The sequence below is a fragment of the Oenanthe melanoleuca genome, chromosome 10, assembly GCF_029582105.1.
Source record: "Oenanthe melanoleuca isolate GR-GAL-2019-014 chromosome 10, OMel1.0, whole genome shotgun sequence".
NCBI lineage: Eukaryota > Metazoa > Chordata > Aves > Passeriformes > Muscicapidae > Oenanthe > Oenanthe melanoleuca.
Window position 1 is genome coordinate 8,400,507 of NC_079344.1, and position 576,716 is coordinate 8,977,222.

Consider the following 576,716-nt stretch of genomic DNA (forward strand, 5'->3'; position numbering starts at 1 on the left):
TTATCTATACTCACTTTCATGAATCTTCTTATGTTATACACTCCTAATCATATTAAATTAGACAATCTTTAAGATGATTGCTTTACATGTTGCAGAGGTGTGAACACATATCCTAGAGGCAGAAGAGATAGAAGCACTTCAGTTAAAATTAACTTTCTCTCTGGTTGGGAGCTTTCCACTCTAAGCTGGAAAGGTTTGTATGGGATGGAAATGTTATTAGCAAGTATTCATTGCTGCCATTCCTTGTTCTCTACAGGCATTTCAGCTAAAGCTCCAGCAGGCAAAAGAAGCCTACAGTCAGTGCTGCTTAACATGTTCCAACTCAAACCTCTGTTTCTAGTTTCTTGCATATCTTTCATAATTTAACCATTAGAACTGAAATTTTTAATGAATCAAGACTCTTCTGACAATGACAGTAAAAGAAATAATTCGGTAAAATTACTGAATTTCCAGATACCATATAAATGTAACTGAGTTTCAAGTGTCTGAAAAGCATTTGTACACAGTCAACAGGGATTAATAAACAAGCTTCATGTTCTGTCTGGACTAAACATGCTCTAGGCTAAAGTGAATGTGATTCAGCTCATGCTGGAGATGACTGTGGAAGCAAAGCTCATGAGAGGAAAAAATGGCTCCCTGTGAGAGAACTGGGGAAAGCTGGAGGGAAGCAGAAACTAAAGCCTGAAAAGGATGTGAGAAAAGCAGAAAGGGATTAAGAAAGAGAGGCAAAAGCAGATTTGTATAAGAAGACAAAGATTTCAGAATATCATATCTTAGTATAAATCAAGAAAACCTGCTCATTATCTAAAAAATGCTGTAGCCCAGTACATCTCACTCTGCTGGCAAGTTCTCCATACAAAGACTGATGACCTGTCACTGTGCTGTCAGTGAGCTCATCAGCTTATGTGGAAATCCACACTGCATGCAAAGGTACTGGACTTTATGACCTACCAGTCTCTTCAGTGGTAACCAGCCTGAGATTTTCTAGGGGGAGGAAATAAATCAGAAGGAAATTTTTAAAGATTGTATCACAAACCTTTCCAGCAACCTGAGTATTTCACAACATTAACTATTGACTTTGCAACTTCACTGTTTGAATTTTCTCTTTGTGGCATGTGAAATGTTTTAGCAGCCATTTATTGAGAAACACTCATCAAAATCTAGTACTTCCATAAACATTACACGAGGTGAAGATTATCTTGATAGACAGAAGTTGCACAATTTACTTTGCTGTTCCCGTAATTTTATGTGTTTGTTACAGACATAATTCATTACAAAGAAAGTAGTGACTCTCATTTCCATTTGATAAGCTAATCTATAAAATTCTTCTTCAAATGGCCAGGTGAGAAACTCCACCTCTAAAGCTATAAAGCCATAATACATACCTAAGAAAGAAAACATGGAACAGATATTTCTCCTCTGGAGAAATATTTTAGATGTGTCATCTAAAGTCTCAGAGATTTATTGGGTGAGAAGTATGTTGAGAGTTGACAAGAACAATAAATTTAGTTCCAGATTCGTGACACTTACCCCATCGTAGTTTCCCTTCATAAATATCAGAGAAAAGAATTTCTTTCACATGCCCTCTGGTACATTCATCAAAATGCCTTTTGAAGTGTGACTTAATGAATAATTACATCCCAACATGGACAACAGAACATATTTATTTAAGGAAATTTGTAACTTCACTTTTGTCTCACCTGAATGACAGTGTCAGAAGCCAGGAAATAGAAAGAAATAATGCAGCTAGCATGCAATTTCTGGAGAGTGCTGCTGCTTTGTATGATAAAACCCCTCTCAAGAGCAGCAGAGTTTGACCTGTGTGGTCAGCACCACTTTAGTCACAAATCCAAAACACAGCACCATATGAGCTACTGTAAAGAAAATTAACTATATCCCAGCCAAAACCAGAACTTTTTTCTCACCACCTCCATCCTGCCCAGACTTACTACATCATCTTCACCCTGGCTCCTGGATGATGAGTCTTCAAAGGGACCTGGGGGTAAGGACTGAGATACTGCTGAGTTTGAAGCATTGAGGAGATTCCTCAGGCTCTGTGGTTGTGGTGATGATGAGGGTGATGACCATGTTGGGTGCCAGGATGTAAACATGCCTAGGGAAGTGGATATGGATGATATTACACCTGGTGGGCTGCAGGAGAATAAGTCATTGCTGATCAGGCAGAAAACAGGGCAAGTTAAAAACAGGGCAAGTTATCTTCTCTCCCTTCATCATCCCAGCAAATAAGGACTCAGGTCTCTGGGCAGCTATTCCTTTCCTCTCCAGGGCATGATGGGAAGTTGGGATGCAGGGACTGAAGTTGTTGGATCCACACCACCTCACTTGGTCTGACATGCTATCACTTAAACCTCATGGTGTACTCTTTAAGATCAGCACACCACCCTGCACGATGCAAGAACTGATTCCAGCTGCCTCCTGTGAGAACTTCTTAAAAGCACATTTCTTCACACATTCCACATAGCCTCTACCTCCAGATCATGTTTCTTGTGATGGTCTGCAAGTCTGCCCCTTCCCACTTACATCTTGTCATGTGGCAGCCACATGTTGATTGTTTCTCCAAGAACCAAACCTAATATCCTGCTCACCTATTTGTCTCTCAGAGACCTGCAGCCTGTACTCCTGCTCATGACATGTCCTTTTAAGAATTGTAAACTCATTTCTCTTGAATTCCTTTCTCAAAACTCCATCCCTCCCAGAAAACCTAGGATAGCTGATTAGGTCTACCACACCTCTAATGAGTGAGGGTTAGCATAGGAGCTGGGAATTAAGTGGTACAGAGACTGAAAAGGTCAGGAGTAGATTGTGGAGGAGGAAAGGAAGTTAGCATGCTTAATAACAATTAAGATTGAAATGTATAATTAATATTACCTTGCCCAGTGTTTCAGTGATCTTTTGTTGTATAATGTATCTCTTTCCCCACAGTCTGACTTTGTTTTTCTCAACACTGCCCTCTTCAAAGAAGGCCTCTTCTTCTTCTGAGTTTGGAAAGTTACATGTTTATAAATAATAAATATTACAATAAAAAAATCAGGGCTACTGCACTTGCTAGCAAACAGCCAATATGCACCAGGTCTCTTAGAAGTCAGAGGTCTGTTTCTGCTGCTTTTTGTGCCATTTTATCTACTTTGATGCAGTGAAGTTGCTCTTGATTTGTATCACTGAAAAACTGAGTTGCTAAAATGGAAAATTGCAGTAAGATACAAAACCAATATAAATATTACAAAATAATACACATCCTATCAGATGTGTATTATTTGCAGAGATTTTCAGAGACATCATTATAAGGCAGGAAACATACAGATTTCTAGAGAAGTGACAGTATTACTACACAATTACTACACAATTTATTTTCTTCTTTAGCTATCCTGTTTAAGTGGATATCTTACTGAACATGAACCCCAGTTCAAACCTTCTCACTGCAGTTCAGAGAACTACAATGTTTCAGAAGAAAAACATTTTCAGAAGAAAAATTATAACCTATCTTCACTGAGTTGTAGCAGCAAAGGACTGCTGGAAGACAGCATAAAATATTTAGGCTGGTTAGTATTAAGAAAGTCAAAGTGAATATCATGAGATGAAGCAGCCAAACAGAATTGGCAAGGATAGTCTTATAAGGGAGAGGTATTAATAGACTGCTACTCCCACTGGACATGATGCTCCTGTCTTACTGAGGCAAACCTCCCACTAAAACTTTCAAAGGGCATAATGCCAGTGCAGAGCTGAGCAGGAACTTTGGGACCAAAAGCGATACCCAAATCTTCTGTCCATTCATGTAATGCCTCTGCTAATTGCTTGTACTGCATCCTCCCTCTGCAGCTTCATGGGGCCTGGCAGCTGGAGGGCCTGGCAGCTTGTTCTACTGGGCAGAGGCTGGCCCTCTCAAGATAAAAGTCAGAGTTTGTTGCCAAGTGGGCCATGGCACTTAAAGAGGAGAAATAGCTTGAACAGTCACAGCTGCATTTTGTGATCCAGTGATCAGCAGTGAACTCTGGAGCATGGCTAGCAGATCAGCAGAAAGGCAAGAATGGATACAACTGGTTAGGCACTGCAGACCTTTAGTTAAATTGTGCTGTCCCACAAGCCAGTTTAAGCAGAGCTTTAGACCTACATGTTATTCTGGACTTGCCAGAGGAAAGATCTACTTTTCCATACTTCTGTGGGAAGGACAAACTCAGGCAGCAATAGTATGAAATTGAAATGAGCTGCAGTTTCCTTTCACATGCAGTGTCCTCCTCTTCTCACTCCCAGTCTTCCAGGACAGTTTTTACCTTACAGTGGTAGCTTAAGGAACTCATAGGATGTAGACTTCAGCATCCAATATAGAAGGATTCAAACCAAAATAAACTATTTACATGGATGTCAGTATTATCCACATAATATAAAATTAACACTGTTAACAGGGGATAAGAAGAATCGAGATTCAGAGCAGTAATCTAAACAAGTAACAGCAGACTGTTCTATAACCACAAACTATAAGTTATTTTACATCTAGTACTGGCCATTGTATAAATAGTGCAATTTGTTTGTTTGTTTCAGCAATGGGACTTTAAATGAACAGGCAAAAGATGATTCTATTGTGTGTTAATTTCCCCAGGTTAATAAAGTGTCCAATTAAAGCAAGGAATTAATTTCTCAGCAAATATGTAGTTTACAATAACTGTAGTTGTAGCAAAGGTCAATAGACCAAATGGCCCTGTCTTGGTGCAACTTTGCTGAAGGCAATACAAGAGATAATTTGGCCACTGTGTATCTGGTGTATCACCTTCAATGCAGCACTATCATGTGACATGACAATAAAAATGTTTATTTGCAGTCTCAGTGTTTTGCAGACAGGAAAGTATCTGTAGGAATCTTTTTTTTTTTTTTTTTTTTTTAAACAGCTTTGATCCTTTACAAGTGTCCTTCTGTCAGTAACCACTCTGGTTTGGATTAAGGACAAATACTTCATTTCCCTCACATTTTTGTGACATGCTCCTGCAAGTTTGTTTGAAGCTTGTGATTCACTTAAAAACTTGAGCCCCTAAATGTTTGCTTTCAGATTCATGGCATGTTCATTGCTAGGCATGTCAAAGGCTGCTGCCCCACCACATAGCATGGGCAGCTCCAGTCTTCCACGGAATGGACAGTGGCATTTGGAGCTGCTGCTGCAGAAATGAGCAGGAGCCAAGTCAGAACATGTACAATTATTAATGCAGTTGATGAGAATCTAGGTTATGCTGTGATGCTCCTAAGGCCTGGAGCTGTATTGTTACTGTCTATCCATATACTGACTGAATCACTCAGATATCCTACAGGAAACTCCAGGAATAAATTACTGAATAGAATGAATATTGTAGTAGAGACAGCCCATGGCAAACATGGCAAATACATTCTTACTTCAAAAGGCTAAAGATGCCATCTCTTGATTTTGTGTCACCGTGCATTGGGATATGCCCGGGCAGTGTCAACAGCTGAATCTTTACTGGATTTAGTGGTCTTCCCTTTCCTGGCTAACAAAACTGCTGGGGATGGGTTTGCTTTTAAAGTGTTAATTTATTCAATTTTAAAGGCTGATTACTCCCAGTGCTGGGCTCTTGTTTCTGGGCTGGTCTGAATTCTTCACCTAGGAGAAGTTGTCAATATGGTAACAAAACTGGCTTAACTTCTAATCTGTAAAATCTATACAAATCACACAACTCTGCCCTATGTTATGGCATACACACATGCACTCTTGACCCATTGCTCTTGTTTAGAGGGTAAGGTTTTTCTACATTTTGGTGGGTTTTGCACTACAAGACAGGGAGGCCCAGCTGAGGGCTCCTGCACTTTTTAAAGGGATACCGCAGGGCTGTTTTAGCGTAAAAGTAAAAACAGATGACACTATGTGAAAAGGGCTTCTTACTTGCTTGCCAAAACCTCTACAATTTTGAAATTCAGCTATGTATCTTTTAATATTCACTTCTGTGATCATTTGCAACATACAAATGCTTTTAAAGTGGCTTCCAAGACTTTCTAAACATCCTTACTTTCTGTTGTACTTCTAATCCTCTTCTTCATAGGGTGAAAGGAAGATAATTTTGGCTTTCTCTAAAGCTGGCTTACTTTCAGGAATAAATGACTTGCTTTCCTTACAATGATAATGATGTGCATAACAGGTAAAATTGCTAATAAAAACAATGGGTATTTAAAAGGATTTGATGGGCTACATGTTCCTTCCCTCTGCAATCTCAATTATTTCATCAGAGTTGAGCACAATAATGTAGGTAAATTTGTGCCTAGTGTTTGATCCTCCGTAAAATAATGGAGTTAATTTGCAGCTTTGTACTGACTATCCTAAAGTTGGCCACGTTTCTTTATGAACATGGATTGTTATGCCAAAAAATGTTCAAATTATTTTCAGTTTGAATTACTTGATCTTTCAGAATATTTTTGAAGATGACATGGAAATCAGACGCTTGGAACATCTTATCTATATTAATTTTCCTCCTTTGACACTAAAATAATCACCAGAGTACTTAAGTTACCTAAAATGTCAATGCAGATCTGAACGTGCACAGGAATAAGCAACACAAAACTCAGTAAAGACATGGTTTTGAAAATGTTATGGTGGAGTGTATACATATTTCAGAAACTTTGTTTGTTCTGCACACAGCCCAGTGGAGCTTATGTCTGTGACAAATGTTTGTCACAAAATCTAAGTACAGACAGGTTATAAATCTGATGGCATCTGGAGAAACAAAGGAAGAATTATCACAGTGTGAATTTTATTTATGACTAGTAGGAAATAATGTAAAATAGTTCTGAGTGATTTTTTTCTGGCATGACAGGGAAACTAATCTGTATGAATGCAACTCTGTATTTTAGGAAATACATTATTTTTATTTTAGGTATTCTAGGCTGCATATTCTATCTACCATAGAAAATGAGTATTAGTATAGATCCAAGAAGAGTCAAACAATGTTTTAGGAAGGAGGTATTAGAGGACATAATTAAACATCAGTGACTGGGTCAATGGGCTCTGTGTAACACAAAAGTCATAAGATCCATGGTTTCTTCTGAAACCCAGCAGCCCAGGAATTCCTAAGATATATCTAGGGTTGATGTGAGAAGTGGCTTGTCAAATAATGAGGCAGAACTGGAGTCTGAAAACTGACTGAGAAGGAATTTTGAACAAGCAGTTATGTATAGAAGCTGGACTTTGGGGTTGGATGCTGATGAGGGAGCTTTAGGCCAAGATTATCTGATTTTTTTTCTTTAAACAGGAAATCTGTGATTCTTCATATTCTTTTAAATGAAGATGTGTGCAAACTGAACTAGTTCATAAGTATCCAGTATTGACTGTGTCAGTAGGAGCAGGAATGTATTTGTATGAAAATTAACTGACAGAAACTTTAATCAAGAAAACTATAAAATACCACCAAGTTGGGATTTCTAAACTGGGATTTGGTCTGAGGATAAGACAAGAAAGTTAGTGTGATTTTTTTACAAAAAAATGAGAATTCCACTGGGAAGCTTAAGTTTAGAAACTGATACCCCAACCTTTACAAGATGTTTGTCAGACTGTCACTCACACTGAGAAGTACACTACCATTCCTTGTACACATGGCCACCAGCTACACTCTGCTGAGTTCAAAGCAGAGAAAACTGCAGTTATAAATGCCCAGGGAAACTGCTGAAATGCATCTACAATGCATGTGCACTATGCAGCTGGTGGAGATGCTCTTTGAGCACAATGAAGAACTTGAAGACAGTAGAATGTAGAACCAGACCAATGTACTGACTTATCAGCTTATACTTCTAGATATTTTGTTGTAAATTCTTACGGATTTTGGGAGAAAATAAAAGCACATGCTTGAGAGTTAGATTTTCAGAAGCGTTCCTGTATTTTTAAGCTTGAATCTTGTTGTCAAGAGATGAACTTGGAACGCTTCAGAATTGTGTGTGGTGGACAATTGTTGAACCGTGGGGGATTTGATATATTTTTTTTCTCTCCTGCTGTCCAAGAGAAAAACTAGTTTCCTTTTCAGAAAGGTGAAGGCAATTTTATGACAGCTACCAAATTCTACAACCTACTGAGAAAAACTATTGGGTAGAGCCCTGCTTTAGCTTTATTCAACCTGCTATGATCTGAGGCACTGGCACTGTACTGCAAGCTTCTCATTGTATCCAAAAGCCCAACTATTAGTAGTAGGAGAAAATATCTATGAGGAAGCTTCTGGAGGACATACTAGCACAGGAATTGTGGCTTCAATATCTTGCTGATCATTTGTTGATGCAAGTAAAGGCTCTCTCTGAAGCTCCTTAGCACAGGCTGGTGCTACACCATGGTGTAGATGCCAGAAGGACTTTTCCACCTGGACTTTCTCTTCTCCTGGGGTCCCTGTGTTAGCCAAAGGTGCACCCCCAGCACAGCTGTTGCCAACACCATGCACACACTGCAGTCTGCCAAGGCACTGCTGGGTCAAAGGGACTGCTGCTTCCCAGAGGCAGCTTGAAGGGTTGCCATTGTTGTTCTTGTCTACAGATCCAAGTCAGTTTGTTTATTTTCTTTAAAGAAAGTCATTCAGCGCTCCTAGAAAGGAGAGAAAAACCACATTGAAAATATCTATGCTGCTGTTAATGTAGTCCTTCCCAGGCCTCTGACCTTTCTCACCAGGAGGGTTTTCCAAGCTTTGCTCCAAAATAAAAGATCTGTATTTCCCTGAAGTACTGAAAAATTTCCACCAGAGGTCTCTGTCTACTAATAATTCCAGTCTGGCAGGATTGCTTAGGCACTGCAGGGTTCCCAAGTCAGTGTTGGGCTTTGTCTCTTCACAGGATTAGGAAACAAACCCAAGATTTCCCAAATCTGAGTGCCTGGGAAATCATCATGATCTACTTTACAGGGCAGTAATACCCATCTGTTACATACACAGAGATTTTCAAGAAAGGTTTCTTTATATAAGTTATTTAAATAACTCTCTTGAGCATGTGTAGCCTGTCTATCAAAAGCAATGGTTCAATGAATTTAAGAATTAAGAGTGCTTCATCAATGAATTAATAAACTGTAAATATGATTTTGCACACAAAACAGGTAAGTTCATCTGAAGCAAGGAAAATAAACTTCTTCTTAGAGTGTACTGTAATGCCTAACTTGAGATCTAATTATGCTCATGGGGAACTGCTCCAGGAGACATTTAGCTTTCAGGCTACAATATCTTTGCATCTCATCTGGCTTTAATGTAAGTGTCCCATCTGCTTATGACAAAATTATTTATTTTTATGCCTACATTCCCCTGTCTTTATTTTATTTACTAATCTACTTCAATCTATGGGATGCACTCAAAAAATGCAAGGTGCTAAAAATAAGGATTAAACATTTCTACTTTGAGGTCTGGTCTCTAATTGCTCTGTGCAGCACCTCAATTTACCAAGAAACATTAAGAAGTCTCAAAGAGTGGCTCTTTTGAAGCTCAAACAATATCATCAGGGTGGGGCAAGTTCCCTTCCCTCACCTCAGGAAAGAACCTTACCCTTCTCTGTGCCAAGCCATTTGCTGGTGTTTTGTTATGGCAGAGGATGGTGTGACGTGAGAATCTTGCAGCAGAACACCACGATTTCCCCAGCTCACAGCACAGGCACAGCACCTGCTTGTGGCACATTACACTCAATGTGGTACAAACAAAATGCTGCTAATGGCTGCTCGCCCTGAAATCATCTCAAACATACCCTGGTGTAGTCTCCCAACTGAGATGTGAAAGGTGCACATTCCTTTCATCTCCAGCTGTTCAAAGCTATAATTCCATATCTGAAATAGAAACATGGCCAGTGACCAGTCTAGCACATCTGTGTCACCACCAGCAGCTTCTCTGAAGAGACAGACCAATGGATAAATACCATGTGCAAGGTCTGACCCTACCCATCTCAGTGGGGTAACTCACAGCAGCAGTTTTTGTGGGGAATGCCTGAAGATTACAAGCCAATGTCTTAGCAGCTCTTACTCATGCCATAAAACATACCATTTGTATATGTTAATGCCATATACATACATATATACATACTCTCAACCCCTTCATTTCCACAAAATATTACAAGTTGGGGCATTGAGGCAGTACTGGAAGCTGCAAATACTGCATTGAGAAAAATACTAGAAACAAAGTCAGCCTTAGAACACAACGAACAACAGTAGCAAGATGACAAAAGGTATTAATGCTCTTTATAACACCTGGCACAAGGCCTACAGCTTACCTTAGCCAAGGAGCAAAATTTACTCCAACCTACAACATAACTCCTACTGGAGTTAAGGTGGCATTATATGGAACTGATTGCAGGCTGAATTCCAAGAGCACTGTAATTCTTTGTTCAGCTTTGACTCACTCTCTTCATGCACAGACAGCAGAAGGGGTATTTATTGGATGAACAGACTGATAATGGGCTGACTTTCTCAGTGTCCACTGCTGTAACAATCCTTTTGGGATTAAGTGAAAGAGGAGGAACTGCTCATGATTTAGGACAAAGAATTTTAACTAAACAGCAGAAAGTTTCACCATGTCTCAAAATGTATATTTTAGTCAAATCAATGCCTGCACCTGTCTTCTTCTTATAATTTACCATGAGACAGAAGTCCCTTGGTAATCTGGTAAAAATTCTTGCAGTCCTTTGAAAAAATCACTTGTAATTCAGTAGTTCTTTGATTTGCAAACTCTGGGTAGAATTTGATTCACATTTCACTCACTCTTTTCCTGCAAATACCCACACTCCAGCTAAAGCTGATCCTTGCTTTGTTAGTATTGTCTCTTGACTTAAGATGGTATGTTCATTTTTTTGGGAACGCACCATACTCTAACCTCTCCTACCTTGCAATTATGTTCATTTTGATGCAATTATGGTAATGGTGAGATGACAGGCAGACCTGGCTATCAGGGTTCAATTCCAGTTCTGATACTTTGCAGTTTGATTCTTTCCTCCTACACAGCTGTTGCAGGCCTGGAGGACATTAAAGATCCAACTCCCTCCTCCTTCTACTCTGCCACAGCATGTTATAACTGAAAGTCCCTGGAAGAAGCTACAGAAGGAGAGAGGATTGTCTGGGAACAACACAGAGATTTAATTTGAAGCTATGGATGTAGAGAATCTCGAAAAATTAACTAGAAGTCACAAGTATCAGATTTCCATCTGTGGAGATTGTCCTTCCCTTCTTTAGAGCCAAGGACAGCAAAATTCTCCTTTAGGCCAAAAATAACAAAGACTATTTCATTACAGCTTGAAAGTTCTGCAGCTTTGACCCATATGATGGACCAGAATGAAGAAATGTATCAACTAAAGATGCTTTGGTCCTGTTTTGTGTCCAAAAGGGACTCTTATGTTCACTTCATGTGAAAGAAGCAGAGAGATGGAGGAACTTTCTGTCCTTATTTAGTCTCTAAGTAAGAGTTAGGTCCTTCCTTTCCTGCTGCTTTAAAATTTATGACCTTTCAGTAGCCCACAGCTACCTTCAAGAAAATAAAATAGGGTAAGATTGGACCAGGGACCCAGCAGAGGATGAAGCATAATCCAACCAGCAAAAAGGGTTTGTGAGTACTTTTTCCTGGTCTTTTTAGGAAAATCCTTTCATAGCAGAGAGGTTCAGACACATCTTACCACACATCTTTCTCCAACATCTATTCTTTTGCTTTACACCTGTTACAGCACAACATTTAGAAGTGGACTTCTATTGACTGAGGTTGCTATTGGCCTGGAAAAGACTTTTTCCCCACTAGATACTGACTTCAGCAGAAATCTCACAGTTATGTGAGAGCAGAATCTGAGAATAACAGAAGACAGAAGTGCACAAATTATCCAAGATCTTCACTTCTAAACTTGGAATGTGGTGCAGCTTTTAAAAAAAACAAAACAAAAACTCAACAATAGCAAAAACATTGTCAAACAATTTGGAGAAATGTGTGAGCAATGAGATTAAAATTCTTTGCTCTCAGTTTTTGAAGCCACAGACATTAAGATCTCAGCAAATATTTCAATACTTTCAGAAGAGAACTCATATTTATTCCACCTGTCAGATATTGGGCATAATGCTGTTTTACAAAACTGAGTTCCATTAATTCAGTTACCTGCTGGTGTGAATTCAAGGCTCTTGACTGATGAGACTGTAATTCTAACAGTCCCTGTCAATTCATACAAGCACAGAGAGTATTCATTTCTAAAAATTAAAAAATAATGTACTTTTGCTGTTTGCTGCTACCAAAGTTAGCACTCTAAAAGTGAGAGTCACCTTTTCAGGGCAAAAGGCCTGAGGAAATAGGAAGGCCATGATTTAATTATGTGAATAATCTTTCCTTATGTCACAGTCCACATGAGAAAGATGTTGCAACACGGTCCTTGAGTAAGGGTGCAACACTGGGCTTGGTTTTCACACTGTAAACAGCAGATAAAAATGGAATACTAACAACCCTTGGGATTATAATGCATTATGTTTTGGGTTGGCTGGTTGGTGGAATACAATGATGAATATCTGAACTTTCCCAAACCACATTTACTGTAATGTGCTGGTGGCACTAATTTCTCTAAGCTTGGGTCCTTTTTCTCACATTTTTAATTCCCACTTAGCTTTAGAGTCTGTAAGCATTCTCAGGACTGAAAGCAAAACCCCTCTTTTGTCATTTAATCAAATTATAGTTATGAAGTTTTGCACTGGTGCAGAGAAGCCACATAGCAGCTAAGAAGAGCAGTACAGCACTCTGTGCCAGGATCCTAGGTTGGAAGAGGGGGATGAAAACATCATTGTATCACACAGAAAAAACCTCAAAGTACACCCAACCCAACCATACTGTGGGTGCATTTTAAGCCCTGAAGTTTGCAATGAAAATAACCCTGGGTGCTGCCCTTGTATGCATTAAGGCACTAGTCCTTGAGACACATAGGGCTGTAAGTTGAAACTTGCACCAGGATGGACACATGGTCACTCACCCAGATCCAAAAACTAGGACTATCCTCCAGGTCAAACACAGCTTCCAACTGTCTTGGATATCCACTTACCCCTAGCTGCTTCTTCCATATGGTAACATTCTTCTGCTAACATTGCAGCAAATAATTATTCTAACAAGAACAGCAACAAAACTGCATTCAAACATCCTCGTGACTCAGTCCTGGGCCTTCAGAGAGGTTGCAAGGCCAGAACTCTGGGGAAGGAGCATTCTCTTTGCAATGTATGTTTCACTTGAAAGCATTTGCTGTATGCAGAATTAAACATTTTTATCTTCATTTAAAATGCCCTGAGACTCTCCTTTGATGTTAATTTAGGAAAAAGGTGCACTCTTTGCTGTTCACAGAATTTGTCCAATTTTGAGATTTTCTACTTACATCCATGTTAAAGCACAAGAGAAATACATGCAAGAAAGAGCTGTGATTTAATATGAAGATAGAAACTGTAAATACAAAATGAGGGATTGGAAATCAAATCCTCCCTTCTAGAAAAGCATCACTATTTCACAAGGTACTCTTAAATTTCAGAAGCAGGGTGTTGAGTAGGGTGACATTGCTCATTTGCACCATGTTCTGCAGAGATTTCTGGGATAGTGTGCTCACTTTAGTTTGCAGGATTCTTTGTGGTATTTATATTAGTGCAAAATTTGTTGATGTAATGTCATGATGGTGGTCTTCTGCCCAAATCCAACATATAATTAATGTGATTAAAACCACAACTTTTCAAAGAAAATTTGGCATACTTTTCTAGAAGGATATGCAGACTTCTTATGTTTGTAGTACATACTTGAATGCAAATACATGTGTTTGATTTCCCCTGAGTGCTGTGTGAACAGTTATTATTACTGACCTGGAAATTATTCTACTTTCCCTATTTGACCATTGTTTTTATCTGGGTTAATGCATCCCTGAAACCAGATGTGCAGCACTGGATATATTTCCATTATTTAACATGATCATGTGTATTTATTATCCTGATGTTTGAGGCACTAACAGTTGTTTTGTACTGCACACAACTTTGCTATGGGTACAATGACCAACAGGCCTCACAGGACAACATGCAGGGTGCTGTCAGGAATCCATGTCAATAAGGCATTTCCTGGGGTATTATTGCTATGAACCATTTGAAACAAAAGGAAAGAAAATTTAGATTTTACTTCTCTAAAGCATGCCTGTGTTAAATTTTACACAGGCATCTACCATATGGTAGAACTAGCATCACCTCCTGTTGTTAGCAATGAAAAGGTTGCTCTGGCCAGTTCTAATTCCAGCCAGAAGTGTGCAGCAGGATATACTTATGTCCTCACAGGGCAGACCTAGAAAATGGCCAAACATTTTAAAAATAATCACCCACTCCCTACAATAGCCTGACATGTAGAACAAAATGAATGCCACTTAACAGCAAATTTGATTTCTTTCAGTCATGGAAAAGGGCAATAAAAAGAAGAGGATAGTTGACCAAACAGTGGCTATTACTCCTTAACTCCAAACCCAGTAATTTACATTGCTGTAAACAAAAGACTAGTGATGGAGGAACTGATGGTTTGTGAATACTGAATGTTTTTTTAAAATAAGGACTGGAGGAATATAATGTCATGCAAAAACTGCATTTGCAATAATCCTCCATAGAGACACAAAAAGGGTTTTATGGAACCAGATTTTTAAATGTCCTGCAATATCACAGTGTACACCCAAGCCTTTGTGTTACCCTCACTATTTTCTTATGAGGTCAAAAAACTACTGCTCTGAGTGTGCATAAAATGCATCTGCAGATCTTTGCTTAATTTTAAGCAGAAAGTGAAGAGTTATGGCTGGAGTTTTCATGCCAACCAGCTCAGTTACCTGTAGATAGCCTTCCCCTCTGCATAAAGAGCACCAGACTCATCTTACATCTGCTCAAGGGCACTAGCAAAAGAGCAGAGTGTGTGAAATGCAATGCTGGCAGATCCGTTTTTTGGAGTTTTGTTTCCAGATGAACTACATGGTCTGAATAAGGGGAAACCCCCATCCCTTTACCATAAAAAGATGAAGGTACAGACATACAGGTTAGATACAGGTTATAAGGATACAGGTGAGAAACTGAGACTGGTTTCCAACTGTACCCTTAAAGGGTTCATACATTTCATACAATCATAGCAAAATACAGGAAAAAGAAGGTAGAGTAGCATTCCCAAATGCAACAGGGAAAAGTGCAGATACAGAGAAAACAGAAATTTTCCCATTCATTTCAACATGCAAATATTCCTCCATTTCTGCTTCATCTCCCACACACCGGTATCATCCACTCACTGGCAGTAGCTGTTCATGCCTGCATAGCTTCCATTCACTTCCTACTATTTTCTTCAGAAAAGAAAATCCTCTCCCTTTCTGCCACAAATAATATTTATAAAGGAGGTCTTCATCAAGGATTCTCTCTCTGTGGATGGTGGTAACCAAAAAAGTGCAAAAATAACACCCACAATAGTAACTGTGCTCTATGCACTCCTTCCCCCTTTGGAACCACCCTGTGGCTGCTCTCCAAATTGCAGTCCCCCAGTTTCATGCTCAGCTACTGCTCTTCTTCATTCTTGTTTGTGCAAGGTAAGATGGAGAAAAAGAAACACAGAGACTGGAGATTTTCATCAAACCACACAGAAGTGAGAAAAACTTAGATGCACCACCAACCCCTCACCTCCCCTGGAAAGGAAGGAGATGAAACAGCTGAATGATAAGGATGACCAGAGCAGAAGCTCTAGCTGCACTGTCCCTTGTAGTCAGAGGGTGAAAGCATTTTGTGCTGAAGCAGAGGAAGGCAGAATGCTGGGAAAGCTGAGTAGATGGTTTCACTCAAAGGAGTTTTCCCTGGATATGCTGAGGAAGGCACAGGGGCTCACAATCTACAGGCCATTAGCAAAAGGTAGAAGCTCTGCACACTGACTTTCTGAAGAGAGAGAAGCCCCCATTTTTGTAGATATCATTACCTTGCATTACTTTGCATTAGGCAAGTTGCTGGCTTGGGGCACACTCCCTTGGAGCTGCTTGAGAAGCCTGTGTGTACCTCTCGCTTGCACGTGGCCTCTCTGTGCTCAGGAATCCAACGTAAGGTTTATATCATCCCACACAGAGGTGCAGATGTTGGCTTCCCAGAGCAGCAATAACATGTCTCCTCTCCAGTAAGTTATGTTGTTTTCCTAGCGTCTCCTCTGAAGTCACTCTGGCTGCTCCTGGTTCTTCCACATCTCTATACTCCATACACTCACACATTTTGTTCTCTTTGAGAATTTTTGGCTGGAGACTGTCGGAATGTCATAAGGCATATCTGTCCAGATTTTGAACTTGCTTAAACTGGCCAAGCTCAGAATTAGTGTTTTATATCTACACAGGATCTGTTTCATGCTCTTACCAGCAAAGATAACACTAGTACAGTTGTTCCATTGGTCATACTGCTTGCAAACTAATCATTTATAGTGGGACGGGGGCGTAGAAATGAGTAAAAACTTTTTTTTTCTTTTATGGTGTAATATTTTGACCTGTTTTAGTAAGTTAGCTGTTACAAAGCACTGTAAGCAGCTGACATGGGCCCATTTACTCACACATGTAACTAACCACCCTTGTTGAGACATGATTCCAGTACTATAAGCCCTGTTCTACTGAATTCATTGAAATTGCTCCCAACTTACATTACCATAAATGAGAATAGAATTAGGTTTACCATGAATATGCAGCCCTATGCATATGCAATTTTACTATGTATTGAGATATATGTGTGCATAAATCACCTATGCACAAAGTGCATATACATATTGTCATTCTTATAAATCAGCAGATTCAAATAAGATATTCTGCTAGAAAACAGCTTATATAATGACTATAGTTAAAAATAGTAATTTTGGAATTAAAATGAGAGCTCAAATTGAAATCTTTTCATCTGCTCAGTTTTACTGCAGTGCAAGTTGCTCAGTACATACCTTAACAGTAATATATTATTTGCAACTACAGGATTTTCTTTTTTAAAAAGTCAGGAAGCCATTGCAGTTTTTTGTGACTGAACAAATGTTAGGACTAGCTGCTTCTGAATTTGAAGGGATACAAAGAGGAGGTGAGGACAATCCAGGCCAATTCAGTTCATCCTTGACAGTCACCTCACTGGCTTTAGGCTTCAATGAGAAGGGCAGATTGGGCTTCTGGTCTTGAGAAACACTGGTCTGTGGCAGGAGATGTACAGACAGGGAGTGAGTAGGAAATGTGTCACATATCTTAAGAACTTACAATCTGACTCAAAGGCTGAAAAAGGGCAAGAAAGCTTCAGAAGTAGAGTTCTCTCTCATATCATCATATGACAGGGAAGCTTCTAAATTTGCAAGCTTCTAAAGAGTGGCAGATGCAGGAGTTAACAATAGCAGCAATATTATTTTTATAATATTTTAACATTTTGGAAATCCCTACATTGAATGAGCAGAAACTACAGAACAAGAAGACTAATGACCAAAGATTTAAAAGAACTGAAGCAAAGATTCAGTTCACACTTAAGGCATGTTTGAATTGGCCTTAAGTCATTGAAAAGAAAAAAAATACCAAAAAATTGTAGAATTAAGTTGATATATGGTACTCCTCACAGTCCAAATTAAGGAGAGTTTTGCTAGTGACTTTGGCAAATGTAAGTTTGACAAACTCTTTCAGTGCTGCACTCAGCAGTCAAAGCAACTTCTTTTCTTATTAAGCACAAGCATCTGCAGGCAATAATGGATAGTAATTCACAGTCAGTTTTACCAGTTTAGGGTAGGAGCTACAGAGATGTAATATAAAAGGCTACAAATGCTTCCATGAAGCTTTAAATCAGTGTAGAATTAGATGAAGTGCTCACCAGAGAGAACTGTCACTTCAGGGTGTTACCTTTCCTTTGCCTCTTTACAGACCACACAAAAAAGCTGGAGGGTGCTCACAGGGAACAGAGCTGACAGGGCTGCAGTTTAACAGGGTGACGTTTCAACAGTACATTTCCAAGTTAGCAACCTCGCATAATCCAAGGACTGCCAAAAGGCAAGGGGAGCCAGGGGGTGAGGGGTGAAGGCAAGGGGAAATTAAAAGCCAGTCTACATTCAGAAACATGCTTGCTGAGGTTCTGTAGAAATCTCTCTAGCCAGCAATCTGTTCAAGAGTTTTCCAAAAGCTTTCCAAGTCATTCAAAGCTGCCTCGATCATGCTATGCATAGTTAATTCTACTTCCTTGTGTTGCCCTCCCCTCAAATCGGGGGGACTGGCAGTAAATGCTGCTCTGAACAAAACCTTTGATCCAACCTTCCTCCTTTCATTGCACTGTTGTCTCCTTCCCAGTTCGACCTCTCATTTCAGCTTGGAAATGAATGCTCACTTGCAGGCTGAATGGAATCCTTATGGGCTGTATCTCAAACTCTAAAGGTGTTTTTAGTTTAGCCGCTTTTCTTAAATCTATGCCTGCTGATTAATCTGAAGTTGCTCGTGAGCCCTTTTCAAAGAGGACCTGGCAATCTACCTAAAAATCCCTGGATTAAGTCCAAGTAGTTTAGCTGTTTTTTAGGCTTCCCTACTCAATGCAGGACATCAGACAGGTATTTTCAGAACTTGTTTCTCCACTTTGCTGGGTTTTGCAGTGTATAACATCAGTAAAGATTCACTAGAAACAGCAGCCTCTGGTTTTGCCGCAGTTCTTTTCAAAGTAGTTAGAAAACTGTTGCTATAAAAACAGATCCCTTACACTCCATTCAAAACAGATTTCTGCAAATACTCCTGTAAGCACCAGTACACTCACTGTTCCAGAGGGACATAGATTTGCTACCACAAACTATTCAAAATACCTGTGCTCTGAAACTGGATGCTCGGAGTGGCTACCCCGCACTGTGCACCCGTGCCTTCTCCTTTGGAGTCACAGAAAGACGACAGGATTTAGTTTTTGAGGCTCTTGTTTTCTAAGGGAGAAGAAAAAAAGATAAGAATAAAAAAGGAGCAACATACTCAAGTAGTAGGGGTGGGCACGGCCAGGCCCAGTTCCAATCTCAGGAAAAGATTTGAGCCCCCAACTGCACATACTCACAGATCGCAGATGTGAACATCTCTGGAACTGAGCCTCAGCCAGGGGAAGCTGCATTAGCTCTCCAGACTGACTCTGAAAAGCTCCAAAAATAATGGTACTACTATTCTGAAGTGAGGCTACTTCCTTCAACATCTGTGGTGAATATGTGATACGGGCTGCTATAAGCATCACACGTATTTAAAACTAACAGGAGATGTCAAGGCTTGGTCCAGCCACATTGTGGTCATTAGGAGGAGGGAGTTACACAAACGCTTCATGAGATACATATGCTGCTCCAGGGGTACTACGGGTTAGCCTGCTCTGAGAAATCTCCCATGCTGCCCACATTTTTGAGAAATAACAAAAAGCCCCCAACAAACCCTTCCAAAGTATAAAGAGGACACAAAATATCTTTCAGTGTAGTTCTCAATGATGAGATATTTACCTTCTGTTTAGCTGATGGCTTTTAAATGAACCTCTACCCTTGCCTACTGCACAAAGAAAAAAAAACCCAATAAAATATCTGACAACATTTATTACATTACTTCTAATGGCTCATTAAAATAATGACACTTCCTTATTATGGAATAAGTTAGTCCCATTGTCAGTCCATTGCTCTCTACAGACAGAATGTGTTCTCAGAAATTGTTTTTTAAAATAAAAATTAAGAATTGCAGTATTTTCAAGCAAAAAAAACCCTACTTTTCTGAATCAACCAGAAGCATTATTATTGGTTTTTATTAACACATACAAAATTATTAGGGTATACAAATGTGTTTCTTTTTTTTTTTTGACACAGTGAAAACTAAATAAATGGGCATTACATTTGTTTACATCACATTTTGTTTCAAAAAACAGTTAATGATTAAACCAAGAAATTTATTTATATATATATATATATGTATAAAAAAAAAAAGAGCTTGAAATAGCTGGATAACAAATAATTGATTTATACTATCAAAAGGCTGGGAGCACTTGTGTCTCGTGTGATTGTGCCCTTAGTTTTCAAACTATGACCCCCCACTCAGAGAAGTTTCTATCAAAAATCCAAAGAAAACAACAATAAAAAACCTCAACAAAACAAACACCACCCTACTCCCCCCCACAAAAACCAAAACACCGACTCCCCCCAGAACACAAAACCTCAAAGCAATGGCACAACTTTCAACAGGCAAATATTTTTTTCCTGACGGCTTCAAGCACAAATGGATTATTTTAAATATACATAAACCTACAGTAAATTAAAAAAATAGAAGATTACTTTACACAATGCATGGAAACCATTTCTAGTGAGCACAAACATTTACAACTGTGTCATGTTTTTTCCTTGCATAACCCATACTCACACACAAACCAGTTTTCAAAAGAATTGGTGAAATATTCAGTCCACATTTGTTTCTTTTATACAATATGAAATGGTTACAATACCATAGGATTTTTTAGAATAAGTTAAACATCAAGACATATGGCAATAGCATTGTACTATTCTTTCTACATACATTTGAAATCCTGAATTTCAGTCTATTTTTATTCAGTCACAAAAATGAATAAAGACTAAGATCCAGTTATACTGGAAAGCTAGACTAGTTTAGAAACCACAAATACTGTAAGCACTTTGGTATAATATGTACAGATTGTGCTGTCAATGTCATGCTTGCATACATTATAGAATTGATCAACAGATTCCCACTGGTGGAATAAAGTAAAAAAGGTACTGTAAGACTTGCTCTCTTATTTCTTTTCCTCTTTGCAAATGATTGAAAGAGGACACACCAGAAGTACACACACAGCATTTGTATGATGTGACTGAAAATTAAATATTAAAGTGTTTTTAAATACAATGCAAGGCCAGTCTTCTTAAGTGCATAGAACATAATGCAGAATACTGTTAATTACAGGGGCAACTACAAAGATATGAAACATTCTAACGGATATTGAACAACGTTCTTACAAAAAAAAGAGGTGTGAATGAGAATAAGCATTCTATTGTTACAAAGATCAACACATTTTATCCCCCACTGGTAAGAGAAACTAACTGCTGCATCATAAAAGATGTATCTATCAACTGCATCCATTCTATCTCTTTCTCTCAGAGGCTTAGAATTGCACTCTTAAGCTCCTAAGCAGCTTGGATATTTGGTTGGGGTTTTTTTCCTTTTTCTTCCCCCCGCTATTTTTAACAAAAGTTTTATCTTCCTGAAAGCACAACTCAAAAAGTGCATTTTAAATTACAGGGCTTACATTCCCCCCCAATTTTATGGATGCATTTGCTGTAGTTTAGAAATTTTAGCTTACCCTATTCAATCTTTCTACTACTACAGTTTATCAGAATGTCTCAGATTTATTCAGGCTATTCTGCCAACAAGTTAAGTAGCCCCTTTTCCTGCAAAGCAAATGGTATTAAATTATAAGAAAGGCAAAAGACTAATCTTTACTGAAGTGAAACAACCTTAAAGAACAAGGACTGCAGGATTTTCAGAAGATTTGAGCTGTATGCAGTTTTCTCAAATTTGTATTTTCTTCTTTAGATTTTGGGATACTTTAGTACATATATTCTGTTCCACTAACACTGCAAGTCTCAGGAACAAAATGGTAGCCTCAAGATTCTCAACCCAACCAGAGGAAACTCACCCCAATCATTACTCATTTCTTACACAACACAACAACCCATTTAACATGTAAACACAAGCAGTGATGGTTCTCATTTGAATCTCCTACTGTGGCAAGTAATACTTCAAAGGTATCAGAAACACTTTAGTTAATGTCTCCATATTTCCCCCGTTTCTTAGATGCTTTCTTTTCCTTACAGAAGTTTTAACTGTTCAACATCAAACAAAACAATTGCACAAGAACTACAGCACCAAGCTTTGCTAACTGAAACTGTTGTAGAGCACACACAGAAGAATTTGACTATGGTTGTTGAGTGAGCTAGAAGTCAAATGAGCTTAAATAAAACTAATGTTAACACATTCTTTAATTGAAATGATTAATTCTTAGCAGAAATAAATTAAGATCAGTCTGATCTTACTGTAAGCTAGTTGGTGACCCAGCCAGACTTTTGTGCAGATTGGGGTTTTGACTGTGCCTGTTCCGGCTGCGAACAGATGAAAACATTGTGTTGCAACCTGGGACTTTGCATTTGTGGAGCTGGCGGAGATGCACAGTTTTGTAATGAGCCCTGAAAGTTCCTTTATTACTGTATGTTTTTTGACATATATGACAAGTTATCGGCAAACTGGAAGGTAAATTTATAAAGTTTTGATTAGCTTTCTCAATTAAAGTACAGTCTTGGTAGAGTTCATCACTGGGCATTAGGCTGGGTCCTTCACAGCTTTCATCACTGTCATCCAAGGGCATGGTGCATATTTCACTTCCTCCATCAGAATCCCATGAAGAATGAGCACTGCTCTCAGATTTAACGCTGGAAGCAGTGCTTAGATCCAGAACAGCTCCATCATTTAATGGATCATATCCATAACTCTCAGAACAGGGTTCTGCAATTTTGCTCATTGGAAAAACGTAGCTGCCTGTTCTGTTCATTCCTTTGAAGATTACAGAAGTATGTCCAACATGTTGTTTTAAAGAAACATCTTGGCAAAACTCCTTAGCCATGTCTTTCAAGAGGTATGTTGCATTGAAATGGTTGTTGAATTCCAGTGTATCTTTAGTCAGAAGCTTATGATGAAGATTTAGGTTTGAACTATGTCTAAAAGAACAAAGACAAGCTTAGCAAGAAAGTGTTTCACCTCACTTAACAGCTGTTTCATAATGATCATAAACAAAGAAAGGAAAATCAATTTTTAGTAGCATGCATGAATTGTGGACTTCAGATTTGACCAACTGCCACACTGGGAGTGTACATGAACAATTTGCACATGTGACTGGGTTTCTGAACTTGCTTTCACTGGCATATATCAGATTCTATGCAATAACTTGACAGCAATCAATGTTTTAGATTCTTTCCTGCTTTGGGGATAGCTGTCTGCTCTGCTAGATCTAGTGCTAAGCCTAAAAGAGGTGGGAACAGACTAAAAGCCTGTAAACTGAACTGAGATCAGAGAATGGACTGAGATGGGTAAGAAACAAAATTCTTTCCCAATGGACCAAGCAGGAAAGGAGTGACACTTGAGTCTGCAAAAAATGTTGATGATCTGCAAGTACTGTAGCCATGTCCAGGATGCACTTGTACACATCAGTGCAGAGCCCTTTCTTGACAGGAGTTTCCTTGGAAAACGAAAATTGAATTATATGCAACTTGTGCTTTTCAAATGGGCATCTCTGGGTTTAGTTTAAAACAACCAAAACATACAGAATCACTGCTCCTCACTGAGTATTATCAATCAGCTCACTGAGAATGGCAGGCTTTGTCTAAAAGGCTGAGTTTATTGTAATATTGGCAAAAACATTTGTCTTTCTCTTTGCCATGGTTTAATCAGAACCATGAATTGTTCAAAAAAGCAAAGAAATATTTAGTACTTGTAGTCACACTACTCTATGGTAAAGTCTAGAAACTTCTGCAAAGTTGTTCCAAGTAGCTATTATTTTGTACAAAGCTTGTGAAATGTCTTCTGAGCTCACTTGCCTTTTTAAAAAAAAAAATTTAACCCATCTTCCAAAAGCACCTATGTTCAAACTTATCTCAACATACTGGTGTGGGAAGGAATTTGTGGCATGTGAATGCAAATCTTACTGCTGGCCTTCTTTCCTGTGGCCCATATCACAATTACAGTGGAGAGGAATTCACATCTGGGAAGATGCAGGCAGCAGGGTATGAAGCCCTGCCAGCAGCAGATGAATCTGTGCATCTCAGATGCAGCGGCCAGTCCTCAGAGACCAGCTCATCCTCTCTGGATTGCATCAGCTGGCTCCAGCACTCCTAGCAGATTACAGACAATCTAAACCTCGTGTCACTCTCAACTACTTTCCAGGCATGCTTCCTGCAGCCAAAAGCTGCTCTAACACCACCGCAGACTTGGAAAACTTGTAACACTGTGTTGCACTTGAATAGGTTTGTTACCTATCACTAACCGCTTCAGATACATTACTGATGGGCAACAATAAAGCTTCAGCTCTTCCTTTATGTGCATAATAGGCTGAAATAAAACGAATTACAGCAATGCAGTACTGAAATGAACATTAAACTGAATCAAGCTCATGCTTTAGTTTAGAAATTAGTATTTAATTTCACAGAAAAACACTACTGATGTGAATACACACCAGATAGTGTTAGCGTGACTACCACTGTTAATTTTGGGCAGATTTGGCAAAACTAATCTTGCTTTTCTTATGGGCTTTTTCTCACCAGTATGTTCCAAATCCTTGAGTAAAGAAAGGACAAGGCAAATGAGGATTTCATGAATTGACCTCATTACTTTTTCATTAAAAAGCACTGTATACATTAAAATACACATGAAAGTACATATTAAACATATAAGTCCACACATGCATCTACTGGAAAATTGCTGAATTCATACCCTTATGGCTTTCCCTTTATGTACTAAAGTATTCTTTCAACTACTGCAGTCTTTATCAGTTATGAAATTTTCATGGCTTTATTTAATACCTTGTAGTCATGTAGAAAGGAAATGTTTCTTTCAATGGATTTTCATTTCAAGAATGTTCTGATAAGTTATCATACCTGTTATACGAGGATACACAGAAAATATTTGTAGGCTCCATTCCTCAAACACTCATTTTAATTTCAAATTAGGCTCCATTGTGATGGTAAAATAAATACAATTTTGTTTATAATTTTCTTACCTGTCTCGACTTCTACGAGAAGGGAAAGCAGCATTACAGCCCTCAACTGTGCAAATATGCATTTCTTTGAGATGTACATTTTTGAAATGCATTTTTACACTGTAAGGGTTTTTAAAAGTCTTCTTACAGATGTCGCAATGAAAGCGGCTTTCTTCCTTCTGAATCCCTAGTGCATGTTGACTGACATGATCCATATCTTTAGAGTCTTCAAAACAAGGAATGGCAGCACCCCTGTTTGACAAAGTGCTGAAAAAGCCCCCGGTCAGCAAGTGGTGTTGCAATTCAGGGCAGTCATTTTTAGGAATCCTGTGCTTTGACTGCTCTTTAATATACATGGGGGGTTCAGTCATTTGTTTTATAACATCACTGTGGTGGTGTTTTGGATCTTCATACATAATCTCATGGGAAACTATTTTTAATGGTTGGTTTTCTTCTGGTTTAACCTCTTTCTCACAGTGTTGCAATTCATTCTCAGAGATATCCTCGATGTATTTGTTATTTGGTGCAAAGACCGATTCAAAATATTTTGGGCCCTCTACCCCAGAGAGAGATTTCCATGAATTACCTGAATGGGGGTGCTTTTCCACCCTGTCGGTCACCCGCTTCTCTATCTTTTGTTCACAGGTCTCAAGCTCTCCATCGCTTACCCCCTGCAGACGTGACTCATCTTCAGAGCTGGCAACATCGCTACTTTCATTGGGTGTCTCAACAGCTTCTTTCTCTATCTTAATGGGCATGCTCGACTTGCGAGATTTCTTCTTGGGGAGCATGTCAAATGGCAATTCATTGGAAACAAGCTGCTCTGGTATTGAGGAAGAAACAAGAGGCAGAGAAGGAAGAGTACCTGGAGTATTGGCAAGCTCAGCTGGTGTGACTGGACTACGGTAAAAAGGAAGAACAGGCTGTACTGTCTTCAGGTTTGGAAAGAGGACACCGTTATGTCCAATACTGGAAAATCCAGCCTGGCCTTTTGAATCTGTACAAGAGCTGGCATAGCTGGAAATCGTTCTGCTATCCGGAGTTAAAATTGTGAATTCTGTCCTTTTACTATCTCCAGGTCCAGAAATGGTCAAACCATTTCTTAGATCTTTATCCCTGTTGTTTCTGTTCATTGGCATATGGAGTCTGGGGTTAGGATTTGCACTATGACGATTTCGACTACGCAATGAACTAAATACCATGTTGCAGCCCTCAATGGTGCATTTGTGCTTTATCTTCAGATGAACAGCATTGTAATGTATTTTCAAAGTACCTTTGTCATAAAATGTTTTTTCACATGCAGTGCAGAAGACACGCCCTTTCCTTGGCCCCACATTTTTTTCCACAGATTTAATTTTGTTTTCTGGAGATAGTGCTGTCATTTCAAGCTTGGCTGCTGTATTATGTGAACTGGAATCACTTAAAAGGGCATCATCTTCTGTTTTAGTGACATCTGGACCATTTATGCTCCTCTCATTTTCAACTTGAAATGGTGCAGAACTAGAAGTTAAGAAACTGCTTTCAGAAAATGGAATCTGAAGATCTTGTTTGGTTTCGTTGCTATGGTCTTGACCTTGCTCAATCAAATGTCTTTCTGGTGGTGAACCTATCAAAGGTGGAGGCACTGGACTGAAAAACTGAAACGGCAGCATGAAAGCCATGCTATTTACAATATTCTCAAAGGGATGAATGTTGGTGGGACTCATTTTGTCCAAGGAAGCAGAAAAATTAGGACTGTGTGGGCTGCAGCTCTCAATGAATGCCCTAATATCCAAATTGGCAGTTGGAGGTGGTATTATGATTGACTGCCCTTCTTTCTCCTGAATTGCCATTAACTCTACAATGGACTTAGTTTCTCCAAAGCGAAGAAACTGCTGCAAAGTAGCCAGTTCTTCTTCAGTGGTCATTATGCTCCAGTGATCCAGCACCTTTCCTGAAGCATCCTAAAGCCAAAAATATTTAAATGAGTTAGATATTACTTAAGGCAAACAAAAAACACCTCCCCTCAAACCTCTCTTTTTTTTCAGGGACTAAAATTTCTTCTCTAGCAAAAAAATTTTAAAATTCCATTTAATGAGATTAATGCGAAGTCTGTGATAATTTCCAAATTTTGCCACATTGGTGATATTATTTCTTCCTGAACTGACAGAAATACTTTCCAATAAACTATTTTTTTCCACAAAAATTAAGACATGGTATTTGAACAACAGATAGTATCCTAAAAGCACAGACAGCAGAGATGGAGCAATCAGACCAAGATTTAGCTCCTCATTTAAGTCAAGTATTCTTTCATTGCAAGTTTAATAATCTTCCAAGCAACTAAGATCAGAGAACAAATGAACCTATATTGATCTATTGCCAGTTTTCACAGAGCACAGCTGTAATTACACTAGTGTTGGAGTTCTTTCAAACTCTAGCTATGCCTAACTTTTCCCAATAACTACAATAAATATTTTATCACAGAACATGTATTTGATGGCCTACTGAGATTTTTCACAGTGCATGTAAGAGTTTCTAAGATGATGAAGAACGTAACATTATAAATTTTTCATGTGATAGAGGTTCAAGGTAATTGATTCCATATTTTTAATCCTAACACTAAAAAGCAAGATTATCAAGACCATTAAATATTGATTCATGTCATAATGTAAGATCATAATGTTACTTTACATAAAAGGTAACTTCCACAGCAGCAAGGACTAACATCAGTGTAAGCACATAGGGCCAAATACACTCTGGCTGCAGCTCCAGTAAGGTCGATAGCACTACCAGAGATGAATATTGTCCCTGGTGTTTTAAATAATGGCAAGTTTATTTCTTGATGTATTATTCTGCTGTATAAAAGCAAACTCTCTGTTTAAATAATACTGGAACAAATTCCAAAGCCTTTACTTTGATACATTACCAGCAACTTTTGATTTTTATTTTTGCTTACCTTTGTTGTTAGATTTGAGCAAGTGGAAAGATTTCAATTAAGTTAAACTAAAAAAGAGAGCAATCACCAGAAATCCACTCTTTCTTTTCTGGCATTAAGCTTGTACAGGTCTATTACTGCCTTTCAGATGTGCACACTGTTAACACATTGTGAACCACTGAGAAGATTAAGCTAGAAAACTACTTAACTGTCATATTTCTATTTTAAAAGCCCCTCTAAATACCTGTAGCACATATCCACGTATATAATCCTGCAGTGTCCAATCCAGAGCATGGAGAATCTGTATCACCTCTTCCTGCTTCAGAACACTGAAAAGCCGATCGAGCAGAATTTTAAGGCGCACAGGAATGGCTTGAGTTCCATACAACATGAGGCTACTGATATCAAAGACAACATTGGATTGAACTATTTCTACTTGGCTTGATGGGTAGAGGTTTGGAATTCTTAGTTTGCTCAGGGCTGAAAACAAAAATCACAAAATGTAAATAAACTTGAGTCCTGAGGAAGAGAAAATGGAATGCAACTAATACTGGGGTGGGGGTTGAGGAGTGACAAAAAGCATATGACAGTTATGAGGATCCTAAATGGTTTTCTATAGATTGTAAAAACAAATATTACCATGTGCTACCCATCCATGCCGGCATTGGTCACATTGTCGCTGATTTATTTTCCCAGGTTTGAAACACTGACAACTACAGTTCACGAGAGTGCACCGGATAGCCTGGGGATCAATGGAAAGCATTATAGGTGATATATCAGCACCATTCAGAGTGTGCAGATTATACATCTACAGTACCCCCACAAAATCCACATGAACACAGTTAACATACCAGCACAGACCTATCAATGTGCAACATAAGTAATCCAGGCAAAGCCTGAGTTATACAAGGCTACCTCTGCCTGGAAGAGTCAAGTCACCAGCAGAAACACTACAGTAATATGGAAGAAGAATACTTAATAATATACATAGCAACACTTCTGTGGATTTATTTAGGCTGAAGCACCTTAATACTGATTATTGGTATAAATTATGAATTCATCTAAGCTATGTTCCTCATGTATGATCACTTTCTCAGGAAGACCCCTCTCTTGCAGTTTTGCTGAAACTCCATACTGCAATATAGCAAGTCCTAATGAGCTCTGCACAGATGCCATGCCCTACACACTCAGGATTCACATGAAATATTTGTATTCTGTCAAAGACACAAAAGTTCACCGAAAAGTACTCTAACTCCTCAAAGACTGAGCAATCACATTTTGTAAGGGAAATGCTTGAAAGCAAAATAGAGCACAGAGAGCAACCAGTTGCACAGTTGAGTTTGTATATCACTTTACCCTCACCAAGGTCATCTATAATACAAATCAAATTAGTATTCAGATGTCCCTAATCAATGGGGTGATACAAACTTGCTTCCTGGAATATATGATTTCTTCTGTATGTGCCCATCTGCTGGAGAAGGCAAACAGACAACTTGGAGGTCCTAGTTAAAGCTCCAGAGGGATTTGCTACAGAGCAAAGCTTTTGCAGGATTCTGTACTGCTTGGATCTGGCACTGAGAATAGTTCCTGCATAAACAGGAAATTTATTGAGGGAGGGAGAGCAAAGAAATTGATGTGCAGAAAGTCTTCACCGGAATAATAAAGAAAAAGAGTTAGATCATGCAATTGAAAAATGTCTGCATTTTTTTGCTTTTAAATTAATGTTCCCTCTCCCAGGGTTTTATGCAAAATGGGGACTTCCACTCTTCAAAATACCTTTTGGAAAGTAAGATAAGATTTGAAGAAAAAAGGAAACATGGCATTCCCACACTGGCACTTCAGAAAGCATACAAGGAAGCCTAATTGTCCAAAAACTTTCTAAGAAAGATGGATGCAAGAAGCATTTAAACTCAAAAGTACATGGCAGAAAGTTAATTTCACAGATTTGCAATGGGCATTTTTTTAGACTTGAAGAATCTGGCTGACTCAGGGCAGAAGAGGACACTGCATACAAAAGGTTACTCTAAACAAGTATGTTCATGACATTTGGATGTCTAGTAATGGATTTGGAGCGAGGTTTTAAAATCTCAGTAACAGGCTTATCCAGGAGTTACCTTACACACACATCTCCAAACTGCAGTGACTTGATGCTGAGATTTGCCTGTATTTGAAGAACTGGAACAAGTGGCAACAGGGCTCTTGAAATCTCTGAATCACTTTGCCTTTAATCTTTTAAAGGAGCCATTGCAAAATCCTGTGTTCTTGAGAAAAGCTCTGTGCTCCCCATAAAGACATAAAATACACATCAATATCCTACACAGTGTCAATTGCTTCATTTTAATGGAGGATATATTTTCACTTAGATGCTAAAATACTTCCATATAACAATAAAAAGCCATAAATTTCTTATGGAAAGGTTGGGGGAAGAAAAGCTGTAGATGACTGCAGATTCATTTCTACCACAAGATATCAAACAATAATGCAGTTTGAGTCTTCTGCATACGTAATATTCTGTGACTTGCCTGGACTGAAGCCCTTCCACAGGCAACCTGCTAGGTTCAATAAGGTACAGTGCATTCCATAAATGCATCTTTTACATTCCCTTCAGACAAAATTACAAAAGAGTAATTCCTTTTTCTGCAAGAAGTAACAGAATTCTGCACAATGAAAAAAGCTGTCATGATGATAAGTTAATTGAGATTTCAAAATTTTTTTCATTCCTTTTCCTTTGGACATGTTCCACAAACCACTGACCTTTAAAACCATTTTTTATATTTAATTTGTGTACCTGACAAGAAAGATACACCACAACAAATTCTGCATTTCATAGCATTCTGTAAGAGCCTTCTTCTATATGGTACATGTGTTTATTTTGCTTTCCAATGTATGTGTGGAAGACTGCACATGCCAAAATGGGAACAAGTAAAAGGAGGGCATTTTGTTTTACATATATGAAAGCAACTGCTACAAAGGGAATAGAGTTCCCCTCTTTTCCAAATATTGAGCTGAACCTCTCTCAAGTCACATTATTGCTTCTGGAAGCTAGAAGGAGTTAGCTTGCATCCTAGTAACATATCAAAGGTGCACCCTCAAATCAGGGATCTGCTGCTGACTTAAAAAGTTACTTGAAAGAACCCCTAAGAAGAAACAACTATGATTTTTCAGGTTTTTAGCATTTCCCTTCATTTGTGCTTGTCACAGTCTGAAGTCTCCTAAAGCTTTTCTAGCAACATTTATAATAATACATATAATACAGTCACAGAGAATATATAACAGGGCAAAATTAACTTCTGAGATAACCAGTCAATCATAATTTTATATTGTCATTGTTCAGTTTAAAAAGGCCTTTGTAAAGGATGCACTTTGATTATCTCCCAAATTAACACATATCAAACTTTAATGAAAAGAAATTCAGCAAAATTTCATGAAAATAATACCCTTCTCTTTTGCCCGTTAATCCTACCATCCTTAATACACCCATTCTAAGGTACTGTAATTATATAAAGTCTTTTAATAAGCTTTATTTTCCCAACAAGTGGAATGTACACACCATTTCATTCTGCAGAACAAAGGAATAACTTTCTGTATTGCATAGATACAAAGCTTGAAAATTATAATTAAAGGATTGGAAATGTAGAAGGAAATTACAGTGGAAATTTTTTTAAAGTACAATCCTTTCATTCACATCATTATTTAATTTCATTTTCTAGAAACAGAAGGCAGATGGTCTAAAAAACTAAATCTTATGCTATCATCAAGGATCTTGGTATTGCTTTCCAGTCACTCCTTCACAAATGGATCTTTCCTAATCCATTATCAGCCTCACTTTCTTAATTCTTTAAAAAAAAGAGTTGAAAAGACTGATCAAAATTTTCTGTGGTTTTACCAGCATGACTGTGGGAATTTGAATGCTGAACTTGAAATAAAAATGATCCCTCATTACAAGACAGACATTAACCATTAAACTGGTCACTGCAAAACATCTAACTACTAATCACTGAATCTTAACATCTGCTGCCTGAAAGTCACGCCTGCTCACATCCTTTTTTTGCCAGATATTGATGTGGCTTCAATTATGCTTCAAAAGTTACTGAATGTTTCTTCGCAACCCACTCACAGCCCTCACAACTAAGGAAAAGCCCAGGCTAATGGGACATACTCATGCTGATTCTGGCTTCATTTCACAAAGCAAGTTTGAGAAAGTCTCCCGGGCCTATGCTCACTTGCAACATACAACAAGGGAAAAAAAAAAAAAAAAAAAAAGCAGCAAGACAAGAAGGGTACTATAAGTGTGTCCAATCTCATTCAGTGTTAAATGGGTTCCGGTTTGACAGCATTCTAGCTTGGAAAATAAATTAAGAAGCAAGGAAATACTGAAGATCTTGTCAGGACTGAGTTGGAGATCTCCGCTCGTGCTGGAAAACTGCTCTGGGCGCAGACACCAGAGAGCAAGTGCCAGATTACCCTGGTGCTATTTAACAACAGAAATGCACAGGTCAGCACCCCCACTTCTGACACTTTCTGGAATGTAAGAAAAACCCTTGCTTTTTTTGCACAAAGTTTCTCCCCACTTTAAAAATTGCTGCTTTTCTTTTCAAGCTACTGCAATCGCATGAAGAGCTTGAGAGCTCCCCTGCTCTGCTATGAGGATTACTGACAAAATGGTGTCATTGATGCCAGGTTACAGGAATATTTTTGCAGGCAGGGCTTAGAAATTTTTATCAGTTTAAAATACAAGTTTGAAGAAGGAATAGGAGTTTCATGAAACAAATACGTGAGAGAAACTTTCATTAGATGAGCAATAGCAGATACTGCTTTCATTGCCCTCTCCTGAGGGTTTCTAGCAACAAGTCATTATCTCCTATGGCCATCTCATCATCCTTGGTGGTAATCCCACTGAATATATGTAATCCACCATGGCATGTACTCTGGTGAGCACTAATCCTATAGGAAAGAAGTGGGACATATCACATATTTGCAGAATAGACCCACAGTGGTTCCACACTAACAACACTTGTGGAGGAAGAGGCATGATTTACAGTGGGGCAAGAAATAAAATTCAACACGGGACATGTGTCTGGTTATTTGGAAGCATTATCTTGCTTGCTCCTCATAAAATATTTGCAAGGGAAGTAAAGGGATAGATACTTTTACCATCTCTTAAATTGAAAGTACAACCACAGCTAACTCAAAGGCCAAATCCTAATCTGTGTGTACCTTTCACAGAGAATAGTAACCATAAATGAGAGTGAAGATCCCTTTTGGTCCTTTTTTTTTTTTTCTTTCCTGTTTTTATTATAATCCACCATGTTTCTTTTGTTTGCAGAGTTTTAACAAGTTCCTTTCTCCTCACTGAGTTATATTTGATTACTTTTGTGTTTGAATCCTTTGCACAAACACTGAAAGTAGAGACAAATCAAAAACCCTTATCATAAGCATCTCTCTCAGTGCCATCCTTTCCCACAAGATACAATGAGCAAAGCTTTGCTTTGTCCATTGTTTGTCAGGCAACTTTTGCCACTTTCCCTTGGGATATATTTTGCTGATAAATAATACTGACTGTCAGCTTTGCCATGATTTAAAAGAAGTTCTCAATTTACATTTTGTTCACCTTGCTTTCAGTGTATCACAATCCAGCTTACCCATATTAGACTAATATCTGGAGTTTTATCCATGCCACATGTATGCCCCTGTCCACTCTATAGTGCATATTTAGCCCTTTTGTCTGTTCTTCCTGAAGACAGACTTCAGTTTTTTGATACAGTGTTGAGCTCTCTGTAGTTCACTGGAGCTAAAATACATGCCAGCATGTTCCATGTACAGTCACAAAATGTGCTGGGCTTCTCTAGATGGTGTAATTATTGAAGGCATAGCCCAACAATTAGGCATGAAATGCATGTTGATATTAAATCTCAAAGATTAAGCACCTTGCATCTCTAATCATTCCTTGAAAGTCTCAATGTACTCCCAGCTTAGTAAGGCTCTGAATCCCACCTGCCTTTGGAGACCATTAGCAGGGCTGCAGCAGCATCTTCAAGGAAAGGCTCTGGGCCATTTTCTTCTTCCTGACATGCTCACTTCAAAGATATAACAAGATGCCTGGAGGATGGACAGAACATGGAAGCCTTTTGCTGCCTGGAAGTGGAGCTGGGAAGACACACTGGGACCAGGAAAAGGAAGAAATAGTGCACTGCAGTACAGGTCTGACAGCAAGGCCCAGGTGGGAGTTACTCTGCACAAAGACTTGGCCCATGCTACGACCTGCACGTGCTCAGCTCAGCAATGTGGTGGCTCCTTCTGTCACATGTTTAAGGTCCTGGAAAGTTCCCCACCACCACAGCACAGAAACACTGCCTGCCTTTCACAGTCTGAGACCCTGAAACAAGGGGATTTCCACTCAAGTACATTTCCACCTAGTCCACTACACTTCGTTGCTGCAATTTCTATTATTTCTATACTAAAGTGTAGAAAAAAATTAAATAATTGTATAAAAGAAAAATGTCCTTAGAAATTTCTAATTATATTGGACTGAATGCACATATTTCCATAGTTTTATATCAAAAACCTTTTTCTTACAAAGTAACAGCTACTGTTAATAGTTATTTAATAAACACAAGTAACAACAAACTTTCCTAAAAAGCAAACCAGCTTTGCACCTTGTAACCAAAAAACATATCTGATATCTTCTGTATTTTGATCTTTTAATTAAGTAGAGAAAAGTTGTACACAGATGTGACAGAGTAAGCAGCTGACCAAATAACTCCAGCCTTTTCCATCCAGACCCGTTAAAAATGCTGGTCTGAGACGATTCATACGGCACTTTGTATTAGTAAAATAATTTAACAAAATTATTATTTCCTGCTTAAGAGATCAATTAGAAGACAGATGGGAAATGTGGAGGTGGGCCACGATTTGCTTTTTACAATGCCACTAAACACAAAGTTACACTCACAGCTCAGTTCCTAACCTACAATGGCTCCTCGGTAATCTGGCTGGTTTTCACTCACACCAACCATCTATTCCCACCAAGCTTAGGAGGTGCAAGAATCTTTGAAGAGTCCAGACAAAAAGCTTTTGTTTCAGAGGCCAACCATGGATTTAGAAATTGAACTTAACACCTATTCTACTTAAAATTTTGGCTGGTGCAACTACGACTCAACTCCCGCTTACCCCGTTCTGTGGGAGAATTATGTTATGATTTTTCTTCTAGAAGTACACAAAGGCCACAAGTTGAACACATTTTCTAGATAAGACGATGGAATACAACCCATTAATTATCTGGATTCTTATGTATATATCCATACTGTTTATTTGGGGTCAGATACCAAAACCTGACCTCCTTTTAAACATCCACAGCCTAAGAATACACATAATCAGGATATTTACAACCCAGAGCCTGCAGCAAGTTGCATTACCCCAATACTCTCTCATTCAGCAGGGCTGAACAAAACAAATTTTTCCCTAGAATTTGACCAGATCTTTCTCCTGTGGGGGCAACCAAGCATCTTGAATTGAGAACATTTAATTGTTCTCAAAAAAGATGAAAACATAACGGAAGTGAATAAGCTTAGTAAGATACAAGTGAAATAAGGTAATACCTTCACAGGATGGCACCACTCTGTCAAATCAACCTTTCTTGTGGATTTAAAAGACAGTGCCCATGTCACCACCTCATCAGAAAGTTTTTCTACGTGAGCAGAGTCCTAGGAGTGAGGAGCTGAGACAAGAGGCTGAGCTAAGCCCAGCCTCAGAGCCCAGAGCGGGTTCGGGCCCCACGAGCTCGGGGCAGTCTCGGGCACGGCAGCGGGCGAGGAAGCACAAGGAGCTGTTTCTGAGAAAGGCAGCCACGCTGCGAGGCCAAACCTTAATCACAGCATAACTTGTGGGATGAAAATCACTCCTCATGCATGTCACTTACCCTACAGGGCCCCTTAGGGCAACTCTTGTTAATGGCACTGTCAAAATAATTATAAAGAGTGAAGAATGTGTGTGTGTGAGCGTGAGCACACACACTCGAGTGCTACTCTAAACAAAAACTGGACAGTAAAACTTCATTTTACCATTCAGCAGCATGGCTGTAGATAGACTGGCTTATGCAGCAATTAATCTCCCTTGTTAACAACAGGTAAGTCCTGACAGACACCTCGGTCCACCTCAGGGACATAGGCAGAGCCTCTTTTATGGTTTGGTTTGGAAATGAAAACAAGAAATACAAATTGAGGAAGGAAGAATATCACATTATCATTATCTTAGAATTGTTATTTACTTTTGATTCTGAAACACTGCGATGCTACAGTTCCACAGCATACCTGCCCTAGCCTGCATAGGTCAGAAACATTTTGCTGGTATTAAGCAGTGTATCTATCATAAGATATTAAAATCATGTCCCTTTTAACAAATTTACAGGAAAAATCGTTCTTATTAGTGCATTTAAAAAATGAGTAACAGATTGCTGCATATTGATGAGAAACACTGGTCAGACTTTAGGGGTAAAGATAAGTCACTGGACAGAAATGGTGTGAAATTTTATGCGATAAACCACTAGATGCTATTTAATCTAACAAATAAATTGTGCACATACTACTTATCCATACTGACATACTAAGCATGCTACACTAAATGCTGAAGCTACAGATCTAGCCATGAACTGAAGATGAATTAAATATTTAACTGCAAGCCCTATGCTAGCAAGAAGTAAGTGTTATTAACACAAATGCATAAGTATCAGAGAAATGAGGAATATTAGAATATATCAATTGCATGGCCTTTAAAATATGTCTTTAACTCTTTACTAATTTTATAAAATGATGCATGTGTACAATGTGGATGAGTTAATGTTGTAAAGACAATCCTAAATTTTTCAGCTCCTCGCACTGCTGCTTAAGTCTCCAAGCCATAAAATATACATGCTTAAATTCTCTTCTTTTTTCCTGCTATGGAGTGAAGACATGGATTAAAGAATAAAAGTGAAATAACAGTTCTCTGAAACATTTAAGGTTACACAACTCCATTTAATGCAATTTCATAAATTCTAAACCCAAACACCATTTGTACACATACATGATCCTATCTATGGTGCTATAGTTATGCAATATTTTACGCAACTATGTAGCTCCATTGGTAAATTTCACAATTTAAAAATCAGTATTCCTTTATTGAACACAGGTGAGGAAATTTTCACCTGGCTTTCAGACATCAGTTAATCTCACATTAAAAAATATCTATTTCTCACTGATGATCTTCTATATTTGAAATTTGAAGTAAAAAAAAATGAATTATTCTTTTCTATTTTTTCCTCTTTGTTTAAATTCTATAATGGTTTTAAAGTGTGGAATGAAATATCATTCTTTATACTAAAATGACTGAAGTCTATTAAAAACTGCCACTTTCCTCATTCCCTCAATAAAATTTTTTTGAGTCGGAATACTGAAATTTTAATCTCTAGGATTTTTTTAAATGACAGCACAAAATAATACGAAATAAAAACTAAAAACAAGACAAGCAATGTCACTTGCTGTAAAATTTCAACTACAGCATCTGCTAGGACAAAACCTGCTGGCTTCCAGCACATAGGAACTGTGAGAGTTCCTGCACCACTGAAGCCAGAAAGGACAGGCAACGACCCAGAGGGCAAAATCAAAATCAAAATTTTTCTTCCTTACTTTTGGTGGATATTTTACTGAATAATGAATTCAAGATCCGTACCTAAACTTCAGCTCATATCTGCGTGAAAAATGTTTACTAAATGCCAAATCATCCCAAAATGCTTTTACAACACGTAACAAAAGCTCAAATATAAAATAAAACAAGAACATTTCTGTTTTTATCAGAGGTGTATTTAGCATCATTGTAATGAAGTCTTTATTACTGCAAACCAAATAATTCACTGGCTTGTTGAATTGGAAATGGAATGACACGCTCAATATGTAGGAACAGATCTTTTAACAGTATCACGAACAGACACAGAAGCTGGAAGTCAAGACATTTGGTATCAAAAGGCCAAACCTCGCCACAGCCTCAGGAGCAGAAGTTCAAGTAAATGCCCGTGAAGTGAACCAATATTTGTAATAATTTTTCCTATTTCTGTGAAGATTCAGCTCTCCCTAATGTTTGGATATGTTAGCAGATACCATTACTCTTAAGGCTCTGAATGGGTTGTAGATGGTTCAGTAAATCAAAGAATAAACAGAACAGCTACCTTTAAGAAATCAATCAAGCAAAAATATATATATATTAAGTATAACTAAAATATATTTTCCATAAGATAGTTATTTTTACATGTTCACTTATTGTTAAAAGCCTGATTAAACTGCAAATGGCTCAAAATTCTAGCGCTTAATTCAAACAGAATTGCACAATTATACTGATTATTAAAAAAACCCACTATCAGCACTATATACATAATGGTAAATAAACTAGTTGAATATCCAATACGTTCTTCAAAAGTCCTATTCTTCCCTTTTCTGTAAAAGGAGCAATCAGAAAGGTACTCTTCAGTGTGTATTGTTCTAATCACTAGAACAAAGCAAACCAACGTGCACTGTTGCTAGCAGTTAAAATAATGGTGGACCCACTTTGCCCCATGACCTGGAGTGAGACTCCCCCACCTCCCGCTCCTCCAGCACTGAGAGCTGAGCCACAATCTCACTGTTTTAAAACCAAAGGACAGAAACAGACTCTTGTCTAACGTAACGCTTGCATATCTTACAGCAAACTGCGCTTATTTTCCAAAAGGATGTTAAAAATAGAAGCATATGATCTTTTCCCACCTAGGATTGTATCCTTACAATTAAAGACTATTAGCTGGCATCCCTTTTAACCGTCAAACTCAGACAGTGGCAGTTCTACAGCCACAAAGAGAAGCAGTAAATGAGAAGAACATGTTACTACACTGCATTTGAGAAAGTTTGGCTCCAAGCTATGCACTGATTAATATCAGATCTCCTTCTTTACTTGCCTCTTGACAATCTTGTCACATCTGGCTGACAAATCCTTACAAGCTTATCCAAACCAAGGCAGCCCAGATCATGCTCCGGGAGTAGCTTGAAGGAAGCGGCAACACCAGCCATGTACTGATGTGCCATCATGAAACTAATGAAGCTGACTTCACTTGCAGACTGCAGGAACACGAAGAAACACAACATGCCCCAAGGTTTTGCAACATAACGCAGAGTTAGCTCACCAGAAGATAAGACAAACAATCAGCTCCCGAGGTTCAAGAAGCCAAGTAGCTACATGAATTACAAAAAATTTTATGGAATTGCTTGAACAACAATCTCAACTAAATGAGCACAATAAAATCCAACTTCAGATCAGATGCGAAAATTGACTGTTAAATGCCTTTCAAACAATAGTTTGTTTTAAATTAAAACAAAACTAGTCTATTTTATTTTCTCTTTCCCACATCCCCAAAATACCAGAATGTTGCCTGGCTCCCAGGTTATTCAAACTGAAACATATCTAAAAAAGAAAAGGAAAAAAAAAGAAAATAAAAAGAAAGAGGAAAAAAAATAGTGTCACTTTTTATCCGTAGGATTTTACAGAAGGATAAACCACAGCCTGTCTGTATCAGTAGTCCTCCCCTGGGTTAGTGATCTGCCCTCTCCTCATTTTTAAACCAAGAATTCGTTACACAGAGGACTGAAGTATTTGACCAATTAATAAACCAGAAAGTAAAATGCTGTATCTTAAACACATCTAACAAACCTCATAATGTATGAGCTGACAATTAAACCATGTTTATTTTTCTGTGTGATGAAAAAATCCAAATAAATAAGTTAAATGCATCACAACACAAGACACTTAATTAGCACAATATATTTAAAAACCCAGACCCCCCCCATACACACACACTCGTACTTAAACCCACACACCTCCTTCCCCCGCCCCCCCCTCCCCCCCCCAAAATACAAACGGACTGATCCTAGGAAAAGAATTGCTGGCCTTATTTTCTGGGTGCTAAATAGTCAAAAATAAATTGTATATAAAGGGCATACATTACACTCCACTTGTGGTAATTTCTAAAGAACTTTGTATCGAAATTACATTGTTGTCTGCTCTCTAGTGCATTTATACGTCATGATAATGATAATGTATCTGGTTAAAGCACTTGACTCAAAACACATCTGAGTCACAAATCACAGATTTTACTGCTATTAATGTATATTGAGGACTTGTACAATTAAACATTGTCAAGTATTTATGATTTACATGCTACTACTTCAATTGGAAAACAATTACACAAGTGATGGCTCTGCTTATTATAATCAGCCTGCAATTCTGCATTACTTACAGTAGAACAGGAAAGTCACACAGTTGTTTACAGTGCACAGCAGAAAGAAAAAATAGATTCTTTTTACAGAAACTAGTTTTCTACTTTTACAGTATCTTTTCAAAATTAAAAAATGGAGAGCACAGCTCCCTACAGCTCTCATCTCCATTGTTCATTACCCAAAACAACATCATTGCAACATTTTTTATATCTCCACAGTGCATAGCCATAAGTAAAAGTTGCACAGTAAAAACATACATTCATATAGAACTGCAAAGAACTTTCCTTACCTCAGACATTCTTACTGTGCTTATGTTTCCAGAGCTATAAAACAGTTTCCCATTCCCTCAGTGAGTTGTACAAAGAAGTACTGGAAACACTCCTGCCTGTACAAGTACTAAGGCAGAACCATCACACGCCTCTTTACTCTTGTCTGACTCTGAGCACCTCAAGGTCTGATGTATGCTCAGGCTGTGCACAGGGGAGTGAAATAAGATCCTCCCCCTTGGTGTTCTCCAGACCTACAGTACGAAGTTGTGTCTGCCTCTCACCTCTGCAGCCAGCTCTCACCTCGCTGCCCCGGAGTGCCGTGCTCCAGCGCGCTCCTCCAGTCGCAGGGCAGTCCCCTCACAGCTGGCTTGGAGAGGGCATGACACTCATCTTTCACAGAGATTTGATCAAAAGGAGTCACGGAGGCTTGAGGCGCTCCTAATGCAGTGCGAGGAGATTCTACCTCTGCTCTGGCAGCCTAAGTAATGCACTAAATCAATGCAGCTGACCTAGGGCCTATTACAATTTTTTTTTCTTCCTCTCAGAGTGTACAACTATCTGCAAATAAGCTATGAGGTACTTACGAGTAAAATTACTTATTTTTAGCGCCAGTGTTGTTTTTCAAATTGCAGCTGCTGCAGGTTTTTTGTTTTTTTTCCTTTTTAAACATTTGCAGGTCTCAAAGGTTCAGTGAGTGGGGTGTGTATTTTTTAAAGTTAAAACATTTCCCCTTATCAACTGACTTTTGAGTTAGAGCTGAATTTTATTCCTTTTTATGAAGTTGAAGCTTCCTATTAACAGCAGTACAGGTCATAAAGACAGGAGAAGAATTACTTTCTAGTAATTGGGCCAAAATCTGGTTTTAGTTATTCAGGTGTTGGGTTGCATTCATGAGCTAGAGCAGGATTTTTTGTCATAGTCCTTTCTCACCTATTTAAAAAACCAAAACAACCCCTCAGGACAAAACACTTCTTCTCTCCTCTCCTTTTAACTCCTGCAGATAATTTCTTTGCACTCTCCTACCTCAGGAATACACTGTAGTGAACCAGAGAGACATGAGCAAGTTGCAGTGAATTCAGAGGGAATCCCTGTAGGAACATACCAGGACAACATCTGACCAGACCTGTAATCCCATAGGAAAGGCAGCAGGAAATAAGATGGCTGTAGGGAGAAGACAGCTAACATATTATTATTGTTGGTTTATTAGTTGTCTTCTACTAATCCTGTTTACTATTCACTAGATAAGTGCACAAGGCTTAAGGAGAACCTAATTTACATTCAGCTAAATACTGGCATAGAGTTAATGTTAAGTGCATGGCAGTAATTGGAATCAGACCAGGATAAGGCCAACATGATCCCAGAATCTGGTCCTACAGAGCATGACAGGAAGCATATGCTTTCCTAAATCCTTAGGTTTCTCCACTCTGTGCCTTGTTTCTCCTGCTAAGCTATTGAACTAGGTAGAAAAACAGAGAGGGGGATGGAGTTTCCTAGAATGGTCTGCCAGATCCTTCTGGCAAAAAGCACTGAAGTGTGGCAAGAGCCAGCCACGAGTGGTGACTTGGTCCATTCCCAACAGAGCACCACATTGAGGCTCCACTGCCACCTCTGGGCCCTGGAAGACACCCCAGGCACTTCTCTCTTGAGGAGACCAGGCAGGACATGTGGATTATCACTGGTCTTGTAAACGGTGGGAAAAAGAGCCCAAGAAGTCATGGCCAAAAAATGTGTTATTTGAACTGATTCTTAACAGCAGTGTTTTAATAGCATCTGTTCTGTGATGGGCACAAAACCTAGCTGCTGTCTCGAGATGTTAACTCAAAGCCAAAGGCACACCTTGTTACTAAAATTGTATTTCCTTCTTAATGAAATAAGCAGTGATGTTAACTAAAAAGGACTCAACATGATTGAGAATTCTGCAACAAAGGTGAGAAGAGTGGCTTAAGATTACATAAACTGCCAGGAGCTCTGAATTGACTTCAAAATGATAAGTGACTAAAACTTAGATGTGTGGAGAGCTGCTCTTCCCTCTAGCGAGTTCCCAGGAAAAACCTATTTACTAGCTATCTGCCATTTGCCTGGAAGATGATAATTCTTATTAAATGGTCTAACTATCCTTAGCAAACAATTTAGGACCAAATTACTGTTTTCTTAATTAATTATCTACTAACAGTCTTTTATTTAAGCATTGTTTTCATTATTCAAGCTTTTTCAATGAATATTTAATGGGAGCATATTCATGCTCTTTTAAAATTGTTCACTATTTCTGATTAGCAATTTTTCAGTGTTTTACTACCTGAGCACTTCTTAGCAGAATCCAGTGATCCCTAGCACAATGTGACTTGTGCAAGGCATGATTAGCATCTACAGATCAACTGCTAAAGTAATACTGGTACATTAACAGTGTTTTCAGTAATTTCAGCTGATTCATAGTTCAAGCTTACTTGTACAGAGCAGTTACCAAGATGTATCTTAAGAATGACCAAAATAGAAAGCAGAGGGTGACTTCCCTAAAGCTTCTTCCAATTCCTGGAAAACCAGCTCTTGTGAAAAGAAACAGACATTGGGACAGGGTACCAGCCTCGAGACAGAGGTCCTGGACTTCACTTGGGGCTCTGCCACTGAATTGCTATTTGACCTGAGGTAAGTTATTTAAATTGATTTATATTTCCTTGCTTCTAAATTACTGTTTCTTTAGTTTTAAATCTATGTAAATTGTAAACTCTTTGAGGAAACTATAGCACCTCATTATGTTCTCAGGGACAGTGCTGAGGGCAAAGGAAAAGGTCCCCAGCTCTGAATTCCACCTATGTCATCACAAATACCAAAAATCACAGTGTAACAATGCAGCCCAAGAAAAGCAGCTTTCTCCTCCCACCTGCCTCAGCCTGTTCCTTCTTCTCCATGTCCCAGCCTGTGTGCTCAGAGCAGCACGAACGTAGGGGGATGCAGGGCAGATTAGGAAGTGCTCTTTGCTCTCGACCAAATGCAAGAGTATTTATGGTTTTGAGAAGAGTTCCAACACATGAAACTATAAAACTATAAACAAAAAGCTGCTGTTCTTAACTGATTTTAATATCTACAGTACTTTTAAAATGGGTATTAACTGCAGGGAATCACTACAAACAAAACTGAGTCATACAGCACAAAGTACAATAAAATCCCCAAGAAAAGATTTCTCCTGACTCTTAAATTTATATAATGACCTGAATTTTGGTGTTTGATTAAAAAAAAAAAACAAAAAACATTCTAAGTAGACTATCAGGAAAATAGCCAAGCACTGACTAAACACTGGGAGTAGGTTTGCTCTGCCACTGCATTCTCTAGGCAAATGAGCATGTAAATTCTAAATTCCCCAAGCACAGGCTGCTGTCTCTCGCTGTTCCTCCCAGAGTTCACTGCACAACGGCGTTAACCTCCCTGTCCCGCCTGCTTGGCCTAAATTCCAATCACATAATACACTATGTCCCTCTCTTAAATCAGTGCTGGCAAAGATCTTCACACTAATCTAATACTTTGCTCACTTGCCTTGGAGAGACGTGTGGATTAAACATTTCTCAGAAGAAATGTGAAGCAGTGGTCAGCCCCATGATCCTTCCACTGGGTCACCTTTCAGGGAGAAAAGCCAACAGGAGTAGGAATTGCTGCCCAGGACTACAGGGACACAAGATTTTGAGGAAGTAGGAGGGGAAAGAAATGGACTTTGAAAGTGAAGAGAACTCATAATCTGTCAGCAAGACATACAGTTGTGGGTTTCAAACCACTTGTAAGTTCAATGTTTTTTAAAATCTAACAAACCCATGCACACACGAAGATGAAAAGAGATTTAAACTTAGTGTGCTGCAGCACAGGTTTTCAGCACTAGTCAAACTACAAACAGGCCTGCTAAAGGCATAAAGTATTTGATAAAGTTTCCTAAGATGTGTGGAAGGACAGGGCGCTCCAGTTCTCACTAAGCAACAGAGAAACTCAAATTTCTTGTTCAGTATTTCCACACAGGCTGATTTTGTAAGGTAGCCTAAGCTAAAAAGTGTCCAAAACTGTTTTCTGCTAACAGTCTAACCAGTTTAAATGTTGCCCCATCTTGCTGCTTACATCCCCTTTAGGGAAATGAGACAAATTCAACCCAGCAAGATAAGTTTATTGAACACTCTCTGCATTTGCACCCCTGCTTCAGCACTAATTTTCATCTAACTGTTCATTGCATTACTTTTCTGTAGCCCAAAACAATAGTGAAGTCATTACAAAATGCTAACATTTAAAATGTGCATGGCAAACCCAGAGGCACATCACCAACACCAGTACCACTGACCCATTCCTGGTGCCTCTCCACTGACTAAGACCAAGAAACTGCAATTAACAATTAGGACTGGCCTGGACAGCAAGTTTCTTTTTAACTCGTATTAATGGTTGCTGTATGTCACCATATTTGCCTCCAAAAAATTTGGTTATGTAATACTTTTGCATCTAATAAAGTTTGGTGTTTTTAAGTCACAGCCTTTTTCAAGGCAAATCTCTCAGCATTAACAGTAGCATATTTATACAGTGTGGCATAATAAGGCATCGAACACCAAAACCTTTTTAGTATACTTTTTTGTATACTTTTAGCATATAGCTTTAACCTATGAAATATAATAAACCAAAGGAATTGGTTTGACTCCTCTGAGGAATTCAGTACGTTTGTTCATGTCATATCTTACTATTATTCACTACTTGAGATAGCCATGCTGATGATCCTCCCACCAAAGCCTTCCCCCACTTCCAATGATTTCTATAGTTGTATATTTAGATTCACCAATTTGGATTATTCATTCTTTGTGTAAATCTATTTGGAGCTATCTTAGGATCACCAGAATTATACAGTGCCCCACTTAACACATTGCTAGCATTAACCTTGAAGTATTACTCTATTCCACTCTTTCACTTTCTAGTGTTTTACTGTCTATCCTTCAATGCAGCTTTGCATTGAACAAAAGACATTTAGCATACACTTGATGACAAACAAGCACAGCATTTTAGTGCTCCTAACAAAAGCATATTCACATATGCCACAGCGGTGAGTTCACCCAATTCTGTCTGTTGAATGCTAACAATTTCATTCTAAGACCTGAGGGCATTTATGAAATCTCCAAATTAGGTTTATTAGATTGTTTTGGAGAGTCTGCACTAAAAGACTTTTTTTTCTCCTTCCTCCCACTGCCCCCCACTCTGGGCTGAGATAAAAAACTGGCTAACTGTTCTCTACCTTTCTAAACATTTTCACCTACAGTGAAGCATACAGCTTCTGTCTAAATGGATGGCAAAAGACTGCATCATTTTTCCATATACAATGTCATACACATGAATGAGATACCCACCCAGCTAGAGATAGGGCTATAAAGAGTGAGATGGGAATGCTGCAGCAAAAACAACACCCCCAAAGGCTCCTGACAGCTCTGCCCACCTTTTTATGCATGATCAGTCTAGTCTGGGATGGATTTGCATGAAAGTGCTAGCAAAAAATAAAAAAAAAAAATTGCAAAATTGAGTTCTTTGAGAACTTCCCAAAGATCAGAAAGGTTCTAGCAAGTGAAATGCAATTTTCCAATTTTATCTAATAACCAAACAATAATGGGAGTTGAAGTCTTTCACTGTCAGGGATTAAGGTGGATGCTGTATTGGCTGCACATGTCCCTTTCTGCACAGGTCTACCAACTGCCCTCAAATCTTGCAGATACTGTGAGGAGTTTAAAACATTTAATTGCTAACTCTGTTATTGAGGAATCTACCCTGTCAGACTGCAGCTCCTAACAACATTAAGTCTCTCAGAGCAAATCAGTTTTGATACTGATGTTTCTCAGAGGTGCAGTATTTAATCCTCAAATTACAACACAAGTTTTAACAGGCAGTTTTCTGCCTGTCACCAAGATTTAGTAATTGACAAAAAAATTCAAACCCCTTTCTAACACTAATGGTTTATCAAAAGAATACCAGTAATTTCAGTCAAGCCATTTTGATGAACCAGGCAGAAATACAATGGGGAGACAGACATGTTTATGCTATCTGATTGAAAGGGCTGAGACAGAATTCCAGAGACTTGGTGTTGTCATAAGAGGAACAGTCAGGAACCAGGACTGTGCCCTGGGGCCAAAGGGTGTGACACTGGGCCAGAGGTGTGTCAAAGTCAGAACAAAATGCCTGCCATAAAACCAGTAGCCGCTCATATTCACATGGTTAAAGAAAGGAAAGTTGGCAATATAACACCTGAAACAGTAGTGTTCTTTTTTCCCCCCAAAGATGATGAATCCTACCAATACAGGAGACCCTTCACCTACTCTGTGGAGTTTTGTATTTATTTTCACAGCCTCCAGCCTCTTCCTTCCTTTTGGTTATGGCTTTTTTTCTTATTTTCTCCTCTTTTTTCTGTCCTTCTTGTTCTGTAATACCAGGTAGTGGTTTTTAACCGTTTAAACCATGGCATATAATAACTGATGAGTAACACAGCAGTAATAGCAGTGGTGGCAATTTTGCTTTGTTTCATGGGAGTGTTAGAGTATTAGAGAGATGACTAGGACATGTCTCAGTGGCAGACTGATAAAATGAAAGATGAATTTTCCCTGCCTACAACTCCTGCCAAGTTTTAATCATAAACATCAAACAAGTCACAGGACATGTTTTTCCCAGGCAATGAAATAAAAAGCTAACAGTCTGTATTTTTTAAAACATTTTGGATGAAGAATTATTGTAAAAAATTTACTAATTTATCTACTGAAGATTCTTTTGCAAGCTCACCAGCTACAAATTTCTGACCAAATGGTTGAATTCAACAACCACACAAAGTACTGTCACTTCTATGACAATGCTTGTCATAGAGGCTTACTTGCCAGGTCTCCCGCTCTGCTCTTTCTTATAGCTTTATACATTAACCAAAACCTTAATTCTCAGTTCTCTTCCCATCTATGTACTCTTCTAATTGATTGGGAGAAAATTTCAGTTCCTATTTTACAGTGACATTCCAAGAAAACTTCCTTGAAAGCGTTACCCATCCTCCATTAGTAGATTTCTTCAAAGCTGCCTCTTTTACTAACTTAGTCCAGACATGTGCCTGCTCTTTTTATGTCTAGAATATGTGTTAAACTTCTGAAGTTTACCCAGGAGTGAAAGCAGAAGGCATAGCAATGTCCTGGAGTAGCATCTGCCTACCCCCTCCGAGTGGGATAGCACATCGATAGCAGGACGGTTTGCAGCGAGCTGTTTTTAATGGACAGCTCCCAGGTGACAGCAGACACTGCTGCAGCAGCAGCCGCAATATCATACATCCCTGATTGAACTTTGATTAATTTTCCAGACTTTCAGAGCCTGTGGCAAAAGGATCCACAGCGGTAGCCAGAGCCATTAACTCCATCTTTTGTGATTTCTTCTTCATTATGTTTGGGTCTTGATTGAACTTTGTTCCAAGTTAGTAGCTTTTGGCTATGGACAAGGGAGATAAGACTTTAGAAATGGAGTGCAGAAGGATAATATGTGAGAAACTTGCAGTAAAAGCTGCCTGGCTACTTGGTGGTAGCTTTGGATATACCTTGATGATGTGAGTGGCATTAAAAAAATGTTGGAATTCTGGCTAACACAAACCAGCACTTTATGCAGCCACAGTCCAAATGTCTTCCAACATTCGTGCAAAGCAGATGCTATTTTATTATGCTGAACAAATTCAAAATTATTGTGCTCACACAATGAATAAAATTACCATTCTTGGTCAAAGCTATAACATTACAGAAGCACTTGTTAAATAAATTAATAGTCCTAGTGGCCTCCAATATCATTTACAGAGTTTGCTGCTAAATTGTGCAAGCAACAACCCTATTATTGGTATGCTCAATAGGACAACTTTATACTGCACAGTCAACCTAGTGTCTGTAAGATTATCATACCCAAAAAACCAGCTCAGCAACAGCTAGGACAAATCCTACTGTTACTGGGGAAAAAACCAGAACTGACAATACTGAACTGAAAATGTTACACTAAGTTTTTCCTAAAGATCCTTTAGTATTTTCATCACATTTCTGCTTCCATCACTTTTGGTCGCAGAATGTCTAAATCCTTCACTGGCAAAGGGACATTTCAATTCTAAGATTACTTCACAAAAAAAGGAAAATTATCATTTTCCTATTCTTTTTACAGTTACTGTTCAAATCTATCACTATGATACATCTTCTGAATCACTTATATCTAGTTTTATGGCCTACTGTTGGTATTTGCCAATGGTGCTATATAAAAATTGTATGCAGAGGTGGCTGTAGTGATCTACAGAAATTTTTCCCCAAACCTAGAAAAGCCCTTTCAAAGCCCCTCTCAAAGCATGAAAACTGAAACTTACTGATGAGAAAAAAATATTAAACTATTAGGGGTGATTCAAAATCCACTATAAATCAAAGATATACACGATGTTTCCATAACATCTGACACAATGGGGCTTTGTCCCTACAAGAGGCCTCTGGGCATTCCTGTGATATAAGCTATAATAGATTTGTCTCTGTGAAGCTTTGAGTTATTGTGGCACCTCCAATAGAGGCAGCGTCTGAAATAATTTAAAACCTGGAAATAAGAGAAACCTTTTAAAAATAAAATACATAAATACTTATACAAACACACACATATATAAATAAATATAACTTTTCCTTGCTTTAAGCTTTATATTCATTGCCAAGAATAGCTGGCTGAGGAATTGGCATCTGCTGTGAGCTCTCATTTATTTTCCGACGCTGCCTTGCCCCATTGCCCAGGCAGCCTCCGCAGTTCCCCTCCTCTCATCTCCTCACCACTTTGCCTTCCTCTGAACCCAGGATACAGAGCAGACTTCCAGCACAGAGCCCTTCTCTGCTTACAGGCTTTCCAGCCCCTTCCCTCCTTCTGCCAATCCCTGTCTCAGCTTTCTGACAGGAGACTATAGAAAAAACAGAACCTCTCCTACCCAGTATTTAGGCAGCATTAACAACAGACTTGCATACTAGAAATTATCAGCTTAAATGGGTTCAGACTGGAGCTAAACAGTCAGCTCAAGCTGTATCTATCCGAGTGATCTGGACACTAGATTTGGTTAAAGTGGCTGGGATGCCACAGACAGCTAGCAACTTTGGGAAGTAAATAACTTGTGGGAATGTTTGAGTGTTGCAACAGAGAGAAGCAATTAAAAGAAAAACAAAGGTCATATGAATTAAGTATTGTATTGGCTACTGAGTCCCTTAAATTTTATCACTGATGCTTCTTGAAATGCACTTGAGCAAGCACAAGCCAATTTTAAGGTGAAACCAGAGCTGCCCTGTTAATAACTTTGAAGCCCTGGACTGGTTACCTGGGCTTTCCCTCCATTAATACCGTGGTTTAAAATAATAGGGAAGTATGCGTAGCATGAAAAGTGGAAAAGAAAAGTGCTTCAAGACCAACCACTTTTTAGTGCACGTTTGGGAACTGCTTGGAGGAGTGCCAGGGCTAGAACAAGGTGCGAAATCATGCAATCATAAGAAGGGTGGCAGGTGTAAAACAGAAGTCTCTTATGGAGCAGTGGTTTGGGGTAAAATATCTGCAGGAAGCTGACTGCCAGACCGACACAGAAGCGATTGAAGGAGGAGGCCTGGCAGGATTACCACAAGGAAGTAACGAGCCTTCAGGTATACTAAACACACACACCGTTTGTGTGACTGTTCACAAACCTCCTTTTCTCTTTTATGTTGCCCTAGTATTAAAATAAACCATACAGTGGTGGTAAGAAGGAGTCTGGGGCTCCTAGAGAGACAAGCTGAACGGTCACTGCCCTATAGGATGGAAAGGCCACCATCCCACAACAGCCCATACTGGAGCAGCATGGGGTTAATGGCAGCTCAGGATAACTTTTGATGCCTTTTCAATGGCTGGGACAGGTGTCCCCTCCTGCTGAGGCTGTCCACAAGCTGAAAGACTTTATCCTGCCTTTGCACAGCCAATGTGACTTGTGTCGCTTGCTTGAAGGGAAGCAGGATCAAGCCCTCCAGCAGTAACTGTGAGACATTTTTATTAGTCCAGCCACATGCTTTGCTCCAAAGCCCCCAGCTTGTCATAAATTTTTCTGCGTTAAACTCTTCACCCAGATATGGCTCTAACATAAGCTCCTTGCCCAACAGATTATTAAGAGAATATTCTTTTTGAACTGTCTTTTCCTCAAACAGAAGATGCAGCTGGCATCCAGCCTCTGTGACTTCTGATTAAAGGAGCACTAAAACTCCACAGACAAAAACCTGAAGAGGGAAGAAACACTAAATTCAGCTTGAGTATTTAGTGCTATCTTCTTCTGAAATCCCTCATGCTAAAATGAGTCCGTGGTATTGTCAACACAACCTCTATTAAAAAAAAACAACTATTGCAATTTCAAATAGAAATTAAGTACTTGGTGTGATCCTTAATTTTCCCTTAGAGTAAAGAAGGGCTACCAAAGAGCCACCATTTTATACTCTGAATACATTAAAACCCTCATTGCTATCAACCTGCTTAGTTCCCAGAAATAACAAATATACCGGATCTGTACAAAACTCCATATACCTCTGACACTATTATTTTCAAGTAAGTTCAACACATTTCATTGAAAAACCCCATCAATAAAACATCACAACCCTCACTGAAAGCATTATCTCCCTTGATCAATCCAGTAAGTTTGTGATTTCCCAAAATTATACAATAAACCTGGGACAGAGACAGCCTGTCATTCAGTCAGTTTTGTGGATTTATCCTCTTCCCAAGAATAACACTTTCTTCTGAGCTCCATTTTAGGAAGCGAGTGGCAACTGCTGCTTATAAAACCAGCAGAGTACAGTATAGCCCCCTTTACAAACTCTTCCCCTATACACTTAGAAAAAGATGTCTTTGTGCTGAACCAGCATATTATACTGGCCAGTAAAGAGAAATAGAAGACCCTATTGCAATACATCTATTTACAAAAATAGGCTTCTTTAGAAAGCTCTAAAAACTCATTTCTAGCCACAGAAATTTCATATTCTGTTTATCAAGATGCTTTCTCCAGACTACACAACCTGGATGACATTCATTGTGAAGCATCTGCCTCACAGAATGAGAAACACGTGTTTGCAAGAAGAGGGGATAAAAGCTATGTTCATACACAGATTTTGTGATGTAAATAAGTAGCTGGAAAGCCAGTTTGTGACAATGCCAGCATTTGGAGTTTCTTTAGTCTAATTAGAAGCTGCTCAGTACAGTCCAGCCATTAGCAATGGAACACACTGCTTATTTTATGTACCAATTAAAGTGTTGCATCACACCTAGCCAGTTATAATCAGAAAAACTGGCCCAAGGAGCCTGTGTAAACAACATTTGGGACCAGGAGTACAGCAGATACCTGCTTTATTATCTCTCTACTAAATAAATGTAGTTTCATACAAGTGTTTACCAAGGACCTGCAGTTTGCAAATCTCAGGTGTCTAGTAACCATATCCAGGACTGGAAATTGCAAAGCTCTGAACACTCAGCTGGACTTTCAAACATGACTGACAAATAAATGAGCTGATAAAGGAACAGTGATCTTGGGAAAAGAAAGACATCCATACTAAAGAGCATTTGCTCCTTCTCTCTGAAATCAAACACTTCTTTATCAGGAAGCACAAGCATCATTCAAGCACACATGTAGGGAAGGTGGAGGGGACACCAGGTCCAGCATCCTGCTGTGCTGCCTTAGGCAAAAAAGCACCCAATTAGCAAAGCCAGTACCTGGCCCCAAGCAGCTACAGCAGGAGTGGAGTGGGTACTGATCTCCTTTTAACTTGCCTATCAGTATTCCAGATTAAAAAACAAAAAAAAATTACATTTTTAAGAACAATGAACTAGATTTACTTAACACTAACAGCAAAAAGATGGACAAGTTATTTTCCAATCACAGTTTGGAAAAGGTATTTGAGCAGCTCTTCATAAATTTATTTTGGATCAAACTGCTAAGTCTTTGTCAAAAATACTTTTTTCAGATTCAGATGGTTCTTCAAAGTAAAATTTAAGCATAAACATTGTTAACATTTTAAAAATATTTAACTGACTTGTGTGTCACTTTTAAATTTTTACTTTACAGACAAAACTGCACAAAGGATGCCACTGAACCTGTAATTAAAACCCAACTGAACCAATGTAAACAATATGAAAAAATTTTTCTCCACATCTTGCAAAAATTTTTCTGGCTACTCATACAACAAAATCCACAGGGCCTGTGATAGCACAAGCAGATATTTAAAATTATGCCTTATTTTAGCTGTTGAGCAAAGGCATCACACAGACATTTGTGGGGCCTGCAGATAGTGCATGCTTTCCCACCCTGTCCCATCTACCACCCAAATCATGCCCTGGAGAGTCAGCTATAAGAAAAGCATGTTTTCCTTTCACAGTTCACTCAAATCCTTGCTTTCCCCGATCCTGTTGAACATGATTCAATTTATCAGGAAAAGAAAAACCCAAGAAAAAAGACACCAGTTTTAGCAACGTGAGAACTAAAAAGAATCCATACAGGAACTGAACTGAGACCAGTCACCATTAGTGAGGTTAAAGCAAGGCAGTAATCCATCCCATTTTAGAATCACCTGAACTATGTTTTGCAATATTCATTCTGCTGTGCAATGATCTTCTATAGAAGAGTGATGAGCCACAGGTTCTCTGTGGAACAACAGTGGTTCTTATTTGAAGAAGATGCATTTCATCTCCACATATTGCAACACCAATACACTATTGGAACAAATGTCTCATGTTTGTACACGTCTATAGCCATGCAAATGATTTTAGACACTTCTTTCTAATACACCTGGATTGCCAATGATCTATCAAGAATAGTTAAGAACAACAGGAGGGTGAACTTAAAAGTGAAGCAAAGCAGGTTTTGATGAATCTTTGTGCTTATGCTCACTCATTTTACTATCAGTGAAATAATTCCATCACTTCTGTCAGTAACATGGTGAGAACACCAGCTCTTTCATGTCTGGGGACAATAACTGACACTGCGTAGAGAAGTACACACTGGAAAAGAGACAAAGCACTGAAGGAAAGGAATTAATACCAGTAATACATTTGACTTGAAGGTTTGCTTCATTTATTTATTTGGAGGGTTTATTTAATGGGTTATTTTTGGTAGTTCGCTTCCTGGATGCCTCAGCCCAAGCTCTTTTTGGTTTTATGTATGTGCTAAAACACACAGACACACACATACACACACTTCCCTTTTTAAAATGGATGTCTGTGCTCCAAAGCACACCCTTGGGCAGCTGTTCATACCCCAGAAGATCCTGCATTCCTCTGACCTCCCTGCTGTGTCTGTTAAAGGCTGCTGGAAGGGATGGGCACATATTTTGATCTGCAGTGTCACACTAACAGGCAGAAAATGTACAACCATACATCCCATCCTCAGTGCTTGACAAAGGGGACTTTACAAAACAATCTGACTGTGACTCATTTCAGATTAGCTAGAAGAGATTGTGGTTTTTGGCTGGAGAAGTGTTTGGAGGACTGAGCAGGAGCAGTACCTCTATACATATGCACTGCCTATTCTTGGCTTGAGGCTTTATATACAGCAGTGCTCATCTAGAGCTGCCTGTTCATGGCTGGGGAAGAGACCCTGCCGATTCACCTTGCCTTGGTCACCTCTGTACAAGATTAATGCAGTGCATTCCTCTGAGCTGGGCTGAAAGTAGAGCAGGTGCAGAAAAGCATCTGTTTTCCCCCGGAGCAGAGAGAACCTCTGTGAGCAGGCAACACCTGCACATTGCCCGGTTGCTGGGCTCGGGTGGCTTCCTGGAGCCATTCACTGTGTTACAAAAGTTTCTTCCAAGTCGTATGTAGTTCTAGACTCACTCCTAAGTGATATCCCTGCACTCAAAGTACTGTCACAGCTATTAAGATCTGCCAGGAAGCTCTTGCTCTAAGACTGAGGTAAGACCTCCTGGGACTGGCAGGCTCTCAGCTAATAGTCTCAGTCTTTGAAATTCATTCCCTTTGGCAGCTTCCCAAAGCCAGATGCTAATGACCTTAGGTATGATGCAAGACCATTTTATTGGTGTAATTTAATTTTTTTTTCTTTTCTTTAAGTTTCTGAAGTAGCAATAAAGCCAGACATGTCTTCTCTTTTGAGCAAAAGTCCATTTTAGCATTGCAAGCAACCACCTAACTTTTGCAGAAACACTGTCTGAATCGATGTTACATGTGAAAATGTAACACCTCAGAAGCAGTCAACAACAAAACTTTTGGAATGGTTCTCTACATTTAAAAAAAATGAAGAATTTTTAATGCAAGTTTAAGTTCAAATACATTTGGACTTATATCTATTTATTAGACAGTTTTCCAAATAATTTGGCCTAATGGGCTGAATGCTGACTTTGGACCATTCTGAACTAAGGGCTGTTTCAGAGCCAGCCTGCCTTGTGCTGTGTGTGTGTTACTTAACTGCTGGTAAAGTTTTGAAAACCATGCATTCAAATGAATGCAACTTGAGTAAGCTTTTCTTAGGACAACAGTTTCCTGACTTCAACAATTAGTAAGCATCAGCAGAGGATATTCCGAGTTTATTCTGTCCAGGCTTCCTCTATCTCCAGGGCAGAGTGAGAGGCTTCTTCTGTGGGTGTTTCAAAGCAGGAGCCTAAAGCAGATATTCAGCCTAGTTCTGCACAGGACTCTACAGAAATGTTGATATATGGGGCCTAGGAAGATTAGCTTCAGTAAGTATCATCTTTTCTCCCTTCCTTCTCTCTTGCCTCTAGACAGACTGAAGAAAACACTTCCAGATCAAGATAATAGCATAAAATTTCAGATTCCTTAGTTTAAATTCCCTTTCAAACTTATTTAACATTAGCCCATAGTAAGTTGTCAGCAATAAAAGCAGCAAGAGAGACTGTGCGCCTGAACAAAGGCATAATAATTAATAACAAGACAGTGTCATTTTTTGATAAATAAATTTTAGCTTGAGTCTTAAATCTTGACTATTTTCTTGGATGGATATTTTTTATCAAGTCTACAGACCTTAAAATGAGTTCTTGCTTTGCATTTCAATCAACTGCCATAAATATAACAAAAGAACATGTGACTCACTTTCACAAGAAAACAGGCACAATAAACAGGTTTTTTCTGCTATTGCAGGGAACTTCAGCTTCTAAACAGACCAACCACTAAACTAATGTAGAACAAAGAATGAAAGACTCACCTATGTGAGTCTGCAGTTCTAATCAGAAAGAAATTCAGACATTTTCCTTTAAGTTTAAAACTAGAGAACAGCAAATTGTTATTCCTAGGGTTCTTTGTTTAGCTTTAACATCTCAGTATTAGGTCATCAGTGCACAAACCCTCAGTGGCAGAGTGACAAAGATGCTGCAGTGCTAATAGGTGAGCACAGCAAGGAGGGCTGCACACCACCCTGCAATCAGGAGTGATCTTTCAAGACCAAAAGGAAGGAAGTAAAATATGTTTACAAAGCTTCATCCTTAGCGATTTGCACCTGTTGACAAATCAGTATTTTTTGAATGGGCAAATAATTAATTCAGCAACTTCTCTCTAAAATTCAGTGGGCAGCATCTATTCATCTCCTACAGGAACCTACACAGGTATCAACCTGGAGCTCCAGTCGAAGGAAAAACAGCCACCACATTAGTTGTTATCTGGAGATGAGGTAGGATCACGAGCTCTGCAGCTGGAGCCAAAGGACGGAGCCTCCCGCCGCATTCCAGGGGCAGGCTCCTGATGGGTGTGCATTAAAGAAATGTAACCTCAGCCCAGCACTGGGGTTACACTGCACTTCCTGCACTTGGAGAAGTAGCGGGCACAGTTTGCCACACTAATGGTATTTCTGCTCTTTGCAGAGGTTGGTCCCTGAAGACGTGACCGGGGACTTTTCCCACCCTGCTTTCATGCTGGCTGGAGGAGCTGGTGCTGCAGAGGAAGGCAAGCACTCGCTGTTAAATATTCTCTCCCTGACAGGCGCTGCTGCAGCACTCAGTAGGATTCTGATCAGTCACGGCGCTTTTACAGCTCAGTTGTGGATACTTTCAGAGTATTTCTAATGATCTATTATTAATTGCCAAGAATTACATTCCAGTCTTAAATTCAGAGAATGTGCAACTTTCAGCTGCCAAGGACAGTAGTTCAATACCTAAATCATAAGTGTCAAAAGCTGAAAGTGGAGTGATTTATACTAATCTGAACAACCTTGTTCATCTAGATGAAATAATGAAACAAAAGCAGAGAAAAGGCATTTGAGTAACTGGTGTCACTAAACCAGCATACAGTGATTAATTCAGCAAAGTGTGCTGGTGTCAGTATTTCAGTGAGAAGTGAGGACTACAAGCTGACCACAAAGTGTAAAGAAAATGTATTTAGAAAAGGTCAAATAAAGGGAAAAAAATCAGATTTACAAGCCAGATCCTTAGTATACCTCAGAGTGGTATAACACCACTGAAGTTAGTTAAACCATGCCATTTCCCACTGAGTGGAGGTTTTATCCTGTGTTTGTGCAGAAGAAAATGACAATGTTAACTAATTTGTAAAGTAAAAAACTGGCAGATCTGCAAAACACTCCACTGCTTGACTCTTCCATGGCTGTATAAAGAAAAGGAGGGGAAAAAAAAGGAAAGAAAAAAAAAAAAAATGAGGACTGGAAACTCCACCTGGATGCTATCAGTCTTGCCCAAGTAAACAGTACTGACATTAGTGCTAGCCTGCTGAGTGGTACAGGTTAGGAAGGGTCACAAAGGCAAAATGGTGACCAAACGTGCCTTGAGGTAGAGATGCTCTGGAATCTGTCACAAAAGGAGAGAGCTGAAAGCTCATTTTATCTAGAAGTCATTTCATTTTAGAGTTCAAAACAATTAAAAGACATTGAAAGAATTGTACAAACATGGATTAGAGCGAGACAGAAACAATCTCCTTTTTCATATAAACATGCCCTCAACTACATGCATACAGTGTGATGTGTATTGTTCTTGAGATAACAGTGCAGCACACCATAAAATGACAAGGGAATGTGTAAGAGGAATAGCAAAAAAAAAAAAACAAACCTTAAATAGTTTTGCATAAACACTCATACCCATAACATAACTAAAAAATTTTGTCTAAAGGAAAAAAAAAGCAAGCAAATGCCAAAGAATTTAGTTGTGATGTCCCAATACTTAAATGAAGTTTTTTGCTGAAGTCCCTTGAGATGACCTTTCTTTTGACACTTGCTAAGTTGCACCTAAATTTGCAAACCAGAGAAACATGTAATAGTATATAATAATCACTTATCTATTAGCATATAATAGTCACTGAGTTGTAATAACTATTTCATAAGGATTTTAAAATGTTTTTTCAAGCTTTAAATTCACTTGAAAACGTTAAGAGAAACAATCTACGATAATTACTTGAATTTTCTAGTTTGTTTTCTTTCTCTTTTGTCTACAAAAGCAACCCTGAAACCACATCTGGAAGTCTCAACTCCTGAAAAATTTTACCAGTAATATTTTCGCAAGAAAAGCTACATAAACAAAGGATTTTTTTAAAGCCACTTCCAGTTATCTCTCAATGCTTTAGTCCATATCAAGGAAACACAACAAAGAATGAGAGATACCTGCACATGGTATTAAGCAACAAGACTCAGAGTCCAGATTTTGACAACTGTCCAATTCTACAACCAGGCTGAGAGGATATGGCCCACTCAGAAATGAAATGGTTAATAAACCTTAAACACTGATCCTTTTCCAGGCATGTTCAAATAGCAGAGGAAAAAAAAAGCTGCAATAGTAAAGTGAAGTTCTGAACTAATTTTACTTCTCCTACAGCATGCCAGGAAGTGTATTACATGCCACTGGCGAGATACCAAACCTGTGACTCTGGGGGGATGACTGAAGGAATCCTCACAATTCTACATCTTGGAAATAAATTCTGTGCTAGAAGGAAAAGCTCTGTAACACATGCCATCTGGTACCCTTTGCCTTCTTTTTATGAAAAGGGAGAGAAGAGGGAGAGGCTGCTTCCTCGTGTATAGACCAAGACCAAAACCAGCTTGGGGTAAGAGCAGCACAAACAGCAACTCAGCAGGTGCCTTTCTCTCCCTGTTGCATCTCTGCAGAACAGGGCATTTCCATAAGTCTCAGTATCAATCTCAGTTATCTCCTATTCATATCAGGAAGCTTATTATAGTAAGTGGGAGTGTTATTTGGCCCATTAATTGCAAGAGAACAGCACCTAATTGCATTGTAAATGCTGAAGCCACTATATTGCACTCAACTCAGCTCCCAGCTATTGCATGATTTTTCCTTTAAAATATAATTTGTCATATGTCTTAAGCAAAACCCAAAACTATGCTCAAGATTTAAAATCAAGCATTTTATTTAACCTTAAAATAAGTAATTAAAAGCACAACTGAAACCAATATTACATTAAATTCTGAGAATCCAGATGAGAAGCAATTACTGCTTCAGGATTCAACTACCAAAAGGATAGTTCAGTAATTCTTTGAGAAACACTTTCTTTAAGTAGCAGAGAAAAATTCAAACGCAGGTAAGACTCATATCCAGACAGGTAAAGAACTGTCTACCATCCATTCCCAGTGTCCCAGTAAGCTGTCCTAACTCTTTTTTATCCTACTAGGAGTTAAAGTAGAAATGGCTATGAGCCAGTGTAAGTTAGCCCCAAGGAAATTCCTGCAGAGTAGCAGGAGGCATATTGGGGACTGGCTTGAGCATTTCTGCATTCCAGCTCTCTCCAGAGGCTGTAATGACCCAGCGGGGCCATCTGCAGCCACATTTCAGTTTGGGCAACACCCAGGCTGCTCTAACCTGGGGAACGGGCTGAAGTAAAACTCATCTGGCTGAGGAAACAGGCATTGAAGTGATACAAAGCTCCTTTCCATGTATACGAACTCTGCACTGATACAGTGATTTATTTGGGTCATTCATTAAACTCTTGTAGGACTTGTCCCATATAAGTTAAAGTTGGTGTTCAAATCTCACAAGACAAAGAGCATGATAGGAAATCACTAGCATAATAAAAATCAATAATTTATATTGTAAGACCTCGCAATGCTATTGTAACAGTTTGTTCCACAATAAGGCAGTAAAAGCTATTAAACAAGCAGTGATTATTTATATTATGTAATATAAGCAGTTTGTATAAATCTGGGGTCTATTTTCCTCTGAGTGCAAATATTTAACTCCCATTAATGTTAACAAGAGGTTACCTAGAATATACTTTGGCAAGAGAATAAAACCTGAATTTTAACATTAATCTTAAGCAAGCTTTCAACTTGAAACAATCTTGAGAGGACCTTGTTTTAACACTATCTTAATTGCCCTGAAATCTGGATTTTGTGAGAAGCATACACACAGATAAAGCCAACTTGTGTTAACTTTAAATTGCACATTTTAGGATAATGGGAAATAACTGTGTCACCTTTCTGTAAACTGCATAGCTTGCACTGTAAAGGCACTGTTAGCAGAGACAGCGATAACATCTTTGAAGAATTCTCCCTGTTTCAAAGAACATTTTTTCTCTAGCTTTGCTCCCCAGAAGAAAATTAACTCACTATTTTTCACAGTAAGAATAGTGGGGAAAATTCCTACTACATTTGCAAATGAAACAACTTTTTGGCATTCTCTATTTACAGTTTGGGGAATCTCCTTGTTCACATTCACACTCTCAGTGAGGACAGTGAGGTAGCATAGATACAAAGCACAAGTAGAATCTGGCCCTTTTCATTTTGTGAAAATGCTTTGATCACGATTCTCTCAAGACATTATTTTAAACTCAAATGCAATTGACCGCTATTGCACCATATGTTCCTTATGTGTGAGCTCTGTCTTGTTCATTAATTTTTATGCCACTACTGTTGGAATTCAGCCAGTGTAATGTGGAGGCAATTAGCAATGTCAGAGTGTTCATGCCAGCATATAATGAGAGAGAGAGGAGAGAGAAAGAGAGAAATGGGGAGATTATGCTTCCTGCTACAGGCAAGGGTCCTTTTTCAAAAAATGTTATTTGAAAACTGAAATATCTAATAAAAAGAAGTGACAAGAAATAGAAGTCTGGTTACAGAAGTAAAATTTACTTATAAAAACTCTCCTACAACTTTTTAATATGCTAATCTATTTTCAGAGGATGAAACTGAAGATGCCATGTGTCCTGATGACCTTGTCTTTTAATCTTACAAACACTGTGGTCTGCTAAAGCTCTGTATCAAAATGCTCAATTTTAGCCTGCAAAAAAATCAAAAAAGAAAAGCATGCATATACTAGAACAGAAATGTGCATTAAATAATATATGTTCCAATGACATGACTAAATCTGTGGCTTTTTGTTTTCTTACAAAATCCCTAAAACTGCAAATCTTGCAATCTGAGATTTTGCCGTTCTCATTGTTATTTGTGTTCATAAGTTTACAAGATAAAAGAGTATGACATATGTCTGAAGTTCCAGGGCATACTGGACATCTCACTTAAGCCTCCACCTTTTCCCATTCTCAGTGTCAAACACACACACATCCCCATATTTCCTTCCAGTGGGCCAGTTTCAGAATAGAGTTTTTGCCCATTTCAGAATACAAATACAGCTAACATAAAAACTACAAAAAACTCTGCAGTATTAGAAATCTTGTGCCCATAAGTCCAAAAGTAGGGATCCACTAGATTTCTCTCTCACAGTATCTTCCCATTGAACTCCATATTATTCTCCCATGAAAGCAAAGATAAAAACAGAAGCCCCTTCATAGCAAGACTTGATGGAAATGTGTTATTCTGTGTAAACACCTATAGGTATATTTGCAAAGCAGATAACTCAAAACCCTGACTAATCAGGAGAATGGCTCAAATTAAAATCTAGATCCATATTCTCCTATGGTTCCTTCCACTTCACATTGTGATTCAGACCCAGGCTTGGCTTTCACAGTCCATTAAGAAGACAGACAACTTTGAAGTTCGCTGGGGACATGGTTCTCAGTTCTATAGCTTTTAATGGTTTAATTATCTATTTGCATGCAAAGTCATTAAGCAACTCTGTACTAATATGGTTATTAAGAGATACCTCCCACTGCAATCATTTAAATAACAGTTACAGTAGCATGGTGCTGCTTGTGGTGAGGGTCTTGTGGCTCAGTGGCAGCCTTTCGCTTTTGAAAGCTTGGCAACTGTATAAAGGTAGTTTGACTAATTCACCTTAATTCATCCCAGATCTTTACCCTCATCACAAAAATCACAGCATCTGGCCAGCTTTGTAGTGTACAGCTATCTTTACAGAACCCCATTCAGAGGTTTGCAAAGGCTTTGCTGCCCTGAATCAAGACACTCAAAGAGTGTGCTCCAAAGCCCACGGAGGTCCAAGTCACGGCTTATTGGGTTCAGAAGACATTTATGCAGCCTGGCAGCATGCCCTGCCTAGGATCCAGCTACTGTCATTTGTTCAAACTTCATGAGCAATAGAATTCTGTAATTTAGAATTACAGAAACTTTTCAGTAAGTTTCTAAAGGAGGTCACAGAAGTATCAAAAACTTTCTAAATGGCAGAACTTAGTCTAAATCAAATGTTTTAGGAGCATGACATTAGACAGCCTTATTGAAAAGTTGGAATTAATCACTTAGCTTGAATGGAAATTTTGTTTTGAAAGCACCTTTTAACCCCCAATTAATTTGGACTTTTATATTTTATACTATATTTAATATTGAGAAATAATTGTGGCAGAAACCCGGAAACTTCCAGAAAGGAAAGATTTCTGTAGCTTAGCAGCCTCCCCATACCTGTTTGTGTCTTCTTCAGTAGGTATAAAAAAAGAGACCTGCACGGCTTTTTAAAGCAAGAGCAAACTCCATCTTTATGTCAGTGACACAATTAGATCTATTCATTACTGACCATTTACTTATTCGACTAGTAAGTGGAAAAACCATATGCTGTCATAAGTTCAATGAAATCAACTAAATTATCAAAGCAATACAGTTTGGCTAACAGGAGTGAGCAAAGCAGTAACATTTGAAAAAGATTTTCTTCTCTTCAATGTTATTTACAGTAATCATACAGGAGAGTTTCACTTTAATTGCATGTTGAGAATAGAAAAGGAAGGGGAAAGCTTAGAGAGCAGTCATGAGGTGATTGGATTAAGAAACAAACCCAAGCACTACTGAATAGCAGGGTAATTCTTCAGTCAAATGTTATTAGAACAATTAATGGAGTCCCTACATTGCAAACTAAATCCAGTGATTTCAATTTCCTCTGTTAAGATTTTTATAAGAAGTTGGTCTGCTTGCATGTTGCATGCAAGACCAATTTAGACAAAAACTTCTATAGCTTCACAGAAATCTCACCCTAGTAGCCAGATTTAACTCATAGATGGTATGAGCCAATGGTGTCTCTCAGGCATGCCCACCCAGTTTTAACAAGGTGCCCTCCAAGAGGAGCAGCCGCGAACTCTGCTCGCTGAGGCTGCGCAGTTGTGTGCCTGGAGCTTTTCCCCCAGCACTCACTGCCAAGGCCCTCCTCCCCTCAATGTTCCTAATGTGTTCAGACACCCAGGATGCAGGGAGAGGCTGTGCATTCAGCACATGGCATGACAGAAATGCCAACTACAGTCACAAACTTGCCCCAACCAATTCTGCTTCCGATATAAACTCTGCTTCAGACACAGAGTTGGCAGGAGGCAGTTTCATAGGGAAATGGCAAGAAGGACAGCAGAATTTTATTTCTGACGCAAATCTCTATTTCCTCCTGTCTCTGTCTAGAGCTGTCTCCAAAGTCGAAGAATTCACACAGTGTAAAAGACAAACTCCAGTTTTTCTGCCTCAAAATCTAAGGAATGTGCTGCATGCTGCAAAACTGCAAGTGAGCAGAAACGGTGCAAGGAGTCTCTGTTTCTGTGGAGACCCAGGCACAGATAATATTTGGCTGCTGAAAAGACACCTCCTAACATGTAATGTATAACCTTCCCAAAACATGCATACAACATGACCCTGGCACCTAGCTGGGACAGCACAAGTCTTCCCAAGCTTAATTTATGGGAAGTTGATACTTAACTGAGGATTCCTTTCTAGCTGTAGATTTGTCAGCAAGGGTTCCTTTGTCCTTTCTGAGACCCCCGACTAACACAGGCACAGCAGATACAGGTATCTGTTCAGACAGGCTGGATGAATTCCGACCACTTCTTCCCACTGCTGGATTTCATGGATCAAGCCCTCAGTCGCACTGGACACTGCCAGCAGCACACTGAGCAGTGCAGGTACGTTCCAGAGCTACTGCCTATGAATCGCTGCTATGGAAACTACCATACCTTCCAAATCTATACTCAGGATGCATTTTCAAGCTTTCCCCCTCAAAGCAAAGACCAGAAGGACACTCAAATCAGAATATGAGCTGAAATTCAGAGATAATCAATCAATTTCAAAAGAAGTACAAGGCACAAACTGATCAAGTTGTGCCTGAATGTGATTCACAGAAGCAACTGGCAGAAGAAAAGAAATCCAGAGGTCATCCTTTTCCACAGATTTCAGAGGAAGGAATTGTATTATTTACCTTCTATCTTAGTTCTGAAATTCATCTGCTATGCACTTTTAAGCACACTACTTAAAGTTACCATACTTTCCTTTTCTCATATAAAAAAATAATGGATATTACCTATCATCTGGCCCACTGATCAGGTTGGATTATTTCTTGTGAAGAACTTGAGATCCTTTGGGATAAGGTGCTGTATAGGTGAAAACTATTACTACTCTATTCTTGTAATAACTCCAGGACAGCCCAGGGAATCATACAGCAAAGCTGTCCTACTAAACACAGTAACAGATTTACAAGAAGTAAAATTTATAATAATAAAATCTGGACATTCATGGGAATCAAATAAGAGACCAGCTTGTAGTTTTCAAGTGCAGTCATCTGAGTCAGCTCTCTAAGGAGTGCCAAGGGCTAAATTCATCCCTGAGCTATGCTGGCTTCTGCCAATGTAAACCAGGCCACGCGGCCTCTGCCAGCAAAGCAGGGAGAGGCAGCAGCAGTGGAAAGCACCCACTGCCTTCCTCTTTGTTGGGGGTCTAAATGCAGTGGCAGCAGCACTAAGAAAAGCCTGGCAAGGCAGGTTCACAGCTGTGGCAGCCTGAGGTGTCATGGTGTGCACATGGGAACATCTTTTACTCTGGGCTCTGTTATAGAGGTTTAAGGAGATTTTAAAGCAGTCTTTGGCAGAGCCTACTGTAACCAAACCTCTTGCAAATCAAGGCAGAGGCTTATAATGGAAGTGTCACTGACAAAAAGAAGAGTAAAAGCTTGAAAGGAATGGGATTTTGTCCATCTTCAGATTCCTCTGTGCAGTTTGTATCAGTGGACAAGTTCGCCAGCCTGTGTTGCATAACACAATTTAATGTACAGTGAGATTGAGTCTGTGATTTAACTGGGAAACAGCTGTGTGACTCAGATGTTTTAAGGGAAAGGCAGAATACTGTGTACAGAAAACCATCCTCATTCCCCCGTGAACAAAGAGTGGCAAAAACACAGGCACCTCCACTATGCCAGCTGCAGTGTAGCAGTCCTCACTTGGCAAGATATAAAAAAGAAGATTAACAAGTATAATAGCATTTTACTGTGCTCTTTAGAGTGAAAAATCATTTGTATGTTACCACTACTGATGGTCCAAAACCACAATGCTGAAACTAAACAGAGAATACAGATAGGAACCTTCATCCAAACCCCACCCTCAGTTCTTTGTTAGATCCAAGACTGGAAGGTACCTATTTTCTCTCTTCTGGGAGGCTGGTGTTTTGCAAAGCCCCAAATTCATATGCTTCACAGCTGAAAACCTTGAGAGAATCTCAATTTTGATAGCCACAAACCAGACTTGCCAACCTAACTGGTAAGCCCCAAACTAAGCCTCAACCCAAAGCATGCACCACTGCCCAGTCTCTCCCAGACTGGAGCTCTGCCAGCAGATGAGGCCAGAAGCCACCCAGGAATACTTTACATTATGAGGATGGCTCCAAGTATAATCCAGGGGAATACACAAAGATTTGGCTTTATGTAAAGGCTAAGTTGTGACTGAGTGTCTCATCTTGGTCCCCGTTGGAGCAGAGCCCAAAACCACCACACGCTTTGGCACTGTTTGTTGTACTTGGCAATGCTTGCTCAAGCTAGGTGGGTGCATTGGCAGCACTTGTGAGGAACCCCTCCTCTTTAATTGGTGGGAATGTACCTGTAAGGCTGAGCTGTGTTTGGTAAGGCTAAGTGTTCCCGCAAGGGAAAACGACTCGAGACAATGCAGTTGGTGTTTAGAGTAACAAGACAGAGGATGACTGAGGCACTCTTTCATGTTACCTGGAGGGCCCTGTTAAGCTCTTACTGCTTTCTCTTGTTTCACCAAGAAACTGTCCCTTGCTTTAGTTAAAGCTGATGAAATAGTGAAACAGCCTGAAAGATTTTCCCCAGTAATTGAGAGAAGCCTGAATGACATTTGGCTTCAGTCACGATTTTGTTCCATGTCAGAGGTTTAAAAACCACAAATAGCTTTTGCCTTGAACAGTCTAAAGCAAAGAAATTAAAAGTTAAAACTGTTGCTCTTTTTAATATATTAAGATTATTTCTTACAAACTGGAACATTACATGAAAATCAAACTTTGTTCTACTTACAGGCTGCCTAGCGCTTTGTTTTGTTTTTTTTTTATGTAACAAGAGTTGGTGACATTCCTAAAGCTACACATACATTGCATGCATTGACTTGAGAGCTATTAATTCTACATCACAGGATATAAGGGGTTTAAATGGCGTTATGATGTGAACATTAGGAGCGTTTTCTCCAAGCTCCACACCTTTGCATTACATGACAGAAGGCTGTATATCACTTCCTGCAAAAAATTAAAGATGTCTGGAAGTACAGGACCTCTACTGTCCACTCTAATGGAGCCTCAGATGCCTCAAGACTGAGATTATTACAGAAACAGATATCTGAAAAATCACCTCTCGTATTCTGTTCAGTAGAGGGCAGTGGCAGATAAAAGCCATGCACACCTACTACCCTGTGTAAAGTCCTGTCTCCAAGCTGGTTGGCTGCCATGATTCTAATGGCACACACACCAGGCAGGCAGAAAGAAAATGGTGGATTCAGTGCTTTTGGTCACGATCCTTCACTCAACTCTCTCCCATCTCCTCCCCTACTCTCATCCCCCCCACTTTTTTTTTCCCCCCCCACCTTCTGCAATGAGTGTTATCATCAAGGCCAAATGCCTTTTACAAGGTATTCTCCCTGAAAAGCCGTCAGGAAATAAAAATGCTCAGAACCTTATGGGATCAAGTTCTTAATGGCTCTAAATGAGAGTAAAATAAACACATGCACATGTGCATGCATGCACACACACACCCAGCACCTATTTGTCAGGCCTTTTTACCAGACAAGGAGAACACAAGCAGGAAAAAGACTGTTGTCTAGTGGCAAAGGCGCTCAGAGACATGGGGGAGTAAGTTTTAGCACAGTCCTTGCACTTAGCAAATTAATAAATTCATTGTTATGGTTACAATTAAATACAAGTGCCAAGAAATACATCAAGAATGTTACATTTTGCTCCATTACCTCACAATTACATATGCAGTGTCACTTCACAAACACTCATTTCTCAACATGTGCAACTGAGTAAAGAAAAGAAGCATGCATTCATTTTTAACTGCATGCAGTGTTGGACATTTAAATTTACACACATGAATATATATGAACAACTGTATATATCCCAACCTCTCCTGATCTAAAATACATTACCTTGACAATCTTAGAGCACACAAAAAATGAAGGAAAGCCCTGCTGTATAAGGGGGATTCCAAATTTGAGCACAAGACCAAAAAAAACAGAAGCCAGGTCAGGAACACTGGAAACAGGAATTCTGAAACAACTATTTGTTTTCAGAGAAAAAAAGTGCAGTTCCACTTCTTTTATTACAGGTACGGAACAGTTCTGCCAAAATGGAGTAAATCTTTATGACTTATTACAATTATCTCAAAGAGAATTACTGTTGAATGAATGCAAGAAGCACAGTGCTTGTATGTCTTTACATTCTTGTGTAAGCTGCTAAATGCTGACTGGCAAGAAATACTGACTCATTAAAAAAATCCCCTGCACCATAACTGGTGGGGGGAAAAAAGGCAATGACTACTTTGCCATAAGCACAAGTCACTGCAGCATTTTTAAAGATCAGACAGTTTTACCTGCCTGGCTGCAGAGTGGACACGACAGGCACGTGGCACTCAGGTCTGACTGCTGAATGCTGTCCTGTCAGGCTTTGCCTCAGCATGCCTCCACCTGCATCCCCTCCTGGGTTCCCTCTGGCCTACAGCCTTTGCAGAGACCTATCTGTAACTGCCAGCCCTTATAACTGCCAAATGACACTTCCTATCAGCAGCTACTTAATGAAAGAGGCTTTCCAAGAGAAGGATCAAGCGTCACCCAACTTCATCCTTCTCCTTCTCTTCTGGAAAACCATACAGGTCCAAATGAGAGCCAGTTTAGCTGCCCTGCCACAGGACTCTAATGCTTTAAATGTGGCCCAGTTTCATCACTGGGCTGAAACTCTTCAGCTGGAATGGATTTTCTGGGGGAAAGCACAACAGCCCTTCCTCCCACCCAGCACCCAGCAACACTGCTGAGGGCACTGCTTGTGTTTGGGCTCGTGTGGAAAAGTTGCAGCTCAGTAGCTCTGCCAACCCATATCCAAACCATGGCTGCATTTAGCCTGCTCTTCATCCCAATGCCTTCACCAACAGAGTTCATGAATCACAAACATGTTTGGGAAAGATCCCCACTGTGTAATGACTTCAGGAAAAAAAAAGAAAAAAAGAAAAAAAAAAAAAAAAAAAAAAAAAAAGAAAAAAAAAAAGCAGATTGTGCTTAACTATCCAAACAGAGAAGTATAGCTTTATTCTGCTCTCCTTTCAAGCATTCAATATTTTGAGCTAAATTTAGCTGCAGAACTTTATTTGCATTGAGAAATAAGCTCCATATTTACTATGCTGGATGATGCCATTCTGTATACATATCTATTTGTATATAAGCAGTAACATCATTCACTTTTTATCTCCAACAGGCTTTGAAAGAAAAAAAAAAAAATCAAAAAATGAACAAATGTGCACTGAAAAATCTACTGAAGCTACACTAAAATAAAACACCTATTACAGCAGTATAGAGATAAAACCACATGAAAACAACACAGAACAGGTAAAATTAAACCTCTGGGTTTTAGCTAGGTATGACCATCAGATTAAGTTAATAGCTGGTATTCACTGCAATCATTTGAGGATATCTTAGAATCCTGTGTAATTTTAACTCCCCCATAAAAAAATCTGGAAGGAAGCCTTTCAGGTTATCATTGACTCAGCTACTAGGTGACCAGCTGCTTTGCTGTGGTAGTGGTAAACTGCAAAGTCCTGTACTTACAGAACACAATAAACACCAAACCTTTGTTAAGTACAGAACCAACACACTCAGCAACTATTTATTTGCTACCTCGTGTCTCTGGGAAAAGCCCTGCAACTTTCTCATAGCCTGTCTAGCAAAAGCCCTGCACAGATTTCCTTCTACATGACACATAGGAACCTACTGCTTTCTCAGGAAGGGCCATAACTTGTAATCTTCACCCAGATTTGTACATCCAGACATGGGGCTGGGGCTTGGCAGTGGTCAGCATGCAAAATGCTCCCACACACCTAACCTCAGAGGGAAAATTCATGGAGGATCCACCCTGTGTAGCCAGCAGAGGCAAAGCGCAGCTGTCTGCAACCATCCAAACGTCTCAGCCTTGGTCATCTTGATCTTTTTAATGACCCTGCATATCAGCAGAACACAGGCATCTGTTCAAAAGAACCTCACAGCTCCTGACAGAGCAGAGCACACATCAAAGTCGAGTGGGTCAGATTCTGCCCTCACTAGATACATTAATTCGGAATAACTCAAATAAAATCAACAGAATTGCCCGTCATTAACACTACAGTAACCAAGAACTAAATTTGCATAGTTGTCTTTGCACAGTAACTTACACTGATGTGCTAGTTTTTGTACTCCAAAATAGTTACATGCTTTTTAGCCTAAGTATTTTTCATTTTCCTCTGGCAAAATAAAGGATAGTTTCTAAAGAAGACAAGAGACTGATAATATTTCTATAAGACCTTTCTGTTGCTGGAAATAGTGAAATGGCAGCAAATGCAACAGATCTGTAACACATCTCAGGGTACAAAGAGTTAATCTCCTTTCTTACAGATCATCTGTATCAGGCCAGATGCTTGGTTGGAAGGAAATACAACCTAAGTGCCTGGTCTAGTACAGCAGACTAAAGAATAAAAATATTTTTATATTCTGTGCTTATAAAATATTCTATTTGCTGTGTAGTTCCAGTTATGTTTAGAACCTTCCTTCAAAGATTTTCTTTTCATATTGAGAAAAATAGATCCATACACTCCGTGTTAAAAAACACCTCTGCCTAAATGTCTGACCTCCACTGTGAAAACTGATCCTTTGGTGTTGGTCTGCATCTTTATTGTGCCTTCAAACTTAAATGTTAAAATAAAACAAGACAACAGAAATCACAGTAAAGTGCCACTTAATGTAAAGTTTATAATCCTATGCAGTCCATTCTTCTATTATGCTGATGACAAGTTAATTTGGCTGATAAAAGGGAAACAAAAAGCAAGGAAGTAATCCTGTTTTATAGAATATTATTCAAACAATAATAACTTCCTTTGCATAACACTTATTTCATTCCATCATTACTACTATTATTACTATCTTAAGCTATGACAGATTGTGAAGGGTCAGAGATAATTTTTATCAATCAGCCTCCCTTTGTCTTTGGCAGGTTTAATCATGTCACTTGGAATGTAGCATGAGGGGCCTGATGAAATTGGAAAAGCATGTGAAGATAAAAATCACTCTCAGATGAATTCAGACACTTCCTGCCACTCTGCAGATGCCACAGTGCTGCAAGCCACCCTCCCAGGAGAGATGATTCACCTGGAAGGAGGGCCAGGCTCTGCCAGATGTGTAGGAGGCTGCCTGAGACCCACATGCTAACACTGTCTCAATTGTATGAAGCATATGCTTTCAGTCAAGGGTGAAAAATGCAGGCACCAGCACATGCCAAAAGTCTTTCAAGCATGGCCCACCAGTCAGCCTGAAGCTTAATGCACTGATCCATCGAGTCAGCAGATGTGTGTCACCACAGTACAAGTTGAAGCTGGTTAAAGCTATAAAAGAGTGAAGTGACCTAATCCAGACATTCAAATCTCACAAAGAAAACCATATTGTTGTCACTTTGGGGGCCTTAATGTGAGACTTTAAGCACAAGCACTGAAAGCCTTCTCGGAGTAAAAAGGTATGTTGCTGCGAAAACATAAATCCCAACCCTAAGCTACACTTGTACTGATTTCAAGTTGATCTGATAAAAGCATAGCATGGCTTTCCTTTTTAGTACTGCACATACAAAAAAGAACATCTGCAGAATTTTATTGCTAGAGCCATAAATGCTCCTTATCCGCTTGGTTTGAGGCATAAGTCCAAAAATACCTTGATAGAAAGTTTATTTGCAGAGTACCACGACGTACTTGGTAGAGCCAGTGAGTTATACAACATACTCTTCCACTCCTGGCTAAGTGCTGTTGGTGTCAGCTAAGAGTCCAGCTGTAGAAGCTGGCTCCACAATGCCTGGGAACTCCTCCCTCCTTTCTATTTAATAATCATTTAGGGGGTACAGTATTTCCCGACACACTCAAAGTCAAAGCACACTTTACAATGAAAATATTCACCTTGTTCACATACAGAACGATTTGTTTAAAGAAACCAGATCTCCTTAGCACTCAAGAGATCAACCCAACACTGGACGTGTGCAAACCCACTTCACTGTCAACACAGTTGCTTCAAAAGCTTGTTCAGAGGTGGGTGATAAGATGTAGTTCTCACTGGGCAAACACAATTAGGCAGACAAGGATTTTTCTTGAAGTCTTTTCTGTCTATCATCTGCAATCCAGTCTACAGATCTTTAAGTATTCCTGTCTGTAACAGCCAGGTCTCTGGAAGAATACTGATGTTTCACAATGACCTCATTGTGCTTTGACATAGCTTTCCTGAGCTGTGGCCTGTGGCAAATACACACCTGCTCTATTTATGCCCAAGAGGCCAAAAAAAAAAAAAAAAAAAAAAAAAAAAAAACCACACAAAAACAAACCCCAACCAACCCAACTTCAAATAATATTCAAGTTCAAAAAACAAGCAGGGTTCTTCTGCCTTAAGAAAAGTCCATCTTGCAACCCACTTTGCAAAACGTGATAGCTGATCATTTAAAAGTTAACTCTTAGACCACTTAGACCACTGTAGACAAGAGCTACAAAAACTCATGCCAGCTTGAACGGGGAAAACATCCACAGTGCATCCCTCCCATTTCTCCATTTACAAGTGTTGATTATTACCACTGATTCATAGCAGGGGCTTCCCATAACCTAGGGTCAGGACTACGCCTGAGACTGCACCAGGAATCAAACATCTGCATCACAAAAACGACACAAAACCGATATCTATGTAAGTACAGGATGAAAAGCAACAAGAGACAAAGGATACAGATGGCAATACCAGCCACAGAAGTAAAAAGCAAAAAAAAAAGTGAACACAAATACACACACACACATGTACCCGCTGTATTGATCCTATCCAGATAATGAAGGATGTTTTAAATGATGTTTATATAAAAGGTTTTTAATTAATTGGGTTGGGTTTTGGGGTTCTTTCTTTTTCAGTTTTCTGACTTTTTCATTGCTATGCTCACCTGGAAGTTACACTGGGCTAAAAACGACTTCTGGCACTTACCCTTACACCAAATACCTTCTGCATGTCAGCTTTGCAATACTTTGCATCATCCATAGTCTTCATTAGGAAATTTGCCTTTTCACCTCAATAGCACCCATCTGACATTTCCACAGCTTCAGAGGCTTTTCTTCCTCTACCAAAGCGTGTTTTGGAGTGGTTTTAGGGCAAATGCTTTGATTCTGATGCTGGAGCATTAGTGAGAAAAAAAAAAAAAAATAGGAGAGAACAGTTGAATGTTCCAAGAGAAAACAAAAAGTAGAGCTCCAGAACTACGTTTTTTTCCACAACTCCTTTCCTCACATCTTTTGTGAAAAAAAAATGCTGAATTCTGGTTTGCCTACTCAAAAAGCTTCTATTTCTCAGAGAAATAAATAATGTGCTGTGACTCCTATGGAAGAGTAACTAGAGACTAATAGAGGAATGAAAGCCAAGGGTACTCAAGACATCCCTGGTGGTGCTTGAAGGTTTTCTCTTTGGCTGCAGGGGTAAGGCTGGACTCCATAGGAGCCAAACTAACAGTATCAATACTTGTGCAACCTAAAAATACTGTAAACAGAGACAGGAAGGAAAAGACAACAGTGAAACAATAGAATACAAAGAAATAGCAGGTATCAAGTCTGAGTTTTCTTTTAGTCTAAGACAAACTATACCTCTGCACTACCTAAACACCATTAAAAGCTCACATTATAGCATTTGTTTTCATGGTTTATATAAAACCATACATGCTGCCTCATAACCTATATGAAACCATATTAAAACGCCACATAAAACCATATTTAAAAACCCACATAAAACCATATAAAGCCATGTAAAACCATATGTTACCTTCAGTACTAGCTAGGGTAAAATTAACTTATTATTCATTCACAAGATATTCATCATTTTTCTGTACTATGTGCTGTTTGAGTATGAACTGCTCAATTCTTTTTTGGGACTAATATGGATAGAATAAACTAGAGCTCTTCAGACTTTACCACTTCTTCCTCCCCAAGTGAGTGGACATGAGTGAGCATCACAGATGTTGGTGTTTACTTTGACCCTTGCAATCAGCTCATGCTCCTGAAGAGCTTAAGAAAATAAGAAATTCTGCAGAACAAAAGTGTATTGATTGAGATACGTTCATGCTTTTTTTTGGCAAAAATAACTGTTATTAAAGAGTTAAGCCACTGTATGTGTGGGCGAACTACTTTTTGTAATTGCTATCTACCTACAGATCTTGAGAGAGATGTTGATCTTCTGAAATGAAGGGTGCAGACGCAAGTCTTTTTAAACCAATAAAAAAAATACCAACATTTAAGAGGGTTTTTTTTGCCATAGATCCTTTGTATGCAAATTACTCAGATCAGATAGAAAATTAAAGACTTCTCCTTGGACAAAATATTGTCATTTGAACTTGGGAAAATACACGGCTGCCAAAAGAAATCTAAACTGTATTCCACAAAGTTCTTCACTTTCCCATCACAACTTCACTGTATGATTTTTATTTTCAATGTACACGTATTAATATAAAAAAACCACATCTATAATTTTCCTGTTTCTTCAGAATAAGCCATTCTGTAGCACTCTGTGTTATATCCACCACCAAAATCCTCTAGTTCTGCAGTGCAAGCAATCTCTCCATCTATCAGGAAAAAAAAGTCCTTTCAAAATTTGTCTCTTGCATCCCACTCAAAACATGGTGATGCATTATTCCAGAGGGCTCTGGCATATCCCAAATAAATACTTTTAAGAGCCTGTTGTCCTACTTGTGGATATAAAACAGTATTTCTACATGACAATGGAACAGCTATGAAGAAAGAGGCTAAAGATTGAAATTAGACCCAACTCGTCTGCCAGTGTTGGAACCTCTCAGTGCTCTGTTTTCCAGAGCTTTCCTTCTGTAATGCCATATTCAATACAACTTTAGTGTAATGCAAACACACTTCACAGCTTCCATTCAGTGTGACCAAACAGTTTCCTGTCTTTGGGCTTGATCCTGCCAAAAATTTTCTTCAATGAGTAACCTCTGCTCACAAAAGGTGTATCATGGAGGTGTGCACTCACATAACAATACTTCTGAGGATGGAATTAGAGCACAAGTGGCAGGCAAACAACTGGTGGGATTACTCCTGCAAAACAGGCCCTTGGACTCCACATAAGTGTTGGCTCATGTCAGAAGTGCATAGCAGCACATGGGGCAGAGTGCTGACTCACACAGCAAGATTTCACAGAGCTCTGCAGACCTTTCTGCAGGTACCAGTTGAAGCCTGGAAGCAGTAAAGTCACATTTGCATTGAGTCTTCCTCATAGGGTTTAAGCCAGGACAAAACTATGCAAGGATAGCTATGCCACTTCCCCAAAGCAAATCAGCCCCAAACTGGTTCAGGCAGTGCCAAGTATCAAGGAGCAGTATATTGGTATTCAAATTTAGATTTTATCTATGTATAACTGTGCAGAATTTTGTAACTTTGCTGTAAGTGGTCCTTCTACACGCCAGAACATAAAGTAGATTTGGCATGTTTGGATATAGACTGGTGTCTGCAGCTTGCAATTCCATGGTTTTCTTTGAAGGTTCAGCTTTTTCCCTTGCAGTGGTTTGACAATGGTCATGATTCAGCATATTCAACATGCTTAGATCAAGATGCCTTTTCCTTTATCATTTGGAACAGGAAAAAAAACAACATGGACTTTTTTTAGCCTTCTGTCACATTAATGGACCAGTTAAGATTTTACAGCCCTTGCACTCTTCTGAGGACACAAAATAATTGCTGCTCCTCCTTTGCACTCCAAGAGGAGTGCTACAATCAGATACAAATACATCTAATTTTTCATCCGACCAGAACTACAAAAGTAGACAGAAGATGAAGCAACACTTGTGCTTCCCAGGAATGTCAGTATTCAAACAACACTCAACAGAACCACCCTGAGGTGCTTTGCTCCATATTGTTCCCAGCACCAGACAGGCCCCCAAATTAACTGTGATCCATTATTTCATTGAATGTGACCATGAGGTCAGTGGGAGTTGTCAGGACCAGCCTTCCTACATTTGTTGAAGGAAATATTTCCTTTTCTTTAATACTTCTTATCTATCCTACCTGTATACATAATATCTCTAACAGATTCAATTAATTAATTAGAGTATTTATCTTAAAACCCACATTAACTCACTGACTGGAACCTACTGATTTGCCAAATATTTTACATGTCACTCTTTAGATTTAGTGTGTTACTATTTAGATTTTTTTATTCCTGCACAATGACCTGGATGTGCTTTGTAGTCTTCTGACAATAAGTCACTCCACATAGGGCACACTCTCTCAGAGCGTGATTAATGACAACTTGATTTGTGTGCAAATACTCTGCTACAGATCATTGGATTCCTTCACCTCCAATAGTCACAACTGCAAAGAAGATGAACATACTGCATATTTCAGCAAGGACATTTATGCCATAGCACATAAGTTGCATTAATTCCTATGAAAGAAGCTGTGACCTCACAGCTTATTTTAGGGGAACCTTCTACACTTTTGAATATTACAGCTGCACTTAGCCCCAAAATATATTCTAGCATTTCTAATAAATTATTTGCCTCCTTAGATACATACTGCTCCCCTAAAATGTCAAAATTGTATTATGGGCAACAAGAAACTGTCCTTCTGCCTTAGACATGCTCTTTTAACTAGAAAGAATCTGTGGAAGGAAACAACTCAGGGATCAGATAATGATTTGGGGGTTTTACAGCTGTTTTAGGGAGCAGTGTTTCAGTTTGACTTGCATGTCACTTAAGCCTTTGCAGTGTCCTTCATGACCCACGTGCAAACTGAGTCCTCACAGTTATGCTGGTCCCACAGCCAAGCAAGCTATCTTAACTTTGACAGAAAGTCATTTTTTCCTCACATACATGATGAAGTACAAGTTTGAAGTCAAAGCATTATAAGAGAGATGCCAAAATTGACTTCACTCCCTGCTGAATGCCAACCCTCCAGGTACATTCAGCAACTGCTATAACTAAATGCAACTGGCCATAGTTGGCATGCCCTGATAGTACATTTGTTCAAACAGATATTCCACATAGACTGATGCCAGAACTCACGCGTGTTCCAACAGTGAAGGCTGTGAAACATCAGGTTGTGACAGCTGGCTTTAAAATAAAAACTGTCCAGTGAAATATATGAAAACATAAACAAGAGGACTCTTGTTAGCCCAGGGAATTCAGTCATTTTCTCAAGGCTAGTTTTAAGTTTACTACATTTATCAAATGGATGCCTTCAATGCATACATAGTTCCACCTACTTATAAAGTGAACAGCTGAGTACAAAATGAGGAATACCTTCTGTGCAGAGAAATAAAAGATAGCATCTCTCAGCTTTCTCATTACTTTGACCACTGTTACCTGCAGAAAGCAAGTAAGAGGTCATTAAAATGCTGTGGCAGTGCTCCATTTCATGTTGCAAATTCAGAATCAGGAACTTCAAGGTCAAAGTGTTCGCTGTATTTCAGCTTTTCTCACAGGTATCTCCTTGCACAAACCAGAGAAAGTGCAAGACATGCAGTCATCTACAACTTTAGAACTACAAGACACTACGACAGCAATTAAAAGGTTCAATTTTTGGAAATAGTTCACCTGCAGACAATCTAGAGAGCAGCTGCTTCTCTGATGCAGAAGAATCCACAAGTCTAGTTGCTTTCACTCTAGAAACCTCTTCTGTTTACTAATCAGAAGAAGGTAGGTACATTGAAAGCTCCTGCCAGAACAATCATGACTACAGTTAGGAAACCCATGACAATGCTTCAAGGCTCTTCAGGAAAAGGGGCTCCATTTTTCCAAGGATCTTGTTTCAGCCTGTGACATGAATCAGGTCCTTCCAGGGAATACTTACACACCATTTCTTAATTTTAAAGTCTCTTCCTTTGTGTTTAATAATTCAGAATCACTTTAAAAGTTATATGCCAAAATTACTTTTAAATTTTTCTCCGTAAAGTAATATTTCCTGTGCACATTGTAAGCCATTGAGTGCTGTAAAAATCCCCCAACAGGTTCTTCCCCTGGGGTGTAAAAGACCAAAGGAAAAAACCCACCAAATACCCTTTCCTCTTAGAATGAGTAATAATTGCAAAACTACACGCTTAGGCTTATGAAGTACAATAGATTTAAGGGATAATTTTATATAAATTATAGTCTTTTCATGATTATTTTTGTCTAAAGGTGGAGTTCCTCTAGCAAGGAGGGTGATCATTAAAGGAAGAATTGAGAGAAAATTCTGCATAACTACTTTTTCTGTCATATAAGCCCCTTTAGTACTCATTTTTCAAGTCATGAAATGTCTATTTGATCTTTTTTTTTTTTTTTTTTCCTGCGACATGCAAGAGTGCTTTTTCTTGCCTTACAGCATCATTCTAAATAAACCACCAAGGAATATTTGATTTTTCACCTTAAACAAGAAACATCTGCATCTCAGACTTCTTCAGCCTACAAAAGAACCTCATTACACAGTATCCTACCAAAGCTGATGCAGAGAAATAGTCATTATCTCCTGTCTCTTGTCTCATGCTAGTTATTGCTATTTCCCTACTGTCATCTCCTCCACTTACATTCTGAAAACAAATACCTACTTTAGGAGATTTTCTTTTTTTTGGTAGTGAATCTTGAGAGAAAACTTCATGAGGAATCTAAAATGAAAACCTATTGCTTGCGAGTTTTAATAAGGGTAAGTCACACAACCTCTCAGTTTGAAGCATGTAAATGGTTTAGATTTTTGGAAGGAAACAAACCCACTGTGACCTAGGAAACGGAATGAATTGATCCCAAAATGGTGATCTTTTAATTAAGTCTCAAAATTTCTTCAAATATAAATTTTATTACATTGCAAACTCTGTTTTGTATACAAAGTCAAGTATTACACCTGTATCCTGTAGGTACAGCAGTCTACTGGAAAACATACAGGTTATGATTAGAAAGATACAGGTTATGGTTCCTTCCCAGAGGAAAATGCACCTGCAACCCTGACTGCACTAGAGGTATGAATAGCATAAATGATCAGGGTTAGGTACCCACTTAATGGGCTTGAGGGAAAATGTTTTCTGTTTGGTCTAAGCCCACAACAAGTTATTTTCACTGGCAAAGTGAACTGCACTGGACCTGTTGTATGAGGGACTGAGGCAGCCTGGGGCTAAGCTGCCCTTCCCTTTTGGGTGCTAAAGTCACCTGAAAAGGCAGAGGAGGGATACAGTATTCTCTGAGGAATACTGCAGCCCACAGAAAGCCCTGTGTGAGGCACCCAGGTGGTAAGAGCTGTCTACAGAGTCCCCCTCTACATCTGCAAAAGATTTAGTCCATGTCTGAAAAGCCTTCACTGCAATAAAGCATGGGGTACAGCAATTCCTATCCCTGATTTACATCAATACAGCTTTGATGACAATGGAGATACTTGGGCTTCAAAACTGAGTGCTTTGACACAAGATCTCTACTAGAAGCACTAAGATAGACTTGATGTATGTTCAATGAACTACTACACAGTACTTTCACTAAACAGCACACTTAGAAAACCTGGTTCAAAGAAGGCTTTTCTAACTTTGCAGTACCAGCAACACCACAAAAATGCACTTAAGAGAGATGCTACAAACTTTAATAATTTTTTAGACAATATTTGTTAATATGTATTTTGGAATAGCCAATATTTTTATAAATATTTAAATTACATCAGACATCACACAGTCCTGATATTTTATGCTTTGAACTGCACAGCCATGGCATGCTTTTGTCATTCTTACAGCAGAGTGAGTCTGGTGTTTCAGATCAAACATGGTATGTAGTCCAGATGTGTGAGCTGTCACTCTGTGAGTAAACATTTCTGATGGACAGTGTGTTAACAACAGATTATTACTCATGATGTTGCATGATGGTTACAGAAAGTTAGCCTAAGTGTCAGAGATAACACCAGTGAGAACTGCTGGTGGAAGTGATGCAGACTGGTGTGTTTACAGTCATTTTTGTCATGTGTGCCCCCCATTTACTCTTCAAGGGAGAACCAAATATGGTTTGAACAACTCCCCATGGGGACTATGGTAGAAACACAGAGCTATTTGATCTAAGGAGCAGGACTCTTACTGCATAACTACCAAGAATGTTAAGCAAGGCAATATTAAATTCATAATTGTGCAATTAAACTATTAAATACATGCAGGTTTGCCTGAAACTCCAAGCACATTAATTTATATTGTCATTTATATGCCCTTTTAAGAGGATACTTGTGGGGTGTTTTAGATTAACAGATGTTAAATGAGAAAATGTTTATCAGTCCCTAAAACAAAAAAGTACAAGCAGTAGTATTTTCAATTTAAGTTTCTCTTTGCACAGGCAGGCCTCAATCTGGGCCAGAAGACTCTTCCAAGACAGGGTCACCATTTATCTTCTACCAGCACTCATCCATCAGCTTCCCTCCTGTCACAGGGGGAAGGGGTGTCCAACTGCTAACAAAGTATTGTGCCCTTATGTCCCTGGCACATCTCTGGAAAAACAGGGTGGAGGGCTGGGGCTCAGTATGGAGATTGCATATTCAGGAACTGTGCAGTGGGCACCTTGTGCTGTGCACTACAGCCCCAACAAAGGCAGCTCTGCTAGACCTGTGCTGGCTTCTCGTGGGGCCAGCCTGGCAGTGTCTGCACCCTGCTCCTCACATTGAGCCAGTGGCAGCAGAAGCTTTGCTGGCAGGGCAAAGAAGGCTTATAGTGACAGAAGTGCGAGGCAAAGGTCACTAGTCCCGGCAAGCTGTGAAAGGTGCTTTTTCCAGTCTGGTTAGACCCCAGCTAATTGAGAACTGTTACTGAGAATTGTCCTCACAGCCATGACCTTTGGCTGTTGAGCTGAATACATGACATTTCAAAGTACTTTTTCATCCCCCCACTTGTTAAGATATGGCTGTTTTGATACTCTGTTCCACTTGTCACTCCTGACAACTGAAAATAACAGGCAGTATCCAATATACAATTATGTGCCTGCCAAGGACCTGGAGTCCCAAGGCTAGATGTGTTACACCACAGAGAATTACAGGTGATTATATAAAGAAGTGCATATTCATATGCTAACAAGTATCATGAGACATGCATGAGAAGATGACACAGATCTATTCTCCTCACCCAAATCTGACTGGCAGCATATTGTGTCCTTGGGACCATCAGCAGCTCTGGTCACTTAGGTCAGATGTAAGATTACAGAGCATTTTAATTTTTCTTCAACAACTCACAGAAATAAGTTGTGCATGAAATGTGGTTAAGGAAGCTGCTCCACTTTTTTTTTAACTGAAAAGATGTTTCCTAGCACAAAATGTGACTGGCAATTTCAAGACACTTCCAGTATTACTGTCCACAAAAAAACCCCCAAAGCATATCAAACATACCCAGCTATTCCTCTTGAGAAACACAAGCTCCCTACACACTACAAACACACTTTCAAAATTTATCATGTCAGTATCACTGCCTCCAACTGAGTCCCACAGCCTTATGCCAACTGCAGCTAGTGCATCCTCAATGCAACAAATTATAATCTTAATATTTTCTCTGAAACTGCAGAAAACTGCAGGAAGCATATCCACTGCCTAACATACTAGGACTTAATTTTATTCTTAAAAATGGCAGCAATGTATGCTTTTGGCCGTGGAGGTGTGCCAGTAGTGCTACAATTAGGGTTGTGCTGTCACTTCAATTCAAAACCTGATTTTCTGAAGGTTTACAAAACTCTAGATTAAACAGAAAAGCTTGCTGTAGGCTGAAGTGGTTTGTATAAGATCTCAGCCAGGGGATAACTTGTTTCCAACATTCTGAAAAAAATTAATCAAGTGCTTCAAATGTTAGAACTTAAATGTGCTAGAAGAAGCAAAATACTAAAAAAAGAACATTTACTTATGAATTCTCAATGCAGAGCAAGAGACTTGCTTCCCAGTTTCTATCAGAAATACTATGCAGAAGAATCTCTGCAGATTAGGGAAGTACAGAAGACAAGTGCAGAGAACAAAATACCAAATGTTTGGGGGTGGTTTTGTACTGTTTGAGGCTTTTTTTTTTTTTTTTTTTTAACTTTTAAACAAGCAACTGGAATTAGCTTGATCAAAAAGAGACTGATCAATGCAATTTTAGGGATGGAGGAAAAACCACCTTTTAGAAATAGGGCAAGGACCACAAGGACAACACAGGCTTCCCTCACTGGAGTGACAGTTTTCACACATCACACTGTATTCCATGGGACTGGCAGTGAGCGTCCACACTCCTCAGACTAAGCTTAAACCAAAAATAAAGTAGTGGAAGATTTACAAAGCTGAGTGTGGGCTGCAAAATTCAAGTGAGCAGGCAGATTTATAGTGACAAGATTATCTTACCATGACTATCTGAAAAACATATCTGAATAATGCAGTTCTTTAAAGCTATGCCTGCTAAATTTGCATCCCTGCTCCTGACTGCAGTGAGGGCACACTGTCCCAGGCTGAGAGCCATTAGTTAAACAGATAAATGGTATCACACATTACATAGTCGTGTTTTTGCTGCCTTTGCTCTCTTCTACAAACACTTCTTACAGAGAAGGGATAACTTTTGCCCTGAAAATTTACTCCTTGATCTATCATGCTGGCAGGCTGGTGACACTGACACCTCTTTGCTATTCAAGTACTATAAAACACATCCATGCAATACAAGCTGGCCCTTGTTTCTGCATCTCCTGCAGTTTAGAAAGTTCCAGGTCCCACACATTCATTTTTGCCAAATTGGCAGTTGCTAGGAAGCAAAAGAAAAATGCTGGCAATGGTTCTGTGGAACTGGGGAACATGCAGGCAGTTTTCCTGCAGCACAGGAAAACAGACAGGAATTCTCAAGTGACTTCTCAGGCTTGAGACATCCAGGGACGTCTACTAACAAGAAAAGCAAAGTAATTTCAAGGGATCATAGGAATGAGCTAAACAATGCAGTTTTTGTAATGAATTTAAATTGGAGACTTGGATTTACTTACCCACTGTAGTTGAAGTGTCTATAGAGGCAGAGAAGTTACTGAAATACTAGCAGCCAGCATATCTACACCACACAGCAGAAACAAGCTTTCAAATAGAAAGTAGTCAGCCTGAGCTAAAATATAAAGAGATAAATTGCAACCAACAATTTTAATTAAAGACTCCCTTATTACATGAGAAAGTTTAAAAACTGCTCAGAAAATAAAGTAGTGCTCCACTGCTGCTGTACTAACAGTAGCTTCTCTTTTCACAGTGTGTAAAGTGGGAACAAGCAGAGACTGTTAGAAACCTGCAAGGTTAAAGGTATACCAATAAATGGAGAGGTCAAAAACCTATTTTTACAGAGCACCATGCCTAGCTATTTATTGCTTTGTACTTTTGGGAGAGGGGCTTGTGAAAAAGAATAAAAATCTGATACCAAGATACAAGATCAAGCAACTGTATTGACTGCTTTTCCAAAATATTCTTCTCATACAATAATGAAAAATTCGATGGGCAACTGTGCTGGGGAGCAAATGAAGTGCAATGGGTTTCTTCTGCCCATTGAAGTTCATTGCAGTGTATCACAGAGGTGAATTCTTGTAATTTAAAATATATTGCTTAAACATAGAAAAAAATATTCTATGTTCACATTACATATGCTGTACATAATACACTTTTATCTTTGATCAGACCATACAGCAATTGATTGTACCCAGCCCTCTACCAGCAGGAGCCTTCATTCCAGCTGCTTGATTCTTGCAAGAAGGTCCATCAGGGCTCTCAAAAGCTTCACACTCTGCAACAGCTGAGATTTTGCTCAGGGTGTTTAAGGTCTGCAGAATTTTTTTCGCCCCCCTTCCCTCCACTTCCTTCACAGTGCTCATTTATAGTAAAATAGGGAAAATGCTTTTGGCAAGAAGATACAAGAATGATTTCCTTCTCTTGCTACTTTGATGATTCCCCTTAGGGAACACAGAACAAAGAAAATCAACATTGGCGGTAGTGGGGAAGATCCAAAAGTCTTTTAGGGCAAAGGACACAGGTTGTGAAACAGCTCCCTTCTTCTGGATCTGTTCAATACAATTCAATTGTCAACTCCATGCACTATCTTTTATGCTGCTACAGTGTCCGATGCCTCATGAAACAGGGCACCCACCACACAACTTCTACTTCTTATAGACAATACAAGAGAAAATAAAGAATACCCCCCCACACCCCCAAAAGCAGAGCTAACTCCAGAAGACAGGAATTTTCTTCCTTCAACAAATACCAATATTTTCTTAAATTCAGGGACATTTGTAGAAATTCACAAAGAATTGCTGTCTCTAGTGAAATTTTACATTTTAACACTACAAACATTGAATGGCTTTCTTAATCCAGGTTTAAGCTGACATAGCATATACAAGTAATACAGGTTATTTTGCAAAAAAGCAGCAAATATCTGAAGTGCACACTGTTTTCTTGCTAGTTCTTGACTAGAAGACACTGCCTAACACATAACACATGGCAAGCTCATCAGGAAAGCAGAGTGATTCATGGCACCTCCAATCTCAGAGTTCTGTATTTGCCACACTTCAGGAAATCTAAAGCCTGGAAGTTCAGGAAAACTGCCTGCTGGACTTTCAGCTCTGTGACCTGTATACAGAAATACTGTACCACAGCTGTCTTCTATGATTATTTACTAGACACACTGCACAGCAACAAGCCCCTTCCAAAAATAAAAAATAAGTTTGATAATTGTCAGCTATTTAATTTTGAGCACCAACACAACTCTCAACCAACCTGCACCAGGAAAGGCCACGCTGGGGCAGATTATGCTGCACAGCTCCTGATTCTTTCTGGTCCTCAGTGAGATACCCTGGGGTAATTTAAACTGGGTCTTCAAAAGATCAAAAATGGCCAAAGTATTTCTTAGGAATTTTCAAAATCAAAGATGCCTGACCCAAAACTTTTCACAAGTTTTGAGACAAAGCAAAGCTAACTGAAAAGCTGATCGATACAACAGCATTGAGTCAGACAGCCAACTTAATTTAGAGTGCTATAAACGCAGAATGAATAATTTAACTGGGAAACTCATGCCCTCATGTCTGTTTGTGTGCACACACATATACACAAGCATGTTTACACACATCAAAAATGAGTCCAAGACATCGGGCTACTTGACAAACAAAAGAATATTCATGTTTTGGCAAAATACTACTTTGCTTTTACTGGCATGTAAGCCCAGGCTGCACTAGGCATATTTTAGCAATAATGATCAAAGCAAAGGCTTTCCCTGAAGATTAATGACTGGCTAAGAGGATAGTTTGAGGTCTGTTTACCCCAGCTGGTCCTTAATTCCCAGGAAAAGCATCTGCAAGGCTTATTATTGCTATAAACTTAAGATGGAGGGAGGGGTTATGCTGTTTCAAATGATATGTACAATGACTTTTTAGAGACTTAATGTCTTGCATATTAGCCAGAATGTTTAACCCATCTCTTAAAGAACTATTCATCTTGAAAGTAAATAACTTCAAACTTCCGTAGCGGCACACTTCACGTAAAGACTGCAAACTCCTCTACAAGCAATTCATTACCCCCCCACCCAACTCCATGGCAAGTGAGGAAAGAGATACACAAGGATCATTTCCCTCTTCACTGAAATACAGCTACATCTGGGTCGAGAACGAGAGCTTTTTAACAGCAGAAAGAACTCCTACGTAATATTTAGGACAGAAAGCAAAGAATATTGCCTTTAAACAGAGGAGGATTTAGCTACAGAGAATGCAACTGCTTGACTGAACAGAAGCTAATGTGTAACACTCTTGGAAAATATGCATGTGGTTTTTCAGACAGATTGTGAATCTCTTATCCACACTGCTGAACAGCTACTCAAAGGAATAATTTCCCTGATTTAATGGAGGAACAGTTCCAGTTTGAATAAGTAGTTTCCAACCTGAATCTTATTTATCACAGTGGTCACGAACATCATGGCTCACCACAAGATCCCAAAAGCCTGCACTTAAGTTCAAAATATTATTGCTTGAAATGTTATTCCTTAAAATGTGGAATTCTTAGTTATGGTGAGACTGCATCTTAAAATACAAGACCCCCTAAAAACCAAAGATAATATGCTCATCTTAAATCCATAGCAAATTCTGGATTATTAATATTAACTGGCCCAAGGAAGGTCTACGGATTTTAGATTATTGTAATGTGGCAACTGCCGGACAAGTAAGATTGAAATCTTGAAGGTGTTTCATTTCACAGTATATACGTTAGCAATCATGTTTAGACTTGAAGTAGGCTATATACTATACTTTCCTGTATACTTTCCCACAGACCTACTCTAAACAACAACAAAACAAGTTGTTTTTAGCATCATTATGAAAAAAAAAACAACTGGATGTTCCAAATTAAGCATGTGATTCAAACAGTCTTGTTATAAAAAGGATGAATAAACCAAACAGGATTAATTTCTTAAGACTCAAATGATCGAAAGCCTATTCACAGCCAGCAAAAATACTCATGGGTCTTGAATGGGACTTGCAAGAGAAAAACCCATGTTCTAAAAAAATTGTACCTTTCCTTGCACAAATAAATATGCTTTGCTAAGTAAAGCATGATTCAGAGACATGCACAATATTTTTGCAAATGAAAAACTCTTCCCAGCTGTCATCCTTCTGAAGTTTTCCTACCTGTATGAAGATAGGTTAAAAAATATTTTGGTCTGTAGATGGTTCATTACCAGTTTATAAGGTAGTGAGTAGACTAAGTAAACAAAAACAACTCAGTAAATGATGATGTAAAAAAAGCATTTCTCATAATCTGAAACTAGGCTCTTAATAAATGCATTAAACTTCCTCAAGTGGTGTACTCACTTTGAAAATATGTGATTTTGAAAAGCTCCAACGACCTGGGAAACCAACTTCCAACATGTTGAATTTCTGTGGGTGCCTAGATCCTTTCCTATAATTAAAAGGGCCTTTCAAACTGTGAGCCCGTGGACTTTCTGTACCTATTAGGAACAATCCTTCTCTCTACGACAACTTTTCTTGTTCCAACATATCTCTTAAATGAAGGCACCCATAAGTGGAAAAGCAGCTGATCTCATTTCTGCAGGCAGGTGTGATGCAAAACACCAGAGAAGCCTGGTTACTAGAAACCTAGACCTATATTTACCAAGAACTCTCTCTGGACATTAAAAAGGGCAACTGACTGATCATACAAGACGTGAGTAACAACTTGTCTGATGCACAGTAGTGCCACTCACACACAGCTGTGGAGACACCCAAGGAAGCAGAAGACTCTTCTGGTATGGGGTTTCTCAAACCTTTTACTTTCATGCAGACAGCAGGATACCAAAACTAAGGCTTTTGTTTCTGAAAATGGCCAATCTTCATGTTTTTATAAACATACCATGTTTATAAGATATGCTGGGTAGGCTGACATTTATTAGCACATCATTGTCTGATCTTACAGCTCATCACTTTGTTCATTTCTTGGTTTATGCATATATAATGAACCCACGTAGCTGCCTTTTTAACTTTTGTTCAGCCTTGTATACCTGAGCCATTTTCTCTGGCTTCAAACTCTCTCCAGATGTCCTGACTAGTCCAAACACACATTATTTTGAGAGAGAATACCTGCAATACTGTGATTCTACTTTTTTTGTTAGTTTTTTTTTTTTTTTTTACTACCAGCACATTGTTCTAACAAAATCTTACTGGCTCCATGTTCCACTATTCCAGACTTCAGACAGTTACAGCTGATGAGCTCAGATGGTACTACATGACAACACAAGGCCAAGATAAGATTATATAAAGATTCCAGTACTATAACTGACAAAAAAATGACCTGGTCATCTAAACAAGATTCAGACTGCAGCACTGAGTAACATATATTTGTCTATATATATGCCTAAGTCTTCACTGCCCCTCAGCTTCTATTGCATCAGCTATATCACCCAGATCTGTGCAAAGTTAATATAAAGCAATGCCAAAACAGACTCCAATGTAAAAAGCAGCTACTTCCTGCTTTGAAGCAGGTTAATGTGGAATCCCAATATAACTCCAGCTGTGGAACTTCTTAGGGAAGACAATATCAGCAATTTTTCAAAACACAATCCTACTCCAAACATCAGAAAATCCTGCAAATTTCTGAACGCATTTGATAAAGCACATCTAAAAACAGTAGTTTCACAGATATTCCTGAGTGTATAAATTGATCTGTAGCATTTTTCTCATACATCTGGGTGCATTAAGATGAAAACAACTTCCCAGCTGTCAGTGTGAGGAACTGTCTCTGGCAAAGATCCAACCAATTTAAAATACCTCATTAACAGCTACAACACTACTTCTGTCCTTTAAAATTACTGTTAACTCAAGAAATCAGATGACCAAAAAAACCAAACTACAGCAACAACAAAAAACCCCCACAAACAGTAAAAAACATAAATATAGCTTTAAACAACATTGTTTTGTATGTTACACATAGTATTTTAAAAACCCAATTTATTTTTTCCTCAATAGAAATTTAGCACTGTTTTTGCACAAATACCCTTTATTCCTCCGGTAATTCATACGTGAATCCACCAAAATGCATTTATCAATCTGGAACTTTTTTATTATGAATTTCTGCATCAGCTAGCTAAATTACAGCTTATTCAAGCATAGGTATTATATTAAGGTCTTAGATATTTTTCAAGAAAGTCCTGTTTTAGAAACTGAGTTGTAGAGAGCGGTTTAATTCAAAATATGCTACTTTTATTGATAATAATGGAACTATCATCCAACCAAATAATACATCTATGTCCAAAAGAACAGAACTTCACCCATGAGATTTTATGTACATCACGCTATATCAGAAAATGTTTTACACACCAGATATGATTAGTTGACACTTGTAAGTTGATACTTAAGTACTAACTGCTTCTATGACCAAGACATCTGTATTCTACCATCATGAAAGCACAGTCCTATTTATCACTGTGCTTTAATAAAGTGAAACAAGAAAAAAAATTCCATGCAATACACTCATTTCAGTTAATTAACATTTATTATATGGGGATACTTTGACAAAAAATCCACAGTACCCACTTCGATCCAACTACTGCAATTATAGAATATTTAACTGTGTTAGGATAGAAGAAAGTAAAGAGCAAAATCAATTTCATTAGGAAAAGGTTGCATGTAAATTTATACTAAAACTTAGCTTCTTACTGATGTCAGATTCAAAAAGATGCCAAACGATGAACACAATATTCTTATATTTGAGCTCTGTTAATTTATCAGTTATTTATCAAAATGGTCTTTATTGAAGACAGTTAATTCCTTATTTTTTCATCTACTGTTCCTGTTATATTTATTTGCAAATGAAGGACCAGAAAGCACATTTATTTAAATGTTATTTACAAGCACTTTCAATGTACTTCCAATGTAATAGATCATCAGCACAGTCTTTGATTTAATTGCTGCCGTCACTCGTTTTTGTGCACTAACACATGTAGGAGTTCCAAACGCCAAAATATTCTTGCCTTTTTTTTGTGTTACATACCAGATTTTGTAACCTGTGTCAAGCTACCTCCGATGCTTACAACTTGTGAACAGAGGCCAACAATGAGCCTCCCCAGACACTAAATCATAATCTTCATGTTTTTCGTATTTCACATTCTAGCCACAGTTTCAACATCCATACCCCGTGACATTAGGGAAGGATAAATCAAGGAGGATGACAGCTCCCTTGTAGAGACTGGTACGGCCCTGGGATCTGCCACACCCAACACCCACAGCTTCTGCCAGATGTCTCCAAGAGTTTTGCTGCATTAACCCCTTCAGGAGTAACTGAGGGCTTTGTCTGAACGTTTTTAAAGTAATTGCTCTATTTTTTTTTTTTTTTTTTTATTTTTTTTTTTTTTGGTAGAAGAGGAGGACAGAAGAAATACAACACATTCTTCTTCCAGATATTTTGACTAACTAAAGCACAGACAGAGAGCTATCAATGACAATTTGTATTTTCTTAAATACAGGAATTAGAAGGGTTAGCATCAGACAACATTCCTTTTTTCTTACCATGCTGTGGTCCCATACTTAAATTGACACAGTAAAAACTTTTTAACATTTTTATGTTCGTGTCTTCAGACCCAGGACACTGCTTTACCCTCTTGGAATCAGAATATCCATTAACTGCCCTTCAGCCAAACAGACTATTCAGGCCTTAAATCAACAGGATTTCTAACCCAAAAGCTGTATAGCAAACTCCACAACTCTTTCTCTGGGTCTGATCTGGCCCCAGGGACATAAATTTGCATGCAACTTCTAAGTTTGTGAATAGTCCTGGGGCTTAAAGTTGTACATGTGTTTAAGTACTTTGTTCAGTCTGGGTCTAAACCAGCTACTTTAAAATAAAAACAGCAGCCATGCAAAGAATAACATTGTTTAAAATATTTTTCCTCTGTAAATAGCATACCAAAGGAAAAAAATGCAACAAAATAAACATACTGATTCCTAGAAGCACACACTGACCTACCAGTAGTTAAACAGCAGCTAAAAAGCCATCAGAAAATATAAATGTATGCCACTTCATATATAAAGGCAAAATCCATTTTATTTCAAAATAATAACAATAGTAGATGTGAAATGTTTCAGAGATTCTTTGTACACTATTGCAGGTAAAAACATCTATTGCTATAAACAGCAAGCAAATGGACTGGCCTCTATTCTTCACCAGGTTTATTTTGTGGATTTAAAAGCAGATATCTAGGCCATTTAATTTGTTTCACTTGTGCAAAATGTGTTCAAATTTCCAATTTATGTGTGGCTTTTCATAAAAAAGTAAAACAGTAAAAAGTAAGGTAAGGCTTCCACTATCAACGAATGCACTTATGAATATTGCACTTCCTAAAACTACTTCCAATTTGCTTTCCAGAAGGTTAAGATCAAGTTGAGCATCAGTATTTCTTTAAACAGTTTAAAGAATACACTTTAGGCTTCCATCTGAGGAAGAAATCACACTGAAAGTAATCCAGTTATTGCAGCTCTTGTTGAAAACAAACATACAGTAACCAAGGTTGGACTTGGGCAGAAAGACATTAACATGCCTGCAACTATTTTTCATTTGGGGAACATGCCACTAATAATGCCAAAAACACCTGAAATAACTATCCACAGTTCACAAGAAACAAATTCCAATGCAGTTTGTGTAATTTAAATAAACTGCTTATAAATATCAGCACTGATGGGCTGAGGGTTTGCTCTCACATACAAACATTTCAAGACAGAGAACTAGTATTTCTTGAGAAGGATTTTTCCCCTCCAGTTTGCTCTTCATACACATGCTCACTGAGTTAAAGGGTTAAGTAACCATTATATTCTAAAGAGCAAACTGTTTGCCTTGGGGCCATCTCCTCCTTACTCCTGATGAATTGCCTGACACTTCATGTATCATACATTACTTTTCACTAGGAAGCAGCATTTGTTTCCAGTCATGGTGTAAGAACTGACTTTGGAAGTATGAAGCAATGTGGGATAGACCAAAAAAATTAAATTACATCATCATCTACTAAATATTCTATACCAAAATAGTGATACATATATTTATAAATATGCTTGTACTTAAAAAACAGGCACAGAGTATATATATAAAAAAATTCTATGCATACCAAGATGAATAAAAGTGTGAGAATCAATATTCTGAGTGACAAGACATTTTTCTGGACTAGAATGAAAGAAATGCAAATGTAATTGAGAGCTTTGCACTAAACGTTTGTTAGATGTAGGCTGAACACATGCATCCAAGCCCCTGGCCCTGTTCCCTCTGTGATCTTAGAAAAACTTGTTTGTAAGACACCAGGGATTTCATGTGCAGGTCCTGCCAGTGCCTCACACCTCTGAATCATCAGTGCACCTTCTTCCCTCTCTGCCCTGTGTGGGGAAAGAAATGCTTCCTTACCACAGTGGTACAGCAAGGGTTAAGTCATGAACATTTATAGAGGAGTAGAGACTGCAGAAGCTCTGGACTGCAGGGTATGCTACGACCGAACATAAATTTTAATCAAAATATTTCTACTAGCTGAAGGAATTGGCCAGTGTAACAACAGGTACCAGCACAGAGAGGAGAATGAATGCCTTTCCACAACATATTCAAAACATTCAGACAGTGTAGAAGAAGAAAAAATAAAATTCCTTCTGCAAGTTCTCCCTGGGGAACAGAGGACAAGAAACATACTTAGGTGACAGATTTCAAGGGAGATAGGAAGGACAAGAACAGATGGGCCAATGCAAAAGGATAAAGAGCTCAGGAATAGAGATTTCTCAAACAAGTTGTCAGCAAACAGCTACAAAATCCATTTACAAAACAGAAGTCTGCTCTCTCCCCAGTCATCCTTTCAGTAGTCTGGTTTTTGTTACCAATAAGCCCAGCGAAATGAAGATCCAATGTGTGATGTTCCTTCAACAGCCTCTGCCCTTTGAATCCTATCATATAGCCAAGGAGCATGGTTTTATGAGTTTTACTGAATTTTTTGCTTGCATGAAAAATATCAAAACACATACTGAAAAACCAAACCAAACAAAAAACGGGTTGCAAACCTGAAAGTTCCCATTAAGAAATGCCAAAGGACTTGCATGTATGTGCACACCACAATTCAGTTTTATGTCCTACAGTATGATTATCTGATTATCCCATTACAGAGGGGAAAAGACAAACCAAAGATCCCTAGCAAGTCAGCATTATCCTTTTCTGTGAGATGAGCAAATCATGTGCCTGGAAAGGCACAATGAGAAAAAACTAAATTAATTCCATAATAAAGAAGGTAACAGACTCAAGATTATCCAGGCAAACACCATTTCTAGCTTGAGAGCCTTAGCAGCCTTTTGCTTTTGTCTTCCCTCAAACAAAACTTTCTGCATTAGCAAGATGGTCACATATTTGGAATGGTCTCTGGCAGTCACAAAATGCCCAAAACGTACATCCAGTCTTCTTTCCCACCTAAGGAGTCCCTTCATTGAAGGCTTCCAAAGCCATCTTTGTCATTCTGACTTTGAACAATGGAGTTTTGTGATTTACCTATCATAGGTCCAGGTGTAAGTTTGCACATATGGCTGTCAGACTGCTCTGTTACCTAAAATCATTAAACCCTGTGCATGTTTGTATTTTTTGTTTGCTATCCTAACTGGAATTAATACCATCTTTCTTTACCTAATTCAAATGGCTTAAAAATAACAAAGAATGAAAAAAAAACCTAGAATGAGGACAGCCATTATATGCACCAACAGCTGATTTAATATCTTTTATCCACTCCTTTATTCACATGAAGGCAGAGTAGTGGGTTTTGGGGGTTTTTTTGTTTTTTAGTAGACACATCCAGCATCCCTGAAACATTAAAAAAAACACTCACTGTTTCAAAACTGTCCTTCAAAGTAAACATAGGACTGAAGAACTGCCCAATGGAAACACACATCAAATGAAATTGTATAATTAAGACAATCTAATTCACAGACAAGCAGCTCATTTTTTTGAGGGCAACACGTTACCCTCAATTTGGCCGCAAGAAGAATTGTAGAGAACATTCTAAGACCAAATGTATTAGGATATAAAGGAGAAAAACACATCAACACATCCTTTGGAGCTGCCTTTTAGCAGATATCTTTATACACAAGAAAATATTATGAGAATGCTTGCTCTCAAGAACTCTACTGTGTTCCAGCCTCTTGGTAGCTGAAAAACAAAAGGCACAGCCAAAACCCAAGATGGTAGGTTTGAATGGAGGAGGAAATCGACCTTAAACCATTAACTCACATGACACAAAAACAGAGTTTGTGTAACTCATTGAAAGTTCAAGAACCAAAGTTATACTGGAGAATTTACCGTAAACAGCAGAATAAATGAAATGAAACGAGAGGGTCTTCCAGGAGGCTTCAGATGAAATTGCAATACTGCTGTCAATTTCGCAGTGATCTTGTAAGCATACATGTACATTTCAATAAGTTATGGCCACAAAAACGCTTCCCTGAGCGCTATCAAAAGCTTTACAAGGTAGCAATTAACCATCACCTAAATGCGCAACGCCCAAGCTTGCTAATAGAAAGGGCAAAACATCGCGCCCTCTGGCAGTTACAAAAAAAACCAAAAACACATACACAAAAACAAGTCAAAAAAAGGCCAAAAGCCGCCCTGTTATTCCCGGGGCTCGGGCAGGCGCAGCTCCCCGTGAGGCGCCGCTCTCCAGGCCCGGGGCCGGGGCCGCTCGGTGCCCGCCGCCCCACGGAGCCTCCGCGGCGTCGCGGCGCTGCCACGTGCGGGGAGCGGGCGGGGAGCGGGCGGGCCGCGGCCCCTCAGCGGCGGGAGGCCTCCAGCCACCAGCCCGGCCAAGTGCGCTGCCCCTTATCCCCGCACCACACAGCCCCGAGGTCCCGAAGCCGCCCGCCGGGAAGGTACTCACAGCTTCCATGTCCGACGGGACCACAAGGTACGGCGGCGCTGGGGCCAGCCCTGAGGGGACCCGAGCCGGCAGCGGCGGCCCCTGTGCTCCGGGGCTGGGCGGCTCTGCCCCCTCGGTTTTTAAGGCTCGCCGGTCCGGGTCGGGGGTAGGTCACAGGTGGGCTGTCCCGGGTGAGGTGTCCCAGCTGGGCTGTCACCTGCCGGCTGTGACCCCGCTCCGCCCCGCCGCACCTGGGCGCGCTTTCAGCGACCTCGGTGCCGCCCGCGCCCCGCAGCGCGGCTGAGGGGCAGGAGCCGGGCCCGGGGAGCCCCGCCAGGCCCGGGGAGCCCCGCCAGTCCCGGGGAGCCCCGCCAGGCCGGGGGAGCCCCGCCAGTCCCGGGGAGCCCCGCCAGGCCCGGGGAGCCCCGCCAGGCCCGGGGAGCCCCGCCAGGCCCGGGGAGCCGGGCCGCACAGGGAGGCAGCGCTCCGGGCTTGCTCGGACACCGGGAGGAGCACCGGCCTTCACTGCGCCAAGAACTCGAGCTGCCCTTTCCCCTCAGAGCATAGCAAGAGTTCGATGGAAAGTCTGGACTTCTAACACGGTGGAAAGGGGAAACGATCCCACAGCAAAGTGGGAAACTACATCAATGTAAAACTTTGGCGAGTGACAAGAAAATGAACCTTTTCTGTCTCTTTTTCTAGAAGCTTCCACAGCTAAGAACAACTACCAGTGACAGAAATAAAAAATTGAATAGTTGTCTGAATTCGACTTATCTTCCCAAGAAGATAAATTAATTTAAAAACAGTGGCTCAAAGGTGTGGATCCTACTCTGTACAAAAAAGAGACCAAGGCATATTGATTGTATGACATACACAAACTCTATTTGTGCATATAATATGCACTAAACACAGGGAAAAAATACCTTAGTACCTTTCTTGCCAAAATAACTAGTATCTTTTACCTAGGCTAAAAGGTTGTGACACAGTTCTGGAAGATCAGTTACTGTTCTATTATTACCACTGTAGATGATTTCATATAGCAACAAGCAAGTATAAGTAGATGCTTATATGATGTATAGAACTTGAATCCTTAAATCACTTTATGCCCTTTGCAATCTCATCGAGTCTTAGTGGAAAGAGTAACTAATGTCAACCAACTGTCCACAGTTAATCACATAAGAAACTGTCTACAGAACCAACTTATTAATCAGACAAAAAATTTCAAATAATTAAATAAATGATGCATATTACAGCAGGCAATCTGAGAACATAATATGAAGTTTTTGACATGGATAATGTCTATACTGAAGTCCTTTAATGCCAAGTTTTAACTATTCAGAAAGGAAACAGCTTAGGGGAAAAACATATTGATTTAATGCTACGTGTGAACTTATTACTGCTGCTATTTATTTGGTCTTGCAATAAAAATGTGGGAAATATGGGAAATACAAACAGAAAAAGTCTTTTAAATGAATCTTTTGTAAATGTGTAGCATACAATTACCAAAATACTGAAGTTCACTAAGCTGCTTAAAGTAAATGGGTCTTTTCAAATTCAGGTTTAAAATGCATGTGAATAATAGAGATCTTACAGACAACTCATTTTACACACAGCTTTCCTGTTTTATGTCATGATCATCATGATTTTGAAACAGAATCAAAGAGTCTTCAATTCTATAAACAGGAATTTAAAGACACATTACTTTCCTCTTTGAAATGTGTCGATGCTCTAAAAGCATAGTGCTGAAAGGCTGCCAAGCTAATAGGCCAGTGAGCACTAGGAAGAGATTAATTTTATACCTGGAATGAGTGTGTACAGTTTCCATGCTATTTAGTGAAAGGCCTGGAATATGAGCTAGTTTCCTTCATGGTGCAGTGCAATGTTAAATCCTGGAGTTATAAGCTAGCCTCTACAACAGAGAGTCTCAATTCAGCACTGGGACCACCTACAGCTGTTAGTCCACAAGAAAGTAAATCAAAATGGGATGTTTGAGATGCTTACTTGCATTTTTTTCCCCCAATGTTTTGTTGAATGCTGGTGCTGGTACGCCAAAATCAATGTGAGTATTTGGGAATCCAAATATGTTACGAGCATTTCTTTTTATTTTGCATTCTGTTTATTTATGCATATATTAAAATAGAGAGGTGTTTTTTAACAACCACAATCCCCTCAGTAGAGAGCTCTGCCTGAGGTGTAGACACAGTTGTAATCTCCAGGTGTGTTCTTTCTACTTTTCAAGGGATCCAGATCAATAAAAAGACACAGAGTGAAGGCAAGGCAATGAATCTACTTTCAAAAGCTTCATTAGCCAGCAGTGATTAGGAGAGGACACTCAGAGTTGCAGACCAGTTTTGAAAACTGTTTCTTTAAAGGTTTCCAGAAAAGTTATATCAAATTGGCTTTTGTTTTCCTGTAGCTCACTGTTGACTGTTCAGAATGGATTTTTGGAAAAGAAGAAAAAAAAAGAAGTTGACCAAGCCAACAAAACCCAGGCCTTTTTATTATTGATCCCCTTAAGGTATTTGATTCAGTATATTGGACTGTACTACCAGAATCTGTATATTGGGACATCCTACTGGCATAATTCCAATTTTTCATTCCTTGTGAGGAAGATGACATCTCCATACCTTTTCTAGGGCAGCTGGAGAAGATGCCAAGTTCAGTCTAGATTACTGAGCTGGAAGAATGATGAAGGAGGAATTTTTTCTAAGCAAAACTGCGAGTAAATTATATTCCTGCAAAATTATCACTTCCTAACTGACATTCTTAGTCAGAAGTAGCTGGCATAGGACACCATGAATATTTGGAATGTGAAAGAATGGTCAGAAAGAGCAGAAGCATTATACAAGTTGTTCTTTCATGCTGCATGTCATGAGAGGTTGCTATTCCAGACAGAAACACAGTGAAGTAGGTGACCACACCTGGAATTCCTGTGAGAAGAGGCATTGAGTCATCCATTTTGTCCAGGAAAATACCCACAGGCAACAGTTCCAGCTGTTGATATAACATGGTCCTACGCCTAGAGATGTGCACAAGTAAACAAATTGACTGCTAAATCAGTAAATTGATAAGCCAAAGAAAGTCCATTTAAAAATATTTGAGAGAGCAGTTGAGCCTAGTGGAGTGCTTAATATAACACTCAATATCAAATAAATAACCAAACTTCATGGTTCATTTTTATAATTGTCTGAGGAAGAAATGTGAGGAACTATACTCACAGAGAGTTTCATCAGTAATCACTTGGAACTTTTTTCAGTCATGTAGAGACTCAAATTATGCAATACTAAATACAATCCTGGATAAAGTATTCTTTATTTTTCAGGGTCTTTGAACTTTAAGTATGACTAAATATGACTTTGAAGTAAAAATACATATATATAAAAACCTAAGGCCAGAGGTTTCATTAGTTTGTATTGTTCAACTTCAAGAGCATTGTTTTTTATTCTCACTTTTGTGTTTAATTCATTCATATGCTGCCACTGCAGACCCCAGCAGCCAAAGAGACCTTCTGGATCTCAGAACAATTTTCTGACGGCCTTCACCCTCAGGTTATTTCCTGTTCTCCAGCTGTGATGATTTCACTCAATCATAGTGTGATTTTGCATACTACATATGGGAGAAACAATTTGTCCATTATTTGTTTAGAACTGCTGTAGAAAAAAGAAGAGTAGTACTTATCAGGAGGATAAAAGGTGTAGGGGTAGTTCTGTTGGGAATCAGTTAGCCTTGTCATATAATAATTCCTGTATTGTAACTTTATAATAAACTTTAGCTATAGCATTTGATAAGCAAAGCTGTAAATTATTTGTGTTCTAGAATCTTTGGGAAATGGGTTTAAGAGTAATCACAGTTCTAACCACTAGGGAAAAAATCATGTGATCTGTGCCAGCTGCACATTTTTGTTCGGTCACTGAAGAGTCTCCCTGCATGAATCTCTCGTTGAGGTTGGATTTTTATCATGTGTCAGTATATAAATTCAATAGAATGAACAGAATGTCTTTCTTTTTCTTCAGTAAAAAAATTGACTAATGCCACGGTGACCTCATACAGTTATGTTTTATACTTTTGGCATTTTGGCTCAGCACAGTGAGTAGATAAGAAGGATACATGTCCAGCTGTAAAGAAATAAGCAATCTAATCATAGTGCTGAAAATGATATGGTTCTGTTTCACTTCTGGTTCATCTTGTTTCCTCTTGTACTTCTTTTGAGGAGTGAACATGTCAGGCTATGCTATCATTCATTAGGAAGGCTGTGCCAGCTATAGAGTCTCTCTCTTGAGCCAGCTGAGAGATTCTTCTCTTTGTGAGGCCATTAATGTGACTGGCAATGGGAAAAGTGGAATTGCAGGAACATAAATTTTTGGTTTGTCATCCAGTGGTTGGCAGATGGAATACTGCATCATAAAGTGGGCCACATAAAATGCAAGAAAGAAGTGGGCATAACAAGAAAGTATGAATGAATGGTACTTTTAATTAAGGTGTATGAATATATGCTTTTCAATGATATTAATTTGATTTGGGTAATATCAGTGGTGTATCAATCTAGAGGAAGCAGAAGGCATTTTGCATTTAAGCTGCTGGCTGTACTGATTAGTCTTGTGGGGAGCATGTCCACAGCCCTTTTCCTTTCTAATGGCTATATCTGTAACAAATGTAGCAAAATGCAGCACTCTAGAATATTGCTTTGTTCACTTTATATAAAACAATTGAGAATCCTTAGGGACTACTCTCAGCCCAGGCAGTCAGAGGGCTTCTTTGAAGGTGACCAGGAGTCATTGTAACTCCAGTGTTTAAAAAGACAGAAGAAGGTTTGAATCATCGTGACATGATAACTCAGGTAACATTTTCTGAGGCAAATGAGGACTCTTCTGACTATTACAGCTCCAAAAGCAGTGTATGTCAAACCCTCACAAATTATATACTTTTCTCATTACCTTCTTTCACTTTGAGGTTTTTTTAATAAAGTTCTTGCCATGTGGCATTAGATCAGTTAGGCTAATTTCATCTGTAGGAATGATATTTGAAAGAATTTTAACAGATTAGGGGAAGGAGTATCTTGTAAAAGCATCCTTCAGTCTGATTAGTTGTATACACATGGTTTAGGAAAAAAAGAAGTCATGCTTCACTAGTCTTCTGGAACTCTTTGAAGATAACACTGCTGAGATAGGGTGTAGCATGGACATTATATTTTTAGATTTTCAGGAATCATTTGACAGTGTTTTACCCAAGAGATTAATGCTTAAAGAGAGGGGAGTGAAGGGGCAAGAGAAAAGTTTGCTCATTAAATTGAAAAGTAGCTCTAAGCAAGAGCAATGAGCAGCTAGAAGTGTCATTTTTACAGATGGGGGGAACTAGTATTTGTAAGGATGCAGCATTTCTGTGTATCAAGTTAACTTATTTACATAAATGGCTTGGATGGATGTATTCTTCTGAAACTAAAACAGGCTTATTATTATTCATTTATTGCACTAAGAAACTATAACAGAGTTTGTAATCCCAGTATGCTGACCACTGTAATTTTTGTCCCAGCCCCCTTCTAGACACTGTGGAACAAAAGCAGAAGGCAAGTGTTGTTTTTCTGATTACACAGAGGAGGTTCTGAGGCCTGGACAGACTTGATCCTAGCCACAGAGGAAAATCAGTAGATCTGATAAGTGAATGTCTTAGTCATGAGATGAAATTTCTAATTGGGAGATGGTACTTCACAGGAAACAACAGTAAATTCCAAAAATCAGCAAAATGCTGAAAAGCAAATATTACCAGGTCAACAAATGTGAAATGATCTCCAAAGAAATATACAGTCTAACTAGAAAAGAAATTTAAAGTTTATTGTAAAAATATATCTTTTAGCATAACTTACATATCTGTAAGAAATACAGTTTTATTATTTCAAAGACCATACTTAGAAGAGTCCTCTCTCCATGATTTATTTTTAAAAAACCCTTTAAAAATGGTGCAACATTCCTAAATAAAATTTGCTTAATTCAAATATAACTTTCTAAAAAAAAGCTGTATCTTAATTGATTCTATATGTTACAGAAAAGAACTAAGCAGAAAGGAGCACTTATTTTGGCCCACAGCATATATGTAATGGTACAGTGGTGACAAATGGAGTGTGAGCACCACTGTGTCTACAGCTTGGGTTTGAAATAATAAGCTTAGCAAGATGTGAACATGACCACACAAATCAAAATGATATTCCAAGATGCTGCCCATCTCTTTCTGTGCATCCACTCCCCAGGATGCTAAGCTCAAAATTTTAAGTGGTAGAAGAATTTTCAAGGGACTACCTATACTATAAAAAAAAAAAAATTTTTTTACATTAGAAATGTGTCTATAAAAGCTCTTGTTTAGCTGGAGTTGTGCATGCTAAGGATTTTTATCTAAACGAAAAACGCTGTAATCCCAGTTCTTTATCGATGTCATTAATGTAATTATGACATTATGTATGTTTGAGACCACCATAATCTTTGTGAAAGATGGCTGTGGTAAGGGTCTTTTATACTAAAGCTCTAATATAGACCTTACCCATGCCTAGGTTGGAAGTGCCACACCTCTTAGATGGCATAAAGAGGTATCTAAGTTAGAAAAGCTGCTCAGTGTGCTGTTATTGCTTGTGTTATGTCCTAAAGGAACATGAGTCAATCAATAATTAAGCCACAAAGTACTGCCTGTTGACATGGCAACATGTTCACAGATGTGACGTGATCTTAATGTCCTTCTTTCATGTCTCCTGTGAAAGTAAGAGTCTCCTTAACTCAGTAACAAAGAATTGGAGCAGACATTGCCAGGGGAAAAGGAGAAAATACAAAAATTAGATGATTTCTTTTATAAAAATGGATGCCTTGGAACCCTTTCTCTCTCAAATCTATTGTTACAAATGGTCTGTCTCCTTTTTTTTTTAGTAAAAGGACCTTTCCCTGATCAAAAAATCCCCAATTGCTTATTGCCAAACCCTTTTAGAAGCATGAAATGAACTTCCTTATGGATCGCTTTCATGATTGCTTCTTTCCCATGTATTTCACCCCACCCACATTTTTTAATGGAGCTGAAGTGAACACACTCTTTTAGGTTACTGCTGTTTAGGCAAGACTCTGTCGAGCTCCAAGAATAACATTAGCTGCTGCACCACAGATTAAGGGCTGGCATGAAGGTCCAGATGTGAATTTGTCACCGTGGGTTGGTGCCTGTTGTTCTGAAGACGAGAGAAGCACGAGTTTGTGTGACATCAACTTCCGTACGTTGGGATCGTTTTTCCTGGCTGTTTCTGCAGTTTCCCTGCACGTGCTCCCACTCTCACACTCTCTCTGCTTGCCAGTTACCCTATTCTCCTCTTGGCTTGTGTGTCTTTCTTCCAAGCTTTCTGCAGCAGATGTTAGTGGGTCTCGCCAACACATTTTGTTTGCCCCATGTGTTGCTACCTGTGTCACAATGGGTGAGGTTAAATTTTCTTTTTTTCCGAGGCATCTTTTTGCTTCTGCCTGAGTTGGTTTCTTGATCTTTCACACATTAAAAGTTTACTACTCTTGTTTTCTTTTGGGAGCTTGGTGTCCTCCATGCAAAGGACATGTCCAGTCCAGCAGAAATACGCTTTTATAAGATTGCTTCAACACTGTTTGTGCAACCACTTTGCAGAACTTTGTTATTCATGATTTTATCTTGCCACTTGATATGCATAATAGCTTGAAGGTGCCGTTGATTAAATTTTTCCAATGCTTTGATGTACCAGTACTAGCATTTCCATGTTACTCAGCTCTGGAGTGAGGTAAAATTTAGAACACTGCAGAAAAGCCAGGGTTTGGTCTTATGTTTAATAACATACTAATTCCAGATTTATTGGATGTAATTCTCCATCTCAATATACAAAGGCTAATTGATGTATAAAAGCAAAATGTTTTGAAACTCATGGGAGGGAGAGACGTTAGAAGCAGGGGTTAAAATTGTCATGTGTATTTCTTGCCCTTTAAGAAATCAGGTAACAGTTTTGATAGCTTAAATTTTATAAAAGTACAAGTCTCAGCTGCAGACTACTGTGCAGCTGGGCAGTCTGAATGTTTGGTGGACCCTACATCCTTCAGCGAGTATTAATCCTAACCTTCCAGACATAAAATACGTGGAAAAGTAATACCTAAGTACAGTGATAAAAAGAGACAGACAAGATAGCTGAGACAGCAGGGTGACCTCATACTTTATGAAATACATCCCTTCATTTCTCTTTGGCTGCTTTCTTTTTAATGCTTTTCTTCAGCATCCTATGTGAGTTCAGATCTCTGAGCCAATGAAATTTTATTTTTAAACAAGAAACTTCTTTCTGCTTTATGTCAATTTCCAAATCAATTTTGATTAAAAAGTGTACTCTAGCAATATATTTTGATAGGATGAGGAACAATTCAAGGATTTAAGATCCACAAGAGCATCTTTGTGTTTAGATTTGGGCAAAGCATACAGCTGAATGACATGTTTGCTGTGCCCTTAATAAATAAACTGTTCACTGGCTGTGCTGCTTGCAAACAGACAGCCTTTGGGCAATGCCCATTTTTCCTTTGTAATATTAGAAAGGCAGGTTCAGTTGAGCTGAAGAAAAGGGCCCAAATCTCAATTTTAAAACACTGACAGGCTATTTTCATTTACTGAAAAATAATACTCTAAGGCTCTTGACTTGGAATTCTTCTGTGAATTTTTAACAGGCAAATCATTTCATAAACCTTACAATACATATAATTTACAAACAAAAGCTAGACATTTAATGGGATTTCTGCAGGCACATTATAATTATACCTGAACAATAGTCAACAGGGAAGGGAGTGATGGTAGCACCATTAGGAAAAGAGAAGCATGACTGCTACCTCTGCAAGACTTAACTTGATGGGAACTCAACTATTCCCATGGCAATTCAAAACACTGAAATTATGCTGATTTAGTACTTGGTGTGCATTTATGACACATTTTGGTGGTTTTTTTTTTTTTTTTTTTTTTTTAGATCTTACCTGAAAAGTGTCACATTGATATAAGCGGGCTTCATCACACGCAATAAAATTCCACCCATACAAAAGAAATGAAAATGTGCAGTACCTTTGGTTCACTCTCCAGCACATGGACATATTGGAAAAAAATACAGTAAATTATTGTACCATTGACTGCATTCGGATCTCTTCTAAGCTGTAAAGTATACTTTATTCTGACCTTTAGTACTCAGAGACTTTCATTAATTTTGCAAATTACAGTGTTTCTCTGGTTAATTTCTGTGACTTTAATAGCCCCATCTGCTGGCTGAGCACCAGGTACGAGAATGAGCATGTACCTTTGAAAGCCTCTTGTTGAAACAGGGCTTCCATAAACTTGCTACTGAAATGTCTGGTTTTTTCCTAAATGAGACAAAAGAGAGAAAACTGGTAAACTCCATTTTATAGATGCATATTATCTCACAATGCAGTGGAGTTAATTTTGTGTTTGCAAAGTTCTTGGTTTCTGCCAGTGTCAGTCTGTTTTGCTAATGATAAAGATGCACTTTTGTTGCTGTAGGAACTAAATGTCCTAAAACAATTTACAGTTTGCTAAAGTGAAAAGCTGTGAAACTGTAGAAACTGGAAGAAAATGTAAGATTAAATGGAAATGGCAATGCTCACTGAGAAAGGAACTGAGCAAAGATTTGATGCAGTACTGAGACTGTTGTGTTCTGGAGTTCGTGTCATTGCTACTCTTCCCTATGCATCCATTCGTGTACAAGGCAGGATACAGGGCAGGAGAGACTCTTGATGTGGCTCGTAGGCTCATTTTCATGTTCTAGTGTTCCTTTAATGGAAATAGATGTGACAGATCTCCCAGGAATAATGAGGGAAGCTTGATTCATCCCCTCATTCTTTAAATGGAACTCCTCTGTGCTGCTTTTTGAGGGAAAGCTTTTGATGTTACATGTATGGCCATGGTACTACTTGTTCTACGTGGATATAAAGAAGGTAGCGTATAAAATAGCTAAAGAATATGAGCATCACTGAAACTGAACACAAATTTGATGTTGCATCTGCAGATTGTCCTTAGAAAGTACTGTTACTTTAAACCTGTGATTTATCTATTAATACAGCAAAATCACTTTAATAGATTTCAGTGATATTTAAAAATATCTTACCTATAAAAATATATTCTCTACAAAATCTGTCAAATGGCCTGGGAAAGGAAAATCCTGAAAAAAAACAATGTTGTGGGAGGATGTATGTTGGAGGAGTATACCAGGTATCTGATTGTGGTCACTATGAAGAAACAAAAACTTGAGTAGGAAGGGAAAAATACTAATGAATGTAGAGTAAATAAGAGCCTAAAATGTATTATAATTTTTTATGCTGTCCATTTCAGTAAAGATCACCTTAATTCTTCTGCGATGTTCAGTAAAGAAAGCTATGCTGTATAAGAGCAATTTGTCCTTTTCCATAGTTTAATCCAGTGACTGAAGACAGAGAGAATGATTAGCACTAATAGAAAAATAAGTTACTACATCCATCCTATTAATCAGTGGATTCTGGTCTGATAAGATACTTGGGTGTTTTTTAGGGCAGTGAAATGTAGAAGACAAGTCAAAATCACTTGTAATATGGTGGTCTCACCAGTATAGCAACCCACATTTTCTTATGTCTGTGAAGACATTCAGTAAGTCCTTACAGGAAAATCACAGTGAAATTGTTAGTGTCTTAGTAAATTAATGTTTACAAATCCTTGTGAACTCAAATTGGTAAGTTAAAGTTATCTTTGCATATAGCCTTGTCTAAAATACAGAGGGATTGAGTATCAAAAATAAGTAAAAGATTTATTGTGTAAAGATTAAGTACAGGATTGTGTTGTTCAAAACTTTTTTTTCAGTTGCTGAAATTTTCAAAATATTTAAATGTTTCAGGTGAGTTTTACTGAAAGTCAAAAGAGCTTGTGGTCCCCATTCACATAATTGCTTGGAAAATATCAGCTCCTATCCTAGCTCTATAATAAATAGCACATGGCTTAGGAGACCAAAGGAGAGCTTCCTGCTGAAGATCATGTACAAATACTAGCATACCATGGAAAATTTTCTGGTGGCGTCAGTGCAGAAGATACAACCCAGGATGCCTTTAAGTGCATTAAAAGAACACAGATGATTTTAAAAGGAAACCTGGGAAATACATTGATCATATGTTCAAGATCAACATTTTCCAGTTAGTAGGAGTGTTCCTGTAATATCTTTCTACTCTTGCTCTTTTGCCTTCCAAATGCATTTAACACAGTGGCCCAAGGAAATGCACCCTGCTGCAGCTTTCCAGCCTCTGTGCTGCTCCTCTCCTGCAGAGGTGTTCTTTAATGAGCACATGTTTCTCGGTCACAGGTAGTCCACGTTATGCCTGACTGCATTTCTTTACAGGCTTTAAAACCCTAAGCCTGAAGGCACAAGTGCCATATGTACACTGGATGGGAGCCTGATCCTTCAGTGGACAGCTCAAGTGATTATGAATTACTCAGTTGTGAAATCCTGGAGTGATGTAAACAAAAGGACTGGTGAATCATTTAAAAAAAAAAAAAACTGATTTCTGTTTTTAAAAAAAATTGTTCATTTAATAGTAAAGTTTTAAAGTTAGCTGAAACACTTCTAACCAATTATCCTGTATACATTGAGAAAAAAAAATATGTGTATAAAGAGCTTACATAAATAATTGTTACCTTTTGCATACCACAGAAAGACATGTGGAGAGGTAACCATCAAAGAAAGTGTTACAAACAGCAGACCCTAAACTTTGTTTTGGTAGAATTGGCAGCTAACACTGACCATTTCTGCTCAGCAAATATCTGGATTTGTCTTTTCCTAAGACCAGCTAATCCTTGCTCTCTTCTTCAGGAACTACACTCACATCTTTTTGTATTCACTTGAAGAACAGGTGGCTCAGATCAGCCAAACCTTAATCCTAGCAGACCTTGAACTTACTGGAACACTATTGCTCTTCCAGTGGGCTTAGAAGTTTTCTTTTTTTCCCTGCCATCACTGTGATTAATAATGATCTTGACGCACAGACACAGATGCACTTATATATACACTAATAAACACAAATAAAAAACATAATAGGTTAAGATATTTAAACCAGAAATCAGTCAGGAAGGCTGAACAGCAGGTTTTTTTAATGTGATAGGGAAAAAATAATATTTTTACTAAACAGAGACAGAGTGAGTATTTTAGATAGTCTTACAAGTAAGAGACAAATGCTCTTCATTATCCATTGATTAAAGGAAAGGTGGTTTTCTATTCTACGTTAATTTACTGAACAGCTGGACAAATCTCCAGAACTTAAAAAAGATTATTACCAAATGTTTTTAAATATATTGTGCTTTGCCTGTCCTAAATCTAAATGTTGTACAATTTGATGATCTGAGATAACCAATTTGTACTCAGAGCACTACAGAGCCCATGACAGCACACCTCTTGTGACTGTCTGTACTTAGCAACCGTTTCTAAAATCCTAAACTGTCCACTGTGAGCTCAGAGTACTGAGACCACTTACAGACACTTTTCCAAATTATGACTCATTATGTTAAGCCTTCTTTTCATGAAACTCTGCTTAACTGTGCATGGGCTGATTGTTTTCTTTGTCATCTGACTTTCAGACTGGTTACTGATCTCCTTTGATATACTGTACATGACATCCTAACAAAACCAAGTCTTTAATCAAAATGATGAGGATTCAAATGTGTGCCACTGTCAGACAGCAGGGTAAGGCTAACATGCAGCAGATGTGTACTTGCAGGTCAGATGGAATGAATGGATTTAAGACATACAGTTACAATCTTTAGTTTAACCCTAAATCTGATTTTAAACTCCAGGCAAAACTTTTTCACAATGAGCTGTGTTGGTTTGAACTGCCAGCTGGCAAAAGACTGGCCCCAATATTTTATACATGGCATAGTCCTGACAAGCCCTGATTGTCACAATCTAGAAAGCAACAGGAATTCACTGCAGAGAGAGAGATCGATGGCTCTTGATGACAAAAAACCACTTTATGACAAAAATCACTTGCATTAGTAGTTCTGTGTCAATATTTTCTCTTTCATGCTGCTAATCTACAAGATCAAGATGTAGAAAAGGTAAAGGCAGGTGATTACTTCTAATAGATTTCAATAATGCAAACCCAAAACACTGAGATTGAATAAATGAAATCTGCAGCTGTGTATCAAAAATAACAGTCAAGGATCAGGAATCACCAAGAGCAAATACGTCAGAATATGATCTGCTTTCATGTAGTTAAGAAAAGAGCCTGCAAATTTAAACATTTCTTTGTGTGAATCAACTTTTCTCAAGAAAACAATATATAAGCTCTGGGTGGGATAGACTGACATCTCCTACACATACACAAAAGTTTTAAGACCATGCCAGCCTTACTGAGCTCAGTGGGAGTTGTGGTGCTCCATGCTTTGAGGAGATGCTTTTGCTGCAAACCAGTTCTGAAGTGACTGGTGCCACCAGTGTTTAAACTACTGCATGATTAGTTCATCACAGGCATTGGAAAGCGTTACCAGATAGTATTTTTATTATAGGGAAGTACAGTAGATATAACTTAATGGCGATAAAAAGAAACAAGTAGGTTATACTTTTTGTTCTGCTCTGGGAAAATACAGATTTTTGTAGCGATATTTGTGTAGTGTTGTTGATTTTGAACTGTCCCCCATTGCTATTGGTACATGCCAAGATTTTGTGGATTCAGGGTGTGCACTGGTTAATTGTAAATTCACTGGAAGATCTGTGAGAAATGCTGATGGCAATAATAATGCTTAACTGAATAAGCACTTAAGCGCTTTTTAACAAGTTATGTTGTTGATGAACCTAGTAAAAATACTGAGATGGATAAATTAATCAGAGGCTAATTCCTGCTGAGGAGCTCTGAGCAGAACATGCTGTTGCAGGGGTACAAAGGAACAGAGTTCGTAGGTACCTCCAGATGTCGATTCCTTTTGTGTAAGAATTTTTCTTACAGCATTTCCAGCAGTGTCATTGGTGTGCATGGCTGTTGATGCTGGAGCATCAGTCCTTTGATGGTTGTAGGTAGAGGGATTGAATTCACAGCAACCTTAACGGCACTCTAACATATACCAGACAATGAAATGGCTTTTGTCAGCCACAAGTTTGGGGAAATGTTACCATTTGCAGACTAATCTTCCACTGAGAATAGTTTTTACTCTAAAAACAGAGGTGAATGAGTCCACTGAGGTTAATGAATTCATGAACATGAGTCAGAGATGTAGATCAAAACTCCTGCCTTCATTCTCTTACTGTATGCTGAAGTATTTGTACAGTCATTGCTTTCCTTTTACATGGAGAAAATAGTATGATGATGATAACTTTTTTGAGTCTCCCTGTTGTTAAGTCATGTAGTATAATGGGTCTACCAAAGAATGACGTGTATCAAAAATGTTTTTCAAGATCACTCAGAGACTACAGTACCCAGTTTTGTATTTGGGCTCCCCACTCAAAATCAGTAGAACTATTTTCAGAAGAAACTCCATGCATGACCATTTCCTTTATGATGGCTCTGCTCCTCATATTTTAGTTCATCTGCATCCTGGGGTCTTTGGGTAAAGAAAAGAATACAGTTCTACATTTTTCCTTATTCTATTGGGAAGAATTTTATTGAAGCTTTGGAAGAGAAAGGGTAACAACTGAAAATGTAACTTCACCTTTGTGATCTTAGTGCATTTCCTCAGTTCTCTTCAGCACAGTGAAAACTAACAATTAGAGGTCATGATAAGAATATCCACAGTTGTCAGAGATTAAAGAGTAATATGCAGATGCACAGTGCTTTAATGCACAGTTGAGGAGGGGAATTAATTTTTCTCTTTGTGACCCCTGTATTTAGGTTATACAACAAATACCTTAATAAGTTAATATAGTCACATATTGCTGAAGAGTTCCATAGTGTTTACATCTATATTACCATGGAGCATTATGGCTCTATGATCATGAGGTACACTCTGTTTGATTCTCTTAGAATACCTGGATAGGTGCTGTACTGTAGCTTCAAGTATCTGTTTAACCTTGAAGGTGACTTATGCCACCTGTGTATATGATGTCCAACACAGTGAATGCCAGTGGAAAGTCCCTATTTTGCAGTTGCAAAGTGTTCTAAACCCAAGTCCTGTTATTGGTGACATCTTTGCAATGGTACAGTTTGTAGCAGGGTTGACATAGAATGGTCAGTGCAGGATATGCCTTAAAGTGCACCATGGAAAATCTCTGGTTTAGGCTATAAATGTTTTGTGGAGAATATTGTCTTAGCTCTCACTCATGCCCTCTTTGATTTCTGCAGTTGGATATAGATCCACAGACTTCTGACTGAACATCTAACACATCTGATTCTCAGATAGACATTCTTGTCTTAAAAATCAAAAAAGAAGAGCTGCACATTATTGATAACCACCAACTACACACCTTTGTGGTGATGAACAATATTGTCAGGAGACAACGCCTACACTTTTGTCTTTCAATCTTATGTCTCTGTAAGGCTCCACAATAGTAATATCAGCTGCTTCCTCTGATGTACCTTATGAGTCTTCTATTCAGGACCTCAAATATTCCACCTGTGCTTTCTTGTCCTCTCTTGTTGTCCATGCACAGTATCCTGAGGTCTCACTGCTGTACCTAATTACTAGCTGGGCAAGAGGCAGCATGTCCTGTGTCTGCTTGTGTGTTGATTGTCCAGCTGGTGAGCCAGACAAAATAGAACTTTTAAGTTCACGTTGCAGTTTTTCTCTTAATGAGGCCAGTCATCTATCTAGTCATCAGTTTTCATGTAGTTGGGCAGAACTTTGTATCTTTGAGATCGCTGCTCTTCTATCAAATTTATTTGAGATTGGCCAATAGGTTCAAAAGTTAGTGGGAAAGACAGAAAACACGGTTGCATAAGCTTGGGATGATCAGGTTAGGAACAAAGTAATGCTTTCCTGAGTGCCAGACTAGACTAGTGCACTATTTAGGTGTGTACTCACTAGACTGAAGGAGACAAACAGATTCAGAGATCAGATAGTTTCCTAAACCTGTAAATAATGCTATCCCAGGAATGGGGTCAAGGAGACCTGCTTGTGTCAGCATATTCACATTGCCTCTCCTTCTACATTCTGCATCATGGAAATAACTTTGAATCTGGAACAGTCCTTAAGGCTAATTACACCAGCATCCAGAGTAAAATTTTGACATTGTGGAGATGTGCAGTGGAATCCTCATAGGCATATCACAAACTTGTAGGTGCTTATGTTGAACTTATGGGAAGTCTCTGAGATTTCATACATCTATTCCTTCAGCTTAGTTTATGTAGAGGCAAAATCATTCAAATGTGTGAAATTTAGACTCAGAGTTCACAGACTGTCCTTTTCAGAAGAAATGCAATGAAATCTCTGAATAACCCAAGCAATCACACATATTATAATTATCATATCTATTGTTATATTATAATAGCCCAAATAATCACACTAGATTCAGGATGGTGTGCTACTGCTGCTGTATTCCTGCAGGACCAAAGTCACTGGGCCATTAATTTTCATTTGCATCACTTCCTCAGCAGAAAGCAGCTTTGATACTCCATAATCTGGCAGCCCAGAGGTTCACAGTGTGCTGGGGAGTCCAGGGGGTGCAGCTCTGGTGAAAGGGCTCGTGTAGTCCCTTCTTGCAGTTCTAGTGTACATGCTGAACAACAGAGGGTGGGCAAAAGCAGGAGCAGATGAACTTCTCAGTATAATTTTCTTCTTTAACTCACAGCTTCCAAAATTCTGTGGTTAGGTAAGAATCTCCGCTTTCATTTAAAAATTAAATCTCAGAAGCCATAAAATAAATCAAAAGAAAAACAAACAGATATTAATCTTGTGATGTTTGATCCAATTCTGTGTTTTGGGAACTGTCTTCTGGTTTTTGAACACCTGGATTTGGCAGGGCTGCTATCATGCCTGGAACAGCACACACAAAGAGTTTTCTTACTATCCCTATTCCCCTCCCACTCGCTTTCAGGCAAATGAACTAATTTGGACACAATATTTCAAGGCTTTTTTGCATTAAAGGTGGCTAATAGCCTGCTACAGAACGAAAATATATAAAAAAATATAGAAATAGCTGAATATTGTGCTTTTCACAAACCAAATAATTCAAATCTATAGTAAACCAAAATATTAAAAATTAATGTCTCTACTTACATACCAAGCCTGTATTTAGGATTTCATATTTCAAAAAATACAAGAGTGGCATAACAACTATGCTAGGGGCTATGAGTTCTCCTACTTAATGAGCATCTTGTTAACTTTAGGACATTTGCATTAGAAATATTTTATATGGTAGTATAGATAACGTGGGAAAGAACTTAGAGTTCATGATTTTGTACTATTTATCAGCTTAAGGAAAGTAAAAAGCTGAGTCTACACATTTATTTAAATCAGTTAGGCTTTAAAGACCTCAAATTCCTAGATCTGTTAGAACTAAATCCTAAAATGTGTTCTGGCAATCAGCAGTTTAACTGAATCGAAGTATGCATTTGCAATTTCTTTGCTGGATCACTATCACATTAAAGGTGTCCTGCAGATCTGGGTCCTTCCTGTCTAAATACCCTGAGACTTTACAACAGTTACTTAAAAGCCCAAAACAGAAAATAAAAATATTGCAGAGGAACCTGAAATGGGAAAATAGAATTTAAAATCCCATTTTTGAAAAATGGGATCCTATCTTAATATTTGCAAATGCACTTAATTAATGTTTTAGGATTTAAGAAAAAGAAATGTCTTTACATTTTATCTTGGCATGACTTAATGAAGACTTTGAAATGCCTTCTGTTAAAATGCACTTGAGAGGCTTCTGTGAATCTTTTTATTTTCTGAGCACACCAGAGTGACTCACTCAGAAAACTTAGGGGCTGCCAAGTAAAAAAGTATTTAGGGATTCCTCTAAATGTCTGTTATTCACTCAACAGACCGGAGATGATTCTCTGTCATACTAATTCCTAGTTGATAGTTTTTTAGCTGTTTTGTAGAAGAAGGGATCTGTATGCTGGGAATGCATTATCAGATTGTGAGTGGAAGAATTTCACTCTCTGGATGGTGTTTAATGTGGTCATATACCACACATGCATTTTACTGAAATACCTGGTTTCATTTCCTGATTGCTTTTTTTTTTTTTTTTTTTTTTTTTTTTTACTTAAAGACCTGAATGCAGTGGTCAGAGGGACTGGAGAGCTCAGAATGTTAGTAATGAGATATGGAGCCCTTTTCTTCTAGGTCAGTGGCGTGAATTTGACCCTGGTTAGTAATAACCAAGAGTCATTATCAGCTGGTGGCTGTTTGGTGGCCTAGGACACACAAGCTGGTGGTTTCACTTTGTGTAATGACCCGTGGCTGGATACACATACACACAGACTTCTGTTAAAACATGTGCAAAGAGCTTGGGAAATACCATGTAGCTCATGATTGAACTTCAAAACTCAGGCTGAAAGGTCGTCTGTGGTGGGAATTAAGAGTGACAGGCTTTATACCCTGTCAGCCACAGAGCACAGGGGTCTCACCAGCATCCACACAGGTCATTTGCTCCTGCTTGGACAGTGGAACTCACATATTTAAAACAGAGTAACAGAAAATAATGGATAAGTACTAAATTAATTCTGTACAAGACAAAGTGACAGAGCAAAGTCCTTATAGATCTGCAGTCTGCAAGCAAAAAGAAACAGAAAATAAAGTGGAAAGCAACCTGGAAAAAAGAGTGACAGAAAAAGGAAGATATGGAATGGTAAACTAGAGAATGTAGAGAAATGGCAGCAAATACACTGGTGGCCCATGGTTCCCAAAACACCTGACTCCTCTTCTTGTCTCCTTTACAGAGTTAATCTACTTCTTGTAAAAAAAATGAGTGGTTATAAGATTAAAAATACAGCAGAGTATTTAGGCACATTCTTCACTCCTAGCATGTGCTGCTTGTTTCAGCAGGGTGTCTGTTGTTCCTTACAGGGGGTATTTGCTTATCTGCCTTACCAAAGTGAAGGTTTATAATTAAGCTGTGTAGGCTCAGCTAAAGGGTTTGGTTATGATGATGGATGTGGTTTTACTACATCAGCTGCAAGCGGCATGATGACCAGGAAATTAGCAAGGAGTAACAAAGAAATAAGATCTCCACTGATGTGACAGGAACTTTAGAGAGGGTTGGGAGGGCTTTTGGAGCAAATGCAAGCTGGGTCAGGATTTTCCACAAACTCATTCATCCATCTCTAGGGTTACTGTTAAATATCTGTGACATACATATGTTGATTCAATGGTGAAAGGCTTAAAGATCAGGCTGGGTTGACATTTCTTCTTGTAAAGCTCAATATCATGAAAACATTTGAAGTGTAAAGAGCTGTAGAACTGGCTAGTTTCACATGTCATACTGATGCTGTGTGGCTTTGTAAAAGAACTGATACACTTTGACGCTCTAGGCCTGAAGCAAATACAAAGCACAGGACTTCTGAGCATGGCAAGAGACCGTGAAGCTGCAGCACAGAGCACCAGGTAAGATCAAATTCCTGGCTATCTTCCATTTCCCTGTCACACCGTGTATGCTTAATAAACTGCTTTTACAGTGGTGATAGGATATGACTGCCACCTGCATGCTATGTAATGTGTATCCTCTACAGAAAGAACATTTCACAGCTGCAAGATCTAAGTGCTTTAAGCCTAGAATACCTGGATGTTCTAAGGTGAGCTTGCTGCTTTCTAAGCTGTAAAAATGCTTAATCCTTGTGTCACTTTATATTATTTTGCAGTTAATGTTGTCAGTGGGCTGACAAAGGCACATAACCAGGGGCAGAATCTGGCCTATCATTTATTGGGATGTGATTCTTCAACCAGACACTACAGCCTCGTAAGGGCACATATTTTGCTTTGTTTTTACATCTGAAATGTGAGGGAGTAGACCTTGTCTTGCAAAGCAATAATTGCCAACTCTGTGGCAGTTCTGTGTGAGCTCAGTGCTGGTACATGATAATCTGCAGATGCTAAGAGCAGTTTGATTTAAGAACTTTAAACAAGCCCAACTGACCACTTAGCAATATATTTTTGTCTGATTCTTTTGACTGACACTTAGATAGAAAGCTCTTTGGAGCAGGAAATAATCTCTTATTTGATAACTATACAAGGCCCTGTTCCTAACTGATGAAAAATATTATATTGTTTAATGATTTTTTTAAACTTAGAATAGTGCAAACACTATAGTGCAAAAACAATAGTACATGGCTTATATCAAGTTCTGAGGCTTAATAATTTTGTTTATAAATACCTTTCTTCTCTCTAATTCTTTTCTCGTCTATAGTCACTTTTCTTTAAGCTTCAGTTATATTACCTCATTAATTTTTGCTTGTTTTGCAGAAGCAGTAGATTGTGCTTTGCTCAAAGGTAAACCTTGATGCTGTAGTTAACAGGGATTGTTTGTATGTAGGTCTTCACTTCCTGCTCATTGTGTCTTTTGGTGCTTCTTGCAATAAACCAACGATAATTATATTCTTTAGTCAACTTTGGTTTTGTCTTTTTCAGTCCTTCATTTCTAAATAAGAAAGCCAAGATTCTCTCACAAGCTCAAGAAGCACATTGCTGCTTTCCAATAGGTAACCACAGATACTTCATACGTAACCATTGATTTTCTATCCAGGGATATGTAGGAAGTCTTACAAAGAGCATGAGTAAGGACGCATCTAATAACATGTCAGACTTTTCCTGTTTCCACACTTGAATGCTCAGTCCAGAATACTGATCCCCGCACCAGAGAACAACCACAGTTTACAAAGTCAATATATACTGTATGAAGTAGCTGTATAGTTATGATAGTTACCACAGGGAATGAAACCTAAAATTTTTAGATGCAAGCAGAGGGCATAGGCAGGATCTGACTTTTCTCTGAAGTAGGCTCAGCTAGAGGAAAAATATTGATTTTCACCACAGCCATCCTTCCTTCAGAAGTTATTTCATGTTTGAAAGGAATGCATGAGGCTATAGAGAAGAAGAAAGAGGGTGGTATTTTATCTTAATTTATAATTTTATTTTATTTACAGGGTTCAGTTATTTTATGTGTTCTCTTCCTGAAATAAAAGCAAATAAACCAGAAGATTTTCTTTAACTGCAGTGTTTGATGGATACTGCATTGGAAGTTATTAATTAGTATCAGTGCTCAGTCTTGGCAGCCATGATTTCTTCCAAGCAGGCATTGCAGAAATCAAACAAAAAAAGTAAAAATAAATTAAACTTGAGACTTCTCTTTGTGTGAAGTACCCAAACATTAACAAATTTCTCTGAACCAGCTGTTGTGTCTTAAATCTCTAAAGTCTGAAACCAGCTTTTCTAAGACTGCATGGAAGCTGCCAGTTTCAGTTCAGGAGGTCTTTGCAGATTGAAATCAATTGCTGGGCTTCAAAACCCTGTAGTCAATACTGTTTTTTCTGGGGGAAGGGCTGCTGGGCTTGGTGGGACACAGATCAGATGCACAACGAGCTTGCTGTTGGGCTTGGGTGGGTTTTGGTAGAACACATTTATGCTGCAATGCAGGTGCTCCTTTCAGATGGGTCAAAGGAAAAGTGGAAAAGGGTATTGGGCAAGTAGACATGCAGATTACATTCTCTAAGAGTGGAAAATCCATTTTTTGCCTGTGTTCTTACACTCATTTTTTCAATGTGTACAATTGTCAGCTTGATAATCATAAGCAGTATGAAAAAAAAGAAACAAAATCAATTCTAAGCCAGTATTGTATGTAATTCTCATGTTATGGCATTTACTTGAAATAATTTTAATAAAAGCAGAATTGCACAGTGTACCCAAATGAAAATGTATTCCTATTTCACTATATATGTATATGAACTCCAGTCTTATTTCTATCCCTTTTAAAAACAAAAAGAAATACCTCCTTTTAAAAAAAATTTAAACAGTTTCACTTCATGTTCTTTTTCCTCATTCTTCTGAAGAATTTCTGCCTGAAGCACAGCTACATTACACTCATAAAACATACCAAGGTATCAGCATTCTCCAGTACTCCAACTACTCCAATCACTGCTGTGTGAACAGCTGCGAGTGCATTTTTGTAATATTTGCAACTAAAAATATTTCTGTTCTTTAAAGTGTCTAGTTCTGCAAGCCTTCCTTGGCCAGGACACTTCTCAGTGAAATTCTAAACGCAGTAGGACTCCAGATTGAAAATCAAAATCTTGGGAATGTACTTCAGGGGGTAAAAAACCAAAGCAATAAATAAACTTTGAGGAGAAAAAAATACTTTTTGTTTAAGGAAGCAAAAAACAAATTCTTAAAAATAATGACTCTCAAAACAGAGCTCTGTATTTCTGAGAGAGTAATTCCTTGTGCAGGAAATACCTGTATAATTAACATTTACGGAAGCAAAACTCAAACCTGCATTCTGCCCATTCCAAACTACTGCTGACTTCATGCAAACAGAAGTGCTCTAAAGTGTCCTACTTTCTTATAAAGAACAAATGCAGATTTATAATAGTGTAAGGAAGCATAAATCTTACTAATACAATACTCACATAAAATTAGTAATAATCGTGTTAGCATGGTTAGTATGAAATAAGCAACAAAAGAAGCTGAATATTAACAGAAATTCCAATGTGATTGCAGTGATGGACCATGGCACATTTTGCTAAAGATGTCTGGGTGCAAAGCCAGGGATTCCAACAGAGGCAATTAGGTGAACTGAAGGCAAGGTTATTCATTCTTCAGTGAAATAATTCTGCATGAACTGAATGTACCAGGGTTTTCAGTCACTGATACTTAGAATACTTAATATTTAAAATATTAAATATTTGCATGTTATTAGGTGAGTGCATATTTTTCTGCATATTCAGCTGCTAATAGTAATAATAGATCATTAGAAACAAATATGCTACACTTATCAATCGAGGAATATGTGCTGAGACTGCTTCACAAAGCACTGTCACAGTGGGAGATACATAAATAGTGATTTGATAACTCAGTTGTAATTTCAAGCATGGCAGTTTGTTGATCCTAAAATTGGGTAAAAATGAATGCAACAGTAAAGAGAGTATCTAGACATTTAATTAACTCATAATTTGAAATGCTTTTGTTATTATTAGTTCAATTTATAAAAGCACCATGTTTAAATTAGGTGGGTTTATGTGTAATTCTTCTCTAGTTACTATATCTACTTAGCAACACAAGAGATTTTTAAATGAGAAAAATATTTCCCCCTTCATTCTCAGTTAATTTTGTTTTGTGATGAACGGCAGACTCGTTTGAACTGATGAATTTATAGGTTGTAAGGTATGAGGTATAAAATGAGATTTTGTATTTTCTGTGTCACCCAACTGCCAGATAAAGCCCTAAATCAGTTTATGAAAGAAAAGAACTCAGTTACTCTTCTCACAGCACTTATGGTAAAAAATGGGTCCAAAACATTTAGATCTTTATATTTGTTTTCAGTTCTTGAGGCAATTAATCCAGCCAGGTGCAAAAATGACAGGGGAACGAGCCTTCAAATTGAGCTCTTAATTCCTTGGAGACATTCATTACTGGGACAATGTTGTGATACATCAGCATTAGAGCCCAAGTGTGTATTAGTTCTTGTCTGCTCAGTTATTCATTCCTCCAGCCAATCCACACCTTTTCACTTGTTTCAGTAGCTCCTGTACTTAAGACAGACCAAAAGATGTAGATTTACAGTTTACAGGGGTTTACAGTTCCATCCTGAAAATGGCTCACAAAACACCTCTGACTGTGTCTCAACCATCAAATAGCAAACAATGAAAATCCATGGCATGAAATTGTGCCTTGTGGAGCTTCTTGTTGAAGGCAAAGAACTATAAAAGGAGGGGAAACTAGCAGTTTCATTACTGAAACAATTGAAATAACTAGTCTAAAGATACTCAATCTACTCTTAAAGTACTGTTTCTATTCCAGCATAAAATGTAAAACCCCCACTGCTCTAGGAGTAAATCTGTTCCAGATTCACATGGCAAGCAGCGCTGTGTTCAGTCGTAGAGTAGGTTTTTAAGCCACAGTAATTTCAATGCCACAAGGAACACAGACTATTAAGTAAGTTGTAGAACCTGGCTAATTCACATCAGTAGTTCAAAGCACCAATGTCTATTACTAAAATTTGTAAATTAGTAAGCTATCAACCAGCATAGCCCATTTTCACGATTTTCCCATGAGCGTTAATGATATTTGATGTTTTCCTAAAGTCTGCTCCTGCAGGCTAGTGAGTGGATGCAAACTTTAACTTCCATCAAAAAAGAGTTCTCGCCTTTATGGTTAGAGATAAAACATAAAAACATGAGCCAGCTGAACCCTGGAGTATCAAAAACCAGGAGGCAAATGAGCAGAGCCCAACATTTATTTATTTATTTTTTAAGGATCTGGCAAGCATAAAGCTAATCTTTTGATATTTGATGGACCCCTTTATGCTTTTTAAACACCTGTAGTTAGCAATATTGAACTGGCACAGTATGAAACAGAAGTGCTCTCCAAATACCATTGTACCAGGTCCTGATTTTGCAAGTTGATAAACACCATCCAGTGGGAGCTTAAGGCACTGTGCAAGTTTGAACCTTTATTTAATAGATGCAGGTTAATATTAATTATTTATTAAAATATAGTGTAAAATATTCCTTTTTTCCTGTATAGAATTAAAGTAATCCTTGTAATATGAAACCTGAGCACAGCTCTCTAATTTAGCACAGCACATAATTATGGAGTTAAGCACGTGTGAAAACGCTGATTCAGCTTTCCTCTTCTGTGTATGCTGAGAACTAGGGAAGAATCTCCAAATTATTTAAAGTTTTTTTTTATTATACATTTAAGAACAAAACATGACAAAAATTAAAAGGACACTGAAAGTATTGGAGGCACAAATCTTGTGACTTACTTTCATGTGAGAGATCATCAAGCTCCTCTGAATGCATCCATGAACAAAATTATGAAATAAGTTTCTGTATGTGGATTCCAATTTTTGCAAATGATGAAGTAATGTTTGCAACAGATTTGTCTTTCTGATTCTTGTTGACCTAGTGGAATATGGCTCATTTTCCTTCAGGATCACTGCAGTAATCTCAGCTAAAACCTTACATCTGCCAGAATAGAGGATTAGACAAATTGGCAGGTGGTAATGGATTCAGAAGTTAAAAGGAAACAAACTGAGCAGCAGGATAAAATCAGGGCAAGGTAATTAACATTCTGTTTATATTTTCAAAGAAGAAACAACAGGAAAAGAGCAGATGCCGATTCAGAATTGTGGACACTCCCAGGAATTTTTTGCTTTAGGTAAAAGAGTAAGAACTGTCCAGAACCGTGGGACTCAACTGGGCACTCTGGTGAAAGAGGTCAGATTGCACTGAGACACAAGTCCCACAGAAGGGTGTCATTTAATACACCTGGTTGCTTCTTGCACAGAATTGCTTCTCAGCTCCAGATGCACTTGTGGAAAAAAAAAGAAAAAGTCACAAGGGAACAACCAGAATTTAGAAATTATAATATAAATTAAAAGTGATATCAGAGCTATTGGGAGTTTGTTTAAGGCAAATTTTAGTCTGGCATTGTACCATGGTACCTTAACACACCTGAAGATATATAGCCCAAGAACTACAGGGGAAAACAGAAAAATCATGCAGCAATCAGTCATTTTTTAAAATACCACATGGGGCATATGGCAGAGAACAAAGACTATTCTGTGCACAGTACCTACTGCCAGTGCATTGTTCTTTGAGGGGCTGATTCAGAAGTCAGATGTGCAGAAGAGACTGGCTTTATATCAAAATATGTCAGGTTTTGGGGACCTTACCAAAGAAAAGAGAAATTATAAAAAAAGCTAGCCCTGGTGAGGGCTACTACAAAATTCTCAGCTGCCCAAGGTGAACCTGATTGTTCATTAGTGATTGTATCCCTGCAGCTTTGCAGAAGTTAAATACCTTCAGTTCCACCCTGTTGGTCACAGACTTGATCTAGTGAGAGCTGAAATCTTTGTAAGTTTTTTTTGTAATCACAGAGTGCTTTAAAACATAATCCTATGTGCAGCCTGTAGTGAGCAGAACTACCTGTGCATCTGATTTTCATGTCTCTACAAGCAACATTAGAATAATTTTACCAGTTTGTTTGAAATTCATCAGTGTTTTATTTAGGCCTTTATTTAGTATATAGCAGTTGTATCTGAATATCCAAGCAGAGGTGATTTCATGCAGAAAGAGAAATTATTGCTTTTCTCCTGTGTAGCAATTTATACTGAAGTAGGATTGTCTTCCACTCTAGGGAAAAGATAAAAAAAGTTTAAATATCAGTGAAAGGAATTTTGAGGCAAGATGTCTTGCAAAATTGTCTCTGAAGACTCAGAAAGTGAGAATTTTACCTGTTATTTCATGAATATTTAGGGTGAAACTCCAGACAAAAGAGTTCTGTGACATCCTGTCAGTGAGGTGTGGTTTGAACACCAGGCAGGGGCAAAGCATTTGTCTAAGGCACAGCTGTGGAGCCTGAGAGTAATGTTCAGTACCCATTTCTGAAGAATTTTCTAGGTCAAAACCCTTTAACCAGTCTGTATCTCAATGCTTTCATTGGTAAAATATGGATCATATTCCCCAACTACACAATGAGTTGAATATCACAGCATCCTTAACACTTACGAATTCTTGTAATCATACACTGTGAAATCATAGAGCCTTGCAAGGTAAAACATAATCCAAATACAGGGTAATCAAAGTCTTCCATGCAGTAGGAATACCCAGTATGACTCATTGGGAATAAATTTCCATTCCAGCCTATTTCAAATGTCCCTGCAATGCTACTCTTATGCCATCTGAAGTTTCTTATGACAGTATTAATTTCTTTGCAATGGATTTTAGCATGGAGGTACAAGGGATTCTTGCCTAGAAGAGGGGACTTGTTGGTTTTCATGTCTATCAATCCAGTGTAGCACTCATGGGTTTATTTTACACTAACAGATTTGGTTGTTAAGGCAGCAGAGTGTGTTTGCTGTTGTTTTTCTGTGTTGTTATTTTATGTTTGGTGGTGAACCATAAAATATTTCAGTACTTTTAGCTATATATTTTAAAGTTTAACTGTGTCTTTTATAGTAAGCTAATTTTTCTCTAAGATATCATTACATTAATTTTTGAAGTCTTCACATTTTTCCTTTTTTTTTTTTTTTTATAAGAAACATAAAAGGAGATTAAAAGCAAATTTTATTTCTACTTTTAAAATGTATTGTTTCTATGTAGTGCTCTTGCAGAGCCTCAGTAAATAAATTTTGTACATTATGTCCTTGTAGAATTCCCACTGTGTAATACATAAGCAGAATAAGTAGGACATAGAGGACAGATATACATTTCTCCCCCCATATTTGTTAAGAATTTAACTTTTTTTTTAGCTGCAGTGTGCATAACTCCATGCTGTATAATATCAATATTTTGTTGAAATCAAGTTCCCCTAGTTGTTTAGCACACAAAATTAGAAAGACAGTAATCTTTCTTTTGCTAACACAGTTCTTTCTAACCCAGTGACCCAGATCCCAGTGAGTTTCCTTAAGCTCAGAAATATGATTTCACAGAAAAGTCTGTACATTGGTACTATTTCTAACATTTTAAAAATTATTTTCCTTATGGATAGTATTTTCATCTGTTTGGTTGCATATTCATTCTGTTTGTTTCAAAGCAAAGGTGAGATAATAATAATTCCTAATTTGTCAGCATGGCCCTAATTGATTTCTCATAGTCCTTTTACTAAACTTTTCAAGGGAATTTTAAAATAAATTTGTTATTGAGAACTTATTTCAGGCCATCATCCTACAGCATAAGAACTGTATTTAAAGGACATTTACCCAACTGAAATAAGCACAATAACAACAAGCAGAAGATATTTCACTGTAAATTGGAAGGAAATCAGTAGAAGCTAATTGGTTCATAAAAAAAAGATTGGAATAATTTTTAAATAAATTATGAGCATGTATACTAGAGCTTATAAATAAACTCCATACCCCTCTAGATAGTTCCAACAGGCTAATCTTAGGAAACTAAGTTTCAGTAAATCAGAGCAAGAATGCTGTGACATTGCATGGATAGACATCCCCTGATGTTCGTGGCACTTAGCCAATGATATTTCATTTTTGGAAAATAAATTTCAGCATAGAAAGCACTGCACTTCACTTAGTGACAAAATGCTCAATGTGCTATTAAAAAAAAAAAAAAAAAAGAGTTTTTAGACTTCCAGGGAAACTGCAATAAGCCTCCCATTCACTGGAGGTCAGGAAATCTAAAGCTCACAGAAGTGCTACGAGTTTTGCATTGAATCAGCTTCTCCAGAAAAGTTGAAACAGTAGGAGGTATTAGGGAGAGCTGAATAACCCTTTTAAATCATATTCTACTGGATACATTTGCCAGACAAATTTTCACCAGTCTATCTGGAATTCTGTGTATTGGTTTAGGTCACACTCCAGTAGATGTTCAACATGACTTCAATGGATGAGTGAGTTTACTTTCAGGGTTGCTCAGTTTAGTAGCAGGCAGTGCTTCTAATCCCTGTGGAGCTGCTATTAGCCATTGGTTGACCTGAAATTCACATGAGCTGGCTTTAATTCAGAGCCTGGTTTGCTCTGCCTGGTTTGCTGCTTTTGGGTGGGTTTTGTTGAAATTTGGACCAGTCACTTAAGCTGTTTTTTCTTGAGTTTGTCTTCTTACTCTTGAGAAAATCTGTTTTTAACAGTACTTCCAAGCACTCCTCCATGATCATGTTATTTCTTGTGCTGAATGTCTTTAGAGTTTGGCCAGAGTGGTAGGGAGGGCCAGGAACAAGAGGATGAGCAGAGGCAAGCAAGGGTGTGCTTTCAGTGTGGCCTCCAACATCAGCAGGTTTTGTTCCTTGCCTAAGAGGAATACCCTGAGTGTCCAGACAGTGTGCAGTTAAATTCCAAAGGAGGGAACATTCCACATGTTTTTAATAATGACCCTTAGAAATTTAATGTGACCCTTTTTTTAGTATCATTTAGGATCTGGCAGTCTAACTTTTGATTAGGTTGCAGAAGGGTTGCATTTTATATCAGAAAAAAAAAAATCTGTATTTGGCTTGCAGGAAAGTACTTGAAATCTGTGTGCAATCCTCAGCAAAGAAAAGTTTTCTTTTATGAGTGTAATGTTTAACAAGCAAATATATTTCATCTGCTTTTTTAACAAGGGGAATATTGCTGTGATTTAAATGTCTGAGATATTTTCTGGGAGCATTTCTCTATGTTCTTACAGCAGATTTCTCTGTGTTTATCTTACTGGGAACTACTAGTTGATGGGACAAAATGTGATTGCAGGATGTTTCAGCTTTAGAAGGTCCTATTCAGTATTCCCTATGTGTGAAAATCTCACTAGCTGGCATTACAAGGGCAGAATCTTAATGCAGTTCTTTGGGTTTGTTCTGTAGAGCGCTGGTTTGATGTGGCCTCTGCCTTTTTACTGGCTAATCGAGGTCCACTGGGACAGGAGATGGGTAAGCAGCTATTTCACTTATCTTGTACATGTCCATATACAAAGATACATGGTTACTTACCACGGAGATGGACAGGAAATAACAGTGAGGGGGGAGATTTTTACCTCATTAGTAACATTACATTTCCTATAGTGCATATTTTTCATATATTAAAAGTTAATAAGATGGTGTTAGCTTACAAGACTTAAAGAGAGATGTGCTCATAGTAAATATGTCTAGAGCTTCAGAAAATATTACTAAGATATTTGAAATAATTTCCAGAACTCTTTCCTTCTGGAAACTAATTTTTTATTCCTTGTTTAAAGTCTTAATGCCTGCAGGTACCATAATAAAATTAATGTTTCGTATTATATTGGATATAACAGTTACAGTTTGGGCCCCCAGTCTTGACTAAAGCTGTGGAGTAGCAGGGGTGGAGCAACACCCGTAGCTCCTCTCAGAAGACATTGAAATGTGCCTGGACAAGACTCAGAGAAGTCCTGATGCATCCCTTTTATAGATAAGGAATTGATAGATTAAATTAGGCACTAAATTAATAACTAAGTTACAACAGAAGTGAATAAAATCTTTGGAGAGAGCTCTGTTTATCATTCCTATAGGTATTGTGTATGTTTTGCAGTGGGCACACTGTCAACCAAAGCTAAGTTTAACACACACATAAAAGGTACTTTGCTGGCATCTGTTCATTGCCATTATATCAAAACTGCTGTAGCTCAGATGCTGTGGCTTCAAATTGCTTCTTCTATATATGAACAGAGTTCTGCTTGTAAGAACAGATAAGAACCAAGAATATAGTTGGCACTAAATAAATAATACTTAATATTTTCATCCTTTTATAAATAACTCCCTTGCATTCTTCTCTCAAGTTTACACACATACCTGGATGGAGTTCTGTTTAACATAGATATTTTTTCCATTGTTTAGAGAAAATATATCGAGGGGAGAACTTTTTAATTAAGTGCACCTACTCCAAGAGTTAGAAAGCTCAGTCACTTCTGGGGAAGCTTTGGAACTCCTGTAAAATGCTTCCATGTATTTATGTATCTGAAAATATGAGGCAAAAAATAGATTAACAAGAATGTTGAGAAAGGGAGTAAAAATACAAGGAAAACCCCATCGTGGAAGTGACTGGCATTGTCTCAAGCCCAGCTTGGTGTGGGAGACTCCCAGCATTTGCACACCGACTGCATTGATGATTTCCTTTGTGCAAAATGTAATTTTTGAGGAAGTTTTGGAGGAAAATCCAGTAAGGTGCAATAGCCTTTGTGTTATTTTCAGCGTATGAACAGCTAATACTGGTTATTTTTGTTAGTGCTTAGCATGAAACAGACTTCTTGAAACTCCCTGGACTGAGCTCCTTGTGCGACATCTGACTGCAGTCAGCAGCTGTAATTGCTGTGAGGTGCTGCTCTCCTTTCTGTCTCTCTTGCATAAAACATTGGGCACAGACTGAAATACATCTCCAGTTTTCTGGGTGACTTTGTGTAGCTGGGCATAGAGGTGATAGAGACAATTTGTGTAAAATTTCAGCAGGCAGATTAAGTCCCCTGATGAGATTTCTGGCAAGATTTGAAATATCTTTTGTTGCCTGTGGAAGTGCTACTTTCACATTTCTGTGAGAGCTCTCAAAACTTTTGCTGCAATGTTTTTAATACTGAACAGAAAAAAGCACTAAACTGATTTACTGAAAAAAGGCTTTTTTATGCAATACCCATCAAATTTACACGAGCTGTAACTTAACCTTCTCAGTGTTGACATTGTATCTTGCCTTATTTTTACACAGTTCAGTGGAAGTTATGCTTGCAGCAGAATGCAGGCTCTTTCTGCATGTCAGTTTTGAAACATTTTCACTAGGCAAAGCAGTTTGAATCCCAAGAATAGGAGATATGGGATCAGTACCACAGTAGTTTTACACAAACATTTAATTTGTTACTTTTCTGTTCTCTCTTTATTTTTTTAAACTTCATTTATAGTGACTGCATTTGGTCTGCAGAAAAGTGCAGAAGTAATCAGAATGTTTATTTTATCACCAAGTATGTATGATAATGTTTGCTATAAACCAATTTTTTTAGGTTTCAAGAGAGTGCAATTGATTAGATGCATATTTTCTACATTATACAAAGATCACACCCAGATGCACAGCTTTTCTCAGGTAAGTGAGCTATTATATATTCCCCTTTTTCTTCCCTTCCCCAACTCCCTTAATTAATAAGGAAAACCAGACATCTATCTGCATGAGGCTTGTTTTAAAGTCAGTGCATATATCCATGGAAAATAAATATCTAGTTTCTAGGATTTATCCACTGGGGCCAGCTCTAATAATGAATTTGAAATAGGATTTTCTTACTACAGAAAAAAAAAAAAAATTCCTCAGACTCAAAGATAAATCAAAGGGAAGTGGCACCCCGGTGGACCAGACAACCCATTGGCAGCACAGTCACATGAAAGCCTCAGAGGTCACTACCTCAGTATCAGCAAAGCTATTTGTAGAGCTCACTGTGGAGTTTCACATCATGGCTAAATCAGAATACTTAATAACCTGGCACCCAAATTTCACATGTTGCCAGCCTCACTCCTTATGTGCGCCTTCCTTTCACTGCTTTGGAAGCTTCCCCTTTGAGTTGTAAAACATAGATACACAGTCCTGTGTTTTGACAACTCAAAAAAAAAATTAATTTAGAACCAGCATTAAGAGATTTACTGTGTGGATGTACAGGTAGGTGAATTTTATTGCAAAAAGCATGCTGGCTACATCTGCAGCAGATACTCTGAAATGAGAAGGACAAGATAACTCTAATGAAATGTGCTTTTCTTTCAGTCTATGGTACAACTAGGGCCATTGTAGAATTTTTTTCAGAAGCCAGCCTTTTAGATCATAAACTGTTCATAAGTACCTGTTTGCATGATTTTTTTTTATTTTAAAATTTTTTTTTAGGATGCTTTGATTTCTTTTGGGGGAATGGAAATGTAGGTCAGACACTTGAGCCCATTCCCACACACATTCTCTTTTCTACCCATCTATTCATTTTGATTTTGAAAAGTTGCAATGGGATTTTCTGAAATTTCTGAATTTGTGTCTCATGTCCCTGTTCTAATGTAAGAAGAGCCTCCCCAGCCAATTCGTATCTCCCAGAAGCCAAAAATGCTGGAGTGATGGCCTGTCCTCACTTCGAAAAGAGACTGTGGTGCACTGCAGGAGATGTAGTTGGACAGGAATGTTCAATCTATACAGCAGATCAGGAGCCAAGAAATACTTGAATCGAGCTCCCACGGCTAGCAGGGCTCTGAGCACCTCAATTAATCTGCAGTGTGACCACTCCCCACCTGTAAATTGACACACACTTCCTTGTTTCACAAAGGCTTCAAGAGGATAAAAATCTGTGAAAGTTATGAGATTCTTAGATACTGTGATAAGTCCCAGGATAAACAAATGTTGAATGCAAAACAGCAGCTTGCATGGTACATATTCAAGGGCATGTGGAATGAATTAGAAAGATGAAGAGAGGGAGCAAAAGAATGAGAATGGGAAGAAGCAGAGGGGAGGAAGGATAGACAGAAACACTGCAAGTCAGGCAGTGTCACTGGAAGCTATGGGAGTGTTACACTGAGTCCTGCACACTTTGAGTTCAAACTGCAAATAATCTTGGAAGTGTATGTAAAGCAAACTAAGCCAACAGCTTACTAAATGTGTTTTCTGCAAAATTCCAATGTTGACATTTTTGTGAAGGGACCAAAAGTAACTTCCAAAGAAGGGCTCTTACTGTGTGCATTTAAAGCATGAGTGGAGATATTAAACCTAGGTTTTATTTAATATCTCATAATAGCCTTTTTTGGAGGGAGAACAATATATAAGCAAGTTAAGAAAATTAATTTTCTGTACTGTGCCCTGCCAGTGGTGTGAGGAAAAAGGCAAATCTGGATATAGACATGTGTGGATCTGTAAATTATAGGCTATAAGGCCATACACAATTCCTTAGCTGCCCTTTCCCTTCCTTTTTTTTTTTTTTCTTTTTTTTTTTCTTTTGAGAGTGCGTATTATGAAACTACGTACTGGAAACAGATTAATGCATATTTTTTTGACCATGGAATATAAAGATTAACCATTCACTCATTAAAAAAACAAATTCATTTTCAGAACTGCAGGTTTAGCAATATGACAGATCAGTTACAGAAACTGCAGCTGCTTTTCAAAGAACTGAAGAGTGTAGTCAGTAAAGAAAAGGAAAAGCCATTTGGCATGGCAAGAAAGAAGTGACAAAACTCAGAGGAGAAAATGTATAGAAAGCCTTAATAGAGTGATTCCAGGTTGATGGTTTTATCTTACTACTGGAAAGTGTGGAAAGTCTGCCATTGGGATGGAGAATGTGTGTCCTTTCTGCTCCAGAACATCCTGGGTGTGATACATTCCTGTGCAGGAGGACAAAACTCCCAGTTAAGCTTTCCAAAAAGTATTTAGGCAATGCACAGTAATTTATGCTGACTTTCTGCTCCAGAGGTCAAAATTGCCACTGGTCATACTAATGACAAGCCTCTGCTCGACTGCAGTGAACCAACAGTGGCTGCAGATTAGGTGAGCTGATATTGCAAAACCTCTTTCAGCAGCAAGGAATGAAAGGGCTTAGAGTTAAATAGGACCTGAAACAGAGAGCTGCTCATGATTTGCTGAGGAATGCCTCAAAGTCACTCTAAGGTATCTAATGCTCATACCATTTACACAAGGCTGGCTGCCTTAGAAGCAGATGAATACTTTGGTTTTTTTTTTTCCTCTTTGCAGTGATTCACTTTCTACAAAAAGCAAAGGCTCTTAAGAAATAACTGGCTTAGGTACTTCTCTAAGAGTCCACTTTGCATATACATGCATTGTAGGCATCATTTCCACAATACCCAAAATCTCCTTGATATTTATAAACTTCAGAAGCAAATTTTAAAATGCTATTTAGATGATGTTTGAAATCCTATTAGGCACCTCATCTGCATTTTTGTGTCTAGATTCCATTTAAAATCTGATGCTAGAAGCCCATGTGACACTTGAAATTGAACTTCAAAAATGTAGTTTTTATAGTCTGATCTTCATGAAAAGTATTATGTTTTGAAATTCTTCAGGCAGGACTGTTAAGATAAAAACAATCCACAATTGAAAATAGTGACTTTATGTTTTATTTTGAAGATTCTCTCTGCCAGTCACCAAGGAGGGTAGATTTTGTGAGGCAAGATCCTAAGCCTATTGAAATTAATAAGAACTCTCTGCTTTCAGTGAGCTTCACATCACACCCTTCACTGAAGCATATCCAGATAGACTTACACACTGTTGCATTTTATTTGAATGAAAGTGAAAACTAATGCAAGTGTCAAGAGAAAAACAGCTAAAAATTAAATGGGTAATAGACCTGCTGAACAACTGATGAAGGAGGTAGCTAAGTACCCAGAGGGGTTTGGAAAGAAAACAGCAGGTATTATTTGAATAAACATGTTTAAAGTAATGAAATTAGTCTGATGTGCATACATGAAGTCCAGAAAGCCAACAAAGGGTTTTAGACATAGATAAATTTCAAAACACAGTATTCTGGAATTTGTCATCAAAATCCTTTGGTACAGAAATTTATAGAATCTAAATTCCCATACCTTATGACTTCTCTTCCCCACATCTGTTTTGCACAGTGGTTTTTAATTTTAGGATTTTGCCACCACCATTCCCCATTTCCTCCTGAAGCAGGCAGTGGGAGATCACTGCCATCTACAGATAGAAGATAGTATCACTAATATTAGAGCAAAGTGTTGGAACAGTTTCATGCTGGAACATTTTTCTCTTTTTCCCTTGAGCACTTGTCTCCTTAACCCTGCCTTCCTCTTAAAAACCCCACAAAGTCACCCAAGACACGCTGTCATTTCTTTGGCACCCTGATCATAATCACCCTCATTAAAGAAAAAGCATGGTACTTTAAGAATCTTAGAAGCCCTGTAATATTTTAAGTCAAAGTTGAAAGAAAAAAAAAAAACAAGATTCACAAATGTGCTTTCCATTACTTATTATATTTGTCAAAATTTAGTATACACGTCAAAATTTAGTATACATGTCAAAATTATAAATGGCTTCTTACAGCTTTCTCAGAAGGCAGGAGAGAAACAACAAACTCTGTGTACATTTGTGTAGATGGATTGAGTAAGCAGGTACCTGCTTTCCATGTACAACTGCCTGGGTCATAGTTTCAAGATGACAGATCAGGCAAGACAAGCAAGTATGGCACTGTAGGAACAGCAGAGATACAGCTTAATCTCTATTTAATCTGTCTTTTATTTTCTTCCTCCAAAGAAGGGAGTAAGAATATTGATAAAGCTTCCTTGTTATTTTTATTTATTCTAGAACTGCACATCTGCAGCCTGTCAAAACTCATGATGATTAATATAACTTTAAAAAGGAAAAAGAATAAAATTCATAATTTTCATCCTGTATCTTCTGTATTTAGATAGAAAGTTTTTAATTCTAATAAAAATGTTTATCAAACATGTCAGATATCCATTATTAAGACACAACAGCATTCACTATTTTTAAATTTCTTTCAATAGGTGCTGTTCCAGTGAATTATTGAAATTATTGCCTATCTGACAACATTAAAAAATATTAGAATCACAGATTTGGCAAATTAAAAGCACTCCCGTGTCCCCTTAAGGGTAAGTGATTTGGCAGCTTGCATTTCCATTTCTGCCTGTTATACTTGACACAGTAAAGAAACATAGGCAGAACCAAAACGAACCTACTTCCCTCTGAAATATCTAAGTGTAGGATTTGGATTACTGAAATTACTTTTACCCATGAACTTGGGAATTTAAGTCAGCAAGAGATCACACAGCTGAAATATTTAGGTAAAAAAAATAAGGCAGAATCTAAATGCAGTAAAGTTAAAGTAATCTGTAATTGCAGGGACTTTCATTTGCTGTCTGCCCAAATAGTTTTCTTCTTGCACTGGAGAAATGCTTATTTGCTTTCCAGGTGAGAGAAATTCCCTGGCTTGTTTGTCCTGCTGTCTGTATATCATCCTAGCAGCCAGGGTAGAATTCTGCTTTGATTTAGAGTCCATTGCAGCATGATAATATGATTGATTCAAGGAACATATTCCTGTACTAGCAACACCAAACAGGTCTTTTTTTGGACCAGTTCAAGGAACAAAAGCAACAGTTAATCTGGTCTGATCGTAGGAAAAAAAAGATCTCTGACTCTGGAAACCTTTACCATCATTGTTTTGCACAACCAGTTTCCCCTTTATGGTCCTGTGCCCACTGAATTGCAGAAGATATGTATGGTTTTCTTTAAATCTTCTGACAATTTAAATCCAGTTCATAAGAGCAACTTTCAAAAAATACAGGCTAAAAGTTTTGGCCCCACTGAAGTCAGTGGCAAAAGTCCTGTCAGCTTCAGTAAGGTCAGATTTTCATTCCTGATATTGATTCAGCTGCTACCTTTAAATACAACAGCTTTAAAGTTGTTTCTACATGTAGAAAGTCAGTGTCAGGTGTGTTTATTATTTTAAACCACAAAATTTCTTTAGAAAAGTAAATATCTGAGTACCTTTACATTTCAACGAGCAAGATCAGAAGTCTGACAGAAGGCATGCCTGTGTTTCACACATTTTTAACATGTATTTAATTGAAATGGTTTTATGGAAACTACAGAAGGAAAGCTGCTTTTTTCCCCTCTCCCTTTCAAAGGGCGTTTCTATACGTAGCCAGGAGGTGGCATTCCTGGGTAGCAGTTACAGGAATTTCTACACACAAATTCTCTTTTGCATATGAGAGAGCAAAAGGTTTCTTACTATAGTGGCAGTTAGTCAATTAACTGAAGCTTAAATTAATGCAATAAATTTGCTTTATAAATTCTTTGTTTTACGAGAAGTGGCAGAGTTACCCACTAGTAACCATTAATCTTCATGATGAGACAGCAGGGATCTGGCATGTTATATTCATCTTCCTGTAAAGTATTTGATAGTATAAGTCCTTGTCTTCAGTTATGTCATTTTGTTCCTCCAAAGAAGCCAGTTTGCAATAATTCATTGACCACAATAATACCCACTATAGCACTGTTATAAGAACAGTTAGGAAATCTGAGGGGAAAAAAACCCAGCTGAATTTTATCCAGTCAATGAATCTTAATCAGATTTTTCAAAGTCTGATCATTCCCAGTTGTGATCCAGTTGGTCTATGGAGTATTGCCATATTTAACATCTGTGTCACATCATGCCTTTCCTGTTGCCTCATTGATCAACAGACAACATGTGATGTTTCCCACATGTTCAAACACGGCAGATCCCAAAAGACCTATTAAATTACACTGAAAGCAAAACAACATCTATGTTGTAAAAGTTTTGTTAAATTCAGGTATGCCTGAATATTCACAAACTTGGTATAAGATACTTACTGATATTCAAATAGCTTTTAAAAATCAGTCAAACTCTTTGAAGTGTCCACATTGTGTATTACATAAGGACTCTGTGTCAAAGAGTTGATAAAATTTTCTATTCTGCAATATAAAACAAGTTAAAATAGAATTAAGCATATTCTTACACTTGGAGAAGACAAATCACTGGATTTTTTACTTCATTTTACTATTTGTCTCCTCTCACTACATGCAATCTGTGTCCTTGCAGATTTTTACTCAGCTATCTTGATGCTTTTTTTTTTTTTTTCAGATAAAGATGAATAAATAATAAGTTTTAAAAGCTTGTGCATTGCATTCTCTAAGCACAGCAAGCCAGTATGTGATGCTCTCCAGTGTGGCCTTTTTCCACTGAAAAATGTCATTATAAAGATCAAGACTTACTAAGATGTTACTTAAACATTTGTTTGGTACCTGAATAACAGTGACATGAAATTCTAGATTGGATTTCGGAGAGCAAATGTGATCCAGTTTACATCAGCATGGTACAACATTCTGCTTTGAAACAGAATGATACAGTAGCTCATGATATGGTAATTTTAACATTCTATGAATATCCTTCACACCGTTCTGGAGCTAGTGCTACTCTTCTAGCAATATGCCAGCTTCAAATTTTGTGATGGCATTTTCAGCCATGAGAGTCTTGGCATTTTCAGCCATGAGAGTCTCAGCATTTTCTGATGAACACAGGCAGCTTTATGCAGGAAACCAGGACCTTTATTTTGTCACCTGCAAACCAGCAGCACAGAGAACTCAGGTGCAATCTGTTTAAATCAGAGTAACATTCCTCCACATTACTACAATGACTCATCAAAAGTTTATTTTGCCTTTCTCTGTAATAAGAAGGAACACAGCTACTTTAGAAAGGCCACCTCAAAGAGAGATGTTCCTTCTGTGCTTATTGATAATACCATCCACATTTGTTTTTCTCTTAAATCAAATAGATTTTTACTATAGGTTGCTTTTTCTTCCCCAGAAAAGAGGTTAAGAAATTTCAGTTCAGAAGTGGCCGCATATTTCTTTGTGGTATTTCCCCATAGAAAAAAGGGTTGTTTTCTTTCCCAGCCCAGCCTTTCCTGGTGTGTGTGTTACCTTGCAGTACCTCCATGCAGCAGCTCCCCCAGGACCCAGCTCGGTTCCGCGCTGTGCTCAGACTGCGGCTCCCACCCGCTGCTCCCGGAGCAGGGACCTGCTCTGGGGGATGCAGTCCCTGCAAGGAACTCATCCACAGGGGATCCAGCAGCCAGACCAGCTGCTCCTGTGAAGTAATGCTGCTGCACTGACAGCAATGAGATTAAGTGATGTTTTTTCTGATTCGGTCACAAAATGGAAATGTTTTCATTTAGGGCAATCGACTCATCCAAAAGAAAACATCTTACAGGTTTTTTTCAATTGTTTATCAAGTTTATAACTGCAAGCGAGGAGGAAATAAAAATGCTCTGGGTATCCTGGATTAGTGATACTCCAGTATTTTCAGGTTTGTCTCCACTGTGGAGTAATTTTGGACAGTCACATCTTTATTTCAATTTACACACACACAACTGATTTTTGTTGAGCAGTCTAGTGTTGTCTTTAGTGCCCAGGTACATGTTAATTACAAAACCTCTTCTTTTGTTTAGCGACACCAGGAACAACATAGGCACCTAAAAGTTACAATATCTCCGAGTTGGAGCTGTCCAGGAGTCCATCTACATGGTATAATTTGCAAGATTAGGATTGCTAATTTTCAGAAGCTTCAGAATGACAGAGCTGCATACACAAAAAAGTAGGCTGAGTTTTTAAAATTTAGAGTATTTACTTATAGTATGAACATATGTAGCTTTAAAAAATTCTCTGTCTAGATTTTGAGCTCACCTAAATTGTTTATATACCTTTTTAAAAGAAATACATAATTAGAAACATCTTTATTATTTAATGGTATAAGACCTAACAAACTTTTGTTTTGTTATTGACACTTGCAGAACAACAGCCAGAGAATTAGCAAAGTGAGGACAGAAGGTATGTGCAGTATCAGGGAGAAGCATGTGGAATACAAACACAGAAAGGAGACAAGAAAAGCAAAGATCTGGATAATGGTAAAGCAACACATATGGAAAGTCAGCTTGAGAAGAACAGTCACATATGCCAAAAATAATTCACTAGCTACATTTAGTTAGAAGATCTGGGGAGCAAACATAAGCATCCTAAACAACTGCAGTAGGTTAGCCAGAGTGTCTGCTGGCCCCAGGGTCACATATTCCTGCTCCAACTGCCAGCAGCATCCCTTTGGAATGAGGAGCTTTCCAAGTGCTGGCCAGTGCTGGCTGTGGAGAGAAAACTGTCTGCTCTTTTCCTTTTCTCATGATTTCTTATGAAATGTATACTGCAGTGCAAAGCCCTGTCAGAAGTACCTGAGCCAGTGGATCTGTGCAGAATGTGCTGATCCGCAGAATTGCTTGGTTATGTTCTAGAAACAAAAACGTAGTGTTGGCCTGCTCCTGCACATGAACATATGACCAATTCTTTTTGTTTAATTATAAATAAATTTTTCATTTGAATGCATAGAAAGGCTGCTAAAATCTTACTGTCCTGTTGCATACTTTGCAGAAGGATTTTCTTCCGTTCTTGTTATTGGGGCCATTTGCTGTTGGCATTGTTTTCACAGTGTCAGCTCCCAAGTTTGTTGTGTGACATCTGTAAAATAATGAAATGGATGACATTTGGGACCAATTTCACCAAGTGTTCTAGTCCTTTGGGTTTCACACTGGAATGCTATGTTTTATATTATTTCATTTGCTTGGGTCAAAACTTAAGAATCAGTGTCAATTGAGTTTAGTAATCCCCATTTTTTCTAGAATTGTCAAACTAGATGAATCTGTGCCTGCTTTATTTTGAAGGCTTTCTACAAGTTTGCTCTTGTAGAGTGGGTTATTGGCCAACTCTTCTTTCAAATGGCATCATTTTCCTAGAGGATCATCTTTTCCAAATGCTTGTTTTCTAAACAATAATTTTCAAGCATTTTCTTTTCCTTTGACTAAAAAACACAGGCTATGACCACAATTTCGACAACTAACATGAAAACTAACTAGGCAATCTGCACTGTCATTACATACAGATAATCCTTACAGACCATTAAAGGATATCACATCATGCCTGAGACTCTTGCTCACTGTAGTTTGTAGTTGCTCTTGTCCTGGATCAAATGAGTACATCCAAACTCTCCTTCTAATGCCTTTTGTAGAAATGTATTGCATGATAAGATGGTGCACAGTAATTTATCTTTCCCTTAAGGCCTAAATATTTTTTTAAGTGCTTTAATAATGTATTCAGCATGGCCCAGAATCAAATACAATAGAATTTTATTGCAAATTCATCTTTCCTCCTTTTTTGATGTTTTCTTTTATGGCAGTAACCACCAAAGACCGAGATTGTGTTTCAACAACAGATTTCATTATTTTTAAGAGACATTTAAATGAATGTGAATGTAGCTGGATTCAAATTCCAAGTAATTTCAAATACTAAGATGCCTCTAGATAATTTAAATAATACTTCTAGTTATCATTTTGCTGGAAACCTAATACTTTGTGTGGCTGCTACTGCAATTTCAGCTGTTACAAGTAAAATGATTTGTTCATTGAAAACCAAACACCTATGAGATTGTTTGCCATATCTTCAGATTGAGTTTCTGATGACAGTGTTTTTCCTGTAGTATTAGCCACACTGAAATGCAAGTGAATTATAAATTTAACCTTTTATCCAAGACTCTATCTTGTTTGAATTCCACAGGATGAATTTTCAAGCACAGTTCTCCCATGTAAGTAGGCAGTGCATATTTTCTAGCCACTACCTTGATCTGAGTTAGGAGTTCTCAGTTTGTACAAATTCCATTGTCCATTTTACCTGATTCAGTAATATGTTGGAGCCATTATGAATTTCTCTCATGTACTTCAATGTTTCCTGAGTAGTGGAACTGTAATTGTTGTTTAAATACCCAGACATCTAGAACTTTTGCCCTGAAGGCCCCTTCTGTGAAGCATTTTTCACTCTGCCATTGTAGTACTATGCCCTAGCCTGTCTTCTAACAACTTTAACAGAACTTTTTTTTTTCATAATGTCAGCATTTATCTGAACCACTTCCCATTTTTTGGGAAATATTTCTCATTTCATAGACTAAATCACTAACTTCACATAAAACTGAAAGGTTGTCACCCAGCAAATTACATTCATTTTTTCCACGAGATATAACTGTGATTATAAAGCCTTCTTCATTACACTGCATGTTGCTGGCTACAAGCTACAACTTTTACTTGTATCTGAACTGAATACCAGTGTCTTTCAGGGTGCCTCCACCAAGTCATCCACACCTGGACTATGCAAGTTGACTCATTAATTAGGTTTTACCTTGTCTATATTACTGAGCAATTAGGCTATGAAGTGAGATTCCACAGGGTGTTTCCCACTTGCAAATTCTTGTACCACTTCAGCAGAGACAACATGGCTGCTATCCTTAGGCTACAAGAAGGATTTTTTTTTAACAAGAAGTTGTAGGCATACAGCCTTACTAAAGTTCTTTATCTAATCCAATTTTACAGCTAACAGCCAGAGCAACTCGATAATCCATTCATTTCCCTCCACAGCAATTTATCTCAAACTCCTTCCTTCTTTGCTCTGGTCCAACCATTCCTAAAGCCAAAGATTAGCCAAAGCTGCCTTGTCTCCCTAATTCCATAGTACAATAAGAGCTTGCTTTAATTCCTTTTATGGAGCTCCAATATCCTAGTTTAGGCTGTATTTCTTCACCTGAGGTGTCTACAAATGTGTCACTAACTTAAACCATAACTAATTTGGCTCTGACAGTTAACATCTTGCTGCCAGTTTCAATTAGGGAGAAGAAACAACTGCTGAAATCAGGGGTTTGTGGTGTAATCATGTTTACTTGTAAGGAGGCCAAAAATGCTCTTTTCCTAGACATAGGTGGCCCCTGATAACATAATGATGGGAGATTTCTATCAAACATTTCCAAAAACCTGAAGGACTTCACCTAACAGTTTGTCTTACAGAGCAAATGTTGACTGATGCTCTCTTCTTTGCTTTCTCTTCTGCCTCTCCTCTACAGAGAGTCCTTTGTCAAGTAACAGCCAGATCCTTAACTCATTAATGTGTTTGTCTTTACACTTTGTTTCTTAGTGGTATAATAATTTTTTTCTAGGAAATGGGAACAGTGATTCCTTTCTCCCACATTACAGTGGGACAACCAGTATGAAAGTTCTTGTATTTTTTTTTTCTTGTAACTCTAACACATTTTGAAAATGTCTTTCTCTCCCAACCCAATCAAAATGCAGTGAGCATGACAGTGAGTAACAGAGAGCCCTGCTGCAGCCAGCAAAGCTTATCTCTAAACTGCTCCCCAGGTCCCTGCTTAAGTTTCAGCTGAATCATAACTCCCAAGTATCCTTACAGCCAGGATGAAGCAGCATTATCACAGAGCTTGTCTTCCCCAGAATCTAAGCCTTGCTTGGAATTGCTCTACCATGAAGGCAGAACCACATCTCTAATTTATATCAGCAGAGTCCTGATACACAGTCATATTTCAGCATATAATCCAGAAATCCCTCATGTAACAACCAACCAAACAACTAAAACAGCCTTTCAGCAGAGCTCTTCCTAGTCTGTCTGCTCTTCTGAGTGAGAGACTGTGCCCTTTGGAACCCTGAGCAGCACCACTGCAGGTTTGGAGTCACACTACCAGGTGGAATTTTTCTGGTGCACAGCAGCAGCCAGGTGTGCTCTGGACTGCTGCAAGAGCTTTCATGTTTTAAGAGCTATAATTAAATTACTACCTACAGTAATAGACCTGAGGTTAATGAGCTCAGACATGCTACGTTGGACCACAAGAAAAGAGACAGACCCATAATAAGACATTTTCAGCCTTATTAGAAATAAGACAGATGAAACCAGGCAGCTGACTGGCCTTTTGGTGCCAGGGCTTTTTGGTGCCAGGGCTGTGCTCCCCACAGGCAAGGTGCCCTGTGTGTGCTCTGTGGGCGCTCCCTGGAGGCAGGGTGCTCTGTGTGTGCCCTGTGGGTGCTCCCCGGTGGTCAGGGTGCTCTGTGTGTGCTCCCCGGTGCAGGGTGCTCTGTGGGTGCTCTGTGGGTGCTCTGTGGGTGCTCCCCGGTGGCAGGGTGCTCTGTGGGTGCTCTGTGGGTGCTCCCTGCAGGCAGGGTGCCCTGTGGGTGCCCTGTGGGTGCTCCCCGGTGCAGGGTGCTCTGTGGGTGCTCTGTGGGTGCTCCCCGGTGCAGGGTGCTCTGTTGGTGCCCTGTGTGTGCCCTGTGGGTGCTCCCCGGTGCAGGGTGCTCTGTGGGTGCTCTGTGGGCGCTCCCTGCAGGCAGGGTGCCCTGTGTGTGCCCTGTGGGTGCTCCCTGCAGGCAGGGTGCCCTGTGTGTGCCCTGTGGGTGCTCCCCGGTGGCAGGGTGCTCTGTGGGTGCTCTGTGGGTGCTCCCTGCAGGCAGGGTGCCCTGTGTGTGCCCTGTGGGTGCTCCCCGGTGCAGGGTGCTCTGTGGGTGCTCCCTGCAGGCAGGGTGCCCTGTGTGTGCTCTGTGGGTGCTCCCCGGTGGCAGGGTGCTCTGTGGGTGCTCTGTGTGTGCCCTGTGGGTGCTCCCCGGTGGCAGGGTGCCCTGTGTGTGCCCTGTGGGTGCTCCTCGGTGGCAGGGTGCTCTGTGGGTGCCCTGTGGGCGCTCCCCGGTGGCAGGGTGCTCTGTGGGTGCCCTGTGGGTGCCCCGCGGGCGCTCCCCGCCGGCGCCGTGCCCTCCCCAGGCCAGCGCAGCCCCCGCCCGGCTCTCGCCGCTGTCTCCATGCGACAGCGCGGCGTGGGCGGCTGGCAGCGCCCTCATTTGCATATTCCCGCGCGCGGCCAATGGGCGGGCGGCGCTGCCGCTGTGATTTGCATGCGGCCGGGCGGCGGCCAATGGGGCGGCGGCGGCCGGGCGCGCGGAGGGCGATGCCGCCGGCGGCGCGCGGGCGGCGCAGCGCGAGGCCGGGCCGGGCGCGGGGACCTGCCGGGCGCGGGCGGCCCTGGGCCCGGGCGGCCGCGGCGCAGCGGCGGCGGGACCATGTCGGTGGCGGGGCTCAAGAAGCAGTTCCACAAAGCCAGCCAGGTAGGGCGGCGGCGGCGGGCCCGGCGGGCTGTGCTGGCATGGGCGGTTCGCCCCGCGCCCGCTCGGGGCGGCGGGTCCCTCCTCCGTCTGTGGCAGCATCACCCGGGCACCTCCGGGAGCGTTTCCTTCAGCGGTGCCTCCGGGTCCTGCGCTTGTGGTTTTGCCTGTCAGCTTCCTGTGCTGTCCTCACAAGAGAAGGTTGCCCGTTCTACCCTTTTGCTTGAGGCTTCAGGTCTTTAGTTATTAACATTTGTTGTTTAGTGATGGGTTCGGGTTCGTGTTTTGAGGCATCTGTTAAAGCTACAGCCTGTATGGTGCCAGCTTTCCCCTAAAGAGTTCATTGTTTTGATCTTCCACGAGCTGCTGCTGTATTATCCTATCTGGAATGCCATGTACTTGTCCTGTAGAGGGTATCAGATGTTTCTAGAGTTTTCCCTCCTTTTCTAGATGCTGTACTCTATCTTCTCTAGCATGAATCTTCATATTCTTCTGACCCCTTCATCTCTTTTCTCTTTTACATATGCTTAGCTTTAATAGTTCAGCTGGTTCCTTTTAACAGAGAAGTGCCTTTGTGCCGAGCAGGTAGAGTGGTTGAATTCCGTGGGAGGATGCTGCCAGTGCCAAACCCTGCATTGGTGTCGGGGCATCAGCATGTGGCTGCAGTGGGATTCTTCCACGGAAGGTTTTTGGAAGTCTCAGCTGCTTTGCTTGCTCATTCTAAGTCAAAGAGATCTGTATTTCTGCTGGCTGTCATTGATGATAATGGTACGATATCGAAATTAGTGCCTGTAACCTATACAAGTAAAATCCAACAACTGCTTTTGTCTTGGTGACAGTGAAGAAAATAAAGGTTCATTGAGTGCTTGGCTGTCATCTTTCTAGGTCTTCCTTCAGCTATGTAGCTTGTCAGCAACCCAAGTGCAGAATCTGCACTTTGTTTGGATACAGAGATGCTAAATATTTGTATCTAATGTTTCAGTAGTGTGTTCTTTCATGGAATGTACTGATCCTGAAAAATGTTGTGAATTGCTATCTTTTAGTTAACTTTCACTGTTCCTTTGATAAACGGCTGGACCTGTAGAATAAACAAATCCAAGGACAATTTATTAAAGATTTTGGCTTGTTTTGCGTCTGATATGCTGATAAGTGATGCAACCATTGCTGTAGTGAGCTTGTAACTCAGGAAGCAGAAGATACTTAACTGAGGAAGTTCAAGAGGTAACCACAGCAAGAATTCTCTTGTCTAGCAACTGGTAACAGTGCAGGTTACTTAATCCTGCCCAGATGTTGGGTAAACAAACAAACAAAAGGATGGCTGGGATCTGATAAAGGTAGTAGTAATGGCAGAAAGGAGCTGTAGGACATATAGAATTTGACTGCATTTATTGGAAAGTTGTGGTATGACTTCCAGTATTCAATACAGTAAGGAACTGCAATGCATAACTATTTTTCTCACGATGGGTCAAAGGTAAAATTTCAACTTATTTTCAAATGCAGAACTGAGTAAGAAGTTTTACATCAGTTGATTAAAAAAGTATGTTGTTATGGAAATGTGTTTACTGGGGAACTGGGGAATTAAAGTTCAGGAATAAGATACTGGATTTTTATTTCTTTTTTTTGGGTACATAAGGAAACTTCTTAAGAGCTCATTCTGTAAGAATTCAGATAAGATGCTGGGTGAAATAGTAGTGGGAAAAAAACAGAAGAAATAGCATATACATGTAGTGGATCAAAACAGCCGTGTCTAAACAATGAAACTGCTTATCTCTGACAGACAGAGACACAGTCATGCCTAGATGTATAAAGTCGTTGAACTAACAAAAATGAGTGGAAGATGGAAAATAGAAATATTGGGATTCCATCTTTTAGAAGAATTCTTCTACAAAATGCTAAAGCAAGCAAATGCAGAGTGTGAGAGGTGTTTTTCTACAGAAGATTTGTTAAATTTCCAAGTACTGTGGGACCACTTCAGGAGACACAGACCTTTGTGTACTGAGTGGGTGAAAGATGCCAGTGGTAACTGTTAACAGCAGAGACAGGCATTGCTTGGGGAAAGAATGAAATTAATTCCTTTAGTGTTCCCAAAGGAGAATGGGGGCAGATGACAAAAACTGGCAAGTGTCCCAGAGGACATTGAGGAATACTGGAGGGAATGGGACTACTGTCAGGCCATGTGATTAAGGAATAATATTTGAAAGCTGACAGAACCTAAGGACAAAACATGGGAAGGCTGAAGGAAGTGTATTAAGACAGTCTGTATTTAACTGTTCATTCAGAAATGTGAATAAATGCCAAAAGGGTGACAAGATATATGTATACTGTTTGCATGCTAAAATAGACTTCTGTTCAATGGAAATAAATTACAATTATAATTGAAATATAGAGTAGTATAGATTCATAGTTATAAAAAATAAGTGAAATAAATTGAGTAATTCTAAACTCTGTTTACTCTTACTGAACCACTGAACTTTTTTTTGCAAAAGAAATGCATTTCAGTTTTGTTCTTGTAAAAAGCCTTTGTTTCTGTATGTACAGCTTTTGTCTGACTAGTGGTGGTCACCTTTGTGTGTAGGCTTAAATTCTAAGTGCAGGAGTTCAGGAAAACAAAAATTACTAGTGATTTTATACATGCAGTTGAGGTTTCTGGGATGTTTGTCTGGTGCTTGTCAGCTTGGTTTGGCTGAAGTTACACTTAAGTAAATGAGTGTTTACATTATGAAAGGTCAGCAGCTAACTTTTTATGGTCACTAATGCCCTTGCCAAAATCAGGCATGATGAGCTATTGCAAACTTGGTTGGTGTAGTAAAAAGTCACCATGGGTCTGTCTGTTTTTAATCCAGTATTTCACAATAGTTGTTCAGATGGTTTTCCCCTAGAATTTTTTACCCAACTGTTTGTTTTTTTTTCAACTGAAAATGGCACGTTTGTTGGTTTTCGCTTAAGTGTCAGGCAGTGAGACCTAGAAGACAACTCTTGTTTTACAGAGTCTGTTGAAATTACTGTAATGAGGTTTGTACCCCAGAGGGAGTAGAGTTTGAGCTGTTTTTCTGTACATCCCAATCTATAAAGCTGCAGTGCCACTCCATTATCTGTCCCCTAATGATTGCTTCCCCTGGTGTCATGGGAGGGATAGACACAAAGCTTGGGTGTATCTCAGAGTTTCTGTGTCTGTTATGTAGTGATAACTCCCTTCATCTTATTAGAATTTTCTTTACTATGCTTTCAACTTAGGTTATAAGTTTAAACTGAAGTTCTTTAATTGAAAGTGGACTGCAGTGAAGATCACTTCCATTCTCTCTGTTAAATGTCAGGGATGATTCCTTGAGTATAACTCATTTAACTCATGAAATACCAAGCAGAACCTGTGAAGTGTCTTACCACCTCTCACTCACTGATAAGCAAGGGCAGGCTGCTTCTCAGGACTGATTAATTCATGTGCAGCTCCCATGAAATTCAGCTTTTTTAAAAAATGTATTTTCAAATACAAATTTTAAAATTAAGTTTTGTGAAGTTGTGTTTGCAATGAGAGTTTGTGTCCTGTTGCTCTCAGCCTGTGCCAGATCTGATCTGTTTTCCTGTTTGAAAGCCTTTGATGTAGGTGTGTGTATCTGTGCCTGCTGGTTCTCGTGGTGGTGATGCTTGTGGGATAACCTAGGTGGTGGGAGGACTGCATCTTCTGGTGTGTACTGGGAGTGCTTCTAGAGTTTAGAAAGGAAGAGAGTGAATAAGAAAGCCATAATAGGTGTTGGATGTGTTTCTAGTTTCTGCTGTGCTCTAAAACCACAGCCAGTGTAGGATCCCTGTGTAAAGATGTGTGATTTTTCAAAGTGCTTGGAGGCTGGTGAGCTCAGAACCTCCCTTAGGGTGCTTTGAAAGCTCAGCCATGATACTGGTGTAGGAAATCTGCTGTTGAGTTTGAATTCACACTTTTTAATATATATTTTTAATTAATTGTAGCTGTAGGCTGTGTATAGAAGCAGTTTCACTCTCAACAACTTGTTCATGTTGTATTTCTTAGGCTTAGTTTCTCAGAAGTATGGAAAGTAATGCTTTTCTGAGAAAACAGAACTGCCAATATTCACAATTATTGTGAATGTCTTACTTGTAATGTTGTCATCAACAGCTACTGGAGCCTCTGTAGACTGGGTTCTTAAACCTTTTCCTGTTGTCAGTGAAGAGAGGCTCCAAGAGAGTGTGAATCAGGAGCTGGTTCTATTGTCTGTTGGTAGAGCTAAGGGGAAGCAGATTTTCTAACCAAAACAACCAAAATGTGTTACTACTTTTTGCTTTCTGAAGATGATCTAACCTCATGTAATAAATATATAAATAATATGCTCTGTGTTTTAATGTCTTATGTATCCTGAATGGCATTTGTCTTTTCAAGTGCTGCAATATTTTAAGCAATTTTGAAATGGCCTTTTTCTGGTTTTTAATATTTTTTAAGTTTTCAGCTATCACCAACATTTGCAGGGATGCTGCATCCTGTCTCCCAGATTTCTTATTTTCTCTGTTGATTTTATGTGGCATTTTGATCCAATCTGTTGGAGTGAAGACCAGATCAGAATCAAGACCACCTTGTTCCCAAAACAGAATAGATTGGATTTTGTTGTCAGGTTATAATGGGTGGTGGTGGTGGTGGTGATGTTTCTCGGTGTTTGTTTTTTTTGGTTTTTTTTTTTTTTGTTCTCTTGACCATTTTTCTTTTCTGTTATGTTGTAGATACTAGCCTAGACATAATATTTAAGCCTTTTCTAAAGTCCATGTTGACATTATGTTAATACACAAAAAACTTCAATTACACAAGTGCTTGATAGTAAAGGAAGTAGTTTGGTAAACTTTATACAAAGAGAGCCTGAACTTGACAGTGAGACATGAAAGGAAATTTTATTGCCTACATCCAGCTACATTTATTTCCTAGAACTATAAGCTGTTATCATACAGTCTGTTAGAGATACTGTCCTTTCACAGCCAGTGTAAATTTGGCATGATAAATCCATGACAGTAGTGCAGAGAATGCTTCTGTCTTGTTCCTAGTTTTTATTAGATAATTGGATTTATTTTTCTTCAAATCTTACAGAATTGTGGAGGAAGGACAGTAGTGAAAAGGATATTAGAATTTAGCTTCTTGTCTGATGAGTTTTAAAGTGAATAATTGCACTTGTACAGTTGTATTTATCAGCTGCTAGGGTAGCCTGGCAGTAAGGCAGAAGTGTAGCAAAAAGAAACTGTGAGTTCTCTAGTTAGTGTATGTACAAGTTAGTAGAAGATAGAGGTCATGTGCTCTGCAGCCTTTGACAATGCAGCTCCCAAAGCCTGCAAGAGAGAGATCATAATGCAGTAACTCAGAAACCTAGCAGAGATGCAGCTGCGATTTGGGAGGAAGTTATTTATATTTTACACATAAAATATTTATATATGAAAGTCTGAATGGCATTGAAAAATAATAGAGAGTGGCATAAGAGAGTGGGAGCTGAACTTTCTCCTTGAATTCATCTCCTTTTATAGCATCTTGGCTTTGCTGTAGAGCTTTGCACAGGCATCCTGAAAGTTGGAGTGAGAGCTGGCACTCCATCCCAAACTCCTGCTGTTGCCTGAGTCACTGCAGTACATGCTGGGTAATACATTGCAGTGCAGGCTCCTGAGAATCCTGCAATGCTGAAAAACAAACAGCCACGGGCAGCCCAGCAGCAGCACTGCATTGAGATCTTCTTTAGCAGCACTTGGAGTTACTTGAAGTTACTGCACTTTCTGTAATCACACATGTAATTCAAATATAAAGTGCATCCCAGTCTTCATAGCTTCTGTAAAAAACATGTAAATCCCCCAGACTTGGTCTTATAATGATATTGTTAAGGATAAAGTGCTTCTGTTTATGTTAATGCCACTTTCACCTCAGTTTATTGCCACAGTCTAATTCTGTATTGTGCTGAGTTCTCATTGTTAGTTTCCTTTCATTTCATGGAGAGGAAGGCACTGCTGGAGTTTTATGACTAAGTTAAGAGTTGAAGCTGTGGATTATAACAATGCTTTTCACAAGTCCACTTAGAAAAGAGCTATTCAAATGTCAGGTTACACCTTCAATCCAATTTTCTAGAGCCTTAGTGTCCTTTCACTGTGTAAATTTTTCTGTTATCAAAGTTACTAAGAGTTTTATGCATTGATAGGAGAATATACCAGTTAATTTCCTGCAACATCTCAGGTAGCAGCAGCTGTGCAAGTGAAATACAAAAATAACTTGGCCTTACATTCTTGCTATTCAAAGGAAAATGCCAAGCCTCTGAGGAGAATCAATTCTGTTTCTTTACTACCCTAATTAAGGTGCATTTTTGATACTGTACTTGTGTTTAATGAACTGTAATGACTACAGTGAAATTAGTCTGGTTAACAACTAAACATGACTTAGGAGTCCAGGACTCAAAGGAAATCAAAGGGGTTTAAAATTCTGTTTTTCTATGATTGCATTGTTTCTGTTCTTACTCAGTCAGGTTCTAGGCCTAAGGTGAAAAAGTAGAGAAGGTATTTTAAAGTTTTTTCTTAACCAAGCAAAAAATAAATAAAATATAAAGAAACAGTGTCAGTGGTCCTAGGTAGTAACAGCTCCTTTATTCCATTGTGTGTTGCAACTGCTGGTAGGTCTTACTGTTTGCATTCTTTTTCTTACAGGTGCTGATAAATATGGTCCTAGAAAGTGACATGAGTTCAAGGATAAGGAGCTGGCTGGTCAATGGCAGAACCAAAAGCAGATTATGTGCTTCTAGACTATAGCTGCAGTGTCCAGTCATTACGGGTTTTTTTTGTTTGTTTTTGGTTTTTTTTAATTATTTATTATTTTTAAATTTTATTTTGAATATGTGGTGATAAATACAAAATGTAGATATGAGTTTGGCTTAAAGTTTCCATATAAATGTGATGTAATTTCACTGAAAGTTTGGCATGGCTAACATGGTATTTTCAATTACCTTTACTGTATTTAATACCCCTCTGGAACGGGTAAGCAGTCTTTTAGAAACTGGGATTTTTGGGTAATGGTATCTCCTCAGCAGAGAATGAGTGTGTGTGAAATGTGTGTGGTGCCATAAACAAAATGTTGAATTGGGAATCAGAAAGTCAGTGTTTTGATTCAAAATTATGATTTTGCCTTTTGCAATCCTGTTGAGAGCAGGAGAGTGAAATTTGGTGCCTGTGCCATCTGTGTGGTCAGAGAATGCACAAACACGGGAACGCTTTGCCTTTCTTTGCCGCAGGGAATGTAGCACCTGCCAGCTTGGCATCTGGGTCACAATAGATGTGTGCAGGGTGAGGGGCAAAAGAGACTCATTAAATGGAGAAATTGGTAATTAAAAACCTTTCATCAATTCACAACCAGCATGTCCAGTCAGCGCTTCTGAAATTTCTTCCAGAGAAAATAATATTTTTAAAGATGTTAGGATGAATTCTGTGTTTGGTGTGATCTGCTTGGATGACTGCCTGAGGCACTGGAACATAGCAACTGTTACTTACCTTTAAGATTAGCTGTTTATCATTTTATGGCTTTAGCTTCTGAGTAACCTGTACTCGCCTTTTTCCCCTGCACATTGCAGTAACTACCTAGGATTCAATGGGCCATGTCTATTGCTTTGTTTTGTGTAGAGAATGCAAGAATCATGGCATTTTCACAGTGAGTTTGATGATTAAGAGTTTCCCTTCAGTGATCTCTTCATCTGTGGTTAAAGGTTTCTGTTTCATGGGACTTGGCTTGTTTTGCTACTGATGGATGTACTGCCTTTTTTGTAGGAATTTCATGCTGCAAAGCCATGTGCCCCCCAGGGGAGGACAGAGCCTTTTGACCTCATTTGCTCTAGTGCTTTATAGCTCACTGGAGAATTCTGCAGGGGTCTGTATTCTGTTTGTAAATTATACTTGGAAATTATTTCAGTTTTCTGTGTCATTTGTTTAATTTGATAACAATGGAAGTCAATTCTGTGTTCATGCTGAGGGAAGTTCTTTTCTGTCCCCATGGATGAAGTCAGTGGTGCATTTCTGCAGTGCTGCTCTTACTACTAGAAAGAATTGTGCCTTGTGGAGATTCAGGACAGTGTGTGTCTTTCTTGGAAATGGAGCTGAGGAGCCCTGTTAGCCCCAGTTGCATTTGAGTTGGTGGTGGTGTGTGTAACAATGTCTTGCTGCCTGAAACCACTGGCATGTTTTGAAATGGAGTTACGAAAATAAGGCAGAAATGTACAGTGACTTCCTTTCCAAACTAGACATGGTGAACAAAGTGATGAAATAATACTTGTGGGGTTTTTTTTTCACCTTTCACTGTGATACATGAAGGTTTTCTATTAAGTGAATGAAAGATGCATGGATTATTGCAAACTTTCTGATAAAAGTGCTTGAGACATGTTTGTTCCATTTAGGTTTTCCAACTCATGGTGATCACAGGTTGTATTAGCAAAGAGTAAGGTATCTTAAGTTCTTTCTTGTTCTCCCATGGGTAGTTTCCAAGGGCCTCCATGTTCCCTAGCTAAGTCTGCAGAGCTGCTAGGAGCACATTGATGGATTTTTCAAAGTATTTGAGGAATGATACTTTTAAGAGCATTAAAAATTCAGTTGCATTTGTAGTAGACCCAGGAACTGGGAGCACAATGCTTCACAGTGCTCTGATGTGAATTTAGACTTGGGAAAACTGTGAACTAAAATACCTTAAAAAAAAAAAAAAAAAAAATAGGAAGAAATAAACAAGCAAGAAACCTCTCAAGCAGCACAGACAATATGCTTGCTGATTCAAAGGGAAAGTGTGCAATCCATGTACAGCAGAACCAGGTGGATTGCCTTGAGTAGCAAATGCTGGGGGCTGACTGTGTGGCAGAAGAATTGTGGGTGTTTCACACTGTACCAGAAGCACAGGAAGCTACAGGACTGGCAGCTCAGATAAGTAGAAATGATGCCATTTAAATCAAAATAATGTGCAGCAAAAAGTAAGGGTATGCGAAGGAGTTCTCAGTCCATTTTATAGTAATTTCAAAGCCACACAGCTTTTCTTAGGTGCTAAAATATGTAAGCAGCAGTTTAATAACATTGAAGGACAAATTTCTAACTTGATTATGTGGAACGGGATTCTGTAAGAATTACTGTCTGGAAAGTAGTTTCTGAAAGAGCAATAAACAGATTATTTGTCACTTTTCATGCATAAAAAATAGACTTGCTGATAAACATGCAGACATGGTGATGAGCAATAGCATGCTAATGTGAGGAGCAGTTAATTCTAAAGCAAATCAACTTAAAATTACAATTTTTGAATGTTTGTATATCTGGCTGTGTACAGCTTCTGTTGACAGTCTTGTTCTGCTTCCTTTGCACAGCTCACCTGTGAATGATCTTGGCCACATTTTCATTACTAATGGATTCACTAAAACTGTCACTTTATGGCACTGCCAAAGAAGTTTTTACTTTTGATAAATATGTAGTTGTATAGTAACATTTAAAACTAATACTCTGGAATATTTGCAATGAATCTTTTAGTGTTAGCAGCTCTTGAACTTTGAAAAATGTTAAAATACTTGGCCCAAATACATAAGCTTTGAGCTTAAATCTGTAAGTTTACCATGCTAAAAATGCCCAAATCTTGTCTGTGTTATTTCTCCTGAAGTTAGTCTACACTGGTGCATAAATCTATATGCCAAGAAATTACTAAGACTCAAATAAACTGCTTTGGTGTTAAATGTAAATGAATAGGTGTGGCTTCAGCAAAGGTGATGTGAGTAAATTCTGGCTTTACAGAAATCGAATTTGATTATCCATGACTTTTTCCTGTCTTTGACAGGGCTCCCTGACATCAGCTGTGTGTATGTGGTCTTTCTAATTGTGCATGTGGGCACTGAAGATATGTAAGTGCTTGGTGACCTAATAAGGTGGCCCAATGTATCCAGCCTTAAAAAAACCAAAAAAAAAACCAAAGATCAGCTGATTCATATTTAAATGGACTTTCAGTAAAGCCGTCAAATAAGCAGAAATCTCTGGTGGTGGAAATGTGGGAGGGCAGTTGGGTAGTTATGAATTATACAGTGCAGTTACATGTTTTAAGAAGAAAAAAAATATTTACATGTTTTAAGGATTTTAACTTCTTGTTCTTCATATGCAGGCTGTAATCTTTGTGTTGCTTGATCTCTATTTGACAAAGTAGATTTGTTGGTTTTTTTTCTTTTTTCAAGTGGTACAAAAGAAATACCAGCAGTAGCATGTTTCTCTCACAGAGAAATGATGCAATTGGCTATTCTATAGCAACTCTAACCTAGTCAGACTTCATGCAGGACCCAGCTATGGGGTGCCACGCTGGGTTATGGTTACAATAAATTGTAAAATACTTGTACAGCTTTACATCTGTGGATAGGCCTGTGACTCTTGACATGCTGAAAGCTGACTAGACCCTCCTCAGTACAGGCCTGTGCTATGATCAGTGATGTGATGTATTTGATGTTAACTTTTGCAGGAGCCAGTGGGAGCCATCTTCCTGAATAAGCTAGGGTAGTTTAACCTGAGAAAAGAGTGAAGGATCCAGTTTCTGAGTTTAATTCCATTGTGCAGGAGCTGGTCACATAATGTTCTGGGAACATGAAGTGTATTCAATTCCTCTTAGGAGCTATGAATCAGAGTATTGCTCCCTTCCAGAACTGTGACTGACAGTATGCCAGCATTCTCTAGAACAAGGCAGAGCGTAGATTTTTCATTAGACTGGTGGCAGTGGCAGCTGTCGTATGAAGTGAGCAGAAATGAAGAGGTGTTGAATGGACAAGGTAATGTAAAGCATACTGATTTAGGGCAGAGAGGTCTTTAAGGAAGTCAGACCCTTCTGTATGCACACCTTTCCACTGCATGTGCAGGAACAGTGTTTGTGCAGTCAGCTTTAACAGCTGGATGCCACCAGATGAAGCATAAAGTTCCATGGCAACTTGCATCACCCTAAATCTAGGCTGTGGTAGCCTTGCTCTGCCTTCAGGGCAAAGTCCTGGCCACCTCCTTGAGTCAGCTCTGGGTGTTAGTATGATCACACACACTAAGCTGTTAGAGGCAGCTTATCCATCTCAAAATCAACCCAGCTCCAATGTGTGAGCAGCTTTCAGGTGGATTAACCCACTGAAAGCTCACAGCACACAGCTGCTACTGCCAGTGCAAGGGAAATGGACGGAATGTCTCAATGGGATGTAAAGGATTTAGAGAAAGCTAAGCAGCTGTTGAAAAGTACCTTAATCATTATTAGAATGTTTTGTTCAGAGAGTAAAATAAACTGCTTTGTAGGGGATTTGTGTCTCACTGAAGTTCTGAATGATGGGCCCACAAGTAATCTCTGCTACCAGCTCACTCTGAGTTAATGGTGAATGTTGTGATTATGGTGTGAGGGCAGAAAGATCTGTCTGTAATCCAGCAAGCCTGGAACCCAAACAGGACAATTGAGTGGTTTAAGTGAAATGGTGATCAACCTGGATGCAGGTAAAAGTAATGTTCCTGATGAAAGCAGCAGCTCAAGCTATGTGAGGGTTTACACAGTGAGATCTGAGAGGCTTCAGCCAGATTTCAGTGAAGACTGAGAATGCTTTTGAAGGAGTGAGGGAACACATTTCTTAAGTGGAGGAAAGAGTGCCTTTATTTCAACTGAGAGGAGTGTCTGGTGAAGGAAGTTCTGCTCAGCTGGAGTAAGTACTGCTGGGACAAATGATGTACCACAGAGACATGAGTTAGGGTGACATTGAAGATAGCAAGAGGCAAGCTAATCACTAAAAAATGTGGTGGAACTTCTCCTGTTCTCTCAATATTCTGGGCAAAACAGAACTTTTAAAGGGACTTCTTTGACAATTACTTATTAGCATCTGTAAAAGCAGTTTTAAAATATGATCATGAGAGACATCCAGTGTAGAAACATCTTAAATCACACAGGAGTGAGAGTAAGAAGATAATATGAAAGGTTCTCATATTACTTGGAAAGGAAGTGTGTAAAGGGTTTATTTAAGTCTCTGATTTTAAGGATTTTGGGTTATAGTACAATTGCCCTTTCTCATCTTTGCAGTGGGTATATGTGAGTATGTCAAAAGGAAACCACACCTTCTTTACAAGCACAGGGAACAACTTCAGAAAGGGGGATTGTTTTAAGGCCAAATCAGAATGCTGTTGCTGCCAAGTGAAATTTTGCACTTGGAGCCTGTGGAGGGAGGAAGAAGTGTTAATGTGGTAGCAGCCAGTGGAATGCACCCAGTATGTAACTTGTCATTCACAGCTCCAACTCCTCTCCATGCAGAGGAGACAGGGTGAAATATTGCCCAGTTTTACCTGAAGCAAGATGCTGAAAGAGAGGCAGAAAATGGTTCAGACAGGCACTGAGGTGCTGCTTGTCCTGGTCACCCTGAGGAGGATGGGCTGGCCCTGTGGGATGCACCCACTTCCTCTTCTTGTCTGCAGTGCTCATGCACATTCTGTCTCAATACATTTGCTGTACAAGCAACTGCCAATATAATGAGATAGAAGACCATAGTTCAGAATAAAAAACCCCAAAATTTACATTTTGAAGAAATTCAGAATGTTTTTTTTTTTTTTAAGCAGAAGTTTGGAACCGAGTGTGAAGTCAGTGAAATTAAAACGTGAGGAAGGGTAATCACTACAGGTATCCTTTTATGGCCCTTTGATGGCTGTACTTTTCTCTTTTTGGGAAAAAGAGAAATTTCTCTTTCGCAAACAAGATTTTAAACAGATTAGGGAACAATATTTTACATTTGCAAAATGAAATACAGAAGTAAAGGTGTGATTCTGTCAGCATGGAGATTCATGGTTTCAGGCATGTCATTGTGGTTATTTGAACTCTTACATCAATTAATTTAAATTACTGTCAGAGACTTCAGTGTAATCAGATTTTCTCATTAAAAGCACCTGTATCTTTTCTTCTGAAAAGTGGACAGTCTTGAGGCTGACATTGTTACATTTTTAAAGTAGGCTTGCAGAGCAAATAATGTGTCTGTGTTCAATAATTTGGATTGGTTGGTTTATTACATTTGAATTCTTACAAAGATGTTTTCCCTTAAGAGATGTATACAATAATGATGAGTTTGAATTTCTAGATGTATAAATGCATAGATGTTTAAGCATCACTGTTGAGTTCTTTAGGAAACAGTGGAGGTCTGTGAGGAAGAGTTCAAGGTTTTGCAGTACAAAGTAGTTATTGTTGTAAAATGCATGTGCTAAAGAATAGCTGTAGCAGACAAGTTGGACTAAAGTGCTCAGTAATAGTGTGACGTGTCAGTGCCTGGTGCAAAATGAGTCACTCTCTATAGAAATGCAAAATCACATTATAGAGTCCAGAGTCTTGTACTTTATTCATATATGGACAGGGCTGTCCTTTGTCCATGACACTGGTTTTCTTCAATATCTCTATGCCTCTAATTTAAGCCCATAGACAGCATTGCATTGCTGTATGTACCATCTCATGCTGGTGATCTGTTTGATTGGTGCCATTTGCCTCCATTTGTTCAGGGTTCAGTATCTTACTCTCCTTTTACTTTTTAGATTTGGTTAAAGACTAAATACAGTTTTCAAACTGGAATGGCTATTTTGTCATATGTAGAAATACTGACCTCAGAGCTGTATTTATTTGGGCTTGCTTCAGAGCAATTGTTTGTTTTGACTGAACAATTGCAATGAGTAGGAAAGATCATTTAGTGCTGCTTGGTAGGACCACATTTGAAGTCATTAAAGGGCAGTGGGAAATCTTTCTGTGCAGAGAAATGGAACAAGTCTGGAGAAAGCTTGAGAGAATTACTGTTGCTCCATGGTTTATGCAATGGCATAGAGATGAAGGCTTTATTTAGGAATATGATTTTTGTTGTTGAAGTGTGTCTGGATTTTGCCACAAATTGGAGTTATAGGCAAGGAGGAGTAGGTGGCATGTAGGTAACTTGAAACACTGAGTTTGCCATGAGATCTACACAGTTTCTGAAAGGTAATTCTCAGTGTTTTTGCTACCTCTGAAGTTCAGTAGCTACCAAAGGCATCAAGTGTAAAAGCACTGTGGTTAAGAGTGTCTTTGTTAAGCCTGTATTTCTTACTTTTTCATCCCACTAGTGTGGTCAAACAGTGTTAGTGGGTGCTCTCAGAAAGGCAGTGTAGTTACCTGGGAAGGCTGCCAAGTCCAGTACGGATTTTAAATTTAAAGCATTTAAGACTTTAGACAATCACTGTGTGTCTCAGAATTGCAGATCTAGAAGCAGTGGCTGTGCCCCAATTCAGCTGGTTTAAGAGCCTGTTGGAGCCAGAGGTAAAAGTCCAGTTTCAGGGTAATGATATTACTGCAGCAGGTTGTCTGGGTAAATTAATAGCAAGTTCCACTAATCACTGGGTGGTCCAGCTCATTTGTGAAGAGACCATGGGGGAGCAGAGAGGGAAGAATTGTATTTGAATTGTTCCTTACTGGAGCAAGTACTGGGCCACGGCCATTGAGATGCTGTTCTAAGTCTCTGTGGCTGGAATCAAGCATCTGCTTTGTGACAGCTGCTCTTCTTTCTTTCAAATGTACAACACATTTCCTTTCACATTGTTCAGTGGCTAATGTTTAAACTCTGTGCTAGTGGTTAAAAAGAATAGGGAATGCGTGTAATTAGGAAGTGGAGAAAGCTGCTCTGTTATGGGGAAGAAATAAAACACACTTTTTACAACTACAGTTGAAGGTCCTGCCATAATTACCTGCATGTGATTACTGATTGCGTAGATTTTTCTGTCAAAAAACTTTGTCAAGAAAATTATCTCAGCAAATACTGTATGCATTATAACAGAATTATTAGGTTTAGAACCAAGGTGTATTGCATTTCTTGAGCCTGGCACTCAGTACTTTATAAGCCATTTGGCAAGTGTGCACAGTCAGTGCAAGTGGTGATGCTTATCTGTTGTGTTCTTAAGTTCAGATGTCTGGGCATCTGAGGGAAAGTGCTTTTGCAGTTTAAAGGCAGAAGGTCAAATTTAATGAAATGTGAAGTCATAAAGGGTGCATATCTATGTGACAGGAAGCAAAGCTGATAAAAAGTAAGTTTTCAAGGAAAGGTTTATTGCAACCCTCCTTGAAAGTGAACGTAGTTTTATCTCTTCCTGGCTGTTTTCTTCTTGCTCCTTTTGTTATTTTCTGTTTCTCAAAATAAGTACATGATCTTCTCTGGGCTGTTCTCTGCAGTGTTTCTGTCCTAGGACTCTTTCTTCTTTTAACCTTGAGTTGAAATTATAAATTACCAGGATAAACCAGTCTTGTACTTTGATAAAAGAACATGAGAGTGTACCAATAAATGACTCCTGAACAGAGCACTGAAGAGAACAAAAGTATATTCATCTCTTGATGGGAACAAAAAAGACACTAGCTGGAAAAAGGGGAGGAGGAGCTGGCTTGTGAGGGAAAATATTTAGGATGGAAGGTTGAAAGACTTTTTGTCATCCATAGACGTACAAAGTAACTGTTCATTCTAAAATGTTTCATTTCCTGCCTTACTATCATTTTTCTGAACAATTTATCAAGCCACTGCTCCTAGCTGTGGGAATTTTTTTTTTTTAAACCTATGCAACAAAAATGGACCAACAGCTGGACAGGAATTTAAAGTGCTGATGTTTTAAATAGGACTCAGAATTTAATTATTATGGAGCATTAAATATGTAAACCCTTTCAAAAGGTGTAATATCTGACATGGTTTCCTTTAAAACTTCATTTTTGCAAACCCTGGCAATGGTGAGAGGAATGCCAGCTTGAGCTACTTTTGCAAGTACAGAGAACTGGGATTTGAGAAGTAACAAAAGGAGGCATATAGTGGACTCCTGGAAGAAATCAGTGCATTAATTGAAGAAAAAAGAATGCTGTGAAAGTACTGTAGAAAATAAGCTTCTGTGTATAATTTAATATTATTAGGTGTGCCTGTTGGGTAGGTAGGATTGCCATTGCTTTGCAAATAATCATGCAGTGTTTCTTTGCAAAAGTTATCTTTTCATTTGCACTGGCAGAATGCTGCCAAGCCAGGAGCCATCAATCTGAGCTTTGTTGTGCAAGTCTGCCTTCTTTCTAGAGTATTCAAACTTTTTATGTACTTTTAAAGCACCTATCTTATTTTTGTGAAAAAATTATTTGCTGATTGTCAGAATTCTTAATCCTGTTTGAAATGTATTAGGCCACATTGCTGTGGATCTTGCTGTGTACACTGTAGTTTGCAAAGAAGTGATGTGTCCAAAATGTACAGGTAACTCTATAGCCAAGCACTGGTTTAAATATTGGCAATTTCTGTAGTGTTCTCTTTGTGGTAAGTGTAGACCATACACAGAAGCTTCCCTAAACTGCATGTGCCCTAAGGCATACTGATGGTTCTATGGTTTGGATGTATAGCTTGATTAAGAAAATACCCACAACCTATCCAGCAATTACTTTTGAATGTAAATAACAGAAGCCTTTGCTCTGCTGTGCCAGATGAAACTCAAGGACAAAATATTTCTTGAAAAGAAGACATTAAGTAATAGTAATGCAGTAGTAGTAGTTTAGCTCCTCTCAGCTGTTTATGACTAGAATCTGAAATGAAACAGAGCTCATATCTTGGCAGTTGAGTCCTGTGTGCTTCTCTGATGAGTCTCTTGGGTTAGGCTCTTAATCTCTAGGCATGTAAATACTTCTTTAGATAAGCACTTGGTGGGGTGTTCAAAAGCATCCAGGTCTCTAATACCTCTTGGCTTACTTGAGGGAATATGGGAGTGTGTATAGGCACATGTCCATGTGTATAAAAGCTGTTGATTAGTTCTATTATTTTGAAGAAAAATCATATAAAATTCAACAGGGCATAGCATGTCAGCCACTGAGTTATTTCATTAATACCACTATGCTTGTATCTTCTTTTCCTATATTCTTTTTTGTTTTAGTCTTGTTTTTCATTACTTGCCTGTTGAAGCAAAAAAAAAATTGTTAATCCTTGGGCCTTCTGACCTGCATGGAAAAGAATGTTTTTTGACACATAATTTTGCAGAATTTAAGCGTTATCACTCAAAATTTGAAAGCTTGAAGCCATCTAGTCATATTGATTTTAGCATGGAAAATAGATTATAAACACTTTTCTACTGACTGGGTACAGAAAAATCTCTCTTGCCTGGATTGTACATTCATCTCTTAATTTTTGTGACAAAATCTGGAATTACATTCTCATAATAAATAAATTGTATTCCCATAATAAACTCACGATTTGTGTCCTTTAAACATAACTTCCCTTGTTTTGCCTGCTCAGAAATACAGATGGAATATTTTATTTAAGACTGCATTCCTCAGGGCAAAGAGTGAAGATCTGGGACTCTGGCATTCTCATTTCAGAGTTAGCAGTTGTTTACTGTGTGGCCAAGGACAAGTCAGTTTAACCTAATTCAAGTATTTAGTCTTTTAGTTCCTCCCCTACATTAATGTTGTATTAGGGGCTTGGATGTGTGGTCTCAGCCTGTATGAATTTGTTCCCTATGTTTCTTGAAGCATCCAAAGATATAATAGTGGCTGAAAAGAGCTCTTGCTGGGAGCAGAAAGTCTGGAATCCAGACGTGAGGAATAGCAGCACAAGTAGCACAGGCTTGCTTTTAATGAGACACTTGAGACCTCTGGAGTGTCACAGAAAGGGTGAAGCTGTCCATTGCATCCTGAGGATAAAATATTCTGAAATATGCTAAGACCTTTCAAAGGACATGCTTGCTTAGAGCAAGAGACAGCACCCTTCTCAATGTGCAGACTTCTTTGTAAGTCTAGATTACACAGTCTATATTTACACATACTTTGGCTGGATTTGGTTAAGAAGGTTAATTTAAAAGGCTGCATGATTGTGTGCAGACTAGATCAGCTGGGTACAGGATTTTGAGTGTTGACTAAGGAATATCAAGTGCCCAGCATTCCTGACCCTACTTAAAATTCTCTCTCTGGCACAGACTTACTTGTAGAACAACTTTAGGCGATATCAGAGCTAAATTCAATGTCTGATGTTTCTGTTACTAAGTTAATAAAAAAACCCCACCCAAACCAAGCCATATGTAATATTGTGTCTAATTCTGGCAAAAAATTGTATAGAAGAAATACACTAGGAAGAGCACAGGAATTATATGTGGTTAGTCCTCAGTATCACTGTCAAAGAAATGAGATTAATTTTTTTTTTAAACAGACATAGCAAATATCAAATTGATTAATAAATCTTTCAGTAGGTGTTATTATTGACTTGCATAAAATGCAGGACCATGTCTGGCATATTGGCCTGTTTTTACAGATGACTTAGTTGTTTAATGTCAGGTACTTGATCTTGCCTAATCAATTGTAGATCTTTTGAGACCAAAAGGTATTACGATATCTTTTGCTGCTTTCTTGAGAGGTGATGAGTTTCTAAAGCACATGAACAGAAGTTTTCAGTCTAGCAAAACCTTCAGTATACTCAGGTCTGTTTCCTTTTTGTTTTCTTTTTCTTGAAAAAACAGGAATCAAAAACTATTTAATGTATCTTGGAGTTTCTGTCAGCAGAAAGAATTGCAGTGATGCTGGGAACTTGGAGTTCTGGTCAGACACCCACATCTCAGACATTGTGTGGCACATCTTTGTGTAAAAGCCCTCATTAGCTTGGTTAAAATGGCCACCCTTCTCTTTGGAAAAATTTCTGTTGTGATAATCCTCTCACATGGCAGAATCTTTTGTTTAGACTGTGTAAAATCAGGCTGTTCGACAAAGAGCACTCTAAACTATTTTCTTCCATCTTCTTTGGTTTTTTGTTGGTTTGTTTTTGTTTTGGTTTTTTTTTTTTTTTTGATTGTGTAAGTCCTTCCTGAAGAAAACATTCCTCAACCAGTAACCTTATTTGTCATGTTCTTGGGCTCTGTGCCTTTTCCTTTTCCTTGATGGGGTTTCCCAAGCAAAGGCTGTTGGTTAAATACATTGACATGCACCCAGGTGTCTTCAGCTGTCCTTATTCATGCAAGCTGATCTAAGTTAGGAGAGTTCACACTAAGTGCTTCAGCACAACTGCTTATAAAAGAGTTGAAAGCAGCATAAATTCTTGTTTGCATAGGTCTTACAGCATAAGTGGGAAAGCAGAACCTCTGGCTGATGGGTTGGTGAGGGGTTTTTGCTGTGAGACATCTTGGATTGTGAGGTGTGTGTGGATTGGCTGCTGAAACTCCTCCATCAGTGGAGAGTGCTGTCATTGCTCTTCCTGTATGTACCAGTATTTGTCAGGGCTTTCTCAATGCCAGAATCCTGGGATTGCACTGTTGGAGCTTCCCTCCTGAGCAGAGCTAAGCTGCCTTTGCAGCTGCCCTCTGAGCCTTTGCCAGAGCTGTGCTGCTGTGGCTGTTGGTTAATTCCGCAGGCTGGGTTCCCGGGTGTCAGTGGGCACTGTTCTGTGCAGCAGCACATGGGCAGCTTTGATGGGCTGCTGCACTCCTGTGCACGCTGGCAGATGCAGGATTGTCTCTAGAGCTCTCAGCTGATTGCCTGCCTGGGCTTCTCTGCCCTTTGGGTCATGCTCAGCTGTGAAGAGTTTGCTCCATGTTAGAAAGTGGATTGAGTAATAATGCTTGGCATCGATCTGCACGGGACCCTTCGACAGTGACGTGCTCAGTGCTGAGCTCGTGCTCCCCTGGCAGCTCAGAGCATCTCCACGTGGGAAAGATGTGTTTGGGGACACCCTTGGGTTCCCCTTCCCAGGCAGCAGGGTTGCAAACACCTTTCTCTTCTATTCCTTTCTAACTGGCATATCCATGTGTAACTCAGTTCATCTCTCTTCCTACAAGTAATCATCTGTGATCTTGTTGCTTCTGTTTGCCTGAGAAGTTACACTTCTCAGTGGATTCATAAATATTAGTGAGATAGGAATGTTCTTTGTGAATATAAACACTCTGGCAATACTCTGATGCATTTTTTTTTTACTTTGTTTGCATGATTCAGAGATCTCTTGGTAGAAAAAGTATGTTTTCCTTCTTGGGAAACAGGCCCTTGAGATTCCTGGTGTCCTTTAGATGGCCTGGGTTTTGAGTTGGTTTTTTTTTGGTTTTATGAAGAAATTTCCTACCAAAAACTGGGCTCTGGAAAACGAGATGGGGCTCAGTTTTTAAATTTCATAAGTTGCATGAAATTTTTAGCATTAGAAAATATGTTAAAAGTATTTTAATATTTATCTTGGTGTGTGTTTAGATTTAACACATTTACCTACTTATATTTAAATTCCTTTATATTTTACCAAAATAGTAATATTTTTTGGTATTTTGATTTTGTTGGCTGCTGGGACAAGATTTTCCATCAGAAATCCCTCAGGAGGTTGATAGTGTGAGCACAGTCATGAGGTGTGAAGAATAGACATTCTCAGTGAAACATTAGGATGTGAATTCCACTGGCCATGTATGTAGTTTTCTGAAGTTCTGGTTCAGCTGCTTGTTGTAGGTAATGAATCATCCAATTTTATGCAACACTTCTTTGTTTCCCTGAATTTCTATAAAAGTGTATTCTGCTGTGGGTACTGACAGGATGCTGCTTGAATTTGTATCTTCAATATGATTATAATTTTTAATGTGTTCATGTCTCACATAAATTCCAAAACGTTACTATGTTTTATAATTACCTATGAACCATTAACAAAAGAGAGAGCTTCACTATCTTAAATACCTGTGTACGTGCATTGTTAAATTCAGAGATATTTTATAGCACTTATGCAGCCATGGGAGCAATAACAAGTATGTGACTTCTAGGGCACAGCTTCTTGCACACCATAATTTTGATTAAATAGCAGTAGGACCCAATTCAGCTGCTTCATTATTTTTTTCCAAAAAACCCTACTTCTGCTGCTGCTGTCAGGAATCTTTTCTACCATTTTACCAAATGCTTTGGGGAAATCTGTGCCACTGTTAGCTGAAAGTTTGGAGGAAGAAAAAGTTACAAAATGCTTCATGTGCAGGTGATGACCCTCTGAGCTTGACACTGTGAGGTGCTGAGCGCTCCTGGCTTCATCCAGAAAAGCACTTTAGCACCTACTGAGGATGGACTTAAATGTTTTGCTGGAGGTGAGCCAGTGTGCTCTTTATTTGTGTGACTGAAACATCTGCACTTTGTAGTAGACCCTCTATTTATTTTGGAGAGTAGAATAAATCTTTTTTTCCTTAAAGTACATCTGAGCAAGAGAATTTTTGTTTTCTTTGAAAATACAACATACTGAGGTGACTCCAGAGCTCCTGCTGTTGTTGAGTGCTTAACCTCTAAAATGAGAGATATGTATTTTCTCCAGAGCATTAGGGTAGAATGAGCTATGTCAGTTTAATTAAAAGAAGAAGTCCAAGTACCAGTACACTTTCATAGTTTGGTTTTTTTCTTTATTGCTGTAGCAGTATTTTAGGAGAAAATATATATTTCTCATTTTCATTTTCAGATTATTTTGTACCCAAGAGCCATGTAATGTGTTACTTTAGTCTTTTGTCTAGATCTGTATTTGAAAATGTGCATCTTAGTTCAGTTTGTCAGTGCGGGGTGCTGCTTTTTCTTCTGAGCCTCCAGACTCTTAGAAAATCTCTGGAAGTCAGTCACAGGGATGCCTAATAGCTGCCCATTCACCTAGTTAATAAAGAGTAATATTTTATTCTTTCTTTTAAGGAATATTTTTCTATCATGATGGCAAGCTTTGTGCAGCTGGCTCTGTCAGTGTGTATTCCTTTAAAGGTTTACTAAGATGCAAGACATTGAGCTGTGTTGTAGGTTAAGTTCTTGGTGGTCTGCAATACATGAACTAGTGGTAACCTTTTTTTTTTTTTTTTAAGTGTGGGAGTTAGCAATTTATATAAAATATAGCAATCAGGAAAGAAGAAGAACAAGTAATATGTGTAGCATTGTAGTAGAACTTGGAAATACAAAACAAGGAACTACAGATATTTGAGGTTAAACTACTTTTGATCTAGAAAAGAGGCTGAAATCTTGGTCTCTAATCTGATAGAGCATTCTGGAAGAGGACAAAGAAGAAAATCTCTCCCTCCCCTCAGGATGTTGAACACTGCAAGGAGATTCAACTTTGTCCTGCCAGCCACCTTATTCTCCCCTTTGTTTATTACAGGCTTAAATAAGATCCTTGAGAAAGCTGTTAGCATTGTCACATTGCATTAAACCAAATCAAACACTTACATGGCTGCAGGGAAATCGCTGGAACTTTAAATGATTTATTAAGAGAAGCGTAACTATTATGTGTTAACCATAGTGGAATGTAGTATTTTGTGCTAAGTACTGTATTTAAGATGTATTTAATGCATTTGTGCAGTTTGGCCCAGTTCTGTTTCTATGGGAAATGTAGCCATACAGTTACATTATTTCCTGGCTCTGTGTGTGTTAACTTTGGGATGAATCTATTCATTTTCCCAGTTGATTGCTTGCTTCCTTTCTAAAGAGAGAGGGAAATAAATTTAAAATCTTTTCATAGCCTTGGCTTTTTTGTCAGAATAAAAAAATCTAGGTTTTGCCTCAAGGGTTTGACAGCGTGCATATTTATGACAAATGTAGGAATTTTCTATCCCATTAAAGTTTCAACAGATAATTTCAGCAGCTAGTCCTTCAGAACAAAATAAATGCTGTAACTTTGTAAAGAGTCATTAAAAGCTCTTAAGCCTTTAATAGAATATGATACCTTTCATTCAAACTTTAAATAGCATAGGCTGATTTCCTGGCCAGGTATGTACAAGAGAGTTTTGCTGGCCAGCCACTTCTTTCAACAGTAGCTGAATAACAACAAAAGAGCCATGATGGTTCAATCCTAGCTAGTGAGTGTTGCAAAAGAAGGGCAGAACAAGTGAAACAGAAGGTCAGAGCATGTGTGCAAGTATTGGCTGGCAAGAATCCCATTGACTTGTATTATGAAATACCCAGTGGGTATATGAAAAAAAAAATAGGGTAATTGTTTTGAGAGTTTTATCAGCTCTCTGTTGATCTGGGATATTTTTGGCAGCTTCTTATATTCAGTAACCTTCTATAGTGAAATATGAAAAACTAGTGTAATTCAGTGGATATTATGTACAAACCATTAGTAAAATATGGCATTTTTCTGAAGCTTGTTTGTTATAATCCATATAACAATGGGGGAAAATACTCTTCCTGTGCAATAGGGATAAATCTTAATATTCTTAACATAATTTTTCAGTATTTTTATTTTAAATCTTGAGACGTTTTTAGTTTAGAGTTTTGGTGAGCTGTAGGTTTTGCTTTAAAGTATGGACAACTCATGTGCTGTGTTCATGGAATCACTGAGTGGTAAGGGGCTGGAATAGACCTTAAAGATCATCCAGTCCTAAAACCCCCTGCAGTGGACAGGGATGCCTCCCCCTAGACCAGATTACTCAAGACCTTCTCCAGGTTTTGAACACTGCCAGGGTTGAGGCAGTGCTTCATCATAACAAAACACATTAGAAGAAAATTATATTATCTGGAAAAAAATATTAACAAAGAACTATCATGATAACAAAAATCCAATATTAGATTTATAGAAAAATCTTTTTCTCAGATAATTTCTTGGCATATAAATGCCTTAGCAGATAAATATTTAGTTTTTAAAGGCTGTAACAAAATTGCAGGTTGCATTTTGAGTTGTAGCTGGATATCCAGAACTAAAATAGAAATAATATCTGGAGGGGGTTCTTTCAAAGCCTATTTGTTTTATTCCACATTTTTCTTCATATAAAATTCTACATAAGCCCACCAGAGATTTTCAGATTGTTTATAGTGCAGTGTCATATTTAATTTTTCCATTTTAAAAAAAACAGCAGGATCTAGCAAGAAGTAATAAGCAAGGAGCATTTATATACGACCTGCAATGTTTCTTCAGACAAAAAGGTCTTCTATTATATGGAGCATGCAAGTTTTACCATTGAAGGTAGTTTGCTATCATGTGTAACTTCAAATGAGAGGTGATAATACAAATGGCTGATTTGAAAGCATTTTCATGTTCATGATTTAGTTTTGTTGCTTTTTACTTTCTCTCACTAACTCTAACATAAGTGTGATAGAGGGAGTTGAACAGACACCTGAGGGGAAGAAATCTTTCCTATTGCAGAGCTGTGCTCTGAGTGTAGGTTTTGATCAGAGAAAGGCTAGTTAGCTTCACCAGAAACAGGACTAATGAAAAGCTTCAGCCTCTGACCTGCAGTGGAATAGTGAAGAGGTGGTGGCCCCCCTGGTGGCAACTGTTTGTTTTTTTTTTCACAGCCAGGAATTGTGGCCATGTCTAGTCAAATTGTGCTGAATCCATGGTGCCCAGGTTCTGAATTTGGAGGTGAAGAATTCTTACTGTATAGGAAATTCCAGACTCCCTTAGAGTACATGTCTTGTGTGATGGCAGCAGTTTTGTCTTTGATGAGGTAGCTCATAAAGCCTGATAGATATTGCCATGTAACTACACAGCCCCTCAGCTGGGCATCCTCTATTTATGTTCAAAGCATTTTGCAGCTTTATATAAAGCATGTAAATGATGCTCAGCAAATAGTCAGGGAACTAAAACTCAGCAGCTGTCTCCTTTGTGCATTAATTTTCAATAATTAATTGGGTATCCTGTGTCTTTTAATTGTGAGAAGGGTGATGCTAGTTTTACAACTCCTAAATTCAGTATGATCAGAACAAGAGCTTTGTTGTTCCTAAATGTGAGACTAGTACAGCTATTCCCAATTACACCAATATGGAATAAACTACAGAGGTGTAAAATTTAATCATAACCATTAGAACTTCATACCAGTTTTTACTGTTAGTAGCTCAGAAAACTTAGAGACTTTAAGGAATCATTCTTTATGCAGTGTCATTTTTCAATGGACGTTAGAGCTCAGGGTAAATACCATTGAAGAAATGTGTCCTTGGGCAACAGATTGCAGTCTCCTTAATGTTTGCATAGAATTGGGAAAACATGTTAACAATTTTTTTTTTCTTATGATCAGTACTTTTTTCCCAGGTGTAGATATGTAGTTAGGTTGTCTTCAGAGTCTGTATGAAGCAGTGTCTGCAGATCCCATGGCTGGCTCTGAGGAGTTGCATCCACGAGTCACTGTAAAATAGATTTGGAATTTTATTATTGATTACACTTTCACAGTCAGGCAATCATGTTACTTTGTTAGGTTTATTTTTCACCAGCATATAAATGAATTATCTGTAATGGGACTTCTGTGGGCTGCTGCTGAGTGTGGGTTTTGCAGCTTAAGCCTGAGAAGGGTAATTCCCCCAGTGCACTCAGCCTTTGGAAAGGATTTGGGGAAACCCCATATCTCTTCTTTTCCTGCTGGGGAAAGATACGTGTGAGGCTGTGGAAAATGGCATTGATTATTTTTGGAATTAACAGTGCACAGAAACTGTTACTGTGGAGGACCTGCAGAATTCCTGGTAGAAATTCCTGCTTTTCATGCAGCCTTGTCATGTACCTTTGTCTGCTCAAGGACTGCTCAGACGTTCCTGCAGAGACCAGGGCAGTGTTCTGCTCAGTGTGTGACCTCAGGTCACTTCTCTGCTGTCGTGTCTTACAGCAGCAAGGTGATGACCCACAGGAACTCAGTGGTACTTGGGCTTCTCCATCTGTTTTATCTCTGTGCTCGTTCTGTCAGTGCTCTGGAAGAGAAATGATCCTGACAAGTGTGTGTGCTGCTTGGCATATTAAGCATGAAGATTGTGAGTGCTGCTGTAAAGCCAATAGAAATAATTAGCTGTACGTTTCTCTTTGAACTCACATTTTCCCTTAAGCAGAACTGTTTCTGACTGTGTGGTAGTGGTGATATTGATGCAAGGTCAGCCACTGCTGAGCTCCCAGCTCTGCTTCATCAGCTCCTCGCTGGTTTTTGGCAGGGCTCTGTCCTCCCCCTCACCTGTGCCATGCAGGCAGTGACCGAGAACAGGGAGCCTTGCACTGCTGAGAGCCCTGACCCAATTTCAGGTTATGCAAGTCCCCAAGGCCCTTTAATTCAGTGAGATTAATTCCCTTTTAGAACATGCTGAGGACAAACAAAATGCTTTATTGGGGACAGGTTTGGGGACCAGCAGCAGTCAGTGAGCTAGGCCTGGATTTCACACGATGCTGTTACAGTTTCAGTGATAAAAGCCAATTAAAACAGAGAAATGTTAGGTATTTTTGAAGGAATGTAATGCTGAATATGTGTTAAATCACTGTTGTAGCTGAGGGATGCTTTCAAAGGCTGTTTCACAGTGGGTGAGGATCTGGCTTTCTCTTCATGTTGTCACAGTGCAGGTACCATGCACTGCAAGAAGCAGATGGCTGAGTTCTGCTCGGTGGCTTATTCCTGGCCATGATTTACTCAGTAAGGACCACAGTCAGGTCTGACAGCCTGGAGTTTTCACACAAAAGTTGGTTAACTTTATAGCCCTTTCAGAAGGTTTTCTGAAATCTATCTGAAATTGGTGCTTTGAGTTTTTGAAGAACAGCTGGCATTTTTGTTTTGATCATAAAGGTGCTCAGTCTCCCAGGTGAGTCACAGTGAAGCATTTTTCACGAGTCTCTTCCTTCCACAGAATTGCACACAGCTCCCAGCAGCAGGAATGGGAGTTACATCCCTACTGGCACAGGGGGCCAGAAGGTACTCAGAGGTGCAGGGACTCACTTGAAAAGGTTACTGTGGATTTACCTGCAGCCAGACTCTGGTCCCTGTGCTGAAATCTGCAGTGTAGGTCATGCCTGTAGAGTACAAGCTCTTCAAACATGAGAAATCATTTTTTTGTTTGCTTGTTCTAAATCCGTACCAGGTATCCTTGTCTCTCTTGAAGGGAGTACTTCACTTCTAAGACTGTTTACTTTTGTCCTGCATAGTGCCTCAAATGGATACTGGCTATTTTCTGATCTGGAGTTAATTCCTGTAACTCTTGAGATATTTATTCTGTAATTAAATAACAATAACTTTTTTAAGTCTGTTAAATTTCTTTTTACAGTTATTCAGTGAAAAAATAAGTGGAGCAGAAGGAACAAAGTTAGATGAGGAATTTCAAGAGATGGAAAGGGTAAGAAAAGTCACATTATGTTTTTCAATATTAAGCTATTGCAGAATCAAAAGTATTTCATATTTCAAGTGATTGAATGCTATTGTAGCTTTACCTGGGGTAGGAAACCCTATAATGTGCTTCCAAATAGAAAGATAAAAGGATGAATGCAAATTTGTCCTTGAGCCTTGTCAGCTCAGCCAAGGGAGAAGAGACATCCACAGGGGCTGTTTGAGCAGAGGATCAGGTTCCACTGACATCTCTCGGCAGTGAAGAGAAATTCCTCCAAGGGTGCAGAGCATCAGGAGGAACCTTCCCCTGGCTGTGTGGGAGTTTAGAGAAGTCTACAATGTTAGTGAGGCTTTGTAGATATCACAAAGCCTTTGCATCTGATAAAATTAATGATACAAATCTGATTACTTGAGCTGGATTTTCTCCTGATACAAGATTATTTCTTTTAGTTTAAATCCATGTTCAGGAATTTACTTTAAATGGACATGATTGCTATCCACTGAGGAGTTGTCTTGCAAATTAAACAATGTTACTGCCAGTTTCTGCTTTTGCAATTGTTATGTGTTTTTTAAAAATTGCCCTTGCCTTTCTGTTTATTTTTTAATATTCATAGTAGACTTTTCTTTTTCAGAAAATTGATGTTACTAATAAAGCTGTAACAGAGCTTCTGTCGAAATCCACAGAGTATCTTCAGCCAAATCCAGGTAGGATAGGAACAGCAGGTGTTGGATTTTGATGAAAATTGTTTTATTATTTGGAAATTAAATCTAGGTAAATAAAAGCTAATTGGGTCATCATTGTGAGGTTTCTGTATGGAGTTCTGCAAAGTTCTTCTAAGCAAGAGGGAGAGGGAGAGGAAGTTGGCTTTGGCTGTGCTTGTATCCTGCATTTGCTTTCTGTAGTATTTTTAATCTGGGAGCTCTCTAGCAGGACTATACAAAGGAATATGACTGTCAGTGAATATTTGCATGGAGAAATAATGCTTTCTCAGTTGGGAATAAAAATTAGTTTCATATGACCCATATTGTTGAATGGAATCTTATTCTAACTTTGGACTATGAGGTACTGACAACAAAAAAGTTACCAGTCTGGGACGAGCTTTGTGACTTTGCTTGAAAATTATTTATTGCTTTTAACAGATTAGCTTTAAAATGGTTTTATCACTTTTTAATTTTTTTATTCTTTTTCTGTGTCCCTCTTAGCATACAGGGCCAAGCTGGGAATGCTGAACACTATGTCAAAGATCAGAGGACAAGTTAAAACCACAGGCTACCCCCAGACAGAGGGACTCCTGGGAGACTGCATGATACGGTATGGCAGAGAGCTGGGCGATGAGTCTATGTTTGGTGAGTTTGTGCATCTCCTCTGCCAATATTTCAGCATAAAGTCCTTTGCAAAGTATTACTCACTGACATAACCTGTGTAGTTGGCCACTGCAGGTAAGAGGGAAGGTTAAGGGCAGGGATCAGGGGATGATTGACACAGCTCAGAAGCAGAATGCTCCTGCACATTTGTCTGCCTCTGCTGCAGGTGGGTTTGATAACACTGTTACTCATGCTGTCTGATCACCCCTATTATTAAATATTTTAGTTTCTAAGTTGCCAAACCTAAATAATTTAGGGTAATTCTTAAATGCAGTTTATTTCTTATAACCTTTATATAAAAATGGCTATACTCAAGTTGAGAAGTAAACTAAGGGGAAAAATTTTTGTAGAAAGAAATAAAGAGTAACGCTGGCTGATTTTTTTTAGCAATGACCTATGCAGATACAGTAGGGAGAAAAGGTATTTTTCCTCTGATATCTGTTGGGGAAAAAACCTCCTGAAATGTAATTCAGAACAAAAATTTTCTAGTTCCAGTTTTGTATAGAGAACAAGCATAATTTGCATTATTTTCTCTTCTGTTCTTCAAGAGACCACAGCAGATACAAAAAACACCTTTTTGAAGTGACTTTTTTAAAAGAAATATTTTCTGCTTTTATATATCTAGAGATAAAAGAGGCTATTCTTTACCACAGGCCTTGCACTACTGGATGCTGGTGAGAGCATGAAGCAAATGGCAGAAGTGAAGGACTCTCTTGATATTAATGTCAAACAAAATTTTATTGATCCTCTACAGTTACTGCAAGATAAAGATTTAAAAGAGATTGGGGTAAGTTTTCTAGAGTAGAGCTTTACTTAGCAATAATCAGAGTCAAATCAAACCCTAGTTCCCTGAGATATTTTTCTTGAAAGCAATAAGGTAAATACATTTTGTTGTAATAGATTTTCTCTCTAGCAGAACAGTGACAAAATCTGCTTAGAATCAATGTCTGACCATTTCTCTCTTGTCTAACTTACTCAATTTGCTATATTGCTTGTACAGCTAGTACAAGCACAGTGAAGAGAATTATATTCTTTGTTTTTCTGCTGTTTTATTTTAATGAACATTTTTATTAAGGCTTATGAACATGAGTGGGCTGTGATTTACTGGTAGTGATTATCCTATCTTACCATCTCTGTCAGCCTAAAGCTGTTTATAATGGAGAATGAATACAACTGTTAAAAAAGGCTTTTCAGGGCAAACACAGAATAATCTGAATAGTGTCATAAAATATTGAAGTGCCATATGCCACTGTAGGAAAAGTACAGGACATTAAGGAACACATTTTTAACCTTTAAACTTAAGTTTTTGTTTACAATGTGACAATTCAAAGAAATCCAGGCAGTCTTCGTCTGAGTCTGTTGATTCCAATGGATTTGGGTAATAGCAAGTTAAAACCCTGATGAAATGCAGAAATGAAAGTTATTTTACTTGTTTGCACATAAATGAATGTGGAAAGCATAGTGAAAAGATAGCAGTAATGTCTGTAGCTGTCTCCTTTGAAGTATAGCTGTTTTCAGTTGTGTTCTTCTGAACTGATGAAAGGAAATTGTTTGATGGTAGCTTTAATGAGCATTTTGTATTGTCAGTTTGAGTCCATTCTGTGAGTCTGTCAGTTCCAGGATTTTTGACAACAGAAAATCTTGTGTAGTTTTATCAGATAGAAGTGTCAAGTTGATACCTAGCAAGGACAGCAAGAATACAAGATGTGTTGGAGTACTGCTTTAGGATGGGAATATAACCCTTTAAGTTGTCATATTTCAGGTAATTCAATATGTAAAATTAAATTACATGTAGAATATGGTGACACACAAATATTTAGGTTGGATCCTGCTTATCTCAACAGCTCAGAGAATCTGTACAGTTGCATGTTTAGTGAAGTCCATAAGGTGGATGTCTAAGATAGGCAAATCAAGGTTGCCTGTCTTAGTACCCCAAGTGCTACCAAAGAGCTCTTTATTCAAAATTTCATTCATTTATGTGGCCCTACATTTAAAAGGGGATGGACTGTACAAGTCTCTGAGCCTTGTATTTCTTTCAGTCTGCATATATTTGCATCTATCACTGGTATTTCCTTAGATCACAGTGTGGTTGTTTGGGCATATCTCATTTGGTCCTTCTCATGAATGTTCTGTCTCTTTTAGCATCACTTGAAGAAACTGGAAGGGCGCCGCTTGGATTATGATTATAAAAAGAAGCGTTTTGGAAAGATTCCGGATGAAGAAGTTAAACAAGCAGTAGAAAAATTTGAAGAGTCAAAGGAACTGGCTGAAAGAAGCATGTTCAATTTCTTAGAAAATGATGTAAGTCTGTGCTGCATCTTTTTTTGCTGCAGTACATCCTGGAGGGGCAAATGTGTGGGATTGGTTAAAGCCAGTCCCATCCTTCACAGGAGGTAAGGTCTGAAAGCAGAAACTCTGCCTCTTCCCACTTTTATATCCCCTGTTAGAGAAGAATAAATGCTCAGCAGAGAATGGGAAAACTCAAAAACTCAGGAATTTCTTCTGGAGATCCAGTGATACAGACAAGATGGCCACAGAAGTCTCAAGCAGGACTAGCTGAGAGTAAGATGCAGTTTGGTCAGTGAAAGGGTGAAGGTTGGGAAATTGGTATAGTCAAGACCTGTTGCTCAAAGTATAAGCAAGGGCATGTACCCTCTAAGCTTTCTGAATTTTAGCTTACTTATAGTCAAAACTTTTGGTGCTGATATGGAGTGTCTGAATGATTTTACCTTGGAAAATCATTACTATTACTCTTTGGCTCTGCAAAGTCCATAGAGTGAGTTTGTGGCTTGGGCTCAGGTATGTGGACTTTGGCTCAGAGTCCAAGTCCATCATGAAATTATGTCTAAATAAGGAGCAGCTGTGGCCATTCAGGATAATCCTCTCTTCTGTTCACACACAGAGGAATAGCAGGATGTGCTTTCTCCAGCATAATCATGGAATTGTAGGAAAAGAAAGCTGGACCTATTTGGGCCTATTCCAAAATTTTCTCTTCTGTAGATGCAGGATCACAGAAAACACACTCACAAAGTAAAAAGTGTGCTGTCTTCTATGAGCAGAACTGCAGCAGTGAAGAGCTGTGAAGTGGAATATTTGACTGCAAGCAACTTCTCTCTCTATGCACACCCAATTATAAACCAGTCTGTAGCTCCTGAACTGTTTGTTAGCTGGACACATTTGTTACAGCAGTGTGTAGTGCAAGGCAGTTAAGCCCCTTGCTGTTTTACCAGTGTAAGTTAATGAGGGCAGCATAAGCTGGAACATGCTCTTACCAGCAATTTCAGCACTGTTCACTGTAGGCTCTACCAGTTGCCTGGCTGCAGTAGATGTGTGTTTTATAATTGTCTTGCATGGGCAGCTCAGAAATGTTTCAAGTACTGTTTATCATTAGTTAGAGCACCAAAGTGAGGATAAAAGAGTGCAGGAATTCAACTGGTTTAGCTCAGCCACTAGAAAATAGATGAGTTATGCATTATAATATAATGGAGGGGGTGAACTGGATATTCCTCTGAAGTTTTTTCTATTTCCTATTGTTCCTGTTTAAAGAAAACTCTGTGCTGCTCTTCTTCTTTTTCATGCTGACCCAGTCTGTCTGTCCTCCTGAAACTTCACATTACAACTTTGTCTAACCCCAGATGGTCTCACTGTGTTTGCAGAGATCTTAACTGCAATCACATCCTTCTGATCCTTTCCAGTTCCCCAAGTGTCTCCTTCTCTTGGTCTTCTTGCCCTGAAGTCTCAGTTCTCAGAGCTCTGGTTCCCAGCCACCTTGCCAGGTGCCTTTCCCAGGCTCAGTCCTGATCCCCACCTTTCTCAGGTTTTTGCACAGCCAGTTCCAGACCTCCCACATCGACACTGTTGCATGCACTTCTTATCAGATCCATCTTCCTGCCATTCCCACACAGCCAGTCCCAGGTTCATCTTCCTAAGTAGCTTTTAGTCCCTCAAGTTTCTCTGGCTCTTTCCCAGTGTCTCTTTCTCTCTCCTAATCTGCAGCTTCATATTTCTCCTGGTTCTTAGTTGTCTTGTTTGGACTGTCCTTTACTCATTTTCTCTGACCACACATCCAAACCCCAGGCACTTTATGTGTTGTCCTCAGCTGTTTATATTACTCTCTTCTGACTGTGATGGGATTGTATCAGCTGTTGGTTTGGTTCTGTGCATTTCATTTCTTTATGCTATGTGACAGTGTTTGGCTCTCTTGGAGTCTTGGCAGAATTTTTAATGATCTTTTTGACTGAGTAAAAACAGACAAAGTATAACACAAAACTGCCATGGGTCCATAAAACATTTGTAGAAAGTTTACTCAGATATTTTCTTATGATCCAATGTCTGAAGGCATCATGATGGAATGGAAAGATGTCAGACTTCTTGGGGTCTGACTTCTTAACGTTGTCTTGAAGAAGACAAATATCTTTACTGCTCCATACCCCATACAGCTTGAACTTTTCAGCTTGTGTTAAGGGAATGAGATTATTTGTTATCTCCTGAATAAAAATATTTTGTTTTTTTCCTTCTCCTTCACATTCTCCCTTTCCTCATCATTCATATTTTTGAATGATTGGCTAATATGTTTTAAATCCAAGTAGATAAATCATGTTTCATTTATCAGTTTATAAATGCTGCCATCTAGTGAGATGAGTCAATTTCAGAACTGCACTTTGTAAACATTGATAATAAACACTAATGGGTCTTAGTCCTCAGAGCTATTACAGTATAATTTCTTCCAGCATTGATCAGAAAAGCTCCACTTTCACCTGCTAAGGGATCATGTCCTATTAAATGTTTTGGGCTTGGGTGTTGACAGACAGCTGGCTTGGAAGTTGAAAGCAGAAGGGATTTGCACGTTGTGGAAGGAAATGACTCAAGGACCCAGCCCTGAGTTAGTGAACTAGAAGTTGCACCTCAGTTTTGTTCAGTTTCCAGCTGGCAGTTTCTTCGATAGAGTCACATGTGCTCTTTTCCAATAACCTCTGCAAGGTACTGTGGTCTTTTGAGATACCAGGTCTGTTTTAAATGATCTTTTTGTTTATCTTTCTGCAGAATGTACTGCAGTGCCCTTACAGCTATTTTCCTCTCTGTTTTTCAGGTAGAACAAGTCAGCCAGTTGGCTGTGTTTGTAGAAGCAGCACTAGATTACCATAAACAATCCACAGAAATTTTGGAGGATCTGCAGAGCAAGCTGCAAAACCGGTAAGACAGAACCCCTCAGAAAATGTTGAACCTCTTTTGCAGCTGAGGTTCACAACATTGGAAAGTCATTGAAGCAAGAGATCTTGTAGCACCACCTCCCAGATGCACATTTGCTGTGCTTTGTGCCAGACTGAGCTCCATGGCTTTAAACCCCTGCCACCTGGCAGCTTCTTGCTGTGCTGGGAGACTTTAATGTAGCACAGGATCTGCCCAGGGAGCTCTGAGTGTGTGCAGAGTCTCTCCCATCTGTGGAGGTTAGTGGGGACAGCCTCCCTTTGTTTAGAGGTTTATTTCAACTTGCATACTTTGAGTTGTGTTTTGGAGGATTTGCTTGGAAGTTGGCCTGTTTTTATTGAGATTAAGGGGTGTAACAGAATTCTGCAGCACAGTAAGGAACAAGCCAGCTGGCCAGGAGCAGAGCTGTGCTGTAACACATGTGTGAAAGGCCCAGGTACTTTGTGTCAGCCTAAGAAAAGGGAGAAATGCTGCTGTCACTGATGTGTCACTTGGAGAAGCAGAGACCTGAGTGTCACTGTGGTTAGGCAGAGCCAGGAGAACTGCTTGGGGCTTTCAGCCCAGGGTGAGCATTGGCAGCTGTGTCTGCAGACAGCCTGGGCCATCCTAGCTGGAGGGGCCTGGGAGACAAGGAGCTTTCAGCTGGGGCAAGAGGTAATAGATGGTTTTGCTGGCTAAATGTTTTTTTCCTGTTTTCCCTAATAAAATAAATGTGAGATGCAGTCCCTGGGCCTCTGTCCTGGATGTGTTTCCCCATATGTCATTTGCAGTTGGGCTTTCCATAGAGCTCATTCCTGCAACTTGTGCTGAACTCAGTGGCAGCTGTGGGTGCTCATCACTTCTTAAACTCAGGCTGTTAAGCTTTATGCCTTTGTCAGCAGGACCAAAGTATTAGATTAATTAGAGACTTGTTGAAATTCAAGTATTGCATGGTAATTAAGCAGCTTTTAGTAAAACACACACTCCCCCCACAAAAACCCCAAAACAAACCAACCAACCAAAAAACACAATGCCATAAAACCAAAACACAAACTAACCAAAAGAAGCCTAAAACCAGGACCAGCAGAAGATTTTCTTAATCTATCTTTCAAACAGCAAAGCACTTAACCTGAGCTTAAGTTCTGTATTTCTTCCTTCTTTCTTTCTAAGTAAATCTCTTGCTGCTCTTCTCTGTGTTACAGAATAAATGTAGCATCTAGTCGGCCTAAGCGTGAATTTAAGCCAAAGCCTGTAATAACTACAACTCTGGAAATTGGTGATAATCAGCAGCACAATGGGATTGCCTATAGTTCTTCCATAAAATCATCAGGTGAGTCTGTCACCACTGAATTAATGTGTCTCTAGATGTTTTGCCAGATTGTTGCTTGAGGTATTTCTTGTACCATGAGAACAATGGATCCATTAGGCATCAGTGTCTGTGCATCTGACTCCAGATTGTTTCCCAGATTTCAGAACAACACTGTGAAGCAGAGTTCCACTCAACAGGCTCTCACCCATCTGAAATTTAGATGTGGTGTTCTCCTTGGTGTTTTTGGTCTCTGAATTGCCACTGAGGGCGTGAGGAGAGAGAGGGAGAGGCACTTGCAGAAAACATCCATTTTCTTGCAAAGACAGATGCCTAGAGTGGGTGTGTTTGATACCAGTCTGGAGTATCTCCTGGTGCTAATTTTTCTCCACAGTCTCAGGGCATAAATGATCTGTACAGGATCTCAAATATTAGCTGTGTAAAATTCAGAGAGATTACTCCCACCCTTACTGATTTTAACATCTTCTAACTTTCCTGTCCCCTAATCATGCACTAAAGTATGAAATGCTTTAGCTACCTGTTAGTGAGGCTTAGGACCATTTCCTTTGATAAGGCCCTGATTTCACAAAAAAAAGGGCAGCTTTTGAAAGTTGCATGAAGAATAATAATTAGTAATGTAATTAGTAATTAAATAGCTTTCTCGTAAATAAAATTATTTTGCACTATCTCCTTAATGACTACACTGTATGATGAGATGAGCCCAGTAAAAAAAACCAAAACAATAAAACCCCCAAACAAACAAAAACCCCAAACAAGACCCAAATGACTATACAAAAAGAGAATGAAAAAGCCAGAGATTTTTCCAAGGAAAAATTTTGTAAGGAAAATAGGGGAGAAGTAGTAAGCCAAAGGTTCTCTTCTCTTCTTGCTATGACATCTAGGATCTTTTCCTGAAGGTTTGTTGGGGTTTTTTCCCTAACTCTCCAGTTTCTTCTTCCCTCCAGTCTTGTTCCTTTTTCAAGGTTGTTGGGAGAGAAATGAGAGAACTAAAAGTGAAAGAATAAAGCTTGGAGCTGTAACTTCATGCTCCTTCTAATGTCTCTCTAATTTTCTTGCACTGTGCTACAAGAGGCAGCCATTATATCCATGCTGAAGGGGAGTTGCAGCAGTTTGGCACCATAAATCCACCCAGCAAGATCTGATTCCTTGATTTGTTTGAGGCTCCTTGTGCTGCCTGAATCTGAGTGTTGCTGTCAGTTATGGGCTGGAGGGAGACAACCCCCTCTGCACATTCTCAGGTCACACCAGTGGTTCCTAAGAGTTGTGACACAAGGACACATTTAATCCAAAGCACTGGAGATGTTTGCAGTGCTCAGTAACCTTCTTGGTATTTTCACAACACATTTGGATGAAAGTAGCAAAAACAGAGCAACTTTATTAAAAATCACCATAAAATTTCTTGGCCCTATCAACTACTTATCAAGTTATATAGGATTTTTTTTCCTGTTTTGCATGTGCAGGGGAGAAAGGAGATTCAAATTCAGCATTTGTATATAAACTAGTGTGTCAAACCACATTACAGTGGTATATCATTGCCATGCAGCAGTTGTTCCAAGATGTCCTTAAGGATAATCAGTCCTGCCTTTGGGAGAAGGATAGATGATGACTTCTCCAGGTTGCTTCCAGCTCACTTAGTTAAATAAAAATCTCACTTTTAGTGAGCTGAAAGTCAATGAAAACTGGAAAAAAATGACCACTGATCACTAAAATAGGGAAGGAGTGAGGCACTTCCACTCACTGACTCCATTCATGGACTCTTGTACCATTTGCATATCACTAAATGAGGGGTTGTCACTTCTTCATTTACTTAGTGCTGTCAGAATGGAAACTGAATAAAACCAACATAAAAGAGATGAAAAGGAGAAATAGGATATATGTGATAATTGTTGCCATATTGAAGTGTTGCTAATAACATTAGAAGGACCATGTATGCTGATTTTTTCCTCCTGAAGGTATGGATGCTGTGCTTACCTCCCCAGCAGGTACTAATCACTGAAATCTCTGTTCATTCTCTTTTGTTTTCCCTATTCCTACTCAAACATTGTCCATATGGATTTCTGTGAACTGCAGTGGGCTCAGTATGCCCTGCTTATAAATGGGAAAATCTTTCTGTCCCTTTTTAAAACCAGAATCATGAAACAGATGACATTTTTTTATCATCTGTGATTTAGAAATGAGAACCAGGCAGTTCTAAGCAAAGCTGCTAAATGTCTTAAGGTCTCCATGAGATGGGGAGATAGCATTGTAATCACCTTCTTTTTGTTTAGGAAACTGACCTCCCCATCCTACACAAACTACTACTTCCATGCTTCATTTTCCCTGCTTCCATATTGACCCTAGCAAAATACAGATCTTTAACTTCTCTGATACTGTCCCTCAGGGTAGGTAGTGTCTTGGTATTCAGCAAACCCATGGAGATCTGCAGGATGTTCAAAGCAAGATGTGACACATTCAGCACATCTGCCATTGTAGAGTTTTGAGCATGGAAATTACTTTTCCCATGTTCCACAATATTTTTTCAGCTATCAGCTTCTTGGAGCAGAAATAGTATTTTCCTGTGTATAGTCTCTAAAATGTGAGGATTATTTACTACTTATGACTCGCAGGGCTAGATTCACATAAACTTAGTTTTTATGTTGTTGTGAGTTATTTGGCTGCTTTGAGTAAATGCAGATAAAAAAATCTCTAGTTCTAATTCATTGTTATCCTCATTAACGAGCTGCAGCTGTGAGCATCATCTGGCTCATTTTTGAACTCTTTAATTGCTGTATTACATCATGCCTTTCACTCAGTTTGTTTGTCAGGTTTGACTATGATATGAAATATATGGATCTGGTTGCCACATGCTGGAATTTAACATAAACATCTAAGTGTTTACTCACTTCAGCTATGAGGGAGACTGGGATTAATTATCTTAGCAAGCTTCCAGTTTGTGATTATTAAAGTACTGTGTTGCTACCTGATGTATACAGCATGATATGGAAGGCAGAGTAGATGCAGTAACACCCTCCTTTGGGGAAAATAAACAAAAAACCCAAACCATCATTGAATGGCATTTTGGTTCATCCTGTAGCACACCAGGAATCACAGACAGCTTCTTGCTTACCCTGATTCTGTGCTGTCCAGATCCGAGTGGTCTGGAAATATTAATAACAGTTTTTTGACTATGACAGGGAAGTAAACTAGAGAAATAAAGGAGATGCATATGGAGTTGCAATTAACATAAACTATGTTGGCAGAAATAGAAAAGTGCAATTTATTTAGCTGAAACCTCTGCAACATTTGTGCAAGTAGACAGCAAAAGGCTGGAGTGGTGCCAGCAGTTCTGTGATGTTAAGCAGTGTGTGTTGCAGACTGTCAGGCAGTGCTGCCCCCTTCCCTTTGTCAGGGAAGCTTTGTCTCATTGGATTATACAGTAGCAGCAGCTGCCTGGCTCTAATGAAGACTTTGACTGATCCTACAGCCTGGAGTGAAACCAGTTGTGCTGGCTGTGGCCATTATTCAAAAACCTTTGCAGGCAGCTTTTCCAGACCTTTCTTTGCAGTTCTTTGGAGCTTAAAATGAACCAAATGTGATCCATCTCTGATCAGGTAACTCACTGTCAGAAATTAATTGGCTTGCAGCAACAAATTAGCCCCATGGGAGCAGCTGGTGCAGGCGAGGAGCTCTGTCAATTATTGTGATCGCCTGCTTCTGCTGTTGACAGTTCTGGAGAGCTGGTACCAGTTCTACCTTGGCAAAGGCTGAAAATAACTCAGCTATTTTTAAACACAATTTAAAGTCCATTTGTGGTTTTAAACATGGTAAGTCCATTTTTGCTGGGCAATTGGCTCATCATCTCTTTTTCTGCTTGGAGTCCTTCAGCAAATATAAGACAACCAAGCTTTCACCTGTACCAGTGTATTAGAGTAGCTCTAATTTAGTTGGTTCTTGTAGGGCTTTGTCACTACCCTGAGCCTTCCACAGGGAGAGCATGAGTCTGGCATTGTGACAGTGCTGCTCTGGAAAGGTTTGCTTTAGTCTCTGTTGGCACTTCTCTTCCATTGTTGTAAATAAAAGCTCTCTTCTGTTGCTATCAAGGGTAAAATATACCCACAAAAGACAAAAGCAATTCCTGCTTTCCAGTTTTAACACCAGATATTGCCCCCAGTTGTATTATTGTCAGTTAAAAAGATGCTTTCAGCTGTCTGTTCTTGCTGAGTGATCACCACTGGTTCTTAGCTGGTTTCCTTTAGAGACTTCTCCTAATTCCTTTATCTAGAAAATGCCCAAGCAGTTACTTTTTAATAGCTTTCTATGCATTACTATGATTAACAGATTAAAATGCATTTTTGCCATTTTAGCTATTACGTCTGTATTGCATTACTAATTGTGTGCAGATTTACTCAGTAAAAAATGATAGCTGGGAGAGTCAAGACTGGAATGTTTGAATATTGCTGCAATGTTCCCAATAAGACAACCTGAATAATCTAAATGCTAGTGTTTCTAGAGGTGTCATGCTACAAGGCAGCAAGGCAGCAGCATTAAGTCTTTTCTCCTATTCTTCATTTATAAATGCATTTCAAATTACCAGACTTTTACTTGGATACATTACATATGTTGTTAAAAAATCTGTTATGACTGAACTATAGTTGAACCATGGGCTTGACCACACAGCTGAGCTTTACAATTTGAACATAATTATTCTAATAAAATATATTCTAATTATTCATAAATATGAATATTACATATATGTTGGTACTGCCAATCCCAGCTAATTAACACTCCTCCATGAAAATATCTTTAAAAAGGGTATTTATTGCATTTACAAAGTTAACTTTTTTTTTTAATGTTTAAGGGTGATTTGTAATTAAGATCTTTTTAGGACAAGCAATGCAAATCACAAGAACAGCCAGGTTCTGTATGAGAAAACTGTTTTCATCCCTAAAATAATTTGACAGGTGCCTTTGTTCCTACCATAGCCTTTGCCTTAGTTCAGATGAAGGATGTGTAACATAAAGGACTGGAGCACAAGAGCTCAGGGAACAGTAACCCAGAACTGTCACAGCTCAGGGGAGGGTGGCAGCCTCACTCCTGCCAAGGCACACGTGGTGTGAAAATCCAGGTGTCTGCCTCAGGCTTCAGGGCTGTGTTTGCAGGACAGACCAGGAGCCCCTGCCCTCTGGTAGGTATTCCCACAGGATCAGTGTGCTGCAGTGCCATTTGTTCAAAGGATTCTTTGTCATTTCCCCTCTTGACTCTTCTGCTTCCTCAGCTCCTGCCCTTCCGATTCCTCTGGCAGCTGCTCCACAGAGCACGTGGGTTTTGACAACTGATTACTCAAACCCTCAGTTGGAGATAAACATCCTTTTGAGAGGGAAGGCAACTAGGAATGAAACAGGGGTAGCATCTGAACTTAAGGAACAAACAATTATGCTTTAAACTTACTATCACTAATCATGTATTTTATATGTAGAAGCACAGATGTTAATAAATAAAAGCAATGGAAAAGCTGTTGCTGTTGACATGACAGCAGGGTGACATTTTTGACCCCTTGTTTTGTGCTTAGTGGCTGGTGGGGTGTGTGAAGCTCAATTAATGTGGTTGTTTTTTCTGTCACTGGGGCAGGTTCTTCAGTGCACATGGATCAGCCTTGCTGCCAAGCTCTCTATGACTTTGAGCCAGAAAATGAAGGCGAGCTTGGGTTTAAGGAAGGGGACATCATAACTTTGACCAATCAGATTGATGAGAATTGGTATGAGGGGATGTTAAATGGAGAGTCTGGCTTCTTCCCCATTAATTATGTTGAAGTGATAGTTCCCTTGCCTCAGTGATTGTGTCATTCGAGCTGTGAACATGATTTCATGACTGAAATGGATTCACAAATGTTCTGTCAGTGTGGCATTCTGTGAAAGCCTTGCTATTTGACTGACTTACTGACTTTTGTATGCGTCTTTTTAAAATGTATTTATTTTATATTCAAAAAAACTTCACCTTCCCTGATTTGTCAACCTGCAAAAAAACCCATACCCAGTTTTTTTGCTTTGTGCCTTGAAGATCACTGTATGGAGTGTTTACTGGTAGCTCACTGTTGCTCCAAAAATGCATTTCCTTGCTATTATTGTATGTGAATTTTTTTTATCTTTGGCTGCAATGATTTTACTATAGAAAACCATTTTAAAAATTACTGTTAGTGAAGCTAACTGTAACCAGTTCTTAAGTTACTGATGTCATTGAGCTGTTTTCATCTATCACTCCGTAATTTATTGTGGACAAGTTAATTCATCTTTTGCATTGTATGTTGACAAAAGGCAAAGTGGTTGTTGTCAATATTAAGATGATGTTGTACTAAGTACAAGTTCTCAGCATTAAAAATTGGTATAATTTACTGACCAAACTGAATAAATATTTCTGTGGGATAAGAACAGTGGTTGCTGCTTCTGTACTGGTGGTTCTGGCACTTGTTTGAGCAGGAGGCCACTGTTGCTGAATAGATCAGCTTTCAGTGACAAAAACAATGCTATGTTAAAAAATGCATTAATAAAGAAAGAATAAAGAAAGTATTAGTTTTATGACATCTCTGCACTGTAATTTTAATAATCTTGCTACTTCTCTATTGATTGTTTACCATTTATGTTAACATCTTTTTCTAGTAGAAGGGAAAGAGAGAAATTCCATGGAACTAAGTACAAGCTGCTCCTAGGTTCCATAGGGTTTGTATAGAACTCCAGTGAGAGAAAGGGGTGAGTAGCACTGGTGCCTACTGCATACAAATGAAAAGTCAATACATCTATTTCTTATATTTAGTTGAAAGGGCTGGAAAGGAGGAGAAAGAAAAGTATAGGTGGTGATGGAAAGACACACAATAACTAAAAATATACTAGAAAAGCCTCAAAATTAAGGAAGAATTCTGGCATCAGAAGTACTTACCCAAATGAAGATAGAATCACTGCGTTTTTCTGTTTACTATCTCCTGCTTTGCTTAGTAATGTAGTAGTGACCAAAGTGAGCAGCCCTGGAGGAACATGGAGTCTTTTGCCAATTCTCTCCATACAAGAGAAATTTATGACAAGAGAGCTGAATTCTTTATGGGCAAGCTGTCTACTGAAGATTCTTCTTAAGCTCATAGCAGTTCAGCTCTAGTTGAAGTAAGTGATAAATATAAACAGGTGAGCAAAGTGTAGTGCTGAAGGTTTCTTCACTCCACAGTCACTAAAATCACCAGTTCTATTACTTCAAACCACTCAGAGATCATTGAACAGATAGACCTTTATTATTTAATCTGCAAATATTTAAATCCAAGAGTGCTTTTATATACATGAAAAATATCTTTAATAGTTAAAAAAGTTTTAAGAAATGAAGATAAATACAGCAAAGTTAGAGCAGCAACTATTTCTATTGTTTGAGGTGGAACAAGAATTTGGATCTGCTACAATCCAAGTCTTAAACTAGCACCTACTTCTGATGTCTCAAAATTTGAATTTTTAAATAATGTAAGAGTTTAAGCTAGCATAAGGAAAAACCTCACCTTAACACCTGCATCTTAACACAAAGCAGGTCTTGAATTTGGAACTGAACACTTTGGCAAGTTAAAAGACAGTCAAAACACTATTCCAGCATCGAGAGAAATCTGCAGGCTCAGCTGCTCCCCTCCCCTCCTGCTCTCAGGTGGAAGTTGACTTCATGTGGCTCAAAGCCCTTCCTTTCCTCCCAGGGCAGCAGGGGAGCAGTTTGGTGGAGAGACGGTGACTGCAGTGCCCCCGAGGCTGACTGTCCCCTCCTGAGGGTTACAGGAGGTTTGCCATGGAGCACTGAGCTACCAGAGTGACAGGGAGCTGCACACTGCACATAACCAGTTTTCCCCCAGCTGTCCCATTAGACACACACAGCTGCAGCCTGCATGGAGATTTAGCACATAAGGGCTCAAGAGCAGTAACTTTGATGTGTTTTTCACTACAGTTGGGGCTTTCTAGTTTTGATTTTTTGACTTAGCATCTTTTTCTCTCTAGCCCCTTAGGAAGCTGTTGGCAGCAATTAAACAGTGCCAGCAGCACTGGTCACAGAACCTGCTCTGTCAGAATGAGATGCTTTTTCACATTTCCAGGATACATTTTTCCAAGTTAAGGCAGGCACAGCTCTGCTGTGATACACTGTATCTAAGAATATACAACACTGAAACAGGGACTTCCAGGTGCTAGACTATGGAAACAGTACATTTAATAACAGGCAGGAATATTTTTTACAGCTTGCTTTTAATTCTAAAATGCTTCACTATAGGAAGTGATCCAGACCACTTTCATGTATTTCTGCATCAGGATCTGAGCAGGAAACATTTCAGACACTCATCACTCTTCAGGACATCTTTTACTTCAGACCTGCTCAAGGTGCAAGGGTGTGATCAGTCCCATATTTCCTACTCAGGCTGGAAAGAGAAATTACCTTTGGAGAACACCATATCAGAATACTGAGAAAGCTGAGGCAGACTCATGTTCATTTTCAAGTATTTAACAACCTTCTAGGGCACATGTTTAGAAGCTTTGTAAACTCTGTACCCTTCTCTGTTCCAGCAGATCACGGAAACCAGATCCTTGTATAAAAGTAAAAATAACTTCACGTGGAGCTTGTGTTCTGCTCTTTGTATCAGTGAATCCAAGGCCAGGGTCCAGTATCAGAAGGCAGGAAATTCCATCATGTTATGGACAATGCTTCTCACAAAGACATCAGATGGAATATGTGAATTCCAAAGTCCAGATATTACAGAAGGTATCAACACACAGTCTATGTCACCTGGGACTGAGATGTGTTTTCAGATGATTGTCTACATTACATGACAGAACAGCTGGGATCTTCATTTTGCTGCAGAGAGAAAACATGAATATTAGCATATGTACAAACTTAATTGCTGGCTACCTACTTGATCCTCGTATAGGCAGGTAGGGTTTTTAGCACTTTGTAGATTTAGTTACTTATTACTAAAGCAAAGCAGATTTCAAGAGGCAGTACATGAACTGTACTACACAAGTCTAAGTCCATGCAGTACATGAGCCTGTGCCTCAATGAAAGGCTGTCAGACTGCCCATCAGTACCTCGCTTCCCAAGCATCAGGACCTAAGTGGCATGCAGATCCGTGCTGCCCTCTTTAGGATGGCAAAAGCAGAAGCAAAACATGGAAACGCTGCCTGCCTTTAAAGCACAGCATGCATCCTTCCCATTATTTTACTGCATGCAGCAAGTTAACTTCTGTTTACTATGCAGCCATTTCAGTGCTACCAAGCAAGCAGAAGCATATAGGTACTAATGCCAGAAGTTTGATAGGAATTCAGCAAACAGGAATGACATTAAAATTTGATTGGAAGTATTAGAATTGATTCTTACCATAAATGGCACACAACTGTATTGTATAGTTGCTGATAAAATAGATTAGAAGTGTAAGGAAAAAAGTTACTTTTGCTTTCCATCACTGATTATTAAACAAGTCATAAGTGAACTCAAAAAATGCCTTTTAAAATAAAAAGAAGCCACCCATGAGGAGAGACCCTACTCTGAGTATGAAAAGAAGCTTGTATCACTAGGAGCCCAAAGGGCAGAACAGCATTACAGACCTTCTCAATAGCCTATTTAACAGCGTCTCATCATCCTTCAGTGAGACTGAAAATATTACAAGAATGTGCATGCAAGTCAGGAGTCTGATTAACACTCTTTAAGCCACATAGTACTGTAGTAGCAAATATTTTCCCAGATTTTCTGTTTGAAAGGACAAAAAACCAAAATAAAACCAAAAAACATCAACAACAAAAAAACCCAGTAGGCAGTAACTGCCTGTTTAGGTACTTTTTTTTCAGAAAGACAGTACTAAGGTACTTCTAAGTTAGTGTTCAGACAGGTACATTATGAAAATATCTAGGAAATGGTAGTGGGAGCTTTAACCTAGTGCAGTAAAATGTGACTCCTTGTAACTGTAGGATCAGTTTTAGGAAGAGCTGTGGTAGCTGAACATTTGTCTGCAGGAAGGAGGAGTTTTTAGCTAAGCATCCCCTTGCTCTCAGGCTTTGTACTTTGTACCATAGTACTGTTTCAGGCCAAGACACAAACCAATTTGAGTCAAGTACAGTGTACAATTATTTGGTTAGGACCAATGTAAAGCCCTTGTATTAGTTAGTTTAGACCATTTCAGCAACTGAAGATAGCTAATAGTATATCAAAGTACAGTAGGAGCATCCAAAATGCATCAGTTCAAACTTGTATTATGTCAGTGAAAAGCCATTTGAAGGGACTGGATAGCCTTGCACAGGATATTACACTGTGCAAGTTTGTAGCCAAAAGTTTGTAAGTATATTGACCTAAGTTCACACTGAAATCATCTTAAAAGCAAGCCAGGGACACTGGAGTGTCAAGTCACTTCATCCCACAGTGTTTGCATGCTGTTCTTGGGATAACAGAGTCAGATATTTAGTCAAAATGGACATTAAAGGTTGTATTTTTAGTGTGTCAGAAATAAGATATCAAATAGTTAATGCTACTGTTTGATCATACTCAGATAATAAGCAAAATTTCCATTGCAGTTCTGATGCCAAGCCATGCAAGCTACATCCTATGTGGGACAAGGGACTGCAGCACTACTGATGAAGCAAGTTTTCTATGAGGTGACAAGCATGATTCCCACCATCTCACCTGCTTAAGGATGCTCACAGGAACCACTATCATGAAACCAAACAACATTTCTTTTTTCTTCTTCTTTTGGTCTGACATCAAGAAAAACATTAAGTTGTGGGATGTGAAGAGTACTTGAAGCAGTATTTTCATTTAGTAATGAAAAGAAATGGCCATTGAAGGACTGTTGACAGCATATATTTAAACTTCAGGCAGCTTACCTGAGATGCAAACTCTGCTTCACTTCCAGTTATTTCTTCATAATCATCATCTTGCTCACTTTCTTCTCCTCTGGGTACAAGTATTATCTTCCTCTCTGCGAGTTCCTAGAATACAATTGAATTGCCACCAAGACCCCTCAGGAATTAAGCACAAATAAGGTTAGCATTAGGACAGCAGAAGTGTTTTATTATTTCACTTACCTCACCATCATCTGTGATGAGTGTAACACCAATATTATCCCCAGTTCCCCAAGACTTCTGAGACTTCCAGACCAGATCACTAGGACCTGGGCTTACACCAGCAGCTGCACCCCAGATCTGCAACAGATTTACAGTGAGGTTCTGAAGAATCTTCTTCTGCTGTTAATTACAATTCAGTCTAACATAAATAATTATTTAGTATTTTAATATCAAAGACAGCCAGTAGGAGAAACTGAACCACTGTAATCCCTGGCAAGTTAGTTCTTTTCAGGACTACCAAGAATGGTGGTAAAGTTTTCCTGGCTAAAGACTCAAGAACAGTGCAGAAAATGTTAACAGTTTCTATCCACTATAGAGGTAGCCCTGCTTGGCCATACAGAATGTTTGAATCAGAGCCAAGCCATAGTCACAGACATGCTCAGGGCAGCAACTTGTGTATGCAACAGCCTCTCACCTGAGGTCACTCAGATCTGTTGAGCAAACTCCTCCACAGTTTGGAGTAGCAAGTGTAGAGTTCAGCTTTGATCACCATCTACATATACTTAGAGTATGATTTTAGAGCTAGTATTTCACTTAGTACTACAAATCACAAGCTCAGCATTGCTGACCTGGAGTAGGCTAAAGATTTTAGCAAGAGTGTGAGTCTCTGCACAACTTTTATCAAGTCACAAGGGTATGGGAAACCCCAAGAAAAAACTAGAATACAATGATTCTGTTTACAATTGGAGCACACTCCAGTCTGGGATGATCCAAGTTCAATCCAAGCTTTAAAGGAAATGTAATCAGCATTCCAGATCAAGTTGCTTGAAGGGTTTTCCCCATATCTATCTCCACAAAAAAATAAAAGCTTTAGTTCTTTAGACACTTGGAGTATCTATTTAGTTTTCCATATTACAGGAATCTCTACTGACATCTATCATAAGAACAGAGCTCTGAGGATGTTTTGCAAACCCAATACCTACTGTAACTTCTTGGCCTGCCTGAAGAGTGAACCGTGAAGGAAACTTGTAATTAACATCTGCCACACTTCCAATACGTCGTCTCAACACCCAGCCATGCAGAGGTTGATCCTGTGGGACAAGAAATGTCTCTCAGCATTACAGACCAGCACCATATAATTCAAACACAAGATTCTTTCCAGACTCATGGGCCAGTTTTAATCCTACTCACGTAGCATACAAGTATTTGACAATTTTGAGGAAGCAGCCACATTTCCATTAAAGCCTCCCTATGTTTCTTCCCTATACTTCAGGATTAATCTTAGTCAAGTTAAGCCATACCTATTCTTACCTTCCATTAACAGGACGGTCATGATACTCTTTACCAGGGAGAGTCTGATAAGTGAAGGTTGCCGTGGCCACCTATCAACCTTCTCTCTATATGTATAAACACCTTAAAACTTCATGGGTCATTCTGCATTTCAGTTTGACATGGCTAAACTACAAGCTGTATGTTTTGAAGTCCTGATGATGAACTCTAATAGTTCTGGATTTGCAAATTAAACTAGTGGAAGTATTAGCTAATTAGCCAGATAAACCCGATGAATAGATTAGATATCACCAACCCTATTCAACCTTTTAGCTGTTTTAAGTATTTTCAACTAATGTGAAGTCATCTTTATCCAATTACCTAGAGCACCCTATTTAGTTTATCAGGGGTAAGTAGTATTTCTGGTAGTGCTAGCCTGAATCTGATGACAAACATCTGTAGGTGTTCAATTTCTGCATAATAAAACCCCCTGCACCTCCACCAAAGGCACCTCCCAGGCAGCCCTGGGAACAGAGCAGCTGCAGTACCACAAGGTCAGTCTCTAGTCTGTCACTAAGCTAAAGCCATCCCTGAGTAGTCATACATTGCAATGCACACTTGAAAATGGAAATACCTCATTAGAGTGGTTTTTAAGCCTTACAAATTTCCCATCTGCATCGATCTCTTCAATAGATATATTTCCAGAAGCTGAAACATGCTGAACAGTCTTAAATGCAGCACTATGCTCCCTCTTTTTGGTTTCTTTGATTTTTCTTTTCTTCCCATGCAGGAATCTTCGGCCCTGACTTGCTGCGCTGTGTGAAGATGGACTGGGTGACAGCTTTAGCCTAGAAGAAAGTCAGATAACATTCACCTGAGTAGATGATGTGTTTTGTTTCTTCTCATGCCTACCCTCCCACTACATCCAAGCCTAACAGCTTCCTATATCCAAGCTTTCCATGGGGTCTTGAATAAAAAATTTTACTTTTATTGGCAAGAGCAGCTAAGTGGTTTGTTAAGTTTGGAAGACAGCCCCAGCCCCAGAGTTCAGAGCAAGCTTATGTTGATAAGATTCACAACTGTACTAAATATTTCTTTAAACTCTTAACAGACACAGTCTTTAGTGAAATTCATTTTAACTTTCAGCATGTATTGAGAGTTCATGTTCTCACCAAGCATGTCTGCACAGACAGGAGTTGATCCAAGTTCCCAGCTTCATTCATGGAACTTGAATGCTCTTTAAGATGTAGTACAAAACTTGGAGAGAGTTGAGGAATGTTTAATGGACCTTTGAATTTTATCAGTTGGATTTAGGAAGTTACTTCATCTTATATACCATGTAGTAGATATGGGATAGAAATACTGTTTACAGAAGATGATGCTTCAGTAATGAATTACTGTATTAATGACGTGCTTAATGTTTGTATCTTGTCCCCCCACATTCTGCAGGATAGAGTTAGTGTAGAGGTCTTGAATGAAGCAGGTTCTCACAATGAAGATCTGTCATAGCCTACCTCTGTTCCTCTCCTTCCAACATCTTTCTGTACGCATTTATTTCCAAGTCCAGAGCCAGTTTCACATCTAAGAGATGTGCATACTCTTCCAGCTGTGCTTGTGCCTGCTTCTGAGCTTGTGCCATTTCTTCCTCCTTTTCAGCCATACGCCTTCGATGGAGATCACGATCATAGTCCAGCAAATTCTGTAGCTCCTTTATTCTGCTCTCCAAAGCAACATTCTAAAATTGAGGGGAGGGGAGAAAATCAAGCCATAAGTGAAGATTAGAGAGAAGTGGCCAATATTTTGAATTGAGAGTAAATTAAAATAATTATAAGGTTATACAAATAAAGACAGAACCTGGCTTTGGTATTGATTAACTTGAGATAACAGGATATCAACTCTCTTCTGTGTTTCCATCAGCTCCTCCCGAGCAGCATTGGCAAACTCACTGTTTCTTGCTGCAGTTAGCTGGGCATTCTCCACCTGTGGATAAGTCACTGTTAATCCTGAGTTGCACACTAGCATGTATTATAAATAAGGAAGGAAAACCAAAAAATTTTCACCTGTTACACCTGGAAATAGTTATCTTTTACCGGGGTGTGCAGATACCAATGAAGTCCAGGTCAGAAAGTTCTGTATTGCTTTCCAGGGAGGTTTACACAAGTTTAACATTTATGTCAGAAAAAGTCAGCAATAATCAGGCAGTGAAAATTTCTGGATTAGGATACTGCAGTTCATAATGTATGAGGACTTTGTATGGATATTATGTAAACTGATTTTCCAGAAGACTATAGAAGCTGCTTGTCAAAACATAGAGCTGCCAGATATTGGGTGTACAAATCAAACTATTATCACTCTTCCCCAAAAGGTCTATTATTAAAGAGTTCCTGCATCTTTACAAGCAGCAGTGAACTGTTCTACAAATACCTCAATCTTGACATGTCCCAAGAAAGCATAAAGCACTTCAAGAAACACTTAGAGAATTTTCAGTGGAAACAGAAACACAGGCATTCAAAGGAAGCCCCTGAGTTGACATGCAAGTTGGTGTGTATGAAAAGTTAAGTTTTATTCAAGACTGAAATTGCTTAATACCAACGTAACACACCTTGGTCCTGAATCTTGGTCCAGAAGTCTGAAATATGATCAACTTTTCCTAATCACTCCCTGTATTTATGCTTGAACCAGTTTTGTTTGGGATCAAATGTTTGCAAAAATCCTACTGTCAAATTGGACGTGGCTTTGAAATTCCAAAACAACTTATGCCAAGAAGCTCTGCAGTGAATGCAGGGGCTCAGTCCCTCAGCTGTCTATAGCTGTGTTCCCTTAGTTATGTCAAGGTGCAGAGAACTTCGGATTTGTTTTGCTGTCATCTTTTACAAACTCACCTTTGCACTGAATGTTCGCTCCATCTCCTCTTTGTAGCCTTGAATTTGTTCTTCATGCTGTTTTCTGAGCCCCTGCAGAGCATCTGAGAGCTTACTTTCAAATTCTCTTTGATGTCCAGATTCTACTTCTGCTATCCTGCTCTCATGGACTCTTTTTGTCTCCTTGAGCTCCTAGGAGAAGAAATTTCTCAGAGAGTAAACAAGCCAATACAGCTTGAAACTGGATTTAGTGTACCAGCTTCACAAGTCCATCCCTGTTGAAGCAGACTTATCATTGAGTACACAGTAATTCATCTCTGTGCATATCCTATTCATCCATTAAGTGTGGTACATCCACCTTGCTGCCTCACTGCCAATACTGCTTAAACTAATAAATGTAGTAAATATTTAATTTGTAAGACTAATTCTTAGAACTATATAGATTCTGTTTTTTAACTTAGAACACATGCATGTACAGATCAGTTGCTTTAAGTACTGTTACTTTACCTATTCTTATTTTACTCAAAAAATAATAGCAGTTGGTTAGAAAAATCAGAATTCTCTATCAAACCATACACTTTGAGATTCCTACCAGTGAGAAGGAAGCTGGTTTAGATTCATATTTAAACTATTCATTTAGTTGTATGTACTGACTTCTCTCACAAAGGTTACCAGACACCTGAGAAGTTTTGAGGAAGATGGGGACACAAGTTGCTTAAAGGAGAATTAACTTCTTCACTTACTTTAGGCTTCAAGTAAACATCTGGAATCATTTGACAGTAACTAATATATGCACTATCACTTGCACAAAGTAATATATTGGGATTTCAGTTATCTTTAGAAGAGCAGCCTAAGAAATTTCACGTATCCCAGACAGCTATTGGTACTGTCCCAGTTAACATGAGGTTGGTGTCCTTTCATAAGCCTTCCAAGTTAGGTGGATGTTATGAGCTGATGGGCTGCCATAGGTTGCTAGTTACCTTTTTAGAGGTAAAAGCAATGTTAAGATGGGCTTTAAGTGCATCCAGGGATCATGGACACCTAAAAAGATGCCTTGTTAATAAGCTAAAACATACGTCTTCATGAAGGCGCTTCTGGAACGTCATTTCTTCCTGCAAAGTTTTCATATGGTTTTCTAGGTCCACCCTCCTCAACATTTCACTGTGAAGATGCTTTTTAGTATCCTCCAGTGACAGATTCAGCTGGAAAAGACAGACAACAGGGTTATCAAAATTAAGGTATTTTTTAAAATTAGGCAGCCAATTTGTTACAGGTCATTCAATTTAAATACCACAGCAATCAAAGCACAGTTGAGTGCTTTGGTTGAGTGAAGTGAGTTACTCTGTGTAAGTTCTTATGTCAGTGGGGTCCAAATATCAGCAACAGATAGAATCCTATTTAATTGTTATGCAGACCAGATTTCCCATAAGGCAAATATAGAACACCCCTTAATCCCACCAGGTAAATTTGACTCCTCAAAGACTTCTGATGAATCAATTGTACTATCCATATATATTCCTCCCTTTTACAACTGTAATTATTCCAAACTTCTTCCTAACTTCTAATATAGTTTTTTGACACTTAATCCTCCAAATACAGCCTATGTTGACAAACTGGTATACACTTCCAGTATTACACACTTCCCTGATGTGTTAGAGAATGCTACAAGGGCTATAGCAGTATATTTCATCTTGCTTTGACTTCAGAACAAGAAACATGACATCCATAGGTCAAAGGTACCTACAACAGGTGGAAATTTTAGGGAAACCACCATTAGTGGTAATTACTGTCAGCGAAGTTGCAGAATTCTTTTTGTCTACCTATCACTGTCATAGTTACCAGGCTTTTAAATATCAATAACTAACAGAGGAAAATCAAGCAAAAACTGCAGGAGCAAAAGCAAGGTGTAGATTCCAATAGCAAGCCTTACACTGAGTACTTGATCCTTTAATTCACGGAGCTCGTTCTCCAGAGTCCGGTTCTCATTCAGGGCTGTTGCTAAATCAGCTTCCTTCGCATTTAGCTGGGCATCAAGGTCTCTCACACGAGCCTGGGCCAGGTTTAAATCACTTTCTTTTTTGGAATTCCTACAAGGGAAAGTTTTACACTGTTAAGTGCAGCTTGTGAGGGAGAGTTTGTTCTCAATGTGTTTCCCTTCAGAGGGGTCTGTGGTTAAACTCAGGAGAGGTTTGTCAGGCTCACGGTGAGAGCACAAAACAAACCAGACAGGGCCCTCCGACAAGCATCATTTGTTACACCAGAGAGATTCCTGACCCATTTTCCAGCTCGTTCCAGCCTATGCGGAAGCCAGCTATTTTCCACGGCATTCCCAGCGGGAGAGGGAAGGGACGGCACAGGCCGGGGAGGGACAATCCCGCAGCAAAGGCGGCCCCGCTCCCGTGAGGGCCGGGCCGTGAGGGCCGCCCGGGGCCGGACAATCCCTCACGGGCGGGCGGAGCGCGGCTGAGGCTGCCGGCGGTGCCGCTGCCCTGCCCGCAGCACACAGGGAGCCTTGTTCCCGGAGGCCACCGGCCAGCCGGGGAGCTGCCCCGCCGGGGCTCGGCCTGCCGCGGCCCCTCAGCGACTCCCTCCCCTCCCTCACACCAGGGAGTGCCGGGTGAGGGGAGCTCTGCTTCCAGAGAACAGACCATCTCCAGACCAACACCCAGGTACCACCCGGATGGCAAACACTCTTCAGGTGCCACTTGGCATCACAGTGGAGAAGAGTGAGAAGGGCCCACGAGTTCCTGTCAAGGAACAACACTGCGATAATTTCCCAGACTGCTCCAACTTTTAAAAATCCTTGCAGGTGCCTGCCCACTAATCAGAGTCAGAGTCCCTGCTCAAAGCTCGTATCTGAAATTACAAAGAGCGAAGGAATTCCTCCATTTATTTTGGCAACACCAGTTCTGCCAAGTGGCAAAGTTGTGTCAACTCTTACAATGAGTTTTCCAGGATAACTGAGATCAGTTGGCAAAAGTCCAAAGTAATTCTGCAGGATTGATCAACTTTAGAAAGCTTGAACTGCAAGGAAAGATTGGAAAATACTAAGGGTTGTTTAGTCTAGAGAAGGGAAAAGTGACAAGAGACAGAGCAATTTTTAAATACGTGGAGGACTGCTGCACACAGTTAGGGAATCTGTTTTCTATATCTATTGTGGAAAAGACAGGAAGCTCTGGGCTTAAATTGCGGGGAGGAATATGTGGGTTAGATGTTAGGGAGAGGAAGCTGACAATTCACCACTGAAACACACTGCCTGGGGGGGATATTCTGGAATCTCCATCATCTGGAATTTAAAATAAGGGTTACACAAAATCTGCAGCAAGAGATGTAGGTATGGCTGGCTCCAGCACAGGCCTGGGACATGTGGCTACGTCAGGGGCTCACTCAAGGCCTTTTCTAGCTCTGCTCTTCAGAGGAATTTGTTGACTGTGTTGTGCTAGAAGTTATTTACTCTTTACTCAGACTCTAGGAGAAACAGCTCTACTAACAGTGAAAAACAAGATAATGTGCTGTAGTTTTAGTATTTAAGGTTTCTTTCTTTTCTAGATATTAGTCATTCACCTTCCTTTTGGGGTATCTGCTACGACTACCACTTACTGTATTAGATATGATATTAAGTATGTCAATAACACTATGTAATATTGACTGTTTCATCCTACAATAATATAAATTTCAGTCTGCAATCAAAGTGTGTGCAAAACTGAAATTCCATTATTATCTGCTTTAACAGTTCACTTTCCAATGTAAGCCAGGCTCAGGTTTCCTGGATTCTTTCCTGAAAAATACTATTTTCAAAGAAGCCTGGAGTGAGACATTTCATCTTTAAGAACAACAATTGAACAAATCTGATGTTGACAAGAGCATTTACTACCCTTTTTAATCCTATTTTGGGGTTCAGAACACCACTTTACACACCTATGCAGCAAGCAGTGACAGTTACAGTACTCTGCAGCATTCCATATACCAACCATTCCAGAGCTAAGAGTGGCCTACGGACTATCAATTACAAGCAAAAATTTTGAGGCACTGTCAATCACATTCCTTGTACATCAGGATGTCACATATGCTTGATCTGGAGAATTCAAATAATTTTACCAAAAGATCTCAGGTATTTCTGAAATAGACTCCAGTTTGTCAAGACCAGAGGATGTCAGCAGCACATACAGCATTCATTCTTACAATCTCAGCTGCTAAACTGTGTGTGGCACATACAGGAGCAAAATACACATCCACATTTCTGGTGCAGAAAGTGTGGTCTTGTGTTTCTCTGCTGTGCTACTACAGTTGCTTTAACCTTCCTGAGGCCCTGAATTCAACCAATATGCTTATCTACAGCTCCTCCTCCCCAGACATCTTTGGCCTGCTTCCAGTCACCATTGTTTAAGTAGCAAGAAAAACCCAAATGCAACCAGTTTATTGCCATCAAAAACCTTGAGTCTCCTAATCAGTGATTAATAAGAGCCAACAGTTAATGCTGTTGGAAACCATCTGGTGACATTTCATTCTATAAGAGTTAAACAGCCACCAGGTTATTTAAAGGGTGTATATATCTAAGGACACGATACCCTCAAAGTTTGTTCCAAGTCATCTGAGACATTTGCAGTTAGGCAGCCCAGATACAACACACATTAATATTAGGACTTCAGTCTAGTCCTTTCAGAAACCAATATGTACCACGTATCATTTCCCTGTAAATTTAACCACTTCTAAGACCTACTTACTGTAAAGGCAAAAACTCAACCCAACAGTCTAGAGGATTGCATTTCTGCCAGTCTAAAGCTTTACAAACAAAGCCAGAGTTATACAAAAACAAAGAGCAGCAGAAAAGTCTTAGAACAGGCATTACCCTGCTCCTTGATGTCCACTCAAGTGGCTGGTTATATTTATGAAACAGATCTGTGAGCCAAAGCCCAGCATGACAGAGACAAGCCCAACAACATACAGCTGCAAACAGAAGCTTACAGTAAAAACATGTTTTATTCCCAGCTAGAGCAGCTACTTGAATCCTACTGAGTCTATGAAGGGACAATACTTCCCCCAGGCATTAAAAGAAGCTGGTGCCTGAAATTGCTCTGATAAAGGTTTATAGCAAGATGTAAGAGCCTGTGGACATCCAAATTATTACAAGTCTATAACTGATATAGGGGTACAATGGGGCATTGCAGTAACTAGCAGTGCTAGCAGGCTGTGTATTTCTATAGAGGAAGCTTATTGGGATTGGGCACTTGTTCACACACCTCTTCTTTCTTCTGGAGGATGGGACAGCACTTACATTGCCGTTGTCCAGGCTCGGTGAGCCTAGACAGGATGGTGATTCCAGCCTCAGGGTACACAGCTCACAAGAAAGTCAAGCTAGAACAGCAGGCAGCTCATCTCAGACTTAACAGCAACTAAGGAAGCTTCTGAGCAGTACCAACCTGGACCAGGTAAGCCAAACTGCTCCCAGAACTATCTTCTCTCTGTATTCCCCTCTGGGCAAAGTCTCAGCTAAATAAAAAAGATGCATTCTGACTCCATAGCACTCCTTCCACTGCTCCATGACTTTCTAGATACTTTTCAGCATCTTGAGTGTTTGTAAACACAGGCATGGTGCCAAACCCATGCAGCCATGCATTCATAGCCCAGAAGGGCGCCTGGCACGGCACGTTCTGCAGGAGCCCCATGCCCATCTCGGGCAGGTGCTCATGTAACCCCATAGCACCGGAGATACTCAGTAGCGTCGCTCCGGCACACCTTCGGAACAGGCACACAGACATCTCCTAACCCCGGAGGGCAACACCTTCGGGGTTGTCACGCCTGCTCGACCTGAAACATCACCGCGCACTCCTCCCATAACCCACGGGCTCCCACCAGAAGCATCCCCCGAAGAGGCGGCTCCCCGGGATGCCCCCGGGCAGGGAGGCCTGCTCGGGGCCGGAGCACCGACCTGACATGCAATTGCCGGTGCTCCTCGCCAATCTTGCCCAGCTCCACCTGCAGCGTGGCCCGCTCGATGGCGATGTCGTCCAGGGCCCGGCGGGCGTCGGCCAGCTCCGCCTCGTAGCGGAGCCGCAGGCAGCCCAGCTCCCGGTCGCTGCCCTCCTGGTGCTCGCTCAGCCGCTGCTGCAGCGCCGACTTGTCGGCCTCCAGCGCCCGCACCCGCTCGATGTAGGCGGCCAGGCGGTCATTGAGCTGCCGCAGCTCCTCCTTCTCCTGCAGCCGGCTCAGCCGCGCCGGGCTCAGCGGGGACTCGGCGGAGCGGCTCCCGCCGGCCGGCGTGGGGGTCAGCGCCGTGGCCATGGCAGCCTCCGCTGCGGGCCCCGCCGCCGGGACCGCCCCGCGCAGGACACCCAGCGCCCGCCGCCGCCCCGGTATAAATAGCCCGCAGCTGCCGCCGGCCCGGCCGAGGGTGGCAGCTTAAAGGGCTCGGGCTGCGCCCCGCCGCCGCCCCGGCCCGGCCGAGCACTGGTGATAACAATTTTTAAAATTTTGGTTTTTTTATTTTATTTTTTTTCCTGCTTTATCTTTCACATGTGCCTTGCTGCGTCTTATCACTCCAATGGTGCTGCCCGGAGAGGGCGGGGAAAGAAAAACCTACCGCAGCCCTGCGTTCTCACAGACCGGTGTAAAGGGGTCGGGGCGAAACCAAAACCCCAGCTTTAGGAAGATGCATGACAGCTGCAGTGATGCTCACAATCCCACATGCTGCTGCGTCAGTGCTCTGCCTGTTGTGTCTGGGATTTTTTGCAAACTGTTCAGCTGATGAGAAGAACCGGTTTTGTTCTGCTCTTCGTGGGCGTTTTTAGCTTTCCTGTCAGCCATCCCACTTCTATAGTGTTCTGGTTAAAAACTGATGCATGAGTAAAAGGAAGAACAGTGGTAGAAACAGAACCTACTGAAGACAAATGTGTGAAGAAGTCTGTGAAGCCTTATACTAATTACATTTAATAAAAGTCAGCGTTTAGTGAGAAGGTTGCTTCAGCACTTCTTTAGTAGTGATGTGAACAGTGATAATTGTCAGTTTTTTTCACCAGCAAATTAATTTGCCCTTTTTTACTTCCATTTTTGGGAGCAGATGCTGTAGGAAACTCATTCAGTATAAGCATAAAAATCTCTGAACGTTGCTATAACTGTAAATTATAGTGTTTGTTGTAGCAGTTACAAGAAACGCCAATTAAGATCTTAGCTTAAGCTGCTATTTCCTACACAGGAAAATCATCTTGGCATCCTCTTAGAGTTCTTTAGATGTAAAGATAGATTTTTGTGAAGATTCTAGGCATAAATTCAAGCTCCTCCTTATAGATGGACAGGCAGGTAACCCTGGAGAACAACGTAGTTTGTCCCAAGAGCCTAGCTGGGGTGCCCAGAATTAAGTAATTTATACCTCTGGATACAAAGTTACAGAATTGATAAGGATACAGACGAAGGTGTGAATCCACAAAAAAGATTTATTTTTTTCCCTGAGCATCTTTACACATTTTTATAAAACCCCAAAACATAATTTCAAGATTTTAAAGCTATTTACAACATGGAAGTGACATAGAACCAGACTAAGTTCCTCTGGTTCTCGTCTGAGCAACACCACCAGGAAATTCTTTCCTGCAGAGCTGTTCCAGGGTTTTATTTTTATATAATGAGTACTGGTTTGTCCTTCATTGCCAATAGAAAGCTCAATGCAAGAAAAATAAAAAGCATGGTTTAAATCTGAACGTGTACCTGTAAAACCAAGATGTGTACATCTGAGGGTTTATTTCAGCTTTGGAACCTCAGTCCTCTACAAAGAACTCTGTGATCATGTGTCATTGCCATGCTTGATCATTGCAGGTTACTGGCCAGCTGTTCAAATACATTGTATGGCTTTGGAACAGATGCAGGACAAAGCAAGAAACCTGCTATTCTAAGAATATTTTTTCTTGTCTGCCAAGGCTTTGTAATAATGCAAACAAAAACAGCTAAAAGAAATAGTTCAAAAATAGTCCAAGCTGGTTTTATCTTTTGTATTCTTTACATACTCTCCCTGTGTGAGAAGGAGGCAACTTAAGAAAAGCATAATGGAAGTCTGTTGCTGATTCTTTTCTTCATGACATTTTTGTCTAACCTCTTCTTTGATAGTCTGTATTGCTCAGACCACAAATATAGCTGAGGAATTCCTGCAGAGATAAGCCTGAGCCATCCTTTCCTACTGTTTCAAGTTTTAAAATATTAGGAATGTTCCACGATTAAGAGATAGGGGGAAAAATGTGGGAAAAGGAACATATCCCAGACTAAATCACAGTAAAAATTATTTTACAAATAGTCCTTTTACAGTAAAATATAGATATGGGAGATCTAGATGGTATTAGCCACAAAGTTGGAAAAAAACCATTGTTGGATTTTTTCAAGTATCTTAATAAGCCCTTGATCTTGAGTTGGTGAAATTAGGTCAAAAAAAGAACACAGCAATAAAGTAAGTAAAACAATACAAAGCAGGAAAAAATTAAGTAAACTTTTTGTTATCCTTTTCCATAGATATCTTCTAACTAATTCCAGCTAGCTGTAAGCAATGTGTCCATACCAGTCCCAAAATGTTGTCAGGGATTCCAGGGCACTAACAGCTGGCACGACCTTGACCAGCCTCAGCTGAGGCTCCTGCCCACGCTGTGCCCAGGGCTGCTGGAACTCCATTTAAGCTCTGGCCTGGCCCTCAACCCTCTCCTTCCCCCTCCCTTTATGTTCCCTTATGGTTTTGTTGAGCTGTGGGCTATGGTGGCCCACAGACTGGTTTTTCTGGCTTGGTTTGTACCAGCCTGGTTACTGAGCTTTGCCAGGGCTGCCTGCACTCCTGGCTGTCCCCTCTAGCCCACTGTGTATCTCACCTAGGAGAAGTGGGACAGGTCACAGCCTGTGTGGCTCCTGCCCTACAGCCTGACTGGGCACTCTGTCCCTTGGGAAGCGGCTGGATCTCACCACTCCTTGGAGGAGTTTGTTGGAGCTACGACTGCAGCATATTTTGGTAAGGTGAAGTTTCTTGATAGTAATATCTCTTTTTAGAATTCATTTTTTTGTGACCCTTTGCGAAAATGCTTGAATTCACATCTACTTTTTAAGGGCTAAATGTAGTTGAGTCTGTACATAGTAAGTAACCAGGCTTGCCTATTGTGACAATATTATATTGACAAATATAGGCTTAGATGCAGAATTAACAAAAAAAACCAGAAAATCGTGCTTTTCCCTGTATGTTATTCTGCTCCATAAGTCATGAGGGTGTTTTCCTAAATCAAGATACACTGGACAGTGTAACAACTTAAGGAGTTGCTACATATAGCAGTAATAGTGTTTTAAATGATATTGACCGGATTCCCACAGAGTTGCAACTGACTTACACCTGACCGGAGCTAATGAGAACAAACTGAGTTCTATTGGTCTCATAATAGTTGCAACAGCACCAGAGTAGGTACGTTTCTATGAGAAAATTAGAGATCACCCACCAGAAAGGTTCAAGGGCAGTTTCTGTGTTATTGGTGGTGGTACACAGAGACGGGAAAGGCCTTTGCAGAACACATCACTGCACAAGTGATCCCCCCTACAGTACTCCAGCCTATGCCTCTATTTGCCTGGTTAAATTAAGCAGAACAACTAAGTTGGCCTAGAGTGGCTTTTGTCTGCTGTGGAACAACAGCCTTCTATAGTTCGTAATAGGGAAAATATATAATTTATTTGCAGCCTTACTAGATGCAAAAGTAAATAATAGATTTTGTTTGGTAGAATATGAAATGTAGAAAACACACCTGATAATAGCCTTTTGTAGGTGACACTGGGCAACTTCCTTGCTTAGGCTATCTTGGTTTCCAGGTCCCAGTGACCAAACTCTGCTTTCCCCTACAAACACAGAATCTGTAGCTATGCAGAATTCTGGACTGGTATTGCTGTGCCCAACACCAGGCTTGCTGTGTGAAAGTGCATGGTACAGGGTGCATTCAACTTCTCTTTTTATAACCTCACTCTGTGTGTCACTAGTGTTCATCCCAATAATGTGTCATGTGTTTCTTCCAACCTTTTATTTTGTTTGTTATTCCTTCTCCCTGTTAGCTCCTTGCTTATGCTCTCTTCCGTTTCCACCCTGGCGTGCGTTGTGGTGGATGCTCATGTAGTGACATGTCCAAGTCATCTCGTGACACACAGGCCACCTACTTTGCTCTTTTTCTTCCCCAATGAGCCATTACAGTGAGGGCAGGTCCTGCTGACCTTTGTCTGTTGCTCATGACTTGCAATATAATTGATTTTCTCAGAGCCCCTGTTTATTCACCAAATACTGTCTCTTCCACATAGCACTCAATAACATTTTGTTTTTCACAATCACAGAAGTGAGGGCCATCACAGAAAGAGGAAAACAGGTCACTGTCACTGTGCATGAGAAGAAAATGGAAGTTCAGGAATTCAATATGCTATATCCATAGTCTCAGTGGGGATATGTTATTTTGCAAGTTAGAAAGAATATCTGTTAACACATAGCTATGTGTAGATAAACTGAAACTATTTTACCTCTGCAGTGAATTTTTGATTTTGCTTTAGCTGCATTCAACCTTTATCAATACAAATTCATACTTTCTAATCATATCAAACGTAGTCACCTAATTAATTTCTAAAATATATTTTGCAAACCCACAAAATGATCATTTTAGTGAATTGTAAGTTTATCTCAAAATGCTTATTCTAACATTTTAGTTAAGGCTGTGAACTAGGATAAAAAGTAAATTTGTGCCATTTGAAGATGTGCTTGTTTTGCTTTTACTGTATAGGATCATAAATATGCAAATAAGCCACAAACTGTTGTGCTTTAGCACCAAAATAAATTAGGAAGACAAGAAAGGACAAATATTTATTCAAATACTTGACATAATGACCATTTGAATATATTGTTTTGGTAATTCTAGAGTATTTATACTAATAGAAGCTTTACTTTTCATAGGTTATAACATACTTGTGGAGGGTGACAGTGACTGCCCTCTGCCCTGGAGGGCTTGTTATTTCAGAGTAAACAAGCACCCTGTGTGCATACAGTGCAGGGCCAAAGAACTGATTAGACTGTGTCAGGGTTCTCATTACTCTAGTTACAGGAAATGTAACATTTTGCTTTCATTAATCAATCAGGTGCAGCTCTGTTACTGATAACTTTGAGATGTTGAACCAAAATGTAGTTCCTGCATGGGGCCTCTGCAGGATACTTCCAATTTTGCTATTTGTTATTCAGAATGCTGATTTATGAGCCAAATGTTGTTCTGCACTGCTTCAATGATTTTAAATTTGTAGTTTAGCCAAAATATTTTCTCTTGAGTAGTAAAGACTTTTGTTGTGATGAGAGAATGGCCCCATGATCATCAGATTTGTGTAGTTGAACTTGGTTTGGAGAAATAATTATATATAAGTGGAATCTGTTGAAGAGGTATGTCTACCTCCATTTTAGGACAATTATAAATAGAGAAGGATTTGGCTTCTCTTTTAAATACGAACGTTTCCTATTAATGTTCAAAGAGGGAAATTTGGTGGTTATCATGTGATTTAACAGAGGTTTTTTGTTTGCCAGACCAGAGATTTAATTTTTTTCAATTTGGCTGTTTGGCAGCTATATCTTGCAGAATCTTTTTTCTCCGCCACTTCTGCCTGCACTGTTTAGTGTAAGTTTAAAATTTTCTGTTGCAATTGACCATAAATCAAGAAATTGCAGAATATTTCATGGTTATGTTAGACACATGGTGAAGGCACATGGTCTTAAGTTTGTATAAAACAAAGGATAAAACCATCATATTTCCAACCCTTTTCCTCATGACAGCCCATGCCAGCTGTACAGATGGATGGCATTGCCATGATGTGTTGAATGAAATGATAAGTGCAAATGTCCATATTTCACAATTTTATGAACAGTAAAGACTTTAGAATTGTAATTTTCCATGTAATTTAAATTACGTATATTTTAGAGCCCAGCAAAAACAAAGCATGTGTGGAATAAAAAAGCCTTGCTAAAAGCAAGAGACAAATACATCTGAAATGAGTGTTAAAAGCATTGCTATAGTTTGATATTCAAAAATCTTATACTGACTCTGCTGGGCTAACGTGGCATGAGTGGGAATTAACAGACTGTGTGGTAAAAGCTGCTACTAAGGGAATACCTAAAACACTTGACACTGGGATATGAAAACATAATGTAATTGTTAAAGAACAGAAGTTCTGCCTTGAAGAGTTTGCAATCCATACAGACAAGACAGGGTAAGTCAAATATTTCCTTAGAGAATGATGTTTTATTTTAAACTCGTGTGGTTAATTCGTTTTTGCAGAATTGCTGACAAACTTCTCCAGGTATGAAAATTAGGCAACCAGAATGTTTCAGTTTGTGACCCTTTTAACTTTTGAATGTGTGTTAAGGAGTCTGCTATGGAGCTGCAGGTGCTGTGAATTTTGAAGTGCTTGTTTTCAATCACATCTTGCCTGGACACCTGAGTTTCATTCAGTTTTTGCTTGGCTCAGCAGAAGAGGTTATGAAGACCTCCAACAGGAGTCAAAATTCCAGATTCTCATTGGAAGTTTAGAGAGAAAAGAGTAAAGTGGCAGGAGTGTGTAGTGAGGCTAAATGTGTGTAGTGTGGATAAATGAGAACACAAATCAGCATTTCATGAAAATGAGATTCACATATGAAAATGCCCTGATTTCACATAGGAAAGTGCTGTTCAAAACCTGGTGTAGTTTCTAGTAGTAGGCTAAGGCTATTTTTATGCTTCAAATACTGTTATTCTCTGAGTGCTCATCTTACTTTCAAAAAGGATGATTTCAATGTAACATAACAATCCTATGGATTATGGGGGAGAATTAACAGCACTTAAGTAATTTCAGCAGCTGGGGTAAGGCCTTCCTGATCTCTGCTTTCCCAAGGTAGGTACCACAAGGCACTTGTGTTGTTTACTGTAATGCTGCTTTCTGAAATCTCCCTGGGGGGGGCTAATACTTGTGGGTGCTTACCTTCATTTTCTTATGTGCTGTAAAAACTCAGACACAGAATCTCCAGCCTGGACCAGGATGGGTACCTGCATGGGTATATAATTTTGGAAGATAGTAATTTCAGATAATTAAAGATAATAATAAATAATGACTGATGTCATAGTGAAAGGAGAGTTTAAGTAACTGTGGCAACTGAAATGGATGCAAAGCCAGCCTTTCCAGGAAGCTGATACACTTTCAGCTGAGCAATATTAGAAAAAATAGAAGACCGGGTCCTTAGCACTCTTGCCTGTTACACAGCCTGTACAGGCTGGGAAGAAGAGCTTGCCGCAGGTGTCCGGGCGCACCTGGAGCAGAGCAGCCTGTGGGTTCGGTGGCACGGAGGAGGCAGCGCCGGTGTCCCCGCGGTGCCCTCGCTGCTGCCGGCCCCGGGCTCTGCAGGCTGCTCTCAGCAGAGGGCACTCTGCTCCTAGCCATGGAGGAGGCGCCTTCCCGTGCTGGTGAGAAACCTAAACAGATTGGAAAAGTTTCCAGTGCAACATATTTGAACAAACTCTTCATCGGTTATGTTTAGTTCACTGGAGCATATTTTTAACTTCAGTGGCAGGGATCAGAGCCCTTTCTCTACGTGCTGCTCTTAGCGGACTCGACGAAAGCCTGGAACATCCCTGGAAGCCGAAGTGCAAAGGTAGAGGATTTTGGCGTTCCTGTTTAGCGGCTCGAAGCTCAGAGGGGGAACGAGAGCAAAGCTGTCGTACGAGACATATTCGCCAGATTTACAGTAGGAAAACTAAAAATATTGTAGAGGGCAGCATGATTAAAGACCTACTCGGTGTGCGAGCAGATTTGCAGCTGTATAGTGAGTTACTTGCAGATGAGACACAGGATGGTTGTGGTTTTGGAAGCTGCTTTGCATCAGATTCGGGGGCTGACTTCACGGTAGCTTTTGCCCCTCGGGGGAAGACGAACCACTTGGTCCCGGGCTGCCGGGGTCTCGGCCGCCGACATCGGAGCATCGCCAGTGCCTCCGCAGCCGGGGCGGGGGGACGAGCCCGCTTGGCCGCCCGCCCGCTCTCGCTGGCCGGGGAGGCAGCGGCTGCGCGGGGGGCGCCGAGCGAGCGCGGAGCGGGGCCGGGCCGGGCCCAGCGCCGCAGGTGGAGGCGCCTCCGGCCGGGGCCGGGCTGCGGCGGGCGGGCGGGGGCGGCCCGCTGCCAGCAGCCTGTAGGACCTTGGCTGAGGCGCGGCGGTGGGCTGGAGCCTGGCGTGAGGGAGGGGCCGCCGCTGGCGGGGCAGGATGCTGCATCCCCGGTGCCGTGACAGCCGAGGCTCTCCCGTGCGCCGCCGGTGCCCGGCCCGCTCCCGGCCCCGCTGCGCGCTCCCCGGCGGCCGCACCAGGTGGGTGAGCCCGGCAGGGAGCAGCGCAGGGCAGCCCCGAGCCTCTGCCCCCCGCGGGATCCCTCGGCCGCGGGGCCGGGGCCGCTCCGGGAGGGCGCGGGGAGCCCGGGCACCGGCACCTGGGACACACCGGAGCCTGCTGTGCTCGGCCGCTCGGGGCTCTCGGCATGCCTGGACACGGGGGAAAATAACTCTTCCTTCTTTTATTGTCATAGTTGCTACTTTTGAATGACAAAAGCATCCGGGAGTGCTAATGATTTTGGGCAGTAGGGGAGCTTTAGGATGTTTTTGGAGGGAGGGAATACAACGCTTTTTTCTGTAAGGCATCTTAATTATGTTCAGTTGAACAGGTGCAAGAACTGTTTGGATAGACGGCTTTCCTTTGGGATGCCTTCTTTTTAAAAAGGAGTACTTTATTTGAAAAAGTTTGCGTTCACTGTGGGACTTGGCAAACTTGAGGGGTGGTGGCTGAGGGGAGGGGGACCTGTTTGTGTGTATGTGTGTGGGGGTGCATAAAACTTGCACTGTTTTGAGATCACTCTGGTAGTGAATAGTCTAAGGCTACAAGGTGTGTTGACACAAGGAATTAACAGAATTAGTAGTATTATTACATGAAGGGGTTTTGGGCAATTTTAAATTGACGAGCCCATGCTGGCCTTGTAATTTTGATGATCACTAAGTTGCCAGATTTCTTTTTTTCCTAAACTGATTGAAGCATGATTGTTTAGTCTCTGGGCTTTCAAGGCAGTGCAAATGACTGCCGAAATCACAAGGCTGGGCTTTCATCTTTGAGTGCAGGAAAGTACATCAGGAATTTTATGCTCCTTGGATTTCACCTTTTAGCGATCAAGATGGGAGGGATTCCCAATTGGAATAAATTCTCCTACATTCAGGAGATAATCAAGCTTGTCCACTATTGCCGGCTTCCCTGAAACTGTTTGCCGCTCTCGGTGCCCGAGCTGGAGCCGCCTCACCCTGCAGGCAGCGCTCCGGTGTTTGCATTGCGCCGCTTCCAGCGGCCGCCCAGTTTGCTTTAGTCATTGAAATTCTGGCGGAGCCCACTTGATTTTGTTTGTAACCTGAAACAATTTCTCTCAGCAGAGCCCCGAGACATGAGGATGGCCAGCCCTAAAGCCACTGGGCTGTCCTGGGAGATCACTTGGCTTACTTTTGCTCTCTGTGCTCATCTACAGGTAGGTAATGAACTTGTTGCTATTGTCATTCCTGGTCCTGTATCAGGTGATCTTGCTGCACACTTTGCATTACTGTTTTAAAACAGAAAACTGCTGAAGGAGCTGCTCTGTAATTAAAAATCTCCCAATGAGAGAGTTTTCCTTTCACCAAGCTTTCAAAAGTATCTTTGTGGGAAATGACTATTTTCTCCCTTGCTCAGTATTTTGTACCTGACTTGACCAAAGGGAGATCTTGCCAGATGTGTGATGCCATGGGTCTTTCTAGGCAGCACAGCTGCTCTTTCCCCCTGGGAGTTTAAGCACCTGATAAATGTTAAGGTGTTGTAAGTGACAAAGGTTATAGAAATACCTGGGTAGAAACATCTAAAGCATGTGGAAGTGGGAAGGCAGGGAAGGTGCCCAAAAAGGCCTTTGGTCCAAGTGTTCAATGAGTACAGGAACCATGGAGGGAAAACCGTAGCTGCCATCTGATCTATTGCCTGACACATGAGCCTAATCTGTTCCAAGAGGTGAGTATTTAAAGAAATATGCTGTACTGGCATGCAGTGGAGATGTTGTTATGTATGCCATTCTCAATCCTGATTTTCCCACAGCACAAAATATTTCAAGGATTCTTCAGTCTTAAATCAAATAAATCCTTAGAAAAAGATGACCAAATAAACAGATTTTTTTTTTCCAAATAGGAATCTTTCTTTGTAGTGTTGTAGTATTTTTCAACAAAAAAGTAAAGTCTTCAAATAAAATCAGTGTTATTGTGTACTGTTTGTACTATTGCAATGCTGAGAAGTGGAGCTTGATGTGCTGGGCAGTACATAAACATACATCTTGAAGAAATTTGAATTGAAGAACAATACAGCAGGCAAAAGTAATATCAAAAAGGAGTATGAAGAACTGAGGAGAGTGTACTAGGCAGTTGAGTAAGCTTTGATCAGTTTATGGTGGACTTTGATTTTCAAGGCAGTGGGAATGGGGCTTCAGTGCATCCTCAGTAGCACTGCTGAGTGCTGTGAGCAATTTGGCAGGTGATGAACACCTCCTCTCTGTGGATTATGGTTGCAGCTAACCAGTACACTGGTTACTTGAGTAAAGAACTCACCATTAAAGTAAAAGTTTACATCTGTATTAATTGTGCCATAAAACACAGTGCGTGCATAAGCAGATAGAGTCTCAGTGGGATCTGCTTTTTGCCTACATGTTTCTTATGCAAGGACAAAAATGTTATGGATTTGCTGTGCTTATAATTTTGTATGCAAGCAGTTTAGTGATGCTGTGATAACCAGCCCTATAAAACACTCAGAATATAGTTCATGAAGTTCCCTTAATAGTTCTGTTCAAGATGAGAATAGAAGCTCAGAGAAGAGAAATGTTAATTTTGTTTTGGTGCCTTTTGGTTATGAAGGGACCATATTTTGCCTTTAAAGTATTTTTCTTGTATTTTTTCTTTCATATTTTTCTTATTGCAGAGCTGGAACCAGTAGTGGCATAGTTTCCTCTTCTCCACGAATGGTTTGGCATAGCTTCACTTGTCTCTTTATAATAAAAACAACCCAAACACATTGTAGTAATCAATTGGCTATTGTGAGTAACTTTATGAACACTTAAATCCAGGTCAAATTTTATGATCTTGATTGTCCTTTAAAATACTGTAATCTGTTTGGCATATTTGAGTCATTAGCACTTAACCCCAATCTTGTAGGAGGCCTTTTTGCTCCTAAGTTTTAGGTGTTTTATCACAATTTTAGGCACATTAAAGGTATTTTATATTATTTAACATAACATTTTTGGTATCCAATAACCATTAATTCTTTAATTGGTTGCTTGGGGCCATACTAAATGGACCACACACAGTTATTTTACCCTAATATTGTACCATAACTTCCACTTCTGTTGGTTTTGGCTATTAAAGTGCTTATGTCTGGAGCTAATCAATTAGAAACAATTGGATGCTGGGCAAGGTCACAAGTCTATGTCATATCACTTATGTGCAATTGATTAATTTCATCCTGCTTGAGTCAGGTACAAAATAAAAAAATGACCATTTAAAAAGAATGTGGTGGGAATGTGGTATGAATGTAATGCAAAGAAAGCTTTAACATGAGAAGTTGTGAAAAAGAGGTAGCTGTTCCTGAGAAGCAATGGAACTTAACTTTGGTTGTAGGAGTCCTTTCTGATTCTCCACAGAGTGGTGTTTAGCTGGGCTCCAAAATCATCTCTGCCCTTGCAGATGGGCTGTGTCTCAAATTTGACAAAATTATTTTGCCAATGGCAAATTAGTTGCTATACTAGTAGGTAAATTAGATTTCCTAGGATACTCAGGGAATAGTTTACCCCTGAGTATTGTTGAGCTGCCTTAGATTGCTAAATCTGCTCTGTGACCAAGAGCAGTGACATTAATCACTCAGGAAGAGATCACTTATAGGTAAGGCTTGGCCGTGTTTTTTTGCAAGTACAGAGCTGACCTTTTCTTGTATGTGCCAATATAAATGAAATTAATGGAACTGCATTAGTCTAAAGCCAGTGGTAATACAAGCAGATTACATATGTATGTTTTTCTTGAAAACAAACAAGATACTCATCTATAAAACGGTAGCAGCAACATGGAATAACTCATTGTTTCTAAAGATGTAAATGATGACTATCCAAAGAAGTTACTGTATTCTACAGATTATGTGTATTTGGGAATGTTAACTGCATCCCTAGCCTTGAATTTATTGCTAAATTTTGTTTTAAAGGCTCCTCATTTTTCCTTACATTGTAGCAGGAGAGCTATTAATTCTACAGATTTTAGGAGATGGTTAAGCTAACAAAGTAGAAGTGTCCAAGCCCAGTTCTGCTGTTTTGAAGTGATCTCTTGAGTACACATAGCTTCATATTGGTGATTGAAAAGGCAGGATGTTCAGCCTGCTAACCAACTCTTCCTTAACCTTGTGATGCTATTTTATTACACCATTCAGCTAGATGCTGTTGTATTTGTTATGTTATGTATGTGGGACTGTATATCTTTATAGTCTTACTAATGGATTACTGGCAGGAAGAAATGATGGCTAGCAGATTTGTATGGGCAAATGTATATCAAGAATTTAACACATGGATTCATTTTAGATTTATTCTCTGGTATGTTGTTTTCAAATCAGGAATAAGCTGATATTTTCTTAGGTTCCTATAGTCCAAATTAAACCCTCTATGAGTCAGTACATTCTGCCTCCAAAGACCATGGGGTTGGTAATATGTGCAGAGGGAGTAGGAGCAAAGACACCATGTCTGGATATTTAAGAAGCATTAGGTCTTGATTTCTATGGAAGAGAAAGTTTCATAGGTCATAAATTCATTCAATAAACTGTTGGTTGCTTCCATGATTTATGTTCCTGCAATCCCTGCCTGCATTATGGTCTTTTCTAACTATCTGTGATATTTTGGAAATGAAGGATATACATACTGAAAACATTATTGTCTTCAGAATGATTCTGCCATAACCAATCTGCCAAAAACTACCAACATAGTAAATGTCTTTAAGGCTGAGATTTGCAAGGCCAAAAATCTGATGTCCATTATATGACATAGTGGACTTGGAGCCCATCTCTGTGGAAAACCTTTGGGTTATTGTTTTACAGTCACTAAATGCACACTGATGTCCAGAAAATAGATTATGAACTACATGCCATTCTTAAGTCTCCAGTGACCTTGATCAGAAATATCAGGGTGAGATTGGCAAGTCCTGAGTTAAATCTGAAGCAATTTTCTGTTTCTGTAGGCAGGTGCCAATTCTGCACCCATCTGGAGTTTTGCCATCAGCCTGCAAAGGCCTGTGATTTTATTCTTAGTGTGAAGATTGAGTTGCTGCTTCTAAAGACAAATAACACATCTGAGACTCTGTACAAGTATTCTGACTTAAAATATTCATTGCTATTGACAAGGTTGCAACTCAGTGACTGCATTACCAGAAAACTTATGTTTAAGTTTCTGAACATGCTTTAAATTTATGACTGATAATGATTGCTCAGCCAGTGCTCATAGAATCTGAACTGCTGTTGCCCCCAGTTTACAATCCAATAGTGGAATTGCCTGAAAAGTTAATGCATGTGTCTTGTGACTTGAGACACAAACTAGGTATGAATACTTACTTTTTAAAATGTGTCATAAAAAATTAAAGTCAGCTATGGGAGAGAAACAAGAGTACAGATGTCATCAATGAAGGCACCTCTTTACTATTTATTTGTTATGATAATTTCTCATGAAGTTACACTGAAAGTTGGACAGAAATTCTCAGATCAGTTGTGTGTAGAGCTGCAAATTTTTGTTTCCAAAACCAGATATCCAAAAGTCTGGCATACTTAGAGAAGGCTCAGGACTAGGAATAATTTCTAACAACTTCCCGTGACTTCTAATTTCTCTTGAAAGAGTAGTCAAGAAAGGAAGGAATGGCTCTAGGATGATCTTTGGTTTAGAAAACACTTGAATGCTTAGTTGCTGATAATTACTCATTCAGATGTGCTTGGTGCAGCTGCATCTTTCATATTCCTTACCAAACTGGGGCATAAAAAGCACTGAGGTGGCAGTTTTGCACAGTGCACCAAATCCCATTTCTACCTTTGCATCACAGAAAATGTTTGATTGATTGTACTGCCATCCAAAATAATGCATTATGCTTCAAAAGAACATGTGTTTTAAAATTGGAATCCTTTTTATTTGCTGTTACTTCTGTAACCTGTGGGTCCACAGGTTGTCTTGATGTTCAGTTTTTGAGCTTGCAGCTTTTCTTTAAATATTTGTCCATGCTCACCTGAATCCCCAGGAGCTCCAGTATGGCTTGAAATCAAGTAGTGAAGTGAATTCAGTAATAGTGGAAGCAGATTCATAATGTGCCTCTATAGTTGTTGGTATTGTAAGTCTGTGCAGGAGATCTCAGGTATAAGTTATAGTGTTCAAATGTGGTACTTCAGTCAAATCTGTGTGTTATTACACATACAGTTAATAATACTGATGTTAATTCTGTGGCTGTGAACAGTTCAACACAATCACACTTGAACAATTCCAGTGTAATTCTTACTAGGCAAAATCCCTGCAAAACAGGGACAGTTTGTACATGGTGAAAGAATGGGTTTGTTTTTGAAGTACAGTTTGATAGTGAGCTCAGCATTCCAGAAAGGACATTGGATATAGCCATGGCAACTCCAGAGAGCCCACTCAGACCCACATAGGAACAGCACTGCAGGTCTGATATGCTCTGTGCACTCATTTATTGTCAGTGATAGACAAAAACTCCTTTAGGTTTTGAAATCATGCACGTAATTTTCTTTCCTGTAAGGGGAGAACTTGATTTTAGCTGAAGACTTCAGACTGTCAAATGCTCTTGCATTTAAGGGTAGATTTTCAAAATACCCTCACTCCAACTTCTAGGAAGCAGGACAGTTCTGAGAACTACTTTTTGGATGATGACAGCCACACAAGAGAGATTAATTAATGCAGATAGGGCAGTATTTTCAGAAGGGTTTGTGGGGTCTTTGTTTTGATGACTTTCAGTAAGACCTGAGATGTTAAACACAAACACTGTTAAGTACTCAATTGCACTGGTAAGTGCTTAGATGGATTTTTCTAAACAAGGTAAATTTCAATTAACCTAATGGAAGCCAGGCATTAGGTGCCTTAGGCACTTCTAAAAAGTCTGGCTAAGTATTTTTCATCGTATTTAACTGATTAAACTAAAACTTTCACTCTAAAAATTCTTTTGAAATAATAGGTTTCTGGTGTGTAAATTCTAGTACTCAAGTGCATATTTGATAATGTTTGAGAAGTGCCAGTACAAGTGTCATGTGTTTATAAAGGGAGGGCAGTTTTTGAGAACTTGGCCTAATAAATCCCTTCCAGACAGCATATTACATAAAGTATTTAGCAACAATGTTATTTCTGTTTCTAATTTTGTATTTATTAGATTTAACATCATTATGGAGGGAAAATGGGAACAACATTTTCAGTCTGTTTTGAGAAATGTGGTTTCCAAGAATTGTCAGTTTGTCATGCTTCTGGATGCACTGGAAACACAGTGAATGCAAGTTAGCTCAACAAAATTGTGAAACAATAATAGAATTGCATTTATGATTGCAGTTACTAGATTGTTGCTGTATGCTAACAGTTGTCATTGGTGTCCTGGTGGGAGGTCTCAACTGCTTAATGAGGCTGATTTGTAGCATTAAAGAAGTGGAATATTTGTTTATATGTAGGATCATGTATTTCTATGTTTATGTAATGGTGGTTTTTCTGTCATCAGGTGCTTTGCCAAAAATTGAAGCTGCCTAAAATTTATAGGATGCCATCTCCTGTTAATGCATGCAAGCAAAACAGGGCAATATTTACAGTGTGTGTAAGTGAAAGGACCTATAGAGGCTCACTGCATGGTAAATCAAGGTGTAGAGGAGGGTTTTAGTGGCCTGATCTGCCTTGTAGAACCCATGAAGTAAGGTGACAAGGACACACCTGCATCTCTACAGGATGTGAAGAGTGAAGGATTGTGTTTCCTCTGTCTCTGGCAAAAAAAATAAGTGTTTCCTGGCCTGCACCTTACTGAAGCTCAGAGAAGATTGCAGGAACTGGCTTTATTCCCAGCTGGCTGATTCAACAAGAAATTAAATAACTCCAACCCCCTGTTTTTGTTGCAATTTCCCTTCTTATATATGTGGCTGTTCCAGGCTATCTACTTGCATGGAGAAACATGAAGGGATGGGCACTGGTTCTGATAAATTCAGATTTGCCTCTTCTGATGGACATTTTCTTTTCTTTCTGACTACTGCAGCCTCTTGTGGTGTAGCAGTGGTGTGGAAGCAAAAGGCTGAACAAGCTCAGTGCTCTCTGTGGATGTATAGCAAATGAAATATGCTAATACATGATTTGTCTTCCTCTCCTGAGGGTCTTCTCTTATTAGATGATTTAAAGGTCTCATTACTCATTTGGTGTTTTGTTTTCTTGAGTCTTCAAATACTTTTAAACTGTTCCCTGGTTGAGTAACATGGATGTTGGCTGAAAAACCCAATAGTGTCTTGAGTATTCTCTGCTTGCTAGGTAATATCCTAGTTGTAAACTGCCAGGTACATGCAGCATATTATAATATAAAAATTCTTTCAGCTGATCTCATCAACACTTGTGTTGAAAGCAGGACAGAGAATACATCTAACCCTGGAGAGATGGGCTGTGTGCCCTGTATGCTATGTAGGGGATTTTGCTAAAGCCACTAACTGATAAGACTGCCTGAACAGGCTCTGTTTTTTGTCCCCTGATTTTATAACTTTATTTATATGAATATAAGGTGCTCTATATGACTAACAAATTACATGTTTCCTCTAGACTGGTGATTCTCAGGTAACAGCAGTTAACAGTGCCAATTGAATGTTAGGAAATTATGAAAGGGAGGTGTAAGACTAATCCAAAACTATCATCCTATCACTGTGTGAGTTCCTAGTTTGTCTGTGCTGATGCACTGGATACACTTCAGATCCCTTTATGAATGGGGTGGAGAAGTTAGGCAGTAATCAGCTGGTAACTTTTTTCAGGGTAAGAACTGAGTGTCTTTGAATAAAACTACCAGGAGGGAGATTGAAAACAATGAAATGTGGGTTTCTTCCATTAATGGTGATGATATCTGGCACTCCTTCCCAAACTTCTGGAGTAGAAAGTTATATGGATTTTAGGAGAGACAGATGAATACTGGGAAGATCCACTTCATAGTACTAAATGGATATTTCCCAGCAGGCTGGGAAGATGAGTCAAGGAAAGTATTGCAGCATTCTTGCTCTGGACATGCTTTTTGGGTGTCCAGTTATTGGCTGCATTGAAAATTGATAGACTGAATGGTAGATAGATAGATAGATATCAATATATTATCATTCTTAGGTCATTTTGGTGTTCCTTGGGGCTGTACTTGAGCACTGTTGAACCAGTTCTAGATGTGCTGTCACCTGTGAATCATCATTTAAAAATTAACAGAGATACATGCTCTAATAGCCAGGAGTATCTGGGTAATTGCCCTGGACATGACAACTTGCTGTAAACCTGAATGGGTGCCTACACTCTGAACTTCTTTGTATCTATCAGAAATATTTTTTCATTTTCATATTGTTAATTTTTCCATGCAAACATTTTTAGGATGTTTCTGATGCATTTTCAAATGCTAGAATTTTAGAATGATTATTCAAGCTTGCAAGGAAATTCAGGCTTAATTGCTGGAATAGCTTCTTGTTTTTAAACAAACACTAGTATTTTCTTGAGGAAGATAAATAGAGACACAACTTCTGATATTTTACTAAATATGGCTTGGCTTAAGTTCCACTTTCATGATGTGATTAGTCCTTCTGTAAAACACAAATATTCCAGGCATTTTCCCTGCATGAGACAACACTTGCCTTCCCCTCAGTTTGAAACTGCACACTCAAATACTTTTCCCTTTCTTTTTCCTCCCTCTTTCAGTTAAATTTGGAGCACAATAGGTTGGTTAAAACTATAAAGAAAACCTCCAGAAAGCTGTCTTAACTTGTGGGGTTTTACCATGCAGCTGTTTATCTTCTGCTAGGAGGGAACTATAAATGTATTTTTAATGCCAGGAGCTGGGCTTAAAATGCCATTAGTTATCTGGTGGGAATAGATTTGAAAATTAGTAAGCAATTAGATCAGTGGGCAAATACATTTTACTTAATGTTGTAAGTCTCATGGGCCTTTCCAATATCCTGTTAGCATCACCTGTTCTTAACACCAAACTTTTTAAAGCTTTTCCCTTATGCAGTGTGACAATAAAAGGGAAAGTTTTGTTTAACTCATAAATAAAAATCAATATTTTAATTAAAACCCCCAGCTTGCATTGTTTCTCCAAGGGAAACAAGAGGTGTTCCTGGAACATTAAGCTTTTCTTGGAGAAAATTTCTTCCTGTAGATAACCATCTTGAGAAGGGCCTTAGTTGGGATAACAAAACATGTGGGTTTTGTTCTAATCTTTTGAACTTGCTTGAATTATGTCCTTAGCAGACATCAGTGATGCATTTGTTTGCAATTGCTTATTTTTCCTGCTGAATTTAGACCTCTGTGAGCCATCTGTAATGTGTCACATAGATGCCACTATTTAGAAATGGGGGAATGTAGGAATTACAAACTTCCTTTTTCACTATTTCTAATGTTAAAGCCAGTCTTTAAGAACACTAAAGAAAAGACCTAGTCCTCTTCAACTGTGCTGTTGAGTGTCTCCTCATTCATTGTCTGCCAAAAGGTCACTTAAAATCCGTGATGATATGAGGGCTCCTGTATTCCAGGCACTTCAAGATCTCAGTTCTGAAAAAGATCCTTTATGAGGTCGCTGTGCCACAAGTGAGACCTTATTTGTAAAATTCAGGCTTCCACTTCAGCAGTACAGCATCCTGCACTTGAGTAGCAAGTGAAGTCTGCAGGCACTTTGCCTGAGACATCAGTGGGAGTTTTCTGGAGTAAGACCTGCCCATAGGAAGCAAACTGAGGCTGAATTTTATTAGTGCTAACTAGCTGGCTATCATATTCCCTGTTGTGTGGAGTGAATCAGTCCATCTCTTCATCATATAACTGCTAAGGACAGATGGCATTTAGAATGTTGCCTGCAGCTGTTTTCTCGAAAAATGGCTCTAGTTGTCTCCCTGGAAAAAAAAAAAAAAAAAGGCAGAGATAATAAAGTTAATTTTCCTGTTGCTTATAAACCTTGCAAAAGTTGAAGTGATTTGCATTTTTTACATCTCACTTTATTGTGTGCCACTGAAGATCATTTTATCAGGTGTTATGGTCCATCCCTATTGGCAGGAATTCCTCTGAACTGCTGTAGAGGGAAACATCAAAACTGGTCCTTAGAGCATGTGCATTGTTTTTCAGGAGAACTGAAGCAGAACGTGGAAACTAATTTTTTTAAAAATCAATGTGGCTTTTTGCCAGAATTACTATCTTCAGAAAATGTCTCCTGAACCTTTTAAGGGGTTGCACTCTCCACTGCATGGTGCAGATCTGAAGGTGAGAGGAGGGAGACACGAGTACAACACCAGTGAGGAAGACAGAGCTGATTCCTACATGTAGCAGCATTTTGTCTGTGCATATGAAAATTGACATCATGGTGTAGGAATGTTGACTGTGTTTTGCATTTTGCTAGCTGCACTTACTGGAAATCATGTGTTTCAAAGGGAGTTTTCAATTTTTATAAGTCTTTGCTTCCATATTAGCCCAGTCTTATTTTGAATGTAGACCTGAGCTATGAATAAAATTTAACTCATGGAGTAAGATTCCTCTGGCACATGATGTGAATGAATTATGCAAATGTTAACTAGTAATGTGCATGTCTGGGTCAGAATAGGCAAAGCCAACCTTTAGATTCCACTGTTACCACTCAACATTGTCTTATTCTGTTCAAGAATGCCTTACTCTGAGAGCAAGGATGCTGAGTTTGGATGATCTTCTCTCAAGAAAAGCTGTACTAAGTGTGGAGAAAGTTTAGCTGGCTGCACAAAACCAAGCCTTTGGTTGTGGGAAATTTCCACTAATGTGATTTCTTAGTTCCAGATAAGTCTGTGAAAGAAGTGAGCTGAGAAGTGAAGAAAGAAGACTAACAGAATGAAAAAGTGGCACTAGCTCTTCATCTGGAGAGTAATCATTCAGATAAAATTGGCAAAATGCAATCAGATTATCTTTCAATAATGGGCTGGCCTCTCTCTTTGACCTTAATAATCCAATTAATTTTCTCAGAGTTATATACTATGTAGAAAGTTGGCAACCCAAGTTTCCCATGTCATCAACTCTATCCAGTCTCCTGAGAGAGTTTTCTAAGTGCAACATCCTTGCACCTGCTAGTTCTTCCCCAGCTCTTCCCAAAATCAGGCTGCTCTGAACACCTTCATGAAGTTATTCCATGTTAATGAAGCAATTTTCTGACTTTAATAATGGGATTCTGCAGCTGATAGGAGACAGGTCCAGTTCCATTAACCTGTTCTTGTAATAAAGGACCCAATTATTTTTTCAGTGTCTGGGATAGGTGGATTTGAAAGAGTTGGACATCTGTATTCTGAGAAATTACATTGCATCTTCAGGTGAAATCAGAAGTATCCAGTACCTGTCAAAGAGTCTGTTCCTTTGCCTGCAGAGCAAAGTTAGCACATTTTTTCACAAGTAGCATTTAACAGCCCTAGAAAAATACAACTTTCTGCTTCAGGTGTGCAGTATCTCAATTCACTGCTGAAATTTTCAACTTTCTTTTAAACGTTCTATGTGTATGCTCTATGGAATAAGTGCATGTGTAGCATATGTGATTGCACTGACAAAGTCTCAGGCAAACTGAGATTGTCTTTAGCTGAATTTTAGTCTCAATTAAGTGTTAGAAAGCTGCAGGTTGCTGATGGACTTTTCCCTACATGTAAGTTACAGTGCTGCTGCATAAAGCAATGATTTAACCCAGCATTATTTTTAGTTGAGAAATTAGACATAATCAGAGCTCTTTGCACAGCTGAATAAGAATATGGGTTGAGAAAAATGAGGAATGATGCTTCATGTTGAAGGGTGATGGTTTTTCTAGTCTGAATACCTGCTCTGGGGCTCACAGTGGCATGATAGCTTTTGTAAAATAGGGGCTTGCTTGCATGGTTTTGTGTTGGAATTGACTCTTTTTATGAAGCAGCTTAGAAAAAAAATCCTGTTCAGAGCTGCATAATTAACACCAGATAGGTCAGAAATAAGCACCTGAGTAGAAAGAAAATTTAGATTTCTGGTGACATTCTTGATTCTAATGGATCTTGCCTCCAGTGCCTTATTACTCTGTGCAAGTATTTGTGTTGAAATTTGTCCAGTTCTCTTCATTGGTACTTGTTCTGTTCAGTGTTTAAAATGCTGGTGGAGCTCATCTGTGTCTATTGCTCTTTTTGGAGAGCTGCCCTAGCAGTGCAGCTTCTCTGGGCTGTCAGTCCCAGAGGATCTGTGCTGCACAAGGGCTTTTTCCCTCTGGGTTTTGTTGCTGAGGGCTCAGTGCTGGCTGCTCTGAAGGGCACACGAGATCTCATGTTTTTCAGAGGCAAGTGAACTGGATTGCTCTCACCTAGCTGACATTTTCCTACGTCTTTGTAATGTTGGCTAATTTTTTTTTTATTTGCTGACTGCAAAAAATTTAGTGATTAGTCTTAATACTTCATCAGAACATTTCCACATAACCAGCTGTATTTCCAATATATCTCAAATGTTCAATTATTAATTGTCATGATACCTACCTATGACTTTTATTGTTTATTTCTGGAATCTGATTTCAAGTATAGCAAGAACTGTACAAGCTTTATTGTTAGGGGTGAAATTTAAACTTTATTAGAATTAAGTGTTTAATAGCATAATTTGCTGCATATGTTGCAAATACAAGCTGCTATGAATAGATCCTCTGTAAAAAAAAAAAAGCATTTGATATGTTATGTATGGACTTAAATCCAATATGCTGTTATCTTTAACTAAAGGAAATTATAAGAAGAGATTTACAGAGGAGGGTTTATTCTATTAACTTTAATTTCTTTAAAACTCAACTGAAGTAGAGTTTGGTTTCTGTATTTTGACTTTGTTTAAAATGTGCTGTACATATAACTTCCTCTGTTCCTTGAATATTATTCTGAAAATAGTACAAATTGGCTGTTTTTCATCTACATGAGAAGAGAAAAATATAATTAGTAGCAGTAGGTGGATTATTTTTTTAAGTGGGGTGCCCTGATTCTCTATTTGTCCACTCACAGTAGACTTTAGAATTTAAGCACAATGTTTCCTGTTATGTTACTAGATTTTTTTTAAGATGTAATTTTTATACCTTGTAAAGAACTGTGAGGGAGACCCTCCTTTTCCTCCATGTCTTTGGCCCCCAGCCTCCCAGGAGGTATTGGTACAGAACACACTGATTTAGAATAGATACTGGCTTGCATTCTTCTGACTTTGAGGTAATTTGGAATGACACTGTGTTTGTAAATGGCAGAAATGAAGAGTTTTGGACTATTTTGAGATATAGAGATCATCTTAAATCTTCTAGGCCTAGAACTTTTGAATTGGAGATTTAATTATTGCCCCACACTCCCTTTCAAAGTGTGTAGTTGCTTCTTTGAGGGTTTTATATAAGTAGGTAATCTTTTTTTTTTTTTTTTTTTAAATTGTATTTTTTAATATAATAGTTAGCAGTCAGTATCTTTATTATTAAAGCTGGAGTAACAAAATGTGGGAAATCACTGCATGTGTTAACTCTAAGAAAGAAAACTCATATAGGGAAGGGATAAGTCTCATTCAGTCATTTTTGAATGGGTTTTCTGCAAGAGGGCAAAAAATTTTAGACTTTGTGTGATGTGTAGGATTTCCTTCAGCCTTCCCACCAGGAACTATAAAAAGGTTGTATAAAGACACAGAATAATTACAGCCTGAGTCAGGCCAGCAAGTTGGCTTTTTTCACTATAATCATGATAAAAGAACATCTATCTTGGCCAAAAGAACTGGGCTCTGCAATAGAGATGTTCTGGACTGATAATTCCAAGTACAGCCAATCTTGCAGAGAAATACACAGATTAAGATTTAAATTTGGATCTTGTTATTTAAAATGGTTGCTGTTTAGGTTTCTTGTAATAGCATTTTACTCTGTGTAGGGTGCAGAGGAAACCAGGCCTGTAAATGTGCAAATGAAAATAGGAATACTGCCACAGGTAACTCCAGCATTGCTTAACAGTGAGACTCCTATTGTTTTTAATTTGCAAAGCAGTGGAGAATGTGAAGAAATGTATAATTATGCAGGATGAGGATGGATCAACTGAATCAGTAAGATCACAGTATTTCACACCTCTTCAAGTTCACCAGATTGTGAAGGTTCCAGCTTCAGTAATTTCTAGTGTTGTGGCTGTCTTTAAGTCTGAGAATTTATAGATGTATAGGGCAAAAGGAATCTTCTGCAATTAAATAAAAGGGCAGATGAATTTATTTCCCTCCCTCTGCACAGTCCATTGTTCTTGGATTCTGTCTGTATTTTGAAAAGTCTTAGAATGCTAAAGACAAACATATGAGAATCTGGAACCCTGCTAAAGCTTCAGATACTGAGCTGTTAGGGTTGGCCTCCGAGCTCACATTAGCTTGTACTGGCAAACTAAGAGCTGACTGCGGATAAGAAAATTCAGGGGAGGTTATTGCCACAGATCCTTCCAAAAGTGCTCAGGAAGAGTTGAAAAATATTCTGTAGGAATAGTGGCCCTCTGTAAATCTTTAAAATTAAACTATGCTGTCAAGAATTCTGTTTAACCTGAAGTGCAAATGGTAGTGGTAAAAAGAGCAGCTGCTAGATATACAAGAGGTGATCTTGCACCACTGGTTAGACATGGGGCATGTATTGGGGACTCCACATTTCCCCTGGCCCTTGCTGGTTTTAAAAGTAGTGAGCAGAGTATCCCATGTCCTACAAGAGGCATGACAGTTTTTCAAAAGACAAGGTCAAGGGGAAAAACCAAGATTGTGTACTCTTTTAGAATTCAGTATATAAAAGCTGCTTTTGAAAAAGCTTTTCCTTAGTTCTCATCCTACTTCTGAGCAAAACAGTGGTGTTTTCCACTTGGCTGGAGCAGGAGAGGCTGAATGAGTCTCCTTGTAAAGGATCTCCATGGCACTTAGAGCTGATTGCTCATTTTGCATGCCAGGCAAATGTGTTAAGAGATTTGATTGTACCAGCAGCAATAAGAGTCAGTCCCTCCACAGCCTTTACTCTTCAATCAGGAGGATTCTCAGTAGCTTAATTACAGTCTGTGCTTCAGATTCAGTTGTGGGTCTGTAAGTTTCAGCTGCTGGTAGGTTCAGTGAAATGCCATAACTTGATACCTGCTGAAAAGTTGTCACTTCCTCCAGTTAGCTCCTTCAAACTGCAGGTAAAGAGAAGGAAATGACCATTTACCCTCCTGTCCATCTGCTATGCCATCACAAACTCCAGAGTGGTATTCTGGACTAAAATTATTCTTTTAAATTTCCTGTAGAAAGATAATCATAATTGGAAGGCAGTGCATGACTTATGGCATGTCTCAGTTCATCTGTCCTGGGAACTATCCATTGTACATACACATCTGCTTCTGTACACCCACACAGGATGGGAAGATATTCCTCCACAGGAAGGTCTTCCGCTGCTCAGAGTGCAGGTGGTATGTATTGGCAAATCACAAACTGGGGATGTGGGGCCAAGTTCCCAGAGCAGTGCACACAGAGTGAAGCAATTCACTCAGCTGCTCAATGAGAATACAAGATGAGTGAGTAGGAATACAATCACAGGGCCCATCTTTCTTTTTTCTAGTTCTTACTTGTTGCATTTGAAATATTGACCATTCGAAGACTAAAATTACTATATAACAAGATCAGTCACAAGGAATATACTTGGTGCTTAAAATAATTAAAGAAAATGCAGAGCATTTAATAGGGCATCATACATTTTCAAATTCCAAAGCTGTAGACAATGTGTTGCCTTTGAATTACAGATGTTCCTAAATGCTGTCCATTTTTTATCCTTTATTTGTCCATTGAATGCCTTTCTGTAATCACCTGGATCATTCTAAAATTGTTTAATAAAATTCCTTTGGACAGGGAAGATGGGTGATAAAGTTGTAGTGTTGAAATCATCCTGATTAGAGCAGGCACCCTGCTCTGAATTAGCAGTTTCTATTTTCATTTTATGTCTGACTTGCTCAGCTGTGTCTTTTAACATTTCAGCAATTCTGGTTCATTCAGAGGATTTATTTCATTCTTTCCAGCAGCAGGACCTGTGTTTATCTTTTCTCACCTCAGTAAGAGCCCTTTCCCCTTCACTGTATCAGTCCTCCAGCATTACTGTACACATTGTATAGAAGAATAGAAATGAGTCATTAAACTAATGACCATCAGTCTTTACAGTTGTCAGTGAACAGATGCCTGCAGTGCCTGTCATGTGAGCTTTTAATTGCTCTGGGGTTTGCTGCTAAAGCAGAGTAATCTAAGTAGTGGCTTATTAGTGAGTGTACATGTGAAATGCTGTCAGTTAATGCTGGTAAATGAGTTGTGACCAGGAAGGGAACAGTCTTCAGATTAATGGTATGTCCTCTTACACAGTTGCATTATTTGGGTTTTGTTCAGTTATTTAACCTTTTTCTAGTTAGCATTTAATTTTTAATGCTGCATAGTGTGGCTGGCTTGGTACAACACACAGTTAAAACTTTGCCCTGCTTGAGATGCTTTCACTGGCAAGAGAGAAAGATGAAATATACTTGAACAATCACCCTTTCTCCCTTGCAGAAAGTGAGGGGAAGCTGAAAAATGGACGGATCATAAATATCAAGACTGGCATCACTGGACTGAAGGAATAGTTAAGCTGAGATTTAAATGTAGCTAAATTAGAGTGCTTGGAGAAATGAGTTGCAGTGTTTGAACAGTGGGCCTCAGTCTGGGAAACCATTTCAGCAGTAGCACATCAGGTGGGAATGATGATACTGGAAGTCACCATCACTAATCTCAAAGTGGGAGATGAATGATAAAACAAAAGTAATTTCTCAGGGAAAAATGGTTTACTATGAAGTAGCATGCTTTGCTTCACGGCTGGTGTATCAGAATTCCTGACACCAGTACAGCACAAAAAGCTTAAAACCTTTAGAGTATTTGCAGAAGTGTGTTTGAGACTCAGAAACTGCGTGCTATGAACAGTTTCTTTTGGGAATTTCTTTTAAAAATCATGCTGAAACAGGTGTGCACACGTGGAGGGTGTTTGGCTGAAAGGCATTCACCTCATGTGCCTTATTAATAGCCTTAAACCAACATTCCTACAGCAGAACCATGACCATTTAAATGCTTCCTTATTGTGAAAATGTGCCTGACCAACTCAATGTGCAAGGCTGCTCAGTCCATAAACCCTGCAAAGGGACTTATTGCAGTGGAGAAAGAAGAGTAGACAAAGAACTGGGTTAATATCATTAAAATTATCAGAAGCAGTGGAAAACTAACAGTGGAAAAATCACATTTTCCTCACCATATGTTAAATGCATTTGTGTGCTGAGCTGTTGGAAATCCTAAGTGAGCCTGGGAGTGAACATCTGGCTGGGGCATTTCTCTGCAGTCTGGTTTCTTCCAGGTGAGAGAGGATTCTTCAGCTAGAGGTAACAGGGAGGAGAACCACTTTGATTGTTTAGGCTCTTATTCAGGGTGGTCTGTCTTTGTAAGCAGAATTTTAGGGTACACCCCTCTTGAAAGGAATGTTGACAAGATGGTAGCAGGAGCTCTGGTGCTCTGCTGAGAAAGGTGGATGAAGAGCCCAAGCTCTCTTGGCACTTACAGGACTGTTCAGTCCTTGAGAAGCTTTTTGGTGGTAGATATTATCAGAAGCTTTCTATCTTCCTGATCTGTCAAAGATGGTTAGTTGCATGCCCTTCAGGTTCTCCTACTTGAATTTTGGGCTATTTGATCTTAAAAAAGAGTTGTGCCAAAGATATATTTTCCTGCTGAGAAATTATTCCAGCTCTTGGTGGCTGAGAGTTTGCCTGTTTCCAGGTCAATTTTTATTATGAGAATTTGTAGTCCTTTACAGTAGCAGAACAATTCCATCCATTTCATCTACCTGTTTAGTTCATGATAAACATCACACTGTTGCTGATGACATTGTATAAACAGTACACAATGAAGAAAAATTACTAGTGCTAGGGCAGCCTTTTCTGGGGGCTGAACACTTGCCAGTTTTTCCCTGCCACCTGAATCAGAAGCAGATGGACAGAGACTGAGGGCAGGGAGAAAACTCCATCATTAGCAGTGCAATACATGGCAGTGCCTGCAATATATGATAGTCACTGTTCAGGTTTCCTCACAAGACAAAAGTATCTGGCTTTAATTGCACTTGTGAACAACTTTAATGTCAAAATCTTCAGCATTTAGCTCTGCAGTGTATAGGGGTTTAGGATTCTTTTTTTTCCCCCTAAGTGCTGTGGTTTTAATACCATTCCATCACCCCACACATTTCCCTTCTTTGTGTTTTCATTATGCAACAGGAATTCTCTTAAAAATCTGGATCAGCCACTAGTTCTAGCAGGTGTTTGGCTTCTGAGTGCCAGAGTTTTTTTCTTCACACAGCTTATGGATGAGAATTTCACTGCCCTTAGGCACAATTTCAACTGAAGTATATGAAAAGTGTGTTACTGTGTCAGTTCAAATTATATCACTATTAAAGAAAAAACTCAAAAGGAAATTAAATATAAATAATCATACTAACATAACATAACATTAATAACATTAAGGTTATAATTTAAATTAAAAAGAACTGGGAAAATCTGAGTCAGAAGTCCCAGACTCTCCTGAGAGCAGCCATTGTAAATTAAGATATTGACAACTTTGAGTCACACAATATGTCTTGATGAATAGTACAATAATACTGGAGTATATAGGAACTGAGTGTATTTTTTAGTTCTGTATAGTATATTGTGTAGAAACCAAGTATTGAGTGAAGTTCTGCATTCCCTCACCCTTGTCCTGTTTATCTGATGGTGGCTGACATACTTAGGCAGTACCCCATGAAGTCCTACATCCCATTTTGCTCACATATAAATATACAAATTGCTACCACCTCTCTTGTGTTCCTTGGAGTGTTGAGACCTGCATGAAGAAAAGTTGGTTGTATGTGGAAGGTGTTTTCCCTTAAATCCTGAATCCTGCTGTCACACCAGTGTGGGCATGTCACTGTGGCCAGGTAAAAACAGAGACATTTTACAGGTGCTCTGCAGAATCATTAACAAAATGGTGCCATGAAGTTTCACCTGCCCAGAATTTTTGCTGAATATTAATTTTCAGGAGGATTTTTGTTTAACTGCAACTTTTGGTTACCTAGGAGCACTCACACCTTTCTTATATCCTTTCTTCAGCATTAGGATAGCTATCCAGTCTGGATACTGGGAAAGGCAGTGAGGAGGAAGTAATCTATTAGAAAAGGGTGATGTTGGTCTTGCAAGCCAATAGGGTGCTGTTTATCTCACTAGGAAAGGATTAGGCTTCTGCAGCCTCTTGTTCTTCTTGTGATGCCTCTATTCATCATTTTTTTCTGGTGTTATTGAGTAATCCTGAGGTCTGTTAATGTATGGCCTGCCAAAGCTTCTGGGGTGTCTTGGCCCTTCATGGTGGATGCTTCTTCCATCCATTAAAGGAATGACCCTATATCCTTCCTCATTTCATTTTGCTCTTTCCTTTGCTCCTTAAGCAATGTAACTCTTCATTCAGTGCATGAGTAGATTTCTTGAGCTTTATAATCCAGCTGCCTCTGACAGTGATCCTACATACCCTTAAACTATGCTTCTTTCTTGCCTTTTGTAAAGAAATCTGCACTTCCTCAAAGATTATGCCTCCAGTTTCCTCCAGTATGTAACTGGACCCACAGTCATGGTTGTAGACAAGCAGCTTGTCAGTTTAACAAGGAAAAAAAAATGCTTCACTACATGGTGTTCATGATAAAGGACACTAACAAAATGTCCTGGATTTGGCTGCATGGAGTCAATTTTCTACCTGGTAGCTGGTATAGTGCTGTGTTTTGGATTCAGGATGACAGCAATGGTGTTTTGGTGGCTGCTGGGCAGTGCTTTCACTAAGTTGATGACTTTTCATCCTCTTATCCTGTCCTGCCAGACAGGAGGCTGGGGGTGCACAAGAAATTGGGAGGAGGCACAGCCAGGGCGGGTGACTCCAAGTGGCCAGAGGGATGTCCCATGCTGGATAGGAACAGAGTGAACAATAAAACTCTGGAAGGACAGGGGTGAGTGGCTGATGCTCAGGGACTGGCTGTGCATCAGTCAGCAAATACAGAGCAGTTGCACTGGGCATCACTTGTTTTGTACATTCTTTTATCATCATTATTATTGTTTTATTTTCTTTTTTTTGTCCTGTTAAACTGTCTTTCTCTTAGGCCAAGGGTTTTACCTTTTCCTTATTCTTTTCCCTGTCTGGCTGTGAGGGTGAGTGAGGGAATGTCTGTGTGGTGTTTAGCCTGACAGGTTAAACTACAACACAAAACTTTAAAATAATATTAAAAATTATCCCAGTTTCTTCGCTAAGAATGCTCATAGTACTTTAGTAATGTATTTTTTTTTTTCCTGTGGATATCATGAGAACCTTTAGAAACTGTCAATGAATAAAAGGCAGAGTTCCACAAGAATATGCTGCAATACTGAAAAGACTTTCTTTATGACAAGAATTTTACCAATTATTAAGTTACTAAATAAGGAATAAAAAGGAGGTTTTGTCTGGAATAATGGAGCATATGGTGAAAGAGGTGATAAAAATATCTTTTTACACTTCAGTCACTTATGTCTGTCTTGCAAGATTTTAAAAAGGGGTTTAAGCGAAATGGTATTTTCTGTCTCATTTCCAGATATTTCTTTCTTTCACTGTTTCATCATAGAGGAGAGTTGATAAAGGGGATTCAGTCTTAAAAAAAAAAAAAAAAAAAAAAATCCCCCAACTACTCCTATGCCCCCAAAGCACAAGCTTTGGAGAACATGCAGGTAGAATCTTCACTCACCAGTGTAGATTGTTTTGGATCTAAAGATTGTTCTGCCCCTTCCCCATATCCCAAGGCTAAGCTAAAGACTTGGGGAAATAATTGGGCATTGCATATTTTGAAAGCAGGATTTGATCCACAGTCACTAACCTTCTGACAATAATTGGAAGTGAACTGTTCTGGGGTTATCTTTTCTGGGGGCTGAATTTTACCCCTTGGCTCTTATTTATACAAATCTAGAGAGAACAGAGTGAGCAGTGTTGCTCACAGACCTACCAGTGTTACATTGCAAGGGATGCTGTCCTGCTGCAGCTGGATTTGGGCCCTGGTTCTGTGGGGAGGTCCCTGGGAGTTTTGCCACTGATATCTCTGGGAGCAGCTTCAGTCTGCTGGTGCTGCTCTTTTAGAGCAAATTTTAAGCACTTTTGGTCAATTCTTTGGAAAGAAGGCAGAGTTTGCCTAACACAGTTTAGAAGAAGCTACACTGGAAGAAGGAAAACTTCAGGGTTCATGTTAGTTTTAGAAATATGAAGCAAAGTGGATATTTAAGCTGGTTTTTGAAAGTAAATGAAGTTTTGACTAAATGCTGCTGGAGCCTTCCAGTGAAATGTTTAATCTTTTAGCCAGACAATAGCAAGAGAAAGCATAAGTAATTGTTGATAAATATCCAAAAGCTTAATCACTAGTATAAATTTTAGAGGGTGCAGAAAAAGATTTCAAAGTGTGTTGATGTCAGTCTGCAGCCCAAGCTATGCCAAAGAAAATGTATTTACATTTAATGAAGAGAAATGGTGGTAGAAATGCCCTTTTGAAAAGACTGAAAGATGGGATCTTAATTTAAAAACTAAATGATCTCCATTGTTCTTCCTGTTTCAGTGTTGGCTTAAGGCTGCACAAACTGAGAGCCTGAGGAAAGGTTCAGGCTGAGCACTTTTGTTCTGTGACGTGATCTTAGGCACATTCCAGCCACTGGAATGACTCCGAGTGCTCGAATGGGCGCAGGATGGTTTCAGCAGCACAGATGATGTAGGCAGTTGCTTTCCTGCAGCTGTGAATATGATTATAGTTACAGCTTAGATTCAGTTTTCAGTGACAGACACTTCAAACAATAGCTCAACTATCAGTTTCTAAGTTGCTTGCTGGCAGTATTTTCCTGTGTTGGAAAAACGGTGGCTTATCCAAAATATTTAAGAATTGTCTTTTGCTTATCTTTGTATGTATTTTCATCTCAGAGGCATATTTTTCCAATCTTGTTTTATTTCTTCACATTCAAGCAGGCCTAGAATGAGAGATGAGAGGAAAAGTAATTAGATTTGGGCTTAAATTAGACATGTCTTAAGTCTGCTTTTAACTAATACAGAGCGTGCAACATGGAAGAACAATCCTTGAGTGTCCCACTCTAGTTCAGTCCCCAGCAGAGCTTTTGACTCAGTGTTTCAGATTGTCTCATTGTCTCAGTTGTGACTTCCCTGATGAAATCTGACAGCCAAGTTTTCTTTCAGGATTCTTCTATGAAGAAGTGCTTGACTTCAGCCAAGTCTTCTTTCATTTTTCTAGGAGAAATGACATTTATACTTTAATTCTGATTTGAAATGCTGGCCTCTTAGTTTAATATTAATAATTAAATTATTGGCCTGGTCTGCAGAAATGCTGAGCTGCTGGCAGCTTCTGTGGAAACTCGGTTCACTTGCAGGGTCTTTAAATGTTTCAGAGTGTCTAGCATTAGGAAGCTGTTTCTGTAGATCTTGGCCATGACAGAAGCTAATCTGACTCTTACTAGATATTTATTCATAGGATTGCTTGCTCTGGAGATAGCCAAAGTTCTGAACTGTTGATATGACATTGTTTATCTGCAAATTCACTTTTTCATGTTGTGATGAAGCTGGAGCGCTGTGCTCTATCTAACATTTTTGTATTGGAGTCCTTGAAAATCCATTAAACTGAACTGCTACTTAGCTGGTATATTACTTCCCTGGGGCATAAATCAAATGCTGCAGCAGCTCAGGAGACAGATATTTAACTTGAATTAAATGGGAATACACACATTTTGGTATATGATTGGACTTGCTGTGCATATTAATCTGACAAACATGTATTTACAAGTCATTAAGAATGCAGATAGTTTTTCTCATTTTGCTTTTCTCATCTTTTTTTTTTTTTCCCCTAAAACAACGATTTTGGAAATGAGCACTGCCCATTTTCCACTTCCAACAAGAGCTAATAAAAGAGCCACAAAACTATGGAAAGCAAACTGCCTTTCACTGTATTTGTCTTTTCTTTATAGAATTTACTTTGGGCAGGGTAGTGCAAGTTGTGCATAACTGTAAAGCTTTTGTTGATTGAACCTTTTATCTTTTGTCTGTGTTTCTTTTTAAAAGTAAGATATTGAGGCAGTTTCAGGAAGAACACGGTATTTGTAATTTTCAGCATTTGGAATAGATCATTCTGAGCTTTCCACTGCATTGCTCCAGTTTGCTCTCATTATGCTCCCAATTTTAGCAAGGACACAGGCTTGGTTAGGGAACGACTGATTTAAATCTAGATCATGTTTATATGTCTTAAGTGTACATAACAGCCAAGTTCTTCCTTTTCTCTGTATGTGGTTCTTGGTGCCAAGAAACTCTAAAATTAAAAATTCCTCTGTACCTGAAATATTAATGTTTGATTTCTAATTATGTTCATTATGTTTCTTTGAGACATTGCATCTGTTTTCTCAAATTTAGTAGAAAAAAAGCTTTCTAAAGCTGCTGCTTTCTATATATAAATATGGAACAATCACTTTCAAATCTCCTGGTGGCTGTGATTAAGTAGAATAGTAGCATGCAATTACAAGGTTTGGTTGAGCTTTATATTGGCTTTAGTCTCAAATTATCTCCAAGAACTGTAGACTAAACCAGATTTCTAAATTTATGTGAAATTACAATAGCAGTTTAAATCCTTGGATGAAATTGTTGCTCTCGAACTTGAAAGGAATGACCAGTGATTAATATTTATAAATTTTACTAATGGAAAACTCTACAGTTTAGTGATTTGATAATTTTAAGTAAGCTGGATGGCAATAGTTGCCATGAATCCTGGGTATTAAGGAAAAAAAAAAGAGCAGTTAAAGTACTTTGCATTGTGTGGTGGTTTCAGAATGTGCCAGTGGGATTAATTTTGGGTCAAGTGAACCAGAAGGTGTGCCCCAGCAGCACCTACTGTGCTCAGTCACTGGGAGATGCTCAGCTGTGTGTGGGAGGTCAGTCCTTCCCAGCCTTGCTTCTAGCTAATGGCAGTATTGGCTGGGAAGCACACTGTGACCATTCCTCTTACTCTCAATAATAAAATAAAATCAAATCCTCAAATCCAGCAACTTGAGCAGATGCTTCTACTCAGTGTTCTACAGAGCACTGAAACTGGGCAGCAGCCAAAACAATGTGCAGCTCTTGGTGGAAGGAGATCTAAAACCAGAGGCTTGGATACAGGCAATTCTTTGTGTCCTGTGCAATTGAAAGTGGAAGAGTAATTTGGTCTTTCAGCACTCAGGTGGGGAGTGGTGAGAGAGGAAACAATCACAGCCTGAGATCAAAGCTGTGCTCCAGCATAAAGCTTGAATAAACCCAGTGCCATTTCACACTTGCCACTTCTGCTAGTTCTCCTTGATCACATAGGCAGAAAGATGTAGCATGGAAGACCTTATTTTTTCAGTTTCTGACTGATAAGTTACATGTCCTAATCGACTAGAAAGATTTTCAAACACTGCTCTGTTTCCAGCTTTTATATTTTCTTTTTTGTCAGTAGGTAATATATACTTTCTTCCTCCATGATATATTAATGTCAATGAATTTTATGTAGTGGTTAGTATTATATCTGCTTTGGCTATGTAATCACCTTCTACTGTCTGCTTAAGATCTCAAAAGCTGGTTTAAAATGCCTGCTTTAAATCTTAAGTGTACTTGTAATTTGACACATTTAATTTAAAGCTATTGAGATTAAACTGGCCATTAAACAGACCTAAAACACTAGCATGAAATGTAATTGTTTTTTGAAACTTGCACTCGTAGTCTTTAAAACATGAATTTATGTCAGATTAGCTAAGTCATTCAGAGATGATCTCAAATATACTATAAACCCACAGACTGTTGAAATTTGAATTATGTTTAAGCCAAAGTGCCCATAGAAATATAAAATCCTCATAAGGAGCATTGGTAGATTCCTCAGTGGGGAATAAAATGGACTAAATGGAAACATTATATTTTATGTTCAGTACAATGTATGAATGAAAGTGCATTAGGAACATGCAGCTTATTTGAAGGTGCCTGCATCTAGAGGGCAAAAATGTTTTTCTGCTGCTTTGGTTAGTGGATACGAAAGAGTTCTCTGAACGTTTGAAGATTTGTTTTTTTAAAAATTAACTTCTGAGTTTGGGTTGTTTATCAGATGTAATTAATTGGTTTCAACATCATTTTGCCATGACAATTGATAGTGTGCTCTTAGTGTTTCTTTTTATTTTTAAAATTAATTGCTTGCCTGTACTCTTTCTTACTTGACTTATACCAGACAGGTAGCAGTACCTATTGCTGCAGCTGGCAATCAGTTTCCATTGTAACCTCCTGAGAAACCTTATAAAGTATCCACATTTTACACTGAATTTTTCCATGCTTGGAAGCCAGGTTTTGCTTGCCTGAATCTAGCAAACATTCCTCTGCTCCTCAAGTGCCTAGCTGCTCATTAGCTTTTCACGAGAAAATGGAATGTGTGTTAGAAACCCCTAGTTTCTCTTCTTATGTTTATCAAATTGCTATTTCAGCTTCAAATATTGGCATGTTTTATATTCAAAGCATTAGACTGATTAATGTCCAAAGACTTTGTATTTTAAATGTTTAAGTTACACAGATGAGAAATACAAGCAAGATTATTGCTTTGTATCCTACTGACAAATTTATGAGAAATTAGGCAGCGGTGTGCTAGATACAATTAACTAAAGAAGTATGGTGGGATAATTTTGGTTGTCTTCTGCCTGTAAGTTAGGCAAATCTTCCAAAAATATTTTTATAAATCACTAGTGCTTAACAGGATTCTTTTTCCAAAGTATTCTACAAATCTAAACTAAACAACACACCATTAAGATAGGTCAATAGGTGCTGTAATTGTTTTACACCTGGCAAAACTGAGGTAGAAATGATAAGAGCTTTAACCCAGGCCACTTGAGATGTAGAATGCATATCTCTTATCCATTAGCCCTGTGCTGAAATCATAGGATTACATCACTGCCATATTCCCTCACCCAGGATCAATGGATAGCCCAGTGAAACCAGTGGGGAAAGGTGCCAGATTATGTCAGCCCCTTCCACGTCTGGGCTGGGCTCAGATCAAGGCTCACCTCAGCTGCAGCCAGCTCAGGTTCAGCAGGAAGCAGAGCTGGGGACCTCTTCTGGTGGCCTTATGGGGGAACTGTTGTTACCAAATGTAGTTTTGTTCTCCATATTTTATTACTTAATTATGCATAAATAAGGTCAGTTGGCTAAAGTGTAAAAGTGAGATTTCTGTAATAAGCTTTATGGAAATGTAATGATAATACAGTGTAAATGTGAATTACTCTTATGTAGGCCTGATAAAAAAATCCTCTTTACAATCTTGTTCAGTCTTGCATGCTGAAATATGACCTTTACTCTAGTCTAGACATGTCCTTTGCAAGCTATTTCTCGTTTATATGAAGAGTGCTTGATTTAAACCAAGTATGTTAATCTGATGCTGTCAGGACTGATGGGGTTTGCAGTCTGAGAAGCTGACAGCTCTCAACAGAGTAAGCAAAAGCACTGTAAGCTTCTCCAGACCATCCTGCAAATGACATGCATCTGCTTTTTATGAGATAAGGTGTGAGCTTCTTGCTTACTGCAAGAGAGAAAGTGCAGTAGGTCTTACCTTCCTTTTCCACTACAAACTGCTTTAAATTATGTCAATTACTTTAGAAATCTCTAGTTTGCTGGCACCTACATTTGCTACAGTTCTAGCCAAGAGTTTAGAAACTGGGTGATGGCAACTGCCTGCTTTCACGTGAAATTGCTGTGTAAATGTCAAAATATACAGTTTAATTATACTCCTATTTATTAACTTTATTCATTGGTTAATGTCCAGCTGTAACTTGCACATTTCAGGCTTTTTTTTCTTCCCTGGAAGGTTTCAACCTTTTACAAGGTAATGTTCATCTCCTTGCCCTGTGCTCACTACACAGCTGGACTCAATATTCTGCATTCAAAAGATTGCTCATTTTCTCTAGTATGCAAACCATGGCTTCTCAGGGCTGTGTTAAATGCAGAGGGAATCAGAGCAGAAGAGTCTGTGCAGAACATTTGCTACATATCTGGGTTTCTTGAGAGCTCAGTGCAGTGAGATGGTGTTGGCCCAGCCTGTGCAGGGTGTGTTGAGCACATTTCAGGTGTGTTGTGATTGCTGACCAGGCACAGATCCTCTAAGCAAAAGCTGTTTCTCTAATCAGGGCCCAGGTGTCAGACAGCCCAGCTGGAGGTACTAGCTGTGATTCTGACAGAAGTAGCTTCTTTTTGCTTAAAATGAGCCCTTTTTTTCTTTCCCAGTGTGCTCTCAAATGCTCTTGCCCAGCTGTGAATAGCATCCTGAACTAATATACAGCAGTGCCTGTGTTCACTCCAGTCATTCCCACTCCCCATTTCTTCTTTGCAATAATATCTTCCTGCAAGATAGGAAAGTAATTCATGGTGTCATGGCTTCACAGGTTACCCTGTTGGACTACATGAAGCCTCAAGATATCTTCTGACCTGAGTTTGATTCTTTCTGTCAAAATAAATATGTTGTGTTTAACCAAAAGCCTGTTACCTGGAGTAGGCTCTTCTTTAGTGAAGTGCATAAAGAAAAAGGAAGTGTAATATTGCTTTTTGAATGTCTTTGTGCAGTGATGTTTGATAAGCCAGAGATTGTCTCCTTTGGTTTAGTAGATTATTCTGCTATTGAGGCATCTTGTTTGGTTTGAACCCCTGTAGGTATTTAGCATGTCTCCATCACAGCAAAATACCCACCCAGAAATGCCTTAAAACACAACACTTTTTGGTTTTTTTTTTTTCCTCCAGAAGTTCATGTCTAGATTTTGTAATTATATGCATAATTTTTTAAAACAATTACTTGTGTTTGTAGCAGATGTAACGTGACCTTTCTGAATTTCTTGCAGACAGCAGCAGAGCAGTCCCAAGGTGCATACTTCTTGCCTGAGTTTGCACTTTCTCCACAGGGGAGTTTTCTTGAGGATACCACAGGGGAACAGTTCCTCACCTACCGTTATGATGACCAGGTCAGTGTGCCATGTGTGAAAATTATCCAAATTGATTCATTCTTGTAGCTCTGAGACAAAGATTACTGTGGAAAAGATCAAGATAGAGAATGTGTGTTATCTTTTGAAGGCATGCCAAATTTATATCAAGTTGAATGATAACACACTATACAAAATCCAAATTAAAGTACTTAGTTGCATAAATAATAAGTAAAACTACTTTTGGAAAATATTAATAGGATGTAATGGAGACAAAAGCAGCAATTTTAGTGATGTGTTAATAGATGTTTATAGTTACATCTGCAAGATGTGTAGAATTCAAAGTGATTGTCCTTTCTGTGAATTGTTTGACTTAAATTTGTTTTATTTAATGGAAAAATCAGTGTTAGGCAGATTTTGCATTTTCCAGCTTGTGAAAAGACAGAATATTGTATTAATTAATGCAGTTTTTATAAGGGAAGGTTGGGCAAATTATGAAGAAACAAATGGGAAGTGTAATAATGGATGGAACACTGTTTAGAAAGAAACAATTTTTTTTGAAGTTAAAAAATTTTAATGCTTTCTCCAGACCCATAGAAACATTATGTTAAACATGGAATATAGATATAAATGTAAAGAAAGCAACATGAAAGAAATGCTGTTAATCTTGGCAAAAGATCTGAAGTAAACCTAGGAAATGTGTGGCGTGCTGTGGAAATTTACTCATAACACAATGTGTTCCAGGAGTCAGTCGAATTTCACATCAAAACTGTCTGAATTACATTCATAGACACTTACAGTACATTTCTTAATGTAAAAGGAGGGAATTTGTTGGGAAACACTCCCTGTAGAAGTAAGAGAAGAGCCAAACTTTCCCTGCATCACAAGGTATGGTTCTGTCAGTGATGGGCAGTTTTATTTGAAAGATGGGCTCCTTGCAGGAGCTACTTGAAGAAAATAGTTTGCTCATCACTATCCTAAAAGAGAGATCTAAGGTGAGTTTATTTCAGCTTTAAACTGACAATGCTTTTAGACAAAATGAAGCAGAAAAGCTACAATAGAAAGCATGCTGAGCCACTGTGAGTTGTTTGAATTTAGTTTAAATGTTTACAGTAATTCATACTTTTGCTTCCCTAGAGGGTCTTGATTATCAACAGAAAAGGTTCTTGGATAAGACCTTCCTTGGACCAAACACCTGGGAAAGCAATAACTTACAGGACAGTAAAATGCAGCTGCAACTCAGGCTGCATTTAATGACAGTAGTTGAAAAACACTATAAAGGTTATACACTTTGATCAAAATAGTTTCCATTTAGTGGAGCACGTTTTTGAGATGATGATAAATCAAATATAACAGAGGCTTAGTCTGATTCTTTGACTAGACTGTTTGGACTCTGTGAATAATATAGCTGATTAAAAAACAAACAAAATGAATCCCCTTGAAAAACCCTCAAATACCAGCATAGCTCTATAAAGAAGCCAGTTCCAAGCCCAATTCCATTTGATGGAAAGAATTCCATTTGCTGGAAAGTTTTCCATTAATTCCATTGAGATCTGAATTGGATCTAGGATATGGCCAGCTTCTGTTCTTTCATAAATGTGATTTAGTTTTGAAGCCTGCTCTTCCCAGACACTTAGCAGTATGAAATTAAGTTTGAATTCCTGGAACTGAAAGTGGTGCTGAAACATCAAAATGTTGAAAGTAAAAGCAACTATATTAGCAGTAGTTTCTTTTGAAAGAAAATTCCATTCCTAAGCATTATTTATTAAAAGTTATGAATACATTGAATGCAGATGGGAACTGATCTATATCTCTAGCTTTACCTTCCTGCAAGTAAACCAAGATTTTTTTGGTGAATAGAAAGATTTTTCCTTGATTTTCTAGGAAACATAGGTTTGTAGTAATATAGTTATAAATATACTTTTGCTGAAATGTTAATACAAAACTCAATTGTATCATGGTCCAGCTGGGTCAGAAAACTAGATCGTTGTTCTCTGTGTTTCATTCAACTTTTTCTTTTGACATTTACTGGTATGAATGGGTGGAAGTCTTAAAACCAGAGAGTGAAAATCCTTCATTGGGTAATCTCTTGAATTTTTATAAACTGGGGTGGATATATTTGATATATGATAAATGTGATAAGAATACACAGGTGAATAAAAAGAGAGGACTAGATATGCATTAAAAGCCCATTTTAACCTATCCAACACAGTAATGGAATCAATAGTGGAAGGTTACCACATAAATAAAGAGTGCAGCAGCATCTTCTCACACACCTTAATTCCTTAATTTAGTTTTAGCAGTTCATTTTCTACTTTGTCCTACTGTGAAAGGCTGCTGGCCTTTGGGAGATACATCCCCTCCTTTTCCCTGATGTCCAGAATTGTCCTCTGGGATCCCTACGGGGTCCTGGTGTTCCTGTACATGCCAAATTACACCTGAAAACTGAAATAACCTCGTGCACTTGACTCTAGTAAAACGAGATCAGTCTGATCTGCTCTGCTGTGGAGGTGATTCCTCCTCCCATGTCCCTGGAAGGGAACAGAACAGATAAAAGGGGAGAGAGGTTCCTGACACTGTGGGATGGAGGTGGAGAGAGGGTGGCTCACAGCCTCTGTTCTTTTGGCTAACCAGTCTTGAGACACTTGCAGGAAAACCATCTATCCCCATCTTCCCAAGTGTACCTTTCCCCCCTTGCACTGTTCCTTTTATCCAGGCCAATAAAATTTCCAGGGATAGATGGATAATATTTTTATATAGCAGCATCATCATTGTCATGATCCAAGATTAGTTTCCTTACATCCTCCAAACACAGGAATGTTTCAAAGGGGTTTTCTTTGGCTGTTGTGTGTGATATTTTTCAAGCAGGGAGCCAGTTTAATCAGAATCATTCATTCCTTTGTTAGTAAGTAATCTCAGTAAAATAGAACTAGCTGTTACTTAAATATTCAAAAGTATTTGCTATCTGAAATGACAAGCTTACAGTTTGAAATGAAAGATGAGTAAATATTAATAGGAACACACTGTACTCTGCTCTAGCCCAGCAGAATTACACATGGATTCATGTTGTACATGCAAGATAGTACATTTTGTTCTGGTTTAATCTGGCAGGATTGTGCTCTCATTTTTGTACAGGACTGCACTAACCTCTTTGCATATTTTGTTGCTCTGTGTGTATTTAAGAATTACATGCAGATAAAATTCCTTGGCTAGATATTTTAAAAATTCAGAGAATATATTTTTTTACCACTTCTATGACTACAGAGGAAAATGCCTTTAAAGATCTGATTAAATACTGACACTGATTCATTGGGGTAACATCTGCATGGAGTGGGACATTATAGTTTTGACACATTTATTGCTGTGTCTTCAGGGAAAAACAGTGATTCAAAGCAAATACTTCTGAGGGATCCCAAAGGACAGAAATGTAGAAATGTTTAAATTGACATTTTCTAAAGGCTTCTGTATTGTTCACCAAGTGATGTATGGTAATGTGCTTTGCATCCTACATTTCTGAAGTTCTACTGAGTCAATGCAGTTTAACCTAACTTGGTACCAGATTTTGATGCATAGCAGAAGATTTCAACTGCTGTTGGATATTTAAGATTTAAAAAAATTATGCCCCCTCCTACCATTCATGAAAATAGTTAAATAACTGAAGAAATATATGAAAGTAAATGAAATTATGAAATAAATGTACAAGTAATAGCTCTTTCTCCAACTTTGAGATACATGTTGAACCTTGCCATAGGGAATAGTTTCCTAGTATTCTTTCTGATTTCTTTTGGCTTTTCACCTTTTAATCTACTACAAGGAATTTTTTTCTTTTCCAAAATACTAGTAGTACTGGAAAGCTTTCTTGCAGAAATAAAATGTTCTTGTTTTCTGACACTTAAGGTATTGCTTCCAAGTATTAAAACCATTCCATATGACGGACCACCAAGAAGGACAGCAGTGAAAACTTGGTTGGGCTGAATGTGTTTGAAGTACATTTCCACTTTGATTGGCTGGCTGGCTGAGAGTTCTCTTGGGGGTGTGGGTAAAGAAAGGGAAAGAAAAAGGAAAATAAGTTTATCTTTCAAGTGAGAAAATGTTTGCTTGACCAGTTGGCTTTCTAGTTGACCTTGCTTCTTCTAAATTTTTTGATGTTTACCAGTTTAAACTCACAATAAGGATAGCCTGATTCTGGAATTAGATATATGGCTCTAAGTAGTCATATCTTGGCAAAGAAATCTATTGTTTCTAAACAAATATTAATGAAAATCTGCACTATCAGACTTGTGAGCATTTAACTGTGCAAGGTAAGGTAGAAACTGGTCAGTCTGTTTTCAACTAGATGTGCAAGTTGTAATACCCAGGCTGCAGCTGCTACAGTTAATTTAATAACTCCTTTAATAGCTAATTTAATTCTTTCTTTGGGTTTGCTAGAAAAGTGCCTTGTTATAAAGTGAATGCCAAAATTGGGAAAATAAATATTCTCATTTAAGCCTTGTCTTCCACAAATAGAAATAGTCTGTCTTGGCTTCTGCTTTTTCAGGAGAAAAAGGAGCATGGCATTTTAAGTATTAATTTTTAAAAAAATGCAATGGAACCCAGGATCTGAATTACTTAAAAAAATAATGTTGAAATAAACTGATGGAACCTATTACTCCACCTTTTTATTTGCAGTCTGGCAGCAATACCTGTTTGTGTTTGTACTGTATGTTTTTCATGTTACACCAAGGAAACTCTTGTGTGGATAGAAGTTGTTTTATGGGTCCTGCTGGGCTCACATCCGTTTTTCCTCAATTTCTTTCATCTCTTTCCCCTTTCCACCTGCTGCTGCTTTCCATCCTCCTCCTCTGGAAGGGTACCTGAGGCACAGCCTGGCTTTGGGTCTGAGTCTTTTTGTTCCTCTGCCGGGTAGTTTGCATCTAAATCACCAGAGAAATGGAGCCACATGTTTTCAGGCCTGGAGATGAGTCATGTAAGGGACATTACTGCAAATTAACACATCAGTGAAGACAGGCTCTAATCCCGGGAAGGGAGGAAGATTTGTAGTTAGTGGCTCACTTGTGACCCATGCACTAAAGCTTCATCTCTCTCGGTTTGAGAAGCAGCCTGAAACTTGTGTTATTCGTACAAGCCACTTTTGTTGAGACCCTGAAAAAGCATCCAGAACTATTAAAAAGATTTATATCTTGATTTTCAATGTCTAGCTCTTGATTTAGAGATTCGTTTTTTGAATAAACAAACTGTTTTCAAGTGGCCACAAACTATTTCAGGCATTCTTCTACAATGAAAACATTCCACTACGGAACACTTGGTGGTTTCATTTGTGTATTTGGAGAATGAACCGATAAACTTAATTTTATCCAAGCACCAGAACTGCAGCCACTAATACGTGGCTGTGGGAATTTCAGCACTGTGTTGGAAATACTCCTTTTCTGCTATGTAGAGGACTGGCCTTGCAGTCCTCACTCAGCCAGTCTGCTGAAACTAGAATAACCCTGATTTCACTGACTTGAGTCCTGCAAATTGTTCCATTCTCTTAGCTGGGACATCTTGTGTAAGTAACAAATCACTAGGTCAGGTTTGTGGTACTCCATACTAATCCTACAGATGTCCATAACGAGATTTAAATGATATTTAAGAGGAGTTTACAGCCATGTGTGAAGATAAAAAGCATTATTTGATGTTTCTCTGAAAAGTTAACTGAAGGTGATGTTAGATGTTCCCTAATATTTTTAATTACATGCATTTTTTACATATACTTTTTTTTTTTCCTTCACAGGTTTAATTTTGATCTCTATTTCTAAAGGGTGTATTTTTTGGTTGCTTTTTTTTTTTTTTTTTTTTTTTTTTTAAGGAAGTTAGCTCCATAATCAAGTGAAATGTGTTTCTGATTTGGAGTGGAAAAGAGGAAAAGGAGGCAAGGATTAAGAGAAAATGAAAACCACTTACAATTTCAGGCACAACTACTCTTAGAGAGACTGGTACTGCATAAGTCAGGCATGATCCTGTTCAAACAATACTTTTGTTTAGGCTAATTGCTGGCTGGAAGTGTGTGAGCAGCATATGCACGAGTAATTATATCATTACTTGTGTGTGATAGGTTGCTTAGTGAACTGAAAACTGTTTTTAAATACTTTTGTTTATTGGCAAACTGAGTGGGGAGCTGGCACTTTTTAAAGCACTAACTACCATTTTTAGTTCAGGGTTTTGTTGTTCAGAGAAAAGAGTGGAACTGCTGTTTGCAGCCCATGTTTCTTTGTGCACTAAGAATTACAGACTTTCTTGTTTTCTATTGCAGCCTCAGTCCCAGCCCTGCCAAAGGTCTCTGTGTGTAAATCATACTTACAGAAGCCAGTAGGTGTTCACCCTGTGCAGTATAACAGCCTTCACAGGGAATCTGTAATAGCACAGTTGCTGCAGAAAACACATTTTATATCATTTCAGTTCTATGAGACTGTAATCCTATTCCACCAAATTCTGTGGTGAAACTCCCTGGCCTGGGTCTGTAGTCCTTCTGTGGCTGTGATGATACTGACCCCAGCAGCTGCCACAGGATTCCCAGGTAGCAGAAGGGACCCCTCCTTTGCAAAGGTCACCCCCCAAAATGTTTTCTCAAGCAAGAAAGGAGAATGGACCAAAACTTTTAGTTGTTTCTCTTATTCCTGCTCCCCTGGGTAATGGACTGATATTGAGGTGCTCCAGTGGATGATAAAAGGCTATGCAGGTTTTCTTCCTTTTTTCTTAGACATACTTTTGGGGCCACAAATTTTTATTCAGTTTGAGGTTGAGCTAGATAGAAAAAGCCACTTTAATACCAAATACCTTGCTTTTCTAGTGTTTCTACCATGCAAATTTTTCATAAAAGATGGAAAATTTTAAGCTCACATTCAGTGTTTCATCTCCTAATGTTTACAATTCTAAGTTTTCCCAAATACATTTCTCAGATTCTAGCAATAGATTAAAAGCCTCTTTTTTTGTTATTTTTTTTCTTTATTCTCCAAGGAGCAGACAGAAGGATGTGTACAAATTCTTTAACTCATTTCTGCTACAGTAGACTATTAACAGGACACTTGATGAAATGAATGAACATTATACAGACTAGGTGCTCATTTGATATTCTTTAGAGGAGCCCAATGATTAAATCATGAGAGATTGATACAATGCAATGTGAATTTCCCACTGACCTCCTCATGCCCCTACTGAACCTCCAGAAGCTGGCACATGTTCTTATCCAAGAATTTTGACAATAATAAAGGCTTAGGTTCACCCTTCTAAATTAAGACTGAGAGGTCTGGAGGTAACAGAAATAATCCTGTGCTTACACAGCCCTGATGTAGTGCTGCTATCATCTATCAATAAGAGTTCATTGAGATACAGTAGAGAAGTGCTTCTAAATCAAAAAGATATATTTCAAGTACTGTGGGAAATGCAGTGCTTGGAACTGGAAAGTCATTCTTCAGATATACATGGATGAGAGGATGTTTTAGGCTGATAAAGCCTAATGGTGCATTAATCCTTTGCTTATACAGCACAAACATTTTGAAACTGTTTTTTCTCTGGTCTTAAACAAGGAAAGAGCAGATTGTATTTGGGTTTTTGATAATTCAGCTAAATTTATTAAACTTCTTGAGCTGTTTAAGCTCCTATTAAATTTTGTACAAATGAGAAGATGTAATTGTACTGCTGAATTTTTCATGAAGGATGAATATGATCAATATGGGTTTTTTTTCTTTCTGTGTCATTTCTGTCACAAATAACATTTAAATCCCTGTGAGAGTTTAGAGCAGCTTCTTCCTTTTAACATGGAAAGCTTTAGTAAAGAAATGAAAGAAATTTTAGTTTATTATGTCCCTAGAATAATGGTTAGGAAAATGCTTGCTTGAGAAAATGATTCATCCTGTGTTAAGGTGTTTCTGATAGAATTACATTGTTTTGCAAGGCAGTGGGTAATTTAAATAGGATTTATATTGTTGAGCATGTGGATAATATCCCTCATATCCTTGAGAGTCATCCTTTTAGGCTTGTCCAGTGTAGGGAAATTATTTATAGGAGAGACTGAATATCACAATGACCCTTTTAGTAGAGATCTACTTGAACCTAGATTTCTTCCAATTTGTATGCCACTACTAGAAGATGAAGTGAAAAATCTTCTTCTGAAAATCTGTATCTTTTGGCTTTCTTTTTGTAAATAGTTAAAAGGGTTCTTGATCTCATTAATGCTTGCATAATGAACAACTAGTTCAGTTTAGTTAGGACAACTAAAGAACAATCTCTTTACCAATTCTAATTGCTCTGTACTGTTTCAAAATAACTGTCAGTATTGCCAGTTAAACCTAACTTATTTCTACTCTTAAACTTCAAATGCTGTTTGCTTACATGGGAGAAAATTACATACATTAATTATCAATTTTGGCAATAACAGGAAAAACGGTAAATGTAGGTTCATTGACAGGATCACTGGTGACAATTGTATTGTCCATTTTCAGAGCTTAGAATGTGTTCAGGTTGTGGTACTGTAGGATCCAAGGCAATTCAATTCCCTGGTGCTGGGTGTGTCAGGGGTAGGTGTAGCTTCCCACCAGCACTTTTGCTGAGCCTTGGCTTGGAGGCTTAGGGTACAGAGGGTGTCCATGACTTTCAGAAACAGAACTGAGAGAGTTTGTATTAATATAAAAAGTATATGGAATTTGTTGCTCATTTTTTCATGTTATGGAAGCTTTGATTTTTTTTTTTTTTTTTTTTCCTTCATTCTTCTTTCATATAGAGCAGTTTGCTTTACTGTTTGGACCATAACCTATTGCTACTTACTAATCCCTTCAAACCACTTCCTCCAAGAAAACTCTGAAACTTTGGGTGCTACTTCCAGCATGCAGGATGTCCTGTGAATGTCAACGAATTTTTTTCATGTCTGAAACTGTTTACAGAAATAAGTGCCTGCATGTGACTTGAGGCAATAGTTGAAGGTGCTTGGTTGAGTATTTAGCATGGTCTTTGGTAAAGAGTAATGCTGGATTTGAACCTTAGCTTAGTACTGTAATGCATTTGACACAAATTGTAGGTTCCATGTTTTTTGGTGATTGGCAAATCAAACATTCCTTTTTATTCTCTGTTTTTTTTCCCCCCACTTTCCTATAGACAGGCAACTGTTATGCTGATTCTTGGTCTGGAAGGAAAGGCAATCAGACCTCTGAGAACTGGAAACAATCTGGACTTTTTTAATACTTTAAGACTATAAAACCTGACCTCTTTCCACTTGAGCCTATGTAATCTAGCTTTATAAAATTATCTCATTGGTAGTAAATTTTTTGTTTGTTTGTGTTATAATGCCATAAGATATTTTTGTGCTTTGATGGCATAAGCCTTTATTCATTTAACATTTTTACATTGCATAAGAGAAGAAGGACTTATAAAATGGCACCAAACCTTTAACTGATTTACAGGTTAACAGACTAGAATATTTGCACATGGGTGAGAAAAATTAGTAGTAATTGACTGCTCTATGATGTGGGATGTTTTTGTAGTTCTTAAAATAGCCCTTGGGAGATGGTTGCAATTGTGAATACAAGATATGTTCTCCTTTACCTGATTATTTAGGCTTAGGTCCAAAAATCATAGTAATTTCAATAGACTTTGGATCAGCCCTTCATTTTTTTTTTTTACTGCAGAAAGAGATTTGCTATTGATTTCAGGCAGCTTGCATTCAAGTACCCCAAAAGAAATACTACAGACTGTTTGATCAGGGAACCACTGGAAAATGGGATAGATGCTGCACCAGCATAATTCCAGCCTCAGCTCTCTGCAAACAGACAAGTTCAGTAGTTTGTGTGTGTTTGTTTGTTTGTTTCAAATCTGGTGTGTGAAGACTTGTGCAATGAACTTTGTTTATTTTATCCAGCTTCTGGATTTGGTGAAAATCACAGAATTTTCTGTGATTTATACAAGCAAACAAATTTACACGCCATGAATGCTGAAATGAATCCCATGTTCAAAATATTTGATCTGTTTCAGTAATTATATAATTCAGTATTTCATATTTATAATTTAGTATTCAGTGTTAATTCAGTAACTTTGTACTCAGATCACCCAAAAAATGCAGACAAAATGTAGTTTACTACTTCACCCTCATGCATAATCTTTGCTAGAAATACATATATATGTTGATACGTGTAGCAAAAAGGTCAGTGATCTTCCTTTGTCTAAGTAATATGATTGTAGAAGGCATAAATCTGAACAAACTGTGGTCTTTCAGACAGCTCACATAATGTCTTATAGCATCAACACAGCATATGGCAAAATATGGGTTTTTTATTGCTTATGAAAAAAAGACTCGAATGTATCCGCTTTGCTTAGAAGAAATGTAGTGCATTGGCTTGAATGTTTTTTGATATTATTAATAGATGACATAAAATATGTTCAAATATCAGACTATAACCCATGAAATTTTACCACCTTTGAGTGCTGGCTCCAGTGGTAGCTATTCAGGACAATATTGTATTCTAATGTATGAATCAGAATTATATCCTAAGTCTCTTATTAAAATACTAGGGCTAAGTTTTAAACTTGTCCTGCCCTTTTTATTCCATTTGAAAAATTTTTTACAGTGAACTTGCCAGTTAATGTTCATTCTTCTCCTGCTTCTTCAATATTGAGGCTATAGGATAGTCTGTTTTTCTCATACTTTCAGCTCTGCATTCTAATGAATGTGAGGCAAAGAAAAGGAGGGTGAAAATATTTCTTTAGAAAAGTCCTTTTTCGATGCAGTTAAGTGACTTGCTTTAAATGAAGGATATTTCCCCAAAATTAATTTTAAAAGGGATATCTTCTGGTGTGTGTGGACAGAAGATTTGGAGCCCTGTCTAGAGCAGATAAAATAGATTACCTCTTGCTCAAACCTTGTACAGCCCAGGCACTTGTGCACACACATACCTGAATTCTTGTGAAGACTCCTGTGAACGTCAGAGCTGCTCTGTAAGTAAAGGGGAACAGGTTCCAAAGTGTCAGCAGGATCAGGACCTCGTCTCCAGCCCTGATCTTTGAAATTCCAGACTCCTGTAAGGACCCCAGAGAGACACAGCACCTCTTGGGAGGATCTGAACATCTCCTGCTCATATTGCAGTGAGTGGAAGTTGAAATAATTTGTTGTAATATGATGGGGCCAACAGGTCTTCCCCTTTCATAGCTCAGATGTGTACTGACTTAATAGCTCCCATTACTCCAGCCTTGTCATAAAGCTTACCATGAATTGCAACCAATCTAGTTTACATTTTAACTATTATTTTTCTTAAATGAGGGACTCGAAACCATTTTTGCAGATTGACGACATCAGAAGATTTTCCAGCTTAATGAAAAAATCCAAATGTCCATGTAATATTTTCAAAGAACAGACTGATGGAGGCTGGCCTTTTGTCAGAAAAACAGTGTAAAAATTAACTCTGCTATATTGTGCTTTAATTTAAAATTAACTTACGCTTTTTTGACAACATTCATATTTCATTGAATAGGTGTAGGGAGCAAGTTTTCTCTATTTCCTACCATGAAGAAAAAAAAGAAAAAACATTAACTCTGACATCTGTTTTTAGCACTTTCCTTCATATTTTTGGATGAATGCCTGGCAAAAGCTGGAAAGCGACTAAGAGATCAACCAAAGATGGCCTAAGGGCCTGTTCCCAGCTGGTACAACATCTGGAATGTTATATATAGTGGATAAATTCAGAGTTGTAGTTTAATAAGATTGGTATTCGAGCACTCGGCCTACAGCAAAGGAAAGGACAGTGAAGCTGACAGCATATATGGTGCATAATATGTCAAGGTGTCTGAAATATAATTTGCTGGGTTTTCACTTTCATTTTGGCAGATCCCTTATGCTTACATATAAACTTTCATCCAGTATTGTTTCGAGCTCTTAAAAAATAAAAGGTGAAGTCATGTTGGTATTATATCCAGAGTCTTATCTTTTCACTAAGCTTAGAGTATGTCTGGGTTTCTTTCTTTCTTCTTAGGAAAAATGTGCTAAAGACAGATTTTTATGAGCTGACTAGAAATAACTTAAGCTGCTACCTTTGCAAATTTCAAGTATATGCAGTCTTTTACAGTGAAGATTTTACAGAATAATAAACTATCCAGGAATCTGGACTTGTGCTCTATGGAACCATATTTGCAAGATTTATGTCTCAGAAGGCCTGGATTTTTTTTCTATTTAGTGTTTAGTTAATCTTTGGTCATCTAATCTTCAAACTGTAATTGAATGTGTTGCTAGACAGGTCCAACAAAGTTGCAGGCAGGGATCAGGACAGAGCCACCTGCTTAGAGCAGCCCTGAGCAGGGTAAAGAGATCTGAAAATGAGCAGGAGGTGAGCTCTGTTTGCAGCCCTGGGACTAGAGTTTCATTAATGACTGAGAAAAGAAAAAAAAAAAAAAAAAGATTGGGCTCATTATACTTCATATAAGTAAAGATAAGATAAAATTGGGAGGAACTGTCAACAGAGATGAGTATGAGAATAATACAATAATAACTGCATGACCTGGGAGATGGGAGTAGTAAGATGAAGTGCATGGTCATGCACCTAGGGGACACCAGGGAAATATTTCTTTTTGGAGCTAATAATTGGAAACAAGATAATGAAAAACTCAATTTTAGCTTTCTTCTGAAATCTAGTGCAGAAAAATAAAAACATTCAGAAAATAATGGAGGAAGTTTCTCAGCCTAAATGGGTAATGAACAGTTTCTTTCTTAAGAAGTTGTTTTTTTTCTAGTGTGTGAGGAAAGGTGCTGATAACATGACTGTCACAGACTGAGGCTGGGAAATGAGAAGCAATGGTTTTTCAAGACACTGTAGGCACACCAGTAGCTGTATTGGCCTTCAGTTAATCTTTGGATGGAAATTAGGAAGACTGGTTCTAGCCAGAGTTTGAGTAAAGCCCTGGAGTCCATGCCCAACAGCAGATTTGGGAGGGGCAAACTGATGTCCTTCATTAGGCTGTACACTCATTTATAGAAATGTGATGCTGTCACAAGTCTGTATTTGGAGCCTGAGGAGCTCCATTCCTGAACTGCAGTTTGTGGAGTCCCAGTTGTGGGGAATTACATGCCATGCTGGTCATGAACATACTGGCAGCCAGAAATGGAATCTCCAATGTTTTACTGGTTTTTGCATGTTAATTTGTGTGCTCTAATAAATATTTATTAAAGTAATATGTGAAACTATAGTAGATTGAGACATCCCTAACCTGTCTTAATTGCTGAAGTATTTGTGCATTGCTCATTTGGCTTTTTTTTTCCTTCTTGCAATCATTTTCCTTAGCAATTCTTATAGTTATTAACCTCTCTGTTTGAAATAAAATTCCTTCCATTAACCCAGCATTTCATGGATGACATGCATAGATGAAGAAAATTTCCAGCTATTTTTTGCCAGTGAGCTGGAATGCAAATGCATCCATATACTGTTCAAGTTGGTTTGGCAATAGCTCTGTAACTTTATAGGTTTATATGCTTACACTAGGATGGTTCCTGCTGTTTTAAGTATTGTCCAGAGGATATAATTTCTTAAATGAAAATTGTTGAAGCCATACATTTTTTGTTTGACAAGTGAAGGTATCAATTGCTTTCTCTTATTCCCTGTATGGAATAGGAAATGTTAATAAAACTCAGCTTCTGAACCTCCTGATTGATAAATTTTTGATGACCATGTTGAAAGGTCATCGTGGATCAGGAAAATGCTTATTTTACTCTTGAAAGGTTACACACAGGACACAACAATGGAAGAGCAATGAAAAGGAGGAAGGCACTGAGAATACATATAATTTATTAAAATTTAATTCCAGTTTTCATTAAGCATGGTATTATTCAGGTCTACCCACTCCCTCCTTTTGTCCATCTCTGTTGTTTTGTCTGGCCTTGTGTTTTCTGTCTAAGGATTTGGTCCCAAACTACTGAAAGCAAAAGTGTTGGGATGTCACTGTGGAAATTCTTCTGATGACATCAATGAGTCTCATGTAAATCATGAAACAGTTTTCCCTTTCTTTACATAAAGGTGTGGTGTTTTATAGCTCACAGTTTGAAGGCTGTTGCACTGCAGCTTTAATATGTGCAGTGATTACAGGATTGTGCCCTCAGGAGTCTGGAAAATCTGAGGGTTGAGTTGGCTCAATTCTGCCTCTGAGGCTGGATGCTGATTTCCAGTTCAATTAGACTCTATTTTACACTTTTACACCTTTTGAAGGATGTGCTTAGTGCCATGAAAGGTTTATATCAGGTATGAACTACCTACATTAAATCTTCTGCCCCCAAGTACTGTATGTTTGATTTTCATATTTCCCTTAGGCTTAGGGTTTTTATCCAGAGGGTCTCCAGGCTTTTTTTTTTTTGTCTTTCTGAGGTTCAGTTAATGACCAGGCTTCAGGCAGGAGGGTGACAGCTCATAGCCATGAGACATTATTAAAGCTGAGCTGTGTTCAGCTGAATCTGACTTTTTGTGAAGAGTGATTAAAACTGTTCAAATATTTTTGCAGAGTTGAACTTGCTGGAGCATGGGCAATAAGTTTTTCTCCTAGAAAAAGCCTTTTTGTTCCTTCTTTGGAGACAAATTTTGAACAGATTTCTGAGGTGGAAGAGGTCCTTGATAACACTGCAGGGAGACAGCATTAGGCATTATTTCAGAATTTCCAGGTAGGTATGTCCTGTGCCTGAGTTGTTCCCTCTACTTTACCTGGCAGTATTTTGGCCTAAAGTCATAACTAAGATAAAAGGTAGCACAGAAGCATGGAAGCAAAAGACATTTGTTTATCTTAGATATATTGCCAGTGAGTGGCTCTCATGTAATTCTGCTAGTTATGGGAGTGATTTTGGTATTCCACATTTCTGCCAATCAGAGAATCTTATGAAAATAAACAATTTTTACTATTCTTAATGCTTTAATATAAGTTTATAGTTGTTAACACTTATAATTATTTTAACTGGAAATATCTATATTTTTGTATCATTAATTAACTAACTCAGAAACTTACTGACATGTGCAACATTCACCTTCAGAAGAAAATGGGATGATCCACTTGGCACAAGTGGCAGAGCTCCTCTGCTTAGAAATCTTCCCTTTGTAGATAAGGTCATTTGAGGATGCTCTGTGGTTGCTCACGTTTGAGCAGAAATCACTGTTAAGGCTGAATTGAGATAAGAGTTTGCCAGCCATAAAATGGATGGCTTCAAAATTGGCCAGCTGTTATGGCTACTTTTTATCTGTGGCCTGAAGAAGGAGTAGGTTTGAGACATGCTCTGTGTGTTTTCAGATAAATGCCCAGGACTTCCATAGGTGGTGGCTCTGAATGGACTGAGCAAATTAGCTGGGTGCCCCTTTGCAGTTTGGGTCTGGGTGGCTTCTCTGGCTCTCAGTGTCTCACTGCTGAGATCCTTTTTGGGTCTGGACTCTTACTAACACTTCAGTTTTCCTCATGTATTCAGCATGACCCATCTCAGTGATGCAGAACTTTGAGGGTTGGCTCCTGTGTTATGTGATAAATGCTAAGCTTTCCAAATTTAGACCCAGACAACTGTTAACTATTTTCTGCATGCTTTAGCCTTGCAGGACTTCAGGGTAGAGGAGGATTTGTCAATCCCTATCTACTCTGTGTAATTAGACAGTGCTTTTGTAAAGTGCTGTAGGATCCTGGGCTGGGTGGTGCTTCACAAAGTTAATAAATCTCTTACATTATCACAGAATACTTAAACCATTCTCTGAACACTGCCCTTTGAAGACTTCAAGAGGTGTATGCCCCATTAAACAAAAATAAAACCAATGGAACTGGTTTCTGTATATTTGTTATTTTGGTATTATTTTAAGATTTTTAGTGGGCTATATAATAAGAGTAAAAACATCAGTTTGTATTGCTTATTATAAATCTGGAAGTGCTGTGGTTTCTAAATGGCAGGGTAATGGGCTTGGGAGGTCTTTAACTTTTCTGAAACTGATATTTTGAAAGCTTCATATGTATTTGGTTGAAAATTTTAATGAAATATATCAAATTGGTACTAGATGTCAGTTAGAAACAGATGTGGCATTAAACTTGCCCCTCCTGCCAAGGTATGGTCTGATAACCAAAGTGTACAGGTACAACCAAAAGGAATTGATGCCAGTCTATTTGGATGCTAAGTTCATTTCAGGCTTGTGTTAGGAGTCCTTGATGGAAGGCCAGAGGCAGTGTATATGTACATGTATTTTTAGGGATTTGCAGCAGTTTCAATGACAAATGTTTTTGTGCTGCTCTTTGAAAAGACCCTTTTTTTAAGGCACATCTAGAAATGTAACCCATTGGCTGATCTGTAGGTGGCTTTTTGGAGCTACCTTCCTTTCTTGCCAGATTATCAGTTCGTGGCAAAATTAAATGGGGCTATCTTTTGTTGCTACTATGTTCTCATGAGTAGCAGGCCTTTATTTCATACATAGGATTATTGGTAAGATTTTGGGCTTTTTTAATGCGGTGTTATGAAGAGGACAGTACATAATTGTTCATGATTCCTTTTTAAACAACACATTTCTCTTATCTCTGTAATTTATTTTTAAAACTATCACCTGGAGATAGTCTGACTTCTCTGGAAAATAAGACTTGACTTCAAGGCAATAGTTGTTCATGTGTTTGTTTAAAGCCACTCACTAATGGGCTTCAGTTTGATTTATAAACCAGCTCTCTCTTATCGTACAAACTTTAATAGTTAGCTTTTGTTCATGGAGAACTGAGTGAGTGAAGTCAGTTTTCACTGGGACAACACTACTGAAATAACAAAATGAACAAGCTATGACTGAAAAGAGCCTTAAATATAAATGTTGTGATTGTGACAGGACTGATGTTTGAATTTATAAAGGAATTTAGATAAGCAATATGATGTAATGCTTTCAGAATTTAAAAGAAAATTATTTTTTTTTAGACCAAAGGATTGAATAATTGGTTTGAATATGTGAATAAGAACATACAAAGTTTGTGTGAAAGAGCTGTAGAACCCCAATGTGGCAGTTTTAATGATTGGGGAAGTAATATGTGTAGGCTCAGGAATTCCATAAAGAGTTTTGCAGCCTTTGGGACTTTCATGATCATTGTGCATTTCTGGATGTTCTTTTCCTGCTTGGTTTTCACTTGTCAGTGGGATTGCAGTGGTTTTCAGGTGCACACAGCTCTGTGCATGGCTGTACCCTGCATGGATATAGAGTGCATGGGAGGTTCCTGGCTGGTACTTTGCTTCCTGGCATTTGAGTTCTAAAGTCCATGTTCAAGTGTTTCCAGAGGCAGGTTGCAGTGCTGCTGTGGGCTGTGCTGAATTTTGCATGTTAAGGACCTGGGGGTTTTAGTGGAGAGCTCTCCATTGCTTTTTTGCTTTGAAAAGTGGCTTGAAGCTTAGGGATAATCTCTGTGTTAACTGCCTTGAGTACCTTTCACTGGGTGATCCTATCAGCTTGAGTAGGTGCATAAAATTTGCATAAGTACATGGCATATATGGGTATCAAAGCCCCACAAATAACATCTAAGATGTTTGCTATTTTTCTGCCTTTGTAAGGAACAGCTGAACACTGAAGTAAAGTCCTTGGTAGTAACCTCTGGAAAATTACCTTTGGTTGATTGTGAAAGTACTTTAGATTGCAGTGTTGACACACTAACAGCAAGTGTTGTCAAATTGGTTCTGGTGTTTCCAGAGACAGCAAAATATTTCTGCAAATTTCTAATTCTGTCATGGTTCCCCTGTATGGTGCAGGATGTTATCAAAGACTTTGCAATGAAAAGAAGGAATGAGTGCTGGGGACTGTTTTTTGGAATAATTAAAATTGTATGCAATTACCCCCCCTTAGTCCAAGAAGAGGTTGAGCTCTTGCTCCTTGCAAACAGAATGCTTTTATCTACATTTCTGCTTAAGTAGGTGCTGAAATAAAGACTACAAGCAGGATGGAAATGTACTGTATGTGGCACCTCTTCCTGTAGGACAGGAACAGTGCTCCAGCAGTAGGACTAGGGACTGATACTGGGGTTCTCAGCCTAAAGTCTGGGTGTTGCTGCTCATGAGAGAACAAAATCCATTGAAATTTAGTAGGAGCTCATATTGAAGATTGTAGGATACAGAACTATATATTTTGATTCAGAAGGGTGATAGGGTTTCCTGCAATATGAGAAGAATGACAAAACTGTTTCTCTTCCAAAGTCCATTTACTATGGAGCATGGAGAACTGTGGTGCTAGTACACCTATAAAAATCCATTGCAGGGAAATGAATCAAGATGTAATCTTTAAAAAATGAGTAGGTTTTGTGGTACCTTTCAAAGGGACAGTGGAACAGACTGACAGGGAAAAAATCCAAACCATGTATTGCACCTAACTGCTGAAAAATGTGGGATGGGATGACTCATTGTGATAGGGATTAGGGTTTTTTATTGCAGCATTATTGGTTCAAAGTGAGTAGAGATACTGTATCTCCCTGGAAGAACTGGAGGAGAATGAGATAGTGATTTCTATCCCCTTAGATGCTAAAAAGAAGAATTAATACTAAATGTTTTATGTCACCTTAGAGTTTGTAGACTTTAAGTTAAAAGAAATACACATAAATGAATACTCTGTTTGAAACTTGAATTTGCCAAGATTCTTTAGGACCCTTTGCTCTTTTTATGTTTTCCTTGTTTATGGTGAAGGGTGAGGTAACATAATTGACTTCAGTTTATGGCATCAAAATTTTCTCATCTTATCTTTCCCTTTGGAGAAGAGTTTATAGTTTGTGTCTTAGACTCACAGACATATAAAAATGTAGTAACACTTTTGGTTCACTTCACAGAGCACATGCACTAATAGGCACACCCTTATTCTGACAGATATCTACAACAGATTCCCATTCTGGCTGCTGATTCCCACTGGGTATAGGGATAATAGACCAGTGCACCCAAAATGGGTACATGTAACAATAGAGCAGAAAGAAGGCAAAAGAGCTTCTCACATCAGGTGATTCTATGCATAGTGTGGAAAATTCTGGATTATTTTTACTGCATGGAGTAAGGGTCTTTCACTGCTATTCTGTCCTGGCTTACTGGAGCATCTCTGTTAGGAGGCCTGGCACTAGGCAGGGCTGAATGCCTTCTCCAAATGCAGAGATGAAATGTGCTCGTGTTTCATTCCTGCTTTATTTTTATATACGATGTTATGTGGCTTCATAGGAGAAAACAAAGCAGAACCATTCCTGAAAACCTTTTTTTTTTTTTTTTTTTTTTTTTAAATAAGCTTCATCCATGACATCATAATTCACTTCTTGGGTGGGAGGGGGGTAATTTAAAAATAAAGCTACTCTCAAAATGTCTTTTCTCATGTGTGATCACTGATGTAACGAGAGCATAGGGTTTTTAAAATAATTTGTCATGCAGTAATTGTCATCATTCCCATGCTACATTTTTCTCTATAAGATTAGGAAGCAATGGCATTCTTTATGCTTAATGGCACAAACAATTATAGTACTGACTTGGCACTGGTTTGCTGCTTTGGCTGGCCCTGATGCTGCTGGTTTTTAAATTGGCTGCAAAGCAGCCTGTGGGACCGATGTATAATCAGTCGTCTGTTGGCACGTGGTTCTGGACAGCCTTTCTCCTTTGACTCATCTCTGATTGCAGGGAATTTGCTATTGGCTGGAGCTCACTGCAGAGTATGGCTGTATGCAAGTTCCTTATGAGCTATATGCAAAGTCCCTTTTATGGCAAAAGCAAATAGTTTCACATATAGCAGGAAAATATGCACCATCCCAATTTACTGTTTCATTGCTCCTTGGGCTTTCTTTCTGAATTTAATATCATAAACTCTTTCTAATGTTCCAAGTTCAAAATCTGTGTGACTGGGTTTTGCCAAATAGTGCTTATACTGTGCTTAGACATTATGCTGCAGAAGTTGAGGCTGAACCAAACTGAGCATCCTTGCAGTGCTCTTCTGTGGCTGAAATGACTTCAGCCTCTGTAAGTGTTTCTTGGGGAACACAGTAAGAGCCCAAGCAAGGAAATAGGAGGAGACAGGCCAGATCATTAATATTGTAGTGCCTTCTTTTGTACTGTATTTATGGTTCCCCTTAGGCAGAGACCTTTGGGAATTGGAGAGTCCATTAGTTTTGGCAATCCCATTGAATTGAAAATGGAGAAAGTTGCTGAAGGAGTTGTAGAGAAGGTCAGTGTTCCTATTTGGCCATCTGAAAATGTCAGTGCTGCTCCCTTAAAATGGATATGGCTTTGTAAGCATCTGCTAGAGTAACATTTATACCCTTGAACTGTCTGTGTGTGATTACAAGTCACATCTGGCTTATCACATCTGTGTAAAGCATAGTGTAAATAATTATGTGCAGTAATATTTAAAGCACAGTGAAAAATGTGATTTATTTCTGTGCTGGAGGTATGGAGGGCTTACCTGTAAGGTGTAGGGCAGAAATCTGGGAGCACTGCACTGTGGCTTGAAGAGCACCATTCACATAGTAATTTCTGGGGGAAACTCAAAAGTTTTGTGCAGAATTGGAAAAAACAATGAAGAGGCAAGTAGAGGCACAAAGCTATCTGCAGTCAGCATTCATAATGTCTTTTCACTTGCTATTTTGTTACTGTGCACTTTGACTCTTCTGCCTTGATATCTCCTGCCTGAACACGTGTGAAACTGTCTGTCTTCATCTGGGAAGCAAAACCTGTGCACACCTAATGCTGTACCAGGAAAAAAACCACACCTCTTCTGTTTCTGTGATGGTCAACTTCAGTTCAGTTTTTAAAATCTTTAAAGAGTTGTTAATGTGGTTGGAAAGATGGCCTTTTAGTTGTACTCACTAACTTATCAGCTTCTCCAAATATATACCCACTTTCTCCTTTCTGAATTTTTGTTTGCCCTGATAACAGTGCTCTGCATTGACCCTGAGCTTACCAATGAGGCTGGTTGCATTTTTTTCTCTTGCTGTCTGACTTCTGCTATATTTAAAAATGCCTTTTCACCAGTTGTAGGTGTTGATTTCTATCAACTTAATTTTAATGAGTCTTGTGTCAACATATTGTGTCATTTTTTGAAACTTGTGCAGGTTTTTGTATGAAAGCTTACCACAGATACAATTAAACCCAAGAAAGCAAAAAACCTTTCAAATTTGAAGGATTAAATACTATTAATTATTTTCCAAGTTAATAGCACTTTATTTTATGTTTGGAATAACCTGACTGGTACTACAGAGGGAAAGTGGTTGAATTGATGGTATATTGCAGGGTGTTAAGGCAATCACACAATGGCTGAGGAGGATCTGTGGGGTTTGCTGCATCCAGAACTGTTTAGGCTCTTTGCACAGGGATGACTGTATTGAGCCATAATGATTCCAAAGCTGCAATTACTGCAAAATGAAAACATAGCCCTTTAATTTGGGTAGATGCTTCTGGTAGATACTCTGTGGACTGAGCTGTCACTACAGCCTGCAAGTTGTAACATTCACCAGTGTTTAAACCATGCTGTGTATTAACCAACTTATTGTATCCATTTTCTCCCAAGTGCAAGACAAGCCAAGAAAACTTTCATTAAAGAAATGATCCTGCTAATTTAAGGTGGAGTGAACTCGTGTGAAGTAATAATTTGGCTGTGGTGTGCTTTACAGTAGTACCTCCTGGAAGGACCTGCTGTCAGGCTGTGCAGGAGCTGGAGCTGGTGGACGTGTGAAAAGTATTTTATTATAGCTGAGTGGCAGTGATGGAAGAATCAGTGTTGCTAAGGCATGCTTATAATTCTAACTCTCCAAGTGCCTTCCAGCACATGGACTGTTTCTGGTGCTGTCATGCTGCCCATTAGAGAACCAGCTCTTCAGCAGTCTGAGCAGAAATCATTTTGCCTGCTTGGTGCCAGAGGAGATCCTGTGCAACAGTGCTGTCTTATCACTCTCTGACGTGGTGGAACAATACTTCATCCCAGTCAGGGATGTTTATGATTTGAATAAGGCCAGGAAATTCTTGAAAGTGAAATGCAGGAAACCTTAATTTTTGCTTTTGAGACCAGAGATCAGATTTCATGTTTCTCTTCTAAAACAAATGTGCCTGAAGAACGGTGAATGTTGTTGTAGTTGCTTTCATGTTAGTAAATGATGGTATTTTCAGAAGACCACAAAATACTGAGGATACTGGAGGGGGGAGACCTAGTTCACATAAAATTTATTCCCAGTTAAGTGCCTCTTCCTGCTAGCTGCTCCTAGCTGTGTCCCCAGGCTGGGGCACCAGCTGCATGGGTGGAATAGCTGTGCACCACATCTTTCCTGCAAACACCTCCTGTGACCCACTGGTAGTTCTGAAACAGCTGGAGTGAACTGCACCACTGCTGTGCTCAGGAAACCCCTGTTCCTGCTAGTGACCCCCACATTGCTCTTATTGTAGAATTGAGCCTATATTTCTGTTTCTCCTTTCATCTGGACTGTTTTCATCTTCTATTGATGAAATGGGCTGTAGCTGAAACTGTATTTCTGTCTGGAATGCTATTTAATTAGAATAAATGATCCAGTGTGTACGTAAGGTTATTTTTCTTTAATAAATCTTTTCTCCATGTGTATATTCAATGACAAAACTAATTAGGAATGACAAACATGTAATTCAATAGGTTAGAGGGAAAGATTTGTAATGCCTCTTGTACTGCTTTTCATAGCCAAATTGTGGACACTGTGCGTTCTTTGTTTGCTCTGTCACCTTGAAGTTCAACTTACCAAATTTAGCTCAGCGTTCTTGTGTTTTTGTAATTTGTGCTGTTGGCCATCTCAGGGTTCTTATTTCAATTACATTTTTATCTCACTGGTTCTTTTTTATTAAGTTACCCTCCTTATAAAAGTTAATTTTAATTAACTCAAGTTATAAAGAAGTTATAGAAGTTGTAACTGAGATATGGTAACATAAATTTTCACTAAAATGTGCATTTAAAAGAAGAATGGAAAGTTTATTTCTTTTGCTATTTAATTAAAAGTTAAGAATCAGATGTGCAAGTTGAAGGGAAAAAATAAAATGTGCTTAATAGAGTTGAAATGAAATATTCTGTACTCTTCATAGTTTTTTTTTTTTGTTGTTGATGTGCTGTTTTTTGGGTTTTTTGCAAATTATGTAACTTTCACCATCAGGTTTTTCATTCTTTACTGTCTGAAGTGATGCATCACACCTGCTTCTGATGTCCAGGGACAGCTGTTTCTCTTTTTTTTTTTTTCCTTTTAAGAAACAAATGTTGTTGTCATTGGAATCAGTTGTGAAACTTGTAGGGACTTTCTGGTACAGGTTTAGGCTTTTGGGAGTCTCAGCCTGGCAGTACTCTCATTTTCCTGGGCCCTTTGCTGTTCCTGCAGGCTGTAGCACTCACTGCCTTGCTGTGACATACTCCGACTCCTCTGTCTCTTCTGCACAGAGTAGAGAGCTTTTCTTCTTTACTATTTTAAACAACTGTGTTATTTTCCATTTTGTCACCTCTCACAGTGGAAGATAATTTTTATATAAAACCCCTGATTTCCTTCTCAGTTCCCCCATACCAGATGCAGTTAATGATGAGAATGACACTGGAGTTGTCACTGCTGACCCACATTTCCTGCAAAGGTGTGGTGCAGTGCTGAATGAGCAGGAGGAGCCTGGTGCTGTAAAAGATGCTCCTTCTGCTCTGAAAGCAGAAAAGGCCAGAAGAGTTGCTTTGTCCTTGTGCCAGGACTGATAGTCTTCCCTCTCCTGGAGTTTCTTCAAGCCTTTCTTCCCTGTGCCAAGAGCACCTTTGTACATTCCTCTTCAAGTACAGTTCTTGCAGTGAGGCCAAGATAACCTTTCATGTTTGTGTCCAAGTTGGACCTACCTTAAAATCTCCTGCAGGTACTAAATCAGTTCAGCTACCCCAGTAAATTTCTCTGGAGAGAAGCCAAGGGAAGGAATCAACATTGTTTATAAACTTTCAAAATATATAGTAAGTACTTTTTCCCTTGACTTGGTGATTTACTTCTATTCATTGTTAATAAGTTAATGTGGAGAAACATTGGGTTTGGTGCCAAAAATCATCAGGAATATAACCCAGAGCAATTTTTAAGGGCACAGCTTTTAAACAAGCTTCTGGAAGAAGCATTATTTGACAGCACAAAAGTGAAATAACCCAGTTTGTTATTTTAATCTCGTATCTCCACTTCTGGTGTTCTGTCTTGTGGATGATTTGCATTCAGCTGAGGCTTTCGCTGATGGGTTACCATAAATGGCTCAAAACCAGATTGTTCCACTTACATACAGCAATTTTTGTGTGTAATTAGAATAAAGCCAGGCAACTTTCTGAAATAGCTCTTTTCACCTGATTAAACTTGGAGTCATTGTTACTGAAATAAAACAGTTGGCTTTTTAGAAGTCCGTGGGCTTTTTTGCTCTGTTAAAGATAGGAGTCACTGGTCTTTGGAAAAGGCATTTCTTGAATATGCATGCTTTTTTAAAATTTAGATGAACTCTTATAGGTGAGAATTTGAAATTCACCAGTTTTGTACATATATTTTAAAAATATTCAATCCCAAGATACGCTTTGAAGAGCAGTGGTGGTCTTTATAAAATGGAAAGTTGATTAGATTTTGCTCTTGCTTATTTTGATGACTTGGAGGAGACTTTGTAGGCAATGGTACAACTGATTTTTCATTGCAAATGGAATACCATGCTTGTACAATTTATCCTCCAAATGAGGAAAGATCAGTAGCAACCTTGGTAATGGATCAGAAGTTCAGCTGACGTTGGGGAAGACTAAGCTAATAGATGCTGGGTGCATGCAGAGCAAGAAAGCAAACAGCTTTTTGGAGTGGTTTACCCTTGTCAAATGGAAAGAATATGCAGCAATCTAACTCCACAAGGCAGTCCCTGATGTGTGGCTCACAGCACAAGCACAGGAAGGATTGTTAGAGGCTTTCCTCACTGAGCCCTTCCCAGGCAAAGTGTCACTGGGGTATTGCAGCCCCTACCCCACACATGCAGAAAGCCCTCGTTGTTTTCACCATCTCCCAAGTCGTGGTGCTTTATTCTTCACCAGTTTGCCCCAAGGTGTGCTGCTTGCTGAAGGCCTCCAGACAGGGGAAGCTCTCTGGTCTGAGAGGCTGCAAATCTCTCTCACCTCATTACTGCTGCAGAGGGAGATGTGGGTGATGGAGAGCAGACACAGCTATCCTTTGAGTATGTTGTTTGAGCAATCTCCTTTTTTGGGCTAGGATAGGGTCTTCTCCTGACCCAGCAGCATGAGTTAAGGCTGAAAACCAGAACAGACAGGGCTTGTAAAAGGGTTTCTACTGTCTGGTAATTTTCCTGCCATTCTGGTGAGACCTCACAGCAAAGTTAGTGACAACTGCTTGTGTGCCAACCCTCATTTATGGGTAAACTGGTTTGGTATCACTGTATAAACTCTTCTTAGAGCCTTCACAGCCCAACAGCTCTGCTCTGGGGCTGTGTGTGCTTGCTGTGGTGGTAGCAGTCCATGATTGGAGTGCTGAAAAACGAATGTCAGAATAATTCATTTTCAGAAAATGCAAATTAATCCAAAGTAAGTCAAGTTAATGGAACAGAAATCTAGGTAGCAGATAACTGATAGAAATTTCCTGTGGGATTCCCATCTCTGTGGGAGGTTGCTGTACATTACAGAAATAGAAATGCCTTTTTTTTTTTTTTTTTTTTTTTTTTTTTTGCAAAAAAAGCACATAAAAAGGTTGAAAACAGTTTAAAGAAAATAAGAAACATCTGTCTTCCTCCTCACCCTTTTTTGTGTAGGTTATTAGCCACTTCCCTGCTAAAACAGATTGTCATATTTTACTCTTTTTTTTTTGTGTGTGTGTATAAGTTTAATATGGAAAAGCACCGGCCAACTGCAAGCTGCTCTTGCATTTTGATTTTCCTGTGTGATAGCATTTGGAGAGAAAAAATGAAGACAAGAAGCTTTCTGTTTAAATTTTATAACTAAACTTTGAATCTCCAGCTAGGTTACTTATGACAGCTTTCTTCAGATTTCCTCTCCAGCTATATTCTTATTGACCATTTGAGCTGCAGTTAAATATTTGCCTTTAGCTGGTGGTCATCTTGGAACAGGCAGAGGATGTTGCTGGCACATGTCTGAAGGCAAAAGAGAAGAGCAATGAGGCCATTCTACCCTGGGCAGCTCTCCAGAGGAAGTATTACACGCTTGGCTTTCATGGCCTGATATGTGAGACCTTGTGATTTGACTACTTGAAGTGGTAAAACTCAAAGTCTGGTTTGAAGTACAGTTGGTTTTGCCTTGTGCAGCATGGACTGTCTGTGCTAGTTGTAAGAGGTACATTGCAGTGATATTATTTAGTGTCTAATTAGCATTTTCTCTCAAAACTATCTCTAGCTGCCTCTTTACTTAGGTGAGTGTTACATCCACATTAACTTTTGAAAACGAGCCTGCCTTGTGTGGGGTCAGGATTAGTTGCACATGATCTCATTTATTGTTTGGGAAACCGAGTCAAGAAATTATTTATCCAAACACTTATAGCTGCTCCTCATCAGGCAGGATGGGTGCCTGGATGCTGAATCTTCTGCCCTAACCCCTGTCCATGCTGCACGTGTGCTGTCACCTAAAGGCAGCTTCCCCTACCAGGATATTTGAGCTTCACTATGCTTCGATGCCCTCTGCTGCTCTGTTCAAATACTGCTGTCTCCTTGCTAGCCAAGGAACATGCATCATTTTGTTCTACACTTCTTTTTTTCACTAGAAATTAATTGGCCCAGTAGCTCCCCTGGTGAAAGGTTGCTAGTAACAAGGATTAGAGTAAGGGACATTAACTACTGAAAATTATTTTCTTTGAAGACGTTTTTTCACGTCTGAAATTCTGACATGATTCAGACTAAGATTATGGGGTTTTCTTGTTTTATAGCCAAGGTAGATTATATATATGTACATACAAGTAGTTTTTGTTTCTGTTTTCTTAAGTTTCTGCCTATACAGCATATAGGACTTGATATTCAAAAGTAGAGAACCATTTCAGATTCCTGAAATCAGGAGCTATGGGTTTTGATTTGGGAGCTTGAAGTCATCCATGAATTGCATTGTAGATGCTTATTCTTTTCCTGTGGTTTTGTTGGTTTTGGCTTTGATTTTTTTGACATTCCCCTCCTTTCCTCTAAAATTTTTTGCTTTATGCCAGTTTGTTTGGTAGGTTCATGCTCTGGTTACTCCTGTCCTCTAGAAAGAAGCCTTAAGGCTGTAAACCATTAACCTGCACATTTAGCTGTGTTGGGGGCCTATTGTTGCTGTATGGTGCCAGTTGCAGTGATCTTTGTATTTAAAATTTGTGGATTAAGATTCCTTCCTGCAGTTTTGGTTTCTTCAGTGGTTCTTTCTAGCTCTCAGGAACACCCATAATAAAATGTTACATTAGACTTGGTTTTCCATATTATTAAGATAGTCACAGGAGTTGAAAGGAAACCTACTATTACATGATGATTGTGACCTTATGTATATCAAATTAATCCAGTTTACCTTTGCCTCGAGCCAAGCAGTTCTTTGTGCTTTTTGTGAGAATTGTGTGCTCAGTGTCTCATTTGAATTTGTCCAATTTCAGCTTCCAATGGCTGATTTGTTATACTATCCTACAATTCATAGATATAAATAAACTTCTAGGATCTGTGATTTGCTTGTGGGAAGGTATTTGCCATGCTGTAATCCTGTGTTCTGTCTGCTCTTGAAGGTCCATAGGTAAGACATTGTCTCCAGTCTTAGGCCACTTTTATTATTACTTTTTGGACCTTCAGCTGTTCAAAAACTTATAAAAATATAGCAACCAAAGTGCAGTAGTAATTATTTTCTTATTCTTGGTGAATGCTCACCTCAGCTGTTTTCATTTATTAATTAGTAATTATACCTACTTCCAGTTCCCTTTGTTGATCCCTTAATGAGAGTTACTTGAAATCTGCCACTCATTTGCATTCATTTATCAAATGATTGATATACATATATTGTACATATACATTGATTATGTAAATCTTGATTTTAAAGCTATGCCTACCAGATCAAATGCTCTGCAAAAGTTAAGCAGTTTTATAATTACCATTAAGCCTTCCAGTCACACCTGGTACCAGAGTGTGGCATCAGGTTTATTTGACAGGACCTCTTCTCTGTTGGTGCAGAGCAAAGTTTTCTTGGTTCTCTGCTTATGCTCTTCTGTTTGTGAGAAGCACATGATTTCCCTTATCTGTATGGAACCATTACCTTGGCACAGACAGGGAAGGCAATTTATAATTCTGTTTTTAAGATAGGCTGTCAGCAAATCCTGTCCTGACCACTCTTGAGAGTATCTTATACAAAAAAATAATTGTTCCTAGATGGGTGATTGATGTAGCAGAACTGATAAAAGTTACATTGTTTAAAAGTGTTTATAAATCACCCTGTCCATATGTTCATTTCCTGTAATCTGTCATTATGGTTTCAAACATAATTGTGAGAGACACAAAACTGGCTTCGTAGCACTCAGGAATGAGGTTTGCTTCCATTTGGTCTACGTTGAAAGGTGGCTCAAAGCAAAAATTATAATCCTGGAATACCATGTACGTTACAGCAGGATATCTTTGCTCTGTGGTTTTGAATTACTGAAGGGCGTAGTCTGTCTTTAGAGTTTTTCCCCTAGCATTGCTGGGATTTATGCAAAGTAACTGGGCCAGTTAAAGGGATTGCTTGGCAGAGAGGACCATGTTTTTTAAATACAATTCTTTTTCTCACTTGGGAGACTAGCATTATGACAAGCTGGGTTTACAGTCAGTGTTGAGTGGGGATTTTGGCTCTGTCTGACACAGGTGGGCTACCAGAGCACTGTGGTGTGATCACAGCACAGAGCTCTCTGCTCTGTTCCTGAGGATGCTTCCCAGTGTCTCAGCTAGACCCAGAAGCTGAATGAGGGAGCAGTTACTGCAGCAAGAGTGAAATCTGAAATACTCTCTTCGTGCAAGATTTTTGCATTGCAAGGGATGGAAAAATAGTTTTGGAGAAGCAGTCTAACTTTTACTATCTTTTAGTTCTTTTTCAAACTCATCCAGGAGCATGATGGAGGCAGAGCATTACTCTGTTACAAAGTGCCCCTACTCCAGGGTCTTGCTAAAACAGGAGGATAGGTAGAGCATAAACAGTTTGTAAACTCTGTTTGTCCCCTGGGTACCCCACCATAACTGGAGATGGGTTACTGACCTTCAAGCTGTGCACATTTTCTTCCAGTTAAAGATTACTCCTTTAAAGAGGCAAAATAATGCACACAATACTATTCTCTTAAGCTGCCATGCATTGTTCCAGAAGTATTATTAACTGTCTACACATCCTATCCAATTTTCCTTAGTCACAAGTCTTGTTAAGGAATCTGCTCTTTGCCAGGCTCCATCAAACTGTGTGAGACTATTCTGCACAGTGCACAAGGACAACATTTGAATTAAGTATGGTAAAACCAGGAAAGTAATTTTCTTTCCTTTCTGTCTATTTTTTTAGCACTTTTCTGTTGTGTGGGTAAATTTTCAGCTCTCTCACTTTGTATAAAGGGTTTGTACTGATAGACTGAGATCTTCTACTGACATCTGTGTCAGTTAAGTAAAGCACTTCTTTATTGCAAACTTGTTTGTAAGGAGTAGATTTGAATGAGTTCATAACTGTAAATGCAAAAAATGTGTCATTTAAGAGACACATGCAAGTTGTCTGTACTGGGAGATTTGATTTTAGTCAAGAACTAAGGAATAGCTTGGGTTCTGAAATAGGATTTGGGGATATAATAAAAATTGTTAGCTATGCAATTGAAAAGTATCCCTTAAGTCCAACTCAGGATGTGCTTCTTTCTCTCCATTTGAAAAATTGGAAAGAAATAACATATTTTAGTTGTGTTGTTCAGTAAAGCAGGAATTATTACTGGTGTTATAAAAGGTCAGAGTACATGATCAGCCCATCTTCTCAAACAGCAAATCAGTGCTTTATTCCTGTTTTCCAACAGAGGATTTTTTAGCTGCTTCAGGTGTTATGCTCATGCATTGTATCAAAAGATGGTAGGTGTGATGCTACATTTCAGTGCTCTTTTCTTTGTCAATCCCTTTATTAGCATTTTATAGTTATAGAAGAGGATTCCTTTAAAAACATTTACTGTTAACTGAGGAACTTTCTCTTGGGAAAACTGTTGGTAGTGTCTAAACAGTTATATGCCAGCAAAATTGGATTTTTGTATTTTTCCTTAATGCATCTCTGATTTAGATTTGTATTCACTTTGTGTGTGTGCAGACACACTTGAGATCTGCTTTTAATTACTGGATAGGATTTACAAATCAGAAATGCAAACACAAGCACACAGCTTTTTAATCATATGTAAGTCACCTTTCAAAAACTGTCAAGGAATCATATTTTTAGAAGCCTATTATTTGTATAGACACAAGTAATGCAATAGCTCAGTCTTTGAGATTATGAACATGCTTATGATGAGAATATTCTTGGCATAAGTCAGGAGTATTATATAATAAGGAAACAATGTCTTTTTATACTTTTCTTCCAAAACATTCCCTAGTGAGAACTAGGCGAAAAAAACCCCATAGGATTGCCTATGAATAGATCCCCTTGCAACATGATAACTTCAGCCAAATTACACAAAGTAGATTTAAAATCCTTCTCATGTTTTCATAGTTATGTTTTTAAAACCCTCTATTGGCATCTAATACAAATTCTGATTGTGTAACTGTAAGACCCAGACCAACAATGTATAGATGGTGTTAAACTGTCCCTCTGGCAGTAGGGATGCCTAAAAGGCAGGAGACCCAGGTGTCAAAAGCAATAAAATGTTTGAGTGAGGTAAAATAAAAACAGTGGGATTAACCCAGATTTACCTGGTGCCCCAGAACGTTCAGAAAAGCGGTGCTGAGGCTGAGGAAGATGTCTGCTGTGGGTTTCTGATTGTGTGCACCACAAATGCAAAGCCTAACTTAAGGTCAGATCCTCTGTAAGGCAGCTTCAGAAAGGTCAGTGACCTGCTGGAACAAGGTGTGTCAGAAGGACAGGGAAGGGACTGGCCCCTCAACAGTTCAGGTTCAGAAAATAGGTGAGTGGTAGGTGGTTACCCCTCTTCACTCTCTGCTTCCCCTGGGACTTTAGTAGCTCACACAAAATTCAGCCCAAGACCTTCTACATGGCCATGTGGAACTGCTGAGAGCTGAGGTGAAGCCAAGTGAAGATGAATGTGGATGTAGCAGCTGTTGCCTGTGTTAATGATGGTTCCCAGTGTTTCATGAGTAGCTTCTAAAGAAAGCTGTTAATCCATGGTGGCCAAGAGAGTGAGAAAATATATTGGTACAATAGGTGGTATTTATAGTGTAAATGAGGATTTGGGAGTTAAGTTAATGATCTGAATTGGGCAGGAGCTGTTCATCAGCAAACTTAAAAGCCTCAAAAGAGAAGTAGTTTTTGGGTGTGCAGTATATCTGTTTCCAGACAGGCCTTCTGGGAATAGGTATATATATCCAGCCTCCAGAAGACAGAAGACTTGATTCAACCAGGCTGCTTTTATATTAAATAAGAAACACAAAATTGATTTGTGATAAAAGAGTAGAGCAAAACAGTAGTTAGATCATTTGAAGGATGCTGCTTGGAGTGGGAAATATATTGTGAGATAACGTGCTTTGGAAGGAGCCTCCCTCTGGCAGGCCTAAACCAGGACACACATCTTGGAAAGAGCAGATAGCTGAGTGATGGATCTTGTCTCTGAGCCAAATATGAGATGTTGCAAGGCCTAGGGATTAGAAAAGTGGAGGCCTTTTGTTATTTTTATGTTCTGAATCCTGACTGCTTCTTCAGAGTAGCTGTACCTTAGTCCCTGTCCCCCACTGCAGTGTCTGGTACAGATCAAAAGGGGAATGGCTCTGGAAGACACTGTGATCTGTACTGGGCTTCCAGGCAGGATCAGTTCCAAGTGAAATATCCTGGTGGATATTTGTCTAGCTTGTTTTTAAATCTATTTGTTGACCAGGATGGCAAAGCCTTCCAAATCCAGTGTTTCCTTATTGTTGCAGTAAGCTTCCCTTATTGTTTGTTATTCTTATCTGGCTGCTGCTGTGGCTTTGAACATACAAAAGGGAAAGGAGAATGAGATCACAAGCCAAATTTATTCTTTTACAATTAGCTACATGTCATCTCTACAAAGGCTGAGAAGCTTGTGCTTTATTTTTTAGCCTCTGAGTTGAAATCTCATGAGTACTCAATCTGAGTACTCAGATAATTGTTAATAGAGCTGAATGATGTGCATGGAAAAAGTATGGAATTTATAGATGTGGTGCATCAGTGAGGAAAAAATATGGGTGCTGATCTGCCTTTGTGCTCAGCGAGATAAATATGATAAAATAATTATGCTGTGGTCTTTGAGTTGACTGATAAATGGTGAGCAAGATCTTTTTTTAAGGAAAAAAGGCCTCTTCTGAGGATCTATTTTAAGAACAGAAAAAAGTAATGCCATAAAATGTGGAACATTCAAAAGTGTTTGAAATTTGACAGTGGATAAACTCGTATAAAATCTGTTAACTGTGTGTTGTGGACTGCACAGCTCATTGATCTCCTAGCTCTCTGGAAAGCTTCACTTAATTAATTTAGCTTTATATATTTCAGTGGAAAAAAATGTGTGCAACCAAGCAGGAAGTTGTTTCAGGCTTTCAAAATAAATTTGTATATGGAATATGGGAAAAGACATAAAAGATATCTTTCTCTTTCATGCCAAAAAAAGGAACTTTGCTATGCTAAAGATGTTGAAAAAAACACCATTTAAAATGTATGTGTGTATGTGTAAAAATGTATTCTTAAGTGGATCTTTTTTGAGGGTATTTGAAGAAGCATAATTCTAGACCCTAAACAAATACTTTATAGCCAGAGGAGACTGGTAAAAGAAATGAAACTGGGAAAAGTATGCAGGAGATTTTTCCCCTCTTCTTTGATCTTTATCTGCCCATATGTATAAGAAATCACATCCATGTCTATAGTTTGGCTGTATCTGACATGGAATTCAGAGGTTCTTGTAGGTCCTATACAAAACCCAACAAAGTGAGTGACTCACTTTCCATCAAATACAATGGCTTTGATATCAACCTTTATTCACTAAGTGCCTGACAGTGATAGTTTGGTTGTTTTTCATTTACCAGAGCATATCGCAGAATTAAAAACAAAATGGTTAATTTCCACAAATTTTCCTTAAGTCCAAATGCTAATAATAAAACCCAGAACCCACAAAACCCCCCAAAACTCCTCCCTTCTTCAAACCCTTCAAATACAAGCAACCAGGGAATTTTATAAATAGATATTCTTACCTTTACTACAAAAAATTCATGCGGAAGTCCTATCTTGGAATAAGCTATTCATTAGTTGGCTTGGCAGAAGGAACATAATCCAAATGAATGAGCTGCCAAAAGTATTTTTAGTGGTTTTATATGTTGCCCATTCAAATCTTGGAAAATTTCTTCAGAAAATTGGACAAACTGACCACTCATTTTTATGGGCTTTCACAAGATCTAAAAGGGAAAAACAACTATTGTATTTAGCATCTGTTAATGGAGGTTTCAGGCTACAGAACTTGAGAAGGTACTGCTGGGAAGCTAATACAATAACCATAAAATATTGGACTGATAATAGGAAACACTGGCACTGAGCAGATATGGAAAGAGTCATGCTAATATTCCATATCCAGGCCTGCTGCCCTGTGCCGAGTGCTAAAGATACTGTGGTGAAACATACACAGTAGTAGAGATCTGGAACAAAATCAGAGTCAAACTCAAGATAGATGAAATTGTCTTTTTCTCCCATGACTGCTATTCATTGGATAATTGTGTCTTTGGAGAATTAAAAGCCAGGAACTTGGACACAGAAGAAAAAGCAAGTTGTGCTAACATTTTTCCAAATGGGGAAATATATGTCTTTACCCCACATGTGTAATTAAGCCCTCATCTTCCTTTATTTGAAGTCAGTGGCTTTTTCTGTTTCTCTTGCTTCTTTGGGAATTGGACCTAGACCTGTGCTGCCATTGTAACTGTTCCCTAGACAAGTTTTTTTCTCCCCAAGCTGGAAGCTAGAAAATCAATAAAAGGAAAACTATTCACCAGATATCAAATGAGTTTCAGTGGATTATATTTTATTTGACTTAAAGTGGAAAGGAATGACAAGAGAATATTACATTTTTAATCCCACATAAAACACATTTCTGGGAAACTGTTCTCTGCACACTGACCATTTTTTCCTCTGCAGCAGTCTTTTTTAAACCTGTACATAACTTATATCCAAAAGCTGCCCTCAGAACTTCTGCACATTGAAATACTCTGCAAGATGAGATATAGGCAGGAGATTTTAATGTTTGGAATTTTTTTTTGATTGGTTGGTTTTCTGGATTTTTTTTTTTTTTTAATTACCTAAAGATAAAACCAACAAAAAAAGCACCAAACCTTTCCTGACAAATTTAAGTGTGTTTTGCTGCTTGTGAGGGAGCATAGCTGGAGGAAGCTTGAGATGTCAGAATTGGTACAAGCTTTTGGCTGTGAATAACCAGAGATCAAACAAAAGTTCCAGCTCTGGTGGAGCAGAAGCAGCTTAAGGACCCATTTGACTGGTGCAGATGCCCACCAAGGAGGGTTCCCAACACCTTCAGGTCAGGCTGCCCTTGTGTAAAGCAACCCCTTCCAAACAATGAATGAAACTGCTCTTCAAGGGCAGGAAATCAGCTGGAGCCAGTGGAGCTGGGCAAATTTAAATACTAAATTTGTCTCTAAGTTGAGATGAGTAATAAAAAGAAACACTGAAATTATATTTTCATTTTGGATCAGTTATACCCTTGTTTAATATCACCCAAAGATCAGCTCATTGTTAAAGGGGCAAGAAGTGCTTTCTCTGAGAAGAAACTCACCTGGCTAAATTTGATTTATGCCACAGTAAAGAGGCACCATGATCAAGCTGACAAGTTTGAGAGTTACTTTGGGCTGAATATCAGTCATACTGCTTTTCAGTTATAGGATTAGTAAATCTTCTCCTTCAATGTATTAATTTAAAATGCCTCTTCAAAAAGTGATATCTGCCTTAAAAATCAGGGGTAACAAATACATTAAAATAATTGCATAAAATAATTCCTTTCAAAATTTATGAGTTTGTCTCCATTTATAGAAATAGAAATTAGGATTCATATAATTGCTGTCATCTAACAATATGGATTTAATATTTTTCCTTTTGACATTTGTTCTGTTGCCAGGCTGTATCTGCTTATGGTCTGTGATCTGCTTTGCATTAAGTTTATAGAAATATTACCATTAAAAGTGCTACATGTAGTATTAAATAGCAGGGTGAGGCAGGAGACATGAGTAGAATCACTTGTTCACAAATGAGGAGCTTGGATGCCTCATCTCAGTGATAGGGTATAAATACCTATAATCAAATCATTGGTCTGGCACTGTGGATAATCCTGGTATGAAATTGAGGCAGGCAGGAGTGCAATATCCCAATATCCAGGGTTATGAATATTGCAGATTATGGATAGACAAAATGCACAAGAAAGACTTTCCTATACTGGCTGCTCTTGCTACAGTTTATTCTTCTGTCAGTATTTCCCCTATAAACTCCCTTTATTCATAGGCTTGGCAGTTAGCCATAAAATTTTGCTTCTAGCAGGAACTTGGCAGGCAGTGTCTCAAGTCAGGAAAATTATTTTAAACAAATTTTTAAAATATATGTGTTGGGGCTCTTTTAAAAGTTAGAGGTGCAGTATTTTTTTCTAAGAAAAAGGATTGGTTTCAGTGGGTTTTTTCATTGTAAATTCTGTAAACATTTCCTTAAAAAAAGGAAAAAAAATGTTGTAACCAAATAGTGAAAACATGACTTTTCTCTCAAAATCATGTGTGTGAAGGTACAGTGCACATATGGGTCAATGACTTGTGTATTTGTAAGTGATGGTTTTTAGGGTATTGCTTTAAATCAAATACCTCATGTGTCACTGTGATGGAATAAAGCTTGCTCATGATGTTATAAACTGTTAGGGAAATAGTATGCACCATAAGTGATTTTAAATGCTCACTGTCCCTCTTGATTTACTTTTCCATAACCTGTCTGTAAGTTTTGTATACAAGAGTCTTGGAAAATCAACCCTTCAACAAGTTCAGCACAATGCACTAATTAATGAGGTTGTGTGAGCAGTGGTGCCATTTTTGTCAATTGTTGTATGGTGGGAATGCACTCAGACTGTGGGAGCAGAACAGCTTTTCTCTACTTTAGAGTTTGCAGTGGAAATTTGGGCAAATGCCACCTGGACCACAGAAATCAGCAGGAGAGATTTCCATGGTGGTTGTGGTTCTCACAGCTCACCTGTAGGCTGAGAAACAATCCCCCCATGCTCTCCCCTGGCACTTTTCTCCCACAGTAAACTGTAAGTTTGCTGCCTTGATGGTTTTAATCTAGAGGTTCAGAAGTTGATAGCATTCCTGCCATAGCTCTCCTTAGCCTGGAATGACTTCCTCAAATACTGTCAAGTGGGTCACATCAAATGAACACATCAAGAAGGACATGAGGAGTCCTAAACCAGCACAGGAATTTTATCAAAAGGAGATGAGGCTATGATAGGTACCTGACCCTCAGGAGAAATGGATTTCTTTTTGCTTGTACTGTTTTTTTACATGGAAAGCATTATTTAAAAGCATTGAAAAATAAGTAATCACAGAAGACCCCTGAAAAATAGGCCTAAACCGGGAAGATTTTGCATATTTGACAGTGGCACCAATGTTCTCCTGTGTGATCTTTGAAAGCTGATGGTCCTCTCCTTTCACAGACATAATGCCCATCTTTTCATCCATGTTACTCTTGTTTTTCCACTGCATGCACTGAAGTGAGACCAATTTTAAAAATTGCATGGTAAAGCATTTAAAAGAACCTTCATTTGGATGTTTGCAAATACATTTAATAAGTTAATTGAAAAAAATAATGCCAGATATATTTCCCAGAAATTGGAATCTCTATTTCTATTATGCACCTGAGGCATTGTGCATGTTGCACTCTGGCTGACCTGCCACACTGTTTGTGCTGGATGGGGAACATGTGGTGTGCTGTGTGAAGGTGGAAAAATCCACTGTATCCAGGTGCAAATTTTGAATATGCATTCAGTAAAGCTTTAATTCAATATTACCATTTTATGAACTCCAGGAAATATATGGACTGGTGTTAATGCAAATATATGAGTAGGCCCAGAGATAACTAACATAGCAAAATGTCTTGAACATTGTCTTCCCCATCACACTTTGTACCTACTGTAGATGCCCATATTTGAAAGGGCCAATGTTAGAGTTGCAAAACAGGAGGTGGAAGAGCTCTAAAAAGTGCATGAAATTTTGCCTTCAGGCACTGAGATAAAATTCTCAGCTGTGCTACTCTCACAAAGCACTTCATCCTTCTTCCTGAGGTCAGATTCTCATCCATAAAATGGATATAATGCATAACCTTACAAAGATGTAAAGAAAAAGTTTAAAGACTTATTGTATTTGTATTGTGAAAATGTCTATGCCAAGTTTTCTTTACCCGACTACATACAAGGGCTGAGTGTTTAAATACCATATTGTGCAGAATGTTTTCTAATTGATAAATTATTTTAGTACATACTAGGATATAACTTTTAAGTTCTTCATTGGGAATATTATTATAATCAGCGATTAAAAAAATAATATAATGTTTCTAATAAACTTTTTTAAGCACCCCCATTCCTTCTTTTTTGCCCATTTTAAAATTCTACCTTTATCTCTCTTCCAAGCTCTGGCAAATGTTTGCCTCAAGGTGACTACTGAGAAAGTGGGCAGAGTGTGCTACAATTAATATTGGTTTATTGGTTATGTTTCCTTTCAGAACCTCTGTGTGTTTTCCAGGGTCTGTGGCTTTTGAGCTGTTTGCCAGCTACACGTGCAAATCTTCAAGTTCTAATTCTCCAGACCATTTAGAAATGGAGGGAATTGGAGTGATGCTAAACACTTCTCAGTGTAGTTTCCATTTCAGATGGGGCAGATTCAGAGGAATGGATATGTATTGAGAGTTCAGATTTATATGTTTCCATCTACGTAGTCACATGTACTTTTAAATCTTGGAAGGCAACTAAATACTGGAAACTCAGGGACAAGTTTTTAATATTTTTCATCCTTGGCAGCTGTCCTGGATGGTTAGAGCTGAAAGCTGATTAGAGACTTGGTCTGCCTCCCTGGCAATCACCAAAGTTAGTGAACAGCCTTTCCTCCCTGTTCTCAGGAGAGTATCTATTAGTTTTTTTTTCTGTGTTCTATATGTTCTAAAAGACATATATCCTGGTGAATGTGGGACAATATTTACCACTGCAGATAAGCAGATACAGGCCTTATGTGGCTCTGGTTGGGCAAGCATGAATGTAAACCTGGACAACTAAGTCTAGCTGGTCAGGTGTGTTGCCAGTGATGTACTGCACCAGTCTAGATTTGCAGGATGTGCTTATCAGGATTTTAGAAAGGGTTTCTCCCTTCCTAGAAATTTTTGTGTCAAATAGGAATTTATGGAATATCACCCAAGAAAATAAAACAGTTTGCTGTTGTTCACAGAGGCCAGAAGCAGGTGCTTCTCTTGTCAAAGTCAGCAATGGAATTAAAAGGGATCCTGGGACTCTGGCGTAGGTCATCAAATCTGTCAGCAGTGAGCAAAATAGAATTTGTGTGGAGTTTTTGTAAACCCATCTGAACGATATAATTAACTGAATTAATTAACAGAAATCGAGAAATAGCAACTTACTTATACTTCAGGTACTCCAGTGCTGATTCCTTCTAGCAGGAAGGTGTGGGTGCTGTCCTGAGCAGTTAGATGCAGGAGGAGCTGTAGGTGCCAGGTGTGCTAATGCAGGTGCTTTCTGCTTGGGCTGCTCAGGGAGGGATCCACGATTTCTTCTCCATGCCCACAGATTCCATGTTCCCTCTATTGCTGCTCACAAAGAGGGAAGGAGGGGTTACAGACTCTTTTCAGTGCCAAAAGCCTCAACTAGCTAATAGGTGCCAAACAGCCAAGCAACATTTCATCCCTTCCTGGATGCCAAAAGCCTCAAGTATCCCTTCTCCACCTGCCAAAACCTCCAGCTCTGTCCTGACAGCTCCTGCAGAGCAGGCCTGTGCTGTCAATATGAAATTTTGCAACACTCTGACAACGGAAAAATCTGGATGCAGTATAATACTGAAAAACATGCTGAGATTTGCCTGCAGTTTAGTGTGAAAATGAATTATGCTGTAAATATTTCCTGTGTATGACACTTCTGCATGCTTTATTCTCCAAAACTTGAATTTATTTAGAACTTCTTTATAATGAAAATACATTGCAGAATTCAACACTGAGAGGTCTAAAGTCCATCTGAGCCCCCAGATGTATTTTTTCATGTGGCTCAGTAAGTCCATCATTTGCCTTTTGGCTGATTCCTTGCTGGTGATTCACCTTGTTCCTGAGCTTTACCACTTGTTTCTGAAATGTTCTTGTTATTGTGGGGCACAGGTTCCATTTTTCAGTGAGTTTGCTGTGCTGAGGCCAAGTGCAAGGAATAGGTAATGCAATTGAAATAATGTTAACAATTTAAAAACTAATTAATTCTAAACATCTGCTTAAAATAGCTGCATTTACTTCCAGGTGTTTTTTATCAGTATAAAATAATGATGCATTGTTTTTTCTCCAGGACTTTAAAATTCCAGATATGTTCTTTTTAACATGCAGAATAATACATAATTTACTTTGGTACATAGAAGTAAAAGATTTATTAAACTCAATGACATATACAGTGCACAATTAGGTAATATATAATGCACTCACCAATAGCAGCATTATATCAGGAAATGTCTTGAAATCTGTTTTAAGGAAACAAGACGAGTTTTAAAGCTAAAACCAGGTAATGCAAGATCTTTTATTAACAATTCTTATTTGTCTGGAAATATGTTTTGACTGTTCTATTTAGTCACTGCCACAAGTGAAATAGTTTTTCCTAGATCTGTAATCTGCATTCTACACCTCACTTAGAATACAAAATAGAGGTGTAAATCATTTTTGTATGTGACCTTAGCAGTGAAAGAAATTTCTAGTGTAGCTGTAGACATAACAGCCAGAGTTAAAAGTGGAGGATACAGTTCTGAGGCTGAATAGCACATCCAGTGATCATCTGCAGGTAAATACTTGCTCTTTCCTGCTCATGGATGCAGGCACAGTGCAATTTGATACCTCTTCCACCAAGAGTAGTGTCTAGAAACAAGAATCTGGGAAATGCATCACAGAGCTTCTCAGGCAGGATATTTTCCCTTCAGTGCCATAATTCCTTGTGCTACCTCTGTTTGGAGTTGGTGTAGGTATGAGGAGAAGCAAACGGCGCAGAGCAGTGCTGCACATGAAGATTAGTGAAGAGCAAAGTAACCTTGTGCTCTGGAAGGCTCTGAAAGTCAGGACAGTGCTAATACTATTTATGGGTTGTGAGAGTGGGAAGAAGCAATGAAAAGGAAATGCTTCATCTCTGTTCAAAACACCATTAAGGATGAAATTCACTCCTGGGAGAAGGGCCAGCACTGAGCTTTGGGTATTGCTTAATTTACACCGTCAGTGGTACAGAAGTGGTGTTTATAATCTTCAACAGGTTCCTTCCCTTGAATGAGCTTAATCTGAAGAACCTAAGTTCTGTATTTAATTATACAAAATGCATTATTAAATACCAATATGCTATAACTGTGCCAGTGCTTGTCTGTGATTTTCTTTTAGAATCTGGCAAGCCTTAGTGAATTAAAACAAACCACTTTGATAAGTATCTGTGAGGGAAAAAAAAAGCACAGCCACCCAGAGAGCTGCAGGGACATTGGCATAATAGCAGATATATTGGTAAATATTCCTCCATATCCAAGTCCTTACTTGAAATGACAAAGACTTATTTTCTGAGCCACATCACTTTAACCTGTTTGATTAGAGTATTTCCATGTATCCATTCAGGCATGATCTGTGTGACACTGCTGCATCTGCTGCCCAGAGTTTGCACTGAATCTCTTCTGGAACCTGACAGGCTGGGGACCCTGCCTTGGGGAAGGGGCTTAGGAGCTGCCACAGGGCAGGATTTGTGTTGATGTGTGCATGGCAGAGGGACCTGGGGGCTCTGGCAGAAGAATCTGTTTGCCAGGTCTCTCTGCATTTCTTCCACTGCTCATACTGCTGCCCTAACTCATGTCAAATGCTGTGTGTTTGTGTTTAAAGAAAAAATTGCATGCTAAAAACTCTGTAAAACAAACATTTAAGGTATCAGGACATTTCTGTTGAGAACTTGAATCTTTGTTACACTGAATGCTAAACATTTACATATCCAAGCCTTATGTAATAGATGTCTGAACAATAATAAAACTGCATAAACTGACCTTCGTTCTCTGGCACCACTTCCCCTTTGAAGTCTGCATGACCAAATTCAAGACAATTATGTCATCCTTCATAACAGCCAAACAAAAGTTTAGCCAAATAATCTTTTTTTTCTCCATATGACAGCGCTGTGTTTGATTTTTGTGAAGTGTGTCAATGAAGCTGTTGTTATTTACTGGGTGCTACAAGTGACAGTAAAAATCCCCGTGTTTTAGAGTAATGATCAGCCCTGTTAACATCTGGATCTCATTTATTTTACCTCAGTGCCCACTTCTGCTAAGCTCAGTTACTTGAGCAGTGCATTTCAAGGTGAGTATGGCCTGAGAACACGTGCACACCAATGATTTGCAGAACATGGTGGTACAGTATGGGCCCATATGTGACAGAAGCAAAAATAGCCCTGGATGGAAGAAGGGAAACTGGCACCAACACTTTCTCCTCTGTTCAAATCTACCAGTGCCACACTCCAGTAAAATTCTCTGTAGACACACTGTCTCTGTCAGCTAAGGACTGTCAGCACAGAACTCAGATTACACATTGCTGTGCCTCAGACCTCGAGGGAGCCTTGGCAAATGGTCATCTGTCTTTGAGGCTCTGTCTGCATCACCAAGTGCTTCAAAACTCAAGAGTTTATTTTCCCTTACCCCCTGATTCAAGTAATCATTGCCCAGGTCTATGTTTAGTGACTTTTGTTTTCAAAATTAGTTAGATTAGGATAAAATATTTTGAGTCTGCCTTTATCATATACACTGGATTTCTGCAGAAACTTTGTATGGGTTCTTAGCTATTGCTCTGACTGCAATGTTTGCATCTAACTCTGTGTTCACATGTGGTACAACTCCTTCCAGTGATGTGTTTTCCCATCCAGCTCCATGTAAAGAGCAGCAAACCATCTAGTGGTGTTTATAGCTGGTTTAAGTTATTTTATCTGGATTCACTACAGTACTTGCAGCTTCATCATGTAACATCATGGGTGCACATGTGCATGTCCATGCACACATTTACTTTTGTGCTGGTACATAAATGCTTCCACAATGAATATACAAACTATATGTGTTGCATTCATCTGTTGAAAAATTAAGGCACTAGAGGAAAAACTGTTCTAATATGGTCCAGTGTTTCACTGCTGATCCATGTTAGAATTATGACTGAAGACAATGGAGACAAGAAAAATTGAAATCAAGCAAGCTGGGAACGCAGTCCTGATGTACAGTAATATCCTTCTGTGTCCAGTTGCAATTACCTCTCAATTTAATTCCTAAATGAGTTTCCAAGGCTTTGTTGGTGTAAATCATGATGTTGGTGATCTTTTCTTTATTTTACTTCAATTTAGTACCATGGTGAAGACAAATGTAATGTGTAGAGTTTATGAAACCAGACAGCTAGTAAATCAATATTATTTTGGTAGTAAATTACTAAGGCAGTGCAAGCTACTTTTAACTCTTTCCCATGGGACAAATAGCTTGAATTAGCTGGAGCTTAAATCAACACTGTGGGCACTGAATTAGTCAATGATTCTAAAGAAGGCTTTGTTGGCATGAAGTTCTGCTTTGATCGTCATAGTATTTACAGCTTTTTAATTAGATACAGTTCAGAACAATGGCTTTTATCAAAGCAGTTTGGGAAGTGAACAACTGGACTTTGTTTAGGGATTTAGATGACATTCTGTCTGTTAATATCATGTGGCTGGTTTTAATACAATGATGAAGTTAGGATTATTTTAGGCGTTGTCACTGCTTTGTCAAAAGAAACTAGCTATTCTAAAAAAGAGTGGCATATGTTGCTTTTCTAATATCACAAGTTTGGTAATTTCTCAACATGCTAAAAGCCAAACATTTGCTTTGGGCTTGCAGAGAGCAAACTAATTTTGCACCCATAAATTTGAAAGAGTGACTCTTTTGTTCATCTTGATTTATTTTTTTGTGCCGAGTGACTTGTTGGGAAGTGCTGAGCTTTTTTTTGTCAAGGCTGAAGGCAGTTGGTTCCATTTTCAATGTCAGACATTTCAGACTTGGCTTTTGATATAAAGTAAACCCAACATTAGTGTGAAAATTCCTCAGGGATCTTGGCAGAGCTGGGCTCTATCATTTTTGGAATGGTAGATTGGCCTAAGAGTGCTTTTAAAGCTTTATGGTAAGCGATTGTAAAATTTGTAAATTTATAAGAGCAAGAAAGTTAAGAAGCCACTGATGTTTTTAGACCAACTTCTGAAATTCTCTGTTCAAACAGAGATTCTTATCCTCTAATAAACAATTGGCTTTTTTTTTTTTTTGACAAGTTGACCACTGAAGTCAACGAGAATAAAAAAATTGGCTGAAAATAGTTGTTTTATTAAAGCTTGAATTAAATTTTCATGTTCTCTCTTGTGATTCTTTTGGGGCAGAGTAAATGTTGGTCAATATTCTCTGCCACCTGAGAAAAATAACTCACTGCCTCAATCTGATTTTCATAATGATGCCAAGAGCCATTACTTTATGCTAGTGGTATTTTAATGTGCAAACTATCACTGTGGTGGTTTGAGAAATTGGTTTTTAAATTTTAAGCTGGGTGTAAATAGGATTCTAAAAAGCTTGGTTGTGACAGACCCATCATGAGTTTGAACATGATGCCTTGTCTGTGTGCTTGAGGCTGCTGAGTTCCTACACAGCATGTTGGGCATAGAGGAGTTGGGAACACCAGCATCTTTAGGCATAGCAGTTCTTTGGCAGGAGGCAGCACAGCATAACACTGGGTCTTCAAAGACTCTGCTTTTTCCCCATATAATTGATATGCATTAAAACAAGTAAACTTGAAATACGGTAAATAAGCAGCAAAATAACATCATTGGTACTATTAATGCCAAGCAGTAAAACATATTAAGAAAAAATTTTTTTTTCCTCCTTTCTATCTTCCATTTTTTTCCTTTAGAACTCCAGAACTGCCCGCTCAGATGAAGATAAGGATGATTCCTGGGATGCCTGGGGGGCCTGGAGTGATTGCTCAAGGACCTGTGGAGGGGGAGCCTCCTACTCCCTGAGGAGATGCTTAAATGGCAGGTAAGGCACATGCTGATGTGTGGGGAGGCTCTTCTGCAGCTCTGGCACATTTCCAATCCTCTTCTGCTTGCTTCTGTCTCTGAGACCAAGGGCTGTGTAACATAGATCAAGTATTATATATAAAATACTGCTTTTAATACATGTTTGTGATAGACAAACAACTTAGGCTTTAACTCTGAATTTTAATGTTATGAAATACAATTGTGGAATAGCAGGAATTGTTTATTTAGTGTGGCCAAATAGAGAGGGGAGCACCTTTCCCTGAAATACAAATCAAATGGTGAGTTACCTGTGTACAAATCAGCCTGTACTTGGACATGGCTTGACATAATGTTCAAGTGCCTGCTGCCCATATGGATGTATCAAATGCTGGTTTCTGCTAGGAAAGGACAGGACAAGAGGCCACAGTAGTTCAAATTGCACCAAGGGCAATTCAGATTAGATGTTAGGAGGAACTTCTTCACAGAAAAGTGATTAGACACTGGAATGGGCTCTCCAGGAAGGTGGTGCAGTCCCTGGAAGTTTAAGACTGAACCTGGCACTCAGTGCCATGTCTAAATGGACGTGGTGGTGCTGGTCACAGGTTGGACTCGATGATCTCAGAGATCTTTTCCAGCCAAATTGGTTCTCTGGTTCTTCCCTGCCAGTTGGTGCTGGTAGCCATATGCTTTCATGGATCAGTCTCAGTGTGGCTGGAAGAGAAGAGCACTTGCAGGGAAAGCCTTTTACCTCAGCAGTAAAACTGGACTAATGTAGGACTTGGTACAATGCTTAAAGCAGCAGCAATGCACTAGGCTTGTAGTCAGGCAAGAAGAGATCCCAGCCAGCTTTGAGGCATCTGTGCTGGCAACCTTAATTCTTGTTTTACTTGAATTATTCTTAAAATTAAATAATCTTAAATTTTTTAAAACTCATGATTGTGTTTACATTTTTATTTAGTTGAGATTTTTCTACGTTAAATGCCAGGAAGTCAGTTTCTTTTAAAGAAGGCTTGGAGTGTGATGTGCTACTTAAGGGCAAACTGTCTGAAATACAGAGCTAAAGATGATTGATTAAAGTACTGCCTGCTTCTTTTAGTGAAAAATGCACAAATATCTTGGAGAAAAGTAATAGTTCCAGAAAGAAGCCTTGCTACTCTACCAATGTGTTAGAGACTGTGAAACAAGCTCAATAAATTGTAGCAGTATAAATTCCACCGTGGTTTTATTAATATTTTTAATGTGTTCCCCTGTGAAAAACACGTGTTTTCCATACCTTGACAAATGCATAGTTTAAAAGGTTTTTTTTCTGTGTTTGATTTTTGTAGTAATATAGTCGTGAAACAAAGTTTTAACATTTGTGTATATCATAAACATTTTTAATTTGCGTGTTGTGATGCAGTAAGTTTTGCAAAAGATTGGAAATTTGAGACTTGTAATACCTTGAGCTTTAACAGTTGTACCTTCAGCTGAGCTGAATTCTTGCTTCAGGCATCCTTTTTTTTTTCCTTTTCAAATGATATTTTTCAGTTCTTCTCACACATTATTAAAAAAAAATTGTTACCAATTTTCAGGCAAGAAGAAGAAAATTTAATCCAAGAGATGTAAGATGTCAGTTATATGTTCATGCATTCTTTAATGTAAGGCACATCTTTTTTGGTATGAAGGGATTATTCCAAAACACTATTTCTGATTTTAGAAGAATCACTAATTATAATTTCTTGTCCAGTCATTTGAAATATGTTTTAAGTTCTTTCAAAGGCTTTATGTTGCCATTTTTAACATATCTTACACTGTGCAAAAGTGCTGGTTTGTTATTGAGAAGTTTGGCAGAGTATATCTTTAAAAAAAGTGTGAAACCCAACCTCCCCAGATTTATGAGACCACAATAAATAACCATGACTCTATTACATGCCTGTTATTTCAGCTACTAACAACAGACTGAGGATCTGAATTGCCTGGATGTCAGGATTCACAAGCTTTGGGCACATTTGCATGCATTCCACGAGAATTCTGTTTAATTTAAGATTATGAATCAGGTATTCTGATCATCTCCTCTAGGTCACATCCCGTTTATTACAAATAACTTGGTTGCAATCAGAATAGATAAGGCTTAAAGATGCCTTTTTCACAAAATAAATGTGGTTTTCATAAGGTTTGCAGTAAATTTGGCTTACAGGGAAAGTCACACGTTCTCTGCTGAAGAGAGACAGCAGTGTAAAGACTTGAATTCCCAGATCCCCTTTGTATTTAAACCTTGTGTTTTGAGTCCAGATTATGGTAGGGCAGTAGCTATAAAGTCTAATTTTCAAGAGAATAACTAGCTGTAAAACAGGCAAGGTTGTGTTTTGCTCTTATACAGTGTAACCATTTTTACTCTTTTTTTTTAGGAACTGTGAAGGTCGGAATATTCGATACAAAACCTGCAGTAGTAATGTGAGTCTGGCCTTTAATCCTGTTTTACTCATTCAAAAAATGTGTTAAAGTTTAAGAAATGCTGCTTCTTATTTAAAACCTTATGGTGCATAATTTTCTTTCCATCATTATTACCATTTTTAAACATTTCAGTCTGCATGACACCATGAGGTCTCAAATTTAGACTTCCCAAATGGACATTTTCTTCGAAATTATAGTGCCAATTGTGATTCAGAATATTTTATATTACTTATTAGGAGAGTTACACATTTTGGAGGATTAACAGTTCAATTCTCATCTTAAACTAGCAAGTGGTTTTCCTGGGGTGCTGTCTTGTAGACGAAGCATTAAACTGAGCTCTGGATCATTTGTGATCTGCTGACTCTCTTCATGTGAGCAGAGAGGTGCCTGGTCCCTTTCAGATCTTAAATGGGATAATTACTCCTTCTATTCCCTGTTTTTGCCTAAACCAGATCTTTGTGTCTGTGTGCAAGAACAGGCACTTTAGGTGCACTGGCACAGATGATTTCCATGAGTGGGTGAAGCTGGAGTTGTGACCATACAGTTGCTGTTACTGTGATGCAATTGCATTTCATTTTTATAGACACGTTTTATGGAAACCATTCACATACAGCAAACTTCATTACTCGTGTTCCACTGACTTGTAGTCATGCTTTGTGCTGTTTAAACAACTGCTGCCCTTCAGCCTGAGTCTAGGCTGTCCAAGGTGAGCAGCTCAGGCTGTGTGGTACCTCTGGTCTACATAATGTGTGTGTAATAGTGGTGGGTGTTTTTGTACTACTTAATAAGTGTTTTTTCTGGAGTCTTTTCTGCTTTCACTTAGAGCCAGGATTAAAAAAATACATGAAGGAAGTGGATTTTCTTGTGTTTGGGCTTGGTTGTTTATTAAATCTTATCAAAAGTACAGATATTCAGCAGCACTTCTAGCCACCAGCTAGAAATGAGCAAAATGGGGACAGATCTAGCTAGCTGCAAGGTCTCTTAAAGCTAAACAGTCCAATAGAGAAATAACACCTATATTATTTATACTTTTAACCCAGTAACTAAATTCCCATGACCCTCAGTGTGGTACTTACTCTCCAACCAGAAACAACTACCTGAAACAATGAAGAAGAAGGAAGATGAACACCAAAACAGATACTACCCAAGATCCTCCATCTTGTCCCACACCTATTACTATATTATAAAAACCTCAAATTAAAAACCCTTCACCATGTGAAAGCACATGCTTCCATTTAACTACACACCCATGATTTTAACTCCATCACTCAAATTTGGAAGCTTCTCCAAGGCTTCAGGTGGAAAGCAGTGTTCTGTAGGGGGTCAGTGCCAGAAAGCACAGCAAGCTCAAAACCCCCAGGTTTTTGGGATCCAACATGTGTGTGCAAACAGTCATGCAGGGTGGTTTGTGGTCTGCACTCACCCCCTTTCTTGGCTTACCTTACAGTACAATGTGACAGTCTTATGTCCTATTCTAGAAAAGACAGCAGGCAGATAAGTAATTAATGATACTCCTAAAAGATGAGGCCTGAATTTCCTTTGGGTTGAATTCCACCCAGAGGTGTATAAGCTCAGGTGATAGCCAGTCATTACCAATCCAATTACCAAACCATTACCAATGGTTTTTGCCAGCAGCAGGCAGCTGGGCACTGTGACGTGCTCTCCTTAGGACGCCTGACACTGGAAGGTGCCCAGTAAATACATTGGATCAGTGCATCTCCTAGAACTGGCCATTCCTGCTTTTCAGTTTGCCACACCTACAGTGCCTGCTGTGCCAGCTGGCTCCTGCCCTCCTTGAGAACAAGGCTTGCTCACACCTTGAGTTGCTCTACACTCCGCTCCTCAGTGTTGGATGGATTTCCTACCACAGCAGCTCACAGCCGAAATTCCTGCTGGCAGAAGCAAGTGGAAGTGATAAATGAATCAGTCCCCTTGCATGCAGAAATCAGATTCTGGAGACAAGCCCTGTGCCTTGCTCTTTCAGAAGAAAAGGCCCAGCAGCTTGGTGCACGATGGCCTGAGCACAAATAAAAATGCTACCTGCAAAAACACCCTGATGTTTAAAAGCTGTGTGATATCTTGATAAGTCACAGCCAGTCAGGATGTAAGCAATGAACAAACTGTTTGTCCCTGAGTGCTCCACTGCTTACCTAAATGTCTGTTTGTATTTCTGTATCCAGCAACACACCTCTGGTGGCTGGGTCTTGTGCAGGAGTACAGAGAGGGCATCTCAGTGAAAGTCATCTCAGTGAAAGTCATCTCAGTGAAAGTCATCTCAGTGAAAGTCATCTCACCTTGTTCCTCCTGCACCAGGCTGGGGAGCTGCCCAGTGCACAGAAGGGAGCATGGTCAGGTCAGCCTGGACATGCTTTCTGCTCTCATGCCCAGGTCTCTGTGCTTTTAGTGTATCTAAGGGCAGCTGTGGACACTGTCCATTCTTAGATTTATGCAGTAGAAATCTGATGGAAATGAAGGCACTTTATTCTTCATCACAGAGAAAATTAAGATGATTCTCATATCCTCTCTGTGCTCCCAGAGAGTTGAACTGAAGTCACTGGAGCCTGTTTTTTAACTTTAGGGCTTACTTAAAAGTGATAAGTGGCAGGCACCTTGTATGTGAATCTGTTTGAATTCATGATGATTCAAATGTTAATTTCCAGACAGGAAACTGCCTTTACAGTTCTGCTTTTGGGGCATGTCTGAAAAGGATCAGGTTTCCATTTCAGTTCAGATACAGTCAGAATCTCTCAGGAATGGTCTTTCCTAGATTATGGGTCAGATAATGAAGAACTCCTGAGAAAAATATATTTAATGAGATTTCCACTGTTAATACAGTTGATCTCTGAAATTGGCATCCCTGAATTGAAACCCCGTATTAGATCTGAGTTAACCTTGAAACAGGACCTTACACCTAATGTAAATTTGAGACTACTAGCCCAGTTTAGTTTCAAATTATATAATTTTCCCAAAAGCATTATTTCTAATCAAGGCTTCTCACTTTAGGAGTGAAACTGTAGTTTGAAAATTAAGAGTTTATACTAGCTTCTTTCCATATTAATAGGTATTACTGGTAACCACATGAGACATTTGGTATAAATACACAGTGTAAAGCTGTCTGCAAATGTAATTTTGCTACATGATACATTACACCACTAACATCTATATAGGGGAGTACAAATGAAGCACAACTTAATATGTGTGTCATTCTAATGAAAAGAACAAGAATCATTTTACCAGCAAATTGGTTTCATGTGGATTTGTAATGGAATAGTAGTAAGTTCATTGAACTCAAGCATAGTTCCAGAATAATATTAGTGATATTTTAATAAAAAAATTAATTCAAGATCTTAGCAACAAAATAATTGCTAAGATTAAGGTGTATGTAGAGCCTGATTATCTTTCTATCATAACTGATATGCCAGGTGCTTGATTTCCTAAAACTGCATGTGGCTTTCAGCCTTCTGTATAGAGACTTTACAGAAATAAACTATCCATTGTATGTTGTTCAATGAGATTTTCTGTCTTTCTTCCCCCCTTTTTTAAAATTTCGGTTTTTGTATGTGGTGTTACATTCTAATGCTATGATGTGCACTATGTGGAAGTGTTTAAGTTAATCCTTTAGGGTCCTATTCACTGAACAAGTTATTTGGGCCATTTTCCCATAAATTTCACATTCTTGTGTGCCAAAAAGTCACTTATGTTTTTGTGAGAGTGATTCTTCTACAGTCAGGAAAAACACTATTTTGTAAAAGACAGCCCCATGTTTAATTCCATTGTAAACTTTTACTATATGCAGATAATGCTCACACTTGTTCAAAACATTAATCTGTAATTGTCCAGCATCCACTTAACCAGCTAATTTATCCCATTCAGAAAATTTTGGCTGTGCTGTGTCTCCTTTAGACTATAGTATTTCACCTTGAGTTATATAGTTTGTCTCTAATATGTTCATTTATCTAGTTTATATTTATAATGTTGATGCCCCATAAGGCTCCCTTGGCTGGGGTGGTTTCCAGCTCAGGTATCTTGATTCTACTTAGAAATGGCCTGAAAATTGTGTAGGAAATACATAGAACCTGAAGCTAATTTCAAAAAGAAAACAAAACAATGACTTCATCAGTTTTGGCTGGGTTTCAACAAAATGAGATTCAAAGAATAAAACTAGACAAAGGACTAGACTTTCTTTGGTGTCATCATTTTTACTGGGAATTTTCTTGCCTTCTCTTTTGTGCTTTTTTCAGTGGAGTAATTGTTGGCAAGAGTCACAGGGTCTGATGCAACCTTCATATTTTGTACATGAACATTGCCTACAAAGATACAGATTTCCCAGGTCAACTTTGTTTTCAAAGGCTGAGGGTGCTCATTGCCAAAACTCAAAGATACATTTCATAAGAAGCCAGCCCTTGGATGCAGTAGTTTTTAATCATCTGTCACCAAAAAAATGGGAATATATGTGTTTTTAATTGTCATGGTAGTCATGTCTAAAGCATCTTTTTCAGATCTGTCTAATATATTCATAAGTCATGTCATAAATGCATTTCATTCCACTGCAAGGTCTGGGTGTGATTATTTCTGCCAACATTCTCATGTATTAGACCTTACAGATATGTCTTATGCAGTGTATGAACCTGCAAATGGCCTGGCCAGGGTTCAGTGGATTGAGTGTGAGACAAAAGCTATTGCTGAAATTAAGAAACTGGAGAAATCCTGAAATTAGTAGCAAAGAAATTTAACAAGTAAGAAAAAATGTGAAATATTGAGAGGAAAGAGGGAATGGTGGAATGAAGTGATGTCTGAAATAGATTAAAACCAGAGACACATAAACAGGATGAGGGCTGGGTCCCCCTATCATTGTCTGATATTATGACCTTGCCCACTTCCTGAGCATGGTTCACCCTTGCTTACCATTCACATCTTTGCCCTGCTTTTTCCTTTCTGTTTTTTTAAACTCCCTTGCACTTTTCCAACTCACTCTAATGGAATTAAACTGATGTTTACAAGTCCTCTTGTTGTCTTGCTTGCATTCATTCTGTGCTTAGTTGTCTTTCTCTTTAAACTCCTTTCTTTACACAAATATTTATTGTTCCCTGAAAGACTGGGATCTGGACTTGATTGCCATCCAAACTCTGATATAATGCAAATGATCATAATTTCAGCTCTTTGATACCCCTCTGTGATGCTCTTTCTATGCTCCTGCTTTAGAACAGAGCTCAAACATAAAGCAGGTGGAGCTGGCATGTGAGTCGAGCTGCCAGAATCACTTTGGGCTCTTTGAAAATGCCAAAAGAGAATAGGGAGATGAGAATTCATTTGCTCTGAAGCAGCCAGGAGGCAAGTGGAAGGAAGGAGCTGCATTGTGTTGGATCAATGAGAAACATACAGTAACCATGGGTTTGACATCCTGACTTTGTGGTGTTTGTGTCTTGGCATCGCATCAGCAGCCAGCGATAATGGGCTGTAACAGCAGCCTGTCAGACCCAGCTGAAGGCCATCCCTCTGCCTGCTTTGCAGACTGCTCTTTAATTCTTTGTGATGAGAATGGAGCTGTGCATGGCTGAGTAACACTGCTCCCAAATACTGCTCTAACTTTACCTGAATCTAATGTCCACTTACTGTTTTTGATCCTTAGTTGCTCTTCTGTTTGCATCAGTGGAAGGGAGCCATATGGTATCCATATGAACTCTGAAGTCTTCTCTGCTTTTTAGGCTTTCTGTTGTGGAAAATGAGAGGTGACAGATAAGTCAGAGCCAAAATTCTGCTCTCATTTACACCAGTGCAAACTGGGTGAATTTCTGGGGAGTGACACTGCAGTAAATATGTGTGGCTTCTCACAGAATTTACTTGATGTTTGTAGAAGTTCTCACTTGAGGGGTTTTGTAGAGGTAAAATTCTCTCTGTGTCTTATTCCATCATTATATATTTTCAAAAAATATGGCTCAAACTAGCATTATCCCAGATTAAAAATAATACAAACTCTGTTAGTATCATTCTGAGTTATCGTCACTGTAAGGTGTAGCTTTAGACAGAGCTGAAAAGTTTTGCTGGGAAAGTTCAGTGACTTGTTCAGTGCTCAGCTGCAAAAACTCCATGTGCTGGTCAGCAGAGAGAATAATGATTTTCAGGAGGTATTTTATGTAGATTACAACCAATTTAGAGACAGTTCTAGGCTGCTGTTTGCCACGGTGAAAAATAACCTCAGACTAACTGCAACGTTGTTGGGGGCATTGGACTGAAATTCCAAACTTTCTCCTGTATATTTTACTCTCCAGTCCTGTATAATGCACTTACTATTTTGTCAGCTTTGTTCAGGGAAGGCTCAGTTCACTGATAAGGTTGAAGCAGTGCTTGGGATCAGTTTTGTTAACTAATACTTAGAAATAAGTTCCATGAGTTCGCCTGACACACCACAATCTTTCAGTCTTCCATCCAATGAAAACAAAACTTTGTTGAAATCAGCCTCACATCTGGCTTATATGTGCAGTTGGAATTCTTGGAAGAATATCCTTTCAGTCTGGCTTATGGACTCTTTGACACTGGACATACTTTGAAATGAAGTCTGCAGTGAGGAATTGTTTGACACAGTAACTCCTTTGCCAGTACTTTACCAAAGTTATTTTCAAATCAATCAGTATTCATCTCCATTCCTGTCACCATAGTTTAATATTAACATCATTGTTTGGGTGCAATGCTTTATGTAGAAAAGAAGATTTTAGAACGTTTTATTTCAAGCAGTTTATTTGGTCTTTCAGCTGAGTGTGCTGAGGCACTGTGTTGGAGGAGGTTGGGAATTGTCTCATTAGAACTGGAAATACAGGATCAATTGTACCAATTTCAAGTTTATTTTATTCCAACAAAATAAGCCTTACTGCTTCCATGAGGTGAAGGTGCTTTGTAAATAAACTAAACACTGAAAGTTCTGGTGTTTCCTCCTAAATCTTGTGCTTCTTTCAAGCAATACTGAGCAGTTATTTAGACAAATTTTATTTTTATTTATTTATATGGAGCATTAATACCTCTTTCATCACTCTGACTTATGAACTGATGAATGGGTATAGAGGCCTCAGAAATGCTTTAGTGGGAAAAGCTACTGAAAAGAAAAACATTGAATATCAGACACCACCTTGTAGTTAATTAAAATATATAGATTCCTTTAGAAGTTAATTCTTACTGTATTCTTATTATACAGACTTTAACTGTGCTACCTGGTGTCATAAAAATTAGCATTTTTAATTATTCACTCATATTTAATTACCCTCTCAACAGTTATGTTGTTATTGCTGGAATAAGTGTGATATTCTTACACTCCAAGCAATGGATTAAGCAACATAAATTATTTTAATATACATAGTAAAACTTCATAGTGTGGCTTATTTGTCAAAGCAGATCAGTTCTTGGTCTGCCTGAAGAGTTTCTGTGTTATTCATCAGATAACTTTGCTGTACATGCAAAGTATTCCCTAGTTTAAAAACAATATTTTTGGTTTGTTTTCAGGACTGCCCTTCAGATGTTGGTGACTTTAGAGCACAGCAGTGTTCTGCCTACAACGATGTCAAATACCAGGGGCACTTTTACGAGTGGATCCCTGTGTACAATGATCCCACTGCACCTTGTGCCCTGAAGTGCCAGGCTCTGGGAAAGAACCTGGTGGTGGAGCTTGCCCCCAAAGTGCTCGATGGAACTCGCTGCAACACTGAATCCTTGGATATGTGCATCAGTGGAATTTGCCAGGTGTGTTCACAGTGGGAAGCTAAATGGGGCCTTTGTTGGGAGGCACTTTGCTCTTGAGTGGGTGCTTTTGGATTCTGTTTATCAGTGTAGATGTATCTGCCAGTGCTGTCAAATGGATTGCAGATAATTTGCCATTTCAGGAAGGCACAGAGCTTCCTGACTGCCTTAGCCATGGATTTTTTATCTAAATAGATAAAAGGTCAATAAAATTCATTCACTCTTCTATTTACACATGTAAAAATTAATGAACCTAGTTATTGTAGCTATAGCTTTTCAAAATTTAGTATATCTGTGAGGATGTGATGAAATTGCAGAGCCTTCCATTTAATTTTATTTGTTTTCTGAGTCTCATATAATCTCTGTCAAGGAGAAAATTGAATATTTTATGGGATCCAGCCCATAATGGCAGGTGTGAGTATATAGGTCTGTCTTCTCGTATGGGTGAGTGACTAAATGTTGTGGATGCATGAACTGATTGTCTGAAACTTTAAATGGCAATATACATTTCTAGATATATTTATTATTAGTTATGCTATTTAGTTTATACAGTTAGTGTAAAAGCATATTTGAGGCTTTCTAGCCTTGCCTATGTCTTTTTAACAAAGCAATATTGCAAACTTGTTTTATGAACAGAGCAGTTTATAGAGAATGGACATGTTATTGCAATTAGTTTTCTTTCTCTGCAAGTGGTTGTTGCTCTGTTAAATGTCTAAAATTTGTGTGACTCAAAAATGCAGGATGTGGCCCAGTGAGAAAAATAGCTCTATTATAGAGGAAAATTTGACACATTTGGCAGAAGGCTGGTGCATGGATTATAGCAACACTAATATATGATCTGGACCTTGCTGTGGGTTTTATGTGACTTCTGTGTGTGCTGCAATTCTGATGCCAGTTGTGTCAACACACGGTGCATCTGCTGCCTCTGAAACACAGGAATTCCTCACAGAGAGACTTCATTTGTCAATAGAGCTTCACTGGGGGATCCAGCAGTGTTTGTTACCCCCTATTTGAAATAGGATATACCTCTAGAAACTTGGGAGCACCTGCCAAATAATATATTTCTTGTGCCATGTTCTTAGTGATGCTTCCTATCCTAATAAAAAGACTTCTACCCAGGAGGGCTGCCCAGCCTTTTCTAGGAGCTGCATTACAGCAGCCTGAGGGTCAGGCTGGATCTGGGACAGCTCTGGGCTTTTCAGGGACTTGTGCTCAGGGTGCTGTGGGGTGCCAGTGTCTCCCACAGTGACTTCAAACACCTTCTTCCATCTTTCATTCATGGCATAAAATTCTCTTTGCCCAGAGTGGATCCAATTTCGTGAAGAGCATTTGGGTGCTATATTTAAAAGGGCTGCTTTCAATGTGTCTTCTCAGCATTTTGTAGTATTCACATGCATATAGGATATAAAATGCTTGGAAATGTAAATAACCCATTTTTAGAATAAATGAAGTGGTAGATAAGAAATTAATCATTTCAGAAGCAGAAACTGGAGCTCTTACACTGTTGATGAGAATCAGTTTCTCCTCTCTGTCTCCCATTTTAATTTTTTCATTATTTTTCAAATTTCAGAAAAATATTTTTTAGTGTGAGATAACATCTTCAGGAAAAAAGCCTGAAACAAATATGTTTAGAATGTGTCCTGTGCTTTAACTTATTCAATTTTAAAAATTTATTTCTGAAATTCATAAAGAGTTAACTATTTTCACTTTATTTTCTTGAAGTCACTGGCTATTCCTGAGGTATTTTTGCACAAATTGAAAATTTTTGCTTTTTAGAGTATATATTTGCTAATTTAGTGTTGGATAATTTTATTGAGGTAAAAAAATCGAAGTAGAATCTAATTAAATTAAAAGAAGATTCATTTAAATAACCTTTTCCTCTTTGCAAACTCTTTTGGGGTAGAGTGGAAGGGGCTATGGGAGGTGGGGTCTTCCTCAGAAACCAGCACAGAGCTTTGTGCTGCTCCTGTTTGGGCAGGAAAAGAACCCAAATAGAAGCCTAATCTTCCCCAGAAAAACATGGTTATTTAGTCAACTGCTCTTGAGAGAGACAGCACAGTGGTGATTCTCCACAGTTGTTGCTGTAAGATCTGTCTGGTGGGTTCTGACATTAATTGGCACAGCCAGAAAATTACTTGGCAAGTGTTTTACCAGCTAACTCCTCTAAAAGCACATCACACTGCTGATGGGGGTATCTTCACTTCTATGCCTTGGAGCACCAAAGACTTGCTAGAAAGGAGACTGGTGCTGGTTTTTCTCATTTATTGTCTCAGAGTTGACTCCCCTTCCCCCAAGGTGGTTTCACATTCATCTGTGTTCTGGTTCCTGCTAAGTTGGGGCTGCATCACTAATTCTGCCTCTTGTCCAAGCTCTCACCTTGGCAGCATATGAATTTACAGTGAATTCTTGTTCTCCAGCTTCAGTTCTGATCCTTGGCCCTTCCCTTATCAAGCAGATCAAGCTAAGTAAGTTCTATCAAAACAAAGTTGTGAGATGACAAAGGAGGTGTGAGGCTTTACAGGAGGTGAAATCTAAAGATGGTGGAGCAGGGAAAAGTTTATTGGGAAAGTTAGTAAGATATTTTGGAGGTGCTTGAAGCTTAACTCAGTCAAACCAGTTGATCCTGTTTTAGTTTGCTACTAGCCTGCTTCTGTTACCAACCCACTTATCTGGGGCTGTTGTGTTAAATGGGGACAGGTCAAAACTTCACTGCCAGGATTTTCACACTTCTGATCTTTTTTCTAATCTCTGCATAACTCCCAAAACATTTTTTCATATAATGTGTTCCTGCTGTGCCCATCTGGATGTGGGTGGAGACATTTAAAAACATCTGCATGTCAGACACATATGTGGGCAACATTTACCCAGTTACTCCGCCTGCTTTGGGGCCCTGCCTCTCCTTGGGTTTTGTTTTTAATTTGTTCAGACCTGTTTTTTTCCTACCAGAATGCAGAATGGGGTGTTACTTGTGCCAGCACCTGAAATGGTTACAGTGATAGTTTTCCTAATATGGAGTAATATGTTTGGACAACAAATACACGCATCACCCAAAAAATCTGGAGTCCTAAGGAGCAGCCTGAGTAGTTCTGTCCTAGGCTGTCACAGTTAGGTCAAGGATGATGTAAATCCTGCAGTGAACTTTCCATTTAGTGTCAGCAAGTTGTTTGTGTTCCAAAAAAGGCAGACACTACACTGTGCTTTGTAGCATATGGCATAAATTTAGCTGACATCAGAACACATCCCACATGTCAAGTGGAGCGCCATCAACCTCTGCCATGCGAGTTCTCTTCTGTCACATGTCATCATATGGCCAGTGGGCATCACTCACCACCAAGCACTCTTATGCTGGATGTAAATAGCTGTCAGAGTTTTCATTGAAAACAGTTTCTGTGAGCTCTTGGAAAACTCTTGCACTTCTTTTTTTTTCTAAGCTTTGTTTGTGTTTTAAACTTAAAAGTATAGCAGATTATTAATTTCTTCTGAATCTTGACTCATTTTATCCTGAGAGTTGCTTTCTCAAACTGCTTGTTTTGTGTACTTTCTCTTTTGGTTTCTGCAGACACATTTTTTTTGCCAATAAATATGTTCAAGGACTGCCCAAGATGCACAGGATGTTTGGTGTGCAGAGACTTAGGAAGGTTTCCTTTCCATCCTGTGTTACTGCAGACATGTTTCTAACACATGTTCCTCTGAGTAGTTAATTCTTGAATAGCTGTTAAAAAAGCACATTTTCCCCCAAAATTAATACTTACCCTTGGTTTTTTTGGAATATTTAAAAATTAGAAAGAAATGTCTGTATTGCCTTTTTCTTCTTTTTAGCCTTTGAGTGATTCATTGGAAGAATTGATTTTGAGGTAGCTCTGTGTCAAGCCAGCTGTTATACTAAACCTGGCATTATTTCCTGGGTGCCACTAATCAGCAAATGCACAGAGTAAAGTGGATTTTGGAGCATGAAGGAACCCCTGTGTAGATGCCTGTTCTCTGTCTACATGTTACTGCAGCAGAGCTGGCAGGCTGGACCCTGCCCAGAAACACTGGCAGCTACTCAGGGAGATCCAACAAACCTTCTGCCTCTCAGAGCTACACATGAAAAACTTCATAAAACTGGGAGTGGGGAGCTCCAGCTGCAGCTCAGCTGGGAGATGTTGGTGGCTCTCCAGAAGTCCCACTGGAGGCTGGGGCTGAGCTAAGCAGGGGCTGCCACATCCTACATGACCTGTCAGTGTCACCCTCGGGATGGTTTCTCACCTGTGGAAGCTCTTGGCACTGCCCAGACCAGCAGATCATGGAGCTGCCCTGGCCCTTCAAGGGCTGCACTTGCCCCTCTCTGAATGTCACTGCCCACCCTGGTGCAGTGGCTCCCTTGCAGTGACATTGTTGGCAGCTCAGTGGTGGGCTTTTATTAATGAATAGTAATAACAGGATGCTCTCAGACTGCAGGCAATACTGGGATACTCTCAGACACTGAAAGGTCTTTTGGGATCACTTGTTTGTATTTTGAGATTCCCACTGCTGCTAGAAACTGGTGTTTCTTTTCAGGTCTTATCTTATTCTCTCTCCTACTGTTTCTTATGGAGAATGCTCTCTATAGGGATTTCTTACTGTGGAATTTTATCCTTTCTTGTCAGATGAATAGTGTTTTTTTTCTGATCTCCAGTTTCTTATCTACACTTCTTTGGTCATAAGTGATTCTCTCTGACAAGTTTTGTTTTGTTTTAGTGAGCTGAGTGCAAATGTGACTTTACTTCCCAGCCTAACAAGGACCTAAATCATGTGAGCAGTGATAGCAGAAAAACTCATGATTTGGGTGTCATCTTGAAATAGAGCCTTACTAACATACAAATCCCCCAGTGCTAACTTCACCAAGCAAGGCAGATTTGGCTGAACTCAGCTGGAAAAGGAGCAAAGTAATTTGATTTCAAATACCGATTTCTTTTTTGAAAGCTTTCTCACAAACAAGAAGCTCACTGGGAGTTTGTGTCCTGTCCTCTGGTTGTGTGCATGTGTGTTTTTTTAAATGGAGACCATGTGGGAAAGGGTACTTGCTCCTGCTGGGTGGTCCTATAATCTCTCAGCTCCTCTAGCATGTGACAGATCCTTTAGTAAGAGTTAAAGGTTTTGGAAACACTTTGTTTTATTTGATGGAAGTGGATTTACAGAGTTGTGGAACACTCTTTAGCCTCTTGCCTTCAGATATAAAATGTCAGCAGAAATATGTGGAAAGTCTTTTTAGGAGCCCTTTAGTATGCAGTGAATTTTATGCACTGTATTTTTTTATTTTCTGGGGATTTTTTATTGCTTTACATTCTTTTCCTCTGTATGGATGGCTCGGGAATTTGAACATGGTGGAGTGTCTCCTTGTGCCCATCATTCTGACTTATTTTACACCTCTGTTCTGAGCTTTGCATTTTGACACACTTTGCCTTTACTGCCTGATTTCTTACCTGTGAGGAGCTGAAAATCCTCAGACAGAGGAGGTTTTGCTCCTCCCAGCTGCTGCCCATTCACCTTGGCAGGATTGCAGCTGAGTGTGCTGGGAGGAGATGGGCTGGGAAGTTCACTGCTGGTCCTGGGGACGTTCACAAGGTCCCTGGAGGAGCTTTATTCTGTTAATTATTCCATGCTGAAGCTGTGTCAGCTTGTCTGGGCACTGTCCTGGGCTGGTTTGATTCCAGAGATGTGAGACCCTGTGCCACAATCAGGCCTTTGTTAGCTCAGACATAACTGAAAAATTGTGAGACAGGACCATATGAGAAGAAAATCATGACTGAGACCAAGATAAATCCTCAGTGAGGACAGACTAGGGTTTGAGAGTGGTGCTTGAAAGCTAGGATTCCATACTACTTTTAAAAGTAAATTAAAAAAAAAAAAAAAAAAAAAAAAAAAAAAGAATGAAGTAGCTTGCTTAATTGGAGGGATGTTCTGGTATCTCTCCCTCTGCTTGTCAGAATCAATTACTTGTGGATGATGAGCATGGGAAAGAGACAGTGAGAGCTTTTTTCTTTATGTTCTCTCTGGGGACATATTTTATCTGTGTAGGAATAAAGTGCAAGCTGAAGCTATCACAAAGTGAAGGATGTGAGCAGAGATTGCAAAGCCTGTGAATAGATGGGCTTTGAATGACAGCAAGGTTTTACATGGAAAATATTGACTAAGGGAGAACAGGATTTTCACATGACAGTTTTTTTAATTCATGTTTTTATTACCATGAATTCCCATAGACATATTTAAAATTAGTTATTTGTGTGGATACAGTCAGTCCTGACATCTGCCTAAAACAAGTAGAGCAGGAGAAAATGCAGCAAACAGCTGCAATGAAATTTGCAATGAAACACAACCTTAATTTCTCTGAGTTTTGGATTTTGTGAGTGTCTCTGTTTTTGGAACTAGAAATCCCTTTTCTCTGAGCAAGACCCAGAGGATTTTGGTTTTCCTACTGAGTGATTCTAATAAACTGCATTAGAGATTTATCTTTTGGAGCATGTAAGGGTTTTTCACTATTTGCTTCCTTAACTAGTAAATGCTGAAATAAAACATGTCATTCCCTAGGTCACAAAACATGGAAAAGGCATTTTTGTCAGAGGTAATTTGGAGGTTATCTTGTATTTTGGGCAATGTTGATAACCTTTAGAAGTATGTTGATGTTCTTATTTCATTTTTATCTTAGTTTTCATCTCTTGTAAGCCTGAAATAAATAATTTGGTTTCTAGCAGTCCAAATACTGCTATCCTTGTGGCTGGGCAGTCAGATAATTTCACTGGTTGTATTTGGTGCAATAGTTTACTTTCACACTATATTTTGTGACTCTTGACAAGTTTTAAAGCACTTTGCACTTGGAACACAAAGCCTTCAGCAGATCAGTGCTCCAGCCAGCACAGGATCCCCTCACTGAGGGTAAGGTCCAACAGACCTGCTGCTGGCCAATTTTAAAATAAAAACCACTGGACAACATATACTAGATAATTACAGACTGTTCAGCCCTTGAGGGGAAGGATCTCCTGTGCAGTAACTCTATCACATTCTTGTGAGAGGTGCAATTTCCATCTCCATTTGTGCATTCTGCAGTGCAGCTCCTTGCTCAGAAGAAATACAGAACTTCTTTGATATTTTAAGCACACTGGGTACTTCCCCATAAATGATTTCCTAGGATGATTTTCTGCTTCAGCTGAATTTCACTAAATGCCATCTGTATGTTTGTGTTGAGATTCCACTTGCAGGTTGTTCCTGGAGCACACATTTTGTGCATCCTTTGAATCAGCCAGGCCAAGGGAAGCACACAAATAGAAATGTACCCAGAGTCCCTTCAGGTGGGTTTTCCTGACAGCTGGGGGGATTGCTCAGCAGCTGTAGAAGGATGGTAATTATGTCATATTGAGATATTGCTGAATTGATCTTCTGTTTTCATTTTGTTAAACCAAATCACATTAATAAAGGGAATTATTCCCTGTGACACTGTCCCTCAAGTAAACATAAAACACTGCAAAACAGCTTACCTAATAATTTTAAAGGAATCACTGATAAATGAGAGTCTTTATCAATAATAAATACATTAGTCAAAGCAGAAAATGGTTTAGTATTTAACAAATACATTGCTGAATGTTTAAATGGCATGTCTGCTAAAGAGCTTAGGCTAAGACACGGTAGATAGAAAAATAATGGCACTAGTGCAGCTTCATTTTAATGTTTCATAGAATTTATGGATCTGTCTAAAATAAAAATAGCAGTGATTTATTCTTTTGTGGCTGCTTCTGTTAGGAGAACTCAGAATATTTGTGTTTTCTGGCTATACCTGGATCTTTGGCTCCAGAGGACCCTAGAAGGGGGAAAGCTCACTTTGAAAGAGAAATATTATTTATAATTATCTATATTGCTGTATATGATTTCTTGCTTTTCATAGTAATAATGACACTTAACACTTACATGGTGCTCATTATGCAGAGGTGTCTGGTTTTACTCATCTCCGAAATAAATATTTTTATTTTGTAATGTGTAGGTGTGTCTTCAACTTATTTATTTGAAGTACATAATCTTGAGTCATTGACATTCCAGAAAGCTTTCTGAATAATTGAAATGTAATATTTTTATACCTGACAACTCCCTGCTGTAGAATGAGTTCTGTGAGAGTGGTGCTGTGCCTATTTTGGGAGTGCCTGCAGCTGGAGGTGAGTGGCCAGCTGAGGTAATGCCACAGCTCAGTGGTCTAACCAACAAATGTTGGCATTTTAAAACTTGATCCTGTATCAGTGTCTGCACTCACAATTCTAGTCCATGCTTTTACTTTTATTTATTAAGTCTCTGAAAGGAGGGAGGGTGGGTGTGGGTGGGATTTGCCTTGTTTTTCACTATGATGCTTTTATACCATATTGGAATTTTAGTTAACATTTCATCACCTTGCAGTCCTGTTCATTTCCTTATCATGCTTAATTATAAATATCTTAACAGAGGAAGCTCCTTGAATTTAACAGATCATTCTTGGACCTTCACAAATCAAAATTAACATGCTACATTAATTTCTTTGTTGAAGTCCAATTCCCCATCTGAAACACTACTAATTGAATATGACCTAAAGAAAGAGCTTTTCATGAGCTTCTGAGTGATTTTTGGATTCTTATTTGCAAAAATATTTGTAATGTTCCATAGTCACTTTTAACACATCAGCAGTGATTTCATTCTTCTCTTTCATCTATATTACTGTATTTTATATCCTGACCTTTTGCTCTTCCTTAGCATTTCTGAACCTATATGAACTATTCTAAGCATGCCACAAAGTATTTACCACCCCTCAGGATGTCTTTCACAACAGCACTGCTGTGCCAAGGTTTGTTGAAGCAGATGAGTGGTTTTGTTCACTGCTTAACCAGATGCTTTCTGTCTGAGCTGCTTGTGAGAAAACTGTGTATAATTCTAAAAACTATAGAATTCTTTTTCTTTTTTTTTTTTTTTTTTTTTTTTTTTTTTTTTTTTTTATGTGTAAGAACAAACAAGTAACATATTCAGGTTCTGTCCAAAACCAGAAATGGATTGGAGACTTGTTTCTGAAAATAATCATGCCATATCCAAATTCATTGATACCCCATCATGGACAATTTTATAAATTCACAAATTTTATAAATTTATAATTTTATAAATTATAAAGTGCTCATTTCCTCAATACTCTTTTTATATTAAATTTCTACTTGCTGTTTGTTTTGTTACATATTCTCCCTGCTGTCTGAGGAGCTCAATTACAACCTGGTCATTACAATATCTGTATCCTTTTTTTAGCATGATGATATTTATGATTACAAATTTCTTAAATTCATGGGGTCCCAACCCTTCCATTACACAGTTTGTGTTATCACTTGTTTCATTTATTCAGCCTATGTTAAAATCATCTAATATTATTTCTGACTATGCCCTAAAAGCCTGCAGATGTTTTCCCAGTCTGCCTGTAATATTTATAGCTGATCCCTTTGCTCTGTAAACAGCAAGCAATGTGGGGTAAACTAATCCTACAAAATGCCTTAATTGTGAAAATCATCAGCCTGTTTGGCTGGCTGAGGTGGTGTGTGGGCAGAGGAAGGCCATTTATCATTTTCTTGTCCTTGTTGCAGCTTTATTTGCAAATAACCAAATTTACTGCCTTCAAAATGTTTCATCAAACACTTCTTTTCCCCCAGTATTCATTGTCTAAAATATGAATACATTGAATTCATAATATTTGGTGTCACAATGCCATATGTTTTTGAGACCCAATTTTCAAGGCTGTTCCTTAGAGCTCCCTCTTCTTCAGTGAGATTGTGGCTGTTCAGCTCACCTGAAATACCTGATCAAGGGTTTACAAACAGATAAAAAAGGCTGGCTCTAAACTCTGAGGTTTGAAATATATCCCATCCCAGTGTTCACTCACTAAGATTCTTTCTTGAATTAGCTCTAAATTTGCAGCTTTTCATTTAAAAACCGGTGGAATTTTTGGGTGCTTCACATTAGACCAAATCTGTGATTCTGTGCTCACTTCAAGTCAAAATTGTTATTATAATTTGAGTTGCTGTCTAAATTGTGTTCCCAGATGCCATTGCTTGATATTCGTATCTGCAACAGCTGATGTAAACATAATCTGGGAAGGAAATCTGCAGAGGGTGACTGCATCTAGCTGAGCACACCACCTTTGCTGTCAGGGGAGCTGTAAAACCTTGCAGCTAGCACTCCTGTTTTATTTCTGTGGCATTTGTGTATTATTAAAAAATCAGCAATAATACTGTATGAAACAGTCCTCTGAAGTGTGCTGCTGTGCTGATTATCTGTTCTTACATTCCATGTAGGACACAATAAAGCCTTTTGTTTGCACAGTTGGGTAATTTGTGTTACACCCAATGGGAGTTTGTTTTCACAGGGGCTGTGGGTGAGAGCCCAGTCTGGATGTTTGTTATTGTCACGTTGGGCCCTAATGGGCTGCTCTTGCTCTGCTTGCTCTGTGCCCTCCTCCCACTAAAGACTTGCAGCATCTGTAGCTAAAATATGCAAGAGCTTAAACTGAGAAAAACAGCACTTTTCCACACAGGGTGTCACAATGTGCAGCTTATTTTTGCCTTTGAAATTAATTGATGAGTGAATAAACAGTTTTTAATATTTGGAAAAGGAGATTGCAGTATGAGAGATGTGTTCTAGCAGTACCTTTATGTGAATAAGGGCTGGAGAATCAGTGGAGAGCAGTAACTACTGCTAAAAAGTCTTCCAGAGAGAAAAATAGACTCTCTCAACCACTGATGTGGTCTCCATCACTGCAACATCTGCTTCACAAACTTCAGGAGATTAGTTCATGCAGCCTCTCTGTCAGCTGGGGATCTGCAGTCAGACCCTTTCCATGGGCTGGAATGGAAAAGCACAGGAGTTTTCAAAGGTCAGAAGAGAAAGTCTCTTGTGGAGCTGGGAGCTGAAAGAGTTGTCAATGCTGAGGCAAATGTGTCGAGCACTGTATTATTACATCCCATGAAATTTCATCTGCTGAGATGATTCACAGAGTGACCCAGTCAGTTTCTGTTTCTTAGATGGTGTTTTCATTCATTTCTCGATGTTAAATTCTTATGAAGTGTGAAGATAGACATGTTTATAGTCATTTGTTTACAAACTTTTTCTTTTTACATTTTTCTGGATGCCAGTAATGAACCCAGAGTTAATGCTAAAGACAAATACAAATACAAAAAGACAAATACAAATAAAGACAAGTACAAATTCTTTAATCTGTAATCCATGCCTAAATTGTAGTACTGTGTTCCCACATGCCTTCTGTGTGGTAAATAAACACCTGTTTTTAAATGGTCTGAGTTCACACATGTGTAAATTTGCTTTATTTTTACAACTAAGTTTTTGTTAGAACTGAAATGATTTACTGTTAGCGTTAAATGACTTATTTATTTTTAAAATTAATTCCTTGCTGGCCTACATAGGATTAAGATCCTGTTCATTGCAGGAATAAAATAATTTCCTGCTGCTAAATGTAGGTTTCTCTGGTAAGTCTGAAGCCTTTAGGAAGGAGATGCCTTCACTGCAGGTCTCTCAGCTGGAGCACTGTGAACTGTCCCAATTAATGCCCTCCTCTAAGGGAATTCAGGCTGTAGGGAACTGGGAAAATGAGGGAAAGGGGCTGCAGGGGGAGGTGGGGCTGCTTTGTTTTCTTTTCCACAGACATGTGGAAGGTTGAGATTGCATTTCTCCGTGTTTGGCAGTGGATGTGTGTGATTTGTGTGTCTGTGTGTGTGTCAGCTCAGGCTGGAGGACCCAGCCCTGCCCCTGGTGTGCACTGCATCCCCAGCTCTCCAAGGGATCCTGTGTCACTGCTGGCACAGCACACCTGCAGTGGATCTTGGCAGCTGAGCCTGCCCCTTCCAAGCATTTTTACATGGAAGAGGCGTGTGCTGGCCACTTTCAGAATTCTAGCACTGCTTTTAACTGTGGCTTTCCAGTTTTCTATCCATTTGTCAGGTTGGATTTTTGTTAAATATATACACCCATGACAAATTAGCTGCCCTTCTCAGGGGTATGTGGGTGTAAGAGGCATGTAGGCTGACTTAAGAAAACTTGAAGCTGGAGATCAACTTTTGACCACATTGTTCAGCATGTAGGACTCCCTGAAAAATTCTTCTATGAAATGATGAAAAGTAAGCTAGGTGAGGCTGAATATTTGTCTTCCATTCATCAAGAAGGTGCTTTTAGTAATTTTTGTCTATTCTTTGTCTTTCCATTCTCACTCCCATCTTTCTTGGGGAGTTGATTGATATGCAGAAGAGGAAAAACCTGGAAAAATGTTTTCATTATAATTTGGAGGGTTTTCAGTTGACAGACTTTTTTTCTAAAGTTGCATTTTGAATTTTTGGCAGTGTTTAAGTTTGAGTATTTTTTTAATAATTATTGGAAAGTTTTATAGAATGGTTCTTATATTCATGAACCAGAAAAAATCAAAAGGTGAGAAGTGACTCGTCCAAGTTTTTAAAAGCTGGTTAGCAAATGTGTATGTAATTGACATTGATGCAAATGACAAATAATCTACACAAATTTCAGTTAAATTCTGAATGGCCAGAATGTTAGCACTGCCCTAAACTCCCTGACTATGAAGCTGAAGGCTGAGTGCCCTTTAAAATTTTAACTTGGATTGTTTAATTGCATTTATCCTTTCTCAGACATAATTAAACAGGTGATGAAAACCAAATTGTAAATAACATAGTTATGCCTTGTGTTGGAAAGAATAATGCTCAATGGTATTCATTCAGATAAGTAGTGGGAAATGGATTCATGTATTTCCTATGCTTGAATAGCTTAATATATCAGTTGTTGTGGTTCATCATTAAAATCATGGAAATGACAGCATGCTTTTAAAATCCTAAATGGCAAGATATGCTTTGATAGAATGAGGCCAACTCATAAAATCAAAAGGATAACATAATAAATAAAATTCCAGAAACCTGAGCATGTCTACTACAGCTTTGCCCTCCTTTGACTGTGGTGTTGATGTTGGCAGGCAGTAGGCTGTGATCGACAACTTGGGAGCAATGCCAAGGAGGACAACTGTGGAATCTGTGCAGGAGATGGCTCAACATGCAGGCTTGTGAGGGGACAAGCTAAGGCACATGTCTCACCAGAAAAAAGTAGGTTGCAAATGGATCCTATGGTAATTTATCCATGACTGTGTTTCTGCTTGTATATTATTAGCATGCATATTGCAGTGACCTTTTAACCATGAACTTGTCTGCAGTTGTACAAAGCTACTTACTCTAAAGTCTGTGCTAGATTAGTCTATTGAAATTCCGTGAGGGATACCACACATTAGGTATAGCTAGGAAAGAATTTGAGATATGCATATTTTTTTTTATAGAGCTACTCATTTCATCCTATCAGGAATAAGCATCAAGATGCACATCTTATTTTAGAGGGTGTCCTTGTGTTGCAATATATGTGATGCTTCAGCAATGTTTTAAATAATGCAAACATCTTATGGATGGTTTTATGGAAATAGTGGCATGTGCTTGAAAGTACCTGGTTTTCAAATTAACTTTGATTTTTTTTGGGTGTTTTTTTTTTTCTTTTCTCTTTTTTTATTTTTTTTTTTTTTTGTGTTGGAAGACAGTTGGACTTCAGGGCCAAGTTACTACTTGTATGGTACAAAAAGCACACAGGGAAAGGGACTAATACTTCCATCTCTTCTTGTGTGTTTGGCTCAAATTTCACCATTCTTTCTCAAAATAATTAACATCTTACTGGGAGTACTCTGTAGGTCTCAGTAATATTGAAAATATCAAATGTAGAGGAGGAAGGATATTGGAATTCCACCCTTTACTGGAGTCTGAAGAGTCTGGCTATTTTGATATGCAGGCAAGGTTTTCCATGCAAAGACTCCCCTCTGACACTGGTGCTCTCCACCCTCTCAGATGATGCTCCCTGGAATCTCACAGCATGTGTCCCATGTGTCTATCATATGAGTAGTTGCCTCACATTTTTTTTTTTTTCTGAACTCAGCCACAAGCATTTGTCACATGGAGATGGGGCCTTTAGGGTTCATTACCTTCCTGCAAAGTCACCAGATAGAAGAGTGCTCTTAAAGTCAGTGCTCAAGGTTCAAATGCAACCAGCTTTTCTTTTTCATGGGTGATGCACCTGCCTTTGACAGCTGCCTTTATTTGAATACTGTTGGATTTCAGCCTGCAAGGATTTCACTTGTGCCCTGATTTTGAAAGAGCTTTGTGTATTAAATGGTGCTAAAGTCTTATTGCAGTATCTGTAACTATTCCCATGGGATTTTTAATGCCACTGTTTGCAGTATGCTTCAGTTTGGATGTAACGTGGACTGGTCTATTTGTTATCTCAATGCTTATTGCTTCGCAGTGGGGTGTCTTGTACTGCCCTGCAAGGGTGTTGGGTACCACTGTGCAGGTGCATCATTTCTGTAACTCAATACATGTGTGTAGCAAAGACAATCTAAATTAAAAAGTGACTGGTTGTGTGGCAGCAACTTTTAAAGTCATAGGATAATTTTCCACAAGGCAAAGAGCTTTTTTTACATATTAGATAGTCTATCAGTGTTAGCCTTTGCCTTGCTTTGACTAGAGGTCTTTTTTATTGATGGAAGAGTGTAGTTCAGTAACTTATAAAATTTCTCATCATGAAAGAGTGAGAAAATGTCTTGAATGCTTACAATGAGCTGAAAAAGAATTTTCATGGGAGACCACTTTTTATTCATTTGCCATATCAAAGACTCAGAGCTTCTAGTCAGCATAGAGCAAGCACTTGTAAAGTAAATATTTTTGTAGTGTCTCCAAGCTGTATTTGTTTTGTGTCTCTATGTAAATAGATACAGATATATAGGGATATATATGCACAAAATAATAGCTCTTTCCCTTTCTGATGTGAAGATCAGCTGGAATTGAAAGGAATTGAATTGTCTATTCCAGTTTTACAGCAGCAGAGATCTGGAGAAGAATTGTTCCTGGGGACACCATAGCTAGCTCTAAGGCAGCCCAAATAAACTTCTTGGGTTGGTGACTCTGATTGGATAATTCATGATAAGTGAAATGAAAAGTTTCACATTTAATTGCTGCTTAGGATGGAAGTACAGTAAAGACAAAGTGATAAGAGGGATCTGGTTTTGAAAGTGCCATTTTGTGACAGAAAATATTAATTTCAGTTGTGGAATTCTGGCTCAGGTAAAAGCTGACTACAGCTGACATCACTTGATCTCCTTGGAGGTTATGAAGAATGCCCAAGGTTCATTGTTTCCTCTGTCATAATTCAGTGTCTCTTTAAGAGTCCTTTAAAATCAAAGACCAAGAAAGACTATTCTGAGGAAAAATGTCAGTTTTGCCAAGTTTTGGGTTTATCTTGCACTGCAGTAGGCTGGATGATATGAATGTATTACCAGTGGTATAAGCAAAACAGTACACATGCTACTAAACTCAGTACTTGATGTTTTTCTTGGTTACTCTGATGGTGCCAAAATATTTTTTGGGTCAGGTTGTTCAACACTGTCTAGTGAGTTCCATATAATCATCCTGTGTGTGAATGAGATGTGGAAATAAAGCCATCCTTTCTTTGTGGTAAAATATCAGTGAAGGGAGGCACATTATCTTCCAAAGAGTCATTTGGAAGCTTTCAGAACTAGTGTTGAGAAAATATCAACACATGACAGACATGTATTTAAGAGGGAGCTTAAGGCTGTGAGCAGGATGTAAATTTTACTGTTCAATGAAGCAAATTAAAGAACTGGAAGGAAAGCAAGAGCCAAAGATTTTAGTATAAAAAAGAGGCAAAAGGGAAAATAAAAGTGCTTGGTTATCTTAGCCCTTATTTTAAAACAAAGAAATTTAGGCATTGATAGCAAGTGATTTCTCATGAAGGACTAATTTTTTTTTATTATCTTTTTATATATTTTTACATTAAATTAATGTCTTTGATCAGAAAGTTAAACAGCAGTGAAAGAGAGCTTACTGTTTTGCAAATATGAAATGAACAGTTATTTCAAAAGTTTATTTTTTTCCACTAACACTTAATTGCCTTTGAAAGACAAAGTAAGTTAAAGTTCTGTCAGCAAGCCAGATTCTAACATTCTGGTAAAATGATTAAAGGTTTGACTAATGATATTCAAACAAAAAGTGTAATAGGTTGTAAAATGTACCATCCCACTGGGAAATGAGATATCATGGGCCTGAAGTTTCTAGTATTAAATGCATGGAACTCCCATTAACTCTACTGCACTTTGTGCACATGGAAAAATTGTAGGATTGGGCCCTCATATCTCCTTTCTGCACCATTGTTGGCAAGAATTGGTAGGAAATTGTTCTGGTTCTGATACCAACATGCAAGAAAAGATGCTGGTTCAATGTGGGGGTGAAGTTGAAGGCATGGACTTGTCCCAGTCTGGTTTTACTTGATTCCCAAACTGCAAGATACTTGCAAGTTCTGCCTTTCTTAATGTTTTGCTGAAGAGCTCTCTGTGAAAGCTTTCATTGGTGATGGCTTGGTAACTTTGAATTTCCTTTTGCCATGCAGCAATGTGCTTTATTTCCTCTGGCACTTGTGTAATATACCATTGGTCACTTCTTCTCACATGATGTATGTCATCCTCCCAGGCATGCTTAACCAAAAACCTAATTTCACTTTGGTCATTTATCTAAACAGAGGCCTTTGGCACAGCTCAACTTTGTGACAACTTCCTGCCTCACATTTTTTTTCCCTCTTTGAGATCAATATCCATGGAGCTAGCAAGGTTGCCTGATACTTCATTTTATATGAAGGGCTATTTGCCAAAATTAGACAGTTGTGTCAGAAACTTCTCATGCCAGGTGCTATGTGTTTTGGAGAAAATTCAGGCAAAACAGCTCAGCATCTTCCAAGGACACAGAGGAGAAAAACATGTTGTTTCCCACTGTCAAAACATTCTTGAAAGCTTTTCTTTAATATGTCTTAACATCCCCCCATTGTTGGACTTGATCACAGATCAGGGATTTGAAATTTGGCAGGCAATGATCTTCTGGTCATGGATAAGTCTTTTGCAATGTCTGTGAACATCAACACATATTTTACTACAACCTTTACAAAAAAACCCAACCTTTTCCTTCAGTTTCTGTGGAATCTTCTTGGATGTTAACAGCTGAAATTTCTGAAAACTTATCCTTTTAAGTGCTCTCTAGCTTGTTACAAGCCCTGACTGAAAACAGATTGCATGTGTACAGCCTCCTTAAAATGCATTAATGTGTTGCTCTTCCAGAAATAAGAAATTTTTTCTTGAGGCTGCTCTTACTTTACTGCAGTGTGGAGCAGGTGCCATGGGATGAACTCTGTGATGCCTCCCACCTCACATTCAGGCATTCAGAAGAGATTTTGTGGAGAACTTCTAATCTCCTGAACTGCAGACTTATGACAGGGAGTGATGAGATCACATGGGGAGAGGGAAAGATGAGATGAGCTGAACAGAAAAATCTGCTGTTTGTTCATGCAGTGAAGGAAAGGCAGATGTGAGAAGGTGGGTGGAGGATGTAGGACTGGCTGTACAGACACACTGAGTCCAGGAAAAGAGGAAGAGAAGACTGAGATTAGATAAGGAATCTGGGTGGGAGATGGAGTCAAAAACACTTGGAGAGGAAGGGGAAAAATCAACTATATGTAGAGCCAGAAGAGGGAATTGGGACTGGTTTGGCAGGAAGACTGTGTGGGGAGGGATAGAATGCCAGTGCATTAATGTTTCAGTATGGATAAGGAGCATGTTGTTTGAAGCAAATTTCATCATGGCCCTAATGTATTGCTCATAAGTTCACATCCTAGAGTGGTCTTGGAGAGCATAAATTCAAATATTTTGGATGAAGCTAAACCAGAAGATGTCTCCCAGAAAAGCACCTGATGTTCTCCAGAAGCTGCAGGATATCCAGTCCATGGGATCAGACTGGAATTAGTCCCAACAAGGCACCTGTAATTTTGTAGTGTGGATGTTCTGCACCAACTGCTTCAGTCTAGACATCCCTTTACTTAGACTGGTTTACTTGGGGCTGTTACAGATAGTATGAAGCCTCCTATACTTTCATGTTCCCTTTTTCTTGAAGAAATTTTTGTGTAAGATCATTGGCTATTTCATTGCTTATTTTGCACTGCATTTCCTTAAGGTCCATTTTTTTGAGGGGCTGTTTACTGCATGTTTTTAGGTTTTCTCCAGTTGGTGTATTTGGCTTTGCTTTCATTAGGCAGGTCAGCACAAAGCTCTCAGCAGTGCCTTCTGAAATTATGCCTGATGCCAGGGTGGATGAGGGAAGCCACTGGATAAGATTCCAAATATTTTGAGATTTTTGTTTCCTGTGTGCTGTAGTTGTTCCTGGACTATTGTTTGTACTTTGAGAGCACAAAGGTCTTCTATCAGAACCAGAGAACCAGCAAATAAGTTCTGAGCAAATACAGAGAAAGAAACACTTTTTATAGACCTGAAATAAACCCTCTGGCCTGCTATAAGAGGAGAGAGGAAAAATCCCAACTGGCCCATATGTGAAACAGTAAATGGGTCCACCATGGCCCACATGGAAAAATAAATAAAACCTGCTGAACTGGATTGAGTTTAGGAATGTGGCTCCTTTATTTTGATCCTGGGGATTAGCTCCCAGTCTTACCATAGCAGGGAGTCTGATCTTGCTCTCATTGAGATCCAAAATCTAAATCCACATTAACACCATAGAAACAGGATCAAGCCTTGCCATCTAAAGAAAAAGCAATGCAGGAGCTTAATCAGCAAGTGCTGTGTGTAGTGTGCACACATTTGCTGGGAGAGTCTGGGTGAGAGTGGAGGGAGATGACTCACTGCTGCTGGGAATCCCTGTCCTAAAGCACTGTTCCAACAGAGAGACTGTATCTCACCTATTTCTCAGTTTTTTAAGGCTCAGGTGAGCCTTAATGTGAGCTCACATGTTTGAATCTAGTGTTTCTGTATGTTCCAGATGATTTTGGGCTAATTTGTTTTCAGCTTTAGACAAAGGTCAGCAATTAACTTCCAAATAAATATTGTAAAGGGAAAAAAAGGTAATCGAAAATTCTCAGTATGGATTTCAGGTTAGTAATTTCCCCTTATATTTTAGGAAGAGTTCATTGCTTTTAGCAGTGTGGACTCTACTGGTTTAATGGGAAATCTACAGCATAACCATTTTAAATGGGTTTACAGAGCCTTGTGTTTCTGTAAGAATATGAATTACATTCAGCTGAGAACTGGAGACCTTTGGAATATATAGTTTTGGAGCCAGATCTGGACAACCATAACTATTGTTTCAAAGCTGTCCCTAGGAGGAGGAGGAAGAGGAGGAAGAGGAGTCCCTAATGGTCAGTTCTGTCCCATTTCTTCCAAACCCTCATCTCTGTTCAGAAGTCCAAAAATCTCACATTTATTTTTTTCCTATGGTTTGCTTCACCTCAAGGAAAGACTGCCCTAGGTCATAATTATCTCAGTCAGGTTACAAAAATCTGCTGTCAGACTTCTTGACAGGTCTGTGGGCTGCAGAGTTTGACTGCTGCTGTGGTGCTGAGCTTAGTCATCTCTAATACAAATAAAACACTTTGTGGTAATATTGTCTGTGCTGCAGAGAAACAGCAAATTTAGCACCCCCGTGAGACTTTTGGGCCATATCAGAGAGTGCTTGGGTGAGGGTGGAATGTCTGCAGTGCTGCTGAAGGAATGTGAGGCATCCTGCAAGGGATCTGCAGGGGCTGCCTGTGGGGAGGTGCAGGAAGCACAGCAGGACCCTGGTGGTTCTCCAGAGGAGCAGCCCTGCACATCTGTGCACATCTGCAGCCCGGGCTGGGTCTGTGAGCAGGGGCTGCCCTTGTTCCACTTCAGAGCAGCAGCTCCTCCTGAGCTGGTACAATCTGACTTTTATCTGAGGTTTGGTGCTGTGGCTGACTGTTGGTTGTTATCAGGATGGGATTCAGCTCCCCACCAAGTAAGGACAGATGGGCCCCTCAAACCTGCTCTCTCTCAAATACTGTCGAGCACATGTGAATTCAGGAGTTATTTCCTTACTTTAAAGATATACACACCCACTACCTCCTGGCTATCTTTAGCAATTCCTCTGATGAAAAACCAAGATGCAAAAAAAGATATTAAGTGGTTCAGTAGTTAATGTTTTTTCCAGGACTCCTTAGCTGTGTTATTGTTTTACTGTAGTATTTTTCGCTCTGGTGGAATACACAAGAATGAAATTAATAAAGCTCATATTTTATTACATCCAAAATAAATTGTTATATTTAAATGTCCTTCCTAGAAATTGATGATATAAAAACTGTAACATAAGAAGGTGTTTATTTCAGAAAAAATAATTGCAGTATTTGCTTGAAGTATTCTGAACATTTGGCAGGAAATCATACTTATGCTAAGGAGATGTAAACCAGAAGCTGATAATTTAGCATCTACCATAAAGGGGTCTGGTTTAAAGTGGAAAGAAACATTTTTCAACTATTTTTTAGTTTAAATTAAACTCAGCTATTCTTCCAATGAATATTTTATGGGTAATTCTGGGGCCAGTGTATCACTGACCTTCAACACATGTTACTTTTTGAATCTGCAGTAAGGAACTTCCTGTGCACAGCCACTGGATGTGCATTAGCTCCATCACTAACAGAGCATCTTGTGCAGGATGTAGCTGCAGAGGGCACACGGGGCAGGGCCTGCCTTACACTTGGGCCATGGTGCAAATGGGTGACAGCTCCTTGGGTGCTTCTCTCTTCCTTTTGTAGAAATCCCTGTGGATGCCCTTTTCTCAGAGCACTGCTTTTGTTGGTGTGAGGGTCTCTAGTCTGTTGATTTGAATGGTAACTCGGTTTGCTTGGGCAAACCACAGATTTCCTACATTTGAAATGAGAAGTAATAACTTTCTGCCTTTGTAAAGTGCACTGAAGTAAGTGTGTTGCACATTTATATATGAAGAGGCCTCTCAGACAGCCAAAAGCTGTTTTGTATTGACATGTCCTGTTGGGGGCTGGTTTGGTTTATAGTTCACTTTAAATTGAGCCTCTTACTGGAAGAAATGATCTTATATGGTAAGTTAGATGCAGACACTGTTATAACATGTACCTTATAGCTATTATATATTTGCTCTTAACTGGTCTGTAATTGGTTAAGGGTTAGTGTTAAGTAGATGATTTATTTCCTGTAAGTCCTGCCACTTATTAAAGTTGTGACCTGCAGCAGGAAATGAGGTGTGGGCAAAATGAGACTGAGCAGCTGCAGATTTTTGTAAGGGGGAAGGACTACTTAGCAGATTCCTTATGTCAATTCAGTGATTAGAAAATAAAACTGGGACAACGGAGTGTAAATATGTTCCTAATACACTACTGACATTTCAGTTGTTATTGTTAATAACAAATTATTTTCCAAGAGAAAGCAAGATTTACAAGTCCATTTGTAGGTCTTAGTAGTTGCATAACATAGCAAACAGACTCAGTACACTGTGGGTAATAAAATAACATATTATTTTTAATAGAAAAATTGTGAAAGCTGTGAAATATTTTCTTTGACACATTTGACGGTTTTCAGTCTAATTATGTGATGTACAGATTCCCTGATGAAAGATAACTTCTAAAACAGTTGTTTAATTTTCCTAGGGGAAGAAACTGTGATTGCTGTACCACATGGGAGTCGCAGTGTGAGAATTACCCTGAAAGGACCAGCACACCTTGGTATGACTGAGCTGTTTTATCTATTTATACATAGGCAGAAGATAAAAACAGAACCTTGTATCTGAACTCATCCAAACTTTGGAAAATATGGGTAAGATCATGACCTTGATACCTTGATTCCTCTTCCCATCATTAACATCCAGCCTGGAGATAGTCCTAGAGAACACTGAAAGGTTTACCTGGTAAAAGGAAATAGAATACATAATGGTGGTTTCTATTCCTTCCATTTAAACCAATATTAGGCATCTCAAATATAGTACACTTCTAAACAACATGCAAAAAAAATACTTCCAGAGGATTCTGTGTGGAATCATCAACTTGCATAGCTCAGCACCAGATTTCTGTTGAAGCCTGAACAAGTGATCAAGGTACAAATGAAGTAGAGTGAACAACTACAGAAGTCCTGTTTCCTTGTAATTATTTTTAGTCATTGCATACCACCAATGAGAAACAATTTGTTAAGACAATTGTTTTCCAATATTTTCTTATATGGCAGTATTTATATCAATTTCTTTATCCATAGGCCTAGTTTGCTTGGAGAATTAATGGCTTCAATTGTAAGTGGTGCTGCCATACCAAGCAATGAAATAAACTATTCATTTAGCTTTGAACTATTTTCTATTTGTAGAAGTGATAGATGTAGCCTGGATCATGGAAACAAAAAGAACTTCAGCTCTGAGATATGTAAACAGAAGTAAAAAATTCACTTTATTTTTGCTCATCAGTTTGATTGCTTTCAGAAATATATTGTTACATCCTTTCAAAGAAAAAACTGAAATAAAACTCCCTCTTCAGAACAGCTCCAGAGTGACAATAACTTCTAGATATACTGCTTATATAAAAAAGTACAGGGCTGAACTTATATTGAAATAAATAATATTCCTTTAAAACTGTTGCAGGGGATGTGTGAAGGAGTGATCCTGACCATTCAGGTCAGGACTCTTGGACTTTCTTAAGTAGTTCTGCAGAAGGAAGTTGTTGTTTCAGCTTTGTATGAGGAAAAAGTACTAGATTGAGTGGCTCTTGGGGGATTTCTGGAAAGCTCCTGAGGAATGCAGCAGCAACTCAGTAACCAAGTACAGAGTGCTCCTGGCTCCCTACCCAGGGTGGTTCTGTAAAGAAGCTGTGGCTTGGCATCACCTTTGTTAGTTCTCTCTAGCTGGATCAGAATTGTGAAATGTGCCTTTAACCACTTCCACCAGCACATCTGTTTGCAAATCTGTGAGGATTTAGATATTTTTTACCTAAAATTAAAATTGCAGAGGTGAAAAACTACTGAGAGCTGCTGTGGGGAGAGAGGTGACACTCACTTCTGGCTTGATAGCCAGGGCTCCAAGAGCTGCTGCTCCAGAGGTGGTTCCCACTGCATGTGTTTGTCTGCAACTTCATCAACTTATAAAGCCAGAATTTTAAAAATATTCACCTATTATTACAGGTTCCATTTGTCACAGATGTTTTTCCTGGCTTGCAAGGAGTTGAGTTTAACAGGTGAAGCAGGGACTCCTTGCTGTTCAAATTTTATACTGCCTCCTGTTACCAGTATATATTTGTCCTTCAAGTAGAGGCAGCAGCAACAGCAAAAACTTAAAGAGCACTATGGAGTGTCTGGCACTTTTCCCTTTATCTTGTGTTCAGTGGTGCTTCATCCTGGGTTTATGATCTGGTCTTGTTCCAGGAAAGCACAGCTGCTGGACTAATCAAAAATGGCAATGTGGTTGGAGATGTAGCACATAACAGATTTCAAAGAAATGCTCTGAGCATTGTTTTGCAACCAGCAGTTAGTGTTTGAGAAAGGACTGCATTTCTTTGTAGCTGGTTAGAAAAAGTACTTTGTGTGTCTCTGGGCACTTTAAGGCAGGCAACAGATTCATCAGAGAGCCAAGATGTTACTTTGGGTTACTATTCTTCTGCCTACTTGGGTTTGGTGAAAGATTTGGTGGAAAATAACCAAGTAATTAGCACAAAAATGGGTCTGAATGAAATGTTTCATTGTGTTGGTTTTGTTTTTGATTTGGAATGTATTATGTCTTTTCTAGTAGTTGTTTTAAGAGCATTAGAATCAAAAGAAAGACTGAAAGTTCCCTGAAATTAATCCTCCAGCAGAAGAAACAGGAAAACCAGAAGCTAATATTTTTACAAGTGGCTAATGCTAGATAACTGAGTTCATGAACTTGGGGAGGTTAAACGTTGCTGAAAGGATCCAAACTGTTTTTCTTTTTGTCAGTTTTTCTCTTTTCACGGTGATTTGCATCAGGTGACAGCATTTAGCTGTGGGTTTGTGCACTGCTCTGCCTTTGACAGATGCTCAGAGGAGCACAGTGCTGCTTGTTGTTTGCATTTTGAGAAGAAAGTTTTGTATTGTGCTACCTACAAATGAATCACAGAAAAGAAGCAGCTTTTGGGCAGCTCCATACCTGCTCTTTTTTGCACTGGGAGCAGGAGCAGTTTCCCTGGGAGCTCTTCCATCTGCAGTGGGTTTCTTGTGCCACACTGCCCTGCTCCTTCCTGCCACCAAGAGAATGGGAGCTTCAGCCATGGGGCTTCTGTGCACAGCTGGGCAAGGCATTTGCCATCTTTGTTAAGGGGAAAAAGTAACTAAACACGGGTAGTTATATAATAATTATAAATCTTTGCCACTGGTGATTGCCCTGTTAGGCACAGAAACAAGTGGACACTCTAGAGAATTCCCTGTCCATGTGACTCCTCACATCTGGAGTCTCAAGGAATTGATTTAGGATGGGGAAGCTTACTCCTGAAGTCAAACTTCCCAGGTTTTTAGCATAACAGGACTCTGCAGAACAAATAAATATTTGCTGAATTATTTTCTTAACCTTGTCATGAAACCAGTTGATCAAACCTTTATTCTCAGTCACTTCTCTGGAATCAGTAAATGAACAGTTTTTGAGGGAGGAATTGCTCCCCAGTAAGCATCATTATGTTATGCTGTGCTATGTATGTGTTAAATACACCAAATGCTTGGTGTTGCTCTGTTTTAGAGGCCTGTGATGACAAGCACTAGATACTACTGAGCAGGAATGTATTGCATCAGAGGTTATCCACTGTGCTGTGGAATAGCTCCTCATGTCCCTGTGTGACACAGGAAAAATCTGAGCAGCTGTTCTGAGCTTCAGTGGTGTGACCTCCAAGGTACAGGCCATGGCTCATAGCTGGACCTTGCAAATAAACACATGATCTGCATCCACATCTAGTGTAGCCCCAATGTAAATATATGTCAGCTCCCAGAGAGTTGCTGGCTTCTTAGTTGCTGAACAATATTCTTGGTTTCTGCTTTGAAAAACACCAAAAAATTTTTTATTAAGAAAATTAATAAAAAGACTGTTCAGAAATGGAGCTGAGGTCACCAAATAAACATTTTCATCATCTTTTTGCACCAGCTGGATGCCTTACCTTGTAATCTTAAATGCTAGTTTCAAAGGAGTCTTATACTCCTGAGGATTTACTGAATTTATTTAGAGTTGGAAGCACTTGAGATTTCATTTTACACTTATTTTAAAAAATGAGACAATAACAGGCACCATGCATTATTACTTACTTTAAAGCAGTGTTTGTGATCAAGTAGTAGGTGTGTGATTTAAGCAGTAAGTTTGGGACCAGGGCTTGCAGAAGCTTAATCCAAGAATTCTGAGTTCCATATATTTTAAATTATTTTGTAATGCAATCAGGAAAGGGCACTTTCATAAAAGTGACAAACAGAAATGTGTAGTAATCATCTAAATGCTTGCTTTTTTTCTGGGATTAGTTTATATCTATTTGTTCCTAATGGAAATGTGTTGGACAGTGGGGCACATTGATTCCTAGAGATTTATGTTTTCTCTTTGACAAAGTACATTTTATTCACCCCTAGATTCCTACCCTGTGATTAACATAAAGTAATTTCCTAGAAACAAATCCTTCCTGAAACTTCCTCCCAGCCATGTATGTGATCTTTGTTATACCTGTGAGCACAGTGGAACCTAATGCTTAGAAGCTTGGGATAATGGTGGTATGTTTTCAAGGAATTGAATTCATTCTATAATTTCTTTATTCTCTTTGTTGGGGTGCTCCAGAATGCATGTTTGTTAAAAAAAATATGTAGGAAGAAAAGAGTTAATGATGGATTGCAGCATTCAGAGTATGTTTTCAGTGCAGGTAAAACCTGATGCTTTTAACCTAAATGATCTAGCCTGGCTAAGGTAACTTTGTTTAAAGTACCAAAAAAGGCAAGGTAGTGGGAGAAAGAGGGTATTTATAGCTCATCAAAAGATTCCTTTTAGCTTGCCCTGAGCTCATCTGAGATTCATGCTTTTCTCATGCAGTGCTCTGGTAGATTGTAACCAGAGCAGTGTATTTCAAGTCATGCATCTTGCTGTGCCTCTCTGCTGTATTGCACAGAGCCCAAAATTCTACCTTCATTATGAATATCTTCCTTTAGCTTTGTCCACTTACAGTTCAGTCAGTTTGCTGGAAGTGATTTAATCTTAAAATGCTTCATCTGTCTTCTGGAGGCTGTGGGCTGTTAGTTTAATCTGTTTCCAAGGAATAGGGAACAATTCAGAAAGGGTTTTCATCACCACCTGTTCTGGGAAGGGGCCATCCTCCCCCAGCTGCAGCTGCCCAACCCCTGGCCCTGCTTTTTCCTCACATGGGGAATACTCCAAGCTGAGTTAATGGTTTTGGTACAGTGATGCAGGTATTGAGGTGAGAGTCAGGTGGGCTTGGCACTGTTGAGGTTTCTCTGGAGACTGATTGCTCAGATTGCTTGGCTTTTGAGGTGAATGGAAGTATGAGGTATTTTTCTCTCTATTGATTCTGTCAGTTTTGAGTTTCTTTCAGCTTTTCCTGCTCAAGCTATTGCTTGTATCAAGTGTTACAGAGCACTTGGTGTAGGAAAAAACTGTCTCAGAAGTGCTTCTGGTATGAAAGAAAAGTGTGCTCAGACAGATATTCCTGTGTTGACTTGTCTTGCAATTATCTATCAGCCTTTAATCTGAAGCAGTTAATTTTCTCACAGATTCTCCATGTGTGTGTTTAACTGCACATATGCTGCTGGTACTTGCAAGGCAAAGTTGTAAACGTTACTTTCTGATTTTCTTGAAAACAAAAACCTGTTTAAGTTTGCTAATTATATTTTTCTTCTTTAGTTATAGAGTCAAAAACACTACAAGGAGAAAAGGGAGAGCACAGTTTCAATGCTCCTGGAACATTTGTCATTGAAAATACAACTGTTGAATTTCAGAAGAGTACAGACAGGGAAATCATAAAGATCCAGGGGCCTCTTGGAGCAGATTTCATTATCAAGGTGGGGTGTGTGAATGTACAAACCTACAAATTTATTGCAAGTACATGCAACACAGTGGTGGCTGTGCACCAGCTTGTAGCAATACAACAAAATCTTTTAGCTAGCAAGTAAGAAATCCTAATTACAGTCCAGAGATCTTTTATGCTAAGAAAATCCAAACAAATTAAAATGTTACAAGATTAATGTCTTTCCTGTGGAGTACCACAGGATCTTTAATGGTAAAAATGGCCAGGATTTTTGTTTTAAATACTGCTGGAAAAATAACAGCTGACCCTGTGCAGTGGATTGAGCTAACCCAATTGCAGACTGCCACCTACTGAACCTGAGCACTGCTTCCAGCAGCACCCTATGATCTCCCTCAGACATTGCTAATCCAGCCACTGACCACTTCTAATTCTTTAAAATTCCTTTTCTCTCCAGAACACATACCAGTGGCTTGCATCACACATCAAGATATTTGTAAGTGGAAACAAATCAATATCTGACTGCCAGAGGAAGACACTCACACAGTTTTCCATTGGAAGTGACAGATGTTTCAGTGTTATCAGACTGCCTGGCTTCACCTGTCACATTGTAGAAAGAAAATTTCAGTAGTTTTCCTTTTGCATCTCCAGTATCATGTGCAGCTAGACTTACCTGGCTATGAATCAGTGTGCTTGGATCACTTATAGACTTCTTTCTGCAGCAAATTTAAAAATTTTTGCTAACAAAGAGACAAACCAAAAAAATACAGTAAAGGACTTTGCTATTCAAGGATAGCTAATCAAATGGTCACATTAATACCTTGAATATTTTGAAAAATAAAGCAACATTCAAATATTTTACTATTTGGAACTTAAATTTAATGGCTAGTCTAGACTTTCTAAAGGTTTTGTGTCTGTTATCATCTCACTCTGCACTGCTATTATATATGAACTCTGTTTTGAAATGGCATGAGCAATTGAGCACAGTGTGTTGTAATGGAAATTTCTTCAGACCAGGTACTCTGGATCAAAAGAGAGTGTGGTTCAGTTCTTCTTCTATCAACCCATCAGTCATCAGTGGAGACAAACAGAGTTCTTCCCCTGCACAGTGACGTGTGGAGGAGGTAAGTAATGTCAATTCTTCAGCAGTGATAACAGCTCAAGATTAAAAGGAGCTGATTTACAACCCTTGCTCTGCATATTTAGTGATTAGATGTTTGTGTTTCTCTGCACACTGGTAATTCCTCGTTAAAATAAATGACAGAGTAGCAGCTAAGCAGGTTGGTTAAGCTGGTGTCTGTGGTATCAGCATAGAGATTTTTACATGTTATTACTAGAAGTCATATTTTTCCATAACAGATGTTCATTTGAGTAAGAACATTGACTAAGAAACAAAAATACAACATTCAAAATGGAAAATTTCAACTCATAATTGATATTTGGGGAAAGTAAGCAAAGAAACATGATGAGATTTTAAAACAAGAATAATTAAGAGATGAGGAAGTATTTCTGGCCTCAGTAGTATACATGAGGGAGAGTTTTAGAACATTTAGTTGAGAAATCAGCTTTACAGAAATCAGAGTAAGTAAATAGAATTGAAAGAACATCTGCTCTCAGATGTTCTGCAGCATCTAGTTCTGCTTGAAGCACTGCAGCTAGATGAAGTGTAGCTTCACTCTGCTACAGCTCATCCAGCCCAGCCCACTGCTTGTCCTGTCTGGTTCTGCAGAATAAGTGTGAGCTCATGGTAGGAGGAGTGTGTGACACTGCAGATAGCAGCTTCCCTTCAGCTAGCATTTCCCAGGTCACCTGGAAAACAGACCAGGATGCTGGTGATACCGACAGAGGGATTTCTGGAGAGTGCAAATATGGTTTAAATAGTTACTTGGGACATGAATAAAGAGGGTGAGAGATGTTTAAAGTACAAGCAGAGCCTGGGGATCTTTTGAAGGACCATCAGTTCTGGCACTTGCACCTCTCTGTAATCTGAAATGCAGACAATCTTTGTGGATGATATGCTGTCCCACAGGAAACTACTGTATCTTATGAGATACTTGGCTTCATGAAGTGTGATTCTTGCTGGAGCTGTGAGTGGCAATGCATATCCTCTGATGATTCCATCACACTGTGTTTATAATTTTTTCCCTTAACTTGTCTGACAAGGGAAGAAGTATAAAGCATCACAGTTTCTTTTGAGGACTGCATGTAAACACTGGATAGCTCAAGGGACATATTTACCTTCAAAGGTATTGGCTCAATTCCAGCCTTATTCAGACTGCTGTTATGGTTTGAAAATTATAGCTCCATGTCAATCTCTTTGAAACCATCCAGGGTGTTCAAAGCCCTACTCTGTGGCTGCTTGCCTATAATATAAAACTGGTACCTTTATCAGAGGGGCTTGGCAGTCCTCAGGGAGGACAGGAACTGAAAAGCACAAAACCTGAGCTGCTCAGTCATGACAGCAGTAGTGTTAAGAACATAAGAAATGTTACTGAGCATGCAGGGAAGTTGTATTCCAGCTGCCTGGCTCTAACCTGTTATCTTAAAGTGGATCTAGTGTCCAGATTGTCTGTTTGGCATCTGGTACTGGCAGTAAAAGAAAAAGTTCCTCACAACAGAGATTTGGAATTACTGCATTGCCATTCCTCACTGGGATGCTGCTTCTGTTTTAATTCTGTAATCTCCATGTGTTGGAAGGGGTGTCTCTCAGAGAGCACAGTCAGGATTGAATGAGCAAGAGTGCTCAAAAATGGTTTCTCTTGTTTGCAAGTAACATTTCTTCTGGGTTCTTTCATTACTTACAAGAGCTGAAACATAGATGCTGTGAGCACTGGAACTGCTTAGTTCTTTATGGTTATCACTTTCATGCAGGATGACACTTTGGATCAGCTAAGAGACACACAACTGAAGCCATTGATACATGATACTTAGCATTTTCAGTAGGCACTGGGGCTTGTGCTGTTAGTTTGTTGACTTGGTTTGATTTTAATTCTTGTGGTCAAAAGCTTTTTTTCTTTGTGCATACCAGAACATCTTCCTCCTTACTTCAGTTTAAGTCCAAGTAAGCTTTTTTGAATGGGTCTTTTTTTCTTAGCCAAAAAATAACCTAGTGGTTTATACTACTCAGATCCCTTCTTGCAACCAGTCTCCACACATATTTTGTTATTTTTTTCCACCAAGCAGTTAGTTCAAGTCTTCTTTTGTTGGCTCTTCAGCTTGGAATGTTCTTGAACCTATTTCTTGGTTTTCTACAGTTCCTTAGCAATGTTTTTGGATCTCATCTTCAATTCCTCTGGCTTTCTGTCTCAAGTATTTATTTCTTTTAGCATGAATGACTGTGTAATATAGCTCTCCAACATACTGGTAACTCCTCCTTGGAGGAGGGCAGTTAAAGGTGGGGAGCATGTACTAGAACCATATGGCTTCATAGTTTTACCTTGTGAAAGGTAAATATTCCTGCACCACAAGGAAAAATGTACTTTCACTCTTAAAATGTTAGTAGAATGAAGAGCTGGAATCTCATCTAGTGTTAAGAGAGGTTAATATATTTGCTATGCTGAATTGCCTTAAATAAAGGTCTGGTGGTACATTTCCTGCTCAGTGTTTCCTTGTTTAAAAGCAAACCAAAAAGAGTAAGACAGAAAATTAATTTCGTGGGAGATAAGGCTGTTTTATTTTATCTCCATTACAAAATATAACTTTGCTTCTGCTCTAGGTTATCAGCTCAACTCAGCTGAGTGTGTGGACATTCGTCTGAAGCGTGTTGTTCCTGACCACTACTGTCATTATCATCCAGAAAACAAGAAACCAAAGCCCAAGCTGAAGGAATGCAACATGGATCCCTGCCCTTCCAGGTCTGTATGGCAAATAAATTTGTGTGTGACACAGGCAGTTACTAAGGAAGAAGGAATTGTATTTATTTAATTTTAATTCTTTTTATCGTTAAGACTAATTCATCTTGGTTGGTTATTGCATTTGTTAAAGGCTGATACTTCTGCCAGTAGATGTGTGGCACTTAGAACAAAAGATTTTGCTTATATAGAGATCTTGTAAATATCAGTTTGTTCAAGGTGTAATTCTGCTTTTCTACTGCTGAGTAGTACAGCACTAGTATGAGGATTTTTGAGGCTGTGAGGAGGATACAGAGTTTGCTTACTTTTGGATTTATTGATGCTGCCACTCAGAACATCTCAACAGCCAGACAGAAGTTCCAGTCGTGCAAGTTTTGCATATGGTTTAACTTGGTTTATTCATTTGCCTACCATAAAAGTTTGATTCTTTATTGGTACTGTAGTGTTGACAACTTAATAATTAAATCTTGGATCTATTTGTTTGGGTTTTTTAAAACTAGGCATTTAAAAAAAAAATCATTCAAAGTAAATATCCTTGTGGTACAAATGCCACAGGATATTAGTGCCAAATTGTAAAGGCTATAGTACACATAAATTGTATTGAATTGCACTACAGTATTTCAAACTAACTTTTGGATTGTCTGGTGAGGTTTCCTGGCTGTGCTAAAGAATCTTAAAATAACATCACAGTATCAAGTCCCAGAACCTCACATTAATATGCCAGCTGGCTGAGCTAGAGTTATGTGCAAGAAAAGGAAACACTCTCAATGGATTTCATTTCCTATAGCTAAACTGTCCATTTCCTTTCGTTCCTGTTGGACATAATCGTTGATAGTGACCTCTAACAGTTATAGATGTGCAGACTTTCAAGAGTTTTTCCTGGAGAGTTGATCCCTGTATGAAGCAGAAAGACCTCAGTGATGCTTGATGGCAATTGATGCCAAATGTTCCAAAGCTGGAGTGGGAAAATTAGGGGAAAGAAAGGGTGTAATTATATTTTACCTTGCAAATTTAGTTTATACATCCAGGAAGAGGAAAGTGCTACTGGATATAATACCATATTTCCTAGCTTTGGAAGCAAGGCTTCATGCTGCTCTATGCTATGCAGTTCAAATAAACAGCTCTAGAAGGCTCCTAGGCAGAATTCAGGACCTCCCTAGGATGAATCCTGTGATGCATTCATTTCACTGACACTCATGTCCCTCAGCAGTCTTTGTTATACATAGAAGTATGTGAATATTTTTTTGTTAATGAAGTAAGACAGACCTAAAAGGTCACTGATAATAAATTTCTCTGCTGGAGGCTTGCTCATTTAATATTTTATGGTGGAATGAAAGGGAGAAGCTGTATGGTGAATAGTTCCTTATCCATGCAGAAAAGGTAAGATTATACAAGTCATAAGGTTTGCCATAAGGCTCATGTGTAATGAAGTAATGTTCCTGCATTTCACATTGGGAATTGCTTACCTCAAGCATGATCACATAAAAATATGTACTTGATGTACAGTCTTGGGTATGAGAAATAATGATGCAATATTTATTTTTTTTGACAGTGATGGATTTAAAGAAATCATGCCCTATGATCACTTCCAGCCACTTCCTAGGTATGTATAATCAGGATAGCATATGTGTCAGCTTTAGCACATTTCCACTGCAAATATACTACTTTAGTACTAAGATAATGGAACATATTTTGATTTTTTTTCTATACAGGAGGGTAAGTTTACAACAGTCCTGTAAACATCTCTAAAGCTTGTGATTTATTTTAGTGTGCTCTGGATGATTAACTTAACAGTCAGAGGTTAATATCCTCTTCTTGAAAATACCAATGTGAAGTCTTTAAAATAAACAGTTGTCCCCCTCAGCCTTCTCTGGCTGTAGTGCTGAGAAGAGCATCATCTTAAAACTGCATGTATGAATTCTTGTCTTGAAAGGTTTTTCTTTTGACAGTGTATGAGATTTTACAGAACATATCTCACTATGTGAAGGATTCTGGAAATTCTTTTTCTCTTGAGAGGTCTGATCCTTCTCCTCTTTAGATCTGCAGTCTATTTATTGACATCAAAGATGATATGTCACTTTCAAGATACCAAATGTTGGAATATCTGTTTCCTTAAATTAGGTCATCAGAGAACAGTTTATTGCTTTTTTCTTTTTTTATTTTTAACACCTGGGTCAATTACAAGGATTTAAAACTTCTCAGGAACACTTAGATGTTTTATAAAGAATGCTAGGATTAAACAGTATTGAGTCACATTTGCTTTTAATGTAAAGAATTATAGTTGATGAGTTAGTTGCATATTTATCTGAGTGGAACCTCTGCTTTATTATGTCATATAATGAATAATGTGTATTTTTCTAAAGAAGTAAAGATATGAAGTAATGAGAATGAAATCATAGACTTGCACAGCTTAGTGGAGCTACTGATTACAGCTGATATAAATGTCATAGTTTATTTCTGTAGCAATTTGTCCTTGTGCATCTGCTGTCCTGTACTTTGGCTTTCATGCATAGATGGGGATTTTTTTCCTCTACAGCTTTATCCTGTGGAGTTCTCTAATTATATTCTGTGTCTCTCCCTTTCCATTTCTTCTGCCAATGTCTTTGTACTTCAGATCTGTCCTGGAACTCAGCTTAATGTATTTACAGGAGTATTTCATCTTCTGAACAACTTGGGCTTGGAGACCACTTGGAAGAGAAATTTAATCCCCCTTTCTGTGCTTTACTGTGCTCAGCACGTTTGCATGACACTGTGGTGAGATAGATTATGTCTGTGATAAAGCTGTGGGCAGGGTCTCTTATTTCAAACACTAAGAGCTGCAGACAGAGGTCCAGCTCATTTCAGCACCTCGGTGTGCTCTGTCAGAAAGTATCATGGTCTTCCTGGGTGATGCTTCAGAGTAAGGGCTGTAAAATAGCAGGCAGCCAAGCAGGGCTCAGAGCTGAGGCCAGCAGGAAGGAGAGAGGAAATGGGCTCTGTTGTACTGGGAGGGCTCCTAAGGAAACACCACAAAGATGTAGAAACACCACAAAGATGTAGAAACACCACAAAGATATAGAAACACCTTTTCTTGCAGGAATTGCTGAAAGAAAACAGCAGCTGAAGGTTTGTTTGCTGCATCAGGAGATGACTGTGGTCCAGTGTGGATGCAAGCCTTGCTTCAGTGCAGCAGGATTTGTCTGTGCTGCTGCCTGGCAAGGAACTGGAATGGATTACCCTGTGCTGGCTCTGCTTGCTTTCCTTTCCTTACCTGTTCCTTGCAGGATTGCTCTTGCAAAGCAGGCAGAAAACCAAAGTAGTGGATGTGTGCTGGGGCAAGGCTGCACTGCCTCCCTCACCTCGAGCAGCAGCCCTGCATCACACCTCCTACATGACATGAGAGCCATGTGCAGGCTGCCCTGCACTCCTGTGCTCTTGGCCACTGCCTCCCCTCCCCACGAGGAAGTTGTGGGAAAGTCGTGGTGCACACCACAGGATCTTGAAAGAGTTCTCCTGGGGCTCGAGTTGTAAATGCCCCACTGAAATATTTTTACAGATGGAGAATTCTTTTGAAATAAATAGAAAAATTTCCCAGGATGAAAATTTTCTTTTAAAGCTTTTGGAATGCCTCCATTTATTTCAGACTTGTTGGACTGTTGAGGATCCCTTGACAGCTGTGGGTTCTGGAAAGTATCTCCTTGACTGCTTGCCCAAGACCCCCCTTTTCCCCAGTAGCCATGGACCTCACTCCATCTTGAAAATGCTTGTGGGAGTATGGGATCTGGAGTGTGTTTGAGACTGATGAGATAAAGAAAAACAACTATAAAACTTCATGCTATAAACACTTGCAAGCTTTATATTGCATACAGCACACTGAGCCTTATGTATATAAATCCATGAGCTGCTAATTCATTAAATAGTTAATTGCTCTTTAGTTCCTGATCTTTAAAAAGAAAATTAGTTGACACTAGCCATTCATTTAAGTCAAAGAAGAGTGTAACTCTTGATCTTCAAATGTATTTCATTATCGTGATATAATATCAGTATCTCAGCTTTATTCAGAATGCTTTTGAGTATAAACTCTATGGTTAACATCCTATTGCTTGTTCTGTTTTTCCTGTTGAGCTTAAGCATGATTAGTATGTTTTTGTAGGCAGCTTAATGAATTGCTTAAAATAGGAAGTGTCCTTGGTTTACCTGCAGCATCATAAAAAGTAAATTGCTTAAATTTACCTTTGATTTGTAGGCCTTTGCTTCATTGAGTCTGATATTATGACTTCCTTTATGATAGCTAAGTTGATTACTCTTGATTAAATGATTTTGGTGGGATATTGTAGTACTTGCTGAGGCCATTGTTCAGAACAGATACAATTATGTTCATGATCCTTCCTGAGCCTGTGCAGTAATAGAGATAAGGTTTAACTAGCAAGACATTGATGAACCTTAGGATGTACTGCAGGACTCAATCATTTCCAGGGGCTTGGCTTTGACTCAGGAGGGTGATGGAAAGAAAGCAAGAGTGATATTGTGTGAGGGTCATTGAACTTACAGACAAATGCTTTGAGAGAAGCTTGTTATCTCTAAATGTGACAGGAACAGGACATTATTGAAGTTAGGTTTTTAAAATGTGTATTCATGCTCAGAGGTAAATGAAACTGAGTTTGTAGCCTAAAAACCTCCATGCCATTCTCACTTCAGATGGGGCAACATTATCCATCTTTATTGTAGTTAGGTCTGTGACTGTGAATAGATGTCCATTTTGAAGATATTTCTTCCCAGCAGATTGTTCATTATCTCTCTGTTGGAGGCTACTACCCCAGAGCTCTGCTGGTTCACAGGCTTTTCTTAATCCTAAATTATCTTTCTTCTTAGCATTGCCCTGCTGCAGGAGCAATCAGCTGAGTTAGCCAAAGCAGCTGAGATGGATGAGCAGCTGCCTTTTGCTTGAAGCAAGCTGGAAAGTGTGAATACAAGGTTGTTCAATGGCATTTTAATGAGGATGGAAAACTCTTGCAGTCATGACCAGCCAAATGGTACCTGCCACAATTTAATTTCATCACAGTCCTTATGGATGAAGGCAGTTTGGTATGAAATGGCTGGGCTGACACAAAGTATTAGAAATCCCATAAAAATTCCTTCAGGAACTGATTTTTAAGGGTAGTCTGAATCATGTGAGCAGTGATGAGCCTGTAAGTAATGACATCCTCAGTCAGGGCAGACAGGTTTGTCTTTGTCTTTCAGGCTTCATAGGATCTTAAATACAGGGGCTTCTTGGTCTCTGAGAATGGTGGTAAGTGTCTATGTGATCATGTAAATTAATTGTCAAAAATATTCAATTTAGGTGATTCAGACTATTTGAAAGTAAATTCATTCCAGTAATCAAATTCATTATATTCACAGTTTATAACTTATGTATGAGAATAAGAGTTTCAGTTATGTTCTGAGATGTACTTGCATTTGAGGTTCTACTTCTGGTTTTGCACATTAATTTAAGCCTTGAATAATGCAAGGTAGGTCTGTGAGTCAATGTATTTGTATGTGGTAAGAATCCAGCAGCCTAACTACCAGTCAGCTTTAACTGACACTAAGATTAGTCTCAATATTTTGGATTTTTGGTTAGTGGGATAAGGTTAGTGGAATAAGAAAGAACCTTTTGAGGTTTTTTTTTCCAGGTGGGAACATAACCCATGGACTGCATGCTCAGTTTCCTGTGGAGGTGGTATTCAGAGGAGAAGTTTTGTGTGTGTAGAGGAGACCATTCATGGAGAGATACTGCAAGTGGAGGAATGGAAATGCATGTATGCCCCAAAGCCCAAAGTCATTCAGACCTGCAATCTGTTTGATTGTCCAAAATGGGTAGCAATGGAGTGGTCTCAAGTAAGTTGAAATTAATTTGGACCTTCTATCTTGTTTTCTGAAGAAAGCCTTTGGTCCTGTGTTACTATATATTCATTAGAAAGGTATAGCCCTGAGATAATCAACAGTACTGGGAAAAGTTTGATCTAAGCTGTTTTGCCTGATAATCAAAATGTTAATGTGTCTGTCTGTGTGGAGAAAAATGCACCTAGAATTCCTTGTGCCTGTTGAATTCCTGCTTTGCACGGAGGAGAATTTAGAGACAGAGGTCAGGCCACTTTGCAGTCAGGTCATTTATGTCTCAGTTCTTGAAAAATGTAGTATTTCACTGGCTGTAATAGTTAAAAGCACGTCTGTCTCAGGGGCTGGCAAGTCTGCAGGGGTGATTTTCCAACATTCTTACCTTTCATTATATTAACAATAGCATAAGCCAACTTCTGGCTGTAGTTATCTGATACAGTCAGATAGATCAGCACTCCTGTAATTCCTTAGTTCATCCAGATGACATCAGTGACACAGGAGTGCAGAAAATGCAGCTCCCTGGACCCAGCCTGAACTGAAATCACCACTGTGACAATGCATTCCCAGTGCTCAGCCACTTGTGTTTGACTGCTGCCAATCAGACAAACTTCACAGAACCCCAAGAAATCGCTCGCCCTCCCAAAACTCAGCCTTATCTTTCCAGCACCAACCTTTTCCTCCTCCGCCTAGCAGCGGGGCCAAAGCTGTCCGTGTGGGTGGGAGAGCTGTGTGCTGTGCATCCCTGGGGGTGTGCAGAGCTGTGTGCTGTGCATCCCTGGGGGTGTGCAGAGCAGCGGGTGAGGCTGTGCTGTCCCCGCAGTGCACCGTGACCTGCGGGCGGGGGCTGCGCTACCGCGTCGTGCTGTGCATCGACCACCGCGGGCAGCACGTCGGGGGCTGCAGCCCCCAGCTCAAGCTGCACATCAAGGAGGAGTGCGTCGTGCCAGTGCCCTGCTACAAGCCAAAAGGTAACTGGGGTCCTGGCTGGCCTCTGCTGTTGTTCTGCATTTTTGTTCAGAGAATTAAAAGCCCCTGGTAACCTCTTTCAGAAGTGCCAGAAGGTGGAATTTACGGGGAGTTTTTTCAGTTTTGGCAGAAACAAGAACTTTAATTATCGGCGCTAGGAAAAGTGCCCTGCTGATATTTTTTGCTGATAATGTGGCCAGACTGTCATGAGGTGAACGTGCCAACTAAATCTATACAGTCTGGTCAAATTGAAAAAACCAGAATTAATGAGCTTAACACAGGGAGGAGTTGTTCAATAATACCTGAAATGGGAATGAAACTCCATATTTATCACCTGGGATCTTCTTGTTTGCTTTCATTAAATGTGGCAGCATTCTCAGTGTGACTCAGCAGCTCATTAAGTTATACTCAGCCTACTTTCCTTTTCCCTTCTCCATTTCTGCATATTTAAAATAAAGAATGGAGCTCAAACAGCATGATGGAGTTTTCTAGTAAATTTTATTACCTTGTGCATCTGCAAGAGCATTAGATCAATAAACAATGTAAACTGTGAAGTTCAGAGGTGACTAATGCTAACATCTACATATTGCTTTGATTTTGGAGAAATTACTGAATGTTTTGAGTTTTTTTTCCTCTGCCAGAAAAAAGTCCTGTGGAAGCAAAATTGCCATGGTTTAAACAGGCCCATGAGATGGAAGAGACCATAACAGTCTCAGAAGAGCCAACGTAAGTACTCTGCCTTTTACAGTGAAGAGACATTTCTAGTGTGTTCTGCAGATCTCTGGAATGATTGTTGCTGTGCAGTTTGCTTTGACAGTTGGCCCTCCATGGGAGATGAGTCCTGTGGTGAGCTGTTCCTAATTTTACATCTCAATAACTTTGCTGCTGGAGCTCCTGTTCTGGATGACACAGAGCTACGCTATTACAGTGCCCCTATATCATTCAGGAATTCAGAGAGACTTGATTTAGCCTAATTAAGCCCTAATTAATGCATGTGGAGATGCTTCAGCAGAAATAAATTAAATAACTTTAGTTTTATCCTGGTCATAGCTGTTACCTCAAGAATGTAGTGGTGGTATTAAAACTTAAGAGGTACTTTGTAGGGTTGCCAGGATTTCCTTGGGGGGTGAGACCAATGCATAAAGTGAGAAAAACCTGCTGATCTCTGTGCTTAGCTGCATCTGTGGGTGTAAGTTGTGCAATTTTACGTGTGTATGTGTGAAATAACATCTGGATTTTTTGAGTCCTCTTAAAAACTGATGAGGTTAAGCCTTGGAAGTCTTGGGGATGAAAGCATAACTTAAATCCAGCTACACTTGCTCCTGATCCTTGTATGTTAGGACCCTTGTATGCATCCACACAATTCCTTATATACCCTGTGTACACTTTATACACACACACATACACATATTTATATGTACAGTATATTTAATATATAGGCATTAAAATATTTAAATTTCTAAAAAGTATTAACTTTGTATATGGCACAATAAGTATTTGATTGTGCTTTGCCGAATTCTGTGCTCTGTGTAATGTCAGTTTGAAATAATTCAGATGAGTTTAATTAAGTTACTTTGGATTTATATTACTCTGATAGAGGAGTGTATCTTATGCTTATTTTTCTTCTTCCATCAAGCTATTCCTGATTTTTGGCACACATGCAGCAACAGGTGTGACCAAGAGTAATAAAATCTTTACACCTGCAATGACTCACAGAAGAAACCCCTTGCCAAACAGGTGTTTATATAGCTATGGTGACTGTAGTTTAAACTTTTTGCTGCTCTAGCCTCTCAAGTCGAGTGTCAACCTACTGTGAGTGGTTATTTCACTCTCCAAATCGGTGGCCCTGAATTCAGGCAGGGTAGTAGCAAAGATATAAAAATAAAGTGTGATTGTCAAAGGGGGATGATGCAATCAAATGTGCCTTTTAAGTGTCAGGATAGCAGAATGAAGGTATATGAGGTCACTTCTAGAGAGGATTCAGCATGAAGCTATAAAGAAAATTATCTCTAGCATTACTAAATCCTGCTGTGGCAACTATGAGCTAATGCAGTTTCTGGGTTTTTAGGATCCTTCAGCATCAGCCTGACAGAACAATCAGGGAGGACTGGCAGGGACACAGCATTGCTGGTTCAGAGGATATGTAGAATGTAAGAGAGCTGAGCCAGAAACTTTGTCAAGGGCTGCCTTGTGCCTTGTCCTGACAATGGCAGCAGTTATTCATCCTTTCTAGCTGTGACCCAGATATTCCACTGGAGCCTTTTTCTTCTCCACTCACTCTGGAGACTTAGACACTTTTCATCTTTCATTCATGAGCCTCATCCTGTCCTTAGACTTTCCTTCACTATTTCCAGAATCATCTTCACCTGAGTCTGAAAGGTTTCTCCAGCCACCTTTTGCTGACTCTTCCTGCCACCCCCTCTGTGCTGAGGTTCTGTGGTTCTGTGCCTGCCCAGCCTGGGCACTCTGGGCTCTCTGGGACCCAGCTCTAACACTGCAGCCAGATTCCCCATTAGTTTCATTTTACTGTCTTCTGCTGCCAACTGCTCTTTAGTCTTCTAAGGAAGCTGGCAGGTAAGGAGAAATGAGAAATAACTGATGCCTGACTTCATTCCTTTTTGCAGATTATCTGTTGGTCATGCTGGCAGTAATGGTTTGCAACCAGAGAATTTCTCCATCAGTGCTTTAAAACTCTTTCCCAAACTGCTCTGGTCCTTTCCAGCTAGAGTCAGATTTTTGGGTCAGGGATTAAGATTTAAAAAGAAACTCTGGCAATAAATCATCCCTTCTCCCAAAATAAATTATAACAAGATTTCCCTCTGTTTCAGGTCTCTTTAACTTTGTTTTCTGTAATTTAGACATGGCATAGTGATAACTCATAGCCCACCTCTGCCTAGCAGGAGACTTATTATTTGCTTGGTAAAATGCCATCACTTTTAATTTTAGTTATTCTGTTGTCATCCAAACTTAAACCACAATATGAAGTCTCAACTTCTAGTCCATCCTTTTATGACAACTTTCTCTCTATGCTTTTGTGTGATATTTTAGTTGATAATGAATAAGAGAATAAATGCAGCTGTGTTTTAGAACCCACAAGTGATGGATATGCCAAAAGTAGCTTGTGGAAGATAAATACTTCTGCCTCTGTGGTCTACCACGGCTGGTGTCCTGAATTTACATAGAGGGGGAATGTTCAAAAGCTTCTTTTTTTTCTTATTAGCAAAATAAAAAATGACTGTCCTTAAAGAGAGGCCAAGAAAAATGTAGGTCTGACCTTTTTAGTTTTTAGTTGTGGAATGTGATGACAGTTGATACCAATCATTATTTTAAATGTTCTTCCCTCGAGCCTTCTTAGTTACAGTGGGATTCACAGAGAAGCTCCAGCAAGCTTTTGCATCCTTTTTATTACTTGTAAGTTAAAGAAATAGACACCTCTCTGCTTTTCATTGCTTAGGGAAAAACTGAAATGCTTTCAAAAACTGATATGTTTTTTCAGCAATATGAGCTAAAAAGTGATGTGAAATGCAGTGTTTCTCATAAACGTTCCTGCTTATTGGGTTGGAGTCATTTTCACAGACATGTCCCCACTGTGCCTTTGGTGATAGAGAATTACCCATTTCTGACAGCTCCTTCTCTGAAGATGGGCTGGTGATTTTGTCCAACATTTTACCCTTGAGGCTGATAAAACCAGTGTGGCTGCTCAGAGCAGGCAAGGGTGGTGCTGCAGGGAGGGGTGGGGTGCCAACATCATGGAAGTTCTGCTCAGCATTTTAGATGCTTCTTTAGACTTTTATCCAGGACCCTTGGTGCTTTAGGACTGGACTGGAAATATGGCTAGAGAGGCCTTTTATTTTTTTTTATTTAGGTATTTCCTGTCTCAACTGAAAACAAGAACTATGAGGTCATGAGGAAAAATAAAAAATTAAGAGACACCATGTTTTCCAAGTCTTTAGTAAGCTGCAGAGGGCTGCACTGAGTTTTCAGTTCTGATTTGATTTGGTTGAGTTGAACTGATCTGTCCCAGTTTTATCATCATTAGTTTAGGTCACTGCTTCATTTCCCAGGTCATCCTACACTTGGCTTTTGCAGCATGTGCCAGGTGAATGCACATTTCCATTAGAGCTAGACTGATAACACTGCAGCATGGACATGCCCTCTGCTACATCTGTATTTTCTTCATTATTTATATCTGCTCAGATGAATAAAAGGAGCAATTTAGCTCAATGACTGGGTAAAAAAGCTGATTATGAAAAGTTGTACCTGCTCAAATTTGCTGCTTTTTTTTTTTTTTTTTTTTTTTTTTTTTTTTTTTTTTTTTTTTAATAAGAAGGGGAGTCTTGTCTAGAAACTTAGATATCTCATAAAATTTTCAGTTACCACTATCTTGTCCGTTATAAATTTCTGATGACCTAAAAAACATTGTAGTACAAGTACTTTGATGCTCCTTAATCCTGACCTGAGATGACTCTGAGTGTGTGCCCACTGAAGGCAGGCTGAGTTTACTTCAGGGAAGTATTGTGTCCAAAGCATTACCATGTGTATGCTGTGAATGCCAAAATACATCTGAGGCTGATGGAGTTTGCTTTAATGATCTGCCACAGGCTTTGGTTTTGCATGTTTAAGATAAAGTAAAAGTAAAAAAAGCCCCATCTGCCTGAACTCAAAATTTAGATTAAATTTCAACTTTCTCAGTGTTCAGTCAATTCCTTGCTCTGCTTTCATATTAGCAGTCTCCACTGGCATCTGTTGAAGGTACTTAGTGTGACTTGAATATGATCATCCTTGGAGAAGTTTTATAGTTTAGGATTTCAATAGGTAAATAGTCACATGATTCGTTTAGCAAATGCCAAGGTACAATAAAAAGTATGTTGTGTGTTCATTTTTTGTCTTGTACTTCACTGAAAAAATACCAGACACTAATATTCAACATGAAAACCTCAATTCTAATATAGGCTTGCTATAAGTCAAGGAAAAAAAATGCTTAGAATTTTCTGAGTTTCTTTATAAATCAGTTGGTTGCTGAGTGAAATAATTGCTGTGGTTCAAAATTTCCTTTAATTTATACAGGATTTCAAAAGAATGTTTTAATGCACTCAACTAACAGTACACAAAACTAACAGTAATTTCTGGTATGCTGCTGTCATGCTTTTACCAAAAGAAGTTATTACTTTCAGACTATAAACTTAGGTATGGTTAGAAGACCAACCAACTATTTTCAACTATAAATGTCCATCAATTTTATTTTTCCAATTAAGTACATACATATAAATGGACCTAATTTTTTTTTTTTACACGGAAGGAAAAGAAAGTAATCATTCTGTTAAGCCTATGCACACTGGCCTTGATCCAATAAAGCACTTAGGCACAAGCTTCCCTCTGAACACATTGTCATCCTGTTGACTTCAAAGCACAGCTAATGTGCTTAAGTTAGGCTCATGCTTAAGCATTGCATTGGATGAGGGTGATTTTGCCACCCTAGGTAGTTTGCATGGCTGACTTTGAAAAGACTGTGAGACCTGATGTTCCAGGATTAAGCTGATTCTATCTGTTGAGGTAAGAGCCTTCCTTTGCAGCTTTTCCCACAGAATAGTCATTAGAATTTGTGTCAGAAGCATCTGGACAATGACCCCCACCAGCTGTGCCATCAGTGAGCTGTTAGGTTGTTCCTAACCTGGCATTTGCTCAGATTTGATCACTGTAGGACACAGCCATTCACTGTTTTAATACTATCCTTCCAATAAAAACCAATTTGGCCTTTTTGGAAGGTTCTCAGACTTGTGAAGGGATGAGCACTGGGAGTTCTGGGTGTCAGGAGAAGCTGGGGATAGTTGTCTTTTCCTGAAGGCTGGTGAGGACCAGTGAGCTCTAACAAAAATTCTGAGACAGTTCAAGAAAACTTTGATGGGCTTAGATGTATTTATCTTTGTAGCAGAGCTCTAAAGCTATTTCATTAACATCTCCTTAAAGAATAACCAGTTAATCTTTTAACCACTGTTGGAAATAGGAATAGTCTTCCACAGGAAAAAGTCTCTTGGGGTCTGTCCCAATCACAGCCTGGGTGACTATCCCAAGGACTGACTTAAAGTATCCTTACAGGTTATCCAGCCATCTGTTCTTTCTTCCATTTGATTCTTCCTCTGTGTATACTGGCAAGATATTATTGGCATGATAAACTGTGCACAGAATCAAACCACACTGTTGACATTTTTCTGTGCTTACTGTATGCACAGTGTAAATACTGATTTTTGTCTTGCACAACTGTTCTTATGTTTGTAAGGGCAGATTTCCTGCAGTAAGAGAAAGATAAGGGCCAAATCTTTGAATCCTAATTTGGATCTTTCTTTCCAAATACACTTTTAACATTGGCCAAATTACCTTCCTATATCTCCTGCTGGTGTTTGGATCATCAGCTACATTTGGACACATAATAAAGAGCAACTTCAACCTTTTCATGGGGGAAAAAGTTCTAGGAAATTCTGTATTTGATTTCTTATAAAGTACACCCCAGAGCCACCCAGGATGACTTTATTAATGAAATTCAACCCCTTGGCTCTAGTGCCATTTTGAAAATTACTATCAGATATTAATGTGACCCTCAAAGTCAGAGAATATTATAACAAATTCATGACCTGTAAACCAAGATTTTACTGTGGATATCAGCAGCATAAATGCTTTCTAATAAAAATGATGGACTGTAGACTGGTTAGAGCTCTTTATTGAAGATGAGAGTCTGCTTGCAAATTGCATCTGAAAAGCAGCCTGCAGTGCTGTGCACTGGATATGGCTCCTTTTGAAAAGTGCTTCTCTTCCCTCTGGTTGCTGATTATTAGTATGACATAAGGTGAGTACCTCTTAGGTTTAAGCAGACTGCAAATATACTTTTGGCATATGCCCAGGTGTGTGTATCTATATTGTATAGATATATCTTCCTGGAGTTTCTCCTTTTTTCCCCACTGAAGGAGATTGAGAAATGATTTAGGTGTTTTCCTTTTTCCTCAGAAAAGGATACAGCTTTTCCTGTTCCTCATGATTCTTTCTCCTCTTTTCCTACATCTTCTTGTGTGAATTTTGATAAATGTCTGGGATGAGAGCCAAGTGAGAGACTTAAGATGCTTGATTATGCATTCTATTTAAGAGTCAGAATGATGTGTTGTCTGCTCTGTGTATAAACACCCATTTCTGTGTTGGCTGTGTTTAGCTGTGCACACAGACACAGTTACACAGGAGAAGTGACAGTGCTGTGATGCTCTGCAGGTTTGTCCCTGAGCCCTGGTCCCCGTGCAGTGCCACGTGTGGCAGTGGCACCCAGGTGCGGGACGTCAGGTGCCGGATCCTGCTCGCCTTCACTCAGACAGAGCTGGAGCTGCCCGAGGAGGAGTGCGAGGGTGTGAAGCCACCAACAGAGCGCGTCTGTCACCAGGTGTCCTGTGACACTGATCCTGTCCCCTACACACCAGAATTCCCTCGTGCTGAAGATGGCAGTGTGGTTTATGACTGGGAATATATTGGGTTCACTCCATGTTCAGCCACATGTCTTGGAGGTACCTTTTATTTTTTCTTAATTTATCCTGAGTTGTAAGAATTTGGCATTGTTTGGTACTGTTGCATCTGCTGTTAGTGTTACCCTAAAGTAACTATATTAATATGTAGGAAAACCTGCTGCTGCGAGTTTTAACATATTTTTGGTTAGTGATAGAGTATTTCAAACTACCTTCTTTCCTTCAGCAAACACTTACTGGGTTAAGGAAGGTGCAGGAAGTTGATGGAGCAACTTGCAGGAAATCTTGCTGCTGCAGGAGTGTCAGCTGCCAGGCTTTCTGTGGTACCAACACATTTGATGCATCAGTGGTGAAAATGTTTAAATGATCTACCTTTTCCTAGGAACCAAAAGTATATTGTTTCAAAGTAAAAATTCCCATTTTTATTCCTTTACTTCGAAATGCTGCCATTTTCTGCAGAGCAGTAGGAATACAGAGCTGTAATTAGAGTTGTTTCCAGCCTGGCCAGCGTGCAGATCAAACAGGAGCTGGTTTGGGTGCACTGTGTCACTGCTTGGGAGCTCTGTGCCATACATCTGTCTGCAAGTAGTTAGGCACATTCCTTCCTGGATGTAATCGAATCTCCCTGTCGTAGTAAGTACATGTTACCAGACAAGGCTGCTGGTGTTGCTACTGCTTACTGTACTTTGGGACTGAACACAAGTGAGTTATGAAGTGTTAAGTGGAGGCAGTGGAATTGTGAACACACCTACATATGACAGGACTGCTGACATCAGTGGGAAGTGAAGACAGTTGTACCCATAGAAGAAATAAAAAATGTAGGAAAAGGGGGAAACAGGAACAATTGGAAGTGGGGAGTGAGATAGAGCTCCCAGAGAGCAGCCTCCTTTGTGCTATTCACCAGCTCAAAGCTGGAGGACAGAAGCTGGGAGGGATGCCCCAGAATGGGACCAGCAGGATGGTAAGTGACTGATGGTGCCCCCTTTATCATTTAACTGCTGCTTACTGAGAGGGTTGATCCACAGGAATAACAATGTGATCTCAAAAGCTGGAACATCCCATTCCCTGCACTACCTGCAGTGGGCATCACGACTGGCTAGGCAGGAGAGACTGTAGTCCAAGTATGTTTGTATAAGCATGAGATGGTAGTGACAGCCGTTGTGGCTGAGTGTCTCTGTTTCATATTTTAATAAGAGAAATGTTTTTAGAATAAGGAAATTGTCCTGTAAAGCAGAAGTAAACCATTCATTAATTCTATATTTGTAATTCTGGTATCTCAACTGATTTTTGTAATACACAACCATTTTCTTGCCATCTTAAATCCTCTTTACTGCTTTTTAGCCAATATCTTTGCCAAAAGTGTTCTAAAACTCCAAGGTTTTTGAATTTTGAGGATATCATCAGGTATGTAGGCTGAAAGAATCTCTAGTGGTTTTCTGCCTTCTGCATCTTCAAGGTTGAGTTTGCCCTTGCAAAAGCATCTCCATAAAAACTTGCACTTGGTGTGCAGGCTGATGGTAATTTAAGGAGCCTGCACTGAACACAGCAGTTTCATTGGAAGGAACTTCAAATTGACTGATGAGCAAAATCTTGTGTTCAGCTTAATTTTGTTCCTGAGGGAGCTGAGTAGGAATTCTGTTGTTGACTTCTGACCCTCTCATGAATTTGTGAGGTTCTGTGACCCAGAATTGTCCTATAGGTGTTCATAGTAATCTAACAAATTGTTTGCTATGTAGTGGAAATGACTCACTTGAAGAAATTTGAAAGACAATATCTGTTTGTGTTTTTAAGACGTCTGTGGTATCACTGGTACTGTGTCTAGACATTTTCCTTACATGATGCTCCTGGGAAATGTGGGAAGTTGTCAGGGTATTTTGTCAATGAGCAGCTTCAGAAGCCCCCATGTTGCTGTGCTAGGTAGGTGATTTTTCCTTTCTATCAGCTCTGGTCTTCTGGCTGCCTTGGCAAAGGCTTTCAAACAGACCAAAAATTACCTGCCGATAAATAGTTTTAAGGGAACCAGACATCTCTTCTGTTTCCAACTCACTGCAATGTACTAGCTAATGATCTCACTGTCTACTATTTTTCCATTGTGTAGTTCAAAGGAGCTGATCCCTTTCTGCTAAGTTTTATGTTCAAATCTCATTTCAATTAGATGAACTCTTTCGTTACAAGAAATAAATGTTGTCTGAGTTTGGAATAACCCGGTGTAATGTAAATTATATTAGGTCCTTTTTCTCTAGTATGTATGCATCTAGCAGTGGCTATTAAAACAAATTCCTGTGGATTTCTGTATCCACGGAACTCCCTACCCCCATTTCTTAGTGCTTAACTCTTTCTGAATGAGGAAAAATCCTGCAGGGTCTAAGTAGGCTGGAAGCTTTTATAGCCACTCTTTGAGCAAAGTCCGAATCTCTCTTTCAGAACTTGTCACTTGCACCTTTTTTTTAATCCTCACACAGACTAGACTTGTAATTCAGTCTCCCCTGGTCCCTCTGCAAAGCAGATGAAAAAATGCAGATGGAAACATTGGGTTTTTGGGGTATTAGACTTAGAGAGAGTGATTTGCAAGGCGTTATCAAACATCATCTTTCCAGTTCTAGAGCAGCAGTCACACCAGTCTGGGGTCACTTGTGTCCTCTCTGCACCAAACCTCTGTGGCTTCTCACACAGCATCTGAAGGGCCAAACAAGCTGAGGTTTTGAGGGCAGCCAAGTTGTTTTATGCCTCTTAGCATAATTAATGCTTCCTTCATCAGTCTTTCCATGAGTGTAAATAAAAGTTGTCGATGTCTGTTAGTCATAGGCAGACATCACCTCTACTACCCATGGGAAGCTCTGTAACCAGTCTGAAATCTAAAGATCTGGGTTTTTATTCAGTGCCTGAAGAAATCCCAAGCTGAAAATAAGCCAGCTATGTTCTTGGGGATCTCAAAATTTGCCTTAATTTTCCCTGAATGTGTTTTTGGGTTTCTTCAGTTTTGTTTTTGTTTTCTTTTAAACCTGAAGAACTTTGGCCAGGATGTGAGAGTCCCAAATGTAAGTTTAATTTACATAATATCATCAGTAGGGAATTAATAATCATTATGAGAATAAAGAATATGCCTGAAGAGAAATGTTTTTATTGTAATCTATAGCTTTTCTTTAGTGTTGTCAATCTTTTAACTCGACATTATTTTAAAGGGATGTTTTTCATTTTGAAAATCACTGAACATTTTCTTGTTTAAATATACATTGAGTTGCAAGAGGCAGATTTTGGTGGTTGAATATTATTACTATTATTATTATTATAATCATTCTCATTACTCCATCTGCTTCAAAAATTATTATTTGGGCCACCTAAAGTCATTACATTGGCCTAAAAATAATGGGTGGCTTTGGTAACTTCAGAGTTCAGTCAAGTTGTGTTTTCAGGCTTTTGTCTGGACCATAAAGGCTAGAAGTTTACCATTTTATTTATGAGAAACCTGAGATTGCTAGAATATTAATGGATTCTAGCCAAATTTAAGGACTCTAAGAAAAACAATGACTGTTCAGAGACTCACATACAAAGCTGAGAGAATTTTCTCTCAGCTTGTGTTGGAGTCACCTTGATAACTGGTCACTTGTATAATTTGTTTCATTAGCTGCAGATGTTGTTTACTCTCTTAAAGAAGTATAAAATAGATGCACAGAGGCTCAAGGATATGTAGAATTTGGCATTTCTTCTGAGTTATTTTCAGCTTATAATTGATATTTTTAAGAAGCCACCAAACTGAGACTATCTGATGCAAATAAATGTCCTTCCTCTTCCAGCTATCGAGAATAGAGCCACCTTCTTAATGTTTGCACAGCAGCTTTTCACCCCCATTTTCTTTGTACTTTAAAAATGCAGGAACAGAAATTTTGGGCTTAATTCAAGCATTTTGATCTTTTAACACAGCTTCAAGCACTGTATATTTCATTGCACAGAAAAGATTGTAAAAGAATGTAAATGTATGTGGTTTGAATGCTGGGTTAAAATAGAAAATATTCTATTTCACTGAATAGTAGGGTAATTACTACAATAGTGCATCAGATTACTGTAAAAATACTTAATGCTCCCTGCTGCATACATAATGTTTTAGTTAAATTATCTACTATGTTTATATTATAAGCCAAGAAAGTCATGGATATAAAACTTTGCTTGTTTGAATAATAGATTTTTCCAGTTTCAAATTGACATAGAATAAGTTTATCAGTGATTGAAGTTCCCAGCTAATGGAAAATTGTAGTTTGGGGTGAGAAATCTGCTTAATTGTGAAGATATTTTGACAGTTAAGTTCAAGCAAATATAACATCAATTAAGTGCAGTTATTTATTGAATCAAGTTCTTGAACTGAGAATGAAGAAACAGGAAGGGACTTCGTGGTAGGTTTTTAACAACTCTTTAGTGTCCATTTTGTACTTACAGCATCAAAACAGGGTGCAAGTTTTCTTTCATTGAGGCCCCTGTGGGGAAGAATTGCTAATGCAGTTTGTGCTCTGTACTTCAGTCAAATGAAAAACACACCACATATCAACATTTTCTTCTCCTAATGTGATTAAAGCTCTGCAGGTCCTGCTGCAAGGCAGGAATGGCTTAATGAACTCCAGGTGGCAATTTGTAGTCAAAACCCATCACCTGGTATGACATGCCTTTTGTTCATTTGGCTGGCCAATTCAGCTTATATAACACCAAGATAAAAAGTTCCCATGACATTATTGCCAATTTAGATGGTCTGGGGGGAGTTTCACTTCATTCTCCTCCTTTGTGTGAGATATTGAGATGATTCTATGTCTTGCAACATGTTCCAGAGCAGAAGCATCACCTTGGAGCACGATTTTCTCACAGCAACACAGGGAGGTCAGTGAGGCTAAAGCTTGGCAGCATAGGGTAGATTATGACCTAAAACATGGATTATAATGGATACTTGGCATGGACTTGATTACTTGTAATCAAGTAAGGGAAATCTGTTTCTGTCAGAACTCAACTCTAAACGCTTCCTTCTCTCCTGCAGACAGTCAAATGTGCATTTCCTAGGTAAGGGGAAAGGGAAGCTGCTCCTGTAAACAAACACTTGAGAATTGACTGGAAAAAAAGCTTTTGATTCCCCTACTTCAGTAAAAAAAAATATGTTTATTGTTTTGTCATCTTTGGCATTTTCTTAAAGACATTTCATGTCTGTATTACAGTCATGATATTTGTTGTTAAATGTTTATTCTTAGCCTGAGTAGTAAAATAGTTTTCCTACAATAAGTTTGTTCTACATTAACTGAATTATCAGTACTTTGATACAAGAGAACTGAATAAGTTGTCAATCATATTTAAGGTCAGGTCTTTTGTTCTATAAAAATTCATCACTTTGTAGATGTAGTCAAAACGTTTATATAACAAGGTCATTCTGAACTGCAAATGAGTCCCAGAGGGGATCTCGAGGTGTACCAGAGAGGCTGAAAGAAATCAGAAGCTGTGTTATTCTGAAAATCACTACTGGCTTACCCCTGCTGAGGTGTCTGAAGCAGTAGGACAGGCTCAAGTGGGATTGAGGCCTGGGCTGGCTGATACACTGGACTGAATCAAAATTGTTTATAGGTGGAGGGAACATGTTTGGTTTATGAAAATAACAGCAGTTCTTGTGTACAGGAGAGAATTATTGGCCTGGGGGTGGAACTTTCTGTGTTGAGTATTCCAGCCCACTGGAATCAGAATGACTGGTAGTCAGCAGTGTCCTTACAGAATCACTGAAGATAAGTGGATGATAAGAAGGAAAGGAATTGAAATTCTATGAAACTATAACTCTTCAAGAGCCATTTTTACCTGGAAACAATAAAGACACTTTATGATTTCAGCTCTTTTGTTCTATAGGATTTGGATCATTAGCATTGCTTGTATAGAACATCCCAGATACCCAGAGTCCCCCAGGCACATCACAACCTTCTTGTATTTTATGGGCATGTGAGTGAGCTTTGAAATTGAGCTAGGCTTTCATACTAAAAAATATGATCTATAAAATTGGATAATTGCATAAGTTTAAAATAGAAGTAGTTCACAGAATGTGTATTCACTAAGCTGTCTTGTTCTAAAGGAAACTTATATTACGTTTCATTTTGCTCATAGAAATTTGAGCATTAGTAATCTTCCATGCTTTAGTAATAAGATCCAGGTAGCATGAGCTGCAGATCAGAAGGTGCCAAGAATGGTAACGAGTGAGGAAAGCTCAAAGCTGGGTCAGATTTGCTGCCTTCAGCAAAACCATTGCATCTCTTGGCCACTGAGAATGGCTGACTAAACACAGAACATTTCTCCTGACTATAGCTTTGCAAGTTCTCTGCTTTTTTATAACAATTTTTGCAGATCTTTAGCTCTTTATAAAGGGAAGGTAAGTGAGAAGGAATCACTTTTACCTCAATTTTGGCAATGGAGGTAGTAGTTGGTTTAGGATCATTGCAGAACCAGTAGATGCAGCCTCTGGTAGCTTGACAGAAAAACCTGTTTTTTTATTGCTTTTTGGGGTGGTAGAATGTCAAATCAATGTAAATATCACAGAAGTAAAGTTAGGATATAAATCACAAATATTTTCTGAGCATTAAATATGTAAACTGTCTCTGGATTGCTTTTTGCTTGAGATGTTTCTTTTAAGCCTGCTGTCGAATTGAGTGCTTTTTTACTGAGCATTACTCAAGAGCAAGCTTGACAGGAATCTGTTCCATCTTCTCTGTTTCATGGTGCTCTCCTTTGGAATGCAGGCACCCAGGAAGCCATTGCCATGTGCCTGCACGTGGACACCAAACAGGGTGTCAACGAAACCCTGTGTGACCAGTCCAAGAGGCCACCCCCGATGACCCGGACCTGCAACACGCAGCTCTGCCCCCCGAGGTACCTGCAGTGATGGAGAGGTGGGGTGGCAAAGGAAGGGTTAATGGGGCTCAGATAAACACTGCCTTTCTCAGAAAGGGCTCAGATTGCAGGACTGTGGTCACGCTTTCGGGGTGGAATTTCACTGCTCTGTTTTCAACAAGGTTTTGGGATTAGGGTGTTTTTTTGGTCTTGTTCACTCCTTTTCCACTCTTCATATCTCACTGCTGAAATAGGGGACATTTTCTGAAATAAATCTCTTCCATGTTGAATATCTGCCAGAGTTGGAAAAAGAGTCTTAGCTCTCCTAGTGATAGAAGGAAAATTTTAAGGATATTTCACACATATACACACACACGCAAAAAAAAAAAAAAGATGAGGATATTTACTTTCTATCTTTACTGAATGAAAAAAATATGAAATTATTATTTAAAGGCACCTTAATTTAATGCTTCTTTAGTAGCCCCACCTAGTTCTTATGTTTATTTGGAGATTCTGGGGAAAGAAAAAAGTCCAATCTAAATTCAAGAAAACCCCTAGGTCATTTGATCACTTGAAAGGGCCGTATGTGAAATTTTGATGTGTGCTCACTTATTTACCCATTTCTGATCTCTGACATCCCAGATCCTTTGCAAATTGTTTCTATGTGTTTGCAGAAACCTTCTCTTGCTAAATGTAGGGAAGAGCTTAACAGGAACAGGATGTTTTATAGAAAACATATACACATTTAAAGGAAGTTTTGTAAATATAAGAAAGGTCTATTTACATATTTACATATATCAATGTAAACATCAGCAGGTTGCCAACTCAGTGTTTTTAAGAAGACCACTCTAAAGGGAAATACTGGAGTTAAATTTGTCTGAAAATGACCATTTTTACTTTATTGTTGATAAATCCTGCATTTGCTTGTTACCTGCAATAAATCCAATTTATACTTTTGTGCTCCAGCCAAACCAGAGGGGTGTTTTAGCCATTGATCAGTAACTGTGCCTGCAGCTGTGCTCTTTGCTGAGCTGTGTTTGGATAAGACTGCTCCTTCCCCAGTCAGGGGTGGGCTGCTGAGGTGAGCTCTTGGCTGTTTTTGGGACAGGTGGCGGAGCGGCCCCTGGAGCCGCTGCTCGGCGACCTGCGGGGTGGGGATCCAGAGCAGGGCCGTGTCCTGCCAGCAGCCCGGGGGCTCTGCTGCTGCTGCCCCCCTCTGCAAGGACACACAGCCTCATTCTCTGCAGGCCTGTAACCAGATTGACTGTCCCCCTGCTTGGCACGCTGAGGAATGGCAACAGGTATGGCTGGGTCCCAGAAGAGTTTAATGGGCTTAAAGAGTTTGAATGGGCTCCTCTGGCCAGGGATTTGAAACTCTCCAGCATGGAAGGCAACTCCCAGCCTTCTGTGTGTGTCCCAGCTTCCATCATTAGAGCAAACTAACCCAAAAGCACTGCTTTAGACTCCTGTGCCAGTGGGAGTCCACCTCACAGGATGAGGTGGAAGTCCTTGTTAGGATTTCAGAAGGTTGGATATCTTTTATTCCATACATGATTTCTCTCCCTATGCTCTCTAAATACAATAACCTTCTTTTCTTTATTTTTGATTAACTGGTGAGGGACATAAATTTATACATAAGATGCATGTTTGTCTCTAAGATTTCTGCTACTTCCGTATGTTTAGATGATATGTTTGACACTTGAACTCCAGTTCTCCTCATCTCTAATATATTGAATATTTTAACATTAATTTTCCTTGCTGCCTCATTTTTCATTGAAAGTAGATGTCATTTTTCAAGAGCACAGCTGTCCATGCAGGTGTAAATGCTGTGTTTAATTCTCCTCCTCCTCAGTGTTCACGTACCTGTGGAGGAGGGATTCAGACCCGCAGAGTGTCCTGTAAGCAGCTGCTGACAGATGGAAGTTTCCTGAAACACCCTGATGACACCTGCCAGGAACCCAAATTGCCAACTAGTAAAGCATGTGCAAAAGTTGATTGTCCTCCTCAGCTGGTCTTTGGAGAATGGTCCAAGGTGAGCCAACCTCAATAACGGGGAACCAAAACCCTCCATTGCAACAGAAGCTCTAAAGATTTCTGCCTGGGTAAATGAGCTGTCTGGAGCTGTCATAAAGCCTATGCTGAGCTGAACTGTGCATCCCTGCCTGCAGCCAGCCTTCCTGGGCAGTGCTTCATCACCAAAGGACATGGCATGCCTTCTACCAGACACGTCTGGCTATCAATAGTTTCATGGTACAGCTTCCAAAAAGCAAATATTTGCATTATTCTGGAATACATCCTCCTCTTTTCCTGTTTAATGCAAACTTGCTACCACTCCCCATTCAAAATGATTTAGAAAATTGAATTTAGAAGCTGCAGTTAAAGTTACATGCAACACAACCTAATAGAGAGGGTTAAGAGACTTGCCAGAGACTGTTTAGAACCTGCTGAATTGTTTCTGTCAGGTACCAGATCTCAGTGCTCTGTTTTGCCCATGGCTGGGTGTAAATAATCTCATGTTATTTTAATTCATTACTTGCTTGCTGGAAAAACTGTCTGTGTTATATTCTTATTGCCTGGAAAAGTGGAGAGGGTTTAATTACTAATATTAGAGTCTAACAACTAGATAACACAAGGATTTGTGAAGTAGAGTGTGTAGACTCTCTCAGAACTTAAAAATTAAAAAAACCTACCACAAAGCAAACTAGTTTAAATTTAGCATGTGTGGTGTGGAGCACCAAGTTTAGCTTGACTGCATCCTTCCTTTCACAGTGCTCAGTAAGCTGTGGTGTTGGAATCCAGAGAAGGAAAATTGCCTGCCAAAACCTAACAGCAAAGGGCCAATATGTCACATTAAATGGATCAATGTGCAGTGCTCTGTCTCCTGCACTGCTTGTAAGGTCTTGTCAGATGAATGCCTGCAACAGTAAGTATGTGACTTTATCTGGTTCCTTGCTGATTTGGAATTATCTATTTGTAAAGAGAAATCTGTGTGCACATTAATTCACTCATCTCCCTATACTATCACAACATAACTTGGCACAAACTGAGTGTCATAATTACTATAGCAGTAATAACAGGATTGTTTTTATTTTTGCCACTCAGAAACAAAGGTTATGATCTCAAGAAGTAGTTTTTGAATATATGTTATGTTAATATATATGTTATATACCTCTCACCCTCACTCTTATGCACAATTTGGTCTGATTTTTCCTTTATTATTTACACTATTCCAAGTGGGGGGGAAAAAAAGAAATATTCATAAATTTAACATAAATTACAAAGGACATTAGAAAAGATAAGAATCCAGTTCTGCTGCCCTGTCTTTTCACTGTACCTTTGTATTACACTGGACATTTTGCTTAACATGGTGGAATTCAAAACCTGGAACTCTGTGCCAGTGATAATTTTAGGTATAATTTCTATCTTTCCTTGAAAAATTAGAATCCTGGCCTCATTAGCTGCACAGGAGTGTTGACAGTATAGACATTCTCAAAAAAAATCTAATGTTTTATTACTGTCTGTATAAGGATATTTTCAGAAGGATTGTCTACAGAAATTGTACAATTTGGGCACAATTGGGTTATGATACTGATGGAAGTTGCACTAATTGTGAGTTTAACAGTGATGGAAAAACCTCTCTGATACAGAATATGCTCAATTATATACATTAATTAAGGATAGGCAGATCTAAATGCAGGTTCCTTATGTCTGAACCTGTGCTCCCCTTCCTTTATAAAGGAGAGTATTGGTTTGCAGGTCTGGGGAGCAGGGTGCTGAGAAGACAGGGGAGAAAGAAAAAAAGAGCTTTTAGTTTTGAGCTGGGGGAAAACAAAAAGCTTTCATCAATGGCCTGGTTGTGGTCACAGGTCAGATATTGACATGTTTTGACCCAACTCATGGTGTTGTGAAGAAATAGCTACTTTATACATTTTGAAGCTTTGCTTTAAAAATTATTCACAAAACAAAATAAGAAATAGAATAATTACTGATTCATACATAATATGAAACTTCTTTTCCTGGCCTGCATTTCAGATTAACATGCCAAAATCCTGAGGTTCAAAACTCCACTTAAATAAAGCCCTGTGGACTTTCAGGAATGTCCTTGGCATAAGGTTTAATAAAATATTTTGAGTTGCATATCTATCTGAATTTAATTAATTGTGGATAGTTGAATGGCAGTGGAGCTGGTTTGTGAATTGCTTAGCTCAGACTGATATTAATGTTACCATGTCAGCTTCCAGCACAGTGCCTAGAGAGCAGCACACGGGGCTGCAGAGGGGATATCAGCCAGAATGGGTGCAGACCAAAGTCCTAGAGGGAATCACTGTCCTCTCCCTCCATTTCCACACCCTTGGAGCAGGGCAGCCTTTGCAGCTCAGACCTCCTGGTGGTTCTCTCACCGTGCAGCAGGAGGATGGGGAAGGTGTGAGGCTGCTCCACACCTGCAGTTCCTGACTAGTCTTGCAGAAGGAGCCAGGGCTGGGACAGCAGCAGGCTTTGGATTCCCAGGAACATGCAGGAGGCATCTCCTCCTCCTGCAGCCCTGGGCTGAGGCTGCCTTGAAGGGGGACTGAGCAGAAGGAAGGAACAGAGCATGGCTGTAGGCAGGGAGTGATGCGGATGGGTGAGGAGCAGCGTGGTGTGAGTGCTGTTGGGGATGCTCCTCTAAGTGATGCTTCTGTGGCTCAGATGAGTGCCTTTTTAACTGTCTCATGACAATGCTGAGTCATTTTAGACTTAATCTTTTACCTTGAGACTGGTAATCGTAGCTGTTTTCTGACTTAGTAGTGCTTATTAAGTAGAAACATTCCTGACTCCGGGCTCTGAGAAATAGGAAATAACACCAGTCTAGCCCTGAGGTCACCAGGATCTGAAACCCAGCTGAAGCTGTTCAGGACCATTACAGGTCACAGATGCAGATGGATTTGTATCAGGTGATAATGAGGTCCAATGGCTCCAGCACATATTCCCAGAGATTTTCCTTTACTCTCCCAAACAGTCCATTACCTCAGCAGCTGCAAGATTGAATGACAGTAAGGATCTAGAGAATGCATATTTACGTGGCCTCATACATTCATATGACCTTATGTATTTATATAGCCTGCCATCCACAACTCTGAACTTTGTTTCACTCTCAGCCCTGCTCACCAGTCACCAGTAAAAATGCACACACCCTTTAGTGTTCAGCTGCTAATGAGAGTTAGTGGTCTCTTTTAAAGAAATGAAATGGATGAGACTTGTTAACATATTTATAAGTATGCACTGGGTTTAATTCTGAGTTGGAATAACTAGTGTAAACAGACCACAGCCTAAAGTATTTTAATTTGTGTGTTTAAAGTTACACTTACTGTGTCTGTAAGTTGGATTTTGGAAATGGAAGATTTAATACTGGAACCCTTCCCTGAAAATAAATATTTGGGGCTCAATAACTGATCAAAAACAGGACGTTACTTTAATAATTTTAGTAAACTGAGTGCCTAAAACAATTTAATTGTTGTACCATGAGAAATGGCTGAGGGAACCTTGTATCTGGATAACAAATCCCGATTTAAAAGCTGTGTAATTATGAAACCTTGATATCCCCACAGGTCTGAACTCATTACCCAAAACATTGAAAATAACCATTTTGTTTTATAAGCATAAGAACGCACCCCAGGGTGTAGTTCCTATAGTGTACACACTTATTGAATGCTTGAAGCATTTAGCTTTTCACCTATTTCTTCACAACATACTTGTAGCACATGTATGCACAGCTTTTCGGGTATCATTTGTGTGCCATCAGTGCAGTTGTCCTTTCCTTTAAGCACCTCCCGGGTGGAAAAGCAGTGCTGATTTCAGTCAGAAGAGCTGGAAGTGCTGTGATCTGTGTGTCCATTTCCTGGCTTATCATCTCGTTCTGCAGGCTCTGAGTTTTCTCCGCGTCACATCCCAAAATGCTGGGTCACCAAACACAGCTGGGCTGTTTTCTAGCCCCTACATCATTGTTTCCCAGCTCTTCCCATGCAGGAGATCTGGCCTGGCTGGAGGGCTGGGGGTGCTGCCCTGGCTGCTGCGGCGCTTTGCTCCGTGGTGCTCTCAGCCGGGTGAGCTCTGCTGATCAAAGCGGGCACGGCGCTGCCAGCAGCATCCAGCACATCCCTGTGCCTCCCCAGCCCTGCTGGGAGAGCCTGCCCGTGGTGTTCATCCAGGCAGCTCCTGGAAACCTTCCACATCCAGGTGCCTGCAGTTGTGTGCAGGAGGAGTCATGATACCCAGTGTCTCTATACCCAGCCTGCACCCAGCCTGCTGTTACTCCCTGCCTTTGTCAATTCATCTGATCGCTATATTCAGCCTCTCAAAATTATGCCTTATTTCTCCCTTCCCTCCCTACTTTCTTGGCACAACGCTGTCAGCAGCTCATCTTTCAACCCTAATGAATTACCCTCAGCCTATGATTACAGGGTGGCTTTGCCTGTTGCATGTACTGTGTCTTCACTGACTGTTTCTTTCACCTCCTGCACTGCTATCAGTTTGGCTTGACTCAGGTAACCAGCACAGCCGGCCAACATTTTAAATAAGAGTCAAGGGGAGCCTTACATTTTGGATAGATTTTGTTTTATTTAGGTCATTCTGCACTCAACAGTGCTCAAATGTGGGGAAAGTGATAATGTGTTCACATTTTTTTAATTCAGTTTTTTCATTTCCATCATGCCTAGCCTTTCTGAGGCTGAAGTTGGAAATATAACCGTAATAGGAACATATATATGAAGCAGTATATAATACGTGTATATATCCTTTCATATGTGTGTGCACTATCTGCATCCTTCACATAGGTATATGTTGCCTGTATCCTTTTATTGTTATGAGATTTGGGGAAGAAGCAATAGAATTCTTGGCCGAGGCAAGGGAATGTTATGGTTTCATGTTGTTCATATTTCTGCATTTTTGTGACTCAGATAAAAGCTCTGTGTGTTGCAGCCTGACTCAAAAAAAGTCATGAAAAGCTCTTTCAAGCATTCTGTGAAAAGCAAATTTTCTAAGCATGACTGCCAATGACTAGATGCTTTTCAACACATTGTTTTCTTACAGAGATCAAGCCCAAGCTTCCAGCAAAGTTTCCAGCCCACGGACCTCAGATTGTCAGCATTCACCGAGTGTATATTCAGACAAGGCCGGAGAAACGCATTAATTTTACCATCGGAAGCCGAGCCTACCTGCTCCCAAAAACATCTGTGGTAATCAAGTGCCCCGTGCGAAGGTTCCAGAAGTCCCTTATCCGTTGGGAGAAAGATGGGCAGCGCTTACAAAACTCCAAGAGGCTCGGCATCACTAAGTCAGGCTCGCTGAAAATCCACTGCCTGGAAGCCGCGGACATCGGGGCGTACCGGTGCATCGCGGGCTCCGCGCACCAGACCTTTGTGCTGAAGCTCATCGGGACTGACAACAGGCTCATCGAGCCCCCGCCGCCCCCAGAGCAGCCCAGCCTGAGCAGCGACCCCGAGCACAACGAGGCCAACAGCCTCGGCGCCAAGTGGCACAAGATGAGCAAAATGTGGCAGATGTGGAGCAAGAAGAACGAGCTGTACCTGGGAGACAGGCAAGTGAACGACCAGCCTTTCCTGCGGAGCCTTGGGAGCAATTCAGCCGAGGAGTTCAGCTCCCGGGAGTTCAGGAGCAGGCGGCTGGAGGCTGCGGCTCTGCAGGGCGCCTACAGCATGGACACCGCGCGCTTCGAGGAGCTCCTGGGGAACATGAGCCAGCTCATCGACACTGGCGAGCTCAGCGATGACTTGGCCTCCCAGCTCATCTACCAGCTGATTGCTGAACTATCCAGGCCTCCACATCCCACTGCTGAAAAATGGAAGGGGGCCCAGGATGAGAAAGTTGCCTCGAAGCTCACAGGCAAGTCGCCAAACGAATCTGAACGCTTCAGCACAAAAACGGTTGATAAGTTGATGTTTGACCAGAAGGTTCCAGTTATTATGAGGCAAAAGGAAATTCCTCAAGTTTCCTTCAACAAAACAGTAACTGTACGAATTGGAAATACAGTTTTTCTGACCAAGAATACTCGTGCTGTCAATCTAGTGTGTGAAACAGCTGGTATTAGTGAAGTGAAATATACTTGGACAAAGGATGGCGAGACATTAAAAGCCTCTGCGAAGTAAGTAAATAGCTTCTCTTTTACTTTTGAATGACTTATTATGTCACTATCGACGGAAAAATCCACCCTGCTGTGCAATATTAGAACATACAGTTGTAAAAATGAGATAAGCATGGCCACTGGGCCTTCCATTTTTTTAGTTGAGCAATTTATTTTTATTCTTTCAAGTGTCTGTCACGTTGTTTGGCTTTACTGACATCCAAGTGTTTGGCCATTTCCAGGATACTACAGGGGAGGATTGACTCTTTTTATAAGGTGAAGTGTTTTGGATGTCCTGGCTATATTTTTTTATCTGCTTTAATAATTTCAGCTGTGCCAGAAAAAGAGCAGATTTACCCTCAAATTAGAGACACTATTGGATTCATTCAGATACTAAATACATTGGGAACACATTAAAAACATCTGCCATGGTATAGATGAAAAGAAGTCTTAGCTCTTACTCATTTTAAGAAGGGAAAATATCTGGTACCCTCACCATTTTTCAACACACTGTTTAGGTATTACTGCAGCTGCATAACTTCAATTGAAAAAGAAAAATATGAGCTTTTATGGAAGCTTTTCAATACTTCAAAATATTTCTGTTGAGAACAGTGAAATTCAGAATAATAGAGAACCTGTATTGCCATCACATTTGAGAGCTGACAAATGAGTACAGCAAGCTGTTACAATCAGATATTTGCTCAAGACTGAGCAAATACTACTTCAGTGCTGATAAATTAGGGGCTCATTGGTAATATTAACATTAACTTTGTGTGTGAGCCTCTTGGAATTATAGCTAGCTCTTGAGTAATGAAAAAACCGGTTCTGAAATGATAAAGGCGCTTTTGGATATTTCTCAACATATTTAACTGATTAAATGCACTGCCAAGAAAAATATACTTCTGCAGGGCTATCAATTAAAGCAAAGACACCCAAACTAAGCCATTTTAAAAAGTGCAAATGTTTTTGGAACCATGTAGCTCCCACCAGTTATGTTTATTTTGTGAAATGCGCATAATTTTCCATTAATTTGTAGCAAGTGATACTTTGATTTTTGTGGACATGATGTTGTTTTGTTTATTCAGGAGTATGTTTTCTTCCTAATTTTAGCCCAGACTGATATTCTTGCACTAAAGGCATATATTAGCAAAGTAGGTTTATTTCATAATTTTTTCCCAGTAAGGATTCCTATACACAAATCCACATATATGTGTGTAGACCCAAAAGTGATGTTAATATCATTGCATCTGAAAGAATGTGAGGAGGTAAATGGTCTTTATCTGTCAGGTTTGTAAAGAAGAATATACTTGAGACATCCATGAGGTGGCTTGTTTTGTTGAGACACAAGTAGTTTTAATATTATTTTTTACTTAATCTATTACTCAGTGTGGGAATACACCAGCTGCAGGTTTTTGGGATGTGCTGAGAAAGGTAACAGAGGAGAAAAGTTATTTTCTTCCTCTTTCCCAGCCTGTGATGCTGACTCTAATACCTTGCCCCTCAGAGGGCAGGCAAGGTATTCAAGATACCTGTGAGGTTTTGGTGGAAGATTTTAGCTCCAACAACCCCAACCCCAGAGTAATTTGAAAGTCAGATCAGGCCATAGATTTGTGGATTCTCCAATCCTGCTGAAAACCAAGCTTGCTCCGGAGAGATCGATTTCTTGCCAAGCCTAATACTTTTAATTGTGGTATTCTGATTTATTCACACTTTAGTTCCCAGGGGATCCTGGTTCGTGGTAGCAAATGCACTGTCCTTCAAAGGGCTGCAAGTAGGACACAGCCCTGTAGGAGAAGGAGATCTGAGCAATCCTCCCTGTGTATCCCTGAGTGCTCCCCTTCTGCCTCCAGGGAGGAGGCAGAGCTGGGACTGCCTGTGCTGCTCTGGGACTGCAGACTCCTAAAAAGGAGCTTTGCTGCTGGGTCTGTAACTCTTGCAAGGGCATTCAGCTGGGTTTGTCCCAGGTAGTAACCCTTGCATTTCCTTGGCTGTTGTGCAGGGTGATCCTGGACACCACTGGAAAAGTGCAGATCCGGAATCCTACTCAAAAGGAGCTTGGTACCTATGGGTGCCTGGTTGTTAATGACTCTGGTTTTGATATGGAAACATCACTGCTATTGCGTGCAGGTAAGAGTGGCATTCCACAAAATCAGGCTTTTCTACACACACACACACACATATATATACATACACATGTGTGTATAAATATATGCATATAAACACCCTTGCCCACTGCAATGTGAAATAGTTTCTTTTACTGGCAACCCATGAAACTCTGCCTGATTTAATAGGCAGCAGTAAGATGGTCTTGCTGCTCTAAAACCACAACAGGTGTGAACTCAGTCTGCCTGTATCTGTCCCACCTGTCTTTTCTGGCTGCTGCTTTGCAGGCTGAATTCTGTTCCAAACATGATGAATTTAAATACAAGATCTATGTTTAGAAGTTAAATAAAGCTTTTAAAACTTACTATCCCTTTAATTTCAAAGAGGTGCCTGTCATCTTGTCCTCTGTGTTAAATATGACAAATCTGGAAGCCAGCAGTTTCTCAGCAGTTGTTGGAGGTACAATCGTGGCAAGAACTGGAGCAAATGTTTTGATTGAATGTCCTGTGAAAGGTAAGTAAAAACTGCACTGATGTTGCTTGTAATGTTGGAGTCAAAAATTTACCTTATATCTTAAATAAATTACCAGTGAAGGCAGAAAATCATTGATCATTAGTCTTTTTTTTTTTTATTAGGCATATCTCCCACACCACTCCTGTTTATTTTCTGCCTGTCACTTCAATTGACATACACATCTGTATATTCAGGGTTTCCTTCAAATGGGCTTCCTTTCCAAGAGTTAGTCTAGGGCTAAAAGCCCACCAGAGTGTGGGGCAATCTTGCTGCAATAGTGAGCATGGCCAGCTGACTTGCTCATCAAAGAATTTCTTTATCCCTGCAGGAGATGCACATCTGTCTAGACTGTTGTTAAAACTGAAAATGAAATATCCAGCCATAGCCTAATAGAACTTTAAACCTGATGGTGAAGTAAACTCACCTTTTAGATCCATCAGTCTGCAGCTGCAGGGAGGAAACAAAGAAAAGTTCCTAGCTATGAGAGAATACAGATATTTTCTAGCTCAGCATCTGTGGAGGAGGAATAATGTTAATCAAAATTAACATACATTAAGCAGTTCACTGCTTCATTTTTTTTTTCTAACCCTTTGCTGGAAAGGTAGCTATTTTCTTTTTAATCTTACCACTGCTATCTGTGAAGTTTAAAGTGTAAGATTTCAGTCACAGCAGCAATATTCTGTCAAACATTTAAAAGCTGAGCTCAGCCTTTTGTGAAGATGATGTGTGAAAGTGCAAATAACCACGAACGTTGCAAGTGAGTGCAAAGAACAACCTCAGAGCAGCCTCAGAGTTTGCTGCTCACATTTATGTGCTGGGAAATGCATATCAGAGGTTGTTGATACTGAAGCAGGGTAGTGATAGAAATATATATATGCAAATAGCTCTGCACACAATAGTGGCGCCAGGCTGACATGTATTAGGACATGTGGCTCTGCTATTCACCATTGTACCAAGGCTAATTCTTTGATGAAGTAATATTTTCCAACTATAGTTTGGCAACTCCATGTAGAACTGACCTACATCTCAAATTCAGCAGAGAGTTCATGTCACACTGTTAATAATAATATTGTTAGGATGGGTAAGCAGTTAGCAATTTAAATATAAATTAATATTTTCACATGGGACTGTAGATTTCCAAATGCTTTAGAATTGTATATATTGGTGAGCCAAACTTTAGTTATGCTGAGACACCAGTGTTGATTTAGAAAATGATTTATCTAATTGCTTTATTTCCTGTCATTGCCAAGGAAGTAAGTATTACTGTTTGTGAATAAAATAGAGCTTGCATGTCTTAAAATGTCACTAAGTCTAGAAGCAGAAAAACTTTTGCAATGATGTAAGCAGAGTTTTCCCGTTCTCCTTTCTTTAATGGAAAGTAATAAACCACTGACTTCAGAAGATTGAATTTAATAGCACCCTATGCTGATACCTTTGTCTGCTAGGTGGGACCCAAAAAATATGTCCATTTGCAGTTTAGGAGGATGAGAACTTCATTGTGAATGCTGATAAAAGATGATGTGAATGATCAGAGAATGATAAGAGAGCCCTTCTTGTAGAGTCAGGGAGACCTTGGCTGGATCTGCAGCACCTCTTCCTCTCCTCCCTTGCTCCTGGCTGCTCTGCAGAGGATGTGTTTGCCCTGTGATTTCACCGAGTGAAACATCACTGGATGGGTCTTTGTGTTCACTGTGGTCTGCCAGGAGCTTATTCAGGATTCTTCTACACAGACATTACTCATGCAGATTTCTCACCGGTGTCACATCTGGTCTTTGGGACTCCTGCTAGCCCCCAGAAAAGTTCTCCACAAGAAGAACTGTCTGGAGAATAAAGTGTCCATGTGTGTGAAGAGTATTAGTGCCATGTCAGCAGTAGAATTCTTAAATTTCTTTTAAATTTCTTGGTGCAGTGACCTCTGAGAGTATTTTTCTGTAAAATAAATAACCTAAAAGATGTTTTTAGAGTTGTTCAAGCCATAGTTTCTTCTGCAAAGAAACTGACCTATTGAAGATGTGAAGTTTAATGTTTTGTGCAGTGCTGGCCTCTTGGGTACACATTTTTGCTTTTTCATTGTTGCTAATTTGGTTCTTTTATCCTTTTGAAAGCCTTTCTCTCACACTCCAAAAATCATATTGAGATTGAAACAAGTCTTTTGAATTGTAGAAGACCAGAGTATCCTAGTAAACAGAAGGGTGTCAAAGAACAGAATAAGAAAAGTTAGCTGAACTGATGGTATCTCTTTCTTTTCTCTTTTTAGTTTATAACAAGACTATTTTCCACTAATTATAATAAACTCCCTTTTATAGTTCCCACACGACCCTACGTTAGAAGATATTCATACATTCTGGATAGATTCATATTCCATTCTTACAGCCAAGAGCTGTTCAATCAACACACATGGTATAAATATCAATACTGATTGCTCCAAATTGCTCTTGGATAACATTTATTGTATTTGCAGAAAAAAAAGTCGTGTGATTATTGCTAAAATAAACTAAGACTGTCAGACTCCATTTATTGTATAAACTTTGAAAGTTCTAAGTTGAAGCAGAGTAGAGGGAAAAGTGGAAATTTGAATAAAATGTGCATTGTCTGCCCCTTGCTGGTGAGAGCAGGGAAGTGTCACACACTGAGCTGAGTTTGTTTACACTTCTCTCTGCAGCTCTGAAATATCTTGGCACAAAGGCCTTGAAAAGCAGAATCTGCACCTTCATCCAAATTCTGCATTCCTATGAATACATTTTGGCTCTCTAATAATAACATACTGATAAAATATTGTGAGAAATACACAAAGCCTGTTGTATCTTTTTTGCACAGGATTTTCACAAAGGTGGACCAAGTACTTGCTGTCAGTGTTGGAACTTGAAACATGTCCAGAAAAATCAAGATTTTGATTTTTCCATCTGTTGCTTCATTTACCCACACTATTCCAAATGTAACTGTGATGCTGTTCTTTGTCTTCTATGCTTAACCCCTTTAGAAAACATCAGTGAAGAAATATAGAAGTTTAATACATAGGATTTTGCCTCTTTTTGGGTTTTTTTTTTTGTATGTTTTAAAGGATGTAAATAATACATTTCAAAAGTTTAAAGGAGTGTGTACAGATTTATTTTATGAGGAAATAATGACAGTATTTATAATTAGTATAATAGAAGGGAAATCTTTTGCTCTTATGCTTTTTACAGTAAGTGCATTTTCATTAGAGTTTTTGTTTGGATCAGGCCTAAGCAGAAAGGACTGAAAGATGTTCAAAAGCTTAATTGTGCTTTGCTTTGTGTCTTTCAACCATCTGAAAACTGAATCCCTTTGGAAATTACTGAACTGAAGGGTGTGCCTGGGGTCTGTACCTGATACACTTTGCCAGTACTGAGGGGCATTATTGATGAGGGTCAAGGCAAGACTGACTGCATAGTCCAAAGCAACCCTCATCCAAACACATCTTGGGTGTCTTTTGGGACATTGGGACCTACTAGGTCTCTATAAAAACATATTCTTGAGCCTTCCACTACTTTTTGAGGCAGATAGAGCCTTGGGGAGGTGGAGGAGGAATCAATGAATTGAAATTTTTTACAGGGCTGATTTTTTTTCTCTCTCTCAGCTTTGCTAATTTGAAATTTCCTTTAAATTCCTAATTCAGGGAAGGTTAAAATAGATTATGTTAGAGGAAGGTAAACTTTCAAATACTTCCAACTACAGTTTGCAAAAAAGCTGTTGAGAAGTTGCCTAGGCAAAATTTAACAAATTCTAATTATGTAAAGGAAGAGTTTGCCTGAGTGGTTATCACCTGCTTAAATGACTGAGAGAAACAAGTGGTTAAATTTACAGTGAAGAGAGAGTGGGGTGCCCCAAAGGCTGTTCTGAGATTTGTGATGCTCAACATTTTTATAAAAGTTCTTGGAAGGAATGTGATTAGTTATTTGACTAAAACTGTGAAAAATGAAGATTTATGAAGGCTAATGTGTCTAGAACTCCCTGCAAAGAGTTACAGCAGGATGATCACCCAAGTAACATTTAAAAGCTGGATGAGCTCAAAGGATGTTCAAAGTTTATATTTGCAGAATAAATGTACATATAGACCAAATAACCTTAAAGGCAGACAAATGCACATGGCTGTCCCTGAAGGACTGACAGTCAGAGAAGGGTCTGTGCAGTGATAGTTCTCAGCTCCATGAACACCAGCATGCTTGCTGGGTGCTGTCCAAATCAAAACTAATGGCAGAGGAATGGATGAAATAATAGAAAATATAAATTGGCCATTCTTTAAAGCTGTGGTGAATCCTGTTTGCAACGCACTGATCTCATCTCAAAAATGACACAGTAGAGCTGGAAGAGGTAGAGAGAACAGCAGTAGAGGAAACAGGCATGACCTAAAGGCTTCTTCTGGTCCTGGAAGGTAGGAAGGTATGCTGAGGCAGGGTTATTCAATAAATACCATGAGTTTTGTACTCTGCCTACCATCCCCAGGTGCCAATTGTAGGACAGAAAGTGCAGAGTTAAGTGGACTCCAGGTCTAAGGGTAGCAATTCTTGTATAGTGCTTTGATTTCTGATAAAATTCTATTTTGAGGAAGTCCGTGTGTATGTATGTACTTTATGAAGATAAATGATGATACAGTGTGGTCCCTGGTGATGCAGCACTGTTATTCAATAAAGTGAAAGTGTAATTGCACAGCTGGGTGAAGCAGTCTCTGCTAACAATGCTGGATTGTGGAAGTGCCCGAATGCACACCAGCCGAGTCTTTGTTGGGGGTTGAATGCAGAATTCACTCTAGCAGTCATTAGTTGCTAAATATAGTTGCCTTATTTTAAATGCCTGATTTTGAAAAATATTAGCCTTAAACTTCTACAGCTGGAAAAAAGATTAAGTTCTCTTTGACAGCCAGGGAGCTAAACAGAGCCCGACAGCCGGAGCAAGAGTGGGGTGGGAAGGGGTCTATGCTTTGGGAACCCGTCTAAGGAGGTCACCAGATGTTGGTAAGAATTCCTAAATCCTGCCAGATGCTGCTACCACCTAGGAAGAGGGGCTGCTGCATGGCTGGTAGGAAGCAGGAAGGATTCAGAGAAGGGGCAGTGTCAGAGGGCAGGTGACACTGAGTGCCAGAATGTCTCGTGCTGGTTTACTCCTGGAGAAGCTGGCAAGATTCACACAGGTAATTCACACAGCTAATTTCAGTAGCAGCAGGTTTAGGCTTTGTAGGGTTCACTAGGAGTTGATTGCCCAAGCATAATTCAGATGAATGTAAAGGCAGTGTGAGAATTCTGCTGGAGAAAGTACCAAGGTGTAGCAGTGCTTTGTAGGTTACGCTCAGTGCACTGGAGGTGTTAGTGGGTGCAGGGTAAATAATAATCACACATTCATTGTGTGGACATAGCTGACCCAGAATTGTTTCCTCTGAAAGCTGACATGCAAATTTAGCCTCTGAAATAAGGTAAAGTTCTAGTGAAGTGCAGCAAAACGTGCTTTGTGCCAGCACAGTTCTGCCTTGCTCTTGAATGGGAAATTCAGAACACTTTATGAGATTCTACGTAGCTGGGGGGGAAATTTCTGAAGACGTATCCAGTGTTTTAGAGCAAGTAGTTAGTAGGCCAAGGTTTTTATGGTGTGTAATATTTCACAGGGCTTTCAAGGTTGGAGGAAATTTGTTTTTGAACACTGAATATTTTAAGGGCACCCTATAGTGCAGATTCCTTTTTTTCTCTTTTTTTAAACACGTGTTTTGCAGTCCCATCCGGAGCTAGAGTTTTTTTCCATAACATTTGCTGTCCCAGGGCCACTCATGGTGGAAAATGACTTTTTTCATGGAACATTGAGTATTGTAGAGCTGCTCCAGTGCTAGTGGAAAATAACCTGTGTTTGAGGTCAGAAAAATAGATTAAACTAATTTTAAAGTTTTATAGCCACTTAGGTCTATAGAAGAACTTTTTAAGAGGATTTAGATCCGTTGCAAGAGTAAGATTTGCATTTTCAAGGTTTTTCTAAGACTAAGAAGGTCTGAGTTCAGGAATGCATCTTTGTTCATGAAGGACAATTGCAGCCTTTCTGAATTTTAAGTATGTGTTTAATTGTATTCCCTGATAGGGATGGATTTAGTCTCATGCCTAAGTGATTTCCTGACTTGGAGCTGTAGGATAGAATTGTTTGATTCTGCTGCTCTCTGGATCCAGTGATAGATCTCTCATTTGAATCCCTGGGATCTTTACTGCACTGGGGGATTCTGAGCCTTTGGCAGTCTGGGGGGTTTGAATCTTTGAGCTCATCCTCAGCTACAGACCATCTCTTCCCTCTTTCTCCTTCCCCTTTTCGTACTGTCTGGGGATCTAACCAGGAATTATTCAGCTTGTAAGTGTTCTTGCTACAATTCTGTAGTGAAAAAAGGCTCCTGAAGACAGTGTGAGAGGTATTTTTGTTCATTTAAAGTCCCTGTGTAAATCAACCCTTAAGTGAGAGTCAAGCATCTGCAGTAAAATTCAACCTTGTGCACAGGACAAAATCCTCCATGAAGTCCTACAAATATGCCCCAAATCTTAAGAGTAATTTCAGCTCCTTCAAGGGAAGGGGAAAAAAAAAATAAAGCAACAACTTGGTTTTGGCTTATTTTTGCTTAGTTTCATTTCTACTTGGATGAGAAAACTGCTTGAAACTCTTAGGTTTTTATTTATATGAGTTCTAAAGGACAAAACAGAGGTTTTAAGCCTTAACTATTTGCCTAGAAAAAAAATTGAACTTTTTCTTGATTTTGATGGTGTGCTTGTACTCTGGCAATTTCTGTGTAGGAAAATTGATGCTTTTCATTCACAGTGCAACTGGAAGAGCCTTGTCACAAGAGGAATGTGGGAATTGTGTGCTTTGCCTGCTCTCTCCCAGGAGCTCCCAGAAGAGACTCAGCTCTGTGCAGTAGGGAAGGGAAATCTTATCTCAGGAGCAGTAAATATGGAGTCTAATTTCTAAAGAAGCAGCACTGAAAATCTGCACGAGGGAAATGTGCATGCTGGGGTTGTGGTGGGTTATGAGATGGAGTCTTATGCAAGGTACTCCTAAGCAGAAAAGTAAATGCACATCTAAAACTAGTTTTTCTAAGTGATCTCTAACAGTAAGAGTTTCTCCTGATAGGAATTCCAGAAATGAAAATATAAACAGGAACTCTGTCTCTCATGAGACACACAGCAGAAAAGGATTTTTCCCTGGCCATATGAACATACAGATAAAGTGAAGCTGTCCAGAAGAGCTTGATTGCATGTGCTGCTTTCCCAACAATGTGAAGGAGCTACATAGGGATGTCTTTTTCTCCAGCTTTATTTCTTTAATCTATTTCTAGGGTGTCTATTAGGAGATATCAGCCTTTTTTCTGAGTGGTTTCTCTCCTGTGTCTCTCTGGATGCCCAGCTCTGAAAGCTTTATAGCACATTTTTGCCCTCCAGATTTGGGTTCCCCTGAAAGGCAGAGTTAGACACTCCTGATTTCTGGCACAGAGCTGTGTCCTGGCTGCAGAGTGTGCAGAGTCCTCCTCTCTTCTCCTCTCTTCCAGTCTGTAATAGGCCCCTGAATTCTTCTCTAAAGCAATCTTTTTTTTTTTTCGCCTTAGTTCAGGACTCAGTCTGAGCATCTGCCTAAATACTGTTAAAGGCAACCTAACCAAAAGCCAGTGAAGAGGTCAGAGAAGGAGCTTGATTACAAATACCAGTTGTTCTTAAGCACATAGTCCAATATTTCCCAGTCTCTCTCAGACAGTGAATTGGTTTCCATTGGTTAATAAAAAGGCTGGGAAAAGAAATGGAACCATGAAATGCAAAATCATGAAGGGTCCTTAAAATGGTTGTGAAGAGGCCAACTCAGAGGGGCTCAGCACACAGTTCACATAACAATAATTAACTCCTAGATAAAAATCTTACTCCTTGATAGTTTGGGGTGAAATACAGTGCAGAGTGCTGTGATTATTCCCACTGCTGTTTTGATCTCAAAGAGCTCCCCTTTCTGGGTGCACCCTGAGGGTGTCCATGTGACAGCAGCTGCTGGAGAACAGCATGTGCAGTGCAGTGTAAAGCACTGTAAAGTGGTGGTTTTTAATGCCATTATTTAACTGCTTCTTTTCCATGGATCCCCCTCACAAGCTCTTTATCTCTGACTGCCAGCACCCCTAGGGTGGCTTGGGTGGATTCCTGGGGCATGACAGCTGGACTGGCTGCTGGCCTGGGGTGCAGCTCTGTCTGCACTTCTCCTCAGACCCACAATTTATGTTTGTGTGCTCACATTATTCACATGAGTAATGGTCTGATTTACTTGTGTGTGTGGCATTACTCACTTGTTTTCCCCAAAGAGGAACAAATACAGCTCTTTGGAGAAAGAAAGAGGAATCATTTGCTATAACTTGAGTTTAAGGTGTGTGACAGATACCCAGTTTTGAACTTAAAACGAGTGGCAAAGCTGTTCTGCAGATGTCTTCTGCAAACTGAACTCCAGTTCACATTTTAAAAGGCTCTGTGTGTCTCTGAATGAGGCACACGTAGAAGAATAGAGACACAGCAATTTTTCAGGGATAGCTCTAGGATATAAACCCTTTGAAAGAAAAATATTTGGGAATGAGCTCCATTTCTAAAAGCTGTCATGAGAGCAGAGGGAGGACTATCATGAGGTGATACCAGGCTGATGTTTGATAGAGGCTCGGGTTAAAAGTTTAAATTTGAACCATTCCGAACGTTTTTGTGTTTTGTGGAATTTGACTTTAGACCTTTTTGCTTCAGTCCCATCTCAGCTGTGCTGCTTCTGGCTTCTTTTTGGCTCTATTGGCCTGCTGGGTTTTGGTGCCAGTGAGGGTAGTCTGGCTGCAAACCTCCAGGCCTTAGAGTGAAACAGCTCAGACCCTCACACCACCTCCTCAGCCCATCTGCAGAGTAAGTGTATCTGCCTGAATGGCTGTGGAAAGTACACTGTAAAGGAAAAATGTCTGAGAATTGCACACTTTAGCCAGAAATCTGGGTAAAATGGAAAAAAGACCCTTAACCAAGACCTCATCCTAATTCCAGATGGTTTTTTCAAAGTGGCATAAAGCTTCTTCTAGAAACTTAAACAACCTGGTTTTTGGGCTGCTGTGCAGTCTGCAGATCTTGTTTTATGCAGCTTTATTCAGTAAAACACAGTTCTGCATGAGTTTAAAAGCATGGAACAGCTGCAAAATTGTCTAGAATAAAATCTGTGATTATGCAGAGTGTTTCTCCTCACTGCCTTTCTAGACAAAATGGCGAGGGGAGCTTTTTCCTTCTGTGAAATAGCAGGTTCCAAAAAATATGTCTGGTTCTTATTACAGCAAAGGAAAAACTTGAGGTGTGCATTGGAAGTGCTAAGCCAGTGATTGAAATGTTAAAGTTGTTCCTAAAGGCCATTCCACATCATGAAGACATCATGTGTAAAGTAATACTGCACAATGATCTGTGAGCAGAGGAGGCTGAATTAGCATTCAGCAGGGCTGCAGCTTCCAAATGTGCCACATTCGGGTCAGCTCCTGCAGCACCGCCTGCTCAGGAGTCTTCAGTGAGCACTGACCAATTTATTTAGTGAAAAAAAGGTTCAGGTGAAAGATTTTTTTCATCTGTAACTTCTCCCATCCCTGCACCTTTGTGTGTGCCACCAGTGTGCCACATACACCAGCTTACCCAGTGACTTCCCCAGGATTTTGGAACTTGGAAAGAGCATTTCTGCTGCAGCAGCTCAACCAGAGCACATCAATGAGGTGTCTCATTTGCCAACTTGCAAAATCTCTTTTTGAAGGTAAGTATTTGAGGAAAATAAAACAGTTGAAGTCTTCCCACTGGTAGATTGCCAAGGGAAAAATAATTTCATTAAAAATAAGCATTCAAAGTAATTTATTGATAAAAATTAAAAATGACAAGTTATCTGCAAGAGCTGAGGCTCTCAGAGTTCAAGCACTATAGCAGGAATGAAGACCTTTGGCTTCTGTGCCACAGTAATTGAGATTGCTTAACAAGAGAACCCCTCTTTTCATTATTAATAGCTCTTTCTGCTCTTTTCCCTTCACCTTCTGTACAGATCACATCTGCTACTTGGAGAAGTTGTCACAAGTCTTTTGGCATAAATTGGCCACATGTATTTGCTAATCTATTTCTTTTCTTCAAGAGAAATGTTTTTGCCCCAATTTTTTTCTCCTGATTTTTGATAACAAATTTAATCTTCCTTCCTTGTGGAAGGCAGGTTGAATGAAAAGTTTCTGTGCAGATCTTTCCATCAGCTGGTCCTGGCTGGGTTTAGTGGTGTCACATCTCTCAGTGATAAGGGAGCACATTGCTTTTGCAGGACTGGCAGCATTCTGTCAAACTGTCTTTGAGCTGGGCTTGCAGTGCTTAACCTTTGATCTTTACTCTTAGTGGGATGCTGAATTATTAATAGGGCTCACAACTGAGAGGTTTTCTTGTGAGTGTGAAAACTGCTTGTTTTGCTGAAATCTTGTTACTTAGGTTTTCACAGTCTATGAAATGACAAAGGAACTCAGGATTCTTGCATTCTACAGTAGCAGTTAGCAATATCAACCCTATGGCTTATCTCTCACAAAAAATGTATTAATTATTTTCATTTACAGGCATTCCCAAACCAAATGTAACATGGCTGAAGAAGAAAGATGTTTTACAAATCAATTCTTTCTTGGTTTTGAATGGCTCTTTATTTCTGAAGAATGTTTCCTATGGAGATGCAGGAACATACACTTGCAGAGCAACTAATGCTCTTGGAAAAGCTGAGGCTGCATCTGTTCTCCACATAACTGGTAAGTGCTCAATGAGAATTCCTTACTGATAACAAAAGTCAGCCAATTTATAATCAAGGCTTAACCATAAAATAGTTGGGGGCATATTTAACACTGTACTGTAAATTTGAAATTTTTGATTGCATCTGACTCCCTTGGATCTGCTCTCTATTTTGTGTTTCCTGTAATGTGGATTTAGGTACAGATGGTTTGACTTGTGACTTCAAGGTTCTTCCATCTTCTTGCTTCCAGGCAACAAACAATCAGCCCTTAAAGCACCTGACACATTAGGAACTAAATCCACTGTCATATTACAGTGGTCCCAGTGCTTCTCACTAGAGACACAGGGGCAGGCTGGAGTATTCAGAAAATTTTCAGGGGAACACAGGAAAATGAAAACAAAGGCTGGTTTTGGGGTTTGGAGTTCGGTGTTTTGCTTTGTCTTTTTTTAATTATAGAGGCCAATAGAATGTAGGGGAGGGGAAAAGAAAAAAAATTCTGATTATGAGCTCTAAACTCTCAGAATAGAAAATGTAAAGAAAAATCTCTATGTAAATACCTCTATTGTGGGATGAATACTGTGATTCTGTATAATGCAGACATGCCTTGCACATCACTGCAGTCAATGGATCATTTGGCTCTGGAGATGAGCTGTCTCACCCCTTTTTGGAGACATTTTTGTCCTGGTGTTTACAGACAGGCAGGAGTCTTTCTACAGAATTTGCACACTGAGGAAAAATGTTGAGCCAATGTAAAATGACCCAGAGAAGTTAGAACACAGCAAAAGATTTAAACCCTTCTGGAAGGAGAGTCCTAGATGTTATGTACATTCATTAAAACAGAAATGTTGACTAAGTGGTAAGAGCTGTGTGTTACTGACAGATTGCCCACATTTTTGGCAGTTATTCTGCCAGCATATGACAGAAAGGAGGAGTTGCTATAGTGATGGGCATTTGACTTTGCATTCATTATGTTCTCTCTATGCATAATGAGATTTTAAAAGATGTTCTTCTTTTTTCTATGATAACACTTTGTCATAATTCCATCTAATGGAACAGAGGAATTGGCCAGATTCCACTGAGAGAATTATTTTTCTTACAAATTCTGCATGCAATAAAATACTAAATAATGCTGTCAAGAAAAACAGGAAATACATCCTGTAAGTCTTGTTTTTACACTGATGCAGGCTTATTTTTCTAATAAATTCAATAAATTTATTGATTTATTGATTAATTCAGAAACTTGCATAAACTTGCATAAATAATTTGTTTCTCTCTACACATGTAGTTTATTTCTTAGACAGATAATTTAACTGCATAAATGAAGTTGATCCTAAAGAATTCCAAACTGCTGTTATCTTTCTGCTTCATAAGTAGCATGCTGGATATTTTGATATGGAATGTTTTTTGGCATCATGACTTAATTCTTGCTCAGAGATCTTATGCACTGTGTTACAGAACAAAGACTTAGAGAGAATAACAGTCAGTTATTGAAGGGAAGCAGAAGAAAGCGTGTCCTGATGGCATCTGGGACTGGTACAAACGTCAGTGTGGCACCTGGCGATCCACTAAGAATAGGTGTGCTGTCTTTTCTGCTTTTTTATTAATATTATTTATTTATTTTATTAAAATAGAGGGGGCCCTGTGGAAAAAAGTGAGTACAATTCCCAAGAGTCCAGGTTTGTGACCACCTGAATTTCTTAATTCTAGCTCAGCTCTCAATTATCAGTGAGGAGGCCTGAGATTAAGATCATATTTTTTATTCAGCTTTTCAAAAAACAGCTTTCCTGATGACATTGTGAGGTGAACTACTCTGACACTAAAGCCATGTAATTGCTCTTTGAGCTTCACTTGAAAAAATGGAAGGCATTCAGCTGGGCTCTATGTTTGTGCTTTTCCCTGTCCAAATGAATGTCTTTGTTTCCATCCCTGCCTGTGCCCTGTGGAGTGAAAATGCAGCAATTTCACTTATTGCATTTATGACTCCCTTCCCAAACAGATAGAAGGTCTTTAATTAGAGACCTATTTTGTCTCTAGGTTTGTAGAGTCTAGGATGAAATCTTCATGCCATTTAAATCATTGTTCTGCCCTTCCACTTTGTTCCTATAGAAGTTAAATTTATAAGAACTTACTGAAAGGGAAATGATGAAGAAGTGTGGCAAGTACCCATCAGCTTACAGAGCTCATACCCTTCAAGGGGCAGTCAGGATTTTGGGCCATACCTTGGACTTCAGTGGATTGTTTTTATTTAGAATGGTGATGTCCTTTATGTAGAGTCACACACTTGTACAGACTTGTTCACAAACGTTTCAATGGGTTGAGGAAAACCTGCTAAAATGCTGTTTATTTTAGGCTGCCCAGTGCTGCCCAGCCACAGGAATGCAGTCCAGTGGCTCTTTGGAGATAATCCAATTGAGGAGGCTCAGACCTTGGAATACAGAGCCCTGCTTGGGGGTCGTATCCTAGAGGTGAACACCAACTCTGGTCAATTTGCTGGACAGTTCCAATGTCGGACCTCAGCTAGAGCAAAACCAATGTCAGTTTGGGTAAATGTCAAGAAGGAAGGTTTGTTGAAAATTATATGACAAATTCTTGAATTTTAAAATATCTTTCGCTCTGTAAAGGCTTTCCTGATAACTAACCTTCTTTTCTGTGTTGAGAGTAATTCAGAAATACATGTTTAGCTTCACATATGGGAATGATCTTAATTAAGTCAACAGACAATGCCCACACTCAGAGTTGGAAATGGTAATTAATGTGTATCCAAATACCATGTGGGGGCTCTTATTGATGGCCAGTGTATCTGAGAAGCTGTGAGAATGTGTCTTTCTGCTCAAACAGTTTTAAATCAACTTCCCCTTCAACAAACTTCTCCATGATAGCCCACCAAACTGGAATAAAATTGACTTTGAGGTCATCTTTAAAAATATCTTCATAACAATAAAATATTTTTTATGCAGTTGTTATATTCAGCATCGTTACAATTAATGTGGTGGTGCATACTAATTACTGCACACACCCTAAATCACATCACTGTGCTAGAGCACACTGCACGCTCAGAGATTTCCATGTGAAATTCTCAAGAAGGTCTTGTAGGGTTCCCCAGCAATGCACTCACACATTTCTATCAGTATGTTATAAAATGTGCAACTGAATTTCAAAATTGGTGAATTTTCAAAGAACCCTCCACTTGCATCAGCAGGACAATCACTGTATCTGCAAACATTTTGTTTTAAACATTTTAAGTGTTTAGAAAATAATGACGTTCTCTTTTTAAAAACCCAATTATAATTGGGAACTCAGATTTAAACCAAGCATCTTTTGACACTGCAAGCTTTTCTGTGTGTTTTATCCCTTCATCTACCAGTTTGATTTGGCTTGTGACTGATCTGCAAGGAGCTCAAGCAGTAGGATCAGATCCCCTGTGCTCTGTGTGAGAGTGTTCTTGGTGACTGTTCATGGGTGAAGAGGGTTCTGGAGTGCCTGAGGTTATGGAGGAAGTTACATTTGCAAAGGAATCTTACTGAGATGAATTGTGATCAAAACATTTACTTTTAAAAATCAAATGTAAATCAGAAAATGCCCTAATAGAATTTTTCAAAAACTAGGTCCAGCCCTAATCTAGATCTCATTACAGTTAGAATTTCTGCCAATTATTGAACTGTCCACCTGCAGCCTTCAGCTGGACTGGCTTTTGGTTGCCCAGTCCCCTTTCCAGTCAGGTTGGGCAATGTTTTGGGGTGATTCAATTTTCTGGTTCTGAGCTTTAACTGTGATTGACACTTCAGTAAATGTTTCATCACTGCCATACCCATGCATTTGTGAGGCTGTAAAACCTCCCTTGGTGGTTTTTGCACAGTAGGCATTTTGAGGGCACTTCTGAGCAGTGTCATCCTAGTTAAACAAACAATACAGTCTCTCCATCATAGCTGCAGTCAGTAAATTTAACTATTTCTACTTTGAAAAAGGCTCTTTTGTATTATTTTAAGAAATCCAGAAGTAATAAGGAAACATTGAAAAACAATAAGTTAAAGAATTCATTATGTGCTGCAAGAGTGAGTCTGTGGACACAGCTGGTAGCCATCAATTATTCTTGGTTATTATAGAAAAACCTGAGTCCTTCTGTGATCACATAAAAATCTGTCAACATTGCATAGTACTTCATCTTTTACCAAGTGTCAAAAAAAATTGTGGAGGAAGGGGTAAGTGTGGAATTTTGACTAAATATAAAGGTAGTACTTGTTAGAGGTGATCGGTTTTTAATATAAAACGCTCTTTAAAACAAATTCCTTTTTCATCTTGCCAGATGCCTCAGTGGCAAATTATTTTTACATTAAATACTTCTCCGTAGTTTAGGACAGGATTTTCTTAAATCCTGAAATTATGTGAGGTGTCTGGAGTAAGATGAGTTTTGTTCAGGACAAACTTGCTGTTGAACAGCAGGAAACCTAGAGAGCCTGATTTACAATTTCCTCTTTTTAATGCTCATTGTATAAAACTGTTATGAAAGTTTTAAAGGAAGCTCATCAGTTCCTACTGTGAGCCAGGTTCTGCCCTTCATGTGCTGATCTCATTTGCCTTCTAGAGGGCTTCATAGGTAAGGGCTGAACTTGAGGGGAAGCTGAGCAGAACTAAATTCTACTTTGGCTCATGGTCCCTTTTCACAGTGCTGAAATATTTGCTTTTTTACAGAGGATGTGGTGTCTATACAGCCTAAAGAGCCAAATCAATCAAAATGTGACACAGTTCCAATGTTCAGGACTTCTCTCACACTACTTCCAATTGTATTTCTTAGATTACACCTGGGAATATGCTGAGTGGAGTCCTTGCTCTGCCACCTGTGGGCATTCAGGAACCCGCTCCAGGAGGCTGCAGTGCATCAACTCAGAGAAACAGAAAGTAAACGAGTCACAATGCAGAGAGCTGCAAAAGCCAGTGATGGTTTACCAGCCCTGCAGCAGAGAGGACTGCCCTCCCAGGTAAACCCCCTTCTGCTCTACTGCCATGTGTCTTTGTATTCAAATGCACTCAGCACCTCCTGAAATGTTTCTGTGTTCATGCTCTGAGTGTGAAATGTGGGGTTTATTTCATCATGAGCCTTAAAGCATGGGAGATGAGGAAATGGATCACAAGCAAGTGGGGAAACACCTGATTGAGTAAATAAGACCTGAGTGTGTCTCCATCCTGCTGCTACCACACCACACCACACCTCCAAAGCTCAGCTGGAGATCTCTCTGGGACACTGGGATGTGCAGTTCTGTGGAATCTGTGCCACCCCAGAGGGAAAACCTGTTGTGTTTAGAGTGGCCAGAGTACCTCTGTGTTCACCTGCTGTCCTTTGTGCCAGCAGAGCTCTGAGTAAGGTGTTTTCTGTGGAATGCCTCATTTCTCCCCAGTGCCCCTCACCACAGTGCTCCTTCACTGTCCTTCCCTGCCAGTTTTCTGGGGCTGAAAATATTTACATCACAGACAAGTGTATCTCAACATCTGATTCCAGAGGCCAAAACCATACCTCTAGACTGTCTGAGCTGCACTGAGCATTCCAGCTCAGCAGGGTGTTTCCCCAGGTTTTCAACAGGAAACCCCACAGGATCCTCACAAAAAGAGCTTTTTGTTGCTTTAAAGAATTGGCCATCACTACCAGCAAAACTGTGAGGGATACACACACTTTGGAGCTGTCCCTCACTGGAAAATGTTGGCAGGGAAGTGTTAGACTTTAGCTGACATTGTGAGAGTGCCTCTTGCCAGTGTGTTCTAAATTCTGTTCTAAATGCAGAAAACCTAGCAGCAGATGTATATCAGGAGAAATTGTTTATATTTCATTATTAGCAGCCAAAACCAGATCATCCTAAATTGTGATGCTGAACTCCAGCCAGGCCAGAGAAAGCAAACATTTTGCCAGTAGAAAAATACTGAAATCAAGTTAATAGTTTGAAACACACCTTCAGTTGCAGGTTTTCCTCTTAAGCTTCAGCATTTGGATCAGATGACAGGAGGGTGCAAGAGGTCCTGGGGCTCCTCTGAGCAAGGTCATGCCTTTCAGTGGATTGCAGGGCATGACTAAATAATCTGATTATCACTGGCCCTGGAGTATCCACAACATAAACAAATCTGTTATTTCATATGGTTAAAGAGAATGGGAACTGAATTGTCTTTTTATATGCCTAGATTTGTTCTGCTTTTAATTTGGCTTTATGTAATCACCAATGGAAGGCAATTGTGTGTATACTAACATAATTAACTCTGCCTTGAGCCATATGTGTATGCTTACATATAAATTGGTTTTCTTTTATTAAATATTCCTTGCTTTCTACACAGGAGGAGCATCCCAGATGCCTGGAAAACAGCTGTGTCTGTTTCTTGGTGTCTCTAACCTCTCTCCTTCCCTGGGATTAGTGACCTGGGAGGGAAGTGCAAAATGTCCAGACTTCCCTTCCCATTTTCCCACTCACTGATTTCTGCACAATTTTCTCATCTCAAGGCACCTCTTTAGAAAGCATCTATATTATAAAGGCTTTAGATGCATGGTCAGTGGCCATGGGACCTTAATTATTCAAAGCATTTTGCATGTGTTTAGTTCCCTGCTCTCTGTCACAGCCAAGCAAATACAGGGCCTTGAGTATCTACTTAACTTGTGCTTTGCTGTGCATGCACTGCACCAAATGTTTGCAAAAGTACTTCAGCTTTAAAAGGGAGAAAAAGACATGGGTGCAGATTGTAAAAGATTAATCTTCCTTGAATGGATATAAGCTGTTTGAGTGTAACAAAATCAAATAATTGCAGAAGAAAATAGAATTTTTTTCCTGTTATCACTGTTGTGGTACACATAAAATTGATTTTATATTTTTAGCCTAGATTTATGCAAAGAGCAAGTCAGCTTGATTGTATTACCACCTGCTGTCTCCCCAGTATTGCTCCTAGCTGTAGGGACAGACTAAATATTTGCAACTTTTAATCACTATATAACATGTGCTGCTTGAGCTGTTATCTGGTGAGATCTTGATGTAATAAATTTGGATGAGTTATAGCAGCTGTCACTTTAGTACCAAGTAAATTGGTACTATTCATTTTATAAGTAATGGAAAAGTACACTCTCCTTCCTCCTGGAATGTCACATCCAGCAGGGTCTGTAGGGCTCACCTAGTCACAGATTCTGGTAACAAGCAGTGTCACCTCTGCTAGCAAATATGCTCAGCTCACCACGTTTAGACCTTGCTCAAGTGAAGAAGAAACGGATTCTAGCTATTCTCACATCTAAAATTTGCAGGGACAGGTTCCTCTGCATTTTCTTTGCTAGCAGTTGCTGCCATGTTCCAGCAGGGCTGCAGTCATTGCTGATGTGTGTGTGTGATCCTGCAGGTGGGTGGCCGGGCCGTGGTCCGAGTGCTCTGCCTCCTGTGGCAGAGGGTTCCGCCGCCGGCAGCTGTGGTGTCACCAAGCCCAGGCCAACGGCAGCGCCCTGGCCCTGCTGCCAGCAGCCTGCACGCACAGGGACCGGCCTGGGGCAAGCAAACCCTGCACAGGGCCCTCCTGTGCAGCAGGGCCAGCACAGCCTGCAGCACAGGTAAGCATCAGCCTGACCTGCATCCGCTTAGGCTGTAAACCTGGGACAGTGCCACCGTGCCACCGCCGAGCATCTGTCCCCTTGTGGCTGCACATCTCTCCTCTTGCACAAGGGAGGAGCTCTCTGGCTGTCATTACTTTCCAAACCAGTCAATTAGAAATCTGGTTTTTTCATTTCATGCTTTCTGAGCAACTTTTTTATTGAAGACGTGACCTGAAACCAGAGTATTAGTTTCACTTTATTTTATAAGCTAAGCCATTACAATGTATTCCATTGTCCAAGCCAGTTTATTGCTTTCATTGCAGTCATATTAATACACAGTTTGCATAGCTGTACTTGTGAAGTCCCCAAAACAGATAAATGAATGTGCTTCAACAACACATTGGAGAAGTTGTTCTATTCACAGGATGCACAGAAGTCTGTTTTCCTATATTTTCTGTTTCTTCCTTCATGCAGCAAACTTGTGTTCATCTTGATATGAGATTTGTATTTACTGTTCAATGTGCAAAGTAATTTATTAGAATTGCTATTGCTGCATTCCCAGTACAGGTTTTAGCAAGGCAAGTTTGTAGTGGGCAGAGCTACAGAAAGAATTCTGTAGCAGTAGGGATGTAGCATGAGAAGAGAAGACAATGGATTTAGCTTTAGGAACAGACAGGAAAGTCAGTGTCTTGACAAAATTGCACAGAGAGAACCAAAAACATAATAGGCCTTACCCAAACTGAGGTGTTAAAAGGCTGAAGGAGGCAAGGTGCAAAAAAATCATGGCTTGGGCTGTGCAGCTGGGTAGCTCCCATGGAGGGTAATTCTGTTGTTACTAACTTGGCTGTTTCTTTTTGTCTCCCCTGACCCTTTCCTGTCCATTTTCAGTGTTCTGGTCGCTGTGCAGGCCCTGCAGGATCACAGCACCAGCAGTTCATTTGTCAGCTTCAGAATGGATCTTCAGTGCCAAACTCTTCTTGTGATGAAAAAAAGAGGTAAACAGTGTGAAAAAGTTACAAGTTAGGTTCTTTAGAATGGTCAAATTGAAGGTACAGGATTGTCATTGCAGTACAAGTAGGCAAATTCTTTTGTGTTAAACAAAGGAAAGGAGGTAGAGACAGTAATCCCTTTGTGGACCTGGATGAATTCAGGAACCCAGGAGAGGTTATGCCTGAAGAACACACAGCATCCAGTATGCAGTGTTTCAGGGTCAGTTAAGTTTTCTTAAAGATAAAATACTTTCCTATTCCAGAGTTAAGAAACTGGTTTAAGGAAACTCGTGTTTTCTCATGAGTGAAAAGGCATGATGGGTGAGCACAAAATTAAATAAAGGGAATTCAACTTAAATATAGGAAAAAACAGAACAGGTTACCCAGAAAGTTGTGGCATCTCCATCTTTGGAGATATTCAAAACACAAACAGAGACAATCTTGAGGATCCTGGTCTGGTTGGCTGTGCCATGAGCAGGGGTGTGGGGGCTGAAGGGTTCTGTTGTGTGAATAAGGGTTTAGCACAAAAGCAAACATTTGCCTGCCATTTATTTCCCTGCACAGCCCTCCTGGCAGAAGGAACTGTGATTCAGAGGTGTGTGATGTGTACTGGAGGACTGGCCCCTGGAGGCCCTGCAGTGTGAGCTGTGGCAGTGGGTTCCAGTCCAGAAGAGTGTCCTGTGTGCACAGGCAGAGCAACAGACCCGTGGCTGAGCAGTTCTGCACAGGGAGGAAGAGACCAGCAACCTGGCAGCACTGCAATGTCACATCCTGTGGCAGTATGTAAATGTTTATTTAAATATGAGCATAGTCATAGTTTGTAGCAGTTATATTAGAAAGTGACTTGCAGTTGTACACTATTGGTTCTACAAGCAATTGATTGTACATCAAAGGTAAAACTATCCTCTCCAAGGAGCACTTGGTAATCCTGGGGTTTCTTTTCTCTAAGTAGGCCAGTTTGATATTAAAGCCTCAGAAGCACTTTTAGAAACAGGATATTTAGGAAGTTTTTTGCAGGCTTCCCTACATGACTGTGCCAGTTGTGACTCAAAAGTCTCTGAGCGAGCTGTTAATGCCTCCAAGATGGGGTAGTGTTCTGAACCAGACAATGAGTAAATGAATGCAGTGAGATCACACCTCTTACTTGTGCCCTTGTTTAGCTTTGAATCCACTGCTGCCAGAAATGTACACTAAAGTAATTACAAAGCTAGCAAGAATCCATCAGTTGTTTACTATGGCAAGTTCTTCTATTTCTCTTTTGCTCATTATAAAGCCTTGTAATGTTTAAATATATTTTTCAGAAGGCGAATGCAAGGATACAACTCACTACTGTGCATTTGTAAAGCAACTAAAGTTATGCTTGATAGACACCTACAAACAAAGATGTTGTCAATCATGTCAAGAAATCTAAATCCTCTATGGCAAGTTCATGATGCTGCAGTGAAGAGATGAGAAGAGAGGTTCATTAAATTAAACCTGCTTGAAGTATATTCTTGTAAATGAGACATTAGTTGTAACAGTTAAATGGCAACATGAAAACACAGTATTGTGGATTGATGTGCTGGATAAGGTATTGTTTCTGGGAGCTTTCATTTTTCATTCTTTGCAATGGAACTTCTAATGTTTTAAACATGTCTGGATTAGCAAGATAATATCATGGCATATAATTTGTAAAATTGCAGGCCACAATTTATAATTTTATCAGTGAAAAAACCGTTACCTAAAAGCAGCAAATAGTGGTTACTGTCCTTAACTTATGAGGAACAGTCACAAAAATTCTTTTAAAAAATTGGGAAATGCAGCAACTATTGACTCCCAGGATTTTGGTTTGGTTTTTTTTTCATCATATTTAGCACTGTTTTTAAATTTATAGAAGCTGTGGCTTGTAGCTGTAAATTTTTGGCAGCAGCTTCATTTTCATAAACAGCTTGAGCTTAAGGGTTGATCTCACAGGATGTGCTTTATGGATACTAGCTCTCAGATGGATACACAGGAGTACATTGAATTTTTCCTGCTTGTATTTCTGTGTATGCAGTAAGAAACTACAGATCCTTGTACAGTTTTCAAAGCAGCAATTGATCTCTTTTGGATAAACGAGGTGTCATTTTTTATTGTCTCTATTTTAATTCCTTCCAGTCTCTGAATTACAATCAAAGTTCTGGCATGATCATACTTTTGTACTGATATTAAATGAGACAGAAGTTTCCTTGTCAGAGCTGTGAACAAACACTTGTGAGCACTGTTCTCTTGCACATCAAGTCAAAATAGCTGTCAGATTTCTTCTCTTGAATAAGCATTCTAATTAATTGTGAAGATAGACAAGTGCAAGAAATCTATTTTGAGCATTTTTCCATCAAGATGATTTTTCTATCATGACCATTAACCATCTGAGTCATTTGCAAGTTGATAAATTATTACCATGATATTCCTGGGTAAATTATCTTCCATATTGCAGATTGTCTGACTCGGGCTTTAGGCAGAGAGGACCCCACAGGAGGCAGAAAATAGATGGTTTTTTCTTTTGTAGATTCAAACTACTGCTCATATTGGAGGCCTGAATGCTCACTTTGACTTGGCTCTTGTGTTCCACTCTGACCTGTGTGAGGGGCAGAGAGCTGGGAGTGCTGTGGGGGCAGTTCAGACACAGCATCCTGCACAGAGGGTTTGCATCACTGAGAATTAGGGTAGCACTACTGTATAGAAAAAGTTTAGGGTGGACTATCGTGTCCAAGGCTGACTGCAAGGAGAGGATATTCCTGATCATTATCTTTTTCATCAGCAATGGGTCTTGATTGTTTAAGCAGTTTTTTAAATTAAACATTTGTAAGATACTTTTTGTAGATATTTATTGTCTGATTTAAAAGTGCAATATTTTTTTTTGTACAGTGTTTAATAAAGATTTTTGGACATATATTTTTTCTTATTACCAAAATTTCTTATTCATGTTTTCCCTTTATATTTAAAGTTTTCAAATGTTAACACATAGCATTTTCTGTTGTGTTAACTTTGGTTAAGTATGCATGCTATACTGAAGCAGTGCTGTAAATGTTTGTGATTGCAATGGGCATGACATTCCTCTGTAGATTATTTTATTGCTTCTCCAGTAACTGAAGATTTTAGCTCCTTTAACGTAGTTTTGATATTTCTGAAATAAAATATAGTTTGATTATTCAACATTGTGATTACCCTGAGATTGTTTATTGCCATGATTTGCATGGTAACCATGCTTTCATTCTTTGTTATTTTTTCAACCTACTTTGTCCATAATTCTGGGATTTTTTCAAAGCCTCAGATTAGTTCTTGTTGTTATTTTTAACAGTCTATCAGACATTGTCAACTTCACTGCAGTCTGCTTTGCATTGCTATTAATAGATAACATAGATGTAAACTGACTGAAAAAGTGGGAAGATAATTTGCCAAAATCCAAATGTCAGCTCTGATTCACTTAAATCTGGAATTGGGATTCTTTAAAAGGTGGAATAAAATTGCATGTCTTTTCTGGGTCTTCACCAAGCAGAGTTCATTTACATCTGACAGAACAGCTCTATGTTTTGTATTTAGTGAGTGATGGGAATACTTCCATGAAAAAGAAATTGTTTCAGAATAGTCTTTGTAAATAGTCTTTAGAAAGAATAGTCTAAGAAATAGAACAATAAAAGCTGTAAAAATTTTTTTATTGAATAGAAAATAAATGTCTAACAATGTAATGGTGTTTCAGAGTTATCCTAAATGATAATATTGGCAAAGGCTTAATTTTCCTTTGAATTCCACTTGTGCAGTCTTTTAAAAAAGCAAAGGCTCTGTACAGCAGTGCTGTGGAGCCTGCTGCTGGATGTAGAGTGCACAGAAAGCACTTTCAGAACAGCAACTGAATCCATGAATAACTTCTGCTTTTACATCTTGGTTAAGCATGACATCATAAAATGCTTTTTAAAAAGCTGTTATTTTGGAAAAATGTAAGTTTTCCAGCCGTCTCTTCATTTAGTCTGCATTTCAGTAATTTGTTGCTTATGAAAAAGTTGACGTCAGGTATTGAATAGTGTCTGAAGGTTTATAATATCATTTGATGCTTTTCCTGGAAGCACAATCAGTGTGTTGGGGCTTTTTCAATTGTGAAGTAATAAAGGCTTCTCTCTTTCACTATTAAACTTAGGGGAAAACATAAAGGACAAAATGAAAGGAAATATGTCCCTCCACCCTAAAAAAGCTTTCAAACACATCTGCAGAGGAACTGTTAAATGTATCGAATATGCCCTCCACTTCCCTTCCTCTCAAAATGTTTGTACCGTGCTGGTAGGTGGCAGCAAATGACTTTCCATCACTTAAGGGAGGGAAGTGACTTCAGAACTGAAAAAACAGCTGTGAAAATTTTAAGAAGCATCTGGGCTCCCTCACAGACCCAGCAGAACATACAGGCACATGTGACTTCATGGATTCAGGCTGCATTTCTCCCTCCCTAGAAAGGAGAGCTGGCTGGCATTGGGAGCTTCTGTAACCAGCTCCAGAGGAACCAGGACTGTGTAGGATGTGGACCTGGGTAGGTGTGACTGTGCAAAGTTTGGCTTTGTTTCCTCACTAGTGGCATGACAGAAAATGACTCAATAGAGTGTGTTTTTTCTGCTGTGGTACAGAAAGATGACAATCAATTGGACTTTTTCCGTCCTGCTTTTAGGATCTTACAGATTTACATCATCCTTGTTCACTCTAATTTTCAGACACAAAAGTAAAACTGGTTTGCTATGTCATTAACAGAGTGATACTACAAAAACACAGTACAAAGACAAAACTTCTGTAAAAGTGACAGCTGCTCTAATAATGTCTGGATCCCTTTCATGCAATGATTTTGTGCACAGCTGATTTGCTCAGTTCAGCTTTCTTGCTTTCACATGAACAAGTTCCTGCTTTAAAAATGTTTCCATCATTGATCTTGGCTGTTTTATAAGAGACTTTGTTTATGAAGTACAGCCACATGATTCAGAACCCAAATACTGTTCTACACCAATGGGTACAAGATATGCAACACTGAGAAAAAAGTCATACTGGAGTAGTGTGATAGAGCATAATAATAGTTAATTACAGAACAATTAATTGGGACTTGCTTAAATCATGGATGTAATAAAATTAAATTGATTCATCTCGATTTCTCAAAAATCAGCTAAAGACACATAGAGAAAATACTAAATATTTCGTACAGAAGCAATTTAGTGTAAAATTTGTGTAAAAAATTGGCATCTGTGTATTTGGAACAAGCAATTCTTTGAAGAGCAGACAGACTGAAGTCAGGCTGCCTACAGATTTCTGCACCTCAGCTGGTATTTCTGAGTTTACTCTATTTTCTGTAAATCTATGCAGTCTCATCATGAGATTTGATTGAATTTGCACACTGGGTTTAAAGATGATTCAGCCAGGGAAGACACATGCACTAAGTGTGTCAGTGTGTCCAACGTGCATCAGTTTTGTTTCCTTTGGAAGTAAGGCTGAAAGAGCACAATCAGGGAAATTAGGAAACAGAGTCTAATGAACTGCTTTTGGTGGTTGAGTGGTTTCAAGTATGTGTATAGAAAAAGAATGAGGTTACCACCTCTAAATTGTTACCAGAAATTACAGTGGGAATTTAAAGTAGTGATGACTAAAGCTAAAACCAGGTTTTTAGAAATGCCTAGGTGTCATGGCATGCTATCTTATGATCTAGGCAGTAAAATATAAAGAAAAAATCTTACAGATCACTGAGATTATGAATGATTTCTTAGATTATTGTAAATAGCATTATTTGCTCACTGTGTAAAATAGTTTATCAGCAAAAGACACTGGCTATTTCACAAATACAATCATTTGCAGAAAATATCTTGATATAAATATGTTTGAGATGGATATAAATACATTGAGATGTTTATAAATATGCTTGAAATGGAGTATGATGAAATCTGGGGAGTCAAGGAAACTAGAATGCAGTCAGAAAAAGGATAGATGCCACGTAGAGAGTAGTGTTCCTTCAGCATTTGGCAGATCTTTATTAGTCTTGTAATAAACTTTGGTTTGGCTTTGGTTTTCTTCAAATGTCTAAAAGCAAAATTTTCAGTATTTAATTTGCTTTCAGTATTTTTATTTAAAGAGAAAATGAACAATTTGCTTTCCAATTATTTCACCAAGGTGCTTGAAATATTGCATATTATTATGACACAGCAGGTACTTCCTCTGCAATAGAATTACAGCTAGAAGGTTCTGGAGACAGCTGGCGGTAGAATTTGTGACCCTCAGAATCTGTGTTTACATAGACATAGCCCGCAGCGTCTGGTTGCAGCGCTGGGCAGATCTCTTGCTTCTTCGGAATATATTCAGTGCGATACAAAGTTTCATCTTTAAAAGGAACTGCCTTGGATACAGTCTGCACAGGTTTGAAACTTTGAGGTGGGTTGGCTTGATGTGGGATGTAATGGGATCTGAATGTAGTTAAACTAGAAAATTTTCCTGTGAATTTCTGAATTTCCTCTTCTTTCTTAATAAGTCCTGGCGGACAAACCGTCCAGGGCTGATAGTCTTCTTTTGTAGTAGTCTTCCCTTGAAAAGGGCCAGTGCTTTTTCTTCCAGGAGCTGGTCTTATGGGAGCTCTAGGAGCAACCTTGTGTTTAATGTAATCAAGACGGTTTGTGGACTTGAGGTCCATCTTGTCTGTGGGTGGGACGTACTCTCTGGGTTTCTGGAACTCAGGTGCAGTGACCAAATACGGCTGATAGCGATCCTGGAATTCAGTGGTTCCTTTAAAAGGATCATCAGATCCAAGTTTTCTGTTTTCAGGCTTGCAGCTTTTTGCTTGTTCCCCAGGCATCCCTTTAAAATCTCTCTGGTGGGTTGTGAGATCCTCAAAGGGTTGGTCGCATGGCTTGTACTCTTCTCTTGGCCTTACGAACATGGGCTCCAGCTCATGGACGACGTAGGCCATGCGATGGATGGTGTTGGCATCAAAGGGCCCCTCTGCCAGCTTGGTTTCACAAGGTTTAAAGCTTGGGGGTGGATTGGGTTGCCTGGGGATGTAGTCATCTTGAAATGTAGAAGGATTTCCAAACCTCTCCGAAGGTGGCTCATATGCCTGCTCCACCTTACAGGATTCCGCTCTTTCGCCTTTCCGTAACCTATAGTCATCTGTAAAGCAAAACCAAAATTCCACCATACAGGTGTTATTACTTTAGACCATTCCTTCAAAATGAAAACAAAGTCTTCTGGCATTCAATCTTGCAAACAAAGAAAATGGATCTAAGTGAACATGAAAATTTTATCTGCATGTTTGTGATTTGATGAACCTATCTTCTATTATAGTGTGTGATAAAAACAGACCCCCAAAATTGCACCTGATGCTCTATTTTGACTATTTGCTCAACAGAAACTATACAGAAAATAGCCATACATGTTTTAAATACAGTATCTTCCGTTTTCTTAGAAGATTTAGCACCTTTGCACTGACCATTGTAATAGAATAATTTGTGTCAAGACAGATCATCACTAGGATGATGTATATGTAAGCTATAACATAAACAAACAGAAGCCTAAACTCCACTTTTGACTACTCTGTGGAAAAATAAGTCAAATGAACTAAAACTACCTGAAAAATACATTGCATCTTAATTTCTGTCCAGTTTTGCCTGATATAGCCCAACCAAGTGCAGGCTGGAATTTCCTTGTAGCCAAGCAAACCCCAGAGAGGGCTTTTAGTTTAGAAGCAATAGGTCTCCCCTGAATGTTTTAGGGCATCATCACCTGCTTTCTAGAATATTTAACTCCCTGTCCCAAACCAACAAGTCCAGTTTCTAACACAGGTAATTCCAAATGCTACCTTCATCTTGGTTATTTCTCTTTCTGTAGGGGGCACATATTATTACCTCGGTAAGTCGGGATCGTATCCACTTTTGCATCTGAAGTGTGTTTCCTCTCTCGAGGCCTTGCTAATATCACAGGTCCTACTTTATGAGGATTGTAATCTCTCTGGTATATGGTTCCCAGGTCAATCTTCCCTGACTTTGGTCTGTATTCTGCATGTGGCTGAAAAGGTCTCGGGACAATTTCATATGGTAAATAATCAGACCTGAATTGGGGAAAAGAAAACACTGGTCAAAAAATCTCTTCTTCCTTCTGAAGTCACTTTTGCAATTTTTCTGCTGGAAAAATAACAAAATGTTTACTCAGACATTAAATGTTGGAGGGATAGCACAAATGAGAGAGAATCACAGTATATAAATCTAAGGGCTCTGAGGCATTATAGTCTTTACTCAAAGGTAGATGGTGAAGTAAGTTTTTTAACTAACCCCAAGTCCCCATTCACAGTTTAACAATACTATTCAAAGTACCTGGAAGAAGATTTACCAAGTTGCTATAATTTTGTAAAGAAATTATCAGAAAGCAGAAGCAGAGCAAACCTCAAATGATCAAAAGGGGTAGCACTTACTGATAGCATGAGGAGAATGGAATATAATCAGAAACAGTATTTCACTGTTTTTGTGCACATTACATTAAAAGGATGTATTACATATGTGGCTGTTTAAATGGTCCATACAAGCACATCACCCCAGTCTGGCAGAATAGCATTTGGTCTTTCTATTTATGCCTTTTTTTTAAATAAAAAACTAAATTTCACCAGATGCCCTCACAGCTTAAAAGAAAAACAATAATGGAAAAAGTAAAAGTTGATGCCACTGTCAGATCATGATGAATGGGTAATATTTTTTCCTAATTCTTTGAAAGATACTCTTTAATTCTGTAAGCTTAAAATCAGTCTGTGCACAGACAGAACAGATATACTGAACCCTTTCACAGTTTGCTTTCTTGAAACTAATAATCTAAATTTTAAAAATCAATAAAAGAATCCCTGTTGTTTTTTCTTAAGATTTCATTTTCCCAGGTTTTCCATAAGACCTACATTTCCTAACAGACTGAAAACAAGGCAAAATTATTTTTATTCTCTTTCCAGGTTAAAGGCTGCTGTAAAGAATGCAAATCTTGATATATGCATGCTTTGCTGTTTTTTATAACCTTTTTGTGGTAACTGTATTTGTATACTCAACGTTCATACTTTAAATATGCAAAAAGTGCAAAGAATGCCATGACTGCACTTTGAGAATCTTGCAATACAATGTTTAGCCTCCTTAAAAAACAAAGAATGAAAAGCTTGACAGACTAATTACAAAACATCACTTGAAAAGATTTACTTGAACGTCGTGGTGCCGTCCATTCTCCCCTGATCCTCTGGCAGCTCTGCTTTGGGCTTGCAGCTCTCAGGAGGGCAGATGTTGCCATAGCCAGGGTACTTCTCCACATACTCAGTTGTGTGGCTTGCCTGCACTCCATCATCATAAATCTTTGTGACTCTGTGGCAGCAGCGATGGCGTCTGGGGCAAACACAGCAGAGCAGAGAATTTGGATGGTTTCATTTACAAGGAAAACCCATATTCTGTCTACTGGGAGTGAATAACAAATGGGGAAGATGGAACAATGTCAGTAGTTTTTGTTTAAAATCTTTTCTGAGTGATAAAGCTACAAAATACTGTGCTGATGGCCCAGGTCCCAGAGCACATCACACTAATACAGTAATAAAAGCAGTATCAGCTGGCAGTCAGGCCTTGGTGCAGAATACAAAGGGTGGACAGAGCTGATCTCAGTTCTCTAAATGGTGCTACCACCAAGATGCACTTTCTTCTTGTCTGTGATGTTTAATGGCATTACTCATTTTGTTTGGAAAAGTAACAACTATGCTTCATTTCTTGTCTCATATTGTCTCTTTTTTACTGCTATTACCTTATCACTTGTCTTTTTATTTCTGTACATCTCACCTGTTTTCACCATGACTGATTAACACTTTTTGATTAAAATTTTAGTGATGTGAAATCTCATGTGCACCTTTTGTGCTCTGCAGGCCACTTAGGACTTTTCAACCCTTTTTTCTCCACAGACTGACTAAATTCTCTATCTAAAACACATGTTTATTTGAAAGTAATGGCATCTCTTTTTCCTAATAGGTTTTATTTCAATTCCTCCTGCTTCTCATTGATACCTCTATCAATGACATCATTATGCACAAAGATGTTGGGAAGTATATAATGACAATTTATTTATACCTTGTTGTTTTCAATTAATGATCCATGAAATTAAAATTTAAATGTTATTATTGTTTTGAAAATCTTGTTACATTAATTCTAATTTGCACAATGGACATCTCTGACTGACCTCAAGAAAATAGATAATGACAGCTCTTCCTCCTACTTATGGTTGACAACTTGCAATGCAAAGGGAAAAAACAATTAATAATTTTTCAAATAAACAAGTATTGTAAAATTCTGTGATGAAAAGCAAAAATATTAAAACCCCAAGATGGGTAAAAGTATACAACATTTATTAAGTAAAATAAATTCAAGTTTCAGGAAGCTAGATATCCAAAGAATATTTCAAAGGTCTGCAGAGAATTTTATCTAGCATTGAATACCATAAAGGAAAACAATAAACTAAAGCAAGATAAATTTAATAGAAATAGGCATGAAGGACTCCTGGTGAGAAAATGAAAAAATGAAAATTAAAAAGCACTGAAAGAAGTTCTTAGGGACTGGAGATCCTAAAGCTGGTATTAGTTTGTGCTGCCTGATTTTGCCAGCTCAGTAGTTCAAAAAATGAGAGCCATGTCTAAGAATCCAGATCCTTTCAAAGCCTCAGGTGTTTACTCCTTTTCAATCAAGTCAATCAACAATTGAGAGACCTTTTCAAAACATAGCAGGGAAAGAAAAAAGGAAGAAGAGGGAAAGAACTGGAAAGGAAGGAAAACAAGGAGGTAAGTGTGTGCCATTTCTCACTACAGTTTTTGCCTGTCATTACATTTGTCATGAAATTCACTTTCACCTTAGTAATGTTTTTTTCAGAAAGTACTAACAGCACATGCTGTATCCCATAGCATCTCAAAGTAACAGCTAAGCAGAAACAAAAGACATGGAATGGATGGTTTGAAGGCTGGTTGAAATACAGGTTATCAAATTATAATGTTCTTCACATATTTTTTGGGATGCAATTTAAAGGAGTTGGAAACAAACCTTATTCATCTGCAAAACCTTCACTTTGACAAATCTTCAGTTTGCCACCAGCTGGTCCAGAACACCAACTACCAAAAAAAACACCTCCTGTGTTCTGGGGTCGCCATTCTTTAAGGATGTAATTCTGAATACTTTTAAGCAATGTTGTGAGAATATCCCATGTATTGCTGAATGGACATGCTACAAACTGAAATAGATACTAGAAAAGTAATTACTGCAGAGTGAGACTGCAGTTCTTTGTAAATACAAAACAGAGGTGAAAGCAATCTGCTCTTACCTCTTCAAGGAAAGAGATGATCGCAATTTTATTGGAATTCATTGCTGATCCAAAAATGTCCTTCAAACCACTCATTTCTGGTGTATACTATAACTCTGAGCACACTCTAACTGTGCACAAAATTACTTGGAATCAAATGATATTGTTGAGGAAGTTCCTACATCCTACTCTGTGTTGTGAAAGTGCTTTCAGTTGGCCTGAAGGGTAATGTAAAATTACCTCTTGAATTTGACTTGGAGAAGAGATTAGGGGTTTTTTATTAGGATGTTGTCAAATTTAGAACGTTGCCCAATTGCTAAACCAAAATTTTTCATTTAGATAATAATTTTTTAAAACTAACTATGTAAGTCATCACAAAGGTAGGACTCATCAGAGAAGATAGATTACTGATGAATGAAATATGTTGCTTAGAGTTTGGCCTACACTCTTATTTTTAACTTTTCCTTGTATTTATCTTCATTTCCACCCCAGAGTTACTGATCATTCAAATGAATTTGGTGAGAATATTCCTTTTCCCATGCCTGACTGGCACTTGCTTTGATGGATTATTATTCTTTCCCTTCTTTGTGGGAGACTGTCTTGAGTCTTGCATAAGGTTTGAATAGAATCTCAGCTAAATAAAAGTGACAGTACATCAGCTCTCTTGTGCCAAATGCTCATGTTCTGGTTATTTTAGTAGAATGCTGATGATTTTAACTTACTTAAGGCCTGGCATGCATACTTTTTTTTTTTAATACAATGCTAGCAAGACCCTTGAAATCCTACCACAAAGCATTTTCCTCCCAGCGAGCTGGACTAATGAGAAAAGCTTAATATTTGTCATAATAGAAAACTTACTACCTCTCCACAAACACAGCTCAAAGCTTTTCTTTTTAATTTATTTTTATTTTCTGCCAGTGCACACACTATGGTCTGGAAGTCAGAAATAATGGATGGACACTGGTTTTAAGAGTCATCTACTTTCCTGTTCTTGACAGGAGATCTGGTAGTTTTTACTGGGTTTGTATTTATATGTGGTCAGTTTGATGGCTTAAGTAACCATATTTTAGAGAAATCTTTCCTTTTAACTTATATTTATTCAGAAATACAGATTTTTATGATAATGATAACAGAAGGGCAAGAAATGGGGGAAGGCTGACAGACTGAGAAGGAGATAAAGCACTAGTTTATTTTTGTGTCTCAAAACAACTTTTATGCTTTTGTAGGCTGTGATTATCTTTTACAGCAGACAAATAGTATTCTTGAATGCAGAAAGTTCATCTACCACACAGGCTTTACTCTTCTTTGGAAGCCAGATTTAACATCTTGTATTTGAAAAAGCAGAATGAAGTTCTGTCTTACTCGCTTTCCTCCCCTGTAAATGTTTTCAGTGTTTTTTTTTTTTTTTTTTTTTTTTTTTAATTCTGTTGATAGGGCAGATTGTTTCCTTCTATTTTATCATTTAAAATTAAGCAGTAATTATACCTCCATAAAATTTCCTGCAAAGAGCTAAATGACAATGTCTACAAAACACTATATATTTATAGTTGCTTTGAAGTCTCTGCTAAGCTGTGTATGCATTCCAATGTCCAGGTAACACTGCCAAGTGACCAAGTAGCCTTCCCCTAAAAACAGAAACACTGTACACTGAAGCAAACACAATGTGCTGCCTAAACCAATACTGGCTTAAGATTTTATTGACTGTAAAAACTTCAGTGAGGTTTATTTTAAACCACAAGCTTTATGCATATTTAATTCAATTATTCATATTATTGAACTCAGTTTTTGGATTGAGAACTTTTGGTTAGTTGAACCTCATTTTGTGCTGTCTCATTGTGTTATCTCACCATCTTTCTACTTGAGGCTGAGCCAGGTTTGTTATCTCATCATGAAAACAATGTGTTCCAACTCTTCATTAATCTAGGACTTAAGAAACAAATTTATGGGGCAAAATTCACCACAGGCTTGGCCAAAAAGAACATGAGGAGCTTTACTCAGTGCCTGCCTCACACCTCTGTCTACAGATGAAAAAAAGAAAGTGGCTGATGAACAGACAGACAGACTTCCCACACAGAAACACAGAGGGTGCAGACCTTCATATGAAACTTGTGGTCATGGTGCATTTTACAACCACAGTTTGCTCTATGCTTCCACAAACATTGAGCACACCTCTGTGATCTTATGATGACTATTCTTGTATGTAGTTGTTATTTTTTTTCTTTAGTATGAACTGAATCTTTGGATCCCAGGGTGATTATTTTTGTGATTTTTTTTTTTTTAAGTAGACAGAAAAGAAATTGAAAATATTAACAGTCGTGACTCCAACCTGTAAATATATATTTGAATCCTGAAAGGTCCAAGTCCCTTATTATTTTGGGACACTTGAGTTGTATGCTTTTTTTCACCTATGGCATTGATAATACTGCTTATAGACTTCTAATAGTAATTTTCCATTAAAAAATGCCTACTGTACCCTCTTGTGCCAGCCTCCCTGGTCAAAGAGGCTACAGGACAATGATGAACTTTTCTCTCTCTATGCAACATAAAGCAAAGTGGCAAGTGCTGGTGGATGTGATGGCAGAAGGGCAGGTACATAAAATCTCTTTTAAAGGCAGCAGTGCTTGCACAGGTTTCTGACAAGGTTGCCAGACCTCTCCCAAAGGTTCCTTTGGTGCAGTCCTTCAATGGGAGCTGGCTCTGGTTTCTGAAAAAGCCTGATTCTGATTTATCCGGGGTGGCCTTTAAAGACTGTCCCCATTCTGTTCTATTTTAGTCCATCTTAGACCTGCTTTTACCCTCACCTGATTTAAATGGAACACAGGTCCTATAAAGAATGGCTGAGGAAGCTGGGGCTGTTTAGCCTGGAGAAAAGGAGACTCAGGGGTGACCTTATCACTGTCTACAACTCCCTGAAAGGTGGCTGTAGTCAGGTGGGGTTGGTCTCTTTCTCCAGGCAGCAACTGACAGAATAAGAGGACACAGTCTCAAGCTGCACCAAGGGAAATATAGGCTGGATATTAGGAAAAGGTTTTTAATGGAAAGAATAATAAATTACTGGAATGGTCTGCCCAGTGAGGTGGTAGATGTGTTTAAAAACAGACTGGATGTGGCACTTGGTGCCATGGTTTAGTTGAGGTGTTAGGGCATGGGTTGGACTCAATGATCTTGAAGATGTCTTATAAACTAGTGATTCTGTGATTCTGTGTCTGTGTGAAATGTCACATTTATGTTCACATTTACTGAGAAGGTGCTCATACTTGGGTCCTACTCCCCCGTGGCCCAGGGTGCTGCATATGTTATCAATGAGGTTGGAAAAGGCCTCTGAAATTAACGAGTCCAACCTGTGACCAAATGCTGCTGTGACAACCAGAGCACGGCACTGAGTGCCACATCCAGCCCCTCCTTAAACCCCAAGGGGCAGTGACTGCACCACCTCCCTGGGCAGCCCATTCCAATGCCAAATCACCCTTTCTGTGAAGAAATTCTCAATGTCCAACCTAAAGCTCTTCTGGTGCAGCTTGAGACTGTGTCCTCTGGTCCTGTCACTGGCTGTCTGGAGAGGAGGCTGAGCCCCACCTGGCTGTGATTTGCAGAGTGGAAAGGTCACCTCGAGCCCCCGGCTGCCTCAGCCGCTCCTCATCACACTTGTGCTCCACTCGCTTCTCTGGACAGGATCCAGCACCTCAGTGTCCCCTTGTCACGGGAAGCCCAGGACGGGACACAGCACTCGAGGTGCGGTGCCAGCAGCGCTGAGCCCAGGGGTGGCCGCCACACGGCTGCTGGCACAGGCCCGGTGCCGCTGCCACTCCGGCACACGCCGCTGGTTCAGCCGCTGCTGGCAGCGCCCCGGCCCTTTTCTGCCGGGCATTTCCAGCCCTCTGCCCAGCCTGCAACCCGTGTGGGGGTGCTGTGACCCACGGGCAGCACCGGCCCTTGGCCTTGTTGAACCTTGTACTGATACTGGCATCATTGCACGGCTCCAGCCTGTCCAGTCCCTCTGCACAGCCGTCCTACCGGCAGCGGGATACTGGCACCAGCTCGGCGGGCGAGTGCAGGGAGGGCGGCGCCGGCCGGCTGGCAGCCGGCTCACTCACCCGCAGGAGCAGATCTCGCAGATGCAGCGCGGCGGCGCCATGCCCGGCCCGCTCGGCCGCCCGGCCGGTAACTACGGACGCGGCCGCGCGGCACCAGCGGCGCCCGGCCCGGCCCGGCCCGGCTTCCGTCCGGCGTCACGGGGCGGGATCGCGGCGGCGGGCGCGGCTTTCCGGGAGCGGCGGCGGAGCGGGCGCAGGTGCGTGTGCCCCGCGCCGGGAGCGGGGCCCTCAGCCCCGGGCGAGCGGGGGGCAGCGCCGTGCCCTCCTGGGGCGGCCGAGGGGCCGGGGCAGCGCGGCCCTGCCCGCCCGGAGCGGCGGGAGGGGGGGCGAGCCGGGCCCGGGGGAGGCGCGGGGCTTGTGCCGCTGCGGGCGCTCGGAGTTCGCTGCCGGCCGGGTGAGCTGGCTCCGGGCGCAGACACGGCCCCGCCGTGGCCGAGGGTTCGTGACGCGCTCCACGCGTCCCCCGTGTCCCCCGTGAGGAGCTCTCATCGCAGCTCGCGTCATTAACCCAAACCTTTTCTCAAGTTGACTCGTCGGTAAAACACTTCGCTCCGTTCGCAGAATTAGCCAGCCATGGTGCTCACAAGCGTGGGAAAGATGGTTGGCCTGCAGAAGAAGGCGTCCGGCATCAGGAATATCTGTGTATTGGCCCACGTGGACCACGGTAAGGCAGGTGCTAGTGCCTCCTCCTCCTCCTGAGCACACGTGTGTGTGTTCGAATGCTGCTGCGATACTTTGTGCGCTGTTCTAAGTCTAGGTTTTTGTGCATTTAGCTTCAAACTGCCTTGAACATGATTCAGAAAAGTGAATCTGCTTTATGGACTTTTTTCTAGGCTTGATTCAGCTTGTCTTACTTAAAAGAGCATCACACTATAATTGAAGTAGTTGAAAGTGAATGTTTTCTATGATGGTGAATTTCGGCATGGATTTAATGTATGTTCGAGAGGCAGAATAATATTTTTCTATGCTTTCTTAATAGAACAGGTTTGTTATGTAGGTGAAAATAGTGCTTGAGAACACATATTTTGTCTAATTGTATGTTATAATAGGTTCTTCTGTACTGTTTAGTATTTCAACTGCTCTTCTGGTCATGACAGGTCAATTTGCATCCATTCTTCAAAAAAAATTTGTGTGCATGTAACAGGAGTAATTTGATTTGTATTTTGAAAGTTAATTTGTACTTTTGTTGGGGTTTTAGTCTTTATTAATGTTGATATCTTAAAATACTGTATGTTGCATCTTTTGCCATCGTTTGTATTCATTCAATCTAAGTAATTTATTTTTCATTTCAGGCAAAACTACTCTAGCTGACTGCCTTATATCTAGCAATGGAATCATCTCCAGCCGCTTGGCAGGAAAGGTAGAGTTACACTGTCACTGAACAGAATTCTGGTGTGGACATGCTGGGATGGGAATTCTTGATCATTAAGGAAATTCCATCTATACTCCTGCTAAACCTAGTTTTTTCACCATCATATTCTGACAGTGGATAAGTGAATTGTAAGATGTTTCTTCAGACTTACTGTCTTTTATTTTGTTTCTGTACTCAGCTGAGATACCTTGACAGTAGGGAGGATGAACAGATCCGAGGAATAACAATGAAATCCAGTGCAATTTCACTGCACTTTGTGAAAGGTAAGTTGCTGATGCTGGCATGTATAAATTTTAGTAGATATTTCTGTTAATTTTCCCTGTCTCTTTTTTGGTGCTGTTGTGGTCTTTGTGTGCAACTTTTACTTTTGTGTTTCTCAGTGTTAGGCCATAATTCTGCAGAGGCATAGGCAAGTCAGTCAGCCAAGATAATTGAGTTCCATCTTCGGGTCAGGAAGAACATCTTCAATCATATCTCTAAGTGGAGGCTGTGAGAGTAGTTTCCTTATCTTTTAGATATAAATATGTATATTTTGATCTTAAGTCTTGAATTAATGTCACTTAAAGGCAAGGTCTTCTTTCTAAAAAACCCAGGTTTTAGTGCAATCTTACTACTTTGTTGAGACACCTGTTACACTGTGCTGTAAAGTTTTTATAGTGTAGTTTTTGCCAGGACATTAAAAAAATAATAGCTGAAGCAATATAAGTAGGTGGCTGGAAGAAATATCTTTGAAAACTGTTCTGAAATACTAATTTATTGTTTGATCCTAGGTGATCAGGAGTATCTGATTAATTTAATAGACTCCCCAGGGCACGTGGATTTTTCTTCAGAAGTATCTACTGCTGTCCGACTCTGTGATGGTTGCATCATAGTGGTGGATGCTGTTGAAGGAGTCTGTCCACAGGTGAAATCAAGTGTGTTAAGTAGAGAAAGAGGGGAGTAGGCAAAGTCTGAAGTGGGTTATATAGAAATAAAAGACAAGCTGTCTAAGAAGCTTTACAAAACTTTTAATAAATGACAATGCAGTTGAGGTATGAAAGTGAGTATTAAAATGCATAGTTGTGCTGAACATCTGAACAGTGCTGGTGAATGGGTGTAGAGATGCAGGGTTGAAACAGTGATTATGCCATTTTTCAGATAATGGAATGTTTTGATACAGTAAAATCTTAAGGGAAATAATTTATATTTATCTGGGATTTCAGGGTTTGGAAATGAATACATAAAAAAATGGATTGCATTTTTCATGGCTTACTTTTCTAAATAGTTTAGTTTTTGTTGTTATGGGTTTTTTTGCCATGAGATCCCACCATTCTGCAGAATTCTTCAGTAACTAACACTGTACACTGTGGGAGTCAAATTTCTGGTTTGCGTGTCAACCTGTCCTTTACTATATGTTTATTAGATTTTAGAATTGTATTTGATTTTTTTTTTTTTTTTAATGCTCTGTCTTTTTGGTGCTATCAGGCTTTCTGTAATGGGTTTTTTTAAAAACTCTTTCCCTCTCAGACTCAAGCAGTCCTGCGGCAGGCGTGGCTGGAAAATATCCGTCCAGTCCTGGTGATTAACAAAATCGACCGCTTGATCGTGGAGCTGAAGCTCACCCCTCAGGAAGCATATCTGCACCTCAAGAATATCCTAGAACAGGTATTCCTGCTGAGGTGTCATGGCACACAGCAGATTTTGTGCCACTATCTAACATCCAGTCTGATTTTTAACATTGAGGTGCATCTTATTCCTGATTGCTTTCGAGGTTCATTCAGAATGTCTGTGATGGAGAGAAGAGTAGTAAATGCCTCTTGTCAGGTCATCAGGAAAAGTCTTCTTTTTTAGAAATAATGTGCTGAATGTTTTACTCTTCTGTTAAATTGCTTAAACTTACTGGAGGTAGACAAATGTTGGGCTGTTCCTGGTATTGATGGATTTATGTAGGAATAAAGTTGTTTCATCTTTTAAATCATAGTTTAAGTTGCTCTCAAACTTTTTTTCCCACTGAGTTCACTTGGGAGCATTTATCTGCCTGGTTTCCCTTTGCCCTCTGATGTTTGCTTTGTTGGCAGAAACAAGTTCCTATTTCACCATTCCTTGTTCTGAGATACAAAGTGTCTTACATGTGATTCTTTGATTCAGTCTGGTGTGGCTAACTTGTACTTGGAAAATTCGTGGTGTTTATGGCAAAGTGTCAGTCTCCTAAACTCCTGTGGTTTTCAGATGTGTAGAGTTAGGTGTTTTAATTGCCCAATGAATCACATGCATGCTACCTTGTTAACAAAACTTCTCCTTTTATGTTTTCAAGGGTGTGAAAATTATACTTCAGTTGCAAGGGTTGTGAAAGAGTGAATGAATCTGAGGGTGTTTTTTACATATCCTTCTCTAGATCAATGCAGTCACTGGAACACTTTTTACCTCCAAAGTGTTAGAAGAAAGGGCTGGAAAAGAAACAGAAATTGAAAGCATTTCAGACGCATCACCAGGAGATCAGATTTACGACTGGAGTACTGGATTGGAAGACACTGATGATTCACATCTCTATTTTTCACCAGAACATGGAAATGTGGTGTTTGCCAGTGCAATTGATGGCTGGGGTTTTGGGTAAGTTTGAGATTTAATCACTGACATTTTTTTAGAAATTGATTACTGCCATTAATCTTAAAGTATTTCAGTTGAATCATATTTCTAAAGGTGTTTCTTAGATTTTTCTGTGGTGTGCAGCTGTGTATAAATTATCTGAGTGACAGGATCCCTGCTTTACTTAGACAGGAGCTTCTGAGCTCACAGTAGGATCCAGCCTAGCCTGGTAAACAGTATTTTCTTAAGTGCTGCCCTTGGATAGACTGTAGCAGATGAGCTCCAGCTGGGCAGGAGCTGGTTCAGGGTGCAGTGTTTGCTTTGGAGGGCAGCAGGCATGCGAGCAGTGCTCGTGTTCTGGTCGCTGGCCACGAGGTGGAGGCGTTTCTGCATCCTGAAATTGTCATTAGAGGGATATGCTCAGTGGTAGCACAGGGAATGTCTTGAGTACTGCAGAGCCCTTAAAGAAAATCATCTCCAGGATTTTTAAATCTAAGTCAAACTGTAAATCAGGTGTCATGCATAGTTTGTTGTCCAACACAAACAGCTCTTGTCTGTGCAGAGGGAAGAGAAAATAAAATGAGCTATTTTAGTTTAATTATCTTTCAAGACTATTTTGTTTCTTCCCATGAACTGTCAGGCCCTGGCTATGATCAATCATATAATGGAGGGAGAGAAAAAGAACATTTTCCTTAATTATTTTCAAGAGTTTCTTCTGGACTGCCAGCTACAGTACTGTGTGCTGAAATATGGATCAGTTGGGCTTTTTCTTAATAATGGAAAGGTTTGACTGCTATTTCTTGGTTGTGAGTTCTTTTCCTGAAGGTATTAGCAGAAAAAAATTAATTTATTAGGCAGTGCCAGTCTCATCCAATGTGGTAAGTACATATGCTTTTCTCATAATTCTCAAGTATTGAAAAGTGCCATTAATATATATGCAAGAGCTGCTGGCACAAGAATCTTGAAAGTTCTCCCTGAATTGAGAGTTTAGGCAATCTCTGGAAGAGAAATCTCTTTGGGCCTAGTTCAGAACTCACAGCTTATGTGTTGCTGACATGAGCAGGTCCTTTTTTTAGCTGTGTAAAAACTTAAGAATTCTGAATTTCAAAGAAAAGATTATCAAATAGCACTATTTTGTAAATGGGATTGTTGCAGTTAAAACTGTGTATTTTTTTCTGCAAGCACAGGGAGCAAATATATGGAAATATTTTTTATAACTACTCATTGAACAGTTTCAGGAAGGAGACTGTAGCATGTTCAGGACTCCCTCTCTGGGCCTAAGCAAGCTGCTTTTGTTAACTCATGGGTACTGCTGAACAACACAGTTGGCTTTACAACACAGTTATGGCACTACAGTTTTATATAATTTTCTTGGGTTTACTCATTATTAAAGTAATGATTCAAACAGCAAGAAGTTTCATAAGTGGTTAATTAAAAATAATTACTACCATGTGATGGCTCAAGTGTGACTCAATGCTTTGTTTTTAACATCTTACATGCTGGTCCCAGACCATAGTTAAATGTGTCATGGGCAGTCTTTCAAAGAATAGGTTCAAGAGTCATCACTAATGTATTTATAAAGTTTGTATTATGCTTTTGATTTTTTGATGAGGGGGTAGTATACAAATGTTTATTTCTAGTAGTGCCTTGAAGCTGACTTGAAACAAAACAAAGCCATTCAAATACTGTTGATGTTTTTGATCTGTTATGACTAAATATTTTTGCAGGTGTAACTGTTAAACAATATAAACTAAAGTGCAGACAATTGGAAAAGTGGGAGTAAAAAAGGATTTGAGATTTTTGTTTGATTTTCACATAAGATGTTGCTGTAAAAAACATTACACTTCCATCAAGATGTTTCCTTTTCTTTCAGAATTGAACATTTTGCCAAACTGTACAGCCAAAAAATTGGAATCAAGCCTGCAGTCCTTCTGAAGACTTTATGGGGAGATTATTATCTAAATACAAAAGCAAAGAAAATAATGAAAGGTGATCAGGTATGGAGGGTGTAAAAAATATAACCTGATTTTTATTTTGGAGTTCACTTTTTTCCCCCCTAATTCTGTTCCTCATAGTGTATTCTGAAAGTTGACCTCAGTGCCTGTTGGCTTAGAGTTACTGGAGGTATAAACTCACCAGGACAACCTTGCAACAACTCTTGGAGCACAGAACATTCCACAATTGGCCACTCAAATGCTGCATGGAGGAAATCTCATCTAACTGTGCTCACTAAATGAGCATGGTTTCATGGTTTCGGCATTGAGTGAAACACACAAGATGAAAGGAAGATTAACAGTGTAGAAACAAAGTAGCGAGTGGGTCTCTGTCCGCTGTGAAGAGCTCTTCCACAGCTAATGGTTAAGGATATTCACGTTTATCTTGAGATTTGGGATTTAAAAAGCTTTCTTACCATAGGGAATTTCCATTGAATGCTGTACTGAAGCCCTGGACTGAAGACTACACTTCTCTAGCATTCAGCATTTCCACCGTTAAAAGTTAAGGGAGGACAGAGTAGTTTCCCTATTTTCTTGTAATCATGATTTTTTTTTTTTTGCTGCTTACATAGGTGATGATAAATAGTTACAAAAGGGGTGATAGGCAGGCTCCAGGTAGTCATGTGCCATGTCTATCAGGTTCTCTTTCTGAAATTGAAACCCTTGTCCTCCACTTGTAAATTTCATGTTTATTTTGTGCCTTATACCATTCTTATAAGACAGAGTTCTTGATTTTGAATCAGGTTTTACATGTTCCCAATGAAAAGTGCAGTCTTAAGCCTATTGAAAAAGTGGGGAATTGCTGGTAATGAGCTGTTTTTATCTTCTACCAGTCAAAAGGAAAGAAACCTTTGTTTGTGCAGCTGGTGCTGGACAACATTTGGAGTCTGTATGAGGCTGTTATGAAAAGGTGAGAACGTCTATGAAATTTTCATGGCATCTCTTTCCATTTTTTAAAATACTCTAAAATAATAGATACTGGTTATATATTGCTTCTGTGGATTTTTAATCTATTTATTATTTTCCTTACAGAGACAAAGAAAAAATAGAAAAGATAGTCACCTCTTTGGGATTGAGAATTGGTGCCCGGGAGTCAAGGCATGCAGACCCAAAAGTTCATCTAAATGCCATTTGTAGCCAGTGGCTACCAATATCTGATGCAGTCCTCTGTATCCTTAAAAAAAATAGAATTTTGTTTTTGCTTTTGGCAGTTTTCAGACTTCACAGTGTCTGAGATAATGTCTGTCACATGTATTCCAATGTGTGATTTGGTATAATGTGGGGTTTTTTTGTTGTTGTTGTTGTTTGTTTGTTTGTTTGTTTGTTTTTTGGGGTTTTTTATTAGGTTTTTTTTGTTGTTGTTGTTAATGTCTTTGCCTAAGCTAGCTGGACCTTCTTGCTTATAACATTACATTTTACATTCTGCCAACTTTGTGCTTTTGCACGTCTTATTTTTAGGATAATTATGAAATTGGAGGTAATTTAACAACATGCCTTCACTAAGTAGCTTTAAATTCAAGTTTTAGTGGTTTTCCTGAAGTAGAAACCAATTTATTGTTTATAATAGCATTATAGGTCTTCTGTCCATGAAGTTCTGTAGATGTCTGGTGTTATGTTTTAGGCATTAAATTTCTTGATTCAAAATGAGCCTTTGCTGTTTGTTAGATGTGCCCATTGTTTATGGTACAGTAGATGTGCACAAATTATTGATGTATAAATACTAATTACTTCTATAAATCTTGCCCAGTTGTGCTGTTTTTAGCTTCCCAGCTGCATTTAGTGTGGATCATCCCTTCTTAACTCTGCCACTGATAAATGGCAAAAAATTGTTGCTGACCTGAAAGGGACCTGAATGCACTGTGACAACAGAGCTGGATTTTGGATCTGCTGCTGCTGGCAGTTGGTGCATGGTGATCAATTAAAGAAGCATTGAAAACATTTGTGGTGTTGTTGGTTGCATTCAGTAAGAAAATACAAATATGTATCCTTAACAATGTGTTTTAGCCATGGTGTGTGATAAAATTCCCAGTCCTCTGGACATCACAGCAGAGAGAGTGGAAAAGCTGATGTGTGTTGGAGCAAGAACATTTGATTCTTTGCCACCAGAAACTCAGGAGCTGAAAAGTGGTGAGTAGGTGTTCTCTCATTAACATGAAGTTTGTTTCTGTCCTGGTGGTTTTGTTTGTCTTTGGATTGGAAGATGTGTGGTAATCTGTATGCAAATTTATAAATATTCCACTTCCAGTAACTTTGTTGATGTTTGTCATTGAAATGTCATAATTTTATAGCCATGTATTTTTCTTCCATTCCATATATTCCTGGGTTTAAGACAACTTAAGGTGCAGGTGATGTAAATTCCAGGACTCTGAAACTGGGAGTTCTGCAAGAATACAAGGTTAATGCTTGTTTTTAGTTCTGAACAGTAGAAGTTATGTAACTGAGAATTGAATATTTTGCTAACTTGTGTATTAGAATAATTTATTCTTAGCCAGCAGTGGTTTGAATTTGATTTAATTTTTGCAAGTGTATTGATTAGCTTTTAATAATTAATTATTAATCGTAGCGCAGTGTTTTGAGGAGAGCTTCAAGAAATCTAAAAGGATGAGATACCAAATATTAATTAAAAATGAGATGTGAATGTCAGATTGACAGACTGTTAGGAGTTGTTTCCCAGGGGTAACAAAACTGGCTTTTCATCCTTTATTGAACATTTAAAACCATGGTATTCTCTAGACAGTATTCAACACTGTGTTAGTGTAAGTTAATAGGAAGAAATTTGCCTCACTAAACTTGGATCTTACTGCTCTTGGTTATGAACAAGTAGTGGACTTCCACATTTACTGAGTATTTTGCTAATTTTTAGTAGTACTCTTGTGCTTTTGTTTGCCTTAGGTCTGTGGTCTTTTCATATTTCAGATAAAAGGGAGAAGTGTAGGAGAAGATGATTCAGTTTCTTTGTTAGAAGTTTTGAATGGTTTGAATTTCATGTATTTCAAGTTGGATGGAAAAAATGGTTTAAGGGAATTTCTTACATATCAAATGAATTTTTTGTGAATCTTTAATCTTTTGAGGAATATCTGTTCTTGCAGTGAAGTTGTTAGGATTTTGTGAGAATTTAGACATTTATAGGACTTCCTTCTTCAGTTTGAAAGGAAGGAGAATACTGTGAGGTACTGAATAAATTGTGTTCAGTCTTAATCCTGTGCTGCTTTCTGGTTTCCATTGTGATCTAAATCAGCCTGCAAACTCAAGTTGTTTAATTTGGGTATATCTATTTTTTTAATTAAAAGTTCTATTTTTGAGGTATTGCTCATTTTATTGCAAAACACACTTGAAGATTAGGCCAGAGACGTTTTCTGCTTTTTCCTGTTGGTTTATCCTTAGCATATTATCTGTTGAAACTGGAAATAAACAGTAATGCCTACAAAATTAATGGGAAGTCATAGCTTTGTCCATACTTTAGGGGGAAAAATGTGAAAATAACTTACATTTATGTTTTTTTTTTTCAGCTTTTATGAAATGCAGTAGTGAAGGAACAGCCCCAGTTATTGTCTTTGTTTCCAAAATGTTTCCTGTTGATGCGAAGGCATTGCCACAGAATAAACCAAGGTAGGAAAATGGAACATTTTACTTCCTGATCTGTGATCTGAGGAAAAAAGAATTATGTTGAAGGCATGGGTAAGTTGGTTTAGACATGAGAAAATAATTAATGAATTCTTGAAATGCAGTGAAGTATTTTCTGCAAGTAAAGATTTTCTGAATGAGTTCAGGAGGTGATTTGTTTAATCATAGTAGTTTTAGAAGATACAGCAAATCTGTTGGGGAATAGTGCTGTTGTTCAAAGGTGTCATCCTGATGTGTGCAGTGTAAACAGTTTCAGGATGTCTGGTGGAAATGATGGAGTTGTAAAACTTCCTTGTTTTTTCAGCAGAGTTGTGTTGGCATGATCATAGCAGCTTGTGTTTGTACCAAGGAACACTTCCCATCAAACTGGGCATAACAGCTCAGTGACCATCCTGTCCATTGCAACAGCAAAATCAAATGGGTTGATTAAAGTAGTCCAAATCTTTGCTGACTTTTTACAGTGATCTGAAGGGCATTGATGCACTTCCAAAGATTTTTTTTTTCTAGGAGGTTTGGAAGATATTTTTTTACAACCTTTTGTTTTGTAATACCCCTCTGTATTTTGTTTCAAGAGTAGGTCCTTCTAGATCTTATTTTCCTGGCACACTTAAGTGTACTACTTTAACCACCAGCTTTTTCTGCAGAAGAAATGTACTGTCCTGATGAGTTTACAAGAATGAGGTTCATCTTAACCTTTCATCCCTCCAGGCCCCTGGATCATTTTCAGTAGGCAACTTCTATGTTAACTGGCTGTTTTTAAGTTTTTAGGGGGTTGTCACTGAACAGCAAAGTAATACAGAAAATTATATTTTTCCTCCTAAATTAGATTGTGTTTAATCTTTGTGTGAGAAACAGTTCTGCTCATATTGTAATATTTGAAAGCTTTACTATTACCTTAGCTTTTTCTCACACTTGCTAGATTTATTTCAATTTTTTTCTTGCTGAGGTTATCTACTAGAAATCTTCCATCAGAAATCTTGCTTGCACAGTTGGCACTCAGGGAAGAGATGCCCTGTGTGCATGGGCTGAGCAGACACTAGATGGTGCAGTTTTGCTTTGAGTGCTGTCCTGAAGTGTGTCTGAAGCAGCAGCTCCAGCTCAGGTGTGGCACAGCAGCGCCATTCCTGCTTTGTCTCCTTTCCTGGGGATGGGCTCCACTTATCAGAGACAGCTGCACTGACACCATCACTTTTTGGCTCTTCTGTCACTGATAATGACCTGGTTTTTTATTTTTTGGGAGAATCAAGAGACTTTGAGGTGATGAGTATGTGAAATAGGGGCAAAGGTAGCTTTTGCATATGCCAGACACAGAAATTTCCAGTATTGTAGTTCCTTTCCTTTCTCCCTGTTTATTCAGTGCATTGAAAATTTTAATGTCTTGCTCTGTAGTTTGTGTGAAAAGTCTCTCTTGCTGACCTTCGTGTTAAATAACTCAGCGAGTTACTAATTAGCTAATACTAAAATGAAATCACCTGTGTGTTTTTCTTTGAGAGAATCCCTCATTATTAGTAATGTGACTTTTGCTGATTAGGTAGTGTCTAAGATTTGTTTTGAAGTGACAGTTGGCTTCCGTTAATTCAAAAACAGCAATAGAGCTAAATGTGTATTTCTCAATACTTGATTTGTTAAGCTTCTACAGATAAGCAGTTCCTGAAGAAACTGGAAAAGGAGGTTAGTTCTAGTGAAGGAAAGCAATTACCATGGAACAAATTCCAAGTGTTTTAAAAGCACAGCATTGTGTACCTGTGGTTCTTGAGCATATTTTTAATTGTATTGGTCATTGTGTACTATTTACAGTTACTCAGTGAAGATTTGGCTTAACAGAATTGAGTGGTGGTTGAGTGGAGCATGTGAGATCCAGTATTTAAACTGGCCTTCCATTTGGGTGCTCCATAAGAATGTCTGAACATGGGGAGAAACAGACAATATCTACACTTTGTCTATTACCAATTGTTTCACATTTTCCTATTGAAAAATATTAATCCATGTTGTGTGTTTCACTTACATGTTGATTTTGAGGAGCCATAGCTGTGCTTTTGTTTATCTTGATGTTTGACTGCTGGACTGACCTAAGGTTATTTGCATCCCTTGGGTCTGGGGAAGGACTGGTTTTAAGCATGTTAAAAGCATGTAAAAAAAAAAAAATCTAAGAGTTTTCTCCAGATTTTTTTTTTAGTAAGACTTGTCTTCTACTTCCAGAAGGAAAAATGTGGATCTATGGTAGTGTCTCTTTTTTCCTTTTGTGAGGTAGTATTGGGTAAGGTTACCTTTTTCTAACTTTGTTAGAAGATCCAAACTGACTTTGTAATTTTTTATAGTTTGCCTTATTTCTGCCATCTGCTTGTAATACTTATTAAGCATAAGTTGGGAAAAGCAAAAAGCTCTTCTAAGTCCAGGGTGTACAGTAAATGATAACAAAGGATGGATTTTTAATTAAAACAAGCTCCTTTGAGACTGCTGTTGGCAGCTCATATCTCCTTGAAGGTCACTTTAAAATTAATAGATTCTATACTAAAGCTGGTATGATTTTGCTTTTACTGTTTGAATAGCAGAATACATGGGAAAATTGTTCGTTGTCAAGTTAAAGCAGATTGTCACCTTATAGTTATCCTTCCTTGGAAAGATTTGAAAATTGACTTTTTGTATGGTACCACTATGTCATTAGTTTCTGCCAGGTTTTGTAAAGAAATGAGAATTGCAAGTGTTTTGTCTTCCAGTTTCTCCTGTCTGATCTTCTGAAATTATTTGCTAATTCCCACCAAGTCAGACAAAAATGTAAATTGTTAGTTGGGCAGAGAAGGCAAACAGATTAGTGCCCCTCTTCCACTTGCTTTATGTAATGGTTATTTGATGGTGCCTGTGGTTATTTATTCTAAAGAATTGCTGTGTCCACTGTTAGGTGTTCATTCAGCATATGCTGTTTCTTTCTCTCATTCTGCTGGTATGTGACATTGAACCCTAGTCTAAGACAGAATGCTCGAGTGTAGGTGTAGAAATAAAAGCCAAGCTTGAAATTTAGGTATAGGGTATATAAATATATCAGTCTGCTAGAGTTATGTCTTTATATAACCCAGTGTAAAAGAGAAATATTTAGTAGTTAATTACAATTGCTCCCAACTGATCACTAGAGGTATTTAATGTAAAATGTTAAGAAAATATAAACTGAACATCATATGTTTGTTATGTGAAATCATCTACTTATGTAGCAAAGCTTTGAGTGTAAATCTTGCAGTGATGTAATGCCATGTGAGCAATCAAAAGCAAACCTTTTGTTACCTCAAGTCCATCTTATTCTCAATAATGTAAATAAATAAAACATACTGAAGAAATTCTATTTCTGTTTTCCAGTGGTAATAAAGAAAAGTCTATTGAACAGATAAGCTAGTGCACTAAAATTATATTTCATTTCTGCCTGGGGGTATAAAACCTATAATACCTCTACTATTTTCCTCCAGATAATATCAAAGGTTCTTCTTTCTCCTCAGTCAGCTTGAAATCAGGACTGTTTTTTTTCTTAGATGTCACCCTGAAATAGACACTTCCCCATACAATTCTGCATGAAATTACAGTGATAGTTGTTTCTTTGTTTTGTGCTGCAGCTTGTTAGCATGTCTTAAACAAACAGATTGTAGTGTGCTTCATTTGTTTTCTTTCTAATGTTTTATAGAAAGTGTATTGGGAAAAACAAATCCCGTGATTTTTGCCAAATCATCAGCTGAAATGTCGTTGAACAAAATGAGAACCTGTATAAAGCTCCAAGCTCTGTAAAAAATTACTGTCTTCTTGCAAGTAAATTAATTTCTGTATTTAAGGCAATATGACTTGCAGTGGCTTTAGTGTGATCAGAACACATCATCTTCTGTTTTCATTAGCAGTTTGTTCTAAATTCTAGTTAGTGCATTAGAAATGAATAGGGCATGTATCATCTGAATGGGCTGTCAGATTTATAGGTTAGCATCTGAATTTGGCATCCAATTGCATAACTAATAAATGCTTTTCAAAAATTAAAACCCCTGTTATGGTTATCATAAAATAGATTTCAGTAACAGTATACATTTGAATCTGGCTAAGACCTTGTCAACTGATCCAAGAAGGAAATACAGAGTAATGGTTGAAATTTGAATCTCTGGACGTGCTATAATTTGTGTAATGGTGAGCTTAGTGAGTAATGTTGTGGAAGAGTTTTGCTTCAAGTTTTTTTTCTTTTTTGCACATTCAGCATGTGAGATAAATCAGAGGTCGCTCTATCAGTCTGGAGTGTTTTTCCAGGCAGAGTGTGACAGCTTGAGATTGATACCTTATTTCATTACATGTCTCTGAATGATAACTGCTATATAATGTAATACAAATAGTTGAGTATTCACTGTTGAAAGAGTCCTGTAAGACTGTTGTATGAAATTTTATGTAAGTTGTGATTTGGGTAATTTTCAGTTGTTCCTTTTGTGTTAACACATTTATTTCTAGTGTGAATTTTGTACCAGTCTCATTGCAATAGAACTGATAGTAAATTATCTTAGTAGGTGTACATTAGTTTGTGAATGGAAATTGTTCCATAGATATTAAGCAGTTTAATCCAGAAATTAATGAACTTCTAAAGGATTAGGGAGGCCACTGGACATACACTGTGCTGAAATGTAGCAAATTGCACTTGACCAAGCTGTCCTTAGGGATGCTGTTGACAGAATTCTTTGAGTGCCAGGTGAGCAGAGCAGCAGCCAGTGATTTCACTAAACTTAATTCTGAACAGCAGAGTGATGAATAGAATTCTTTATAAATTGAATGGATTTAAAGATGTTTCAAGAAATTACTCCATCCACACCTTGTGAAGTCCATGAGTTTATGAAGTTTAAACTGGAAGAAGCTGTATGGAGATAAGGCATTCTCAGAGCTCGAAAGCTATTGTTCATGGTGTGAGAGATGCATCACAGACACTTGCTGCAGTACTATTAGTCTTTTGGAAATCAGTTGATGTTTTGACTGTGGTGTTTCCTTTTTAAGATGGTCTGGAGGTTAAGAACATAAACATAACACTTCAATAATCAAAGACAAATTTGTCTTTGGCAGTTTTGTTCTGATTATTCACTCTGAATTTTTGAACTGCTTTGGATTGAAGTCTTTGATAATGTGAAAGAGTTGAAAAGCTGTCATGTTCAGAGGATTGATTGCATGAGGAAGTTTAGTTTTCATTTGGTTTGAACTAAATGTGTTCTCCTGGGGGAATGTGGGAATCAGAAGTAGTCAGCAGGAGCTTGCTTACATTACCTGAAATCTAATGCTTTTAATCAGCAGTCTATTAAATGTCAGTAGCATGTATATTATACCCTTTCCTATATTATTATTTCCATAGCATTTGTTTGCCACATGTTTGAGTTTAAGATGAGTTGGTAATGATGTGGTCACTCTTCTGTGCCAGCTCCATTCCTTGTGCCAGGTTCCTGTGTCTGGGTGCTATAGCATTTCTCTGGAGTCAGGGAATCTCTCTTTCTCTTTCTGCTACAGAATTTTTGTTAGCTGGTTCTTGTGTTTTCTTCCAGTATTATGAGGCTGTTGTTCCTTTCTAATGGAGCAAAAAAGGGGAAGGGGGAAGAAGAAGAAGAAGAAGCAATCTTTCTTTTGGTGTGGGCAGCTTTTGTTCAGAATTGCTTTTACTTCTGATTGGTTTTGCCAACTGGAGAAATTTAATAAATCAGAGTATAATTTGAAACTGGTTTTGTTGCAGATCCAGTGTCTTATGTGCATTAGTCTTGTTCTGTGTTCTGTTTGATTGTGTTACAACTCTATATAAGGATTTATGTGACATTATCTTTTTGTGGTTTCTAATGATACTACTGGGAGTGACTAATTTTACAGAAATTGATGGTGACAGAAACCAGGATGGAAGTCTAGGTTGTACCTGATAGTTAAAGTCCCACCTACAGTCAATCTGCTGTTTTATGAAAATGAGAATATTATTGTGTGTTTATATATACATTGCAACTTAGACCAGAGCATTAAGAATCTTAAGGTACCTTTAATGTTTGTGGTTTGGGCTATTTGACACCTAAATATACTAATACTTTGAAAAATACCATATAAAGTGGAAAAAAGCAAAGAAACTTTTTTCTTCTACTCTGAGTTATTTATAAAAATGAAAAATATTTTTGGACAATCAGATATGTTGGAATGCATACATAGTCCCTGTATGTATACTATGCCATCATATATAGACTGTGTTTATGACACCCTTGGCAGTCTGATCTGTTCTTTCCCTATCAATCTATCTCCTCTAGAAATTTTTCTGACATTCCAAACCTTTAAATAACTTTGAACAGCTGCCTTCGGGGGAAAAAAAATCATAAAAAAGTTTTCTTCTCCACCATCTGCTTTGCATTTTGTATTGTTAAGCCTCGTTCTCTTTAGTGGTAAAATAAACAAACCAAGCAGGAATACCATAGTATTTGAAATTTTAGAGATACATATTCTTAATTATGTCATGACTCTTTAAGACAGAGGTTTTTTTCCTTTTTTTTTAAAAAAAAAATCTACTAATTTGCTAAGAAGTTTGAAGTGCCCAACTATAGAAAAGAATCTCCTTTTCTGTAACATGCAATGTGTCTGTCCCAGATTCTGAGTTCTAAAAGTCTGTGCTTCAAATTCTGACATCTTATCCTGGGGGCCTCTCTTAGGTAATTTTTAGAGAGACTTTAAACTTATGTATATGTAACTTATGTACTTTTCTTACTCTTTCAAATTGAGCATTTGGGTTCAAGATAAACATGATAACTGTTCCAAGTGATTTCTTCGAGTTGAAGAATTTTGATTAATGAAGTGTCTGATTTTTTTAAATTAAATCTCCTGCAGAAGGTGTTATCTGTAGAAAACCATCCTGCTTATGATATAAATAAAAATCTTACTGGCAGTGAGTTGGTCTCAGCTATGTAATCTGTTCAAGACTTCCTGCCCCTCATTAATCTAGTTAAGAGCAGAGTAGGTGTCCAGTAACTCTTTCTACTGACTGCACATAAAACCTTTGACCTGTGATTAATAGAGCTTTTCCCTATTTCCAAGTGTGCAATAGTTGATATGGCAAAATGAGTCCATTTTTTTTGCCTTTTTTTTAGTAGAGATCATATTTATATGGTTCTTCTGTAAACAAAAATGACTCTACTGCTGTAGAGTTTCCTGTGATTTTCTTCCTCTTATCATTCATTACTGCTCTTGCTGTTCAGGAAATCTTGCCCTGTGTTTGGACATGTGGAGGTTGAAGAGGGGAAGTGACTTGTCCAAGGCTACTCAACAAGCTAAAACCACTAATGGGGCACTTTTTGTTTTAATGCTGTGTGTTTGATGCAGTTTGAAAAAATACTAAACCATCTCAACACTAAGGACTGTTGGTTTTGCAGGACAAATCATGTAGGAGAGGGGTTTTGCTGTGAGATTATGTTCAGCTTCTTCATCTGAAGTCTAAGACTTGGTGATTGGTTTGTCCACTTGTGTTGTAGAAATGCATGTTTTATGATAGAAAGACTTCTGTTCCTTCTCTGGAGTTAGAATTTCATTAAGAATACTAATATAATGAAAAAAATACATTGATTATTATTTTGGAAATTTATTGATGCTGGGAAGCGATAGATATGTCCATTGCTCCCAGTGAAAAAAAAATAAAGACAAAACCAACATTGAAAGCATTCTGGTTCTGTTAAAAATTATGTCTACATAACTTAGTTATTTCTTTGGCTTTTAAGTTACAGCACTAAAGATTATTTTTTAATGTAGACACATAACAGCACATTACTTTTGTTGGCACTGAAATTAGTAAACAGAATAGATTATTCATAGAAGTATCAGTAATGATTAGGTTTACATGGAAAATTAATGGAAACAGAGTAATAACCAAAAAGAGAAGATGGCTAGTGTGTGAATTTATTTTCTGTCTTTAAAAATCACTGAATTAGAAGATGACATCATATATTTTTATTTAGGGCCAGATTTAAAAATCAAATAGACAGTTTTGGGCAATGCTGTTAGATTTCATGTGTGTAATATAATGAATATCACTTTGCTGTGTGAAATGTTTGCATTGGCAAACAAGTCTCTTTATATTGCTTTACATAAGGATGTTGATAATATTTTATTATTTATTGCTCTAAATCATACTTTGAAGCACTTTGCTTTAAGGCAGTGTATACCAGTGAGTAGATGGATGCATCAGACTATTAAAATTATTTTTTGTTGTTGTTTTAAATCTTTTGCCTTAATGGCCTTATTCTCTATGAAAGGGAGCTTTAACAAGCAAAGACTTTTTCCTGCATTTGAGTACTTGCTGTAAAGATTGCCTTAAAGTAATAAAGATAACATGAGTAAATAAAATGACAGTATTTGATCTCTGTGTTTTTGGAAGAAAAATAAAAGTCTAAATATGGTAGAGTTTGCTAATTTTAGCTGACTTTAATTATGGTATTTGGGGACAAAAGGCTTTCTTCATGAGTTTTTACTTATGTGAAATCCAGTATTTTAATTAGTGTTATTTAATTTATTTTAAAACAAATGACATTACCAAATACTGATGTTTTAAAATGCAACGTAGGCCGTTAACTCAAGAAGAAATTGCTCATCGACGCGAACTTGCCAAACGAAGGCATGCAGAAAAACTGGCAGCAGCTCAAGGGAAGGAGCTGTCAGAAAAGCCCCCAAGTGAAAATTCACCTGAAGTGACTGGGAACACTGGTGATACAAAAGGTGTGTGGTACCTTAATGCCTGTTTTCCTAGGAAAATGTTTAATAGGAGTGTTTTGGCATTGCCAAGGGGCACCACAAATCCACTTAGTGAATCATCCACGTGCCAGTCCAAAGTGCAACCCATGGAACTGAACAAAGAGTGAGGAGGGATTTGTAAGAAAGCTGGCAGTTCATAAATGGTGAAATAGTGCCACAGATTGATGTTCCTTGGCCTGATAATGTGCTTGATCTTGGTACTTTGGGTCATTGAAAGGAGATGCTGCTTCAAGGAGATGCTCTGCTAAAAACTGAGTAACTTGCAATGCCAAACAGCCAAAATTGGTACAGCAGCAGGGTGTGAACAACAGGACTGTGGGGGTTGTCTTTTCTCCTATGTTGAAAGTGGTAGGACAAGAGGAAAGGTGCTCAGGTTGTGCCAAGGAAGGTTTAGAGGAAAAGTTTCTTGACCAGAAGTATAAAGCATTAGAAGAGGCTGCCCAGGGCAGTCATTGAGTCACTATCCCTGGGGATATTTAAAACATGTTACACTGAAGAACATGGGTTTTTGGTGGACTTGGCAGTGCTGGTTGGACTTCAGCATCTTAAAGGTTTTAACTGGAACAATTCTGTGATTCACCACATGTGACATTATAATATATAAATCTGTTTTTTATTCCTCCAGGTGATGAGGCAGAAAGTGTTTTTATGCTTAATGTATTTTTTTCTGACTGGTTAGGTGAAGAGCACCAGCTCACTGGTCAAGGAGACAGCATGACCTCGAAGGCAGTGAAAGAGGAAGCAGACAACAAGGAGTATTTCATTGCTTTTGCCAGAGTGTTCAGTGGTGTGGTGAAAAGAGGGCAAAAAATCTTTGTTTTAGGACCAAAATATGATCCTGCTGAGTCTTTGCATAAGGTAAGAGCTGACTGTGAACTGTTGCAATAACTTGGCATTCTTTTGAAACACTGATGACTTTACTTCTTACACGTGTCTCACTCAAAAGGGAGAAAAAAAGTTCAAATGAATAATTCCAAAAAGTATCAAAGTAAATTTGGTAATTGTGCTAATAGGTGATTGTGTCTGTAAACTCATTATAAACTAATTCCAAAATAACATTAAATACAGTGCTGTATTAGCTAACCTTAAATCCAGTATGTGTATATTTTGTTTTTTTAAAAAATGTGAAGGAAAAAGCAATTATTTTAGGGACAGAAGGTGCACAATAGTATTGGGAAAAACTAGTGTTAAATATTTTGAGATTCTGATCAAAGAAGTTCATTACTTTTGAATTTACTTCAAAACATTTGTTTTTTCAGTGATAAAGAAAAGCAAGGTAGAAGTAGTGCACACCTAAAATTTGCCAAAGAAAACATTATTTTTTTATCTTCTTGGTAACATTCATATGTTTGCTCCTAGCCTGGATTTCTGGGAGTGTCTAAGGTTTGAGATGAAAATGCCTTTGGATTGTATTTTTTCACTTTGGAATGCAAGGAGGTTTTGTGGAAGAGGTTTTTATCTGAGCTAAGTGATAGATATCCAGTTGCTGCTTTTGTGCTCTGTGTAGCTGTCATCCCAGTGCCCTGCCACAGATGATCTGCCAGCAGTCCCTCATATGACCTGCTGTACCTTGGAGAACCTCTACTTGCTTATGGGAAGAGAGCTTGAAGATCTTGAGGAGGTACCTGCAGGAAATGTCCTGGGTAAGAACTAGGATTTAATTTTATTTATTTATTTTTTATTTTAATTTTATGGCCTGAATCCTTGTGTTGTCCAAAATACACTGAAGTCAGTTTGATGTAATTAATAAATAAGAAACTTTAAATCCATTAATATTTTAAAGTATGTTGTATGTGGGGTAAAAAAAAAGGCAGTCTAATTAAATTGGGATTTCTGTGCACTTTGAATAGGAGAAAAGTAGGGATTACATTAGCCTGTTATCTTCAGGTTGGATTATTGCCAGGTAAGCATTGCTGCCAGGAATTGCCAAAGGCAGTAGTAAATTCTCATGTTTCATAGATTGCAAGGATTATTTATCATATTTTCCCAACAGTGGAAATTCTTTAATGTGACTTTTGAAGTGATGTGGATGAGTGTAGTTTTATTTATGGGTCTGTTTGAGCCCTGGTGCTAAAAATTACTTCTTTTATAACTGTGGCAGTTTTTTCACTTTCTCCGTGGACAGAGTTGTAAAAGCCAACCTAATCATTGAGTTATGCTTTTTTGTGCCAGATCTTGAGCTGCTTTGCTCTAGAATGAGTAGCATTCTTTACTAGTTTTGCCCTTAATTTGTCTTTTTTTTTTTTTTTTTTTTTTATAGCAAAAGTAGTGGTTAGAATTTAGAAAGTGTAAACTCTCAAATTCTTTTTTTCATTATGTTAATGAAAATGTTTGAACTACAGCAAAATACAGTAATATTTTCACGTGGACTGCTTGATTTTTGGCAATTTATGGTGTATATATACAGTAAATGAAAAATAGATGTACTCTGTAAGGGTTGAAATTTTTTAATTTGGGCAACTAACCATGCTTTGTCTTTTTTTTTTTTTACACTAAAAGTCCTGAATGCCTTTCCTTTGTTTCTCATTCCCCTGTGAGGCTGCACTGTTAATTTGCATAAATTCAGTAAGCTGTTTAATGATTTGACAATGATTTAGCACACTCAGAAGAAAATGCAATGCATTTATATGAAAGGAATGTGTAACAATGGTGATGCAAGACTCTTTTTATTCCAGTTAGCAACAGTGATTTCTGTTTGTAAGGCCATTTGTCTTCCAGCTTTAGTGCACACAGCAGTGATTTCTCTCCAGCCATATAAGGAAATTGCTTGTGGATTATCCAGTAAATTAAGGAAGCTTTTCTGAAAGCTCTGTGGTTTCACTCTGTATAATTAAGTTATTGCCATAAGGAATACACAGTTAATCATGACTGCTTATTTCCACTTTAAGACTCATGATACAGATTTTTTTCAGATTTTTTCATCAGGGTTTGGGGTTTTTTGTTATTATTTGTATGTTTTTTACAAGGGAGGATCTGCATTGTCCTAGTAATTGGCCTTTTTGTTCTTTATACTGGCTTATGTAAAGGTTTAGTGATCAAAGACAAAGCTTGATACAGAGGTTGTTTTACTGAAGATGGGAAGATTAATTAATATTTCCTTAAAATACTGCTCTCCTTTTAATTGATGAAAATCTGAGCTTGCAAATCACCCCAAGTGGAAAGGGCAATGAAGCCTATTGTTTGAACTGCAAAGCTGTGACAAACAGAATTCAAGAACATCAAGCTAGAAAGAGACACTATGTCCTTGTGTAATAAATGTAGCCATTCTGGAAACTTTGGGAAGTTATTTTCTGGTATTATTTTGATCTGGAATTTAGGAGAGACAAAATGTTTTGGTTAATTTGTGTTGCAACTTTGCAGCTGGACTGTTTTGCCAAAAGTGTTTGTCAAAAAGCTTTAAAGCAGTATGTCATTTTCAAGTAATGTGGCAAATATAAAATAGAGCCCCTTCCATATAGCTGTTTCTAATTCAGAATTTTTCTTTGCAAACTTGTGACTACTGTGCAGTTTTGTAGGCCTTGAGTAGGAGGTGAAAAATGATTGAAAACAAAAAGTTCTTGGGGACCAAGGGTAATAAAGTCTTTGTTATAAATCTTCTTTAAAAAATTGTCTGACTACTCTATGAAAATAATAAAATCCTTGTCTTAGACAAATACACCCAGTTTGTAGAATCTGTAATTTAGAAGGACTGTTGTTTTCTCTGAGAACTAAAAAGAAGTATGTGAACAAAGTGCCTCTGAGAAGAGAGTACTGTCTTACTTTTCAGCTTTCTGTTTGTCACCTTTTTCTGCAGCAGCACCTCTGCAAGATGTTCTGTGCCAGCAGACAGGATATTTTACATTTTATCTGGCGCTGCAAGGGTGTGCTCTGTACTGCTTTGAATGAACAGAGACCTTGCAGGAGAAGAATCTAGGTACTGGAGCAGCAGATAAGGTTATACTAGATTAGGCATGTGCCCTTGGGTTCCAAGTGGCACTTGTATTGAGTTGAAACTGCTGAATGAAAAACATGATAGCCATTGGAATGGGCCATGAAGGTATCTTCAGGCTTAATTGGGGAAAACTTTGAAACACTGCTCCAAAAATGAATCATGTGCCTTGGTGCACTGTTTCAGGAATGGCTTTTCCTCTGTCACATACCTGCCTTGCCAAGTGTGCAGCTGCTGAATTCAAACCTCCCTGTGGGCATCAGCTCTGGGGGTGAGACCCTGCTCTTGCCAGAGTCCACCTGCATGTCCTTATTGCAGGGCTGGTGTCTCTGTGTCACTCTGTCCTGACTTCAGGGCCAAATCAGCTTCTGTACCAGCTTCACTTGGACTCAGGCCCTGTTATCTGAACAGAGAAGTGTTCTGCTCTGTAATTCTAGCTAGGTATACCAGAACCATGCTTAAATTCCAAATATAGGAGTACTCTGTACTTGCAGACATTTAATGTGACAATTATGTGTGTCACCCAAGTCCTTGTCTCAAAATAATTGATTTTTTATTCCAAGACATCTCAGGCACATTCTGTGCTCCCTGTTTAGAAAACTGCCTGAATATGCATTGGAAAGAAAGTCCAGTATCATAGACAGTATGTGCTGTTTTGACAATACTGTCCTTCTGGAACTTTTAGGAAAGAAATGGTATTTAAATATTATATGATATTAAATGTATTAATGAAATATATTATATAAATATTATATTCCAAAGCCTGCTTGACTGATTTATGTTCTTAGTGACACTAAAATTAACACTTGCCTTGACACTTGACAGGAGGTGAGCCTTTGATTATCATAGCTCTTCTTCCTAGTGCTTGGTTTCTCTTCCAAAAAGGAAAATTAATGGTTCAGTTAGAATACATAATTGATTTAGTGTGGATGTTGTTTGTAAGACCTTCTGTTTGCTAAGTAGAGTTAACATTGTTGAACATGCTGTAGAGACTGATAATGCAGGTGCACAAAGAGAAGAATTAACACTACCATAAACAATTTTTATTTTTCTTTTTTTTTGTTGTTGTTAATGAAAGTTGTGGGGAAGCAGCACTTACTAGGTCTTTCCATGAAAGAAAGAGATGTTGCTTGTTTACCAGGAGGCAAAACAATAACTTGAAAAAATTGAAACAGTGTTGAAAGCTCCACAAAGGAGATTATTATATGTAAGTTTTAAATCATTTCAATTATGTTTCCATGTTAAGAATATTTAGTCTATATTAAAACTCTGTCTCACACCAGTGTTTTGAACTATTAATAAGTCTGAATTATTGGGAATTCAAGAAGATGGGGTGGTTGTTTTGCTAGTTCCCAATCTCTCTCCCTTTATGTATATAAATACATTTATGTATTTACTTTATTTATTTGCACGAGCCAGTCAAAGAAAAAGTACAATTACAGGAAAAACATCATTTTGTAACAAGCATTGTGAAATTTTTGTGGTTGAGGACTATAAAAAGAACTGAGTGATCCCTGAAGTGACAAAGGAAAAATGATGAGGCAGTATGTGAGGAAAAAGTAAGCTGGGCTCATAAGTAAAGATTTAACAAGTGCATGCCCTCCAGATGCGCAGAATAATAGCTTCCTTTTTTCTCCCTCCCTTTTTTTAAAATTTTTCTTGTTGCTGTCCTGTCATTGAAAACAAAATGCCTTTTGTGTTCTCTGCTAAAAAGGGTTGTTGGAGGTAGTGGAAAAAAGTATTTGAAAGATCAGGGAAAAGAGGTAGTGTTTGTTTTGTGATCATATCATGCATAAACCAAGGGCTTAGGATTCCCATACTGGGTATTGATTACCATTTCTAAGTAATGTAAACAAGTGCTGATGTGAAAACCAACATGCATTTTTGAAAACATTGGTTTAGGTACTTGTGCAAGTGAATAATCATGTGGGATTTTTTTATAATTGGCTCAGTTTCATGTTTGTCCTGAATGAATAATTGAAGGATCATTCAGTGATACATTTTTGTTAATTGGAGTAAAATTTGTCTCGAGGCATGTTGTGCATGCACACACGAGTTCAGAGTGACATGCATCTGAAGTCATTAATCTGTGTGCTGCTTTTTATCCACGAGTACCCTAACAATGGACTTGTGTTTGCTAGTGTACAAAACCTGCATTTTTCTTAGAGCTGCCTATATGACTACTGAAGTGCTTTTTGTGTCTTGTTGAATACTGTTAAAAGCAAAGCTTTTCCCTTGCCACTAGATTTGTAGTGCTTTAGTGTAGGGCTCATAGCAGGCTAGATGATTTCCTGAATGTTCTCAAATGCAGTTAGCTATGTGAATATCAAGTGTTCTACCAAATTAGGAGCATTTTGTTTTTTAACTTGCCAAATTACATTGTTAAAAGCAGGAATCTGGAAGTCCCTCCTGTTGCCAGCTCACTGTCAGACTTCCTACACGACACACTGTTGTGTTTCCATTTCTAAAATGCTAGTTTTCCCATACAGTGTTCCTTCATGTTTTAATTCTTTATAAAGCACTTACAGGGTTCTTGACATGGGAACAATGTGGTGCAGGAAATGTGGGTGATGATGGAGTCATACCTCTGGATTTTTTGGTACCTTTGTGAAGATAGGTGCCATAGAGCTGCAGTAGCAGAAGAGCTGGTGTGAAGGAGTACAGCTAACCTCATTACAAGGTGTCTGACAAGCATTTTATTCCTTTAGGACTTCATTGAACAATTTAGGAGCTTTTAATAAGCAGCCTCTGTTAAGAGCAAAGAGCAGCTGCAAGCAGCAATGCCATTTTAAAGGCCCAGAATGGCTTTTAGGCCTGATGCCAGCTAGCAGGCATTACCACCTTCTGTGAGAGCACTAGGAACAGGCCTGCTGTTCACCAGCCTTGTATTTCTGTGCAAACATTTGGTGGGCTAATTTCGCTCTCTGAATCAGTAATGTGATTATTTAAAAAAAAATAAAATAAATAAAATTGCCAGCTTGAAGTGATTCCAGCTGCAGGGGCTGTCTCATCCCAGCCTGCTGTGCTCAGTGAACACAGGAGGGCAGTCTTCCTCCAGAATATTACTGAAATTAGCCCAAAATACTGAATGAAACAAAGAAAACTCAAACCTTTGTCTTCAGTTTTGGAATACTTACAATTTTTATCTCTAACAGCCATCTTGTAATGTCTATAATATAACCTTTTAGGCTAAAAATAGCCTTTTAAACTTGCTTTTAGTAATCCAGCACTGTTAAGGAAGAGGTATATAATTGGATGGATTTTGTTGAATGACATTTAATCTCATGGACTGTTGCATTTACCTGACACCATAGTATTTATATTATTTTCCTACCTAGTTAGTGTTTTATTAATAGTTAAATTGTTGAAAAAAATGGATATGTCCAAGTTGTTTCTTTGAGCTAAAGACATAATAGTTAATCTGTTGTTTGGCCTCTTTCAGAGCTGGAAACTGAAACCATTTTCTTTAACTCTATTTTTGCCATTGTGGATTTAGTCCCTTTGCAGTTCCTGCTCTTTGCTGTGTGTGCTTCTAACAAGGCAGGCTGAAAAATTGATATTGCTTGGAGGGCAACATAACATGACATAGTGCACAGCTGATGAACTAGCACCAAATGAAATTAGAAGTGTATTTTGCTGATCATCTGCTGAGTTTCCTTTGCCCTGTTTGACTTACCATTCCATGTGGTTTATTTTGGGGGCTTTGACTTGACAAACTTTATTGCAAAAGAAATAAGTGATTCATTAGCTTGTTTTCAAATCAATATCAAGATATCACTTGAGAGATAAAAAATATGCCATGTCTTAGGTCAGAGTTACAGCACTGACATGTGTCTTTAGTAACTCAGCTGAATTTTTTTTGGAAAGATACTTTGAATGGTTAATAGTTTCCTTATAAAGCCCTTTTTGTTTTGTGTTTTTTTGGTGGGACTTTTTGGTTGGGTTTTTTGTTTGTTTTTTTTTTTGAGAATTTAAATTGCTTTTTGAGTATCTGTATTTTTTCTGTTTTTCTGACTGAAGCTTATTAAGACTATAAAAGGAAATCAAAAGTGTAGTAATCCTTTCTGAAGAAAACCACTTCTAAATTCTCTAGTGCTTCTGGAATGTTCTCTGCTCTAATTTTTGGGAGCTGATTGTGAAATCTTAAAAATGTGTTTAATCTTGCCATTAAAATACAAGGCGTTTTTAAATAATATTTAAAATTTTGATCTGTACAAGACTATTTAAGCTAAAGGCATAATATATTAATCTGCCTAACAATGCCTGTAAATTTGCTCTTGCCCCCTGCTGGATTATAATGTCAAAAAAATGCAAATTATTAAGTCTTTGAGGAAAGGGAAGAATGCAAGGAAACATTCTATGTCAGTTTTATAGCAACTTCTAATTTTTATAATCTGTAAAAACTGAGCTATTGTGTGAATGGAAATGAGATTTCTGTGTAATTTCCTGAATGCAAGGCAAGCACTCCTGATTCTTTGGGGTTTGTATGCAGACAGCTACTTGCTGATGCTTGAGGTTTCCCAGATAATACCAGAAGGAAAACTGCCCAGACTTGTCGGTGTTGGTTGTTGCTGCTTGTGTGCCTGTGGGCAGCAGTGGGACTAACAAGAATCGAGACAATTTCATACCACTGCTGCTTGAAGGAGCTCAGAGCACAGCAGCAGCCACATGCTCTGCAGCCACTTAATATAAACATCTAGAAATAGAGTGGGCACAGGGTCTGAGGTGCAGGCACTTGGCTGTTTATCACCCCAGCGTTTATTGCAAAAGGAAGTGATTCTTGGCCACGAGACTTCAAATTTGTTCGGTGCCTATTATCACACTGCTATTCATTGTTCAGAATTCAGGGGCCTGACTCCTCTTGTGTCAGAGTGGACAATTGACTTCTGGAGTCACTGCCCTGGGCAGGTGTTTCTCAGCCTTTCAGCAGCTAACTGTGGGCTTAGGTCACAGATACTACCTGGCTTATCTCCAAATCTTCTGTGAGTGGTTGGATGGGTGTCGTTTTGCAAGTCTCTTTAAAATGAAAAGACAGGGATTTCCCCCAGAATTTCACACTTACTGTCTTTAAGTCAGCATCAGTGTACTATTTTCAGTCTCTCCCTCTATAGTGCATGTAAAAATAAAAGGAGAGCAGTTATCTACAGAAATAGCCATGTTTATTACTTGGCTAATGAACTGTATGAATAGAAGTAAAGTAGTTAGTATCATCAATGTAAAATGGTAAGAGAAATCTTAAGTGGAATTTTAGGTTACTTGCTGAGCTGACATATACAATGTTGCGCTTGGGATTTTTTACAGCACGCTGAGATACCTCAGTGATCATTTGGGGAAATGACTTCATGTTTTCATTTGAAGAGCCTGAATGCTATACTCCTCAGTCTGCTTCTAAAAATTGCTTGGAGCATGTTTTTTTTCTTTGGTGTGTTGTATGTTTTTAAGGCCAGTATCCTCTCAAAAAGTAGAATGTCAGCATTTTTTGGTAGGTGTTTGTAGTGTAGCTGCTTGCTCCCTCCTTTCCTCTGATGTGGTTCTAAGGGAAACCATCTAACTTGCCTTGATTGGTGGAAATTCTCTAAAGAGACTTTAGAATCCATTACTAAATGAGGATCTATAATAGAGGACTTCAGTTTTGTACTCAAAGTTAATAGCATTCCATTTCTAAGAAAATCCTGCTTGTTAGTGCAGCTATGAAATGCTGTATCAAGAGTGGGAATCATCAGTTTGGGACATCAGGGCATTATTGTAAATGTCCAGATATTCAGCAAACAGGGCTCACTTGAGGAGTTAGTGCTTGAGGCTCAGTTTTTAACAGAGGTGTAAATTACCTGATGTAAAAAGGCTCTGTATTTAGACTATATAACTGAAACTTTTATCCCCTTGTCCAAAATGGTATTAGGCTTTTCTTCCCTCTGAATTAAATATGCTAGAGAATTGCCTTTGCAGAAGTTGCTGTAGAACTCAAACTTTCAGGAATCTGTTGTGAAGGAACATTTCCTTTATTTAATGTGACCATGGGTTTTCTAAAATTCAAACTGAGAACATTTCAGTGTCATTTCAGAAATAGGTGCAAAATATTCACTTTAAGCACAAATGAGTTTGAAAATGCATGCCTTTCTGCATGTAAATTCATGTGTAGTCATTCAGAGATGAAAAATACACCATAAATCAAATCTGTTTAGGAATGTGTCCAATTACCAATGCAGAGAAGAAGTTCTCTTCTAAAAAGATTTGGGGTTTTGCAGTGTTATTTATGGAAAATACATCTCTCTTGCTACTGTGATGGTGTACATGAATCAAATCCTGACATCTTTGAAAAGATGTGTGCACTTTTAATCATCTGGCTATTCCTTTATCTGTTTTTTGGCAGCTAAAGTTCAGTTTCTATCAGATGAATAAAGTTGCAGCTTCATTGCACATGTAGTCAATTCATGTACTAAAAGGTAGTTGTGGAATGTAGACATTTGTCTGTAGCAAGTCATAGTATACTTGGGGCAGTAGCTAAATAAAATTATAACTGGCATGCTGCCTCATAGGTGTCATTTAGGCTGGATTTCTACTGAAGTGTGGAAAGACACAGAAGGGTGTAAAATATGGCATTAAATCATAAAGTTGTCCATGTGGATAATCATTGTTTTCTGTATCACAGAGCTGTATTTCACATGTGTGTGCATCTCTGTTGCTAACGCAGCTTCTCTCTTGCCAGGCCTCAAATACTGTCCTGCTTCTTTATCCTTCTCAAACAGGACACTGTGCTTTTCCCAGCACAACCTAAATAACTCAAATAATTGTATTAATAATAGAAAATATTCTCATTCCTGGTGTTTATCACTGCTGAAATATACCATGTGTAACACTTGAGGCAAGGGAAGACAAACTTGGATCTGGAAATTAGTTTAGTTGTCTCAAAAATGAAGTGATGGATAAATAAACATGGTTTTTCTAGGCAGTGTAGGCTTTGTTAGTTAAATCTAGTTTGTCACTACTTTTGCACTTCTTCACTTTTGAGTATTTTCTTTTAAATCCTTCCTTTTTCAGTTTTAGTATACCAGGAAGTTGCTCTCTGTATATGTGATTTTTAGCAATAAAAAATTTACAATTCTCTTGAATATCTGATCCTCTCTGTTTCTGTATAAAATTTTTTCTAAGATTCTGCAAAATTGAAACTCCTTTATGTGGATTTGATTACAGCTTTTTCCCACCTTTACCCTTTAAACGAGTATCCTGTGAACAAAACAGTTCTTAAGATCAAATCTAGTGGTTTTCTGTTTTTCACTGAGTTTCAGTTTCTTGAAACATACATACAGCTGTCTGATAAGGATTATGTTTTAATTAGTGTATCAAAATCTCAATATTCAGGGCAATTGTCTTAGGATGATTCTTTGACAAATTAGAATAGTTAGAGAATTGTCATGTAATTTTCCATGTTTCTTTACAAGAACGGGGTATAGGAAGTAGTTAACTTGTTTTATCCTTAAAATGTTTTCTTACTCCCATTTAATGTGAAGGCAGAGGGCACTGTTTTTCATACAATACAAAAGTGCTGCTATTTCAACTTTGGGTGAAGGTCTCATGGATTCACAGTACTGTCAGTGTAGTGGATTATAGTTTTTAATGGACATTTCTTCATGCAGAAAATCTACAAATGTTTTGACTCTAAATTAAATTAATCTCACCGAGTAGTCTGAGAGCCAAAAATCTGCAGTCAGCATGGTTCCTACTTATTAGCTCAACTTGGATATTTACAGGTTTCAGAGGCAGTGTAGTGTTAAGTAAAGCCACTGCCATGAAAACGTCTTGTTCAGCTTCTTTTTTTTTGACACTTTCTTTGTCCTGAGAAAAGCTACTGTTTTTTATGAAAAACAGCTTCTCTTTGAATGTTTCTTTAACTTTCATGGCTACACTAATTGCCTTTTGCTCCAGGGTAATAGCCGGACTGTAGAAATTAGGCTGGACCTCCCTGAGCTGTTTTTGGAGTGTTAACGTGGCTCTGAAATCGACCCTTTTCCCCTTAAGCTCCCCAGCCCAAATCTTAGTGTTAACCTCTTACTTTCCCTTTCTATTTCACCTTTCTCTCTGTATTTCTGTCTCTTACTCTGCCTCTACTTTTAATTAGTATTACCTTAGTTATCCCATGTCAATAAAGTAAGATTAGATGAGAATATTTTAGTTAACCACAGCCCAAGCAAACAAAAAGACCTCTTTTTTTACCGTGCATTGTTTATGCAAAACCACTAATCTGGGAGGGTGATTTACTTGAATGTGTTCTGAATTCCTGCTGGAGCACTTCCTAAAGTGACCTGGCCTGTGTAAGGGGAGCAGATACCTGCTCTCACACCTGCTGTGGAAATGCTCCTCTTTCTGTGTAGGAGCCCTGGTGCCTGTAATGCACAGCATCCTTACAGTAAATAAATAAATACCATCTGTGGCTGTGAAATGACTCTACTTCTACTTTTGAGCTGGCCACAGAAGCCTCCGTTTATTCCTTTGGATGTTTTCTGCTCTGCTTCCATTGTCTGTTGCTACCAAAGCTGCTTCAAGGAGCTCAGACAAAGCAGTGAGGATTGCACTGAGGGCACTGGGCAAGAGAAGTTTGGAGTCGTTTTTGCTCATAACCCCTCTGAAGGAACGTGATTCACACAGAGTCACAATCCTGCTTAACAAACGGGAAGGTTAAAAAGTCAAGAGGCTGTTAACAAAGGCTGTGTATTAATGACTTATTTTCTAAATATTATCCCGAAGCTGTGATGTTGTTCTGTGTGTCAGATGAAATTGCAGGAGTGTTGTGAGGTTGTTTGGCCTGTCAGGCTGTGAGTCATGGAGCTGGCTTTGTCTGGGCTCTGAACTGTGGGGGGGACTTAAGGCAGAGCTATATTTAGGATTATCAACTGATGTCAAACTGTGGAGCACTGCTAAACAACACTGTTAAAGGGGCAGCCCTGGATAGTTCAGGCTCAAAGTTTAGATTGTTTGTAGGGCTTTTTGGTTTAATCAATAATTGGAAAAGCTGATATTTACTAGAAGTATTCTGCAGTTTGCAAACCAAGCAGTGTAAGTTTCAGCTCCATTTGTATTTTGCTAGTAGAAACTATTGTCATTTCATAGTCAGAGCCGTATGATTTGAAAACAGCCAGCCTAGATAGTTCTTCTAGTTTTACATGCTTCAGAATCTGAATGGGTAAGAACATTATGTATAAAGAATTGTTAAATTCCAGTCATAGATAGACATGAAATAATGCTTGAAGGGCTGTTAAGATTGAGTTTGTCTTAAGATGCAGAACACCTTCTCGCCTTATTTGATTGTATTTTGAAATTTTTTCATTAATGCATGGAAGCAAATTTAGATACCTTTTTGCATCTAATTAAGACTAAAAGAAGTAGGGTTCTTGTCTCAACTTTCTTGCTCCTTACTACCTAATTCCCTCCAGTGAGGTCTGTTATGTATAGGGACAAAAGTCAAGTGTGATTTTTAAAAATTAAAAGTTACATTTACAAAGCTGCTTCTCTGTTGTGACTGTCATGGATTGTAGCTAATGTTTTTTGTGGAGTTTTAAATTTGCTCATCTTCCTTTGAGCATATATATTTTGGTAGATAATTCACCTAATTTGGTGGAGAGAATTTTCTATTGCAATCTTTACTTCTGGTCCTGTTTGTGTGAAAATATTGAGATTGCAGTAGGAAAACTGCAGTGAGTGTGAGGACCCCAGCTGTGATGAGTCAAAGTTTTTCTGGACACAATAGAGGTGATTTCTGTCATCCCAATAAATTTGAAGTCTTGAAGTTTTTTTAAGACGCTTGATGTTGGTTTAAGTGCACTATTATTGTCTTGAATGTAGCCAGACCTTTGCCAAGACAATATACTGGTGGGAAAATAGAAAAACTCCACTCTGAGTGTGTAAGTTTTACAGTTGTTTAAGTTAATGTATGGGACATAACAGTTCATCTGTTACTGACATTTTAAGCTTCAGTGAAATGCCAGCTTTGATACAAGTCTGTTTCAGTGACTAATTGAATTTCTGAAACATAATATTGAGCAACAAATACTCATCCAATGACTTGATGTTTTCCAAGTGTCATATGTTAAGATTTGTACAATATTGAGGTATTGGGTCACCAGCTGTGTGAGTTGCATGGCTGTGAACCTGTTACTGTAAATGAAAATGCAACCTGCTGGTAGTTCTTGTTCCATCAGTTACTGCACTTACACAAAGACATTCACACTCTTTGGCATGCTGGAGCTCATGAGGACAAGGCAGCTCACATGATTGAGAAGCTCTTAAAATGGGATGTAAAATGTCTGGAATCCTGATGGTTATATTTTTTGGAGCTTTTGCATAAAAGATTAATTGTTTTGTGATGTTCAAAAAGGAAGTTCTCTGAGCAGTGTTACTAATAAAGCCTGGATTCCTGTGGACTGATGTCCTTAAAATCCTCAGCTCCCCTCTCTGCTGCAGTGGTGTCCCTGTTGGCTGTTGGGTGCACGTGCTCTCTCCAGGCAGCTGCTTCCAGGCAGGATATGTAATGATTGTGTTTTGCCTGCCCTTTCTTCAGTGAGATCACCAATTTTGGTCTCCCTTCAGTACTTAGCCATTGGTTTTACATAACTTGTGGAAACTTAATTACACCTGAACCCTCTGCTCTCTCTTGCTGGTGAACTTAGTGGAATTGACAACATGTTTAAAAGTTGTTGAGGGGAGCCTGTGTGATTACAGGAGTTGCATTTACTTTGGAAATGGCACTAAAAACATACTCCATTTTTAACAGATCCTTTTGTGTCCACAGTCCCATCAGGAAGTATGACATACTGTGTTGAAAGCCTTGCCTCTCAACCAAAAAGAGTCATTTCAGTGCTCAGGCATTTTTAGCAGAATGCCTCTCATTTTTAGTAAAAAAGGTTTATCTATCTGGAACTCTTCCAAAGCATTTAAAGCTGATACAGAGCAGTGGCAAATAGCCACATTACTTCTGTCCAGAAAAGCAGCTGACTTTTTTTTTTTTTTTGTGTGTGTGTTTTAAGGTTTTGCTTTGTCTTGAAGCAGCAGCCAACCACTGCTATTGCCTGTGGGTGACACTTGATACCTCATCTGTGGGCTCTGCTGCTTAGGCAGCACAATGTCAGCCAGCCTGGCATCCTTTGGGAGGGCACAGAGCTGGGGCAGGCAGACCAATTAACTTTTTTCACAACCTAGAGGTGTTAGCTGCTCCCTCTACATAGATGGGAAAGGGGGAAAAGGTCTCTCAAGTAGTTTTTGGAGATGCTGGTTGTTTAACCCAGTGTTCTGGTTAGTGTCATCATGCCATTGGGGTTTCACTAGGATTAATATGTTGAGTTGCCTGTTCTTGGACAAAATGTCAGAAGCAGCCTCTTAATGCTTGATAGTTGATTGCAAATTGGGTGAGAGGAAATATTGCTTTTTATTAGATTAATTTTACTCTGTTTATTTAGTATCCTGAATTATCTCACTCAGAGTCTGACAAATGCTGGTGCTGAGGAGCCAGAAGTGGGGACAGGCTTGATTTTTTAGGGGGCAGCTGGCAGTAGATCATCCCAGCTGTATTTGGGATGGTGTTCTCAGACTGCCTTTTGGGGTGGGGTCTCTTTGCCTTTTATCCTTGAATGCAAATGAATCAATCAGTGACTGGGAACTAAAACACAGGGTTTTCCAGATGTGGTGGTGTTAAAGCTTCAAGCTCCCTCCCTGGTGTCTTTTGTCAGTGTGAGGCTCGTGCCTGTTCGTAACAAATGAAGACAGCCATGTTGAAGATATTCTCAGTGCATATAGACTCATGTGACTTAAATAAAATTAAATTGTTTTGTTGGTTTTGGGGTTTTTTTGCAACAAGGCATTAAAAATCAAGATCATTTCTATTTAATATCTTCATTTTAAAGTAGAGGAATAATTTAAAGCCCAGTTTAATGGTGTGGTCCTCTGCACTAGTTTTAAAAATTCTCCTACCTTAGGAATGATCTATGTATTTTTTTTCCCATCTTTTTCTTGTCCTAGAGCTAATGGAACTTATGTTGCAATATTTTAGGAAGTCAAAATTATGCAGACTGCAAATTACAGTAATAACTCTCGATGATACATTAACTGAAGTAATCGGAAATTAGGGCGAAAATTACAGTTCTCTTTCCTTTAGGGGAAAAAGGTTTGGGGGGATAAGGAGGATAAATAGCATTCCTAACTTTTAGGGGGTTTTTACATTTTAAATATGCTTGATTTTGGTATGCTTGGGTTACTCAGAGGCAGACTGGCAGTATTACTTAAAGTGACGCTGACTTTTAAAATCCAATATTTAAATATAATTTTGTGAAAAAATAAGAATTCTTTTCAGTCTGAGGTCAGTATTAATGGTAACGGGTTTTCATGTGGCAGCAAGTTTTTTCGTTCTTTTTTTTTTTTTTAATTTGAGTGCATTTTCTGTATATTTTTTAATTAGTTTAGCTACTGACCTGGAGCATGTGATAAATAACTCATTATCAATAGCTTCCTAGGCTGCTGATATAACAAGTGTATTTAAGACATCCCTGTTCCCTCTCATGCCATCTGTTTTACACCCATTATGTCAAATAGTCCCAATCTGAGACATTTGAAAGGTGCTTTATTTAGTTAGAATCCTTCTGATTAATTATTTCCCAGAATATTATTGCTTGTGTAACTACAAATGAGCTACTTAAAGGTTTCTTTTAGCTTGAAGTGAAATTTTATATTCTTCTTTATCCGTCTTGAAAATTATTATATTAAAAGTAAACATCAATTTCTGCATAATGCAGGCTGAAGTGGTCCATTACTCATGGTGCTTTGGAAGACTCTAAGCCATATTTCCCAAGGCAGCAAAATCAGGCAGCATAAATCAGTTACAGACAGATGTGTTGGGGGGTGGGGAGCTTGCCTTTAAAAGAAAGCATTAGGCATTGGGGCAGGTCTTGGAAAATTGAATTTTAATTAGTTACTTGCATGTCTTACAAGTTAACAGGATAAATGGTCACTGGCTCAGGCATTTCCCACAGGATACTGTACACATTTGGTAATGAGTGTGCTGCTTCTGCCTGTGCTGTCTGGAATATCCTCATAACTGGTTAGTTTGTATTTGCATTTATCTCATGTATTGGGTGATGAGGGCCTTATGTACTTTTTTAAAGAAATGAAATATAGATCAAGTATATTGGGATTCTACAGTTAAACGTAAATCAGTGCATGGATGGACAAAATTTAATGAGTTTTTAAGCTAACTGCCATTGTCTTTTGCAGTTGATACTTCTAGTGGTAGATTCTAAATTCCCCGTGTGCCTGGGATATGTAATGCAGACTTTGTAGGATTATGTTCATTTAGCTTTTTCTAGGCAGAAAGGACAAAACTTCCAAGACTTTTACAGATTAAAATTAATTCTTTGCAAGATCAGTGCCTGAAGGCCTCATTCATTTTAACACCACTTATAATTGATTCTGGAAAGTAACAGATGTTACTTCTATTTTACAATCTTCAGTTTAAAAAACCAGTATATACATGAAGTCTGCCCATTTTCAGGAGACATTGCTAAAACTGAATAAAGCCTAAAATGGCATTTGCTCTTTGGGTGGTTTGTAGACTATGCTATAACTAGTCTGATTTATGAGGAAATCATTTGATGTTATTGATTAGCTGAGATTAGTTATTTTTCTCTGTTGTGGGAAGCATTTGATCAAGAAATTAGAAGAATTAAGCTTTCTATTGTGCTGAAAACCCTAATGAAATGAGCTTTTTTCATTTGCATCTCGCCTCCAGTACTCTCATAAAAATAGAAAAATATTGTATGGGAGTTTATGTCTTCCCATTGTCTACTTAGAAATAAATACTGAACTTTGCTGCATGTTCAAGTAGAAAGGCTTTGCCTCCATCCCCTTTCTTTTAATGTTAAACAGTTTTCACGCTCAATTGGATAGAGCAGAGCTGATTCCATGCCTCCCTTCTCAGCCTCAGGCTGCTGCCTCCCTCTCCTCTGCCTTCTGAGCATCCATACCTTTCAATGTAGGTGAAATATTTGAAAGAAAACGTTGAAATAAATTAAGAAGTGATTGTTTGGGTTAATACTTCGATATCTATTCTTTTCATGATTCTGTAACACACAATCCTCTTTTAATAGATTTCCAGAACTGAGCATGTGTGCACAGCTGATATTTTGATGGTGGTCCTGCTAAAGATTGTTCTGCTTTTTACTAATGTAACTAGCCAGAGAAGTTGGTTTTAAATAACTTTCTCTCCTTTCTAAAGTCCAAAATAGCAATGTCAAATGTGTCTTTGCTAGATGACTGCTGGAGATTTGTCTTTCTTCTGCTAGCTCGAGTGGAGAAATTTGGATCTCTTGGTGTTTGTTTCTTTTGCCAACTTAGATATTCATATCAAGCAAAAGTCAAGTCTAAAGCATTTTACCAAACACTTCAATATTTTCTTGGGTTTTGTTGGTGGTCGAGGGTTTTGTTGTTTGTGGTGGCTTTTGGGGGATTTTTTTTTTTTTTTTTCTTTTTCATTTAATAGATTTCTCATTTTACCAGTAGGAACCAGCAGTGGATGGCCAGCATGTGTGCATGTGTGAAAAATGCAAAGAGGCCTCCAGAGCTACACCTGAAACATTTCACAGAAAGATACATAGAGTCTTCAGAGAGTGTAGTTAAAGCTGTGTTGACTAGAAGACTTTCTTTGTTCTTGGAGGATTGCTGGGCAATTTTTTTCCCTGCATGGGATGCTCCATAAGAATTCAGCTGGTCTGTTTTCCAGTACAACATGCAATTTTATTCATATGTTTATAAAGGCACATTTACTATTACTAAATAAAAAAACCTCAACAGCAAATCAGCATTTCAAAAGACTTGTAGATTATCAAAGTAAATCTGTTGAAACACATATTCCTAAGTTCCATTTGTTTGGGACAGCAACCATTCTGAACCGGTGCTGAAGTTCTGGTAGTAATTTTTTTAAAAAATTAAGTAAATCCAGATGTGTTGCTGTCAGGTCAAATTAAAATAATTTATTTAAAGTAATTATAAATCTAAAATTTAGTTTGTGTTTCAGAAACCCATGCAGAGTTTTGTGCAGCACTAAATGCTTCCCATGTGCAGTAATGGAAGCATTAATTTGACATACAGGCTGTAACTGAAGTGAGTTCCAGTGCCTATGCACAAATATCAGTCCACATATTTACTGTTGTTCAGTATTGCTGCTTTCAAGTGATGTCAAGTTGAGCTGGTGTGTGGAAAGGAATTTTAATGTGTGGGCTCAGGCAAAATACATTGCATATATACTGCTGAGGACAGCTACTGACCATTTTATAAAACCACAGAAGGTGCTGTTCAGTGCTTTATCAAGAATGCTTTACAGTTAAAAGGTTAAAGTAGTTTTAATTGGAGTAAAGATTTATTTTTCCTTTTTTTTTCCCCTGTGGAATTACAAGTGCATAGATTTCATAATAGGTAAAGATGGATGGGGGTCTGTTACAGATATAAGTATGAAATTCCTAGGTTTCTGTGCTGAAATGACACTTAAACATAAATGTTGAAAAATTGGGATAATTTTCTTTAGTCTTGAGCTCCAAAAATTAGTATGGCATGATAAATGAAATAATTGTATAGCGTAGGAAAAACATGATTATTTGAAATACTTTCATCTTCTGTATTTATTGGTCTCATTAGGCAGCTTAAGGAAATCAATATTTCATCTTGACTAGAACAGTTTGTAAATCCAGAAGCCAGATTTGGAATGTTAACTGATTCTGGTTTAATTCTGTTTTCTTTAAGGTAAATTTGTATCTTAGCAAGCAAATTTCTGACTCAGCTTTGATGACAGCTTTGTCTCACAGACTGAGTGCAGGTATATCTCAAGCCATTCACTGTAACTGTTTAATGTAAAGGTGTTTTTTTACAATTTCTTTGAAATTATTCATAGTCTCATCTGAAAACGTATAGGAATGTTCATAATTAGAATTGTCAGCTCAATCAGCACTTAGGAAATGTGTGTTACCATGCAGTCTAAGGGCCTCATGAAATACATGGTATTTTTTCCCAAAGACACTCAGCAGAAGATAAATTATGCTTGTTTACTCATTGTGTGTTTGCAATCCTTCTAGAAACTAAAATCTAGTAGTAGAATATTTTAGTGGAACATGCTGTTAGATGGTGTTCTTGCTCTCCTTGCAGCTCTGGAAGCAGGCAGCTTTGTTCTTTGAACTGCTGGTTTTTCCTAAAGGAGCTCAGTGGGGTGCTCCAGCACTTTTTCATCTTTCACTTCTTGAAGATTCAGTGGTAAAGTGTCAGTGTCAAGAGCTGCTTGTTGCATTCAGTGTCTTGCCACAACTGTGCCCCTTGGAGAGAGGGAGTTTTGTTGTAGCATTATTGGTAATATGGCTGAGTTTACTCTCATCTGATCAGGAAGTCAGGCTCAATTTCCCTTCCAACTGCTATGAACTGAAAAGTAAAATTTTATAATAAAATTACACCTGAACACCTTTGTACTGAGAAACTGAATTCATGTTAATCTCCAGTGCATAGAACTTGTGGTTTTGAAAATCAAGAAGAAACTGGGACAAATGGTTCTACAGTCTGTTGGATACTGGTGATTTTTAGAGATTCAGCTCAAGAAAAAAAGTTGAGAAGGCAGAAAAAGCAAATGTTGAATTAACTCTTCTGTAAAATGATTGGAACTGAGAGCAGCTGAAACCATGCACATACCTTACAATATTCTCTTTTCCATACAAGCAATTTCACTTGCCTCAGAAAGAAGTAAGGATTGAGGGGGAAGTGCACAATTAGAGATGAGGAGGCTCACCAGCAATCTGTGCTAACATGTGGTGTGTATTATGGAAAAAGTTGATGAAATCTCCCCTAGAATGTGGTCTTTGTCTTGATTTACATTCCCTTCTCTTCTAGAAACAGCTTCTAATATAGAAAGGTCAGATTCTGCCCTCAGATGTCTCTCTGCAGTGCCCATGAGACACAAGAGGAACATGCTAAAATCTGAGGTGATAAATGTGTAATACAAGTTATTCTTAAGCCACAGTAGCTGCTTGTCCCCACAGTTACAGTCATATAATCCCAGTGATTAGTAAAACCTTATAAGATTCCTCAAATGTAAAAGGCATACTATTGTAACTGAGCTTAATTCCATCAAAAGCCACTTTTTCCTTACAAAATCCCTCCTTTTAATTTTTTTTTTTTTTTTTTTTTTTTTTTTTAATTAGGGACAGTAATGAAATCAGCTGGAGGCTGATGCTTAAAGTTTATCTGGTTACAGTGAACCCCTCTTAGTCACCCAACAGGTATCAGTGTGCTAATGGTATAATCTTTTGTAGTTTTAAGCTAGATATTGGGAAAAGGAGAATTATTTGCATAGATTTGAGGAAGAATGATGATTTATATGGAAGCATTTTCCTTGATTTTAAAATTATTTTAATATTATTTGGCCAATACAGTTTGTTCTATTTGTTTTAGTTGGCCTTTAGCCTATTTACTTCAGGAATGAACTGGAAACATCCAAGCCAATCATACTTTTAAGGTGGATTTGTGAATATGTTTTCTCATTCATATTTTTAAAATCACCATTTAAAGATATTTCTTTTAAAATGTCTCTCACAGGGCATAATAAAAGCTTTTGTATTACTGCTCAAAGGAAATTATAAAGGTGTCGTGTTTGTATAGTCTCGTTGAAACAACAGGCACATGCTCACTTTGAGATTTCAGATTGTGTAGATTTATAAAAGTTTGCATCACTCCTACATAATTCATAATTATGTAGGAGCTTGCATGTTCTTCACTGATACATAGTGAGGTGCCTGGAGCATTTAAACCAGGAGGTTTTCCATATTGTAAGGTCCTGATCTTTCTAGGAGGTATCATTGATAGGAGATGATAGATTTCAGTGGAGACAGAGCCTTACAGAGAAGATTAACATTAGATTTCTGCTTTACTTAGTTCCTGACTGTGTTAGTCCAAAGCTTGACAAGTCTCCATTCCAAAGCAGCCCAGGATTCTTAAGTGGTGATATCATCAGTGAGAGAAGATAAAGATCGACTGAACTAATGTGCTGAGGCTAGTAACAGTGTGGCAGAAGTTAAAATTCAAACAGCTTTCATTCTTCTTTGTTCGATTTTTCACACTGCAAACTAAATTATTCTCTTATCTGATTGAAAAACTTCAGTGTGGTGGTGGTGGTGTCTGCTTCATTTTTTTGCAACTTGAAGGAACATTAAATGCCTAAATCTTTCTACATCAAGAGAAACTAATTACATATACCTTGAAGTTGATCTGTTATGTGTTCAGATCTTTAAAGCTAAATTGAGCTGGAAAAGCATACTTTAAAGACAGCAAAAGCAATGTACAAGGTGTAGTGGTTACCAACAAGACATAGAAGTGGAAAGTAAATTGAGGCCTGCCTTAAAACTCTATTCCTTTTGAAAATTTCAGTCATGATGTTCTTATCTCTTTTTATCATTTATTTTCTATCATATGCTAATATCTGGGGATACAGGTAGTTATATACTTGATTTAGTATTCTTATCTTCTAGAGCAAGTCAGAGAAGGAACTCAATAAAAGAAGAACCTTTGTAAATCTCATCTTTCACCACCAGTGCAATAATTCTCCCTGAACCATTATTTGGTCTACTTTTAAAAGCACAAACCACCTCTGAAGGCCTTATTTACCGTTCTCTTACTGGCTTTTATTGAGGCTTAATTTTGGAGTGTTTTTTTAAAACCTTTCAAATAACATATTGATACACATTTGAGATCTGTGATCTCAAGTAGTATGTGATCTGGACAATAAGTTTAGGACTTATGTACCATCATAATTAGTGGAATTCTTCCATTGCTATGTCATGTAGTACATTGGAATTAGTTTTGTTACCTCTTCCTGTAAAATTATTCAGAAAACACATTAGCAGTTACTTAGTAATCACATTATGCAAAAAGAGTATCCAAGAACCTTTGTAGATGTTTTCCAACATTTATTACTAAGAGTTTTTTAATTAAATAGGTTCAACGTGGCTGGACACTGCTCTGTGCTGGCTCACACACTTGAGCAATTAAAACACTCAGGTTGTAAGCCTAACAGTTTTCATGAAAACTGACAGAGTTTTTTTCATTTTTAGTGTGTTATTGATGCCAGACACTTACATTTAATGTATTTTTGCCTTCAAATGTGAAACAGAAGAGCAAAAAGCTTCTTTTTTTTTATGACAGTAAGAGTGCAGGAATGTGTTAAGAAGAGAGTGAGTCTATCTGAAGTAAGATTTAGTAACTTTATTTCTCTGCTTCACATTATAGTGTGCAAAGAATCTGTTCACCTCCCATTCTAAATCATTTTCATTTTACCAGCTGGAGAAGATCAGAATAAAATGGACCCATCCCTTTTCTCAGTCCCTGGTGGTGATGATCCAGCATTTGTTTTTCATTCAAACCACATGTTGAATAAGTGAAAAAGAGGAAATACATGCTGGTCATAGGTCAGGTGCAACACAGAGTTTATACAGATTTATTTTCTTTGTAGCATCTGCAGTCATGCATTTAAAGCCATTGAATGTTGTTCTGCTTCCAGTTATTTTGAGGCAGGTTTTCTTATATAATGACATTTTGGGTTTTGGATTACCCTGTTGGCCAGGCATCCAGCCTCCAGAGCTGGAGGAACAGCCTGATTCTGCAGATGAAACTGCAGCAGACTCTCCAGAACTCAAACTCCTGCATGATCTCATAGGGTGGAAGCTGACCCTCTTTGTTTCTGGCCTCAAATGAAGAAAGCTAAGCCAAAAAAACAACAACAAAAAAAAGCCTGGAAAAGTATTAGGGTAATAATGGGCAGTTTGGGGTGAAGAACTCCTTGGGCATGTAGGAGAGAATGAGGAGAAAGGAGCACAAATATACAGCAGCCTACAATGTGAATTTAATTTTTAAGCAGATACAGATTATGAGCTGAAGGTTTGAGTTTTCTCATAGCATTACAAGTCACATGCTCATTTAATTTATACTCCATTAGAACTGCACTGCTCATTGCTTATGATTGAAGGAACATCAGGAAAAGTGATTGTATAAATTGATATCAGCTTTATTTGTTGTCTTTATTATTCACACAGTTCTAGTTGTGTTTTAATAGCTTTGACTGAATTATGAATGATGTGCAGTTGGTTAGGAATTTGAAGGCAATAATTTCACATTCTCTTAAATGTGCCAAGCAGCCAAAACTAAGTATGCATTTACAGCAGCTATTTTGCAGATTTATAGCTAATATTTTTTTCTGTATTTTTTCTTATCACTACAATTTAATCTCACTTTTCTTCAACTTGTCAGCATTATAATATATATAGAATGAGAATTAATAGCTTACAATGGAATCAATTCATTTTTACAAGAATCAAGTTGGAAAAAAAAGCGAATCCCAAGTGGGCATAAGGGAGTGGGAAGGGGAAAAAAGCATTCTTCACAATAATAATAATGAAGCAGTGGAGGAGGTTGCCAGCAGAGACTGTGCAGTCTCTACTGTGAAAAGTGTTTAAACTTTGAGTGGAGAAGGTCCTGAGCAACTTCATGTAATTGTGAAGTTCACCCTGCTTTGGCCTGGATGTTGGACTAGATGACCATTGCAGGCCTCATGCAGTCTAAGTTTTTCTAAATTTAAACCACGAGAATTAAATCTGAGCTGTACAAAGCCTTGGACATATTAGAAGGGAAAAAAGTCCTCATGTCCTTTCTGTTCTTCAGAGCTATAAACATGCCTTTTAAAATACTGAGGGAATGCAGTGGGAACTGTGAGACTGAATATCAAATGTCACACCAGAGACTTAAGAACCCAGTTTATGGACAAGTATCTTAACAGATCCTTTATATGAACAGTGAGGAATTCTTGAATCCTCCTTTTGTAATTAGAATGATCTCACCTTTTATAAACTTGATGATCATGTTTTTAGTCTCATTTAATATAACAGTTGATGACCTTTTCTGGTTGTTTTGCCTTTTTTTTCCCTCAATTTCTATTAGGAATAGGAGGCCTGCAAGATTTTGTGCTGAAGTCTGCAACTCTGTCAACATCACCTGCTTGTCCACCATTTACACCTCTCAACTTTGAAGCTACCCCGATTGTGCGAGTGGCTGTTGAACCAAAACACCCAAGTAAGCTGCAGGGAGAGTGGGGGAGCCAACACAGCTCAGTGTGTTGGCCAGTTTGTGAGCTAGCCCCTGAATCGGAGACTTGCCCAGTATAAACTAAATGTATGGGCTGCCTGGAGGGCAGTGTGAGTTGTCCCAGCTGCCTCACTCCTGTGTCAGTAGGTGAGACACAGAAGTTGCTGTGACCTTCTGGGACAGCTGTTCACAAGTCAGACACCACATGTGCTAACTCTTCAGTGTTCCTTTACTGTGGAGGTGAGCAGATCTGTGGGTTCTCCATGTCTGCTGCTGTTCTTTTGTATGTGTCATTAATCTTGTGCTGTAGATTTGCAGTACTGCTTCTCCTTAATGTCCCACCCACTTCTGCAAAACAAAGAGTGGGGTACCTCTGGCTTTATTGGAATTTCAGCCCAATTCCCATTTGTTGTTGTAGTTTTGGTAGAACCAAAATAACTGGCTTTATGTTCCATTGCAAAATACTCTAACACCAAGATTACATGTTGTTTATTTAGAGAGCTAGTGGACAGCTTGGCAGCTATTTGTTTCATGTGTTTGAGTAGCAGATAATCATATATTGTACATCCTGCATTTGTTAAAGCAGTTTTGAAAGTATTGGAAATTACTGGTTTTGCTGAGTGTAGTATTAAGTATTAAAGGAATGTAATTCTAGAACTACTGACCAGTTTTGGGGTAATTTTTGTTCCTTAAGAAAGGAAGCTGGATCATTCTTGCACTATTACTTAGTTTCTCCTCCTTAGTAACTTCTGAGATTATGATCTGAACTAAATTTTTTTGGGGGCAGAAGCCTGAAGGGTGGTTATATGTACTGAAGTTTCCTGAAAATCCATTGCTGCTTGCAATAACAGGAAGACAAGGAAATTGTGGCCATTGCAGTTGCCCAGAGCTGTGTGTAGTGTTGAGGTGGCCCTTGCACCCTGTCATGTGTGCATTGCACTGCCTCATCATACCTGCTTCAAAACTGCATCTGCTTATGTGGAAAAATGACTCATATAAATTATTTCCCTGTGTACATTTTACAAAATTACTGCTTGTCTTCACACTCATGTCAAAATCTTCCTATATGATTGCCATAAGCTCCAAAAGAAAAAAAAAAAAAAGTAGTACTCATCACTCTGTGAGCTTAAATGCAGAGACAAACATGAAAGTCTTTGTTCAGCTGCCTTGGCCGTGTGAAATAATACTGCAGTTTTTCCACTTTCCATTTATTTTTTGGTTTTTTTTGTATTTTTTTTCAAGGATGCTTTTCTGTTAACACCCTTACAAGCTCAGCAGTAAATAAACAATATCATATTTCTTTTAATAGTCTCAAGTGAATGACAAGTTTAATGTCACTCTTCCCTCTGAATATGAATATACATTACTGGAAACCCCTGGGGTATTCTCTACTGAATATGTAAAATAAAAAAAGAATTCATAATTAATTTCTTTAAATTGTGTTCATTATGAAAGGCTGCTGACATGAGGTGTTCAGGCATAGCTTTGATGTAATCTAGCCAAATTTGACTCAGCTGTGCTTGTTCATTCTCCATTAACTTTAAGACAGCTCTTTTTAAACACCTTCATTTTAGAGACAGCTGTGATTTGTTTCACTGAAAAGCTCTCACATTCCTGATTTTTCCTCTTTTCAGATTTTAATTACTTTAAGGCTTTCTAGTGGCTTACAGCTACTTCAAAATCCTTCCTGTGCTTTATTTGCAGTTATGCCTTCTAAGTAATCCATATGGAATACTTTTACTTTTATTTCAGTGAAGGTAATGTTATTATTTATGTATTTGGAGCATTTTAAGCATTAGCAATTTAGAAGTTGCTACACTTAGTTGTGAAAGATTGCAAGGAAATGAAATTACTGAAAGATGACTTTAAAAAGTTGTAGTAGATAAGAAAGGTTATAATTTGATAATTTGTGAAAATGAGGAGTGAAGTCCTGAATTTTTTAATCACTTCATTTTGATAAAATTAAGGGGTTTTATTGGGTGTGAGCTGTTCATGAGCTGTATCTGAAGTTAATTGTGTATAGGAAGCAACATAGCCTAGTCATAGTCAATAGGTGACTTGTTCTACTGAACCTGCTGTAAAGCTGTGTAAACAAAAAATGTGCAATCCATTGAAGTGTGGTGTTATATGGTTAAAATTGTATGATGTGAATTTTGTCATCAGCACATAAATTGCTGGTGACAAATTCTGAGTGCAGCTTATGTTTTCAGTTGCTGCTCTTAAAACCATGCTGCTCTGTGTGACTCATAAGCAGAAAATTGCCCACTGAAAGATTTGCTTATTCCTAAAATACCTATTTGTGTTCAGGCTTCCATAAAAATGAGTGTTACTATTTCTCAGTTTAAGTCTCTCCTATTTTGAGTATTTCTTTCCCAGTATTCCTTTGTTAATAATACCCTGTTTTGCCAGGTGATATGCCTCAGCTGGTCAGAGGGATGAAGCTTTTAAACCAAGCTGATCCATGTGTGCAGGTTTTAATCCAGGAGACAGGAGAACATGTGCTGGTGACAGCAGGAGAAGTTCATCTTCAGCGCTGCTTGGATGACCTGAAAGAAAGGTTAGAGGGGCAAGGAGGAAGAAATATTTTTAGTTCAGTAGGTGTCTGTTGTATTTCTCTGTCAGATGGGTATCTTTGATTTATATTCTGGTAAAATAGAGCTTTATCCACGAACAGTTTTTACCATTGAATCATAAATGTATCTTTTTGTAGCTTTATAGTTAATTTTATAATTATCTGCAGTTGGGCAGAAGCCACTAGCTTATCACTTGTATACATCTAACACACTCCTGGGGCACTTTCTAGAAATTACAAATTGCAGTACTTTCAGGAGTCTAAAAGTGTAATGTGGCATTTGTACAAAATAAAAACTGAGGAGAATCATATCCAATAAATGAACTCTGAAAAATTAGAAACCACCAAGACCAAAATTGTATGTGCACACTCTATCCTGTGCCTTTTCTCATTGATTTTTTTTTTCAAATGTTAATCTGTTCTCATTCATGAGTAGCATTTTTTGCAAGCACACATGCATATATTTAGTATCCTCTAATGTTTCTTCAAATGGCAGAAGAACAGATGTCTGAAACAATCCCTTCTTGTAACTTCATTTACTAAAACATTTCTGGTTCTTCTGCCATGTACATTTACTGGCATTTTCTTTCTAAACCAAAGAGCAAACCTGATGAATGGTTGAATGTTTGTCTTACTGTACCCATACTCATTTCAGTTAATATCAGGGAACTGTAATTTCTTACGAAAATTAGGCTGGATGACTTGTAAAACTGGATATATGTTTTAATGGTTATTCTCATTGCAACTTAGTGCAAGGTATTTTTACTGCTTCTAAAAACGTAGTATTATTTATTGATACATTTTGCTCAAATGTCATGTGTTTAAGCAAAACTGGTTGTGCCTGTCTTTAGCTGCAGTTTGCACAGCAGGATTGTATTATTGGCAATGGTCCAAATCTGAAAAAAAAGAAAGATAAAATAATACTCCATGACAGGGTAATAAGATTATAGTGAGCAGCTAGTAGGACTTACATACATTAATGTACATTTACATTCCTAAACTTTTGTCTCATGTACATAATTTTGGAGGTTTTTATGAGTTGTCATCTAATTTATTTTTTAAGAGAATGGTAGCCTGTCAAAAGTTACCATTTTGTATCCCTGTGCTTGTGGCATTGTGAGCAGAAACGAGAAACACCTGGAGACACAGAGCAGGGCTGTCCTGCCTGACTGTGGTTCATGATTTCTCAGTTGGGGACCAGCTCCCAGAAGGTGTGTTCACTGTGGAGCTCATGCTCCTTCTAGATCTCTCAGGATCTGGCATATTTTAGTTGCCATCCCTCACACACCAGCTCATGGTGATGCCTTGAGAGGCCACTTAGAACAGAGGCTAGACAGTGTTAAAGGAATCAGGTAGGTTTTATTAAAAGGCCTTCAAAGGATACACCTTGGGCAGTAAAAGCCCAGCTGTGGCTACACCCAAGATGGACAATGGGCCACGAGTTTCACACTTTCATAAGTTTTGGTCCATTTCCATGTTGGGGTTAATTGTCCAATTACAGCTTCAGGTTCTTCAGTCCCACCCTCCCAGATTGCTCCCCTCAGTTTGCTGTTTACACTTCTTGGGGCTGAAGCTGCAATGGTGTCCTTGGTTCTCGGGCTAGAAAAGGATTGTTTTGTCTAACTAAACTGTGAAAAGAACTTGCCAACACTTCATATGAAGTTCAAAGTTATATACTAATGCAGTACAGAATCTGGAAAATATGAAAGCTAAAATTTAAGGCATCAGCAGGACAAGAATTGTCCCTTCCTTCTCTCCCCATTTTGTAGAAGAAAAAGTCCAGAATGGGATCCTTTTCTTGCTCCATTCCTCATGGATTCTGTGTAAATTCTGACATGGTAAAGTGGTACTGCTTAACTGTTAAAGTGTGAAGAGGAGAAGTTGTGCTCTGGAATGTTAGTTTTAATTATCTCTCTTTGTTTGTATAAATGTTTAACTTCTAAGTACACATAATTTAGAATAGCAAATGGTGAACTAGGGATCAAGACAGCTTATAATAACCTTAAAATGTGACCACAAGTTTTTCTCCCAAAATATTGGGAAAGTCATTCAAAATGGTTGAGTCCCACTTGAAGTAAGGAGGCAAGATCCTGATACTGGCATCTACCACAATTGCATCAACTGGGTTTTGCAGATTTGATGCTTTTGGACTAGTTACAGCAGTTGAGGAGGTTCTGCTGAATTCAAACTAAATTGCATTGTCAAGATTTTGATCAGACTTTTTCGAAGGCACATATTTAATTTTAGCTTTCCCACTGTGTATTTAGAAAATTATGTTCAAGTGACACATTGTCAGAGATGTGAAGAGACATGGAAACAACTAAAAGATTAGTCCTGTATGTTCATCTAAATGATTAAATATGGATGTCCTGCTTGATTTCACTAAATTTATATTTTTTTCTTCCCAATTAGTTCTTTTTGAATGGAGTAAGAAATTAGACTTTGTAACTTTGAACATTTTATCTTCTGCATTGTACAACAGAAATTTTTAGAAATTTCTGTCCCAGGATCATTGCAAATACTAAGCATCAGAAATTAAGTTACCCTTTTCAGAATGTGAAACAAAGAGAATTAAGGTAATGGTGACATGTGGGTGGGTTTGTGTTTGGTTTTTTGGTATAATGCAAATCCTTAAAAGAACTGCAAAAAGGATAAATCTTCTGGTTCTGACTCCCATGGAAATAAAGATTACAATTGTATTTGCTTTTCTTCTGCAACTTTTTTTTTTATCACTGCCAAAATTTACTGGAACATAGGAAATTTTGCTAAGTCCTTCTTTTGTCATTTAATAAACCTGCTCAGAACTCATGGATGGTTAAGAAGGATACACAGCTCTGATCTTTGAGTCTGTCACCTAATAAATAATTCCTTCTTTTTTCTAGCTGTCATTCACAAATGTTTCACCTGACTTGAAAGCATCACTTTCTAGCATTAAGCTTTTATAATGGTGGTTATCAGACAAAGCTCCGTTAAGCTTTCCCAGTGCTTTGTCTTCTCTGGGCATCTCCCTGTGTGGGCAGATGTGCTGGCTCACACCAAGTGTCCATCTCTGTGCTGTGTCTGAGCACTGTGGCCAGCAGCAGGGATAGGAGGAGTAAAACTGGAGTAACTGTGATGCTTTCCCAGGCTTCTGTCATTTTCAGTCCAGGGCCCTTTGTGGTTTGGTTGTCACTTAATCCTGGTCAGCCTTTCCCATGCCCCATGTGGTTTTTTAGGTCTCTGTTGCACCCTTGGAACATCTGAAGGTTTCTTGTGCTTGCATTCCTTTGATCATCTTTATTCTCAGTTTTTTTCTAGCTCTGTTTCGTTTGAGGGCAGAGAACAGCAGCACAGTTTCCAAGATGTGGGTGAACCAGTGATTTATGCAGAGACATAGCAGTGCTTTTGCTTTTATTTTCTTGAGTTCCTTTCCAAATATTTCTGAAGACATAAAAGGCAGTGCTTCTTTTTTGAAGTACATAAAATTTGAGTTTGAAATGCATTACCTAGTAATCTATGTTGCAATCAGACTTCTTCATGAACATCTGTTCCATGTTAAGGCCATTGCCCTACCTCCCACCCCCAAGTTTAAAACTAGTTTCAAGATTTTAAACTAATTCTTAACCTTCATTTTGCAGGTTTGCAAAGGTGCAGATTAGTGTATCTGCTCCCATTATACCCTTCCGAGAGACCATAACAAGACCTCCCAAAGTCGATATGGTGAATGAAGAAATTGGAAAACAGCAGAAAGTTGCTGTCATACACCAAACAAAAGAGGACCAAAATAAAATTCCTGAAGGAATCCAGGTTGATTCAGATGGGCTTGTTACAATTAATACTCCAAATAAACAAGCTACTCTCAGTGTAAGGGCAATGCCACTTCCTGAGGAGGTAACTCGACTTCTTGAAGAAAACAGTGACTTAATTAGAACTATGGAACAGCTCAACACTTCTCTGAATGAAGATAAAAAAGCACATGAGATAAATCAGAAGACTCTTGATAGAATCAAAGAATTCAAACAAAAGTTGGAAAAAAGTCTTCAGGGTAGAAAGTGGAGAAATGCTGTTGATCAGATCTGGTCCTTTGGACCACGAAAGTGTGGGCCTAATATTTTGTTACATAATTTTGAGGGCTATAAAAGATCTGTGTGGCAGTGCCTTGGAAGCTCTGTGAAAGAAGTAGGTAAATACAGAGACTTTGACAACAGCATAGTAAGTGGATTTCAGCTGGCTACACTTTCAGGTCCCATGTGTGAAGAGCCTCTCATGGGTGTTTGTTTTGCAGTGGAAAAATGGGAAATAAATAAAGCTGGAGATACACTGTCAAACAGTAGGCAGGATTCGGGGGAGCTTGATGCCACAGAACACCAGCAAAATGAAGATAATACTGTAGCAAGCAGCTGCACTGCTGAAGGTGCCAGTGCAAATGAGCAGGACAGGAACCAGAGTGGCACAGACTCACCTGAGAAAACAAGTAAACACAAAGGAGAATCAGTACTTGCAGATTGTTATGGCCCTTTCTCTGGACAGCTGATTGCCACCATGAAGGAAGCCTGTCGTTATGCTTTGCAGGCAAAACCACAGAGACTCATGGCAGCAATGTACACCTGTGAAATCATGGCTACTGCAGAAGTTTTAGGTAAGACCAGGAAAATAAGCCTTTGCCAAGAATTTGCCTTCTGATTTCCAAGGTGAGGTTTTATAAATGAGACTGAATCAGGAGGTATAACTTCATTAAAGGTTTTGTCAGACATCTTTTATAGTTCTCCAGTAGATTCTCAAATGACTTTCTAATGCCTGTAATATTTACACCATTCTGAATGAGAATTCAGCATTCTTCTTGCCTGTCTGAACCATGGGCATAAATATCAATGCTACACCTTTTTGAAATGCAAGATACAAATTCTTGCCTTTCTATGAGGTTTTTGTAAGACCAGCTTCAGTAACCATGAGTATCAACACTGTGCCTCATAATTAAGGGTAAGTTCAGTGAAGGGAAACCTCTCCTGTTATTGAGGGAGTGCAAGATCCTAGCAAATGCCATATCAAGATATTTTAATACAACAATACAGAAATAAAATCAGGGAAAGGAATATTAAATTATTGTTGCAGTCCAGTTGGTAATTTTGCGTTTTTAAGTAGCATCTGTATCCTGGTATGCAAGTTGCTCAACCCAGCAGATGCCAAATGGTGTCACTTATATTACCTTACCACTTACACCTACTTAAACTTGTTTTCATGACCTACTTATGACACCACTTAACTGTATTTGTTCTTGGAGTTTTCCATGGGAGTTGCTTGCACACTGAATCTGATCCAAAGCACCAAGATTTTATTTAAAAGTAATTTCCAGTGCATTTAACCTATCAGCAATTTTACTTTGACTGTACTAATCATGGCACAAATTACAGCATATCCCATTGGTTACTTGTAAAAAAATCTCAACTGTTGTACACACAGTCATACTGATAGCAGTCCAAAGACCAAAAATTACACTTGTTGTAATGGAAAGAAATGCCTTTGAGTGAGCAGCTGTTTTGTGCAGATGCATGATCCTGTTCTTTGCTGGAGGTACCTTGTAGTAGGGCTGGTAGAGGGCTGGTAAAGGTGCCATGGGCTTATGGGCACCTTACCCTAAACATCCCCTGCTGTGACAGGGAACTTTGGCATTTCAAACTCTTTTTTTAATGTGTGAGATTACTAATAGCTGTCAGAAGTGGGCTGTGTATTGTTCCATGTTTGTGTTCCAGAAGCACATTGGCACAATACTTCTGAGTCTCTGTATCAAGCTAAACCAAGGTACCAATTTTTAAACCTCAACAACACTGTATAAATTGCTGTTTTCCAAAATACTCATTACCCAAAAAGCATGATTGTTTACAGTGAAGTAATAAACATGCATTGGCTCATCAATTATGCTGTAAACCCAAATGGAAACATGGCTTTTTAATGCATATACATATATATATATATTTAATGAGTGCAATTTAGGACTCAGACATGCAAACTAATTAGTACAGTCTAATGAATGCAAATTGTGTTGTAATAACCACGGACATACACTTAATTCATTACAAATTAATGGGTTTAATTTTTATTGTGGAAACTTAAGCTAATAAATTGCATGCTCATTAGGAGGAGTGGAAAGCAGGCCTTGCATCCAGTCAGGCTTGGCAGTTGACATGTGTCAAACTGCTGGCTTTTGTGTCTTTACTCTTTCCTTTGGCAATTCTTACACTGATACCCTGTGAAGTTTAATATATCTCCATATTGACCTGCTTGTTTCTAAGACAGTAGCTTCTGGGAAAGTGAGGTTTTCTGTGTTCTCAGAATATAAAACTTTTCCATCAGACTTTGCTGACAGTGAAAATAAGTTCAACTGAAGCAGAGGAGAGGAACAGGGAGAGGGGAATACAGTGTTTTTCTTGTGTGCTTATTATCTTCATCAACACAAATGTATTTGTTAGTTTTTGTCTGTAAAATGCTTTTAAAAGCATGATACCTACTATTAAGCCAAACATGGGCATATGACATATACACTATGTTTCAAGAAATTGAATATTAATTTGAGAAAGAAAATTGAAATTATCCATGACTAACTTAAGACTGAATTTATTAACAAACCAATTGTACTCATTAAACATAATAAATATGTACTGTTTCAGATAAAGTAATATTTGGGATTAGAATAGCACTGCACTGTCTGGGACATTTACCATGTAGGGATATGATGATCCAAGCAAATTTCAAACAGTAGCTTAGATACAATTCCTAAAACAAAATAATATTTCTTAGTAATGATTCTCAAATATTTGGTTATAAGAAAAAAGCCAGTTAGGCACATAATCTGGCAAAGTGCCTTTTTAAAACAGTCATATGATTGTATGAAATGGACATAGATGGATTCATCCAGCAGTAATAAAGTATTAAATGTTTCTCAGATGGTTCTCACATTGTGTGGCAGAATATGCTGTTAAAATTTAGTGTGTCCATTTAATTGATTGACTTACAAGAAGGAATCCTAGCCAAGAAAAGTTATGCATTTGACTTAAAGCTGAAGCTTCCTGAACAAATACTGATGTGTTTCTGTTGGTGGTGCAGTATGTGGGTAAGCTGATGAAATTGTGTCTCTGCAGGTCGTGTGTACGCTGTGCTGTCCAAAAGGGAAGGCAGAGTGCTGCAGGAGGAGATGAAAGAGGGCACGGATGTGTTTATTATTAAGGCAGTCCTGCCAGTAGCAGAGAGCTTTGGCTTTGCTGATGAAATCAGGAAGAGAACCAGTGGCCTGGCCAGTCCACAGCTGGTGTTCAGCCACTGGGAGGTAAAAATATCTATTCACTCCATCTGTTTTGGTGATCTATTTCCTGTAGATGTGGCAGACTGGAATAATAAGCAAAAAAGGTTATGTTTTGGTCAAGACATTTGATTAATCCCTTTTTGAAATGATGAAAAAATGCCTTAAATTATTTCTTTTTGTGGATATGCTGTTCAGAAATGTATTTCTGTTATGTTTAGATGGGATGCTTTTTTATTTAAATAGAAAGTAAGTCTTTCATAAATGAAACTGTTTCTTTATAGATGTGTTTTCCTGAATTTATGTGCCCTTTTTCATGAGTTCTCTGGTAAACTTGTTTGGGGAATGGGAAAAAAACCAAAACCACAAAACAGCCCCAACCTACCACTAACAGAAAATGAATGTATCAGTAAATCTAGTGCACATGAAAGTTAATCTCCTAAGGTCTAGCAGACACCTTCCATATTCCAAGCCAACATAAATTTTCCTGTTTAAAAGGCAAATTGATTAGATTTCATTCTTTCAAAATGAAGTCTGTTAATAGTAAGTAGTGATGTTCTCAAAATAATTCCTTTTGGTCATCCTTGTCACTTAAAGAAATGAAGAGTTGAATGTGAAGGTGTAAAGTAAGAAGTGGGAAAACTGATCAGGAGTGTCATCAGCTGAAAGTGCAGTGTAGTTTGTTCCTATGATGTGGAGAGTAGATCTTCAGGGAGAAAAAGAGCAGGCTGTGAATCAGAGCTCCTTGATCAAGACAAACACACCTGCATTGTCAGGTTCCTCAGAAGGCTCCACTGAAGGAGCCAAAAATGGCTTCAAGGGCAAAAGTCAGTGGGTGTAAACTTTTCACCTTAAATTTTAAAAATTACTTCAAAGTCTAGGTTTTTCTGGTTTTGGTTGGGGGGTGTTTATTTGTTTGTTTATGGTCAAGTGTTCCTTTATTTGGTGTTAGAAAACAATAGAATCTTTCTTAAATGGATTTTAAAAAATCTTTGTTTGTTTGTTTGATCTTCTGATTTGTTTTGTCACCTCAAATGTCAAGTCTCTGAGTACAACCAACTGTAGATTTTTGAGGTCAGTGACACTCTCTGCAGTTGCCAGCTATGGGCTGCTTACCAATGTTTCTGTGAAGTATGTGCTGCTTTTTCACATGGTGTGGATTCTTCCTCCACAGCTGTTTCCCTAGGTAGTATCTGTAAAATACTCCACTAGCTGTATTTCTTTGTTAGTAACTGTGGTAACTGGTCAGGAATTCAGTGTGGATGACAGTGGAGAAGGAGGACCTCTGCAAACTGGCCACATGCTAGCAGAAGAGTTGGGGAGAGTATTTGAAAGAGTACAGAGTGCTTGAAACAGTACACTTGGAAAAGTACATTATGTCTTGCTTGGCAGTGGTACCTTACTGGTGTTAGTAAACACAGGCACCAAGGACTTAGCTCTCCTGCCTTGTATTGATTCATTTAATCTTCTTGTAACCAAGTCCATCTTCACATAGAACCACGAAAGGAAAAACAGCTGCACAGAATACAAAAAAGAAAAAAAAAAAACCAAAAAACAGATAACCCTTCACAGATGGTGTACACACAAAAAAATAGATAAACTGCATCATTTGGGTATAGGGATCTTGGTTACAGCCAGTTACAGATCAGGTACCTCAAACCAGTGAGTGTTGGCTGTACTGTGTACAGTAATCTTGTCAGTTTTGGATGATCTCCTCTGAAGTGCAGCTGGTGAGGCTTTGTGGCTTTAGTGGTCTTTTGTCTGAACCTCTGACATCAGTGCCCTAAAGGAATATCAGCCAGAGGACGTCAGTTCCAGCTAACCATTGTTCTGTGCCAGTTTCTTCAGGATTTGTAGCTCCTGTGCTCCAGCATTAAGCAAACACACAAACCCTGTGGCTCTCAGGCCTCCCCTTCTGTCCCTTGGTGTGTACATTCACTCTCAGATGTTATGAATTTCACATAAGAAAATATTCACACATCATTAGAGATATGCACAGGACAGGGAGATTTGAACAACTGGCAGCATTTTCTAAAACTGACCTCTGAGAGAGATTATAATTGCAGCTAGTATGTTAAATGCATTGGTATTAGGAAAATTACTGTGTAAGCCAGTCACCTTTCCTCCTGAGGAATCTGTCACTGGGGGAGGGTTGGGTTTTTTTGTCTCCATGAAAGCCATGCTCACATATTTTTGTGATAAAATAAGCCTTTTACTAAGCTACTAGTAATGTTATCTCTGTGCAGTGATGGCAGAAGGAGTGCATGTTACTCTCACACCATCAAGACAATTTCTAAATAAATACAATTTTCAGAATCTAGTGCTAGTATGACAGAGAAACCATGAGAAATGGTTTGTATCTCAACTCCTGTTTCTTCTCTTTGAATTCTACACAAAGTTGCATCAGGTGTTGGACATGACTTTGACATTGTCACTTTACTGATGAATTATGGTATATATATATCTACATGATAAACACCAGCATTTTATTTGAATCCCTACTATTTAATGCATCATCGTGTAAGGTAATATGATGTGAACTTTATGTCATCTTAAACTCTTTTTTCCTTAATGTCAAAACTGTGTTACCAAGAGTGTGGCTGCTGCTTTAATTTCCTGCTCTCCAAACCCTTCCATGGCCTTCTGAATGAACTTTGTGCTGCTGGTGTTTTCTCAGTGTGCTCAGCTGAGTACCTGGGACATGTATTTGTCTATACAAATTCCTTCTGATGTGTTATTAACCCCATTTTACACAAAGTGAAATAGACAGTTTGGGGGATTTTTAAATTTCCAAACACTTCATCTCATGAAAATCACATGCATAGAGTATGTTTAAAGAATTGAGATTTGAGTTCACTCTTTTATTATATTTCATTACCATGCTTTGTAGACTCTAAACACAGGAAGGTCAGTGACAGAGCCTACATTTAAATGAAGCCATTCTGGTCTCTGTGGAAATGAATTGCCATTTTTTTAAAATTCAGTTAATGAATGGATTTTGTGTAGTTCAAATTGCTCCAGCCCCAAGGGATGGAGCAATACATATATTGAGGTCTATCTTGTCACATACTCCTTTTTTATTCATTTCTTCTGGCATACTTAAGCAATTTATTCCTTCCTGTAACCATTAGTGGCAGCTTTCACTTTAGTCCCAGCTTAAACAAACTAATTTTAAAAGTTAGGCAAATGTTAGGTGTGTTGGGTTTATCTGGCAGTACTTTATTAGATTTCATTATAAACTTTCTTATTTAATTGTTAGTTTGAAATATTTAACTTTGGGACAATTATGAACTAGGTTTTTTTTAAACTTTGAATTAATAATACACCTTCAGTTAATGTGTGTTTTTGTTTGAGACTGTTTCTTTTGTTTTCAGTTCTTTGCTGCTAAGTCTTTTACTCAGTCATGTTATTTTATCTTAAACATAAGGTTTAGAACAAGAAGATATTTGTGATTGCACAATCCTTAGAATAATGGAACTCTCATCCCATTTGGGAAGTCTGTGTTAAAAGTAAAAAAAAATGCATGTGGCTCTATTCAGATGCTGATTGAATTTTCAGCAAAAATTGTCAAATACATCTAGTAGATGTAAAATTGTGAAATGTATAGTATTCCTGTTAAATCACATCTTTTCAATTGCATGAAGATTAGCTATTAAACATACTTTTATTCTTGAAGAGGCACGAGTGAACTGTAAACACATTTAATCAGAATTCTTTGTCATTATCCCTTCTAAGTAGAATAGTGCCTAGAAAGTGCCTCAGGGCTCTGGAGAAAGGTAAGAGAAGGGCTGTGTGTGATAAGTGCTAGGAATATGAGACTTCTGAATATGGAAGTTTTATATTCTGAATTTTAATTCATGCCTTTGGAATTGTAAGTCGTTTTACAGCTCGGAAGATGGGGCTTAATATAGAAGTTGCTGGATGAGATTGTTAGGTTTGCATTAAACAGGAAGCAGGCTGAGGTAATGAGAGAGAATCTATTCTAGGTTTGAACTGTAATTTTACATACATTATTGCACCAGTGGCAGTTTAGGCACATAAATGAATTCGCGGAGTAACCTGGAACCTTTCAAATATGAAAAGCTCATTGTTTTGGCAAGGACATCTGAAGCTAATTAAAACAGTAAATAAAAGTGGTAGGGGTGTGGCTTTAATTCTTTCTCAATACGTATTTCTTAAGTAATAGGAAAAAATGCAGCAGTAGAGCCACACATCTCCTTTTTTGATTTCCAGTTACCAAATTCCCGTTCACAGCTCCTGGCTGAAGTCAAGGCTGAAGCTTAGCTGTCAGTGTTTGAGACACAAACAAGGATGATCCTTTTGAGCCAAAATAAACTTGTGTTAGTTTATTTTATAGCTAGCTGTGTAAATGTTCATTACTACAATACTTCTTGGAGGAGGAGTTCTTGTATCTGACCAGGCATTTTCAGGCCTTGACAGTCCCCATTATATATTGTGAGTGGAATCTCTGAATTATGGGATAGTTTTGGATGCTGCTTTTACTTGCAGGGTATCTACACACCCTGTATATTCATGTAGGATATTCTCTGTTTTGGAAGCACACTGCCAGTACCCAAGTGCCCTTGAATTTGGTTGTGCTCAGTGCAGGACCACTTGTGCAGGATTACCCAGCATAAATTACTTTTCTTGAAAAACAGCAGGTAACTGTTCACATACACCTCTGCAAGGTTCTGCTGTTTTACCTGAAAGTAAGTTTACCCTAAAACTTTTTGTTTCTTAGGGCCACTTCAGACACCTCAGACATGCATATCAGCTGCACCTTTTTCAATTGCAGTGTCTGTGTCTATGTCCTTGTCATTACTAGGTGATGGACACCACTTGAACTGTAAATGCTCTTGAAATACCTTTCTGCCATCAAATTTTCAAAGGTAGAAAGGATTCTGATCCACTGGAGCCCATATCATCTTTGAAATTGTGCATAATAATTCTTTGGATTTTTTTTTTTTTTTTTTTTTTTTTTTTTTTTTTTTAGCACAAGAAAGAACTTCTGGCATAATGTTTTTCCTGACTTGCTGATGGCTGCTGGTGGTAGTGCCCAGTCACACTGAATTTAGTGTTTCTTGGGATTTCTTGCTGAGCAGTTCACAAAGGCCACAATGTTGCTTGCTGGTTTTAAAATCTCCATCAGACAGTGTGAGACTGCTCTTTCTATTCATGGTCCAGCTAAAGCATTTTTCACATTGATGATATTTGGCTCAAAAGAAATTTTCTGTCTTCATCAGACAGTAAGGACCAGTAGGAGAAATGCTACCAGGAGCATGGCTGTGTTCCAAATCTGCCTGACCTTTTGGATGAACTAGGCAGGTCCCTTCTGTTTGCTTTTGATGCTTCTCTCAACCTTGTTTTGCATAATTAAGGCTGCCTTAGGCAGAAACTGTTTCTTACCATCATTTTGTGAAATACACTAGACAATGGGACCAGGATCACTATTGGAGCCATCTGGGTGACACTGAAATGCAAATAATAAATCATTCTCAAATTAAGCCTTAAAATTCCAAGTCCTCTTGAATTATAAGTGGTCTGCTCTAACTCATGTCCTACTGAAAAGCTTGATTAGCTTACATAATCATTTGCAGGATTAGTACACACTCTGTCATCTATCAGCATCAGCATAGTATGCTCCTAGTATTTCTATTTTTATTGATTATTATTACAGGTATTCAGATTATGTCTCTCTTAGAGATACAAGCATGTATAGCTTGAATAATTAATGTGTAGTTGTTAAGCCAAAAGAGAGTGACATCTGTTTTGCCTGTGCTACTCTGCATGCTCTTACTAAACAAGTCTTATGAGACTTCATTGTTTGGGTGTGTTGGTTTGAATACTTGTTATATTTTATGAAACATCTTGCTTTAGAGTGGTTTCTTTTTCCAAAGAATACCCTTCATTTACAATATTGGAAGTAATCTATTCACATCTTTTGAAATGCCTAATCCCAGTTGACTACATTATAAACAGTTTTATTTATACCTAGAGTGGGTTCTGCAGTGAGTGATGGGACACACTTCATGTATTTGACAGGGAGTTTTTATTTTTCTTTTAAGCATAATGGAATTCTATGGGTGTGCTTACAGTCATACTTTAAACAAATTTTGTCACCCAAGATTTCTAGACAATAAATCAATAGAGATTAAAATGATCCTTAATTTCAGTGCTCCTTTAATAGGAACATTTCCATCACTTAGGCATTGTGTTTGCAATAACAGATTTAAGAACTGTATCAGCTGCTGTGCACTGATTGATTTTCCTGTGTTGCATTTTATATGGCTGCATTTAGAGAAAATGCTTTTTTTCTAATAGGCTAAATGCTGGTCCAGTGATCCACTGCATGGATCTCCATTTATAGTACACTTTTTAAAATAAATGTCTTTGAGAAGAGCCTTGCAGATGTATAGAAATACCCAGTTGTGTTAAGGGGGAAGCACTTGTGTACACTTGGAGGATAATTGTGTTTGTGCTGGGCTGTTTGCAGTTAAGGCTGATGTTGTCCCTGTCAAGAATTCTGGTGTTGAGTAATAAATAAGCACAGGCCACTGGCTAGTTCATGCTGTTAACAAGAAAAATTCCCAAGTCCTAGAAAAATTCCTGGAGAAAAGGTGTGCTGAATTTTCCAGTTACCAAGTCACACACAGTATGGTGGTATTTGAAAAAGTACTTTATCATAATGTTAACAATACCATAATATCATTGGTTTTACAGAGTCTTATTCCTAATACTAGTGCCTCTTAACATTGTCTGTTATACTTGGGAGATAAGATTTGGCTGTGGTAATTTGCCTCCCCCCCTGCTCAGTGGTTTCCAGACATACAACACACTGTCAGAGTGAGAGGCAGATATTTGATAGAAAGTTAACTGAATTGCTTCAGTCACTTAAAGATTTTTCATCTGTGGAAGGCATATTATTTTGAGTGTCCACTTTTAATTGAAGTTTTTGTTTAGGAACAAAAAGTGTTGTCAAAATGCTGTCACATTTGGGATTTTAAGGGGAGTCTTAGGCTATATGTTTTAGTTTTGTACTGCAAAAGTAATATTTGGAAACATTTAAATAATTTTAAATTTAAAGTGGCTTGTAGTGTAAAATAAATAATGTTTTTGGGTGTCTGCTCTGCTTTGATCCTGTGGATCTTTCAGGATCCTCAGTAAATGCCCTCTGTGAAATAACTATACCATATTCCAGAAGGAATGGTCCATTTAGAGTCTAACTCATCACTGAGAGCGACATCCAGACAAAAACTCAATTTCTGTTACAAATTCCAGAACCATCCCTGTGTAGTTCCCATGAATACAAACAATAGCTCAGAACCTAAAAAGCTTCTTAGCTCTAAATCCAGGAAACCCAGACCCACCATTCTGACAGTTCCCATTGTAAGGAAATTGATGACAATGCTTTGGGACTGTTCTCCTTTTGCATGCTTGCACTGTATTAACAGAGCACAGGGAGTGATGGATGCCACCTGCTATAAACATTTGCCTTGATGCATGAATATGATATAAATAAAGAGCCACAGTCTAGTTTGTGCCTTTGCCTTTACTCACAGGATAAGAGCTTTCAAAAAAGAAAAATTTCCTACTTCTTTGTTACTGTGTCAGTAACACCCCTGTGTGTCATAATAGGGTTACAGTGACTTCTTAAAGATGATGGCCCAGGTTCCTCTTTCCCATTGCTTACCACAGCATGGTAACACATGTGCTGATTAATTTGTGTTCCATAGTGTATCTGCACCACTTAAGTAGGTGGAGATACACTAACAGAAATTTTTTGATGCTGCCAGATCTTGCTCTAGAAGCAGTGTGTAGTGGCTGAATTATTTAGACAGGTTGATAAACCAAGCTAGCTCCTGAGGTAGTTCTTTTAAACCTAATTAACCTCTTTACAGCACTGCTCTGCATCATGTAGCAGCACAAGGTTCACTCAGGATTCTGTAACCCTGTGCTGAAATAGGTTTACCCTTGCTGGCTAATAAATACTAAATAGTACATTTAAACCTGCTGTTATGCTGACTTCCCTGAGACCTGCTGAAACATAAAGAATTTGTGTCAGTGGAAGAAATATCCAGTACAAAACTTCAGTAGAGCAGGCCTTCCATCAATTATTGAAAGAGCTAGTCTGTCAAACCTGGGGATTTTCTGAAACATCCATCACTACAGTATCTAAATATTTACAGGTAGATTAGATCTGTAAGTTCAATTTTGTATACATTTGGACTCCTCTGTTATATTCATACTTCAGGAACCTCTGTCTCACTCTTTTTCTCTGGGCATAGTTTCTGGGTGTTACATTTCTTGCCAATTTTTTTTTTAAAAGTCATCAAAGGGCATAGTAACAATCTTTAACTTATCAGTTTGTAGCTGTATAACCTCCCTCAGTAGTACAGTCTGAAGCAAATCCATTGAGCATGAATCACCTTATCTTTTTCATGTGTTCTTAGACTTAGAAATTTTTGTTAGTTCAGCTCTTTAGGCAGATCATGAAAGGGGAAATCCCTGGTAGCTTTACATCATTAAAATGTTCAGGATGAGCATCACTACAACTTCATCAAGTCAACATGCAATATTCACTGCCCTTTTTCTGTATTTCTAATGCATAAAATAACAGTGAAACATTCAAATTCATAGAGTGGGGACCATTCCTTTTTATTGATGTAAGCTGTCAAGGAATCACCTTTAAGTTTCTGTATATTGGTTATAGGGCTCTGTGCAAGACATCAGAGTGAGTATGACTCAAGCAGATTCTTCTGTGGTTAGACAGTCCTTACATTTATAGTAAAAAATAAACACAAAAAAAATTTGGAAAGCTGAGTTTCAGACTGTTTATTTCTGAGCTCTGCTTGCTTTTGGTTTTCAGCCAGACAAGCCTGTGCTTAGTCATTTCCCGTGTAAATAATTGAGATTGGCTGTCACTTTCAGCACGAGTAATACCCACTTAATTTAACAAGTCTATGCATGTGCTTAACTGTAGCAGACTAGAAGTGTTTTTGTTGGTCTAGCTTTACATCCCATTTCTGCAAGATTGAACCTACAGTATTGCCTAATACAAATTAGACTGCCATAGTCATTCTCCTAACTCCCTATAAAGTGTAATTCGTGTGGTTGTGTTGGGAGGTATTTAGGATGAGGTATTAAATTAGGACTCCACAACTGTCAGTGTTTCTGGGGAAAATCACTCATCTTCAGTCATCATTTTTCAATTCCTCTTCTTGCTAGTTTGTGTAACCTGAGCTTTAGGAAATTTTGCTTAGGTTGAAGCACCATATGGCAATTGAAAGGATTTGTCAGAAGAAAAAGATTGCAACATTAGAAAAGGTTTGGAGCATTAAGCTAAAATTGGTAATTTAGAAAAATTTGTTCTCTCCTTATCATTTTATTAGTGCTAGTGCTAATATCAGAAGTATTGTTGCAGTAACTAATACTTGTCTGGACTGCTTTTTCCATTAAGATTTTGTTTAAGAAATTAATATGGTGTTACCTTTAGGTTTTTTTAGTAAAAATATATTACCTGTAACTGCATCTTGTGAGGAAATCTATAATCAAGTAAAATTAGTATTTTTGAAATTTGCACAGAATCTGTGTAACACTATATGGTCAATTCCACCCCTTCCTAATGTTTATTTTGGGTTCTATGTAATACCCTCTATGGCAGTCCCAGAAATATGGGGTATATAGGATGGACTGGAAATAAAGGAATGTCCAGTTATTCTGTGATCACATGAGATCTAAAATCTGTTCTAGGAGGGCTACAAAGCTGCAAGAACAGTTCTGCTAAATATGTTAGAACCAGAAGCAGTGATTTTAAAACCATCTGTCCAACTCAGGATTGGGTTTGGAAAACAAGGGCACAGAAATGAGCAGAAATCTTCAGTTCTGAAAAATTCTAATACAATTCTTGTGCAATGATATTCTGAATAAGGAGTTCTCTCTTGAAAATTGAGAATTTTCTGAACATTATGTGGTGCTGTTTGCTGATAGGCAGTTGAAATTGCTTTTAGAAAATAACTGTTCAGCTGAATTTGAAGAGTTATTGTGGGCTGCTTAGGGCAAGAGCTGCAGAGTATGTCTTAACTCCTGTTTTCTGCTTCCACAGTTAATTGCAGGCTTTCCAGAAAACTTGATCTTTTGTTTCTCTGCTTCAGCAGTTGATTACTTGAAATATGCTAATAACCTTTTGTGCTTTTCTCTGTTGTTTGCTTTTGCAGATCATTTCCAGTGACCCGTTCTGGGTGCCCACGACGGAGGAGGAGTATTTGCACTTCGGGGAGAAGGCAGACGCGGAGAACCCGGCGCGCAAGTACATGAACGCGGTGAGGAAGAGGAAGGGGCTCTACGTGGAGGAGAAGATCGTGGAGCACGCTGAGAAGCAAAGAACCCTCAGCAGAAATAAGTAGCTGTGTGTGCTGCCTTTCCCTCCTGACACAGCTGAGTGTGGGTGGAGTATTTTAGATGCAGCAGATGCAAGATTTCATCTGGACTTTGTTCTTTGATACCATTTTTCTTATGTGGCTTATGTTTTAATAAACTTAAGCCTTTCCAACTTTTGTACAGAGAAAATAGTTTATTTATTGAAATAAAATAGAGGCTTATGCACTGCAATTGGTCTCAATTTTTAAAATTTAATGCCCTACCGAACATCCTGTCACAAGGATTAGGAACTCCCAATTCAATTTGTTTATTTCTGATTTGTCACGTGTAATTACAGTAAGAGTTTGCTTCTTGCAAAATAAACCATGCACTGAATTTAGCTCTTTAATGGTTTTGATTGTTTTTTAATTTATTTCCACAATGTATTTGTTTCTTACCCTTACTTTTCATAGTTACCTATATGTAAATGGATGTAAGCCTATTAGGAATTTCTAAACTTATTGTTTTACTCCATTCCTCATGTAGGCAGTTATTTAAAGCAGTAATGTATCTTCTTTAAATCAGAGGGCAAAAAGAACATATGTGGAAGACAGCACTGCAGAAAACTGAGCAAGATTTGTCTTACTTTCCCTCCTTAGAACACACCTTATTAAGACACCTTATCACAGACTAGGTGAGGGGACTGAGTATCTCCAACGAGTAAAAACGAGAAACTGGACATCAATTTTCTTCCCACACTTTATGCAGGAAGTAAAGTACATTTCACTTGAAAACTCTGGCAGTAAAAGCACCCTTGATTAGAGAGGACTTCCTCAAATATATCTGTCTGAAACATTTTTTCATTTTTAAACCTAGTGCCAGACAAGTGCCATTTACAGATGGGACTAGAAGCTTGCAGGTCTGCTTAAAGCCTCCCACAGTGTGACTTGGCAGCAGAACTCGAATTGGGAGCTCAAGTGACTTCTCCTGGTCCTGATCATATCAACCTAGATTCTTCAGGGAAGGTGTCTGATAATTTTGCTTCTTCTATTAAGGTTTCTCCTTTCTAACTTCAGGTTGGTTCAGAATGCTGTGTAAACTTTTCTGTGCTTCTTGCTAGTTTCCTTTGGAAGCAGAAACAGAAGAGGATGTGGAGGAGAGGATGTGAATGAGCTGGATTATTTTCTCAGCACCATTTTTTTAATGCATAGTTTGAATTCTCACATAGCTTCTGATTCATTTCAGTTCTTGTTCATACCAGACTGCCTGTGAAAACCCAAGAGCTGAGACTAGGCAAGAGAGTGTAGTTTTCTTTGTTACATCATATATAGGAGAAGGGACCATCATGAAAACAGAGATAAGGGCTTTTCAGTACCTGTTGTAATGTTGGCACATAGTCCTTTGGTATTCATAAAATGTTTTGAGATTGAATCTCTTATTTTAAACCATACATACATATGTTGGGATAATGATAAAAAATCTGTACTTTTCATATTGTGTTATTCTTCACCAGTTTTACTTCTCAAATCTGCAGTATCTGTCATGTGCTGCTTCAGTACAGCCCTGAGAAGGAAAACACTTCCAGTGCTAATGTGAGTTGTCTGTGTAGGCCTTGCTGATCTTACTGGTGTTGAGACAAAAAGTTTACATGCAAGATAAAATATTTACATGTAAACACCAATTTGATTTAGCAGCATGTCTGAAGTTTGGTCTCTTATCTACTTAATGTGGCTTAGTCATATCCTCTCTTGTGAGTGTGTGCTTTTTGATTTGTTTTCTGCTACTTTGGATCTACTCAAAAGTAGATAAGATAAAAATTAGTATTTATTTTTATAGCACCTATTAATAAACTGAAAAGGTTTTGTTTTTTACAGCTGCATCATTCCATGTTATAAAACTCCTGCAAACCATGACTAATGGGAGGAAAAAATAGATACCATGAAATAGTGTGGTTTGGGCTGCTTGACAGATATTTTCTGTTTCAACAGATGCTGTTTTCCTACAGTAGCTTTGTTATTTATTTGTTCATTTATCCTTTCTTCCCATCATCCCTCCTCCTTCATTTCCTATTTTACCAAAGATCCAACTGTATAACACCCCACTGGTTCTTTAGAGGAATTTTTTATTATCATCTTGCTTCTTTTTACTTAAAACTGCTTATCTTTGTAAAAACTTGCTGATTCTGGAATTTGAACCAAAAAAAAAAAAAGGGGGCAAAATTCAGTAGTGTTTTCCTGTTAGCATTTTCATGGCCTTGTAAAAGCCTTGTCCTTCACCCTTACAAAGTGACATGTCTCAGTGTTCTCCAGTGAGACATCTAGATGCATTTTTTCTCCCAGAAAAGCTGTTGGTGTAAAAGGATAACAATAAATAATAACTTGCCCAGGTAGCAAAAATAAAACTTTAGTCAGAAGCCCTGCATTTCCTACGTGCTCACAGAGGTTTCCTGCCCCTAAGGAGGAGGGGAGTTCAGTACTGTTAGAAGTCCACAGTGTTACTCTAAAAAGGTGGCTGTGGAGTAAGCAACAGGCTTTTCAGAGGGGTAGTACAAAATGATCCCTGGCCTTTTTAACACAGTGTATTTTTATGGCATTTGGAAAACAACATTCAGTGGTCTTTTCATTGTAGGATTCAAGAAAATAGCTTGAAGTGGTCGTCATGCAAGACTGTTTAAATGCTGTGTTTGTGGACCTGCTGGAAGGTTGATAATGAGGAAGAGACAGATTTAATTATGCTTTAAAAGACCTTGGCAAAGTCCATGACAGCTTCAGGAATTCTAATCCTTTGCTGCATCTGAAGGCAGTGTAACTTTTTGGCTAGACTTATCTCCTGAGCACTCTTGAGATATTATTCCTGCTTTGTTCAAAGGGAAGATGCAAAATCAAGGTCAGTCATGTGGGAGTAGAGACTAAGATGACAAAAATCCTTCAAAAAATGTTTATAGCAGGACTTACACAGCCTTTAAATAGTGGCTTTTGGTTGCCTCTAATACATGTGTCTGGCTGTAAGTCCTGGGCTTTTTTTAAAAATCTTTCTAAGGCTCCTTTAAATGATGATTTTATAACAATCAGCCTAATTTCAAAGGCTGGTTCATTTGCTGGGGGATACAGATACATCAAAAGCCAACTGGTGCTGAAATACAGTAGCAGGCATGCCATGGAGCATTTTCTGCCTTTCATCTCCTGTGGTGGTAGCATTTACCTTTAGGAGATGAGGAGCAGGGCTCCTCAGAGGAAGAGCTGCTGTGAGTGACTGACAGGAGGAGCTGTGCTTCCCCTGGAGACTCGGCACAGAGAGCTCCTGACAAGTGCTGCTGCCTCTGCTCTGAGGATTGAAAGCTGATCCTATTTATGAATCCATGTCTTCTCCTTGTAATGTTGCTGTCTTGCAGTATGAACAGCTTAGGAAGGTTATTTTAAATTAACCTTCCTGTGTTAAAACAATGTCTAGTCTGTTCCTATCTCATCCAACATTGTAAGCATCAAGGCCAGTGAGTAGTTTGACTGCAGCTGGTGTGAAAGGGGAAGGCTGGAAGAGTAATGTAAAAATGTTGTAGAAAGAAACTTGCATAAATGCCTTTATAGGATCTGTTTTCATTGCATAATGAGATTGCTTTGTGCTCTAGAAGTGTTCAATAATAGATAATGTGCAAGTGTGCTCCATGGAATATAGGCTGCCTTGACAGGCAGAGTGTGTTACCAGTCAGAGCAGCCCTTCTGTGTAGCCTTGCTTCTGCAAAGGACTGTGTGAAGCAACAAGCCTCTCCTTTGCTGTCCTGTAATTTCAACAAAAAGACTGTGGCAGGCTCATCATTTTGGGAGCTTGTTGGAAGAGAGCTGTGCATTCCCAGCAGCAGCAAATCCCCTGGCTACACTGACTACAGAAAGCAACTCTAAATAACCTTTTCATCCCTTTTCTGCCAGGACCTCCCAGTGAATCATGGCTTCTGTTGAATCTTGTTGCTGGGACAGGTGGAGCCTGAAGAACTGAATGGAATATTTTGCAGGGTTGGTGTTCTGAGATCCACTGGGGATGCAGTTCTGAGGCTGCTTGAAGGTGGGAGGCCAAACATCATGAAATTACAGAGCTTACTCTTTCTCAAATAAGAGAATATTGTAAGGAAACTTCCATAATTATTCTTTTGTTCTTGTGATTCTTGGTTAAACACCCCAGAGGATATGAAGAAGCCTCTGCTAACCTGGGCTGGCAGAGTTTTGGGCTATAGAAAATAGAAGTACAGTAACCATCCTGTCACTTGTACTTGAGCTTATCAGCATCATTTCTTCCAAAGAGAAAATACTAAAACTGTGATTGACATCACTGTGTCACAGTTACTTTAATGTGTATACAGAGTTGGTGGCTGACAAACTGAGCTCTGCTTTTTCTCAGGAGCTTGCAGGCAACACATTTCTCTGGTCAGAAAGAATTGAGCTATTCTTCATAGATAACTAAAAACCAGCTCCATCTTCTAAATATGTATGAAAGGTTTCCTTGCTTTTGTGTATAAACAGGTTTAGTGTTGATATTAGGAGTTTGGGCTTGAGAAAAGTCAAGTTTTGTTGTGTGAATCACTCTTAGACAATCAAAAGAAGAGCCAGGTTCCCCAGGCAGTGCTGTGGGGCTGTGCTCACCCCCAGAGCAGCCTCAGAGAGCAGGGCCAGAAGAGCTGGAGGTGGATACTAGCTTAAACCCAGCTTGCAAGGAACAAAGGAGCTGTTCAGTGGAGGAAGTTACTGAGCTCTTGATAGTCACTGAAGATATGAAAATCTCGTGTGCAGTGTCAGAGACACCCCTGAGTGCAGCCATGGACCGGAGTGGCAGAGGGACCCCTGGATGCATAAAGGAATTTACATCCCTGCCTTTGCTGCCCATTACATGGAAATGCCCTTTGCCATGCAGCCAGGCCTTTGGGTTTAGCACTTCAGGATTTTTTAGGACTTTTACAGAGTTTTAGGACCAGAATCTCATTTTGTGTAATTTCTTGTTTATGTAAATCGTGTTTGATTTCTGTCAGGTGGATCTGGGTTCTGTGCTGCTTTAATTTTGTTCTTGACTTAAAACGTGACAGGTATCTGTGATAATTGTTGCTGAGCCTTTTTTCTTCCTAGGTTTGTTACTGGAGGGCAGAAATAAGTCTGCAGACTTGTGAGTGCACCTATAAATAGCAGGCTACTGTACATAAGGTTGTTACTCTTGCCAACCCTGTGTTTTTATGGCAAATCTTGTGATACTTTGTTTTTCCTGAAAACCACAGCTCTTGTATTTCATCAGAATCTCGGTTTTCATTAAAAAAAAAAAAAAATTCCAGTTTGATGTTGGCACTAAATTAGAGAAAAACATGAAAATGTTTGCAGCTTCACCATGATGGCAGAAAAAACAAATGCATACAAGAACCCCCAAATATAGTATTTTACTTTAAAAACAACAAACAAAAAATCCCAAACCACCAAGTAAATGAAAGACCTGTGGTTTTGAGGGACAGACTCTTAATGTCTGTGTTGTGGTCTTTTACTGTAACTGTAAAAATGACTTTTGTAATACTTTTATAAAGTGGTGTATTTTTTTCATTGCAGATAAGCTTCTTGCAAAATCCTTATTGAAAAAGAAAAGATGTTGCATCCTTTGGAAACATTGGTCACTTTATAAAACAAAGAACTGCTGATAGTCCCTGAACTGATGCCTTTTTCCCTAGATTTGATTCTTGATCTCTGAGTCTCTGTGATCCAAAGTAGAAGGGCTGGAGGCTGACAGTAAATCTGCTAAAATATGGAGCTGCTGTGGAGGGAAATGCCAGTCTTGATTCTTCCCTCTTTGCTCAATGTGTGCTGAGTTACCCCTGCTTTTTGTCAGGGTAAATGTTTAAGGAAAAATTTGTTCTATTTTCATTTTTAGACTTTGGATTTCACTTTTTGAAGATTTTCTCGTGATACATCCCTCCCTTAGCCTCCAGTTTGACTCAGCAAACCAATGTGTGTGTGCTGAGCTTTTGCTGGAGAAGGCTCAAGTCATCACTTCCTTGAAGTGCTCAGGCTGAATCTCTGTGGGTCTGGGCAAGGGATATCAGCTGGGGCTGCAAACTGAACTGGAGCTCTCCTCTCACCAGCTCCTGTGAATTGACCATTCTTCTTTTCACAGAGAGAAAGATTAAATGTTTTAAGTCTTGCATAACATAATTAATCAGCGTTCCAACAAAAAAAGAGAGAAATGGCAAGTTGTTGTGTTTGATGTTTCAGATGTAAAAATCGATTTGAAATTACGCAAGATCAGGTTTAATCGTCCTGAGTAAGTAATGAAAGGGCAAAAAAAGTTATTGAATAAGCTTTTTACTCTGCTTTTGTTGACAATAAATGCTGTTGCAGATGAAGCAGTTATCAGGGCTGAAGAGAGAAAGATGATTACTGGATAAATGGGCAAACTTCACTTTTGACATTTGTGCAACCAGAGGTAAGATTATAGAAGAGAAAATAAGAATTTGGTAAGTTCAAAGGCCTTTTTGCTACAAGAAACATTATTTTGGAAAGGAGTTGTTACAGAGGAGGTTAGCAGAAATAATGATTTTCTGATACTTAAGAGATTGAAATTTTGCAACATTTGTGAATTTTGAAATCAAAAGGTATTTTCCATTACTTTGAGCTATGTTGGTTTTATGTTGTTATGCTCTAAAAAGCTTCTTTTTGGAATTACAGCAAAGTAGGGGAGCTAGTTTATTTTATATCCCTTTTACTCCATTGGTTTAACCAAATCTTAGGAATTATAGGTATATTTTCAAGGCAAAGATGGGGGCATCCTCTGTTGTGCCATATTTCCTGTTCCATACTTTCAAACTTCTTGGTGATGATACTCATCACTGACTTCCAGTGAAACTCTCAAAGAGCTTGCTGCTTTTCTCTGGAGATATAAAAATAAGGGAGAACATGCCAGGCACTCACCAAGTCAGTAAAAAGTGTATTTTCTCATCTCATTCTGTCCTGCCAAATATCTTTCTGAACATTGTGGATTTTGCTGTACAGTGTTTAAAAAATGAAATGTGTACTTGGGGAAGTGCATGATCTGTGAATCTGTAGCATGGACGAGCTGGTGGCATAGCTGGGGTGTTTTTTCTGTGCTGATTGCTCGGGGATGTCTTATATTATCTAATCAGGAGTCATTACCGGTCTTTGCAGCATTAATTCATGCAGCCTCCCATCCTTTCCCTGTGTTTGGTCCCTCAGGGCAGGATGGTTCTCTAATGGATCACATTCCCTAGATCAGCTGACAGGGCTGCATCACTGCCCTCAGCCTCACAGATGAGCTGCAAATGAGCACACATTGAACTACCCAGGGAAAAACTGACTTTTTACACTCACATTCCAGCTAAAGAAACAACCTTGGGTTTTCTTTGTTCATAAGAAAATAAAAATAAATTACCCTGGTGTTCTAGAAGACACACCTGGAGTCAGCAGGTTTCATGGATGATGTTTCCTCATGATGCTTGTTCTTCCTGCACACCCATATTAGCTGTGGAAAGACCTGATTTTACAAACTTGGGGTTTCTGTGCTGGGATATGTGATGGCTTCAGGTGGGCTTGGGTGTGAAGTGTCTGTCACCAGCACTCCCCTGATCTCAGTGTGCCATGGAATGTTTGCCAGGCAGAAGTGTTGGAGTCTGGGGACAGGGCAAACAGAAGGAACATGAGAGTTGCTGCTAAGAAAATATGGGGGTTCAGAGGTGGGGCTGATTCTATCGATGTGTATAAAAAGAAAGAAATAAGTTAATAATTCCTCTTTTTAAGAGGGATGTTTTGAATACTGAGAAGATCGTTCTCCACAGCTGTAAGATGCATTTAAATCACCCAGCGGAAGCACTGATCTATATTCATGTAAATGTGTTTTGATGTCCTCTTAAAAGTTTAAATGAAACACCCACGGCCAGGAAGCTGCTTCTCTCATGTGGGAGCACAATTGCAATTCTTGGTTAAATGTACTGATAGGACATCTTTTTCTCTTCAGAAGTACTGAACTTTGGCAATTTATATTTATTTGAGATGAAAGAGGCGAGCTAACAACTTGACATCACTTCTAAATAAGAGGAGACCTTGGTTACAAATTCATTTTAAGCTTACTTAATTTTTGATGAATTGCTCATTCCTATTGCAGATGATTAGCAGCACTCTCTTCTGTAAAGACAGATTTTCTTTTTACCACAGCACAGCAATTTCTACCCCCCATATCCACAGGAAAATGTTTCAGAAGGCAGAACAATAAAAATGTGTGTATTTTCTCAGATAGAATAAATTTGTGTAATTTTCTTGTCTTGGTAACTAACTAGTTAGCCAGTGTTGCAGCTCTTGTAGATCAGGGAAGTTTAAATATTTATTCTGGTTGAGGGTGTTTGGGGGATTTTATTCTTGAGCAGCCTGTAGAATTTCAGTGAGGGAAAACCTGTGTATTAAACCTTACATTAAAGGTCAAAGGCAAACTCCTTTTTCAATGAGCCCCTTTATTTAGTTCTGTCTAGGTATCAGTGCTTCTATTTGAAATGGAACCAGGTTTTTTATTCACATGTGTGTATAACATTTTCTATGTAATGTTTTAGGGGGGAAAAAGGGATTGAGACCCTTGCAGAGTAAGCTTTTTCATGAGTGAAGCTCAGAAAAAAATCTACAGCAGTGCTGTATTACCTTGGGAAAGTACTGCCTCTGTAGCTTTTATCTAATGCTCAGCTTAGCTTTACATGTTTGATTATTGCCCCTTGGAGCAGATAAGTGCACGCAGTGATCTCACTCTGTTGTTACGATAATTCCTCTTTGGGGATTCTGACCTTCTTATATTTCAGTGACATCATCCTTTCTGCAGACTGTAAATCACTGATGTTGACTCCTGACCTTGCTAATGAAACCTGCAGAAATACAGTATGGAATAACAGAGTGCTTATATTGATGCTGTGAGATGTGTAGCTAACTTTTAGCTGCTCAAAACTACTTTTTAAAGATAGTAAACTTGGATAACTGTAGATATACTTGAATATATAACCTTGAATAATCATTTTTGGCTCCTAACATGTCTGTTCTGTGCTAACCCATATAGTATGTACATGTGCATCTACCTCAGATGTAACTTCAGTGTTTGCTTTTAATTCTGCTGCCTAAATACCTTTATTAATAAGCCTGAAACACAACAGCAAAGGGAAACATTTTTCCACAGTGATCAACTTTTAAATTGCAGAGACACTGTAAAAAATAGACATATCACTTTAGCCACAGGAAAATGACCTTTATTCATAGAAAAGGCCAATTTCACATAAACCAACAAAGACAATTTTCTCATTTAACACAGCAGGGTTTCAGTGGATGCAAAATTGCTTGCTTGCAAATGGTTTTTTCAAAATACCTCAGAATGGTGCCTGTTAGTTTCTCTAGTAAATACCTTCATGTTGGCACCCAGGGTATTGCAGGGGGTGCAAGATTGTGGAGCTGCAAAGAGTCTGAAGAATTGAATATTCTTGCCATGGTTTATTGCTGGATTGAAGCAGAGAAAGCCTCTTTCCTTTGTCAGTCCTTCCATGTGTTGATTTTTGTGCATTTTACCTTTTGAGCAATCTAGGTCTTCTGTGTTACTGGTATTAATTTCTAATACCTTGTATAATCATATTAAAATACCCAAAACAGAGCAATGTTTTCACCTGATTTGTGTGTCTGAGAGCAGTTTGTGTACAGTCACTTTCAGTATTTCTCCTGTGTGTTCAGACAGTTTCCTGTTGTGTTTGTGTGGCTTTTCACACACAAGAGGAAGAGAAAACAGTTCCTAAGAAGATAGGATTGCAAAGTACACACACTGGATAATTTGGGAACTAGTTGGAAGGATTTAAAAATTACTTTTTACTGGTTTTAATTTTATTTTAGGCTGGCACATGTCCTTTTTGGCTTGTTAATGTGGTCTGTGTCCTATCCTGAACTAAAGGGCAAATGGACAAAAATTGAGGCTGCTTGGCAGTAGCTGTCAATGTAAACAGTGATGTGCAAATTCAATTTCTGTGAAGCTCCTATCTCTGGGATGCATTTGCACAGGAAAAGCATAATTTCACAAGCCCTGCACTTGTAATTGCTAATCACAATTTTAATAATTACATCTCCCCTTTGAGTCATGTGTCAGCTCCAGGTCCCCAGTGATATCATAAATGTTTTTAAAAACTTGACTGGAGTAGTGAAATCCAAGTGAAAGAGATGAGGTTTGGTGCCTTCCCCTTCCCTCCCTCTTTTCCTCTTTGCCCATCCTCATTTATTCCTCATTTTCTTGGGAAGCTCCATATGTAGAATATAAGTCCAAAGACCAGCAAGGTGTGTGCCAGTGTACCCTGTATTGATTCCTTTTCAGTACTAAAACTAACCTGAAATCATCATTCTACCATTTTTATTTTTAATGTCACTCTTTGTTTGTTTTTCTTGTTCTGTTGAGGCATATTTGCCACCTTTAACGTCTTTAATTGTTTTTAAGGAAATATTTGGAACAGCCTATCTTTGTCTAAAAAGACTGAAAGGAAAGAATCTGTGATTTTTTTTTCCCTCATAAGTCGAAATTTCCATTCAGAATTACATTTCACCTCGTAGATATATTTTAAATGATCTGGGAAGTTTCTTTTCTTTGTGTTCAGAATTACGTGCTGCAGACCTCTGTAGGGCCTCTTAGAGTTGCAATCAGAAGGCAAATGGGAGAGAAATATTCTGAAAAAGGAACCAGACTGGAGTCTGTTGTGCTCTTTATGTACTTTCCAGCTGGTTTTGCTTCTACCGTTCAGTATTCCTCATGGGACACTGAGGCAAATCTGCATTCACATTTTTCCCCTCTTTGTGTATAACACACCAGACCCTAAAGTGAAGCAGTGATTTGCAGTATTAGGAAATGGGGCTCGGTGTCCCTGTCCCCAGTGTGAACGTGCACATTTAAATATGAATAAAAGTGGGCCAGAGCCCCCTTGAAGCCTGCAGTTGATGCACAGACTGCCTGTTCTTTCCGGTTTAAGTACTGTACTTTTTTTTCCTTTGCTGAACAACAGCTACCATATGGGCTGAGCTTCAGCCAGTCAACTGCTAAATTACAAACACTCTTTTGACTGTAAATTGAATGGAAAAGGATGTCAGTTATCGCTTTCCTCCCGTGGCCACACCACAAGAGCACCTGCAGTAAAAAACTGGCATTCATGCTCTGAAAGGCACCACATGCTGCTATTGTGAGCTGAACAGGATCTAACCTTGGCTTTGCTTACCCTGCGCCCATCGCAGCGAGGAGATGGCAGAGATAAGAGCCCCACTTCTGAATGTGAATTCACTCAGACACTCCCAGCACTTATCCACCCCATTTTGCTTCCACTAAAGGAAGTAAAAATCTGCTTAGGAAGATGGCTATCTGTGCTATTCTTCAGAGAGGACTCTTTGCGTTGGGCACGTGTTTGCCATAGTGATTTGGAAGTTTGTTATGAAATTATAAATGCTGTCTCTCTGAAAGCCCCTCCCTGTGGCCAGTTCAGCTCACTCACAGGATTACCTGGTCTCCAGCCTGAATGCCAGAACAAACTGCTCTGGTCTCTCACCTGAGCAGAGATGGTGTGGAACAGAACCATCCCTCTGTGCCCAGGGCACAGCAGAAACTGCACACGTGTGTGCAAGGAGAATTTGGGCAGGGAGGAGCTGCTGCTGGCTGGGACAGAGAGCTGGGCAGCCCAGTATGAGACAGCTGGGCCAGGAGAGGTTCTGTGTCGGGACATGTGTCCTGACATGAAATGTGGCAGCTGGGCTGGGGCAGCGAGCAGAGCTGCAGCTGCTGCTGGCAAGGGCCAGGGAGACTCCATCATCTGCTGGGCACATTAACTCTTCTCTTCCTAGACAGGTCAGTGTCACTGCTGAGCCAGCCAAATGGTTATTCACTCTGGGATGTAAAATTATTGGGAAACATGGGCAGTTTAATGATTAGGGTATTTCCTTACATCTGCTGGAGCCTACAGCTGCATGACTGGCTAAAGAATTAGTGTTTCTGTTGAGCTCCCCCGTGGATTGTTATGTGCATTATGTATCTGTCTCATGGCTTTTGCTCAAAGAATCCTTGAAGTTCAGCACCTACAAACATAAACCTCACTCTTGAGTCACTGAGGGTAGTCATTAGGTCAAGGCTCAGTGTACTGTAAAAAGTATTACAGTGCTAAAGAATTTATGGGGTAACCAAATAACATTCACAATGTTAATTTACAATTGCTGGTTATGACTTAAAATTGTACTTTTGGAGGTTGGAGACCTTGAGCATTTCTGCCAATGTTAAAACCCACAGTGCTTGAACACAACCAGATAATTCTAGCACTAAGCTAGCTTGGTGATTCTGGTAATTATTTGGCAGTATATAACATAAAAGAGATCCTGTATTTTTATATATTATAATGTGTAGTTGCCTTTCTCCCCAGAAGTAAGTGGGTGAAAGACACTACTGCTGTTTGAATAATCTCAAAACCAAGATGGTGATGTTTCAAAGTTGTTTTTGGAACATGCTCTGTATCTTTGGAGGTTTTTAAAATGCTCTCTTTTGAGATAGTAGATGACACCTTATATAATGAATACCATCAGATGTTTCATCCTTGGTTCCTTCCCTAGCTCTGGGACACCTTTTAGCATTCATGCATATTATGACTACTTTAACATTATAGTACATTTATTAAGCTTAAATTAAATGTCCTTTATGCTGTTTTTTGGATATCCATTGGTGCCTTTTTTCCCTGCCATCTGTGCAGTGCTGCAAATTAACAGCCCACATTCCCATTACCTGTAACATTTATGAATGTTTAGCCTTCACTCTTCCTTTCTTTCTGATTAGAACGGTTTTGTAGATAAATCAGGCATATGTATAATATTTGTTAATTTTTAATAGCACCTGTAGGGTTTTTTTGTGTGATTCAAAAAAAGATTGGGGAGATGCTGTAGCATAGCTGGCAGCTGAAAATCCTGTAGCTGTTTCACAGTCAAGGTTGTACCTTGTCTCTTGCCTTGATGAGCTTTTTCACAACTTCCCTAGATTCTTAAAAAATAAGTATGGGATGTCTTCTAGGAAAGCAAGTCCAGGTTTGGAGAGGTACATGAATTTTAAGCAGCATGTCTATTGTTAGCTTTTCAGCATTTCCTTCCTGACAGTCTCCCCATGGATATCTCCAAAATGTCTTGACTGACAAAATTCCAACTGATTTTTCTTTACTTTCCATGTCTGAGTGGAAACTTCTGGTGAATTGTTGCAAAGTTCAGGCTTCACCTACATGGTAAACATTGCAGGGGAGGAAGGGAATGAAGTGACTGCACATCACAGCAGGGAACAGGGGAAAAGAGGTACAGGATTGTGCAGAGGCAAATGAGGACAAGAGAGTGTGAAAAAATGTCAGTGTGGGTAAAATGCATTGTGTCCCTGTCTGCTGTCCTCTGTCACCCACAGTCCTGGGCTCATACCCAGAGAATCAGAGTGGTTGTGGCTGGAAGGGAGCTCTGGATGTGGCCTCAGGCAGGATACCTGCAGCAGGCTGCCCATGGCAATACCATCCACAGCTGGGTTTTGAATCCCTGCAAGGATATCTCCAAAGCAGCTCCTTGCATCTGCCTTTATGCCCTTGCCAGAGAGCCCAGAATCCTTCAGAAGGGAGATTTCTCCAGAGAGGCTTTGTTAGACCCACTGGACCAGTGAAAGTTCTGGATGCCTGTCTTTACTGAGGGTTGGAAGAGGGCAGAATTCCTAAATGAACATGAGAAAAAATGCCTGTAGGGAGGAAAGTGAGGAAAGCAGGTGTAAATGTGAACATCTGTTAGGTCTGGTTGTACCTTCAAAGAAGTTTCTCCTGTTAACAAGAATTCTCAGACCTTGGAAAGTCACTGAAACATGCAATTGAATTCAGAAATTCCTGTACCTGCTGGAGTCAGAGGTGGGAAGTGTGATACTTGTTTCTTAAATATGCTCTGGAAACAATATTAGGAGAGATGACAACTATTATTATCCAGTATCTTTTGATAAGGTCAGTGTGAGTTATTTTGCTGAGAAGTATTTTGGAGTTCTCAAAGTGGTTTTTATGTCTCATGTGTGGCCATCACCTTAAGTCAAGCAGCTGCTTTTATATCCTGTTTTTCTGTCTCTGTGCTTGGTATGGGACATCTTGCTGCAGTCCTGCTCTGGATGTGCCAGTTATGTAAAGAGAGAGTGGGGATAGGTGCAGCTTCCTCTGGACTGAAAGTGGTGCTGGCAACTGAGAAAGTGGGGCTGAAGTAACTTCCTTTCATTAGAATAAAAGTCTGGATTGCATCTAGAGGTAAGCTGTTTCTTTCAAACTCTAAAGTATGGATCTGTCCTTCTTCCCTGCCCAGAATTCAAGAAAATATGATTTGTCTTTGAAAATGGATAGGTTGAGGTTTTTTTCTAAAGCAAATATTTTTAAATGGGTGGTTTCTTCGGTATGCTGAAAGAAAACAAATACATTTGAAAGGGCTGAGAATTTCACCCCAGGGAAGAGCTAAGGAGAAGGCAGACAAATTCCTGTGACTCCAGGAGCCCTTGGAGAGGCAGGTTCAGCACAGTTTGCCCAGTGACACCCAGAATCACCACGAGGCTCTTTAGGATTTTGCAGGGCTGTTCTGTGGAGCAGCCAGAGAGAGCCTGGCTGAGCTAAAGCCAGAACTCCCTGGTTCAGGAGGAGGGGAAAAGCCAAGCCTCTGGCAAGTGACACCTGCACTTCCCACAGGGCTCTGCTTTTGCTCCTGCTCCCTCTCAGGGAGGCTTTTCCTGCCTTTCACTCCTCAGCCCCTGAACATTTTTCCTGTCTGGCCTCTCCAAAACACCCCCAGCTACCCCAGGGAATTCTAGCAAGTAAGTGCAAGGGCCCCTGGCCAGGAAAACCCTCTGGCATTTTAACCAGATGTTACCTACATCTCCCTACTCACAATGATAAGTGTTTCTCCGTTTGTGTTTTTGAAGTGTAAAATACAGAAGTGGAAGAAACATTAAACAATTAATGAAATAATTTGTATTTAGTCTCTGCTTTGTGCTGTGCAATTCAGGAGTTGTCTTTAACTTAATGCTTTAAATAGGCTTATATAACTTTTCTTACAAAACAGAGACCTAGCCTTGGAAAGAATAAAAGAGGTGATTATGGTGGCGTGGTAGGCTCTAAACTTCAATGTTTCTTATTGTGACATCATTGTTTCCTCAAATCTCTTCCCTTTGTGTTTACAGTAATTCTCCTGAGTGCTGAGAAGAAAAGTTTCCGAGGGCTCAAGGGTTTTTTTTTTTTTTCCAGCAGCACCCAGAAGTCTGGCACCTTACCTAACCTTGTAAGTCTGCAAAACTGGCCTGGAAATTAAATGGAAACAGACTCTCTCTTGGGAGTCCAGCTCTCTCCTGATTGGTCCAGGAACACTGTGAGAACAGACAGATTTTCTAGCAGTATCCTGGCACTTTCTTACTCGTTCCTGGCCAAATCCAGAAAGTGTTAAAAAAAATTATATATATATATATATATATATATATATATATATATATATATATATATATTATATATATATATATATATATATATATATATATAGTAAGTGGGAGGAGAGGAAAGCACTCTGTATTTTTAAAACACAAGTCTTATCTGAGTTTTGAAGGAGAGTTTTGGGTCATTTATTTTGTCTGACTGGTTCATCTACCCCCTCTCCCAGTCCCTGCGTTTACTGCAGAGCTCTGTGGTTTCCTTCCTCTGGCCCCCCTGGTTATCTGCGTTGGCACAGAGCCTGGCTTCTGCTTCCCTTCCTCCTGAACACCTTCGTGTCCCCAGCCACTGGATCCTGCAAAGGCAAGTCTGGATTCTTCACACTTCATTTTTTGTGATTTGCAGCTACTCAGGGGCACCTTTGCAGGCTGTTGTGCTCAGCCTTCACTGCTTTGCCTTCAGCTTGGCCTCTGGTTTTTGGTTTCCTTTTTTTTTTTTTTTTTTTTTTCTTTGTTGTTTTTTGTTTTTATGGCTGCTCTGAAGTGCTCAAAGAGCTGCTGACAGCCCATGGAAAACTCAGCAAACATTCCACACAGACCACTTGCCTTTACCATCCTTTCCTGTGCCACGTTCATTTTTATTTGGGATACTTGAGAAACCAGGACTTTCAGGCTTTGGCTGAAGTGCTTGTGCTGCTTTCAGACAACATGCAGGTCTGGACCTACCTGCTCTTGCTGCAGCAGGGGCAGCTGGAGCAGCATTTCTGCTGCATCTAGCCCAGCTTTTAGTCCTGTGACTGCTTCCATTGGTTCCTCATCAGGAACCTGCTCTTCAGTCAGCTATACAAGCCAAGTCCAACTGCTTCCAGCTTTCCCTGCTTTTCTTTCTCACCCCAGGTTATCTGGACAGCTAATTCCTCTCTTTAAGTTTAGCTGCTTCACTTTTGTGGTACCACTGGTTATTTGTTCCTTTTGTCCCTTGTTTTGAGAGTCCTGGCAGCAAAGCCTCAGATGTTCCAACACTCAGATGATTGAGGATTTTGCCTGCTAGGTAAGAAATTATTTTGTAGGGAGGTGAGGGGCATCTTCTGTCATGGACATGGCTTGGTACTTGCCCAGCTCCTCAGCTTGTCAGTGCTGCACCAGCTCTAGGTAGTGTTAAGCACTTTACTGTAAACCACAGTTAAAGGCATTTTGCAGCTCAGGAAAAGGTGATCTGAAAAGTTGCCCCTGCCCTATCTCAGACTGCCTTGTGTGACAAGCCAGGAGAGAGGACTTCTTTACTTATTAAGGAATTTCAGTAACTCATCTTTAATTAGGAAGTTTTGCTAAATTCTCTTTAGCAGTTTTCACAAGCAGCTCAGTGTGGCCTCAGGCAAATACAGCATGTGAACAGCAGAGCCCACCTCCTTTCAAATCCTCCCAAATACCCTGGGATGCCATTTTCAAGAGCTTGCTCAGCATCTATGTTGAGTAGGGTGAGGTCAGCAATCTCAAAGTTTTGGAAATTTTGCCCCTGATTTGTTGGAACCACACCAGCTGCAGGTACTTGTGGATATTTGTTTTGGCCACACAGCTGTGAATCCCTGAGGTACCTTTTTGTAAGGTGCAGAGGTGTCCCTTTATGTCACTTCCATGTTAGCACAAAAATAGCCTGAAGCACAAGAGGCTGGTGTAAAGGTGCACTGGCAATATTTCAGAAGTAATTTTCAAAATGAGGAGTACTTTCCTGGAAAGCCAGTGGGTCCTTTAGATACCAAACTCAGAACCAGGTGGCTGCCTCTGCATTTCTTTCTACCTCACAATATCTTCTTCATGCACTGGAATGCTCCTCTTCAGATCTTTACTGCAATGGTAGACCTTCCTTGATTCCATCATTAATAACTGTGTTGGATTTTATTTTGAAAATGTCTTCTGTATGTGCTCCCACCTCAGATTTTATTCCAAAACACTTTTAAGGATTGCAAGCCTTGTCCCTACAAATCTTATGACTGGATCTCATGACAACATCCTCTTCAATGTTGTTGATTAATCTTTGTTCTCTTGAAGGTTAGGAGGTTTGCACAAATCAGAAAGCTCAATTACTCAATAACCAGCCCAACTTGCATCCTGACACTTCAGTGGAAAATCTGACTGGTGTGGGCCAAAAGAATCTAACCATGTTACCCAAGGCGTTATGCAAGACTAAATGAAGTTTCATTTTCTTCAGACTATTCAACTCTCTGCATAATTCACATAGTATTTTAATCATCTTTTGAAGAGTCCTTACTTTCTGAAAGGTCAGAAGTAGCCTAAAAATAGTTACTATCATCTGATGGCTGCTTTGCTGGATATGAGCCTTGATTCCCAGTGGACAAGATTTTCACGTCATAAACCCAGAGTTATCCTGGCAGTAATTAGCATCCTTGTGGAAGGGCTGATAGAGAAATGCAAAGCTTCCCTCTGAGCTCTTGGCTTTCAGAAAGTGCTATTTATATGGAGAGCTCTTTGGGGCAGGGACTGTCTCGTGTTATGAATGCTTCATACAACTGAACCTTGAATTGGTTGGGGCCTGAGGCACAAATGTAATTCCAAGAATAGTGTGATTGAATGGCTGTGCAGACTGAGCAACTTTCTCAGTTCTAGACATGACGTCAGAGCAAGATTGAGGTGGAAGTGGGAGAACTTGTACTGTGCAGGGTATCTGCTCTTTGGATGGGAACAGGACTTCATTCTCTGGGCTTATCAATGGGTCTCTGTTAGTGAGTACTCCCAGTTCACTTCAACTTTAAGATCTCTCCGAGCACAGAAATTGCTCTTAAAATCTTGAAACAGTCTATTTCCTTTTTAAAAATACCAATGAGAGAAACCTTTTGCTTGCTTTGATTCTGCAGTGGATGCTGAGGTTGCTGCTGGTTGTTGGTAGTGAGGATACATGCAGTAACAACTGCCAAGCTTTAAGGTCACTGTAATCTCAGGATTAAAACATGAGAAGACACTAAGTGAGCCAGATCTGTTCACTGGAAATGAAGAACTTTTTTCTATACTTCTTTAGACAAAGAGAATAAAATCCAGTCTTACAGAACTCTCTGTTCCTTGATCAAGACATGTAGGAGTCTTGAAATGAAGATAGACCTGGCAGGCAACATTTGAACATTAATCTAAAGAGCTGAATGTCCAGATGTGAACTTGATCCAGAAAAGTGATAAGTATCTTCCTGCTTTAAAGCTGAAGTGGGATTATTTCTAGTGGCCAAGATCTCATTGTTCACCCATTACTAGGCAGAGTAGAGCATTAGTAATGAGGAGCTAAGGTAGCCACAAACTGGAAATGCCTCTAGGGCTCCCACTACCATCCTGCTCAGTCTTCTGCTCAAATGCACCTCAGCATCTTATTCTTTGAAGATTTTTGCTAATGACCTCACAGCCTGGAAGTTGTAATCATGTTTCTGATATTTATTACCTAACCTCATTCTAAAGATGCTATTTCCTTCCCTTCCTCTTCCTTTGCACCCAGCTTCAAAGGGTGGAATAGGAGGTAGGAGTGCAGGTTGTGGTAGGAGGAATTCATGTTTTTAATCCTGGCCAGATGGGAAAATTAATGCCCTGGCTCTGGCAGCTGACCTGTTTGGTTCAGAAACCTGGTCTGAGAGTTGTGCTGCAGACACCCAGTGGGAAAGGCACCTTTCAGCAGGGCAGGCAGCTGTGCCTGCAGGCACTGAGAGACAAAGGCAGAGGCTGAGGCTGCTCACAGCCCTCTGCTCCACCAGCCCAGCTGCACTGGGACTGCCACAGGTCTGCCTGGACCTTGTTTCTGATGGAGGACAACCACATATATATATATATACACTCACACACACACATATATATATATATATAAGAGTTCCTGGAGTCAGGCAGAATTTTCCCATCTGCCACAATTTCTATACATATAAATATATATTAGAAAAATATAAAACTGTATGCAAAAATAGAGTCAGTTTCCTAGCTCTTGTGTCTCTTTTGTATCTTCTTAGCAGAAGGAGGAAAGTGAGATGATCTTGTCTTCCAGTCCAACCAAATACTAAATGAGGACATACAACCAGAATGAGGTTTTTAGCCATAGAGGAGTAGTTTATGCAGTTTGGGCTGTTGCTGTGGGGAGCTGCCAGCACAGCTCTATCAGAGACATCACCAGGCAGCAGGAGTAGCTGTAGGGAGGTAGTTTGACCATATAGGGACAGATACTTGTTACTGACAGTGTGTCTCTAGTACAATGTGTGCATCCTTGAAATAGAAATAAATAAGCTTGTGTCTGGATTTGGAAAAATAACATGTGTGTGTGTTTATGGCAGGAAGTTTGGCCTGGCTCCATCTCCTGCTCACCTACACATGCAGCTTCTTGTAGCTGTTCAGTGTCCCTTATTGCTGTCACAGACTTTATTAGAACCACAGTGTGGACATTTTCTGTACTCTGACTCTGTAAAATGGGTCGTGTTTCAAAATGTATTAGTACCTGTGGGTTAATGAGCCTCCTTTCTCCTTTCCAGCTGCATTCTGCTTTGAAACTCATGCTTTTTAGCACTTTTGAAAAATATCTGCCTACACCTGTCTCTTGGCTCCCCTCCTTTCTCAGGCAGATCACAGTGCTTTAACAGAGCTGAAATAGCAGTACATTGGGCATAAAATTGGGTTTAATGCTGTGTTTGCTTCCATGTTTGGTTGTGACATCTTCTAGTCTGGATGAGACCTCAGTGAGAATGGAGTTTAATAATAAAGTGAAATTACAGAAAGCTAGAGAAGATGCCACTGTAGGTAATTTTTGTGCTGTGCTTTCATCTAGGCAGGACTGAATATAACTCTGATTCCTATTCCTGAGAGCCTGTTTGACATTTCTGTCTCCTGCAGCAGATAGACTGGTCTGTACTCACACATTTGTGCAATAGCTTCTGCTCAGTTGAAAAGGAAAGGAAAGAATAGATAGGAGTCCTTGATATGTATCTAAGCAATAGCTTCCTCTTGAAGGCAAACCTCCCTGGCACAGGTCACTAGTCCACACTCAGTGCTGGGTCTTGTACATGAGCAGCATCTAAAATTCACACAGCTTTTCATATGCCCTGAGCCAGCCAGTTTTCAGTGACATCCATGCCTGCACCTTCTCTTTGATATGCAGAGGTTAACCCTTGTGGGAGCCTCACCTGTGCCAGTGCTGCTGGGCACTGCCAGGGGCAGGTCTGCTGACACCTTCCCAGGGCAGGAAGCCAGCCATGCACTCAGCCTCTTTACTTTCTCCTTGTTGTTACTCTTTTAATTGCCATTAGTGAGGCACAAAAATATTTTTTCTTGAGGTTTTTTTTCATGGAATTTGTCACTGGTTTAGGGTACAGGGAGATGTTTTTTTCTCCCCCTCTGCTCTACTACCATGTATGAATGGTGCATGGATATGTCCCATTTCTCCTGGAACCCTCCAGCTGAAGGGAAATGTCATCACCTCTCTGGGCACTGGCACCAGCTGGTAGAATATGGGCATATTTATCTTCATTTGATGCCACTTTCACCCTGCCCATCCTGTGGTTTTTGCTTGTTTCCTTGAGGAAAAGAGCCATTCCATAGTCTTGGAGGTTCTGCTGTTGTTTGGCAGTATGAAGAGTTAGAAGGGTCTGCACAAGAGGCTGTCAGATGAGTTAAGCTAATGATCCCCTGGTAATGATCCCTGGCAATCTTGACTGGGTTTGGCAGTGGAAGCAATTTAAGGAGTGAACTGCTTATTACAATGACCTTTACTGCATGTGTCTGTACTCAGTAATTGATACAGATTAGCCAGGAGTTAGTGTAGCATTTTATAATGGATTAATCCTGGAAAGCTGAATTATTTCTTTTCTTGGGGGCAGCTCAGAACAAGTGTGTGGTTGCTGCAGCCTTCTGTGTTCTCTGTCCTCTGCAGCATCCCCTTAGACCCACTCCTTGAGGGATCAGTGCACACAGAATCTCCTCTGCAGGAGACATGCACTGTGCAGTAGGAATGGTACCTCTTAGCAGAAAATGCCCTCAAAACAAAGGCATAAACCAGCCTAACTGGGCAAAACAGCTGTGTTGTTTAGAATAAAAGGGGAACTTAATTTCATTTTATTCTCTATTGCACATGTAAGCACAGCAGGACAGGCACACACACATTGTCCAAGGGGCAGAGCAGCTCTCTGTGTAAAACTATTCCATTTATGAGTGCTGGTGTTCCTGGGAGTGCAAGCATGTACCAGCAGAGGGCACGCAGACTTCATTAAATGGGGACACGTGCTAATTAATAAATCACAGAAGCAGGTAGGAGCCTACCTGGATCTGTGTCATTCCCAAAGTGCTCATTCAGCTGTGCAGAAGCTGCCCCTTCCAGCAGACTGGTGTTATCTGAAACAGGCAGGAAGTGAGGGGGCATGGAGCATATGTTTGAAATTACATAATCTGTAGTCAAACTGTGATCATGTTTCATGTTCATGCTTAGTCAGACTGTGGCAGTGATTAGGGTTGACTAAACAGTTACTGCAGCTCCCATTTTTTCCATTGTGTGGCATCTGCTAGCTCTGTTCATCGTTAGAGTCTCGATCCAGGCAAGTGACACGGAGTGTGGATCAGCCACAGTGAACTAGAGAAAATCAGGGAGAGACAGTCAGCAGGTTTTATAATATATTAGCACAGGATTATTGGGAAATGTGAATTTAAAAGGAAGGCTATCTGCATTTTAGAAACTGAATCAAAGCTAAACTGTACAGTAGACTCCTCTGTTCTATCCTGCCTATGCACTTGCAGTACATTCATAATCTTCATAAAGGAGAAAATGAATTGGTGAAATAGGCTGTTTTATGATAATATCCCATATGTTATCAGATTCATGCAGGCAGAATCACACTAATGAAGAGAAATTGCAGTTTGTGTAGGGCTTGCAGGCCTCTCTGAGGCAGATGAGCAGTGGTGAGGGTAAGAGGCAGCACAGTGCCTTGGCAGGCTGCCCGAGAGCTAATCAATGCAGATGGAGTCAAAGGGACTGCCAGCCTGATTCCCACCAGCTCCATCGGAGCAGGGATGACTGTATCCATCAGTGCTCCTTCATAAGACAGCCTTTAAGCTTGTGGTAAGAATGAACTCATCTGGGGAGGCAGAGGCTGAGCAACACTAAAAGCGATGACTCCACATGCAGTGCAGGGGAGAGGTGGGTGTTTAATTTTAGCTGCTGACCTGATTTCATGCTGAATGACAAGTATCTATAGGAATCCTCAAGGGCCAATCAGTTGCTATGCTAGTGAAGCTTTTGGAGAAATGCATTTAATTTTATTCAAGTGATGCCTTTAAGGAAGCAATTATGATTTTAGCTCTCAGAAGTTTGGACTCCTTCAGGTTGATTTCAGCTAGTGCTAAGCTGAACTTCTTTCATGTTTCATGTTACTGAAACTGAAGTCTAACTCAGTTGTTTATTTAGCATAGCACATGCTAATGTTCTGAAATATCTCAATTTTCCTCGGCTGTTCGATCTTTTCCACCAATATGAAAGCAAACTTGGTGCAGAATCAAAACAATTGATGTCCTTTTGCCATTTGCATGCACATCCTGAAGTGAGGCTTAGGAAATAAAGGCACAGCAGAGCCTTAACATCAAGGAACTCCTTTGCAGAGGGTTCTTTGTGCCTTTGTGCTTGAGGAAAGTGTACTTGTGGTGACCCAGGAGAGGGTTTTCATTTTTCAAGAGGAAGACTGGCAAAGATCTCAGTCCACATATCATCAAGTCCCTTGTCATAGAAGATAATAATGAAAAAAATAAGAGAGCTGGGCCCACACATGGGGCAGATGCTTCACTTTTCACTGGTGATAGAATCCTGGCCACTAGGAACATTAGTCACTTGGAGTCCTTCCCTTGGGGTAGTGTGTTTCTGATCAAAAATGAAGGCTGCAGTCAGCCACGAGCTTAGACTCAAAGTGTTCACTATTACTGAATGTTTAAACATTAAGTAGTAGGGCTTTTAATACTGTTAATAACATGGTAGGAGCTCAGTTGTTATGTTCATACCCTGTTCTGCTGCTGTTACTGGCTTTTGTGGGTAGGGTATGGATCCAGGTTTGGTTCATGCCCATCCTTCCACTGTCACATTGATTGATTTGAAAGTTCCTGTTTGAAGATCACTTTGCATTATTCCCTCCCCAGTTTTGACTTCAGTGAAAAATGGCTGGACCCACATGCCAGGCTTTGTGGATGGGATTTGTTTGTTTTCTGTGGCTAGTTGCTGACTGGAACCTCATCTGCATGTTTGTATTGGCTTTTTATTTTCACTTGTCTCTGAATCTGTCCAGTGATTAGTTTGTTGACAGATGGCTTTTCCCTTGAATAAGATACAGTGACTAGATGTTCTGAATGTCCCAGAAGGGCTCTGGCATTTGTCCTCAGGACAATGAAAAACACCCAGGCATTTTCTGCCTTCTCTGAATTTGCCTTTCATTTGTGTATTGTATAGATTCCTGTAAGGATGAGGAAAGAAAAATGTTAAAATGTGGTCATAACAGGCAAAGTGACAGGTCAAAAAAGCCTTTTCCTCAGCATAAGGAAAAGGATTTTCTTGCAGTTTCTGTGTATTGCAGTTCACACTTCCTTGCTTCAGTGAATAGATGTGGGGTTTACCACTTTTTGAGGTAGCACAGCAAAAAGAAGGATAAGTTTGGTTCCCCTTGCCTTGTTCTGACTGAGCTCCCATCCCTTGCACCCATGCAAATGGTGTGAGGTTCTGAGGTTACTCAGTGCAGGCAGTGCAGTGGGAAGACATCAGGGTTTCCACATGGGTATAGTGGGAGCTGTGGGACATTTCCTTGGTGATGTGCAGGGAGAAAAGAACTTAATCCAACTCTGTCTCCAGTTTGGGACTGGAGATGGAGGGTTGGCATCTAAGGGAGTGGAGCCCTCTCCCTGTTGTCTCAGTCCTGAAATGGAACTGCTGAAATGCAACCACTGAAACACCCTGAACCAGGCATCCTGTGATGCTGGGACTGGTCCCTGTTCCAAAAGGAAAAGAATCTCAGAATTATAATACTTTATATAATCTCTTGATCACAGCTTTCATGAAACAAAAGCCTCCCAAGAGCATCCTTCCTTCATCTGAGCAATGCACTTGCTGAACCCCCGTGCTGCTGCAGCTGGGTGCTAGGGACAAGCTCACCCTTTTCCCCACAACAGGGATGTGCAGAAATCCACAAACCCACCCTCTGCTTTTTCTTTTTCCCTGCACCAAATTCTTCAGTTCTGTAGCATGTGAGTCAACTTGTAAAAATGACTCACGAGCTCATTCCAGCCTTCTGAATTGGGAGCCAAATTAAAATACTACTTGCAATGCATATATTGCAGAGAACGAAAAGTGTCTGTTCTGAGTGTCAGGCATTAGCACAGCACATCTGAAGGCCTGTCTTGAGCTAGTCTGATACTTGCCAGCAGGAAACCTGGTGTATAATTAGGATTCAGCTAACAGAAAAAAAAAAAAAAATTGAAAATCAACTCAGGTTAAAAAAAAAATCTAATTAAACTAAAAATTGTATTAATTGTAAATATATAAAAGATTATTAATTTTGAAATGTTGATTATTTATATACATACAGTGCTATTCTTGGATAGAATGGTTTATTTATAAGATGCTGAAAAGGAGCTTCTCCTGTTGCTGGTTTGACTTTTGAGTAGACATTGTCTGGGATTTAACTTGGTGTCGTGTGGGCAGGTGCCCTTAGAACTGCAGGGACAGTTCTTCCCAATCTCCATCTTTGGCCTCCAGGGAGCCTTTACATCAGGGCCAGCCAGTGTTTCTGGCATTGCCACCCACGTACCAAAATCCTCCCTGGGAGCTGATCTCATGCAAGAAGTGGCAGCAGCAGGACCGAGATCAAGTGCACACAGGCCAGACTCAGTGGAGTCAGGCCTGGCTTTCCTGGCACAGCTTCTTTTTGGTGAGTGAGGGCTCAGTCAGGCTGCACACTGACATTGTCCCAGCACCAGCTTTGTATTCTGAATGATGTCCAAAATGAGGCATCACCAATTAGCAGCACCACCTCAGCAATCATGCAGAGGTCTCCACTGACAGCATGGAGGTGAAAAACATCCCCCCAGCTCAGCCAGGGTGATGTGTGTGGTGTGCACACCTTTAACTAACACTTCTTTTTTTTTTTGGCATATTTTTACCTCCAGGATGTTTCTGTGGTTATTGTGGATCTTAGGGCAGGAAGGTGAGAACTGCAGCAAAAGGCAGGGAATCACCCAAGGAAAAGATGTTTCAGGGTTTTCTCTTTCCTTCTTGTTAGCTCCTCAATCCAGCCATGCTCCTGCTTTTCCCTTTTCTGTGTGATTGGGGCAGAGAGTGCTTGTATCCAGCAGCAGCACGTGCCCCAGTTTTCCTCCCTGGTCCCATACCACCACTGTAATAGTTGATGCCCCATTTCCAGGGCAGAGGGTGTGAAATGGGAAGATCTGTAAGCCTGGTGGGGCCATGCTACCAACTTACAGATGAGCCAAAAAAACCCCATATTACATTACTGGCAAAAACAACCACCTTAAATGGGAAGTGTTTCACTAAACAGCTACTCTGGTTTACATTCTTATTGAAAAGAAAACAATATCTAGTCACATGCTGTGGGAATTACACCCACAGGAATATATTTTCCTTCAAATCTAGTAATTGTAAAGATGAAGAGTGAGCTTTGTTCTAGCAAAGTTCATGCACATCAAATGTGCACATATTGTTGTCACTTATCAATATGTAAATAACATATATGAATAATTGCCAGTAGGTGGTAGTCTGTGTTTTTCAGATAAGTTTGTGACTTAGTACTGCAAGTGTTTCATGTTTGAGGTGATTTAGAAAGATCCTGTCATCTTTAATGTATGGTCTCAAACCATCATTGCTTTGAATTTAGTCCCTGGCTTCCCTGATTTGATAGTTTTGTTTCACAAACATCAGCCCATCTCAGAGAGACATATTTTGATTTTCCTTTTTATGCTTATGGACAAACCTAACTGGAAACATTTTAAAAAGTGCCAATTAGTGTGAGCCCGGAGAATTCAAATGCGTGTCTTCATTGGAATGATTGGATTGCTCTCTCGTGTTTCATTTTAGGAGAAAAGCTTTTGATAAATAAATGCATTATTTTAATGATTTATAAATTTAGAATTGCTCTGTCATAGAAGGTGTCTTGAGAATTCCTGAAAGAGCTCAGTGGAAAAGGAGGAATTCAGTTACTGGACATCAGATTCTCTTCAGTGCATCATCTGCTGTGCAGGGAAAGGAAAGAAGTGACCATTTAGAAAAGACAAGGGGTTTTGTTGGAGCCATCGCTTCCTTGGCTCCTGTGTTATTCCTTGCTGAGAGTAATCAGTACAAATTCATTGCTGCTCCCCAATTCATCACACAGGAAGGGATGCCCACGCTCCCCCTGTGAGTGCCTGCCTGGGTTGACACTCATCCTTCCCCAGGTGAAGAGCAGACCACTCCTGCAGCCTGCCTGGTCCCTCTTCCTGCCTTTGCAGAGCTCTGGGAAGGTTTCTTGTTTGGCAGAAGAAGGGGATGCCAGTGGTAAAGATTCTTTCTGTGGTGTTGCCTGCCAGGAAGCAAGGCAGAGGTCGGGAAAGGCGCTATAAATATTTCTGCAGTAACTCAAAGGCAGGGAGTGTTTTGGTTGATTTGTTTTTCCTGGGGTGTGTGAGACTGCTCTCCTCTGTGCAGGTGTCTGATTCATGTGAGGCTTCCTTTTTCTTTCTTTTCCTACTTGTTTCCTGCCTCTGCAATTGTTGCTTGCACTTGCAGCACTTTTACTCAGCCCGGCAGTCCCACGGAATGCAATCAGGTTATTTGTGCAAATGCTTTTCATCATGAATACGGTCTGCAGAGTCAGACCTTTTGCTTCTTCCTTCTGCTTCTAACCTGTCCCTCCCAAGTTTCCTTTCTCATTGTTTTCCCTTTCACTTATGTCTGCCTGCTGTTAGAGCAAGCTAGCAGAGAAGGAAGTGGGGGAGGGCTGTTTCTGCAGGGGTTTCAGTGCAAATAGCTGCATGGCTTATAATTTCTTGAGCAGATTAGGCTGTTCTTGGCATGCACTCAGGCTGAGAGAGAACTGCTTATTGCCAGGTGAAGTATATGTGCTTGTGCCACCAGTGTCCACGAGCTGCACTGGCAGGAATTGCAGTGAAGGTAAGGAATGGATCAGTACTTGGCCCTTGCCAGGAGCAGAATTGGTGATCCCAGAGGAGCTGTGTAGACAGGATCTGTGTCTGAGTCAGGTCAAACAGAGCCCCACTGAGTGCAGGGAGCTGTGGCTGTCCTGCCTGTGGAGGAAGGCTTGGGTATAGTCATGGTCCAACCTCCAAATCAGAAAGCTTCCATCTCTAAATGAGTCCTGGTTCCACTTTATTGCAGCTTGTCTTATATTTTCTTCTCTATGTCATTTGTTTTTTTCTCAAAGGAATACTTATCTCCATTAATGAAGGAAAACACAAAGTGATAGCACTAGGTATTGAGGTGACCACACAAGCTTGCAGGCTGCTTCCAGTCCCAGGTAGCCAATGTCCAACCACTGTAGGACAGAGGTGAAATGTAGTTAACCTGCCCTGTTTGCCTTTCTTTGTTATCTCTTCTTAACCTGCTCCCTTGAGATCTAAGTTGACTGTGTAAAAGCTGGGATAAAATCTGATTTTGTGAAGAAATAATTTTTATTGACTGGAAGTGAATGATATCAAGTAAACCATCCAAAGCTGGAGCCCATCTGGAAAATGCTGAGCTTAATATTTCTGTTCTGCTTTCTGTGGTTACATGGCAACTGCTAGAGGCAAACTCAAGTGAGAGACATGCATACTACCCACATGTGTGTCCTCCCTAATTTATAAATATACCTGTGAGTATACTGATAACAGAAAACAGATTAGTGAGAGTTGGTTTCATGCCTGGAGACTGAGTTTCATGAGAAATGTGGATGGAAGGGAGGAAATCTCAGGGTCAGAAGCTGGTTGCATCCTGTGGAAGGCAAGAAACCACAAACTCGGTAGTAGAGAAGCATTGCAGAAACAAGAAAAGAGATGTTCATTTAGCAATTGAAATCAGACATGCCAGAGACATTTAAACTGTGTTTTCTTTTTATAGAAACAAATAGTCCATCCTGGAGCAACAGGATCTCTGGACTCTGAACGTTTCTATTTCTTCTTATTGGGTGCACTGGTGACAGCAGTGTGTGGTGATAGATCCCAAAACTCCTCTGAGTTTCCATTTGGAATGAAGAGAGGAGAGGAGGGAGGCAGCTTTACCTAAGTGCACACAGTATATAATCTATGAATGAATGCAGAATGAGAGCTAGATGGGACATTGTTCCTGGGATAAGACCAACACATCCATGCCTCAGTACTCTAAAGAGATTCTCCTTCTCAAACTCCATGTAACATGCTCAGGGATGTACCATATCCCAAACTCACCAATTCCCTTGGCTGTGCCTGAACTGCCTTTGTCCTGGTCTAGACAGTCCCAGACTGGGGCCCAGGATTTTCATCTGACTCTCAAAGGGCTTTCCCTCTGGATTCAGGTCTCTCTCTTGAGTTAACCTGGTCTAAAAAAACACAAAAACAAGGACCTTGAGAATTGTTATTTCCCTCTTCCTTTCAACATTTTCTTTCTGCTAGGAAGCAGGAAAAGCAGGATGACACACTTCAGTTCACACTGCCAGAGCTGTGGAGCTGGAGGGTTTTGACAAGGCAGATTTGGTGAGGCTGAACTGGGACTTGTTCCATTGCAACTACAGCTGTGGGGGATATCCTGGCTTTAACACTGATGGTGATGTGCAAGTCAGAATGATGTGGACAAACCTCCAGCTCACTGGCTGGAAAGAAGGAAAAATAGTTCTAGAAATCCCTTCAACTTTCACCCAGGACCTTTGCTTCCTGGTGTAGACAGTGCAAGTTAAAAGAACAATTGAGAGTTTGGGTTCTCTATCTAAAGTACAATTTTGACTGGGAGTTACTACAAGGCAGTAAAAATGGAAGCATGTTATGCTTTTTTCAGAGTCCCTTCTTGATGACTGTCATTTGAGGGATGAGGATGTCGAATTTGCCACGTTGCACAAAGTTATGGCAGCTGTTCCATATTGCTGGATTGGAAATTAAAATGGAGATCTATTTAAATTGTCTGACACTTCCAACAAGCTTGAAAGCAATGCTTCAAAACATAACAGAACTCTAATCTGGGTCCTGAGGGGTAGTCAGTAACATTAAAAGCAAATGTCTTTTTCCAAATGGCCTTTAACTACTTTGTGTCTTTTCCTTTTTGTTGCTAAATTCTGCTTTTCATGGCAACCATTTGATGGAGTGAACAGAATTTCTGAGAATGTCAAAGACCAAATCCTAAGTGAGAACATTTCAGCAGGTCTAGTCTGTTATGATAATAAATATTTTCAGGAATGTTTAAGCTATGCTAACCTTTAAAAAAGAATGGCTCACATTTCTATTTTCTTTCTTCATAAATGTCTGGTGCCTGAAACTTCTTAACAGTTTCTTCATCTCAAGATAAGACTGGGTTTATCTCTACCTGTAAAAGGTAATGCAATCTCTTAGTTTAGGAATTTCTAGAACCTTTGCCTGTCAACACATAATCAAATCTAGCTTTTGTTCCTAGTGTTGCTTTAGCAACACCAATTTTTATATAGACTAGAAAAACTCATAATATAGGAAATTGTTCTTTGAATCATGTGTAATTCCAGACCTGTGCTTCAGAACTCAAAATTATCCAGTTTGATTTGTTGTCACCATAAAATGTTGGTTAAAAGCAATAATGTTTTTATCCAGTAATTCTTAATCCACAGGAAGAATGCATTGTTGACATCTTTGCAATTTTTTGTTGTCCTGAATATGCCAGTTCATCTCACTCATACTGAGCATTAATCACTAAATGTAGCATTGTGATGTGTTCAGGAAATATTTGAGGAGGCTTTATAAAGTGGATTGTGTTGTTCCTTGTGGGTGAAATTCACCTGCCTAGAGCTGAAATAAATAAGTGACAGACTCTTCTGCTCAGGCACCTCCAATTCCACTGCTCTCTGTGTTCTGTTCTGCTTCCCACACATCCTGTAATGATGAAGGTGCTCTGTTCTAAAGCACCATTTGCATTTCCAGGGGAGAACACTGGAAAGCACAACAGACCCTGGAAAGAGCAATGTGCTATTGATTAATCTGTCCTCTGGATGAACCCTGGTAAAAACATGCATTTCCAAAATTCTGAAATAATCTGTGTACAAATAATGGCAGGAGGAGTTCTCTCTGGAATTATATGACTACATAAATAAGCAGTTCTTCAGTGCAGCATGTGGTTTTCTAATTTCCAGTAAAATGGAATGAGTCACACATGACAACAGCATTGCCACTAACCAGTGTGGCATGGCATCTGAAAAAGATAGCACTGGAAGGGTGTGAACTGCAGAGCAGATGATGGGGCTTGAAACATCTTGTTTGCTTTGGCAGAGCAACCAAAATCTTGATGCTTTCCCACAATCTGCTCCAAGGATATAGGTTTTACTGTGCTGTATCAGATTATTACCCTGGGAATTTGTGTGTCCTGCCTTTGCCAATGGACAGCTCTTGATGCTTCAGATAAAGATAAATGCCCAGACTCCCCACAGGGGAATTCCAAAGTTAGATGGTGTGTCTTCAAGCAGATTACCAGGGGAGGGTTTTTCTCTCTGGTACCAAATCACAAAGGACACATCTACTCAGGCAAAAAAAGGCCCAAGACAGCTCCCAAGTCCAGGCTCACATACCACACATATTATTTATATGTAGGTACATGTGTTGGTATGGGCCTTAGGCTGACTTCACTCCAGAGGGAGAGTCTAGCTATAGTCATGTCTAAGCACAGGCCCAGGATTTTCTTCCTCATGTCTGGAGAGTTTCTGCTTGGCAGCACAGCTGCACAGGGGCAGAGCATCCCTGAGACTGAGAGGAGGTCAAGCAGAATCTCAAAGGATGAAGGCCCAAATTAAAGAGATTAAAAGCAAAGCCCTTCCCTTTGTTTCTCCACCTCTAGAACTGGGCATCAAATCTTCTGGTGTTAATAAATTAGAAACTCAGAAAATTTTCAGTTCAAAAGCAAGATGGAAACGACCTAGCACTTGGTCCCTGTTAGAGGGCATTAAGGTTGTCAACTTTGTAGTCATGAGTGACTTCTGCCTTTTTGAATCTCTTATATTAAAGTGGTGTCAGACACTTTTTCCTTTTAATGTTTCTCTGAAGGAATTATTTTTAAAGGCGGGGTGGGAGGAGGGTGCAAGTAATTATTTTCCTTCTCCTGACATATCCACAAACACAGCCATATTTAGGCAGAGGTAATGGTGATGTTCTAGGTGCCCAACATTGCATTTTCATTGATTTATGTTGTTTCCTCCCTGTCAGTATGGTCCACACTATAAGGGCTCAGGGAGTAGAGTAGTTCAAGCTGCAGTTTAATTCCCTGTAGATGGAGATTTGCTGTGACAGGAATGCCTGCTGTCCTGGCAGTCTCTCACATCTGCTGGAGGCAAAAGAGTATGTCAGACAATAACTCGGCCAGCAGATGTGGTTCTGTAGGGACAGTAGTGTCTGTGGTACGAAAATTCCCTCCCAAAATCCAGATCTGTGGGGACAGTAAGAGTCTGTGTCAGTGACAACTTTATAGCATCTGCTGGGACAGTAATGCCTGTGATACGTAAATGCATCTCTGCATCTGCTGGGTCAGCCAGAGAGAGATGTATTGTACATATCCAGTTCTACATGTGAAAATCTCCTTCTCTTTAGTTCGGGGGATTTGTTTGATTCCCTTTCCCACAGAGTTAATAAGAACGATTTTATGTAAGAAGAGCTGAAGGTATTTGTGAGTCTTTTGCACGTAGGACAGACATTGCCACATTTCAGCTGCCAAGAAATACTGCTACATTTTCTCCAGCCATGGTATTAATCATTAATGGCTTTGTTCTCAATGAACAGCCTGAGTATCTTCAATGATGCTCTTGTGAGTGCTAATGCTTTGTGGCTGCAGTGAGAGCATCACATGAGAAATGTGTTTGTTCAGAGAGGAGGAGATGCACCACAAACACAGCATTCTGACCCAGACCAGATTTCAAATATTCCTAAGTACAGGTGTGCAGTGATAAAGATTTTTAATTTGGCCTCATCTCTAGGTTAAGCACTGCACTCACATTAAAAAGGATTGCACTGGGGGCAGTCAGGCTTCCAGCAGCAGCTACTCCATTCAGATGTCAGGGTATTTTGCTACAACAAAGGCTGATGTTGACATTTTTTCTTGGATAGAGACAGATGCAAGAGCTTCTGCCTCAAGGTTATCCATTATACTGTATATTAACTAGATGTTTTAACATGGGGCTTCCTGCAGAGACAGCAGTGAATGATGATTAATACTTATCAATTAAAATCTAATCTTTTCCCATGTGTATTTATATGCTGAACTCCAACCTACAAGGCAATTCTGTGACAGGAATTAGATATTCTTTTGTTGGAGAGCACTGGAATTATGGTCAGGGATGTATTATTCACTCGTTTATTATGAGTACTTCGTTTGTGCCTGGTTTTTGCCTAGGCATTGTATATGAACATAGTCTCTGTGAAAAGGAGTTTATAAACAATTACCATTAAAGGGACAATTATTTTCTCTTTCTTCATGTAGCAGCTCTGAGTAGGAGGTGGGGGATGCAGGAGAGAGGAAGCAAAGGTTGTACATGTTTTATGACAGTAATTATAATTAACTATTTGAGAGATTAAAGTTATATTAAATTTTAATTATAATTTACTATTTCAGAGATTAAAACTGATTAAAAAAGACTCAAGGTTATGAGATACCTCACAGATCTATGAGTTATCTAGCTCAGTCTAAACATACAGATATAAATCTTTTTTTTTTTTTTTTTTTTTCTCTTTTGAATCCAGCCCCAGCTGAGCAGACACAGGTGCAGGAGTGCAGGGCTGTGTGGCAGAGGCAGAGCTGGCCCACGGGCTGTGGAAACAAAGAGCTCCACTCCTGCAGCCAGGAGCAGGGAGCACTGCACTGAGAGACAGCCAGAGGAGGAGACGGGAAGGATGAACTCCAAACACGTGGTGTGAGAGCAAAGGAGAGGCAGGAGGGATTTTCATTTTAAAACCTGTTTGTTAAACACCACTTAATTCAGATACACTGTGCCATAACCAGGCTCACGAGCGAGAGTCAGGGTGGAACAATAACTGAAGGAGCCACTCACAACCCTGGTGGAGAGACTTAAAGTGGGCAGGTGATCTGGCTGGTTAGCTCTGATTTATTACAAAGGCATCTTTATGCTTTTTGAATTGCCTTCCATCACTCATGTTAAACAAAACTGCATTCTTATGAGGCAGTTCATCCCCTCCATGCATGCACACACTCATTGCTCATGTCACACTACCAGCAAAGGCATATGAAGGAAGTGCAGTTATGTGATGCCTATTACAAAAATCTTTTTTGTTTTATTATACTGGAAACAAGCACTTCAGTAAAGCTGCTAGGAACTGGTTCGGGTTTATGGTACTGTATCAACATTTTCAGGCTGATGGTGACTGTTCCTGGAGACTTTTTCTGGTTTGCAGCAAAATTGCTTTTCACTTGTCCCAGAAGACCTTTGTTTTTAAAAATATATTTTGCAAATGAATTCTGTAAGAGGGAGAGGCGTGGAATTATGGGGATGAAAGTGCATGTGGAAACATCATCTTCCCGCTTTGTATTTTTTGATGTGACATTCTTCATCACAAAGGAAAGAGGCACTTCTGCAGCTTCCCTACCCCTGAGCCTGCTCCCAGCTCAGAGAGGCATCACAAAGCCACTCACTGCTCAATCTCCATTTTATTTCTTGTCGTTTATTAACACAACCATACTGTTTTGAGAGCTCGGCCCATCCCTTAGTAAAAACATTCAAAGAGGCTGGAACAACTGGGGAAAACATGATAAACATTTTCAGCTGAAATTGGTCAGATTATGGATGGGTTGTTTATAAACATTTTTTCAAGAGGTGGAGCTAACATCATTGAAAGATGATAAATTCTGACACGGTGCTCTGAGATTTCACTGCCACCAAATGTAGGTTAATATGGGATTCAATAGGAAATCTGGGCTGTGTATTGCTGCATATTACAGGAAACGAAGGAACTTGTCATTTGTCTGCAGATTGCTAATTGCAGTTTATTGACATGCAAAAGGTTAATTTGGGTATGTTATCACAGTAATCACATGCATAGCCTCAGAGTAAACCATACCCCTACACTTACTGATGAGCTGGCCTGTGGGATTTGGGACATTATTTTGTGATGTTACAGGAAATAAGGATTTTGAGTAAATGCTGTAACAGTGGACAGCAGTGTCCTTAGGTGTAAAAACCAGAACAGAGCAGTTACAAGTCTCTGGTATGAAATACTTTCCCTTAACCCTTAATAATTTAATTATTCCCTGACATGCATATAATTTATTCTTTGTGATAATCGAAAACAGAAGACTCATCTATTCTAAATGAAAATTATATCCTATTCTTATTATTGTTAATGCTTTGTATTTAGAGGAGTATTCAAAGGTCTGAGATGAATTCATGACCTCCTCATGCTAGGTGCTGTATATATACACACAGTAAGCTCACTGCCCCAAAGACCTTACACTTTAATTAAATAAAGGTTGGAGGAAGGAAGTTTTATTACTTCTGTCACAAATGGGAAATGATAACAGAGAGAAACTAAAAGGACTGAGAATTACACTCCTCCTGCAATGAGTCCTGTATTTGCCTGTAATATATCCTCCCTTCCTGCTTTTGTTAAGTTGCTGTAAATTGCTAGGTAGATGGCTGGTCTCTCCCCCAGAGATGGAGTTTAATTCTGTGCATGTTTCAAGGTTTTATGGAACGAAAGGCGTTCTGTAGATAGATAACACTTTAATTTAGACCTGATTAAGTTATTCTGAAGCAATACTTTTGTGGAGGGAGTAGATGTGTACAAATCTGGTGCAGGTTGCTTGTTGCCATATGAACATACTCCTGCTTAGCTGCTGTGCTCCCTGGGGGCTGTGCTGGTGCTGCATGGGGGTTTTAAGGTACACCAGTATAACTTTTTAATTGTTATTATTCCCTGTAGTTCACTCTTAAATGTCTTCCAAAACAGTAAAAAAGTAATAGTGCTTGAGATGTTGGAGCATTCCACAGGATTCATGGGGCTCTTGGAACACCAGTGCAGGCTTAGTCTCCCAGAAATGCATCTTCTTCTCCCCCTGATCCCTGGAAGTATCACGCTCATTCTGAAATGCATTTTAAGCATTTTTCGTTAGAGCTCCTAGCTTAACATTAAAAATAAAGCCAGCTCAGCCTGAAATCTTGCTTTGGGAAATTTTTTTCTATAGAGGAACATAAACCTAAAGACAATTTGTTTCACTTTTCCTCCTTGTTCAGTGCAGAACAGTGATCGGTTTAAGCAAATGGGGTAGGAAGGGTAAAGGAAAAAAATGGATAAGTCAGGCAAAGAAACAAAACTAAGAATAGGTAAAATCCAAGCACAACCCAATCACTTTCCTCATATCTTTGCATTTCAATATTTATGGCTCTCACTGTGGGACTCCAACAACATTAATTCTCTACACTGGTGTGGTTTTCCCTCATCTCATCTGTCCTGTCCTGCCCCTGTCTGGTAAATGGGTACAGTAATGTTCTGTCTCACAGATTTTAGCCTCCTTGAATTAAAAAGAATGCAAAGAAGCAGACTTTAAAAAAATATATTATTTTATTTAATAACAAAGAGTATTATTTTCTTGTTGTAAGTCCTATCCTTGAGCACTTACAAGTAACCTCTTGTTTACCCTATGGAAACCAGCACTGCTGCCTATGGAAGCAAATCTGTAGAATAAGTAATCTTTTAAATACAAAACTTCAGTTTCCTTAGTTGATGGGACAAGCTCAGCACTTAGGAAAGCACATCACCAGTGTGTACCTTTGCTAGAAAACAATCCACTGGAGCTTTGTTATACAACATTCAAACATCCTGATGAAGTGACAGTAATTTGCAATAAACACGGCATGTAAACAATTACCTGTGACTTGTTACACTTGTTTGTACAAGCAGCTGGCTAAACAGATCTGGGTGCACTTGTAAACGTCTGTCCCTGTCACACCTGATACTGGGAAACAATTGCTTATAATATGATCACTCTGAAAAAGTCAGTGTTTTGTACATGACAGCTGGCAGGGACTGTCTGGATGCTTATAGACACAGGGAAAAGAGCCAGAGAAATCAAATGTGAGGTGGTGTTTTTGTGACAACGGAGAGGACACTTTCAGGTCTAACCCTCCCATGAAGGGAGGTCTTTGTGACTGAGGACTTGACTAATAAACACTTTCACTGCTTGAAGGGTCGTGTGGTGGTAGAGGCGAAAGAAAGTAATTTGGTCATACAAGGTCCAAGGTCTAGTGGTTCAGCAAGAGGGGTGTAAGATGCTGGTGACACTGTGCGGGAGCAGCTGTGCGGGAGGCGCGCCCACCCTTCGGGCTCTTGATGAGCGGGGAGCGGGGGCCGGGACAGGGCCGCGCTGGGGTCAGGCCGACACCCGCACCGGGCCGGAGGGAGCGGGCAGAGGGCCGGAGGGGGCACAGGCCCAGAGGGGCCGGGCAGAGCGGGCCCAGGCCCGGACGGGGCACAGGGCCGGAGGGGGCCGGGCAGAGCGGGCTGAGGGGCCGGGCAGAGCGGTCACAGGGCCGGAGGGGGCCGGGCAGAGCGGGCTGAGGGGCCGGGCAGAGCGGGCACAGGCCCAGAGGGGCCGGGCAGAGCGGGCTGAGGGGCCGGGCAGAGCGGGCTGAGGGCCGGTCCCGCCCCGCCCCGGCCCGGCCGCGGCCCCGCGCGGGCGCAGTGCGCGCCCCGCGGAGGGCGGGAGGCGGCGGGGAAGGAGGGCGGGGCGCGCAGGCGCGGGGCGCGCGCCGGGCGGGGCCGCGCGGGAGCCGGCGGGGGGTTCCGCGCGCCCGCGGCCGCCGCCCGCGGGGCCGGTGAAGGGGCGGCGGCGCTGCCGGCGCGGGGCCGGGGCCGGGGCCGGGGCCGGTGCGGGGGCGGTGCCGGGGGCTCCGCGGCGCTGCCGCTGCCGAGCCCGGCGGCGCACAAGGGGCGCCACCCCCACACCCTAACCACCACCCCCCCGCTCCCCGCCGCAAAAACGCACCCCAAGCGCAGCCCCCTCCGCCGGCGCTCAGGTGGGGCTGGCGGCGCGCGCTCGGGGGCGCGGGGCGGGGGGAGCGCGGCGGCGGCGGCGGGCCGGGGCCCGGCATTGTTCGGCAGCCGACAACAAAGAGCGGGGCCGGGCCGGGCCGGGCCGGGCCGGGGGGGCAGCGCCGGCCCCTCCGCGCCGCCCCGGCCAATCGCGGCGCGCGGCGGCGGCGCGCGGTGACAGCGAGCGGCGCTTACGCTGCGGCGCCCGGCGCGGCCCCCGCTCCCCGCCCCGCGCCCGCCCGCCTCTCCAGAGCCGTCTGGCTGCAGCAGAGCCTCAGACAGAGGAGGGGAGAGGAGGAAAAAAAAAAACGCTGAGTGAGTGGAGTGGAGCCTGGGAGGGGCTCCTTAAAGAAACGCTGCCGCCGCTTGGCATTGTGGCCGGCGAGGAACTCGAGGGGGGGAAGCCATCGGAGCTCCTCTCGCTTATCCTCTTCCCACCCCCCCCACCCCACCCCCAGCCGACAAAAAAAAAAAAAGGAAAAAAAAAAAAAAAACCGACCGAAAAAAACCTCGGGGGGGGAGTCGTGGGGGGGGTCCTGAGAACATCTTATAAACCGGATTGCACTGAGAGGAGGAAAAAAAAAAAGCAAAAAAGATACAAAATATACAAGCAAAAGGCAACAATTCCCCGGTCTGCAGCAGTCGCCCACCCTCCCTTTCCTTCTCTCCTGCTGGCCATCTGCCTTGGGTTCTCCTTTGTGTCTGATCTCTTACTACTGAGCCGAGCGCAGGCGGAGGGTGCACCACACACAGGGACTATGCCCAGCTCGCTTTTTGCAGACATGGAGAGGAACGGGAGCGGCGGCGGCGGCGGCGGTGGTGGTGGTGGTGGCGGGGGAGAGACCCTGGATGACCAAAGAGCCCTTCAGATCGCCCTGGATCAGCTCTCCCTGCTGGGGCTGGACAACGACGAGACGGGCTCCATTTACGACAACGAGCCTCGGAAAAAGAGCGTGAACATGACTGAATGCGTGCCGGTGCCCAGCTCGGAACATGTCGCTGAGATAGTGGGGAGACAAGGTGGGTGCCTGCATGCGAGGGGGTGTGGGGGCGCGGGTCTCCCCTCCGCGCTGCCGGGCGGGCGGCTCAGATGCGACACTGGCCATTCCCAGCAACGCTGCAGCCGTGCGGTGGTGGCCAGTGCCGGCTTCCCCCAGACAAAGAAAGTGCAGCAGCAGCCGTGATGTTTCCGAGGAGTGTTATGCATCAGTTTTGAGATGCACTTTCAGCTGCCGGGTTAGGGGAAAAAATCACGAAAATAATAAAAATCTGTCCTTTCCTCCGGCTGCAAAAGTTAAGATTTGCAAGAGGAAACGGGAGGAAAATGGGAGCCTCGGTGATTTCTTGCGGGCCCCCCCCCCCCCCCCCCCCCACCACCCCAAAGTTAGAAATCGTGGATTATTTTTAAGGAAGAGAAATGGAGTGGAGAAGTGGAACAATGGGGTTGGAATAAAGCATCCGCAGTGGGGAATATGGCTCATTCGGTACAGCCTCTGCTCCTCACCTTAAGAACTGATTTTATTTTTCCAAAAGGAAAAAGGAAAGTGCTGAGCAGGAATGTGGACTGGCGGGTGTGTTGATTTGTGAGGGCTGCTTGCATTTTATTTTATTTTTCTTCTGGCGGTGCAGTTTTCTTGCACGCTTTTTTTTTTTTTTTTTTTTTTTTTTTTTTTTTTTTTTGGTGGCTCCATTTTTATTTTTTTTTCCCCCTGTGTTGCCGACCCTGTGAACTGCAGGTTGGTAGTTTTGGAGCAGTTTGCATGGCAGATGTGTCGGTGGCCACTTGCGATGCCTTTGGGCGTGTGCCAGGGCTGTGGGCTGACATTACTTTACACCGTGACCGAGGCTCCCGGACGAGATGCCAGCGATCACCTGGGGTTGGGGGCAATGTGTTTCGGGTGGGTGTGTTGTTTTTTTTTTCCCCCCTCCCTAGCTGCACCCAAACAATGGGTTGTAACCGGTTCTCCCCCACCACCTCCCCTTCCTCCCCTCCCCTTCGCCCTCCATCTCCCGCATCTCGTTCCCAGGTTGTAAAATCAAAGCTCTGCGGGCAAAGACCAACACCTACATCAAGACCCCGGTTCGCGGGGAGGAGCCGCTCTTTGTTGTGACGGGCAGAAAGGAAGATGTGGCCATGGCCCGCAGGGAGATCATCTCTGCGGCCGAGCACTTCTCCATGATCCGAGCCTCGCGGAACAAGAACACAGCCCTGAACGGCACCGTTCCCGGCCCCCCGAACCTGCCCGGCCAAACCACCATCCAGGTGCGGGTGCCTTATCGCGTGGTGGGCTTGGTCGTGGGGCCCAAGGGGGCCACCATCAAGCGCATCCAGCAGCAGACGCACACGTACATCGTGACTCCGAGCCGGGACAAGGAGCCGGTCTTTGAGGTGACGGGCATGCCGGAGAACGTGGACCGGGCCCGGGAGGAGATCGAGGCGCACATCGCCATGCGCACCGGCGGCATCATCGAGCTGACGGACGAGAACGACTTCCACGCCAACGGCACGGACGTGGGCTTCGAGCTGAACGGCACGGGCAGCCTCTGGAGCAAGCCCACGCCGCCCAGCATCACTCCCACCCCGGGCCGCAAGCCCTTCTGCAACTACCGCAACGACAGCTCCAGCTCGCTGGGCAGCGCCTCCACCGACTCCTACTTCGGGGGCGGCACCGGGGGGGGCGGCAGCGCCCGCCTGGCCGACTACAGCCCCCCGAGCCCGGCGCTGAGCTTCTCGCACAACGGCAACAACAACAACAACAGCGCCAACGGCTACGTGTACGGCGGGGGCGGCGGCGACGTCCTCTCCTCCCCGGACTGCTGCTCCGAGCTGCCCTTCGACTCGCCGCCCGGCTTCGACCTGGCGCCCGCCCCGCCGCCCGGGGCCGCCCTCCTCTGGCCGCAGTTCGAGCGCGGCCCCGCCGCGCCGCCCTCGCCCGCGCCCTCGCCCGCCGCCGCCGCCGCCTTCCCGGGCGCCGCGCCCGCCAATGCCAACCTGGCGCTGCTGGTGAGCGGCCCCCGGCGCGGCGCCGCCCCGCCCCCGGCGCGGCTCTCCCCGCCCCTGCACGGCAGCGCGGCCGGCACCGAGCACCCGCTGGCGCGGCGGGTGCGCAGCGACCCCGGCGGGCGGCTGCTGGCCGCCTCCTACCCGCTCTACGCCAACGGGCTTGGCGCCCACCTGCCCGGGCTGCCCTCCGACTCCTCCGCCTCGTCCTCCTCCTCGTCCAGCTCCTCGTCCAGCTCCTCCTGCTCCTCCTCCGGCGTGCGGCGGAAGGGCAGCCGCGACTGCTCGGTGTGCTTCGAGAGCGAGGTGATCGCGGCGCTGGTGCCCTGCGGCCACAACCTCTTCTGCATGGAGTGCGCCAACCGCATCTGCGAGAAGACGGAGCCGCAGTGCCCCGTGTGCCACAGCGCCGTCACCCAGGCCATCCGCATCTTCTCCTGAGCGCCGCGGGCGGGGGCGCGGCGGGGCCGGGGGCGCCCGCAGAGCGTGCGGGCTGCGGCCAGCGGGGGCTGGGGGGTGGTGCGACAGCGGGTGCATGCTATAAATAATAACGGGCGACTCCATTCTAGTGCTAGGCTAGTTTTTACACTGTACTTTAATACGAAGCTTCCAAAACTCCCCTTTTTTTATAAACAAACAAGCAAACGGGAAAAAAAAAAGAAAAAAAAACAGAAAAAAAAATTGAAAGTAGAAGATGCTTATGATGATGACAATGGTGTGTGGACTGTTAGTAAAACGTGCTGGTAGTTCTAGGATGCTTATTACAAAATAATTAAATCTATGGGTGGATACTTTTCTGAATGTTCTTGAAAGGGCAAGAAGTTCCTGTGAAAAACCATGATACTGCAGCTTTATCAGACTTTAAAAAAAGAAAAAAAAAAGAAAAAAAAAACCAACAAACTGTAACATATCTCTTATATATATTAAAAACGTTTAAAGGTTTTAAAGATAAATTGCATTAATACAGATTGAAGTATTTTATTCTTTTTTGACTTGAAAAATTATATTTCATATTGCAAAGATGTTTACAAGTATTTTAATTTAAGTTCAGTGAACTTTTTGTAGCTGGGTTAAATCTTTTTTATTTTAGTATGGCCTTATGGCAAAGAACACTGTATTATTTTAATATCACACAATTGTGAACGGAATTACAAACCATAAAATGTGTAATGCTTTGAACAGTATTCTGTTGGGATGGAGATTTTATAGGTTCAGAAAAAAATCTTTTAAATCTGCTTCACCCAGCATATTTTCTATTCAGTGATATAAAGCATATTTTATTCTATATTATTACAAAAATGGAAATGTATAAACATATGTCAAAAGGAACTGTTGAAGCTTTCTAACATTTGTATAAATAGAATTCAGTGGAAATTACAAAAATTCTGTTGCACCACTATAGTTTTAGTATTTCTATTTTAATACATTTGTTTACCACTTGTTTATGTATATGTAGGTGACGTTACTTGAGCTTAAATGTACTTTACTGAGCAAAGTTTAAAAACAAAGTATATTTTATTTTATGATAAAGGGCCTTTAACCTCATGGTCAAATACTAATATTATATTTGCTGAGACAAGATTTGAAATTGTATCAAGAGTTTTATTTTTCTGACATTTAAAGTTCTACATAATAAAAGTAAAACTTAAGTAATGGTGCTACTTCATGTTTTTTTAAGTATTTCTATATAAATAAAATAAAATATTACAGAAAAAAAAAAAAAAATACTGTGTGGTGATTTGATTTCATGTGCTGAGAGTTTTTTTTCTGGAATTTTTGTTTCCTGCTTGTGTCAGTTAAACATGTTGGGAGTTAAAACTGTGTCATGCTAAGGTTGCTGGAACTCATTCATGCTTCCAGAATAATCCTGCCAGTTATCATACCTTAACATATTTTTAAGGAAAAAAAAAATTTGGTTTTTACTATGTGTTATATTGCTGGGGTTTGCCACAGCACAAAATAATAATTTTTTTTCATAATTTTTAGTAACGGAAAGTACTTGGGTTTGTGTGAATTGTTACTTTTGGCAGACAAATCACAGGAAGTAAAGGAGCTGAAGGAGGGAGCGGGGGCTCCTTTGTTGCCATGTGTTGGTGGAGCACATGGGACCTCAGCGCCGCATCCCAGACTTGCTGCTCCTGGGCAGAACAAGGCGGCAGGAGCCTCCCCGAGTGCTTGACAGTGCTTCTTGGTACTTGGCAGCGTGGCTGGAGTACTTGGCGTTGACAAGCTGATTTGAATAGAGAACTGCTTGCCGTGCGCAGCTGGCTTGGCTTTGCTGGTGCCCGCAGTGGCGCTGGGGCAGGGGAGGCTCAGCCGAGCCCACGGACACACGGGCAAACCCATGGGCAGGACTTGTGCAGCCCATGGAGCCATGATGCGTGTTGGAGCAGATTGCAGAACTGCTGCACATCACTAAATGCTTCTCTCTGCCCTTTGCAGTGGGTGAGGGAAAACAACAAAGGAAACGCAGAGTGTGTAGCGTATTTCCTATGCTTTACTTTGTGCTTAGCAGGGTATGGGCAGAGCTGCTCTGCTCCAATCTCCTTTATGGACTCCAGAGCTGCTGGTTGGGTGGGGAGGGGGAGGAGGGAGGATGCGGCAGGGGATGATGGGATCTCTTTGTTTGATTTGATTTGATTTTTGCTTCTTGCATTGAACTGTGGTTGTGGTATCATCTGATTTATAGAGTTAAAATCCCTCACTGAGTGTTGCATCTGTCTCAGAAATCTTGAAGGTTTAGATGGGGGGGAAAAACCCCATCCCAAGGCCATGGAAAAGAATCCAGAGAGTAGCAGAGAAGATGCTTTTAAATACAGAAGTGGTACAGACACTGAAAAAACCCTTGGCAAAATCAGTTACTTTAGAGAGATCAGGAAGTTTAAGTCCATGTGTATATTTTCTTGATGATGGGTGTTTAGGAAATGCTCTCAAGATGCGTCAATCAATTTCTCATGTCTGTATAAACATCCTGTGCGAGTTTTCAGGGAAAAGTTGTGAAAATGGCTATAAATAAAAAAGTGAATTTGATCACTTTGCTTGGTTTTCAAGCTTAGTAAAACCGAAAAGTGAGTAAGATGAAAAAAAAGTGAAAACTAAACTCTCCTTTTCTGCCCTGTGATGTACAATCCCGTGTGTGTCCCTGGTGTTGGCAATGGTTATGGATGGCTGTGAGCAGCCTCTGGAGAGCAGCCCCTGGCCAGCAGCTCAGGGAATGCCCTGGCCTGAGCTGCTGAGCCTTCACTAAATCCAACAGGCCTTGCTGTCCATGGTCATTTTGCAGGACTTACTATTTCTTTACCAGGCTGTGGCAGAAGCAAAGGCAATCCCCTCTTGGTCCATGGCTCTGGCTGCCTTTTGAGCCTCTGCATGCTTCACATGCTCCATGTGCGTGTTATCTCAAGATGGAAAGATGGGCTGTAGTGCCTTAAAGACTCGTGGATTTCACTCTTTGGGAATTATTTTGCCTGCAGAAGGACCAGTCTGGATTACACTCTTGCTTTGCCATCCAATGAGTGTCTTTTGCCCAGCCTTCCAAACGTGATGCCCCGTGGTGGTGGCAGAGCAGGGGGCTCAGCAGCACTCACCCCCAGGCACCTCCACTGCCTGGACCCTGCACTGCTGGCAGAGCTGGTGCATCCCCCTCTCTCTGTTGGGTGTATGCAGGGTGTACTGGCACATTGTTCTGGGTCTCATTGCTTGCTGGGTTGCCCTGATGTGCCCTGAGCCCAGATCTGCTCCCAGTGTGGATGTAAATCCCCGTCCTTGGCCAGCAGAGACGAGTGCACCAGAGCAGGGACAGTGTGGGGAGGAACGTGCAGGCTGCCCATGTGCTCTGCCCCCCAGATTTATGCTGTAGGTCAGTCCCTCAGACTGCAGAGGCCATAAATCAGAGCAGAACTTGTCCCAGGGTCGGGTGCCATATGGTGTGCAGGAGCAGGAGAGGAAGAGGGATGCCCACGCCAAAGGCGAATGAAGCCTGTGCTGGGGGCCAGAATATTTCAAAGGCTGAGAGAGGGGCAAAGTTCAGTTTCTAATTGAGTGCTTTGAAATATATAGATGTATGTGGTCAATGTTTATGTTCCAGAACAAAGCCCACTTTGTTTGCCCAGGGTTTGCGTGTCGGTGCTGGGAGCTGCTCCTGGGGGTGCCCAGCTCAGAGCCCCTCGCTGCTCTGGGTGCCCCTGGCACGTGCCACCAGCCTGGCCCTGCTGGCCCAGCCCCTGCTTGGGGCCACTGCTGAGGAACTGCACATGTGGGGGAGTTTCCTGCCTTTCCCAACACATTTGTATGGTTCCCAGCACATGTACACATCATTATCTCAAACCGGGGTACATTTACATATGTAAGAATTATTATATACAAAGCCCTAAACTTAATTATTCCTCTGTCCATATCTTGCTCTTCACAGAATTTGCATAACAATCAGACATCAAAGCCAGAACCCTTTACTGGAAGAAAGGTCTTTCCACTATATTATTTTAATAAAATAAATTATAATGATCAATTAAATCGAAATTTACTCTCTAGATTTTTTCCTGTGAATCTATTGAAACGAGAGTTAAAAGCAAACTTTAAATTTAGTAATAAGAATCTAACATAGTAAGGTATTTAAATTAAATTGCTTTTTGTTTGATATTTCTCGCTCCTTGCTGCCAACCCCCTCACCCATCTTTGTTCTCCATTCCCCTTGTCTTGCCATTCTGGAAGTTGAAATGATGCTTTTCTGTCACTGAAGTGGATGTGGATTCTGCTGCTGGAAGAGCACACTGGTGACTATTGTGTTTAATTGATCTAGAAATAGCAAAAAATAATTATTCACCCTGCCTTTGCTTATTTGTGTTTCCTGTAACTCGAGTTGGCCCTCAAGTAGAGATGATTTAATTAGAGAACAAAGACTATTTTAAATCTAAGACAGGCAAGGGAGGCTTCAGTCTGTAAAACCATCTGCATTTCTGGTTTACCTGTTTATGACAGTCTACCTGGCAAGTGCCAAAGGGCCTGAGTTTGCAGGTGAATGCACCCTCAGTCCAGAGGTGAGTGATGTGGGAAGACTCTCCTAACCTTGTGTTCTCTTGCTTCATACTCAGGAAATATACAGCTATATATAAATGTGATCATAAATCCAGTATGTTGTTGTGTACACAACTGATTGCATAGAATCATCCAGAGAAATCACAAATTAGAAAGTCTTTCCCTTTTTAGTGCATCAGTGTTAACAGAAACTTCCTGTAATTATGGAAAAACTTTTATTGCAGTTTTATTACTTAATATTAAGATTTTTAATGAATCTTTCACAGTTGGATATATAAAATAATTATATCTCATCTAAGTTTTAACTTTGATTAAAAAGCAAAAAGCTTATTCTTAGTGAGATAGGTTCTATCATGATGTGCTTCTACTGTGGTGAAGCTGTACCAAAACTATCCAGGCACTTGGTGCATGGATTATTCTTTAGTGTTATCTGTGCAGATAAAGCATGTGCAGCTCTGACTGTGCCCCAGGTATATACACACATACATGTACAGTACTGGGAGCACCACAGAGCCCTGATATTTTAAGATTTGTGTATTTTGGGAAAAAGCATATATCATGAGAACTTGGATTTGGGGCATTAAAGAATGAGGCTGTGGCTACAGAAACCATGAGTATCTGCCCTGGGTTGCATTTTTCTGAGTTTGGGGCTCCATGAAATAGTAGGATGTAGTTCTCCTCATAAAGTAAACTGGGAAGGAGGGTTTGTTTGCATATATACAGGGCACACAGGTAGCATTTCTCCCTAAGGTGGGTTTGTTGGTTCTTTTTATTTGGGAGTTTTTTTGCCCTGTCTTTTTTAACAGCTTATAGTTCTCTACTGCTAGGATGATTATTGCTTAAGAAAACCAGTCAGTTAAATACTTTTGTATTAAGTGCATCTTATACCTCTGCCATGACAAACGGGATTGATTAGCTGTCTTGAGAAATTTATAACCTTTGATAAGATTGCACCAAGAGAAGTACTTTGTTAGTTTTCAGTGGAGAATGGAAAGAGATTTTTGATGTTCCTCATTACTGCTTTTCCACTTGTGATGGAGATAAAATACAGTAAAGTGCTTTTTCCTCTTATGTACAAGGGCTCTTCTGCCTTTCATACCTGGCAGAATTGTGTGGCCCACTTTGTATTATCATGAATGGCAATTGCCTTGTAAATGTGATGGCCATGAATGGGTGAACAGTCTGTCATCTCTTATTTTGTCCTTTGTCTTTATGCTTTATTCACTTTTACCCTCTACAAAAGAGCTTTAATTTAGACCTGAGACAACAGTAGCAGTGCTCCAGTTCATTATAGATCTAGTGGCAGTTTTATTTCATTTTGATGGTCTTTATATTTTGATGGGTGTACTAAACAGTAGAAGCCATTTTAATCAAAAGAAAATTTCAATGAGAGCATGACCTGTAAACAGTGTTTTGTAAGAGTCACAAAAGTTTCTGTTACACATTTGGAAATTATTTCCGTGATTTAACAGCAAAGGGCAAGTAAATCACCTCCCTCTAAGAGTTAGAAAAAGGAGTGCTTTTCAGGATCTTTAGTTCTGTTAACTGACTCATTGTATCATCTCAGCTAATTAATTTCACCTTTTCTGTGCTTCAGGATCTCCATCTGTGAATGAACTAATGACACCTACTTACAGGCTGTATTGTGAAGATTAATGAATTGACATTATTGAAGCATCCTGAGGTGGAAGTCCTGATGTAAGTACAGAATACTATTACTGATGCTTCCTAATTAATCAGTTCACAATATGCAGCATGTGGAATCATACTGGTTTAGAGCAAACAAACACTGGATTGTGTTTGCATTCCGTGGGTGGATTTTCCCCCAGATTTCTGGTTCTACATGTTATTTGAACCATCTTTTGTGGTGGGGGTAAGAATCTCCCATCCTCCCGTGGCACTTAGGGGTGAGACGGGCTGGACTTAGAGGAAATAGGTGATCCCGGTGATACATGTATCATCCCGGCAGGTTTTACTGTGGATACAGAGAGGCAACTTCAGCCTGGGGTTTTCTTGCCTCCTCTAGTGGAACACTAGTAACACTTTAGCGCTGTGCTTTTAAATCGGGATGGAGATGTAGCGTTACAAAAAACATCCGGGATCCAGAATCCCAGCAGGGCGGGATGTTCCCGCAGGTGAAGGTGGGTGGGAGGAGTGATGTACACCAGGAAGGGAATTGATGGTGTGAAATTGTGGTTTGTGTGGATAGCAATGTCTGTTCCTACTGCTCATGGCTGGGCTGCTGTTTCCATACGGCTACAAGTCTGCAGGTCTTACACTAAATGCTTAAAAATGGAAAAATAATAATCAAAAAAGCTGGAAAGAGTTGAATTTGTCTGAGCCTTGCCCTGATTAGGTAGAATTAAACATGTACCTAAATTCTCATAATTTGGAGTACACAGTTGACAAAAGAGGTGAATGCAGTTGCTGCCTGCCTGTATCAATTTCCAGAGACTGGTCACATTCCTAAATGTCTTAATATGTTTTTTGTTGGAAATAGAAGTCACAAGATATTTTTTGGACTTGCAACTGTTACACAAGTGCACTCAGGGAGGTTTAAAGTTTCACAAACATTTGTGTTTCTTTCTACTTATGTCACTTCTTAAAAGAAAGGAGTCCATCACGTGCAATTATGAAACTACTTCATGTTTGACACAGTTGAAGATGTTTTCAGGCCACAAAAATGTAATTTTCTATGAGTAATTTAAATTAAAACCCCACTCCTGCAGAAAATGTCCTCGATCTTTGGAGTCACATGGTTCTTGGAAAGCTCTTCCTTGGCTGTGCAGGAGGTCAGACTTTTAAGGAGAGAGTCTGTGCACAAATGTGCAGTGCTGCTAATGAGAGGAATTTCACACTTCTCCCCTCTGCCTCAAGCTCTGTGTTCATCCTGCCTGCTGCTGCCTCTGAAGCCTTTGGAATCAGATGTTGTAATGAGTTCTGGGCCATCCCTGAGCTGCTGCAGCCACAAGCTGGAACTCTAGCTGGGGACACGGCTTCCAGAAGGTGGGGTCACCCCCTCTGCAAAAACAAGTAGTACTTGAAACTGGGGTCTCCTGTTTGTTTCTGAGAGCATCTCAGCTCTGTGGCTGCCCTTCCTCTCCCCAGTGGTGTTTTCCAAGCCAAGCAGCCCTTTCATCATTGCTCTGGCTTAGCAGCAAAGTTGTCTGTTGATAATAGCAGGCTTCACTTCTTCCCCAGCTGACTGGTAGTCAGGCAGCCAAAGAATGGCCTATCCAAAATTAGGATATGCTCAATGCACCATCGCTGGTGTGGTTCCCATCAGCCTAATTACATGACTTTTGGGTCAGACAATGTCTCATTGTGTGGCCCTTGGCAGCCAGGGGACGCCTAATGCTGCATGAATGTCTAATGTGGAGTTTGATGGCTATGACCAGGCTGCAGCTCCACACTGGAATTGAAAACATCCGTGTAGTTTCCATAGAAAACCAGGTCAATGGTGCCTCCATAAAGCACTAGCCCCAGGGAAAGCTAGAGGTTGCTTGCTGCCTGTACAAATCTGTGCAGGGTGGGCAGTTTACGGTGCATTTCTCTTTCAGGTAAATGACAATTAAGGAGTCAGATTGATTTAGTCTTTAATGACCTAATTTAGAATCCTAATTTATGGCAAGCACCATCCCTCATCCATTTATCCCTATCCTTTCTTCTATTTTGTGCTTTTAAGAACAATTTGGAAATATCTTACAAAGACTGCAAGCACAATGAAGGTGGTTTTGTACCCATAGGTTAAAAATAATAATTTTATTTTTCTTTGACTTCAAAAATTTTAGGTAGAACTATCCTATCTCTATGCTTCCTGTAAAATCCTGCCTTTTTTACAGGCAAAAGCAAGGTATGAATGTAAAATGCAATTCATTGTAGATGAAGGCTGTAATATGCTTGTTCATTTCAAAGGAGAATGTATAACTAATTACATTTTAATTGAATCTCTAACGTCAACAGCTGTTTTTAAAGGATTTTTTAAGCTACATTTATTTTTAGTATTTAGTATAAGACCATTTTTCTTTGCACACATCTCTCTCCATGCATTATTGCCCTTTAGAAAGTTTTCCTTCTTTTAAAGTATCAGTTAACACTAGCATACATTAAAGACTAAGCTGCTAAAACTTGGTTTTAAGATGGTTGGTATTACTTTATTGTGTCAAGAGGAAAAAAAATATGACAGCACCAACCAAAATGCCCTTTGCTCTCTTTTTCCTCCCAGAAATAAGATGCTCCACTGCAGCCCAAAGTGCCAAGACCAGTTCTCAGCTGCTGGTGGTTTATTCTGGCTGGCTGTCATCTGTTCCTCCACAAGGCAGCTGCTAATTACAGTAAATAGCACAACTTTCTCTTCAGGTGGAGCTACACTGGTTTAGTCCTTCCCTGCTAAATCAACAGCAGCATCTGTGAGGATCCTTTAACTTGGAGGGATTAAAAACCAGCTAAGTGCTGTTAACGTGAATAAACTTTGTTAAACTTAGGGTTTCATGTATCAGGGGTTGGTTCTCTTGATTTCCTGGGACGTGTGTGGAAGTTAAACCTGCCCCCAACACCTTCTCTCTGCCCTCACCAGAGGGGTTGGTTCATGTCCCAGTGGGCTTGCAGGGAACCTGTGTCTTGCTGGTCATGAGCAGCTCTTTCCCTACACATGCTGGGATTCCTGCAGCTGTGGAATTTACCCAGAGAGGAGATACCCTCTTCCACAGAACATACCCTCCTCTGCCTCTCCATCACCTCTCCTCTTGAGAACTGGATGTTTGTGTATGGTTCAGAATCTTAAGCACTCCAGAAATGGAGGGAATTACCTGAGAGATGATCACTGTATTGCTGTGCAGGGATGTGCAGCTAATATCAGTTTATTGTTTTCTGTATGATTTCTGTATAAATTCTGCTCTATTTTTCTGTAAACATCAAAGCCCAGTAATCAAGAGAGCCCTGTGTTGGTTTAGGAAGGTAGTTCCATTAGAGATTGAAATGGCAGTGTAGTTGCTAAAATTGCATAAGCAATAAATAAAAATTCATTATCTCTTGCAGAAAACTAGGCAATAGTCTCAGAAAGACTTGACATCTGAGGCTAGGAGAGTAATTGATGTAGTGGCAATAAAATAATGGCAAATCAGAAAAACTGGAAAATTTTTTAGTTAACACCTGCAAATGCATGGTGATTATGTTTTCACTGATAAATGGAGATTTTTGAGGCCCATGATTTGCAAGAGAAGAGTTGACCCCATGTATTTTAGTGTTAAATCTCTCTTCTCTGCTTATAAGTGCACTGCTTCTAATTTTGATTATGTTAGGCAAGTGTAGATCCCAGTTAACATTGGTGACATTGCTGTAATTGCAGATATCTGGAGTCAGTGTCTTTGAGAGAAAATCAGACCAGTTTGGTCAGATTCCTTGGAGGGGGAATTTCTGAAAGCAAAGTAAATAATGAGAATGATAGGAGCTATCCCCATTCTTGATGCTGCTGTAAAGGAGAGCTGAATCTGACCAGTTTAACACCATGGCTTAAATAGGATTTTTAATGAAGCATGCAACAGCTCTTACAGAAAAAGAGCTGCTTTTGTTTCAATAGTGTAAAGCAGACAAATATGTGTGTGGTGCTCCTTCAGCTCTCCAGTGTCCACTTCTGATGGACAGATCAGCCATTCCTGGAGCAGATCAAACCATTTTAATGCACTGATGGGACAGCTGAGACTTAAAATGATCCTTGGGGAATTTGACTTAGCTCTCAGACAGTCTTGGCTTGCTGTATTAGGGAGCTGTGAAGATAAATTAACTGCCATTAAAACATGTTTAAAATTCTGGATTGCAGAGCTCAATAGAGATGTGAAGCATCTTGTTATGTTAGATGCTGTGGAATTAGCACCATGGTTTATCCCTAGCATTCTGCAATAATTTCTCTGTGCTGGGGCAGAAAAACAGATCCAGTAAGAAATGTGCCACAGCTGGGCTGATGGAGGCTGCAGTGAAACAGCATTTTGATTTGTTGTGTTCTCAGAACTTTGCTTAATGTGTTGCTATTTCTTCTTGTTAAAGCTGATTGAATCCCATAAAACTGAATTCCAGGAGCTGAATAACTACATGGCTTTGTATTAGGAGACATACCCATCACTTCATTGCTTTCCTGGTGTCAGCAGCCCTTGCTGAATACCAACAGCACCATCTCTGTACCAGGGATGTTCTGTACAGCTGGGAAAATGCACAACACCTTGTGCAAGATATGTCCTGCATACTGAGTGTTGAAAGGTTGTGTGACTTGACTGGTGTCAAGGATACCTGGAGCAGGTGTGTTGTGTGTGGCTGAGAACAGGCAGCACGTGTTGTCTGTCAGAAACATGCTTCTCCTTCTCTGAGGGCTGTTCAGGTTATCTGTGTGTAATATCATGTGCTGTAAGAGAAGGGGATTTGTGCTCTTTGAAGAAACTCCTCCAGTTTCTCTTCTGTCTCTCTTCCATGTGATACACCACTATTTACATTTTTATTATTCATCTCTTTCCCCCACCCTCCTCTTGCTCCAATCTTTCAGGTAGTTGGAGTCTGGCTTTGGGCTTGCTGGGGGTTGCAGATTTTAATTTCAATGTCTTACTGAATTTTTTGGCTCTGTCTCACAATGGCTCCTTTTCATATTAGACAATGCCAGGTTAATAAGTGCACTGATGCAATTATTAAAAGCTTGGTTATTTATTAATTTCCTCTACACTATCTTTAGGTATATACCTGGACTTGGAAATGATCATTATGGTTTTTTCATGTTGCATTGCTCTTTCTGTTCTCTTATATCAGCATGGAAAACCATGGTGTTGGTACTGGACTCACCTCTGGAAACCAGTGTTTCCAACCCATTTATCTGAGAATTATCTTTTCTGATGAAAACCTTGAAGATGTAATGGCCTTTCTTTTTTTTCCTTTCCGGCTCACAAAAATATAGCAAAACTTTCCCATTTACAGACCTACCAAGCAGCTACCTGAGTGTGTTGAGCACTTGCAGGCACAAAGAGAGAAGTCAGGAAAGAGAACTGGGTGGAATAAAACATTTGAATCCAGACCTTCCAGTCACACAGTGAGATGTGTTTTACTTCAGAGAAATGAGCATTTGCAATCACCTGGATCATTTGCTGGTACCTATCTAAACAGGTGTTGCTAAACCTCCTAAATTCAAATAGTTTAATTTTGAGGGAAAACCTACTGGTACAAACCAGTCTGGATGCAAATGGGAGGAGGGAAGGCTTGTTTGGAAGTACAAATGTAACAGACAGAGGAAAAGGGGGGAAAGTGAAGACAGGCTGGAAAAGCCAAGTGTTGGGTAAAAAGCCTTCCTTGGAGAATTCACATCATTGTAGTGACTGCACTGAGGACCACCAGCATTGCCTCTAAAGGCTGCTTGGTTATTGGAAATGAATGGGAAACTCTCAGTCAGATCTGTTGGAGCTTTAAATGGCACAAAACTAGATACTTTCCATGCTGTAAATTTAATTTACTTTTTTTTTTTTTTTTTTTTTTTTTTTTTTTTTTTTTTTAAGCATAAAATTTGATTAGAGTCCAGGAAATTCCTTAGAATTTCAAGAGAAGGGATGTGATGCAGTGCTGGGACATGGCAAAGGTGCATTTCCACAGGTGTTCTGATCATTAATGAGGGGCTGTTCATGATACAGGTTATCACCTGGTGAGATAAATGTGATCTGAATCAAGATGCAGTGCAATCACACTTCTGTCAAATTAGCCTGGATGAATGATGCAAAGTTTATGCAGCTTTATGTTTTCAGATTAGTTTTATGCCTGCCGTGGGAGGACAGCTGACAGTGAGCCAGGCAAGGTTAGCAGCTGATCTGGTGTAAAGTCTTCCAGTGCAGAGTCACCCCAATAAAAAATTTATTAAAAGAATTTAGCAAAGGCAAAGTGAATTTGCATTGGCCCAGTGCCCTCCATCCAGTGGTCACAGTGTTGTGTAATGCCATCAAAGCAGATTAGCTTCTCATTAGGTCACCAGCACAGATCCCTGAGGATCAATTTTCTAGACCTAAGCAGGGGCTTAGGTGACACCAGGCTGAGCTCAGCACATTGAGGGGCAGCCTGGCAGGTGCTATAAATGTGTGAGTGTGCAGAGTCTCATCTTGCATCTTAATAGTGATGATTTTTAGAAAACTTCATGGATGAAACCTACCTGCAGATGTTCCTGGCACAGCAAGCTGGAGAAAAATGAGCTCCCCTGAAATGAAAGGTTAATATCTGAGTTTGTATCAATGCTGGTTGCATTCCCTGGAGCCAGCTGTTAAAATCTCTGCTGATTTCCAAATGGGTGTTGAAGGCTTCCTCTACCCAGTTCCATCTTCCCTCTGTGTCTCCTCCAAGAAAGGAGCCCAGAGCTGAGGGAATGGATATCCCATGTGGATCACTGAGCCCAGCATGTTATTCTTTATCCTCTCAAAGATTGAAAGTCATTAAAAGCACAGATGATGGCTAAGTGGTGTTTAATCAAGAGCTGTCTTTAAGTGGGTTTAGTTGTGAAGTGGCAAGGGGTTAGAGATGTTAATTTCCTTGCTATAAATGGGCCCACCTTAATCTGATCATGGGAAAAGGGTAATCCATGTTTTGTGGAATAAGGAAACATCACTGCTGGATAAGCAGACCATTCATTTTCAGTGGTTTTCTCCAATTTTAATATTTGTGTCAGAAGGGCTATGTCTCCTTTATGCATTAAAGACAATTTGAAACAAATAGAGAGCCTGTGAATACTGGTGCAGCATTTTAACCTCCCTGAGTGTGCCCTGGTGCCAGGTTTGTCTGTGGCTTCTCCCCTCAGTGCTCCATCAGGATCTGGGGCAGTGTGAGCTGCTGTGCTCACCCAGTGCTGCACAAGGGCTTGGTGGTGTCCTCAGAGAAAGGAGCTGCTCTGGAACTGCACCCAAGGTGCTTTCCATGGTGTTCTTGCTCATTGCTGATAGGAGTAACTGAAGGGGCTTCACAATCTTCTGTTGTGCACCTTTGGTCAAACTGTTCTCTATGTGATTGTGTTAAAAGATGTTTAACACAAGGTTTGGGGTATTCCTCCTCAAAAAACAGCAGTGGCTGCAAGAGAAATTTCTCCCAGGAAGGCTTGCTCAGGTGTGTTTTTGAGACATGGCTGCTCTTGTTTGAACCTGTAGAAGAAAAGGGAAAATTGTGGCCAAGGACCCACCTGCTTGGAGGTGCCAGTCTTTTCTCTTGGTCAGCTGAGAGCTGGGGAGGGCTCCTGGTGATTCCTTTCTCTTGCTGTCCTTGTCTTCATGTCAAAAAACACAACTGCAGACATTGTTAGAGCAGATCTCAGCCATGAGTTGTCTCAGTTCAGGGTGGTATTTGCTTCCAAATTGTCTTTTTTCCCCAGAACAATGCAGTGATCATTGGTGACAATAACTGAGCTGTATGGAGGACAGCTCCTTCCAGCTGTCTGCTGAGGAGTACCTTGTTCCAGTGGAGCTGCTCTGCCTGTTCTGAGAGTCTACATGGCACCAGTGAAGTCTTCAGCCCTGCTGCATGAAAATGGATTCTGTAAGAACAAAGTAGGCTTGCCTATTAATCTATAGATAAGCTGATGTTTAAACCTCCTTTTCTGCTCTCTTTGAAATGAAAGGAATCCATCCAAATAAGAGTTTTGAATTGATTCAGTTGTGGTTTTGTTTTCTCTGTGGTAAGTGTAACTTTCCCTTTCCCTCTCTGGAGAATTCCTGTCCCTCCTCCCATTGGATGCACTGGCATCTGTGCAAAGCTCCTTGCTCGGGTTTCCCCACTGGGAGCTTTCCACCCTTGCTGCCCACACTGGCTCTCTAGAAACCACCTTTCTTTCAAAATCCCTCAAATAGCTGTGAATGGTGCCAGGAAAGAGCCTGACCCTGTTATACTTTCTCTGTGCCAGACCTGGCTGCTGGCAGAGGAACTCTCCATATGGCTCAGCTTTTGCCATTTTTCCTGCTCTTCCCAGATAAGCTGACTGACCTGAGAGTCCACTTGGCCCTGGCACAATTTGAGCTGTACATAATCACATGAGAAAAGTAGAGGTGAAAAGGCAGTAACAGTGTGGTTTGTGGGCCAGGCATTAATTGGGCTGTGGCAGAGCTGATTTCAGGTCCCAGATCTGCTGCAGCCACCATCTGAAATTTTAGGAGAGTCACTAACACCTGCCTGTCAGCCTTCCTGGTTTGGCCAGAGGGAGCAGTGCTGCTGCTTGGTCCCACAGCTTTCTGCCATCCATCCTTTGGGGCAGGGCTGCTCTTTGTTTATGGGCTAGCCAGCATGACAGGGATCTCCTCTTGCTTGGGGTCTGTGCAGTCTCCAGTAATAGTAACACAGACAATCAGTTAACTGACTCAGAAACAAGTACTCAAACAATATGCCTGTGAGCTTTTTCTTTTCATTGGACTTTATTATGATATGATCTTTGTTTGATTCACTCTATACCTCTAGGAACATTTATTTAGCTTATTTATGACATTCTGGTTTTCTTAGAAAACCAGGGCATGGTTCTGAGTAGTCAGATGGATAATGCCTTTATTCATGGTGTTTCTCATGTGATAATTTTAGCCTTTACAAATAGCTACTTTGGGCACTGAATGTATTAAACTTCTTGCATAGTCTTCCCTCTCTGATATGATGAAATACCTTCTGCTGGCTGGATTTGGAGCCTCTGCTGGCTGTGACAGCCACGTTATTCCACACTCAGTGCCACTGTGATTGCCAGACTTCCAGCATGAGTAGGAGAACCTGGTTAACAGCAGTTGTATGCACTTTATTTTTCCCTTTCAGAGGTTATATCTGGTTACTGTGTGACTGGAACAATGAGACTAACCTCAGTTTTACTGTAACAAAGCAGCTATGAGCTTTCTGGGTAAAGTATATTTTGACTGACATACAAGTAGCTGTAGCTTTGCTGCACAATGGAGAAAATGACTTCATTTAACAGCTTTCTGTGCCAAGAAAGAAATAAAACAGTTCTGAGAATGCTGAAGATTTTTTTCCTGTTTTAATTTTAAACCTAAAAGAAAAAGCTGTTGCCATATAACTCCAAGTCAATGGAATGTATAAATCTTTAAAAAGGTTTCATAAAGTAATAATGATTTTAGTATATGTACCAAATGAGATTAAAGAGCTACATTTGGTTCTAATACAGAGTTTCACATTCAAAAGGACCATCAGTTTCCTGTTTAAAATCTACTTATATTGAGCTGAATGGAGTTCAAACATAACGCCATTGTATTTCAGACATTTATCTTAATTTAAAACAGCTGAAAAGCATTAATAACAGAGCAAGGAGATGCAGAGGTATAGGCATTTCTCCCTCCCTTCTCTGCTTTTTAAAATAATGAACTCAGAGGTAACATGGCCCTGCTTCTGCTGCTCTGCCAGTTTGCAGAGGACAAGGAGCAGGGTGTCAGCCCCTTGGAACCACAGCAGGAACATTCCTTTGGAAGGGCTGAAGGACATGGGGGAAACTTCCTTCACCAATGTCCTTTTCCAAACAGGGTGGGCCAAACAATTATTTATTGGAGCAGTTTTTACCTCGAGCATCTTCAGGAGGCATTTGCAGGACAGGCACAGCAAACTAGAACTCACCAGCCTGAACTTTCCCACCTTGTGGCTTCCACCCCAGTCTTCTCCTTTCCATTGAGAATTCTCTCTCTGCCGTGACTGCCTTTAAGCATAAAACATGGCAAATCATACCACTGTGCATTTTACATGCCCTTTGTATGAATCTCATCTTCTCTCTTGCAATTCCACACAGGATTGCTAATTCTGTGCCAGTCAGGCTGTTCAGAATTGTTCAACATCTTGGAGCTCTGAATCATTGTCAATGAAAACCAAAGCTGATTTCTGTTTTCCTACTTAGTGTTGTTTCCCAGGAAGAGATGGTGAGTGAATAAAATGAATGGTAAGGGCTTGAGAGGTCAGTTTTAGCACACCTCCTCGAAAAATGCTAACAGGGGCTGGGTCAGTCTTAGAGAGGAGCCAAGTGCTGCCTCTGAAGGTCTGTAACATAAGTAAGCTTTACAATAATTTTCCAGTGAGTTTTCACACTAGAATAAATTACCTTGAAACCCCTTCAGAATGATAAAGGAATCATCCAGTTTGATGTTCCACTTGCGTGGGAACACCTTTTCCCCAAAGATGCCTGATATCCCACCAAGCAACCTATCTGTCTGGTGGAATAATGTGAGAAGGTAGTTTTTATTATCAGCCTCTTCCCAGGGAGCCTGGGCTACTTTGTAGTGCTATATTCTTTGCAGTTCTCAGAATCATGTGCATTAAAGGTTGCTTAACAGCTGTGAGTCACACAGCTTGTTCTTTGAGCTCGAATGCTCCATTAGGGCACAACCACTAGAGGTATTCTAACCTTTGAAAAAAAAAATCAATACAAGTGGCTTAAGCATTCTAGGTTTTATGGAAAAAAAAAAAAAAAAAAGCAAAACAAACCAACAAAACAGAAAATTCTATAAATAACAACAAACTGCCTACATGATGTTTAATAAATTAATCACTCTTTCAGGGATGTGTCTTAGGGGTGTATCATTTGCTAGAGAGCAGCACAGTTCTTGTCTAAATAGTAAAAGCTGAATCTGAAGGGAGTAAAATGTCTTCTGAGTTATAAAAATCTTTAGTTCATTTTCTCAGCATTGCAATGGGGCATGTGGAAGTGTACTTCTTAATTTCACTGGGGAATTGGTTTTTTCCTTAAAACATGAACTGTATTTACTGCAGATAATTGCAAATATGGCTTATGTGGAGCAATCCACAGTGCTTTACTAAGAAGTCAGAATGAGAGAGGAATTCTGTGGGCAGTGTGTATTTCCCTCGTGTGTAAATGTACATGATGTTAAACGAGTTAAGCTAGTCCTGGCTTATCCAAACTTCCTGAGGAAATGAAGTGTATGCTCCCACTTTCCTGGTCAGTGCTGGGGCTTCTCCTCTGTGACATAACTTGTGGAGAATCACTGATTTGAATCAAATTTGACTGTGAGATGAAGGGCTGAAGGATATTGCAGTCCTCCAGATTTCATAAGGAGGAGCAGTCCAGCAGAGGGAAAACAAATCAGTGCTTCCTTTAGAGAACGTACTGCAGACTTTGCTCAGTTGATTTTTAGGCACCTGAGGGTCCAACCCTCTGCCAGGCACACACGTGGCACAACTGAACAAAAACCAGGTTTCTGAAGTGCTGCATGTGGAATGCATCCTTTGCATAAAAGGGCAGTGGTTTGACTTTTCTCTTATGGTCTAACCTCAGTGACTTTATTTCTCATTTTGGGATAAATATCCTGGCTGTATCATCACCAGCCCCCTCTCAGAACTCCAGGATTGCCTCTGCTTTGGGCTCTTTGGCATGGATTTTATCCCCAGTACAAGGTGCAGCAGTCTCCTGTGCATCCCTGAGCCAGCCAGGCTGGGATGTGGCCAAGCTCTCCTTGTGTGGCTGAGGGATGTGTTGGAAGGGCTGGGAGCAGCTCTGGTCACTGCCCCAAGCTGTGGGCAGGGCACAGGGAACAGAGGAACCTGGGCCATGCTGAGCTGGGCTTGGGATCCAGCCCCAGCCTCTGGATGGTGAGCAAGGCAGGGACAAGCCCAGGGACAAGCTGCTCCTTGCAGGACATAGTCCCCAGCTGCTCCTTTTGGGACATGGTCCAAGCTGCTCCTTGCAGGACATAGTCCAAGCTGCCCCTTTTGGGACATGGTCCCAAGCTGCTCCTTTTGGGACATGGTCCCAAGCTTCTCCTTTTGGGACATGGTCCCCAGCTGCTCCTTGCAGGACATGGTCCCAAGCTGCCCCTTTTGGGACATGGTCCCAAGCTGCCCCTTTTGGGACATGGTCCCAAGCTGCTCCTTGGGACATGGTCCCAAGCTGCTCCCTTCAGGACATGGTCCCAAGCTGCTCCTTTCAGGACATGGTCCCCAGCTGCTCCTTTTGGGACATGGTCCCCAGCTGCTCCTTGCAGGACATGGTCCCCAGCTGCTCCCTTCAGGACATGGTCCCCAGCTGCCCCTTGCAGGACATGGTCCCCAGCTGCTTCTTGCAGGACATGGTCCCAAGCTGCTCCCTTCAGGACATGGTCCCAAGCTGCCCCTTGCAGGACATGGTCCCAAGCTGCTCCCTTCAGGACATGGTCCCAAGCTGCCAGGCAGGCTCAGTGCCCCAGTCTCAGCCCCAGCAGGGCCCCTCTCTCAGGGCAGAGCCTGCTCTGGTGCAGGAAGAGCCATTTGGAGAAGGGCTGTGCTGAGCTCCAGCTGCAAGGGCTGGGAATGGGTGAGGACTGGAGTGGGGCAGAGCACTGGGAGAGGGAAATGTGCTGGTGCTTCATGCCACCAGCACATCAGAAGAGTTAATGGCAGATGTGGTTGTGAAAATGTTCTGTATTTTTAGACAACCTTTAATTAAGACACGCTGTATGTAGCAGCGACCAAATAATATGCTGCCACTTGAAAGCTGTCAGGAGGGAAAAAGTGTACAAAGCTTCCTGATGCAGCCCTCTTTATTTTTATCTGAAAGTGAATTAGGAAACCTTTCCAGCAACAATAACTGTCCTTTCACATGAAATGATTTATTTAATGCACACTGTAAATACTTTGGGCATCTATATGGATTTATACTTAACCCCTTTCACTTCACATTGTTTAATCTAGCCTCATATTAAAAAGATTACATCTGAAAGCTGAATGGGTTTTGTGATCCCAGCCTTTTCTTCTGAGGCTAATGTTTTATATAATTATTTTGATACAGCAGATTTTTCTCTCATCCTTTTGTTAACCTTTGTGAGGGGTGAATAGGCCTTTCAGGGATTTCATTTGGATTAAATGAAGAGAAAACAAATGTACAGGGTACAATTCTGTTTCAAACTAAAAATGCCTTCATTAATAGCATATTTATTTGCCTATAGGGTTAGAAAGATGAAGATGATAGAGGATTCTCTAGCAGAGCACTAGTTCTTGCTTTGATATTGCAGAGATAAAGTTTATTACATAAAACTGGGATTTGATAGAAAGCAGTGAGGTTTCAGTAGATCAAGATATAAGAAATCTGAATAAACTTTATAAACATAATTTTGACATTCCTAGGATTTTGATACCTATCACTGTTTGAATAATCCCACTGTAAGTAGTAATTAGATTATTATTTAGCCAAGATATTGTGCACACTTACAGAATTAAATTAGTTAATATACATAAACTGCTCCCAGCCTTCCTCCCAAGCTGTGCAGGAGGATGACCGATACCCACACAGGCTGGGAGTGGAAGACACTCTTAAAAATGGCAACAGCAATAAATCTTGGTGCAGGAGGATGCTCCCTTACAGACTGCTCTGTCACCTGTGGAACTGCAAAAGCTCCACGAGGCAGAATCAGGCCCAGGTTTGTTCTGCAGGGCAGCTTCTGTTCAGCTGGAAGTGACCCAGGTGGAAATGCTGGCAGGTGTGCTTATTTTCTGGCTTTTCAATTCAGTTTCAGCGTGTCTCCTTCATTCTTGTGTTTTGTTAATTTTATTGTCGGTAGAGGCTTTGATATGCTAATGTGTAAGAGAATTTGCCAGCAGTTTCTCAGGGGGAGGCAATGCCTGAGCCTGGAAGGCTGAGCAGGATGTTCCTGCAAGTCCACATCACAGCTAGCCAATGCCATCCTGCTCTGCTGTGTCCCTGTCCCCACTCACTGATGCCTTCTGTGACCACCTCATCCTTACTGAAATTATGCAAAGCATCAAGAACACCATTGGTGTACATTCCATAGCAATGCAAGTGAAGAATGCTAAGGATATCTGTAGTCAGCAGTAATGCTCAGAGAAATTTAGCTTGGGTTTTCAGATTCCAGCTCTTCTAGGCTCAGGTGCAAAAGCTCAGTGGAGTGTTCTCCATGCGTGAAGGATGGTAGGAAAAGAGCTAAGTGTGACAGGTTTCCAAAAACAGAGGGCTGGGGTATGGGCAGGTCAGTTGTCCCTTGTGCATATGGGTATGCAGAGGTTTATGGAGTGTCCTACACCTGAAGAATACCAGAAAGAAAACAACAACAACAAAAAACCAAAAACACCACCATAACAATATCCTATTGCCAAAAGCACAAAATCATTATTATTTTTTATTTCAAAAGTTCTCTGTGATTCTATAAGATTTTCTTACTTCTCAAACACTTATATCTTTATCAGTCAAATGGACAAATGGCCTGATTATCCTGTTTCCACAGGTGATTTCTAACACACCAGTACTTTGCTGTGGATCAAAAACCAGAAGAGGAAGAAAAGGGAGGATCCATTTCTCCTGTTATTTTTCAGAGAATCTCCTCTAATATCTCTGGGAATGCTGCCACACATCACAATATCAGCATCTGAACCAAATCTGATATTGTTGCTCACACTAAATAGCACTCAGATCTGGAGTAGACCTACAAGAGCACTTGAAAGGTGTTAGCCACGAAAATGCTGCCTCCCAAAATAGTTCTTCAGCTTGTGATATACTAGAGCCAGAAACCAATGAGATCAATAGTAGTGCAGATGATAATGATTGTTACCAGGCACGTGAGAATTTGACCCTGAAAGGCTCTCTTTGTGCTGGTGGTTAACAGAGGTTAAGTGAATATTATTTCAGAAAGACACATTTTGCACAAAAGTTGATTTTCATGTCTTGGACTGGCTCCTGCAGAAAAGCCCCTGATCAGAGCTGTAGGCACACAAGCCCTTCTTCAGGGCTGAGGCTTGAGCCCCAAGAAGAATCAATTTATAAAGTGCAGTACTTTTATTTCAGTGGCAAAATACCCAATCTGTGCTCAGCAAAGTTGGTGAGCCTGGATTCAGAGTGTGCTGGTTCCCTGTGCCACCTGGGCTCAGCCAAAATCCATCCTGGAAGAACATCTGGTACATGGAAAGGGGAGGAAAGATACAGACACATCAAACACTGGAACAAAGAGACACTGCCCCTGCCAATTTTGGTAAGATGAAATAATAGAGCTGTCAGTGTCCTGGGTGGCTAATGAGTTGTGATGGATTGAGAGACCTTCATTAATTTTCTGTGGAGGTGAAATGCAGAGACCAGCTCCTGATGTGTTATTTCAGTGTAACCAAGGGGTGGACCTGTGCCTCAGATACACATTCATGAGCTTTAGCAGAGATATTTTGGGGAGATATTTTTGCTGCAGCTGTAAAACCCCTCAAGAAGCTGGCTGAAAGCTGCCTTTTGTGAGGCTGCTGCCACCAGGCTCAGAGCTGGCTGTGATAACACCAGGGCCAGTCAGTGTGCAGCTGTTGCACCTTGCTAAGCTGTTTCCAGCTGTGCATGAATCCACACACTGTGACTAAGGCAGGTGTTCTTCCTGCTCTCACCTGAGCTGTGAGAGCAGGGCTTAAGGAAGGAGGTGTTAGTTGGTCACATTGTGTTTTGGCTTCTCTAGCCAGCAGACAGTCAAATAGCTTCTTAGAGGGAAGCATCAGCTCTAACAGCCTCAATTACCTACTTAAAAATGACTTGCAAGCTTGCAGGCAACTTTAGCCTGGTAGTAGTGAATTAAAAAGCTATTTATGCTATTTTTCAGTATTTGTTTGATATCAGAGTGCTCAGGTTTGACTCTGCATTACATTTCTATGAAGCTGAATATCAAGAGGCTTTGTACCAGCTGAAGGTGATCTCTAGCAGCCCCATGGCTTGATGTGCCTCTGCTGTGGGATGAGCCTGTGCAGGGACCACTAGAAGCCTGAGTGCTTGCTGGGTGAGGGCTAGAGGTGTGGGGTGGGGTTATTTTTCCTCTTTCTTTCCTCCCCCACCTCCTTTCATTTTCTTCTTCCTCCCTTGCAGGGCTGTATGGTTCAGCTGGGTTTAAAAGCCATTTGCCATGTTCTTTCTGCCTTTATCCAGGCTGCAGTATACCTCTGAGGATATGCTTTTTAGCTGCTCTTTTTTCTTATCTCCAGGATTTTTTTTCCTCAAAGAGAGGCTGTAGTGATTTTTCTGGCAGGATGTTGCTGCTGTAGCAGCAGAGGGCTGTGGGTCCTCTCCAGAATGTCAGCCCTTTGCCATGAGGCAGTGAGTCTGCATCTGCTGTGCTTCTGATGTGAGCTATCATGGCTTGGGGAAGAGATTTTGACAGGAGACAGCACTTTAGAGGGTGAGCTAAAAGCATTATGCACTTGCTTCACTAAGCTGAAAACACACTTTTACTGACAGTACCCACTAACAAAGATTGCAATGACTAATCTTCATTTAGAGGCTCCAGACTTGCACTGCACGTGGCTTGGCATTGGAGATGTGTCTGGAGAGCCTGGCTGTGCCCAGTGAGCCCTGCATGGTGCCACCCTGGCACTCAGGGCTGATGTCTGTGACCTGGGAGCCTCACAGGGTCCTCACACTGCCCCCAAAAGTGTCACCTGCCCGTGCCATGCTGCCTGGGGCAGTGGGTGTTCCCCTGAGCCACAGCTCTGCTCTGCTCTTGGTCAGAGGCTGCTGGGCTCTGTTCAGGGCTGCTCCTCTCTGAGCACAGCTTTGGTCTCTGGCAGCTCTTGGGCTGCTGAACCAGCCTAAAATTTGGAACTTTGGTTGACAGGTACCAGTGGTCTACATCTTTTGATTATTCCCACTGTTACTATTGCCTCTTCCACATGAAACTTTTCAAATTCCTTTTAATAAATATTACATGCCCTATCCCAGGGTCTCTTCTAGTAAACCTGAAAGGCCTTGGGAACCTGAAAGGCTGTCCCTTGCCCAGGTGGATAGGAACACAGCTTATTTCCAGGTAAAAATTAGCAGACCTTTGCTGAGCCAAAGGAGATTTTTTTTTTTTTTAGCTCTCTCAGAAAACAGCAGAGTATCTCCCTGGAACTGGAGGTTCTTTATCACAGCTGGATGTTCTCCATGTGTTTTTGGTGAATGTGAGGTTGCCCATGTCTGCCCAGGGGATGAATAGGAGACAATCCATGTAGCCTGTTCTTTATCTTTGCCCCTCAATTTCCTTCTTGTCTGCATCTGGTCAGCAATGTTTTCTCTCACCAGATCTTCAGTGATCTCTTTCTTCTCTTAAGGCTGCATTAAAAAAAAAAAAAAGTTTGATTCTCTGGTCTCCTTCAGCCCCTTTGCCCACATGGATAAACGGTTAAGAATAATTTGCATGATGCTGAACTGAACTTCCCACCTTGCTGCTTGCACAAGGGCTCCCCTCCAGCCCCCAGGCTCTGTGGTTACAAACATCCTCATCCTCTGCTGTGTACTGAGTGCCTGGTGCTGTGAGCTCCTTGCAGCACAGAAATCTCTTGCCATGATTTACCTGTCTGCTGTGAGCTGATGTTCACCCTGGAGTGCTGCAAACCCTTCTGCTAGCCTGGGTCCCCAGATGGGACATGCCACACTCACACAGTGACACTTTTGTGTGGGCACCACCAGGGAGATGAGGGTTGGCACTGAGAAGTGCCCGAGGAGAGGAGCTGAGCTCTGGGCTCCCTCCACTTTCCTCTTCAGAAATGCAACCCTGGAAATGAACTCCCAGTCACAATTTTTTGTTTGTTTGTTTGTTTAAATCACACTTGGCAAGTGGCTAGTAGCCTGATCACTGTGTCTGCCTCTCCAAACAAATATACTGGTGCATTTTTCTTTTTTTGCTGTGTCTTCTTAATTTGATGTGTACTTACTTTAATTTTTTAAGAAAAGAAAGATCACAGATTTATTTATTGTAAAATTTTCCGTTTTTTGGCAGTGCCTATATACCCCACACATGGATCTGTCTGCAAAGACAGGCAATAGGGCAGCTTGGAAGGACTTACAAGATGAAATGATATCTGCCACATCATTCTTAACCTGAAATGAGCTTTCTGGGGCTGAAGCTTCTTTCTTCTGCTCCTTTATGGGGTGCTGGCTGCAGTGGGATCTCAAGCCTGTGTTTTACAGGAGCTACTGGATATACATCACAGCTCTGCTTTGTTTCATGGGTCTCTTGATACATGAATTGCTGATTAAGACTTTTCAAATTGTGTGAAAGAGCTCTTAGCGCTGTGTTATCTATTTGTGTGACCTTTCTACTTGCAGGTAAAATATTTGTTATCTCCTTTTAAAAAAAAATTACAAATTACTCAGGATTTTAAAAAGAATTTTTATTTTTCAGCTGCAAAATTCTCCTTGAAGGATAGTCAGGATATAGGAATAGGTATCTAATCAGAGTTCTTGGGAAATGCCAGCATTCTATGGCTTACGGCCACCAAATGGCTTCTATAGAAACCACATGTGTAGAATAGTCAGGTTTTGACTTTCAAGCCCAGGAAGGACATTTGCAATGGAATTTTTTTTCTGGGAGGTCTCAGTGATCTTTGAGAGGTGATCATTGATAAGCAATTAGAAATTTGGTGTTGCTTGGGGATGCTAAATGAAAATAGGTTATTAAATAGGTTTTACTGGAAACAATTTATGAATAATTATCTCCTGAACAATCAGAAACATTAAACTGAAAATAATAGATATGTCATTAAAAGAAAGAGAGAGATGGGATCAAAAGGGATCTGGAATTAGCATTCCTCATTATTTTAATGCCAGGACATGCTTCTGTATTATTAATAGATGTTAAAACTGCTGCAGTTTTTTCTGACTGCATTTCTGCAGCTTGAAGAATCATAATCATCCTAGAGCTGAATATCCCTTTCTTAGCAATGGCACCTGTTTTACCTTCCTTAGTTTGTCTCAGAACAGAAAAGGTCCTGTAAGGTCACCTTTGGCTCAATCCATAACCAGGGCATATTTTCTGTAGTTTACTCATCACAGCCAAGGCAGACAAGCTCTGAAATCTTTTGAAAATTGAATAGTTAGATAATATTTTTCCTCTCTTGTAAGCATTTCACAGTAGAGCATTTTATTTCTTACCTCTTTTAATGGTATTTCCTTCCAAATGCATTTTTCTCCCTATGTAACTTGTTATTGAACTACAGAGCATTTCAGCCTGGACTTTCCCCAAGTGTTATGGCCAATTCCCTGTGAAGTCAACTATTATTCCTCATAGCAGGGTTTAAAAATAATTGCCCAGCTCCCTTTAAAAAGTGGCAGTTAGATAATGATTTAGTCCAAAAGGAGTATTTATCTGTCACAGAGCTGGGTAATGATCAAGATCTATTTGCCTGTCAGGCCACAGCTGTGGGTGTGATCATTTCCCTGTGCTGGGGGCACTGGCAGCTCAGCCAGGGCTGAGTGGGGGCTCTGGGGGTGCCCTGCCCTGAGCTGGGGCTCAGGCTGGCTGCAATCCTGACAGACCTGAGAGGAAATGCCTTCTGCAGCAGCTTTGGGAAGGGGCATTCCTGGAGATGCACTCCTGAAAACCTTGCAGAAGGATGATGGAGAGGGGAAAGCAGCACTCAGCTGTGTGAATGCTGTTGGGGTTTTTCTGGGTTGCTGTTTTACTGCTCTGTTTTATTTGAGAGAAATGGCTGCAGTTTGGATCTGAGCTAAAGTCCATTGAAGATGAAGGAAAGCCTGATGTTGCATTGAGTGAGCTTTGCTAATGGTTATTTTAAAAGACTTTTTTTCCTCTTGGTTTATGAATTAATTCTCTTGGTCTTATTTTTAATTGGTGAAACAGAAATTCGATGGGCTGAGTTGCACTAAATCATTCAGAAGATATTTAAAATCTGTGTTTTCGTGGAGAGGTGGAGGATATTATCCTTGCCTAGTGCACTGAACTAATCCTGGAAAAATAACAGAAATTAAAGTAATAGGAGGACATAACCAGGCAGCCACAGTTGAGAACAGGTTGTTTTACTTGCTTGCCTTGTGATTCTGTGGTAGAAATATGGGATCAGGTAATAAAACCAGAACACACTCCCACTTAAATGAATGGAGCCATTCATTTCAAGGACAGCTTCAGGGTTTTTAAGCTAGCAATGTAACTGACTGAATTCCCTACAGGCAGGTGAACTGGTGAAGGAAAAATGTACAGAATAAGGATTTCAGGTTACAAGCTTTAGTCTGCTGATCTGGTATGTTTGTTTTGTTTTGTGTTTTTTCCATTTCTCCTTAAATGCTGAGGCTAATTGCTGTGCTGGGGGTGGGGAGGTGATGGAGAGGGGAGAGATGGGTTTGTTAGGGAGGATGGTCTTTGTGACCACATCCCTCAGTCTGCAGGAACAGCTGAACCACTGGAGCTCTGCAATTCTGAAATTAACCTATATTCAGTAAACTGTAGACTGCCTTTTTCCAAGTGTGTGGTTGATCCAACAAGAAACTTCTGAGAGTGAGACCAAAGGTCTTGCAAGAGGAACAATGAAAAACATTACTATGCTTTAATATAACAATATTTTAGGAAAACAATAATGAGCTGATTTCTCTGCAGGAGGCAGGTCACAAAGATAAGGGTTTCTGGAGCTCTTCACTCCTTCCAAGTGCTGCTCTGTGAACAATAACATCTGTGGTGCTGGAGGCAGATACAGAGGGCTCTTAACTTCTGCTATTTCTGCAGGAGGTTGGTCTTGACTGTGGGAAGACTCCCACTAAAGACTAGGAGAGGCTTCACATGACCTATTCCCCATTCAGGATAGTGGTGTTTTTCTCAACAGGTTTTGAAAGGAGGGGAGAACATGTCAAAATAGACCACTGGAGGAAAATAAAGTTATTTCAGATAAGCACACCTGAAGGATGTGACTCTCCTGTGGGAAAGTCAATAACAGTGCAGAAACATGGCATTATCCTTTGCAAGCCCAAAATGCAAGCAGTGCCTCATCCTCCACACCCTTTAGGACCTTACTTAAATTTGCTTTGTTCGTGATTGTGGGGAGTGGTGGGTAAGTGGAGACTGCTTCACATTTTTGTCTGAGTCACTTGGTCTGTCCCCTTCCACAAGGCAGAGCAGGGGGAGCTGGCAGGGCTTTTTGGATCATCTAGAATGTGAATCAGGGAGAAGGCATCCCACCGCTTCTTCCTGGAGGAAAGGAAAAATTCTCTTGTGCAGTGGAAGCAGAGAGCAGGAGGTGTCAGATGGGCTCTCTCCTGTTTTTGGGTATCACTGCTGCTTCACCAGGCAAGGGAGACACTTGGAGCCTCAGCAGTATTTATTTTTTCCTCCACCCACACCATAAACTCTCAGTGTTTCTAGCTCTGGTTATCTCATGTGCTCACTTTGTCCTCAGTAAGGGGTACAAAGGGTTCCTTCACAAGAGGAGGGGATTGTGCAGGACATCAGCCCTGCCTGAAGAGTCCCAGCTCTGTTCCAGGGCTCAGCAAAGCTTTGCTCCCACTGCTGCTGCCATCCTGTGTTCCTTCTCCCTGCCCATCCCTTTGGAGAGCTGTCTCCCCTTCACTGTGGGATTCATGATCTAATGTGGACTTGTGGCATCTTTGCAATTTCCCAGTAAATTCAATTTGGACTTCTGCAACTGCTTGGCTTTTTGTATGAAGCTGAAAAAACTGGGGTTTTCCTCTCTCCTGAGCACATTTCATTGTGTCTGTGATCCCAAGACAGCTCATGCCTGGAGAGGCATCATTACAAAAATGAGTGAGAACATGGGGGAAGAGGTGGTTTCACTTCTGACTGTGTTTCTGAGTGAGCTCAAGCCTGCTCCTTTTGTGCCTCCAGGCATTGTGGAAGAGCAGTGATCCCATCCAAAACTGGGATAGAGGTGACACTGCTGGAACCAGAAGAATGGGAGAGCAAAAGCAAGGGCAAGGAGCTCAGCCTCCAGCTCCAGCCAGAGTCCCTTGTGTCTAAGTCATGCCTAAAGAAGGTTCAATGTGTTTTTAAAGCCAATGTTAGTGTCACTCCAGCTTTCCCAGCAGCCTGTCCCTGAGTTTCCCCAGCTTTATGCCCATAAAACTTATTTCTATAATATCTAATGGTTTTTCTGCAATATGAGCCCATTTCTCTTTGTTTTATCTGCTGCACGTGTGGTGGAAAGATGCTCCCCTTCCTTTTGGAGATGAAAAAACTGTCTGCATTTATTCATATCAGTTTCTTCTTATTAACCTCCCTGTTCTCAGCCTTTTTGTTATGCCCTCCCTTCATTTTCCTTTGTCTCTTGAAAACTAAAATCCTCTTTTCATCAAAAAGCAGGACCCACTGGAGGAAGGAGCCCTGTGAATGTCAGATGGGCTCTGCAAACCTTTGTCACAGCCTTTGTGTGTCTGCTGTGTTTAGACAGCAAGCTCTTCAGAGGAGGGGCTCCTTTCCTGTGTTTGTACAAGTGCTTACAGGCTGAGGCCCTGATAGAGCTGGTTCCTTGGGGGCTATAGCAGCACAATAAAAATGAACCATATGTTGGCTTAGCCAGGGAAATACTCAAGCAGTAGGCAGATTTTTCCCTTAATGAACCAGGTATTGCTGAGACAATGCAGACTATTTCCCCTCCTATCCCTCTAATAATACATTTCACTTCTAGAGGAAGTAGTCCTAGGGATAGTGACGTGTTTTAAGCTTTGTGGGCCTTATTATTAGTCTCTAAATGTCTACAATATATTTAGAAGAATGTTTCTGGAGCATTTTGCAAGGCAGGTGCTCAGGAGTTTACCTGTCATCCCCCTCATGGGGCAGCAGTTGTGATGTGGGGACAGCCCTGCTCTCAAACCTGCCCAAAGTGGTGAAATATGTTGACTTGGGCTCAGCATCCTGCCAAGCTTTATTGCATTTTGGATTACCTTTGGTTTGGCTCACTGGCTGAGCAATTTTTTGTCAGTCTGTGCAGAGCTGCACAGGTGTACCCCCAGCAGCTGCACACAGTGATCAGCCCACTTCTTTAGGGAGCAGCCCTGAAGTGACCAGCTTGTCTTAGAGGGATGTCAGGTGTCAGCAGAATTGGCTGGTTTTGCAACTAGATGGAAACTCTGATTTTTAAATATTTCTTTTATTTCTTTCAGATTCAGAGAGGCGTTATCACCATGTTTTATTTTACTCTTATCAGTTCTGTCTTATTATCTTCAAAATATTTTGAGCAAAGTTTTAGGTGTGTAACAACACTTTGAGATGTTGACACCAAGATAAACCATTCAGACTTTAATTTTTTTGGGGGAAGAAAAGCTTGGAATTTTAATTTCGTAAATGTTTTTCAAATTGGCCTGAGTTAAAAGCAAAAGGGACTCAAGGTCATGTTTAAAAAGTCCATGCTTAAAAGTATTGGAAAGGATACCAAGATGACACTTTAAGTTTTAGATCTCATATTTTTCAGACTGTACTGCACTAGTATATAACTCTGAAAGAGTGTTAGCAGGTTCTTTTCACAGTTTAATTAGACAAAACAATCCTTTTGCAGCCTGAGAACTAAGGTCCTCATCACAGCTTCAAGCCCAAGGAAGTGCAAACAACAGCAAATTGAGGGGAGCAAACTGGGAGGATGGGACCAGAGTTTCATAACCTGAAACTGTAACTGGAAAATTAACCCAAATATGACCAAAACTTATAAAAGTGTGACAACTTGTGACCCATCATCCATCTTGGGCATAGCCTTAGCTGGGTTCTTTCACTGCCCAAGGTGTATCCTTTGAAGGCCTTTTTAGTAAATACCTATTTTATTTCTTTACTCTGTCTAGCCTCTGTTCTAGGTGGCCTTCAAGGCATCAGAGATGACCCAGCTTTCAGCCAGAGGCCTTGTAGGACACTTGAAGTTCCTCACTAGCTCAGGGTGAGCCTGGCAGGATGATGGTTGGTGCTGATGTGGTCACCACAGCCACCCTGCCCTAGTCTGGCTCTGCTGGAGCTGCCTGAGGCTGCACCTCTCTGCCAGAGCTCAGCTCAGCAGGAATCACTGGCAATAGGGGGAGGGAAATCAAGGATTTGCTGCTTGGTAAATCCTCCCACTTCCCTCCTCCCAGTGGAGACATTTGTGATAATCATGGAGAACGCTCCCACTTCAGCCTGCAATAATAACCAGGGCTCTGTAATTGCCTCGTGCCCAGGGGAGGCTCAGCACTGCTTTCCTTTTATCATTGTCTTCGTGCTGGGCTGGGCTTTTGCCTTCTTCTGGCAGTCAAACATTGCTCCATGTCCTCATCCTGATTTCCCTCACCAAGAGACACATGGGGATATTTTTAGGTGGGAGAAGGGACGTGCAGGGCACTGTGAGATGCTGGGGTTGGTATTTATGAGTAAATTCAAACAGAGCACGACCTGCACGGTCCTGTAAAGTGCAGATCTGCTTGAACTGAGAGAACTATTTTAGTGAATTTATTGTTGCCTTTGATATGCTTTTTATATGTTCTTGTCAGAAGCTGAATTAAAAAAAAAGTGCTTCAGTTCAGTGCTAGGCTGTAAAAACATAAAAATCTGGCAGAGAAAAACCTGTCAGCATAACTTTCATCATGTTTCAAATCCTTCCTTTGCCACATCTGCTCATTACATGAGACAGGCAAGAATTCAGAGCAGCTGAGCTTTGAGAAATTGTTACAGAAGGTAACAACTGATTAAAAGGTCAGGAGATGGCTTCAAAAATATTCCTATGGCCTCTTAGCTTCATGAACTTCATAAGTGGCATGCTAGTAGACCACATTGCTGCATGTGTTTAGACAGAGATTAGGCTGAGGAATGAATTAGACTGAGGTGTAAAATAACTGAAATGCAAGCTGTGCAGCAAATGTACTTTTAAAAATGGTTGGTGTTTTTGTACAATAAAAGCAGAAAAAAGACCATGGCCATTTTGGGAGCACAGTTGGTGAGATCAGGCATGGCAGGGTAAAGTTAATGGTGCTGTGGTGATTCATCTTAGTGATGACCTTGCCTGTGGGCTTTAACTCTGTTACTTGGTCAAAAGATGCAATTGTAGTTATTATGTTTAAGAGAAGCTGTGGATCTTCAGCCAGAATGATCTTTGCTTTGTTTTCACTCTTTGTTTCCATCTGAAGTGCAGCCTTGCTGCAGAAGCCCTGCTGGGCTGCGTCTCCCCCAGCCCTGGTCACAGGGCAGTCCCCAGGGGTGGGGGGCTCCCCTGGGCAGCTCTGCTCCCCTGGGTGCTGCTCCCAGGGCCAAGCCAGGGCTGCCTCCCTCCCACCGCTCTGCCTGAGCCTCCCCTGCGCTGGAGGCTTGCAAAGTCCCTGCAAAGATTCTGAGATTAGAAGAATGTTAATTTCAGTTTGATGTATAATTTTCACTCTTAAAGAGGAGTTAAGCAAAAGAGGAAAAAGGCAACATAATCCAAGGAATCCAGAAGGTGGGGATTTAAAAAAATAAAAGTCTGAAGCATTGTGCTATGGGCTGGTTCCCATCACAAAGAAAGCAAGGTGCTGGTTGTGGATTTGTCTGGTCAGGTGATTTCATAGCTTGTGCACAGAGGGAAAAGGCTTTCTTCAAGGCAGTTTGCTGCCTGAATTTTAAGGTCTTTATCCTGAGTCACCAGAACAAGTAACTTCACAGCTGGATGGTGTCAAGGCCACTTATAACCCTCCTGTTGGGTTTTAAGTGGTGCTGCAACTGTGTTGCAGTTGCAGTATCCCCTAATAGATAATATTTTAAAATGTGCAAAGATACATTTGGTATAAATATAGCTCACAGCATGAGGCACTGAATAAAACATTTCTCTTCACTCACCGGGGAGGATCATGCATAACTTACTCTTGGATCTGCTTCATCATTCAGGCGTTGGAGAGTCACCCCTAATTTGTGAAAACATATGGCTTATTCCACCCTTCCACACTGAGAATTCATTCGAGGCATGCTTGCCTGCAGTCTTGTGTTCACCATCTGGATCAACCTTCTGCAAGTCGAGGTAATTGGGAGTTACTGCAGGGGGGAGCAGGGAAGTGAGTTCCTCCTCCTCTGCTAAAACGGGAGGACATCTCTCCTGAATCTTGGCTCATTACAGCCTGATAGACTGAATCTCAGGCAAAAAAAAAAGTCAAGGACCAGGCAAATAGCCAGGTTACTGAAAACACATTTTAGCCAATAACTGTGAACTAAAAAATTATTTAACTTATTTTAGACTATGTCTTGATTAACTACCTAGCAACACTGAGTGAGGGAAAACTTGCTGTGGCTCCAGTAAGAAACTGTTTGGTGTGTCACAGATCTATTGTCTGTCATACATCACTCCTCTTGGTGGATGGGAGCCTTGAACTCCCATTGTTCCTGTTCATATTTGATGGAATAGGCAAACCTTAGCCTACATATGCCACAGTTAGGCAGGAGCTTTTCTTGGAAAAGCAGTGTGTGGCTTGTTCAGGTTTTCCCACTTGTTCTAATGTTGGGCACGGGATTCTCTCTCCTGGAAGGAGCTTTGCCATGTGGTCAGAGCCCTCCTGGGTGTGTGTTGGACAGGCTGCACTCCCAGAGCATCCCCAGGCTGGGCAACCACAGAGACCTGTGATGGAATTGTCATTGCAAACCACCAAGGTTCTGCTCAGTTTTACTGCAGTCCTTCTGCAGCCACTGTTGAACCACAGCTCATCTGGCTTGGAATGCAGAGTCTGCAATGCTCAGTTCTGCTCTGAGGAGCTTTGTAATGCCAGTGCTTTCTCACTCTGCCTTGGACCTGACTGTGACCTGGTATATTCCCAAGCAGAAAAAAAGTTATTATTGGCTTAAGCCATCCTTCTGCCATGGGAACTGGCTGCATGCTGTGCTAGTAGAACTGGTAACAGTTAAAGCTTTTTTTTTTTTAAGAAAACCTATTGCAGCTTTATCCTGCACTATTGAATTGGTACAGAGCCTTTGTGACACAATCCCTGTTTCTTTCAATAACCATAACTTCATCCAGTTTCTGAAACAAGATTTCATTCAAGTTAGTCCTGGATCAACAACAGGTACAGAACTGTATGCCCATCAAAACTGAACACTAAAAAGCTTTCTTATGAAGTTGTAAGCCCCTAATGGTCTATTTACTGTCTGTGTGTACAGCACAGAGTCTGCAGTTAAAGCTGTTTTCTGTGCCCAGCTTCTCCAACCTGTGTGATTTTATCACCTGGAATTACTAGCAGCCCTTTTCATCTGCTGCTCAGCTACCAGAACAGAGCTCATCCCAACTGTCTGCATGGGAGTTAACTGCAGTTTGCCCATTGCTGGTGAATCCAGCCAGAATACTGAAGCAGGGAATGGGTCAGACAGGGCTAAACTGGGGTTGTGGTTTGAATGTGATTGCTTTCAGGTAGGTGAATTCTTGTTTTTTATGTTGGAAAGAGTTCTCTGTGGCCATGTGCACATCAAGACCTACCAATACAGGAAACTGGCCCCACTTTAATTAATGTAACTCCACAAGTACCTTTGGGGCAGTGCCTCTGGTTCCCTCTTTGCCACAGCTGAAGGAGTTTGTGTGGATGATGCCTGCCCTGGAGACCAATGCTGTGAGCTTGCTTTGAAGACATTCTGGTGCAGTTTTTGGGCATGATTTCACTACTGCTGCCTTAAGCTCCAGACAGGATTTTCTCTTCCAGGACAGGTTTTCAGGTCCTCCTGGGTCTGGGAACACTGAACATACATGAAGTAATATATTACTTGTTTCAAGCTGAGAGGGATATAAAAATATTCTGCACAGGCAATGCCTGTGAATAGCTTTCCCAATTTCCTCTGCTCACCACCCCCACATATTCTGTGTCTCTGTGTGCTCCTGCAGGGATGCTGTGCTGGGGTTTGCGTTGGCTGACTTGGCTGTGTCCTCCCTCACCCAGCTACTCCTCCACACCCCTGTGCATCCCAGGGAATCACCCAGCACAGCCTGAGCTGAGACACAGGTGAGTGGAAATATCTGGTGCCTCAGGACAGTGAGACCTTATTGCTCTGGGGATACTTGGTACATGAGCATGATTTCAGCCTGGGATCAGCTAAGGGTGTGTGAGACAGGATTGTGCCTGTCCTGGTCTACCCTCTTAATTTCCTTCTCTCTTAATCATAGTGTTTGAAATTATTGAAACAGATTAAAATGCAAACTAGCACCGTAATCAAGCAGAATGTAATAGCTGGTTTTTGTGAAATAACATTAAAATAAAAGATAAATAATTTATGAATAAGTCTCTCATCAGCTTTGGGTGGCTGTAAACCAACACTAATGAGCTACTGCCCAAGCCTCAGGAATTAGTGCAGGTTCTCCTCTCCAGGCCCCAAACCTGCCCCAAGTGACAAGATGCTTCATGTGCCTTTCTTAGACCTCTTATCTTAGAATTTTTATGTGTGGAGTTTCAAACTTTAAAATGGCCTCATTTATATGAATCTGAATATTCACAGGGTACTGAAAATGTTCATTATTTTGCAAATGCAAGTTTTTATTAATGAACTCTCACAAGCCACCTACATGCCTGGTTAGTCATACCCTTGGTTTATAGAGAGGTACATCAGGGGGAACAAGAGGCCATGCAAAGTAGGGAAAAGGATTGACTCTGGGTTATCAAACACACAGATTCTTGATTATTGGTATTTGTGAAAGGCTTTGGCACCAGCATCTTCAGTACTTGCAGAATACCTCTGAGACAGGCAGGTCATAGCAATTTGAAGTTGTTGGATTTTTTTTTTTTTTTTAAGTTTAATTGAGCTGCAAATAAGCATCTGTACCTCCAACATAGAAATGAGACCGAATATTTTGATGAGCCTAATGAATATTATCTCTAAAATGGTATGAGTATGTTCACAGATGTAAATTTGATAGGCTGAATAGCCTGAGAATACTCCAGGAATGCTTGGAGGAGCTTCTCTGTGTTGAGATTATCAGTTTTTGTCTCCATATGGATGGGTGTAAATGGAGATTGATGGGAGGAGCTGTTATTGTGATGTACCCATTAGGATGGTTCCTTTATCTCAATATGTAGATTGCATTTTGAAGATGATGTGAAGCTAGTTTAAACAAAATGAGATGTATAGATGCTTTATGTTCTCCTTTCTCTTCAGCTTCTGTAATTTTTCAGGAAGAGGTTAGTAGTTTGGAGGCATTACAGCACATATTGGTGCTGAAGGAAATGTCAGTCTTCACCCATGTTTTGAATGGAAACAGCAATATCTGACAAAAATATATTTAGTGAGAGGAGTGAGGAGATGATAATTTGAAGAGTGTGTTTTGATTTGAAACCTTTGGATTGGCTTTGTTTGTCAGCCAGTGACAGTGTTGTGGGACATGGGAAGGCCACAGCTCCCAGTGCTGCTCCAGGGGATCCAGAGATGCTCTGAGTGCAGCACTGCCCTCCCTCCTGCTGCTGCAAGGGAGGGAATTCACCTGCTTAGACACATTTGGGGAAGGAAGGTTTTATGAATTGGCCAAGGCAGTCAGTCAGATTCAGTTTTACTCTAATGGGTGGTGTCCTGTACAAAACAATATCCCGGACATTTAGTTGAAACAGGAGAAGTTTGATATTTTTTTTTCCACTGGGCATGTTATTTACTTCAATCTGCATGCTGTTTATAATTGTAAAGTTTAGCATTTGTGATCTGTTTACTTTCTCACTCCAGCTCATTTGCAAGCTGACACAGGATGTTGCATTCTAGCTTGGGAAGCAACTTGATTTTGATACAGAAACTAGATCGACTGTAATTCCCAGGATGTGAACAAGGTTACTAATTCTACTGGATAACTCAGAGCCATTCCTTGGTAGGGAAAGGCTGTATCTTTTCTGCCACAGTAAATTCCATACATTTTAAGGTCTACACCTTATGCTTGGGTTAATTTTGTTATATTATTTATGCCTCCTATAAATTCTTTGGAAAATACTGATATCTGTGTTGGAGCACACCAATCAGTGCTAGATTTCTTGGCAGTGAAATGTTATTCATGCTGTGTACATAAGCTCCACATTGTCTCAAAGATTTTCAGGTAGCTGGGAAAGACAAGACAGGCATTTGTCTTATGAAAGAAGCTTCCTATGTGATTTTAGCTGAGCTCTGGGTTTTGGAGCCAACTTAGCATTTAAAGACTAGGCACACTTTAAAAAAATCTAATTAGTATTTAGAATAAACGGTAGCGTTAATTGCAGTCAGTTCTCTATAAAAGGAATGAACTACCACTTAATTGCATTTAAATACAATTATACATGAAGATACAAAAATGTATCTTGATTAGAGAAAGAAATAATTCAGGTTAATTCTTTTCTTTGGTAATGAGTGAAATTTATACAGAAAAATTGCATTATCCTGTGGAGCTGTCATTGGCTTCTTCCTGTAGTTGCTTCTCAGTCTTGAAATAGATATTCAAACTGTCTGTCATTTAAGCTTGGAATATTTTTCCTTCTCAGACAATAATTCTCTGCACCCAAAGTTGAAAGCCTTCCAGCTTTATGCTATCTCTGGTCTGTGGGGGTGCAGGTAGGAAGCAACTGTATAAGTTGGCAAGTATATTTCTTCATGGTATAGTTTGCAATCAAGTGAAAATGAAACTATTTCAGTTTTGATTTGTTTTTATTTTCCTTTTTTACGAATGGTTCAAACCTTTGCTAAAAAAAATTCCAAGTGCTAATCCAGGAGGGGGCAGGAAAGAAAGGACATGTGTCCCAAAGCCCTGTTAGGGAATGAAAGGTGCTGAACAGAATTATTTTCTGAAAGATTGAAACCTGGTGTGTTGTGTGAAGTCTAATTTTAGACCACATTATGCTGCAATATGGTATCAGACTCAAAGAGCAGCAGGTGTCAGAGAATCTGCTAGCTGACACTCCATGTTACAGCAGAAAAGCTTTATTAAATTCATTTTCTAAGCTGCAAATAGGACTCTGACATGGTGTGAAATTCAGCTAAACTGAACTTCTTCAGCTCCTGCTCTAGCATGTCATGGATTTTCTGTAATCGCCCACTGTGATCTGGCTAGCCCAAGTTTGGAAGTGCTGGCTATTAGCCTTAGCAGGAAAATCTTTGCTTTTAAGCACTGTGTGCTTCCCACCTGCAACCTAATGAATCCTCAGGGGGGTCTGAAATGAGACAAAACACAATCCTCAACCAAGTGAGAACAGGAAAATCTATTTCATGCCTTTCCCACAGAAGATGGGTCTAATTCACTGAAAAATATTTTGTGATGTGGCCAGGATTATCTGGATGAAGCAGCTATTTTTATTTTGAAATCTGAAATATGGCCCTGTGCTAATTTCTATGGATGAGACGTTTTCTTGAAAATTCGAAAGGTTTTTCAGGGTAGAAAGAGAAAATATGTGGACACAACAATGGCAAAGTTGGTTTGTTGTTTTTTTTTTTTAATGCTTGCTTTCTGTGTCAGTGCTGTGAACAGCAAAGTCACCCTGGCATGGGAAAGGCTCTGTCACCATGGGCTGTGTGCTGCCACCTCTCCTGCCCCAAACAGGGCAGTGTGTGCTGGGGGATTTTGGCAGCCTGAGCTGTCCTGCCCCAAACAGGGCTGTGTGTGCTGGGGGATTTTGGCAGCCTGAGCTCTCCTGCCCCAAACAGGGCAGTGTGTGCTGGGGGATTTTGGCAGCCTGAGCTCTGTCTCACACCTTTGTGGTGCCTGCCCTGCAGTTCTGTACTTCTGCTTAAGCTAAAGGCAGCAGAGACTTGGCCTCATGGCACACAGGCTCACAATGTCTTCCAGAGATGGATAGAAAAGGAGTGGGGAAAAAAACCACTTGCAATGCTCCTAATTTTGCCAGTGTGGTGCCCTGATTTACCTGTGGCTGTTGTGTAAGGGGAGCTCAGTGCCCACAGCAATAGTGACAGTGTTATCAGAAGAGTTGCCATTCATTTTGGGCTGTTCTGGCAGGGTTTAAGCATCCCTGGAAGCGCTGAGAAGCAGCAGAGAAGATCAAAAAAGAACTGTCAAAGCTCTGAGCCTGTGGAGTTAATTTAGAGAGCTCCCCTCAGACAAAACAGTGTCAGGTAAAGATGGTGTTTAATACAGATCAGATGTGATCAGCTGGGCATTGCTGGCCATCTCAGGAAGCAGCAGAACACAATAAAAAGGAAATGTTCAGGCTGTGAGCTGAAGTCCTTTATTTTTTGGGAGGGGAGGAATCTGCACTATGTCTCTTTTGAAGATGATTCCGTGTCTAATCTCATAAAGAGTGAAGATATAAACAGATAAATAACTTATAATTGATGGGTTTTGTATTCACAGTTTGGGTCCTAGTCCTTGTTGGGAGTCTGAGCTGCCTTTGGCCTGCAGGTTGCCTTGCTCAGAATGCAGCAAAGGAATGGGGAAAAAAATTGTGCAGGGATGAACTGGAAAATGTAGGGTTTGCATACAGACTCCCTTCATAGTCTGGCTGGCTGGTTTCTCCTACAGATTGTGGGCTTTGGATAATACAAGGTATTGCTTCCTGTTATCTCATTCAAACTCTCACCCAGTAGCCTGATGATGCAAGTTGTACACTCACTGACTTTGATTGTCAGAGCTAAGATAAAAACAAAAGCCCTTCCCAGCCCCTCCTCACATTTTCAAATACAGTAGCTGATCTGATAGAAATGCTGGTCATGATGCACAGGAGGTGCAGCCAAGCAATGACCTGAGGCAAGGCTGGAAAATTGGCTCAGGGTGGGCAGGAGCACTGGGACACCCAAAAGGTGCCTTTGGCTTTTTGTGAGTGGTGCAGGGACAGCAGCTGGGCTGGGTGGGGTCTGAGCCTGGATTTTGTTCCAGTGTGGAAACAGGGCCAAGTGGCCTTGTCAGTTTGTGGGCAAACATGAACAGTAAGTTTGTAAGAGTGCAAAACCAATGAGATTGCAATAGTGCAAACCATTCAGCAAGACTGGGAAGCTGCTTTCAGTGTAACTGCATTTCTCCATGTGAATTTCTGAATTTCTTTCTTTAAATAAACCTGAAACTCTAACCAAATCCTCAACTGAGGTTTTAAATGTGAAGCTAAGAACAATATTTCTGGGTGAACTCTTCAAATTGCTTTTTTCATGTCTCTTCATTGGGCTCCTGCTACACAAAATGATTGTGGTGCTTACAAGAAGTGGTGGCCAAAAATGCCATGCAGGGAACTGTGGCACCTCTTGATGTGTGCTGGTAGGAAGGGTCTCTGCAGGGCTGAGAGCAATACCTGTATTTATTCCCAGAGGTAGGACCCCTTGTATTTGGGATAGGAATTTTTATTTTGTTCATAAATTTTTACAAGAGAGCAAGACTTTGGACTGGGTGCTTCAACATTATCTTGGGGAAAGACAGCACTAATTTAATTTCTGGCACTGCTGGTGTGAAAAGAAACCCTCAATATCATAATAATGTGTTTTCAGACCATATTATATGGAGGAAATCTGTGACTTCATCTCAAAGGTGACCTGTTAAGGAAATTTAAATTTTAGCTTCTGCCACTCCTCTTTGTTTTGTTTTTCCCTTTGGGTTTTAAAATGTTGTACAAAGGTCTGGGAAGCTTTGAATATTTCCAGATTTCTATCTGGAGATTTTTTTTTATTATATTTAAAAATAACACTAAGTCTGCTGTTGCTCTTCCCCTCCCCCTTTTTTCCCTAGAAAACTCATTGGGGATTTCAAGGACAGGAAAGTGAAATATGGCTCAGGGAGTGAGAGGCATTTAATTTGTAGAAGAATTTTCTCCTAAGCATTTGGATTCAACAGGTGTTAGTGCAAAAAGCAGGATATTGGACCTGGACCAGGCTGGCTTGACATTTCTTCTTTCATCTTCTTTTGCAGCTATAATTGCATGAGTTTTCATAGGTTTGGGTTTGGGTTTTTTTAAGATAGACAAATTATTAACTTTTTAATATAAAAATATTTCCCCTCCTCTATAAGTTTTTAGTACCTTCGCAATTTTTTTTTATACATCCCAGATAAGAGAAAAAAGTAATTATTAAAAAAATAATAATTATTAAAAGAAGCCTCCAGAAACTCTAGGTTAAGAGCAAAAGTGAAATGAGCAGAAAATCCTCAACCTCCAGAACAAATACAAATGTCTGTGGCTTCCCAAGCCATGTCCCTGGTGCTGTGCAGGATCCAGTCCTGGGCAGCCAGTGTGGAAAATTGGTTGTTGATGTGCAGCTGGAACTTTACATTTAAAATCAGTTCTGAGTGGTGGCTTGATGTGACAAATGCAGAGAAGTGAACCCATGTGCTGTCCCCAAGCCTCCCAGCAGTGAGGAGCAGAGGATCCCATTGCTCCTTGATTTTGGGTCAGGCCAAGGGGGTGAGCACAGGAGGCTCCTGCTGGTCCCAGTCTGCAGCTGGTGCCTGCTGAAAAGGTGCTGCTGCCTGGAGGTGTGTGAGCAGAAATGCTCAGCTGGCTCAGAGCCTGCTTTCTGCCTGTGCCTTGAGGGACTGATGGAGAAAATGATGTCTGGGAGCAGACTGACACACAAACCCCTTGGGTCATACCTGGCTGTCCCTCTGTGCTCTCCTGGCTGCCTGCTTGGGATGCTAGCATAATGAATTTTAATTGAAAAAGAAAAATCTTTTTGGTGGAAGCATATTCTCAGATGGGGGAAGGATAAATTGTAGAATAATTCATGGGCTATTTGCAGCTCTTGAGAATTCAGCTGATCTAAATAATGTATGTTTATACATACAAATTGTGTGTGTGTCCCTGCATATTTTAGGTGTTTGATTGTTTCACATTAAGGAATAAGTGCCTACTGTAGAATACTGGAACACTTGCCATTTTGGTTTTAATTTCTTGCTATTATTATGACTCTCACACAGATTTTCCTTGGGATATTTTTCACACCTGCAATTCTTGCTGGCCTAAAACTATGCAGGCATGGCAGGCAACATCTATTTAAATCCTGAGTAACACCAGCAGAGACAGGGCAGCCATCATCATCCCCCAGCTAATTAGGGATAAGATGGGCTGGAAGATCTAGTGCTGCCTCCTTCTCTGCCTGCCTGTCTGGTGGGTTTGCTCCAGTGCAGGCTGAGCTGCAGGTCCCTCACAGAGGATGAATTTGGGTGGCATGAGGGATTTGCAGTGCCTGGTGCTCTGGCTGCACTAGTGACAGCACAGTCCCAGTGTGCCTGGAGCAGGGACCCCCTTTCCAGCTTGTGCAGACCTTGGCTCTGAAATACACCTTTTTAAGGAAAGGAAGAGCTGCTCTCAGCTAGAAGAACAGAAAATTTGCTGGTGTGCTTTTCAATGCAAGTGCATTGTGTGCAAATGTGGTATGGATCACCCACCACTTTAAACTCAGCCTGGGGAAGAGTTGAGCAGTGACAGCAAATGTTTGGAGACATAACTGAGCTCCTGGGTGGTGAGAATCCAGTCACTGGGAGGCTCACAGTGCAGTGGTTTGCTTCTGTGGGTGTGTTTAAACTTCAGGCTGTTACTGGCTCTGAAGGAGCCCCTGAAGATGCAGGAGGGTTTCACTCACACTAGGGAGGGTTCCAGAGGCTGCTGCTGTGTGTGAGCACTCAGCCCTGTTTTCACAGCCTTGGCTGCTCTCCTGCTCTGATCAGGGAGGACAGCACAATGCTCTACACTGTACCTACACTGTGCTGGTCTTACAGGGTATCCAAGGGTATATGTGAGGAGTTTAAGAAAAATAATGAATTAATTGAAATTAAATGGAAAATCTGAAATAGGGATGAAATGAGATCTGGTGCTCTTCATGAGTACCTGCAGGTTACATCTGCTCCCTGAGAGGGCCTGAATGGAGCAATGTAAAGGATAAAAAGCTGGTGAGGAGCTCCCTTGTGAAGCTCATCTTGCTGCCCTGAGAACATAAACAGGGAAAGCTGCAGCATGCACTGAGCCTGAGGAGGCCAGAGGTGCAGTGCAGGGGCAGAAACATCTGTGGGGGCTCAGGCTGCCTTTGGATGATTAGGGAATAGCCCTGCTACAGTGGTTTTGCTTGGCCAGTGTTATAGGGATTCACAATTTATTGCACAGATGGAAAAGAAAATACCCTCCAAGTGCAAAAACACTGGGGTGGAGTGTGGGAGCAGGGAGGCAGCTTTCTGAAGTACTTCAGGTTCAGTATTTTAACAGTTTTGTTGGAGAAGGGTCCAAATTTAGTTTAATTTACTTCCATGTCGGGATAGCATCTAGTCCTAGCTGTAAGGAAGGATGAACAGAACAAACTGACCCTTGGGGGGAGGTGGGGGGCAAAAGTGGGACTTGTGTGAAGAAACTGGTTTCAGGTAATTGCAGACTCAGGCTTATGGGGTGAGGGTGGCATCAGGTGTCCTGGGAGCTGTGGAATGACACAACTCATTTGAGGACAGCCACAGAGATGGACACCAGCCCTGTGACAAGATGAGGCTGTACCTGTGAGCTCAGGGTGTTCCTGTCACTGAGCATCCTCACAGGGTGACTGGTTTTGGTCATTACTGATTTGAGCTGGATTCAAAGCAACAGCCTAGAGGCAATAGCTGTGATTTTTATGGGGCACGATGGCTTATTTAAATGCAAAATTCTGGCAATAATGTCTTCATCTTAGCACAGTAAACTATCAATAGCTGCCTCTTTAATAGCCTTGTACTTTAAACAAGATACTGCTAGTAACCAGCACTTACTATTAAGTGTAAACAAGCCCCAGAAGCACTGCCAGATCTGTGGTTTTTTTCTATCTGCATAGCTATTAAAACTCCTTTTTTGCAATGCTGGCTGGCTACATTTTAGGGTTATATTTCTGTCACCACTGGTGCTCCTCACAGGTGCAGAGTTTCTTCCCAGAGATGGGTTTGCCACAGCACTCCTTGTGCTCACCCCCTGGTACCAGCAGTGCCAGGGCCCCACGGGGTCCCAGCCTGAATGCTGCCTGGCTGGGGCAGATTGCACAGAGTTCAGCTACCAGATGGGGGACACTAAATCTGCTTTGTCTAGCCAAGAGCTGGCAGACAGAGCTCCACTGCTGCTGTCAGCCAGAGAAACGCTGAAAATTGCTCAATCACCATAATTCCTGGGGCTCTGTGGCAGGTCTGCAGCCCTGCAGGGCAGGGGCAGAGCCAGGTCAGCCCTGGGGCTGAGTGAGCCCTGCTTGCAGGACACAGTGATGCTGCTGCCCAAGGGTGGTGGCTCTGGCAGAGGTACTTCCAAGGGGAAAATACTGTGAGTGACACTACTGCTCAGTAATTCCTGCTTTGTTTGCAGAGAGGGGTCATGGCTAAGAGCTCTGTCCCTGATCCCTTTTATGATCTTGCCTTAAAGCACTCTGAGGACCACAGAGATGCTGGGCTGTCCACACCCTTCTACCATCCCTGCTTGCCATAAACCACAGACTCAAGGTGAGGGAGAATAGCAAACAAGAGTAAATCTTTATGGGCAGAGCTGGGCAAATACTCTGGCAAGTCTCAATCATTCTTTCAAACAGAGAGAGGTTTAATCTGTGCTATTGTATTTCCAGCCCTTATTTGCTCCTCATGCTCTGTAGCAGTGGGGTTTCCAGCAAGAGAGCCTTGAGCAAATGGAGCCTTCACAGGTCCTGGCAGCAGTGAGCAGTGCTGCAGGCTGTGGAAATGGGCTGCTCGTGGTGCTGGCCAAAGTGGGCACTTGTGTGGTGTGTTTGAGTGTCCAGCTGAAACATCCTCCTTGGCCAAGAGGTGGAACAAGGGGCTGACTCTGAAGAGCAAGCGCCTGGTGTGCAAAGGGGAGCAGCTCAGCATCAGTGGCCCTGCACTGGTGACACGGTCAAATAGGTGCAGACCAAGCCTTGAATCAATTAAAAAATAATTAAAATTGTTCTTTTCAATCAGTAAGTGATGGTATACTGGACTTTTGTACAGGCCTGCCTGGTATTTTCTATCTTAAACTGTAAATTATGTAAGCTGGTAGCTCCTTCTCTAGTCCTGAATCCTCCTGGAGATGTTTATTTTATAGAAGTGTAGGGGTGCCCATATTTGTGAACATGCAGGTAAATCTGTATATGTGTTTGCATTTCAGTGCAGCCCTGCTAATGTCTAGCAAAACTGTTTTTCAGTACACTGTATGGAATATGTCATGCAAATACCCTTAAAGGTTTGATTGCAGAGTCAATTCAGTAGCTATTGGTAATGAAACAGAAATGCAACTTTACATTTTTGCCAGCTGGCTCAGGTAATATACTCTCATCATCTACAGAAGCACAGCATTTTTCAATTCTCTGGCTGAATATTAAAATCCAAAATTAGACTGTAATTACCAAAGGGTTTGATGGCAGTCTGCAGCCAGACCAAAGAGGGCTCCTCCCTCCTGTGTGTCCTGCAGGAGCTCTGTCCTGATGCCCAGATCTGCAGCTCATCACATCTGCTCAGGTGGGGCAGACAGCTGTCAAGAAATCTGTGTTTTTGCAGTACCAGCAGGAAACTGGTCAGGGGATTTAATCAGCTGCTTGATTTATATGAATGAATGTAGATTTTTGTGCCTTAGTTCATGGCAATAGTTTTGAATCTGTTCTGACTTTTTTCCACTTCTGTCAATGGCAGCAACCACTGTTTTTGACTGTGTCTATATTTCTAGACCTTGTGGGGATATAATGTTTTCATCTGGTCCTGTGTCCATCCCCACAAACTGGTTTTCTATCTTTCTGTCACCTACATATCAATAATTTCCATAATGTAATCCTCTACTTGATGCCAGAACAGAGGCACACAGTGATATTCTGTGAGTAGCAGTCCAGAGAACAACAGAACTACCATGCTAATAGAATATTTCAGTGAACAGAGTGGTAGTACAGTGTATTTTATTAGGTGATTTGTTTCTGTTAGTGGCCACTGGGTGGAGGAAAAACTGAAAAAGCTGAGAGCAGGAGCACAGCCTGAAGTGGCCTGATTTCCAGGGCATTCAGGGCTCCTGCAAGTCCTCCTTTTGCTGACAATGCACAGCAGCTGCTGAAAATCAGAGGATTTCTTTAGGTGCCTGATTTTTAGGACTGGGCTTGTGATAATTCTGAGGTGCAGTTTAGCAAAAAGGTCAGGAAACAATAAGCAGTGGCTGAGTGAGTGGAGCTTGGGCAGTGTGAGGCTGGATTCTGAGCCAGCACCAGTGGGAGCAGGGCTCGGAAGGGGCTCCTCAGGAGGTGCTAAGAAAAGGCAGCACTTATGCTTGCTTTTTCTTTGTAATTCTATTCCCTATTATTTTAAGGTCTAGGGAGCAGAGGATTTGCAAAAATCAGTGGGAATGTAACTTGGATGTACAAATGCATTTGCTGACTGCGGGATGTATTGCACCTAGAAATTAACTGTGGGCACAATAATTTCAAATCCTGTTCCTTGTGATCCCTCCTGTTGTATGTTAATCTGAGGTCATATGCAGGAAATTACTGTTTCTAACCCAGTTTCCTCACTCTCCTGCAGGCAGGGGATGAGACTTGCCCCTTAAGTTGCTGCTAACACTTCTGCAGCATGGGCTTAAAATGAAAATGAAGCAGTTGCTTGGAAACCCTCCTCCTCTTTGTGCCACTTATTTTACTTTCTCAAGATGTCTTTTTCCAGACTATTAATTGTAAGTGGCAAAAATATTCCAGGCGGAGCTGCTGGTGTCTCTTACTGTGAAGATTGTGTAACAAGCCCCTGGTTTGATTGGCACATGCTTTGCCAGACTTGAACCCTTTAGAACAAAATTCGGAGGGAATTTGCTCTGCTAAGTAACTCCCCAAACTCTTTAGGGAGATTTAATCCAAATTGATGCCTGAGAATAGATGTAGAGAACAATACACTGGTAAAAAATGGGGTGAACTTTAAAGAGATAAATATCTCAGTGCTTTAAAGCAAGAATCTGAAATTTGGTGGGGAGGGATTGTCTGACTCTTTACTCAGGGATATTTTTCTTGCCATTTCTAATCTATGAACATTTGGTTAAGTTGTAGGCATTTCCTTAATTTATAATTTGCACATGTTGCATAGGGACAGCTTTGGTGTATTTAGCAGCTAAAACCAGAACCAATTTCAGCCACACTCTGGACTGAGCTGAAGTCAGCCCTCCAGGGGTTATACCTTATTGAAGGGATATGCAGAAAGTGGATAAACTATGTCCCAAGAAATCCTAATTCTAACATCTCTGAAATTGTGAGTACTTTGCAGCCTTAATGTTCTTACTGGGTAGTTTTCTTCTGCCAAGTATATTTTTTTAAATTGGGCAATTTAAGCATCAACTGCATACATATATCTTAAAATTTCTGCAGTATGAGAATCTAATTTTTTTCCATACAATTCTGTTACTGTCAGTCTGTTGGGAATTCCAATGGCCATGGGATTCTGTATCTTTGATGAAAGGAATGTCAGTGCCAAAGGCTGTGTGTAAAATTTAAAGTGTATGGATCCATAAAATGCCTCAGGGTTATCCCCACTATCTGCAGGAAACAGTCCTACAGAGAATACTCTGGGACTGGTTAACACTGGGAAGGCAGCTTTCCTGACACTGGATCAATGATTTATTTTATTTTGGAAGTCTCCTCTGAGCAGTAGGGTGGGGGCAAGATAACTCTGGAGGGTTTAGCAGCATGAGATCTCTTATGCAACTAAGCAAATAGCTGGGCAGTCTGGTTACACAGAGTTTCAAAATACACCAAGCATGCAAAATGTTCTTTGTTTCAGTGGCATGCAGAATACGACACATACCTTAAAATTTATAAGTGGGGAAAAAATATTGGTGGGAATCTCTGAATTGTGGGAATTGTTTGCCTCTGTATTTTTGGATGCTGCTACAAATCATGTTGCCCATCCATGTGGTAATGCTAGTGCAGTGTAATTGGGTGTTTGGAGGCACAGAAGGATTATTCTGTGCTCAGCAGCCTCTTGAGTCTTCCTAGGTTTTCTGTTTCTTAAATGAGTGCAGGATGATGAATATGTGTAGGCTAATGGGGCCACAAGACACCATTTGGATAAAACCAAGAGGGCTGTGGGGCAGAAAAAGGATCATACTCATTTGGGGTTTTTTTGAGTGTGAAACCTGGTTTAAAATGCACTTATTGCTTTATAGTCCACAAAGGACTCCCATCCACCTGAGCTGCTTGGGCCTTCTTTTTTCACTTGAAAATTTAGTTTGGAATTTGAAGACTTTGGTGATTTTTGAAGGTTTTAAGCATCAGGAAACCCTGGAGATGCAGTACCTTGCACGGACTGTGTGCCCAGGCAGCTCTACATGGCTGCAGACCCATTTTGCTGAGCCTGCTGTGTGCAGAGCACCTGGACCTGCTCCTCCCCAGGATGTCCTGCAGAGGGGCTGCAGCCCAGGCCCTCCAGCCTGAGCTCACACAGATGCTACAGCCCAAATTTCCATAGCACAGAGAGCTGGCAGGGCTACACATCAGCAGTGCTCAAATATGGCTGAAAGCTGTGTGCATCCATGGGGGTCTGTGTGCTAGCATCCCCTCACCCAGCAGGGGGGTGATGAGTGCTTCATTAATATTAGCTCTGGAAGGAGCAGATGGTGCCAAGATCTTGCACCTCAGAGCCAGAATTACAGTTTGGAGCCAGCTGCATCACTTTCATTAGCTCGAGTTTCACAGGCCCCTTCTAGCCTTCATTTACCTTTGTAAGTGGGATGAGAGTGCCAGCTCAATGAACTGATGTGTTAAACATGAATAACATGTTGAGTGATTATCCCAAGCAGCAGTACTGACTGATGAGGTAGTGCCACGTTCCCAGCCTCTCTCTAGCTGTGGCATATGTTGCTTTCACCAATAAAATCTGTAGACTCAAGAAAACTGGCTCTCAAGTTGCCTGGAGAAAGCCATAAGCTGCAGCAGGAATGTTCAAGGGCTGAGAAACCTCTGGCAGCTCTACATAAATGCTATTTGGATGGTGAGACTCTTGAGAAGAGGTTGTGGAGAGGCAACTGGGAGGAGTAAATGAGATCAATATTTTGTACTTGTATTTTTGTGTATGAAATTGGTGAATGCTGCACCGGCAGAGACAGGTTCCATAACACTCTGTGAGAGTAGAACAAAAGTATTTTTTAATGATATAAAGGTCAGGGATAAAATGAAGATATCTAAATGGAGGTAAAGACACTGTGGTGCACCAATACAGTAGAATCCTTACAAGTAGTGCAGAGAAGAAGGGAAATCAGAAGATCTTGATGAAAATTACTTAAAGGCTGCTAAAATAAAAATCACACCCTCAGGTTGCAGTGGTGTGATAGAAATTCCATAGGCTGATTCAATTAACTTTGCTTAAGCTCACCAGGAATGTGTTCAGACACATGACTGAAGATTCAGTGTGTGTAGTTTGCCCCAATAGCAAATGGAATTTTGAACATTTGGCTTAAATAATGCAGTGTGTCCTTTGCTTCCCAACACACTCTAATCTGCTTTAAAACACAGATGGGTCATCTCAATACAAACTTGAAATGTCCTGTTCATGGCAAAATAATTTCACTCTGAGAAAGGATATCTCCATCTGAGTGTGCATTCATTTGTCTAACTGTTCCAGCTCTGGCATGGAGCTCCTCTTCTGCAGGCTCTGATCTGCATGCAGCAGTCAATGGGAACATTGCTTGCAGCTTGGCAGGGGCTGTGAGCAGCACTGACAGAGATTATTGCTCTTGCTACACTGTAAATTTGGACAAGCTAGCTAAACAGTGCAGTCTTTTAAGTGGATGGTTGTGAAAGGTTTTTAAATCTTGTCTATTGTCCATTAATGACTTTTCCCTGTTTGTTTTTTCTTGTTGATCCAGTTGGTTTGATGCAAATGCAGCGAAACCATCCGGGAATACAAAAAAGTATCAGAAAATAACTTTCAGAATGCTTAAAAAGGACTCTCTAAGACTTCAGTTAGATATAAAGGGCTCTTATGGTAGCATTTATTTTTTTAAAAAAGGGACTTGTTGATTATTACTGTGCCTGGATTTAGCAGAGTGTAATTTATTCCTTTCCCCAACAACTGGCAATTAAACACAAAAGGTGAAATACATCCCACTGAAGAAAAGGGCAAAACTCCCACTGTCATTGGTGGCACCAGGAATTCACCCAAAGTGTTCATGGAGAAATACTTTGAATACAGTGTTTTAAGCTGTGCTTTGTGGTAGTAAAGAGCTTTTATTAAGCTCACAGCTCCAGATATTCACATGATGCCTCTGCCTGGTCTGTGCTGCTTTGCCAACTACTAAAGTGCAACTCAGAGTAAAAGGGGAATGGATGGCTCTGTGTACACATTTCTGCCAGGCAACAGGTACTCCAGGTGTAAGGTGGAGAACACACCCCTCTGGGAAGAGAGGAAAATCTCCTCTCAGCCTGTACTTCTCTTTCCTGGGCCAAGGCAGAGCTTAGAGCTGTCTCCATCAGGTTTCTGCTCCAGCATCACTCACTAGGATTGACTGACCCTGGGACCACCTGAACCAGGAGGGGCAGCGGGTCCATGGGTCGAGACTGGCTGGTACCTAACCCCCAGATAGTACTGACCTGCCAGCAACACAAGTTACTCTGATAGCTGCTTTAAAAAGTGAGTCCCCAGCCAGATCCCTTCTTGCTTGCTGGGGTTCCATTCAGAAAAGAACTACTGAACTCATTACTAAATAAAAAAATGTCTGGAAACATTAAAAATATAATTTTTGGGAAGAGAGGCAATTATTGTTTTGATTCAAATTCTATTCTCATAGAACTCCACCATGCTTGCCTGCTGCAGGGGGTTTTCAGTCATCAGGGTCTCATGAGGAGGGAAAGAGGAGAAAAGAATTCACTAGAAGAAATTAAAGCACAGTTGAGTGGGAATGGCACAACCACTGCTCCTAGAACTTGGGAGCTCTGGGGATCTCTTGGCTGGTCACTCAGAGATGTTGCTCATTATAGCAGTGGAGTGACCCAGTAAAGAGAAAAAGAAATATTTAGCAGCAGCAAAGCTGAACACACTCGTTTCACCCCAGAGTTGTACTGTAGCTTCTTCTCAAGCCAGGAGAGTGTGATGAATGTAAAACCTGCCTGCACAGACCCCTCCTGAAGGGCATCATGCATGCACTGCACGGGGAAGGTGTTTACATCTTTAAGCAGTGATCTTTGTCCAGAATGGTTTAGTTCCAGCAGATGAAACTCCCACAAAAACAGCTTCTGCTGGATCTCACCAAAGAAGCCAGATAGTTTTGTGCCTGGCTGGGGAAAGCAACTTCTGCCAGTGTGCTTTGCATGAACAAAGAGGGTCCAAAATGGGAGAAACTACAGCTTTCTGTGGATGCCTCTCCTAAGGGGATCTTTCCTCTCAGTATCAAATGCCAGTAACTTGGAAGTCCTTTCTTTTCTCCATCTGGCAGAGTGAAATGAAAGCCCACTGTGATATGAATGAGAGGGTGGGGTTGTTCCTGGACACCACACACCCCATATCATGCCTGCATGCAGTGAAGGGATGCTGGTCATGGGACAGAACAACAGGTTCCCTTCTCCCCATTTTGTGTGTTTCATGCCCTGTTGGTTGTTGAAGATATTCAGGTTTAATATTCATTCACTACAGCTGCATGTGGGCTATGGTGGCAGCAGGGCTTAGGCTCTGTGGCTTTTGCCTTTTTTTCCCCATGGAACTGATATGAAGATTGACTTGAAGAGCTTCTTCTGGCAGAAGCCAGAGGATCACTGAGCACACACTGCAGCTTTTTGTGTTTAAAGGGAGCTCTGCTTCATGGAACCCATGTAAAGAAGTCACCATTTAGAGAGGAATATTAACAAGGGATTTTTGTGTTTCTGAATCATACCCCATATACAGTGGCTGTGCTGGGCTGGCCCTGGCTGGGTGGCAGGTACCCACCAGAGCTGCTCTATCACTCCCCTCAGCTGGGCAGGGGAGAGAAAACAGAGCAAAAGGCTCATGGACCAAGATAAGGGCAATAATTGGGAGAGATAACAGGCAAAACACCCAGTGGACAATGTTAAAGAGCACAAGGGCTCTGGGGAGGTGTTGGTGTCCTGATTGTGGTGGAGGGATGAGTTGTGTGTCACTTGCCCACTTTAATTCCCTGGTACTTCATTTTGATTTTGGTGTAGGAAATTTTTTTTGTTTATGTGAGTGAAGATTGTGTGATGAAGGTGGATTTCAGTGGTAATTCTCAATATTTTACAGAGGTGGGGGGTGGAATGTATTGGGTCTGTGTGGCAATGTTTGGTGGTGGGGGGGCTACAGGAGTGGCTTCTGTGAGGAGTGGGAGAAGGTGACTTTGTGATTTGGTTTTATTTCTCATTATGCTACTCTGATTTGATTGGTACTAAATTAAATTACTTTTTCCTCAAGTTGAGCCCATTTTGGTCATGATGATAATTGCTGAGTGATCTCCCTGTCCTTGTCCCAGCCCAGGAGCCTTTAGTTGTATTTTCTCTTCCCTGTGCAGCTGAGGAGGGGAGAGACAGCATTGCTTTAGTGGGCACCCAGGGTCCTGACAGAGTCAGCCCCACAGGACAATAACAGGTTTTTCATTTAGTAAAATATTAAAAGCATACAATAAGGCTGTACAGAGCTGAAAAATTATGTTTTTGTGGTATAGTTAAGGGAGTAAACCAGGGAGAAAATATATTTCCATCTAGCATGACTTGAAATATGCATCCACTTCAGGTTTTGTTAACAATGTCCTTAATTTGCAGTGTGTCATAGGAGGGCAGCATTAGTTATTGTAATGCTGTATTTATGATGTTATCAGGAGCAGAGCTGCAATACAGTTCTCACCACAGAGCAGAACTCAGATTAGTGGGGATTTAACATGAAAGTTCAATAACAATAATTTAATATGTACTATGTACAATCAGAATGATAGTTTTTTTCCTTCAGCAGGAGATAATTGTGTTGGATCATTAAGCCCTGTTCCCCATTTAGAAAATAATTATACCTAGAGGTCCATATCATTCTGTGGCTTCATTCCATGCAGTTGCATTGGCTTTAATGTTGTGACATTGATTTATGGCAGGAAAGAATTGAGCCCAGCTGTCAAAGACAGCATCTTTATGTGGCCACAAAAGTCGTGGAAGAAATCATATCAGGATATCAAATATCAAATATATTTTCATATATTTTGGCAAAAATGGTAACTGAAGGATTGCAGGTAAAGTGTATTTATTTGTTGGTCTTTGACTTCTAACTTCTGGTTCAGTGCAAAGTGTCAGAGACCAAAATTTCACTGATTTCTGGAACTTTCTCTGAGTTAATTTATTGCTCTTGATATGTGCTGAATTAACAGCCTGGAGACTGAAGCCTTTTAATTTGAGTGGATTTCAAGGTTCCCACACAGAGCCTGATTGTTTCCATTTTTGGGAAGAGATTCTGTCTCTTTGTCCCTTGTCCAGTCCCAGGCTTGCTGATGATGCTCAATAAATAATCATAAATTACAGTAAAGTCTAGTGGGATCTGTGCAGCTGTGTTGGACAGGGGTGGGGGATGAGACCCACCCTGTTTGTGTCCCAGGGCTGCTGCACCTCTCCTGGCTGCTCATCCTGCACATTCTGCCATGGACCACCAGAGCAGCTGCTGGCCCATGCCTGGTCTGTCTTTGTATCCTGCTCCCTTCTCCTTTTCTCTGACAGATTTAGGAATTTCATCAGCCTGCTGCTAAAAAGTAATTTTTAATCATCCCTTCTGGGGTCAGGCAGCTTATTCTACACCTGAAACTGGATGTTTTTATATCACAAAGCTGCCACCACAGGTGCTTGTCCAAATACTTGGTATGAACTAAAGAAAGAAGGAATTGGAAGGTGGAAAATTTCTCAAGCTCGGTATGACAAAAAAAAAAAAAAAAAAAAAAAAAGGAGCTGTTAGAAGTCAGGAAAGTTTCCCATCTAGTTTCCATGCAGACTTAAGGATCACCCCTGGGCCTAGTGGGTAAGCCAGAGTAAAACCACCAGGGAATACTCTGCTCCTGGGAGGTGTCAGCCCAAACATTGACAGCTGGTGTCACCACAGGATGGGAGCACCTTGCAGGAACACACACATCTTGCAGGACTGGTCTGCAAAGTCTTTCCCCACCCAGTAAATTCTCTGGATGTAGTAAATTCACTGGGTAGAGCAACAGTCAAGTGCCTCATATAGGGGACTAATGTTGGCATTGGACTGAGCTGCATGGCTTTGCTTTTAATACTAAAGTCAGGATGTGGGAGAAATGTGAAAAAGCTGAGCCAGGTTTTTGCCCTTTGAAGACAGGGAAAGGTCTGTGCAATAAGCTACCCTTTATGCCAGGCTAAAAAGAAATCATTCTTTCCTATTGTTGTCAAATTGGCCCAAAGTCACTGTGAATATCACTGTGAATACATCTAGCTATTTCCAGTTGCCTTTAACTCAACTAGATACTGAATATTTGAGTTCTTTATAAACACAAGATGAAATTATCAAGATTTTCCAGAAGGCTCACAATGCAGTATAAACAATTCAACTATAGTAAAGCATTTATTGCTAATCTCTGAAACACTGTAAAGATTATTTCCTTGTCTGAATCTACAGAATGCCACAGTATCTGTCTTCACAGGAACAATCCATTCCTGGCTCACAGGCGCTTCCTATGGAAGGCAAAGGGCTGTTCCTTACAGCATTCAGAATTCAGGATCTGCTGCTTCTGGGGATGGGGACTTGTGATAGTTGTTGGTATCTCTTGGTATCTTATTTATCAATAGCCAGAAGAATAGACATTAAACTTTCAAGTCCATTAGCAGGGCTTGGGCTCTTTGCTGAACTGATGACACTGCTGCATTATTAGAGTTGGTGCTCTTCACATAAAATAAGGGACTCACTTCAATTACATTTCTACCTGCAAAGAATTGCCTTGTTTCTCTATTAATGAAGTTCCAGATTACTTTTTCCTCATTTTCTCCCTTCTGTTCACTCAACCTCCCACCCATTGCCCTGCCAGCTCAGCATACTTTTGATTAACAGGAAAAGATTTTATCTGTCTCTAATGTTAAGCTGGTCTGTCTCTTGGCCCTTGTGGGAATCTTGTGGGAATGAAAAAATTCAGTGGCATTACAAAAGGACCCATGAAGACTCCTAATGTCATCCTGTTCAGCATTCCCCTTCTTAGTAAAACAAGCTTTAATATTCAGGACATTGAATAAGCTGTAGGGAGTGCCAAATTCTTGCTTGTATACTTGTTGCATTGCCAAAGTCTCTTTGGCTCTCCAGCAGGGATGCACAATAGTAGAAATGAGTAAAGTGAAATGCCAGATCCAGCTCTGATCAAACTCTGGAGGAGTTTTTATTTAGATTTGAACTTTCTCACACCCATTGCTATGCAAGAGTTGCTGGTGCTTGGTGGTTTGCCACAGTGTGAATATCATATACTGGAATGTTTAGCTTTAGAGGATTACCTGGGAAAAAGCCTTTCCAGTTGTAGTGCTTTAAAGGCCTGTTTCAACTCCATCTTCCCTCACCCCTCCTCCCTTGCCTTTAACACCTGCATGTGAATATAATAAAGTGCAGATTGGAGCTGGTCATTTACAGAGAAGGAAGAGCCCTGGTGTGGTAATTGAGATGTTACTGCCTGCCTCCATGGCACATATTAGCTGAATAAAACATGCAGTCAATAAAGGGAAACAAAACAATTAAACTAAGCCCTTTGGTGCTCTATTATAGGGTGTTATGCAACATAGAAACCTGCAGTCATAAAACTGAGAATGAGAGAAACCTTACACTTTCAAGAACAAAGGCATCCAAGCATCAAGTTGGAAACAGCACTAAACTTCCACTCTCTGCACCTGGAAGCAGTTAGCTTTAAAGGCCATACTGGTTTATACTCTTCTCTTCCAATTTAAATAGGGCCTTCATGTGTTCTTGTTAGATGCTTATACAGAAACATGGTTTTAATTAAGGCATGCATTGATCCAAGTCCAAAAGATACATTTATTTCAGAAGATAAATTCATTAGCCATGGGCATAAAAAGCTGGTGTTCTTACTGAGCTGATTCCAGCCTTGGGAACCATGTGCTGTATCCTTTCTAAGTGCCTAGTGTGCCATGCAGCTCTGGTTTGCATGACATCAATCAAATATACTGTATCCTTAAGCTTCTTAGCATAGTTAGTTTTGAGAAATAAAGGCAAGCTGAAAGAAAATTAAGATGTATAAGCATGGGAGGACAGATGTTTTCAGCTGTCAGATTTCACTAGCATTTATCAGTAATTTATGTGTGATACTTAGCTATGGAAAATAAATCCTGATGAATAATTTATTGAAATATATGAGGAGTAAATTGCCCGGACACAGTAGCAAGTTTTCTGAATGTCTTTGTAGGTATTTATAGATTAAAGATATTTTTTCAACACTTCTTGGGGTGTAAATGAGAAACCTCTCATGGTGTATTTCTCATCAGATGGGCATAGCTCGCTCCCTGGTCTTAGAAGTTGAAAAATGTGTAACATTTTCCACAGTTCTTAGTTTGTTAAAATTTATTCCCCCAGATATTGTCCCATGTGTATTCCTGAAACTTCTGGGGGCTTATGGAAAGCATAAAATGAAAAATGTTGTACAAATCAAAATGGATTTTTTATGACCATCTCTTTACAGTGGTAAATTATTAAAATGTTTATATAATTTATATAGTTCATGCAACCATTTTAAAGGAAAAGTTGCAAAACTGTAAGGTGAAAAATTAACAAAAGTCAGAAATCTGGAAAAATTATATTTTCTGCCTTGCTTTCTCCTCTTCCTCTTTCAGATAAAATTTCCTCTGATGTGTAATGTAGAGTTAGATGCTCAGTGGTGCCCCATTTTCTGACAAATGGCCTTTTTCCATAAACCCTTTAGGCTTGAAATGATTTCAGGCAAATATATTCTTGGCTATCTTCATTCACAGGAAAGGCCCCACCTGACTGCTGACCACTTTCATGCTGGATGTGTTTCATGGCCCTGTTTAGTGTCAGGGCACATGACAGATGTGCTGTGACACCAGCCAGCCCTGGACGTGGCGCCGCAGCTCAGACCTCGCCGTGCCTGGGTCACTGCTGTGCCATCTGCTTTCCAAGGGCTGCAGGACACACCTCATTGTGCCTTTTCAAGGGACTTGGCTGCCTGATCAGAAGTGCTGCCTGGTGACATATATCTCTTCTTTGATTGTACTGTACTGAGATAAAGAAAAGAGTGCTTTCCCACTTTATTGCTCCTCGTTATCCGCACCCCGAGTTAAATAGTCCACGTTGCTTCTGTTTCTTGCTCTGTATAAAACTATTAAATACTTTGCATCTCATAAATCTGTGGAGTTTGAGCAGCTCAGCATCAAGATTTTAGCCCCTACACACTGAAGAGGTAGATGAACCTCTGAGTATCTTTTCCCAAGGTATCTGTGAACGCAGCTGTCACAGGGCTGGGTAAATGCTTGAACCCAAAACACTGAGTTGGTCTGTGTAACATTGACTAATCCCGTGACCTGAAACCTGGTGACATAAATTTTTCATGTCAATTACCTTGCTGGTTCATTTGATATTTTGGTTTTATGTTTTGAAGGACATTAAAGAAAAACTAAGCTTCTGTTTAGGAGATATTTTCTGTGTTGCCCCATTATTGATGTCCTTACAGCTTTTTTATATTCAAGTGACTCTTCATGCTCTTTTCCCTCTGAAAATTGGTGTAGATACAAATACAATACATACAGAGTACATTCATGCTCAGCATTGAATGTGCAGTTAGCCAGTGAGCATGTAAATGAAGGTTACAGAAGGTGAACTAAAGGATACTATGTAAAGTGTAAAATCAAATAATTTGAATAGTTTTCCAAGATTTAGTTTTAAGAATTAAAGACACACAATTTACTGAATATTAGAGAAGGATTTTATGGACTAAATAATGGTTATTTGTGTACTTAAGTGCCAGCATGCAGATTTACTGTGGTGAACAGCAGCATTTCTTCCTTAGAGAAAAACATAGCCTTGGTCAACGTCCTCCAGTAAAATAAGCATTTTTAAAGGACTGAAGTTACAGTATAATTTATAGTTATCATTTAAAGCACTGAATTTTCAGACCATTTCCCTCTGTTTTCTCACTGGTGAGGAATGCTCAAGGACCATAATACCAGCATGTCTCCTATTACAAAGTTAAACTCCAGAAACATTTAACAAGGTGAAAGTTCTAAAATTAGCCCATTTTCTCCAGCCCACACATCACACACCTGTGGGAGAACGTGTACAGTATATTCTACACTTTCTTTCCTCATTATAAATCAAAACACTCTAACCTAGCATGCAAAACATGCATTGCCTATTTTCATTAAGTCAAGAGACCTATTAATTCCAGATGTAAGCCATTCCACTTATCCTTCTAAAGCTGGAAAGGGCTTTTTCCTCTACCCATGTCTGGCTTTCAGCACGTGATCCTGTTCTTCCACATTTCCTGGCTGCACCCCTGAAGGTTTGTTGCTTCAGTTGTGCAGCCTGAGCAGAGGAAACTCAGAGAGTTCAAAGCTTTTCACTTACTCCAGCGTGCTTTCAAGATGTTTGGTCAATATCTTTGCCTACTTCAAATATACTACCTGAGTGGTGATAGCCCAGCTTGGGGCTAAAATTCTTTTGTTGTCAGTGCCTATTTTCAAGGCATACATGGCAATCATAACAAGCCTAAGGAAAAGAGAGGTTATTATTGCTGTATGGCACTGGGTCTGTGTTACAGCTAGAAAACATTCAGATGTTCACAAATGGAGAAGGGTGGAGAACCACTGACTCAGATGATTTGCTTTCAAAGTGAGGACCAGTTTAATCCTGAACCACTTTGGGGTGTTTGTGGATCTAGCTAATTTCTTAGAAAACATGTGTTTAATGATTTTTTTTTTTTTTGCAGCTTTTTACCAGGTCTGTTGGTGGGAATTCCTTTGTGAGTTAAGATAATTTCCCAGGAATTGCTGTGGCTGAAAGAGTTTGGGGTATAGGAGGTTTGTCTGTAGTATTAACTAACAAAAATTACCACACTGCTTCGTGCACTGATGCTTTTTGTCACAATTATTTTAAAAGTTCTTTTCAAGCATTGATGTGGTGGAAGAAATGGATCTTTTAGTCAGTTAAGTATGGGTGGATTTGAATAACTGAATGCCAGCTGACAGTAAATTTACCTGTAGTAAAATGCCTACCTTTGTCCTTCTAACTCAAGATGAAGGGAGAATGCTGGTCTTTTGTGAAACAGGCACTGGGTGTGCCTTGGAGTGCTCAGAAAAACTTCCAAACTCTGCTGGTACATGACTAAGCAGCAGTGCACAGTAAATATATGGCTGCTGCTACTGAAATTTTATACCTGTGTTGATCTGCACAACAGGAATAACAGATTTTCATCCTGACATTAAAAAAGGGACACAGAATTGGGAATATATGGATCAACTCATAAACAGCTGGTCTTGGGTATAAATTTTTCCAGGAGGGTTTTTCAGGTCAGGGATTGCTGCTTTGATGTGTGTTGGCGTGGTGAGGAGCACTAAGGGTGGCAGTCTGTGCCTGGGGCTCCTAAGTGCCATGGTAAGACAAACAACTGCTAAATTGCCCTTGCTGCTGCTAGGTTTGTGATATATCTGAGTACATAAGTGTTTATAAAAATTATTTACTCCATATCTCTGCTCTCCTTGTATTTCAGGAGAGCACTTACACAAGACAGAGAAGTAGGTTTGTGAACAACCAAGTGGAATAAAATTGTCACTGTGTTGCTGGCAGACTTTGAAGTTAAAGTGCCATGTAAAATCTTTTCCCTTTTTTAATAAGAATTTTTTTTAAAAAAGTATGTTTAAAGCATAAGTACAAATCAAGTTGAAAATGATTATTTTTGTCAGAAACATGCTGGAAAATAGAAAATTAGAGACTGATGAGTCACATGATTCTTAGATACAGACCCAGAGTATGAAGCTGGGAATGGACTTTTGCCATTGCATCTACAAAGTCCTTTGAATTTTTTTAAGTGTTTCATTTGGCACACTGAAGTACAACTAATAGAGGAAAACAATTTTTTTTCAAGTCTACTCTATACATAGTCTGGAGATAGTAATCTACAAATATTTCCTATAAGAACTTCAGTTGTGTTGCTTTGGGCCTCATAAAAAGAGGATTTTATAGCATTTTCCAGCTATCTGCTCTCCAGTGGACCTTAAATGCAAAGACTGGGAAAAAAGCACCTCTCTTGAAAAGTTATTTGTTGCCATTGAAGCACTGAGTGTTAATAAATTAAAACAAACATTCTTTGTAGAGTTTATGATTTGATTGCTTTCAAAGATGGAGCGTGGTGCTTGCAATAGGACCTTTTTATTTTTTTTAACTTGCATGGCTTGCAATGAAAAAAGGCATCATGTTACTCCTATATAAAAGGAGATGGGAGATAATAGGGCTGACATTTCCCCCAGTGTTACTGTAACAGTGTAAATTGGGAAAATCCAAGCTGTTGTTCATTAGGAGCCTTTCCTGCTACAGGCTGTCACTGAACATTCCCATCTAGTGGTGCCTGTGAACAGTGGGATTAAAAATAACCAGTGGGGAAACAATAATGTGAGAAGGAGGTTGAGGATGATGAAGATGTCTTGGGAGCAAATTCCATCTGCATGGTGCTCCTGAAGAGCTGTGGGGTACATCCAGTGTATTGGCATGTTAAAGGGCCTGGCAGAGGAGCCTTAGAGCAGGAAAGTGCCTTGCTGATGCTACAGGAGCTGCATTGAGCTCTGGAGGGCCCAAGCACAGCTGGTGCTGGATGCCAGTGCTCAGAAATCTTCATGCTACTTTTGAGCAACAAGCAAAGTCTCTACTTTGAATATGAATGAGTGAAGTCAACTGCCCCTTAATTTATACACATTGCCAGAGACTGTCCCAGGGTTTGGAATTAAATACTCCAGCACAAATCTCTTTAAACCTCTCCTAAATAAGAAATTATGCTAAAGCTCTTTAGTAAGGAGGTTCTCCCCCCTGTTGAAATAAAAATCAATTATGTTTGCTCTGCTGTGAACAATGTCACTCCCTAGCCTTGCTTTCTAATTGGGTAATGCCTTAATGACCTGCTGGGAGGCTGTGATGCATTGCTTTGGACCCTCTCTGCAGGCTCTTAGACTACCAGTCAGATGTCAATGAAGCTTGGCTCAATAGGGGTTCTTTTTCTAAAATTCCATTATTCATCAGGGTTTATGCACTAAAATGATCACAAAATAAAACCTTCACATCAAGCAGAGTTAAATAGAATTATGGACGCTTTACCTCATTGTTAGACTTTGAGATTGTCACTGGATTAAAATTAGGTTCTTTTTTATTTGTTAAATTTGATGAAAACATTTTCTCGGCTTTGGGTTTTTCTATTAAGAAGCATTGAAAGAAGCAACTTTAAAGGTGGTGGATTTTTTTTTTTAATAAGGAGGTGTATGTGTATTTTAAATGAGTCTTATCTGTTCCTGTTTATTTTAAACCATGAAACAAATGTTTAAAAAAGTCTTATTCACTGTCAGTGAGTGATAAGTATCAAACCATTTACTTCATTTAATAGCTGTGTTGAATCATTCTGGTTTTCTATCAGAACTGGGATTAATAAGATTTAAAAAATCTTATGTTTGCTTTATATTTTCTTCCTAACATCTAATGGAGACCAGTAAAGTGGAATTTCAAAACCTGCTATTACAAAGCTGGTGTTTGAAGAGGAGAACAGCTGGTTCTGGAGGACTTCTCTTCCAGAACAACAAGGACTTCATTCCTTTGCCTGGAGAAGATGCTTGCTTTCCATGATGACAGCCTGGAGCTACACAGCTGTAAGAAAGTTAAAATTAAGCTGGGGAAGCATCTTTCCTATTAAATATGCCCACATATACACACATGGACGTGTATGCAATTTGAAAAGTAAAAGCAGATGACATTTGCTAATTTTTGTAGCAGCCTCAAGGAAAGTTTTATAGCTATTTAAACACATATCTGTTATGCAGTGACAAATTAGGAGTTACCAGGGCAACTGCAGGTAAGAATTTATTCATACTACCTCCGGAACACATCCACACTCCTAATGGGACTGGCTGATGTGCTGTGTGCAATACATGCATTTCCAAATTAGTAAGGAAGTCATTCATATCCTTACCATAAAACTGCATCTTTCCCTCAAGTTTATAAGGCTACTAAAATGTACAAAAATACCTTGAGAAATAAGTAAAATGTATAAATAAGTGAACATTGTAATATGCTTTGCTTTTTCAGGTCCACATCTTCTGGAAAATTCTCTAGTTTTCAGGCTTTAACCTTCTGGTTTTAAAACAAGGCCAGAATTAGAATCTCTTAGGATCTGCATCAGTGAGATATTAATTTTTCATCAGAACCCTCCCTCTTCAGAAGGACACGAGATTTTCTGCAGATGCTTCATCTCTCACACCAAACTCACATTTTGAACAATCCAGCTCTTTCTGTCAGAGCCTCCATGTCCTTGTCTCCTGGTTAATACCATCACCTTTACTTTTACAATTTTTAATGCTATACTTTGTGCACTTGTCTAGCATATAGGCACATTCTATCATTTGCAACCTATCAGTTGTAACATATAGGATCTTCTCATCTTACTGATTATCTGTCAGACAGAGGGAAAAGAATTGATGTTTCCTTCCACACATGAAGGAGATTGACACAATTGTTTTCCTAAAACCTTGGAAAGCTGCATGAAAACCATGATCCCAGTCTTTCAGACAATACATCTTACTCCAGTATTTTAATTTTTTTTTTCATGTTTGTAAAGGTTTCATCAACATCTGCATCTCTTCAGTTGTGAACTATCTCATGAGATGTAATCCTGAGTTTCCTGCTAGCAACTTCTTAAAAAGCCTCTTTTCTCCTCTGCTTTTCATTGTTTAAACAATCTGCCCAAAATGCTGCATTAAATTGTCTCCAGGGATAAACACCCACCACAGCCACCACTGACTACATGGCTTTTCTTACCCAGCTCTATGCCCAGGTGGAATGATAAATGTTGAAATCTCAGAAGTCTGCAGTTTCCTAACATGAAAAGCCTGTAATCCTCACATGATGGATTGCACTTCATCAAGAAAAATTTTATTTGGAATAATTGGAGTCTTCATAGCTTAGTATTGATCAATTACTTAATTTGAGAGCATTAGCTGGAGATTTGGAATTCTACAGGCTGACCAAAGGTTGTTTTTAGGAATTCAGAGAGGCTTGTTGTGGGTTCAGCCCTCGTGTTTGTCTGTAAATGCTGAAAAGCTGCTCTGCTTTATAACACCATGGCCCCACCCTATCATGGGAGAGCCACTCTCTGCACATCTAATTCTAATCAGTAAAGTAAATAAACTTGAACTTGGAACACTCTCAAGACCACTTGCTCATGTTTTCATAAACACTTAGGGAAAACCCAGGTTTCTCCTAGCTCAAATGAAGCCTTATCTGGAAAACTCCCTCTGGCCTTCCCAGACTGGGGTTTCCTCCAGTGCACACGTGGAGAATTCAGGACTCTGCAAGGTGACATGACCCTCAACAGGGAGCCAAAAATTCTTCTAGCCCTGCCACACAGAACTGCAAAACTCATTAAATTACTTTATTCATAACCCTTCTGGAAGTATCTTTATAATTTTCCTTTTCTCTTGCCCCCAACCCCCTGTCCTAAATAAATCTTTGGTCATTGCCCTTAAACACTCACATTTTAATGTTTTATCATGCACAACAGGAGAAAAGCCTGGCTTCTGTTTGAAATGGCTCAAACTAACCACAAAAATCACTATACAGGTTATATGATTGCCTGGTATTGAGCCACAGTTTTAATGATTATAAAAAATTAGTGGCTCACCCCATAGCACAGCCCTATCTGCTCCCCAGGGAATGAAGGATTAAGTTTAATTTTTTATGGGAGGCTACTCTCTTCTAATGGTTGGAGTAGCAGCAGCTGTTTGACAAAGCCAGGCTTAAGACTTAGGGTCAGATCAAATCTTGACATAGGGAGATTTTGTTTTCTTTCTATGCTTCTGGGTGTTGTTTCTTTTTTAATGCCTGAGAATTTATATTTGGCAACAGTAAAACTCTGAGGGAGATCAGTGTTTTAGATTTTTCTAAGCTTGCAAGGAGATGGGTCACCATGAAGGACCAGATGCTTAACTTACCCTGAATGAAGAAAAAAAATTATGACTCAGACATCTTTTTGCCTACCTGTGGAGCACTCCTAAGGAGTTTCCAAAGAAGAGAAAAAAAGTTTAAATGAGAAAATCTGTTAAATTCTAATTTAATTTTAAATATTCTCTATTTCTATCTTTCAGCATAGGTTTTGACTCTTCCATTTAGCAGAGACAAGAGGTGAGATCTACCAAAATGAAAGAACTGTTGTGGATTTTCAGCATTTACATGGCTTCCATCCCTTCAGTCCTACAGGCTGTGAAACAGTGAAGTGTCCTCAAGTGGCAACTTCTTCTCTTCTAGCAGGAAGGTTGGAGCAGATGATCCACTGTGGTCCCTTCCAACCTCACCCACTCTGTGTTTTTGTCATCAGTTTTCACATGTTTAAAATGTAAAAGAAAATGGGGTTTAGCTATTTAGTAGTATGAGGCTTTCATGATTTGCATGCTGAGCCATAATCAAGCTCCTTGTGTTTCTGAACTGTCAGAGATTGTTTTCTACAGCCTGGCTGCTGCACCCTGCTCCCCTCTGATGTCCTGGGGGCTCCCAGTGCTCCTGTGAACATCAGGGCTGTGCTACAGAAATACTCACCTTGATGTGCCCCATTAGGTCCAGACCAAAAATAATTTGGGGTGTAGCTAAAACATCTGTGATGTCTCATCCATTTGATCTCAGATTTATATCAGGATTTCAGCTGATAATTCTGCAAACTTCTGCAAACTCCTCTAATGTCTTAAAAGCATCATCTTCCTTTTGTGTTAGACTGGGCTGTGATAGAAATGTTTTGGCTTGACTGACAACTTCTTTTCATCTTTACTCTTCTTTGCTTACAGAAATGTTGACATTATTAGCATATGGCTCCAAAGGATTTTATTAAGTTTTCAATTAGTGGATTTGTAATGAATAGTTTACATGTGACATCACATCTTTTTCCAGGCCAAGACACTACTATGTGAGGTCATATTAAAAATCCCAAGTTGATTTCATAGTTACTAAATAACACTTTCCCACTTGAGTGCTGGCATTTTCTGTGTCTCAGCTACACTATTTGGTTTTGCAATCCCTCTACCAAGAAAAACTCTTGTTGATATGTTTGCTGCAAGGTGGTTTTCTATGGAAATATTATCTAATGTTACCTAATAGTGACTGGGATGTCTCTGTACTAATACAGGAAATATCAATTCCTGCTTTGACCAAGAAAATATTGTGAAAAAATGGAAGTTCAGTGATTTCATTGAGCTTTCTGCTGTGTCCTTCCTATTTTCTTTCAGTTCATCTTGTAAATTACTTTCTTTTATTGCTTTTAATTTCAGGAACTGCTTGTGATTTGATGGTATTTTCTGATGTTCACCATGAGATATCCTATGCTGTGGCTACATTGAGCCATAAATCAGTGTGGTAGTTGAAGGTCAGTTGGTTAAAGAAGTTGGTGCTGAGGCTTCTGCATCCACATAACATTTTCTTTGAAGATATTTCTTAAGAATAAATTCAGTCTGGTCTCCTGAACTAAATGTCTACATCCCAAGCATGGTGTGCAGCTGTCCCAAGAAGCAGCTCTTGGTTCAAATCCTTATGGTTAACACTTGAAAATTAAATCCAGTTCAGTCTTCTCTGGATAAAAGTTTTTCAAATAAGGTGATTTTGCTGGGAAATTAAAAGATTGAAATATTTTTTTAAAAAGGGTTAAATCTGGAGAATTATTTCAGCCAAAAGATAGAATTAGGATGACATTTTGACATATAAAAATATTTTATTTTAGAGACATTTCTATCTAATCACACAATATCACCCAAACCCATGAAGAAGAAGGTGAAGAAGGGCAAACCTCCACCCTAAAATCTCCATTTTGCTTTATGTATGTTATTATATTCTAAAACTTTAAGTTTTCCACCGTGTAATGTTGAACACTTCTATTCAAACTACACACCCATAGTCCCATTTCTATCATCCCATTTTGGAATCCTTCTCAGGTCAAAAGCAGTGCTCTCCTGGTGTCAGTGCCTGTCAGCACAGAAAGCCCAAAATTCTCAGTGACCAGGGCTCCAACACCTTGGCCCTGCCAGGAGGGACTCCCCTGAAGCTGAGGCTCAGCCTCCTGTCCAAGTGCATCCCATTTTCCTTGGCAGCTTCTGCTAAAATGTCAGTTCTCAGCAAAACTGATCTGCTCCTGCTGTGTGGCTCTGGAGCTGGGCACAGGGCAGGGCTCAGCTGCTGGTGGCTTTCTCAGGAGCCTGTCTGGCAGAGCCTGGATATTGGCAGCCTTAATCCAAGCATATGAGTGCTTCTTTTTGCATCTGCAGTCTCTTTTGGTATGCATTCTGGAAAAGTTAATTTGTAATTTACTGTACAGTGTATTGGAATATTTAATGAGGAGCAGCTCCTATTTTCTGTACAGAGTACTGGGATATTTAATAAGGAGCAGCTCCTATTTACTGTACAAAGTATTGGAATATTTAACAAGGAGCAGCTCCTATGCTGTTAACTTGCAATCCCTGAACTGGAAATCAATCTCAAAGCTAATTCTCCCTGGTCCTTTAATATCCTCTACACTGAGAACAAGCTCCATGGTTAGAGGATATTGAAGTGCTTTGCCAGGGGGATGCTTCCTCTCTGAGGTATTACACAGATTTAGGTTTGAGAAGGTTGACTGATTTGTCCAATATCACAGTTTGTTGGCAAAATTTAGCTCCCAACCCAAGGTCCAACTGATAGTCCTTGCTGTCTCTCTCAGGGATTAGTTGATTTAAGCAAAGTGTCATAAAGCTGCATTATTTGAATGAGCTAATAATTCTGGAGTAGCTGGCAAATCTGCAGCAAAGAAAGAAGCAAAGGAAAAATAGTTGCCACAATTTTACATCTGAATGGAGACAGGGCAAGCTGCACCAAGCTGATGAAATGGCTAAAATGGTCCTACAGCAGATTTTCACTTGCAATCCTGCTTGACATAATCAGTGCTCCTGGATTTTGTGGGAGCTGTTCCTGGATTCCATCTGCCTACAGGGACACAGAAATGCTCTGCCCTAGGGAGAACAATTGAGGGAGAAAAAAGTGTTCCTTAAAATCCACAGTAAAAACCTCTCTGCTTTATCCAGAGCTCATTAGAGAGTTTAAAGAAAACTCAATGTCATGTTTAAATGCTTTTCCCCCTTCAGTTTTATAGATGGTTAAATGGCACACAGGTTGTGCTGTCTCAGCCATCAAAAGCTGAGAAAAGAGGTTAAAAGACCCCAGGGATCCTTCACATTAATTACTCCCACTGTCAGTTGGTGTGAAACCATGTTTGGGCCTTTTAGAAAGGAAGAGTGTAATTTGTGCTTTCAGTTAGGGCTGAAACAAATGCTGCAGATACTGATGGTATATACTCACCTGTAAAAATGACTGATTTCTTTCCACTGAATTCTTGCAGTTAATCTGGAAAAAGTTTATGGGAAATCCCCTCACCATACCCCAATAACTCCAACTGAATTTTAGCAACCTGAATTGGCAGTCTGTAAAACTGGCTTGAATTAATTGGAAGCCTAATCCACGGAAATTAGCTAAAAAATGCATTATTCACTCCAGTGTAGCAGCAGGGAGGAGAAATGAAAGAAGCAGAGAGGAAAAGCAGAAGCAGCACCTAAGGCAAAGGGCTGTCATTTGAATTTCATAATCGAGGGTGAGACAAAGACACCTCTTTGTCCAAGTAAACTACCTTCTGAAAGGGGAAGTCTGAGGGAAACACTGGACTCTGCAGTCTGAGCATTGGGGCTGGTGGGACTCTGCATCTGCCATCACTTACAGTGGTGCACAAGAACAACCAAAGTGAAATGAAGTTTCTATAGCACAGTCTATGGCTGCATTTGCCACTCAATGCAGTCTAGTGTAGTCAGCCTCCTGAGAGAGACACAAAATAAAAACTGTGGGGTGCACCACAGCAACAGAAAGACTGTCTGAAATCCCTTTCCACACCTGCATCCTGCCCCATGTGATGGCAAAGCAAAAAGAGACCTAAAAGGCAAGTTACACCTGGGTGTGAGCAGAGAAAGGGCAAAGACTGAAAAGAGGAATTTTCTAGAGTACATAATGGCAATTATCTTGACAACTGGTAATTATCTGATGCTACCTAATGCCTCAGAAAGCCAGAGGAGTTTGAGGGTGTCCCACTGAATGGCCCAGGCCCTGAGCAGGACACAGCAGGGTGGGAGGATGGCTGGCTGCACTGGGACAGCTGAACTCATCCTGGGGCTGAGACAAGCACCAGGCTGAGTGCAGGAAGGGGACTGGACCATGCTGCAGGGCAGAGAGGGAAGGGTTAACCCTTTTGGCAGCTGTGAATTGTTAGATCAGCCCAGCTCTGATCTGAATCCCATCTAAACATGCCCTACCCTTGCATTTCACTTGGTTATGCTATGCTCATCCCAAAGTCTGCTGGTGCTGCTGTACAGTGCTCAAACTTCCCTAAAAGAAGCCCTTCAGTCTGCCCCAGGAAGGTTCATGCTTTGCCTATGAGATTCTGGCACACAGACCCATGATTATCTCAGGAACCCAGTGTTTCAAAAAAGGGAAATCTTACTTAGAGACAGGAAAACCAAGAACAGAGTGGTTCACAGAAACACAGATTCTGACTTTGACACTTCTCAGCAGCAGCACAGAGAAGGTTAAAGCCTGGTGCTGGCTTATTATTTTTAATTAGTATTGCATCCTCAACACACTATGACCTGCTTTTTGCTTTGCCACACACGTGTTTTATGATGTGTAAGCTGTCAGTGTCTGTTTCTGTCATCTATAAATTGTCTATATGCTGGTGCAGGGCTATGCACAGCTGTGGGGAGGAGGAGGAGGAGGCTGTGCTGCCTCCCAACTCCTCACTCCTGCAGTTTGCAATTCCCTTGTGAAGCTGCTCCCCTACCTACCTGTGCCCCCCTCACAGGGGGCACCTGGAGGTTAATTAGTTGATGTTTGAGAACCACTTTAAGATCTTTGGATGAAAGTGCAACTGAATACAAAATGATTAAATTAATTTTTGGGTTGGTGTAATCCTCACAGAAGTGAGGAAAGATTATCACAGCTGACATCTACTTCCATGCTGACCCTCACACACAGGTGAGGCACTTTTTGCATTGCTCATGGGGAGCAGAGGGCAATTTCACACAGCTTAAACTATTTAATTCTTGCACTATTTAACTCTTTGGGAGAGTGTGGCTACTGCAGAAAGGCTTGAAAGAGAGGTCCAGACCTGCTGCTCACCAGGTATTTTGTGCCAAGGATGGAGCAAGTGGAGAGTGGGGTGGTGTAGTCTCTGCTCCTTCTCTGGGTGCTAGGTAAAGAATGGGTTGGGTCTGTGCTGGGGTGCAGCCTGCAGCTCTTGTTCTTTGGAACACTGAGGGAATCCTTCTTGCTCTGAGAAGGGTGAGTCCTTGAGCTATAGAAATAAAAGGACTTTTGGCAATTGTGCCCAAAATATGGTATAAAGGGATGAGCTGTGAGTGTTCTCTGAGCCTTCTTGAAATTTCAAATTCCTTTGCTGTGGAAACTCTGTAATCAAAGAGCATATTTGCATAGAAAAATAATGTATGGGCAATGATCTGAGAAGCTGGTCATGTGTCTGGTTACTCTAATTTACAAACTATTTTTGACTAGGAAGTAATTGCAGAGATGAGTCTCTTTGTCATTCTTTACCTTGACAGTGTAAAAATTTCATTTCTGTTACCATATTTTTCCCTTAAAAACAAGGCAATGATGATTTTCAGGAAGGAAAGGGAGGAATTAATACTACTGTGGTGCTAATTCTACCATACTAAAAATCCTATTGTGTCTGTAGCATTAAGATTTAGGAAAGCAAAAGGAACAGCTTTGTCAACTACCTGGATGTGCTTTTGTTATTAGCAGACATAGTTGTATCCTGGTTCTTCTGATCAAAAAGCCAAACTCTAATGTCTAATTAATCCAGGTTTGACTGCTACAAGCTATGAGTTGTGCACCAGCTTTGTAGGTGACATAACTCTTGGATATTTTTCAGCTATCTAGATCCATTTGCTAAGGCAAGATTGAAATTCTGTTTTGTTTTTGCTTGTTGGCTTGGTGTTTTTTTTTTTTTTTTTTAATTGGTTAATGTGCTTGGGCAAAGGAAGAACAGATTTTTGGGTGCCTTTCTGGTTATGTGTTGTAATTGGGAAAGCCTTTGCTGTCTCCTGTTAGGTAGTGCTGTTGGAGTGTGTGGCATTTGTGCTCTGATTTCTTGAGAAGACACGTGCCAAATTCTGTACTTGGTTTAAACTTACATAACTGAAGCTTTGTGAAGAACTTCCCATTCCAAGGGGAAATGATACCATGGTAGGATTTAATGACTTGTGTACCCAAGAGCAATATAGCTCACAAAATGCTTGGTCTGCTGAACTGCCTGTCCTGTAAATGCAGAGGTAAAAGCTCTGCTGCTCCTTTCCTGAGCATGGCCAGAACCTGCAAATTCATTTTCACAGTGAACAGGTGGCATTAGGCATGGATGGAAACACGTGCAATTGTGTTGGGTTGCAATTTTGGAAGGTCTAGTTGTGATCCAAGGACTTTTGCATTAGTTTTATTTATTTGAAGGCTATCAGTCTCTTCTCTGGTTCAGGATCAGACCCTAATTACTAAAACAGTGAGCTCAGCATGGCACTTGGAGCTCTGCTACCAGCTTGCTGAGATGATTTGAAGTTCTGCTGGACAGTAAGATTAGCTCTTGATGTTAAGCTAAATGAGTGGTTCGTTCATCATTTATTTATGTCTGTTTTCATAGCTGGAATCTGGGTTTTTGGGGCTTGTACTGCAGATTCTCTCTCATTCCAGGAGTTTTCCAGCTATCTGCATCTGGTGCTTAGGGCTGGTGAGCAAAGCAGGGGGTGGTGGTGGTGGTGTGCCCCAGCTGTACTGCTCTGGATGCCCCTTCCACTGCAGAGGTGAGGTGGGTGACCTGGGGAAAAAAACAGATGGAGCATCTTGCACTGGATAAATAAAAACACCAGAGCTCTGAATATGAGAGAACTGCTAATATGGTGATCTTGTGGCACTTCCTTTGTACCCTGGGAAAAAATGGTGCTTTTTTTTGAGATGATCTGCAGAATAAACATTGAGATTTCTTCTCTCTGTAAGAAGGTAAGAAGCAGTGACAAAGCACAGGTAATAAAGGAAAAAAAGAGATAAGTATAGGTGAAGTAGTGAGACAGGAAAAAAAGGTTAAAAGACAAAAGGTGAAAAGGGAGAGAAAGGTATCAGATTTCTTTTGGCATTCATGTGCTCTGTACATAGAGTTTGAATATATTTTCCAGAAGAGGATTTCCCCTTGCATTTGCAATTCAAAGCTTCTAGCAAATTCCACTGTTTCCCTTGGCACTTCTTCAGCCTCTGGATTTTCCAGTTCTGCTTTTTAGATGCAGTGCAATTGTCAAACTGTGCAGCTTTATTTTTTCTTCCCTGAAGTAATGTGGCTTAAGGTGTATTGTGGCATTCCTTAAGTTTTTGGTTCAAAAACTGAAAAAGTGCAGGAACCTTCTTCCCTTGTTCCCTCCCTTTTGTAGTTTAATTCATGGATGGTCTTTAGGACTACTTGGATATTTGACAGTGTTTCCTGTCGTTCTTCACTTTATTCCCTTGCATGAATAAGTGGATAAAAAGATTTGGGATTTTCCGTAGTATGGGTAGATGGTGATATGCAGCTATTATGTTCAAGGAAAATACCCATAATGGGGTGGTTGGGACATGCTCATAGAGATAAATATTATCAAAGAGGATGATGTACTCGGGATCATATGTAGGGAAATAGAGACTTGCTGCACTGCTGTCTTGGGAACAAAAAGGTTTCTAATGCAGCTAATTCCATCTCCCCTGTATGCCTATCCAAAATGTTGGTGTTGGCCAGTCAGTTTGAAATCCCATCAGTAAGAGGATAACAAGTGTTGCCTAACAGTGAAGAGTACAGATGGCTGTTTGCTTTATTTTTACTTCTCCTAGTGTATAAAATTAATGATTTTTGACAGAGCTTTGCTTTACATGCATGCTGTTAACAAGCTGAAAACATTTCATATTTGTCAAAGCAGGACTGCAAAATAAAACTGTGATCACTAAAGGCTGGATATCTGGAGAGAATCTTTATGGTGGAGTGCAGAGAAGTAACTAACATGTGGCTCTTCAAAAGGCCACATGCAGTGAAGATGTGTTAAGAAAGTGAAAATTGTTTCAACTTGTTCTGAGGTGAAGTAGGATCCTGCTAATGGATCCATTACAGACATGCAATGAGGGTTTTCCTAATCACTGCTGTGCTGGGCTGGTGAAGTATTCGGGTTAAGCTGCAGTAACAGCTAATTGTGTGTAGGGGCCCAGCAGCTCCACCAGGCAAAGGGTTTCAAAGGGCTGCATGGGAGAATTCCCTTCACAAGGGGCTCCTTTCAGACCCTCTCCAGGTTTGCAGCTCCTTCCCTTTTAGTGCACATTCTGGGAAAGCACTTTTATAATCCTCCTTTAGAGTTATTGCAAGCAATGCTGGTGATGGTTCAATGAAAAAGCATGAAAACAGTCATGGAATTTCTTTTCTTCTTTTTTTTTTCCCTTTCTTTCCTAATAGGCCCTTTAGAAAGTCAGACCATATGTGGAGAAGCCTTATTAACTAGAGGCCAGGTTTTTAAAGCACTGTGGTAAATTACCAAGATGAATTTGAAAATAAACCTAGAAAACACAGATTTGAGTTCTAAATTGGTACTTAAAAAAAAAAATAATCAGACCTATAATTGCTTGGTGTCTTATGGCATTTCAAATAATTGGTATAATTCTTGTAAGACTGAAACTTATTAGGCAGAAAAAAATGTAAGGAAATTATTGGAATGCTGTATATTTCCCTTTGAAATAGCTTTCTTAGAAGAGAGCATTCTCTGTATTTTAACACATTTATTGCAGAAAATGATTTTTGGTAGGCTGTGTAAGTGTTCTGGATGGTCTGCATGTGAAATACATAAATGCATTAAACTGTTTTATGTAGCTGAAACTTGGAGGAAGCTGGGGGTGGAGGGAGAAGGTGTTACTTCTCTCTCAGTGCAGAGGGACTTTTAAAAAATAATTCTAAAATATACTTGGTTTGCAAAATTTTCTGTTTATACTTGTTGTATAACTTGATACAGGCGTGTGCATTGTAGGGCTGTATTTTTGGTTGGTTATTTTTTTTATTTTTTCCTAATGGTACAAGTAGAAAGGATGAATCTCAGAGGAACAATGGACAAATCTTACAAAGAGTTTTATTCCCAGTTCAAATAAAGGACTCTGTTCAGGTATCTTAATTTCCCGTGGATTAAATGACTTTTGTTCCAAGGTATCCAAAACCTATAATTTTTACCTTCTCATTCATCAGCTCATCCCTCTGTGGAAGAGGGAAGAGAAGAGCTGTGAATTCCCTATTTAAATCAGATGGGTGATTATATCACAATTTTGGGTGTACATGTGGTGTCTTTCAGAACAGGTGTGCACTGCATGTCTAGTGTGACTGTGTCCTTTGGAAACATCATATTTATTGTTGTCCTCCCCAGCTGGTTGAAACAATACCTTTTCTTTATTTCCCATTAATAACCTTTTCAGATTTCCCTGTCAAACTGAAAACAGAAAACCTGCATAACAAAATTTGAAGAACTGAAGTGTATCTTTAATAAAAAAACCTTGGGGTTTTTAAATCTGTTACTGAATTAAGTACCACTGTTATTACTGACATCTCTTGGAAACTGCTAAATAGACCATGTTTATGGAAAGTAATTTGGGAATTATCAAGAAGGTTAGGAGAATTTTTAATATTATATGATTTCTCTTACAGTAATGGACATTTTATAATATCTTCTAGGTTATAAAATCCTTAAAATTTCCTGTTTTGTTTTTTTTTTTTAAATTCTGATTTCTCATGTTATTGTGTTTAGCTGGCTGCAGAAGGCTAATGTTGGCTGCTACATTTTAACTGTCCCCACAGGTCAGTGCAGAGCAACTTTGTCCTGTTATGGGTGCTTTGCCTTTGGGACATAGATTTTCTAAATGTTGCTGCAGATAATGATTAATCAATCATTTGAAGTGTTTTTGCACATAAAGATTTGGGAAAAAAAAAAAAAACAACAAACCAATAAATTGATGAGCATGTCTAAGATGGTAAAGAATATGTGGTTTTTTTTTTTTTTTTTTTTTTTTTTTTTTTTTTTTGTTTTTTTTTTTTTCTTTTTTGGGCCACTTAAAGCTTGGACTGGTATCCTTTCAGGCTGAGGGACCCTGCCACTTTTCCACTCCATGTGAAATAGCAGCCTTGTAGTAATAAAGGATTTTTCTTTAGCATCCTTATCTTGGAATGCATCTGAGTCACAATATCCTAAATTACACAAAATGACAACCTTTCAGTGGATAAATTAATCTTAGGCTGTGTATTTTTGCTGTAATGAAAGGCAATGTTTCTATAGAAATGTGTTTTTTCCCTATCTTGATAGTTTACTGGTCATGATAATTGAGCACAGCTCTGTTTGTGGCATCACACAAATTAGAAATTCTACTGTGAATTAACAGATTTGGCTACAGATGGAATGGCAGGCAAGTCATCATCATTGTTTAAACCTATTAATGTTTACAACTGTTGTTTTAAATCAGATTTGTTTTTAAATAGGAAGATTGTGAGAATCCTTTTGTGTTTCAGAGATGAAAGAAAATGAGTGAAAATTCAGTTGTGGCACGATTTAAAAAAAAAAAAACAACAACCAAAGATTGCAATACAGAATCTCTGCTCTAAGACTTTTCCACTAGTGATGGAAAGATGATTTTTCTATTATTACTTTTTGTACAATTATTAGTGAAAATCCCAGTGGTACTTATTGCCTGAGCTGCTGGAAAAATGGATGGATGGAGTTGTTTGTCAGGTGTGGAATATAGCAGACTCATAAACTCATGTAAAAGCCCTTGCTTTCTCAATTACTTCCATCTTATCTTATCAGGATACTGATTGAGCTCCCAATTTAGTGTGAATATCTGCTGTTTTACTCTCTCCTAGATGTGACTGAATCCTGTTTTATCAATTTATTTTCTTCAAGGAAAGTCTGATTATAAATGTGGGCTAAGGAGCACGTTAAGGGCCTGGGCAGGCATTGGGAACTTGGGGTTTGGAGCCCCACGTGTTTTATCTGTGAGATAATGTCATGTTTGGCAAACAGCTGAACACAGCAGCAGGTGAGGTTTGGCCTTGGCACAGATATCAGATGATGAAATTGTACAGAGCCCCACCATTCTGAGCATTAACATGTACATTAACTTCTGCACTCGATATTTTTTTCATGCACTCAATAGAAATTTTCCTCTGTGCCAGTCTTGTTTGTATTTTACAAGAAGCAGATTAATGACTGTTGAAAAAAATAAACAAAAAAAATCCCCCAGGCTACAGCTCCCAAAGAGATTCTTTTTTCTGAAGAGGGGTTTAATGAAGGGTAACAGCTTGTGTATTAAATGTATTTTTGCTTTATAATTAGAGTTCCAATTAAGTGGCAGAATTGTCATTTTTTGCCTACTGGGCAGAGCTTTTCTTATATATTTGACACGAGTTATTTTCTGTTTTTCAGCTATGAAATTCCACCCTCTGAAGTGGAATATTGATAAAGTGAGAGTAGTTGCTCACAGATCAAGTACATCTCAGCAGGCTGTCCATGCTTTCTATGAGCTTTGATTTGGGAGTGATTAGTGCCATGTCTGGCAAACTAATGCTAATTTAAAACCCCTTCTGTTCTTGACCCCAATTCTTCAGAGTTCATGGAAGGTACCTGTTGCAACAACTGTGTTTGCAATGCAGGCACACACACATTCAGAAAAAATTCTGAGCACCAATCAGCAAGTAAACAACTTCTGGTCTTGTCTGATTGTTGCCCATAAAGAGGTTTATAAAGAAAGAAATGAGGCTTCTGAGAAGCCTTGGCTGATTAGGAGCTCTGTTATTTGTATAACAGCAGCAAAGACAGGACTGCCTAAAATTAGTCACTTAACTAGCCATGGTGCTGGCATTTGAAAGTTTGGGACACTTTGAGGTCAGGCTTCTAAGGTGATGTGGTGCATTTGGTCAATATAACTGCAGTATAGTTCAGTATTAAAATGTCAGAAACTACACAACAGGACAGGGTATCCTGGACTTGTGGGATTACCTACTACATACAGATTACATGTGAATTTCTTTCTATTATTTTAGGGAGTAAAGTCCTGTTTGACAGTTTTGCTTCTGGAGGTTTTTTTTTTTCATGATGAATCTCTTAACATCTGCCATTCAACTTGTTTCTGCCTGGCCAAGAAATTGCTAGGAATTGTGCTATGTTAGAGTAGTTACATCACTGCAGAGGGAATATTGCTGAATTTGCAAGCTACTTGTTTCTGCTGTGCAAGCATTCAATATTTCACATGATAACTTTAATAAATTTCATGTTTCTGTTTAGAGAGATGAGCCTAATAATGAAACAGATATTTAAAAGTTATTTTTAGTGAACATTTAACATGACCAGGGCAAGTTTCAGGCAGGTTAGTAGGAGGTGAGAAGTTTGCAATGTCCTGAGGCATCCACTTCCACTGATCTTTCATATGTGATTAAATTGCTGTTTCTAGATGTAAATCTTGCCAAATAGCTGCTGGCTTTTTATATAAATTACACAGATGTAACAGAGCAGAATAAACTTGATAAGCTGTATGAAGGCAAAGTGCAAGTTGCTTATGCTCTTCTCTTGGCTAATTGCTTCTATTCACTGCTAGCAAGAGCTCTCTCCTGGCTTTTTACTGCTGTGAATTGCTTTGCACATAAGCAGCTAGAGCTTAGAGAATATCTTTTGTGAGAAGATGCAGCAAAACACTTCTGCTTCTATTCTTTGTCCTGTTTTTATTTATTTTTAAATGCAGGACAGGATTCCATCCTGTTCCTCGATCATGGGGTTCCTTTTCTGCTAGGCACTCTTGGCTGATGTGTGGATTCATGTTCTCACTTGTGGGACTGTGGAATAGGAAAAAGCAGAGTAGCAGGTAGCAATGTCAAATGACAGGCAGTTTTAGCAGGAGGGTCAGGGAGGCTGGAGAAGAAGTGGAGCTGCTGTGCTGCATCCTGCTGTGTAGGAAATGTGGAGACACAGGAGTGAGTGTCTGAGTCCATCTCCTCCCTGCTGCACTCTTGCTGTGTGAGTGCTTTTGCCTGAGACCTTCTCCCTGCCTCTTCCTTGGAGGGGTACAGAAAGGGACAGCAGGGATGGGGCAGAAAGAAAGAGTTATTCTCTCTGGTATGGAAGTCTGTAATTATTTCCTTCCCTGTGATGATGGTGTATTTTTAAAGGTAGCTTCTCCACTCTGGGAGACAGAATTAAATACCCAGCTTGGCCATTTTTTGGAGGTGATCTTGGAATGTATGGCAGCTCTGAGACCAGGCACTGTGTGCTGGGGCTGTTCAGTCATTATGTCCTGTAATCAGAGGAAATTGCCTTGGGTGCTATAGCAGTGCCATGTGAATCTGGGTAAACACAAATGGCCAAATAGGACTTAAGTTAGTAGGAATAATTAAAACATAAGCAGAATGCATTCATGGCAGCTTCCACACTGCATTTTCACCTCTCTCTCTTTGCTCTGTGCTCTGAGGAGGGGTCCTTGGCAGCCCCCTTGTCCTGTCTGCCTTGCAGCTGCTCTTCCTCATGGGGTTCCCAAAATGTGATGGGGTGAATGCTGCCAATCCTCCCAGTCTCTCTGAGAGTAGACTTGCACAGGTGGCAAGCCATGGCTCTTTTCCATGCCTAGGGAACTGTATACAAACTTGCTGCTGCTTTCAGGCTTGTTCAGCAGCAATGTGAGCCAGGGGATGGTGACAGTGCTTGTGGCCACTGGGCAGCTGCCTTGGGACTGCAGTGTGCAGCTCCTGCTTGCAGGAGTTTGCACCAGAAGTTGAGACTAAACATTCCATGAAGACCCAAGTGACAAGTTTGGTTCCACAGACAGCAGTGAGGCTTTGCTTTGCTCCTCCCTCCTTTACTGGCTTCTTACTTATATCATCTCTGGGACATGGTGATCAGTGTCAATTTTGAACCATTTTGAATTGCCAAAACAGGCCTTGCTGTCTGAATATTTTATTTTGTTTTAGTCTTTGATGCCTTTATGTCACACAGCACTTGCTTTGATAGGATTCACATCAGTTGGGTCCCAGAATGAATTGGGAAGTAACTCAAGCCTGTGAGTGAGTCTCACTGCTCTGTGCCCCAGCACAGCTGTCCCAGTGATCTCTCTGGTTTCTCTCAAGCTCTGCTTGCTCTCTCTGAGGCAGGGCACTTTTCAAAGGCACATCCCCATGCAGTCACACATTCCATGCTGGTCTCCCTGCCCCACACTGTAGTTCTGGCTGGGAAGAGGGGTTGATCTGCCCTGCTGTGTGTGGGTGACACCAACAGGCAGCAGAGTCAGCAGGGCACTGAGGTCTGAACAGCCCCAGCACAGGCAGCAAGGTCAGCCTGCAGTGAGGACTGGCAGAGCTGGGAGCTGGGGTGGGAGGAACATGGAACTTCAACGTGGCTGGAGCATTCATGTCTCTGCACAGATCCTGAACTCTGCTTTCCTGCTGAAACATGTCTGGGGGTTGGAATGTGTGTGTGAATAAACAGTCTGATCTATCTTATTTCTTTTTAATGTGAGCCACTTCTTAAAGAGTGATATCAGATACAAACACACTTGCAGAAGTATTCTCTGCTGTACCTTTTGAAGAAAAGTTTCCATGTCCTGCCCTGTTTTATCCCCAAGAACAGACTCAGGTGAAAAAGTCTTTAGCTGCTATAGAGTTCTGTCACAACCTTGTGTAAAACAAAACCCTAAGGCCCTTCTGTTATCTCATTAGAGGCTTAAATGAAAGGAAATTGGGAGTTAAGGTTGTATCTGGCTGAGTCATTGTCTCAGACTTATATACATGCAAGCAAATGTGGAATATTATGGGTTTAAGGTTTGAATGCTCTGAGCAATTTAACTGTTCATTTCTTAAAGGCATATAGGAAATCCAATAATAAATATTGGCCATGAGGGTAGCATAGCCTGGTGGTGGAGGTGCCAACAGCCCTATATTTATCCTCTTGCCAATGTAGTTTCTAATGCAATGACTATCACAGGAACTCTCACTATTCACTATTCCTATTGAAATAAGTTATGTTTAATTATAACTGATTTCTGGTCTTCCTCAGTCTTGTGAGTGTTCATGTTTTCTGGAGGGTGGCTTTCAGTTACATTCTCTCACCAAAAACTTTAAATAAGTATTAGAAACAGGAGTTCCTCTGGCTGTGGTGTAAGTTGAGCCTCCAAGTGCAATGTGGTAAAGAATTAATGGAGAATACAAAACCCTACAACCTCCTTCCAGGTATAGGGAGTGAAAAGGCTTTCCCTGAGCCTCCTTTTGTCCTGCCTGTGTGGGTTAGGAGAGTTTGTAGGTAACCCTTGGCTTTCAATCCAGCTGACTGAATTCACCTTAGAGATGACAGTCTGAAGGAGCCTGATGTGCCTTGGGCTGAGTTTATTTTAAGGAAAATGGACATTTCACTCAGGCTACACACACTCACTGATTTTTGTGTGGCAATTTCAGTTTTAAAAATGGAGATTATGCAAAATCAGCCCCCTTTTTTACAGCCTAATTGAGTTTCATGAGTTTCCTTGACAGAAAAACTGAAAGTTGCCAGTATTCTGCTTTTCATTGCTGTTGGCCTGTACTTGGGGAATAATGTTTATGAAAACTAGAAAGAAAACAGGCATCCCACACAATCATCACATCTCACAAACTGATCCTCCTGCAGTTTCCCATTATCTTCATGCACCCAGTTTTTACATTAAAAGCAGACAGATACTGCTGAGGAAAGGTGAAGAAACCTGAAAGCCACAAGGATGCCAACAGGCAGATTCAGGTTTGGCAGCCTGGTGTTTTAGGGTACTGGAAGTATCCTAAGTGTTTAGGATAATGGGAAAAAACCTTTTCCTATTTCTGTGCTCTTACAGCTAGGAGTGTGGTCTGGGCCCCTGCAAAAGGGGGTTTGGGGTTCCTGTCCCCCCCAAACTGCCCCAGGGAAAATGCCTGTCCCTGTCCCCAGTACCTGTGCAGGAGGTGGAAGCTGGTGGGAATTTTTGTGTGCACTGCAGAGTGTCTGTGCTTCTATTTCTGACTGACATCCTAGATGAATTATTAGAATTTATTGTGTAAGAAAGTGCAGACTACTTTGTGTGCAAATGAGACATGAACTGCCTTAATTAAATCCCAAGAACTGATTTATTTAAAAGAAACCCCCAAAATGCTGAAATTTGCAGGGTCATAGTCATAAGGAAAAAATGTGTGATTTGTTTAAAAAAGTACACCAAACAAAACCCCAATTGTTTTCCCTAAATTGATTGCAAATGTGCAAGTATAAGTAACATTTGGGTTTCTTTAACAAACTCCCAAGTGATTCAGCAGTTGCCAAGGTAACAGTGCTACTTTTAATAACAATAAAGGAAGCATATAAAACTTCCACACTTCTCATTGTCTAAGATAATGCTGCACTGATGCTGTAATAACATTATTAGCATGTACTTTCTTTTACTCATTGAGAAGCATGTCTGGTTCATAAATTGGCTGTACAGTAGCATCTACCCCAGTGGGTTCTGGGCTCATCAGGGCTCCTGGATACTGCAGTGATGAGAAGAAATAAGAAAGTATTTTGTTGCTCTACATCCATTTCTTAGAATGACCTTTTTGATTTTTGCATCCTGAGGCTGTCATTGTAGCCTGTGGTTGCCCTTTATTAGTTAGCTGGATATTACTGATCTCTTTAATGCAAAAGTATCAGCATAAGCAAGTCCTGCAGGTTGTCTTCAAGACTAAGCTATACCTCATAAAACATTGAGGATACTCTTTTATTATTCATGGGAAGATATGCATTACTAAAGAAAATTCAGTTTTTAGTACTAATATTTTGTTGTTCATGCATGTTTTAGAACTGCCCTGTTCAAGTATAAATGGATGGTTTCTGTTGTGCTTTTTTCTCTTTTTTGTCCCCCCCACCCCTCTTGAAATTTGAGCTTCTAGAGAACTTTGGCAGGCAGCTCAATGTGGTTACTCTGCATATAAACCCCTAGGTCTGGGTGGATTATTTGCATTCTGAATACTTGACCTCATGTTTCATTCTAACTGAGTTTTCCACCTCTCTATCAAGATTTTGGCACATCACAAATGAGCAAAACCTGTTTCCCTGCTTATTTCTGCAGTCAAATCTGTGATTTTTGAAGACAGTTTTTTCTTCTGGCCTCTGTAGTTGAGGCAATGAGTCTTTTAATAAAAAGGCAGAAAAAAGGTTCAAGTGCCCTCCACTGGACTTGTGGACTATGTTGTTTTCTTTTTTAAAAACAAGCCTCTTACAGCTTTTTAATATTTTAGTTTTGAAGAAATTGCATGAGTAGTTACAGTCAACTGAGTGCCTCCATCTGGGGCTCTGGTTGCACTGGAGATACTAAAGGTTAGTCTGTGTTAATCTAAAGGCAGGCAATTCTAAATTAAAAAAACAAACAAGAACCTCCCCTCATGGGCTGAAGACATGAAATGTGGAAGGAGGAATCACTTGCCCATTTATGATCTTGGCAGTACTGACTCCCTTGGCTGGTCATCTCTCAGTGACACTCAGTGACCTCAGGGGAGGTCCATTGAAGCATTAAATGACAGTTTCTGTCATCTACAGAAGTGCCAAGTGGTGTATATTTGAATCTAGCAGTCAGTGAGAATTGTGGAGTGCTCCCAGTAAATATGTGTTGCTCCATCCTTTACAAAGGATGCAGTTATTTCTGGGATATCTGCCATAGCTGCTGGCTTGAGGCCTCCAAACCAGCCCTGATGTGGCCACAAGGCTCTGGACCAGTGTCCCTGGCTCAGCTGGGACACTCTGAAGAACTTGAGTAGATCTTGAGGTCAGAGGCACCTTGGAGCACACAGGGCCCAGAGGAGGGAATGGTTTTGATGCACATCCTTAGATGTGCAGAACACCTTATAGAGATGAACATGATGTCCAGGGACATCTTTGTCCTGGTCAAAGCTGCTGTCAGCACTGGAAACCCTCTCATGTCACAGATGTGACATCATTAGTACCAGCTCTGTCCCTGCTTTGGTTGTGTCTAAAATGGAAACAGGATACTTTAGCATTAAAGCTGAGTGTGTTTAAATTTGAATTTTTAACCTTGTCTAGTAGTTTTCCTTGCATGAAATGAGAGGCTGCTTTCTCTGATATAATTTTATGAGCATATTTTATCCACAACAGCATTCATTATTCAATATTTATCTTAGGCTAGCTATGTTAATAGAGAAAAACTTATCTTGGAGCAGAAAGTTTGCTGAAGACTTTTTGACCCAGTGAAGTCTTCCTTTTATTTGGCCTATATGCAGGAGTCTGTTCCAACTTTATTTTGTCACTCAGATTCTTTTTTGCTTACAGAAAGATACTTTGGGGCAGGGATTGTCTTTTCTGGTTTGCTTGCACTTATTTAGGACAGTGTGGTCCTTGTCCCTTGTGGGGCCATCTGAGCCATATTGCAAAGCAGGCAATGGGTTATTGCAATTGAGAAGCATATCTCAGGAGCTTATTTACTTCTTTTTAAAGAATTGTGTTTCCAGGTAGGTAAAGGAAGAGTAGAGCAGTGGTGACTATTAATCATTATTATTTTATCCACTCTGCTCCAGTCTATTGTAAGAACAAACTGGAGCAGAGAGTAGAACTGTCACAATTTACTGACTGAAATACAACAATACCAATTTAATCTCTGGACAAGATAAAGAGTTTATTAATCTTTTCACCTCTGTTCTGTCAAAACTTATTTTTAGGATAAGTATCTGGTGGGCTGTATTTTAAGAAGTGCAGAGCAGGCTTCATTCCTTAGGACTACAGTAGAGAGTGCTTATGCTTTAAGAAAATCCTCAACAAAACACTCTCTAAAACAAAACTGTGTCACATTCTACCTCTGTCCAGGCATGCATACACCAAAAGTGAAAATGTGCCATTTCCAGATAAATTGGTTGTTTGTGAATGGCCAAAGACTGATGTAATAACAGACTAATGATTCCAAGATGTAATTTTCCCCATCTTTATGACTTTAAAGTTTGGCTGGCATCATCCTCCTGTTATCTGGTTTTACTTCAGTGCAAATATTGATAATATTCCTAATGCAAGAGTCTGTGGTCTTCCATTCTTCCTTTATTTTCCTGCAGCTGTCTGTTGGGTAGGTGTGCTAACACAATGGAGTCTGTGGCCTGGTCCTACCCTGCAGCAAAAAAGAAAAGTGTGTTTTAGCTTATTTTTCCCTTTGGCATTTATTGGTAAGGAAACAAGCATTTTAAAGTATTTTGAGTTGTCTGGTTCTCCTTTGTCGATTTGCAATGTGCAATTCCTGTGCTCAGCACTCGCCTTCTGAGCAATGGCCTCGTTCTTTGCTGGGCACATCTGGGAGCTGATGTGCTAAGGAGCTGCCACTGGCTGCTCATCTCCTGCTGTTTATGCCGCTGATCAGCGCCCTGTCTGCCAGGGCAGACTCTCACATCTCACTTTGAAATGCAATGCAGTGTCTGGACCCAATCAAGTGATGCTGGAAACAAACTCAAACAGTGTCCTGGAGAAAAAGGGGCTTGGAGGGCCAGAGGGAAAGGTTTAAATGGGTGTTAAATGGCTCTGAGATTTACTTGGATTGATGGGCTCCTGCAGATTCTGCAGGATCTGCCCTAGGATGCTGCTGCTTACAGCACATCCCTGCCAGCCTGGGATGGAAAGCAGGAATAGCCTGAATCCAGTTAAGGGCTGAGGTGTCACAAACTTTTGTCTTTGCCTAGTTAGAACTAGCAGCCTGGAATATACAGACTAAGGATGTGTTTAAGCCTTTCTTCTAAAACTATATGCTCAGAAGGAAAAAAAATAAATAGTGGGAATTACTATTATTTTAAGTTATAGTTGGCTATAACTGGAGCAATGATATTATTTAGATATTTTATTGCTGATGATGTAATAACATACTTGTATTCGAGAGATTAGGTGACATTTGGATCAAGTTTCAATCAAAGGTGATACTGTTTGGGGCCAGAGCTGGACAATACTCTTATTTTTCAATTGCAAATGAAATTTTCTACTCTTATAGCTGCTATTCACTGCTTTAGTCACAGGCATGTTTTGTTTATTTTCAACATGAACTGCTTGCTAACTGTTCTCTATCCACCCTTTGTGGTGGATGCCTTTTTACTTGGCTCACAGCATGTGATGTTTTTCTGGATGGATGGCAGAGTTTTTTTCTTTACTGCTTGATTATTTTTCTGAGTGACCAGTTACAAATGGATCACTCAAGCCATTTAAAGTTAACTTTAAGTAACTCCTGCATTTTGTGGCATACTGATATCTGTAGAACTGTTCTTGTTTGGAAATCCTTCAAGTACCCTGTCACCACCTCACCAATTAGTAACAAAGAGCAGCACAAGCCAATGCTTCTATCACTGAAAACACTTGCTAACAATTGATTCTAGACTTTGATCAGCTCCATCAAGCAAATAAAATTTGCACAGATCAGTGGAAGGTAGTTGTTCCTTTTTCATTAAAAAGATTTGACTCCTAACCAAAGTAAGCTGTTCTGTGCTGAAGAGATTTAAAGTCTCATCGTGGAAGATTAAAAGGGTTGATTATGACAGCAGAACCCCTTTTACCTGAGGAGTTAATTAGAAGACAGGATGGACTGGTCACAGGGTCTAGACCTGTGTTGGGAGCAGGAAATTGATGTAATTCGGTTTTCATGGTGTCAGAATATGGAATAGTGATGGTGCTGAGAGGTGCTTTGTATATGTAGACAGCAAACTACTTAAGGCTGCAAAGTATTCAGGAGCAAAGATAGGGTTGAAAACACTGCCTAGAAATTGAGATATGTGAGGTGCTGTCACTGAGTGGTGTAGTCCTGCTTTCCAAGGTTCTTAGAAAATGTTTTCTATGGCACCTCTTGCATGGTCATGCCAATTGCCTTAAAGAGAGCCTGTGACTGGAATATGTAGAGTTGTGAGTTTTGTCTGATCATAAATCACTTCACTAAATGTGGTGTGGCAGCTACTGACGAAGATCAAAGACCTTTGGCAACTGTGTGTTGTTTCTGCCAGTAGGTTTTTTAGTAATGTTATAAATTACCTTCTTAAAAATGGAAAAGGAATTAAGGATAACCATTTCCAGTGATTCTCAGAACTCCATTTTCTCTTTAACTTGGTAGTAATTTCAAAACCATTGTACAGGCATTTAAGTATGCAACTTATCCAAGGAAATTGTTCAGAAAAACATTCCTTTTAATCACTTGAATATGATAAAACTAGGTAACTGGAGATTCTTATGAAAATAGTCATGAGTGGGGTAATACTGTTACTGCTGTTTAATGGTTGAAAAGGCAGCTTTGAAACATTAAATTTTGGAAGTAATACTGATCAGAATTTGATTTATAACTGGGTGAAATAAAGCTCTGTGTTCCTGATAATCTCACATGGAAGCAAATAGATTAATTCCAAAGAAGTCTGAGATTAAGAATGGAGATGAAAATCTGGTTTAATTTGTAAATCTTATTCAGGAATTGGGAACTACATGACATGAGTGTGTGCCATGCAAGATATTTGCATTTTCTGGAAAATAAGGTAATGCAGAAGCAGCATCTATGTTGAGACTCTTTGCTGTTTTGGTGTATTTTATACCTTGTACCTGTTATGGTCTCCCTTGCACTGTTAATAAAGAATTTGAATGCCAGTGCTGAACTTTTAGTAAATAAAAATATAGCAACCCCTTGGGCAAGTGGAAGGCTGCCTTTTCTCCAATGGCCTCTGAGGCCACTGAAGGCAGGAGTCAAGGTAGCTGTTCTGAGTTCAAGGTGCCTTTTCTTGCTGTGGACAACTGTGTGACCTTGGCTGGGGGTGTTTTCTCTAAGGAGTGAATGGTCAAACAATCTGGAAGGAGGGGGAAAAGTGATTTACTGAGTGCAGTCACAGGAGAGGCTTTTGGGCTGTGGTACATGGTGGGTAAGGAGTGGCAGAAAAGGGCACTTGAGAGAGGAGCTTGTACACAGAGCAGGGTCCCTGAGGCATAAGAGGAAAGGATTAGAGTGTGCTGGGGAGAACTTGCTGCAACTCAGATTCTGTTGCTTGCTTTGAAATGCAGGGAACAGCCAGAAAACTTTTTCTTTAATATTGTCACTTTAAAATTCATTCTTGCTTTTTGGTGGAGTTTGGTGCTGATGACATGGAAAAGTGCTGCATTGCTTGTTCTTTCTTTGTGTGCCCCTTTGTGAAAGTGTGCCTGTTTTTTTTATGTGAGTGTTATCTTTTGCAAGCAGTGTTGTCAAGCCAGCTTGTCATGTTGTTAGGGAATTTTGGACTGGATGGTGGATCACACTGGTAATACTTCTGGCTTAAAACCCTTGGGATCTGACAGACTGAAACATGTTCCTCTCCATTTTCCTGCTCAGTCTACAGTTATTTGTGTGCTTTGGCTATTCCTTTTTTTGTGTGTTTTGACTTACTTATTTTTTCTTTTGCTCAGGAGCCCCCTGGGTACAAAGCAGATTGCCACAGACACAAAGTGTGCTCCAGGGCTGTCTTCAGCCTGTGATGTTTTCCCCAGGCTGGAGAGCAAGGCAGTGCCCCTGCACTTCACTTATGGCAGGGCTGGGTCTTACTGGCATTTCACAGATGAAAAACCATCCTTTGTCTTTTATTGTGAACTCAAGAGACTTGGTTTGGGTTTCTTTCCACTTTAAGGAGTGTTGAGCAAGCCCTCAATGTACCTGAACTCTGAGGTGGTGATAATTTCCCTTCATAGATCTGGTTTAATATGTCAAACTGTTTTTTTTTCTCCAATATTTATTCCCCAGTAGAATAAGGCACCTGCCCTCAAAAGGCTGCATATTCCACTGGAGAGTTGGTTCCTTCTAGGCAAAGGATGAAATGAAATTTATACAGAAAACCAGTAAAGAACTTTGAAGTGTGTATAATGAAGTGTGTCAAAGATATGTTTTTACTTGGACTTTAAGTAAACCACATTTGAACTTTAAGTTTCTGCTTTTTCTTTGACATTCAGATCAGAAGAATAGTGAGATTACACCAAAATGCTTTTGTGTATTTGTTATTCCAATGTGTCTTGAAAGACTCGTACTGTCAAGTGTATTTGTGTGTGAACTGTTTTGCTTTTCTTTCCTTGAATGGAGGCTTTTGTTTCAAAGGCCAGCACAAGTATGACTTGGGTATCTTTTTGTGAGGCATTATTGTAACTGAATTTTTTTTAGGAAACAACATGTCTTACTTTAATTTTCTGTAAATAACATTGGCAGGCTAAAGAAAGAAAAATCTGGGCTTTCAGTTTAAAGATCTTTATTGCCATTAAATTGTACACCTGTAGTTATGAATCAGTGTTGTTCAGGCTTTTATAACAAAAGTGTTCATGCCCTTGATTATCTGACTTAGAGTAGCAGAACAGGCTATTTAAATCATTGTGGTAAAATGAGTTGAGCATCCTGGCACTTAAACCTCTGGAATACTTATGGATTTAAAGCACAGACTTTTTGAAGTGGTGCCCACTCATCCTCATGCAATTCATCTCTGACTCCTTCTCCTCTAACCACTGATAGCAGTGCTCAAACATCTGGTCACTGGGAAAACAAGGGTGAAAACACAAGTATTTGATTTAAGTGATGTCTGCAGTGTTCTCTGGGATGAAAGGAATGCCAGGGGGATGTAGTACAGTGTTATTTGCTTGAGATACTTAAGGCTTTCCTGAAAAATTAATTTAGACACCAGTTTTGGGGAGAGGTGTGTTTTAAAAGGGAGCTGAGCAGTGGAGGAGTTTTTTTTTTGGTTTTTTTTTTTTTTTTTATTCACCACACTTTGAAAATCTTTAGCTGCTGGCAAATGTAAGGCTGTTGATCTCTGTAAGGTTTATAGTCTGCTTTTGCTTTGCAATACTCTGCTCATGCCTGGGAACAGAGTGCATTTGAATTTTCAGAAAAATTGCATTCTATTGGTAGGATGGGCACAGCTGCTGCTTAGACTTCAGTAATTCTTCAGAGTAACACTTGGGTTGCAGGGAGTTATCTGTAAATGTAATGAGGAAAATATAACCACACACACCTTCTAATAATGTAAGTGACTCAAGCAGCTTCATTGTTGGAGATGATTACTGTAAATATGACAAGGAACCAATATTTACTTTTGCTTTAATTGCTTCCTCGTGATTCATAGGAGCCAGCAAAATTAGGGAATAATTAGAATCTTATTCCAGTATAAGGAAAATTCTGTTACTTAGCATGTGGTGTTTCTCTGGTTAGCAGGAGGAATCTGGTTTAAGAAAACACTTCATCCTCACCTCTTGATGAAAATGAAAAATTACTTCTGACTTTGGTGTGGCTACATCTGTTGCAGAGCCTGTATGAATAGGCAAATTATGCTGGATACATGGCCTATAAAGTGGTTTTGGGGTCATAGGATAAAAGTTGCTGTATGAATGTGAATTAAGTTATCTGATAAACCATAGCTCTAGGGCAGGGATGAGGGTTTTTGGCTAAGGCACTCATTACACCCTTCTGTAGGCACTGGAGCACTGTGTATCCAGTTCTTCTTGCTGATTAAGTGGCCTGGGTGATCTGGGTGCTTTGTCCTGCTGTGACAGGCACTGCTTTGGGCACATGTCAGTGATAGCTTAAGGGACACCCTTTCAGTGACACCTGATAGGTTTCAATTGTGGTCTTGACTAAAAAAGACTTAATGACAAATACAGTGGGGTGAAATACTTAAAGCCCTTCCAAACCCCTGATTCCAAGTGCTCTTGCAGGGTAGGTCAGAGGCAGGAAGGTGCAGAGCCAGAAGCAAATATTGCTGCCTGATGGAACCACAGCACCTTTTTTTCCTGTGGAAATCCTGTTTCACTTACTCCTGGGATGCAGGGTTTCTCCTGGGGAGTGGTTTCTATACTAATGCTTCCTTATTTTCTATCCTGTTCTCCCTAGCATTGCCACTCTTCCTTGTTTTAGTCTCTCAAGAACTTATCCTTTGGAATCTGAATCTTTTGAACCATTCTCCATTGGAACCAGAATCTCAATTTTTCTCTCTTCTCCTTTATCCTGTGTTTTCCTCTAAATATCTTCATTTCAATCCTTTAGTCTTTCCTTTCTCTTAAAGGTCTTATGACAATAA

General features: G+C 39.7%; 7 protein-coding genes across 17 annotated transcripts; 4 read left to right on the forward strand and 3 right to left on the reverse strand.

The window, feature by feature from the left end:
* Positions 1 to 19,910: 19,910 nt before the first annotated feature.
* On the reverse strand, positions 19,911 to 40,287 carry BNC1 (basonuclin 1). 2 transcript variants are annotated; one of them, XM_056499455.1, is made up of 5 exons: positions 40,200 to 40,287; positions 28,278 to 28,380; positions 27,883 to 28,118; positions 24,746 to 26,667; positions 19,911 to 22,691 (listed from the first exon to the last, which is right to left on the reverse strand). In XM_056499455.1, exons 1-5 carry the CDS (start codon positions 40,206 to 40,208, stop codon positions 22,010 to 22,012), a joined length of 2,952 nt encoding a protein of 983 aa, XP_056355430.1. In that variant the 5' UTR covers positions 40,209 to 40,287; the 3' UTR covers positions 19,911 to 22,009. The 2 variants fall into 2 exon arrangements, with proteins under 2 accessions (XP_056355430.1, XP_056355429.1); XM_056499454.1 differs by lacking the exon at positions 40,200 to 40,287 and having other exon boundaries at positions 28,278 to 29,284.
* Positions 40,288 to 138,239: 97,952 nt separating this feature from the next.
* On the forward strand, positions 138,240 to 179,628 carry SH3GL3 (SH3 domain containing GRB2 like 3, endophilin A3). The gene is made up of 9 exons (XM_056499496.1): positions 138,240 to 138,366; positions 165,287 to 165,355; positions 165,978 to 166,050; positions 166,549 to 166,692; positions 167,364 to 167,497; positions 168,853 to 169,011; positions 171,800 to 171,903; positions 173,100 to 173,227; positions 178,832 to 179,628. Exons 1-9 carry the CDS (start codon positions 138,322 to 138,324, stop codon positions 179,035 to 179,037), a joined length of 1,062 nt encoding a protein of 353 aa, XP_056355471.1. The 5' UTR covers positions 138,240 to 138,321; the 3' UTR covers positions 179,038 to 179,628.
* An 826-nt stretch (positions 179,629 to 180,454) lies between these two features.
* Positions 180,455 to 194,708, reverse strand: LOC130257204 (lamin-L(III)-like). Of its 7 annotated transcripts, XR_008841287.1 has the most exons (13): positions 194,314 to 194,688; positions 190,315 to 190,471; positions 189,461 to 189,586; positions 188,406 to 188,576; positions 187,378 to 187,503; positions 187,038 to 187,258; positions 186,158 to 186,371; positions 185,238 to 185,345; positions 184,276 to 184,392; positions 184,075 to 184,179; positions 183,875 to 183,945; positions 182,579 to 182,610; positions 180,455 to 182,059 (listed from the first exon to the last, which is right to left on the reverse strand). XR_008841287.1 is itself a non-coding variant. In XM_056499494.1 (12 exons), exons 1-12 carry the CDS (start codon positions 194,664 to 194,666, stop codon positions 181,987 to 181,989), a joined length of 1,803 nt encoding a protein of 600 aa, XP_056355469.1. In that variant the 5' UTR covers positions 194,667 to 194,708; the 3' UTR covers positions 180,455 to 181,986. The 7 variants fall into 7 exon arrangements, 4 of the variants coding, with proteins under 4 accessions (XP_056355469.1, XP_056355466.1, XP_056355467.1 ...); XR_008841286.1 differs by having other exon boundaries at positions 183,875 to 184,179; XM_056499494.1 differs by lacking the exon at positions 183,875 to 183,945 and having other exon boundaries at positions 194,314 to 194,708.
* Positions 194,709 to 202,594: 7,886 nt separating this feature from the next.
* ADAMTSL3 (ADAMTS like 3) lies at positions 202,595 to 371,354 on the forward strand. Of its 2 annotated transcripts, XM_056499487.1 has the most exons (31): positions 202,595 to 202,730; positions 203,832 to 203,923; positions 231,613 to 231,732; positions 275,955 to 276,082; positions 278,451 to 278,496; positions 285,988 to 286,224; positions 299,216 to 299,342; positions 307,816 to 307,890; positions 313,032 to 313,189; positions 314,165 to 314,276; positions 316,868 to 317,006; positions 318,556 to 318,606; positions 322,655 to 322,859; positions 323,680 to 323,827; positions 324,467 to 324,551; positions 331,080 to 331,366; positions 338,071 to 338,200; positions 339,270 to 339,462; positions 340,014 to 340,193; positions 340,931 to 341,084; positions 345,230 to 346,301; positions 348,280 to 348,407; positions 348,768 to 348,896; positions 359,485 to 359,667; positions 361,104 to 361,223; positions 361,998 to 362,210; positions 364,441 to 364,624; positions 367,005 to 367,209; positions 368,080 to 368,186; positions 368,745 to 368,959; positions 369,482 to 371,354. In XM_056499487.1, exons 2-31 carry the CDS (start codon positions 203,843 to 203,845, stop codon positions 369,589 to 369,591), a joined length of 5,322 nt encoding a protein of 1,773 aa, XP_056355462.1. In that variant the 5' UTR covers positions 202,595 to 202,730; positions 203,832 to 203,842; the 3' UTR covers positions 369,592 to 371,354. The 2 variants fall into 2 exon arrangements, 1 of the variants encoding a protein (XP_056355462.1); XR_008841284.1 differs by lacking the exons at positions 368,080 to 368,186; positions 368,745 to 368,959; positions 369,482 to 371,354 and having other exon boundaries at positions 202,666 to 202,730; positions 361,998 to 362,191; positions 367,005 to 367,091.
* A 77-nt stretch (positions 371,355 to 371,431) lies between these two features.
* On the reverse strand, positions 371,432 to 383,730 carry SAXO2 (stabilizer of axonemal microtubules 2). The gene is made up of 4 exons (XM_056499495.1): positions 383,594 to 383,730; positions 377,378 to 377,557; positions 376,055 to 376,257; positions 371,432 to 375,320 (listed from the first exon to the last, which is right to left on the reverse strand). Exons 1-4 carry the CDS (start codon positions 383,632 to 383,634, stop codon positions 374,353 to 374,355), a joined length of 1,392 nt encoding a protein of 463 aa, XP_056355470.1. The 5' UTR covers positions 383,635 to 383,730; the 3' UTR covers positions 371,432 to 374,352.
* On the forward strand, positions 383,725 to 447,581 carry EFL1 (elongation factor like GTPase 1). Its single transcript, XM_056499490.1, has 20 exons — positions 383,725 to 383,790; positions 384,155 to 384,257; positions 384,886 to 384,953; positions 385,144 to 385,228; positions 385,736 to 385,869; positions 386,472 to 386,609; positions 387,340 to 387,554; positions 389,404 to 389,527; positions 390,358 to 390,434; positions 390,557 to 390,693; positions 391,529 to 391,651; positions 393,034 to 393,133; positions 401,715 to 401,866; positions 402,582 to 402,760; positions 403,410 to 403,545; positions 426,828 to 426,959; positions 429,381 to 429,528; positions 433,161 to 434,161; positions 436,659 to 436,843; positions 447,031 to 447,581. Exons 2-20 carry the CDS (start codon positions 384,167 to 384,169, stop codon positions 447,217 to 447,219), a joined length of 3,414 nt encoding a protein of 1,137 aa, XP_056355465.1. The 5' UTR covers positions 383,725 to 383,790; positions 384,155 to 384,166; the 3' UTR covers positions 447,220 to 447,581.
* A 37,044-nt stretch (positions 447,582 to 484,625) lies between these two features.
* On the forward strand, positions 484,626 to 488,394 carry MEX3B (mex-3 RNA binding family member B). Of its 3 annotated transcripts, none has more exons than XM_056500014.1 (3): positions 484,626 to 485,166; positions 485,632 to 485,871; positions 486,879 to 488,394. In XM_056500014.1, the coding sequence occupies exons 2-3, from the start codon at positions 485,634 to 485,636 to the stop codon at positions 488,291 to 488,293; spliced, it is 1,653 nt and encodes a 550-aa protein (XP_056355989.1). In that variant the 5' UTR covers positions 484,626 to 485,166; positions 485,632 to 485,633; the 3' UTR covers positions 488,294 to 488,394. The 3 variants fall into 3 exon arrangements, with proteins under 3 accessions (XP_056355989.1, XP_056355990.1, XP_056355988.1); XM_056500015.1 differs by having other exon boundaries at positions 484,626 to 484,835; XM_056500013.1 differs by having other exon boundaries at positions 484,626 to 485,871.
* Positions 488,395 to 576,716: the final 88,322 nt, after the last annotated feature.

What these genes read in the sequence shown, in the direction of transcription:
- LOC130257204 (XM_056499494.1), bottom strand. Translation starts at nt 194,666, where the DNA reads ATGGCCACGGCGCTGACCCCCACGCCGGCCGGCGGGAGCCGCTCCGCC. An exon ending in TCATCACAGATGATGGTGAG is followed by an intron (nt 184,180 to 184,275) that starts GTAAGTGAAATA and finishes ATTGTATTCTAG; the next exon opens with GAACTCGCAGAGAGGAAGAT. An exon ending in ACAGTTGTGTGCCATTTATG is followed by an intron (nt 182,060 to 182,578) that starts GTAAGAATCAAT and finishes TTCTCTCTGCAG; the next exon opens with CAAAATGAAGATCCCAGCTG.
- ADAMTSL3 (XM_056499487.1), top strand. Translation starts at nt 203,843, where the DNA reads ATGAGGATGGCCAGCCCTAAAGCCACTGGGCTGTCCTGGGAGATCACT. An exon ending in ACATGTCTCACCAGAAAAAA is followed by an intron (nt 299,343 to 307,815) that starts GTAGGTTGCAAA and finishes TAATTTTCCTAG; the next exon opens with GGGAAGAAACTGTGATTGCT. An exon ending in ACATTAAAAGCCTCTGCGAA is followed by an intron (nt 346,302 to 348,279) that starts GTAAGTAAATAG and finishes GCTGTTGTGCAG; the next exon opens with GGTGATCCTGGACACCACTG.
- BNC1 (XM_056499454.1), bottom strand. Translation starts at nt 28,446, where the DNA reads ATGTATAATCTGCACACTCTGAATGGTGCTGATATATCACCTATAATG. An exon ending in GCATGGATGGGTAGCACATG is followed by an intron (nt 28,119 to 28,277) that starts GTAATATTTGTT and finishes TTTTGTTTTCAG; the next exon opens with CCCTGAGCAAACTAAGAATT. An exon ending in TACGTGGATATGTGCTACAG is followed by an intron (nt 26,668 to 27,882) that starts GTATTTAGAGGG and finishes TTTTGGCTTTAG; the next exon opens with GATGCTTCAGGAAAGGTGCT.
- EFL1 (XM_056499490.1), top strand. Translation starts at nt 384,167, where the DNA reads ATGGTGCTCACAAGCGTGGGAAAGATGGTTGGCCTGCAGAAGAAGGCG. An exon ending in TTGAAGGAGTCTGTCCACAG is followed by an intron (nt 385,870 to 386,471) that starts GTGAAATCAAGT and finishes TTTCCCTCTCAG; the next exon opens with ACTCAAGCAGTCCTGCGGCA. An exon ending in ACCTGCAGGAAATGTCCTGG is followed by an intron (nt 403,546 to 426,827) that starts GTAAGAACTAGG and finishes AATTTCTATTAG; the next exon opens with GAATAGGAGGCCTGCAAGAT.
- SAXO2 (XM_056499495.1), bottom strand. Translation starts at nt 383,634, where the DNA reads ATGGCGCCGCCGCGCTGCATCTGCGAGATCTGCTCCTGCGG. An exon ending in TGCGAGATCTGCTCCTGCGG is followed by an intron (nt 377,558 to 383,593) that starts GTGAGTGAGCCG and finishes TGTTTGCCCCAG; the next exon opens with ACGCCATCGCTGCTGCCACA. An exon ending in GACGGCACCACGACGTTCAA is followed by an intron (nt 376,258 to 377,377) that starts GTAAATCTTTTC and finishes TCCCCAATTCAG; the next exon opens with GTCTGATTATTTACCATATG.
- MEX3B (XM_056500013.1), top strand. Translation starts at nt 485,610, where the DNA reads ATGCCCAGCTCGCTTTTTGCAGACATGGAGAGGAACGGGAGCGGCGGC. An exon ending in TGAGATAGTGGGGAGACAAG is followed by an intron (nt 485,872 to 486,878) that starts GTGGGTGCCTGC and finishes TCTCGTTCCCAG; the next exon opens with GTTGTAAAATCAAAGCTCTG.
- SH3GL3 (XM_056499496.1), top strand. Translation starts at nt 138,322, where the DNA reads ATGTCGGTGGCGGGGCTCAAGAAGCAGTTCCACAAAGCCAGCCAG. An exon ending in AATTTCAAGAGATGGAAAGG is followed by an intron (nt 165,356 to 165,977) that starts GTAAGAAAAGTC and finishes TTTCTTTTTCAG; the next exon opens with AAAATTGATGTTACTAATAA. An exon ending in GTATCTTCAGCCAAATCCAG is followed by an intron (nt 166,051 to 166,548) that starts GTAGGATAGGAA and finishes TGTCCCTCTTAG; the next exon opens with CATACAGGGCCAAGCTGGGA.